This window comes from Melospiza georgiana, chromosome 5 (genome assembly GCF_028018845.1).
Source record: "Melospiza georgiana isolate bMelGeo1 chromosome 5, bMelGeo1.pri, whole genome shotgun sequence".
NCBI classification, from domain to species: domain Eukaryota; kingdom Metazoa; phylum Chordata; class Aves; order Passeriformes; family Passerellidae; genus Melospiza; species Melospiza georgiana.
The window spans coordinates 36196201-36772916 of NC_080434.1; the positions used below are offsets into that span (position 1 = coordinate 36196201).

At 41.8% G+C, this 576716-nt stretch overlaps 7 protein-coding genes and 2 long non-coding RNA genes across 12 annotated transcripts; 5 read left to right on the forward strand and 4 right to left on the reverse strand.

The window, feature by feature from the left end:
- Positions 1-24202: 24202 nt before the first annotated feature.
- IL21 (interleukin 21) lies at positions 24203-28622 on the reverse strand. Its single transcript, XM_058025162.1, has 5 exons — positions 28488-28622; positions 28320-28355; positions 24842-24979; positions 24318-24410; positions 24203-24217 (listed from the first exon to the last, which is right to left on the reverse strand). The coding sequence occupies exons 1-5, from the start codon at positions 28620-28622 to the stop codon at positions 24203-24205; spliced, it is 417 nt and encodes a 138-aa protein (XP_057881145.1).
- A 6464-nt stretch (positions 28623-35086) lies between these two features.
- Positions 35087-37007, forward strand: LOC131083791 (uncharacterized). Its single transcript, XR_009114480.1, has 3 exons — positions 35087-35177; positions 35870-36000; positions 36159-37007. It is a non-coding gene; the product is annotated as an uncharacterized LOC131083791 (long non-coding RNA).
- A 22973-nt stretch (positions 37008-59980) lies between these two features.
- LOC131083531 (uncharacterized) lies at positions 59981-64605 on the reverse strand. Its single transcript, XM_058024319.1, has 5 exons — positions 64523-64605; positions 62866-63021; positions 61803-61931; positions 61566-61703; positions 59981-61330 (listed from the first exon to the last, which is right to left on the reverse strand). The coding sequence occupies exons 1-5, from the start codon at positions 64523-64525 to the stop codon at positions 61241-61243; spliced, it is 516 nt and encodes a 171-aa protein (XP_057880302.1). The 5' UTR covers positions 64526-64605; the 3' UTR covers positions 59981-61240.
- A 148-nt stretch (positions 64606-64753) lies between these two features.
- BBS12 (Bardet-Biedl syndrome 12) lies at positions 64754-69683 on the forward strand. Its single transcript, XM_058024335.1, has 2 exons — positions 64754-64807; positions 66155-69683. Exon 2 carries the CDS (start codon positions 66171-66173, stop codon positions 68295-68297), a length of 2127 nt encoding a protein of 708 aa, XP_057880318.1. The 5' UTR covers positions 64754-64807; positions 66155-66170; the 3' UTR covers positions 68298-69683.
- A 22569-nt stretch (positions 69684-92252) lies between these two features.
- On the forward strand, positions 92253-110760 carry FGF2 (fibroblast growth factor 2). The gene is made up of 3 exons (XM_058024324.1): positions 92253-92430; positions 106916-107019; positions 110565-110760. The coding sequence occupies exons 1-3, from the start codon at positions 92253-92255 to the stop codon at positions 110748-110750; spliced, it is 468 nt and encodes a 155-aa protein (XP_057880307.1). The 3' UTR covers positions 110751-110760.
- A 444-nt stretch (positions 110761-111204) lies between these two features.
- On the reverse strand, positions 111205-123180 carry NUDT6 (nudix hydrolase 6). Its single transcript, XM_058024322.1, has 5 exons — positions 123021-123180; positions 121886-122089; positions 116999-117054; positions 114556-114610; positions 111205-111619 (listed from the first exon to the last, which is right to left on the reverse strand). The coding sequence occupies exons 1-5, from the start codon at positions 123178-123180 to the stop codon at positions 111231-111233; spliced, it is 864 nt and encodes a 287-aa protein (XP_057880305.1). The 3' UTR covers positions 111205-111230.
- AFG2A (AFG2 AAA ATPase homolog A) lies at positions 123179-284678 on the forward strand. The gene is given in 17 exon segments (XM_058024321.1): positions 123179-123254; positions 123257-123397; positions 123803-123927; positions 124502-124659; positions 125807-125865; positions 126620-127234; positions 129282-129411; positions 130054-130110; positions 130775-130898; positions 132022-132277; positions 143722-143876; positions 148016-148225; positions 159309-159362; positions 159709-159788; positions 171349-171475; positions 251506-251670; positions 284359-284678. Coding segments are annotated over 17 exon segments (2709 nt in total). The 3' UTR covers positions 284536-284678.
- A 15943-nt stretch (positions 284679-300621) lies between these two features.
- Positions 300622-306873, forward strand: SPRY1 (sprouty RTK signaling antagonist 1). 3 transcript variants are annotated; one of them, XM_058024231.1, is made up of 2 exons: positions 300622-300707; positions 304577-306873. In XM_058024231.1, the coding sequence occupies exon 2, from the start codon at positions 304632-304634 to the stop codon at positions 305592-305594; it is 963 nt and encodes a 320-aa protein (XP_057880214.1). In that variant the 5' UTR covers positions 300622-300707; positions 304577-304631; the 3' UTR covers positions 305595-306873. The 3 variants fall into 3 exon arrangements, with proteins under 3 accessions (XP_057880214.1, XP_057880213.1, XP_057880212.1); XM_058024230.1 differs by lacking the exon at positions 300622-300707 and adding an exon at positions 301665-301835; XM_058024229.1 differs by lacking the exon at positions 300622-300707 and adding an exon at positions 302503-302534.
- A 34417-nt stretch (positions 306874-341290) lies between these two features.
- On the reverse strand, positions 341291-355047 carry LOC131083624 (uncharacterized). Of its 2 annotated transcripts, none has more exons than XR_009114461.1 (6): positions 354864-355047; positions 353136-353196; positions 350640-350740; positions 348539-348608; positions 347171-347345; positions 341291-344957 (listed from the first exon to the last, which is right to left on the reverse strand). It is a non-coding gene; the product is annotated as an uncharacterized LOC131083624 (long non-coding RNA). The 2 variants fall into 2 exon arrangements; XR_009114462.1 differs by having other exon boundaries at positions 341291-345859.
- Between the last annotated feature and the right edge of the window lie 221669 nt (positions 355048-576716).

Below are 576716 nucleotides of genomic sequence, written 5' to 3' on the forward strand. Positions count from 1 at the left end.
TTGACTCTTCCTGCCTTACCTAACACTTACTGTTTAGGGATTTAGGACATGTTGTGGTTATTCCGTGTGGGATGTCCAGCTGCACAGACTGACTCCGGGGTAGATTTTACCCATCTGCCAAAGCTGAGAGCTCTTGGGCTTAAGAAAATAATAAAGCCTTATTTATTAAGAGAATTGTTTTTAATGAAAACTGCTTCTTTGCCCTTTCTGGTTGTCGAGAGCTAGAGCAGCATTACCACAACACTGGCCACAGAGAAACGTCTGAGCTGATTCTGGAAGAGGTTTGTTTGCAAAGCCTTGTGTTGTGGGTCATGCTATTTCTTTCTACATGCTGCATTTAAGAATTTTTGGAGTAAGAAGGTATCTGTGTAAAGAGAAGGATTTTTCTACAAAGATTACCAAGGTAGAAGGAATTCTTATGCAGAAGTTCCTTGCCTGTTTTCTCATATGTGTCCTGTATTCAAGTATTTTTGTTGTTACTGTCATCTGATTTGAGGGGAGGGTGGGGCTTGTCTGTTTGTGGCTGAGGTGACTGACAGTATTTACTTTCCTGAGTCCTTGTGGGTGGGGACAGAGCACTCCTTCACCGTGGGAAGAGAAGATGCGTAGAGAAACAGACGGCAGTGCTGTGAGTATTTTCCCAGTTTTGGCGGAAAGCTGTCATTAACACCCATTTTCTCTTTGCAGCATGCAAGGAAACTGCTGTTTTTTCCATTGTTAGTCTGGTTTTAAGTCTAAGGTGAAGTACTCCATACCACACCCACCAGGAAAGCACATCAAAGTCTAAACGATGATAGATGATAGCTGCTGTAGTAGGCTGACTTTCATCAATTATAGCCTGCCTTGTTAATATTGACTTGGGGCTTTTGTGTAGTAAAAAGTGCTCTTACATTGTTTCTTTGTCACAGAACTGAGTCCATCTGCTTTGGGAGTAAGGACATTTCTGAAGTTCCATGGAAAGATTTCTGACATTGCAGTGTGTTCACTTGGATTTGTACATTAATCTTCAATTTCATGTCAGTTTTGTTTTCTGGGACCTCAGTTACCTGCACAATTGTTATTTCAAGTGTGTTACTGTTTCCATAATGCTTCCCTGTCTCTGAAGAATTTTGGGAAGTACTATTTTGCTTACACCAATGAGAAAAACGTGTCTTGCAGGAAGCTTGTGTAGCTAAGTAGAACAGCTCAGGAAAAAATGAAGGTTTCTTTTATGAGGGGAAGCAATTTAGTGTTCTAAACCTTGTGCTGTATGCCAGCATAAACTGGCATTTTATATTGCTTAAAAAAGGTTATCTGCAGATGTCTTGCTTTGAGCCTGGTACCTGCACACTTGCATGCTGCTGAATGCTTCATTGGGGTTTTTTGTGTGTTTTTTAAAAAAATGGAGTATTAAGTGACCCTCTAAAAGGACAGTATCATAACAAAGAAGACTCTAGACATGATTTTTATATGTCTGTGACATTTATTAAATATAATCCACAATAACTTTTAATAGCTTTTTCAATAAATAGTTGTCTCAGGTTGATGACAAAGTGATAATGAATGAGTTTTCCAAAGAACATTGAGCCCCTAGGGCTTACAAAAAGGATCAAGTGTGATCTTAGAACAGACGGTCTTACCACCCACATTAAGAACATTTAGTGATCCCAAAATGGACAACAAGCTAGTAGTATGCCACATGGCAAAATATATAAATTATTCAGAATTAAATATTTCAATAAATAATGTAGCAGTAAAAATAAAAATGGTTATACAATTTCTTTCTGCATAGATTGCAAGAATCTGGTCATTTCTTGGTGAAATTCAGGAAACTTTTTCTTCTCATTGGCTTCACACTTCTTGCATGTCAGGTTTGAGAAATTAGGGTCCTGCAATACAGAGAATTTTATTGATTGATGATAACTTCCTTGCTAGCTGGTTTTAACAAGGATACTTGAACTTCTATAAAGATTTTTCTTTAACAAAAAACAACCCTTAATATTTCTAGTCTGAGGAGTACTCATAAAATGCTACAAGGATGTCTAGGCCATGGATTTTAGTCTAGTAGTATGTCAGAGTGTACTGCATTCATCCCTGAGCCCTCCAGTCATAAACTTTTCTGAAAACTGGCACAGTTTTCAAAGCCATTGCTATGTAAATATTTGTTAAGCTCCTAAAAGCAAGCTTTTGTCAGCATAAGATGCTTGGCATGATTCAGCAAAGAAAATACCATCTTTAGTTAAATGTTGGCTTGTATGACCTGTAGGGCTCAAATGTATTTTACTGTATTAGATTACCATGCAAATAGATGTTTTCACATAGTTCATCATAGCATATTTTTGTAAAAACTCCTGTATTTTATGGTAACACAGATCTTGATACATGAACATGCTGATTCTGGCATGGTTTTTCACTAATGGTGAAACACTTTTTTATTTCCTTTTTTTTTTTTTGGTAGCACTTGTAAAAGATGGCCTACCATAAAATCCTCAAGGTTCTTCTGGATATTTATTACAGGTCGCTGTTTGTCCTCTTCCAGATCTTGTTTCAAGACCTCCAGTTCTTTCAGGAAGCATGCTAGAGTTGTGTGGTTGCACTCCTAGAACAGTCAGTGAAATTGTTATATTTGTGACTTGTTTTTGTTGTTCCACTTTTCAAAATCTCAGTTTCCTGGGTTTTTTGTCCTCGTCTCAGGATAAAAAATTGTTTTCTGCACTGTATTACACTTCATTTGTTGCCCTCAAAGTTATATTGGGAGATGTTATACGGGGCCTTAATTCTGTAGCTTTTGAAAAGTAACTTTCACAAGACACTTGAAGTGTTGCAATATTTCTTGGGGCCCCAAAGCTGCAATATTTACTCCTGAAGCGAGCCTTACTCCTGGCTGCTATCTGAAAATCACGGGTTAGCAAACAGGTGGCCTCTCCTAGAGACATCTTGAATTGATGCATTTTGGTTGCTCTATCTAATGTCTGCATCACAGCTGGTTTTTGAACAGGGTAAATAACTTTACACACCACTTTTGCAAGCTATTTCAGGCACTCACTGATAATGCCTTACCGATCAGCCCCAAACATTTGCATTTAAGACTTGGAGCCCAGAGATAGCCAGGTCTTAAGGCTGCCAGCAGATGAGAAAAGGGACATAGATAAGGAAGTGGTTGCAGAATCTGACTTTAAATCTATACTGAAACAAAAGTGTTTTTAAGTGAGAAGTCTTCTGAATTAGAAACTTACCAGAGGTTCAAAGCAGCTAACAGATAACTTGTGTAAAGCTTTTAACTACTTGCCAGTACTAAATAATTAATGCTCTTGTTGATTGGGCTGTTTGCATGCTGAATGAAAGGCAGTACAAATCAGCAGCCTGTCTACAGTACAGCTGTATTTGGAATACTCTCTGCACACTGATGAGCTGAGTTTCAGAGAGAGGTGACCCCAGTGATGGTGTTCTTGTGCGAATAAGCCTCAGCTATTAGCTCAGTGCTATACAGCATGATGTACAGCTTATGTATCCAGAAGGGCTTGGTTAAGTTGTATTCATGAAGAGAATTAAGTAGAGCATACCTGAGTTTCATCATTGATGGGGTGCAGAAAACTTAAACATCTTAAACAGAACCAACCAGTGGCTCTGCCTCTAGTTTAGATAAAATGTGGGTGATTTCATGTGGATATTGCTTTAATCTATTTCTAAGTCTGGTTTCATTCTCAGAATTGTTCCTGTGTTAGAGCTAACAGTATTTGCCTCCTGCAAATCTTATACCATCTTTAAATTTTCATGAACCACTTTTTTCCTATGAATTCAAGCATGTTTGAGCAGGATGAATGAAGTATTAATTTTGTGTTCCTTATTGGACAGAGGCAATGAGATAATATTGCATGTCAACCTTTCAATGCTTGAGAATAAAAAGCAAAATCAGAAGTTCCTTTAAGAAATTGCACTCCCTAAATTGAATTAAAACCGAACAGAAAATTCAAACTCACCTGTCTGTCATTCGGTGTGTAAAAGTCAAGAAAGTCCTGTAGAGAAGGAGGGGGGAAAGTTAATTTTTCTGAAAAAATTACATAGAAAAAACAAATACAAATGAATCTTCAGATAACAGAAAGTCGCCACTTACGTTGTCGAAGTCTTTCAGGAGTCCTAAATCAGCTATTGAAGCTTCAAGACGTGCTTTTTGAGTCCAATTAAGAGGTGCTCCATAAGCTGCACTCATGAGAATTACTGCTGCAACACAGCCAAAGATGAGGGCTTTGCACATGGTGTCAGTGTTATCTGGATGCCAATATTAGAGTTGGGATGGATGGTGAGAGCTGATAAGTTGTCATTAAGCTGTTTAGTGTATTTATACTCTTCTTTCTGGGGGGGAAAAAGATGGGGGCGTCATGAAGAAGAGGTTTTATTACACATTTTTTCATATGTTCTACCTGTATGGCAAGAATCATTACTTTTGTTTTTCCTCCCTTGATGACACTTTGGAATTTTTATCAAGCAGAAGGGATTTTACCTACATTCACTGCTGTAAGAGAAGCCCACACTCACTTTTGGCAGCCTCTCTTTGTGCTTCCTGCATGAAACACTTTTTCCTGCACTGTCCTACTCCCCCATAGAATAGGCCACAGAGTATACTCCTGCCATACAAAATGTTGTCCTAAAGGTGTATATTTTAATCATGACTTTAGTGAAGAAGAAAGAAACGTTCTAATTTTAGTAATTGTTGATTAAACAACAGGAAGAAAGTTGGCTTCCTGTCTGAAGGTGGTTTTTTTACCTGTCATCTTTCACAAAGGCAGTGGAAGCTTAGGTGCCTAACTCAGTCTTTATAGCATCAAATTTGAAACATTTATGAAAAAAATCCATCAGAATCCCTTGTTTGGGGATGAGAAGCTCTCCCTTCTATTGCTGTTTATCTTAACACTACTCTTTTTTCATTGTGTGCAACTTTCACTTTTCTGCAGCTTAAAATGAAAATGTACCACTGTAAAATGTTTACAGATTTTATTGCTGATACCTAACCCGCTGCATCTTGTGGTGTGTATCACAGCACTGAAGTTCGTAGTAGGCAGTCATTTGACACTGAACTCAAGCAAAGATAGTATTGTTTTCTGCTTCATGTGCCTGTTGGCTGATTTCTTTGGGATGTGAAGTGCTTCAAATTAATGGTTTCCTTCACTTTGAGTGTAGGTCTGAGCTAAATACTCCCCCTGCTGCCCAGCAGGTTCTGACGTTATGTGAAACACAGTTCTGCTCAGTGAATTCAGCTGCTGAAGCTGTGTGGAATAAATCCTGGTTTGCACACTGCTGTTGTTTGAAGTTTTGTAGGATTTAGGATGTGCAGGACTGGGTGGGTAAGTGTTTCACCTGCCATTGCATTATGGAAACCCACATTGCATGTTCTGATCCTGCAATCAGAGGGGATGTGGATCTGCTGCTGGAAGTTGGTTAGAATACACTTTGATTTGGATGAAACACAGCCATTAGTATCATTCTTTTTATTAGTGTGTGTCTGTCCCTTAGTCATTAACTCAGTGCTAATTAGCAGTGCCATCCCAGCTCTAGAGAACATCTTAATATCCTGTTTTGCAATAAGCACATTTCATGTCTATGGTTATAAACAAGTCCTAGTAGCTATCTGAGCTTGCAATATTGTAATATTTGTGCAGTTTCAAACTTTTTCTGGCACCTTATATTTGTATCTTGTATTTATTCTTGATAGTAACCAATATGTAATGAGGTGAGTTACTGAGCACTGGGTTGTCAACTTCAGCTTCCTGCTCTTTTCTTTTTCAGGTCTTGGAGATCTTAGGAAAAAAACAAAGCCTGAGCATTCTGTCAGAACTTTTCAGCAAGTTTGCCACCAGGTCAGTACAACATAGACTACTCTAGTTGTAGTCTAGGTGTAATTGGAAACAGCTGTTTATCTGTTCACCCTTTTCAAAGACAAAGAGACTTCCACATCCAGGCAGGAGGATGGAATCTTAATATGCAGCATTTAATAAATTGTGCATGGGAGTTTGAGTGATTCATTTCTGCTTAATATTGTGCCGCAGGATTTGTGGTCCAATAGGAGAAAGCAACAGATCTTGTTTTGACCATTTTTATTGGATGTACCAGGTGAGGAAGACATGGCTTGGAGTATATTGATGAGCTGAGAAACAGCAAACCCTCAGTTAGTGTTAAAGCACAACTCTGCTGTGCTGGTCAGATTTCAGTTATCCTGCTCAGTCTGTGCTCATATTTATTACTGGGCAAGGAATTACTTGGGCTTTTATTCATTGATTTAATCCTCCCAGCTTTACTTCACTAGAGTTGCTAGCATTTTAACAGGAAATAAAGTTATTCTTTTAAATTGTCCTGGAATCACAGAGGATAAAGTAATGCTACAAATGCAGACCTGGAAAAGTCCTGACTTTTTAAAGTTTTGGGGTCAGGTACCAATAACCATATAATACAGTGGTTTTTTTATTTTTTCTTTGTTTTAATGCACTATTATGAAAGGTAAGTTGATTGATATCTCATTTATCTCCAAATTTAATTACACTAAAACAATGATATAAGAAAATGCACCCTGCCTGAAAAGCTTTAAGAAACACTGAAAGCCTTGCCTAAATTTTTAAGGAAGATTAATTAGCAGTAAGCTACATATTTTAAAGGGAAATGGTGTTTATGAGTCAGGGGTTGGGAAAGGGAGAAGATTCTTGTTTTAGTGGATTATTTGTACTTGTAGTACTTGTGCGTAATTTAAAGAAAAAGGGCTGATTTTCTCTTTTAGTGACTAAAAGTGACGAAAAGTAAATGGCACACACTGACTAAACCCCTAATCTGTACAACTTCAAAGTCTGGAAAAGTTTTTACATAGGATCTGACTCCTCTCAGTTCAGACTTACTTGTCTTTCTAATCTGAGAACTTCCATCTTTGTTTTTTTGTTTTGTTTTGTTTTTTCATTTTCTGCCCTTGCAAACCTGCTGACTGGTGAATTTTGGGGACAGGTTGTGGTTTCAGTGAGGCATTTGGCATCTTGTTGATCAAGGTGCTCGCCTCCTTTCTCCATCCCCAGAACAAAGCAGTATTCAGCTGAAGTGAATGTCTTGGTTGGTACTTGAGTTCATGTGCAGATTTTTTTCAAACTCCTATTATAGTACAGGATTACTGTTAATAGAGTCACAGGAATCACAGCAGAGTTCATACATCTGATGAAAGCAATAGCCAATTTTTGATCATGGTCTGTTGATTTAACACTTTCTAGCTGTGTTTCAGAGAATTTTGGGGGAGCAGAGGTTGACTTCTGCTTGAAGATCTCATAATTTTAAGCAATAACCTATAGAAAATAAACCTTTAGTATTCCTATTCTGCTTAGTAGGGAGGCTCATGGAAACATGTTGAATATTTGATTGAAGGGTTGAGTGACATTTCTTTTTCATTTGATTTTACACCATCAAAAGGAGACTTTTTGCCACTTTTCTTCTTCACCCTTTTCTTTTCCTCATCTTTGTGCTAGATGCTACAAGTAGAATAGTTTCCAGATAAATGCAGTGGATTCCCTAAAGTATTAGTATTTAAATGTAGGAGTGAATAATGGATTTAGCTAGTTGAATATTGTACTTGATCAGGGACACAGTTTCAGGAGAAAGTGCCAAAAAAACCCAACCCCAAAGTGAGTAATTGTTAGAGTGAATTTTTCCTGCAAGGATGGCAGTGGGGATTTTTTTTTTTAAGAAAGACTTTTGGTTTTGGAGGCTTGACTAAAATGGCCTGGAAATAGTTGACAATTGGGAATCTCTTCACAAAACAATGGTTGATGTAATCTTCCATTGAAAGGACCAGCATTAAGAGGGAATACTTTAAAAATAAAAAATGTTCTAGTTATAAAAGAGCATGTCCTTGGGGAAAGTAACTTTAATCTCTCCTTAGGAGGTGTGTGACACAAGTTTCATCTTTCTAAAAATCTTGCCTGTGATTGTTGAATAGGTGTGGACAGTGTTTCCTGTCACTGTAGTCTACTTTTCAGAAGTAATTTTACAAAGGTTATGAACTTTGGAGTTGGTGATTTTGTTTTCTGGTGAAATTTGGTGTGATTGGAAGTCTGAATGAGATGAAGAATAACTGTGAGAGTTATGGCTGAATGCAAAGTTGGGAAGGTTGATCTATAAAGGGTAAGGATTAAGGTTGGATGTAATGCATGTTAAGATTCCGTGCTGTGTTTACAGAGGAAATAGTGCAATTTTTGCAAGATTTCTGGGTGAACTTCAGTGACTTCTTTTTGTCTAGGAATAATCTATCTTCAGGAGGTCCAGCATATATTTGCAAGGGTGATTAGTCCTGTTTACTCATGTTTTCCTTTTACATCCAAATGGACTTGGTAAGGCTGTCTCCATAGTGAAATATTGCCAAAACTTTAGTTACCAACTCCCTCTTAGTACAATGTGCACCAAACCTGCTAAAAGTGTTCTTGGTATACCCACAAAATAATACAAGTGTTAACCTCTGCTAGTTTTGGTTCACACTTCTCTTTAGTTGCAGAGCTGTAGAGACCAATACAAATGCACAGCTGATGAGGCACAAATCTGTTAGTGAAAGCCAAATGGAGGTGTCCTGCAAAGAGGAAATCAAATCAGAGCATCCTGGTCAACTTAGTAGGAAAAAGTGCTTTGTTGTGGCTGGAAAGAAACTGAGGTCTGTCAGTTACTCTGGGCAGCTCAAATTAGAACAACGATTGTTTTTATTTTGGAATGAGAAGTGAAGCGAAAGCCCAAAAGCAAAAGATTTCAGATTTTCAATATTATTGTTTTGCAGTGGAAAAGAGTCTGGTACATACACTGGCAAGCCAGGTTGTTGCCAAACTGTTCTCAGGGTCCGGATTTAAGAAATGCAAGCTGCAATTGCCCTACTGGGTCAAAAGGCCAGTGTCAGGTTATAACCATACAGGATGCTAACAGCCCACAAAGAAAGAACCCGTGACTTGCCTTTGTGAGAGCTGTGACAGTGCACATGCTAAGCAGATGGCCTAGATTTGTCACTAGATAGGGACAAAAGGTGTTAAGGTACCTCCTCAACGCTGGCTGGCTCCCAGCTGTGCGCAGGCATTGTTATGACGTTGTTCCTGTTCTCTCAAAGTTCCCTTTCTTGATTCCATTTTCCCTTTGCTTGCTTCAGACTGGTTGTGTGGAATTTACTGGGGAGCAATGGGGGCTTGCCCACACTGATTTGTTTTTCCACTGTCCTGTCCTAGGCCAGTATGGTATTCCTGTGCTTCCTTGAACCACTCTTAGGATCCACAGCACAAATGTTTGGCAGGTTCCACACATCAGCCTACTGTGGCTCTGCATGTTTTGATCCTGGCTCCTGCTAGGATTATTTATGGTTTTATCTTTTGATCCTGGTACTGGAAGAGGTGGTCAGTCTTCCTGTCTACCTGTGCTGTGGCACTCAAAATTAGGTGGAACTTTGTCCACAACAATTGCCTCATTTCTAGCCTCTCTTTACTGTCCTACTTGTTTGCTGAAAAAAGAACAGAAATTTGATTGTGTTTGTTGCCCTTGCTTGAGCCCTGTGAAGCTCTGCTGTCCTTTTGAAATGAGGGGACAGCATCCATTTCCCTTCTTCACAAAAACAATTTGAAGTTGGCATTTGCTTTATTTTTGAGTGAGAGTTATAAGGGATACTCCTCTGAAATAATGAATACAAATGCAAATTTATCTGTGATTACAGGGGTAAATTTCAATACTAGTGACCTGGCAAGATGTGCATTTGAACATAAAGCTGGAGAAAAAATACCTTTTGCTAGGAAAATCCTCTGTGTCAGTGGGATTCAGAGCTAAGGAGTATTCTTGGTTCTTTAACTTTTACTCATGATGAAAATAGTTTTATTAAGATAGATGGAGGAGAGCCATCTTTGGTCCTAATGCAAATGCTGTAGTTGACAACCTGAATTTCTTACATGTCTGTAATGCCTTGTTACTACTAAAAATGACAGTTTTAAGGAGTTTACATCTGTTCCTGTTAGGCACAGCAGTTCAGTATCTCCAGTTCATTCAAGAACACTCAACACAAGTGTTTCATGTATAGAAAAATTATGTTCAGTTGATTTAGTGCAAGAACATCAGTACAGGGATCAGAGCTAAATTTTATACCCTACCCAAGGTCTCAGTGTAATAAGTGTGAGACAAAATGAAATTTTTTCAGTATGGTATGAGCATATTTCATAATTCAAGTCCTGTGGTGATTTTAGAAATCCCTGCCCCTAGAGCTGCACGTCTGCCCCAGCCACATCATGACCCCGCAGCCGAGCGAGCCCCGGGCGTGCGTCACCCTCCCTCCTGCAGCTTGGTTTTCTCAGAAAGGAAATGCATTGCGTGGGCTGCAGAGGAGAAGGGTGCTCTGCCTCACCTCTGATCTGGACGATTGGGGCAGCACCTGTGTCAGCTCCCGCCCAGCTCGCAGCCTCAGCGGAGAAATCAGACAGGACAGCGTGCGTGCTTCTTCCCTTGCGTCCCTAAAGAGCGTCACTAAAGGCTCTGGAAAATCCATGGATCTTGGTAGAAGCAAGTTGTTCCAAGGTTGTGTTGGAATGGGGAGGGTAAGTTTCTGCAGTACTCAGCCAGTTAGGGAAAAGAGTAGTAAATTCCAAACCGGTGGAAACTTCTTGGGTGGCAGAATTGCAAGAGGCGTGAAACACTTCAGACCTAGAACATGTTTTCTGTTGAAATGCATGCACTGTTATTGTTATTCACATTACAATAATGCCTGGCCATGATGAGTGAAATCCAAATCCCATCTGTTTACTCTATGAATACAGAAGGATGTAAGCTGCTGTCACGTTACATTGAACACACTGCTGAACAAGTATGGGTAATAATATTCCTAGAAGACTTGAGTTCAGCAGGATTAAGATTTAAAGTCTTGCACATCAAGGTTTCCTGGAGTTTGGGAAAGATGCTTCTACACTTCTGCAGCTCTGGAGGCTGTTTACAGCAAGGCAAGACTGAACAGCACAGTAGCAGAAAGAATATGTCTGGTGTTCACCCTTGCTCTTCTGAAGCAATGGAATGTACTCTGAGAAAAGTGGGCTGAAGTATCCAAATACCATAAAACCATTTGGTCTGTGACCTCATCATGCCTATTACCATTTACTTTTGCTCACTAGTATTAAAAAGTGCAGGAAATAGAAACTTTGATCATGTAGTTAGAGGTTTCATAAGGGACCACAGTGATCTGATTAGAGTTTACACTCCTCCTTGGTTTCTGCAATCTTAATAGAATAGGAGAAGTCTATTAAACCACAGAGTACAAGGTTTAAATTACACAATTGCACTGTGTATTAGATGATTTTCTGCTTCAATAGCCAGATATGAAGGTCAGTAGAACCTACTGTGGAAAGTGAGGTTGAAATTTTGGTGCTGGGTTCTCACTTGGTCTCTGGACTTTCTTCATGACAAATTTGGCAATGGAAGTGAAAGCGATGGAGAAATTTGCTGGGGTATTGGTCTTCCCACCGTTATTCAAATTACTGTGCTTTTCATTTTCCATATCTCGCTGAGGGAAAGACTGACAGTGATTTATTGGTGGCAAGTGCATCACAGCAGCCTCAGTCATATATTCCATAATGAAATGCCTGAGAGAGTAAGCGTTTGGTCCCCTCGCACTGTCTGGATCCTGTTTTAAAACTTGTAGTAATTCAAAGGGTTTTATATCAGTGAGCAGGAGCCAAGAAGTCCCTGAATGTGTCATTTTGTGCCTGTTGGATTTCAGAGTTTTTAAGAAAAGAATCTTTTGGATTTGGCATATCCAAAATACAGCATGTGAGAAAAACTGGCTTCCAGGAGGTAGACTGGGGACCAGCAAATGTGTGATGGGTGAGAAGTTCCTTTTTAACCACAGAAAACACCAGTTGTGGAACCAAGTATGAAAAGTACTGTGCTTTATTCTGCTGTAATCACCTAAATATGCTGCTGGCCATGGAGTGACATTCACATCCAAGTGCTAAAGATGTTGCTTTCTGGAAGGGGAGTGACAAAGGTGGGAGAGGAGGATTTGATGGACCAAAAAAAACCCATATGAAAACAGATAACTAAATGCACCTTCCACCTGTGGACAAGGGAGAAGTGAAGGATTTCAATCTGCTGCAGGATGTAGTCCATGAATATCACAGAATCATGGAATAGCCTCAGTTACAAGGGACCCACCAGGATCAATTCTCACTCCTGGCCCTGCACAGGACGTTCCCAAGAGTCACACTGTGTACCTGAGAGCATTGTCCAATGCTGCTTGAGCTCTGTGAGGCTTGGTGCTGTGACCACTTCCCTAGGGAGCCTCTTCCATTGCCCAACCACCCTCTGGGGGAAGGAACTTTTCCTGATATCCAACCTAACCCTCCCTGGTTCACTTTGTGCCGTTTCTTCAAGTCCTGTCCCTGGTCATGAGAAGGAAGGAATCATCACCTGCCCCTTGCAAGGATGCTGAAGACCCTCATGAGGTGTCACCTCAAATGCAAATAAATATCTTGGACATGTGAGGACTTCCTGTAGGGAAATAGAGGATTTCCTACGCCTTAGAAGTTCGCTGCATGAAACTGCTACTGTGCATTATCACAATAATGATAAAAGGATTTTCAGTGGATTTTTTTCAGATTTAGGCTGCAGAAAGAGAAGTGAAAATGCAATTTTGTTATTATTTTGATTCTAGAAAACTGCTTTTATATTTGTGCTAAATTTATATAATTACTTCTTATTGCAAAACACTCTTATTTTTTTGGCCTTTAATGACCAATCTGACACAAGCCATTTGTTTCTAAATGGAGATGTAAAGATTTGAGACAGATATTGAAATAAAGTACCAGGCTTTTGTCACTGGTTCCTAATCCCTGCTTTCCAGAAGCCTTTTCTGGTAGTTAGCTTTCCATGCAAAATAGGAGGCTTTGATCAGCTGTTGAGTGCCCCAGACAAAGCTCGTGATATTTCCAGAAGGAAATGAAACATTTTTGCTGTGAAACATCTCCTATTCAAAGCATTTTTTTATTGTTTTGATGTAATATGATTTTTTTCATACTATGATATGAATTTATCATCAAATTTTGAATCTTGCTGTTTTAAAGAGATTTAATGCTGATAATTCTTTTTGATCCTGTCAAGATGGAATAACTGGTTATGGAGTATACAAATTAGCCATCATTAGCATGAGCATCTGAAAACTGAAGTTTATTAGTAGAATTATATGTGGTTTTGGTGATCTTTTTTCCCTTTCTGGTGAGATTTTTTTTGTTTTGGAATTTTTAATTGGTAAAACACTTAATGGCTGAAAACTACTTCCCCTGATGGCAGAGGCAAGTCATTATAATACCCTTTGTAAAGGGGAGATGATACCAAGTGATTATTTTAGACATTAAAACCTCTTAAAAATAAGAAGAATTTAAGAAAAGAAGATTTACTGCTGAATTAACTGACCAACTTCCTAAAACAAAAAGTAGAGCTAAGAAGAATATCTAATGGATAGAAGGAAGGAGTTTTGGGAAGATGTCACTTCTTAGGATGACAACACCTAAGCATGGCAAGAAGATTTTCTGACTTTTTAAATCCAAGAATCCATTTCCTATTTATTTTGGAGGTGTGAAAATGAACCACTGAGTTTTGTTGAGTCCTACTACACCTCTTCTCTTCCATTTTTGAAGGTGTAATCACGAAATTGTTACTTCTGCCAAAAACATCAGAAGTGACCAGAAGTGATCAAAATCATGTTGGAACAATTGTGATATGGATTTACTTGGAAAAGGACTCAGCTGCTGTGGAAAACAGAGTAGTAAGAGATGTACAGATTTTCCTGAGGCATGTTGTGACATCGGTACAAAAGGTTATGGTAGATTGTTTGTTTGTTTGCATTTACTCCCAAACCAAAAAATGTCACTCTTCAGAAAAGACTGATTGAGGATTAAAAATTTAGGAAGAGTTCCCTGCCTTTCCCCTCTTTAAGCCTAGCCTTGGGCTATGTTGCTAGATTCATGGAAGAGCCCAGTTATGCTGAGAAATTCTAGTTGATAAAGCATAGGGTAGAGAAAATGTAGAAATGGCATATAGTAGAAATTTAGATCAGATTTTAGCTGGTTCTTGGTTTCTGTGAGATCAGGATTAACAGTTTTCCCAGCTTGAATCTTTCAGCACTTAAGACTGAGTGCATTTGTTTGTGAAATGAGAGATCATGACTTATCTCATGCTATTCATTGGCTACCATTTCAGGAGGCTTTTTAGAGAGTGGATATGCATATGGAAGGTGTGTAATGAAGGTAGCTCTAGTACAAGGGAAGTTTTCTGGGGGTTTTTGTTTGTTTTTTTCCACATTTATTATCCTTTCAGCAACCTGGTCTGGTGGAAGGTGTTCCTATCCATGGGCAAGGGGGTTGAAACTAGTTGATCTTTAAGTGCCTTCCAACTCAAAACATTCTGTGACTCTGTGTACCTTGACTTAAACATCTATCTAAATTTTGCTTAATTTCAAATACTTACTATTGCAAATTTTATCTTCCAGTGTCTCACAATCTAAATGTGCAAAGCCTGTGTGATTGAGACAGATTTCTCTTACAGCACGAGAAACAGTAGCAATTCTGACCTTATTTCCTATATTTTTAACAAAAAAAAAAAAAAAAAAAAAAAAAAGGTTAGGATACAGAGTACTTCTTGTGGTTTGGGTTATAATTTCATTATTAATGAATTTGATTCATAGGTAGAACATAGGGGTTTCCCCCTGTGCTGTGTAGTAGATCCTTGCTTGTGGTAATTCAGGGTTTTCCCTCTCCTGGTTTTTTAGCTGGGTTATAGAATCTTAATTCTTCTTGTTCTCCTAGATGACTGCATATTAATTTCTTCCTTTCTGCCCAGTCTTGATGGGTTTTTGTAGGATTACCTGCAAGGTAAATGGTAAAGTGTGACCTTCAGCAGGGCTGTGGTTCAGAGGCTCCCATGTTGTCATTCCATGACACTGCCTCCCCCGTGCCTGGGGAAGGTGCTGACTCTGCTTTAATCTTCATGAGTAAATGAGAGTGAAATCTCACTGCTGCATTTTGCAGGAACTTGGTGCCTCCTTCTGAATAATCCACTGTTAATCCTGATCTCACAGAAACCAAGAACTGATTTGCATTGATGAATTTCTTCATTTTGATGTACAGCTTTGGAACACTTACCTTATACGTCTGTCTCCTGATTTTGGCTCATTTTTTCCCCCCAATGGAATTGGTGATAAAATAATGCACTTTGGCTTAATAATAGTAGGAATGATGACATGTAGTTCTGAAAAAACACTCTCATCTCCAGAGCATCTCTCCATTCCAAAAGTAATTTTATTACTTTATTCCAATTTACTCCTGCATTGCCATGTGGCTAAATGATTTTTTTCCCTTATGCTGGTTTCTATATCCATGTAAAATTTTACAAGTTGCTCTTTGTCTGGTATCTATGAAAATCTATATATTTAGGTTCTACATTCAAAAAAAACAGGGGAATATTTTCTGACACATTTTGGATTTTATGATCTATTCCATAGAGCAGTATTATTACTGCCTCCAGAATTCATAGCTATGTGTGGCTAAACAAAAATGTCAAAAGGTTCCACTTAAGTGCCCAAGGAAAAAACACAGTGTGTGGGAGAGAAATTTCTGATGTTAAACAGGAAGCACAAATATTCAGCAGAAATATTAGCAGAGGCATCGTTAATAACTCTACAGATGTACATGTGTTCATTTTGTCACTCATTTTACCCCCAAGGATTATTAGTATATTTATGGGAAATTAAAATAATTAAATAATAAAAAAATTAATTAAAATAATTTAAGGCACCTAATTTAATATGTAAACTGGAAAACATGTATGTGAAAAGAAATAATAATTTTTTGTGCATTTGCAAAACAGCTGATAAGGAGGTATATCAACCAGTCTTGTAGCCATGTAGCTTAGCCAGTGTTAAAAAAGGAGTTGTGTTCCCTCTTGGACAACTCCAATACTAATGTTTTCTGAAGTTTGTGCTGTAAATGGAATTTCTTCTTCTTTATATTCTGTAATAATTGCCAACTCCTGCATATCAGTGTTAACTGGACAATTAGTAGTAGTTTTCCACATGTAGAATTTTGACACAAATTTTAGATCTGTGTGTGCCTGGACATTTTTAGCAAATCAGTAGAAGCAGAGGCAGGAAAAAACCAAACCAATGAACAGCAAGTTCAAGATCATTGTATTTGGGAAAACTCCAGACCTACTATGCAGTGCCGTGAAAGTGAAAAGTATTTCCTTTGCTACTATAGATAAAAGGATTGTGTGGGGCCTCTTGCACTGCAGCACTTGTGAGAATCCTGAATTCTAAGTAGAAGTGAAAGGACTTTTACATTGTGTTCAGAAACTAAGTTGATGTTTTTTCCATACAGAAAATGATTGAAAGGTTGTAAGGACAAAACAACAAAAGAAAAAAAAAGGAAGAGTATGAGTTGGCCTTGACTCAATGTTTTATTATATTTAAAAAGTACAGGTGCATTAGTCATATTCTCTGAATTCTCTGAAGGATTTCTTGTAAAAGAGCTTTGCTGTTTGTAAGCTTTCCCTGTGATAATTTTTTTTTAATACAAGTATTTTTTAAAATTAGATGAATTGGTACTTTGGAAATTGATAATGATGGGAACTGAAACGATCTCCTCCAGACTTTCAGGGACACTGGGTGCTGTGAGCAGCGTGCAGAGAGCTGTGCAGAGGAAGAAGCCATTTCTGCTGGGGCTGGGCCAGTGCTTGGCTCTCAGGAAACCCCAGGAGGTGACACAGGACCTGTGCTGAGGCCCCATCTGCTGGTGCCTCCTCCTCCAGCCGCTGCCTGTGGCTGTGCATCAGGTACCAGGTGTAGTCTGTGCTCTCTCTGAGCTCACATCCCTCTGCTTTCACTGAAGAGAACCTGTTCCCACCATTTCAGTCTTGCAGGATAAGCTGGCAATTGAAACCCATGCTGTGTGAAATAAGAGATAAGTATAGAGTGACAGGGAAGCTGGTTCCATGTTTATGTTGCAAAGCAGCTAAACCAAATGAAATCTGTGTAAATAATAATAAAAAGGTGGGCCGCTTCTAGTATGATTTTGGGTATCAAAACTCTGAGCTGTAATCACTCTCAGACTCCTATTAAGGTTATGTGCTAGAGCCCATCAACATGGCCAGTTTTCAGCTGGATGCTGTCAGAATAGTTTTTTATATATAAGCAACATTCAAACAGAGCAACAAAAAGAACTGAAATTTTAATCGTATTTATGATGACAATTAGGAAATAGTATCTTACAAATGTATGGGACTACGTATCTGTCTTACACTTAGAGAGTTGAAAATATGTTTGTCATATCTTTTAAGACATGAATCATTGTTCCCTACCTGAAAAACTGAGCATGGATTATCCAAAGCCATGTGACTGCTGATATCTGATTGTTGGTACAGAGCAGTTTCACTGGACTGAACTTGTAGTGTTGGTGCCTTGTCTTGGTGGAAAATAAGGAGATCTGTGGGGCCTGGGAAAGCACCCTGGGTGCTTTTGATTGCAAAATGGGTTATTGATGGATCAGTACTCATACAGAAACTTTCACTGAAGGAGAAGTTTTAAATGAGATTACTATCCAACTTTGTTCTCCCAGTGACTTTTCAACCTGCGGTTTCTTTCATTCCACAGAGGGATTTACTGTTTGCTGTGTACCTCTGCTGCTCTTCATCTGACCTTTATTGCTCTGCTGCCCACTGAGTTGTTCTTAAAGCCTAAAAAAGGCATATGTGTCAGACTGGGAAATTTGCCGGAGAATTGTCTCAAACACTGAGACAAATCACATGAGAACCACATAGAACTAGCTAGAAAATATTTCCCCATCTCACAGAAGTGTCACTTGTCCAATTTTGACCTTTATTCCCCTCTGTGTCACTCTGAAATGATGTTGAGAACTCTCAGCTGTTTCAATAAAAAAGCACTCAAGCAAGTGTGAGACTGATCCACAGCCATCAGTAGCCTGTGGAGTAGGCACCTCCTCTGGCACCTCGCTGGATTGTGTCCCCATGGAGAAGCCAAATAAAGCAGAGCAGGGTTTGGAGCCTAACTCCAGCAATTACTTCCTATCCCAAAACCCTGCATTCTTCTCTGCTCTTGTTTACATGCTTCTGTTTATAAAAACAAATTCCATCCTGGACCTGAGAAAAGGTTTTTGCTCAAAGTTTTATCAGACTGTTGCAGTAAAAGTTGTAAAGTTTCAAAAAACTGTCATCCTCCAGTGGAAGAACTTGCGCTGAAAAATTCCCAACTCAGTCTGCTTCTGAGTTTGCCTTGTACAACAACATCTTTTTAAGGGAAGTCTTCTGATGCAGAACACTTAGACTTCATGAGGGCATGTTTTAAAAGGCAGTGTCTGGGTCAGAGAACTGACCCAGAGCAAATATAATTTGTCACCTCACCCTCTCCCCCCAAAAATGCAGCTGTTGGGGACTGGTAGGGGGAAGAAGTGGGAATGGTTTAAGCCAACCCTGCCCCATGCAACAGGTGGAAAAGGAGCTTGAGGCAGTAGGTTCCCAGTATTCTGTTCTTCAGTGCCATAAGAAATTCTTAGTGCCAGCTGAGGTGTGTGGGAATTTGTACTACACCTTTCCCACCACTTCCAGCTGCACCTGCTGCATTCCACATGTTACCTGGTGTTTGTTCAGCTCTTTGCAGGGTGTAAACCAGGAAATTAATTAATAAAAGTAAAACAGGGGGCAGCAGAGTGTAGCAGCTGTCTTAACAGGGTGTGGGACACCTGAAGGGAGAGGCAGTAAGTCCATAAGGAGTGCTTGGAACTGTTCATCTGCAGGTACTGGGTTAGCAGTTTAGAAATGGGCTAAATGCTCCGTGCTGAAGGGAAGTGTAAATCTCCCAGGAATAGCACAGATCCTGTAATTTATTTTTTTTCTTAATCTTTGTTTTTAGGTGATACTTCTTCCAGTGGTACCTCTGAGGTACAGTGGCAAGATTTTCAAGTGCTTTTTCCTGTCTGGTGTTAATGCAAGAGTTGTAAATGTCAGGCATAACTAATAAAGGAGAGATGGAGGGTAGAAGGGAGGAGTGAAATGAATGAGGAGTAAAGTGTTTGGGAAAGAATAGAATATAGAAAGAAGTAGGAATTATTAAGTAGGCAGCATTTGAAATGTGCCTGTAAAAGAGAACACAGAAATGGGAGCATTTTGAGTTAAGTCCCCTTTTTGGACTGTATTTGGCCACATTTGAAGATTCGTAGATTCATTTGTTAAGAGCTGGGCGGGGTCAGGAGGAGAAGGAGGAGAGTGAAGATCTCCTTTCCTTTCTCAGCTGCCTGCTGCCCTCTTGTGCAATGATCTGCTCTCTACACCGGTGCATTTCCTTGCCATTCATAAACCTGGAGCTGCTTCTCGGTTTGATGAAATGCTGGATTTGGGGTGCCAACCTCAAACACTTCTGTGTTTCACCCCCTGAAGATCCTGTCTTCATGTCAGTTGGCACTGGCCTTGACCCCTCTGTCATTCATTGTCTCTACGTTTTTCAAGGATTTAAGGGAGAATGGAGAGAGCTGCTCTATCATGGTGTTTGTCTGATCTGTTGTGATAAGCTTGATATAAAACTTACTGTGTTTCCTGCTACAGTTGGTTTATGAGTGCTTCCCTCAATTCTTTGGCTTAGAAGGGAAAATCTTTCTGACTTCTTTGTTGTCAGGATGTTCTGTGGATGGTAAGGAATTAAACTTTATGTGGACCACTAGCATTATGTTCAGCTCATTTTCCATTTTAATGGAATTGTGCAGCTGATGATCTTGCACCATCTGAGTGTCTGAAAATTCCCTGATAATAGAAAGGAAGCTGGAGGAAGTGTAACAGGAGGAAGAAAATGAACTGGGATTGGGAAAACAAGTGTTGGGAATTAGGATGGGAGGAAGATGGAAAACCAGGGGCGGGCAGTGAAGTTTAATAATAAGGTCATCTTAAAAAGAATGGAAACAGGTAAAAAGATTGTTTACAAAGAGTCTAAAAAGAGCAGGAGATGTCCTGGTAAGTTGTTGGACACTTAATGAAGGGACAATGGACACAGCATCCATTTGTAGGTCTTCTTACAAAGGGAAAGGAGCAGCTGAAGAGCCTGACTGGTGTGGTAAGGGAAGTTTTTGAACATGGTCTTCATGATGTTACAACAGTAACATCATTGGACCTTCAGCTGTGTGAAGAGGAAAAGGGAAACCTAAATGGCAAGTGGAGAACTTAGTTGTTATGTCTGTGGTGTATCTCAAAGCTCACTGTCATGACAGTGATACTCAGCTTGCCTGTTTTGTATCTGGAACTGCTCTGAATTTCCAAACTGCCATCAAAAGGTGGCAGTACAGCAATGGAGATGAGCAGCTTGGGCAAAGATGTTTGAGTAGGAAATGTCCTCTTTCACCTTTGCTCCTGTTACAACATGGGTCATCAGCACTAGTGCAAAGCAGAGAACACTGTAGGGAAGTTTTGTAGTTACCTATATGTAGTGAGATTTATTCCCTGTGGATTTTACCCACTAGATGGAGGGATCCCTTCTGACTTTGCACACAAGAAAACAGCAGCAATCACATATGCTGGGATTCATCCAGAATTAGCTGTTAGTCAAGTCTGACTCATCTCTCTCAATGAGATGCAGAAATGCTCAGGAACAATTTACCCCACTCCAAACCATGTCTGTGAAACAGGTGGATGGAAAACCTACAGGGAATAGTTCTCACACAGATAACTACAAAAATACTTTTTGGAAGAAAAGAACAAGAGAAAATGGTAGTAGCTAAAATTGTTTACTATCACAGGCATATAAATTAATCAGACCACATAGTCCTTAGTATGAACATTCCCTTTACAGAAATGCAATAAATAATTAAATTAGATTAATCAGTTGGTATAAAAATAAAGAATCCTCTCAGGAAAAGTAAATATTATACAAAATTGTATATACCATGCTAAAACACATCTCGAAGTGCCTACAAAGGGCACCTATGATCAAAATCATAAATATATTATAAAGCCTCCCTGGGAGGTAATGAGCTTTTATGGCTTACATGATGTACTCTGTTAACGAAACACACATTGTTTCTGCAGAGTGCACTTAGTACAGAGTTCATCTCATGAAAAGAAATAAGTCTAGAGGGTGTACACTTTTATATTTGTGGTGTCTGGTCCTTCCTAAGGTCAAAAGTTCCTCCTGGGGCATCTTCATTTTTGCTTCTGAGAACGCTGTTGCAGAACAAGATGATGTCTTCTCGAACACTGGTTTGTCCTGCACAGATTTCCTGTGCTTCATTCATCCTGTTCTTCAAATAGCACACCCTGAATAATACACTCGGTCTTTGATCACTCTTGGCAAATCCAAGTCTCACATGTTGTAAATCAATGCATATTTTAAGTGCACAGTGTCCCACAGTGATTGTGCTGACACTGCCCAGGGATGTGGTGTTGGCCACAATCATCTCTGCTAATTTTGTCATTAATATTCTCCATATGTAGCTGGACTGGCTTGTTCAATAATTTCAGTTTTCAGCAAGATCTCTGAGCACTTAACCCTCTAAAGTTACATTTGTTGCAGTTTCTCACTAGCTTTTTGAATACTACAAGTGAGCATTTTAAATTAAGTTGTTCTGCAGGTACAAGAAATAACCTCAATTAATAAACAAGTATATTGTGTTTAAAACAAGAAAAATAAGCTTTAGCACTATGTTTGGTGTAATAAAATCCATAGTTAAAACCAGTGAAGCAAGTCACTAAACAGAAGTAGGTGCATTACTTGCTGCATTACATGCTGCCTCTTGGACAAAACCCAGGCATTGCTGCAGTGTAGGCAGGATTACCTAGTTAGCTTATGACATTCCTGTAGGGAATTGCTTTTCATTCATAAAATGTCCATCTCAGGTACAAAAGTTGCTTCTCAGTGCTTTGTAATGATTGCTAATAAATATGTAATAGACAATGTTGTGCTTGTCAGGGCATGCTAATCCCATTTGCTATGCACAACAAGGATTTTAACAGCCTCTTTTAGAACAATGATTTCAATGCACTTAGCAAGTTACTGGAAAAGACATTTACAGATAAAGAAATACATACTGTATTCTTTGAACAAAAATAAAGCTCTTTCTCCAAAACTCTGCACATGCAAATATTCCACAGAGCTGCATCAAAAGTGCCAGTTGATTGGTTGTCCTTCTAGGACTCATAAAAATGCACTTGATTCATGATAAAGGCATTCCATTAAAACCCCTCCATAAAAATACAAATGTAGAAACATCTGCAGGTATGCTGCAACTGCAGGACATGCTGCAGTGTTTCCCCAGTTGCTTTTATCCAAATCTGGAATGAAATTTTACCCAGACTTTAAATCTGTTGCAGTTGCAGCAGCAGCTTTGCATTGCATAGTGCTCACTGATTGGTGATGAAGGGACTTCATGGGTAGGTGAGTCAGAGAAATGGGGATAGAAGGTGCAGGAAGAACATCATTTAAACTCAGTACTTTGATTACTTACATATGAGTGGTAGTTCTTTTTTAGAATGTTAATTTTGATGCAGTAATGTGGAAACATTGAGGTATAAGATAGAACATTACACAGAGGAAAAGCAAGTTTTGAAACAGAAAAGGGAAAGAGAAGAAAAAGATGTTCTAAATGAAAATGACCATCACCAGAAACAAGGAGAGTTCACTTGGTTTGCTGTGCCCTGAGGATCTTCCTTCCTCTTTCTGATGTACATTTTTGAGGAGGTTCATGTTTCAGGACAGTAAAAATGTGGAGGCAGCAAAACTTTTTGTATTAATTTTCCTTTAGGCAGATGACATTGGTAGGAATGGAAATATTTTTAATACTACCGCATTATTTTTGGAGGTAACTAAGCTTGTCATTTTCCATTCTAACACTAGATGCAGTTTTCCAGTTTCCTCTCTCTACCACATTTCTACTAAGTAGAGAGAAAATTAGATGAAAGATTAATTTTTACTGGAAGGCATTATGCCCTTTTCCAAGATCAGTTTCCTCATGTGGGGTTAATATCTGTTTGGGGCAAATTAGCAGTTACTGCTCAGATGGAAGAACCCAGAGGGTCAGAATCCTTGCAAGCAGAATATGGTGGTATAGAATTAAGCTACCAAAACTAGTTTTAAGTGCCGTGATACTCAGTTTCATTAAAAAAAAAAAAATAATAATGGTATCTCTAGCCATAGTTCCACAGAAATGTTCAGGATTTCAGGAGCTGGACAGGAAGGTTTCCACAGAACAAAAAACTTGGCAGATTTTTAAAGAAAAAATGGCAAATAACAAACTGTAAAAATTAATCAGGAGGAGGGAGAATGAATAGTGTTAATGGTACATTACTATGAGGGTACATGTTGTCCTCTGAGAAAGAGCAGTATGCATTTGAGCTGTTTCACTCTGACTGAGCATCAATGACTGTATTTATTGGACATTTTGCAGTGGCTGGTTGTACCAGCCCGTCATGCCTCTGCTCTATCTGTCATGTTAAGCTGGGGCAGTGTAGACAAAATTTCATTTTCTGAAACAGGATTTCCCCTCAGAATCCTGTATCTCCACTTAGAGCATGTGGGTTACACCTCTCCCTATTGAATCCCATGGCAAATGTGCCATTAGCTTCAAGATGTTAATCACAGCCATACAGTATGATTTGTAAATGTTTTTTCCAGTATTGACAAGGCAGTTAAATGTAGGACATTTTTCCATAGTTAGCTAAAATGCAGTCTCAGAACTTATAAATAAAGCTCTGTGTGTGGTATTATTGTAAATAAGGAAATCAGCCCAAGCAGATTGCTTTGAGGCTTCAAAGCCCCTGATAATTTTTCTGTTAATTTTCTTTAAAAATGTGCAGAAATCTCTGCATGGGATTCAGTTAAGGTCAAAGTAAAAATACAAAAGGAACCATGTCATGTATTTCTAGTTTAGCAGAAGGGGGACAGTTAAGTCCCTTACAAGAGCCAATTTTTGTGAAATTAGAATTTATTTTTCCCTGTAAGGTGGGGCTAGAATCAGTTGCAAAATAGCACCCATCTTATAAATCCCCAGCCAAATAAGACTCCTTAATATTTTGGGAGAAGCTTTCACTTACCACACACAGAGAGCACATCATAATAGCACTGGGAAGTATTTACATTTTTCATGTCTTAAATATAACATAGTGTCTGCTTTAAAAAATACATTTTCAGTAGCCTTCAGCTGTGGTGTGTCCTAGATCAGTTCTTGTAAAGCTGTAAAAACAAGACATTGTTAGTAAGGATGTAAACTAAGGATATCTGTAATGATTTGCAAAATGTCAGAAAGCATCCAGGAGGAATGAACTTTGCTTACCATTTGCATAAGATTTTCAAAGCTCTTCAAAAATTCTTTGGGGCTTTTCTTCTCATAAGATTCACATGTTTTCGTCTCATAAGACTCACAGTGCTGGAAGATAAAGAGAATCATGGCACTTCTAAACAGCACATCACAATCCCTAATCAATCCTCAAGCTTTCTCACTGAAAAATCTGGAGGGTTGTAATCAATGCCGTTTCTAGCTGGAAAAGCTTTGATACAAGCTCTTCCAAAAGGGAAGGAATTTAGTAATGACACTTTTCATTGACTTTTTTTGCAGTGATCCCTGTCCCTCTGCCAGCACATTGTGTGGTTGCCAAGTACATGTATGTGAATTTTTATGGTCACAGGGAATGCTTTTCCCAAAAATTCAAAAATTGGACTTTTTGATTTTCAAAGTAATGAAAGGCAGATTACTGTTTCTAACAGACTTGCTTTCTACAATTCCCCCATTGCAGGGGGCAGCTGCTATAGAAAACAAGGAGCATTATTATTAATATGAGCGCTGTGAGGAAATCCTACCTCTCCAGAGTCTCTGTAGGTAAGTTTGTTCACAATTCTAATGGCTTTGTGGAACGCCACCTTATCTTGGCTGCTCGCTGGTTGTAATTTCTGGACGCCCTTCTTGAAGCAGGTCACAGCTGTGGACAGGCATCCCTCCTAGGGCAGAAGAAGGAGGAACTGGTTAAAACCAGTGTTGCTGCAGCTGTTTTTCCTGCTCATGTTAGATTGTGGTCCATGTGCAGAAGAAAGTATCCAGGGTATTAACTGAGAATATTCAGCTGTACCTTTTTTATTTTTTTAAATTAGTTTTTGATGTGCAGGTGATGTTGAGGCTTTACTTTGGCTGTTCTTGCATAATTACTTCAGTATTTCCTAATGAAATAAATGCGCACTTGGCTATTAATCATGACAGCATTTGAAAGAAAGCAGTCCTGAAGAGTAGATCAGTTACACGCAGTAGGTTTTCACCTGCTAAAGCATGAGCATTTTATTTTAAAAAAATGACTATGTGGGAATATATTTTTTTCTTCCTCATTTTGGTGCCTTTTCTAATAACGCTGGGTTAATTATTAGAATTGACGAAGAACTGCGTGTTTTGAAATACTATTAAAATGTTATGTGATAATATCAGAAATGATACAGAAACTATCCCCAAAACTAATCTAACAGTCAACAGAGAAAGGAAAGCGATGTTTACTGCAGCCAATTTAAGTTGCTTCCTGTTTTCCAAAGAAGGAAGCTGCTGATTACACGTATTAGGCTCCAAAGCCATCCTTGTTTGCATACCTACTGCTACCCAAGCTGAGTCTCATCTGCCTTATGAGTTGTCACTGCAGTTTGCTGCTTGGGCAAGGACAAGGCAGCTTTCATGGATGTTGCTTATAGCAAATTTTTCTAGCAACATTCTGTGTTGGTCAGATAAAACATTTTATTTTCCTTAAAAACCACACGTTTATGGTTGTTTCAAGCATCCTTACCGTAACTGGCCTTGCTTACTGGAAAAAAAACACTACTTGTCTTTTAAAGAGATCGATTTTCCAGCTGAAACTGAAAACGTTTTTGGTCTCATCCGTGCTGAGCTGAGAAACCAGCATTTCTCATCTGTGCTGCCTTTTCTGTTTTGCTGAGCTGTCACTTATAGCTGCAGCAGCCAACGAGCAGGGCACCACAAGGATTGTGGGGCCTGGTGGGTTGTCATGGGCTAAGCACTTTGGGGATGAGGCATGAAGGAGCACACACCACTGGAAATGTCTGAAGGGAGCTAGAAATGTGTAAAATATTTCTATCAGTGGCACTTGGCAGCAGCACTCTGCATCTGACTCAAACTGGCTTTACAGATGAGCCTGTGGAGCCCTTGCTTCCGGAATTAGCGATCAGCGGGGTGAGATACAGATCCAGGGCACTTCAGCATCTTGTCACTCAGTGTCACTTCAGCTGCACTGCCAGTCACTAGCAGGAGAGCTCATTTGCCCTCCAGGCTGGAATTACCTCAGCCTTAACACTGGTTTTTCACTTTTTAACACTGCTGGCTTCCCTTGAATTGACGTCCTCTAATCTCTCTTTATTCAAAGGAAAGAATACTCCATTGTTGAAGGTACAAGGAAATTATGTGGGAATGAATAGGGGCTAACAGTACACACAAAGGAACCTCAAGGAAGCCAAAATAGATCAGGATAAACCACCTAATTCTAAATGTTATAATAGGTGATTGAATTTTGAATATTGAAGACCAAATGCAAATCTGCAATGAGCAGGTTATAATAAAAAAAAATCAAATTTTGGTATTTGAAATACAGTTCTGTGAGCAACTTTTTATTAAATTGAGTTTCACTAGGCTGTGATGGCACCTAATCACTGAGTGCCACTTTAGCACACTGTGTTACATATTCAGTCACCCTGTAGGATGAGAAGTTTGTTCATTTGGTTGCTGGTGATAATTACTATTAGCCCACTAATGTTTTTTTACATGTTTTACGTTAGAAGCTGAACCCGTATCAATACCTTCTAAATATGAGAATTCTCTGTCTTCTCTAGTATTCAGAGGAGGCACTTAGGACCTCCCAGAATCAGACAGTAAAGCCCTAAGCTGCAAGTGAGCTGTTGTTTTCCTTCCTGAGCCGAGCATGACTGTTCTTAAGAAAAAAACCCCAACAACCTCATTAAGCAATTAGTCACTAGTTGTTGTATTTGCTTAGTTTCAGAGGCAGCGGCAAACGCTGGATTAAAATGACAACTAATAATCTCCTCCTTTTCACTTTGACACCACAGGTTAGAAAGAGTTTTAGTGGAAAAAGCCCAGCAATGAGTTTGTGCACTGAAGTCGTTTCTAGCGCTTCAAAGGAATGCATCTAGTTTGGTCATGCTTTTGTATATTTTTTGGCAAGTTAAACATGCACCGAGCTGTAAAGCCTAGGAAGAGGCTAACCAAAACCTGTGTGAAATGAGGTGAGTTTTTTTCCTTTCTTCTTGTAGCTGCTTGCAAGGGACTTTAGAATCCTGAGTAGATAAATTTTTAAGAATGTCTGCAGCTTTTACAGCATAGTAGTGCATAGTGATGGCTTTTCCATGTCAATCAAAATTGTTTGTGCTACAAGATAGGGCTCAAAAATTTAAGACAGCTGATAACACAAGTATAATATTAGGTAGTCACAGGTTGCTCTACATCTCAATTGCATGTTGAGGGATTATCAAAGCAGCATGCATTTACCCTCTAAATTTTTAAGATGTGATTTTACTATCATGAGCATTTAAATTCACAGTACATCCTGCATCCTACCACTTTTGAGAGTGCACAAACCTGGTGACTCACTGTATATAAGATCTTAACCTTGGAAGATGCAAAATATCAGCACTAAATAATGTGTAAATATGTATCTGTATTAAAAAAGGGTTCACAGGGAGCTGCCCTTGTGCTCCCCATTTTTTAACTGGTTATAATCTGAAGAGAATATTGGCAGGTGCAGTTTTGTCTTCCTGTTGGTAGCACAGTCCCTGCACGAACAGACTCAGAGCAGTGTGAGTGCACATGAGAGGAGGAACTCGTTGACATGGCCTTGCAGTGCCACTCTTGCCATTTGGCTGCACTGGGAGGCAAGGGGGGCAGCTCAGCCATGCTGGAGCTCATGGCAGCTGGAGGCACTTCCACTCCAAATACCTGCATCCCCAAAAGCACTGCTGCTTGGCTGGGTATCATCTGAATCCTCACTCTTAGCACTATTTGTTAATTAAATGGAATCTGTGCAACTCTGGATCTATTGGTGGGTTATGATACACATAAAAAAGCAAAATAGTAATTCCAATGCCAAAATAGAAACACTTCTGCTAATAAATATCCAGAAAAGAACTTTTAGAAAGTATTTTCTTACTCAGTCTAGCTTGCATTAAGAGTACTAGGTCAGAGATGTGAAGAACAAGACATTGTCCCATTTGTCAATGGAATAAACCAGCACAAAATCAAAATTATATAATTTTGAAAAAAATTTTAAAGCAGCCTCACCACAAAGTTTTCTGGTGTATGCAGCAATTCAGCATCCTAAAATAAAACAAATAAATCTAAGTTAGAAAATTTTTAACATTTGAAAGTGATGTCTCTCATAAGATACATACTAAGCAATGTCCAGTGCTTGGAAGTAATTTCAGTATTATGACAAATGCCATCACTTACCTTATCTTTCACCATTGTTTGTAAGTCTTCAATTTTCTTTTTAATCTGTTTGTATTTTAATGTTCTGGGTGAAGCTGCAGTCAGCATCATAGTGGAGCAGAAGAAAAGCATGCAGAAAATAATCATCCTCTTCATCCTGATGAGTTCTGTTTTAAAATGTGCCAGGAGCAAAGCTGTGCTGTTCAAGTGTAACACTCCAGTTTGAGCTGTGCTCAGGTAAACTCTGCACCTACCTATATATTGCTCCCTGCTGGAGATGGAGAACCCACCCATTTCAGTTTGGAAAGCTTTGTAGAATGGATTAATGAGTAACCCTTTTTTCTTTTCCACTGGCTAGGTGCATGTATGCAGGCTTGTGCGTGGGGGGGCAGGGATTGATGGAGTGAAAGAAAATGTGCCCCATCTGCACATTGGGCAGGAAAAAAGAGAAAATGGTGAATTCCCATTTTCACTTTGAGTCAAGAAATGAACGTACTAAAAAGTTAGTACTTAGAAACCACAGGCCTAAGTAAACAAAGATTCTGCATTTTTTTTCCTGTGTCATACAGCAATGAATCTCTTCAGTCCATCTACAGCTCTTCTGTACTCTTCTGGAGAAATATGACAGGACTTGTTTCAAAATTTAAATTTATTTATCTCACTTTATGGCTCCAAGGAGTGTTTGTCAGCTATTTCCTCCTGACATATATGAACTGTGGCTTTTTCATTCTCAGCTTGGATTGTGTTAGAGCTGTGAGTAAAAGCTCATCTTAGCATTTAAACCAGCTGAAATTTGCTTTATATTTGCTTGGAACCAGTAGCAGATACATGAACAGCATTGTGGAGGGCATGTCCACTGGGAGTGAAGTTTGCAGGGAGATACCTTGTCCTGGGAGAGATGAATCCCTGGAGCACAGCCATGACCAAGAGGGTCCAGTACTGGAAGGGCAGGGACTAAATCCTGGTGTGCCAGTCCCAAGGGACACTATTGCTTGTGGCAGGGATTCAATGCTTGTGGCACCTAAACACATTCAGCTACATCCTTCAGCAGCTGAGAATTTCCTTGGGAATGTAGAAGAATGTTTGAAGTCCAAACAAAAGTCTGTGCAGGCACTAGGGACTTACTGGACTTCCATCTCTAGGAATCAGTTCATTTTAAAATCCCTGATTTTGATATTTCATCACAAAGAGAAGAAAGCCAGCTTTAAATTACTTTTTTGTATTATCATTATTCAATTACTATCAATGGCACTGAAGGGTTCCTATGTGGAATTAGTAGAGAGCAGTTAAAGTCACTTGGGCACCTTCAGTTGTGATGAATAAAAAGATGGTCATGTATCTGTCAAATTAAATATTTTCTTTTGAAAATCTGAAGATTCCAGATGGCTTTGGGGATGCTTTACAAAATCTACACAGAGTTTGGACTGCAGTTGGATGTCTGGTAAACTGTATAGTATTCTGACATGGTATGAAATTCCCTGCATAAATCTGTCTGGTGGGTGAATTTGGGATGTCAGGCTGGGTCACTTGTTCATTGTTCATTTAAAAATGAGTGTTTAAGCTGGTGACAGCTCTATCTAACATGCTCTGGCATGTTTCTTTTCTATGTGCAAATGATTATTTACTCTATACTGTTTATGTGCTCAAGTAATTTTTCACCATTCAGAAAATGAATAGCCTAAAGGAATAAATTTTAAAAGTGTATGTGTAAATACACGTAACTGCACTCAGTCTCATGCATGCACACACAGACTCTCTCCTGGTGAAAAAGATAGCTACTAACACCCAATAAAAGAGAAATTCTGAAAAATGAGAACTGAAACAAGTAAGAAAAAATACTTTCTTCTCTCACATAGTCTGAAATTTCATTTCTTGAAGGAAAGGTAATGTGATGATTTTTCTTCCCCCCTATGGATTCATCTTAAAATAATTTTAGATAAGCAGCACAGCTGCACTGTGAAGTACAGAGGATCTAATTAAGTTTTATTTGAAATGTCTGTTAATTTATGGCTAGAGTTCATTAAAGGAAGTCAACAGCATCTTTGGTTTGAGAAGCCACATGGTGACCAATACTTCTTTTTGTCTTCTCTCCCTCCATCCCATTCCTGTCAAGCATTGCGGAATTATTTTTTCTTTGTCTAACACCTGCCTGAGGCTGCTGAGAACACAGAGAGGTTTTTTCCAACAGTGGTATTCTTTACACAAAGAGAAGTCTTGCCTTGCTCCTCTTTACCATAACTTTTACATAGGTTGTTGCCTGGTAATGTGGATGAACATTCATTTATCCTCTAATCCAATTTTTGATTGACAATTTGAAATGTTCATGGTAAAGAAACAGGCTGGTGCTAATGTTTACTTCTTATTGCCAGTATTTCAACTGTGGATTCTTCTGGAAAGTTTCTTTGAGCTCAGCTACAGTAGGTTGGTCGTGGTGGCATTGTCAGCCATTTATACATCTTTATTTGGTTGATAGGTTGGGAACTTCCCACTTGGATGTGTAACAGGACTCTGTTAGCTGTGACATCTTGAGGTGCTTGGCAGTGTTTCATGCAAAGAGATCAGTGAAGGTTTTTGCTGGTGCAGACAACTTCAGAACCATTTCAAAACTTTAGTTAATGCAGAGGGTAACTCTCCATGTGTTTTCAGAAGCTCAGGGCTTACAGGGGCAGAGGCAGATCTCCACCAAAATCATGGGAGGTGAGATTGCTCTGTCTAAACTACTCCAAATTAAATCACTTACATCAGAGATCAGTTTTAAAGCTGGTGGAGTAAATGGGAAATTAAACAATGGGCATTTGAGAATGTGATAACTTTTGTTTGCATATCAGGTCTCTAAAGCTGCTGTATAGACTTCTGTTTTGTGGTAGAGGCTGTAAGGCCACAAGAACTGCATCAAGGAAGCCATGCTGACAGAGAAAGTGAAATGCAGGGACAAAGGAGGACTTCCTCTATTGTCTAGGCAGTGGAGAAAACTCCTTGATATCCCCCTTATCAGATAAGAGCGAGCAGCAAGTTTTTATATACGTCAGTGCTCTCTTGTGGCTTAGGAACACGCTGAGTCAAACACTGACAGCCTCTCTCGCACTGCCCCGGCCCGGCCCCGCAGGGATGGCTGGAAAGAGGAAATGTGAGAAACCTCCCGGCCGAGCCCGCCGGGCCGGGCCCTCCTCTTTCCTCTTCGCGATGGTGCCACCCAAGAGCTGCATGACTTCGACCCCGAAAGCCCGGTTCCCCACCCACATTTTCCTTTACAGGAGAGCTCAATGGAGGCTTTTCCCATGGCTTAGTCATTGCAATGGCTCAGCCAAAAAAGTCTGTAATATACAGGGCTGCTTTCAAAGAATTTTTATAACTTAGGTTTGTGAAATTTCATGTATGTACTGTCCGTGACTTGAGGGATTGTAGGAGACAAGGGGAGAGAGTTATACTGGAAAATGGGAGACTAGGAAGAATATTCCTGTAAAACAGATTTAGAAAAACTAGTCTTCAAAATATTTCTGATAGCTTTGCAAGACAGTTCTACTCTCTTGTAGTCTTATCTTCCTATTATAAGCTTCAGTGTAGTTCTTTGGTCTTTGAACTTCGTTTTGTAATTGTAAAGAGAAAATCTAACTTGGGAAAAAAACTTATTCTTAACTTGTATTTGCTCTAAAAAATGAGAGTAATATAACTCTGAATGTGGAGACACAGGCACTAAAATATTAATAGGCAGCAATATAAAATTATTTACATTCTCCATAATGATCCTCCAGGGCTAAGTTGTAGCCTATTTCTTTCCAGTAATGCTTCTTAGGCACATAGTTTGATGTATTTGTGTCCTTACCAACTACTAATGACAAACTGTACTGAGGAAACATCCTGTCAACACCTTGAGCCTGAGACAAGCTTAGACCCACCCTGCACAGAGCCAGATATTCAGAGCTGTCGTCTTGTGGGCACATGATTTTAAGTATCCTCTAGTGCTGGGAGCAGCCTCCCACCTCCTGGGTCACAACTTTCTCTGCATGTAGGATGGAAGGAGCCTCACTGTGTGACCAAGTGAGCTCTTCTGCCACTGCACTGAGCCATGTCATGCAGTTCCTTTCACATCTCAGCTACAAACTCCTGCATAAGGCCTGAACAGTTTGATCCCTGTAACTAAGAGCTTAGAGCTGTGCCTGAACTGTGTTCCAGCTTTCATAGAGAGCTTCATTCTTCTTTACAGTCATGCTTATAATCTTTCCTCACTACCAGAGGACAGCCACGTTTAGAAGACAAGGCAGCAGCTGACAGGATGTTTGGCTACCACAGTTCTCTTAAAATTTTGAGGGCAGAAAGGAGTTGTTCAGCTGAAAGCCACAGATGGGGAGAGGTTGGGGCAAGTCATTGCTCCTGCTCTGTGTGGCAGCCAGGACTTCTGCTGCTCAGGGGTTTGATGCATGGCAGGTCTCCTTGTGAAGGATGGCCCACAGAGCACCACCTTTCTACCACAGGAGTGTTGTCTGTTTCCCAGCATTCCCAACACATCTCCCAATGATTCCAGTAAGAGATAAGCCTATGGTGTGAAAAGCAGGGGTGTGGTAATGCTGAAACCCAACAGCATGTGTCATGTTCATCCCAAATGTTGAGCAAGAAAAATCAGAAAAGGTACATGCAGGACAATGAATGGAGGATGCAGAATGGAACAATGCAAGATGCTTCCCTTGTTCATTTACTACTATTAGTGAACAGAAGGAGCGGAAGTCAGAAGAGACTGACACATTTCTGTGTTACAATACCAGCAGCATAAAACAACCTCTGAACCGTTTACAGGCTCAAGATGTGTGTGGTGCACAGTCTGGTACACAGCTAACTATTCCACTGGCAGCTGGGGCTCCCTGTATCCTGTTATGCCTTGCATGGTGATCAGCATGACACTACAGTTTTGATAAAAGGATTCAATGTTTGATGTTACAGATTCTTTTGGAAGTCACCCCCAGGGTTTGGTGAGGCTTCTGAGCTTGTGTGGGATCTCCACACCAGTGCATTGTTCCTCCTTACACAGCCTAAAGCTAAACACAGGGCACAGCCACTGAGGGGCTGTGGCCCCTTTTCCCTCCTCCAGCAGATCTGCTCTGATTTGGTCTTTACATAAAGTGATCTTTACATAAAATGCAATTTTCTCCTTTTTATTATGGTTGTTATTGGTAGAAGCAGATGACTGAATACCACTTATTTCTGACTAGTTCTGCTTTCTGGTTTTCAGGTACTGCCAAAATACCACAGATTGTACCCTCATTCTTCTATCTATATGTGTTTACTGTTTATACTCAGTCTCTAATAGAATTATTTTTAATAATAGTGTTGATTCCAAATCCTATGAACTCAGTCACATTATTCTCCTGCCCTTTCTTATGTGTCTTCCCAGGGCCAGTGTCACATCTCATGGTGCTGGGGCACCTCTGGCACAGCAAGAAGTAGTGAGGACAGAGGAGCAGTGTGACATTGCACAACAGGCTGCGGTCTGGATCCCTTTGGAGTGACTCCAAGTCCTTGCTTGCACACCAGCTCCTCAGCTTGCCCTGAGCACCACCGCTGTGTGTGCTGCAGACCACTGGATCAGCCTCCAGATGTGCTGCACTTCAGCCCCTGCAGCAGAGGGGAGGCTTTGCTGTGTCACACTGAATAGCTGAAGTGAAGGCTGAGGCAGAAGCCATGTCTGCAGTTCTCAGGGAGTACAAATCCAGGTGCTTTCTTCAGCAGCAAGGCCATTTAAAGAAATTTCTACTTCAGGTCGCTGCTACTCTCTGTCACAGTTTGTCACAATCTGAGGAGCCTCTGTTACAAGAGCCTTGGGTTAATGCACTGAAATCCCTCTTGCAAAGGCCTTGAGAGATCGTTTGTTTAGCTTTGTTTTAATTGCAATCATTTCACTATAAACCGTATTTTCTCCTTAGCACACCTGACAAATTTGCAAATAGAAATGAGTTGTTAGAAGCCTGACACTCCCGTCCTACTGCTTTACTACTGAGCACAACTGTGATCTGCTATGCAACAAGTGCCTCCTTAGCACATGAGGCTGAGGGGGCCAGTGGCTCCCACTCAGGAGCCTCATTCCAGGAACAGCAATTTGGTGCCAGTGCAGACACCATTTCATGATTCTGGCAGAATTGTTTTATGGAAGAGTGTTTAGGAGAATCTTAACTCTGCACATTTAGGACTCTTGAAGGTATGGTGCTGTTCAGGCAGGATTTGTTGTTACTTTTCAGGCAGTTACATCAATAAAAGCCCTGATGTAGAAGTAGCTATACTTGTCTAAAATTCTCTTAAATGGGAATACGCTTCTGTTTCTCATACATTAATTGCTCTGGTGATGAAATGCACTTAGTTATGACTTCTAACTTCATGACTAGATCTGCTGTTTAATTGTTTACAGGAGGCTGAAGAATGCTGAGGTAACTAGCTCATGCTATCCTTACAGATAAGTTAGTAACATTGTAAAAACAGTCTTTCTTGTTTTTTCTTTTTTTCCAGATGTCTCTTCATCTGTAAGTAGCTGTATCTAATGCAGGGATGAATGTGTGTGCCTTTGCCTGCAGATGTATCTGTTATGTGCACACACATACAGATTTGAGAAGCTATATAGCAGTTGTTTGCATAATGAGTTTCATTTCTCTTCACAGGTCAGCACCTTTAGCGAACCTTGGAAAAACTATTGTGTGAGCAGTCAGCACACCAAGGCAGCAGCACCCGGTGGGTAGAGCTTGTCTTGGATAAAAAGCTGAATGCTGTGGTTTCACTGACTTGTCGTTGAAACCTTGTGGTTTCTGTGTAGGAGGCTGTATAGGCTGGACACATTCGACATCCTTGTTTCTGAGCTGTGAAATCTGTACATCTAATTTATGAAAATTATCTCTGGTTCAATTTTATTCTTTTTGTTTTAATGAAGTCAACATATTTTCCTTGCATTCAGTAGAAATGGTAATGGAAATGTTTTAAGATGCATTGTGAGCATTTTTGACCTCAAAAAGTGAGACAAGTCGAGATATTCTTGGTTATGATTAAGGTCTAGGAAGGAAATTTTAAATTAAATGCAGAGAGCCAGATGCGAGAGGAAAGCGTTTTCTGAAGTGTGGAGACAAATAGAGTAAGTAACTGTGGAAAATGACAGAGGAATTATAAAATAAAAATCTTCCACCTGAGAATTTGATTTTTATAAACCCCAAAAAGCTTAGTAAAATAATTAAGAGTAAACAATGGTGTTGGTACCATTTAAGGTCACCAGCAGTATCTCTAGTCTGAAAAGGTGGTCTGAATAAATAAATTTTTAAAAACCAAGACTAAAGAATCTAAAAGTAAGACAGAAGGAGCTGCAGCAGAAGCAGTAGCAATTCCAACAAAACACAGTGGGACACTTGATCACTTGGGTGTTTTTCCTTCTGTAGTTGAGTTCCACACTGCATTCAGTGAATTGATTCTCAGGATGACAGAATCATCACTTAACTGGAGCCAGGAGAGCCATGGACCACCTGTATGAGCCTTTACTCCTTCCCTCACTCTCCTCCCTTCTGCTCTGGTGAGTGCCTCCCATCCTGTAACTCCCCAGAAAGCTGAGCTGCAGCAATACAGGACACCTGAACCTCTAATATTGGCAAAGCCCATTCCCTTCACTGTTGGCAGCAGTGACTGCCCAAACTTTTGAGTTTTCACCAACAACAGTTTTGCCTCTTTCAGGCAAGTTCCCAGAAACATGTACACCATTCCCTCTGAGTGAACCTATGGGAATGAATTAAAAATGAGAAAAGACCTCTGGATTGAAAACAAAGGAGAAGAGAAATAACATTCAAGTTAATAAAACAAAGTTTCTTGCTGATATGTAAGTGAAATTACTATTTGTGTGAAAAGAAACAACAAGTCAGTGTGTTTGTGGGAGTACCAAAATCTGTCTGAAAACATTAGTCAAAGCATTCTTTGTGAATAAAGATTGAAAGTGTGATCACCCACTTAGCTATTTCAGAGGGATGACTGCAAGATTCATTTTAATAATTTTCAGTAATTTCCATATCAAAACATCGATAGAAGACCATAAATTTTAATTCCTCATTACTATCTCATTGGTCCATCCTGGAAACTTGTTCCTTTTCAAGGAAAAAAGTTTAAAATGTTACTCTAACATTGTATGTTTGACTGGCAAATTAAGGTATCTTGTCCTGCTTGTGTTTCCTTTTCATAAATTGGAGACAGCAAATATGATGTCTGCATCTGTCAGTGAATATACAAGAAAATAGTAAAACTGGTCTCTAAAAGTACTCTTCTGGTCAAGGACATTTTGCTTGCCTGTTACTTATGAGTGTGCTTCTTGCACACTTTACAATTGATACCTGTTCCTTGAGCAGGACAGTTCTGTTTCTCTGAGCTATCTCGTGGGAAACCAAAAGGCAAACAAGGAGGCACTGAAGATCCTAGCCCAGAGCAATGGTAGCTTTTGAAAATCACATTTTCCCTGTTATCACTGCAATATATGCAGGTAGGCAGATAACCAAGGATTAGCTTTCTTCTGAAGCACCCAGATTTTACTCAGAAGCAATAGGATTCATCATTCATTCCCATATAGCTCAGTTTCCACTCCTGGATTCTCCTCTTCTGACTATTATAAAGATCACACAACTAATTTGTTATTCAACCTATGGAAAAACCCTGTCAATGCCTCTTCTGCTTGGTAGCTGAGCCTCCCAGGATAGCTGCATCTCTTAAATCTCTCCTGCTGTAGTTTTGAACCCCTATGTTGAGAGCAGCTGAAAAATCAGAAGAGATGCTGATGGCACTCCAAAGACTGCAAAAAGCTTGTACTTGATACTGCTGCACAAAGGGCAAAAATGTGAAGGGAAGTGGAAACATTTAACCTGAGGACAGGAAAGCTCACGAGAATCTCAGAAAAAAGGAGACAAAGATGTAATTTCCAAAACAATACCCGGAGATCAAAGGAGGCTGATGCGCTTTCAAACACTGTTTGTGCTGGATCTGCAAGGAAAGGTTAAAGAATGTGCTGTGAAAAATGCAGAGTATGGTAGAGAAGCAACAGACCCTGAAGAATTTTTTTTGTCTCTTTTCCTTGCCATTGCCCTCTCCACGACTGATTTGGCCACACTGAGAGAACTGTCACCGTTTGCTTTAAATTGCCTTTAAATTGAGCAGAGATGAAACAGTTCTACCCTCTGATATAATCACGTGCCATGGAAGCTCTCCTTACTCTTTGTCTGAGCTGCATTGTTTTCTCCTTTATTGCTAGACCTAGTTCAGTGCACACTTCCCTCTCAGCTCTGTTCATCATATCCTGATTGTTTTTATTAAGTTTGACCAATTTGTGTCAAAGCTAATAAATAACTAGAAATATAAAAATATTCAGTGCTGACGCTTTCATATGATCATTTCAGTTGTCCATTAATTATATTTAATTATGGAGTTTTATTTCAAATAGTTTTAAAAGCTAGGAAATCAACCTTTCTTCATTGTTTAAAGCAGAATATCCAACCTGCAGTGAGCTTTTTTTTTTTCTTGTTCATCTCAATAGTTGCAGTGTGTTTTATGCCATTTTGTATGGTTTCTGTCAAATTAAAAAGATGCTCTCCCTTGTTTAGATGATCAGTCTAACATTTGTAGTCATTCTCTGTGCTTTCTTAGATCTTTATGTTTCAGTACACATGCCCTGAACAATTTTTGTTTTTTCACAGGTGACAAACAGTGCCAGAGTTATATAAAGTGAGTAACCAGTATTCCAGAAAATGGTGGGCAAAGGAAAAGGACACAAGTAAAATCAGACCCTCAGTACAAAAAGCCTGAGGTTGGTTCTTGTCCTTCCTGCTTGATGCAGGAGGGTGATCTGATATAGAAAAAGAAGGTCAGTAAGCCAGTGTGCTAAAGTAGAAATACCCAGGCACTTCAAGGCAGTTCATAAGGGGCAGGGGTAATGCAGATTGAAGGTAAAAGAACTTCTGCCTTAATAATTTTTATCTGCTTCTAACAGGGCCAGGACAGTTTTCATTAACTTACCAGGCTAGGGAATGTGGATTGCCACCTGTTTGGACAGGTAGTTTCCTTTTTCTCTTACAAAAAAAAGTAGTGAAACTTTTGGAATTCAAACTATCATTATATTTATGCTACTCCTTGATGCTTAAAGAAAGAAAACTTCAATGTTTTTATTAAGACTGAGAGGATGGTCAGGAGAAGCCAGTATTTTGTACATTAGATTGTCTTCTCTGTATAAAGTTGTATTTCATACAATACAGTGTCTTTTCATTAGTGTACATCAATCTTCAGTGTTACTTAAAATCATCCATAAGTTAGTGGAAAATGGCCTAATATGGGTTGCTGTGGACTGCTGTGCCATATTAGTTCTTTAGACCTACACAGCACTTTATTGCACCTAGTGAAAATGGGGTAAAAGAGCCTTGTTAGCTATTTTTTCTGTTCCCATTTTATCCATTGCCTGGAATGACAATCCCTTTGGCTGCCTCTTGCCCTGGACTTCTTCCAAGAAATCTGCACATTCCTTACTGAGGGGATTCAAGGGAACTTGCACCTCCAGGGTGTTGATTTACTTTTCTTCTCCTATGAGCCAGGATTTCTTCAAGAATGACACTGTGCAATGAACAAGAGCAGCTCAGTGCCAGGGTGGGGATTCACATATCCGTGCATAAATCAGAACAGCTGAATGCACACCTCTCTTGCCTCTCACTCTAGTACTGAGAAAGCTTCCCAGGGCTGATTAGTCATTTGAGTGAAGTGCAATAAATGTCAGAGAAACGAATTAAAACACCACCTTGCTGAGTGTGAGGCATAGCTGCTCTCTAGTGGACTTGTGAATAGTGTCAGCAGCTCTGAGTACACTTATCCCCAGAAAATAATAATACAGATATTCTGCTGAGAGATAGGTGGAAACTCCCTACACCTGTGAGTTCAGCTGCTTCACTTTCTTGTCACCTCTTCTCTCTTTGTGGCTGACTTAGACCAGAGCTACAGTGAAAAAACAATGCAGAAGCATCTTTAAAAGCTATCTCCTGTCCAGTGCTGTGGAGGGACAATATTTCATTGTCTCTATGTTGTGGGTTTGTTTGCAGAGGACACTGTTTCCACTCAGCATCCTGAGAGTGAGAAGTATCTTAGAGCTAAGGGAAAGTGTTTTATCGGAAAAGAGGGAGGTGTTCAAAGTACAAGTGCTTATTTCCTGAGGTGGCATGGAAAGCAGAGGGAAAAACAGCTGCTGCACAAAGGACCTTCACTTTTGGGAACAAGAGATCTTCTTGGGCTTTCTCAGGGGGAAGGTTAATGATTTCTGTGGGGTTGAGGTCAAATAAGTGCATGCACACAGAGGGCCTTGGGAAGGCAGGTTCTGCCCAGCACATCTGGGGCTGGATGTTGTATGGAGCAGTGCTCCCTACCCCTGGGACAGCACTACTATTTCTGACCTTCCCAGCAGCTCCACTGACTCACTGTTCAGCCTGCTGTCCACTACATTTCAAGGAATTCTCCTACAAAGTGCCCCAAGCAATGTTCTTCTGCCTGTATTGATTCACTGAAAGATAATCTTTAAAAGAATTTGAGAACAAACGTATCAGTCACAATCTTTTTTTGCAATAATTTCAGCAAAAATCAGTGGCATATTTCATAAACAGCCCCTGAAATAATGTAGGGACCAAGTAATGTGATTCAATCCCACTAAAGGTTTATTGGAGGGTCTGAAAAATCAGTCTTTATTTCTATGACCAAAATTTAGTGTGCAGCAAATTGCCTTCTGGAGAGAGCCTTGGTGCTGTGCAAGAATTGTTCAGCCACAGACAAAGCACTGGTGTGTTTGTGAGTGTATTTTAGTCACAAATCCAACCAACAGCCCCAATGGCACTGCTGTGAAGAAAGGCAACTCCATCTTTGCTGGAACTGGGACACTCAGAGTGATAAAACTGGTTTGATTATGGATTCTCTGGTTACACTAAATCACATTCATTCTTTTCTGGCAGGGACAAAGTCCACGATTTCTCATTGTTAATTTGTTGCTCATGAATAATTGTTTGCATCTTCCATTGGGAAGGAGTTCACTGAGTCCTTTTCCTATGTACCTTGAAAGAGGGTATGTGGTTCTGTGACTGAAGTGAGGAGCTAAAGTCTGGAAGGGCTTCCACCGATCGAGTGGAAGCTGAGCAGAGTATTAAACACCTTCTTTTTACTGAAATTGAGGAAAGACTTCCTTATTAAGTAAAAAAATCTGGATTTTGTTGTCTGTCCCCAAGTAAATGGGTATATTGTCCATTGCCCCTTCCATTGTGTACATTTGAACACATGAGGTGCTGATCTTGGCATTACACAAGCACCTAACCCTTAATATTGCAGTACAGATGATAGCTGTGAATGGGGCATAAATCTGACTTTTGCTACCCTTATGAACCATTGCTTCCATCCTTTAGTGGGAGTGAGGTAATGGTGGTTTAAATGAAAAAGGCTGAAACTTTAAAAACAGGAAGTGCCTTTTTGTATCCATAGGGAACTTAACAGGTACATCTGAAGGACCACCTTGATCTAAAAATATGTCAGTCTGATCTCTGAGAGGTGAAAATATGTACATGAAAACTAATATTGTCTATTTCCTTTTTGTTCAGCTTCCTGTATGTAGAGCCCAGGTTGTTTATTCTTGTGAATGATGCAATGGGTTAACGGATAGCATGTGGGTTATCAGTAAGGAAATCTGAAGGTATAAGGACCATAACAGTACCTAATGTTTCACTTTGATTAAACTGGTGGAATTCTGTCTAAATGGAAAATTGTGAAGGCGTACAGCCTTCATTTCATCAAGAGGATACGGTAGGAAGTAACTCGAAAGACAAATTGTCATATTATTTCTAAATTATTGTCATATTATTTCTAAATTATTAAATTACTTGAGGGCTTCCAATTCAAAACCCATGTGGTCTTCTTACAAAAGATTTTACAAAATACTTGCATAGTCCTTCCTTGCCAAGGCTGAGATTTAGGGAGATGTGAGGCTCAGGGGAGAGGTTTGGTGGATTTACTTAGGAGCTAAGAGTAATCACCAGGAGGTCACATTCTCTAACTTAGCTTGGCACAAGAGAATGAGCTTGTTTCCTTTTGGATACTGCTTCCATAACAAGCAGCCTTGCAAATGTCAAAGCACTTTATTTGCTTTAGAAATCTAAGTAAATTTAAAATATTTCATATCAATTTAAAAAAAATGGACCTCATCCTTTTTGTTTCTTGGCTGCTTTATAGAGTGCACGGCAATGCAGGATAAAGCTCAGTTGCCTCTTAGAAATGAAAAAAGCTGGCACATAGGGAAAAGCTGCCTATAATCCCTGACCCCTGAGAGCTTCAAGACATAAAGCAGCAATCAAGATTTTCTTTGAGGTGGGTCTTGTAGACATTGTTTCTGTGCCCAACTGCTCTAGCTTGGGCACAGATCAAGAATAATGTTTTGTTAAGAAAACAGCAGGGAGGGAATGCCCTTGGGTTGCCCCACCTTAGTGCTGCATGTTGGTGTTTTGAAACTAGGGCGGGGTGATTTATATTTTGGTAGCCCATTACCTAGGAGGGAAGTAAATAACCTGAAAGTTTGACCTCATTAATGCCTTGTTCCTCACCGGTGTTCTTGTTGTTGTTTATATGCTGCAAAACTGCCTGTGAGGGCAGCCAGGAGCTAAAGACAGTTCTTTACACTAAAAAGGCTGGCCAGCAGTTTTCCTGGGATGACTTCACCAAATACATTAGTTCACCCAAGGCTCTGAGAATTAAATGTACAGGCAATATTTTCCTCCTGAATTTGTAGGTAAGAGGTACCTGAGTGAATGCCTTCAGTGCCAACCGTGTGGGACCTGCTGTAAGAAGCAGGACCTGCCTGGTGTTGGAACTGGTAAGAATCTCTGTGGCATTAGTCACAGCTAGTGGCTACCCACAGTCACTCAGGCTGTCTGGGCAAGAAAACTTGTGGGTTTGTTTCAGCTTCCTTGCTACAAGTCTCAAAGCCAGATATCCTCATTTTGGGCAAGAGATGCTCTCCCAAACCTGACTTATCCTGCTCATTTCTTGCTATGACCTGTCCACATCACAAGCCCTGTGCTCCCCTGCTGGTGAAGGAACAGTTCCCAGGGCCTCACTGTTTGTGAAGCACATATCTCCCAGTATCCTCTTTTTCACCTAATACTGACCATTTCTCTCTCTGTCTTCAGAAACCTTGGGTTTTTTTAAAACAGATTAATTTTGGTTGCCTTGAGAGTGATTTTTTTTGTAAAACTGCCTCATTGCCTCATTGCTGCTCCACTCCTTCTTAAATCTCAGATGGAAAATGCCTCCTTTTGTCCCCAGACTTGTTTTTCTCTTCTACTGGGACTGATTTAAGTCTTATTCTGCTCTCCCAGTATTGCTTAAAAGGTGTTGCAGAAAACAAAGTTGTAGTGTATTGAAACATAAAACAATTTCAGAATAGGATGAATCACCCTATCTTTAGCCTCTAGCTAAAAATAATTAAAAAAAAGGATGATTCACAGTAGAAAGTCTACATGAGGTTTCTTTTATTCAGTTCTGTGAGGCAATTCTGTGCTTGTCATTCTGGCAATGTGGTATCATTTTACTTGAAAATGGCTTTTACTGATTAATTCTGGGAGATGACTGTTGGTGAATTAGAAGGTTATTTTTGCTTCTTTCATTAAGTATTTGAAGCATATGTCAGACTATAGAAAATTTAAGTAAAAGTAAATATATAATAAAACATAACAATAAGTCCAGTCAAAATGCAACACACTTAAAGCCAGTGTGAGGCACTGCTTTTTTACGTGACAAGCTGTGGAACCTCAAAATCATCAGGGCAAGACCTTTGTGAGGCTGAGTACAATTAGGCACACTGGTAACATCATCTTTAGTTAAATTACAGCAGAGGGGTGAAAAGAAAACATCAAACCTGGAGACAGAAAACATCAATGCCTGTCATGCATTCCTTTGGATGCAGGAGTAGTGCCTGGTGCCACAGGCTGCCAGGGCTACCCCAGCTGTTTTTCTGTCCCCTCCAGCTGGATCTGTCCTTGTAGTTCCCTTCACCTGGGAAAAGGCTGTGACTGTTTCTGCAGCCTCTGTAAGGCTTGGCAAGCAGGGTTGATGCCTGGATCTGGTGGGACATTGGCTTCCTTGGGGCTTTAAAGGACAGTGATTCCCCTACCTGGACCAAAATTCCTGTCCCTCTTGATCAAATGAGACCAGAAGTATGTTTCCAGTTCTATATGGTGAGCAGTTTTCTGTAATCAAATGATCCCCAAAGAGGGAGTCCACAGATGAGCTTTGGTGGAAGTTGACTCTGGACTGGTGGGAGAGGGTGCATTTGGGGGATTGGTCCGTGACGGTAAGGGAAGTTCCTGAGCTCACAACAAATTGCACTGGATTTAAATAAAAAACTTAAGTGCAATAGTGAATAAAGGCTACTGAAATACCCTGTAAAAATTTCCATTTCCCTAACGGGCTTTTTTCAAAATTATTGCAGGGAAGATTGAGAAGTAACCAAGCTTTGCTACCCAGGTGAGAGCAGTGGAGCAGAGAAGTGGCAGGAGCCTCTTCCTGAGCCCCTCCTGCTTGGCTGCTGGCCCTGGTTCCTGCAGGTCAGTGCAGTGCCTGGTAACTCCAGAAGGAAGGGTGACTAAGAGGGTGACAAAAGTCGGTCGAGGCTGCCATGAAGCCCTGTCACAGGAGGTGTGACATTTATGGCAGTGCTGACATATTTGCTGCGAATTGCAGGAAGGGCACACGAGGTCGGGTGGACGAGCTCCTTGGCTCTCTCACTGAGGGATGTCTGGACTAGAAATCAGCTGCTGCCTGGTGAAAGCTTTTCATGAATCACTTTTAATTAATACTTATGAAGGTGGTGGGAGGGGGCAGTATGAAGAGGGATCAATGCTGAGTGTGGCCAGAAGCAGTGCTGCTGGCAGGGCAACACTTCCCATGCTGGCACAGGCACAGTGGCAGCAGTGCTGCTGTGAGATCTGCAGCTGCACATAAACTCCACGTGCTGACAGTTTCCCCAGATAGGCTCTGCTAGCACTGTGAACCAAACTGCCTCTGGAACTAGTCCAGAGGAGAGCCACTGAGTTGATCACAGGGCTGGAACACCTCTCCTGTGAGGACAGGCTGAGAGATGTTGGTTGTTCAGCTTGGAGAAGGAAGGCTCCAGGAAAACCTTATAGCACCTTCTAGGATGTAAAGGTACAAGAGAGCTGAAGAGGGACTTTTCACAAGTGCATAGGACAAGGGGGAAAGGCTTTAAGCTGAAGGAGGGTAGGTTTAGATTAGATTTAGGAAGAACTCCTTTACGTAAGAGTGGTGAGGCATGAAACAGGTTGCCCAGAAAAGTTGTGCACTCCCCATCCTTGGAGGTGTTCCAAGACCAGGTTGGATGTAGCTCTGAGCAGCCTGGTCTAGTGGAAGGTGTCCTGCCCATGGAAGGGGTGTTGGAGCTAGATGAGCTTTAAGGTCCCTTCCAACCATTGTATTATGCTAAGATTAACCAAATTTTCACAATCTACACACTTTATTAGAGCTACATCTCATATACTTACCAACCTCATCTACTGCAAAGATAGTAGACATGATTTGTTTATGACTTATTTAGAAATCATTTTACATTATTAAACTAGTGTCCTTTGTTTGGGGGAATTTACTGTTCTTCTAGTGTATAATAGATATTCTTCTTAGTATTCTAAGAGTAATCATATTCCTGTGGGGAAAAATGAAATCCCCTGTCCATAACTGAATTTCAAGCTGAATATATCACAGAGAGAAAAGAATATATTTATTGTTCATGCTTTTGGTGTATTTTAAGTCTGTGAGCTGTTGCGCTGGTGAGCAACCATCTCTTAAGGGCAGAAATGAAAGCTTCTTTTCACAAACCTGGATTCACTCACACCTGTTTGTCACAAAAGCTACAGCAACATGAGCACTACAGTTCCTGCCAGGGTAGGAACTAACATTTCCTTTCACATGCACATAGGTGCCCCCATTTCCTCAGTGACCCAGAACCTGAGCCCAGCCAGGAGCTCTCTGTCTGCAAGTGTCAAAACTGCACCTCCAGAAACCCCTGAGGGCTCTGTGGTCACTGAGCTCACACCTGGGCACATGTGGGTGTCAGTCTGTTCCCTGCCCACACGTGTCAGTGTGTGAAAAACCTTGTGCTGCTTTGTGGCCAAAGGGGTCCTGGGGACATCCACCAATGCTTTCTGTGGGTGCCCAGACCATGTCTTTAGCTTAGAAATGTACCCTGGTAATGTACATCTCTCCCCAGATGATGAGTAAGAGATGACCAAAGCTGTAACTACCCACAAGAATACAAAGCCTGTGAATGACAATAAGGCAGTGTTCTAAGAAGAACAAGGCAGCATAATAAGAGATTTGAAGGTACCTTTGTTTTAATGAAGTGAAATATAAACATGTAGGCTGATCTTTTGTTACTTTGCTATTTTGCCTTACATTTTGCAATCCCATACATGAACAGCAAATAGTGAATTTTTATTCTAACACCAATTTGCTCACAGATTTGTATTTCTGAGGGTAGTATAGACAGGTATTTTGTAGATTTGGTCTTAATTACAGACAATTAAAGACAAACTCCTCTGCCAAAGCAGTCTTCAGCCATGTGAGAGTTTTCTAGCAGCAGGTAATCCACAGGTACTAAAAAACAGATTGTCAGATGTCAAAGGTTCTCTTTCAAGGCTGCCTTTAAAATGATACTGTCTGTCTACTGGAAATGTTTATTCCTGAAGACTTTGTCAGAGGATGTTTCCTTAGGTATTATTTCTGCAGCTGGGAATGGCATAAGAGGTTTTTACTTTGTTGCCTAAGTTCGAGGTTCACTAAGTAGACTAGGACTCAGATATTCCATGAAGTTCTGAATTGAATAACATAAAGTGACTTAGCATCAGTGAATGGGAAGGTAACTTAAATTTACATTTATATGAATCAGAGGCCTAGGCAACCTAAAATAAGAATTTTATGCTTATGAAGTAAAAAAATATAAATAAAAATAGCAGCACTCACTGTATAGTTTAGAAAGCTGTCCTTTAGTATTGCCAAATGAATTTCTTTCCTTTACACCTGTGTTGAGGGTTAGTGTAGAAACTTTGATTTCAGACTAATTATTTCAGAAATCATCTGTTTCATACACACAGTAATAAACATGAGAGGGATAGCAGAAGGTTTCTGCCAGAGCAATGCAACCTATGTTCTATCCCCTAAGGAATGACCCAAACAATGGACAGGTTCATGAATACAGCAAAAAGGTGTTGAAAAAAAATGTCTTTATCCACATACTCATGGAGTACATTATAACATGGCCAATCTTACCAAGTTTCACAATGAATCGTAGGTGGGAACTGAAAAAAGCAAACTGTTGCCCAAACATCGTTACCGTAAGTGTAAAGGAAAAGAAACGTTGTAGGTGGGGATCGCAGTTCTGAGCCATTCCTTTGCTGTCTTATATGTAACTGTCCCAGAAAAACCCCAATAGGACTTCACCGAGACAAATGTCCCGTTCTGCAGACAGCCTGCCTGTTCTTGCCTGGTTGGCCACAACCCCAGAGCACTTTGACAACAAGAAAAAAAAAAAAAAGAAAAGAATGCCATTTGACGTATTTCACATTTCCATTCCTGTTCAGTGATCTTTTTCCTTCTGTCTGCGGTTGTGCAACCTTGATCCAGTCATTCAGGTGAGAACAGAGAAAAGTGGAAACAAGGCTATGTATTTTTCCTCCCGTGTGTCGAGACACAGCACAGTCAGAGATGGACTCAGTGGTCTTCGAGCTGAAGTGTTCTTTGAAAACAAAACAATATTTTGATTATGGCTCAGTGGCATATAATTTCTGCAGCCAATAGTAATTATTTTACCATCTGGAATAGTGACTGTTGAATTTTCCCCTGGGGACGGCTGAACCACAGAGGAGATTGTGGGGAAGCACCATCCAGGTGCCAAGCTCCAGAATCCACAGCACAGCCAATTCTACATTTTGCAAAATCATCCTTTGCCTGTGCATGCTTAGGCTTTGTTATTTGCAAGTTGTTCAATAGCTTGCAACAAAAATTTCCGTGGAGTAGAGAGCAGGGAAGTGTGTTTTGGGATAAAATCCAGGCTGCTGTTTCCAGCCTGTGAGCTGCCTACATTGCACTGGCAGCTATGAATTAGGTGACTCAGTCCTGTGTGGTCACAGTCAGTCAGAAAATAGCAATGTTTGTGGCATGCAGGGTGCTGTGGCTTGGTCTCAACCTATTGAGCAAATCAGTGTTTACAACGACCACTGCACTTTTCCTTTCCCTGGTGCAACATCCAGAGCAGCCTGCTTGATTTTTCTATAGCCAAGTATAACAGTGATAGCAGGGCCAGTGCTTTCAGAAGTGAGTCTTGGAAACAGTGGGTGAAAATTGCCTCCCCCATTTAGACACCTAAATAAAATGCCTGTCTTCAGAAAGACTTTTGAAAGCCCCGGACCTTATCATTAGTGACATATTTTTGAGATCTGTTATCTATGTGGTTCCACAAGTGACCTAGAATAAGAAGAGAAGAATTCTTGTTTTTAGAAATGGAAGAATTTGCCCTTTACGGAGTCTCCGTGACGCAGAAATATTGGGCTGTCTGCTGGCCTTTGCTTTGTCTGTCATTGCATGGGATGTTCTTCCTAAGCAGTGTGGAATTGCCCCGGGGCAATCAGCGATCAGAAGCAGCTGGAGATGATCCAGGATGGTTTTGTTGGCCGTGCTGCTTTGCCAGGGTGAGCAGGGTTGGGGCAGAAAATCCACCGCAGCGCGAGTGAGCAGCAGGAAAGCAGAGCAGGGGGAATTCATGGCACACCACAGCGGCTGTGGTGACTGCTGCAGGCCACAGCCACAGTGTGGATTGAGGTTGCCCTCGGATTTTTCACTGATTTCTTTCAGCATATCTGCAGCCAGAAAAATCAGGTCTGGCTTTCTTTCAGCTTCACTTTAGCAGAGCCAAAGCAGACTTCCTGCTGTCGGCTGCAGCGGCTTGGGACAGGGTCTGTTCTCAATGTCAGTGAGTAGCACACAGGTCCTGGGTGCTAAGCACAGAAGGAAACTTGTGTGAGCAGCTAAGAGCATCAGAGGGGTTTGGGCTGTGTATTTCTACTGTTGGAAATTGCACAGGGTCTGGCTGCAGACTGATATCAGCTGGGAGTCAGGGAACGTGAATATACCATACCACATTTGATTTTGTCATTGTTATTATGAAGACAACACCCCAAAGACCCTAATTCTAGCTTATAGGAATAACTACACCCTGGCTAATCTCTACTAGGATTTCACTTCAAATTAGCTCCAATTAAGAATACTTATTTTTCCAGAGATAAGCTTTTGCCAGAAAGAGTAATTTCCTTTAAATCACTGGATTTAGATGCACATTATAGAACTCAGTACATATGCAGAAGTGTTGGTCTAAGTGGACTACGGAAAGGATCCTTAATTTTGATTTCTGTCTCTAGCTACAGCCTTGCAGTTTCTCAAACATCATCTTTTTGACTGAATAATGAAGGAGAAAATGGTTTCCTGGAGGGGCTTGTGAGAGGCAGAGCACTCACTAATATTTAATATAGACAAAGTTAAATTAGGGGGGGAAAAAAGACTTGCAGGAGATTATTAACCACTTTTTCTGTCAGAAAGATGCAAAAAGACTTGCAGGAGATTATTAAGCACTTTTTCTGTCAGAAAGATGCGAAAAGAATTGCTATGCTAGGCAAGTCTGTCTACACATCCTAGAAATTTAATATTTAGTAGAAGTATTCAACACTGCAAGATATTTTTCTCTCTTTTGGTAACCTCCACAAGAAAGAATAAAAATAGATAAACTACATGGGCACCCATCAGTCTTAATTCAGAATATACCTGTCTGCACATGAGGTTCTTCAGAAAGATCTGCTCTTTTGCAGATCCAGATTCCACACTTAGAAATGCAGAGCAGGAACATACCCTTAAGCAAGAGCTAAAGTCTTCCCAAAACTAGAGACACTAGTCTGTAGTCTTACCTTTTTTCTAGTGTGCTTCTCCTTCCAAATTACTGATCCATAAAATTGCAAATGCTAATACTGACATGAGAGTGTCCAAAGGAAAAAAACCAATTTGCCTCCATCAATGGCTTCAAGACAAAAGCCTATATCTTCAGTTCTGCATTTCTTTGGTATGAGAAGAAACAGGTCTGCAAAGAGGCTTCTTAAAATACAAGAAATTCAGCCTAATTGGTTCTGCCTGTGTATTAAATACATCTGTTGGCTTGTGGGGGCTTCTGTTACTCAGAATTGAAGTGAGATTCACAGGAACATTTGTTTACTGTGTATCCGATCAACCACGCTGAACCTTTACCACAGCAACGAAATTAGACAGAAAAGAGCAATGCATTAGGATAGCACTGGCATTTGCAACGTAGTTTTTAAGGTCTGTTCAAGATGAAAAACATACAGAGGTCATAAGCACTGTTACTGGAATGAACTTTTGCAGGAAGCAGGAGACACCCACTTTTTCAGGGCAAAGATTGCTAAAAGGTGTGATGTGACACTGAAAAGGATTAGATATATAAAATGGAGAATATCAGTACAACAAGATATAATTCAGAAGTCTCCAGCGATAGGTGAGAGACTTTACTGCTTAAATAGACCATGCTTGATTCCTCTGGATTCAAATTTGGATGTTGGACTTCGAAATTCCCCAAATTTGCATTAAGTAGAAGATGTGTAGCTGAGGGCATATATGTCAAACAAAAAAGAGTTAATAGGCAAAGACCCTGCTGTGAAAACCTGGCATCATCCTCAGGGAATATTTCTTCCTAAAATCCTTAAGTCTGTTTTGGAGTGATTTATTCGAAACAAAAAATTGAAGGGGTTTGCTTTTGGGGGATAGAAGAGGTTTTTTCAGGGTGTGGATTGCAGCCAGCACAAGTTGAGATGCAAGAACTCTGCAGATCACACTGGCTGGCCAAAGCTTTTATATCAGGCAGCAGAGTGATTATCACTACTGTTAATCTTCACTTCCAATAATTTTCCTGTACTTTATGAGTAACATGGGGAAACAGCACAATATTGCCTAACAGCTGTCTGAAACCAAATGTGTTTGTATTTGTAAGGAATGAGGGCATTTGGATGAGTACAGCACATAAAGGATTGTGGATTTTTTTACTAGACCTCATGCTGGATTTATCTGTTGTACAGAATAATGCAAACAGTCAGAAAGATGAATAAATTTAATGCTTTCTCTGTCAATAGCAAGAATCCAATGGGAAAAGCTCCAAGGTCATGCAATTAAAGGCTAATCCTGGAACTCAGAAACAGGTGAATGAAGGTTGAACAAGTGAATATAGCTGCTGCTCTTTTAATTATGAGAGTTGGGCTTTTCGAGTGTGTGCCTTTCCCTAGCAATTTTCTGTTCCTCCAGAGACCTATGGACTGTTTGAGGACAGTGAATTGAGATTAATTAATCATGTCTCTCCTGGATTCACAGAGAGGTTTGTTTGTGATTCCAGTTCTAGTCCAAAAGCAAAGTTCTGTTCTCTTACATAAACCTTGTGGTATTAAATCAGGGCATAATGAGATCTAACAAAGTGGCAAGTATAATTTTGAAATACTGTGGGTTTTCACTCTTGGTCCTCTCAAGGTCAGTTCCAAAATCTCAAAATCTTCTCCCAGCTCTCCCTCAGTTACAGTTATATTGTTCAAATTTTGGCATTCCTGTCCGAACCTTCATTTTAGTTCTTTGAACTGCCCAAAGCAAAACTTGAGACATTGTGCTTGACACATTGAGACATATCAGAGTTCTCTTAGGTCTGTGAAATGAGATTTTTCCTCTTTGAAGGTAGGAAAAAACCTGTGTGTTCTTCCATCCATTGCAAAAACAAAACTTCCAAAACTTCCAGATACATCACCCAGTATCGCTGTAGAAATGCCTCTGTAATGAACCAGATTTGGCTGATGTTGAAGCAGTTCTGTCTCTGGCTTTTCTTTCCCAGCTGTCTAACCTCATTCACAGCAGAGCCACAGGCAGAGGTGTGGTCCTTGCCTGCACAGTCTGCTCTTGTCAACTTATTTTCTGCATTAGTCTCTCACTATTGACTCGTGTTTTCCTCCACTTGCTGCCCCCATGCTTTTGTACCAGAGCAAATCTCAGTGTTGTGAGATAGGGACCAAGAGGAGGTGCTTGGAACTGTTTCACAGGGTTTCTATGTACAAAAGCGTTTCTGAAACACTTAAAATCCTTTGGTTAAAGTAGATCAGTATCTGCCAAAAGTGAGCCCTCAGGTGCATTTCCACAGCCACGTGAAACAAGCAGCCACCTGTGACTGAGTTGTGCAAGTTGTGTAGTACCAACAGGATCCTGGTTTTCCTCATCTTTTGCATCCTCAGTTAAGGTATGGGAGTTGCATTTGATAGCAAGTGCTGTGATGTAATGTAAATAAATCAAACCTTGTCTGGTTTGCTGAAGAAGAAATTATTAAGGGTTTCTGTCTTTTGATCAATAACGGTGAGAGACTTGAATTAGAAAGGAAGCAAAGAGCATTGGTGGAAAATGACCACTGAAAGCCACGTAGACCTGTGTGCCTGAAGACTTTACTGAGTATCCAATGAGCTGCTGAGTTATTAACATCAGACTCTGGGCTGCTAAATTCTCTGCACAGACTTTGGACCCAGCTGTGTTCTGATGTTTAAAAACTCAAATGGAAAGCTTGACAACTGATAAATTTATCACACAAGTGTGCATTTTTGTGCTTATTCTTTAACACACTGTTAAAGCCTTCTCCCTGTCCCTTTCCTTTAAAAACTGAAGGCAAACTCTTTACTGCAGGTGGAAGAAGCTGTCAGCTTGTTATAAATGAATAAAGAAGGGAGAGAAGATGTCATTGGAGATGTTCCAGTGGTGAGCTGAACTGTACCACCCCTCTGCTTGCTCTCAGATCAAAAGCCAGTCCCTGAAGTTGCATGGCAGCTGTTTCCGAACAGCACCATGTTTCCCTGGGCTCTGGATTGTGCATACCTCAATGAATCACAGCTCCATGGGCAGGGTAGGTATTGGCAATTACACTGGAGAGGCCCTGCTGGAGGGGATCATCTTTACACAAAGCAGGGAGGAGGAAAGATGATACTCAAGCTGGTTACAGTACATTGTATATGCCAAAAATCTCTCATAGCTATTCCCTCCCATAGCCATGTAAAACAAGCAGCCACCTCTGATCACACTGTGCAACACATCCCTGTGTTTAAAGGTGTTCATACTTTTGTGCCAATCTGCCCATTAGGAGGGATTGGGATACAGAACTTGCACTTTCATTGTAAGCCTTGGAGAACTTCCTCCATTGTTCTCTCGTTTGTGTCTTGAAATGGTCCTCTTGTGTTATTCTTCAGTAAAAGGTGAAAATGCATCCAAATCTCCTTTAGAATTCAGTTTTTAATCTTTAAAAAGGAAATCTGGAAAAATGGCACTGATGTGTACTATTAGGAGTTAGACTGGGGACAGAGCATCATCAGTCTAGGACTGTTCTGTATCCAGGTGATGCTTAAATCTGGATGTGTGTACTCAGTAATGTGAAGATTTTATTCACAAGGTTAAAAATTCCTCTTGTATCTCTAACTGCAGGATTCCCCTTGGCTTTCATGTAATCCTTGCCTGCTACCAAAGCTAATTTTCCAAACCTACCTCTCTGCTTAAATAATTTCTGTGATGTCTGTGCCAGATTAGGTGCAAGTAAAATGCCTGTTCCTCCAAGGCCAGCTCTGATGTACTCTCAGCCTCGTGATCGTCTCTCACTTGCTGTTGGTACATTCCCTTCCACCTCCCACTGTCCTGTGCTCCAAGGCTCTGCCACCCTCCTGCTACATATTTAAGAGTGCACATTTTTGGGTGGTTCCAAAGCATCCCAATTTTAGTCATCTTCAGGCTGCTTTTCTAAGAAATGGTTATTGGAAAGTTGTTAACATTCCCTGGATTTCTGGGCAATACTGTCTTAGGTGTTATCAGTCTTCTGCTGAACCTGAAAGCTTTCTAGGGCATGGGGCTATTACAGTTCTGCCTGGATAGTCCCTAAAACAACTCATATGCAAATAAAAAAGAGTGGTAATTGCTAGGAACTCAGTGAGCATTATCAAGTAATATCTACTGAGGTTGATGTAATGTTTTTAAAGAGATGGGGCCTTGAATAAGCCAGTCTCTCAATGGAAACTGCTGAAATAAGTGTGAAATGATTTCTTTTTGTCTAAGGCTTATGCCACCTTTTGAACTGCGAAAGTTTCAGGATGGCAACAATGCCACAAATAATTACTGTTCTAGACTCCATTTTCCATTAAATACCTAGATTCAGTTTGAATCAGTGCTTCACTCTTAAAAACAAATCATTTTGTGTCTTAAAAGTAATTAATCTGCCACCTTGACATTTGCAGGTGCTATTCAAAATCCACCTTAAACTTTTGAACTCCAGGACAATGAGCCAGAAGCTCACATGCAATTCATTGAGGTAAATTCATTCTGACTCCAACATGTAGAAGGAAATTCAGTCCAAGAATGCAGCTGTAGATATTTACGAATGTCCCAAATGGCCATGATAGATCTGTGTATTATCACTATAAAGTAGTTTGGGTGAAAAGGGAAATGTTGAACCCAGTAAAGGGAGCACCTGTGGTGTAACCAGGTCCATGATGGAGCCAACCTGTGACACCTCCTTAGAAGAAAAACTTGGTGTTGATCACCAGTGTTAAAACATCCAAGTGGTGACCCAGTCATGGTAAAGGAATTGTGGGGTCTTGTTCTTCCCTTGTTGGCATAGATTACAGAGGCAGGCTCTGGCCTGCCCATCAGGCTGGGCTGAAAGCACTTGGTAAGTGGATGCATGCCTAGACAGAGATAGGAAAGGCTGGTTTGTTTTTCCCTTGACACGTAGCTATTTTCTCCTGTCTGTCCTTTCCTGTGTTTTGGTCAATATGGGCATGGAACAAATGTGGCAGGGAATGGATGTCAGAAGAAGTTTCCTCTCCTTTATTTTCTGCATGGCCTTGCTGCTTCAGCTTCCTAGGAGAAGTTTCAGGTGGCTAAACAGAAAGCACAGGGGTAGCAGCTTTGCTAAGGAGGCACAAGGAGGAGGACAAGAAGCCTCCAAGGAAGCATGGCACTGGCCTAAAAGGATTGCATTAGGGTTGTGGGATTGGCTGGGGCTCTGATGCCAGTTCGGAGCCAAGTGGCCTATAAGCCTTTGGAGATCTGGGGAGAGATTGTACTGCCCAGGGCTGACTGAGGCTGTTTGATTGCTTTCCTAAGGCAACCTTTCCCAGTGCCAGCAGAGCTCTCTGGTTGCCACCTCAGCGTGGAAGTGCGCACTTAGGGATGTCAGGTCTCTTCTTGTCCCCTTTACAGGAGCAGCTTCTCAAAAGAGCTTTTGTCTGGAGCAACTGCCCAGACAGCTGGGCAAACCCATGCTGGTCTGTTCCTGTGTTTCCTTTCCCAAGAGCAATACCCAACCCTAGGCTGGAGAGCCAGGCATTGGCTGCCTGACCCAGGATGCTTGTGGTCTTCTCAGAATAACACCACCCTCAACATGAGCTTGGCAAGTGCCACAGGGAACACAGGGCAGGAAACAAGATGGATCTGTGAGCAATGTCTTGGGTTGCTCTCCCAGCAGGATGCTTGCAGAGCCGTCATCTGAAGCAGCATTGGCAGTATTCAGCCATTACTGGAAAATTCAGAGTTTGAAGCTGCCCTGACTGAATCCACCCAGCTTTGCAATCATGGAATAAGGCTGGGACAGAGATGGGTGGGAGGTGAGACCTTCATTGGAGCCACGAGGGCTGTGCTGGCCACAACAGCGCGGCAAGAGCCAAAACTTCATAATCCCCTGTGCTTGAAGGCAAACCTTGGCTGAGCAAGACCAGGAAGGGCAAGGTGTGACTGACGTGCTCCTCGCCAAAAATCGAGGAGACAGGATGAGGTGGGACAGCAGAGGCCGTTTGCTGGTGGCCCTGGCGTGTCCCCATGGGTTACACACCTTGCAGTGTTGGCCTTGGCAAAGCAGCAGGGCTGTGGGCAGGCAGGGCTGGCTCCCTGGGATGCTGTCGGCGAGGCCCTGGCACGCTGGCCCTGAGCCCGCAGCCGCCGCCCACGCCACAGTCTCCCCTTTGTTTCTGGTGCCCATGCATCCAGAGGCTGTAGCTGCGTTTCCTACACCCACTGGGAGGATGTGGGATTTTCCTGGCTGCAAAATGCAGCAGCAAGAAGCTCTGCAGGCTGGGCCAGTGACTCAGCTGCCAGCAATAGGCAGAGGACATTTCAGATGGGCTCTCCCTTCTCCATGTGTGCAGCAGCCCAAGCCACGGTGCCCTTGCAAACCTTAATCCTTTTGTTTTCCACCCCACTCCTGATTTTGCCACACAAGAGAAGAAATTGATCTCACCAGAAGGAGACACCCCAACTGGTTTGGAGAAACAAACAGATGATTTTTATTTTCAAAATATTTCATTCCTTTCATCATAGTCATTTCTGCAGAAACACAGTCAGAAGTTGCTGTGTAGGAGTATGGATTTCTGGTAACGAGGCCACCTACACAAATCCACTGCAGGAAATAGGAAGCCCATACCTAAAGCCTCCATTGTCTAAGGCCCAGTTTTGCAGAAGTGCTTAAGCATGGCTTAGTCCTGCTGCAGGCAATGGGAACAGATGATGCTGAGCCCTTGGCAGGAGGGAGTCAGGGTTGCACCATCCTAGACCTTGACTCGGTGAGTCATGGCATTGCAGGCGTTTGAGAGTCGGGAGAATTCTGAATCTCGGCGCAAAAATCCCCACACAATAAATAATATCCTGTTAATTCATCTACTGCATCTTGGGTTGATAGCAGGAAGAATAAAAGTACCTGTTTCTTCCCTTCCACCTTCAAAAAGGTCTTTCATTTCCTGGAAAACCTCCTTTAATTGTGATACATAAGATTTTCAACATTTTCTCTTGGATTTGTAATATTGCTATTTTTAATTTCATTGGCAATAACAGAGTTTTCTGCAGAATCAGCTGAAGCATTTAGCCCAGCCAGACAGTGATCCAGTTTATCAGGGTTCGACAAAACATATTTATATATATTTCACAGCACAAGCAGAAATATTATTCAAACCTCTTGGCCATTTTGATGAGCACTTTATTGGTTCCTAATGTTAAGGAGGAGGATGAGAAAGAGCCATGTTAAGGGATATATTTACTGAACATTAGTCTCAACTGTGGTAATAATCTGCTTAGAGAAAATAATTAGTAGTAGTTTTAGCACCTGTTTGCCTGATATCTGCTCTAGATGGACTGTACCTTCACTAACATGGATTTTTTTTCATCTAGGCAAAAATCTCTTTTTACTTCTGCAAAAGGTACCTGTAATTTCACAACTAACATCAATAAATTCATTAATAATTTAGTTAATCTGATGGGGGAGAAAACAAAAACAAACCCTAAAAACTTTGTTAAAATTATGTCCTTTCCAAAAGGAGCAATTCTGCAGCAATTCTGTTCAATCTTATGAGTATATTATGGGCTGATTTAAACAAAACATTCAAAAGATTTGTGGAAACCACACTCCTGTTGATTTCTTGGTCAATCATGTCCTAAGCTCTTTAAAGAGGAAACATGGGGAGCACAGACTTAAAACTTACACTGAGATGATCTAATACCATGTTTTTAGAAGCTGCTTAAATGTTGCTTTTTTAAACCGAAATACCTTTAATCTACAATGTTGGTGGTCACTTTTTCCTTGATGTTTATAGCTTTTATAGTACTTCTTATTTGGATGTCTGAAAAAAATTTAGAGGAAAGTATGTTTATCTGTTTTCTCTATATTGAAATGGAGAAGGAACCATACTAGGAAGCAATTTCAGACAATAGCATGGATGTGTGAATTACGTTGGTTTTGCTCCATTGCACTAAGCTATGTTTTTGGGTCCAAAATAATGTTGGAGATGGGCTAAGTTAGGTGTTCCATTTGCTTCCTATGGAAACCTGTTTTTATGGCTTTATTTAATGTGGGGGGGGAGATTCATTTCATAGTGAAACTTATGTCACTGCTAGAACCAGTCAGAAGCTTTCAGAGGAAATAAAGTGGCCTTGAGAGCAAGGGAATTTTACACCTTTGCAGGCCAGGCTTTACAGTTTGTTTTGTTGATATTCTTTGTGTTTAATCTAATTCAGACAAGCAAAAAAAAAAAGCCTTGAGCAATTTCAAGTTCAGCAATTAGTGGCAGCCAGGACTGCAAAGAGTTCAAGAGCTGTAGGTTTAGGTCCGCACAAGGCCATTGGAGTTATGCCACATCCCTAAAGGTCAACACACTCACCTTGGGGACAAAAGTCTAGTTGTCAAATCCTCGTTCCTGCTGAAGCAAGGTGACGATTCCAGCTTTCCCACATCCCAAGGGAGGGCCACAAGTATCCTGCAGCAAGCCTGGCTCTGGCTCTCAGCTGGAAGTGGTTCCATTTGATAGCAGTATTCCCAAAGGGACAAAAGTGGACAGAGTGGTCAGAGCACTCGGGGGGACTGTGTGAAAGGCAAGTTGAGTTCTCTGCTTTCCTGAGAGAGTGCCTGCAATTATTGATACAGAGTGGGAGTTTCAGAAAGTGTGGTTTGGGGGTTTAGCTTTGAACAACTGACTAATAATTACATCGTTTTACACATGGCTTGTGAGAGAAGCCTTGCGTTCTTCCTTTCACAGAAAATAATTCTGTATCCAACCACGTATTTCAAGGCCAGTCTGGATGATGTTTGTGTGCCTACTTTCCCTCCTCACTGAAAGCCACAGCGGAGGCAAAGCAGCACCAAAGCCTCACGCACCTCACACGTCAGTAACTGGATGCCCTCTAGCGAGGCTGCCACGCTCTCAGATCCACTGGCCCTCGCTGTATTGGGAGGTGCGACACAAAGGAAGCTGGCTTTGCAGCGTTATCTCCTGAGGCTGCCTTTCCTCAAGTGGCCAAAGCTCATCTCAGCCTGTAGACGGAGCACTTTGCTGCCCTGTGCCCTGCTCAAAATCCACTTATGCCATCCAGGGGCATTTAAAAGCAGCTGGAGTGTGGCAATGTTTGGTTTCCAAGGAGTTAACACTGAACATTTCAAATGCTTTGTGTGACTCCAGCAGGCAGTTTGCAGGATGTGAGTCTTCAAAACTGTAAATGACCAATTTAAATATCTTAATATGAAATGTCTCATCAGTTTATGGAACTATTTGGGCTCTGTTAGTAAGACTCCTGGCATATGAATGTACACAAATGTTTCCTGTGTTGCTTCCCCCCATCCTCTTTTAAATGCCAAGATTAGGTGTACCTGAAAAGGAACCTTTTTTCTTCTGCAGTGTTAGAAGCTGATCCTGTGCTCATTGCTCTGAAAACAAACTCACACCTAATGAAGTGAGAGCAAGCACTCCTTGGCAGTTCCTTGGGTCTTTTTTCCCTAAAGCCAGCTGAAGATTTGCCGTGGTGTGGGACTGGCAGGACTGTGGGACTGTACTGTGGGCCTGAGAGATGATGCAGAAGTTAGAAGCTGCATGTGGGAGATTAAAATTGCCATGCAATTGTCATATTTTGGAATATAACTTGGAAGCAATTTTTTTCCTCTTGAACTATTTTGTATTTTATTAAAAGCCTGGTACTTTCCCAGTTCAAAACATATCTCATTAGAAGACATTTGCAATATTATCTCCCAAACAGCTGTTTGCCTTTACCAGCGCTTTGAAATTTAAGTGTTTGCCAGACACAAACTGCAGTTCCACTTTCCTTTCTGTGCAGTGTCTGCCTAGAATGAACACTCAGAGTGAAAACCAGGCTTTGCTGATGGTGCAGAGGGAGGATCTCAGATCTCAGCTGGGTGCACACAATGAATCTCTGGATTGCAGCCACCTGAGGGGAATCTGCAGGTGCCAGGTAAGGACCCACTCTCGTGTCAGCATAAGGAGAAAAGGGATGCAAAGGATGGGTTTACAGCCACCTGCCAGGCTGAAGAGGGCATGATTTCCCTCACTATCCTGCAAAATAGAGCACCATGAGATGCTTGTTAACACTTGCAAGTTTTGTGCTCATTCAGACACTGCTTGACATTCCAGACTTCAGAGATTAATGGGCAAGCCAGAAATAACATTTCACCATTGTAGCACACATGGCAGGGATGATTGTGTGGCTTTTTCCTACCTTCAGGGCAGATAATGGGATTAGAACAGGAAGAGAGAAGTGACATGCATCATAGGTAAACCACAGTCATCAATCTCTTCCTGTGGCAGCATAAAAAAAGTACAGTCACTCTTAATAGGCTCTGGGATTCCCCATAATCAACTAGAACTTCAAATTTCCCTTTCTGAATATATGTGGTTAGTGCTAGAAACTTTTAGTCAGCAGAGTGGAAGAGGAATTACGTGACAGACTACTGCACCTAAGAATTCCTCTCTTAGAAAGAAGAGATAAATGAAAGTGAAAATGGGCTTGTTGAACCATTTAAGACTTTAAAATAATTAAGGAAAAAAGAGAATAAACACAAAAACTTCTTAACTTGCAAAACAGTTTTATTTCACACTTATACAAAGGTAAGACATTTTAAAACACTTGCAGTACTACAGATTACATCTACAGCCACCATGTTAACAGGGGACTTCTCAGGCCTCTGAAGTTTTACAGGATTTGAAAGTTTTGAAGCTGATTGTCTATACAGGATAAACCCTCCTGCAGTGCAACATAATCACATAGCAGGCTGTGTGTCACTGCTCTAGAATTCAGAAGGAAATGTGACTCTCCAATTAGTCCTGGATTGACAGTATATGAAAGAAATACTGAAGAAAATGAAGGTACTACTAAAAAAAAAACCACCCCAAAACCTGTGATGTGCAAAATTTGGATTTGGACTGCATGGATTTAAAATATTCAGTGCTCCACAGATGTCCATGGTGAGCTACTTTTTCACTTCAGATGCAAATCCTCTCTGCAGTGCAACTGTCAGCAAGACAAAATTTACTCTCCTGCACCATGGAACTGAACTTTTTAGGTACCTGAAATCCTGGAATAACAGAAGCTCTGGGGATGTCTGGGGAGTAAGAACAATGGCACAAGGTGTTGCCTGGTTATAAACAATAAACTTTGGTCACCCAAGCAGGTTACATTCAAGTTTCATTCTGGTTTCAGGTGATCAGCTAAACACAAAAACATCTATGGATAGCACAGAGCTCCAAAGGAAGAGCCAAATCTACATTTGCTTTCCATTAAATCCAAAAACAACTTGCCATAGGAAAACAGTGTTTCATACAGAAATACAGACGAATATACAATTAATTTTAGAGTCTTTCGTGGAAATAAACAACAGGAGACAAATACCAAAAGATAACCTAAAAAACCTTCAAAGGAATAAAAAATACTGTGCTTGTCCCTTCAATCAGTAACCTTAGAAAAGGCAAAGTAGCCTTTCCCAGCAGCAGTGGGCATCTTCACATCTGAAGTGAAGTATCTTTTAGTTAAATAGTAAAACACAGCAGTTTTTATCCAAAATGGCAATCAGGGAAGTTGTTATGGTAGAGGGGAAGGGACCCTGCCTTGCAGTATCTTCCTTGACTTCTGCAGTATCTCATTTTGGCAGTATTGGGTACTGCAGCCCTCCTTCCCCAATTATCTTTGTTGAAAAAGAGAAATAAACCAAAAAATCTGCCCTTTCAGACTTTGTTCACGTGGCAGAAAACATGCAGAAGGCACAAGCCCAGTTTTTAAACCTTTTCCAGGTTATCTTTTGGCCCAGTTGTATAGCAAGGCAACAAATATTAGTATAAGCTAGTTTTCTTCATGATTCTCAAAAATTCTTGCTCGCTTACTTCCCCATCTCCATCTCGATCAGCTTCATCAATCATTTCCTATAAAACACAGTGTACATTTCATCAGGCACTGGACTCTAAACACAACACAATCCACTCATTAAAACAGCAATAAATCAGAGGCACATCATGTGAAAACAACAATGGATTTGACTGCTTTTCATATTTCTGATCTCTCAGCCCTTCTGAAATAGGAGTAAATTCCCACCCAGTCCCTGGGAGCTACAGGAATGGTCTGTGCCTGTTAGTAAAGCTCTGGCAAATCAGAATTTACCTGAAGTTCTTCATCTGTTAAATTTTCTCCCAGCTCCTTGGCAACCCTTTTCAAGTTTTTGAATGAGATTTTTCCTGTGCCATCATCATCAAATAATCTGAAAGCTTTCAGGATTTCTTCTTTTGAATCCTTTTCGCTCTAAACCAAGAGTAAAGCATATGTTAATCAGAAAACCCCTGACACTGAGATGTCCCTTTCTCTTATGCTGCCACAAGAACTTCTGCTAAGAGTTCCTACCATTTTTTGTGTCATCATAGCTAAAAAGTCTTCAAAGCTGATGGTGCCACTTCCTTCCTTGTCAATGTCTGCTATCATCTTCTTAATCTCTTCCTTCTTTGGCTCAAAGCCTAAGGCACGCATTGCAACCTGTGCCAAAACAGCAAAACCAATTCTGTTAGGAGGCCACCAGAATTTTGGGGTAAGAGCTGAGCTAAAGCCGGTTTCATTTCCTTGTCCAGAACTATAGTCACAACCATGGAAACACCTTGGTGTCCTCTACCATCTTCTTTCATCTTGCTGAACAGTAATAGTGTTGGTTTGATTTTTTATGGTGTTGTTTTTCCTATATAGTAGTGGAAATCCATTGTTTATATCAGGCAGAGGTAATTTTCAGGTTACAGAAATTGAGATTTCAGAAATTGAGGTTTACAGAAATTGAGGTTTCTCATGCAGAAATTGAGCAGAGTGTATGTAAGAAATCAAGGTAAAGGAGGTAAGTAAATTTAAAGTGTTCATGCTTACAAAAAAATCAAACACATAAAATCACAGGGAGACAACTGATATTCATCTTCCCCTTGTACTACTGTATGTGTGCAAGTGCACACACACTGCCTGAGTTGTAACTGAAACACAACTCAGATCTCTTTTTTGTTCTTTTTTAAATTAAAAACCAGGTATTTTTTGGATTACATATATGCGAATATGGTTGTAACTTTCCTGAATGCATACGAAATCTGTGTTTAGTTCTCAGGTGAAGTAAATATTTGATACTCTGATACTCATCCCAGAACAACAAAAGTCTACTTCCCAGGAACAAGCACCTTAGTCATGAAACCTGAAACTGTTTAGTTTCTCTAAAGCTCAAAGCTGTCAGATTTAAACAGCCACACAGAGAAGCCTGTCTGCTTCATGCATTACATGCAGAGTGCACCCCAAATTCAGTCATGACAGCAAGCCATTACTCTTCCTTGTACTCCAAAAACTGCTTTAAAATAGGGTTGGACAAACAGAAAATGCAGCTACAATTTTGAGATCAAAGATATTTTCATCTCAGAGGAAAAAGAAAAAAAAGTTTGAAAACCTTCAGTTCTTTTATGTCAATGCTTCCAGATCCATCAGTGTCAAACAAATCAAAAGCTTCTCTGATCTCCTGCTTTTGCTCTTCTGTAAGTTCAGGTTTCAAGCCACTTTTCTTCCTCTGGGCTGTACCTAAGCCAGGTTTTCTATAGTTGGATGCCTTCAGAAAGTGAAGGGAGAGAACAGATAAGCAACAGCACCTTCCTGGGAGAATTTCAAATACACTTAATTATAAATGAGAACAGTAATACAGTAGAGGTGAGAGACATTTCCTTGCTGCCAATGATAGACATTGAGTCTCTAGGTCAATTTCCTTAGGTTGCTGTAGAAAGAAAAAAAGAGATTTTGTTTCTGGGGAATGTGGATTTGGCCTTCCTGTTTTCTGTTTTAAACTGAAGTATTATCAATTCAAGGAATAATGCCAAAAATCCAGGTGGACAGCCTGAAAATGGAGACTCACTGATGTGACCATGACCCTCTGCACCTCCTGCCAGTTGCCTTTCCTGCAGGTTTATGTGAAACATGAGTACAGCATCCTCACAGCTAAGGAGGGTGGCTGCTTAGGGTCTTGGCTGTAAATAAGACTCAAAATCAGCCACTCCTGTGGGAAACAAGTGTAAAGGGAGCTGTGTGGCTCCAGGCTGCCTATCCATCGAGTAGATGTGGGATCAAGCAGCAACATCCAGTGGGAAAGTGAGATAACAGACGATCTGTCCCATAAGGAGAACTAATCTGCTTGTGCTGAGCTGGTGCATCATTATCCAGGACACTTCCGAGACATTTTCTGCCTCTGGTGTAAGCCAGTGCAGGACAGAGTGTCCCACCCACCCATACAGCAGGGAAAAACTCCTTCCTCAAGTATAGTTTTGGTTTTAAATCAGCAGCAGACAGATTTTCGTCCTGCAGTCCAATCTGCACAGGATTGTGGAAGGAAAGGCAGTCCCTCCCACCCCCAGCTCCAAGTGGCTAGGCTTTACAGAAGTAAATAAAACAAGCACAAGGCAAGGGATTTGTTACCTAGTTACTGCTGACCAGTGGCTTGCCTCTGCTGAATTGTTAACGTGTTTAGGGTTGGGATCTCTCTTTTAACTAATAAGATTCCATTTTCTTCTATTTGTTAATGAAATTTCGTTTTCCAACGTGATTTGTCCCTCCCAGGCCGGACTGCAAAGCCATTTGTCTGGCTCACCCCTGACTTCCCTGTGCTGCTATTAACACACGAATCAGACTTTTACTTTTATATGCTGCACTGGGAAGAAGCCACACGAGACCTTTTCCTGGCTCCGGAGTCTTACTGTTCCATTTATTTCACATCTGACTCGTACAAATAAATCCCTTTCAGGTTCCACCTCCGGGCCTGGCCGGTGCCATTCCGACAAGGCTGCCGGGGCCGAACGCTGAGCTGCGGTCTGTGAGCTGTGCCAAGAGAACCAGGCACGCCGAGAGCCGGTGACGTGTTTTGCGAATCCCGGTGTTTTTCCGGGCGCGTTTTTCCCGTTGGAGTAGGGGGCCTTTCCGGGGTGCGCTGTGCGAGGTAACCGGGCAGCAGCGACGGCCTGGGCAGGGGTGGAACCTGAAGGGGGTTTGCGGCGGGAGGGGGCGGAGGGGCTCGGGGGAGGCGGCGGTGGGAAGGGAGCCCGCGGCGGGGAGGGCGCGCTCACCATCCGGCCGGGAACGCCGCTCCGGGCTGGCACCGGGCGGGACGAGACGGGAGCTCCGCACCGCCGCGCGCAGCCGGCACGCGCCGCCCAGCCGGCCAATGAGCGGGCGGAACGAGGGCGGGAAGCCGCCCCCCCTCACGGCGCCGGCCAATGAGAGCGCGGCGTGCCCGTGAGGGACAGCTGAGGGAGCGCGAGGGCGGGCCCGCCCGCGGGGAGCCTGAGGGAGCGGCGGCCGTGTCCAGGCAACTCCGTGTCCAGGGAAGCGGCGGGAGCGCGGCCCCTCCGGTGAGACACCCGCACCGGCCCGCCGGGCACCCTCCGGGCCGCAGGAAGCGGCCAGGCCGCCGCCAGTGCAGTTCCGGTGTGTCCGCTCCGGGCGGCTTCCCCCCGGCCGTGTGGAGCGGGCGGGCCGGGACGCGCTTCCTCTCCCTAGCGATAGTAGAACATAATATTCAAGCGGACTTTCGCTGTGTGGGATGGGGAGAAAAAAAAAAAAAAAAAAAAAAGCTTTTTCGATTGGGAATAGCTACGCAAAGGGGCCTTTAGGGAGCTGGAATAAATGATAGGAATAAATTCCAGTACCTGAAGGGAACTTACAGGAAAGATGGGGCAGGACTATTTACAAGGGCATATAGTGATGGGACAAGGGAGGATGGGTTCAAACTGACAGACAGTCGATTTAGATTGGATATTAGGAAGAAATCTTTATTGTGAGGGGGGTGACGGACGGGAACAGGCTGCCCAGAGAAGCTGTGGATGCCCCATCCCTGGAAGCGGTGAATGCCAGGTCAGATGTGGCTCTGAGCAACCTGGTCTGGTGGAAGATGATCCTGCCCATGGCAGGGGATTGAAACTGGGTGATCTTAAAGGTCGCTTCCCACCCAGACCATTCTGTGATTCTGTGATGTGAATCTGAGCATAAGAGTTACAGGACTCAGGGTTCTCAATTCTTGCTGTGTATACTTTGTTATTCAAAAAGGGAGCTTTATTTTAATCTGCATCTGCCACAGGACCATGGTGTGGAAGAGATTTTGAGTGAAAGATTTCTTTTTGATGTGCTAAGAATGAATAGTTGGTCAAAACTTTAAAGTCTCAGCAGTTTGTAAGTTACAAAGAAGTGGCATTGCTTTCATTTTGCTTAATGAAGAATTCATGCATGTTAGTTGGACTAAACAGAATTTGGAATAAAATATGTTTTCCCAGACTTGAAGGTTAAAGTCAGCATGGCATGACTGTTGTTACCAAGAAGGATCCACACAGAGCTCTTGAATTTGGCATGTAATTTGTCCATTCTGCTCTAATGAACTTTTGCCCTCAGTCAGGCAAATAACTGAAATTCCGGACATTAGGGCAGGAGGAGGTGGTAGTTCCACACAGCCTGCATGCCAGAAGTGTAAGAAATCGTGGGAGTTAACAGCTCTTTACTATCTGCCAGCCAGAAACAATTCCATGGTATTTTAACAGTGCCCCATTTCAGCAACTCTGCCCACTGATTTCTCAAAATAAACACACAGTAAGAAAGGTTGATATGGAAGAAAGCCATGTTCAGGGGTACATTGTTAAATTAATTTTTTGTGATTTGTGCTCTGGTGTGCTGTGAGGATGCGGCAGTAATTTGTCATCTGTTCACAGATGCTGCCCACTGCCCATGGCTTTCAGGGATGTGAATGCCAGGAGACACATTGGACTCCAGCAACTCTCAGCCTTAGCATCCACTGGGAGAACATTCCTGGGGCCAGTGAAATCACATAAATTCATTGTGGATGAAATCACCAAGCAGAGCACATTGATTTGTTCTGCTGTTAGGCTGCTGGAAAGTTTGGATTTGACAAGTGCTGTTGGGCAGCTTCTCAACGAGAGCATTCAGGCCCAGAAGAAGGAGTTTAAGACGGGGATGAGCACCCTGTTGTTCCTGGTTGGAGCGTGGAGCAGTGCTGTGGTGGAGTGCCTCCAGCAGAACGTTCCTGTTCCAGCTATAGTGTCTGTGATGTCTGAGGGGTTGAACTCCTGCTGTGAGAGAGTCCAGTGTCTTCAGATACCAACACATGATGTGAAGAAAGAGCTGTGTTCTAGCAGAGTTAGGCCAAAGGCTTCTGAAAGCAAAACTGGCCAAGCTGGACGTGATGCTCTTACAAATCCTTGGGATTTGCTGTGTTTTCAGAGAGATATTTCTGCAACAGAAGAAGTAATCCCAATAAATTCTTGTTCCCATCAAGGAGATGATTGTAATTTTAACAAGCTCCTGGTTTCACCCTTGGCTGGCTTTGGTTCAGTGGCTTCATTTGTCAAGGCAGCGGGTGACAAAAGTTCACCTGCGCTGTCTGGAAGTGCTGGTACTGCTTCCAGCTGTATCACACAGAAGTTAACCCACAGCAGACACTTCAGCACTCTAGGGAAAGGCCCTTCTGCAAGTCAGCAGGGAAGTTTTCAGGGACACCTTTCAGGACCACCAGCAGATGTGTGTGGGTGTTGTGGTTTAGGACACCTGGCAGTGGCTCTGAGCCACGGAAACCAGAGCAGCGTGAAGCTGCTACAAAGCATTGCTGCCTATCAGCAAGAGAGAGCAGAGGGCAGTGGCAATTCCCAGATTAATATTGCAGAGATTGTGACGTGCTGTGTGCTGGGCCTGCCCGAGAGCTATTCCTGTGTCTCCCCAGGCTTTGTCACCTTGGTGTCACCAGAGCAAGCCTCAGTCATCAAACACTTTGCAGACAAACCCCTCCGCGTTCTGCTGATGGATGGTGACCTCATGGAGGGGTACCGACACTTAGGGTTTAACAGACCACCTAATGTAAGGACCATCTTGGAGCATCCCAGTCCACAGGGATGGGCAGGAGATGCGTGGCTAAGCACAACGTTGGATATTCTGATGAGCTTTGAAGTAAACCTGGTTTTGGTCAAAGGAAACGTGTGCAAGAACTTGATGGAGAGGTGCACGGCCAGCAGGATATTGGTAGTTGGCTGCGTGGCCCGGGATGTGCTGCGTGCCTTCGGGGCAGCCACCGGTGCCCGGGCAGTGACGTACCTGAGCCAGCTGAACGCTGCCTCCGTCGGGAGCGGGGCCTGGGCGGAGCTGTGGAAGAGCAGCGATGGGCGTGCGGTGGATCTGGGCGAGCTGCTGCCGGCGCGGATCAGCGCGGGAGGCATCGCGCTGCTCACGGCCGTGCTCACCACTGCCCTGCCTTGCAAGGCGCAGCTCCTCGAGGACCAGTTCTGGACTTTGCTGTATCGGCTCCATCACGCTCTGAAGGACGGCAAGGTTTTCCCTGGGGGCGGTGCGGTGGAGCTCTTGTGCCTCAGTCACATCCAGGCGCTGGCAGAGCAGCCCGGGCGGCCGGGAAGCGACAGAGCTGCGAGAGAGCTCCCCAGTCCCTGGCTGGCAGAGCATAAACCCATTGTGCTCCAGGCACTGGCGAGCGGCTGGAGGCGGTACCTGGCCGTGCTCCTGCGGAACACTGCGAGGGCCGGCTCGGAGCTGGAAGCAGGTGCCTCCGTGGATCGTCACCTCCAAAAAGCAGCGGCCTGTGGCTCTCCCTCAGCTTACATTTTGGAACAGTTTAGGAGAGGGGGAGTGCTCGGGAGTGGCTCTGAACCCGTCCCTGAGCAGGTCACAGGTTTAAGGGTTTGTGATAACGTTGCAGCCAAGACGGAGGCCTGGAGGAGAGCTCTGGACCTGGTGCTGCTGGTGCTTCAGACTGATGTCGAAATTGTCACAGGCCCCAGAGGGCATCAGATCCTGAACTCACCTGTGTCAAGCGAATTTATGTTTTTATAGGATTTTGAGGATTTGTAAGTCCGTGGGAGAAGGCTGGGTGCAACCTACATGTCTTTTTATAAAGCAAACAGTGAGGTGTGATTGTGACTTTAGAATGTAACAGCAGAAGTCAGAATGAGAGACAGTCACAAAGTGATTTCTTATTTCTAGAAATGAGAATTAAATAACAAACAAAAAACCACTTGTGGGTTTATCTCTAACCCAGGCCATGCATTTCTAGCTAATGGTATTGCCTGTGTTGATGTCCCCTAATGTCTTCTGAAGAAAGGTGGAGATCTCTTACATTATATTGCTGTACTTGTGTTAAATGAAAGAATATTTGTAATTATTTCTTAATTAATACCTTTTTCTTAATTTCTGTACATTGCAAACATAAGAGTTAAACTTGAAATAATGTGAGTGTTACATTTTATACTGAGAGTTTGTATTTATAGATTCTATTTTTGCATATTTATATGGTCCATACATCTCTGATTTCCTAATGTAGACCCTCTGGAATTTCCCTGGTTTTGACCAATTCAGGCTGAATCCTTCCTTTTGGTATTACAGACTGGATGCATCTCTACACAAAATTTTCCTTTACCTTCCCAACTGGATTTTTAGATCATTTCCATGGGGTCTTTCAGCTGTCCTTGCAGAGAGGAAAATGTTGCTGTTAGTTTTCAGTGCTGGCTAACAACTAAATCTCTCCTGGTGACTGAGGCACGGCATTTTTGCTGTGTTACAGCACTGACAGTTTGAAAGCTGGGCATGGAGAGCTGGCACTTCATTGCAACAGAGAGGTGTGTAACTATGGAGATATTTTTTTTCTGAACTTGGCATTCTGAGTCACGCTGAAAGTGAAATGTCTCACCAGTCTGGTGAAAATAGAATGGAAAACGAATGGAAATGGTGATGCTAAAGAGAATCCTTGCATTCAAGAGCTTTCTCATGAAAATGCTCATGGCTGGCAGCACAGATAATAAAATTCATCCACAAATAAGGTTTAGATGCTTATTGGGAGTATCTGTAGTAAAGTCATGTTACGTCTTTGACCTGAAACTAAATATTCTGGTTTTCTGTCAGATCCCAGAATTTGGTGGATTTTGGCAAAATACTGTAGGGGCTTACAATTTTAAGTTGGAACAGTAGTTCCTAGTAGCATAAGGATCTCGTTAGAGTACAGTTTTGATCATCCTGCAATTTTTATTTTCATTATTAGAAGGTTGGCAATTTATTATGTAGCTTCTGGGCCACATTCTTGATGTACCAAGCTGTGAGAAAGAGTCTGGTAGATCAAAAGAGACAAAAGGAGCTGGGGCTGTTAAGTGAGAATGAAATGGAAGCACAGCACATAAATAAATATAAACAGACTCTGCTGCTCTGCAAGTGTTTGCAGCTCATGTTGGGCTTTACACTGTTTTTCTCGAGCCTCCTGTACTGAGCATTGCATAACCCCTGTTCCCAGGGAAAGCTCCACTTGGACTTTATTTGAATAATAGAGTGAAGTGTGTTATGGAAAAGCTGCAGACAGCAATTGTATTGAGGTGCTCCAACATCTATTTATGGGACTCTTAGGCACTGGGAGCTGACGCACCAAATGTTGAGAAAGTCCAAAATGATGTAATTTTTCCAATCAGGCTTTTGAAAAGCACATCATGATATATTTAAATGTTGTGATGCCAAACCAGGACAAGAGGTTTTCAAAAAAGCTGTCAGATGTTACATTTGGATTAATTAATGCCTGTTTTTGTACAGGCCAATGAAATGGAACCATTTATAAACTGGGTACATCCTGTATCCTGGGTTACTTAAAATTCTGTCTGATGTGCACAGAAGATTGCCATGCAAGCTCTCCTCAAGGCATCCTCTCTTGAAATTTGGGATACAACATTCTGCTGTGGCTCCCTCAGCCCCAGGTCTCCCAAAGCTCTCTGCACCATGGAGTGGAGATCCCGCGCCTGTGTGCCATGGCGCTCGGCACAGAAATGATTTCAACATCTGCCACAGCTCCTGCCAGGCAGAGGCTCCTCCTCTGGACACAAAGACTGTTTGTGTAGAGCATGGTGTGATGGCAGAGCTAAGCTTTCACATGTGATGTGCTCGGGAAATTGGGAAATGGCTGAGATTCAGGAGTTGGCACATCTTGCTCCCCACTGGAACCAAGTCCCAGTCAGGTGCCTTGTTTCTCCCTTGCATCCCAGTATCATCATTGCCATCTCACTCCACCTTCTGTTGGGGGCTGATGGCATTGTATTTCATATTTCTCTTTATAAAAAAAAGAATTTATGGATCTGTACCTTGAGGATATCCTGAAATGTAGGAGAGGTCTCGTAATTCATAGCAACCAGACCCTTGTCCCAAGCTGAGCCAGCCTGGAGGGCACAGCCCCCTGCCAATTCTGTCCATGTAAGGGACATGGACCAGTGATCAGTGGCTGTCAGGAGGCACCTGAGAGTTTGCCTGCTGCCAGGTGTGCTGAAAATGGGAGCTGGGAAGTGTGGGAGACTGTGTGTCCCTACAGTGCTCCCCAGGCAGGAGAGGAGTGACTCTGGGAGGGTGAGGAGAAAACTGTTAAGACTGTCTGTTTGCACTGAACTCCTTTAGATACCCTAGGCCAGGGCTGATGGAGAGGCTGGGAGAACATTTTCCTTTTTCTTAGAGGAGGGAGTTGGAGAGGAACATTGAATCTAGGAGAAAAGTTATGGAGTGACAAGAGATTTTCAGCTCTGCTCACAAGAATGAGGTGACTGCAGGCCTGAGTCATCCCATCAGTCACACTGCCAGCAAAAAGTCCTTCTGAAGATTGGGAAGAAGTGATCTTCCATGCAAAGCAGCTTGGCTTCCCATAACCAACATCCACAGGAGCTGAACCAACATCACCAGGTATCAAGTGAATGAAATGTCTTGTAACTGTTTGGGGTTTTTTGTATCTTTTTGTTTGTGTGTGATCTCTATAAAACTCCTGTGTAAATTCCCTGTTACATGAAAGTGCCAAACTCAAATGGGGCTGAGCTGCTGCTTCCAGAATGGACTTGCTGTTCTGGAACCAGCTGAATTGCCAGGACTGCTGTGAACAACAGGCACTTCTGGCAGTAACAGAGGCCCATTACAAGCCTGAAGATTTGTTTTACCCACTTTTATCTCTCTCTCTCTGCAGATCAGCAGTCCTTCCGAGATAACTCCACACCAGCACAGTCAGAGCATACTTTGTATGACATAATTTGAAAAATCTAAAAATTACACATTTAATTCCTCCACCTGCCACCAGCATCATTGTATTAATTAACCATTTATTGCAAAGCTGCAGGACCAAGCCTTTTTTTTTTCTAACCAAGCATGAATAGATCTGCAGTCTTAAAGGGCTTTTTCTTTACAGATAATGTTGCTCCAAGAACTAATGTCCACAGGGACGATTCCAGCCCAGGTGAGAGAAGAGGGAGAGCAGCTCAGGTGCATGCACAAACCAGGGACTGGGGCTGATACTGAATAGTAGGAGGGAAAAAAGAACACACCCCTCTGTTCTGGCTTCCTACCTGTTTATTCTGCTCATAATACCCATTTCTGTAGATTTTTGAAGAGCACCCACAGTCGTGCTTCTGCTGATTTCGATGCTGGTTTGCTGTGAGTACTGGGATTCAGCTTCTTGCACTGTGTCCCTGAAAACTCTGTAGGGCCAAGGGCACTTTGGGGCAGAGATGCAGAATGGAAGGAGAGAGCAATTCCCCAGTTTCTCCTTCCACATCAGGCCCTGGATGACCCCTGGGGAGTGGCTGCATGTCACATTTAATCAAACCCCGAGTTCCCAGCAGCCATGTGTTCCCATGGTGAGAAGTGTTTGGGAGGAGTCTTTCTCAGAGAGTGGAAAGAAAGGCTGGGCCATGATCATGCACAGATGGTGAAAGAGCTCATCAGAAAGGAGAGAAATCAAGGGCTGTATTTGGTTTCCCTGCCTAGCAGAGATTCAAAACAAAAAACTGTTTAGTTCAAAAGGAATTCTTTCCTTGGGGACCAAGTGCTACTCCAAACAATAGGATTATTTTTTCATTATTGCAGGAGTAGCAAAGATAGCATGCAGTTTTGATTTAGAAGTAATGGGAAGATTCACCTCAACTGTGTTTTATTCCAGCTGAAATCAGTAGAATGGGGTTTAGTTCACAACTGTTGTCCACTGTGTTGTGAGACCAAATATTTAACCAGCATTGCAGATTTGGAGAGATGACTGAAAATAACACAGTTGGTGAACTTACTTATTTCCAAGGTATAATTTGAGTCACTGCTTTCATTGACTACACTTAAAAACAAAAGAAAAACAATCAACAAAAACTTTTTATTTGTCAGGACTGGAGAGCCAGAATCACCCCACAGGAGTTGTATAAAATAAATTTTGTTTATATATATTGTATTTGTACATATATTCACACATTCTGGAGCAGAACAGTTTCTCAATCAGCAAGATTAATTTACAGTGTAGTCATACAACTCTAAACTGATTCACCCCCTGTTTATTTCAAAGAAAACCATCCAAATACCTCCTTTTATAGAATAGCTACCTATTATCAGTTGGTTTTTGGTTTTTTTTTTTTTTTTTTCGAAAGAGCCTTGTAGAAAAAGGATCCCTCCAGTAAACTGAAAAGAATTGTTTGGGGTATTAATTCCTGTATCCCATCTGCTGCTCCCTGCATTTGCAGTTCTGCCTGAGTCACAGCTCCTATATAAGCCTGTACCAGTTTTAGGGGGAGTGAGCACAATTCCACATGTGTAATTCCATATCAGTCTAATGTCTGTGATCCCCTGCACTGATGGAAATTAACTGGTACACCTGCAGCAATACAGATATGCTGATTAGATCAGATTAATTACCTGGCAAAGCCCTGCTAATGTGAGATTATTCCAGCTCCCTGAGTACTCCTTGCTCAAGGTAAGGGGCAGTCATTGCTCAGTACCTCTCACTGTCTTCATCTCTTGGTTTATGTGAGCACTGCTTAAATATCCACCCCAACCATCCCACCCAAACTCTGGTGCTTTCTGGAGCTCTTCAGCTGGGACAGTTGCTGATGGAAACATTTTCCTGGGACATCCAGGAAACTTGGATGTCATTGGCAGTAAGAGAGCTTTACTGGAGCTGAAGCCCAAATCTCTCTTTGTTTATCTGAAGTACCAGGCAGTTAACTTGAAAAATGGCCATTTATTGTGACCCTGGCTGTGCAACTATTGAGGCTTGTAATTGACATCTCAAACACAAGAGCAGTGCTGTGAAAAAGCACTGAGAGTTGCCAAATGTCAGAGCAGTAATTGCTATACACAGAGTCACTGTGGCTAATTTGGGAACTGCTCTCACATCTCAGCTCCAGTGCTGGATACTTGGGACAGATTCCCAGCAGAGCTTGAGGAGGGCCTCCAGCTTCCCAAATTCCTCTCACAGCCATTCATAAGGCCAGTGAAACTGTGGAAGAAGAGAGAAGTGTCAAGGCCAGGAGAAGCTGGAGGAAATCCAGTGTCTCTTGTTTGTTCACATCTCATTACTAAACAGACATTACTATTATTATTATTATTATTAAAGTGCTGAAGAAAGGCCTTCCAAAAATACAGGAGCTAATTTAAAAGAATTTTTTCTGTTCCAAGAGGTCCTGCTTGAATTAAATGTGTTTGAATTAACTGTGTTTGCTCACCTTGAATGGAAATTCCCAGATGCTTTTGCTGATGTGTGTGTGACAAGATGTAATTTCCCAGATATGTTATTCTCAGGAGACTGGAGGGGAAGTGGAAATCACATTTGGGTCCTGGATTAATACAGGGACCAATTCCTTTCTCATTAAAAACATCAGTGAACTTCCCTTGGTTTTGGGGATTGGTCCCTGAGAAACTGAATTTTGCAAAACCATGATTGTCCTCCTTCTAAATACTGGCAAAGGGTGGCTTTTGGATATTTCTTAGTGACAAGAAATGCAACACCGAAGACTGCCAATGAAGGAGTGCAGCCTTCATTCAAAGCCACTCTCTGTCAGATGAAGCTCTGGTAGCAATAACCATTGCTGAGGGATGACATGAGCACATTTCCCTCAGAGATGCCATTGGCTGAGCCGCGCTATCCACTGAAGAATTTGATGAGGTTTACAAGCCCAGCCCATCCCTGGGTTAAGGGATGCCTCCTGCAGGGAATGTCACATAGGAAGGGCAGTGAGCTTTGGAAACAGGCATATCCAGCTCTGTCAATCTGTTTCTTATCTTGAAACTGCAAACTCTGTAGAGAAGAAACTCTTTACTCTGTTCATGTGGTATGTAACAAAAGGAGGCCTTGGATCAGGAGTCAGAACTGTTGTAGGAATGAATGAATGTTTGACGTCATCAAAGATACAGTTTCTTCACCTCAAAGGAATTTTCCTTGATTTGCAAAGCTGATGAAGCTGATGGAATTTCTCTAAAAGCCTTCTCACTTGGCCATACACCATTCCCACAAGTCTGAACTCCACAGGGATAATATCAGAGTAGGTCTTGGAGAGTAATAGTAAACTTTGACAATGAACACAGTAGCTCTTTTTTGGAATGTGGGGTGAAGATTAAACCACAGCAGTTATAAAGTGCCAAGCAGAGCTCTGAGTAGTCCTACAACACACAGTGCAAACTCAGAGGAGCAGAACAGTTCCTCCACATCCGAGCTGGCAGGATGGAAGGAATGTTGTCTTTTCAAATGCCTGGGAAATGAAGTGAGGCCACAGTATATGTGTGAGGGGTTGGAGATTCACTAATTCTTTTTAACATCTCTTTGAAATAATTCCCCATTATCTGCCATTGTTTCCTTTGCAAGCCATCTCTTTATTTATGGCTTTAATACTAATCTCCAGGGCTGAGTCTCTGTCTGTTTGTCTTGGTCTGACAAAAGTGTTGGAAGTTGCCCCTTGTCACATTTCCTGTATTGCTGATGCAGTGCTGGGTCAGGCAGATTTGTAGCAATGCTTTTAATATTGCAAGCAAAAAATGAAGAGATTTTATTGCTGCAGGTTAGAGGAAAATCCTTCCTTCTCCTCTTTGGTTTAGTTGAGGTTGTTTTGGTTGTGGTTTATTTTTTTAAGTGGAAACTTAAAATGCCTTTTAGAATTGTGCTTTCATCTGTCTGCCTCTTCCCCTGCTCTGTTTGCTCTAGAGTCCCCAAAATTAGCAAGAGTAATGTTCTAGTTTGCAGTGCAGTAGGAAAGAATAACTTGACTTTCTAAAATGTAATAAACAGTGCAAGACCTGGAACAAGTACAAAACCTTCAGACAAGGTGAAAGCCCCCAGAAGAATACCTCCATTCAAAAAGTCTGGGGATGTCTGCAAACACTGCCAGCAGCTTAAGTCTTGTCCTTTTCCTTTCCAAACATGTGTATTAGGTTTTCCTTTAAAAATACATACTGTATCCCTGAACTCTTCCACGCTCCCAGTCAAAGAAGGTAGTATTTCCTTTAGACCAATTGATTCATACACAAAATAAAAGATGTGAGACATTATTTTGGTCTCGGTTGTTTCCCTCTTGTGATATTGATGGAAAACATTCTCTTTGAAATGTTCAACCTTTAAAACCACCAATCATCTCCAGCTCTTGAGGGTTACCTGGCTCCACGTCTCAGGAATTCCACAGGGCTCACATTCACTTCTACCTGACCTGATCTAGCTCTGTTTAAAATGTCCCTTATCCTCTGGGGCCTGTCTGTGCTGTACAGGAAATCTTACAGTGGAGAAATAAAGTGCAGTGTACAGATTTGTGTTTTGGTTTGGAATGGAACTAACTGTGATCTTCCCTCCTCTTGGTATTTTTACAACAAAATATCTGCTTTGCAGACAGGGCAAAAATGTTTTGTTTTGTGTAGGAAGCTCAGCTACAGACTTAACCTTTCTGTAATGCCTCTAGGCTAAATCAGTGAAGATAAAGCCCTTACATCACACCATCTGTTCTGTACCTGGGCCCCCAAATGCACATGGGATGACTTAGAATAATATGGCTAACAGATCAGGGTAATTTGTTCCTTAAATATGAGCTTTGTCACTTTGGGGTCAAATATGATGGAGTGAGAGACTGTCTGTTGTTTAGTGTGTCATCTGTTCCACCTGGGTGACACCCATCTGTTTGAGTGTCCCAAGCAGAGGATAATTTTGTAGCTGTGCTGTTGCCAGCAGCCGGAGAAGGATTCCTTGTTGCATTTATTTACTTCTTTTTATTTGTCTTAAAATCACTGCTGATTACGGTCTGACTTTCTCTTTGTGGTCAGATGAGAACAGCAGTGAAAATTCCACTGAAATTTGACTTACTGGGAAGGAGCCACAAGTGGTCTAGGATTTATTCTTGGGTTGTTTTGCTGTGTCACCATCTTTTATTAGCTGGTAATTTCCTGTTCATCAGTGACAAAGCAGTCAAACAGCACATCCTCTGCAGTGGAGGTTGTCCCTGCATGAGTAGCTTTTTGTATTTTAAGTCTGGGCAAGAGAGAATTCTTCATAGGGGTAAAAAATGTGTGTGGAAGGAAGGGATTAATATTAGGATGATGGCCTCATCATCTGATTTGGCCTCTTAAATCCTTCTGGAAGTGCCAGGTCTAGAAATTCCCGCAATTAATTTTCTTACAATCCCTTCTGTATTCTGCTTCTAACAAAGTCCTGTGAGAATGACTGCAACAGATGAGAAAATTAACTGAGATTTGAATCACATTTGAAATTGGCAGGAAAGTGAGGGGCTTAAAGCCAAGCTCCACAACGTCCTCAGATACAGAATATTTGGGATCAAGAGCCCAGTGTTTGCTTCTGAGGAGAACTAGGGCTGCTTGTGATTTGCTGCAATCAATCAGTCAGGACTTTGCAGTCCCATCAAAGAGATGTCACTGGGAAGGAAGTGCATGAAGGGAGAGCCACCCTGGGGGCTTGCCTGGGGAACAGCACCAGCTGGGGCTGGGACCCCTTCCGGCTGTTATCTGGAGTGTGGAAAAGCCAGGCTGGAGAATATCATGCATCCATTTTTGTTGCTGTTGTTTTGTTTGATTTTTTTTAGTGAGTTGGTTAGCAGAGGTTGGATGCAGTTGATAACAGGGATACCTGTGAGAACTGTGTGACCTGCTCAGATGTAATTCTGAGGGCATTAATTACATATTGCTGACATTTCAAACCATAAATAGAGATCAGTGTTATGTTGCAGCCTTTGCAGTAATCTGAAGCAGCTCTGTTCCACAAGAAATTTTGGAGACAAGTAACCACTTGAAGCCTAAAACCGTTCCATTGTCATTATTGCTCTTTGTTTTCATTTTTAAATCTTGCAATTAGTGTTCTTAAAAAATAATAAATAAAGCAAAAGGCAAATGCAGACCATCTGTGAAACAGAAAGAAATTGTTAAAAGCTGCATCCACGAGGATCTCTGGGAAGAGTGCCACAACACAATAAAGCATTGAGCCAGCATGATATAATTACAAATTAAACATCTCTAAAACAAATTCCACATTGAAAATAAAAATGAGTTCTGCTTCTTTCTTTGTGGTGGAGGATCATATTAATCTCAGTTCTAGAAATTACCACCTATCCTCCTGCAAACTGCAAGGTCTGGGGGGTCTGCATGCTCTCCACAGGTGGGGTTTTGGAGGGGATGCCTCATGGGGCATTGCTCAAGTCCATGTTTCAGTCAAGGCACTGAGTTCAGGAGGATTTAGAGCAAGTGTGGAGCTTGCTGTGTTTTTTAGAGCTCTGACATAATGGCAGGTAATTCTGTATTCATGGCTTACAGAAATGTGCCTCTTGTTCCAGGAGATGGCTCATTTAACTCCTATCATCTGGGTTCATTGAAATAAAGGGCTATTGTCGATTATGTTAAGACATAATCATTTTACACTTAACTAGAACACAATCTTCAATATATTCTCATTTCTTGCTTTTATCTAAAGGAACATTTTTCTGGTTTAAGCCAGACTGGATCTGATGGCTCTTGGGGCATGCTTGAGGTAAAAGTTCTTTCAGCTAAATCATCTAAGTATTTGTAATGACAGCTTATGTGATCATTTACTGCTGTATTTGCAAGAGGAACAAATGGAAACTTTAGTCCTTGAAAAAGAGAAGCCAGTAGACAAATTCTGTAAATAAATGAAATTGATGATGACACAATATTTAAAATTATTGCTGAACAATTTTGTCATTTAAACAAGACTCTTTTTTCCTAGGCATAGCCTGCGTTTCACAGAAAAGTGTTACCCTCAGTTTTAGAGGTTAGTTCTGTCTGTTAAATAATCTGTCCTCTCCATCAAAACCAGAAGTATTCCTAAGAACTGAAGATGACTGTAATGAAACAAAGTCTCCAGTATAAAATTTCTCCACGAAGATCAGATTAATCCTGAGACTGAATAAACAAATGTGTTTCTCAGGAAAGCTGAAAGTAGCTGCAAGAAAATGGTTTGACCTGCAAAGGCACAAAATAATACACCAAACATAATACAGTTTTTGGAACCTTCCTAATTTAAACCAAAAGAAAAATCCTCTACCTCATGTATGTAATTCTAAATAAATAATCAGTTATTAACATGTTTGGAATAGGAAAAACTGAATTTTCTGCTTTGAAGAGGAGCATAAACCAATGGCTTTTAAGGGAAGGCCCATCAGAGTTTCCTTTGGACATCTGAAACCAATGAAGATGTCCTTGGTCAACATGAGTACTGCAATAAATGTAAAAATTCAAGCTTCTTTGCTTGCTGATCCAATGTTTTGTTTTTCCCTTGTGATACTGTTGTAGAAATAGCAGCCATGTATTTAATTGTGAATTTCTTTACTTAGTTCTGGAACTTCAAACTTAGATTTTTTTTTTAGATTTTTCAAGACCTCTGAAGGGAGATGATTTTATTTCAGAATTCTGTTTGATGTGCATTGTAAGCTTTGCTTTGGTCACAAAAGCTCCTGTTTCTGATTGCAATTACCACCAGAGTATTTCTTTAACAGAGAGGTTATCTGGGGAAATAATTGCCATTCTTTTTATCCAGTCTGTTCATCTCCATACTTCCACTTCTCAGCTCTCCCCTCATGTCCTAGGTGTGTTAAATCAGGAAGCCTCAGCCCTGCTGTCACCTGAGCTGTGCTTCCTGGCTTTCCACCTTCTGAGAAACCATTCTTTGCACAGAGTGCCTTCTGCAATTAGCCCTCCGTGCCTTCTGGGATAAAGATGAGCAGCAGCAGCCCAGAGCTCTTGTGCTCAGTCAACTCGAAATGACAGCTGCTGTTAATAACAATTAGAACTCATTAAAACCAAGTCCACTGGTGGTTTGTATGAAGTGAATGCCTGCTTGCTCACTGGCTATTTAATTGATGTACAGACTGTCAAGCAGACAACAACAGCACTGACTGGAGAGATGCTATAAATCCAGCTGACTTCCTCCATTTTCAAATCTCCAGAGACTGCTGACAAAATTATTGAGATTCTTTTCCCCTCCAGTGAATAAGAAATGCTGAGTAAAAGGATATTACATAAATTGGCTGACATTTGGAGTGGACTAGCTAATTCTCATTGCCTCGTGTGTGGTGGCTGTGTGTGTATGTGCACATGTGCCTGGTATTGTCAGTGAGCTCCCTGCCCACTCCCCTCTGCTCCCAGCAGGCTGCTGGGAGGCTGAATTTTGGGGGTTACGTAAGAGACAGTCTAGGAAAACATCCCAACCATGTGGAATTTACCCTCAGCACTAACCTTTTTCCTCCATTGTGTCATGCACTTAAAGAAATTATTTTTTGTTTAGTGGCGTGACGGGGATGTGTCTCATCTGAAAAAATAAGGTCTGTCTGTCGTGGGGAGGGAGTTGGGTGTACCAAAATTGACTTTTGCTTGCTTCTGCTTTCCATGGGCTGTGGCTGCAGTCCCTGGAGTCAAAAATCTCTCCTTTCTCTAACAGCTGGGAGTTGAAGATCAACAAGGGCAATCATGCAGCAAAGGGAGATAAAAATGAGCTGTTAGGGCTGTACCTTCACCCTACTGGCAGCTGCTTCCTAAGAAAGGGCTAGCAGCATGTGCTGTGTCTACAAACATTTCTGACAAATAATTTCCCTTGAAAAGTAACAAAAAGTAATGTTGTGAAGTTACACTTTATAGTCAGAGAAGTTGGGGTCATTCATACTTTGAATAAATTGATATGAAAATCATAAAACACATTCCAGTGAAAGTGCATTTCACCAGGAACATCACTTGTTTGCCATGTGTAACCCTCCTCTGAGCTGTGCTCATTCTGAATGCAGCTTCATATTCCTGCAGATTTGTGAGGATTTTATCCTACAAGTTTTGGTTGGCCTGTCTTTTAACACCAGAAGCACACTCCAGTACATTTTTCTTATAACCCTTTGGAACAGTGCACTGTTACTTTAATACATGGGATTTTTCTCTTGTGGCCTAGAACCTTAATCCTGATTCCACTCAAGTTTCATAGCAAAGATAAATTTGTGTAAGCAAAGTAATATTTGTATTTTCTTTCAAAAGTGGTTGGGATCAGACCTCTACTCCCTGTCTCTTCTTTGTAATGTTCTGCTTTCAATTTCTTAAACATTCTGTTCTTGATCTTTTGCAGGTTGACATGAATGAGAGTTCAGCTCCATACAACAGAGCAGGAATTACAGCTGAATTCCTCCCAGTACCACTGCTTTTAATACGCTAAAATCAATCTGGATTCAGACAGGAGGTAAGCAAAGCAACTCTTTTGTTCACACTCACTTGTATCACATCTGAATTCTGGCCAGTTCCATCCAGTCTCCTGTGATAATTGCATACAGTTTGTTCCTGTCCCTTCATCCCTTTGCTTACAATGCTGACAATTTGCCTTTCTTGCATGTAACCATCCTGGAAAAAAGACTCGTGTCTGAGAGGTAATGTAATTGTGTTTTCAATTATCCTCTGTGAGAGTAATCCAAACATCATCATATAAACGAATTTATTTTTTTGAAGATGGTACACAGAGCTCCTGTAAAGAAAATGAAATAAGAATAAAGGCTATTCAGTGCTGGTCTATTTTGTATGTGAGTGGAAGAACAAAGGTACCCCACTACCCTCCTCCTAACAACCAAACCTACTCACCTCTGTTGGCTCCTAACACAGGATATAGCAACACACAAGCTGCAGCTTTTCCCCTCGGATTTGGTGTTGTGTCTTGGGCATGTGGCAGCCAAAAAGCATTTGTTTACCCCCTCATAATTTTCAGGGGCCTCTTTTCCTTCCTCTTTTCAGAAAAATTACTTCCATCTGCTAAGTACAGTTGTTTAAAAAAGAAAAAAGTTGGATAAAGTTAAAAATTATGCTTTTTACTTTTTTTTTACGCAAATCACTTCATCATTATTTCTGTCACACCTTTACTCTGCTGTTCTTACTGCTCGTCCTAGACCCAGGCAGTTTCACACATGTGGTGCATGGAGCCAGGACCTCTAGTGAGAGCTGGCTGGGAACTCAAATGTCTTAGAAACAATGGCTGCCATAATCACTTCAAAGAGGCAATGGCTTTTTAAGGGATTTGGATCGAGGCCTGAACTGACTCCAGAGTGCTGAGATGCTTTATTGGTGCTTCATTTGAACAGCATGGGAGATTTCTGGGAATCAACTGCTGGAAATGGCAGGCAACATAGGGATACCCTAAAGCATTCATTTCTCTAGAAGCTTATGCTCGGGGCATTGAAGGTGAGAGAGTAATGAAGAATGACAGAAAAGGTTTGTCATCAAGCTAACAACTCCAGTGACAGGAATTTAATTGTAGTCATTCCCTAAGCTTGAAAAAAGTTTCAAACAGAGCTCCCAAATGGGTGCAGCTGACTCCTGAGATACTATTTGTGTGTGCCTGGCAGTCGAGTGGCACTGGCCAAGCTGCACTAAATGTGGAATCAGGTTGGTTCAGAATAGTTGATTCTGAACTAATTACTTAATAAAATCACAGGTTTATTAGATGATTAACCTAACTTTTTATTTGTTATAGGCTCTGGAGAAAACATGCATTGGCAGTAACTCATTCCTTATATTGCACTTGCCACTTCTTCCTGCTCTCCTGCCCTGAGCTCCTGAATTTTGCTATTTGCTATTTTGATATTTATAACTGCCTCATCTATTTGCCTTTATAGAACATGGAATCTTCTAGAAACCAGAGAAGAGCACACAATATAGATGGAGAAAAGCAGGAAAGGGATTGGCTCTAGTGTGTACAGAAAAAAACCCCAAACAAACATAAGAAATGGGTTTTTTTTTACTTCCCTAAGTACATTCTTTGGGCTGTACTCAGGTTGTACTCAGCCTCTTCCCCTTCTGAATTTCTGAAACTTTGGTTTTCTAAAGATCACGGTTCTCTGCTTTTTCGTTCTGTTCTCCATTCCACAGCCACAGCTGGGAAAGGTATTTATTCTCATCCATGTCTGTGTGATGAAACTGGCCACTAGGAAAAAACCCAGTGTTCCATAAAAATAACTCTGCTCAATAATAAATTTGTGCATGAGGTCATATTCTTAATCTGAAAATAAATAGCTAAATAGTAAAAAAAAAAAAAAAAAAAAAAAAAGGTCCAAAAAAGCAGCAAGCAGTTTATAAGGAAGAGAGCCATACCTCAGCAACTAATGAACTAATGATGCCTTATGGGCTACTTGGTACCATTGTAAGAAGGAACTTGGAACAAATAATTGTCCTTGAAATCACCTCTACAAATATCCTTGATAACAATGAAGTAGTTGGCATGGCACTGGTGTCACTTTACTTTGCCTGTGGTGGTGGGGTTGTGACAAGAGATCTGTGAGTGAAGATTACAGGAATTTTTCAGCACGAGTTGAAGTCATTTATGCAGGGCCATAAAGGCTCTTGTACACTTTTCTTGGGAATGCATGAGTGCTGTAGGTAAAAAGATTTCAAAACCTTCATATGATATCTGTGTGCACTAAAAATATCATCTGGAGGTGGTTGCCAAAGAAGTCAGTGAGAGCTGCTATTTGAAGGGTGTGAGTAAAAAGTAATGTTACCGTAACTTCCAACTAAGTAGGTGAGGTAGCCTGGGGATACATCCTGTGCACATCCTGTTCTTCCTTCCATACTCTGCATGGGGATTGATATCCCTGCTAACTGTGCATCCAGCCTTTTCCTTGGCATGGTGTCCCTACCTCTCCTGCTTTGAGGGACAGCAGCTTCAGGTACAGCAGCTGCAGCATCATGGTAGCTTCAGGGAGGCCAGGGAAGACATTGGGAAGTAAAAACTTTAAAGGAATGTTAACCTTAAAATCACTCTCTTCTTGCCTGTCTTTAAATCATCCCAGAGCAATTTTTTTTACATCAGTACAAACAAGGAAGGATGTTGGCTCTGAACTGTACAAGCACTACTTAATACAAGCAGGGCTTGGCCAGCAGCGCCTGCTCCATGGCCTGCCTTGGCAGCACCCTCCTGGCTGTGTGTGGACACCCAGGGAGCTGCTGCAGGAGCTCTGGCAGCCCTGGCAGGCTGCAGCTGCCCTGGGATCCCAGCCCCCGGTGCTGTGCGCTCCCAGATGGGACAGCAGGCACGGTGCTCCCTGCACAGCTGGGCTGAGTGACTAACCCTGGCTGTGCACCCACACACTGATGTCAGGAGAGCAGCCAATAGCTCAGAGTGACTCTCCTTGTCTCTGTGTGCACGTCAGCCACAACAGTGGCAAACCCAACAATGGGCAAGGAAGCAATCAAAGGAAAACCCAACTTCAGACTAGGAGCAACTGATGTAAAATGGGATGTGTAACTCCTATTTCCAGTGAAAGGAATCATTGATATTAGGTCGCTCATTTTAAAACAAATGAATCATTAGATGACAAAGCCCATAAATTGATTCATAAACAGCTGTCATCTGAATATGAAAACTCTGAGATTAATCTGTCTGAAAAATTGCAGTTCAATTGTGAATGGAAATTACAGCTAAAATCCAGCATTCATCTTGGCCAGGATGAATTTTACAAAATAAACTTCAGAGTACACTTCAGAGTTCTATCCATCCTTGTGTGTATAATATATGTATGCTGTCTGGCCACCTGGATTTCAGTTAATTCATTAATATCATTAATTGCAATGACTTTGGCTTTCTGGTGTTTGAGGGGAAGGCTTATATCACTCTTTGCTTGCTGAGTTTTTTGTTGTTTTGTTGAGGTAGTTGTTGGCTGTGGTGCAGTGACTCAAGGCATGCGATTACTCAGAATGAGCCCTCAATACTTATGGCAATAAAGTTTGGCACGTATATTTTTGTTATTTTTCCCTGCAGTGAAGCACTCTTAGACAAGGTATGGGTTTAGGATGCACTTGCTGAGGTAATGGATGCCATGGTACCTTCTTTGAAGAAGACTGAAGAGGTTTGTAACTTGAGTTTTGTGGCAGGCAGGTGATGGGCAGTCTGATGGGACTCAGGGAGACTGCCACCCTGCCAGGGAGTGAAATGGGGAGCTGAGAACTACTGTGAGATGGGGAAGTCCTAAGGGAAAGGAAAATGAAGGAGCCCATGGAAAATTAAGCTATAGGGTTATGAGGATTGGCTGAGGAAGGAGAACATGGGCTTTGAATTTCAAGAAAGGAGGCAGGGATTAAGAAGTGCTGGGGAAAGGAAACACAGCTCTGGAGCACATGGCTAGGAGCCATAGTGAGATACAAAGAAAAAGTAGTCCAGAGGACAGAGCTTGGCATGAGGAGCTGGGGAAAGATTTAGAAACAGGCCAGGAACCTGTGCCTGACAGCAGGGGAAGGGAAAAGAACAGGGTGGGGACAAAGGAGAGGAGACGAGACAGGCTGGGGGTGGAGGGTGGGGCAGCCAAGAGAAAGGAAGATGAGTCTGTGCCTATTTCAGTGTCCTCCTGGTTCTCACTCCTGGGTCTGGCATTACACAGCCTTTCCCTTCATCTGGTGTCAGGAGACACTGTCATCCCCTGATAACGTGCACACATGGACTCCTACACAGCAGACAACCTGCCACAGGGGACAACCCTTCACTGTTTGGGACACAGAGTCACTGTGGCCTGTGGCAAAGCCAGTGGGCCCAGCTTTATCTCCGGTGTCAGCGGACAGCCCTCACAGGGGATGGGCAGGGAATCTGTGAGTGTTACATCAACAACATGAACAGCCCACAAAGGTTTCAGAGCAAACATTTAGACTCCTAATGACACCTGTAACTCTTGCCTTTCATTCTTAAGTCCCCGTTGCTTGGAGTTTTCACCTTCAGCATTCTTTTTAAGGTACAGCTGGTTTTTCCCTAGCAAAGTCTTCCCAACTGCCATGTGAAGTATGTGATGGCTGGAATTTGTGGCAGTATGAGTTCAGCAGTCACACAAGGCAGAGGTCAGTAGCCGGCCACATTCATGTCAGAGTGAGCTTCCTCTTTAGCATTTGCTGGGGGCACTTGGAGCAGGTAATGCAGCTTTTACAGAAAAAAACAATCAAGACTGCACTTGATAAAAGTAATGAGGGTACAACAACGCGGCTTACACAGGCATTCATCCTCTATTTTTTTCCTGAGGAGGAAAAGGATATAAATTGTGATTCTTATGTAATGACTATTGCTTTTGCATAAAAGGACACAAAACACTGAGCAATTTAACCTCCCAGATGCTTGGAAGTTAATGATTGCAGGTCAGCTTTGAGATAATAGCCTGGGCAGTGTTGGGAAAGTCATTTTCTGGCAGATAACAGATTCCATTTTGGCATGTGGACAGTGGATTACAGTCCTTTAACCACCACGAAGAGCTGCGCTAAGCTCTGGTCTCTCCAAGAAACAAACAAGATTTCACAAGAGCCAGCTGGCTTCAGTTGCACTTACAGCACTTGTAACTTCAGATATCGTGGGAGATGCAGTCATGGTGAACTTAAAGACATATAGGGATGGTTCCCTAGCTGAGAAAGGGGGGATTGCAGAACGTGTTTGTCCCAAGCCGGTCACTGCATGGATGGATGCATAGGGGTGTGGTGGAGCAATAACTGCATCCACCCCAGCTCTGAATGCTGCCTCAGGCTCATTTGGGAGAGTTCTCCCTCCCTAGAAATAAAAGCTAATGCAGCACAAGGGACCACATCATTTCTTTGCACTTCCAAAGGCATTCCAGGGCTCGTCTCTCCTTTCTCAGATGCTGCTGTGCTGATACCTTGTACAGGGAGCTGTCTTTGCAAGAGCTTAATGAGTTCACTGTGCCACTGGAACTCTCTTTGTGTTCTGCATGTGATGCTTGGTCTGTGACCTGCTGCTGCAGGGTGTTATGCTCTGGGGAATCCTTCAGTGAGGCCTAGGTTTGGGGATCCATGGAAACAGTCCTGAAACAAAGAGAAAACAAATGGGAGAGTTGTGACATTCCTTCTGGAATACTATCAGCACAGACTGTTACCAAAAGAGAGAGGTTTGGGGTTGTCTCTTTATTCTTGCTGTTTTCTACCTGCCAGCTAATACATCCTACAGAAATGACGCAGAGCAAGATTTTGGTTGTGCAAGTGGTAGAAATTTAATTCATGATGTAGTAAAATGATTTTTTTTCTTTGTAATGTCCCGCTGATCTCATCTCTCCTTGCCCTTCAGTGTGACATGATGAAAGCTGCATGATGTGGTAACTGCTGTTCCTTGGGAATAGTCTGTCTTTGCTGTATTCCTCCATGAGGTTACTTTGGCTTTGTGCTATAACATACCAGGGAATGGAAAGAGTATTTTCCTCACTTCCACCTATATTTCTATTTCCAGCTACAGTCCTGTGAATAATGTAACATTCTCCAGAATTAGCCCATGTGGAAGTTATTCTATGTGGAAGTAATTCTATGACCTGTATAAGAATCTCATTTAAAAGAGGATAAAGACAAATCTATAACAAAACTTCCACTATTTCATGATCACTTGCTAGGAGAGACAGTGAAAGAGACATTTTTGACTTGCAAGGGGTTTGTAGTTGATGTGGAAATATTTAGAGCTAAAATTATTGCAGGCAGACTTGTTGCAAGCAGCTGTGCTTGAGCTTTCCAACCTTAACTATTCTGTGCTTGTGTGAAGATCTGCTTCCTAACAATCTGTGTGTGCTCTGATGAAATGGGATAATGGGTTTCTGAAATTACAACAACCACACAGGCTGTATCTGCCTCACAAACACTGATTTCCCCCAACACAGGGAAAAAGATCTCCCTCTAATCTCTGAGCATGTGTTCAAGCACTTCCAGTACAAAAGCAGTTGCTTTACCCTGTAGCAATACAACAAAATGTGTCTTGAGTCCTGAGCAGGAGCCAAGTTACTTTGGGACACTTTTTGCCACCTTTCCAGTGCTGTGGGATCAGGAGAGATAAATAATTAAACCATGATCTTATGGTTACAATGCAATGCTATGAGAAAGAGATGTGATTTTATGCTTCTTCCCATTAAGGAATCTCTCAACAAGTCTGGATTTCTTTGAAATCCAATATTAACTGAAATTGTTTGAGTTCATGATGTTTGATTGCAGAGTATTTTTGAATTTTTTTTTTAAATGTATATCATCAATCTTTATACTGACATTGTTTCTTTTCTTAGCGTGGAGTAATTTTGCTAATTTAGATGGATTGCTCTATGTGATGTGGATACAGAGAAAGAGGGTGTGTATATGTGTTTGTGTGTACATTAGAGAGAAGGAGAGGGGTGATTTTGCTAATTCTGAACTCTAACCCCCATAAATATTTGTACTTGAGACATTATTTCTCATTTCTCATGAGCTGAGGTCACTGCTCCATCTCTTAGACCTGCAACAGTTGCCAGTGCTTCTAGACAGTTCAGATCTTTTTCCAAGTACAATTATTCTGGACTAGAGAAAATTTGATTTACTTCCAATTTAGACCTCACTGGATTGTTTGTTCTCTTATCTTCAGCCATGTTGGGCTGCTGTGTTTCCAACATTCGTAAAGACAACCCAAAACAAAGTTTTGGCCATCTGTGGCATTATCAGATTAAGCATATATGGAGAAAATTTTATTTAGAAAGACATAAACAAGTGTCCACTGGTGCTTTACAGGAATAAAGTACTCCTTTGAACTGGATTGGAGACTGTAAGAGGTTAGTAATAGGGAGGAGATTTTTTTTCTATTGTTGATGTAATGTCTTTCTACTATTTGCACCAGAAAAAGAAAAAAAAAAGAGGGAAGAAATAAGCTTTTGTTTACAAGAAATATTGATGAAGGGTCTTAAAGTCTTCAGAAAGGAAAATGAAAAGCTGAACTTGTGTTACAGGTGTTTTTAAAAGAGTGACCATGCATGTAGATTTTCCCAGGCACTTAATATCCATATATACTTCAAGCAGAGAAATTTTGCCTCAAAACTGCACCTACAAAAGCAGGTGGGCAAAAACTGAAGCTACTTTCTCTAGTAACTAATATTTAGAAGGGAAATTCAGCTATAGCCAGATTTGTGGCTGTTTGCTTCCATCATACAAGGCACGAATCTTCCTCCCAAATTTAAACTCAAGCAGTTACTGTACTTTAAGTTTCTACATTTCCTGTAACAAGTGAGCGTGAGAATTTGTGGGAGAGCTTTGGTGTCAATATTCAGTGCTGGAGAAAGGAGATGGATGATTTTTTTCCACTGTTAGCTGAGTGCTAGACAACACAGGAACAGCTTCAGAAGGGGCACAGCCCATCCATCTCTTTTTGGCTAATTGCTTCTTGGATAGGCACCAGAGAGAGGGACTGGGAAGCCAAGAGCTCCAGGGAGTGGAGAAGCTCTGTGGTGGAGTGGAGGCCTGGGCTGATGTTCCATTTCCAGCAGCTGGACGCGTTCCCTGCCGCCACAGAGACACAAACCACCCGCTGAGTGTCCTCATGGTGCAAGATGGATGAGCCTGAGTATTCCTGGGTGTCTTTGCTTTCCTGGAGTTCTACTTGCTTTTCAAAAGTGAGGCGCTGTTTGTTTGTTTGATTGATTTTAATTCTATAGTGAGTGCTTTTCAAACACTACCTTAATTATTCCAGTGTGAGCAAACTGGAGATGTCATCCTGATAAACTATCAAGGACATATGGCCGAAAGCCTTTGAAAAGCAGTTTTTATGAGAGGGGATTGATATTTCCTGGGCTCATCATATGGCAGGATTTGCAGTAGTAACTGCTGGAAAGGCAGGAAAGTTGTTGCCCCTTGGACTAAAAACCAAAAACTCATGGATGGACCTGATGGAGTTTCTTACTCCTATTTTTAAATTATCTCAAAAATTACTCTTGGATTTCTCAGGGTTTTCCTGTAATCACACTAACAATATAATTTAGGTTTGAATTGTGCTTACTCTGGAGTTTTTTCCCTGATGTTCTTGCTGAGAGTCTCTAGAAGTTGAAGAATTATATATTGAATAAATGAGATGATTGGATGAGCAGATGATGCCTTGTGTTTAGTATGACCTCTGTGTTAGAGAGCAGCACTGAACAAAGCAGCTTTGTCTTTGTAAGAGGTAAGGCATTCCTGTGAGGAACAGGAAATTGGACTCAGATGATTCTTAAGGGTCCCTTCCAGCTTGAGATGTTCTCTAATTCCATTAAATATTGTAGCTGGTTACAGAACAGTGCAGGACAAACAGAGAATGGCAGCAGTTCAGATAAATGGAACAGGTTAGAGAAGAGGTCTCTAGGAGGTTCTTTTGAAGTAGCAGGAAGGTGGGCTCTAAGGCACTGTGACATGGAGTGCCTTACACAGGCCAAGAGAAGACTTGAAGGGGTTGGATAATTGATGGTCTGGGTGGAGGGGAGGCAGCCATATGGGTGTGATTGTGTGGAAGATCTGAGTTGAGGAAGGGTGGTGGAAGAGGCCACAAGAAAGGAAAATGCTACTGCCAGAATCGCTTTAGTCAATGTTCAAGAGCAATATTAATGACCATATTAAGAGGCTGGACTGCAGAAGAAAGTAGAGTGGAGAAAAGAAAACAGGCGTGTTTTCCATTTGAAGAAGAGAAAGGAAAAAATATTTAAAAATATAGAAGGTTGGCAGATCTTGAGGTGAGTGTAGATTGCTTAGGGACTAGGACTTTCATTTTAGCTCTGTTATCTTTTGGTTGTAGGCCCCATGTACACAATTCCCAGTGACAAGCTTTTAAAAAGTTCTCAAGCCTCACAATTTTATTGGTGCACTGGATTTTACTGATTTTCAAAAGGATCATTTGATAAGGAATTTAGGCTGGTTGCCATACCTACCCTGCCACCACTGGGTTTGGCCCACTCATGGAGATCAGGGCTCCAAGGACTGAGAAATACCAGGAGCGTGGCCTGTAAAGCATGGTGTCTACTCTGCAGCTGTGACAGGGCATCCAGCTGAGAGCTGCGAGGGCTGCCGTGCGTGCAGGGAATGTAAAGTTCCAGGAGTGGCTGAGTGGAACCATGGGTGTTTAGTCTTAGGGAAGTTTTTTTGTGAGATTGTTTTTAAAGAACTTATTAGAGTTTTTTAAATGACATTTTCACCCCTTCCCTTCATCTACTTGAATTCAGCTTCATCTTCTCTTAATCTGCCTTCCAAGAAAGACACAAGGACTTCAGAAAGCTCCATAGTGCAAGGACACAAAATGCCCTGAATGGAGCTTCTGTTGCAGGGGAGGAGCAAGAGGAAACAAGAAGGGTCTTCACTGTTGGCTGTGACCATCCAGAGCTCTCAGGTACAGTGATAATGAGGGATTTCCTTGAGAAGGAGCAGAGAGTGTTTGAAGTGGAGGGGTGGCTGGGGAACCTAGGGAAGGGTTCCCCAGCAGGGAGCAGCAGGAGCAGCAGGGCTGCAATGCCCATCTGGCAGCAGATGCCTGCCCCGGGCTGTGCCTGTGGCACCGAGGGGAGCAGCTGACACGGGGTGAACCTGTGCCTGGGCTGGGCCGTGCTCTGCCTGCTCCCTTCATCAGAAGGGCGTGGGGAGCAGCGTAATTGTCTCTGATTCTGGTAAAGAACTAAAATTTATGGCTTGCCAGAGGTCAGAGCTGGGAAGGGAAGCTAAGCAGCAACAAAATATCCTTGACGTACTTGTTAGCAAAGTGAATACTGCAAACTGCGTGAGCTGGACGCTGTGTCTGCCTTGGCGTTGGTTTGTTCCTGTGGGTTGCTGCATATTGGCTCTGTGAAAAGCCCCGTGTTTGCAGTCCCACCTGGGACTGTCCAGGGCTGCTTGTGCTGCCTTTGAAGCCACAGAGCTTCCCAAGCTCCAGGCGTGAGCAGCCAGCCTGCTGTTACACAGGAGATAAGGGGCACAACCATGTTTTGGGAAACAAACCTTTTCATCCTGTTGTGTTATCAGCCTCAGGCGCGAAGTGCATTTGATGGGTCACTATACTTTATAAACTCTGCACATTTGTTTTACTAGAGGGGGAAGGCCTGTACCAGAATTTTCACCTGTTGCCTTTTGCTATCACTTTGCTCCTGTTGGATGGGAGGAGAACTGGTCTCTGGTGAATGCAATGGAACAAAACGGTTACCACGGATTTATTTTAAACACGTGTCATCATATTGTGATTTAAACAATTTAGTGTGGTGCAGAGGCCACACAGTTTCTTCTGATCTAAAACAACTCACCAGTTACTTTTTTTATAAGGCCAGAGGAAAAGATGTCCGACCGATGTTCGCAGCATCTCGTTTCCAGCGCTGCCGGCAGCGATGCTCAGCCGGACGGAGCCCCGCGCTCCTGGCCGGGGTCCCTCGGCGCGGGGACCCGCTGCCGCCCCTGCCCGGTCCCCCGGGATGCCCGGCCCGGCGGGGCCGGCGCAGGGAGCGGCCCCCGGCGCGGCGCGGGGGCGGTCGGGGGCGGGGCGCGGCGGGGGCAGCCCGGTGTCGGCGGGGAGCCCGTTCCCGGCGTGCTGGGCTCTGCCGCCTGTCTTGCTTCCCGCTCTCCCGAGCCGGCAGCACCGTTGCGCAGCTCCCGCGGACCGGCCGGGACGGGACGTGTCGGGAGCTCGGCGCGGCTCGGGGCTTGCGAGGCGAGGCGAGGCTGGACGGCCGGGGCAGGGGCCGAGGCCGCCCGGCGCTGGCGGCGGGGGGCGGCGGGGGCCCGGCGCGGCGCGGAGCTGCCGGGGCCCGGCGCATGGCGGCGGCGGCGGCGGGGGGCATCGCCACGCTGCCCGACGACGGCGGCAGCGGCGCCTTTCCCCCGGGGCACTTCAAGGACCCCAAGCGCCTGTACTGCAAGAACGGCGGCTTCTTCCTGCGCATCAACCCCGACGGGAAGGTGGACGGCGTCCGCGAGAAGAGCGACCCTCACAGTGAGTTATCCCGGGAGCACCGCGGGCGGCACCGGGGCGGGCGGGCGACTCCTCGCACGGGCAGCGGGGCTGCGAGAGGGGCCGCGCCTCGGCCGTCCCGCCCTGCCGGCGCTTCGGCAGCGAGCCGTGCTTGGAAAGCGCCCGTCAATGTGCCGAATGCTCCTGTGCGAATACCCGCGAGTACGCAGACCGAGTTAATTCATACCGAGTTAATTCATACCCGCATCCCGCAGCCGGTGGTCCCGCACCGGCACCCGCAGGGTGTCCTGGGGCAAAGCCTCGCTGGCGGCTCCGCGCTCAACCTGCTGGGTGCAGAGCTTGTCAGGTGCACAGTTTTTGTTACGGGCTTGAAGGGGTCTCTGGTTTGTTTGCGTGGCCCTTATCCGGGTCTGATGGTACTTGGCGGCTCTACACGGCGGCGGTGAATGCGTTGTATGCATTAAGGTAGGGAGGAGGGTGTTCTTTTTCCCGGTGCAGGTAGGCGCTCATGAGTAGGAGCACTTTTGGCACACAGGTATTCTTAGGAACTGAGGGGTAAATCTGGCCAAGGAAGCAGGCTTTATAACAACCTCTGTTAGAACACCTCTCTGGCTTAAACTGTTACATGTTGCATTGTTTCGTTGGTTTTTTTAACTTAATGATGATACTGATAAAATGTATGGATACCAGCAGCAGCAGGAGGTTGTCCCTCCAGTACCTGATCTTTTGAAGGGAGGGAAAGGCTCCTGGGCTGGGAACACAGCCCACGGACTGAATGATCATAGGCTTTCAGGGAGTGTGTGGCAGGTTGCTGTTACCAACACAGGCTGCTTTTTGTCCCACAAACAAATTGCCTTTTGCAGAGCTCAGAATATTTTGGAAGTATTCAGCACGGAGGTTTTGTGGATGCAGTGGTGAGTTTTTGATGCGCCTGTGAGGCGTTTCCGTCAGCGCAGGTATAGGGACTGCTGCGTCAGATTGTCCCAGTGTGATTCCCGGTTGGAGGGAATTTGTTACTGTGCTCGGTGTGCAGGGCCTGCCTGCAGGCACTTGGCATGAGGAGCAGGTGAAATGCCTTACTGGCATTCTTCATCTGCTCTGCACCTGTGCTCTGACTGATGGATGCAGGGACCGGGCTAAACTCAGGGACTAGGAGCAAAAGGAAGTGAGGAGCCAGACCAAAGATTCTTAATATTACTTTCCACTTCAGATATTCATCTTTTGCAAAACAATTAGTTTTACCCAATAATTCCAAAGAATTCTTGTAACAGGAATCCTTAAAGGAAATAAATCTCATTAGACCATCAGACATGTCACCTCACCCTAGAAGCAGCTATGGAAATGTGCTGCAAAGGGAGGTGATGTTGAGTGGAGGATATTCAAGGCTGAAGCTGAGTCCAAGACATTGCCATGGCTGTTGGGATCTTGCCTCATTCCCTGTCTTTGCTTTTGAAAAGTGCAGGTAATGGTGTGTGCTGTTGTGTGCTCACATGGCTGGGCAGGGCTGCCCTGAGTGGAGGTGGTATTTATCACTGCTGCCTTTTTCATCATAGAGCTCTCCCATAATAATTTCTTCCTTCCTGCCTTTTTTATTATTCTCTCAGGAAAACTAATACTATTTTTTTCATTCTTGAGTCCACTGAATGTGTGTTTTCTCTTCCTATTGAACCTTATCAATACCAAAATTTTCAACTGACATCTCGTGCTTTCCTAGTAGTGAATTCTCTCATTTTTGCATTATCAGACAGCTCTTGACTTGTTGCTTTTTCTTCCTTTCTTCCTTCTTCTTTTTTTTTTTTTTTTTTTTCCTGGAAGAACCCTAGTTCTGAGAAGCAGAGAATTATTGGTGCCTGAAGCATCAGCGAGGGTCATTGCTGGGGCATTGCGTGGTTCACATCCTTAGCATCCTCGCTGTAAATACGTCATTCCACACGACTCTGCTCAACTCTGACCTGCTGAGTGCTGCTCTGTGGAAGTCCCTGTGAAATCTCCTGGTATTCCTGGCATGGCAGAGGGCAATAAATCTTGGACAATGTGAGAGGACTTTAAAAAAGAAATTAGCAATGAAAATATGCACCTTGAGTAGTTCAGGGTGATTTTCTTAGTTAAGCAAAAGGTTTTGTAAGGTGGTTTTGAGAAAAGAAATACAATTTGGTTTAGAAATAATTAAAGGCCCTTTAGTAGAGATGCTTGTGGTTGCTGCTATTCTTAGGAATTAATTATACAAAATAACATTTCAGTAGCACATCATCCTTCTTACTTTTAAAGGAAGTTCTTATTTTAGAAGGCAAGTTACTGTCTCCTTATGTTTCAGACCAAAGTTTTAATACTATAAACAGTTTCCATGATCCATGTCCTTTTTAGCTCCCCTCTCCTGCCTCTATTTGAAATACACAATACACATCGCTTTAGGTCATGGCATGGTTTTACATTTGCCCCACTCACCTTCATTTACCCATAATTGTGTCATTAATGAAATTAAGAATGCTGGAGGACTGGGATCCTATGATTCACCCAGCTGAAACCCAGGACAGGGCGCCTTCCATGGCCATGATTGCCACATCTGACGCGTGGGCTGCCGTGACTCCAGTGAAGTGCCCCTTTGGACACACTCTGGGGACTCCATCCAGAGTGTTTTCCCTTGAAGAGGTACTTTCAGACAAACAAGAAACAGAAGGCGCTTTCTGAGTTTTGTTGTCTAAAGCAAAACAAAATCGTGGCTGGTTTGTTGTTGTTGATCAACAACTGTTGATTTATGCTCTGGAAATTGTACAAAGGACCCAGTGTTTCTGGAAAGGCTCTCCAGAGGTGTTTCCCTCAAAGAGGCTACAGTGCTGGTGAGGGGGAAAAACCTGGAGAATGGAAAGGGAACACTTATCCATACATTTAGAACATGTCTAGTAGCACAGCTTGTTCCTTTCAGAGTTTTCCTAAATGAGGAATGGTTGGCATTTATGTATTTCCATAATTTCTTAAGCAGCTTTGTTTCATGATGAGCATAACCCAAGACAGTATCCAAGGCATCCTGAGCCATTCTTGTCCATTCCTTAATGAGGTGACAAGGCTCCAGCCTCTCACTTGGAAAGGATTCAGCTCTGTGAGCTCAGTCAACCCTGCAGACGTATGAAACACCTCCTTCCTGCTCAGTACCTCTCTCCTCTTCCGTAAATATCTGAAGAAAATGTAAAATAGGGTAATACTGGTCCAGGAAAATTTCTTAAGAAGGTTCCTTTCATAAATAGTGGTTAATATTAAGATTTTGATTTGTCTCTCTCACAACATTTAAATGGTTATGCTGTAAATGTTGTAGAAAGACTCTGCTGAAGTAAAGACTGACTTTTAGAGCAACTCAGTGAAGAAGATGGAAATCTGACCACTGATCATGCAATGGGAGAAAACTCATGGTGATCCCCAAGCTGAGCAAATGTCAGGAGGTGTTTTCATATGAAGGTTCAGGACCTGGTGTTTACCTTTCATAGCTAAGTTGTTTGGGACTTGGATTATCTTCTTCCCCATTTTGGTGTCCCACAGACACGGCCAGAGCTGTTGACAGGGCAAGATCTTTTCCAAATCTTAGCACTAAGTGAGAGGTGACTTGTTTAAAAAAAAAGCCTGCCCCTAAATGCTCAAATACGTTGCTTCTACTTCAGTCCTTCTGGAAACAGACTCTTTTGGCATTACTTTTCATCTGTTGCACAGATCTGAACTGCTTTGCCAAGTACTTTGTGGCATAGCATGGAAATTCCTCCTGGCTCCTGGATGTACCTGCCTTTAGGGGATGAAGTAGCAGAGATCTCGTGTGAAAAAGTTGGGAATATGCTTCCTTTGCTTCTTTTATCATAGAAATACTATCATGTTCCTGTATGTTCCTGCTCAGGGGAGGATGCCTTCTCATCTCTCACTGTGTCTGCTACTCCTGTATCCCAGTTCCTGGTGAGTCTTGCCCACCCCAGAGCTGTGTGATCCAGCAGCAGGTGCACTCCCAAGGTGAGCCAAGGCAACACGAGATGTCTCCAGTGGGCAGTGAACTGTCCTGTCCCTCCCAGCTGTTTTCTGCCCAGCCTGGAAGTGGGGAAGGTTCCAAGGGCACCACCACCCACAGGTACACTAGAGGGCAGGATTTAGCCCTTAGATTGTCTCACACAGGAAATCAGGAGCACTTTTAGGTACTTACATAGTCTGCTTTGCAGGAAAATGGTAATCCAACTCCTGTTAGCCACTGCACTCTCAGAGCTGGAAAAGACAAATCCAGATAACATGTGAGATCAGGTGGCTGCTGTTGGTTTTCATTTGTTTCATAAATGCTTGAAATTTGTGCAGCTGATTCTAAGAACAAGTTTATATGTAGTGGGGTCATATTTAAAAGCATTTTACAGAAAGTAAATTATTTTAGTAACTCAACCTGAATTTTACATCATAGTCTTTTCAGTGACACTTTGTCTCTGTAAGTTTTCCCCAGCTCCCCTGGATTACAGATAAGGTAGGCAGTTCTAATAAATAATTATTTGATCATTATGGTTTTTAGCACTATTGGGAGCATTGCCCTGGGATCAGAGGCCATCTGATCCAGGATACTTGAGAGGTGATGGATTGTGCTGAACTGGTGCACAACCCTGGGATTAATGGGGCTTTTGACTGTTGGTGACAGTGTGTTCAGTGCAGTTATCTAATATAACCAAACCAGACCCAGTGCAGCCCAGAGAATGCTCAAGTTACTGTTGCTGAAGAACATACGTAAGTGTACGACATCTGTAAATTGAATATCTATACCAGGTGGTACCTGAAATGTTTACAGCATGGTTTTTGAAGCCTTAATGTTGGTGATGAGGTACTGTTTCAATCCTGATGGAGAATTAATAGCCTTTGCTTTTGTTAGCACCTGTTTAAGACTATGTGTTTCAAAATAAAGCAGCTGTCTCACCCTTTGTCATTTTCAGTAATGTTTGGTAACAATGTGCAGGTCAAGTGTTTTGCCTGTGCCTCTTCTGCTGCCTCCAGACTTGTCAATAAAAATATTGAAAGGGCGACTCTCTGGAGTGCTGGTGGCATTTTAGGGTTATTATCTTACGTAGTTTTTTGTTTGTTCAGGGTAGGGCCAGATTTTGACTGGAGCTCGATAGGATCAGCCGAGAATACAAATGAGATGATGTCTGAGCAGTTGGGTGGAGGTTGTCCTGCAGGAGCTGTCATGGTGCACTGCTGCTGGAGTGACCCTGGCTGAGCCTGGCGCTCATCTCTGACTTGCAGAGCTTGAAACCACATTGACCGGGTGATTCAAAGGACAAGGAGACTGAGGGTACTGGGAAAGGGCAAAGTAGGGCCCAGACTCCATGGCCATGTGCAGAGCCAGTGTGGTGAAATTCTGCTCGTGTGATGCAGAGCTCAGGGTTTGTCTGTGACCTTCTGACAGGGTTGTAGCAGATTTCATAAAACCAGAATCATTAGAATTCCTGGAATATGCAAGTCACAGAATCCTTGTAGCCATGGCTGTGGAATCCTGCATGGTGGTGTTTTGTTAGAGCAAGGAGAGATGTCAGCTGTGATACAGCTTGAAAATATTTGTAGTCTCTTTCTTGGTTCTTTCCTTCCTGCTCTCAGGCTGACCCACAATGCCTGATGCAGACTTACCCCGTATCCTGTGCCATTCTCTGGGGATGTAGCTTTGGGGTTGTTTTTGGTGTTAAAGGATGTCCTTAACATACTCAAGTGTGCAATTATCACAGCATCTGGATCTGCACTTGGGGGAAGGTCTGCAGCACCTCTGGCAACTGGCATCAGTTTTTTGGTATCTTTTCTTGGCTTTTCTGGGTACTGGGGAAAAAATCCTGAAGTCTTTATTTGTCACCACGTATCCATCACTGAGATGCCAAGAGAAGTGCCAGAGCTGGTGCCAGGGAGGTGGTAGGGAGTGCTGGTAGTGTGGAATGGAGTGTCCCTCTCCAGTGGCAGCTGATTGTCACTGCCTGTCTGTGATGCAATGTCCTCTTCTGTAAAAGGGCAGGACAGGAGACAAGTTCTTCCCAGATGGATGTTTTGAAAAGCATGAGCAGAGTCTATGCAGTTGTCACCCGTGTTACGTTTCAGGTTAGAATAGAAATGTTGGGACTGTATTACAAAGAAAGTTCACACAGTCCCACAACTCTGGGAAGACCCATGGAGAGACCAAGATTCCTGGGTGGAGTGGCTGTGTGCAGTTACTCTGTGGGAGCTGCTGGTACCTGTGGGAACAGAGGTGGATACAAAACCAGGAGCACGTGTTAGTGTGGAGAAGCAGCTACCAATGGCCATGTAGAGGCTGCCACCTCTGTGGAAAAGTCACTTAGGGAATCCTGCTGCACAGACCTGTTGGGCAGTTCCTGGGAGACAGTATGTGGATTCAGTTCCTTGGGTTTGTCCACCTGTAGTGGAGCAGTTGGGATGAACAGCTGAGCATGCTCCGGGCCGTTCATTGGAGTATGTAAATAGGAAGGATTAATTTTGTGATTTTAGAGATTTTTACAGACTCACTGTGGATGTTTTGCTGACAGAAATGTTGTTCATTCAGGAAGATGGAGGACAAAAATGTACAATGTTCATGTCTGTAGAAATGCAGGAACTCCTCAAAGCTGAAGAGGTGCACAGAACTGGCTCATGTTGCCAGGTGTTATTTATTTCAATCCCAACCTTCTGCTTGCTTTACAGCTTCAAGCATTAGCCTCCTCCAGAGCACTTATCTGTGCTAGAGCGAGTACCAGTAGTAGTAAGGTGTTTTCCAGTGATCAGGCTCTAGTTTCATGGATCAGTATTGTAAGACTGTGATATTTTATTAGAAGAAAATGCTACTAGGAGTGGGGTGCCTGGCTGCTGCTTTGATGTGGTGAAAGGTGAGACTGTTTGATGGCCAGTGCTTGTAGCTGCTGTACTGCAGGAGCACCCTCTTGCAGGAGCTGTCTGGAGCAGTGTGGGACTGAAACCATCCCATAGATCTAAACCAGGGTATGGGCACTAGCAGTGGTCAGGCTGAAGCAGCAGGGAGTCAAGTAGGTTCTTCCAAGCTGCAGGAAGTCCAAGGTCTCTCTTTTGTTGTGAGGAATCCTTTCTTAGCATAGTTCAGATGTACTTAGAATAAAATTGAGGAGTGTTACCCAAATATGCACTGTGTGTTTATTTTCAGTAAAGGAATTTGATTCCTTACAAAGAAAATTCTTTGCTTAAGCAGGACTGCATTCAAAAGCAAATTAGAGCCCTTTTGTGAAGACTGGGATTCATTACTGTGCTGGGTCAGCAGTGATTGACAGCTCTTGTCCTTCACTGCAGCTCGTGCTGCTCCCCTGTGCATGCTTTATTGAAAGGTCAGCACAGGGTGGTTACAGCTTGATGGAAGGGGATGAAATAGGACGATGAAGTAAGACTTTGAGATTATTGTGGCATTTGCACTGTCATTGCAATAAAGGAGCTGTGCTGGCACCAGTGCTATACTGTGTGTGCATGTGTACGGCTTTAAATTTTTAAAAATTTGTTTACTTTTTGAAAAAATATTGAAGTCTCAATGATCAGTTCAGTTTCATTGGTACTGGAGATAAGGGAAGTACAAACCCAGTATAATTGCCATCTCAACCTTTTGGCCAGGTTAAGAGCAATCAGCTGTAAAAGGCAGCTCAATTCACAGGAGCTCCTCTGTATGGGGCTGTTCCTTCCTCCCATCTGCTGTGCCATCTCTCTGGATCCTGGGTGCCTGACAGAGTTCCTTTTTCACCACTGTGCTCCAGACTCTCTGAAATCCCATTTACTTATTCTTCTTGGCATTTCTAAAATCCAGCTTTTCCTTTCTGTGCCACTGAGGCTTATTGAGCCTATGGGGCAGCAATGTCTCACTGCTGCTCTGGCAGCCTCTGCCTTTCATCTCATGTGTTACTGCTCCGACATCAGTCACAGCCCTGAAATACCATGTACTACTGAGTAGTTGTGTGAGTTGTACCTGCAGGAGGAACACTACAGAATAACTTTTAAAAATTACACATTTTACCTTCTCTGTCTTCTGAAATGCTGCTCCTGTGTTTGCCTTGGGTTGTCCCTGGTTTTATGTGTTTGTTTTGCTGCAAGTGCAAAACAGGTCATAGTTACAAGGAGATGAGTGAATGCACAGTAAACATAAAGCAGAACTTCTGCAAGTTCTGTACGTGTCTTGTGACACGGCTCTGTTGGCTGAACAGTCGCACCAGCTTTGTTCTAAGTTCAACACCCAAAAGTGGTTATTCTGAGATTTACTTCAGTCAAGACTGAACGAAGTGAAAGCAGATGGAAACAACGTGGGGCATACCTTACCCTTGCTAAGAAAAGCCCTTTGGGAACAGTCCTAAAAAAACTACATGTGAACAGGCATGCATTATTCTTTTGATAAGGCAACCCTGAAACATTTTTCTAAATCAAGAATATGGGGTGAAAAGAATGGTAATTTGGAGACTAAGCTTTATTACCAGTACCCAGTAAGGAATGAAGTTCTTCTCTGGTAAAGTTAGGAATTTTTTCAGTTTGCTTTAGCCCTCTTGACTTCCGAAGATGCATCAGTTCATCTGCAACGCCAAGGAGTCAGCAAACAGTGTGGCAGAAAGCATTTAGAAGGGTTTTACATGACGGTGACTTGGAGCTTCTGGCGTACGAAATCCTTTCGTAATGCGAAGCAATCGCTGTTTACTTTACTCAGCAGCACAAAATGCCCAAGTTGTGCTTTGTAAGCAGAATTCACAAACTTTGGATTTGCTTTTGCATGACATTTTTACTTTTAAAGGGCTCGACTAGGTTTCATCAACCAGATTATGCAAGCTGTGAAAAGTGGAAAAGTGTGGCTATGCGTGTTTTACATGTGGGCACACAGGCAAGGAGCCACTGGTGCCAGAAGTGTTGGATGTCACACTATTCTGAAATTATTGTTCTGCATGATGGCTTTACTGTCTTTTATATGAAATTTATAGGGAGTACCAGAGAATGCTGTGTGTTTGGTAATCAGTGTTTCATGGGGAGGATTCCCAGTGTCATAGGTGCATGTTAGGTAGAACTGGGTACTTGCAGCAATTGAGGTCAAGGTAAAAGTCAGAATCGGTGGAGAATCTGAAGATGGAAATAATTTCCATTGTATTCAGTATCTGTACTACTTAAAAAGGTGCAAACTTTTAAAATCTGAGAATGTCCATGTTAATGTGGTTGATTACCATAGTGGGTGGATGCCTAAACAGTTACACAAGTTACTGTTCTGCTTTAAGCCTTGGTTTACTCTTAAGTGTAATCAGAACTTCCTGAAGTGTTTGCATTTCACGAGTGTGTATTTTTGTTTTAGATGTTTACATTTTGGACACCTTGGGTCTGTCTGTGAGTGGTTTTATGCCTCTGGCTGGCAAAAAGGAAAAAGATACACTTAGAATGTTGTCATGCAAAAGCAAAGAAATGTGCCTTTGTATGGGAGCGTGACTCACTGTTTCTCATCCTGACACTCCATTGGCTTGATTGTTTTTGTTGCAATTCTGATGGTTTGGTTTATTAGCAGCCCACCTCTCCCGCTAAGGTTTGCTGGTTGTTTCTCCTCTCTGTTTCTCCTTTTGGTGCCTCATATGTGTTCCAGGTTTTAGGCAGTGTCTGCATCAGTGACTCTGGCAGTGGCTCACTTTTACCATGAGCGTATGAAAGCGAGCAAGGAGTTGTTCTCTTGTTCACACTCTGAAGACTTGAGGATGCCTTGTATGTCAGCGCTTTTCAAATAGCAGGAGATGTTAAGTTGCTAATTGTGCCTTTGACAGTTTCTGATATCTCTTTCTCAGAGACTGATGTGAGCAGAGGGACACAAAGATATTTGTAATTCTTAGAGAAAGTTACAGTAGGCATCACCAGGCTGGGGTTTGGATCTGATCCAGCAGACAGGAAAAGCCAGAAGGGAGTGTTAATATATGTGTGTTTGTAAATGCATGTGTAGCTTTGAACCAGCCCCTGGGTTTGGGAGGGTTTGTTGTGTTAGGTGTGGAGCAAGCATGTCTGACTCCTTGTGTTTTGCTTGGACACCTGGCTGGGAATAGATGTTGCCCCTGAGCGTGAAGGAATGGCCAACTTCAGCCACAGAGGATGGAGGAGTGGGAATTCGGCTGTAGGGTGTTGCATTTAGCGAAACTTACTTTCCTCCCTTTTTTTGTGAACTTCCTTGCATTTCTGATGCTTATTCCCTCTGGAGCTGACCCACCTCTGCAGTGAGGCTGCAGAATAGCTGCTTTGTGCTGTCCTGTGGGCACGGAGGTGTGGGAGGATGGGCAGTGGGAGCTGGCACAGCAGCTTCACTGCGCTGTCACTCGGGGGCCTCGTGGAAGGATTTTCCTTACAGGGCCTCTGCAAATATGTTGGAGATGGGCCCTGAGCCTTTGGCTGGGGCTGAGCTTTTCCACAGCAGACTGTAGTAACACTAGTCATTGATCCAGAGACGTGCAGCCTGGGATTTTGGGGGTACAGAAACTCTCCCTTCTCGTAAACTGAGTGAGAGGTGTTTTACTTTTTGTTCCAATAAAGCAGCTATATGTTAGTGAAAACGAGGGTTGAAATAGTATCCAATTTTTCCTCTCTTCCCAGGCTGTGAGCTGCTCCCTTTGCTGCAGTGTGGCAGGCAGGGTTCTCGCTGTGAAATGATGGAGTCTCTTCAGCAGGAGGCTGGACTAGAGGGAGTCCTTCTGACCTGAGTTTTGTATGATCCTGACACTGGGGATGGTACTTGTAGCTCTAGATTGCACTGAAGGCTGTCTGTAGGGTGTTAGCTAGAAGGGTTACAGTGAAAATACAGCTGAAGCTGTAATTGAACCTTTATTTGCTGTGTAAATGCATCCAAAGCCAGAAGCTCATAGTTGTTTTTTACTTCATGGTTTTTCTGATATAGTGGTTAGAGTTCCCATTTCTTTGTGGAGTAGGAAAATGGGGGTTTTATTAATCGCTTTGGCTAATACATCCTCAAATTTCACCTCCTTCAGATGTGTGAGTTTGCCTCATGCCCCAGTACAGCACCCTCCTGTACTGCCCTTACCCTGCCCTGTCTTCACTGCTCTTTGCTCTTTTTGCCTTTTATTTTATTCCAGACATGTTTCTGGTCCCTTTCTCTCCTCCCTGTGACCTTTATTTTCCCTTTCCTTACTAATCCTGTGGCATTCTCCTGCCCCAGAACATCTTAGCCAGTGCAGCTGCTGTGAGTGAAATACCAGCACGTGGCTTTGGTCACAGGGATTGCCCCGGGTGAAGGGCTTGCCAGCAGATTCCCACTGGGAGTCAAAAGGTAGTACCAGCTCAGCAGTGAGCAACTTCCAGAATGTGCAGCTCTGTTTACCTGAAGTATTAAGTTGGTAGGTTTTGCCCAGGTCTTTGAAATGAACCCATTTTGAAGGAGATTTTGGCTGAACCGTTTATGATGCATAGCATGGAAACCTTTTGGGACCATTTAAGCTGTGCAGTTCCTGGGTCTGGGCCACTCTAAAGCTTTGGTTTATTAGAACTGTAAAAGGACCTGAGAGTTTGCATTGTACGTGTGATTTTCCAGTTCTAGTGCTCAGGACAATAAAAGTACTTTTGGAAAATGTTCATGTTTTCTTTATTTTTTTGCATTTGCTAACAGCTTTCCTGTCTAGCTCCTTGTCCTCAAAATTATTTTCTCCACTGGACTGTGCAAAAGTGCCTTGGAATTTTTTTTTTTTTTGGAGGTATCTAAGAAAACAAGGAAGATCCATTTTTTAAGAAATATCTGAAACTTTGCCAACCACAATGCTATTAAATACCACTTTTCAACTTCCATACTCTTAGAAAGGTCTCTCCAAGTTGTGGAATAAATGCCCATTTGTAACTCTCTGAAATACACTGCTTAGTTTAACCTGCAGTTTGTACATCTGTCCTGTACATACCCTCTGAAGGAACATCTCAGTGCCTGCTGCAGTGTGCTCCAGCTTCCTTTAGTGCCCCAGATTGTACTGGTTTCTGTGAGTTGGACTGTATAGCTTGTGGTGTTTCAGCCAGAACATCAGTGAATATGAATCTCTAACAGACCTCTGTATATTGTTGGGAAAAAAAAATTCCTTCTCTATCCATTTTTATATGACTGGAAGGCACTGTAGGTTCACTTGAGCTACATCACTCAGAATTTCTTCGCTGGTGTGAAAAGTGCAAATGGACATCCTGCAATTCATTCCTTCTTATTCAGCAGAATGATTCTATTAAGCTTATTATGATAGAAAAGAAAGTCTTTAATAGGAGCTGTAAATTTCCTGGGTCCTCTGAGTTGCTTTTATTGTTTAATTTAATAACTTAATGATGACTTAGCCCCAGTCCTGGGGATGTTTGCTCAGCGGGTGAGCTCTGTGTTCTCACAACACCAGCAGGCACTGAGCAGAGCCTTGTGCTTGGTGTTCCTTGTGGATTGCAGGGCATGAATGGGAACAGGGAAATAACTCACTGCCGTGTTAGAGGGGCCAGAATATCTGGGAAAACGGGCCTTTTTAGCCCTTGGTTAATGAGCTCTTTCACAACAATCTGCTATTTTTTTTTGGGCTACAAACGTCTTAATTATTTGACTTCCATGGATGGGGTCTTGAGGTTCAGTTGTGCTGAAAACAAGTAGATGTGAAATGATGAATGGAGTCTGCACTGTTGCTGTTGGTGACCAAAGACTGTAAAAAATGCAGATCATTGGTGTCAAGTGATAAATTTCTCTTACAACCAATTTAGTTGCAGTGATCTAAACCTAAAATTGTCACTTCTGCTGATGATCATATAGTCAAAATGTGTTTGATCAGTAAGGCTGTGTTGTATCCTGATATCTCCAGTGTAATAACCATGTGGCAAATACTCACTGCATTAATAAAGCTGTAAAATAACACTGAAACCTGAAAAACTCACAGTACTGTTCTGGCTCTGTTTGTTCACGGGTTTTTGGGTTAGAGAGGAAAAACCAGTGAAGCTGATTTTCCTTTTGGAGCTTTCAGTATTGCAGCTCTTTTCAAACTCTGCAGGAATACCTTGGGTGTTTGTTTTTGTTTTTTTTTTCACAAGCTATACAAATTTTTTACAGGACTTAGAAACCTTTACCAGAAGCTCATTTTTACAGAATTTGAACCTCTGGCCTGGTGTGATGCTGTAGGATTTCATGTGCATTTTTGTCCAGAGAAAGTCATGAAGCATAATAAGTCAGTACTGTAGTAATTAATATTAATTTTCAACTGTTCCACAGCTGTTTCTTGTTAAGTGTGTGGTGAAAGCTGTGTGCTTGGCACATCTCAAAAGCCCATTTCCCACAGTCCCTGCCCAGAGCACTTTTCCACGTTCTTGCTTCCCCAGAGGCTAAGGAGTTACACCAAAGTGTTTGGAGCTGTTCATAAGTCTGATTTTGGCCTCATTACTTAGGAGCACTATATTTTGGATACTTGATACTGAGATAAAATTGTGCCTGACTTCTAACTTTTACCGTGAAAAAGGGTTTGCAGCAATAATCCCAACAGTTTTATGTTCCCTGTATTCCTGGTGTTGGAGTTTCAGTTGGTTTCTTCAGTGCTGTCTTTTTTTCCCTTCAACAAAAAGCCAAATAAGCCACAAACTCTCTCTGAATCTCAAGAGATCTCCAAAATTTACAGTCACTTCAGGCATTTATTCTGATGGCTGAAAAGCTCAAGCTATTTAGAACTGCATCTCCAAATGGAATAAAGGACCTGCTGAACCAAAGCAGGTGGGTGAAGGAAGCTCTCATCTGAGACGTTGTATACAACAGGCAAAGGCAGGCAAAAGGGGAAGCTTTCATCCAAACTACTGGGTTTGATTTGTGGCTACAGAAATCAGTTAAGGTGTTGTGTTAATAATTCACAGGTAGTAGCTCAAAGCTGTGTGATAGGACCTTACAGGTTTTCATTTCTATAAAATCTTTAGTTTCTTTTAATTGATGCAAGACACATTCCTGCTTTGTATAGCACTGTTTCTTGTGCCTTTGCTGCCTTCACCTACTGCTGCAGTTCTGTTTGTTTGTTCCACCCACTTGTTGGAGAGATGAGGTAAACTAATGGATATTTTCTGCTGTGAACTGCCAGAACCCTTAGGGAGTGATATGGACCTGGACAGTCTCAGAGTTAGGCTCGCTGACAGTCTGCCTGTACAGAGCTGTGTGCATTCCGTGTCCAATGCTGTTCTGCAAACATTGAGACATACCTCTGGAAAAATTGCCATGAAAAATTTCCATTTTCTGGGAGCAGCTAACTGTGCCCTAAGTGGCCTTTCAAGGTATTTCATGGGTTTTAAGCTGCCTTTATGCGAAATGAAGATGGAATAACTCAATCTCGCTGTTGCAAATTCAAAAGTAGCTACTTACTTTCTAAAAACGGGATCAGAAAGCCAAATGTTAAAAATTTATTATTTTCATTGCAAGCTGAAGCTTTCTGTGGTGGAGGGTTTGAAGCACTGCCTGCTGCAATCCCACGATGGCTCAAAAAGGTGAACAGAGGTGAAACCTTTTGTTTTTTTGTTTTGTTTGCAGTCAAGCTGCAGCTCCAGGCGGAGGAGCGAGGAGTGGTGTCCATCAAAGGTGTCAGTGCCAATCGCTTCCTGGCCATGAAGGAGGATGGCAGATTGCTGGCCTTGGTAAGCAGCACTTGCCTGATGTCTCTGTGTTGCTGTGTCCTGCCCTTGCTCTCTGTGGGGTGGCCTTTCTTCCTGCAGGACTTACTCAGCTGCTCGGTGTGGGATTTATCAGGAGAAATGAGCTCTGCACAGTTCCTGTCAGTTACCTGAAATAGGAATTAGGAGGAGTTGAGCATTTCTGCCTTACTCCTAGGAGCTGCAAAATTTAACAGGAATGGCTTGTCTGAGAGGGAAAAAATCACAGTGATCAGGAAATTATCAAAACAAATGAAGAGTAAAGTGGCTGCCTTTTTACCCTCAGGAGTAATTTTTTCCCCTTTCACTTACTTGCACATGAAGTGATTTTAAAAGACCTCTTTGAAGGGGAAAGTAAAACCAATTTCTTTTAAAAAATTACTTTCATGGTACTAATCTGTATAAATTATTTTCTCATTTTCCTCTTTGTAGAGAATCACGGTTTTTTTGGGCACTTAGACTTCCCAACTGGAAAACTGGCAAGAAAAATATTTTTGAAAATGTGATGATAAAATTTTAAAAGTTATATAAGTGTGGATAAATTAAGCTGCTCTCCGCTGAGACTAGTTTAGTTTCAACTCTTGTGTATTTTATTGGATTCAGTTGAATTTTTAACTGTGTTTTAAAGCCAGTGTATGCAGCAGACTCAGATGGTTAATGTCTCTCTGAGCCAAATGATAAATTTTGCTTTAAGAGCTGAAGTTACATTAATTTTGCTTATGAGACCTAGATACTGTAAATCCTCATCCACATTTATATCCTTCAGTGCCTACTGAAGCACCAGGGCATCCAGCCTGCCAGAATTTTGGTTTGCAATAGCCCCTGGTGCTTTGTTTATTCACACAGCCCCATTCAGCCTCTGTGCAAGTCCGCTCCGTGGCTGGGGCTAACAATGCGCATTCCTAACCCTGGCTGAACTGCAGCTAATGAAAGACCCGTGCCAGGGGATGCAGAAATTATTTCTGATTCCCCTCTGCCTCCATGAAATGAGACTGAAAGTAGTTTTACAGGAGCAGGGCTCCCCAGGGCGCTCCTCAGTTCTGGCTCCAGGGAGTTTTGTGTGGGCTCGGGAATGCAGTTAAAGAACCTGCTTCAAGTTACTCGGATATTGTGTGACAGCTCAGTTGAAGAAAATGTGAGGAGTTGTCCACTGTGCTATTCTTGAGTTAAGGATAATTGGGAATTTCCTGTGGTGCTGGTGCGGTGGCATTCGGCTTCCCATTCTAATAGCACTCCGTACCCTGAGTGACGGGGAATGGTCAAAATAGGGTGTTTAGCACCATTTGTGAAATGACAAACATAAATGCAGGGGTGTGTTTATATTTGGGGTTTCTGCCCTGCTGTTGCATTCTGGGTTTGCTTGTAGAATAAGTTTCCCTTGCAGCGGTTTTTGTTTGCTTAGTTCCTGTAAGGCGAAACGCTTGTGAAGTATCGCCCAGTCACTCGGAATTACTCTCTCAGAGTATGTAAAGTTGGGTCACTTTGTGCTTCTCACTTGAGCTTGTAAAACTCTTTTTTTCTTTAGTGTTGTTTCTGGAAATGGGTATTACTTGAATCATGTTTGCTGTATGCAACATTGTTGTTATTCAAAGGTGGAAACTCTACTCTTTTAAGACTTTTCTTCTGCAGCCAGCCTAACAATTGCTGCTGCAATTTCATGGCTGTTTTCTGTAGCACTGGCAGTGTTTTTCCGTGAGGATTCCTGCACTGTGACTTCCAACAGTCTGTGGCTGGCTGTGCCTTTACCATTTTCTGCCTCTAAACACATTCATGAAACTGTTTCTAATTGCCAGCGTCTCTTGTTCATTAGAGCAGGGCTGTGTTTCACGAGAGCTCGCAGAGTGTACGCTGGAAATGTCTGTGGTGAATTGCACATGGTGAAACACTGCTGAAATTTCTTTCAAAACATTATGGAACTTTAATTTCTAAACACATAATTTAGTCCTCTAATTAGTCACTCAAGTACTATTCTGTCCTTTTTAATGTCTGAGGTTTTTTAATTACTTTTCAGTGTCCAGGATCAATTTGCGCAGAATCCTTGTTTTGCAAATAAATTAACATTTTTGGAAATATGTTTGCAAATTCTTATTCAGGCCTGTTTTTCATCTTGTTGGACGTTTTTGTAATTACCTGTTGAGACATGCTGCAGGGTTTGTTCTGAGCTGGGCTTTGCAGGATGATTTATTGCACAGCCCGTGGACCACTGCTCACCCCGGTGACCTGTGTGGGGGTGCAGTGGGTCGTGTTCTTGTGTGGAAATCTGGATGATGCAGCTTTTCATGGAGCATTTTCATGTTCCTTACTAACAGAGTCAGTCATGGGGAGAGGTGATCTCTACCGCTGGAGGAAATGGCTGGATGTGAATGCAGATAGTCAAAACCTCCCCTTGGGAAATGCTCTTTTAACTGAAAATATTTGTGCAGAAATGCATCTGATCCAGCAGAGTTTCGATGAAAAAATGAAAAAAACATTTCCCATCTGATATAGCTTATTTTGACTTTCCAGTTTAATTATAATTTCACTTCATGGAGTGAAATGTGATTATTTAATTTAATTAAGACATTTCCCAAACTTCCCATGAAAGCAGGAATTTTGACTGACTTGTATTTTATGATAAATAATTTGTTATTTAGGGATATGACCTGTTCATTCTGTCATGCTTACATGGCTTTGCTGTGATCAGCCAGGTTTTGCTAGACTTGAAGGACTTGACTCTAAGAGAAATTCTTGTCTTTTGATGTTATGGATTCAAATTGTGCACAAACAATGTGAAAATAACCTGCATTTAGTTTGAGGGGAGTTCAGGTGTTTCATGAGGTGCTGAGAAAGCTTCCACTGTCAGATCTGCACTATGGATGCAGCCTGGACTGAAGCGTATTTGAAAGGAAAAACCACAGATATTCAGAGTTTTTTCCAGGTGCTGAGATTGACAGTGCAGTGGCTGACATCCTGCTTTTGCTAGACAGCAGTCCAGCTCCTGAAATGTCACCTCTGGGGGATGTTCAGGAATACACAGTTCATGAAGCCTGAGCTGTCATTTGTCACCTTAATGATGGGGTTTATATCAAAATGTTTACATTGACAATGGACTGTAGGAAAGCACTGGTGTCACATATGCTTTGGGGAGAAATAAGAACTTTTCTTTTTTCACCCTTTTTTGATGTGCCTCTGCCTGAATTTCCAGCTTGGGCAATTGTACTGAATTGTCTATATTCTGCTTAAAATTTTTGTTCTTAAAGGCTTGTTTTATGCATTTTCTGATCAGAACAAAGAATTACACGGTAATTAAAAGGAAGTAAAAAGCTGCTTAATCTGTGTTAGAGACAATAAATGAACCATAGGTAAAAAACCTCATATTGTAAGTTTTTAACAATATTTTCACAGTAAGTATCTTTCTTCAGTTGTGAAACAGTTAGTCTCTATTTCTTAAAACCAAAGGTACTGCTAACATTTTTGCTAAGTTAGTCCCCAGAATGTGAAGAATCGATTTGTGGTGTTACACCAGTAATGCTTTCTCTTTTCCCTTTTAGAAATACGCAACAGAAGAATGTTTCTTTTTTGAACGTTTGGAATCCAATAACTACAACACTTACCGCTCACGGAAATACTCAGATTGGTACGTGGCACTGAAAAGAACTGGACAGTACAAACCTGGACCAAAAACTGGACCTGGACAGAAAGCTATCCTTTTCCTTCCCATGTCTGCTAAAAGCTGACTTCCACGGCAGATTCTGAGCACTAGTGCCACACAGCACTAAAGATGTCGCCTTTCCTACTCCTTTCTGAAGTAGCCAAATATAAGCAATTATTTGCTGATATTATAACTGCTTTTGCAGATACCAGATTACACCATGAATGTTTCATACTGTCTTTATATTGCTCTTTAAACCTGTTGTGCCAGTGTGCGTGGAGGTAAAATGACTCGCAGAATATATTTTCAGGATCAGTAACACTTTGGTTTTCTTCTAGGTACCTATGTATTTTATTTACCTTATGCTTGCTTTATGGAGTAGAGGAGTACAAACCCGATGCACACTCATAGCAATAATTACCTTTAAAAATAATTTATATCTTAGCTTATTAGAGAATAATTATGTTCTAATAATTACCTAAAAATAGGTCCACAGATAACTATAATATTCAACATTGCAATAATTCTAAATTATTACTATAGAGAAATGTGAAATGTATTGCTATCATGTCATGTTTCTGTAGGGCTCGGGCAGCTCCCTGTGGTAGAGCTTGTAGAACAGGCCTGTGTAGACAGCTGGGAACTCCCTCATGGTTATGTCAATCCTATCAAACCCTTCCCGGTACCCGAACAGTAAGAGCTTGGCCACGTTGCTGGTGATGGGTGTGGTGTTTCCTGTCCTGGCCAGCTGCTCCAGGTCCATCCACTCGCAGCGGAGGCACTCGTGCTGGCAGAAGCTGATGCGGAAGGAGGTGGGCTCCATGCGGCAGATGATGTACATGTCTGACTTCCCGAAGGCTCCGGGGTGCTTGTGCTGCTGCCTGATGCTTAGGATGGACTTGAACTCTGACTTGATGCCAGTCTCTTCAAAAACCTCTCGAACTGCTGTGTCTCCTGGGTGGAAAGAGCAATCCTTGCAGTACATCTGAGAGTACTCAGCATCCTTAAACCTTTTGGAAAAGTGGAAAGCCTCTTACTCAGCATGTTCTCTATTCTCCTTCAAAAGGTTTTCAGAATGTGGGTATGTTTTTCCAACACAAGGATAAGCTAATATTTTGATTCCCAAACAACAGTAATTGCTGTGTGCCTTTCCTGTGTATATCCTACAGAATTACTTTGGTAATGCTGTGCAGGGTGTGGTTTGTAATGGACACTGATGGCTGCTGGCTCCACTGATCTGTTAATCCAAGACAGCACTGCACTGTTTTTGCAGTCCTTTGGATCCCCATCCCTCTCTTTGCCCCTGCCCAGTCTCGGGTTCAGATCCTGTGCAGCTGCACCTGTACTGATGTCAGACCTCTTGATCAGATCAGTTTCACTGCACTTCACCCCAAGGGGTAACAAAATGGGTGGAATTCTTTTCAGAAAGTGAAAGTTGGTGCCAGATCCTTTTCAAGATGTACCGTAAGAGTCAGGTGACATTTCAAATACGCCACAGCACCTGTGCAGCCCGAGCCTGTTCTTGCAGGAAACATGCTGTAAACATGCTGCATGCGTGCATTCTGTGTGCCCCAGCCAGAGTGAGGTCAGTGCTAACATTCCTCACCACAAACGCAGCAGGAGCTTTTAGGGTCTACAGGGTCTGTGTGCTGCAATTACAGCCAGAGAACCACCCACCCATCCAGGACTCCTCCAGAGATATTTTTCTCTTCAATAACAAATTGAAGAGTCCCTAAGAAGTTTGTTAATATTCCACTGATTTCCTCAAAGTCTGCAGTTTCATTGTAGTCAAATCCTACTTGCCTGGGGTAAGTACTGGTAGGTTAAATACTGGCTTTTCCCAAATTAATGTAACCTCCTGGTTGTCTCTGGTTTGAGTGGTCAATGTCCAGAACTGTTGTGCATGTTACCTGCTCCTGTTAGTTCACTTTCAGTAAGGAATGTGTGCTAGCTTGCTTCCAAAAGCAAATGCATTTTAAAAGATTTGTAGAGATTCACCATCCTGTGGAGGCTTGCATCTTGCCAAGTCCGAGGGGAACAAAGCAGATGATTCAGGGGTAGTTTCAGATATTGGAAATAGAAGCTCCCTGTGGCAGGGGGCTACAGAAATGAACTGAGATCATGAGGAACTGAGGCAGGCTGTGGTTAAGAAACTTGCAGTAATGATGGATTTCATTTAAGCGTTGAGCTTTGCTTTCAGATGAAGTGAAGTGCCATTTTCTGTTTCCCTTTTATTTAAATGTGAGTGTGTATATATATATATAAATATCTAATGACAATTAAACTAGAAGAAACACTAGGGCTGGAGTTTCAGAAATGTTCAGATACAAAAATGTGTGCACTTTGCTTAATCTGCATTATGAAATTGGTGTCACTTGCGTAAGTCAGTTTGCACTCATTTTAGTAGGCAGCCAAGCATATCGTCACTTCATGTAACTGAAGGATTTTAAGCAATGTAATTGCAATTTTTAATTGTAATTTAAAATTTAGTCCCATGAGTGACTTGTGTTTTAAGGTTTGATGTAAGAATGAAAAAGGAAAATTAGGCTCTATTATACTTTATGCTTGACTAATTTATATCTTTTCGTAATATAATATGTGATGCAGAGAATCGTTACTTTTATTATTCTGTAGTTTAGAAGTGGCAGGAGGGAAGCTGTAGGACACTTTTGTCTTGGGTGGTTTTCAGTGCAGGCTCCAGCTATAATCTCACCTGTTCAGTGAGGGATGGCTGCTGTTGTACTCAGTAGCAGTATCACTCTGGGGAGTCCCACTGGAATGCCACTACTGGTCATTTGTTGTTTCCTTGAGTACAAAAGTCCTGCTGCTGCTGGCACTAGAAGTGAGAAGGAGCCTGCCTAGATAAAGCCATGGCATTTGGGATTCTTTTGAAAACATGGATCCTTTTCACCCTGTTACTTTACATTGTCCAGCAAATATTTTGGATTTCCATCACCAGGTTTGACAGAAAGACTTAAAACATGACTCATGAGTAACAAAAAACAAACTCAGCCCTATCCTGACAACTAGCAACTTTCTCCATGTATTGAAATAATAATTGGAATACAAGCTCACCACACATTGTTGTAGGGAGACTGCTAAACCAGGAGGTATTTTTAAGGTACGGAACAGTCAGGAACCCTGGGCTTGACAGCCAGCTTAAGAAGTAACCAGCCTATGGATAATGATTTTAAGGGCTGAGATACAAGGAGAAAAAACCCAGATTTTCTCTTCATAAACACCCGTGTTCATTCACCTGTGAGGATAAACTGCAGCAGTGTTCATCAGCTGTGCTGTGTTGGAGAGAAATGAGAAGTTTCCTCAATCCAGCATTGTTTCCTACCACAGGAGTGCTTCATGTCCCTGTTGGGAGTAGGTGCCCACAAGACTGAGGCCCTGCACTTCACCCTGGCCCTGTGCCGAGGAGCTCTTGGTCCAAACGAATCAAGTGAAGGGGGTGGAAGGAAGCAAGTGCATTTATTGGAATGGAAATTTTTCCTCAGTCCATCCCTGAAGTCACTGCCCTGGATTCCAGAGTGAGCTGAGAGCTCCCTGTTTCAGTTTTATTTGGGCCATATATGGATTACCTTAATCCTCTGCACTTCTGGCTCATATTGCAGCATATCTGACCAGCCTAAAAAAACTTAGCTGGCCTCAAGCACTCACTTAAAGAAAGTGTGGAAAAGAGTAAATGTTACAAACACAAAACTTCTTTGTCTTGAACATGCTACCCTGTTACCATTAGGGTCCCAGGATTGTGTCACTCCATCTATTCCCCATTAATTCAAGGAAACAATCCATCACAGGAGTAATGTGGGTCATCCTGTATTTCAGTGGTGTTCATGTCTTTGTATTTCTGTTGATGGCTGACCTGTTCTCATAGGACTTACCAATGTCTTCTCCTGGATTGGACAGACCTCCTGGAAATTTCCATGCGTTTATAGTCTGTATTGGAGGAAAAATCCATTAGTGAAGTAGTCAGCCTGTGTTGTACTCTTTAATAAGAAGGAGACAATTAACACAAAGTTGGTTTTTTTTTTTGTTGAAGTTGCAGTATTGTTATTTTATAAGTATCAGTAAGTAGGAACTTGTTTGTTCCTGCTGACAGGATGATTAGAGACAGCTACAGTCTGTATGAACAATGGGAACAAAACACCTACTGATTGAAAATACAAACTGTCTAACACTCATTAGACAATGTTGCTGCTAGATAGAGTAGTTGAATATTTTTTTAAAAGCTGCTATAGACTATATAATCTTATATTTAATCACTAATGTATTCTACTTCCATTGTTTTGGCTTTTTAAAATGTATATATATTTAATCTTACAAACAGGTATTATGATTGTACTGTTCTATACTGCACTGGCTTTAAGATGTGTCTGTAATGATCATTTAGTGTAACTTGTCATTTTCATGGATACAAGAAATGAGGGCTTGTGTGTGATTTATGTATAGAAACATTTATTGACAATAAAATTCAATATTAAAACGTGAAGCGCAGGCTTGGTGTTGTTACTCACACTGCTAAAGGGGTCCCAGTCCCTGCACCTCTGGCAAGAGCACAAAGATTTGTAGGCTTTACCTTTACTTCTATGTACTTTCTATTTCTTTCCTTGTTAAAAGTTTATGTAGGAAGAAGTTACCCTTCTCCTAGAAATAAATGCAGTAAAAAGGCACACTGGCCCAAAAAAGGCCTTTTTTGTCTATGCAGCATAGCAGGGAAGCTGTGTGCTTTCCAGTGATTTGAAACCCTAATGACTACATTGGAAAACTATTTTTTTTTCCTGGGCATTCTTAAAGGGCTTGGATAGGAATTTAAAGTAATAGATTAAAAATAGTGCAGATGGAAAACACATATTGGCTTTTTTCTATTGGCTTTCAGATTTACTTTTAGTTCCTGGAAATCTTTGTGTGCTGTGGAATTGTCCTGTCACAATTAAACCCAAACAACTCTTAAAATTCCAACAGCTGTTACTATTTTTTTTTTTACTCTCATATCTGTTCAAGATATTTACTAAGAGGTGAGCATGCACATTTATATTTTTGTGTATAAAAGGGTAAATAATAGGTATTAATGTTTACAGTGTGCTTTGTTCCCTGGAGCTGGAACCACTTTTGGAGTCTACAGCATGACAGGTAGGTTTATGCTTTAATTGGTAATTGTTGAATGAAAGCCTGAAAGTTCTCCTAAAGCCAAGTCCTCAACATTTTAATTTACTGTAAGTAAAAATATAAAATACTAAAATGAAAAATAGACATCTTCAGTTACAGGAAACAAGTTCAGAGGAAGAGAAGTACCCTTGTCTTTTGTGTTAGAAACTCAACATGTGGTATGATTGAACCTGCCTATGAAAGCACTCTTTCACTGAAGTTCATTAACTGTATTGTAGGTCCTAATGAACTGATCTCTTGGGTCCTGAGGAGAAAAGTATTAGTAGCTATTTCAGGAAAGACAGGAGAATGCACCCAGTGAGATTCAGCAGAGTCTTAACAGTATAAAATGAAAAATATGCATCCAAGTGTATTTCAGTCCACCTAGCTAAGCTTTGATTGTTTCATGTTAAAATGGCATTAATCTCACTCTCTCAGAGTTAATTAGTGCAGTTTTAACTTGAAACACTTTAACTTGCAACTGAAAGCATAATGCAGGCTAAATGTCTGTTGAAGCCTGAGAGCTCTCTGCAGCAGCTGGGTCAGAAGGTGGGTCAGTCTGACGGGGGCTGGCAGACGTGTCAGCGATGGATGCTCGGTGACCTCAAGCCACATGACACGAGCCATGCTCACCGCAGCTCTGCTCTGCTCTGGCATCCTCTCAGTGAGGGCGGGCGCTCCTGTGTGTGAGGAGTTAAAGATCTTTACACCTGCTGCACCAAGGGGGTCTCCAGGTCATGGCCAACCACGCTACTGCTCCCTTAAAGCCACAGATGTGCCTGGAATTTTGGAAACCAAACCAAATCAGAATCCTTCTCTCAAAATCTGTTTCAAGCCAATGGGGATTTTCCAGAGGTCTGCATGGATCCAAAGAAAGATCAGGAACTCCTGGGTCAGTTACAGGGGATAACAGAAAACTCAAAACAGGAAGGATATTTAGTTCTGCTGAATCAATCTGCAGTTTTAACAAAGCTGTTCATTTTTAGAGTTGGTTTTTTCTCCCTTAATATGGAATTCAGCAATCTGTTGCTAGATGTGTTTAAGACACTTGTAAAAGGAAGTAACTTTTTACTATCACAATTTTGGACTGGAATAAAAGCAAAATATATTTTGTTTTATATTACAGAATAGGCTTATCTAAATGAACTTCTCTATTTTATAATCCTGCAACAAACTTACCTTATTTCTGTCTTGTACAACTAACACCTTTCCAGTGCTTTCATCTAGAACAGCACCTGGTATAGAAAGAATATTGAAAAAGAGAAAGTGTTGGACAAAGTCATTCAATCCTAACAACCAAAATTTAACATGTTTTGATAAACATAACATGTTTTAACATGTTTTGGTAGTGTACAGATAGCAAGGTTTGTATGGATGAATCACAAAGTGGTTTGTCAGTGGAAAATGGATGCACAATAAAGTATCACAAAGAGCTTAAGTATCCCATATAAAAATTCAAAGTTGGCAGTACCAAGATAAATAATTGCAGCTTTTAAGTTCCGGATTAGACAAGAAATGAAAAGAAGAACTTGCTTGTGTTAATATCAGAACTAAAGAATGCAAGATCAAGACGTTACCCAAACAATCTGGCAAAGCTCGTTTCAGCAGAGACAGGCCTGTAATCTTCCTCAAATAACAGAGAATTTTCCAGTGACTCTGGCTGAGAAGCCACCCTTAAGGGGGGGATGAATGTTTCTTCAGTGAAATTCATGACAAAGCCCCCACCTGCTGTAGTGGAGATTTGAGTGGTTTTGGGTTAATAACACACTCTGGGCTGACTGTGCAGATAATGTTCAGCTGTGTGACTATCTCTGAACTCGCACTACCCAGCTAACAACTCATGGCAGGAACTGCACCACAATCTGAGTCAACTTCTTAATCAAAAATTGTTGCTTCCAAGTGGAAAAGTGACACTTTCACTTGATCAAAAAACCTGTCTGACTGAGAAGTGCAGCCTTCCTTTATATCCTCATGCTCAGCCCATTACTTTCTCCCACACATTACAAGTTTTCCTACTTTCTGGAACCCAAGTGCTTTCATGTTTAATTATGTCATACTCACTGGTCATACTTTAAAAATGTCCTTCCCTTACAACAGGTATTTTTCTCAGATTTTAAAGAGTGCTGCGGCGAGCAGGATGAGTGCTGTGGTGCAACTTACCAGGATCTTTTCCACATCAGTCATGCAGGGCTTTCAAATTAGAAGCTAAGGGTAACAAAATGCTCACGTCATTTTACAGGCAGGAGGAGGAGGATACAGGCACATCTGTGATGACATGTGCATTTAAAATGCTATGGGGAACTATACCCACAGGAAGGAATTATTAAGGAGTGAGTGTCCAGCTAAAAACATCCTGTTTTTTAATAATACATGGCAGAGTTATGTGTAGGAGGATATTTCAAAGATGAAGTACCAGTCTTCTTTCAAGATATGTCAAAGGACATGCTTTAAGAGGCTAGTCACATATCTGCCTCCCCGGGGCTTGTGACTTTATGATTTCATTCCTCCTGTGAATATTTAGCAGTGTCCAAGTTCAACTACTGTAATGATTAAAAGAGGCAACAAAAGGAAAGCAGGAGGAAGTTTGTGATAAGAGGAATTGTTTTCTAGAAAAGCCTCAGCCAAAGGGTTTGCTGAGACCAGAGAGGGCTGGTGAAGGCAGGAAACTGTTGTTTGAATCAAACAGAAAGCGTGTTTGCTCTCCTCTGTTCCCCTGAAATTGAAGCCTGTGAATGTCATTTTTGGCAGTGAATTTCCCAGTGAGGTGATCAGAATGTCTGCTAGGGGATACCTAAATCCAGAGCAAGAAGGATGAAAACACAGTAATAGGATTTGCTGCCTGGTCTCATGTTCCCTTGCTGGGCCACACCTGGTTGGCATCAGTGAGACTGCAGTTTGACTGTCCTGGGTTGTGGTTCTTAAAAACTCTGCCTCCTGCTACAAATGTGGCATCTGGACCTTTAATTCATCCAATGCCAGGATGACTTTCTGGAAAGGTTTGTACCTGAAACCCAACCAAGTAATCACTATTACAATACCACTTGGTTTTGAATGTTTTCTTTTAGGTAACAGGCAAGAAAAGCATTTAAACAATAAAAGAATCCCTTAGATAACTCCAGATAATGAGTAACGGAGGAGAAAAATATCCTACTTGTTTTATTTATGACTGATGTAAAAATGCATGCAGAGATGCTCAGTGTTGGGATGCACCTGTCAACCACAGAATGAGTGAGGACACCACTGCTTGCACTGCAAGCATCAGCAGGCAGGGGCAGGTATTTGTAAAACAACTTGGGAACTACTTTTAAGTCACTTTCCATAAGTGGCTTATCAAACCTATCCACCTCCATCTTCCTGTGCAGTTCCACAGTAATGCAGCTGCTCAGTTTAGATTTCCTTAAGTACCAGGACTGGCCGAGGCTGCTCATCCTATGTGTGTGTAGGCTCTCCTTCCTGGAGTCCTTCAACTCCAAGGACTTTGTTTTAACAAGTGGATTAAGGTGGTAGCAATGCAAATAACAGCTGTGTTGTAAGGCTTGTTTGTAGACCATGTGAGGGGGAAGAAAATGCCTTTCACATTTCTTTTACTTTCCTTCCTCAGCTTGTCCTCTCATGCCATTGTTGCATACTTACAGACACGTCATATTTACAATCATGTCACCTTCTGGACATGTTGCATATTTACAATCATGTCACTTTCTGGATGGCAGGCCACATCCTCCTTGGAGGTGGAGCATTTTGGAAATGCTCTTTAAAAACACGTTAATCACTTCACACACCAGAGACTCCTCTGTATCTTTACACATGTGGAAAATCCTGCCGCCTACAAACGGATGCAGTAACTTAGCTGGAAGACACATCACACATTCCACTATTTCTGAACGATAATGGCCAAGCCCAATGAGTAACATTTGCTACTCTCTGCTTGGCCACTCTGATCCAGTCTGGTAAAACATGACCTGACCCTGCTTATTCACACCTTTGTCATCACTTGGCTGCATGGTGCTGAGGCACAAGGCCTGGCTGTGCTGCCTTTGCTGCGTGGGAAACTCCAGACAGGAGAAAACCAGCTGCTGGTCTACTTGGCAATGAGACTCACTACCTGCTCCCTGTTCCTGGGCTGGCTCCCTGCTGGCCAGCCAGCCACTCTCCACATTTCTGCTTTCCACTCCAGGATGCTCACAGCACTGACTCCTGCATTTCACTGTCTGCCCACAGCTTTGAGATGGAGACTCTCAACAGAAAATTGCTTTTATTTACTGCAGACATGTTCTAATATACTTTTTGGTTAGGGAATAAGAAAGCCTTGTGTTTGAACCCCTCCCCAATATTTGTATTTAAATACTTTAATATTTCAAGAAAATGAATTAAAAATAGAATGGATCCTTTCCACTACTCAGGGTCTCCCCCCTAAAGTAGAAAGATAATGGAATAAACCTACCAGGTGGTATCCATGCTATATAAATACATCCCATGTATTTTTGGGATGTGTTCCAGATCCACTCAGAGTGGGCAGAATAAAGAACAAAAAACCCCACATAGCAGTCATTATTTCACACTTGTTTACCTGCCTAGAATGATTTCTTGAAGTATTTATGTCCTTTAAAGAAAATCCCAATAATGACTAAAAGCGTACATCTTTGAAAAATGGTAGCAAAGAACACATACATTGTATGTTGTGCAATTTTAAAATCCATACAAGAAATCATGTAATCTGTATACCTGCACTTACCAAAATTCTCTTTAATGTTTTTTTTCTACTTGCAGAGTGCAAAGAGTTTTGAAGCACAGCTGCAAATTATGCTTTGAAAGTGTATTTTTCAATATTTGCGAGTCTTTCAGAGTTATGATTTTTCTTTTAGCTCTTTCTGATGCCCACCAGGGTCACAACTCATCTTTTATGGGATTTCCTTTCAAGCAGCACTTCCAGCTGTGCAAGTTCTATGCAGAAAACCTCTCTGTCACTTAGGTTTCTCACAAGAAGCAACCCGGTGCTTTTGTGAGGAGAATGCACTGTCCTGCTGCAGTTTAATGCCACATATTTTAATGGTGATGTTTCCAAAATACCTCAGGAAAACATGCTCCAACATGTCCATTGACAAACTCCAAGGCTGCCTTCAGCACCCACCCTGCCCTCTGCTGGCCTGGGAACCGAAGACTCCCACTGCTGGTGGCAGCAGCTCTGTTTTGTAATTCAAGGGCTTTTCACCTGACCTGCTGCTACACAGAACAAACCATCTTTTGGGAGTTCTTCCTAACTAGATTTTTCAAATTGCTCTTTATGGGCCTTAACACCACTCGGTGGAGAAATAACACCCCACAGAGTCCCTGCGTGTCCTGACAAACAAGTCAGGGCTGCAACTGGAGAGATGTGCTCTCCCCAGCCTTGTGATTTCTGTGTGTTAATGTAACCCTTATCCAGTACATGAGGGCTCCAAACCAACCTCCAATCACAGGTAACTGAGTGATGGGATAGGTAATGGTTTATCTGTGGCACTCTGCTGAGTGAGAGAACAAAACCACTGGAATTTGTGAAGCTAACTTCAAGATGACTGTATTTTTGGCTCATCATCAGTCCCTTGTGTTGTGCTGTATGAAAAAATAAAAAAGAAAAAAGGGGAAACTGTCTTGTCTAGCTCCTTGGAAATTTTCTGTTATGGAACAATTTTCTAGCTGTGGGAGATCTACACGGATAAGAGTATGGTGTTTGTGGGGTTTTTTGTAAAATACATGTTTGGATTAAAGATTTCTAGGCACAGTTTAGATCAGCTTTCAGACCATTGCCATTCAGGCTAATAGCTGCTTTAGCTTCTGAACAATCCACATTGGGTCAAGTTTTCCCCATTTACAGACATTAACTTCCACACAGTTTAAACAGATATACACATTAAGCACACAGAGCAGAGAAGTGCTTTTTTCTCTACATTGGTGGTTGCTTTTTCATTCCAAAATGCAGCAGCCAGCTGGTTTCCATGTGCTGGTTGTAGAGAGGAACAATTCCTACAGAACAGCCTCCTAAGGGCTCTTTCAAGATTTTCTGTGGGTGTAACTACTCGTGTAACTCACCTGCAACCCCCAGCTGGTGTGTGGCAAACCCTGGCAGCCTGCTGGGCCCCTCTCCCAGCCACAGCGTCAGGGTGGATGAGCCCTGCTCAGCGTGGTGGAAAGCAAAGCCTTGGGAAGCAGCCACTGCCACAAGGCTGCTCTGGAGGATGGGGACATGGAGCCAGACAGCAATGCGGCCTTCATCCCGCCACTGAGACACGGACTCTGCAAGAGAGGGAAGTGAGGAGGGTCAGGGACCCCTCTGCCCTTGGTCTGTGTTGCTTTAAACTTTACCACACACTATAGCCGTTGGTAACGTGCAAAAATCTGTATTTTCATGTAATTTACCACAGGGTAAAACTATTGTTGGTGTGAGAAACTCACCAGCAGTCTGAGAGGCTGCCAGGTCGCAATTTATGTGGTACAACTGGGTGTTCACGTGCAAAATGATGGCTTTTACATTCAGGGTCTGTCATGAGAAACAGGGGAACTACTCTTCTGGAGTGCTCTGTCCAGTCCTGGGCTTCTCAGTACAAGGAAGACAAGGAACTACTGGAGTGGATCCAGTGGACGCCACAAAAAGGATGAGGGGTGTGGACCACCTCTCTGCGAGGGGAGACTGTGGGAGCTGGACCTGTTCAGTCTGGAGATGAGTCTCAGTTGGGACTTCATCAATCCATCCAAATATCTCAAAGATGGGTGCCAAGAGAATGATGCCAGACTCTTTTCAGTGGTACCCAGTGACGGGAAAAGGAGCAATGACCACAAACTCAAACACCTGAAATTTCACCTCCTCACGAGGAAGAACCAGTGAGAGTGGCCAGAGCACTGGAACAGGTTGCCCAGTGGGGGCGCGCAGTCTCCTTCTCTGGAGACATTCCAAACCCAAACCCACCTGCTACGGTTTGTTACTCCTGTGTCACCTGCTCTGGGCGATCGGACTGGATGATTTCCAGGGGTCCCTTCCAACCCTACCTATTTTACGGTTCTGTGAACGATCTGTTTTTCTCCTGCCAGCGCCCTTCATACCCCGGCCGTGGCTGAGGCTCCGTGAGGGGAAGGCGGCGGCTGAGGGCGCCCCCTGGCGAGCCGCCCGCGCCCCTCACACACCGCCCCCCGCCCGCCCCGGCACTCGGGACCCCCGCCCGGCACTTGCCCCGCAGCCACCGCCCGAAGGCGGCCCGCTCCAGCCGCGGGGAGCCGCGCAGCTCGCCCAGGTCCACGCTCACACCCCCGAACTTGTCCGTTCTCGCCCGCAGCCCCGCCAGGGCCGCCCAGCCCCGCGCCCTGCGGAGCCCCCGCCACGGGCCCGCCATGGCGCTGAGCGGGGCGGGGAGCGGCCGCCCCTGGGGCGGTGCCGGCCTCTGCTCCGGAACCGCTCCGCGCCGGCCGCCGGCAGCATGTCCGCCTCCTCTTCCAGAAGGAAGAGCAAGGGGCGCCCGGCCGCAGGCAGCGTTTCCCCACGGGATGCTCACCTCGGAGCTGCCGCGGGCGGGCCGCTGGTGCTGCGTGTCGCCGACGCCGTGGAGGCAGGTACGGCGTGGGGGAGGCGGGCACGGGCAACCCCGGCCCCGCTGCCTCAGCCCGGCGCGCTGAGGGCGCCTCGTTTGAATCTGAGAGTCCCTGCCCAGCCACTTTCCCGGCGGCTCAGGAACGCAGGAGCGGGGGATCTCCCACTCCAGGCCCCCATGAAACCTACCTTTATCCCCGCGGAAGGGTGCCGGCGGTAGCGAAATCGCGGTGGAAGGGGCGGCAGCGTGGGGCTGCCCGTGTTCGCAGCCGCGCCGGCGGCACCGCCTCACGGGGGGCCGCGCGCTCCCCTCAGAGCGGCCGCCGTGAAGGCAGGCGAGGCTGTGCTGCCCGGGGAGCGCGGGACACGCCGGGGCTACTGAGGGGAAGGACAGAAAAAACTGGGTTTTTTCCTCCCGAAAACTTTAGGAGATGACAAAGTCCCGAAGATGCTGCGCAGAGCGCTGGCGCAGCTGTCGCTGAGCAGCATGAAGTCTGCGGATCTTTGCATAGGGAGGCCGGCCCTGCTCACCTCCGCTGATGGGCGGCAGGAGGTGAGGCCCTTTCTTGACCCTATAAGTGCTTTTCCCATGCTGTTAGCCTGTTCCTGTTGTATTCAATGGAACAAGCATGGATCATGTGTTGAGAAAGATGGTGAATGTGCTCTTCCATGTTTTCTGCACTGTAGTCGCATCTGTATTCTCTGTGTTGGAAAAAATCCGTGCAGCTGATTTTTTTCCTATAAATTTATAGGTCATGTATGAGTAAATGGGCTATATATTATATCTGTTTTAGACACAGATCTGTTTTACTTGCAAATAAAGTGTATAGTTATTTGCTCATCTTCTTTTCACTGATGCATGGCTTTTTCTAATCAGCGTAGTGTGTGCTTTTGAGTCATCTCCAGAATGTGTAGAGAGTCCTTGTGGAATTTTTTATCACATCTGTAGGCAAAACATAACCCTATTAATTTTGAAAGTGTCTTAGATCAAATCTTAAGAGCTCAGTGCCCCTTGTGTCTTGCTCATTGGAACCAGGTTTTAACCTAATCCTTCATATTAACCTTGGCTGGAAATGAGCAGGGCAAGACCTCAAGTAACAGGTGTTTGCTTTGAAAACTCTTCCCAGGTCTGTACTGCTTGGCCCACTGCAGGCTTCCCAGGGGGGAAAATTGGGCTGGCTGAAACCACTCAGAAGAACCTGAAAGTAAATCCAGGTGATGCCCTCACTGTGCAGCCTGTGACTGGTGCAGTCATGCAGGCAGAGGAGGTCGATGTAAAGTTGAGGTATGGAACCTGTTACAACCTTACTGAGGTTTTTATTCAACCAGATCCCTTGAAAATGTTGTCATTCTCTTATCATTTCACAAAGCTGGCATTTGGATTGTTGTAGAGTCTGATGACAGTTATTTCCTAAATACAGTTACTTTACAGTTACTTTTGAAAGTGTAACTGTGACGTAAATAAACATCCCAGTTCCCAGGCAGTCATTTGCAGGTTTTTTTCCAAGAAGAAATTCCTCCTGATGTCCAGAGAGCCGTAGTTTCATGTAAGAAGCAAGAACATAAATTACTAAAAGAATACATTGAAGTCTCATTGCTCAAGCAGTTCCTAGGTTTCTAGATGCTTTACAGGTGTAGTTCATTCTCTGCAAATTAAACACCTCTGGGTAGTGCTCATATGCATTATTTAGCTTTTCCTCCACTTAAAAGAATCAGACTCCAACACCGTATAGTTAACTACGTGTTCACTCATCAGGAAAGGCTCTGATCTATTAGGAGGTGTCTTCTAAATGAACTTAATACACCTGTTTTCCATCAAGCTGCTTTCTTGATGGCTCAAATCGAGCAGCGGCTTTCAGGCGGGCTTGGGGCTCCCCCCGTTGTTCGCGCTTGGAGTTGCAGCAGCAGCGGCTGCTGTCAGTGCCCTTGGTGCCGCTGCTTGTCAGCCCGCAGGGGTGTGAGTGCTCGCAGAAGTTGGGGAGTTCCGTCTGCAAAATGGGGGTGAAGTGAGTCTTAGCTCTGAGTCAGCTAGTTAAACGACTAGAAAATGCTTTGTGGGAAATCTTGGCGTGTTTTGGTAGTGGGTGTGCAAGTGCTCAAGGCATTGCTTTAGTCAGTAAAAGTTATGTATGCGTATCTGCTGAAAGAGACCTGCCTGATCTAAATTTTTCTTAATTCAGTACCTGTAGCAATGATTAAGATGCCTGCATTGCCTATTGGAGATCCTAAGAAACGATAAGTGCAATTTAGGATTTTGTCAATTACAACATTTTGTTTGGCAATACTAGGTTAAATAGGTACACTTCTTTTGTTACTGTGTGTCTAATACCTTCAGGGTTATAGTCCATATGATATGGGGACTGTGAAGTGCTGTGGACTGTGGTTTTGGTTTTAAGTGCTTGGAAAACCAATTTTTTCCCTTCCTACCACAGGGACAAAGATGGAACTGTTAATGCTGAGGAAATGTCTGTTTGTCTGCTGAGAAACCTTGGTATGAGTTTTACTGCTTCTCTGTTGACTGTTCAATTTTTGTAGTTCTGGATACAAGAGCAAGGATTTTCCTTTTATGTTCTCAGTCAAGGGCTTGTGGCAGAATAGGGGAAAGTTACTTTGCTCACACTTTGTTCAGGCATCTGTCTTGGGCTAACTGATTGTGCCATGCTGCAGATATCTAATTTGCATTAGCTGTGGTTCCATTTCTCCTGTCCATTACTTGTATAACTCACCTCAAGTCAGGAGTGTTCACACCCATTGACAGCCTTCAGGCTGATACTGCTGGGGTGCACTCCAGAGTTTACTTGCACTGTGAGGAAAAGAGTGCACTGCTGCACATTAATAACAACATTAACTTGAAATTCCAATCTCTGAATCTGGTTTTTTTTTTGTGTTGGTGGTAAATAAGTGAAGTTGCTCTTCATTGGGTGGTAGGTGTACATAAGGAAGCAAGGTAAGTTATTGAAGGTAGTGAATACAAAATTTTTGCTTCTTACAATGCTAATTCCAAAATCCTCTCTTTATGTGAAATTAATCATGAGTTTAAGTGTAGGAGATTACTGGATAAGCATTTGTCAGTATCATATGTAGAGTCTGCTTGTGCACAAAAGGATCATTCAAAGAACCTGAAATTACCTCGTAATTGCCTTTTGTTTTGTTCATTTATAGCACTTTCTAAGCTTCAATTGCTGCCAAAGTAGATTGAAATAGCATCATCTTTTGTCTTTTTTTCTTCTTTAACCTTCTCACAGATGGGAAAATAGTCCTGCCAGGAAACCTCTTGGCTTTCACTTACTATGGCAAACTTTGCAACGTGGTGGTGATGAAAGTGAAGGGGGCTGACGGCGCAGAGCTGATTGCCCAGGGCAGCGCCATTCCCAGTGACTCCAATGAGCCGGACCTTGAGAGGTCTGATTTGGAGAGCAGTGCCTTAGACTTGTCCCTGCAGCTGGGCAGGATGGACATTGGTGACAGTCCCCAGGTTGTCTCCACGAGCACCCCGAGCAAAGCCGTGGATCCAGTCTTGCCAGTCACTCCCAGCGCTCCAGACTCCGGGCACGGAGACAGAGCCAGCAGGGGAGATGGTGCAGAGCTCCCCCAGGATCTGCAGCTGCCTGGGGAGGGCAGCGCTGAGGGACTCCCACTCACTGGCAGAATTGGAGCAGTGAGCCATACAGATTGTTTTTACTTCATTTCTTCAAGAACTAAAATCAATTTTATTGAGCCAAGGACCAGTGCAGCAGAGGATGGCGAGTGTCAGTCCCGGGTCACCTATGACATGATAGGAGGCTTAGGCAGCCAGCTCAGAACTATTAGAGAAACTGTTGAACTGCCCTTGAAGCAACCTGAACTGTTCAAGAGCTATGGTATGATGCCTGAGAGTTGGCTTTCTTCATTAACTTTTGTCTTTAATGTGACTTTTTTTATTTTTAAACACTAATTACTCCAGGATTATGCACTGAATTTTATGTAACTGATCTGGTAAACTTGTGTGTCCAAATGATGTCAAACTGCTTTATAATTACATTGTATGGATACTGCGGAGATGTTCTGGTTAGCCTGTGTGAAAAACAGTTGAGCAGGGAAGAAATGCATGTCTGCACCAAAATTCAGGTGTGCATGAGCAGAATTTATAGCAAATAGGAAAGGTTTCTGTACTTGGACACTTGAAAGGGGCAGTTGTTTGTGTTGTCGTAAGATTTTGTGTTGGTAGACTCAGTTATTAATATCTTTTAAATGGAGGAGAACTCAGATTAATTCTTCTACTTTTTTATTCCTGTGCGTTCCTGCAAAATTTCAAGGCGGTCTTTTGAGGCTGTTTACTCAAACTGCCAATGTGTTCAGCATGGAATTACAGGGTGGAATACCAGATACATTTACTGTTGCCATATATAAAGTTGTAGGTAATATATGTAAAAACCTGGAGCATTTTTGTGACTGTGCTGTGTATTTATCACAAATGGCTGTGTACCTTGTTGAGGTGTGCATTGCTGTGAGGCAGGGCTCTTTTACCTATAAATACTTATTTACTCTCTTGTCTTGGAGGCCCATTATTTCTCTCTATGACCTCTTTCCCCACACACAGGGGAGGTGATTTCACTGGGGACAGTTTCCATAGCACACAGGTGGCTGTTTCCTGGCCGTGATCCACAGGTGTCACTGGGGTGGTGTAAGGCATCTCCATCATGAGTGCTCCAGCTCAATTTGCTCCAACCCCAGCATCACCACAGGGTTTGCTTCAGCATGAGTGTTCTTCATACCTAATCCCTGAAGCTTGAGCAGATTCTCTACTCATCACATGATGTTTTCCTAGCAGTTACAATCCTTTAGCCCCCATCCAAACGTTGGGAGTCCTTGTCTGCTCCTGGGCAGTGAGGCTGGAGCTGAGGTGAGCCTGTGGTTCCACAGCCCCGTGTATTGCCAGTGCCAGAAACACCACAGGAGGGAGCAGCACGTGCTTTAGTGGGCTGGTGTGAAGGAACCTGTCTGTAGGGATGCTTTTATTTTTTATCCTTTGTCAGAGGGCAGGTAATTTTTTTCCCTTTTCCAGTGTATTAATTTCTAAGATTTGGGCATGTGGCTTGCCTTGTCTGGTTCCCAGTCCCACCTGGTGTTTCTTTGGTTGTGTTTCACCAGTGTCTTTTGTGCTGGGGTCAGGCCTTTGTCAAATGCTTGTCTCTGCTTTTTGCTTTCTAATTTTTCAACTTTTGTTTTTGGCTTTTGTGCCCATTTAATTTGGCTTTGCTGGTCTCAGACTTTCTTTGATGGGCTCTACCTGGGATCACAGTTGTATTTCATGCAGTTTGCCTGTATTTTCTGTCCAGCTTCAACTGTACACAGCAGCAGTACCTTGTTCTTCCAAAGTCCCTTATGTTTCTGTCTCTTTGGCTCTTGACATGTGCCATTAAATAGGCAGATTCATCCTTTTAATGTGTGTTTGTCACCATCTTGCAAACATTCCTAAATCAAGCCTTACAGTATCTCTAGAACTTTTTTGGAGTGTTGAAGAGAAGTGGTTTTCTGATGTGGGAAATTTGATATGATCCTGTAAGAATCATGAGAAACTTAAAGGGTATTCATGGATGTTAGGTACTCAGCTGAGTAATCTTCTTGAGTAAACACAGGGAAGATTGTAATGATCTGCTGAAAAAAATAATGATTTAAATAGGTGCTTTTTAAACAGAATCTTTTGGACTTTAAAAATACAAAATGTGTATGTATGTCCCATTTAAGAGCAGTCTTTTCCCTGAAAGCCTAATTCGTCATAATGACATGTCTGTCAAATGAATTAATGCTGGGGTCAAGTTATTATTGGTAGTAACAGGGACAGTGAGGTGTGCAAGTGCAGGCTGGGCCTGGCATTTATCACCAGTAACTTGTCTACTCTGTTTGCCTGCATGTGCCTGTCCCAAGGGATCCCTCCTCCTCGGGGAGTGCTGCTCTATGGCCCTCCAGGAACTGGGAAGACCATGATTGCCAAGGCCGTCGCTAACGAGGTTGGCGCTCACGTTACTGTCATTAACGGCCCTGAAATCATAAGCAAGTAAGTCCACCCACTTTGTTTGCATTAATTCTGTAAATATAGTAGCCCAAAATATACCCTGGCATCTCTCCATCCATTGTGGAGAGATGGAGTATTTGCTGTGGGTTACCTGCCCAAAAGAATCAGAAACAAGTGGGAAAGGGTTCTTTCAAGTGGGGCTTACATTTCTTGTATTAAAAGATGTTCGTTGGACTTGGCCAGGAGATTTGTGTAAGGCATGGACTGAATTAAAAGATGGGATTAAAACTGCATCTGCAGTTGCCTGTAGGTTACTTCTGCAATTAGAAGATGAACTTGTTAAAATGCGTTTTCAATCAAAGTGACACTCCACAGACTTATGTCTCCAGATAAGTAGTTTTTTGTAGGTAAATTTTTTGTAGGTTGTAGGTAAAAAAATATAGGTAAAATTGTTTCTAACACAGAAAAGAAGCAGTTCCCTTTATCTGTAATAATTCTAACTTTACCTTTGCCCAATTTCACCTTAATTTCTGGTCCTTGTAGAAATAAAGATAATTGTAGATTTGCCCAGACTTCAGGACTTTGAAAGTGTGAGCTTTCAAAGCTCACAAGCAGTAATTCTCCAGGTTGCCTGGAAAAGACAAAAACTGCAAGATTTTTATTAAAATATTTTCATTTTCACAGGTTTTATGGAGAGTCTGAGTCGAGGTTACGTCAGATATTCGCTGAGGCTTCTCTCTGGTATGTTCCTTTGGAGAAATTTATTTGTGGTATCGGTACCAGCCTTAGTGTTCTTAAAAGAAAAATGTTTCCAAGAAGCTTTGAATTGTGACTTTTTTCATCCAGTGCTTTTTAAAATAAAAGAAATTTGTTTATGTTGAGCTTAGCTAGGAGGAAAGCAGACACATTTTAGGATGCCTCTTAAATCTTTTTGGACACTGCCCTTTTTAGGGGATGTTAGGGATGGTGCCAGATTGCTCAAGCTGTGTCGTTAGTGCATCGTGTACTTGTTTCAACAGATGGAAACATGAGCCTGAGTTTCACCAGGATCCAGATTTTCCTCTAGTTTTTTATCTTTGGAGGCCAGCTCTAAATGAGTTGGTGTTGGTATTGGATAATAGCATTCCTCTGGAGCAGAGTGGCATCTTGCCCATATTTGTAAGACCTGGCTAAGGCAGACTTTAGACTTCATGTGACTCCTGCTCATTGTACATTAGCAAAAGATTATTGCATACTGAAGGTATTAATTGTCTAATATAGTATTAATTTTAGTTTTCTGTCTGAGTGGGATGCTTGGTAATTTTTGTAGAACTGGATGTTTTCCATGAACAGCTTTCCTCTGCCTTAGTGTTTTAGATCTTCCTGAGCACCTTAACATTTTTTCCCTTTATTTTTTTCCCCTCAGTCGCCCCTCAATTATATTTATAGATGAGCTGGATGCACTCTGTCCAAAGAGAGAAGGGGCTCAGAATGAAGTGGAAAAGAGAGTTGTTGCTTCACTGCTGACATTAATGGATGGCATTGGCTCAGTAAGTTGAATCTAATGGGACAATTAATGTACATGGGGACTCACTGAACAAAATAATATTGCTTCTACAGTGGAGCCAATTTGAGATGTATCACTTGTGGGGAAATGAAACAGACTTAGGTGAGACTTTGTAGAATAATCAAATGGTTTTTTGGATGCTGAGCAGAGGATGTAGAAGAGGAATGTCTCCTGAAGACTGTTAGTTTAAAAGAAAGTAGGTTTCTTCCATTCACTGCCTTTCCTTTGCCTTCTACTCCTCTTGTAGTTTTGGAGATCAGTCTGAAATTTCAGCGATAGCCCATCATCGAACTAAACTACCTATTTTTAATTGCTCTGAAATCAAAGTCATCAGAATACTTGTGGTAATGTGTAGGCTGCATGAATAAAGCAACAGCAGCTCTTTCAAGAGTGCCAGAGCAGTATGTAGGACATAAACAAAAGCCTAATAAAGAAACAGTAAATCTAACTGACTTGAGTAAATTATGGATTAAGCCCATAAAGTCTGGCAATCTCTCGTCTATTGTTTTATGATTATTATTAGCCGGAAAGATGAAAGAACTCTGTCCAGAGTATGAAAATGAATTTCTTCTGTTTATGTAATCTGCAAGTTTCTCATTATTTTCCTGCATGGCAGTTTGAGTTGCCCAGCCTGGAATTGTTCACAGGCAGAACATATTTTCTGCTGGCAAAGAAATATTTCTGGTTATTCTTCCTGGAAAGAGTGCTTCATTCACAAGAAGAGAATGACATTACAGGAGATCTCCTAACTGATGGTACCTCACTGTAGAAGTGAAGAAGCAGAGCTGGAGGAAATTGGTTAGGATTTTTGACCTTGCTTTTCCTGCTGGACTTACAGGAAGCTTTATAACCTCCTGTCTCTCTTGGGTTGATACCTGAGCTGATTTGTTTCCCAGCTATGTTTATTCAAGGTCTGCTGATACCTTTTTGTTCTTGTGCCAGCACTGAATTTTAGCTTAAGCACTTCTTTTTCTGTCCTTGGTTCTTAATTTCCTGATTTAGGAAAGCAGATTCGTGGGGATTAAAGTGGGAGTGCCTCTTGTATTATCTGTTTGACATTGAATTGTATTTTAGAAGTACTACTTTGTGTTGTTTGATGCCTTCAGGAAGGCAGTGAAGGGCAGCTGTTGGTCCTTGGGGCCACCAATCGCCCTCACGCCCTGGATGCAGCGCTGCGCCGCCCTGGGCGCTTCGATAAGGAGATAGAAATTGGAATTCCCAATGCCCAGGACCGCCTGGACATACTCCAGAAGCTCCTCAAGAAGGTTCCCCATTCACTCACAGCAGAGCAGCTGGCACATCTGGCTGATAGTGCACATGGTTATGTGGGTGCAGACTTGGCAGCCTTGTGCAAGGAAGCAGGTAAGGCTTTGTTTATTTAGGGTATTATTTTACTGTTAGTCTCTTTATTAAAGCAAAAACAATCCACAGTCTGTGCTAATAGCTTTTGAAACACTGAAGGTTTATTAATTCTTGTGCCAAAGGAAACACAGCCAAGCTCTTCCCAGGCAGATGGGAAAAATTCTTTGAATATTAATAACTTTTAACATGGAGCGTTAAGATCAATAACCCTGGGGAATCACCCATGCCATTTCTAGGATCTTAGACAGCTTGCTCTCAGTAAAGCAATGGTTTTGGGAGTTAACTAATATCCCTAAGAGTTTTTCTACTTTCTAGACAGCCCCTTGCACACAAAAACCCTAGGTCACTCTGGCTGCACAGCTTGCCCTGCAGGTCCTTGTTCCCAGGCTGTGGAGGCAGTGGGCCTCAGGGGTGTTCCTGTGTCTCCCCTCCATATTTTGTGCCTGTATTCCATTTTCCTGCAGAGGAGAACTCCTGGCAGGGGCGAGGGTGCTGGGTGGTGCACCTGGCTCAGATTGTGCAGCAGAGCTGGAGAGGTACAGAGCACACCCTGAGCTGGGGGCTGGAACGTGGCCCTTGGCCTTGGGAACAGGCATAGCCCTGGAGAATTATGCATGCCAAGGTTCAGTATGTTCCAGGGAATGCTTCGCTTCTGTTTTCACTGGATAAAATATTGCAAGTACGCTCTATCAGATCCTGGGTTTTGCTAGAGTGCGTCTGCACAGTTTGAGCATTGGAACTGAAATCTGCCCATGAGCAGCCCTTTAAAACAGCTGAGTCAAAATCCAACTGTCCAGCCCTGCCTACACATGTTTGCTCCCTTGTAGTTCACAAATAAGTTTGCTGCATGTGCTGGTTACTTTTATTTCCTTTGGCACCGGGACAGCTTCCTCTGGCAGTGGCACAGAGCGCGGATAATCCCTGCATGGGAACTGACTGTGAAGATGACAGATGTTTTATTAAGGGTGATGGCACCTGGAACAGCCAAGGCTTTGCTTGCCAGCTTCCAGAATTTTTAAGGGATAGTTCTCAAATAGGAATTTGTGGAGTTTTTATGAAAAAATCTACGACATTATTTGTTTTCTAGTGCGTTCCTCTTGGCTTCAGTTGAGTTTTAAGCGCTGTTTTTAGTTAGAAAACATAATTTTTTCCTGCTTGTTTATATTTGTTAATAAAAAAGATAAACTCCCTTTTTATTTTCCTTCCCCTGTGTTTTTGGAAGCCTGTCAGTCTGCCTGTGTCTCAGTGCTCAACTAGTAAACACTTAACTAATGTAATCTCAAGTTCTCAGTGAGAAGTGTTGTGGTTTCAATTCCAAACATGACCCAGCTGAGGCTTTTACTTATGCATGTGCAGATGTCTTCAAAATCCAGCTGCAAATAGATGATATTTACCCACTTCTTGAGGACCTCTTAGAAAATAAATCTCGAATGTTGTGCAGGTCGAGCATTGCATAGGCAAAACCCTTCAGGCATCTTACCTGTGACTGCTTGCAGGACATGGTGTTATCCAGGAGCTTTGCATCCAAAGCCAGTGGTGGGAACGAGGGGAGGAGGATGTCTCCTTCCTGTTGCACTTCTTTCTTCGAGTTTGAATCCGTGCTGTCGGATTGCCCTGGCGTTTGTTACGGTGGGGTGACCTCTGCTGGGGAAATACAGACCAGCGCCGTTAACTCCTTGCAGCCCACGTGAAGTTTTCCTCCTCAAGAAGTTGCACAAGCATGAGTCAGTTGAGCTGTTACATAAACTGAATTTAGGTTGCTCATCATTAAGGAATGTTCTTAGTTGGATTATTTTTTTCTTTTTTTTTTTCCAGGTACGCTCTTTATCTGTTTTTTATATTACATTTTCAACACCCTGTAAAACATTACTGCTTTCACTGGAGTTAAGCTTAGCAAATACTTTTATAATATACTGTTTCTCCTCAGCAGAGGACGATTCCTTCAAATGGCAAATTTTCCAGTGTTTTGTCTAGTTTTTTGTGTTGTTCCAAGATGCATGGGCTCCTATTGCTTCACTTCAGAAACTCTGCTGTGGGCCAAGCTAGCTTGCTGTCCAGGAATGCTCTCTGATATTCAGCCTAAGCTTCCCTTGTTTAGTTTTATCCCATTATTTCTATTTACATCCTTGTATAACACGTTTGCTCTCCCTCCTTAGTGTTTACACCCTTCAGATATCTCTAGGCTGTTCTCATGTCCCCTACCTCCTCATTCATTACTGAGCCAAACTATAAATATTTAGCTCTTTTAATCTTTCCTCATAAATAAGTCCTTCCTGCCTTCTGAGAAATTGTGTGGATTTTTCTCTGAACTGCCTCCAGTTTGTCAATAACTTTTTGGGTGATGTAGGCCTTAGAATTGAACATAACGTTTCATATATATGTATATTACATCATAAAATGTGGTATAAACGTGTAGGTAGGACATCTAATGCACATTTCTAAAATGCTTAGCATTGAGACAACATCTGAGTTAAGAATTCTTTCACAAATTTTAAGTTTATTTGTGCTACATTCAGACTTGATGTATATCTAAGTACAGGGGAAATGTGGAAACTAGCTTAGGAAAAGGATTTCAGAACTCAGGAATACATGCTCAGTTTTTGGCACAGGATTACTGTTGCTTACTGATTGTATTTCTCTTGTGGTCTGTGGGAGACTCTCGAGTCCTGCATACCCCATTTATATCCTTAGGTTTGGGGCTGTTAAGACTGCAAGGTTGCAAGCTAAATATGTTTATATTCTTAATACAAAGTTTAGATAATTTTCCAGAGGACTCATCTTTCCTTATCTTTCTACTTCAACTCTGTTTTTTTAACACATATATTGTGTATATACTGCTTATATAAACCAAGAGAGCAGTAATTAGTAACATGGTAAATGTAGTATTTGTAGGGCTTTTGCATCTCTAGTCAGGTTTCCCAAGATACTTCATTATAAAAGCTTTGATGTTTGCCTTCTATATAATTCTGAAGATCATTTGTTGATGGAAAGTAAATAAATATTGTAGAATTAAACATATTCCAACTGGTTTTTTTGGCAGAAGTTGTTTGTTCTCCAGTGCAAGATTTGCTTAGTGGTACTGCTGGGGTCAGACAGTCAAGTTTCATGTTCCGTTCAGCAACTCTGCATTTTCATGGGAATTTTGAAGAAATTTTGGGGGCCTGTAATGTCCATTTTGTGTTGAATGTTTCTAGGCCCCTGTGACTATGGTGTGTGCAGAATTCTGGTGTTATGTGTGCTGGGATGGGCAGGGAGAGGAAAAGAGGACAAGAAACTTGGAGAATCTGTGCAGTGTGATCTGGACTTTCCCAAACAGGGTGTTGTGACCAAAACTCATGACACCTATATATGGAGATGCTTCTAATAATCAGCTAAGAGTGGTTTTATTTCTATAAAGAAGATAAACTGAAGATACAGTTCTAGCCTCTCACAAAAATGAAACCATAAAGCTGATTTTTATAGGATATCTACATGTCCAGGTTACAATATCTGTCATGGCTACACTGGAGAAATGAAGATTTGCTGTGATTCTCTATTGCCTAGAGAGATGCTTGAGATTTCCATAGAAGATAACAGCCAAATGTGATAAACCTGCAGATTCCATGCTGGGCACTGGGCCACATCCTGGGGACATCAGCTTGTACTGGGCTCCTCTTGGCAGACTCCTGAGGACTTGAGTACCATCCAAGGGATTCACACACAGAATTCTTGACAGGAAAAGGGCTGATTTATGTGTGTAGCTGAGAAATTCATGTTCTTCAGGTTGGGAGAGGTCTACTGTATCCTAAATTATTTAGTAGACTGGTTTTTAGTGTGAACAGCTGCCCTCTGGATCGTTTTATCTCAAGCAGAGGAGTATGTAGAAGATAGACTGCCACATCCTGGCATATAATATCAGTGTTTGTATGACCTTGAGATCTTGATGCTTCTCCTTTATTTAATTTGCCACATGGTCTTTTATTAATTACCTAAAAAACTATAATGGTTTTAATTTATTGGTGAAGATAAGCACTGTACTTCTTTTTTTAATAAAAACCAAAACATATGAAATGTTAATTATGTAGCAGGGACATGAATGGTATAAACTGTAATGAATGTTAGAAGATGCTTAGCAACAAAGGTTTCCAAATATAGCAATTTATTATAAACTTATCCTTCTATGGCTGCCTGTAGCATTTCAGGAGGGTGAATATAAATATAGCTTGATTTCTTCAAGGAGTGGGTTCAGTCATATTGTTTACAGAAAAAGGAAGTATTTGCTTTGTGACTCTCAGAATTTATCTTGAACATCCTTGTTCATTACACATCATTTCAGTGTGCTGATATAAAACACTTGGGCTGTGATAAGATAGCATCATGAGGAGAGGAAGAACAAATGGCTTTGTTTAAATAGTGGTCACTCTGGCAAGAACATTGATTTGCTTCCAGTAAGGATGCTGCAACCACTGGGACTTGGAGACTTCTGTGAAAGAGGCACTGGTGACTTTGTTTTGCATCAGAAGTTTTTTTAATTGCCTAAAAAAGGTATCACCCTGCTTAGCCATTAGGATTAGAATGGTTTGCTGGCTTGAGCTGTCCGTTACAGAATAATCTTAGAGAAATAAGAGGTTGAGATGCATTTTTGACCAGTATGAATCAGCATTACTCTGCTGGATCTGTGAAGCCACTTTGACAGGCATGTGATAATGGTGAACAGAGTCAATTGTTGGTCAACAATTGTGAGTCTTGTGCTCATAATTTTGAGTCCTGTTGTTTGGAGATCTTGTCTGTGCTGTTCATTTGCCCATTTAATTTTCCCTGCATTCTGGTGAATAACACAGCATGGAGAGGCTTTATGCTCTTTAATCCATAATGATTTTATGTGGATATTAGATCTGTAAAGGTGTGATTTATTATTTATTTAGGAGCATACTGTACTTAGCTTTTTGTTGGAGCCGAGAAACTTCCTGCTGTATCTTCTACCCCCCAAAAAAAGATTTTCTGCAGACCACTTGCATTAAAAGTAAGAATTAATAATCAATAATCAACTGAAGGTCTGTCTGGTTTTCCCTGTCACTGGGGGTGAAGTGAATTCCCCCGAAGCCCAGGAATGTCTCTTTGTTGTACCTGTGAGGCTTTTCCCCCCCAGCCCCTGCAGTTTGGTGGCCTGGCCACCTGCAGGAAACATGAGCCAATGTGCCGAACAGCGCGGCTCTGTGCGCCCCGAGGAGCAGCCCCGACTGCTCTTGGAGCCGCACAAACGCTGCCTTCAGCCCCTGCCTTCCCAGCCTCCTGTCTGCCATCGAGCTCTTCCTTTCAGCTCGGCACAGCCCTGACCAAACAGCCCAGTGTTAGGGCATCAGGAATATCCTGCCTTTCTTGAAGCCATAAAGGTTCTGAACCTTTCCCAGCACTGTCTGGACTCGGGCTCTGCTGGGGGTGTGCGGCAAATGTAGATATTTTCCTTGGATTGTGCTGCTAGATGTAGGAGTGTGGGCTTGAGATGCTGTTGAAAATGCAGATTTTGACAGAGGCAGTTGATGACCAAGGCAATGGGATTGTTTGTTTTGCAGGGTGGTTTTTGGTTTGCTTTCTAATTAACTGACTGCAGTTGCAGTGCTTCCCCTTTCAAATCTGTTTGACATGCTATAATTATTTTATTCCCTTATGGAAAGTGACTGAAAATACCATGTCTGTGTTGTTATTTATTTATTAGTAGCAGGGACAAATATTGAAGCTGTGCTGTTGCAAACAATCTGCTATTGCATTGTCTAACTGAGTACTGGTTCCCATGTGACATTCAAAATGAGGTGGGAAAGGCTGCTTGCCTTTTTGTGAAAAGGTCATGAAGAAAATGTGGGAGTTTGGGGAATATTAATAACATATCTAGTCAGATGGTCAATATTAGAAAAAAGTGTTATGAAATTTTTGCAGAAAGGGCAGAATATTGGATTTTGAAATGCACTGAAAAGCACAGACATGGTATAAAAGTCAAGATATAAATGAATTTTTGGACTGGGACAACTGAGTTTTCTGGCACTGTGTTCCATCACTCTAATTTATGGTGTAAGGAAAGCAAGAAAATCCAATGCCCATGTTCAGTGTTAAGAGTGTGAAGTTGGTGCTGTGTTCTGTGGTGTTTAACTCGGGTCCCTGAAGCAGAGGGTGTTTCTAAACCAATGCAATTGCCTGAGCAGGTTAGGAGCAAATGGGCCCTTGCTTGCACACACACATGGCAAAACAATGTGGCTTTTTTGGCCTCTGTAACATGGATTTTGGGATTGTTTCTTCCAGCAGCAGCTTGGAATGATGGCTTTTCTGCAGAACTGGCTACATCTACAGCAATGCTGGTGCACGCTGTGGTGGTTTTTGGAGCTTTTTTCTTCAAGAAAATCTTTTTTCTTCAAGAGAATCTTTGCTTTTTTTTTTTTTTTTTTTTTGTTTGTTTTGTAATGGTACTTGATTTTTGGTTTTGCACAAGGAACATTGCACTCACTGCAGTCAGGGCATGTGAACTTTTGGTTTTCATCATAACTAATTTTAAGTGTGTGTTTATCCAAAATCTGCAGCTAATTGGATGATGGGATTGCTGACTTCATGCACACAGTTGTGGCTTGAGTACTTAATAATCTGTTTAAAGCACATCCCATTCTGCCTCCTGATATTTATATAAGCAGGAAATGGGGATTATTTTTTCAGAAGAGTTGATCAAAAGCTATAACTAATATTTTAAATGAACCTTCTTGGCAGATGTCACCATGTTCTTGCTTCTGCAGCTTGAGTGGTATGAAAGAAATGATATTATTCATGTGTGGCAATGCAGTTAGTAGGCATTTGTGTGTGGAATGATTGGTTACTGTTGGGGGATACCACTTAAACATTTTCAGGCAAAGTTTTCATGAGTCTCCTGACTTTAATTTTTAGTTGTATCCCTTGCCAACATTCCTAATTACAATTAGACTGGGCAGTTAGCCATGAGCTGTTGCTTATTGTCTTTCTGCCCTTGCTGTTCTGGTAGCCTGGCAGTGCTTATTTTTCTCCTCACACACGTGTGACCACCCTTTGGTACATTTATGTCTGGGAGCAGGCTAGGAACAGGCAGTCTGGTATTCCTTGTTTCCCTCTGTTGTCACAGTGTCGGGATAAATGACGTGTGTGTGTACCTGATCTGTGAATAAAGCGTTTCCTCTACGAAAGAAGTTCTGAAAATGCAGTTCCTCCTTCCTTCCTTCCTTGCCCTCCCCTGTCACACCTCTCAGCAGCTCCACAGACATGTTCCAGCAAATGTCAGGGCTCTTCAGGAAGGACTATAAATCGTGGATATAATCCATGCACTAGGTTAGTGCTCAGGTTAGCCCAGTGAATTTGCAATGTTATGGTTACAAGGGATTTAAGGGCATTATCTTTCCTGTGCAACCAGTGCATGAAAGTTCTTCAGGGATTTTTCCCATATAGCTCTGGCAGCTAAAGACAGATTGCAGAATATGGTTTTGAGAGCAAAAAGTCAAGGTTTCTGCTTCCTGACTTTTTTTCCCTAATGCATTTTTATGTACGGGTTAAATTAAAAAAAAGTTTAAAATACATATTTAAACTGACTTTAAGTTATATGAAATGCTTTTTCTATGCGTAAACCTGTTAAATTTTGAAGTGTGGTATGTAAAGATCTGGAAGTAGAGGAAGATGTCCCCTTCAGTGCCATAAGAGAGCTGGAGTCTTACCCATTCGTGCCCCTCTCTTGAGCCCTCCACTGCCAGCCATCTGGTAGAGGATCACGTTGGATCTGACAGGGAGAAATGGTGTGTGTCATCTGGGTTTGGCCACAAGAATTTGGGAGAGAAATGCCAGATCAGCAGGGAAAGAAGAAACATTTACTCTTGTAAACAACCTTACAAGAAGATAACAATTTCTTTGAAGCTGCTTAAAAATTCTGGTGTTGGGATTCTGGTGGAATAAGTCCAGACAGGATGGATTTGCAGAAGGAGTAGCTGATGGGCAGTAAAAGATGCATGATTAACCATGTTGTTGGGCTCAGTTCATTTCCTCAAGTGCTGTGTATATATTCTGTTTTGGAAACCTAAAGTATATATGTTGGTCATTCTGAGTGGCTGCTTCCTATTATTTACAGCAGTGTGTAATTATACACAGACTCTGACAAATAATAGCAGTGTCGTGGGATCTATTTTTAGGCTCAGATATTTGTTATTGTGACCTAATGTGCCAAAACTTAGCCAAGCTATGAGCAAGAAAATCTTACAGGCAGGCAATGCTGTCGACCTTGTGCATAGCCTGGCACCAAAGAAGGATCATCTGTAGCAGGACAGGGCGTTCTGCTGGGCTTTTCCCCTCTGTCCACTTGGTTTCCTCTGTTCTAGACAGACAGGATGAGTTGGTGAGGTAGAGCACACAGTTGCTGGGCTGGAACAAACTGTTTATTTTCCATTGTTTGTAATCATGCATGCCTTATTACGCTGCTCTTTTTTTTTCCCTTTTCCTTTTTATTTTATTTAATTTTTTTGTTTAAACCGGGGTTTTCCATTCACTGAGGATCGGTGTTGTTCACTATCCCTTTACTCAAAATAGTGTATACTCAAAATACTCTTGTGCCTGTGTAAAGTGCCACTGACCCTTCAGCACTTCAGTCCTTCCTCCCCTCATGCAGGACTGTAGTAAAACAGGGAAAACCCACTCTCCCACTTCTGAGCCCCCCCAGGCACTGCCAAAGGAGTTATCGGAACTCATTAACCCTGAAGAATGGAGTAACATCTGAAAAGCAGCAAGCAGAGCTGAAACAAGTGCTGTGCTCAGAGCCAGTTCACAGCAATGACATTATGGTCGACCCAAAACATTCCCACGTGGAAGACACCCAGGTGCCTGATGTTTCCTGAGGTGTTCCTGTCTGTATCTGCATTATAACTTGTGTAGTGGGGGACATGGCTTTGCTGTAAGATTCCATCTCTTGCCTCTGCACTGCTTCTGGCAGCAGGGTTTGCATCCTACCCTGCATTTCCTTACATTAAATCCATCTTTCAGCATCTCGAGACAAGGATGTGTTTTCCTGCCTCTGGCAAGCCACTGGCTGTATCCTTCTCCTGTTACTGAGGCTCCCTCCCCCACCCCTCTTGCTGGAGGTCAATCTGAAGTGCAGGAAAGAATGATTATGATAACAGGAGGAAACAGGAAGAATCATGCTTTCTTTTTCAATCTGTTTCTTATTATTGTTTTAATGTAAAACATTGTTTCAATTAAATGCTGACCTGTGCAGTGGCGTGTGCGTGCACATGCTGAAATGAATTCCGGCTTTGTTTGGAAAGCTGTGACCTCTTTATTCCTGTTCTGGATCAAGGCTGTTGCCTTTCAAACTCACTGCTGAGGACTGAAATTTCACTTGTACTCCTCGTACCACTGGCTGTAACAAACCTTAAGAGCCGTGGTCTCCTTGGGCATTTTTATTTGGTATTCTCTCTCAATTTTTAAAATAAACGTGCTTGGTTTTAAGAGGTACTCATGTCAGGGGAAAAAAATAACTATGACATTTAAAATGCCTCAAATGAGTACTTGGTGGAGTAGGTATAGAAGTGAGTGGATATCTTTATCCTTTACTTGCTTTCTCTGTGCCTTAATTTTGTGTGATATTATTTACTTGCATTTTTTTTAAACTGAGATTCCTGTGTGAATTAACTGCCCTGAAAGAAATTAGAAGACTGGACCTCAATGCCCACTCCCACCCCACAAAGTCTTAGCTGCAATGACACTGGAATAGTATGTTGAATTTGCTATTTGTTTGGATATAAATTTTAAATCTGGGGGGGTGAATTTATGTTGTCTCATTTAAGTTGTTTGTTTTGTTTTTTTTTTTGCTTAAAATAAACTTCTTTCGAGGAAGGAAGAAGTGGGTGAGAAATTTGCCTGAGTTGTTAAAATGAGTCAGTAACATTTTATACTTGTCCTCTGGTGACCAGATTTTCATTTTTCTCCTTGGCCTCATGGAATGTTTTTATTTATATATCTTATTAGTTTTGGATGTTCTGTGCAAGGGGAAACCTGAAATACAAACTTTTTTCCTTTCTGTTATTGTATTAAGAGCCTGCGTATTGGATGCAGGTGCTCTGACTCTGCCGTAATTGGCACTTTATGGAGAGACACCAGCTGTACTGCTTCACAGGGGACGTATTAGATCTCTTCACACATTGTATATATTGTAGGAAATGCAGAATTCCTGTCATTGTCACAAACTTTGCATGTCTGCATCTACCAGTGCCTCTGCAGAAAAAAAAAGACAACAATCTGCTGAAAGTTAAAACCACGTCTATTTTCAGAAACGGCTTATCCCTTTTATTGTCCTTTCATGTAGCACTAATTGATGTTTTGTTTGGTTAAATATAGAAGAGACTTAACAAATGTTTGTCTTTTTATGGTCATGCAAGGTGAGCTGGTGTGGTATGAAGTGCTTCATTTGTTTTGGAACGCATGGCAACAGATACTGCATATCTGGATGTGTGTGTACCTGCACATAAAATTATACTCATCATGTAATAATATACCAAAAAAAACCGTTTAACATTTTCAGTCACTGGACAGGTTTGGAAGCAGAAGCAATGAAACTCTAAATTATATTAGGCCTTAAAAGGGATAATTATAGAGGGGAAGCAATCCTGCTTTTGGACATCTTACACAACAGGAGCTTCAGTTGCTCTCTTGGGAATGCCTGGGAGCTGCCAATGGTACCTTTTGGCCCTGCCTGAGGAATATTGATGTGTGAGTAGGTGGGACTTGTGTGGCTTCTGAGGGATTGATTTATAGGAGGGAACTAGGAATTAGTATCAAGATTTATAGATACTGTATGTGAGTGATTTGTCCAAACAAAAGAGTGGGTAAAAGCTCTGCCTGCTTTTGAAAAGTGTAATTGCTGAAGGGAACAAAGAGCTATTGAGTGTCACAGGGAATGTTTGTTCCATATCAAGAAAAATGCAGGTGTCTGCCATCTTATTATATGGGAAAATATGGTTCCAATGGAAGTTAAAGCAATCTCATCAGATTTTTTTTAAAAGTTGTGAAGATACTGTCCACATAATAGAGAAGTGGGTGAGTTTGTGGATTTCTTGTGAGCTGATTTAACATCTCCTTGAATGTTCATTGTCCTGCTTCCTCTGTGGTTTAAAAATGTGTTCACATCAACGTATGGACATGTGGAGAGTTTCATCTCTGGGAAAAGGGGAACAAGGCTGTTTCATTCTATCTGTTGGAACTGATACAATTTATATTCTATCTGTGGTTGTTAAATCCCCTTTTTTGTGCTCTCTTTTCCGAAATGTCTAACATGTTTTTTGACGTAGTTCAGGTCCAGCACTGAGACACTTTGGAGCATCATTTCTTTCCCAGTGCTGCAGTGTGTTTGTGTGTGGAACATTGTGCTCATGAGAACCAGGAGGAAGCCTGCCTATTTCCATGTTTCCTTGTTTCTCTAGGTTTGTGCGCGCTGCGGAGAGCGCTGGGGAGGAGGCCCGGCCTGGGGGACACCGCGGTGGCTGGGTCAGTGATGATTGCCTTCAACGACTTCCTGCAGGGGATGAAGGATGTCAGGCCCAGCGCCATGAGGGAGGTGGCAATTGATGTGCCAAAAGTAAGTTGTTTTGTGCAGTGCTGTGGCAGCATTGTCAGGGCCACAAAAAGAGAGGAATTTCATGGAGTGGAAGCCTCAGGTTACTACTGAATATGCATCATCTTTCTGTTTGGGTGTTTGTTTATTTATTTATTACTGTGAAGAACCTTTTGCGGAATGGTTCCTAATGCTCCAGGAAGAGTTTGGGAGTGCAGGATCATGTTTCCTGATCTCTAGTTTTTTTATGCTGAGTGGATTAATGGGGTACAAACCTTCAGATGCATGTTCAAGGAAGATCTGGAGCCTTTTGGGAAGCAGACACAAACTAAAGCAGAAACCAACTGTTAGCATTTGTAGCCAAAGTGTGTTGAAACAAACTGTAAACAGTTTGATTGTTCTGATTTTTATGTAAATGTGGCCTGAATGTCTTCAGTGGTATTATATGGTTTTAAATGAAGGCAGAATTCAATGCTGTAGGCTGATTATGACTGCCAAACAGTCACCTGTCAAGTGACTGTCATTATATGAACAGTTCCTTTGGTGGTGCCAGGTTCATCTTTACCATGCTCACTGCCCTTTCTTAATTACATATTATAGTATTTCAGTAGCAGACCCAACATAAATTGGGCTGGGGAAGTGACCTGGTCTAAGGCAGCTCTGATCTGTGCTAAGAAGATTGAGCAAAAAAATTTTTTATTTAATCTGACTAAATCCTGATTCTGTGAGCAGTTGTGTTGATGTTCCTCAGCAGCTCCCCAAGCCCTGGAAGAAAACATTTCTGTTTCATTGCATGAAAATGAGTCACTTGGGAATTAAATTGCACAACTGTAGACCCTTATTCCCAAACTTATAGGAATGGGAAATGAAATCCGTGAACCGGATGCTGCACGCAGCCAGCTCGGATGTCACGCTTGGCTTGCTAAGGGCCCATGCTCTGCAGGGTGGAATTGCTTGGGCTGGCCCCAAACAGCTTTTCCTGGAAATGGTGTCATGGCACCAATATCCTCAAGGCTAAGTGGTTCTGCTGAGAGCCAGAGTTACTGATTCTTGCCTTGCTCGTGTGCTCAGGTTGTTATACCTTTGCTGTGCCTCTCAGGCACTCTAGTCCCTTCGGAGCCAGGTGGAATGCTGCCCAATGGCACAACACAGGCAGGTAGAAGCAAGGTCTTGGGATACTGCAGGAAATCTGTTCTCAGTCCTGGTCATCCTACTCCTCAGGTTCCTCTTGTCCACTAAACCACCCTCCTAGTGATTGTTTTCCTTGATTGTCACTTGGTTTTATTTGTTAAACATCCACTGAGTTATTGGAGTACTACTGGAATTCATTCCTTTATTAATAGCCTAGTGGAGATTATTTTTGTGCTGACAGGACCTGCATTTCCACAAAGCAATGTGTATTCTCTGAAGGTGTAGGGTAAATTTCAAGCCATCTGCTTGCTGTCTGGGGTGAGTTTAAAGTAGATTCTAAAGTAATTTGGGTGCAACAGATTTTGTGTCCTCCCATATCACCAAAGGAAGGGAGTTTGGAACTAGATGATATTTAGAGTCCATTCCATCTCAAAGTATTCTGTGAATGCTGCAATCTAAAAAGTCCTTGCTAAAAATAACTTGATACACTAAATAAATTATAAATTATGTGAGATTTTTTTCCCCAAAGAGAAGACAGGAATTTGAACTACATTTATAATATCAGCTTTTTAGGTATTTATTGCAGGTGGAGTACTCACTTGGCAACCCCTTGGTGTGGATGGGCCTTTGGCCCATGTAGTTACTTACAAGTAAAACCATTGACATACATGAGATTTTTTTGATTTTCAGCTTCATTTTTTAGATGGTGGGCTCTTCCATAATTCATTGCTTTACAGTAGCCATGTGCCAGTCAAATGACAGGAGTTCAAGTAACTTCTGAATAAAACCACAATTCCTTTCTCTTGTGTCTGAATTGTGTTGGCTGTGACCAAGGCAAATGTAAAATCCTTGCTGCCTAATTCTGTGTACCATCTTGCCTTCCATTTTAAAGAGCCTTTCTTGAACTTTGCTGTGTGTTACAACCTTTTTCGAAGGCTGCTTTTTCTGCAGCAAGGATTTAGGGGAGAGAGGATGCACATTATAAATCAGGAAGTTAATACTGCAGTTCTTTGGAGAGTTGCACTGCAATTGCTGTTCCTCCCTCTCCTGTGGGTCTTTATGAAATTTTTTTCAGAGAGTGGTGTGGGTTTTGCTTGCCTCTTTCACTCCCTTTAGTGTAATTCAACACTCAGATTTGTGTCTTTGCAGGCAAAAGATTCTGGATAAGACATCCTTTGCCTGTCTGCTTTATTTCTTTATTACTGGTGCTTAATAACCTCTGGGGAACTGCTGCTCTGTGTTGCACTCTGAGTTCTGTTGACCTGGGGGGAGCTAGAGATTGCAGCAGTAATGAAATGTTGGTGTAGCAGAGAGCTGGTTTTGTGTGTGTGAGCCCAGCCCCAAGGCTAATCTTTAAAGCCATTTCCACAGTGACAGAACATCACACCTCATTGCTGGTGCTGCAAGACCTCTCCTTTGAGATCCTGTGCAGATGAGAGCAGTGGAACTGTTGCTGGTAGACTGTTCCCCAACCTCTCTTCCCTCACCTCTCCCTCCCCAACAATTATCTCTCTCCTTTTGAAATGAGGACAAGTTTGTTCTGTTTAGAATTCACCAGAATGTGAAGGTAATGGTTTATTAGCTATTTTTTCTTTTAATACTATTGCAGCACCAGTTCCTCACCTTGTACTGTCAGAATTTAAATTGTAGGCATTCTAGACTTATTCTAAGTCTCCAGATTGCTGAAAACAACCTTCATGTAAAGTGACCTTACTTCACCTTTTCTGTTCAATTCTGTCACTTGTGCTGGTCTTAAATGCCATGTAGTGGGTCTGAAAAATCACTTGAACGATGCCTGACTGATATTCAGAAGACTGAATATTTGCAGAGGGTAAATGACTGAGTATTTAAGAGAGTAAAAGTAACATTTAAGTGTTTTCTCCCTGGCTTTTTATGTGCATGTAAAGTACTGCTAATAGATTTTGCCTTCTATTGCTGAAACTTAAGGGGAATTCACGATGGCCTAATTAATTTCAAGATGCTCTTGTTCATGTTTGTCAAAATCTTTGTCTAGATAGAAAGACATGATGACTAGTCCATACTTTGCCAGGTATAAGTAAGGATTGATACTGAAAAAAGGAGAACAATGTTGTCTCCTTATGTTGTCTTCTGCCCTCAGAAAAAGTTGTCTAAGAGTGTCAGATTTAGTTCTGTGCAGTTACAAATCTCCTACATAGAATCAAGAGCTATGGGGGTAGGTAATACATCTTCTTAAATGAAATTAAAGTCACACTATGTGACTATGAATAGTCACACTATTTAATATCTGACTCATAAACACAAACTTTTGTTACGTTTGCTGTTTGCTCTCTGCTCTCTTTGTAATTTTCTTCTACGTTGAAGTCTGACAATCTAAGAGAAATTTTATTTGATTTGAAGTTTGCTTGGTCTTAAATAAAAGTGTTTGCACCACATCCAAATGCTTTTTTTCATCACTTCAATAGCAGACTGAATTACCTTTCTCAGGGACTGTCTACTTCTAGTTTCCACTCCTTGTCCTGGCATCAGGGAAAATAGGGACAAACCAAGGGTGACTCCAGGTTTCAGCTTGGGGAAAAGGCAATACCTTGCCTCTCAGCAACACCCTGCTTGCTTTTCATGTGTAATTCACTTTCCAGAGCTGAAGGATGATTAATGTTGAGCAAATTTCTGGAAGAGTGTTTTAAGGCAGAAGATCATTTGATTTAGGTGTGCCTTGACATGTTTAATATTTGAAGTGGATGGTGACCAGAGGAAGAGCAGGCTGGGAAGATGTGGAGAAAACTCTCAGGCTTGTTGACAGCACTGTAGGAAGAGGTGTGGCAGGTTTTAGATCTGTCTGCTTTTTTGGTAGGACATAACACATGCCTTTATGTATTCCTGACAGGCCTGTCTTGTGCTTCTTGTTTAATAAAGACTTTTTGAAGAAGTGACTCATTGGAAACAACTTTATTAAAGAACCAGTTCACATTCTGCAGAGCACTTTTGATTTATTTACTTTAATAGTTCTGCTCTGAATTGTCTGAATTCAGCAAAAATGCTCTGTTCTGCAGGTATCTTGGTCAGACATAGGAGGACTAGAAGATGTCAAGCTGAAGTTGAAGCAAGCAGTGGAATGGCCTCTCAAACATCCAGAGTCCTTCATCCAAATGGGGATCCAGCCTCCCAAGGGTGTTCTGCTGTATGGACCTCCTGGGTGCTCTAAAACCATGATAGCAAAAGCTTTGGCTCATGAAAGTGGCCTCAACTTCTTGGCAGTGAAGGTAGGCCATTCACACTCACATTTTCTTAACTCCTACATAACAACTGATGGTTTTACCAATTTCCAGTGTTAAAATCCAGTGGCTCTTAGTGTTTCTGTTCCCTATATGCTCCTGCAAACACCTTGTAAATATCAAGTAAATTTTGTGCTTTCTTGTATGCTATTAAAAGAATTATTTTGTCACAGCACAGATCTGGGATGGACAGGTAAGCTGTGGAGTGAGGTCTTAAATATTGGCATTGTTTAAAGTCTTTCTAAAAGTGGCAACAATATTTATACTGCAATTAAAGCAATGTAAATGAGAAGTGCCTCTGGATAGTGGATAGCTGCTGTTACTGTAATAATTACTTGCATGCATGGAAATATCATCTAATCTCTTACATTCCTTTTCATTCCTCAGGAAGGTCACTTTCTTTATCTCACTGTTTGTGTTTCATTACAGATTTTTTCTTGTCCTATTTGCCTTTTTTCCTGGGGAAATAGTTCTACTTCATCAGTTTTCAGAAAGCTTGAAAAATCAGTTATATCTTGAATACTCTTGTAAAGATGGGATATTCTCTCAGCATTAAGAAACACTTAGTATAGAAAAATTTTGGATTTCGTTGCCTATGAATCAGTGTAATTGATCACTGTGGGTTGTATGGAAAACACATGAATGGAAGTTATTTAATAATAATACTGAGCTTCACTGCATAGGAAAGGAAAAAAAAAGATAGCAGAGTGATTCCACATGGGTTATTCTTGCAGCTGTGTCAGATTGTTAATGAAGTGCAAGAAAAAACATTTGTTTAAGCGTTTTGAAAGTATCTCCTCCTCAGCAGTAAGATCACGTCCCCTTCTCTGTTGACCATCTCCTGACTCACAAAGCCTCCTGTGTTAGTTTGCACACAGCTTCCTCCTCCTCCCATCCTTTCAGGCATGCTGTGGATCCTCTCTGGGAGCAGAGGCGCTTGTGTTGACCCTGAAGCCAGCAGCCCTTCACTGCCTGGGCTCCCTGGGGTTATAGGCAGCCCTCTGGGTCACAGTCACATCAACAAGGGCAGCTTTGGAAACCTCAGCCCTTAAGAAACGCTACCTTTCCTGCCTCTTCCATAAAGACAAAGTAGTTCTTTGTGCTCCAGAGTTACTGGTAAACAAGGTAACCTTTTCCTCCGCCTCTGCTTAAAAGAAAACATTCCTCTTTGTCTCACCCTAAGCACTGGTGCCTGAGAGGGTGGGGAAAGAAGGTAGCAGTCTGGAAAAAAGAAAATCAGTTGAAAATGGATGTTGTTGCTGTCTTGTATCCCTCAATCATGGCACTATCAGACAGTTTTACTGATGCAGTTAATTGTCTGAGAGTGAAGGGTGGCTCATGCTGACCAGGAGGTATCCAAAGCTGCAGTGTACAGTAATGCAGCATTTTGCCATGGTGCAGTTCTGCACGTGCAACATTCCCCATCACTGACAAGCTGCAGAAGTGTCTGGCTCTAGGAAATTGCCTGTGATTCCCAGTTGGTTTAAATCCCCTGGCCTGGAACTGGTCAAATATTCAATGTACAGATGTTTCAAGAAGCACATCTCTGGAGCATGTCCAACCTTGGACATGTTGACTCCAGGAAGGGAACATAGCCCACTTTCTCTAACTTCACATTTGTTTCCTGGACAGAAAAAGGCAACATCCATCATGTACTAAATGTGTTAAACATCATCTGTAGCACTTTCTCAAGCACAACAGGCATGAATTAATTTCCACTGCAAGTGTTCCTGCAATAAATCCAAACTAGATGAATTTGTGGGGTTTTGGTTTGTTTTGTTGGGGTGTTTTTGAGAGAGGATTTTTCTTTTCTTGCTTATAGCCTTATTAATTTTCCCCTTCTCTACATTATGTCTTGGATATCCATCCCTGGAACCGACATCAGGCATTTTGAAACGAAAGTGCGATTCTTGATGATTTACTTTTCAGACTTGCATTTTCCTTCCAGACTCTCTGGAGTAAGTAATTCTGATGAAAAGTGTCTGCTGTACAGCTTGTAGGATACTCTCTTGGGATACTGCAGAGGGCAGAGGTTCTTGGGCCCTTCTGGAGCAGGGGCTGCAGGCAGGCAGGAGGCACAGCTCTGGATGCTGCCTCTCCCTTTGGCTGTGAAGCCTGAGAGGAGATCGATTCTGTTCCATGCAGTGCTTGCTCGGTTCGGTGATTTTTGGACGGCACTATTGTGTCTGCACAGTGCATTTTAGAGCCACGAGCACAGCAAGTCCCAGCTCCCTGCCATCAGTGCTGGATGTGCTGTCCTTGTCTGAGCTGGCTGTCCTGCTTCAGTGCAGCAGGTATCGCCTCCAGGCAGGCTTTGTTTGCCAGATGTGTCTGTGCAGTTTGGACAGCTGACTCTGTTCAGTGAGACGTTTCAGCTGGGTTATGAGCAAACTGCTCAAATGTGACCTTTCCATCTGTCTTGGGCATAGGGAGCTGTCACAAGGCAGCCTCTGGCCCACGTCTGACTGGCTTCTCATGAGGTTTGGGAGATGGGCTGAGTGTCCATGTCATTTCTGGGCAGAGGAGCTGAAGAAATAACGTGATAACAGATGTTTGACGTTGCATCCTGTTCTCTCCTGAAATCTATTGTGAGATTTGAATGGTTAGTGTTACAATGAATGTTGCCCTTTTGTAAACATGCTCTTTGATACTTGGCCAAAAACTTTTTATAGCTGTATTTGCACCAAGATTGGTGACCTTTTGCTTTTCCAGAGCAAAGCTTGTTGGTTGGTTTGTTTTACAAAGCAATCTTGCGTATCATTCCTAGGGGGAATAGTTTATTTTTGTTCCTTCTCTTGACTTTCTTTGTTTCTAATACAATGTATCTGCTAAATTTACTGGGGGGGGAGGTTGTCAGCTACTTTCCAGGGGATGGCTCTTCCTGCTGCTTCCCGCCAGCCCCTTTTTCTAAATCTCTTGTAGCATTGAGGCTTTTCAAGGTTTTAGTGGTCATCTGGATTATTCCCCCCTCCAAATCTCTGTTACAGAAAAGGCAACAACTGAATTGTTCTCAGCTGCTTGGAGATTTTGCAGTGTTTTGCACTCATGGATACAAGTGACTGTAAGACTGTGTGAAGGAATGGATTAGGATAATTTTTTCGTTATGCAGGATTGAACACCAGTCTTGACTTATCAACAGCTTTTGATCTGACTGACTGCTTGTTTCAGTCAGCCTTTTCTGCGCTTTGTCTTTCACAATCCTCTTGTGCTTGTACCAAAGTTTGTAATTTTCTTCTGAAATGTGTTTTATGCATTTTTTGTGCTAGTAAGAAAAACCCCTTATATTCAGGTATTGGACCTATCCATATGACTATGATGGGGATATAATTTTCAGCTTCTGCCAGGCTGATGACACCTTGCTGTCATATACAACCTGTCTCTCTGACATTTTTGCTTTAGATGTCATCTAGCTTTCTGAAACTGAGCATGAAGGAAATGAAACCCTTTGTCATTGTATTTCCTCATTGGACTATTTGTGTCGTAGGTATTTCTGTGGACTGTTTTGACAGTTCCTGCACCTAGGGTCAGTTTTGACTGGCTGGTTTTTTGAGCTTTATTTTTTGTGAGACCACTAGGATTTTTGTGGTGATATTATATTTTTGGAAGTAACCCGCCTGGCTTGCTGTATAGGATAGATAATTATCTCTGCATTTGTCTTGCATCTTAGTTTATTTAGATGCATTATGACTGCCTTCTTGGATTTTAAATTTGTTAGTTTATTTAATTTTTAGGAAATCCTGTGTCATTGTGTTTTGCTAAGAATCAGATGAGTATTACTTTTCCTTACATATTTTCTGTGGCTTTTCTTGGAAGCAATTAGCAGAGTCTGTGTGGAATCTTTTTCCCTCTCCTATTATTGTGCTATTTAGGTCATTAACTTTACTACCAAATAAAAAAAACATTGAGCTTTTTCTGGTTTTAACCTATTTCAGAATGAACACTGGAGTCTGCTCTTAAGATGTCAGGCTGGGAGGTACCATCTGGATACTCATCCAGATAAATTCTATCACCCAGCTGTGATGGTCTGATCCATGGGGAATTGGAGTTCTGTTTTCTGTCTAACAAGCAGATTACCTGAGTTTATAAGATATATAGCAAGAAAAATTATGTAACTTCTATAGGCTTGTGCAGGTTTCAGAAACATCATTTTTCCTCTTGCTGCTTAGTGCTTTTTAACATTTGTCTGTTTAAAATCAAAAGTAAGACCAAGCCTCACTTAGGGGTAGTGACAAAAAACAGCTTAAATTTAAAAAAGTTAAATGCCTTGCAGTTCAGCTAAGCGAGGCACAGTAATTTTTGTAAACAGGATGAAGCAATACTTGAAAAATCCCTACCACACAAAGCAAAGAAAACCAAATCCACCTGTGACAGTAAGGAGTGTTTAAGAATGTCAGCACTGAGCAAACCACTGGTACAGATGATGTGAACTATACTGTTCTTAAACTTTAATTTGAAACATTTGTTAGGAGATCCAACTACAGTGTGATTTTTTTTTTTTTTTTTAAAAAGAGAAAATATTCCTGACCTTTTATTTGCTGTTACTTAAGAGCTTGGGCTGAAGGAATCTTTTCTTTTTGCAATGAGCAGTAATTACAAAAATATACAGAGTTCCCAGGGCTCTGTCTTCACCTTGGCTTGGTTCAGCTTCCTGTGTCACCCAGCCAATGCTTTTGTACCACTCCCCGTGCTTGACATGTGCTTAAGCTTAGTTTGTCATCTGGGTCAATTATGTCAAAATATTTTCCAATTCAAGTTTCCTCTGCTTTTCCCTTCAGATCTTGGCTGTGGCAGCTCCCACAGATTAATGAGGCTTGGAAAGGTCGACTGCTTTGCTTTGTGAAGAGCTGTCACTGAGTTTTGGGGAGATAGCTTAGCCTTTTGATGGGGATTTCAGTGAGCAGAAGCCTGAAATAAGAAAGCTTGGTGACTGTAAGTAGTTTAAAAGCAAGGCATTTAAGATGAAAAATGCAGAGGCATTGTGGCTTTATGAGAAATTTTGGCAAACATTTGATAAAATTTCTAAAGGGATCCACAGTAACACATTTACAACAACTTGTTTGTTAATTAGCAGATAGTAAAAATAACTCTGTTTGAAAAATTGGACATTTTTTACAAGGGATAACAAGTTGAGATACTTTGTTGAGCTCTTTTAATCCTGAAGCTTTCTGCATATTGTACTCTACTAAAAATCATTCATCCGTTCTTACCATAAGCTTACCAAAAGTGACTATACAGGCAGAAAATGGTTAAATATAATCCCTATCTCTTTGTCCCTTCTCAATTACCTTGCAAATTTATTTTTTATTAGTGCTTAGTTTCTCTCTCTTCAAGTTACCAGTGGAGGAATGGAGTGTTGCTGGAGGTGTGAAGTCTCAGCAAATAGGTTTTGCAGCAGGGGTGGCTCATTTTGTGTGGTTTTGCTGTGTGATTTTTGATCCTGCATGGATCCTGCCCTGATGATGCCAGAGGCACTCCAAAGGCACTGGTGCATGCAGTGAGTGTAATTCAATGTTTCCAGTCAGCTCATTCTGCAGTGCAAATCCTGGCTTCTGTCTTGTGTAAAGAAGCCTCAGAAGATTGTCACTGGAGTTTGCTGGTCAAGGCAAATGGCAAACAAGTGGACTCTGAGGCATGGCAATAAAGAAAACTGGATATTATAGTTGCCTTGGCAGTCTTACCATGCTGCTTGTTACAACTGCACTGCAGGGACTGGGGATAACTGGGTTTTGCCAGTTTGCTCCCTTACATACTTTGGAGCCCACAAGCACCTGCTGAAATTGAAGTTTTGCAAACCCCAGACAGGTGTCAACAAGTTTTTAATGTCCTCTGGAATGCAGGGCAGAGGGAAAGGAAGTGATTAAAATGGTGCATGGTGCTCAGCCTGGGATTTCCATGTGCTGAGAAGCTGGGAGTGATGCGGGTGAAATCTTGAAGCAGCCCTGAAAGAGAAGAAGCAGGCTTTATTCTTAACAAGCAAATAGAATGCGTTTTCTGAGCAAATATTTTTCTATGCAGTGTAACCAATTACCAAATCACACACGTACAGCCTCTGCCTTAGAAAGAGCCTTACTGTTAAATTAAAGGAAGTTTCAGTGTTTATCTTATTAACTTGCTTCCCTGCAGCCACCCTGAGTCATGTGCTGCTTTGGTTGGACTGTGGGAGGGATGGAATAGCATTTTGCCATGGAGATTACAGTGCCAAAGGACTCAATAACTAATTTCTGAGTCTCTTCAGTGTTGTTAGAGTAGAACATAAGGCTGAGAGAATTGAGATTGTTCAGTCTGGAGAAGAGAAGGCTTAGGAGTGACCTAATTGTGCCTTCCAGAACCTAACTAGAGCCTACATGAAAGATGGAGAGGGACTTTTTCCAAGAGCAGGATAAGGGAGAATAGTTTCAGAGTAGATTTAGATTAGATAGATTAGGAAAAATTCTTTACTGTGAGGATGGTGAGGCAGTGGCACAGGTTGCCTAAAGAAATTGTGGATTACCCATCCCTGGGTATCTATGTGGATTACCCATCCCTGGATGAGGCTCTGAGCAAACATGGTCTGGTGGAAGGTGTCTCTGCCCATGGCAGGGAGGTTGGAACTAAATGATCTTTAAGGACTCTTCCAACCTGGGCCATTCTGTGCTTCCATGACTCTATCTCACCTTCGGTGTCCAAACTGGAAAGAATTAAAAAAAGATGCTGGGTTCAACCCTATGAATGGTGTATTGCTGGGGTGGGATCAAACTTTGCTGCTCTGAGCTGGATGTCTAAGCTTCTCCTGCAGTCTTAAGGGAAATTAGCACATGGCACCTGAGAGGTGAACATCTGTCTGCCCAAATCAGTTCATGTGAATGTCTAATTCAGATGCCATTGTGTGACTGTGGGCACTGAACTTTGCCCTAGGAACACAGTGTGAATGGTTGAAAAATAATTTTGGCCCCTCTGTCCTTTTCTTTTTGTTCTTTTCTGAGATTCACAGTACAGAGCTCAGTTGCTAGAGACATCATTTGAAATTAGATATTAATTATGACTGATACTTTAATGCCTGATGATTTCTGCTTTGAATATGCCAAAGAGGGAATTGTGCATTATCTTGTAGTAATAATCTAGAGCAGTAATCTGTTGGATGTGATAGAAACTTTCTAGTTGGATCTTTAGGACCTAGGAATTGTGCTCTGTGGCTAGCACAGTTTGATGTGTCTGTGTAAGAGCCCAGAACCTGTATGTGAGGTTATCAGGGTATTTCTGAAGAGTCTGGACTGAGCTGTGTGCTGGAGACACATCTGGAGCTGTGCCCGTGTGACTCAGAAAGCTTCAGTGCATTACTTGCCTGATTGTCAAAAGAGTGAAAAAGAAAACATGTAAGAGAAATCACTGCCTAAATTTCCTACCCAAGTGGTGGAGAAAATCTGCAAGTGGTCTTAAGGCCTGCTCAGAAAAATGACTGATGCTCTTTAACTTCAGGGGTAGCAGATGTCCCTCTTGCAGTTTAAAAACGCTTTGAGAACCTCTGTCAAAGCCATGTGTGCACAAGCTTATCTCATGTTGCTGCATGTATACAAGGGTTTTATCTTCTGTGCAGTTAATCTTGGAGAGTTAATTCTGATAATACTTTAAATCCAAGAAATTTGGATTTTTTATTAAAATAAAAAAGAAATTAAAATTCATCCAATCCAGACCATAAGCAAGTACAAGGTTTCATGATGCATGGGGATATAAGTAAGTAGGGATGGAATAGTCTGTAGGCAGAGCATGCCTGGAAACTCTCTCTACTTTGAGGCTGAATAAAGAAACCTCAGCAGTATCCAGTGGGCCTGAATTGGCAGATTTTTTACTGTCAGTCTGGACTCCAGCTCACAAATGCTTATATGCATGGCTGAGCTACAACTACTTCTGCCAATTTTCTGCTCCAAATCTTTTGCAGGTTTTGGAGTCCCTGTGCAAATGTCCACAAGAAACAGGTTTTATTTCTACATGTCTGCTTGTATGGAAGATGACTTGTTGCAGATGAGAACAGAGCTGTGCAGCATTAAACTGGCCCATTTTTTACTAGCACCTCTTGGTCAGTCTATCAACAGCTATAAAAAGCTTTTAAAAAGAATCCATATGCTCACCCCTTGGCCAGAAATGATCTTTCAACAAATGTCAGCTAAGTCAAGCTCTTGTCATTTGCTTTTTAAAGCATTTAGAAAAGCACTGAAAAATAAAATGAAAAAACTCTCCTGGTATTTCTTCATTGGCCTCCAAAGTCTTCTAAAGGTGAACTTTGTGAAATGAGAAGCTGTGTCAGCTGCCAGCAGGTGACTTTGTGGTGGCCTGCAGACTGCCTGTCCTGCAGATTTGTTTTTCAAACAAGAGCTGCCATCAATCTGAGCTAAAGGACAGCACAGGTGCAGACAGGGTAAGGCAAAGGCTCAGCTCAGGTGGGACCAGAGCTCACCCAGCTACTTTGAACATCCAGCTGCTTTGAACACTTCTAGTTTTTGTGTTGTGGTTTTCAGTGTTTGCATGATTGAATTGTACAGCAATTCCCCCTCTTCTGTGTGTGCTTTGTCTTTGGAGCCTTTTCTTTTCTTGCCATGGACAGTAAGGATGAGCTGCTCACAGTAAAAAACATGACACTCAAATGGAGTTCTGGTATCCCTCATGAAGGGTAAACTAGGAGACTTTCAAACCAATTTTCATTAAAATTCTTCACAAAGAGGCACAGCTCATTAACATGTAGTAGTCTTTCACCTGGAGTTGCTTTTTAGTGGAGAAAAATGGAGAAAAACTTAATGTCAAAGCTTACAGCAAAAAGTTACATTCAAAATAATTCTCTTTGAAACATTTTAAATGGTATTTATTGCTTTGATGTTGCCTTCATCATATTTTAATGCTTTATTAAAAATAAAACTACATGCATCTGAAATTATATTGTACCTTAAAGCTCAAACAGGGTGGTTTTGGGTTTTTTTTTGCTGAGACAAAAGAAAATGTCAGGCTGTTTGATGTTGGGTCACAGGAGAGGAGCACACCGTTGGCACGGATGTGTGTGATGTTGGTTTCCATGGGAATACTGATGTGAATGAAGATTACTTATGGGAATAAGGGCATGAAAGGGAAGCTGCAGAGGCTCCAAGGAAAAGTTAGTGAGAGAAATCTGTAATTGTGGGTAGAGTCTGCAGTGGTTTCTCATTGTGACAGAGAGCTGGATGGAAAGAGAGGACTCTGCTCTCATTCCTTAAGGATTTGTCAGGGCTGTGCTATCGGATTCCTGATCTGCCCTGAACGTGATGAAGGACGAGGGCCCAGAGCAGCTGGGCTGTCTCTGAGCTGCAGTCTGCCCTCACTGGCTGCTCCACGCTCCTCATGGCTGTTATCAGTAGCAGCAAAAGGCTTTGTGCTTCTCTCTCTCACCTTGTATTTTGTGTTTCTCTCCTCACCTTGTTTTTCCCTTCTGTCTTTCCTGCGTTCCTCAGTTTTGTGTGTGAATAATTCTGTTTCCACACAGGTACCCACCAGACTCCAATTTTGCAGTCATTGGAGGCCTCCAGGTGCCACTTTAGCTGCCACAGCAGTTGCTTTAAGAAAGAAAACAATGCTAATTGTATAATTTACCTTTCCTGCAGGCCAGGCACACAGTGCTGGCCCTATCAACTCTTACAGTGTGGCTATGGCCAGGCTGCTGCACTCACCTGGTCCTTTGGATAAAGGACAATTCTTTGAAAAGAAAGAAATAAAAGTGGTGTCTATGCCTGGATGCTTTGCTGATATCAGATAACTTGTGCTTTGCTTTTCAGAGGATATTATTTTTTACCCCTATGTGAGCACAGGTGTTTTCCAGTGTCAAGGTAAAGTCAGTGCATTAACTGTTACTGCAGCAATGAAAATGAGCATGGAGAGGGGAGCCTGCAAAAACCAGTGTGCTGCATTTTTGGAGTGATGAATCTATGTTCCACCAACCTGGGAGCAAAGTCCAGATGGTCCCATTCAAAGAGGGCTTGTAACAGAGGCTCTGCCATTGCCTGTGCATAAATGTGTGTCTGCCACACATTGTTAATTGTGACATACCTGCTGTTAAAGCTGCCCTGTGCTCTGGGCTGAGTTACCTGAAGGCACCCACAGCTGGGAGGAGGTGGTTCAGCTTTCTGACTGTGAAGGATGTTGTTTCTTCTGGGGGAATTACAAGGGCACCTGTTGTTGCCTGGGAAATAGATTGGAGCCACTGGCTCTTTTCGTTCAGGGCAGCAGATAATGATCCTTGTTTGTGGCTGCAGGTCAGTGCTGATGCAAGCCAGACAGAAGTCAATGAGTCATTACCAATCCCAGGAGAAGCTGAGGCCCATTAGGAAGCCTTATTTAAGCAGCCTATCCTACAGGATACAGCAGAACAGAAAATACTCTGAGAATCTGCCATTGTTTTACTTTTTAGAATTGTAAGTACTTGTTCAAGACTGGAATGCTGACCCTGTGGTCTCCAGTCTGTTCCTGGTGGACAGGGCTGTGAGGATAAGCAGGCACCACAGCAGCTGGCACTCATAATCCTGCTTGGCAGGCTCAGCAGAGCAGCAGGAATGTGCATGAGCTCAGACACTGAACAGCTCCCTTGCTAGGGATGGGTTTCAGGTGTGCTGCTGTGGAGCTTCTTGCTTCACCTGCAGAGTGTCAGGTTCAAAGAAGTGCTGTTAAATGTTGGTTTAAGTCACTGCTGTGGTGCTTGGCTGGGCAGGATGCAGGTTGAGAGTGCAAGTAAATGCTTTGCTGTGATTTGTTCTTCTGGCTCCTTTGCAGCCCCTTGGTGTGCTGTTGTTGAGCACTTTTAAGACCCTCACAGCATTTGTTTTTGTGGTTAATTCAATTTCTCATTAAGATACTGGCAAAATATCAGGAAGAGAGGACTAACCAACATGCATAGGTACTAAAATAAATGGAGAAACCCTCTATCTCTACCAAGCTAGGTCAAAATGCACCCATAAGACTTAAAAATGACAAAATCTCAGAATTTTTTGTAGGAGATCGAGACCAGTGTAGCACTGGCAGACCATCTCAGTCATTTTGTATACAAATGTATCATGTTTTTGAATTTTCTGTTTTTCAGGGGCCTGAGTTGATGAACAAATACGTTGGTGAGTCTGAACGAGCAGTGAGAGAGGTGAGAAAGGGCAGGCTGTGGATAACATTAGATACAAAGCTTCCTGGGCTTTCAAATTCTTCTCTGCTTATGAGGTTACCATTAAACTTCCTGAAAACTCCTTCTGGTGTAAGCTTAAAAAAGAAAATAAGAAAATGAAGCAGCAGGGATATTTAGCTTTCTCCTGCATTGGTACATGTTGAATTTGGGATCCTGTGGCAGCTTTTTCTACTCTTTAAAAAAAAAAATCTGTTTTAAAATAGAAACAACCCAAGACAAGACAGGCTGGTGTCTGTTATTGTGTTACAGTGTACTGTAAATGCTTCCTTCCCTTAAAACTGGGTATTTCATTGTTGGTTTTTTGTAGATCTTCAGGAAAGCCAGAGCAGTGTCTCCTTCAATTCTCTTCTTTGATGAAATAGATGCCTTGGCAGTTGAAAGGGGAAAGTAAGTAATCCTGTTACAAAAACAACAGACATTATTTCCTGATAAATGATTCTTACACTGTACAGTCACAGTTTTATTTACCTTTCTAGAATAATTTTATTAAATATCTTCATTCTTTATGGAGAAGGGTAATGTGTGACTTACTCAAGCCTATTTAACTTGGCATAAACAGGTAAGCTGATGGAGTTCCTCCTTTCTCATCTCATTAGCAGGAATGAATTTACTGGTTCTCATGCTATTTGGCTCTTTTCTGTGGTTTTACCTTTTATTTCCAGAAACTTAACTCCTTTTTTTTCCCAGGCTTGTTGCCCTGGCCTAATTGGGTGTTTCCATCAAGCAAACAGTAGGATCATAAGCTACATAACACAAATTTCCTAGGAGAATACTCATAAAACTAAATTTACACCTATGTTTAAATGTTTTGCCAGACTGGGAAAAACTTCATTAAAAGATTTGGGAACACTTGTGTCCTTTCATGTGTGACATTAAGAAGGGATTATTGTGCAAACACCTAATATTATTTTTTTAATATCCTGCTTTGTGATCATTCCAAGAGATGTTTAGCTCATGTCTGAAGTAGAATGATTGCAGTTTTTAGTTGCCACTACAGCATTTAAGATTTGACAGGCTCTGTAAGTGGACTTTCTTGGGGGATACCTCATTATAAATGTAACTGCTACTTGCTGTTGCAATAAATACTTTTATTCTGTTTTATTATGCATGAAAACCTGCCAAATAGGTGCATTAGAAAGTATTTGTCCTGTTTAAAGGCATGTCAAAACTCCAACATTTTTCTGGGGAAAAAGCTCCCTCAGCATCCCTGCAGGTTCTTTTGTATTGCAAGAAGGATAACAGGTGTCATTTTGATGTTGGTGGCATCAACATCAGGAGGTGGCATCACATGTAGCATAGAGCTGCCCTGTGAAGCTGCTAAGAAATGAACATTCTTACTGTTGAAAATGCAAAATCTGATTGAAGATGTTTTCCTCAAAGTCCTTCTCATGTGCAACGTGTGCAGCTGTGAAATTTGTGATCTTCCTAGAAGTTCTATGCACTGAAGCAACAGAGAAATTGCAAAATTGTTTGCTTGAATCAAGCCAGTGGAGGGGAAAAGAAATATCATCCCCTGCTGCAATTGTTAATATGTTTAGCTTCCAGAACCAGCACTTCATCAAGATCAAACCTCCAAACCTCTTGGAAGGTTAAGCCATAATACATTTTAAACAGCTTTTTCACACAGTGCCCTGGAGGTGGTGAGTTTGTTTGTTTGTTTGCTTTTTTAGGGAGTAAACAACATGATTTTACCTTACCTGGGAGTGTCTCTGGGGGGTAGTAGGCCTGGCACAGCTTGCTGAAGAATGTGGTGTGACCTGCTGCAGTGGTGTTGTGCTGGAGACATCTGGTTTTGAAGCTTTAAAAAGAACAGGGCGGGACACACAAATATTTCATTGTCAAATCTGAACCAGATGGGAGGTAAAATATGTAGCAGAGTTCTCATAAAATTCATCTGAAATTAAATGGTGTAGGAAACCAGACAAGGCACTTATTAGAAATGGCCCTTTTTTACAGGCTGACTTTGCACAGTAGGAATTTGCAAATGCACTAGAGATGCTAACGATTTGAGGCCTCTGGAGATCCATTTCCTGTGCTATTACTGACTGTGCTGAAGTTTTCAAGGAAACACCTGTTTATATTGTCTCCCCATTCCCTCTGTTGGCTGAATTAGTTTTCTTTGCCTTGGCAGTGAAGAACACTCTGTGATATAGCTTTGTGAGAGTTGAAATCCTTGATAGGATGCTGTGGGCTTTGTGCAGAATGTGCTACATTCCATATCTCCTGGGTAGGCAGCCTCTCCTAATCCTTCCAGGGTATGTCGAGAAATCCAGAGAATCTGAAACTGTTAAACTGTGAGAGTAATTTTATGTATAAATCTGATCAGAAATATAGATGTGAAATAACATTGAGTAAATAACTTAATGTTTTTGTTCTTTAAAGCACCCTGCCAAGTATTCATTAACCCTTTATTTAGATTTGACTAAAACTTGTGGTTGTTTTGCTCCCAACCTTCTGTAGAAGTCACTAAACAATCCCTTCTCAGCAGCAGGGGCATATGAACTAATGGATTTTGTAATTAAATGAGTGTAGAGGCAGAGAAAGAAAGCTAAGGAATTTTCTTGTTTGGGCCATTCATGATAACTACTTTGCATCAGGTAGTGGATTCTGTCACTGCACAAGCCATTGTGCAAACACTGTGGCTGCACTCAGTTATGCCACAGTGTTTTATTTATGACACACTCCCAAGCCATAGTTTATTCCATAATTGTTACACATCTAAGATGCTACCTAATGTAACTGTCTCATGTAGCAGTTTTGTTTTACAAAATCCTGTTTGTGTGTGTTTATTAGTTAGAGCTAACAATACTTTGAAGTCAGCAAAAATTATAGTAATTGCCATTGTTCGTTGTCAAAATGTTTTATTTGGAAAAGATTCTTTCTTATCCAGCCTGCTTAGAAGTCCCATATGTTTTATCAATATCAACTAAGATTTTTTTCCTTGTCTGCCCACACTCTCCCTAGTTTGCATGTAGTGGACGCAGTAATACATATTGATCAAGGAATTAAGCAAGTAGGCTGGAGGCATACCAATTTTAAAGACAGTTTATGAAAATATTATCCTGCAGCTCTGAAGAAAAGTAGTTCAATGTAAGGAGCAATTGCTTGAGATAAAAATCTGATTATCCTTTATGAAAGAAGAGAGAGTGAATCTGAATGGTCTTGAGTTTCCAGTGTAGTAGTGAAGACATAAAGATACTTTGAGCTGTGTTCACTTCTGCATTTTGTTCTGTTACTCTGAGCTTCTAATGCTCATGGAGGATTTTTCCATCTCTTTCTGATTTATGTAGAGATGTTAGAGTAAATTTAGAGAGAACTGAAAATGAAAAATTAGTGGCTCAGTGGCCTGACTGTAGAGAAAAAGGGAGGCAATCAGCATTGCCTGTTTCTAAAGAAAAATTATAAACCTGCAGCAGAAAAGATGGTAGAAAGTTAGAGGTTTAAGGTTTGAAGAGGAGAAATGATAGAGAAAGAAAAAAACTTCTTCAGTCATGCATCAGGAGAGGTGAACTTTGAGATGCACAGAGCCTTTTCCTCTGCTTTGTGGTTCTAATTAGCATCTGCTTGCACAAGCAGATTATGACTTTTTCTCTGCTTTCCCCATACTTTTGAAAGATGCTGTTATGACTTTTTGTAGAACAGATTGCACTGAGGCAGGACTGGTCCAGATACAGCAGAGTGTGAGCAGCAGAGTTTGCCTTGAAGTGATCCTGTGCCTGCACAAAGCTTGGGAGACTTTACAAATTACACAGCTGCTGAGAGTTATGGGTATTTGTTACCCTCAGTATCCTGACCATGTAAAACCTAATTCTTCTGGCCATTAGGGGTTGCCAAGAGGGAAATGGCTTGGTAATTAGACTTGAAAGTGATGAATGAACTTGGGTCTGTGTAAATGCAGTGCAGACAGTCTGTTTGCTGAACTTCAGAAATCTCCGTGCTTTGGAAATGGGACATTGTTTATATAAGTAGGATTTTTAGGATTTTTCAGCAAGAGACATCCTTTTCTTGTTTTTCAGAAGCAAAGCATTTCCCCTTTAACTGCAAGTCTATAATGTAGGATGGGAAATGCTGCAGACTGCTGTGAAAGGTACTGATAAATGCTATTTTCCAAGGGGAAGAAAAAAAAGGCAGACAAGGGACAAAATCAGTACCTTGTATTTGACATGTGGATGCCAAAAGTTGGTAGATGAATATTGCTAACCTTTTTAGAGGATAAAAGTGACAAAGTGAAGGGACTTTGCTACCAATCCCCTGAAACCACAGCATGATGGTGCTTTTTTTGGGAAAATATGTTGTCCTGCATGGTGGGGGAAGGACAGATAGATTCCCAAGCCACAATTTAAAATAGTCAGAACCACTGAAAGACACACTGTTTTCACTTTTGGTATTAAAATCTTTGCAGTCTCAAGTTCTGAGGCTCTTGGGTTTTTAGAAGAACCTGTGAAGAACAGCAGCTTCTCTTCTGTAATGTACCACCTCTGCCCTTAAACAGAGATAGTGATAAATCTTCTCTTTTTAAACCAAGATTCTGGGATATTTTAGCTCGTATTTATTTATTCTCTACCCTTGAACTTGTCATTCTATTTTAGTGCCTGTGCAGATTCCCTGATGCAATGGGCAGTGTCTGCCATTGAAGGAGCTCAGTGTGTTGCATCCAGTAATGAAACCCACGGGCTGAATTCTGTGGGGATGCAGCAAAAGGGAGAGGTTCTTGGCAGAAATCCACCTTGCACAGGGTGAATTAGCAGTACTGAAGCTGGAGGAAGTATTGTCCCCCTGATATTTCTCATGCAAAGCCAGAAGAACATTGTCAAAGTATACCTGGAAGATATGGAGTGTCCCCCTGCCATGGTTGTTCTGAGGGACCCAATCTTGTTCAGCTCAGACAAAGAACTTTGTGTTTCTGGCCTCTGTTGGCACTGGTGTCCCAGAACTGTGGCACATCAGCAGATTCCCTGCAACATCTGAGCCATGTTTGCACATGATGGAGAATTGAGGCATTCAGAACTTTGGTGACTGTTGGATGAATTCTTTAAACTTTTGGAATTTGGTATCCAAACAAATATCGTCTGGGGAAAAAAGCTGCATGCCTAGTGCCAGCTTTTTATTTTAGGCCTAGCAAGGACTGGTGAAAGAAGAAAGTTTTGAAACTATTTTATTTCACAGTAAAGCTTGTAATTGGTTTTGGAGGAGCAGTTCTAACAAATTACTCATAGCTCACGTGTGTATACAGCAAATGTCTGCAATCCCTTTAATTTTAAAGTGATCTTGTTAGTGCTTTTGGCTATCAAGAAGCATTTATCATGTGGTTTTGCATCTGTGTTTCTTCCTTTTTGTTTACAACCCCAATAATTTGTAACTTCCCAGCCTACATTATAATTTGGGTATTTGAAGTCAATAGAGACTTTCATTAACATCAGTGAAAGCAGGACTGGATTGATAAACCCTTTTCTTGAAGTCATCATTTTAATGATAGGCAGGAGGAACATAATTGTAACTAAAATTTATGAACAGTGAACCTATTATACATATTGTTGGAATGAAATGAAATCCAGTCTAGTTAGTTACTTCTAGGTCTCAAATGCTTACAGCCTAAACTGTGCTTGCTTGCCTGGTAGATGTGATTGATTACAGATTTAAACTTGATTAACCTCCAGGAATGCACAGAGGAGAAATGCTGAGTAAAACAGAATGAAAGAACGTGGGAAATATACTGTGCATCAGGTGTGTGCTTGGTTTGGGGTTGTTTTTATTTTGTTTCATTGCTTTTTTTTTAAGGCAACATCAGTGTTAGCAGAATAGGAGAACTCATGATGTTAGCATCCTTCCTATCAGCCAGGCAGTGCCTGGGCAAGCTGCAGGTGTGGCCTAATGCCAGTCTTCCATGGATGTGCATCTGGAATTAGCTCCAAGCAGATGGAAATGGGTGATGGATCACCACCTAGGCACTCAAGCATTTGGAGATGTGCTTGGGGAAATCCCTCTGGAAGAAAGCCTGTTGATTCCTAACCTGTCTCAAGCTGGCCTCCTTTTCCTTTTCTCTCTTTTCGCTGTGTTTCAGTTTTCTGGGCCTGCTTCATTAACTTTTGGAAGCTGCAATAATGAGAAATGTAGGTGAGTGGAAGAGGCTGCTTACACAACCGTGAAGGATAATTAGGATGTGTCTGCAGCTGCCTGCAGGCCATTTGTTTCAAAGTCACCTGCTGACAGCTGAGCACTGTTTCCTGTTTTCACAAAGCTCATCATCTTTTTAGAAAAGCTTACTTGCAAGCTGGAGACCACTCAAGGAGTACTTGGAATTCTTTTATTTTTCTGTGCTCTTCTAATGCCTTGCAAACCAAATTACATGAACTGCATTTAACTGGTGAATCAACAGTTGGCAAAACATTATTTTGGCATGGAGGTGACAATGAAGATAAAAATTCTACCCAGACTGAATTTCCCAGAAATTAGTAAACCTAAACTTTACTTAGGTTTCCTCTGGGTATTTCCCTTCTGTAGTACTTGAATTTTGTGCTTGAGAAGAGAGGGAAGATATGAAACAATGTGGTGGGTAGTAGTTGATAGAGTTGGTGCGTACAGGATCCAACAGCATCTAATTGTAAGGTGCTGATGGAGGGAAGGGTTTAGGATCCTCTTCTTGCAGAGTTTTCCTGATCACACAGGCAGGAAAATTCCCTCCCATGAGGAATATTTCTTCTGAGCACTAAAGGGGCTTGTGTACTAGAATGTTTTGAGGTTGGTTTTTTTTTTTTTTTTGTTTTTTGTTTTCAATGAACAGTGATGCCGTAAGTGATAATATTAAAGATTTGCATGCATATATTGTTCTTAGGCTTTTTAACAACATCCAAGCCTGTAGTATCTGTAGTGGTCTTAATGATGATTGTTGAAGTTGTACCGTTCACAGAAATAGGTTTGGCCCAGTGTTTTAATATTGGACAAGCCTGCTTTTCCTGACTGGCATGCCGAACAAAATGCCCCAGTGATGGAATTTTTGCACAAAATTTGATATCAGGGACCATCCTGCAGTTATTGTCTTTCTGATAATGCTATTGGAGTAGAGAATTTTTTATTTTTCAAGTGCTGAGGAAAACCTTAACCTGCCAGAGGCGTGTTCCAGCCGAGCTGGGAGGGAGAGCAGTAGAAGCGTGTGACAGTTAATTAGGATGGCGGCAGCCGCATGGAAAAGCCGGCCTTGGCAGGTGCTCCTTGCTGACAGGTTCCCCCTGAGCAGCCCCCACACAAATGTCAGACTCAGTAAAAATCCTTCAGGCTGTGAGAGTGGGAGTCTGCTGGCAGGATGCTTCTGTATTTCAGGAACCTTTTCTGTATTTCAGGAGCCTTTTACCTCTGTAGTTCACAGAGAGGTGGAGAGTCCTGCCAGCAGGGTCTATTTCAACCTGTTCACATTTTTTTGATCCCGAGGGTTCTGTCATGTCAATGAGTTTTACATTTGTTTTGATATGAAATTATTTCCAGAGGTTTCAGTGAAAGGGTTATTTGAGATGATACCACGTCCACAAGTGTTTTTAAAACCTATAAATTTTGATTGTGGTTGCGATTCTTTTGTTTGAGGGGCAAAAATAATAAAGGCAGGTTTTATCCATGTGTAAATCTTGCCTGATGGGATGCTTTGGAACAGAAGGTGGGCTGGCCTCCCTTGTCACAAAACCTGCATTATAGATTTCAGCTATGTGGGGATTAATCCATCTGCAGTAATTTATCCTGAATACTTCTCCTGAGGTCATTCTCTGACCTTGCAGCTCTGCCTGAGGTAGGGTCAGCTGTGCAGGAGAGGGGTCCTCCCAGACTTCCTCCTGCTTTTGCAGCCTCACGCTTGCTGTGATATTAACAGCTCTCAAAATGTTACTGTGTCAAGATTTCCTGCATTTCCACATCTACAGTTTAGCAGTGTAATTAAATTAAGGCCCTGATTCTGAAGCCAAGGTATTTTGACAGGCTTCAGTGCCATTGAAGTCAATGCTGGGATGGAGACTCACTGGTTCTCCTTTATGAGATTTAAGTGGTGATGGAGATTTAAATACATTTTTCAGTGAAAATGACATCTGGAGTATTTTTTCAGAAGTGCTCTAGATGGTCAGATGATGCAAATGTATGTTTGCTTTAGTTCACAGTGGTGATGCTTACCAAATTTCATCTTGGGGTGAACCTGCAGTTTCTGCATCCTCAGACTGCTTTTAGTTTTCAAATATTAAAAAATGTGTTAGAAAAAGGGTGGGGAGGGGGAAAGGAAATTAAATAAGTAAAATGTACAAAACAAGAAGTTGCTGTCAAAAAAATTCCTATAGCAGGAAGGGTAACAGATTTAAATGTGATTTCATACATCTGGTTATGTCTGGAAACAAAATCTTCTTGGCCTGAAGACCTGTATAAGCTAGTGAACTTTATGTACTCCTTGGTGTAGTGATAGGATCAGGCTGTGGTTGCTTTTATATCCCCTGGAAGCAGTATGAGAGTAGTTTAAGGTGTCCAGGGGGAAATTTCAGTGCCCACTGATACATGAATCCAGCTGGCTTGAGTGGTCATTGGATATAGCCAGAGGAGATAGAAATAAAAGCTGTGGACAGCCCTCTCCTGCTATATTGATTTTGGAGCTGGTGCTCCCGATCCATCAGGACAAAGGCAGAATTAATTCAGATTAATTGTGAGTCTTTGGTAAACTGTAGAATACATGGTTTACTCTGCCAAAATGTGTGTTGGGAATGCCTTTAGCCAAAGTAAAATACCAAGAACAAGTTTGTCTTTCATATTCAGTGTGGAGAGTCTTACCTGACAGGCTTCAGGAATCTTCTCTGGTGGTCAAGCTGAGTGCCTGTGCAGGAGTGCACATGCTGTGTCTGAGACTGGTGGGACACTTGCAAGATTAGCTGGAATACCACATAGAGGAGTATTGCTGTCTCTAACTGCTATAATGACCTTCTCTACCTTTAAAAACTTCATTGAGGATTGTAAATAAAGTGCAGTTGGCAAAAAATTAAAACAACACATAGCCTCATGTATTTGATTAGGGCAGCACCAGCAACTCTCAGGCAGGCTCCTCTTTGCTCACACATTTTTTATTTCAGAGGTATTTCTAGTTGGGGCACAGCTCCTGGTGCACACACATGGCCCTGCATGGATTATGTGAGGGGCTTAGCTCTGGCTGCCTGGATTTGCAGGCAGCATGTTGACAGGAAATGAGTTTGTACCAGGACGTGCCTTTGGAGGACCATTTCCAGGCAGTTGTGAGGGTGACATCAACATGTGGAGGTCAGCTGGAGGCAGGGGAGGGGGGCCAAGGCCACCCCTTGGCTGGAGGTTGGTTTTGGCAGTGCCTCTGTGGGACTGGAGGGTTAATCATGGTTTGTTTCTCTGGCTGCTGCTTGCGTCAAAACTCCGGGCAGCCTTAATGAAGGTTGCCTGTGCCCATTTGGGAACCTGCTGGGAAAGCATGGGAAAATGGAAAATGGCATCCTTGCCTGTCACCCCTGGACAGCACCAGAGCTCTCGGAGCTCACCATGGCTCTGAGGCAGCTCCCAGCAGCTGGGGAAGAGATCTCTCCCTGTGCCTGCCTGGGATTTTTATGGGGTGTCCTGTTCAGCCAAAAGCTATTTTATTGTAGGCTGTGCTGAAACGGTGTGATGGCTTAGTGAACTATGTAAATAAAAGCACTGACATCAGAAATCCGTGGTGTCATAGGAGCCGGGCGTTTCTTCACTTCATACTGATTTTGTTATTGATATTTTTTGCACGCATGGACTTTAAAATTGTTTGATTCACTTCTAAGCGATAATAATAAAGCCCCTAATAATGTCCTAGAAGCCCTGCTATTGTTTGAGCTGTGTTATACCATGAGTGATTGCCTAACTGCAGTTTTCTGATGACGCCCTAATTGCATGGAAGTCTTTGCAAAGTGCATTTCCCTGTGGGGATTTTCCTTAGAATAAACACTTCTTTAATGTGTTGTGGGTTTTGTTTTTTGTTTGTTTTTTTTTTTTTTAGTCAGAAGCTTGTAAGGGAAATGTTTATATTGGGGAAAGATGTAATATCCGTTCTAGCCACCTCTCTCTAAAACTACACTTTTTTCTTTTTTTTTAAGGAAACAAAGAAAAGTTTAGCATCTCCTCCAAAGTCTTCTAGCTTCAGATCATCTCAAATAATGTTAACATTTTTGTCCCAGTTTTACAATTATTTTTACTTTTGCTCAGCATTTTCTTTTGCTCAGTCTGTTGGGTATAAAGTGGAGTAAAATTGAAACTCATGGAAGATGAGAGGCCTGGATCCCTACTGAGACTAGCTAATGTTACAAAGTTGATTTTAATTTCCTTTAAGCTGTGTGTCTTTCCAAAAGCATTTGCTATCCATGTCCAACACCTAAAGTGTTTTATCACACTCAGCCCTCTATAAGTCAGTGGGACTCTGACCCATGGGTATGTTAGAAATACTCAAATATGGCTGGGGAATTTCCAGTGTGGCTGCAGAAACTCCAGAATCTGACAAGCAGGTAACCCAAGTCCCTTCTCTAATATTTCTTAGCAACCTAAATATTTTACTCTCTTAGCCAACATTTATTATAGCTCCTTTAAGATGTTTTCCAGACTGGGTGTGATAAGTTCACTGTTGTGCTCTGGAAAATTGCAGAACTGGTTGTAGGATAGGAAAGTTAGGGGATTTATTTGGAGCTGTACAACAGTGATGGAACCATTACTGTTGCTTTGGCTCTGGGACATCACTGTGGTGGCAGTGCTGCAGCAATATATGTGTATAATAACTGTACAACTGTATTTGTGCACTCTCTGTCTGGAAATAATTGGATCACTTACATTTTAGTATATTTAGTATTTTTATTTTTTGGAAAATTAAAACATCAGGATGATCGTATGGCTCTTTTGTGTGTGTGTAGGTCCTGTTTATCTATATAAGCCTTAAATAGAACTTTTGGAAAAGGACTTGCAAAAAATTTGAGATCAAAAAATTATCTCCATCCTGGTCTTGTTTTAAGTATCAGACTTCTTTTTGCTTCTTGGTTTATAGGGATCCAGAAGAACGGGTGAGAATAATTTCTTTAAAATTGTATTGAAAAGAGCCGATTTAAGGGTAGAGAAGTAAAACCTTCCCCTGTTCAGCAGAAGAGGGAATAGCCCTTGAAGAGCAGTCCCATTGGTGAAAGATGATGGAGGTGTGTGCCTGCCATCCACAGGGGAAGGTTGTGTGGAAAACAGTGAGGTTTTGGTGTGTGCCAAGAGAAGGATTCCCAGTTTCTGGTAAAGGAGGATAAAACTCACATTTTTGGTACAATCTCCAGCTGCTGTCCCTAGCCTGCTTCAGTTTCCTTGCCCCTTCTCAGCAGAGGAAATACTTTATGCTTGTCTGCTTAGGTTTTTCACGTATTGGTGATTTTAAAACTGAAGTTTTCAGTTTTTTAGTGTTAGGTTTTTTCCCTGGTATCTGGAAAACAAACTGAGTCAAAGGACTGACAATGCAATTATGAGGCAGTTGGTCAACACTCAATTTATTCTCACATGATGGAGAGAATATAAAAATGTATAGCAAGTCTGCAAAACACATAACTGCCTCATTTTTTATACTGCATAGGGGGGGTGTAAGCTCTTACTTGGATGGTGTTAAAAATAAAGGTTTGTCTGACTAGTAACGAAGTGGCTGGAATTCAGTTTTCTTAAAAATGTTTATTCCAGATACCCACATTGTGGTAAGTTCTTTACAACCTCCTTAGCAGGGCAATAAGTAAAAAAAAAAAAATCCAAATCTCAGTTGCTTTGCTGAATACCAAGAAAACCTATGGAACTCAAATTCTTTGATTTGGTTTTACTCACTTATCACTGATGCCATTTCAGAGGGTGAAAGTAAATATTGTATCTTTTCCTTTCTCCTATTTTGAGGAAGGCAAAGATAATGCTTTGACTTTTTATTTTTTCTGTAAATCAGCTCTTCAGGTGCTGGGAATGTAGCAGACCGTGTCTTGGCTCAGCTGCTGACGGAAATGGATGGGATAGAACAGCTGAAGGACGTGACAATCCTGGCAGCTACAAACAGACCGGACATGATAGACAAGGTACAAATGGATGCACTGTTTATATCCTGTTCCTCTTGAAAAGACCACATTTTGGTATAGTTCCATCCTCTTACTCTCCAAACTGCTGTCTGATCAACTTAATGATGAAGAGTAGAAGTTTGGAAATGAAGACAAGGCAGAGCAATGGTTCAGGTTCCTCACTTTCTCACCCTCTCTACAGATTTTTTAACAGAAAAAAAAGTTTTATGGTAGCCTTAAATATCTGTTTCCTAGAAGAAGCTTTCCTTAAGCCAAGCTCATTGAACTAGTGCAGCAACATTTCTGTCAAACTGCTGCTGTGGTTTGTGCTTCTGTTGTGTTTGTTTATGCAGGAGTTTGCTGGAGTTGGTTGGTTTCATTAGTTACTTCCTTTCAAGGATTAAGTGTCTCAGCAATTCAGTTACCAACTGTAAACAGGGAAATTTCTCCTCAAATCCCACGGCAGCTCTGCTGGTATGACAAGAACATTTCAAGTTCGTAAAATCTTGAGGGTTGTAACACTTACAGAAAGCATCCAAGCACACACCCAACCCAGCAGCCCTGTACAAAATCCACTGTAAAACAGTTTACCACTGTGGTGTCTTCTCACAGCTAAGTGCAGTAGATGGATCAGTCTGAAGTGATTTCCTTTAAGATATGATTAGTAGTGTTGGTAAGATTCTTTATTCCACAGCTTTTTGCCTTCACAACATTATTGAATTTGATGACATCTTAATGAAATAAGTTTATCTTTTTTAAGTTTCTTATAAGTTTCTTAAATCTCCCATTGTAAGCTGGTTTTGGAATAGTTTTTTCTTGGAGCATTCAGACATAAAATACATGTGAAATGTATATGTTTAAGATATGGTTTGTATGCACATGAAGTCTTGAGAAGAACTTGCATTTTGGCTGCAGAACACAGCCTCTTCCCCTCTGAACGGAAGGAAGCCACCCAGCTGATGAAGACCTGACAAAGGCTTCCTCAGAGCTTACTTGTACATTTATCTGTGAGCCTGCCATGACAAAGCAGAGCTAGCAAAGAGTTTTCAGTAAAAGGTAATAAAACTCATCAGTGAAAAGTGTGCTTGTGCAAGATTGAAACTTTTAAGATTTCACTTTTGTCAAATTGATTTGTGTAGGCACACAGTTTGTGGTAATTGGGGTGGGGACTGTGGCCAAACCTCATCCCCAATGTGCTACAGCTGTGCAGAACAGGTGAGCAGCATTGAAGGTAACGAGAGCCCAGGGGCACTGCCCAACCACCAAGGGAGCAGAGGGCACACAGGTGCAGGGCATCAACAGGAGGGGATAAAAGGCTGGGCTGAGGGACAGAAAGGGCAGATGCCTGCAGCCTTCTGGAGTGCTGTGGTGTTACTCTGTGTGGGCTGAAGCTTCTGAAACTCTATGGTGACACTCTGTGTATTGTGGCAATCTCAGCTGTGATGTATGCTGTGACAGGTTTGGAGGGTTTCTTTGTAACTGTTTTTTGGGGTAAGACTAAGCTGAATTTGAAAACATTCTGGTTGTTGAACAGCAGGGAAATTTCTTTTGGTGTCAGTTCAACATTCTACTGTGTTGTCTCCATCACCACCTGGAAATTGAGTTCTATGTCATTCTCCCTTTGCTGGATTTCTCCTGGGCACATGGTGAACACTGGTTTCTCATATATTGTGTTTTATTTGAAATACTGGCAATATTGGAACAGAACTACCATGAGTTAAGGGTGCCACCCTGCAACACAGAGGACTTTAGGGTAGAACCTAAGTTACTATGTATTGTACCTACATCAGTCCAGATGTAAATACAGACCTCTTAGCCTGGGAATGAAAGTCTTTATTTTGACATGTTGCATAAAAATGTAATGTATTCTGTACATATGAATTTTTTGGGAGTACTGAACTTTTAAGAATGAACAACACAGTTCTGTTATCCAGACCAGACAGGCTGTACCATCCCACTGTCTTCTCCTGGGTCCATGCAATATTTGCAGTGCATGAGTTGTACTTTTTGCCTTTCCTGGAAGAAAGAAGATGATACCAGAAAGCATTTGTACTTCACTAATGGGAAATCTTTCAGTAGGGGTTTTAGTTTACTCTGTAATTGGTGACCCCTTTGTGAAGGTAAGAATTTGTTAAATTAATATTTTATATGGAAATAGTTATGTATGTCAGAAAGTGAATGTCTTGTTTGCATAGGTAGGTATGGTGATTATATAGGAATTTTGAGGATATGACTTTTACATATGGTATTAAAGTGCAATGCAGTTTCTGTTCTCTACTTCCAAAGGCTGGGAAAATGTCTGCAATGCTTTTTTGTGACTATTCTTCAGTTTTCAAATCAAGAAATCCTTGAGGAATGTGTGTTTCTAAGGCTTCTATGCCTGCAAAATTGGTAACAATCCATCCAGCATTTTAATTTATGTGCCTCCTGCTTTACTGACAATGATGTGATGATTAATCTCTTGTAATTTGCAAACAGCACGTGGGGATATCAAATGTAAGGGTATTCCCCAGAGCCTAGTGCAGACTTCATTATCCCTGCAAACACTACAGTACATTGCTTTTGGAGAGTGAATAGATTTGAGTCACACTTTATACAAAGTTACGTGTAATGGGAAACTTGTTTGGGCTTGTCACAGATGCCTATTAATAACTTATTTCTCTAAGATGACATGATTGTATTGAAATAATACTGCATCCTAAAGTTGTGTCTCGTGTTTGTGTCTCAGCTACTTTGCATTTCATTCATGTGATGCTGGGGAGACTTTGGAATAGTTTCTGTTTTCTGTAAGAATACAAACCCAGCACGTACTGTTTTCAGCCATGTATGGTACAGAAAGTGATTTCTCTTGGAAGGGAAATATTCTGGAACAAGATGTTCTGAACATTCTTTGAAAGTGATACAGAAACAAAACACTCTGAGTCAGTAATAATAGTAAAATCTTTCCTTTCTTCTTCATTCTATAAGCAGAATTGATGAGCAATAACTGGAAAAACTGCCTTTTGGTTTTAGTGACTTACCCACTCAGGAGTGATTTTTCATGCCTAAAATATGTAGCAGTAACTTTATGGAGCTGCTTATGATTCAAAGCCTGTTCGTATTTTCCTATGCATCAGTTGTGCTAATGAGAGATCACTCATCCCCACATAAAATTTTTTGAACCCTGTGTATAAATTGCTCAGCTTGAAGTGAAATGTTCTGTCCAGACATACATGTGAACAAGTTTTCAGGTGTGGTGTGACAGATTTCCATGGCAGAAAACCTATACCAACTCATCAGAATTTGTGTGCCCTGGTTTTCCTTTTCTCAGTGGAGCCTGTGGAATTTTTCTTTTTTTAGTGCTGGGCTTACTTCTGGTGTAAAAAGGGTGAATTGGTATCATTACCTACCCATGCAGATATCTTTTTCCCCCTCCTCTTTAACAGCATTTCAAACTCCATTAGCAAGGGTACATAGGGGAAAAAAGGAAGACTGTCAGATCCCAAGGGACCTCGGTGAATGTTTCAGCACAGGAAGCAATATGCACGTTGGTTTTTCCTCCTGCTGGCTCACATTTGAATGTCAAACACTTCAGCTGTGATGTAAAACATGAGATGAGGCACTGAGTGAAGGGATGGCCCATGGTACAGGGTGACATCCTGGTGCTCCTGACAGCTTCACTTCTCCTTATCTTGGGGTGCAGAAAAGAGTATCCTCAAATATGTGATTTGCATAAGAATGACAGGATGTGATAGGACAAATGAAGATTAATGAGAGGCTGTGCTGTCAGCATTGCCCATTGTCTCCAGATTGATGATGGTCTGGATTTTGTCTGCATTCATGAGCTTCAGTGTAGTTGAAACTGGAAGCTGTCCTGGTACCAGAATACTGAAGAGCTGAACCTTTGCAAATGCTCTGTTAGCACAGGAGGGCAGTGCTTGGCTCCCCATTTCCAACCATCCTGCTTGTTGCTATAAAAACATGTATTTTGAATATTGTGCTGGTGCAGGGGATTTTTCCTACCTCCTTTTGCATGTTTATTTTGCTTTTTAAAAACTGCCTGCTCCCTAGCCTTCCTCCTTACTTTTTTCCTCTTCCATCACCTGCAAGTTTTGCTGCTCCTTATATAAGCTTTGTTGACTTCATTCTATTAACCAGTGTCTTTGAAATTAGCTTATTTAAGAGTCATGTGAATAACACTGACTTTTCTGTTCTGGTTGCATTAACAAAGTAAAACAGAACTGCAGCTGATATTCTTCCTAGAAACTGCCAAGCATGAGGAAAGGGAGTAAAACTCCCTTCCCTCATGCTTCAGTTGGATTGGAAGGAGTCTTCTGGGTAGAGAAATCAAGCAGGGATTTATCAAATTGATCTGCCCCTCAAAATGTTGATTACTATGTAGTTATGGGACAATCTTAATTTAAAACGGCTTGTTTTGATGATAATAAAAAATGCATGATAGAACCATTTGGCAGAATCAGTAAAGAAATTATAATTTCTTGCCTGCAGCAAAAGTGAATAATCTTTCCTCTTTAAAAACATCAAAGTTCACTCATTCTGAGGGCTCATGGAAGAAATTCAGATATTTGAGTTTGCAGTTTTACAGGTTAAAAGGAATAGGGAAGTATCTTGCACATTTATTCCTTATTGTGTGGAAATGTGTACGTGCTGTTACAAAGCAGGTGATGCAGTGGCACAATCTTACTTCAGTACCACGTCACACATTCTCCTGTTTACATATTTGCCTGTTTGTGATTTCTGTTTTGCCCAGATTCATCTCACTAAAGGTTATCCCTGTGTTACAACTCTGGCTTGGTAGGATTTCAGTTTTCCCAGGTATTGTACAGGACTGTACAGTTAGAAGGCACATAATCCATCATGTGTCTTGCAGGGGTAGGGAATGAGCAGAGTAAGGAAAGGGGGATAAGTCTCTTGCTGCCATTTCTCGGCCGTGCAGATTTCATCCACATCTGGAGGACAGGGGACCAAAGATTGGGTGCTTTTTAGAAGGAAATGGTGCAGGAACATTTAACTTCCCCACCTCTTGTGATGCAGTATTTTGGAATAGGAGCTGAAATATGGGAATGCAATCACCACATCTCTCCACACTGCTGAACCTTTAATTATTATTTTTTTACTTTAAATGCTGAAATGTCTCCCTGCTTGTCAAAGGACACTCCTCATATTCTTGTAAAACCCTAGGATTAAAAACAGTGAGTGAGATTTTGTGGGTCTCCTTTTCAGTCAGCCAGCACCTAGAGCATTTACATCATCTTGTCCAGGTGCAAGTATGACTCTTTGAAATAACAGAAGATGTGGGATTTCTTTTGAAGACAAGATTGTTCTGGAGCATATAATGAATTTTCAGAAAATGAAGCTTTAGGGAAAAATTATATCAAACTACGTGACACTGAAAAGAGGATCAGATATTCTAAAATACGTTCACAATTTTGGCACCATCACATTTTCCATCCATTGGTTTTCTCTGGTATGTGTTTGAGTTTTTCCTCTTAATTTTCATAAACTCGCAACTCTGACTGGGACAAAGAGGTGCTCTGGAAAGTTTTTTAGATGTTCAACTTTCCCTTTATTAATATCAGATCTTTATACTTTAGGGTGATTAGAAGCTTATTACCTTTACTTAAAAAAAAAAGAGCAAGAGAGTGAAGTGAAATTATTGAGAAGTTTTCACATGTTTTTTTCACCTGCTAAACTGAAATGGCTGAATCAATACAGTTGATGAGCAGTGTTGTTTACTGACTGAGGCTTTCAAGGGCTTGAGACCTCCAGATTTTGAGGCTGGTTTACATAGAGAATCCATGGTTTCTAAAGATCCTCACCACTCTTATTGTGCAGAGGTAGTTTTGGAGTTCATATATATATATTTGTATCTCTTTAAGTCAAGAATTGGGTTTTAAGATTCACCTGAATCTCCCTGTCTCCCTTCCCCTCCGCCTCCTTCCTCACAGATGAAAACTTTGTTTTCTCATGAGCACAGCAAACAAAATATTTCCAGGTGTGCAAAAGTGATTTTTGTTTCCAACTATTCGATTGTCAGAGTGTGGAGGGCTGAGTAGTAAATCAGCCTTAAGGCTGCTATGGTTTTAAAAACAAAATCTTAGTGGTGACAGCTGAAGAGCACAGTGACTTTTTCACTCAAGATTTATTACTTGCCTGAAAAGAAAGGTTGGAGGGAAAACTTGTTGGTCTGCATATTTTCTCCTTTAGCTGATATACTATAGGGCCAGGACAAGTTGGCTTTATTTTGTCTGTGAAAACATACATTTAGACAGTATATGTAAAAATACAATAGTTTTACTTCAAATAGAACAGAAGAGTCAATTCACGCTTCTCTTGTTGTTTACAGTGGAGAGCATTCCTTGCATCAGCTCAGTGGTGTGTTTTAGCATCACTTATACTTTTATAAACTTCCCTGCAGCACATGCCAGAACATTTACTTCAAGGTATCAATGTGTATTTATTTCATTCCAGAGATGGAAAGGTGAAGGCCATGAGCCAAAGTTTGTTCTTACTCAGACCTCCTGCCTGGAGGTCACACAGTCCAGCTAAGGTACACAGGGTGCTAGCCAGCCTCTGTACACAGTGGCAACTTGGAAAGGCTCTTGGTTCATGTCTGCTGTGTAAATGCTGTCCTGGTTCAATGAGTCTGTAACTGTGGTAGCAGGTGTGGTTTTGGAGGTTTGTGGTTTTTTGTTTTGTTACTTTTGTTTGTTTAACAGTGACATGGAAATTATGCTGTATTTCTAAGATAACATGAGAACATCTGGGGTTAAAATGAATAACACCTCTAAAAATGAAGGGCATGTAAGCAGTACACACAGAGTAGGTGTAAATTCCTCAAAGTTGGGTTAGGTCAAGCCTATTCTTCATGTAGGTTTAGTAACAAAGCAAAAAACTTGATCTAGAGAAGTAACACTGATTTTATGACTAAGTGTAATGTACCTGTACAGCAAAGTGGAGAGAAGGCAGAGAAACAAAGTGCAGCAAGGCACTATGGCACTATATTGCATAGTCAGTGTGCTGGATGGTGTGAGTCTTGGTTATATTTAATTAGCTTCATTAGGGTGGTGATAGCAGTTAAAGGAGAGACATTCCAAACAGCCTTGGGTTTTAAATATTTACAGGAGTGACGCTGGGAGGGATGTAAGTGTAATACTGAGAGCTGCAGAAGCTTGAGGAAGGGCTGCAGTTAGGGTGTTTGGGCTGTAGCCACAGACACATTGAGAGCTTGCTTTGCACTTGGTCTTCTGCCCAGCTTTCCTCTTTGTGGACGCAAAATGCACAGTGTTTGTCCAGCTTTTTGTGTATGCTATATTAAAATAGCATTATAGACGATGTTGTGTTTGTCAAGCACTCATGAGTTAAGAACTGGCTGCAATCTTCATTCAGTGTGTGCATCATAATGCAGGCTCTGTTTACATTAATTAAAGATGTGTGCATTGTGCATGATTAATTAAATTGCATTCATTTAGAAAATTATTTTTGCAAGTCATTATGATTGCCTGTACTTTAATTACCTTAATACTCACATTTCCTTGCTTTTGGGGGTTCTGATTAACACTGTTTAAAATCAGATGAACCATCACTAGTTTCTGGGGGGGAATTATCAGGTTTCATTGTTTTGTGTCATACTGAGATCTTTGTGGTTATCAGCAGTACAGGACCCTCTGGGTCTGCCACAAAAAACTTGTTTATTTGATATATGTGATAAATTGACAACATTAAGCTCCTTTGCTTAATGCTTTACTGATTTTTTTTTTGTGGGGTCTACTGTACAGGAATGGGACTTTTGCCTGTTATCCAGGATATTTTCTGACAACAAAAGAGTGCTTTCGCCCCACTATCCAGACTCTTGGTTTTCAATGTGTTTTCTCTTAATGTCAGGCTTTTTGTTCTGGGTGCCTTCTTTCTCCTTTTGCCTGACTGTATTCAAACCACTCCCTGCAGTCATTTTGGGAGCCTAAATCCAGTATGGGCTGCAGACTCCTTGAGCCTTGGTAGGATCAGTCTTTGAGTAGGCAAAAGTTGGAAAAGGTATCTACAAAATGTCAAGAAGCTTCACAAAGCCTTTTCAAATTGAGATGTTTCAAGTCCTCTGTAATGTGGTCAGGTCTCAAGACCTCTCTCCAAAGGTTAGGGTGAAAGAGTTTTATTTTTATTAATTTTTTAAGAACTGTAAATAAAACTACATTTTTCCTGCTCTCCTTCTCATGCAACAGCTGAAATGTTTTGACTGGAGCATTACAAAACAAATCAGTCTAAGGCAGCCAGCCAGCTTGGAAAGGACAAGAAGGTCAAAGCTCAGAATGGCATAAGCTACTAAATAACTTATTTTATAATATAAAATGTTGAGTGACTTCTATATTAACTGTTGATAGTTATCTTTCCCCTAATAGGATAGGGAGCTGTTCCAGTAAAAAGGGTGAAACAGGAGGCCTGGCTTTGTACAGGTCACTGGTTTGGTGTCAGTCAGAACCAAGGGCAGCTTGGGAGGATGAGGTGGCCAGCACACAGTGCCACTATTTGGTTGCACACTTAAAGATTGTGAACTTTTCACTTCTCAATTTAGGTTTAGGAAACCTCTGAACCTCAGGGCTTTATAATGAGCAAGCTGAAATACAGTCAAGCTCTTTACATCAGTAAAAGACTCTAAAGAACAGCTGAATTTAGGGATTAGGTGCTATGCACTTGTTTCTCAGTGAGAATTCTAGTAATCTTTTTTTTTTAATGTTCTTCATAGATATTAGATGCCATCATTAATCCTTTCAGTTGGTTAGAACCATTTCTTTGTGAAATTTCTGTAGGGAGAAGGAAAAATAGGAGATCACAATCAGAATTTCCAAGAGCTGACTTTTAGAAAATTTTTATTGTGTTAGAGAAGATCCAGCTTTAAATTCTATTAGCTCCATCCGTGATGAAAGCTGGATGTCTTGCACATGTGCTGCACATAGTTTCAGGGATGAATGGAAATACCATTCCTGTGCAGTATATGTAACACTGAAAGACAATAGGTTTGTTCAGGAAAGACAGGCTCTTTCTCTAAGAACTTAGTTCAATTCTTAACATAAAGCTGAATGTGGTAGTGTAATAATGTAGCACAGGAGGAAAGGGAGCAATCTGGAGATGACTGATTAATAATGTATCATTTCATAAGGAGTGGAAGGATTGATGTGAACTGAAGTGCAGAGCTAGGGCTCTCCATGTCCATGTGAGATGTTGGTTAACATCTGCTATAAACAGTGCAAACTTGGTGAATGACTGCTACAACACTGGGTACCTCAGGGTTGGATTGGATATGCATAATAATGAGATTTTGGGTGTGTTTTAGGCTGTGTGGTTCGATGTATGGGCAACTGTAAGAGTTAGCTCATACTCAGGACAATTTGTGATATTTTTTTGGGATAACCTAGAAAAACATGTGAATGACAAGGTGATTGAGAGCAAAAGGTCTGGAAGTTTAATGGATGTTTTGATTGAGCAGTGCCAGGTGGGACTCAGCAGTTCTGGAAACCAGAAGTGACTGCTTCTTTTGGGGGTTATATATGACATATTCTTACCTAGCTGAGGAATTCAATTAAAGAGGGTGTAGTCACTTCTTCCTTTGCTTTAAATGTATGTGTATTCCCTCCATGGCAAGTGAAGTTTTGTGCTACAGAGAAGCATAAAGCAGGTATATGTGCTTTGAATGCACTTTAAAGCAATGCTTTGATTGCTGTCTACAGCATCTTCTTGAAGTACTCTTCCCAGTCAGGCACTGGCAAAGATAATTTTGGGAACTGCCCTTTTTAGGAGGGGTTTTGGTCATGTGATATTGTTCCATGCAGAATGAGAGGAGAGTCAGCTGTTCCTAAACAGAAACTGGCTTGTGCCTTTGATCATCCTTGCTGCCCTCGTCTGAACCTCATCCAGATCTATTACATCCTTTTGGAGAGAAGGGGACCGAGGTGCAACATGGGTTTGTGTGGTGCACAACCATGTTTTCTGGTCTGATCTTTACCCTTTTATTAGCAGTCCTGAATTTTTAATGCCAGAATTGCTTTTTTGACTGCTGCCAAGAGCCAAACTAGAGTTTTCATCACTGTCTATTAAGATGAGAAGTGGTAATGATTCATCTCATGGCACATCTGTTTATTTATGAAGAGAATATTGAATTTCCCATGTTTGGTGCTTTGCTTTTACTTACATTGAATGTTATCCAATTGCTGTCTCCTGAGAGTCTTGGACAGTTCTTTACCATCAGTCTTCATCCCTGTTTCTTTGAATAACTCTATCATTAGAAATTATGGCTCCTATATGATGTAATTTCTCTGGTATTAAACCTCATAAAGGAGGTGTAAATTTTATACAGGAAAAACAGATGGAGATGAAGGGGTCTGTACTGTGTTGCAATGGAGAGGTAACAGGAAAAGCCTCTCCCCTGCCAGTGCATGCTGTTATCTACAGACAGATCCTGACAAGCACAGTTGGACTCTTACTGAAAACAGAGAAACAGAGGAATGAGAGATAAAGCATCACACAATATAACGAACTTGGGGGAATTTGTATTCCTTTGCACTGTTGTTTATTGGTTCTGAGAAGGAGAGCAAGAATAACAGGAAGCCTGGCACTGGTTTTGGTGCACGTTTGGGTACAAAATGAGCAAGCAGAAGCAAAGCAAAAATTAAAAAAAAACCCAAAAAACTTAGAGATTGATCATTCTGAAAGAAGTTTGTGCCTGTATAACAGCATACATGGAGAGAGCCTAAACATGTACATGTGTGGAGAGCCTAAACCTGCCTATCTGTTTATAAAGAGGAAAACAGTGAAACAGGCAGTCCTTGAGGTTTACTAGGTGGTAGGAAAAAAGCAGTCTGTAAGGAGGGCTGTGTCTTTACAGTAGGCAGCAATGCCCAGGAAAAGTGCTGAGTGCCAGCCCCCCCATTCTGGGGGAATGCACTCCTGAGAGTGGCACAGAAAATGGAGGGATCACAGCATTGGTTCTTGCAGACAAGAATCTCTTCAGACTGCAGAGATCTTAGCTGTGCTTCAGAAGTTGTTTTTCTTAGTGGTGAATGCTTTCTGCAGAAGTCACTGAGCAAGGAGAGGCGGCGTTAGCCAGTTTGCAGGGCAAGTCTTATTCCATTACTTAACAGGGAGGCACGTGAGCTATGTAAGCAAGAACACACGCCAGGGTGTGTGTGTTCATCAGTCAGCATGTGGGGTGTGTGTAATTGGCAAACACACACCTTGGAACATGTTCCTGCACCTATAAAATGGCCATTTATTTTAGTTTTATTGAGGAATGTAAATACCCTCTGCTAGCTTACAAAATTCTCTTTTTTTACATATATAAAATCGAAACACTGTTCTTTCATGCATTTAATTCTGAAGTGTGTTAAAGTCTTTAAATGCCTGTTTTAGTGCTTAGGTACTACTTTGATCTGATATCTGAGCTTCTCTGTTGTCTCCATGCACTGAACAATTCCATTTGAGTGGGTGTGAGGAAATGTAACTTGACTTCATCCTAGATTTCCCTGTTGATTCCTATTCCTTGTGCTCCTCTGAGCTTCCCCACCTGTACTTAGAAACAATACATTTCCCAGGGGGGCTGCAGCACAAACCTTATTCTTCACCCAGAAGGATTGGCTTCAGAGGGTGTCACTCTTGGTGATGGTTTGATTCTGTGTATAAGCAGGGAAGGATTTCATCATGTTGCTTCAACTGTCTGCCTGCTCTCCAGATAAAAGTGTTGTCAAGGGGTGGAAGACTACAAAAAATTAGTGACATGGAAATAGGCTGTGCCTGAATCATTGACATGGAAATAGGCTGCAGCTCTTTGCTGCACTTCTGGCAGTGTACTGCCTATAGAAGACTGACACCTTCTTATTGAAGGCCTCTGTCTCCTCTGTGCATTGTGAGCAAGAGTGATGGAAACAAAGTGGAAGAGCTGTAATTGCTGTAGGCACTGTAATTGAGGCATTAGGTGCAGTTCTGTCGCTGTTTCTCCAGAAATTGCTGATTAACATTCACAGAGCTCAAAAGTCTTCCCTCTGTGCGACCCCGCTGCGTGTGAAAGGATTTCAGAATTATGGCTGAAGGGGATGTCTTGTGTTTTCTCCTTTTTGGGTTACTTTTTTGAGTTACTTTCCAGCAAAGAGAGCAGGGAAAGGAGAGAAGCCACCAGTGAAGGCTCTAGGTCATGTGCAAGATTTGTACAAGACCATTTACTGGCTTTGTAGATAATAGGACTCTGTCCTGCCTTTGTTTTTCATGTGAAAACAGAGTATGTTTTACAGGAGATGCCACATCACAAATAAAGAAACTGTTTAAGCAGACGCATTTCCACAACAAAGGCATATTTTGACGTCATCTGCCAGCAATGCTGTGACAGAACATAAATAATGTGGGCTCTTAGAAAAGGAAAAACATTAATTGGAGCCATTAACCTTCTGAGACAGTGAAGACATTTGGAAAGAAATGATTTTAATTCGTGGTGTACTAAGAGAAGAAAAGTTGTGGCTTGATTCAGAATCTCCAGAATTTGTGTACCTGGCTTGCCACCTGACGTTTTGGGCTCACAGAGAAATGCAAACTCATTATTCTAATGGCAGCCTGTTTTGTTTTGGTTTTTTGTTTTTCTTCTTTGGTAGGATTTCCATGGATTTACATTTTATTTCTGTGCATCTTACTCTCATAAAAATACTAATGCACAAGATCTTAACCTGGAACTCCTTCATGCTCAAACAATTTTCTTTTCCTGTAAGCTGAGGATTCCATTTCTTTCTGACACTGGAATCATTTATGTAAATGCTTTACTGTAAAGCTCAGTGTGGATTTGAATGTCTGCAAAATTGGAATTACAGAAACTAGGAAAGGGTGATTAAAGTTAATATCTGATTAGGCAGAAATACACCATGCATAGAAACAGGGCTGAAACAAGCCTTGTTTTGGCACCCCTTGAGCTGAACCCCTTGAGCTTTAACATTGTCTGTTTATATAACATATTTTTATATTATACCCAAATTATTAATAGAATCACTTGTTTTTTCTGCTTTTCCTCATGTAATAATGGAGTGAAAGAACAAAGTTTGCTGAAGGAAAAATATTGAGAAAAAGCTTATGGTGGGATATAGTTCTCCCACCTCACCAGAGATGAGGGAGAGAGTGAGAATGAGCCCAGTGCTTTCTCAGCCTGATGCCCTGGGCTGATAACTTCCTGCACATGGGCAGGCTGCACAGCCATCTTCTGTAGGTGCACCACATAAAGCTGGGTTTGCCAGGAGAAATGTTTTTGTATGGAACATGAGAGTAAATCTTGCTGCTTCAATTTCAGCTTTGAGCCGTAGTGATCTAAATGTTGGCTTGTACTGATAAAAAAACATTCTGGGTTAAAAAAAACCCACACTTCAAGTCCTGTCCTCATCCACAATGTGTTCTCTTCCAAAGAGGTGGTTGGGGTATCCACATCATTCAGCCCTTGACCAAGTATCTGTTATCTTGGAGGAAATAAAACAAAAAATGTCAGGGTCCTGAAGGTGAATTTGCTTTCTTTTGTGCATGTGTTTTATTGGGGTACGATGGAACAAAGACTTTTTATAATTTTGAGTATTTTTGCGGTAAAATGGGTTGTTGTGGTGTTCTCCCTTGTGGAAGAATGTAAAGCTAGTCTGTTATTATTCTGTATTTTCCTTGGGTTTTTTCATAGTTGCTTCAACTGTGATTCCCTATTCTGTAAGAAGAAGCTGTTGAACCTGATTCTGTTTCTTACTATCACAATGGTCCTGGGCATGACACGCTTTTGTTTCAACAGTCATTTTATTCATGCACATGAAATTATTGAATTTTCTGTGTCTGCTAATCTGAAAATTAGCAAAAGGATGCTAAATATCTGGACACTTGGTCTAATTGTATTTCTTTAAACAAAGACACCTGTTATCTCTAGTTATCTAATTTATTTGTTACCAAGAACTGGGAGAAGAAACACTGAGCATTTTGAAAGTTTTGTGCACATGTTTTTAAATTACTCTCCAGGTTCCCAAAACTTGGGATCAGCAGATGGCAGTCAAACCAAAGTTCCATCTCTTAGCTTGCACAGAGATTTCCAAATCCCGTGCCTGTAGGAGAAAGTGAGGAGGAAGAGAGACTCTGTGGCAGAGTTGTGTCAGAAGAGATGTTCTTACACATCTGTAAATAGATACAGGTTTGTCAGACCTTAGAAAAGAGAAGCTTTGATTTCTCTCTGAGATTTGCATAGGCTGTTTCAGGTCATTGGACTTGGGAAGCTCTTGAATTTTATTTTTTTTAAACATCTGTGGATGTTTTGAGGAAGAGCAAACTGCTGATTAGGTTGTCTCACTAGTTTTCTAGAGATGAGTCTGTTTTAAAATATTTTCTTATTCTACATGTGTAAGGAAAGAGCTTAAATTTTACACCTGGACTGTCGGTCTCACTTTGGAGTATGTGTTATTAATTAGTTTTTTTATTCTATAAAAACCATAAGTTTCTTTAATTCATGGTGGTTAATGCTTAAAAAGAAAGATTTTTTTTTTAGACTTCCTATTTGTAGTTTAATTATTTTTTGGTGGAAGATCAGCTAAGTGGCTGAAGGTTGTTCAGTATTATATGGCCTTTTTATTTAGATTCTATTCTAAATAGTTTGACACTTGCGAAGCAGTACAGCTGTATTTAAGTTGTCAGTGGAGTAGTTTCCTAGAGCTGCACCTTCCATGTAACACAGTTATTTCAAAGCTCAGTTACTGAAAGCATGAGAACTGAAAGGAGTTGTAGGGTTTGAGGTATCATTATGCATTTATTGTACTATTACTTCATTATATTTTCATGTTTTTCACTTTACAATGTCATTGGACTTTGACCTGTAGTTTTTTGGGGTTTTTTTTTTTCCTTTACATTGCAAATTCTATTTTCTGTTTTCTCCTGTCTGCTGTTAGGAGGGGAGAGGGAGAAAATCCCCCTAATGGAAAACAAGCCAACAAAACAAAACACTTTGTGGGAGAAATACTCACAGGTTTTATCATGAGTCAGTATTTTCAGTTCACACTTCACATCTCCCTTTTCCCTGGAGGGATTAACACTGCCTATTAATTGAAGAGCACAGTTTATACTGAGCATTATTTAACATATACTGGTGGAATTACTGTACTTCCTGTTTTGTATTCACAATAATAGGTTTCTGAAGAGTTGCCTTTGTATAAATACCTCACTGACATTTCAGACAAGTGTATTCATGTCTTGGAGTAAGCACGAAAGAGTAATGTGTTGGAACACTGCTAAAGAAGGAAATCTCTTTGTGTTTCATAAATGATACCCCTAAAGCCTTTTAAAAATTGTGTTTTTAAATGACAGCTCTGCAATGGTTTTGTTTCTTTGCTTTATGTTATTCTGGCTGGAATTGGCTATAGTAAAGCATAAAGGGAAAATTGTGGCTTCAGTAAGGAATCTTCTCTGCACTTGGAGTGCTCTGCCAGGAAGGGTGAAATACTGTCACGTGGAATAGCAAATCTGCAGAATGTGTTAATGTTAAAAGGAAGTGAAAACTTCATAACAAACAAGCTATTAATGCAAGTACAAATTTCCTTATATGTCTCTTAGTCCCATTTAAAGTCACTTGCAAAAAATCAGGGGAAAATCAGGGGGCCATGGGGAGCCCAGGGAGTGAAGGTTTCCACCAGACTTCATGTCCAAGTTTTGTCTGTAGTGGTTGTGGGACTGCAAAGTTCTTATGATGGCCAAAGCCGATAATGCATGATTGAGATCAGGTCAGAACTAATTAAGTTTTATTATCAAAAGTCATTTGCTAATGCTTACTGACCATCTGGTTAGTTCTGAAATTTATGTTGAGTCTCTAGAGAAAAAGATTAGAGATAACAGTAAAAGTGACTTTTTTTTTACATGAATATTGAAATTAATAGAAGATATTTAGCCTCTGTTAAAGGGTTGTTAGCACTCTGATAATGTTTATATTTAATGTTTATTTTTTTAAAGGTGCACAAAATTGATACTGGGCTAAATCACTGGTTCTGTTTTCTTTACCTCTTAATTAGTTTTTACCATGTGATGTAGGCTCTCAGGATATGTGAAGTGGTTTCTTATGTTCCAAAATGTGTAGAAAAAGTAAGAAATGGGAGGATATTTTTTTGTCCTTCAAATGAAAGCTGCTAGGTGTAGCTTTACATATTTGATGAAAATACTGTAGAACAAAAGCCAGTCTTGTGTTTTTGTGCTCTCAGTTTCACTTCAGTTTTCACCTGGTCTGTAAGTGACAATGCAAAGATAATGTGTGTTTAATCCTGAAATCATCTTTGTCCTGTTTTACAGCCTGAGAGGGGAAAAAAATGTGGGGAATTTCCTTTTAAGATACCCTGGTTTCCTGCCTTCTCTTTAATCTCCACACAAGATATGCTTCCCAGAGAAGTGTCAGCTGGCAATTGCTAGCAGCAGCAATGCTGCATGTGCAGGCCCTCAACTGAGAAGAAATTCTATCAAATGACACACAAACCTGAATTCCCAGCAATTTAAGTAACTTGACAATACATCTGTGCATGAGTTTTGATTTGCCTGGCTGAAGCTCTGCTTGTGTCTGCTCTGCTGACAAGGTTTGCACATTTGTGACAGTGCTGGTGTAGCTGAATGTCCAAGAGCTGCATTTCTCTGGCTGAGTTGGCAGAAGGCTCTGGTGGAGCCTTTCTGCTGATGTAGCTGTACCTTTTCCCTGAATGATGTGAGCCAAGCAAGGCCAAGAAAAAAAAAAAGCCTCAATTCTTTCCAATTCTTTGGCTGCTGTGGTACTGAATCTGTATTCCCCTAAAGAAATAATGTCCAACATTAACCACTCTGACTGAAACATTCTGGGCTTGCTCTTAGTTCTGGGCTGACTTGTCTCTTTAAGGTTCCATGACAGTGTTGCAGATGATTCTGAAAATTAAAAAAAAAAAAAGAAAAATAAGGGTATAATTTGTCTAGATTAAATCAAGTCTCTGAAAAACTCCAGGCTCTTTATCTTTGGAGCATTGGTGATGATCCAAACAGGAGGATTGCTTTCCCTGGAAGGATTCACCTAGATTTGGCCATGGAAAATATATTTGCTCAGCAAATTTAATAAGCTTATCACAAAGTTCTGCAGGCATGTTCTTTGTGTTTTGGGTAGTCTGGACAACATACTGCTGCTGAGTAGCTGCAGCCCCATCCTCCATGATGTCTTGTCTGCAAAGCACGAAGCTGGACTTTGGGCTTGGGCAAAGGAAAGAGCTGGGAATTTTGAGGTTCCCCTTCTGTGCTTTGTGGCAAAGAAAAGGGCAAAAGGATCCAGAAAAATCATAATTTCTTGAGTGGATGTTAGCTGGCTGGATTTTATGGTTGTCATGGCACAGTGCTGCAGACAGAAGGCAAGCAGGGAGCACTCACCCTATTTGCAAAATGACATGATTGAGATGTTGCTTGTGGTTATATTAGATGCTTGTGGAGAAGCAGAGGTCTAATTGTAGCTGCACCAGAGCTCTTAAATAGCATCTATTTAGTCACCCAGACTTTGAGAGAAGTCTGTGTTTGGTTGTGATGCTGGTAACCACTGCACCACATTCCTCCTTAGGGGCAGAAAAAGAAGCCAAGTCTTATAAAGAAATAATTTCTCTGCTGCCTTGCAAATAGCAGTGCAATCCACAGGCTACAAATCTGTGGTAGGGTGTTCGGGTGGCTGGGCTCTGCACAGAATAACATCCTCCTGCTACCACAAATTGTTCTCATCACCCAGATGGGAAGTGTCTGGGCTGGGCATTGGCTGTTTATGTTGGTAAATTCAGGAAGGCCATGGTGATGCACCAGCATCATGTCGGGCACTGTACAGGAAAAAAACCTGTCCTGCCAGCCCCAAGAAATGAGGGCCCCAAGTTGCCCTTCTGTCAGCAGTGTGCCATAGGACAGACTTTCTGCTTCTTCTTCCAGATAGCTTCCTTTAAGCTTCAGAAACAAAACCTGCACTGAATGTGATAAAGATACTTGAAGGTTGTAAAGGCAGATACTGGGAGTTAACCAGACCTGCATGGACAGCTGCAGCTTGATTTTGTTCTCGTGTGTGTGTGTGTGTCACAGGGTCCTGCCAGAGATTCCCCAAGCGCAAAGTATTTGTTTGAGGGATTACTTATGGATGGCCCAGTGCCAGTGAAAATATCTGCGCTGAGCTCAGCAGCAATCAAAACCCAAACAAAGCATTTTAAGATGTATGCTGAGCAGTATGGGCACGACATAAAAATAGTTTGGTGTTTTGCTCTGGGATGGAACAACGTGGCCAGTGCCCATGCAGAGCTGTGAAGGAGGCTCAGAGATCAGCATCAGCCTTTCAGGGAGTTCAGACACTCTCAGATAAGGGAACATGGCTTTTATCATTACAATTTTCAACTTGGTTAATTAGAAAGAAGGCAAAAGTGAATGGGGAACAAAGATGGAATAAAAATATCTATTTGTATTCTTTGTAAGTTGAAGGAGATGATGATGCTGAGTGGATAAGCAGCTACCTGGTGACTAATGGGGGCAAGTGGCTAATGAAAGAACCGACTTCAAAAAGCTATCAAAGAGAAAAATGGCTCGCAGCAGTCACTGCCATGCAGTGACACTGAGGTAAGCATCTTAGCCAGATTACACAAGGGATTTTCTGTTTGTTCAGCTACTGAAATGAACCAGATTTGAAGAAGAAATATTATATAAATGTGTTTTATCGTGTCTGTGTTTTAATATGACTCTAAGTCCTTAAAGTTGATTGTATTACTCACACTCTGCTTCCTGGAGTTTGGAGGATCCTCACCAAGTGGAGGCTGAAGATTTTGACACACAAACAACAGCAAAGTTGTGGTAATTCTTCCTTTGCACAGCACATTCTTCATTTGCTGCAGCAAATGTGTGGTAATTTGCCCATCTGGATTTGAGTCATATGCTGCCTCTCAAGGAAAATGTGTGTTCCAGCCACCATGGCAGGGAACCTGAAAGATCAAATGTGGTTGCCATATATAAAAGTGTAAATAATGCAACTTCTTGTTATCAGATGAGTCATGGTGGTTCTAAGTCTGCAAGTACATGCTCAGCTTGTAGGATGGAGAGAACACAAGTAATATTTCTTCTCTGACAAAGGTGTGTGTGAAATGACATGTTAAAATAGGTAATCTTTGTCTAATAATGGTTGCTCATTTGGAGCTGATTTGGTGCAGTTTTCTGCTTTATACAGTTCTTTATGAGGGAGTATGTTGTTGCAAGCTCTTTTATTATTATTTTATTTTTATTATTGGTTTTATCGTGTTGGCTGTGGAAATATTGCCAAATCCTTCATGGTGAGCTGTAGCAAAAACACATGGGATTAATCAAAATGCAAAATAATCTATATTATTTCACTTTTATAGGGTAGGAATCCCATGTGTGCATGCCAGTTAATTTTGTTCAAGGAAAACTTCCTCTTACACTGCTACTTATCGCAGAAGTAGAAATAATGCTATAGTTGCATTTTTACAAATCCAACCCTTTACTCTGAAGATAAATAGGAAATTTTTCTTTGGTTGTTTCATCACCATGCTGTCAATTAACTGGAACAGAAATAAAAATTCTTTCTGTACAGTGTGAATAAGCAAGCAGAAAAGCAATGCAGAAGTGTTGCTCTCTTTGCCCTGTATACAGCAGGTGAATATTAACACGTACTGGTAGGTGCAAATACCTCTACAGAGTATAGGCATGTACAAGTTATATTTTTACATGCCCAGATCTATTTGACAGCTTTTGAAGTTAAAAAGGGTGCAGTAAGGAACAGGACTACAGACAGGTGAGTCCCAGCCATAATTTCAAACATCCCTGTGCAACTTGGATAGTTTCACACACAGTAGCAGACCAGTGCCTTTTATAAATAAACAAATGTCATAGATGATGAACAGTTAACTAAATGAAACTGTCCACCCCAGCCAGCTTTATGAATGGACTGCCATTTAGCAAGTCAGAGAGGGCTGCACTTCTTTTTTTTCCTGATGATTAGATGAAAACTATTTTCTTCTAAGAAACATTTTCAATAAAGTGGATTGATGTCAGATTCAGTAATGCATGTAGAAAAACTTGGTAATTTACTGAGGTATGTGATGGTTTCACTCGTGTAATTTTGATGTAGTTGCATTACTCAAACTGTGGCTGTAAGGAGCTTTCTTTAAGTCTGTGTCAATATAGTATTTAAACCACACCACAAAAAACACCTCCATGTAGTGCCATTTTTATATGTTTGTGCCATGTAATTTTTTGAAAAAGCTTTGTTGAATATCTGTTGACTGTTCTTATGATACTTTTTGTTTAATCTTGAGATTGACTCCTCCTTGTGCTTGTAAGAAATGACAGTGGTTAGTTAAGATACGGTAAGAAGTAAATCTAAAATACATAATTAATAATATCTAAAGTAATCATAGAATTGTGACCTGGTTGGGTTGGAAGGGACCTTAAAGATCATCTAGTTCCAAGGTGGGGACACCATCCACTGGACTGGGTTGCTCAGAGTCCCATCCAGCTTGCTCTTCAAGAGCAAGGCCTGATGCATTGCAGCCTTACCAGCCAAGGAGAAAAAACCCAACAATCCAGGTTTCACGGTGAACTGCTTTTTTTGGCATAGTGGTGGCTGTCTGGACTGACAGGTTCTTGGGGAGGGTAGCTATCAGATGGTGTGCAGGGCAGGCAGATGATAGTGTAGGAGTGAGCCATTCCCTTAGTGGTTCTGCTTCTTAGTGGTTCTGGAATTCTGGCTTCCAAGTGCCAGTAGTAGCCAAATGTAGACAGTGATTAAATTCTAATTATTCAAACTTGAATAATGTAATTCTTCATATTTTAGTAGCTACCTCTTGATTCTTACTTTAGATCCATCTCCTGCCCCCCCCCCCTTCCTTATCTCCGCTGTTTCATTTTAGCTTGTCAAGGGAGAGGGAGAAAAGAGGCTGCAAATATGTGGGGACAGCCTTGTGCCTGTGGAGCAGATTACCTCCGGGACATGCAGCTGAAGTGTTTGAAACACCCTGGAGTTTGGCAGCTTTCCGTTTGCTTTCCCTTTTCCTTCCTTTTTTTAGTCCTCCAGTAATAGCTCCCTTGTTCCAAAGAACAAAACCAGCACTTAGTGGTCATTCAGAAAGATTCATTAAAAACAGGAATGGAGTAATTGTAAACAGGCACCCCCCTCCTATCATACCTCCCCCTTCCATTCTAGCCCAGGGCACAGCAGCCTTGTGTTGTCTGGCTCCAGACAATTTTTGGGAGAAAAGAGGGAACAATAGCCTTTGGAGGTTAAAATAACCTTTCCTTATTCAGCTGTTACAGTGCTTTCTTAGAAAATGATTGAGAAAATAACTACAATTAGAATTTTTTTAAAACCACACGCTTTAACTGGTAAATGTTCTCATTTATTCTCATTTATTATTGTTCTCAAATCATAGTATGACTTTTATAATCAAAAAGATATAGTGATTATGCTAAGATTTCGTTACAGAAGGTAAGAAAGGTGTGAAACAGCAATGAGAATGTTTTTTAATTAATGCAATTTTCTTTTAGGCTGGAGTAATCAGTGGCTGATAAAGTTTTGATTCACTCCTGGTTTGTCTTTCTTACAAGAGCTATCCAATAATATTGCATATTTGTTAACCTTTGTGCTTCCCAGGAATTATTGGCAGCTGCATGGGCTGCAAGGAGTAGCGGTGATTTGCTGGATAGGAGGTGTTTGTGGAAATTGTTTCATCACTAAGAGACTTTTTAAATTATGGAATTGTGGAAGGGAGTTGAAGATGTGCTCTGGGTACCTCTCCTCCCCCCCTTTGCCTCTGCAGCTGCAGAACCCTTGTAGAGTGTCTGCTGCCTTCCCACCCACTTAGCTCTGCCCAAGACTGACCTGAAGCTGGAGCTGCTAAAACACCTTGGATTTGGATGCAAAAACAGGTGCAGAGTTATTTTAAAGCTTGCAACTGCTCCAAAATTGAGCTTACTATTGATCCAGGCAGTGCACTGGACAAGGGATGGGTTCTTAGTAAGAACTGTGGCATTTTTGATTGACAGGTGGTTTGGCAGTGCTTCTTGTAGAAACTATTTCTTTATCTGCAGTAGTGTGAGAAGCTAGAGTTCAATTGGAGAGCCAGCTGACTTCAAAGCAGGACAATCCATGAGTGAGGCACACCAGGCAGTGACACTATGGCAGTGATTGCTATAAGCAATTTTTATTTTTCTCTTTGATAAACAGTACAGTGGCAAAACCAGTAGGACTGCTCCCCATGGGGTGGAGACATGTATTTAGTCTGAGGGTTGCATTAATCAAACTAGTACATTAATTAATTGGGTTTGAATCATCCTGGATTCCACTGTTTTGCCAGGGGGGGTCTATGTGGAATTGCTATGGTGGTGCAAGGATATTAAGGCCAAATTACAACCCTGTTGCTATCCTGACTGGGTAGTGTAGCTGCTTAAAAACAAATACCATTAGGAACAGCCTAATCCATCTAAGTATTCACTGCTGTTATGCAAGTGATTGGGAAGAAATCATATGATTGCCATTCTTGGGCTAGGATCATTCCTGTTTATTTAAAAGCTCCTCAGAGTGACCCATTTTATCCCTTTTTTCCTCTCTGCCTTAAGCAGAAGAGGCCAGAGCAGGAAAGCATGGCAAGGACAGCACATGTAGGGTCTCTTCCCATAGCAAATGTAAAGAGACAGGTTTTGAGTGCTGGATTGATGGCATGTGGCACAGCTGCCCTCACCTCCAGCCTGACCCTCGTGGCAGAGGACACAGTAAGTGCTCCCAGCAGTGATGGGTCTCTAATGGGAAGTCGTGCGTGGCTGTTGAGCTGAAGCCCCACACCTGTTCTGTGTCACATTGACATCCCCTGCACATGGGGGGAGTTCTGTGAGTTATTTATTTGGGTGTTCATTTCCTTACATCCTGTTCTATCAGCAAAGCTTTCACCTCAGTCTTTTTGGCTTGTGCATGTGATCATGTGCATGTCTGCAAAGGCCTCTGGAATCATACTGTGATGAAGGATAATAATTACTTTTTTCACAACTTTGTTTTGTCACTTCACTAAGTAAACATGGAAAAAGTTGTGAGAATTTTCTAATGTATTATGGAAGAATATACCAACCCCACAATTGATTTGGCATGCTGTTACCTCATTTAGCCTTGACCAGATTTGCCTGTTACAGATTATTGTTTTCAGTCAGAGGCTGTAACAGCGTCACACCTTGGCAGCATCCTCTCACCCACACAACCACATTTTTCTGTGGTTTTTGACTTGCTAACCTCAGTCTTTCATTGGTTCATACCTATTTAAGTAGGTGGTTGTGCTGTGTGTTCAGAAAGCATCACCAGAGCTGTGTGCTTCAAATTATGCTTAGGAAAGGTGGAATTTCTCCCTGAGCCTGTTCAAGTTGCAGGGGAAGTGCATTATGATGATCTTAGTATTAGTTTGGGTCAGTTAACCCACCATAAAGCTATTATGCTTTGATAATGAGTTCTGAATACAAGAGTGTGACTCTGAGAGTGGGACTTTCTTTTGAGGACTTTCTTTTATAATAATGCATGTAGTCAGTTTCTTTTGGTATAGAAATCTTAAAGCTTAGTTTAATATTGTACTAAATATCTGCATACCTTATAGTCATCCATCTCTTCCTTTATTCGATCTATTTTGTACTTATTTTACATTTTGCTGTGATTAAAGACCCCTGATGAGAGTGATCAGGCTTGGGATTCAGTGATTAGTGCTGTTTTAGATATGCAGATACCATTCATACAGCTAAAGCCAGCTGCTTCTGCCTGATTTTGATTCCAAGGTGCTAATTGCTGTTGGCAGGGTTTTTTTACTGCTGTGCTGCCCTTGATTGTCCTTGTAGTTGTGAACTGTCAAAATATTGGGGTTTTGGGGTCCTCATTCTTCACCCCATCGCAGTTGTATTGAACCTTGCACAGGTGGGTTGTTGCAGGGATCATCCTGACTTGGTTTGTGGATGTGAGGAATTACAGAAGGTAAGGCACACAGGGAGTATGAAGTACAAGAATCTTTGGAGAACAGGATCATTAGCCCCAGAAAATCCAAAGTAAATGCTTTTGCAGCCTGGCCTCTCATCAATGTTGAGGTATAAAAGAAATCTGAGAAATTTGTGTTTAGAGTCCTATCAGGATTTCTGAATGTGCTCTTGAGAGACTAAAATTTATGTTTAAATAGTCATTGCGTGTCATTGCTAAGACTTAGCGACAAGGAAAGGAACTTGAGACACGTGATTTTCTTGTCATAGAAAATGTCTGTGCTTTTGAGTATGAAGACATACATGGAATATCTCAGCCTTCTGTGTGTGTTTTTAGTTTTGAATTCCACTGTTGACATTGTGCACAATAGCTTTTGTGAGGGGTAGATATAGAGAGTGTCCAGCAATGGGTGGAGGCAGGTCATGGTATTGACAGAGGAGATAATACTGGATGGAAAAGAGGAGAAGCAGCAGGGAGACAGTGTAAATTAGACTGATTCAGTTACTTTTGAAGTGGTGAGAGCTGTAGTGTTACCATAGTTGCTCTTCTTGCCTTTGTTCTGTCATTACCTAAGAAAAGATTGTTGTTTGATAAACAATGTGCAGCATTGGATGCCAGATGAAAGCATAGCCAAGAGATTAGATTACATTATCAAGGGAGAGAGGAAGGAAGATGCATTGAGAATGGGTCTGTTACAAGTCTCCAGGTAATTATCAAGCTCCATAATTATAAAGGGACAGCTTCTCCTTTCTAATGTCTGTTTTAAATGTTACTTGTGATTAAAAGCAGATCATTTTAGGAGGGAGGAGTGAGCTTTGTTATTTCTACATCCAGATTGATGTTGAAACAAAGAAAAGCTGCAAAAGTGGGAGAAGTCCTCTGATGGTGTGTATACACATGCATGTTGGGAGGGCAGAGATGTGATTGTGAGAGCTCTGAACTTTGGATTTCCCAGCAAAGTGGATGCAAAAATCAGTCTGAAAATAGTGTGGCATGAAGTAAATTAGTTTTTCTTTTGGTAACGAAGTCACAGGTCTGGTTTAGCTAACGTAAAGAGTTGATGGTGATGTGTTGGGGTGTCCCTACAGGTTTCAAAACTGGGGGAATGACAAAGTTCCAAATGGCAGATAGGTTATTCTGTATCCCACCTAATGCTGTTCTCCCCACTGATAGATATTATTTGGCCATGTGAGATATTTTTCCTTCTGTGTCACAGGTCATTAGAAACATAAGTTAAATTTTGCCAGCTCCAATTACTATAATCTTAAATAGAAAGACAGATTTCCCCCTCTTTAGAATCACTACATATGTGGTTGAATAAGGGCTGTTTTTCAGGCCCATTGCCTGAAATGGCCAGACAGCCAAAACGGGTTTCCACCCACATAAAATTGTCTAAAATCCCACAATTAATGCTATGGAAATACCTGCATGACCACCACTCCTCTCTGTTAGATTCTAACTGGTGATCTGTGAGAATATTGGGAAAGAAGAGTTATCTCAAAATTATGCACAACAGTTTAGAAAATGCATTTTTATGTCTTCAGTGTTTCTAACTCTGACATGCTAGGAAGATTGCCAGGGTGATGGGACTGCCATGGCCATTCCACTGGTAGAATTCTTTATTTTCTGTTGTTGCTATGTTTGCCTTTTCTGCCTGCCCATCCCCATGGTTGAATATGTAGATGCTGTGGTTGCAAACATTTCTCCAGAAAGGTGAGGCTCACCAGGTGCAGAACACCTGCCACTGCTAAAGGGCTTGGGAGCACCTTTCAGAGAACGTGTCCTGGACAGCCAAGGAAAGGACAGACCATGGCTAGAAACATACTTTAATTGGAAGAGCATTAAAGTTCCATAGAAGAGGAAGAAGAGAGGAAAAAAACAAAACAAAAAACCCCCAAACCAAACAAATTAACTGAAGAGCTTTCAGAAATATGAGAGAGGGCTTCTAATTTGGGCCCAGACCTGGAATATGTCGTAAATCTCAGACTACTTTGTCAGTTAAGTTCAGTTGCAAAGGGAGAGCAGGCACATGCCTTTGGGAGCCAAAGAGAAATATTGATAAATAAACTGCAATGGATAGTTCTTCCATTCCTTACAAACAATGCTGTTAGAGAGGACAATGAGGGTGTTGTTTTAATGAGATTCTAATCCGTGACTGGAATAGCTTTGCATAAAACATGGAAATTTTGCTTTGTCAGAGGCCTGCGAATGGTACTGAAACTGTAATTGTGGTCAGTGCTATTGTGAGATGCAAACACTGGAAGATGTGGTCTCTGCTATGAGTTCTCACATGTTCCTTTTATGTGCCTGGTGGCTCCTCTATAAAGGCCTTGTCATAGTTGGAAGAGCAGGGAGCGAATGGACTTGCTAATGCCGGAGTCAGCCTGCATTTGGCATGTGGATGGCTGTGGAATCAGCAGCATTTACTGCAGTCTGCTGTGTTTAGCCTGTTAGTCCAGAGTAAAATCTGAAGTTCTTAGTCTCTTGTTAGACCTGATTCTCTTTGAACTGATTAACATGGTTCTTTCTGACATTCACTACCATATGTGGTCCACATAATGTGGATTTGTCTGTGGGAAGCAGCCTGCCCTGACTAAATAAAACTTAGCCTTCCTGAAAAGCTTCTTCCCCTCCCACACCTTTTTTCTTTTTCTTTTTTTTTTTAAGTAGGTTTTGTGGAAGTGAAGTATTACTATGGTATTTCAGAACACAATACTCAGATCTTAAAAAAAAAAAGAAAACTAAAGGCAGGGGACTAGAGGGATGGAGGAAGAGAAAAGCTCTGCATGGCAAACCATTGTCTCCGGGAATGGAACACGCCCACTAGGTATTTTTCCATCAGGAACCATTGAATTAGTCCTCTGCATCCTGATCAGAGAGATTGTAAAAGTGGGACGCTTGCAGTGAATAGACTGCTTTTTGTCAATAGCTTTGAAACTGCCTACCAGAGCTCGCATGCTTTTGTGCAGTAATTTGTTTATTATTACTTTCTTCCTATGAAATCAGAATAAAAGGAGTGACAAGCAAAATACACATTTGGCTGAGATTTTGCAGTTTGAAGTGTTTCATAAGAATGATTCAGTGGTGTGCATTTGTTCCCTCTTGCAGTGGGAACCCAGAGGGGAATATCTGCTGGGGTGTGCTCTTCAGGAAATGGGAAAGCAGCAGGATGCTCCATCCCTGCAGGGGACACAGTCACTACTGAGATGTGAGAGATTGCATTGAACTCAGTTCCTTGAAACATTTTGTGATACCATTAAAAAATTGGTTTGGCAGCATAAATTAGCTGCATCTCATGGCCACAGCAGTGTGGTGAAAGTGTTGGTCAGCAATCACGAGCTGCAGAGTTGCCAGGTTGTGTGACTTTCCTACCTCTGATAACTCATTCATTGTTTCAACATGCAGACTTTACCTGGGGTCAGAACTAAGGCCTGAAATGTGAATTTAGGTGAAGGATTTTTACCTTCAGGTAACCAGTGCTTTGGTTGGTTCCTCTCCTTTGTTGTGTCTCAGTGACGAATGTCACAGTGGGTTGGTGGCAGGGGTGGTGTGAATGAGCAGCCACTCATGTTAGCTCAGCACCATCATGTTTAACCAAACAGCTGTGAGGGGAGGTTGCAATTTTAGATTTGTTAACCACAGGTAAAAATAAGTTGCTGACCCTCAACATTAGGCACTCCCTACCCCACTTATTCAGCTGCCTGGTTCCTGGAGGAATAGGTATACTAATGTATTTTTGGTTTTGTTCAGAAGAGAAGACATGATTTCACATCACCTCTTCTTTAACAAAATAAGTTATACACAAGTGCAGAACAGACTTGGTTAAAAAAGTTGGAAGTGCCTAATTTTTTTTATAAGTATTTGTTGGCTATTCATTTCTATTCAGACAGCATGCAATGCCTGGTGTTTTTTTCATGGAGGCTTGGCATAGTCAACGATGAGACCATCTTAACCTTGCAGCTCTGAGCAGCAGTGAGGTGAAGGGAGCCTGGAAAGTGACACGTGTATTCCATAGCAAGTGTGGGTGATTAGCAGTTGGCAATGAGCTGATATGAAATGATAATGCAAGAGTGGCTGTGGTAATTGTTGTGTTGTCTGTGTCTCAGGAAGAGGTGTGTCTGCCTCTTGCCTGCAGTAAAATTGATGACATGGTCTGATAGACAAGTGCTACATAAAGACTGAGAGGAATTTATAGGCACCTGAAGGCAATACAAGCCGATGATGAAAGGCGTTCTCAGTGTTAGACACTAATTCATAGTGAAGTGAAATCCTCACAGGGGCTTTGTGTCTGCAGTGCAGCTCACTGGGATGAAAGCCCACCTCAATGGCAGCAGGTTGTAATTCAAACACACTTTGGTGCCATGTTGAATTCACAAGTGAAAAGAAAGGTAGAATTATTAATTAGATCTTAGCTGCAAACTTCTTGCTGCAGCTCTTTCTTAAGAATCTTCTCAACTACTCTACCTTTTACTCATCTGTTATTTTTCTATCTGCTTTTTTTCTTTTTGCTTATCTTAAATATGTGTATTCAATGCACATCAATAAATGCTTCAGAAGCAGAGTAAAAGATATATTTGAACCAATTGGGTTAGAATTCTACAATTGCCTCTTTTACAGCTAACTAAGCATTTTGTTTTGGGGAATAACACGTTTTCTCAGTCTTCCTGTCTGTCTCCAGAGCCTGTTTATGTAGTTCATCAGGTTTCTATGAAATAGGGGTAAGGTGACACACTCAAAAGACTTAGTAGTGCTTAAGAGCAGTTTCACTTCCTAAAATATTGCTCAAGGTTTAGGGACTGCTATGAACTAGTCTTATTATTTTGTTTTCTTTCAGAAGATACCAGTTTCCAGTGTTAATCCACAGAATTATTATAGTACCAAATGCGGAATAGAAGACGGGGGCAATTTATGGGAGCAGATTAATTACTGTTATGTCCTGTGCTGTAATCATGTTGTTATGGTCATTGTGGTCTGGTTCTGTAAGAGAGGCCAGGCTTGTAGAGAAATACATGAAAGAAGTGGAAGAGGTTTCAGGCACGGGTTACCGTGATCTGGAGAGTGGTGTGTTTGCCAGGAACCTGCTTTTTTTTCCTTTGTCAGCTGATTCATCAAAGATAGTGCTTTTCCTGTGTCCTGTTGGAGAGTTACAAACTGCATTTTGGATGACTGTAGCAGTCTGAGGTAGTGAAGAATTGGTGTTGGTATTGCGTTTTCCTTTCAGAACCATCAGATGCTCAGTGCACTGGTGGAAGGACATGATCTTTCATTTCTCAGAAGGCTGAAATTCAGAGACTACATTTTTCTGTATGTATAAATGTTGTTACATTGTATAATTGCCTTGTGCTCACCTTTTCCCCACATACTCAAAGTTTGTCTGTTTTTCTGTTTATGGTCTGTATCATTATGTTTGCTTGCAAAGCTAAAAGTAGAGGATTGGCAGAATTATTTTAGAAACATGAGAGGTGCCAACAATAATGGTGATGATACAAAGTTCGTAAATATTTTTATTTATTTCAAAACGAATTTCACAGTCTTTCTTCACACTTTGTCTTTTTGTAAGTTTGAAAAAAAGAAAAAGAAATTGGACTATGTCATTACATCCCATTAAATGAGGTCAAGTTGTACTCTAATGCCTAAAGTTATCTGAGACTCTTCTCAAATATGCCAAACAAATTCTCCATTTCCAAGGTCAAAACCAGCTAGATTGCAGTGACTCTGGAAGCTGTCTTTTTTTTTTTTCCCTTTTGGAGCCATCTTGCTGTTCCCTGGATGGCGTCTGCTGTTCACTCATTCAGTTCATTCACTTGAGTCAGTCTTTACCAAACTCTGTGTGGGTTTCCCCCCCTCCGCCTCCAAATCTTTCTCAATTGTTTTTCTCTGAACCACAACTTGCCCTTTTCCACCACTAATGATGCTTTTTTTTTTTTCTGACTTGCTCCTTTTGTGAACACTGGCCTATTCAAGGCTGAATTTCTCATTGCTCCCAGCTTGACCTTTCCTCATTTTGTTGACTTCATGCTTTCAAATTTTGCCTGCTTTTCCTCCCTCTCTCTTTGTTCTTCTTCTCTTGTCTTTTCCCCGGCACTGTATTTCTCCATCTTAGTGTGTCCCACCCTTCCTGTTCATGTCAGCTACCTCTCATTTTGTCACTTGGGGCAAAATCAATCACCTGGGTAAGGAAATTCCCAATTATATTGTATTTTCCTTTTCAATTCTTTGCTTTGGAAATGGTTTTCCTGATTCTGTCCCATTTCCAGTAGTCATTTACTACCTCATGTTTTACAAATTGATTAGTTAAAAGAAGATGTACTGAGTCAGAAGAGAATCAGCTTTTTCACATCAACATCCCTTCCTCCCAGAGCTAAAATAGGAGCTTCCACAAAGCTGCAAAACTAATGAAACTTCTGATAAATTTGTACTTCTGCTTGTTGGCTGCCTTCTGCTGAATTTTAGGAGGCTGCAGCTGAACTTTTGGTGTATTAAATACCAAAGAACCTGCTGCAGGAAAGAAATTGTATGCCCAGCAAGCAAGGGCTAAAACCTTAACTGAAGTTACTGCCAGTGTGGGCATTGGATAATTCACATGGGGATGGCATGGGCTCTGTTAGCCTTGGACACCGTGTGCTGGCACAGACCTGATTTTCTGGTGAAAACAGACCAAAATGTGTCTTGTCTCAGATCTGGCAAAACAAAATTCAGAAATTTGAAGACTGATATATGTTGGGTGTGTATTTGTTTGCTGTTGTAGTTGTTTGATTTGGTTTTGTTTTTTAATATCTTGTTTCAAGTGTAAAAGTTTTTAGGTGTTTTTCTAAGCTTTATTTTTCTCTGATTCTTTTACACACTTCCAGCATTTTCTTCAGTTGCATTTCTTTCTTGCCTGACTCTTGTCCGTTCCTCACCTCTGCACTTCTTTCCTAGACTTCCCTTTCCTGGTATTTCTTGCTTTGAACTGATGGTTGCTATGTTACATATAGCAAACCTTTCTGGTTTTTTCTGAAATTCTTCTGGTGAGTTTTTTTCCTTATAATTTCTACTCTTCTTATTTCTCCCTAGTGCTAATTAAAACAAAGCCGTCGTGGTTTGAATTCACATTATCACTGTCTTTTGACCATTCAGATCCTTTTCTGAAATGGACAAGTGGTTTCTTCAGTAACAAAAGCAGTGATGCCACCCCAATTCTCCTTCCCCCTCCCTGCAATAGCCAGTGAATTAAAGTTACAACAAAAGGACACAAGGAAAAGGACTTGTGATGGCACAAGTGGGCAGCAGCGTTGCTTTGGTTGCCATAGCAATGAAGTTGCCCATTTTGGCACGACAGCATCAAGAGATTTAAGTAATGACATCCATTAAAATATGGTGTGGGTTTCCTGCAAGTTGGCAGCAGGGCTGTAGGGTTATTCTCAGCTATCTGGAGCTTTTTTGTCTGCTCTCTTAACCTTCCTGATTGACCTGTTTGCAAAAACATTCTGTATCCAGTGGCTGCCTTCCAATCGGAGACAGCCCCGAGGGTAAAGTTCACTGTTTAATTCTACAAGTGCTTAGGGACAATGCCTATTATAAAGGTACACAGAAGACTGTTGTGCTTGCTCTGCCAGTGTTAATGGAACTAATGTATTTGTCAGGAGAGGAAAATACAGCTACCCCTCTCCAGAGGGTAAGCACAAACTCTCACCGAAAGGAGAAAAAAGATAGAAGAAAAAGGAAATATCAGGAAAACTATATTAGTAGTTATATGGATTCTCTCCTGGTGTGTAGGATATGTATACTTGGAGAAGAATAAAATGACAGCTAAATCCTTGCTTCAAAAATAAACCACAGAATAAAAATCACTTTGTAAAGCATCCCATTTCTTGCCTACTGCATTACTTCTTATTTCCTGCTACAGTAGCTTTTGCAGAATTTTTCATACTTGAGATATTCAGCTATTTAAAAACCTGGTTGGAATATTATGGATGTTTTCCATGGCAGAGATGATGGCTGTTAATTTGTTAGGGTGACTTCTGAAATGTGGTTTTTTTGTTGATGTGGACATTTGATGCTGTTTGCAGATGTACTTGAAGGTGCATCCTCTCAAGATGCGATTTTTCTTTTCTTCATGGCAATATTTCTTCTACAGATATTGAGCTGTATTGCTTTTATTTACACTCCTTATTTTTGCTAGCAGAGGAAACATTTCTGGATATTGTCATAACATAATAACATTAAAGGAAGCATTGATTTTTCTAATCTAATCTACTCAGAAAGTAATGTGAATGGAATGGGCATTTTCAGTTTGTGAATACTTCTTTGTTTTTACTTCTGTGCTTGCAAGTCAGAGTATTAAATATTTATTTAAGTATTAAATATTTAAATATTACTTTATTTAAAGCCCTGATATTTTTCTGCTTGGTTGTGCTGCATTTGCTGTGCTTAATAAAAAAAAAAAAAAAAAAAAAAAAAAAAAAAAAAAAAACACCAACAAAGGAAGTTGGATCCCAGCTGACTGCTACTGCTGCTTGTAGAAATAAAAAAGTTAAAACTTGAGCTGAATGGTTGAAGAAAGTGTGAGTTTAGACAAAGCTTATTAATTGTTACTTAGCCTGCACCAATGAGTATGAGGGAACACCAACATACGAGTTTTCATATAAACATGCAACCACAACTACATAAACAAGTCTCTGAGCTCCTTTGAAATCGCAGGCAGCTTGAAACCATGAGCAAGTTTCCTATGGAAATAACTTATGCTTAAACCCTTTTAAATTCCATTGGCAGTTGAGAAAATAACCTGTTATTTAGGTCATGGAACATTTTTGTCCCTTACTTTGCTTGTACCCATTGCATCAAATGAGGCTTCCCCTTCTATTAAATGTGACTTTTTACAATTGGTTTTAGACTTCATGTTTATTGTAGCTGATGGTGGGGGGCAATGGGGACTAAGCACGTTTTGAGTCTTAATTGCAAGTGATTGGTTTTTCATTTTTCCTTACATGTCATTGTTTAAGTTCTGCTCTTTTGACATGTTTTCTCCTAAAGCACTCCTGTTTACAATTCAGTACTTCTATTAGCTTAAGGCCCAGCTAAGCAAATCCTTTTCTGTGTTAGTAAATGTCTTAGTTTCTGACAGATTCTGCAGCAGGAGTCTGATGGGTATGATATTTACAGCATTAAAGCTGCAATGTTGAGAAATAATCTCTATCTTGTCAGTTTATGGTAGAATCAAACATCTCTTTTAGTGGAATAAAACAGTAGCTGTTTCCCACTGCAAATTAGAGATGCATTTTTGGTTGGTTTTATTGGATGGGGGTTTTTTGTGATTTTTTTTTTTTTTAATTTAATGGGAAAGAAATCAACTATTTCCCACAACAATCTGCATTTGTAAAATGAGTTGTGGTTGTTACAAAATTTTATATAAAGTGTTTGGATCCATAAGCATGAGGAGATAAACATATTTCTCAGACTCAGAAGGTTCATTCCAAGCCTTTGTTTTATGCACCCAGATGTTTTGGATTTACTGGGTCTACACTGAAAACTGGGTGAATTTGGCCAGAAACTACATGATTTGATCATAAAAAGTTGTGTTATCTTATGAGAAAGAAAACTTTCATGATAGATGGAATAGTCCCTGAGCTGTCCAATGGTTCCCAAAGTAGCAGACAGGAGAACTGCTGGTCTTGGCTTTCCTTTTCATTTCCAGTTAACAGGAAAAGAACAAATGTGTGGAGATAAAGGCTTTATCCTCCAAGGAAGTTCTTTGATCCTGTGTTGCCTATCCCAGTGTAACTCTTTATGAGGACACTTGTATTCCAGGATAAAATTCCCCTTTTTTCTGTGTACAAAATACAAGCAGAAGAGGGTAGGGAGCATTAATCCTGGAATACAAGTGTCCCAACAGGATTAGCATAGCCATTAATGTCCCTATAGACAAGCCTGAGAGGATATAGAGAGTTAAAACAGTCTGTATTCTCCTAATTTTCTTTTTAAAGTTCAAAACACTCCCTGCCGTGCCTGAGGCTAAGTTCAGACTTGAGGGATGCTTCATTGTGAGTGTTTTTCTGTACCTGCCATTCCCCCTTGGGTATCACAAAGAGGTTTCACACCCAAAATGTGCAGCAGGCTGTTCACCTGTCCCAGTCACAGACCCTGCTAGAGGGGAGTGTTTGCTTCAGGTGGGGTAGGACGAGATCTGTGCTGCCTCACTTCCAGAGCTTGGGGTTATTTAGCATGTACAGTCATTCCCAACTTGCTTTTTTTGTTTTGCTCATCTGTGCAGACGTGTTCTTAAGGACAAAAATCACAGTGGCCTGAACAAGAAGGAAGCTGCTGACAGCTTTACTACTGGTTTTTAATTGCTGTTATTCTCTGTGAGCAGTGTGGCTTTTCTAGAAGTAGTTCTGTGGAATTCAGTGGAATTCTGAAAATCATACCCTGAGTGTTAAAAAGGTGCTGTATTTTACTGGGAAATCTTCCTTACTTCTTTTTTTTTCCACTCCTAAAATTATGCTAATGGAGAATTTACTGTTCACTTTTTGAGCATTTATTATTCTGGAGTAGTCCCCACTCTGTTTCATAGTTGACATTCTAATTTGTGCACAAGTACTAGTTTTTTAGGAATATTGGATTTTTAACAAGAACAGCTTGAATTTAAATTATTTTTCCAAACTCACATACAGGCAAGACAATATCCCTGTTTTATAAAGAATTGGCAGAATAGACTTCAATTGCCAATCATGGGAGCATTCTGAAAACCTGGATGACAAATTCAGTTATATTGAGGGCATGAATTTTTTTTCCAGGTTTTCCTGTTTTAAGGAGTCTTCTGAAGCTGATTCTGTTTGTAATCCATACTCCATGTGAGGAGCACTGTCTTTTATTCTTTCTTACACTCTGCAGGTTGTTGATTGCATGTACCTTTTGAGTCTATCCTCTGGCACCCAGGAGCATAAACAAAGCTGCAGACACTGTGTTTTCCTCTCTCAAGCAGCATGATGTGTTTGTGAATTAACCAAGTAGCCTTGGGTTCTACTTGGGTTTCCCCATTGTTGGAAAGGCAATTTATTCCTTTAATGAGACCAGAGATTAAGGATTTAATTAAAGGGAAAGTGTGGGCTGATACAAAAACCAGTTAATAAATAAGTTAAATTACTGGTCTTTTCAGTTTGAATAGCTGATGAGGTGTTGGATTTCTTTTGACAGTGCTGAGTTGTTGGGAATGATTGTTTGGGGTTTTTTTATGGTTATAACCTCTAAAGAATACTGTGCCCTTACTTTTTCATAACTGAGAAACCACTGAAGTAAAAAAGTGGGCAGCTCCAGAAGTGGGAATGTGTGATTTAGGAAAGATCATGTGAAGATTCTGTGGTTTAGAAAAGATCAAGCTGTGAGGAGGAGAAACCACCCAATCTCTAGAGTGGCAAAAAAAGATTCACCACAGGAGGGATATTTTGCAGCCGTGTCTGTGAGCCTCCTTAGCCAAGAGGTCTTTCTTCAGTAAAAAAGCAGAGATGCCACCCCAATTCTCCTTCCAAGTTAGGCATACAGCCACATGAAAATTAAAATAGGGAAACCAAACACAGCTCCCAGATGCATCCTAGAAACAATCAGGTGTTGGCTAATGGACCTTATTTCTGTCTCACTCCTGTCTACTGTGCTTTATGCTTTGCCACCCTGTGCTTTTTCATATCAAAATATTTTCAGATCTTTTTTCATATCCTGAAGGGAGTTCTATCTCATTGCATGGTGGTGTTACGTGGGTGCTTCTCTCTCGTGGCTCCTTGGGGACATGTGCCTTTTCCCTTTCCTCTTCCCTGCATCTCCCTCTTTAGGAGAGGCACAGTTCAGAGCCAGCTGCTCTTACCAGAAATTCACACAGTTACCTGGCAGTATAAGGGGAAACCCTTTGAAGTAGTGAATAGGGAGGAGCAAGGACCATCTTGGTGTGTGTTTCCTGGGCATGGCCACAGGCTCTGAAGTCACAGGTGGCAGGAGGGAGCTCCTTTTAGCCCCAGGTGTGTGGGCAAGAGGCCACCCCGCAGGTGGAGGAAGCTGCAGCACTCCTGAGCCATCTGGCACAGGTTAGGCATGCTCATGGGGTTTGCTCCTTGCAGTCCCTTCTGGAGCTCCAGCAGGGAGTCAGCCATGGCCCAGGTCCCTTTGTAGTTGCAGGGGAAGTTGCTGGCTGGAGATAAGGCTCCCAAAGATCCGGCCCAAATCAGACTGGATGTCTGGCACTGGGCTGCAGCCGCGCGAGGAAGTCCTCCAGCATCGGAGTCAAATGAAACGCGGGTCAGAGACTATGGGGTCACAAGAGAAAAATTGCTAAGTTAGCTTGAAATTCCAGGTCAAAAGCTTTTCCTCCTTTTATTAAACACAGCAAAAGGCATTTCTGATTACCAGGGATACTGATAATGCAGTATTCTAGAGATGCAGATCCTTTTGTACTCAGCCTCACACGGCTGCCTGTGCTCTGAAGAAGATCTTTCTTGAGGTTGAGACTGGTGCATTAAAACAGTATTCCCTGGGGTTTTGTGCAAGAAAACTGGCATATTTTAAAGCAAAACAGTAATGAAAACCATGTTATCTCCATTGTTTTACTCTTTTAAAATTACTGTATTATACCTAATAAAAATATCCTTGATCATATGCAGGGGGAACAAAATCCTGGATATTCCAGGGCCCCCTGTCTCATGACCAAAGCCATCCTGGAAAGGAAAGGGGGATGTTCCCTTTTGAGGCCTTTCTCCTTCTCCCTCTTTACTGTGCTTTTCTAGACTTGTCTCCCTCTCAGTGGCTTCTCTTCTTCACCTCCTGTCCTTTCCATGCCTGGGAGCTACCTCAGGGACATGTAGATGTGTCCTTCTTGGAGTTTCAATTCTTTTTTTTAGGCTCTTTTCCCCATTCCCCTACAAAATGGACTTGCTGTTGCTGTGTAAAACCCCACCAGATTTTGGTTGTCTCTTGAATGATTGTTTACTGGTTTCAAAGGTCTGAATGACACAGCTTTCTGAATCATGTGGCTGACATATCCTCTTCAGATTTTTGCTAGCAGGCCAAATTATAAGTAATACTAGTAAGATGTGTTTGCAATCAAAAGTTCAGCATGTTATTTTCTTGGAACCACTCTCACCGCTGTCATTCTGTCTCGTTGTGTACAACATTGTATTTTCCTCCACATTTGAATATTTTGCTTCCATCTGAATTGAAAAGCCATAAGCAGCTTTCCCTCTCAGACAGTGGAGTCCTTTTTTATGACCTTTAGCCACAGATGTTGGTTCATCCCTTTGAATTTACCTTTCTAATTTACCATTACCTGTCCTTGTTTGTGAGGTAAGTTCTTGATGAGACTGCAGCCCAGGGCGGCTGGCCAATATTCTCTTAGTTTTTCTTGGAACATTCAGTTTAGGAAGTGGACTAATTAGCACGTAAACATTGTTTAGCAGAAGAACTCCAATTAGCAGTGTTTGGCCTGGCTTCAGCGATAAACAAAGTTTGGATGCACGTCAGTGTTTGTCCTAACAGTTTATAAAGTCCATTTTGTGGTCCCAGGGGACAGCACACATTAAATAGTCACTGCAGTTGAGGCCATGAGAAAAAGCTTGCTGTGTCAAGCCTAATAGACTGTCCATGATACATTAGTGAGCTACATTGGAAGTTTTCCATTAATCTTAATTATTCTGAAATACTAACGAAATCTTTACAAATATGTCTTTTTCTTGTTATTGTCTGTCTGGTACCATAGGAAAAAAAATGAAACACACTTCAGTCCTTGTAAAATAATGGAATTGAAGTTTTCAATGTGTATTTTTGTGTTGTCACTGTATTTTTTCTCTGTTTTGTTAAAGCCTAAAACTAAGCTAGATTCTTAGCAGCACAAGCATAGGCAAGCTTCTTGCCCCAAGAAGTCAGCTATCCTCGTTTTGGCATGACAAAATTAATACTGATAAATGGGTGGGATAAGCTTGGACTACCCTTTTGGTAATATTGCAGGTAGCCAAGTGTAGCAGATAGCCTACACTTGGTGGTTCTAAGGGAGGGATGCTTTGGTGGGGTTCTAAGGGAGGGAAGCCCACAGCCATGGTGGGCTTATCTGTAAGAAACTGAAGACTAGAAGGTTGTTGAAGTCTATAATAACCATTCCTCCTTCTCTACTCCACATGCCTTAGTCACAATTTTGTTGACTTTTTTCCTGGTTGTCCTGTGAACTCCTGTATATGAGCAGGGGAGTTGGAGAGAGTGGATAACTTCATGTGCCCATCCCTTCTGTTGGCACTTTTGATTTATGATATAGGCAAACTGGCTCAGGGGTTGAATCTTTACATCATAGACAGTATTGGATGACTAAAGTAAATATGAAATATTCTATGGGTACTAAAAATACTTGAACTAATTGATGTAATCCTAGCTCTGCAAGAGAAGAGGATGCAGGGAAGCTGCTATGAAGGTTTTGCTGGATTAGCTCTTTTTGTATTTCAGAAATTACTATAACTAGAGGATCACACAGGACAGGTCTGTTCTTAGCTGTATAGTGGGTTGAAAATCTCTTTTTTTGGTCCTGACAGCATTATGCAGACCACAGAGGCAGCCCAAAAGAATTCAGTTTTATGCTGGAAATCTTTCCAACCAATTAAAAGACATTGTTCAAGTGTCTAATTTAGATTTCATTGATCAGTTAACTGAAAAATAACAGATGCAAATAAAGGAAAACTATTTCCTTTCTCCTTAAGACAATGAGACGGATCCAGAACTTCTAGACAGCCACACAAGGGTATTTGTTCTTCCCTGCAGGATCCTGGGTTGCATGTATATTGCTTGTCATTAAACAGTGCAGGATGTGAAGCTGCCCTTTCCCTCAGCCCTGGCTGGTTAACTGAGAGAGTGAAATAGTCCACTCACCAGGGGAAGGAGGAATCTAACCCTAATATGTAGCTGTTTATGGCACTTCAGTGTCACCCATACTCTGCAATGGCACATTCTTTGTGGATGGCATTCTTGATGCTCCAGCTGCAAAAGGATCGTGTGTTCCTCAAATTAAATTTGTTGCAGGTTTTTTATAGCAGTTGGGGAAAGCCTGTCCCGTTCTCAGCTGTTTTTGATGGCCTGGAAAGGCTCGGGATGGCCTTGGGGCAGCCTGCGCTCCAAAGGACGAAAGGAGTCTTCAGGTTTTTCGGTCTTCAGTGTTGTTTATTAATCTTTATTTACAATATTTTTCCCCGGCCCGACAGAGGTCCGCACAGCAAGCCAGCCATGAGCCCACTGACTGCCCTCGGGGCGGTCACTTATCTTTATACTAAAAACTATGTATAAGATATTTACCTTTTCCCCCCAGTACTTTTCACCCTTATTGACAAGTGCACATCCAGTAAGAACCAATCCCAAAGTGCCACCACCACCACTGAAGATGGAGGACAAGAAGAAGAAGGAGGACAGGACACGCCCTAATTCCTCTATCTTGTCCCCATAGAACCCCTCTGTACCAAGATTCTAAAACCTGTGTTTCACACTCTAATTAACTTATCCCTTCACCGTTTATCCCCGAGAGATCCTCCCATCCTCATACAGGTGTCATCTCCTGTGCAGGATCAAAGTCCAACCACCAGACACTTCTGGCAACGTTCCAGGACCTCCAAGCCCCCCAAGGGTTGTCTCGGTGACTCTGCACATCAGGGCTGCTGTGCTGAGATCCCACAAAAGCCCTTCCTTCAAAAGTGAACTTCAGAATCTACTGTTGTTCCTGAAAAGGATGGGATGTAATTGGTGACATGGTTTAAGTTCATGTTAGCTTTAGCTAAACACATCCACATTTTCTGGTTTTTTTTCCTCCTTTTATAAATATTTCACTCTAATATGTTTTCTATGTTACCAGTATGGCTCCTCCTCATTCCCTAATGTTCTTCCATTGTCTCCCTCTTCCTCTCATTACTCCCCTCACCAACAGGCCAGATTTTGATTTAACAGTTTTGTGGTTGATACTTTACTCAAATACTTGAAGAATTATCAAGTGAATGGTTCCAAGGGCCTATTGAAAGATGTGCTCCTCAGAAGTTTTTTTGTCTCCTACGAACAAATTCAATAAATTAGCCTATAATTACATTTATTAGAAAATAATAGACTCTTCCTACCTGCCATTATGTGAAGATACTTCAGAGGAGTAGCTAGGTATCACTTAAAAATCTTTATTTGATTTGTAGTAGTGGAGTTCTCCATGACTTTAGCACATCTAAAAAAAGTCTTTAAATATATGCAATGGGAAAAGGTGCACAGAAATTAATTTCATTTTAGATGTACAAATTTTCTAGTTATTCACATTTGCAAATTTAGTTCTCATTTGCAATGATCTGATAAATGTGTCTCATTAATTTCCAATTTGGTCAAAGTTTGTTTATGGTGCTTTTTTTAAGTCCTTTTTTATTTTTCTTTTAATTACAAGGGAGACTCTTGGGAAATATTCCAAAGACCAGGTTAAAAATGAGCTGTGATAAAAAAGGTCCCATAAAAGATGGGAACTGATTGGTGGCAAGGTTAGTTGATAAAAATGGGTCTCGGATGAGAAAGTAAGTTATTAACTGCTTGATTTTTCTTGAGGTCTTCTGTTCCCTTGAGCCTTGGGAACTTTATTGGGGTTCTAAAACAAAATACACCCCTGATTTAATGCCAGCACATGCCAGGTAGGTGTTGTGCACTTCTCCTGCAGGTTTTAAAAAGACTGCAGATGGTTTTTGTTATACTTGCAGTCTTAACTGTGGGGCTGTATTCTGGAACACACCTTTGTGAAAAAAAAAAAAAATTATTTGAAAAGATACAAACTATTAGTGGAAAGCCTGTGAGTGATACCTAAAAATAGAGATGGTTCTCTTCATTAAAATAGCCCAGGAGCTGACATTCATCCAGTCATGGCTGGTGTTTGTACATCTAAGGAGCAGGTGAAGCAGTGAGCAGGTCTGGCAGCACAGGTTACACTGTATAGGAAACTCTGAGCTAAGAATTACATCCAAGTTTCTTGAAGTCCAGTAAGCACTTTTGCTTAACTACTCTTTTATGGTTTTTCCCTCCCTCCCTTATGATTTTTTTTTTTAAGTCAGCTATAGAACAGGGCTCTAGTGAATTGAGCAACAACTCATTTCCTTTGCGATCACCAGGAAATATACGGAGCAATTAAGGGTGGCTGGATGGGAAAAGGGCTTTCATTTCACTGAGATACAAAAGTTCCCAGGCTTTCCTGGCTTTTCAGCAGCCTTCCAGGTGGTCTGACTTGGAGCTAAGTCCCCCATGTTCCAATGTCCATGGCAGTAGCAAATTTGAGGAAACAGGACTGACAGCTTGAAGGATTTAATTTTTTTTCTCTGTGTGTTTCATGGTTTAACAGCTCCTGTACAAATCTCAGCTTCTATTTCCTACCTGTTTCTTTATTATCTACATAAAGAGCAAAGAACTTCCACCAACAGCCTACAGATTGACAGAAAGTTGTTCTTTAGTAAGAAGGAATATCTCCCAGTATTCCTTGAATTCTCCATCTGGGTAAAGATTTAACAAATACGGGGCTATGTTTTAAGGGAGGGTGACCATCTGCTCGTCCTGCTTTGCACAGAGATGCTCAGTGGCTGTTTTTCTTTCAAATGTTGACCTAAAATGTAACATTTCCCCACAATGTGAACTCCATGTGACAGCAAGTTGTAGCTTGTTGAAATACACTATGCCCACTAGTGTAAAATGAGAGTATCAGGATTTCATGTGGAAACATGACTTTGGCTTGAAACTGATACAAGAGATTTACAAGATAAAAAACCTGAAAACTCCAGCAAGTCCTAACAAAATAGTCTCTTTAGGTAATTCACACTAAATAAATATTATTGTTTATTGGAAACCCTTTTCCTGTTAGAGTCTGTTTTGCTGTTTACTTCTCTAGGATCTGAATAACAATGCCAGTAATATTTTCTAGGAGATAAAAAAAAAAAAAAAAAAATCTGAGTTTTATCTCTCTTTTAAAAATTCAGATTTTTTTTTCATTGCTGATTTATCCAAAGTGAAAGAAAATTAATTACAGACATATCCATATCTAATAAGGTGGTGTCAGCTTCTGCTCCCTTGCCTCCATGGTTGAGAACTCACTATCTGCTTTTAAAAGACATCTCACAGTCATAACAGATGCCAAATGTACTGAACTTTTTTGTTCACTTGCTGATAATACTGGATTATTTATCCAGTATTTATCTGGATTTATTTATTGTAGAGAGGTTTATGTGTGTGGTTGTGTGCACGTGTGGATTATCTCAATTTTGTGTTGTTCCCCCCTGCCCCTTATATTAATGTTCATGCCATGGCAGTGTTTTCAGTGCCATTTGGAATCCTGTTTAAAGCTCCTAGCCAAATAACTGTTCTGAATGTTAATTCTCTTCTGAGCAGTGGTAGAGTTCCTGTGTCCTTCCTCTCTGAGGCTCTGAAGTGCACTGTGATCTGTAAGAGCCATCACAGGATTAAGGAACAAGAAGTGCTAATCTGGGTTTTACCCCTTCCTGGCTCTCTAGTTCAGGCTGCCTGTGGGAGGAGAGAGCTGACCTGACGTTCTCACAGGGCTGGGGTGAGGATTAATTAACTGCAGACACAGATTGCTGCATGGGTGCTGGGGAATGTTTCACCAAGATTTTCAGCTGGTACAGTTCAGCTGAACTAAACAGAAACTTGCATTTTGTTACTAGAAATATGTAATTATCTGATGGAAATAGATCTGAAATATTTTTAGCGCTGTAGAATGCAGAGGAACAATTTCTCTTCTATCTCACTGTTCAATATATACACCAGACTTTAAAATTTGCCTGCACCTGTTTTGGCATCCAATCCAACTAGGATTTTCTTTCTGAAAGATGGGAGTCAAGTTTGTTACCTGGAATTGTAAAAATAGAGATTGGTGCCTTATCCTGTATTAGCAAAATGTGTCATCAGCCTTCAGCAGGGAGTTTTGAATGCAGTTCCCAAGGGGCCTCCGCTACTTGAGACATCCAAAGGCTCAGATGCTGTCAGCTGGGAATCCTGACCTAGAAAAATGTTTGTATATTTTGATTTTCCACCTCAATTTTCAGTAGATACTCCAGTTTAAAATAATATTATTTGTTAGCTGGAGCCAAGACTGGGAAAATATGACTGCTCTGTAAAACCTCTGTAGCTTTTGTGGAGGTTTGATAGCATTGGACACAGAGAGAACGGTACTCCCAAAGTAGTGTTAATATCATTGAAACACCTGATTTTTGTATAATCTCCTATTTTGGAGAGCAAATGCGAGAGAGGGTGCTCTATACATGTGCACATAATAAATGTCAGTCTGGTTTATTCCTTCAGAATTAATGTTTGTGGGACTGGAACTTCTGTAAAAGGCATTAGCATGGTGAATATTCTTGCCAGTGCCACATTTGTGTGATTGATGAATAATGCCTTGGTCATGAAGCCCTTGAGGAACAGAGTGCAAATAGCAGATTTTTTCATTCTTTTTAGTACTTACTCTTTCAGAGATTTTACAGGTAAAACTTTGAATAGAGTAGAATTTTTTAAATGTTGTCTTTTGACCACAGTGTACAGGGTGCTACATTTCCTTCTCATGAGTTCCTGTTTGGGACAGACAAAGCAGATGTTTGGCTTGGAAGCAGGCTTTATTTGGCGTGGCGGCAGGAAGTACTGAGAGATTTGCTATTGACATTTAATCCCTGATGTTTCTGTAGACTGAAAGAACTTTTTTTTTATTTCTCTCTTTTTTTTTCCTTTTTTGTTGCTTGCTTGAATCTATGTAAAATGAACTGAACTCATAATACATATTTGGCAAGGGAGCTGGAAACACAGTATTCTGTTTCTTACAATCTTGACAGTCTTAGTCATAAATCCCAGTCCCCTGATTCCTCTGATCACAGTGAGATTTTTTTTCTTGCAGGTGTTTAAGATGTGAAATTAGATGTTTCCCCCAAAGCTGTATGTCCGATCTCCATCACTGCAGCAATGTGACTCAAGGGCCTTTCCCCAAATCATTCTGGTTTAGGAAAGTTTCTTCCTGCATCTGGTCCATGTGTTGTGTTAATCTACATTAATATTAATTAATAGGTATTAATATTAATCTGTTTTACAATTAGGGGTAAAAAAGAAGGGGTGAGAGCAGCTGAGAAGATAACTGGGCTGTGAAGGCAACCAAGCTGATTTGCATGAAAATACTGGAATGAATTACTGTTGTAATAAATTCTGATGGTTTTTCTGTAAAACTTCTGGGATGGGAGTTTTCATGCATAAAGTTATTCAGCAGAGATTTTTGCTGCAAAAATCAAAAGTGTCAGAAAAAGAACTTCACCTTTTTTTCCATATTTGCATTTTCACACAACAGACTTTTTTGGTTGGTAATCTTGGTTTGTGGAGGCCATGAAACTGCCCCTCTTTTTCCCTCACCTGTGGTTCAGGCTATGATGATCTGTGCTGTGCTGGAAGCAATGAAGTGATGCTCTGAGCATTTTATATGCAGCAGATTTGAATCCTGCAAAAGTAAAGTTTCTGGGGGGAAAAGCAAACCCCTGGAAGGATCCAGTTAGTGAACTTGATTTTGGGTCAATATCTGGAATGCTTCATTTTTAGTGGACTGGATTGAGGTGGTTTGGGCTTTAGAGCTGCACTGGCTTGAACTGTGTCTCAGATGGGAGTATGTGAGGGCAGCATTCTATTGTAATAGGAATTCTTTGGAACCAGAATAAAACTCCTTCTATTAGGCAGTCAACAAAAATTTTAAATGCTTTTTGTTCTTAAGGGTATTTTTATAAAATCGTAACAACCCGTGGTTTCCCGTTTAATTTGAATATAGCTTAATTCACTAGCTTGCCTTTCAAGATGGTCCTGGATTTACCACCTGAGCCACAACTTCCTTAATGTCATGCCAAAGTAGTTTTAAGGGAAGGATGTACTCAAATAATGTGGAAAACGTGTCCAAGAGAATGTGTGTGATAGCTCTCGGGTTACAGAGAGCAGCGGAGTCTGCAGGAGAGGAACATGGATTACCCATTAACACTTTACAGAAATAAGTCCTGCAGAAATAGTTACTGACTGGAAAGAGTAAAAAAAAAAAGAAGGCCAATTATTTTTCTTCACCAGTTCTAGTTTTTAGGCCTTCCTGCTGATTCTTGAATGTGGGTGCTCTGTTTTAAAGAAGAGGCTATCTGTATAGTTATGCAATTCTATTACTATATAGTGACTGTGTGCTTACCGCCAGTCATTAATGTAGTTCTTCTACACCAGGTGTAGCTGTCCTTGGGTGGCTCTGAAAAACAGAGTGGTCTTAAAAGCTGTTTCAAGAACTTAAAGAAATGGTGAAGCCAGCAAGCATACCACGGAAAAAGCACTGGGAATAAGAAAAGCTCTTCTTTAGAGCAGGAGGCTTCATACATTAAGAAATGTAAGGAGTTGAATCATTATAAAAGCCTAAAACAAGATGTTCCTCCTGCCTTCCCACAGCTGGAATACTTTTTATTTTGTGCTTTAGTCCCAGGCCTTGTTTTTGTTTAGGTAATCTTTATGTCAGGTTGCAGAGTATGTTCCTGTGCAGTTTTTCCTAGTACTGACAGCCAGAAACGGTTTCCAATCCACGGTTTTTAAAAGTTTTCTAGGCTATTTATGGATTAAATGAAACTGCCTCAGGTCCAATAAATTTACTCATTAATGGTATCAGCATTAGGTTTTGGAGCTTTCTGGGTTTCTGTTATTCCCACTGCAGTCTCCAGGCTGTGGTCTCTCATCAGGCAATTCTGTGCACACGGAGTTGCCAAAAAATCAGAATAGGAAAGAATTACATGCCTCAAGTTGTCGTCGCATTGTTCACGGGAGCCTGCCTGTGGGAGAAAAAAATAAATATTCAAGGCAGAAAACTCTCCTCCATTCCTCAACCAAATCATGGCTGTGCCAGCACAGAGAGCTTCCCTGTCCCTAAGGAATGAGGTTGTACATTTTTTTCCCCACTGCTGATCAGCTGTGCTAGAACTGCCCACCCATCCTGGGTACTTGCCTGTGGCTGATTTAATGGGAAAAGATCTCAGCAGCTCCAGCAGCCTAATTCCCTCTGCAAAGAGTACACGTTCCTTGGCACAGGCATAGCTGTTGATCCCCAGAGCAATTGGGATTGGCCTAGGAGTCTTTGGGAGTGGGGAACATGTGAAGGAGGTGGTGATGTCTAAAGGGTGAGGCCTGGTGAGAAAGGGTGGATTTTTTTTTTTTTCCCTACTGCTTCAGTTATTTTTGATAGGAAAGTTTGGTGATAGAATAACCCCAGGCCTTGTGGCTGGAAGCTAAAGGATGGCAAGGATAAATTTAAAGTAAATTTAAATATTTAAATCTGATTTTTATTTTAATTTCCTTTTTTCCCATGGTTTAATAAGTTAGCACACTGTGGTATTTTTATCTACAGCTTTAGCACGAACAGTAATTGTTGCCAATCCCTGTAATTATTATTTTGTGATCCTTTGGGAGCCTGCTGTACCCAGGCATTCTCTTCCCGTTGCTTCGGCACCTGGGAGTTCAGGCTCCAATGATATTTTCCAGCAGATGTGACTCTCGGGGCTTGTTTATTTTTAGCTGGGGATTGTGCACCTTGATCTCGGTGGGAAGCTTCCTGTCCTCATTGTCTTTTACAGCCGGTTGTAAAGGCAAGTGGCTTATAATGACCTACCCTTACTTCCCCTTGCTGCTTCCAAAAGACACAGGAATGTCATCATCACATGTTATAATTTACTCAGGGACTTTCCGATGAGGACCTCACAGGTTTAACCTTTCCAAAAGCTGTGTTTGTTCAAGAGGATAATAGTGTTGGTAGCTTAAATGTTGAGGCTAAGAAGTTAGCAGATTGTTTGATAGGTTCGTTGATCTTTGTTCCCTGCATGGTTTTTATTTCGGGGCAAGTGAATCTGTGTTTGTCAGTGACAGGCATATTTTGATCACCTGATTGCATTATAATGAAATTTCTGAGGAAAACCATTTTTACTTTTAATGTTACATATCAAAGTTCTAACTGTTCTTAAATTAGTTTTCAATAATGGGGAAAATGGGGGAGCATACAGGCATTATTTCTATTTCTCCGTCATAAAAGGTAGCAACTACTTTTCATAAAAACATATTTTAGAACATCCTGAAACTTTAAGCCTTGTGTGTGTGTCTGTGCTCCTGCACATAGGTGCGTGTGTATACATTGTCTCTGTGTCTTTAGACCAGTTTAAAAGCCTTGTGTAGCAGGTTGTGAGGAAAAGTTTTTCTCTTTAATTTACAGATACTTCCAATGTTTGTTAAAGGGAAAAAGATTGAGCAAGAGAGGGCTCTGATCCCAGGCTCAGGTATTTCTGCAGCCCCTGCAAGTGCTGCTGTTGCAGTGCTGTTTTGTTGGTTTCCTGTTGTATGAAAAACAGTTTAAGGAGCAGATTTCCATCTATTATATTCTTCAGAAAGCAGGCAGGATGATCCAACTGATGGTTGGGTTTCATATGCAGGGGGTTTGGAATAAAGCCCAAGCTTGTGGATCATTTCATCTTTTGCTTGCCTAACTTGTTTTGCCATTACAGGGAAAAGCATGTTTGTTTCCTAAATATTCCATGTGGTAGATAGTGGGAACTCCATGCCTGCTACCTTTCTCCCCCAGGAAGCTTTTTCCCCACTAACGATATGCAGATTTTATTTTTGGCAATTGTTTTGAATTTTGGAAGAGGGACATGATACAAGGATCCTCTTTCAGTACTCTTTTGTTAAAATTGGAAAAGAAAACAGAGCCATCTTTTTCTTTGCAAAGAGCAATTAACAGGAGAGTGCTGCTGCTGTTGGTGCTTGCCATGTGGTATTTATTATTGGGTAGCATGGCATGATAATAATCCTATGAGTTGTCTTTTGGGGAAAAGACTCAAAGACCTTCAGTTCTCCTTGGAATTCTTTAAAAAAGACAGAATTGTTTTGAACAATTTGTTTCAACCACCTGTCCCAGAACCATCTTTAGTGAGCTGTTGTGATTTTCAGTGTACTCCGAGAATAGCCTGAAACATTTTGATGCTTTTCTAATTGCTGCTTCACAATCAGCACCAAAACAGACCTCCCCAAAACATCTGAGGGTTTTTTTGTTAGAGCAGAAGGTTGTACAGAAGTTTCTCTTGTCCTTGAATTATTCTCAGTCAGGCCACTGTTTTATCTCTAATAGGAGAAGTCGCTCCTAAAATGCATTCTGTTGTCAGTGAGGGTGCTGCAGAATTTTGGCTTATGTAAAAAACAGTCAGTATTGGAAAAGATTAGTAGAAGGGACATATTGGATGTGTTGTGCAATTTTTCTCCACCTACCTTTTACAGTGTTAAAATCAGTCCACACTTGTAAAAGTGATAAGATGGTCTGAGGGGACCTGGCAAACTGGTACAGAGATCTATCTCCCTGTTTTGTTCTGAAAGCATTTGTGTGCACTCCAGGTAGTGATCCTGAAAAAAACCCCTCCCAACATGTACCTGCAAAGCTTTGTAGCTTTGTTGAATGGCACATCCTGACACGTGAAAGGAGAAGTAGGGGGCTGAGGTACCTGAAAGAATGGCTTGGCATTCTGGCAGTGGAGGAGAGCTGCTTTTGAGGAAAGAATGGAGGTGGGGAGGAGCCTGGCCAGTGGTGGGTGTGGGTGTGGGGGGGTCAGGAAAGCAGGCTGGAGCTAAAAGGACCACATCCGTGTTTTTCCAGGTGTCTCTTTTGTAATATTTCACTTTTTTTTTTTTTTTTTTAGAAGAGGCAGCACATCCAGTTATTCAGAGAACTAAGTGACAAGAAGAGAGAGAAGCCAGGCTTGTGCTGTGCTTTCATTAAGTGTTTTACTGCAAGTGGTACCTCATTTTATAACGCTTTCTCAATTACAGGGTCTCCAACACACTCATTGCCCCTCATTTTCTTCCTCATTACTTTATTGCTTTGTTTAATCCTTTATAATGTGTCTAACCCGCTGCTCTAAGGTTGCTACAAAGGTCAGGCTGCTCTTGAGATGTTTTTGCTTGAAATAAGTGAAATGGTTCCAAATTGTCTGTGTTTAGTGTGACCAAAAAACCCAAACTCATCCAATCATGTAAAGCTTCAGAAATGAGTGACTTCTTCCCTGATCAAACAGGACTTCCAGAATTGGTGCTTACCTTCTACTTAAAAGATTCAGGAGGCCCCCTCCATGCTTGAAACATATATAAATGATGAAAACAATTAAATGTGTACATATTTTACAAGATTTAACTTGACAAGCCTGAATAAACTAGCTTCTGCCCTGCACCTTTGTTCTTGCCCTAGGACTTTCTGTGTACTTGTGATAGACTTTCAACTCAGTCAGAAAAAATTCTTCATAACCAAAAGACTTGGCATCAGAATTAAAACACAACTGTTTCGGGAATTGCTCATACCTTTCCCATTGCTTTGGCAGTATGACAATTGCAGGTAGAAAAATTAAGCCACAAAGTTCTCCTGAGCCCCCTTTTGCTGCAATTGTTTGGTGCAGTTTTTACAGAAGGATGTCCTGCAAATGCAGCTTGCTAAGAGAAGAGATGGAGTGTATGCTTCAGTAAAAAATCTGTTTTTCAGGTTAGGTTTGCATCTTTCCCTTGCATTGTTTCAGGGTGAATTTCAGTTATAAATAATAAATCTGCCTGGAACTCTGCACTGGTGTATCTTGTGGGCTGGGTGTAGTTGTTGGTGAGAGTTTCCATCTTATTATCTCACCAAATTTATTTTCATTTTGATTTTATATGGTTCCTAATTAACTGAAATATGTTTGTATATTTGGATGTTTAAGTTCAAAATATTATAGTCAATGATGTCAGAAAGGCAAACACTATGTAAGGAGGTGCAAGGAGGAAGCCTGATGGTGTCTGCTTGTATTTGTAAGTGAAACTATGATCCCTCCCATAAGTTATGGCTGCCTTTCCGGTTGTAATAATTTAACAGCTTGTTGAACGCTAAAGGGGTTTCACTACCAGAAAAAAAAAAAAAAGGCACATCTAATGTGAAGGCATTATCTTTGAGTATAAAATGGTAAAATAGCAGTAGCTCCTTTGTAATTTGGTAGTGCATACTGAAGATTAGGAATGGTAGTTGGGGATATGCAGTATAGCCAAGAAATACATGAGACTTTACAATCAGCTACTGCATTATTTTGTTTGTTTTCATGGAATATTGAATGGTGCAGGATTAAAGAGGCTTGGGGAAGTGTTGAAAGAAAAACCTTCACTAGAATTGCTGGTAGGGCAAGAATTGTTCCCTGTTCCCCAGCCTCCATGTTTTCTAAATTCGGGTGACTTTGTAGCAAGAAAGTTTTTCAAACAATTTTTTTAAAGATATTGTCGTTAGAAAATTGTTACCTGCCTGGTAACTTTTAGCCAGCGATCTGAGCTGGGAAACTGACAGAGCCATCTTGGTAAAAGCCCATTAAAGGATCCATTTCTGACTTCTCACACAACTGTTGTGGTTTTAATTATTTGATGACAGACTAGAAGATACCTAGTGATGTAGAGGACATATCAATTTGAAGGAATACTTGGCCTTTAAAGAAAAAAATTGCTGTTATGATTGTGGAGAAACCTGAGCCGTGAAGTTATAGAAGTTGCAAACAGCACTGAGCTCAGTTTACAGGAGAGCTGTGTGTGATGCTTCTGCCTCTCACATGACTGTAAATTAGTGTTACCTGTCAACAGGTTGTTATTCTGTTTGTTTGGCCTGTAACTGTTATGGAAGGAACAGGGAAAGGGAGGAAATCAGCTTTGGTCATGACCCAGAATCTGATGAAGGTATTGCAAAGATTTTTGTTGCCTTTATTATGCTTGAGGTCAGATCCTTGGAGTTTGAAAAAAAATCCAGGAAAGGAGAAAAAAAACAGAGGCTTGAAAAAGAATTTATATCATTTGATTGCTGTGTGAAACTATAGGTTAGATCAGGGCGAGCATTTTAGTCCTGAGTAAAGAGAAATAATTTAGACATTTTTCATAAAAGAAGGCTTTGCTGGATAGCTATGATGTGAAAAACTTTGTGTCATGCACAGATACTCTACCAATTTATCAGGTTGTTTTAAAGTTATCTCAGGAATGGCAGAGTAGCCAGACTAAGGATTCATCTAGTCCAGTTTCCAGACTCTAGTAGCTGCCAAAAAACAGATGCCTAAGAAAGAACACAGAATGACTTAAATTCCCAATTTGCTGCTCCTTGCAGGGACAGAGCACCAGAACATTTATCAGGAATATTGCTACTTTTCCTTTCCTGTCTATTAGAGTAATTGACAAAATACACACAACCAATGGTTTCTTGACTGAGAGAACTGCAAAATAAACAAAATAAGACCCAAAGGAAGCTTTCCACTAAGACTGAAAATATCATTGGACAGCAGTGATACAGTTTTAGCTTTGCCCATAAAAATGCTAAGTCACAACCCTGAGTTGTTTTACAACTCTGCCTGATTTTTCATTATGAACATTGTCTTTGGCTATTTTATTTTCAAATATTGTTGGATCAGCTCTATTAATAAAGGTGCCCTCAGGGTATTTTGCAGCTAGTGAGGTGGTGTTCTGGGTACTGATTCAGCACTGAATAAGAAATTATTTGTTACCTTTTTGTTTGCAGCAGCAACAAGTTTTAACATTAAAGCATTATGGTATCTGATTGCCTACAGGAAAGGGATATAATATTCACTTAGCAGCCAATGAATGAATGATTAAAATCTTAAAAGCATTTAATAAGATGGAAACACAGAGCAGGGCTGTTCTCTGGTGTAAAGTTACAGAAGGGGTTCACTGGGTCAGAGAAAGAGTATGGGAGATTGGATTTTTTTGTTCTTGTTGAAAAAAGTTGCAGTGTTACTTTTGCTGTCAAGTCAAGACAGCTCTGAGGGGAAAACCATAGATGAGTGATGGTATGTTAAAAACAGCACAAAACCAAACAAAAGAATTGGTTCTAGCCCTGTAATATGACCAAAAAAAAAAAAAAAGAGTCATTATTATGAAAAGATGTGCACATAGTTTCTATCCTGACCATTAGTTAAAGCTGTAACAATTAGGGTGATGTAAACAGAATCTGAATGTAAGGAAAGTACTCAGCTGAAACTGCAGTTCCAGGAGTTAATTAAGCACAGGGACAGCCTCGTTGCCTGTGACAAGCTCTGCAGAGTCTGACAGCTGCCTCTTGCTTACTTGTTTATTAATAAACAGGCTGCCTTTAATGACATCTGAACACTTCAATAGTTCAATATATTGAAAGTGTTTCATGATGCTTTGTGCATTTTAAGTTTGGCAACCTCTCTCTGGAAGATGAGAGGTTATAATTGGTTCTTAATGACCTTAAGTTGGCCAAAAATTCCTGCTAAACAATTTTTTATGAGCAGGGAGAGAGCCCAGGGCATGATGTGCCTAGCATCCCAAGCACAGTTTGTGCTCAGGTCCCCATGGTGAGGAGCAGTCTGAGAGACATCACACTTGAAACAGAGAGGAAAGGACACATTGGAAAGGTGAAGTTATCTCCATTTAATCCTCCATAGCTTGATGAAACTTTGCATCTCCTGAGTAGGTTGTACTGGAAGTCTAGGACTCCAGGACTAGGGGGATGTATCTCTGCATATGAGAACTGCTAATATTTTCCAGGGATTATTCTTCTCCAACTTCATGCTAAGGCTTGGAGGCAGAGAAATGGTGGCAGTACAGCTTGAAGGTTCCCAGGAACATTGAAAAACCTTTGGACCATGGTCTTCATCTGAAAGTACTATTAAAATAAGTTATGTGATATATTGGAGGGGGTTTCCTCATAACCCTGAACTGTTTCATTTTCTTCCATTTCTGTCTGTCTGCCCTGTAAAACCTGCATTTTTTGGGTATAGCAATTGGAATAGGATCTTATATTCATTCATTAGTTTTTCTGACTGACTTGATCCAAGCTGATAATTGCCTGCAGAGGAGATTCCTCACCTCACCAATGCATCCCTGGACCGGTATCCTGGGCATGCAAACAACTATGAGCTTTGCAGTCCATTTCTTGATTTTTCAGCTTTAAGAAAATAGCTTACTGAGATAAGAATCTTAATCCTGTCAATAAAATAACAACCAAAAAAAGGAAAAGGAAAGGGGAGGCTGGACTGACAGGTTTCTCTAACCCAGAAGACTGTGAGGTGTTGGAAAGATTTTTCCCTTGCTCTTGTCTGTCTCCACAGAGCCCTCACTCACCCTAAGGACAGCAGCACAGCCTCTCGCCATCAGTGCTGGTGGCGGCAGCCAGTCTGACCTGGAAAGGAGCCGAGGCCCCGGAGATCTCCCCTCAGACCCGGAAATGTCAGGAATTCCCTCCCTCATCCCGCTGTGTTTATTCAGGGCTTCACCTGATGGCACTGTCAGGAGGCAGCCGGAGGCTTTTCCACAGCCGTGCCTGTGGCTGGGGCTGGCTTTGTGCACGCCAGGCTCTGTGTGCCTCGCAAGGGACAGAATTCCATCTGGGCTTTTCTTTAAGGCACAGCACAGATCAGGGGAAGGTGCCCAGTGGGTCCCTGGCAGAAGCTGAGCTCCTCTCCTGAGCTGGTTTGAGAGGCAGGTCTGTGCCTAAAGGTGTGTGAAATCCAGTGATGTGAACCCCAGACTCACCTGGACTGGTCCTGAGAGGTGACTCCTTTCACTGGAAAGCATTAATTTATATTGTCTGTGCAAAAGATGGTGTTGACAGAGGTTCCACCCTTGAGGTGACTGGGATTTGGGGCTGCATGCAGTGATGCAGTACCTCGTGCTTTAGGAGTCCTTGGTATGAAATGAGACCTCATACTTTTTTTGGGTCCTGTACAGTTATTTCCTCAAAGTCCATTTTTTTTTCTGGTAGATGGAAAAGCACAAGCATGCTTCTGATGTTGAATTCTTAGTGATAAGCCTGCCCTTAAAACCAAAAGTTTTTTATTTGTCTCTAACTTCATTGAGAATATTCTCAGTACTATGGATTTTATTCTCAATAACTCAGTTTTAGAATAAAATTTGTTTTACCAGTATTAGTTGGTAAAGAATCTCCATCTATGTTTTGGGAAGACAAATATGCATACTGATATGGATGTTGGATAACATCATTGGACAATGGAGGAAAATTTCTTTCAGTATTGGTGGGGAACATAATTTCAGATGATTTGTGTTAAAGAGACTGGTGGAAAATGTCAGTGAGGACAGAGAGATCAAGATGTCACACAGATATGGGAAGAGGGTTGGGATTGGGCTGGAGGGAGTGAAGAGTGAGATTTTTAGGATGGTAGAAACCAGGGATGTGCTTCATGGAATAAGAAGTCAGAGAATAGAATAGAAGGAAAGATGGATAAGGATTTGAAGGACATGAGTAGATGAGTTGAATGAGTTCAGAAGGATGAGAAGAAGACTGAAAGTAGAAGGAAGAGGCTGGATGAGCAAAGGGAAAACTGCAGCTGGGACAGAAATGCAAGAGGGAAGACTTGGAGATATAAATGTTGTTGGAAAATGGAAAGCTGAAAGTATTCTATTTTTATATTTTCTATGGGAAGAAAATTTCCAGGTTATAGGCGCAAAGAAAGTAGAGGCAAGGAGAAGCAGTGGATGAAAAGTTGGAAAAACAGACTTAGGATTTTGTAAGTTCCTTTTATTTAAACGGGAGAAATAGAGCTGACTGAGCTAGGATTGTGGCAAAACTAACAGTGCAGTGGAGGGCATCAGCCAGACCTTGAGCCTTCCAGCCCAGATGACCCATGGCACAAGAACAGGAGGAGAGGAAATGGGTGTTGGTTTATTGGGAACGTGCAGGTCTCATGCCAGGTGTTTGGTTATCATTTTGTCAGTGAATATAGATAGTGTTTCTTAAGTCACTGTTTAGAATATTGTTTCTCTGAAAAAGCCTCAACCATGTTGTCCTCTTACAAAAGTTATTCCTGTCCTAACATGCTGTGAGTTGGCAGGAGAAGGTGTGACTGTTCCTGCACTGTCTGGAATTTGGACAGTTTTTGGCTGTAACCTCTCAAGTAAAGGTAACAATAACAAGAAGTCATTGCCTTATTGTTTCTTTTTTCAACGATAAATTACAGACTTTGGGTTGTACTGTCAGGAATTTAGAGCTGGAAGCAAGTTTCTGCCACCTTGTTCCATTTATGTTTTAAATCTTAGTTGATGAGTAATAGAAAGAACAGGCATTCGAAGTGAAGCAGGATTGAGGGAGAGAGATTGTTAGAATTTTCAGCAGGACTGTACTGGGGCAAGAAGAAATGCAGGTTAATAGAGTTCAAGGAGTTAAGGAGTTGTACTCAGAACCTTGCCATTGCATAAACCAACAAAATCGGGGAAATCGTTGTTGGGATTTCTTTGGCCCAGTCTACTGCTGAAGTCCTGCTTACCTGCCTTTATCGTAGATTGCTCTGTGGCAGTGACATACAAGATTGTAAGAACTCAGGAATTGCTTGAGACCTATGAGGGTTAAAAAGCTGCACAAATGTAAGACTAGAAGTAAAAAACAATATGCTAGTTCTAATTTGAACACAAAATTGCTTTGAAACTTCTGACAAACCACTCCAAGTCTGTTCTCCCCTATTTCCCCACCTGTAAAACTGATGTTTATTTCACAGAAATGTAACAAATATAAGCTGTTGCTGTTACTATTACAGTATTTTGAAGATAGAGAGTGATAAATTATTAGCCTTAACATGTGATAGTGCTTGCCTGACAGAAAATCAGAGAAGCTGTGGATGGCCCATCCCTGGAAGTGTCCCAGGCCAGGCTGGAGCTTGGAGCAACCTGGTCTAGTGAATGTCATCCCTTCCAATGGCAGGGGTTGGAACCAGGTAATCTTTTACCTGAGCCTTTCTCTGATTCTGTGAATATCAGCTGCAAATCAGCAGGTTCAGAAAGGCTGTAGCTTTGAGTCCTTGTCAGTGCTCAGTTGAGGCCATGGATCTGTGTGGGTGCTGGGTTTGGGGACAGCATGAGAAAGCAGAGCACCGAGAGGTCCTCAGGTGGTTTCTAGAAGTGCAGATGTTGGGGGTTTTACCTTTTTGCCTTCCTGTTCCTCCCCCAGAGGAAACATTTTCTGCTGATTTTCCTTCCTAGTAACGATGCATTTCTTTGTGTTTTGTGGGAAGTTGCAAATGAAGGTGAAGTTGTTTTGTTTTTTTTGTCAGGGGTCTGGCTTTCACACTCCCTCTCTCTCCAAGTCCAGGCCTGCAGTCTGTCCGCTGCATATCTGATTCATTTTAGTTCCTCCAGGGATGTGTTTGTGTAACCTTTTAATACCAGGGACCTGGGTGACCTTGGCATAACACCATGAATCATAGATGGGAAATGTAAAGTTAGCAAAAAGAAATGAAGTAAGTGTAGTTACGGTCAGAAAAGCAATTGTACAAATCTCATCTTAGGCAGCAGATAGACTTCCTGTGTATGTTTTGAGTTGTCTCTGCTGACTTTCCTGACAAAAAAATGAACCCACAGGGATCTTAATTGGCTCTCAAAACCCAAGCTGATTTTGCAGGCTGATAATTAGTGTGTTTCTGTGAGCATATTTATATACATGTTGAAAACAGCCTGTATCTAATTTAGATCCTATTGAGAAACACAAGACAGGGACATCCATGGTGTGATTTCCGTTATATTTATTTATACAGATTTCTAAAACTCATTAAGAGTGCATTCTGCACTTTGGACTCATGACACATAAATCTACATTTGTATCACTAATTTATTATTTTTTATAAAGGCCTGCTCAGCACATCTTAAATCAGAGTTGCACACCACCCAACAGTAAAATCAGCAAGTCTGTAGCCACATAAATCTCTCCAGCCTGTGTCCATCTCCTCTTTGGAGTTCAATTGCAGTTTGAGCACAAGATCATGTGTGGCACATCCTGGATTGCAGGCACTCAAGAGTGAGTTATTCCCAAAACAATTTTTTGAAAATTGATTTTCCTGAAAGGACTCCTCTCTTTGTTTCTTCCCCCTTGCCCTCCAGCTGAAGAAATGTTATTAGCAACTGTGCTGAAGGTGTCTCAGAAAAGTGCCTGAGCTGTGGTAATTTCTCTAGGTAATAAAGATATTTTATATAATACTATATCATTAATTCAGTATGATGTGACCTCATTCTAGGTGAAACTCTCAAAAGTACTTTGCTGAGTCTTTTTTCAGAGTGGAGGGCCTGACTTGTCACTGGAAATGCAAAAGAATCACATATTTGGGGCTCGCGCTTCTAAAGCACCTTGAAAAATCTTGCAATGCAATATGAAATTGCACACATTCCCTAGCTGACTTAAGTATTTGTGTTTTATGATTTATTCTAGTTAAGCAAACTATGGTCATTATTCCAAAGATCCCTGCTGGCTTTTTGGTGGAATGTTTTGGAGAAAACAGATATAAAATAGGGGAAAATACTATTGGTTGTCATATTTTTTTCCCCCTGCCTTTGCCTCCCTTCAGGTGAGAAGTTCATTTTCTTTGACAAGGCTATGTAGAACATTTCCTGCATGTCACATCCAATATTCATTTGAATATAAATGATTTACAAGTTGTTATTTTAATATGTCAACAGAATTTTTTAAAATCAGAAAGCAAATGAAGGCACCAACATCTACAGGGTCCTTAAAAAGCCACTGATACTTTTCCTCCTTTCTCCATGGAAGGGCATGGAAAGATCTAGAATCAATTGCACTTGGTTTGGATTGGAGAACATTTTTTTTCAAGTGACTGATTAATGCTCTGAAGTTATCAACAATTAACTGTTACTTTGATTAGCGGCAAAACATGCCCATTGAAACAAATGGCGCCACCTCTGGTTCAGATGCAGTGGAGACCCTTTTTCTTCTGATATTTCCTGCTGCAATCTTGCCTTCTCTGAAATGTCTTTTTCTTCATCTTTTGTTTTGTTTAGTTTTATTTTGTTTTATTTTATTTTGTTTTGATTGGTGAGGAGCTGTCGTTGCGGTGCAGTTCCAGGCGCAGCCAGCAGGGGCGCTGCTGGCTCCCGGCCAGGCGGGGCAGCTTTCAGGAGTCCCCTGCGCCTCCAGGGGGCGCCATGGTGCAGCCGCGTCTCCCTCATGCGGGAATGGCGGCCGTGGAGCGGCTGCTGCCACGGGAACCTCGGAGCCACGGCTGCCATGGGAAAGGCAGACACCTCCCCGTGGTGATAAACAAAATGTAACAGAAAGGTCCACAGCCTTAGCAGGAGCCATGGAGGTCGGGTGGACACACAGGCCAAGGCAGTGGCAGCCAGCTCCTCTGTAGCAGCTGCGGCCCACAGCCGGGAGCCATGCTCCTCAGGAAAGGGGTCGGCATCCTGGGTTTTCCCCTGAGGCACCCCAATGGATGGTGAGGGGCCTTTCCAGGCAGATTGGGTGTTAATAAGGTTCAGCAGCTGCTCTAATGAGCAAAGCTCCCCTCAAGGTAGGGGAGGACAGCAGGAGACAGAACCCCACAGTGGTGGCAGATTTCCCCTCAGCGATCACGGCCTGTATCCCATCGGATAGCGAGACAGGGAGAGGAGCTGAGCCCTCACCACCTGGCCAAAATCTCATGGTGTCTGCTCTTCCAAAGAGAAAACCCCTCCAGGTAAGAGTAGCCAGCTGCACCCTTCCCCACCTTGGCCATTTCTTTTCTCTCAGTCGTTATTGTCTCTCAGCAACAAGTGGGACAATTCTGTCTTGCATTGGTAGTTTTCCCTTATATGAATGATGGGAGGCAATTTTTAATTTTCCTTCCTCTGAATGAAGCTTGGATTTTCAACTATCCCTTAATTTTATGTAATACCTTAATTTTATGCTATATGATTGCCTTCTTGGCAATAAAATCCTTCATACTGTATTGTACAGTAATTATTCTCCTTTGGAAGTCAGCATGTTTTCATCTCATAATTGTCCCTCATTATCCAGGCCCTGCTGCAGGAGGAACTTCAGATTTCTGAGAAATATTTGGAGCCAGTTGGCAACTAAGGCACCCCAACATAGTTAGCAGAGAGAGCTGTGGCCTCGCTTAGGCACGTGTGAGAGCCTACATGTAACTGGAAACATTTGTTTTCCTGCTGTTTGTGAAATTATTGCCAGGAGAGGAGCATCAAACAATGCTGTAATGTCTTTTGATGTTTCTCCCTTGGTCTTAAATCAGGCTGATGTTAATTAGTTTGGTGGGGTGGGTTTGGGTTTTTTTTAGTCATTTAAGGATGAGCATTCGAGTATAAATAAAATAATTTTCTTTGCCTGCACCAAAATATTGCAGACTGGTGAGATGCTACTTGAGGAGTAGAGAGACAATGTAAAAGCCAAGGTTTTACACTAAAATTCAGTCAGTAACAAACAGAAAAAGTATGAGTACAAATTCTTTAGCAGCTTTAGGGTCTGCAGTTGCAACCAAATGTTGATAGGAGTTGAAAAGTTCTTTCAGTAGCTCCTAGAGAGCCAGGAGCCACCCAAGGCAAAAGGTTAACAGGTGGCACAGGTAGGGTTTGTAAAGCCCTACCAGCAAATATCTGTGTTCAGGAACTTGGGTTTATTCTGAATCTTTCAGTATTTCTTGATGCGGATTTCCCCCCATCCTTGGAGCATGCTTTGTTTTCATAGAGTTTTAGACTTTCTGTAGCCTTATATGGAGTATTTGTGTTCAGTAGAATTTCTCTAAACAAGCCACTATAGAGAATGACCTTTAAGCAGAGAAAATGGTCATTCCAGAGGATTGAACAGTAATAACTTGAATAAAATTAGAAAAAAAAACCCTTATGACAGCTTAATTATATACATTTACCTTATGACTGCATAAAATTATATTAATTGTACTTCTGGAGTATGGTAATCTGTATTTTCACATAGAGCATACCAAATAATTTAAAACATTGCACCTGTTTAATGTCTGTTGTTACATTAGCATTTTGCCACTAGTCAGATCTTTTAAATAGTGTTTGTTCTTAGTTATGCTGTTGATTATATATTATAATTCAATATCCAGAGGCCACAATAATTTTGTAGGCTAAGTGTTAAGGGTACACAAATAAGATGATAATTTTATTGGTGTAAAAGCATATCATGCTAAATGCTTCTGGGTTTTCTTATATATTTAGCTGGGGTTTGTAATGGTGTTGATGAGGGTAGAAATAAATTCCAACAGTAAAGAGCAAAAAAAGGATTCATCTAAGCTAAGCAAACTGTGAGGTTTTTTATTTGCTGTGAGGTTGGAACAGGCTGGCCAGGGAACTGGTGGGTGTTCCATCCCTGAAGTGCTCAAGGCCAGGCTGGATGGGGCTTGGAGCAACCTGGGCTGAGGGAAATGTCTCTGCCCATGGCAGGGGGGTTGGAACTACATGGTCTTTTGGGTCCCTTCCAGCTCAAACTGCAATTCTGTGATTTCCTTTATAGTCTTTTGTACTTTAAAGGCAAAAATAATTTTATTTAGGTATCTCTTCTAATGAAAAAAAGAATTGGAGCTTGAACTGCCCTGGCTATCAGTGGTGTGTGCAGTGATTAAATTCAAGAGAAGCATCTGTGTGGAAGCCCAGTTCACTGAGGTTCATTGTCAGATACTTAAAATATTCATGGTCATGATACAAGTCTGACTTACCCTCCTCTTAAACAAGAAAGAAAAGAAAACACTGGAATATTCTAAAGAGAAGTTTCTTTAGGCCCTGGTCTCACATGATTATGCCATTGCTTCTCACCAACAAAGAGACAAAGACCCTAAATGTTTTGTAGAAATCTTTCATCCAAGAGAGTACATTCCTGAGAAGTATTTTTTGGGTGTGGCAAAATTGATTTTATTTCTGAGTCAATCTCTGAAGGTAGATCATTACCATCATTAATCAGTTTAATATTTCAAGATCAAGTCTATAGATGTTTGGCAGGGACAATGTTTTGCCTTCACTGGGAGATGATGAATTTTGAGTGTTGCCTTCTTTAAAGCCTTCAGAAGCTTTTGCCTGTGTAATGTTTTTCTGAGACTGGAAGAGAAGTGCACTAAGTATAGCTAATTATTTACCTCCCTCATCAAAGGTAAGCAACACTTCTCCTTGGGGTGAGTATGTGACTCACCACACTTACCTGTATCTGTACTTTTCCCCTCTTAAATATTTTAAGTAGAGATAGTGGAATGTGAGCATGCTTCTGGAGCTCTAAGCTGGAATGTCAATTTTCTGGGAAAAGAAATAAAATATACCTTAAATTAAGCCACAGCTGATTTTGAAATTCTGAATTTCTGGAATTATTGTCTTTGCTGGCAAGGTAGAATGGCATACCCATGCAGCCTGCCTTGGTGAAGCTCAAGTCCTAGATGCTTTTTAGAATTATTCTGGGTGATTTAGATAGTGCTGTCTGTACTTCAAGTTGTGCAACTCTTTGTCAAATGGATTGGTCATAGGAATCTTTATAATGATGATTCTTGGACCATTGTCTGCTTCAACCTTTCTGCATGTCAACAAAAAACACTTCTGTTTTTCTCAAGAAAAGCTAATTGGAGATTATCTCCTACCACAGCTGTTGGGTTTGCCCATACCAATGTTGTTGGGTTTTTTTGCTGTGGTTTGGTTTAGAAATTCTCTCACCCCTTGCACAGTAGAGGAGAGACTTCAAACTTGTTATGTGTGTACCTTTTCTTACCTTTTTGGAAAGTTCTATCCAGATTTGAGTGGATTTTATTTTAAGTAAACTTTCTTTTCTACACATGGCAGAGTCTGGCAGCTAAATTAAACAGCTGTCATTGGGTGTGATCCATTCTGGCATGGCTGACACTTTGGGGTGTCACCCCCACCACTCAGAGGGCTGAAAGGTGAGAGTGGGGTGTAGGGGAAGCGTGGAGAGAGACAGCATCCCTGTAGCTGGGTATCAGGTGGCTGAACAAATTGGAGACAACTGATGTAGAAGTCAAAACTGGGAAAATCAAGCAGATGGATCTTGTAAGGGGCACTTTAAATGTCACAGAGAATCTAGATTACTCTGCACGCTCATGAAATCAAAACAGAGCTGTGAAACCCAAAGGCAGGGTATAATCTTCATTTTCTTCTGCTGAGTGGCCCACCTAACAGACTGCTACTGCTTTATTAGTTCCAGTGGTAGATGTCTTTACTGATATTTCACATAAAAACTGTAATATTCCATATGGTGAAGGGGGTTTTCTACTATGCTTCCTTTTCTAAAATGTCACATGGGAAAAATTCCCATAAATTATGTTGTTTTCACCCAAACAATGTTCATACTAGGAATGGTTCTCCTTTCTCATAGTATAAAACAAGCTGGGTAATTCTGGAGAATATTGACCTAGTTCTTTCATGTGAAAAAAAAAAAGGCAAAGGGAGAACCACAGAAATGAACAATATAGTTAATTCCACATGGATCTCCTTTTGTATTTTTATATGTGAAATAGCATTATGGGCAATAGTAAATATGCTTTTAATGTGCCAGGAATTTAGCCTCAGGTATTTGGCTGCCCTCCCACGTCCTGCTTGCACTGTTCTGTCAAACCATACAAGGATAAGCCGTCCCTGAATGCTGGGTGTGCATGTAGCAGGGACTCCAGGGTGACATGTTCAGGCAGTGGGGAAGGTTGGGCATATTCCCTGGAGGAGCTCTAGGATGTGTTTAGCAGTGGAGTTTAAAGAATAGGTTCTGTTACGGATGGTTCAATCCTTCAGATTAATTTTCAGTCAAATATTAGCAAGTAGTTTTCATGCTCCAAAAAATTATACCAGAATAATTTCTAAAATTGTTTGACCATGGCTAGCCTGGATAGAAAAAGATACCTTTTTGAAGGTGCTGCTGTAGTTAAAAAAAAAAAAAAAATCAGCTTTTTCTGTGAATAATCAATGTTTCAGATTGGTTTCTTTTAACAGAAGTGAGTGTTTTCTTTGGTAGCCAGTTGGGGTTTTTACAAGAGACATCTGGTCATGGGAGGATGTACTTTGGTTTGGAAATGCTCTTGTTGTGCTTGCAGAACATTTCCACCAAAGTTTATGGCATCCAGGCAGAGCCCAGGGAGATACCATATGACCTTTTCTGAGTCTTTAACTTGCTTTTCTGACCCAAAAGTTTTCAGCCTAAAATTTTTCCCCAGAAAATGAAGGGCTGCAAAACCTGTGCAGCTATTGCTGATCGTGTCATTCCAATGCACTGTCAAGCTGCAGTGCTGATTGGGGCAGATCCATCCAAGAGCTGCTTTTGTGTGTGAATCCTATTGACATCTTTGACTCTCTTAACTTACCTTAGTGGAAAATATTCTCTCTTTCTGACTTCTTCTATTATCTTCTTCCTCCTATGTTTCTCCCACGTTCCTCTAATCCCGTCCTCTGTGGTCTGGCTCCAGCTCCAGGTGCTTTTCCTCTGTGCTAGAAACAATTAATGCTGGTTTCGTTTTTAGCTACAATTCCTTGGTAAGGAAGCTCTTTAACCTGGGCTTTAATTCCCTGGAGCAGGGTGGAGCCATCTGTAATCCTTGGGTGTTGATCACAGTGAGTTAGAGATAATTTCCAAAGCCTGGAATTCCCTGTTGGCCAGGAGGATTCAGTGATGGGATAATGAGTAAGAGTCAACCACCCAAGTTTTAGGATTTTGAGGTTATATAAATTTGCTGATTCATGTGATGAGAAAGCCACTGGCCACTGTTTAATTTCTGGGATCAGCCTCTGCTGGTGTAAATATTAACAGAGTGCCAGGAGAGAGGAGCTGCAGTGGTTTGCAGCAGCAGGCTGGGGCTCTAATGTCTTAATAAATAACTGTGAATTGTTACAGTGACTGTAAAATGTAATAATTGTAAGTGTGCATTGTTACAGTGATTCTCCCTTTACTGGACTCATCAATGAAGAATTTGGAAAGGTAATGGAAGGGTACTGTAAATAATAATCTAAGCTCTCAAAAAAGTTATTTCTAGTCTATCATAGAACTGACTGTGAGCACTCCAGCTGAGCTTGATGCATAAAAACACAGTACATGTGATATGTAAACTATGTGTGTTATTAAAGCTCATTAAAATGGTTGCTACTGTAGAGGAGATTTTGTCTTCCAAAAAAAAAAACCAAAACTCACACATGATGCAGTTTCCTATTAGAAGAATGAAAATTGTAGAAATTAACAGCTACTTTTCTACCATATACATTTAAAAATGCCACCTGAATTATAGTCTCTCATCAGTTATAAATGGTATTAGAATAGCTTTTTTCTGAATGAATGGTCAGATTTTTACAGCACACTGTTAATTCAGACTCGTTTGCAGAGATTTTTCAAAAGTGGAGTGGGTATTTTAAGAGTGTTAGAAAACCGGGTTTGGAAATCTGATCAGGTCTTCAATTCCATGGTTTTCTCTGAATCTTTTACAGCTGCTTATAGCCTCTTCTTACTGATTTTCATTAGTTTTATTGCTCCAGTCCATTCCTGCCAAGTGTGCTGCAGACTGTGGTGTTGGTGATTTGCAGGCAGAGATTCTGTGCAAGGGCCTTGTCACTCTGCTTCCTGATAGGACCAGCTCCTCATTAAACTGCCCTAGGAGCACTGCAGAATGAGCTGCATGTACATTGCCCTGCAAATAATACATTGCAATTAATGTAAAATGACTCACAGAGAATAATTTTCTTTGATAATCATGCCATTATTTAACAATAATTCTTGTGGGTTTACTTTTAAGTAACTTCTCGTAAGGAGTGTATATGCCCACAGGTACTGTTTAAAAGCTAGTTGGGTAATTAAACATTTTTGCAGTAATTGTTACCTCTTAAAGCTGCTTCACTGAAATTAATAAGAAAGAACTTGGAGAAAAAAAAACAGCAGGAAATATACAATTGAAAAAAGTCTGACTTAATTTAAAAGAAAATACAAGTAGGAAGTTAAAGGAAGTGTCTCTGATACAACTTAGATGTGTCAATGTTCATTTCACCAATATGAATAGTAACATCAGCTGCATTATGATAATTTAGCATCCATTAGCATACAGTAATGAATTGAAATTTAGAAGACATTTTTTATTTTATTCTAGGCTTGCCAAGTTGTAATTAAAAAATAAGTGAGAAATCATCCTTCCTTTTGATAAATTCAGTACAGTTTTGCAGTGATTATTGTAAAGGTGATGGGAAATTTTTTTTCTTTTGACTTTGCTCTCCTCCAAGTCACAGATGGGGAAGGCAGGGATGTGGCTTGTTTCTGTCAGCCTGGCTGAGCTGGTTTGTGGATACAGAACTGAGAGGAGGGAAATGGACACTATGTGATGAAATCCCAGCAGTTTGTGGATAGTGAAGCCTGGTGCTTGAGAGAGCTCTCAGAGCTCCCTGGATTTCTGCAGATAGAATGTTTCCTGGTCAATGGTTGCGTCTTTGGCAGGCAGAGGACCAGGGATGCTTGCCTGGCAGAGCCCTGCAGTTCTGCACAGCTGTGGCCAAGCAGGCTTTTGTCCATCCTAGGACTGCATTGGTGTAAGGAAATAAAGTATCAAGGACTCTGCAACTCTCCATTATGGGCAAGGACTGGGAGCATTTTTCCTATGAGCAGAGTGAGATGAAAAAGCAGTGTTAACTGGGAGATTCATTTCCACCTCTCAGCCCCCCTGAAGTTTTTGTCTGTGGATGTTTGCATTCTCAAAGGGGCTAAAAACTGTCACAAGAGCCAATAAATCTTCCAGGAATTCTGAAACCCTGTGAGTTATGGAACACTCATGTTGGCCTGTATGCAGGTATACCAGAAGTGAGGGGAAAACCTGCAGAGATTCTGAGAGCTGCTGTTGGAGACTGTCTGTGCTGCTGAGGGGGTCTCCAGCACAGATCCCATCACCCATCTGTGTAGATTATTGTGGTCTGGCTTTTTTTTGATTCACTTACCTTTGAATGCTGGCAGTTCTGAAGTTACAGTTTAAGCATGGAAGGTTTTGAGCTTTTGAACGGTGTTCTCTGTTATACAAGTGATGGTTTTGAAAAAGAGATGTTAAGTGTGTTTGCAAAGGGGGGATTTGAATTGTGCACTAACTGAATTTTAATTTGCCTTAAGCAGATGAAAAGTTGTAGTTTTGTCAAAATCGAACAGTCATAATCCCCAGCTCTGTCCAAGGAGCAAGTTATTTCCACTTACATTTTAATTGTCTTCATTTTTGTTTTTAAAATGGGGTTTGATTCATTGTCAGCACCGTTTGTGACCATTTTGATGGTGCTCATCATGAGAGAAGCTGAGTTTCCTGGCACAGATTTCCCATAGAATAATTTTTGCATGCATGTGCTATTGGTACAAAAAGATTATATCTTTGCATCCCCAGAAAGAACCTAAAACTCTTGCTTTTTCCATCAGAGCATCTTGAGCAAAATAAGATTCTCTGTTTCCTCCTGCATATTCTGGCCTTCAGCCAAAGCATGGCTTTATGAATTCAGAAACTTGAAGAATGAATATAATTTTGAAAGCTAAATAATATGTGGGAGGAAATGTCGGTAGTTGTAAAGCTCTTGTGTTAGAAATGTAGCTATGTGAAGCAGGATTTTTTTTCCCCTAAATTCCTTTGATAAATCCTAACCCTAGAGCCCAAGAGTTGTCTCTATTCAAAGGGCAATTTGTATTTCCTCTTGGTTAGAGGGTGGCTTTGAATACTGATGGCCCTGTGAAGTAAGTTAGAGTAATTTAAATTTTAAATGTCTCAGTGCGGTTCCTGCAATTTGCAAATGCTTCGGGAAGTTCCAGATCAATAGGAAATCGAGGTAGGTGTCTCCTTAGGAGCCACATCGCCCTTGGGCAACATCGGGCTTTGGGCACACCATTCCTGAGCTGCATCCTGAACTGGGCTATTGTCTGTTTTAAATGGTACGTCGGGAGGAGTAATCAGATAGTTATGTTAAATTGACTACGTTTGACTCTTCCTCTGAACAGTGATTAGAGCCCAAGATAAAGCTGGTGGTTCAAAGTGACTCTTGGCAAGTCACTTAAGCTTTCAGGATCAAACGCTGCTAAATTCCGGGAAGACCTTAGCATGAACACTGAAGATATTTCCTGTTTCCACGTTGCAATAACTAACCACTGGAATTCGGTAGAAAAAACACAACGTTTCTTTCAAATAATGGGGCAATCGAGTCTTTTATCTTACACATTGCAGTTCCCAGGTGCTGAAGAGGGGGATTCTGTGACTCTGGCAACAGGATGGGAATGTAACAAGCTGTTTACTCTGTTAGCTGACAAAATGTACAGCTCGGGTTATGGCAAGATCATTTTTGTACTTTGAAATTGCTTATGGTTTCCAAAATCTGCATTCTGTAAGGAGAAGTGTCTTGGTCACTTAGGAGGTTCACACTTAGTTGGACACCTGTAAACTGAAGGGGAGTAAACCTCCCTCAACACTTCGCAAGAAAGCTTAGCTGAAGGAAACAATTCACCTCAGGAGCTCAACGTGGCTTCTTTTGGGCCTTTCTGCCCGACAGCTTCATAGCTGGCACATGAATGCAGCTTTCCAGACAGCCAAGAACTAATAAATCATAGTCGGTTTATATATGTAAAAGTTGTTGGAATTATGCAAATTAAGTGTTCAAACAGACCTTTTCAGGGGGAAAACCCAATTTCTGTGAGTTATACCACAAGTAAATGCAGTCTGAAATGAGATACGTTGCTGGTTGCTGACTGTATCAAAGGAGCATGAACAAGTGTTAAAGAGGTGATAGGAAAGCACTTTACCAGCATAGCTTACACCTCAGGAGATTTCCTCAGGAAATAAACTAAATATTTTCAACAAGAAGAGAAGGAAATAAGCAATGATAATATTAAACAGCTGAGTAGAGCAATGATCTCTAAATCTTGACAAAGAAATAGGCTGTAAGTGGACTATCATAAAGCTCACAGCAGAGAGGGTAAAGCAACACAAAGGGAGAGCTGTAAATGCATATGGATCCAGAAAATGACAAAAAAAGAAGGTCAAAGTAACTGAATTTTTAGTCGTTAGAAAAGTGTAATTAAGGAGAGGGAAAAAAATAAAGAAGAGCAGAAATTGAAGATGGCCTGAACTGCTGTAGTAATTAATGATTCTGTCCATTTTTGTTGCTGTTGTTGCTGGAAAAGTCTTCTGTGGTGTTTCAGGCAGGATACAGGAATGAGTTGAGGTTCAGTAGAACAGAAATTCATATGCTGACCAGATTTAATCATAAGCATAACTCAACTAAACCCTTATTTGAAACACCTCCCCCAGTGTTTTAAAATCTAGATTGTACTCAGAGCTTTAGAGATATTTGAATCTGTCCATCAGGACTGGTACTGTAGCATCTTGAAATGACAGGGTTTGTTAAGACAAGTTCATTGAGGCTTTAGGTCAAGGTGCAGCTTTGTTGATTGAAGTACAGCTTGACTGGATGAATCCTTATTCATGCAGACAAGTAGAGGTGCAATCTTTCACCCTTGCTGTTTGGAGCCATTGTTCATTTAAGTGGGAAAAAGTGGGAGATAAAAAAGGTAACTTGGGTAGTACATTATGTTACTTAACAAAAACCACAACTGGCTTCTTTTCCAGCAGACACAGGCAAGAGAAAGGGGGGAAAGAAAAGAAAAAAGAGAAAGTGAGTTAAAAATCAAATAGACTTAATGAGAACCACAGTAATTTTCAGCCCTGATAATGTGATGCAAAAATAAGCAAGATGCAAACCAGGCATCTTCACTTTGCATGTCAGTAAGATGGGGATGGACAGGATGTCCAGAAGGAAATAGTGCAATACATCAGTGAGGCAGCAGCTGTATTTGACCAGCATGAAGGAGATGTAGGTGTTGATAATCCACAATTTAAAACCAATGTAGGAATCTTCCACTGAAATTCTGTTTCCACCTTAACAGTTGGATGTGAAAGCTGGAAATCCACCAAAGGTACAGACAGACATCTAAAAGCTTTTGAAATTAAATGCCTTGGGGAAATAGTAGGTTTTAAATGGAATGAATTTATAACAAATACTGAGATTCGTCGGGGAGTTGAACAAGACTTAATCTCCTAAATTATCCAGAAATGAAGATGGAAATATCTAGGATATGTGGTAAGAATGAAGCCAGATCTGATGCCAGACTGTCTGCCATGGCAGGAATGCCTTCAGGCTGACTGTAGAACATGTAAAAGGGACTGACCAAAATAATCCCTCTATTGCAAGGTGCTTAGAGCCAGAAATATCACAGGTGGCTTCACAAAGTGGGGGACAGTCAAAGAGAAAGCCAGATGGACAACAATCAGCAGGGTCCTGCATTTGCTTGATGGAACTCTTGGCAGCGTAGGGAAAAAATGTGAGTTCAGTGGCACCAAATGCTTTCCTCTAATATTTCATGTCTGCTAGGGGCTATAAACACTCGGCAGGCCTGCAGAAGGATTTCAGGACTTTTATCAGCACTGCTGCAGTCCTGATGAGCTGAAAGGATGTATTTGAACCCCAGAGTTGCAGCTCTCTCTGTTACTTGCAACTGGCAGCTGCAGTGAGCTCTGTAATTTATGTAAACCCTGCACCACCCACAAGACTCCAAGATCAACACACAAAGTGGTTTCTGCCGGTATGAGGGAGAAAACCACCAGGTTGTCTTCCTGCATCCGGGTGGAGGAAGTCAGTGATTGTCTGCTTGCACTAATAAGAGGAGGCATGTCTGTGGGGCCTTTTCTCCAGGCAGTGTCTTGGCTTCTGACCCAGCCAGTGCACTGCTGTTCTTAATTAGCCATGTCTTGACTGCATTAATATCCTGGCATGCAGCTATCTGGGATTCTGGAGTCAGCCATGCAGTTCTTCAGTGTTACCCACTGTCACTGGAACCATGTCACCTGCTCTGTGCCACCAACAGCAGCCTCAGTGACCACATCTGGCTGTTCCCAAAGTCTTTTTGCTCATCTGGATCTGAGAAAGTTCTCTAACTGCTTGAAGACTCATGCTGAATGTCTGATGCTAGATGTCTGCATCAAATAGTGCTTCACTGTGTGAGCATCACTTTGCAGGTGCTGGTTAGAGGCTTCTTAGCCACCTGTTTCTCTTTTTCTCCTCAATTTATAACTTAAACATGGGTTAAGAATGCACCTTTTGAAAGAAGGAAAGGGCTTCATTTGTGTTCAGACATGTATCCATAGCAGAGGAGTTGAAACAGATGATCTTTAAGGTCCTTTCCGACTCAACCATTCTGCAATTCTTCTACTACCAGGTACTGAGTCTTCTGGTTGTTCCTTTATCAAAAGCATCGTTGACATCCTATGGACAGAGGCATCCTGTGCTGTTTGTTCTGCTCAGCAGGCTCCTGCCTGGCCACCAGCTGTGCCCTTGGCAGGGAGAAAGACCCCTTGGATCTCTCCCCAAGGCTGCCAGGTGTTCCCAAGTTTCCCTTAGTCGGTCTCAAATGGGTTTGGCACCTGCATTGTACCCGATATGTGTTAGCTGTGAAAGGGCAGGAGGGCTGTGTCTCCCAAAGAGAGGGGTTTAAACCAGGATGTGTTTTTTTCACTCCCTGATTGTTTGGAATATAGGCCTCAAGATGGGTTTGTAAAAGGCATAATCACCCTAGTGTTCAAGTACAGATGAGTGATGTTTTTTGTATAGTGGCTTTATTCTCTCTCTCTCTCTGAGTTGAATGACTTTTCCTTTAGCTTACAGTTATTGTGACTGGTATCTACTTTATTGCTTTAAATGGTCTTCCAGAACCACAGTAGTAAAATAAGATCTTTCAAATAATGAAAACCAGAAATTTACTTTTTTTTTCATCCGCAGTGCTGGCAGTAATGACGGAAAGTCATTGATTTCCTTTTGAAACTGTTTCTGAATTGTTTCCTTGATGTTGCCTACCTCTGTGCTGATTTCTTTCTTTAGAAGCAGCTGCTTTCACATATCTGGTTTGTTCTGGGAATATTTCTTTTGCACTTTGTTTATCTGTAGTATGTCTATCTGTAGTTTGTCAGACAGGTCTGTAAAGTTTGGTCACAAGCCAGGAGAAGTCATGAAGAATTTTGTGGTAGGGTAGTCACTGAAGGAACCAGGTGTAAGGAATACAAAAACTGGTATGACAAAAGGTTACATAAAATGGATCATGCAGCTTTTAGAAATACATCTTCTTGTCTGTAGCACAGTTTAACTTCTCCTTGTCATACACTGAAGTATGTTGCCTAAAGAAGTGTTCAGAGCATGTCCTGTGGATGAATCCTAGGAAAACAGAAAGTAAGAGATGAAAAGCTGTTACAAGGCAAGTCCTGATGGAGCTGACCTGCAGTCGATTTTTGTCATTTGAGGCTTAGTTGTCTCTCAGAAAAGCATCTCGTCCCATGCTGGTAATTTAATCAGTCAGAGCACTGGTAATATAAAGGTAAAGCTTATGTGTGGAAAATAATGTATTATGTGGTAGATCATTGTTGCAGTGTTTGAAAGCTTCTGAGGAGAATTGTGCTATTTTGGCAGGAGTTCAGAATTCTCTTTCCTACAAGGAACAGGTTCGGTGGTTTGTTTTTTCTCGAACATGTCATTTTGAGGTTACATGGTAACATCTGTCAGAGCTATGCTAACCTCTGTCATCCAGCTGTTATAATTGTGGTATTTTCCTTTCTTTTCCTTCTCTTTCCTGTCCTTTCTGCTTTCCCTTTCTCCCCCCTCAGAAAAAAAAAAAGGTAAAAAAACCCGGCAATGAAAACCACCTCCTTTTATACTGAAACTTCAGGTGGAATGAAGTGGTTATAAAAGCATCTGTCAACACAGGAATGGTTTGCCAAGCCAAGTATTTGGGTTGGAAGTCATGCCTTCCCAACTGCTTGAAAACAGGAAGTATCTCTGTTAAGTGATGGATAGCTCTACTTTGCTGAGAGGAAGAAAAGGCTTTTTTTCTTTCTTTTTTTTTTTTTTCTTTCTTTTTTTGCCTCTGGGCCAACAAATGAGCACTGCAGTTGTTCCATGTATGTAAAGAAAGATTCCTATGGAAATGTAGATATGGGTGCACACATCTGTGTGTATGTGTGTAGATAGATATATGTATATATTTGTGTGTGTATGAATATACAAATGAAAAAAAAGTACAAAACTCAAAACCAACAATACACTTTGTACATGATTGGTCCCTGTCAGAAGCCAGCCCAGGCACATCTTATCCCAGTGATTCCTGTAAAGCTCTCAAAATCTGTCAGAAACAGCCTGCAGGATTGCAACGGCTCCTGGGTGATTAATTGCCAAAAGAGTCTGGTTCCAGGTTCCATTACATGTAATTGTTATCTTTTTCTAAAGGGGTTCTTTCATTAAACCCCCACTCACCCCCCCCCACCAAAAAAAAAAAAAAAAAAGGGAAAGGAAGAAGAAAAGAGCTGACATTCCTGAGGTTTTGCACCTCTTAGACAGGAGCATGGAGGACTCTCTTATGTAAACATACACTGAAGAGGGTGTGTTATGTTGTTTATTAGCTGATGATAGATTTTTTTTTCTCCTTCACTTAATTTTTAACTTCACTAAAAATCATTTCTTAGAAATGAGGGAGAAAAGGCTGCATGGAGTGGGCATCTTCCAGTGTCTTCTCCACCTCACTGTGAGACCCAGAAAGTGGCAAAGCACTCGATCACTCCCGCTCCTTGCTAAAATTGCAGGAAAACAGCTGGAAACTGGGACATCCTCTGTGCCATTGTGGTAAAAGTGCTCAGACGGGACATGGGGAGAGGACAAAACCTTGTGTCTGGCACCTACTTTGCAAAGGTGGCTTTAAAATGTGTGGTTGAGTGTCCTGAAGGTACGGGCAGATGATGAAGAATAAATTGCTTTTCTGAGGCCATGTTGACAAAGCAGGAGGGATGGAGAGCCTGATTCCCTGGCAGTGCCTCAGTGGGTTTGAACACATGTAATTTGGAGCTGAATTTCTGTGGTGCCAAACTGGATTTGTATCGGCATGGTTGCTTGGGTTTGCTCTGGTTTTACTGCATTGAAAACGGGCCGTGTTTCTGACAGGTTTAGACTTTTATAGATGGAGGCTTGGGCAAAGCTTGGCTCCCAATGAGCGCTGCAGTGATTTGTGCCAACTGGCCAATTTAACTGCTTGCAATATCAGATGGAGAAAAAAAGCTCAGAGATACTGGTTCTGCAGCTGCAGAGTATCTGCCTGCAGATGTTTCTGCCAAGAGAAATGGTTGAAACTGTGTTTCTTGAGATATTTTAATCCTATCTGAACAAAACTACATAAAAACATGCCCTGGTATTGTCTGCATGGGCCAAGGAGCACATTGTTCCTCACAGTGGTGTTTGCACGGTCACATTGCAGCAGAACAAGTCTCAGGTCTCCTTTCTCCACGACTCCCTGTAAATTGGTTTTATCAATCACATTCTGCCAGTGGCAGGATGGTGATGTGCAGTGGTCAGGGCACTGCTGTTAGTCTGATTAAAAGGATGAGAATGTTTTGTGGCATCCTGCTTTGTGCAGGTTTGGAAAGCCAAGCCTGGCCTTCCTTAGAGGTTTTTGAGGCTTGATATGCTTTCATATCAACTCTGGAAATTTTTGCTTACTTAAAGCACTGCCTATTTGTAGTTATTGAGGTCACACTCCTATCTGTTTTAAATCACCACCCTTATTGGAAATGACTGGGTGCTGTGAAACATGCAGAAGCAGGGCATGTTGTTCCAGCAGGTGATGACAGTGGTTTCAATTGATTCAAGGCAGTTCTTTCCCCAGGCTTCATTTTGTAAGGAAGGGTGATTTTGCTGTTTTCCTGCACACTGTAATGTAAGCTTTTGCTGGAATAGCTAAGAGACTGATCCATAGTGCTGGCTTGAGGTGTTAGTTCATGTGGGTAGCCGGCAAAGAGAGCAGATCTTGAGAACACATGGAATTATATGAAGAAGTTTCCCTCTGTTGATCTGACAAACTGGAAACAGGTGTGAATTGGTGGTGGAAGGCAAAAGATTAACTGGAGATGTGTACCTGGAGGATAAGCAGAGGGAGTAGCTGCTACACAGTCAGGGGCATCTGAGGGACAGATCATGTTCTTATTTTGGGATTGGTTCACTCTCTGTATCTCTTCATCTTGCTTTGGACTGGGATCACCTCAGCTGTCTCCCAGTTGGAGCTGGTTTGCTGTTTGCCAGGGTATCAAAGCACACATTTGCTCCGTGCCTTTAGTTCGTGCTGCTGCTGAATGCCTGAGCAGAGGGCTGCTGCCGCTCGGTAGCGTGTTCCTGCTGAACACCTGCTGTCAAACTATCATGTCCTTTCTTGTCAACTTGCACAACGCTCCAGGTCTTGAGCAAGACTGACACCACAGAAAGGCTGTGCAGCCTGGCTTTTATAAATCTGTGTGCAAAGCAAAGCCTTCACATAGGGAACTGCAGCATTCTCTAGGAGCTGGTTTTTAATAATGTTTGATAAAATTCTGTTAGCAAATGCATTTTATGGAGTAGTGGATGCACAGTAGGTAAGGGAACCAAAGTGCTCCACCCTGAGAGGAGTAGTAGATGTTGTGTAATGACAGCAGAGAGTAATCTGCATAGATCTTGGGAGATGTACAAGGGTGGTGACCAGCAAAAAAGTCATCAAAGAGGGGAACTGGTTAGAGATGTTGGCATGAGCTGAGGGTGGTGACAGACATTGGCACAGAAGGAAGAAGGTGGGGAAGTGGAAGAGTGTGAGGAAAGGGGCTCTTGGCAGGAACAAAGCAGTATCGCTTGACTCGGGAGCCTGTAATTACAGGACTCCAGCCTTGTGACACAGTGAATAAGTGTGTCACCTGGAACAGAGGAATTTGGGGTTGCCTCCTGAAGCAGCTCATGCCAGATGGAGTGGGAGTAAAAGCCTTATGGGAGAATCAAATTTAGTCTCCACTGGACTATGGTTTTAAGTCTTTAATGGTAATACTCCCACGTGTCTTTTCCCCTCAGCACCTTCTGTTAATTTTGGCAATTAAGCCGTGGTTGCAAAAAAGCCTCCAGTAATCTCTCAGACAGGATGGATGAGCTTCCTGTACTTGAAACTTTCAAAGATCCTAAAATGCCTGGCACTTCCTGATCTGTTGGGCTGGGAGCATGACCTGCTCTGGCACAGTGGGAACGAAAACATCAGGCACTGAGGTGAGCCTCAAAAGCACAGGGGAAGCACCTTGATGGGAGCTGCCTTCACTCCTGCCAGAGGTAAATGATGGCACAAGAAGGCCTTAACACTTCCCACACTTGCAATGCATCTGTCCTGACATGTGGGCAAAGCCATGGAAAACATCTCACAAACAGCTACTGCCTGCACAGGCTGCAGGAAGGCTGTGATGGGGTGGTGAGGCCCTGGCACAGGCTTCTTGGAGAAGCTGTGGATTCCCCATGCCTGGATGTGTTCCAAGCCAGGCTGCATGGGACTTGGAGCTGCCTGGTCTAGTGAAAGGTGTCCCTGCCTATGGCAGAACTGGATGATCTTTAAGGTTCCTTCCAACCAGGTCATTCTCTTGATTCTATGATTCTGTTTCTTTAAAATGACTTAGAAATGTTCAAATACTCTAATGGTGAAAGTCAAAAAAAAAAAATTGCATTGCTCAATGAAGTTACAAGATATAGAGCATCTCTTGTATTGAGGAGTCCATGTAAGTAGGAGCCCTGACCACAGTTCATAAATAGCAATTGTTACTCTAAATTGGAAGGATTGAGTTACAAAGGAACTATTCCCAGTCCTCTCATTTTCATCAGTGATCTAATCCCAACAGACTCCAGAGGCAAAATTAAACTTTTAGTTGCATTTTTTAGGTTTCACATTAAAAGCAATGTATTTGCTTGAAAGGAGACAAATTTAGTAGAAAAATTTGTTCCTACTTGTGGAGATTAATTGCAGCAGAGAATATGCAGTAACACTGATTCTCCAGATGAGCTTCTCTACCTCCTGAACTGATTTGCTTTCTCTTACTCACCTCAATATGCCACTTACTGCTCAGGAGTTTTAAAGTTGTATTTATTTTTTGCTAAAGTTAGGTTACCTTCACACACAGTTCACGTGTGTGCTTTTGTTATAAGATGTGATGAAGAATGCTTTTGATGAATTAAGCATGGCTGCTGGATTCCCATCAGTAGGAAAATAATTTTTTTTCCTGTCCAATAGATAGCTCAGCTAGTTATGCTTCTGCTATTGTTGTAGTTCTGCATTCTGTGACAATGTGATTTTTAAAATGGCCAAGTAACCTTTGACAAAGCTAAGTAAAGGTAGATGCTCAAAAGAAAAAAGGGAAAGAGGAGGAGGAAAATTAGCAAAGCCCTTAGGTTAAATCTGGTCTGTTCTTAACAGGAACCACAAATATTTTCCAGGCTTCACCTATTAATGTTTTCTTTCCTGAAATAATTGTCTTCATAATTGCACACAAAATACATGTTTTTGACTTATCTATCTTTTCCAATGATACATTTTGAGGAAATACTCCATTTTAATTACAAGAAAATGAAAGGTTCCTTTTTGAAAGGGCAGGCATTTCTCCTTAGAAAACTGTTGTTTTGCTGTCGATGATACTCCATATTACATGAGAATTATCCCACTTTCCTAGTCTTCCCTCTAGGAGCATTGTATCTGTGTACCACTCATAACCTTTCAGTGCATGGGCACTTGTATAACTGTTGTGGTAACAGCAACAAAAAAAATCACATAAACCTGCAGAAGAATTGCTGAGTGGTACGAAGTGTTCTGGGTTCGAGCTATTCTGGTTTCTACCAAAACCCCAATTACTTAGTTTTGTGCCCTTCCTGGTTGGAGTAAATTATGCAGCCCTCACATCTCGACATCAGTGAGTTATGTAGCTCTGTGCACACATCAATTAATTTTGGCCCCATCAAGTTCCCACCTCCTGTGTGCTGCTTGCCCCGAATCGGGTTTGCATCTCCCAGTCGCCAGCAGTTCATCTCGCGCTCCCGGCAGCTGCACCTGCCCAGGCCTGCAGCCCTGCTTCAACTCTTCACCCTCCCCCTCCTGCCTCTGCTCCTGCTGAGTCCCTCCTCCTCCTCCTGCTCCACAGCTTGGATCCATCCTCCTGCTGAGTCCCTCCTCCTCCTGCTCCATCCTCGTGCTTTGCCAGGTGGTCACCACCTGATCGCGTTGCACCCAGCCCAGGGCAGTGGGGCTGGCCCAGAGGTGACCTGGCTGTCCTTATCGCTCTCTTCCCCATTTTCCAAGTGCACGTTGCAAGATTGAAGCTCCATCTTCTGGAATGGCCTGTGAAAGTCATGGCATGCTTGGAGCAGCCATCTCCAAATCCATACCTGTGGTGAAGGCTGGATCACACAACATCCCACTGAGAAAAGCAGAAGCTTCTAGGTCTCTACAAAAAATGGTGTTGAGGAGAAGGGTGGTGTCAGCACCCATCCAAATCAGCCCTGCAGGTTAGCATGACGTGCAGGTGCCCACATCGTGTGCCCCAGCAGGCTTCCCTAAGCAACCCAGAAGAGTTCACTTCTCTCCAGTGAGCAAAGACATCATGAGGGTTGTCTTGTTCCCTTACTGCCAGCCACTGTGTGCAGCTTGGTTCTGAATTCTGAATTATTTTGGCCTGAAAGGAAAAGCATCTCTGTGAGAAGTGGGCAGAGTTGAAAAGCCTGAGAGGCAGCGTGATGTCCTGCAAACGAGAGAGGCCTCAACTTGCTGTTGTGTTCTGAGCATCCAGCAGCAGAACAGCTCTGCAGCCCAGCCCCTCACCAGGCCTTTTTCCTCCAGGAACACCAGATAGGTCAAAGCGGGCCCATTCCTCACTTTCTCCTGCTGATTTTAGCTCCTCAGGAACATGGAGAGGGGGAGCCTGGTGGCTTGCCAAGGTGGTGGCAGCAGAGCCAGGAGCAGCCAGGCTGTGCCCAGGGTCTCCCAGGGTCACCACATAGGGAGGGCTGGTGGAGACCAGCTCTCAGTTCAATCTGCTTTTGTCTGCAGGTGCTGCAGGGAGCCTGACTCTCATCTCATGCTGAGGTTATAGAATATTTTCTCTCCTTTTTGTCTGTGTTGATATAGCTAGTGTGCACTGCTGCAACTGACTTGTGCTTTTTTTGTGTAGTTCCCAGCACATGTGGTCACCTTGGATAAGGTCCCTGGGCCTGATTGTAGCAAAAAAGTAATGATAGCATGCTTAAAACTTGGGCCTTCAACTACCACCATAGGTAAAACACAAAGCACTGGGGATAAACGGGGGGAAACACAGATTTTAGTCTCTGACCAGAAAAAAGTGTGTTCACTGTGTTGGATCTGCAGTTGTGTTTTGTGCCTTGGAACTGAGAGCCAGGCACTGGAGAGCTTGCTCCCAGCTGATTGGCACTGAGCATTGTCCCTGTCCCACCTGCACCACAGCCCTGGTCCTTCATCAGTGGGAAGTTAAGTTGGCTCTAGAAGATGTTCTAATTATCTGGGTGTCCTGATGAAACCTGCCTTGGTTTGAAAGAGGCACCACCGTACTCTTGTGAACATTTCTTGTTTCTTCTAAATAATAGAATTAGCTATGGGCATTTTCTTAACAGCATGCAGAACACAACTGTAGTTTAATTCCACTCCCTCCAAGCCTAGTCTTGAAAAATGCAAATTTCTCTTTCAAGTGTGTTGGCAAAAAATGGCAACTTCCTGATGAACACACACGATTTAGACACTGAATTGTACACTGGTCAGGACATTGTCAGTGAGCTGAGTTCTTGGGTGGATTCATCACGAGTGGAAAACAGCACAGTCTGCTGAGCAGGTATCAGTGGACAGCTTCTTTCTTGCTCTCTTCTGTAGGGATGCAGCATTGGCCACTGCAGACACAGGATGCTGCGCTGGTATTGACTTGTGGGATTCCCAGCCGTGCTCTGTCCTTGCACAGCTCCATGCAGCCCCACAGGACCCTGCACTTTCTGCTGAGCATTTTCATGGGTTGTTTTAAAAATAACGAGATGTCTCTTAACATTCAGGATACATTTTTCCACTCTGAAGCACCACAACAGTCTTTTTAAAGAAACTCTAGGAAGGGTGTTGACTTGATCAATGCTGTGCAGGAAGGAAAGCTCTTTCCTACTATTTTTTCAGCATGACTTTCACTGACATGATCAGGCTGGGAAAAGACTTATTGGCTGACAGCCCAGGACAGCTATGCAATATCTCTAGTCATCTGGAACTCAAACTAGTCTACCCAAGGGAGAACCATAACATAAAAACAATTTAGGTTACACACTGAATCTTATAAACATTGTTCAGTTTCTAAAAAATAGTTTAAATACTATTTATGTGCATTTGCTGTGCATGGGATTATTGTATTTTGCTTTTCTTTTTTCCAAATGTTAAGAAAGGCTGGAGGATTTTTACTTTTTTTACTGTAGATGGTTTTCAAAAACCTTGGAGATTTTTTTATAAACATAGGGAAATAAGCTTCCTCCCTTCCTATAAATTTAAGAGTTTGGCTTCTCCTCTATATTGGATATAACTGCTTTATATATAGATAAAGTTTACTTTTTGACCCTGTGCACAAAGATGTTTGAAGGGAGCTTCCAGAGGCCCCGTGGTCCCCCTCCTGCTCAGGACTTTCACCAGACCAGATCAGAGAGAGCTTGACTGCTTCTGCTGAGCCATAAAACCCCCAAAGGCAGAATTTCCACAGCCTCCCCAGTAACCTGCCCTGAGGCTGTGCTTCTCTTCTAGAAATATTTTCCTCCCATTCAGTCTGAACCCTCCATGCTGCCTGTTGTGGGCATTGTCCTATCTTACATTTTCCGTCTCTGTTTGCTCTGCCACCCTCCCACCCTCAGTATAAACTGAACACCCAAGTGCATCACTGGCCTCTCTCTGTTGTAACCTTATTTTGCATAAAAAACCTCATCAGAGTGATCTGCTTGTGTGTAAGCATGTGCAGCTCTAATAACGTGGGATAAAGCAGCGTGGATCCACAATGTAAGATTCACTCCAATGAAACCCTTCTTTTCTCTCATTGTTGTCTTGTTGGAAGATCTAAACTTGGAATGTGTCCATTGCCACCTGTTCTTCTGCCAAGTCCTAACATTCCAGCACACCTTGCAACAAGTCTAGAAGTATTGTTTTAGGAAAATGACTGTGGTTCTTCTATGATTCCTTTTTTCCATTAACTGGTATTTCACCAGCCGAGTAGCCTTACTGTCTTTTCTTGTGCAGGTTCTTGCTTTTGTTTAAACTGTTGGTTATTTGGTGGTGGTGTTGTTTTTGGGCTGTGGTTTTTTACTCCCTTGGTGTGCTGTAACTTTTGCTGTGACACTTTCATTGCAGGCCCTGCTGAGGCCGGGGCGAATAGACAGAATTATCTACGTGCCACTGCCAGACGCAGCCACTCGCAGGGAAATCTTCAGGCTCCGTTTCCAGTCCATGCCAGTCAGCGACGACGTCTGCTTGGCCCAGCTCGTGGAGCACACGCAGAAATACTCAGGAGCTGAGGTAAAACTTCTGCAGTCGGTGCACAGAGGGTGTTTAAAGTTGAAATCAAGCGTCCCTGGAGCTTTCTCGGAGTGCTGGTGGGAATTATGAAAGGGAATATTTCAGATATTCCTGTGTTTCTGCAGTCTGGGGCTTTTTTACTTCAAGGTCCCCATCAGAGGAGTGGTGCCAGGGGAAGGGTCTCTTTCAGGGTGAGCCTTCATACAGTTGCAGGCAGCCTCATTGAGGATGTGCTGCCAGGACTGGAGGGAGGTGGAGGCAAGCTCTCCCAGACTTCCCAGACAGTTCCCCCACATCTCCAGGAATCTTTTGAGTGCAGGATTATGACTGAGAGCCTCAGGAGGAGAGAGGAGAGATGGAGGTAAGAAACAATGTAGGGGAATTATAAATGAGTTGCTTTGAAGCTTGTATTTTCCTATTCTGTATAATCAAGACTTCACAGCAGCATTTATTGTTATAGCTCATTGCTATTATTTAGCTTCTGACAGTGAATGTCAGACAATTATTTCCTGTCCTGGGTAGAAGGAGAAACTTTTTCAGATGCTGCTGCCTGGCAGTTATAATAAGTATCAGTACATTAGTGGTCATTAGTACATTAGTGGTGACCACTAATGTACTGATACTTATTATAACTGCCAGGCAGTTATTCTGCTCCCTGAATGTTATTCATGTCAGTGTCTCATGAAAGGATATTTCGTTCTTTCCTCATTTTAATTAATTGAGAGTAATTATATTAATTCAAAAATTCAAAGAATGCTAATAAGGTTGCCAAGTTGAGCTCTTGAAAGGTGTGAAATACCAGAATTTCCGCCTTGCTGTAGCCAGCCCTAGTGTCTGTATTATCACACCATCTAATTACATAGCCACCTTCTGCTTTTTCCATAGCAGAGTGGAAAATGTGCTGTGCTTGCCTTGGCTCTCCATGTCTCTGTGTGCTGTTTACAAGGGCAGGAAAATAAGCTAAACTTTTGTCTTGGGTGATTGTGGAGAATTTGTGTGATTGCTTCGAGGCCCTTCTCAAAGGACTGGTGGTGCTCCCAGGCCAGGCTTCCCCTCATTTAGCTGTCACTTAGATGCTGGTGGGCTGGAAAATGCTGTGCTGCCTACTCATAACTTCTGGCTGGTGTGGGCACTGCTGTGTGTGCTGTGGGGTCATTCTGGGAAGCTGTGTCACTGCAGACACCAAAGCCAAACCCATGAGAGATTTCCTCCTCCACAGCACAGGGCAGACTGCACTCTGGGGATGAATGAATGATTGGAAGCTGTGTGGTGAGCAGAGCTGGTTTGTGTAGCACATCTCTCTGCCCAGAATGTGGGCTCTCACAATGAAAAAAAAAAAAAAGGCAACAGTGAAAAGGATTTCATGCTTAAATGTTGGTCTGGAAGACTGTCACAGCTCTACTGCTTCCATGTTTTGGAAGTAGCAGTGTCATGTTTATATTTGGGGGACAGTGACACAACTTGGGAAAATCTATCTGCCTCTGGCTGAGTTACAAGCCTCCAAAAACATAAGTATAAACATCTCCTCTGTCGCATATGGCAACTGTCGCCTTACCAGGCAACAACTGCAGTGCTTGTATTTTAGAAATTCCAAGCATATGGGGATTTCCTTTGGATCTGGATCAGCTGAAAAGCTAGTGGTGAATTCCAGTCCCTGGTTGATAATGAGTCACAAATGTCTTGGTGCTGGCTTTGTGCAGAATCAGAAATAAGTTAATGGGTCATTGAGTGCAGCTACAGACTGGTTTCAGGGGAAAAAAAAAAAAAACCTGCCTGTTTCTAATATGGCATTTCTCACGAATTTTGTTCTTTTGCATCATGCGAAGTATTATAATAACTGGGATGTAAAGAGTAAATACAGAAAAAGCCTCAGTCAGGGTTCCTTTGAAGAATATGTAAAGTCTGGATAGTTGGCACACACAGTGGCCAGTTTCATTAAAGCCTTTTCTTCCCAGTGTCTCCAGCTTCCCAGCTTTACAAATAGTTTCCGCTGCTGAATGGCAAGTTCCCACTGCACTGTTCTAGCCTTTGTTCAGAGGAAGAAATGGAAAATGCCTGGTTTTGTGACTGGAAGATGCTGCATGAATAGGGAGCTGCGTGTAAAGATGCGTTGAATCATCCTGACATGAGCTGAATAAACAGCCAGGAAAGTGGATAGTTCAGTGTGCATCTGGCTTCCAACTTGGCCCCTTTTCAGATCAGATACTTGTGTGTTTTTGCCTGTCATCTCTTATGACCAGTTATCTCTGTTCACCTGCTGGATGTACGTTTCTCTTAATGACTACCTTTAAAGATACATCAAGATAGCAAAATGGGGTGATTACTTCCCACTGTTTCATGTGAGGGAAGGTGGAAGATAATTTATGAGGGTGAATTACAGTTTCCTTCTCTTGTGTGTCAGTGAAGTTTATTAAGAAAAAAGACATTAGATGAGCAGTTGTATGTCTGTACAGTTGTCTGTCTGTATGTCTGTACAGTTAACTTTTAGGTTGAAGAAATCATCAGCTTTCTGGAAATAATTGAATTTGAGTGCAATCTTCATTTCCAGACCTTTCTGAAGTCGTGCTCAGCAGCAGTACTTGGGCTCCTCTTCAGGGATACTGCATTTTATTTTGGGCCAAATTGCAGGGGGTCCAACTTTTATAAAACTGATTATTTTTTAATGGTTTTACATAATTAGAATGTCTGTGCTCTGGGCTTGTTCACAGTTTGATCACAGCTTTTCCTAGAGCATTTTCACTGTTGTACTTCATGCTGAGAAGTTTCATCTGTTTCATTTCCCACTGAAGTAGGGATAATTAGAGATCTGACCACAGAAGTATTTAAAAGCAATGTTTTAAAGTACGAGCAGTGTGAGTTTTTTGGTACTGCCACAGCCAGCTATCCTTAGGAAAGATGGGCTTTCCACAAACTTAGGTGCTCCATTTTTCAGTTTGAGGTTAGACAAGCAAGGGATAAAGAAGAGAGTGCTTCCCCACTGGAGAAATATTTTGTTCCAGAAAGTAGGTGATAAAAAGGAAAATAAACCCAGCAGAGTGAGAGATGTTCTTTTATTGTCTGAGCTGCAGTCAGATTAAGTTTTTGTTGCAATTTAAAAGGCAGAGAGGGAGGTTTTAGGCAGAAACTGAAATCAAGTGTTGAGTTGTTTTCAGTTTCAAGTTGGTTGGAAGTAATAAAAAATTAAATAATCTGGGTATGATGACAATATTCCTCAGATGAGTGTGCTTATAAAAATAAGATAATGGGGACTGACTGCTTTTAAATTGGTGGAAAGCAGGTCATGGTGAAAGCCAAGGCTGGCATGGTTTCTATAGTATTATCAGTTTCCATGCTTACAGGACACAAGAGTAGAGCAGGAATCTTGGAACCTGTAAATCTTTCACTGGTTCTGAATCGAAGTGGAGCAGTTAACGTAAAAAATATCTTTCTCACTTTGCAATAACTCTCAATGGGAGCCCAGAAAATGAAAGGGAAGAAAAGCAAGCTGATGAAGATTTGCTCTGGCTCAAATAAGAGAAGATGTGATGCCAAAAAGATTTGTGCAGCAGCAAACTAGCTGAAATCAACTCAAGTCTTTGACTCTTAAAATATGTATTCCAAAACATGCTTGTTCTTGTTTACCAGATATTGACATATTTAAACTAGTAACTTTAATTAAAAACACCCCCAAACAACCAGACTTCTCCAAAGTCCTCTGTTTCATGCAGAGGAAGATAGTAAGTTCAGAAGGAATGAGGATGTGTTCCACCATAGGTTCACAGGAAGGTAAACCTCTCTCTTTTAAGAGACTGGGGAGGATTTGTCTGCTTAGTAAAGAACATCTACAGTAGAGAGATGGTTTAGATGTAGGGGAAAAAATGGACATTCAAAAGATATGGATGTGTTACCTTTTTTACATTTAGCTGTACATGAAGGAAAAGATCTTCCAGACTTAAGGAAAAGGCTTTCTGCTTAAAATTATTAAAGGGCAGTGGATTCAATCCTATATAGTACCTGAAGTATTACAGTGAAATGTGACTTTTCAAGGTGAGGAATGTCATCAAACTGAAATGTAGCAAGATTAAGGCCTCAGATGAACCTCTGATGTTTCTCTTGGACTGGTGCAGAGGATCTGTTAATTTATGTCACTCATTGAAAAATGAACATTTTTGTGTGGGTGGATGAGGAAAAGTCTCAGCCTTTATCCAATATGGGTAGCATGGGATCACCTCCTTCCTACAGACATTTATCAGTGCTAAGGATGTGTTTGGCACAGGTGGCTGGAAGGTGAGGAAATACCTGGCATTGGGAATGTTTTCCAAATGTTAGTGTTTGGGATAAACGAGATGAATCACCGGAAAGGAAGTCACTAACTACCCAGGACTTCCCATGGGATTTTGCCTGCTGCTGGTGTCACAGGAGGCTCCTACGTGCGGAATGTGCTCGGGCACACTGGGAGCGAGGGCAGTGTGAGCACCTGGGGATGCCTGGGAACGGCACTGGCGTGGCAGTGCTGAAAGCAGGACTTGGGGGCATTACTCTGCCTCTCCCTGCTCTTTTCAGTCACTTCAGAAAGATCTGGTTCCTGTCGCCCGTTTGGCAGAGGTTTTGCCCAGAGTGGGTGGATTTTCATCATGTTGTGTCTCAGCTGAGGCCTGATAAAGTGCTGTGTGCTCTGACCTAGTGAGGGTGGTAGAGCATGGCTGGCAATCAGCACATTTATGCCAACCATAAGGTTTGGTGTAGAGGGGAGTATTGGCACTGAAATTTATGCATGGCGAGCTCATCTGGGAAAGAACATTTTCTCCTTCAGTGAGATAATGATTTGCTAATAGTTGAATCAAGCAGGGGAGATTTAATGCATCTGGCTGAAGGGACATTAGTGTTTCTGAAAAGGTCAGACACATTAACAGCTCAGGAGCACACAGTCGAAACTGCTTCCTAAGGAACTCAAAGAACACTGATCCTCAGAGGAACTTGGGCAAAAAAGCCAAGAGGAATTTGAATGAGCACCAGCCAGTGCTGAGGTATGAAATTTTGCTTGCTTCTCAAACCGACTTCTTTTATTCCCCATAAAGCCCCAAAAGCTGATATTTTGATTCTTTAAATGCCAAAACAATTTGGATGCAGGAACTTTACAGCTGATTTCAACATGTTTTGCTTCATTAACTACTTTAAAAGTATTGTCACCCAGGTAAGTGAGCACTCTTGTGTTTGCTTTTGCAGGGTTGTTTTGTATTGTGCCCAGTGTCTGGAGAATGAACATGAGTAGGAGCATCACCTGTGTCAGGAGCAAGCTCCCTGCCCTTGAGCTTGCACAAACCAGCTGTACTTTCACTAAACCAGCTGAGGCCAGGGGAGATGCCTGCCTTTGCCAGCAGCACCAACTGTGCTGTTTCCCTCCTTTCCCTGTGTTCACCTTCCCATTTTCTCACAACCTCACCCATGGCAGAGTAAGCAGGAGCTCCCAGTTGCTCAGGGTGGCAGAGGGGTGCATGCTGCCAGCACAGCAGGGCACTGATGAGCTGCCACTGTCACACAGGCTTATAAAAGAGGGACCTAGGCCCAGCCTCTGTCAGCCAGCTTTACTTGCCCTCTGCTCTTGCCTCTGGCTTTGCTGCTTTATTGTCCTGGGCTTGGCTGCAATTCCCAGCAATGGAAAAACATGTTGCTCTTTAAAAGCAGATGGGAATTCATTCCTGAAGGAAAAAATATGTCTCTTTAGCCTACTGCTATTGTTTTCTTTGAGTTTTATTTTTTGCCTGTGAGTTATTTCTAGCAACTTTTAATTTAATTTTTTTTTAATCAGACAGTGGGGATTATTCTTCACTGTCTTAAAGCACACGCTCTTAGTATAGCAGTGATCACAAGTGGGGATATGGAAAGTTCAGAGTGCAAATTGCATTTGCAGTGATCAGGAAGGAATTGAAAGTGTTGGCTTATTTCTGCCTTTTGAAGTAGTTTCATTGGTGTAATACAAATGCTTATATCAGCTCAGAGTTGACAAATAGGCTTTTATGTTAAAAAAAAAAAAGGAAAATAAAAGAGAAAAAGTGTGTTTTTCCTCACACTGACCTGTTTTTCTGATTTAAACCTGTAGTGCTGGCACTTGATCTCATAAGTTATGATGTGTCACGGAGTATGTGGTTAGGAGTGAACTTGCTGCTTGGAGTTTGTCTCAACTCTAGTCCTAAAGTATAAGACAAGGTGTACAAATTGGAGAAAGTCACCAAAAAGTTATTGCAGTTCAGAGAAAACTTATTCCTGGTCCTCTACTCTTATATGACAACATCCACTCAACATACACAAGTCGCTGTAAATACTGAGTATTTAGTATAGTAGTAAAAGGTATGTCTGAGGTTTTCTTGTTTCATTGATTTGTATCCACTTTTCTCTTAAACTGGGGTGGGTGGGGAAAGTAAATATTCTTACATATTCATTGCTATTTCTCATGGCCTTAAGATTAGCAAGTGTCTGACTTGCTTAAGTGCCTGTTATGATTAATTTTAGTAGCATTCAATGTCTGACTGTCCATCCTCATTGTTCAATTTCTCTTCCTTTACATGTATATTCATTTTCCCCCTGGATATGCTGCATTAAGAGGAGGGCCAAGGTGATTGGAGGGATGGAGCACCTTTCCTGTGAGGAAAAGCTGAGGGAATTGGGATTGTTCAGCCTGGAGAAGAGAAAGCTTTGGGGTTACTTAATTGTGGCCTTCCAGTACTTGGAGGGACCATGCAAGAAGGGAGGAGTGTTTGCAGGGCTTGTAGTGACAGGACAAGGGGGAATGGCTTCAAACTGAAAGAAAATAAGTTTGGGTTAGATTATTATGAAGAAATTGTTCCCTCTGAGGATGGTGAGGCCCTGGCACAGCTTTGCCCAGGGAAGCTGTGGCTGCCCCATCCCTGGTGGAGCTCTGAGCAATCTGGGATCGTGGAAGGTTGCTCAGATAGTGTCCATGGCAGGGGGGTTGGAAAGAGGTGATCTTTAAGATCTCTTCCAGCCCAGGCTGTTACATGGTTCTGTGATTTCGAGGAGGTAGCACATTTCAAGGCATGATGTCCAGCATCTGCTTGGCCAGGAGAGCTGCAGGAAGTTCCCCACTTCTGCAGTGAAATTACTTTCCATCCTTAATAGAATCAGCCCTCCAAAACCACGGGTTGTACTTGGTCAGTGACATCTGAAATGGTTCTGATTGTGATCTTAATTAGCACTAGGGATATTTAGATGTAGTACCTGAAGGCTAATTCAGGATGTTTATACCAGATGAAAGCATCCAGAGGAACACCTTGTGCTGACCTACTTGTGTTTCTGGGACTGTGCCAGTTCAATTGCTGTCATGGTAGAAGAAATGTTAATGAATGGCAGAGGAATAATAGGGCCCAGGTGTAAAAGGCTGTTAATCTACCTGGCTATTGTTGCTGTGAATGAAGAACGTGTTATTTTAATGGCAACACTGACTGTTTACACTTCACTGAACTGCAAAGATTGGCGAGCTGGGGCTGTGTGTGTGAATTAAAATGTCTGAACATACATTGGTATCTTTGTGTGCAGGGAAAATAGGATGTTTGCTTTTGGCAGTCATCTGCAAAAAGTAATTGTTTCTGTTGCACAAATTTGGAACCTAATAATGAATAATAATAACTAATAAAATCAAATCACAAATGGCTGTGAATTTCTTGAACAATAAATGTACCTAATTTCAAGCTGAAATGCTCTTGCTAGTCAAACTACCATTGTGTAGTACATGCACCAACTATTCAGTTTCCATTGCTTTCTCCCATGATAGAAATGATATTTCACTTGTGTAAAGTGAATTTTGAGTTTGTTTTCTGAGAGGTGATCATTATTGATAAAACATTTGGAGTGGGAGAGTTTTTTGGTTTCTTCCTTAAGTTTTTGACTTAGGTGATTTGCTTTGATACTTCCTGTCCCTAACAATGTGTGTAAGGCATAGGCATTAGTTATTTGAGTTCAAAAATGCACTCTTCTATATTCCTTTCAAAGAGGTTTTGATTATGTGTAATTTTTTTTTCTAAGTGAGATTTTTTTGGGGGTAGAATAGTTGAAATGTCTGCTTTTGTTCCACTTGCTTTTTTTATCCACAAACTCTAGCAATGGCATTGTTGGAGCTGGTGGCTTTTTGGTGAGATTAAGCTTCTCAGTGTTAATTCTGAAACCATTTGAGAAGTTGTTGGTAATTGTCACTGATGCTGAATGTGGGAACAGGGAATCTTGCAGCCAAACCTCCATTGTCAAACGGGGCAGTTTTCATTCTTGCCATGTAACTTCTGTTTTCCAGAACCCTGCTGGAAGCTGATGGGCACAAACACCGCTGTAGCTCAGATTTTTGCATAGCAGAAGTTGCAAGTTGTTATTTCCAAGTTATCTTTTATGGTTACCCTTACATACATATGGAAAAGCTTTGGATTGCCCTTGGCAAAAGGTTTAAAAGGTTATTGGCAGATGGAAGCAGCACAATAGCAACTCTGCAGCAAATTATTAGCTATGTTAGAAGCAATTCCATAGTCTGTTTTACTTTTTAATTAAACTTTTTTCAGACTATCACCTAGTTCTCAGCTTAGGCTTTTTGTTTCCTGTCTTTGAGTAATGAAAATGTCAAGGATAGCTGGGTAGGAAAAAAGCCTTTCAGGTCCAGTCTTGTGTAATTTGTCCATGGCATTGCATGTATAGAAGGGAGCCATCGGATCTGGCCTGACCACTTGCAGTGGGAGAAAACAGAGCAAACCCCAAGATGACTGCAAGTGCTAATTGGTCTTGACATCCCCATTGTCAGGAAAGGAGAACCAAGAGTGTTTTGTCCAGTTTAAAAGAGCTGCTTTGGGTTTTGTTTGATGGTTTAGTTTCTTATTTTGGGAAGTTGGGGATGGGAGTTATTTTCTCAAAGTAATTGGCATCTTACAGACGTAGCATTTGTTACTTCATTTTCTAGCAAACAAAGTGAATTTGTGATAAAACTAGAAAACTACTATTACATTAACACTGCACAGTGACACACACTGTTGGAGGGAAAGGAGGGGGAGAGCAGCAATTTGTCCTCTGTTTTGTCCTCTTGCCTGCTTTTCACTGGGATAAACCAACTTTGTCTTTTTCCAGAACTGCTCCCAGTGAGCTCTCATTCAATGATAAACCAATGAAGAGGGGGTAAAAAAATTTTTACCCAGCTCATAGCTCAGACTCTGTGTGTTTGTATTTGTGAGTCTGTATAAGGAGAACTTTTTCTGCTCAGTCTCTTCAGCAGCTGGGTTTTGTTGTTCTGCTGGGGATGAGGGACCAAAGAGCAGGAGCCAGCAGGATGGGTTACTGGGGATTTTTCCCATGACAGGCAAGGACAGGGGCTTGAGTGTTCATCATTGCCACAGGGAAGCAGAAAACACCCACCCCAAACCCAAAAGCCATGTGCCACTTGTATTTCTGATTACCTGTGCCAAGTGCTGGTCATGGCTGTGTACCTGGGGAGAGGGCCTTTGGGGGGTCCTCTTGCCAGGGAGAGCTGAAGGGCTCATCACAGGCTCCTCATTTCATGGGATCTTGCCATTTCTGTGGTCATTTCTGGGTATTTCTGTGTTATATGAACCAGGGGAACCAAACTGCGCTCCTTTGTTAGCGTAACAGAATTTGCAAGGCAAGAAAATGAGCGCAGTAGTTTTCTTTAAAAAAGGGAGAGCAAAACTTTTCTTGATTTTGACTTTTCTAGTTTAAGGCCTGAGGACTTCCAAAGAAGTGTTGCTGGCAGTCTTGTTTTAATATTCAAGTAGCAAGAGCTCATCATACTGAGATGTCAGCTCTCAGAAGTGGAATATGGAATATAGTTGAAATGTTAAAAACTGAAAACTTGCTCTTCATTTCTAACATTTGTCACTACTAAATTTATAAAAGTATTTGTGACGTAAGCTGACAAACCTGGGGTTTTGGGGGATTTAAGGAGATTTTTATGCATATAGTTATCTGTATAAAGACCTTTCTCTTCTTGTTTATGATTTTCTTCACAAGAAAATGTTCATAAATATAATGAACTTACCCTTATAAAACAGATTCTGTTTTTTCCTCTTCTTTGTTATGTACTATCTTTGCACTCCTGAGCTAAAAAAAAAAATTGGTTTATTTATTAAAATAATCTATAGTTTGTCATCATTAAACCATGTTTATTTTAACAATATTTATAGAGGAGCAGGAAAAAAGAAGTTTGAAATTAATTTGTCTTCTGTCAGTGCTTGGAAGTTGGAATAAGAAAGGGAACTGGAGCACTGAGACAGTATCTTACCCTAGGCTAGTTGTTTACCATTAAAGAGAGAGCTTGCATGCGGGAGGGAGTGTTATGTTTTGGACTTACTTCCTTGTAACTCATAAATCTTGGCTGTATAAACGTTCAGTCATTAATTAAGGCTTTCAAATTAATCTGTTTCCTGACTGGACTTGGCTGGTTTTGCATAGAGCAGTACTGTTGCCCAATCTCCCAGTTTCGGAGTGCTCTCAAACGTGTGCTATGGGAGGATGGTGTTTATTGTGGAGAGTTAATGAACAGCGCCAAAGGAGGGAGGGGGAGCCCTGGGTTACCAACCTGTGCAGGAAATAGGGTGCTGGTATCAAAATGGGATTGTGCACTTTAATTGCTTCCCTTACTTCAAACAATGGCAAAAGTGGCTATTTTATATTGATAAATGTCAGGCCTAGGCAGAAGTATTTTTCATTCCTTTCATTATTCTTACATAATGTTCTGGTTTTGCAGTTCAGCCAGTTTACTCAGGATGATGTATAAATACAGCCAAAACATCTCTCTCATGTGATGGAAAAAGATTTCAACTTGTGTTAGAGACTTCTTAAAAATTATTGGTAGTATTATCACTCAGGTGCTGCTCATCTGAGATTTGTGTCCTACTTGTTTTAGCCTTTCTTTACAAATGTGTAAATGTGTGTGTATATCTATGTATGTGTGTGTGTCTCCTTTCTTACTTATGCAGGCAGGGAGGAGCTTGTATCATACATCATCATACATTTAATATTTCTCAAATATTAAGTATTTTCAGAAATTCATCCTGGAGATGTGCCACTTTTTGTAGGCATTTCAAACAAAAGTATTTTCATTACCTGGGTACTAGATATTAATTAAAGCAGTCAGCTTCCTTCAGTTCTGCATGTGCAAAGGATTTCATAAATAACTTGTAAGGTTTAGAATAGCCATATAGAAGAAGAGGGTGGTGAGGCCCTGGCACAGGATGCCCAGAAAAGTTGTGGATGCCCTGTCCCTGGAAGTGTTCAAGGCAAGAATGGATTGGGCTCTGAGCAACCTGGTCTGGTAAAAAGTGTCCCTGCCCATGACAGGAGCATTAGGACAAGACAATCTTTAAGATCTTTAAGATCTTTTCCAACTCAAACCATTCCAGACATTTTTTATTTTTTTTTTTTTTTTAGTACAAATGATTTTTCCATGACCAGGAAAACCCCTTGCCTTTTAATGGTGTCAAAGTGAAGGTGTGTTTTCAGTGTCACTTAGTCCCAAACTAAGCCATTCCAAATATTTCCAGGTCTTTTCAGTGTTGCTTTTTACAGATTGTTGATGGGAGGCATGTGTGAGGAGCACTGGCCAAAGGAATCCCTCTGCTTTTAAACAGCACTTTGAAAAACTCAGTGTATCTTCAATGCTAATGTCAGCACATGAAAGAACAGCCTCACCTTTAAGAACAACTCTGCCAATCTTATGTGTTTTTGGAGCTGGAAAAGAGATTTTTGTCAAATTTTTTTCAATAGCAGCTTCATCTCCAGAAGTTTGCCACAGACACACAGCATCAAAGATGTGCAGGCAGTGAGTGACCCACTGAATTGGGCAGGTGTGGAAATCCAGGTGGGCTTGTGGTGCTGGGTGAAAGTACCACGTGGAGCATGATAGCAACACTTGCTAAATATAAAACATAGCATTGAGAAACCGTGGTAATAAATCTCTTATTCCAGTATACATTTGATTGGAGACAGTCCTGGGCTTGCTGGGAGATAGGATGGATTGTTGGATTGTCTCGTTGGTTTCTTCTTTCTTATGGATTTGATAAATCACTTGACACATAGTATTTGGTAATAAGTAAACTGTATTTCAAAGCCTGAAATGATGCCTAGGTGACATTTATAATTTGAAACCTCTTGTTACATAAGACTTGACATTCAGTGTTGTGTTCAGTGGTGTCTGTGTGCAACCTGAGGGGCAGAACAAATGACAATTCAACTTATTGCTTGCCATATACAGGGTGGGACTGGTTTTGCCCTGTGCAGATTCAAAATGAAGAGCTCCACTCAAAATACCTGTAGGCCTTTATTACAGATGGTGTGTTTTGTGGCTACCCATTTATTCTGGGACCTGTTTCCTGAGGGCTGTTCCCTGGAGCTTGCATCAAGCCCCTTGGGAATGGCTGCTGCTGGTTTTGGTGCCATTCCAAACCTCTACTGTACAGCAGAAGTCATTCTGCCTATTAAAAAAGGGCTTATAGCTAAATAAATAAAGTAAATAAAGGGATCAGTTAATGTGGTGGTGGGAGCCATGACCAGTGACCACTCCCTGCAGCCCAGGAGCTGCTGTGCTCATCTGACATCCCCAGAGCTCTCCAGGCTTTCCCAGCAGAGCCAGTGCAGAAACCCGTGCAGGATTCCCTTGTGATCATTGCTCCTGCTGTGGTTTCCCAAGGTGAACAAAACAATGATCCTGGTGTTAAAATGATAAACCAAGTCCAGTCCTAGCCCAGTCAGGATCTGCACAGAACAGGTTGTTCCCTGTGAGCTGGAACAACGCTGATAACATTTAGCAGGAATAGCAAATGCACATTAATATTTGCATTGTGATAACAGGAAGAGTCTATTTTGAGGTTTATAGTTGGTACTAATAATTCATCCTTGGCTTTGAGATCATTCTTGAAAGAGAGTGTCTGTTTCCTACAGGAACAGTCTTTCTTGTATGTCTCCCATTTTTCAAACAGAGAGCTTTTAGTCACTTTATTTTTACCAATTGAAATCCAGCAGTTTTATTGTACTAATATTTAGCCTGACAGGACTTTTTAGCACCAGATTTTTTTCCTTTGAAAATAGTGAGGGGCTTTTTGCTGTTTGTTTCTTCTTAATTCATATGCAATATTTAAGGAAAGCTTAATTAATCCCAGCATGCAGGGAGAGGGGAAGGAAACAGTGCTCAGCAATTGAGAATATATTTAGCTACATTTATACAGAAGTGATTGTATTACCTAAAAATCCCTTTTTCTTTATTTTTGGATGAGTTTGGGGGCTAGGAAGGGAAGGCAGGCATGGGCTCGGTAAAAGAGGTGGAGGGGGAAAAAATGCTTCCAGGGATCCAGAAAAGAGAAATATAATTAGCTGTCTCTGTGTAGAGCTGAAGCAGGTCCTGCTCTTGAAAGTCCTTGAGTCAGAGGTTAGACTTCAATTTTAGGAGGTTTGCAATGGCTGGAAAAGCTGTGGAAGTAGAATTCTGTTCTCAAGGTGTGAACATAGGAGCAGGCTGATCCTGGATAGGAAGGCCAGTTCTTGTTACTGTTTTTTATTAAAATATTTTTTTACTTCTGCTGCAAATTAACATCGGTTTGAACATTTTCTCTCTTAAGTATTGTTAAGTCTTCCTCATTAAAAAAACATTTCCTCAGTAATAATAGGTTCCATATGTAGATGTACTGTGTATGTAAAGTGATACATATTAATATAGCAATTGCCCATGAAAATGTGTTTTTTTGCTTTTCCACCATGTAATGACCCTTCCTGCTCCTGCCCCCAAACAAGCAGAACAACAAGAGGGCCTTTTGAACAGAAACATGCAGTTTTAAAGCATTTTCCAGATCCGATGTTTTCCGAGCTGGAGCGGAGCTGGCGGAGGAGGCCGGCAGAGATGGATCTCTGGCTGTTCCAGGAACAGCCTGACTGCAGAGCAGGGTCAGGCCCGGGGCTGGCTGTGCCTGACAGCGAGTGCTCCCAGGTGCTTCAGCAGGACCCTTCTCTGACAGCAGAGGCTCACTCAGCTGCTTCCAGCTGAGCCCTTGCTCAGTGCCTTGCTGAATGCCAGCACTTTCCAGTGCTCTGCACTTCATCTCAAAAACCTGTGGGTAAAGCGTTCCTTAAAAAGCAGGGAAACCCCCTTTTCATTTTTAGAGAGCTACAACAGTATCCCAACATCTGCCTGTAGAAACAACACCCAACCTCCATTTCATAAAATCATAGAGCTTTAAAAAGCCAAGTTACCTTGTGAAATCTCTATTTTTTTAATCTTTATGCATTTAACAAAAGGAATATTTCCATGTGTTCTAGTTAAGTGTTGGAACATGATGCAGTGGTCAGTTTGGCTGAGGAGATGTTCTCCAAGTATCCTGCAGCAGATGAGCTTGCCAGCTTCCGCAGGGAGAGGAGGTGGGGGAGAGCTACAAGCATTCTTCACTCCTGCCAGTTGTGAGTTAAAAGACTATCAGAACCATTTCCCAAAGCAACAGGGACACAGCAAATTTTTCTTCAACCCACAGGTTGATTGGAAATGAAAAAAAAAATTCAAATCCTGAATAAGAGTAAGTGGTAATCCTGAATAAGATTAAATGGTCTCATTACTTACATGGGAAAATGTAGATATTAATTTTACTTTTATAAATTTTGCTTCAGACTTCCTTCTGATAAAAAATTATTCAGAAACACTAAATTCAATTATTTCTTTAGTTCTGTATCAGTGACTTAACTTTTTACATTAGAAACAGAATTCAGAATGTTTCACCTTGGAAAGATTTTAAAAATTTCAATTCAAAATGACGTTTTCAAGATTTCCTTTCAATTTTGTTGCTAAATGGAATGGGTGAGGTTGAATTTGACCCTTTGTTTATTTGGCTTTGCATTAAATAATATATTCTGCCTGGGAAATATTCTACACTCTATTCAGCAGAATAGAATGCTTCTGCAATTCTGCTTTTGGATGCACTTACAATTAGAGGGAGTTGGTTTTATGAAACAGAGAATAAAAAAGAGTGGTTTTTCACATTTTGATAGATATACTCCAGCATCAACATCTATTTTCAGCCTCTTTTGCTGAAAGCAAGTTTATAATTCTTTTGCTAAGAAAACTGAGCAGCCTGGACTGATAATTTGCGGGCTGCACTTGTACATGGACCCAGGTGTTCATGTTCTTCTGTTTATATTGACTCCACAGTTGAAAGATAAGACTTTCTGTCTCAGGTGGAAATGGTGAAGTTGTAGGAAATAGGTTTCAGAAAAAGGAATATTTAGTTGATCTGTATCTCAGAACATATTCTGTTTGGAAAATGTATTTAAATGATTGTGTGATTATACATAGTTGTGGGCGACTAATCTAGTCTGTTGCTGCAGGTCATGGGAATAGTCATAAAAAGTATTTACTGTGGATGTGAACCCGGATGTTTGCTTTCCCGACATGTTTCCCATATGGTCTGTAAGTAAACAGTAAATCCGATAGAGAAGAGCTGAGGAAAGAGAGGAAGTGGGTATGTGGGGATTCTGCAGCATTAAAACCCTGCATGGTTTGAAGCCCTAGCTTGTTTTGTCTCTGAACAAAAAAAAAAAAAAAAAAGAAAAAAGAGCAAGTCTAAACAGAACAAAGATGCTCTTGAAGACCTAGGAACCCATGGAGATTCAGGCACTGACAAAAAACCATAATTTTTTTTATCAGAAAAGCCTTGGTAGAAGTGCAGAGTCGAGTGGCTACCTCTAGAAATGAGTTGCTATTTGCCCACCTACACTTACAGCTGTGGCAGAGCCTGGCATGCATCTGCAGACTGCAGCCTGCAAATTCTTTTCCTGAAGCCAAAAACTAGTTTTAGGGGATTGCTGGTTCCATTTTGACAACTCACCGTTCATGTCAGACTATCCCTGTCGGACATGTGATTCCCCCTTGGTCCTCTCTGCTTGCTTTGGGAAATCCAAACAGGGGAGGCAGGGATGTGTCAGATGGTCTCAGTGAATGTGGATGAAGGTCTGAAAGCACTGCAAAAATGCCTTTTTTATTGCAGCTGAAGAGCACATAAGAAGTTCTGAGTTGCAAACTCTGTACTCTGGATGTGTGAGTGGGAGGGTAGGAGTTGTGCCTGGCAGGAGAAAAACTGTTTTCACACTGCCATTTCAATATACATGAGAAGTTTCAATCTCTACTCATATATTTGCTCTGTGTTTATCTGTTTTACCTGATTTACCTTTAAAGCCATCCCAAGTCTCTGAATTGTTGTTTCTCCATACTTGTAGCCTAAGCAGGCGATCTTTTAGCCACCATGGCAATTCCTCTGTCACTGAAAGAGGCCATTTCATAGCTCTGGTATCTCAGGCTGGGAAATTTTCTCTTGGATACAGCTCACACAGGCTTTGCATGCCCTGCCATCCCTGTGATTTTCCTGATTTTTGTCTTCTTTCACAGACTGAAGTACAAGTTTTCAGTGGGAAATGATTGGGAGGTTAGAGAGAAGAAGTTGGCTCCAATCCAAAGGGTGGTGAGATATATTAGCACAGTGTGTAAGATAAAGCCAAATCTCTATTCTCTGTTACCTTGTGAGACTCCAGCCTAGGGCTAAATGCAGCCACAGATGAATGCTCTTGTACTTCTGAGGGCATGTCAGTGTGAGGAAGTTATCCTGGAATGAGATAGGCTGTGAATGTAAATGCAGTAGCTGCTCCAGCCTAACATCCTGTGGAGACAAGGCCTTGGTGAAGTGGCTAAAAGCAGTGGAATGACTCCAGTGGCAGCTGAGGATGCTGAGCCTCCACTGCATTCCCCCCACAGCAGCCAGCCCTGCAGGCAGAGGATGGGCTGGACACCATCTCCCAGGCCTTTTCTTTTCCAGTAGGAATACATGATCTAACCATCTTTGCAATGGCTGCTTTTCCTGTCATTGTGGAAATCAGATTTATTGCTCATGTTATCAACTGTCAGAATGAGGTGGATGAGGTGATGACCAGCAGTGCTACCATAGGTGAGCACAAAACATAGTTTAACACTTGCTGTCATGGGGAATATTTTATCTCTGCCTTCTCTTACTGTTTTTTGTCATTCCTACAGATTATCACTCTGGCTTTGATTGTCTCTGTGGGTATCTAGGGTCTCTTAGTGTGTGTTTGTAGTGCTGGAGAGATCGGTGTGTGCACACATTCTTCCTGTGGTACTCTGGGAGTTAAAACTCACCTTTTTTAATGCTTGAGAGGTTGCTACACACCAGTTTTTAGGCCTGTGTGGTGTGTTTCAGTTGTTACCTATTCTTTATGGTCTGCTGGAAATGAGTGTTTATTTTTAAAATGCCTTTTCCCAGATTAAATAGAGCATTAATTAGTGTGTGAGAGGAACAGGGTGCATTATTCCACCGCAGCTTTCCATGGCATTGAGAGCTCATTACCAGATGTAGAGATCATAAACACACATGGCTGCTGCATGTAAATCTCCTGCAGGAGAAATTACTGCTGATCTCTCCTGATTACATCATTTTGTCTTCCAGCTCATTAATACACTTTTGACCATGGAGACTATTTAGGTGCTAATAACTCACAAAGCAATATACAGGAAAGTATTAGCTTTCCATATTTGTTAAACATATTTCCATCTGGAATTCCTGTCCATGGTCTAGACTACTCTTTTTTTTTTTTTTTTTAATTTTGGAAGAGTAGTTGTGGAGTCAAAAACTTTCCTTCATAATTAGTGTTTGCTTCCACAAGGTCTATAGCAGGATATACAAATAGTCTTCCCAAAGCCACATGAAGATGATGATACAGAAATTAATCTGAAATTACTAGGCCAAAGTCTTTGCTGGCACAATCCCCAGGGGAGTTGTGCCAGCAGGTAAATTGGCTTAAGGATGAATAAACTTAATGAAATCTGGGAATCACTAATTTAGGACTTGATCCTGCCTGTTACTGAGGAATTGGATCCCACTGCAGTAACTCCCATGGCAATCCCTGGAATCAGTCCCTGCCATGCCAGGCACTGCAGTGGCTGCTGTAACCCCTCCACTGCTGATGGTCCATGAGGTTTGGGACATGAATGAGCGCTGACCTGAGGAAGGCAGCTCATCCCAGGTATCAGCAGAGCTTGCTAGGTGGTGACAAAGGAAATTCATGACAGAGCCAAGACTGTAATCCTACATTCAGTCCCTCTCAGGGATTGTCAGATGGCTGACTCCTGTTAGGAGTGACTTTTGCCTAACTCTACCTTGGCAGGTAATGTTTCACATAGTCTGGTGGAAAAGACCTCTCCCACATTTCTCATCTCTTTCCCAAACTCTCCAAGAGCACCAGCCACACACTGCCTGAGCAGCTGACCAGAGCAAAATCACCTGGCCGGGATGAGTAGCCTCGTACTAGAGATTCTTCCTATTTTCCTTTTACTGGAGACACCAATATATAAAAAATAGGTAGAAATATAAAGCACCAAAGGAATGTGACACACTGTCATTAATCTCAACTTCTTTCTCTGACCAGAGCATGAATTGTAGCATTTGTAATTTGATTGAATCCTGCATTAAAATCTGTCTCTACTTCTGATAGTGGATGTTACTGAATCCAAAGTTTTGCAGAGCCACCAAGTATCATCACCTTAAAGGCAAAAAAGGTCTTGTTTGTTCATGGTACTTGTCCTGCTCAATGACTTATAGTTTCCATTTAGCTTCCAATTATTAAAAGCAGATAAGGGGTTTGGAACATATTTAAGCATGTGCTTTACTTCAGTGGTGTTTGCTGACGTCAGAGGAACCCAAACCAGATGCCTGTGTGCTTTCAGGGATGCTTTCTTGAAACAAGGGGAGAGGAGCCTCTCCTTCCCTTGGCTCTCCTCTTTTCATGTGTGAGTAACACACTGTGCGCCTGGTTTTGTTTAAATCCAAGGACGGCAAACAACCACACTCTGTGAAAACTTCCTACTTCTTCCCATCCTTCTTTATGGTTTGTTTTTTTTTTTTTTTTTTTTCTTCTTGCTGTTGATATTTGGGAACCTGTGGAGACAAAGTGATGTGAAACTTGGAGGTCTGACAGAGGAATTTATTCTGGCAGTGGTTGTGTGAAGCCCTGTGGTGCCATGAAATCCCCCTCAGTTCCACTGCTTGCTTTGCTTTTTCAAACACAGCCATAGCTGGACTGGTGCTTCATTTGCAGGGGGTCTGTCAGAAGACAGGGAGATGGATGGGAGAATCTCCCAGCTCACAGGTTGGTTGAATTGCCTCTTTTAAGGTAATAACATTCCTGAAGTTTGTTCTAATATTTTATAGCTTTTGTGAAAGACATGGATACTTGTCACTAAATTACAAGGCTGTGAGCCCAGTAAACCTGTTGGTTCTGAATCAGGGGTGCTTGATGTTCAGATGAATTTGTATCCCATTAAATGGCAGTTGCAGTCATCATGTACTTCAACTCTACAATAAAAGAGTGTGTGTACAGACTCATCTTTTAAAAAGGGAAATAAATTTATAGGGATTTTGTTTGTGGGTTTATGTTTTGGGGTTTTTTTTAAACAGTGAAACATTCCGTGACAAGTTTGCAGCAGCTAAGCAAGATGTGTGTTGAATTCACATTCACATGTAAGTGTTCTGTGGCTGTCCCTGCTTTGCCAGCTGCTCACTTCACGTGGTGACAGACCAAACAATTGCTAAGTGACAGTGCTGAAAACAATTTTGCAGGTTTCTCAAGAAAGTATAAAGATGAGACTTCTCCACCATCCGAGCTTAAGGGCCATGTGCATCACATCTGAAATATTCTAGACTTTGTAAAGATGAGAACAGGAATATTTTGGAACTATGAGTGTACGCAGTTGGGGCACTGACAGCTGCATGTCACATCTTTTTCTCCCCACCAAAGTTTGCTTTATGTGAATAGGGTTAAGCTGACCCTAACCATGAACTCTAGTGCTGATCAGAGATTTCAAACACACCCTGCTGTGTGCAAAAATGTGAGTGTGAACTCATGTTGAAGCAGTATAGACTTGATTAGGATCTCATTTTAATCAAGAAATCATATTACAAAGTACATCTTCCCCAATAGTTCTAAGAAATGCCTTGTGGCAATTAAAGCAATTGCTTGCTCGTTAAATAATACCAGGAAGAAATCTAGCACATTTTACTGCTTTTTTCCCCTCCTAGATACATACACTGTGTTAAAGAGAAGGATCAGCAGTCCATCAATAGTACATAAATTCAGAAGTGCCTTGGTGGTTGATTTAATAATCCAAGTAGTGTGTACTAGCTAAAGGAGAACTGGGAAGTAGTATGCACACTCACTGCAAGGTTGTCAGGCAGTACTTAGTTATAAATCTTGCAAAACTGAAAAAAACTCACCCTGATAAGATTACCAAAACATGACAAATGGCAGCCATAAATAGATTTTTTACTTCCTGCTCATCTCTTCTTTCTTCTGCCCTTCGCACTCTGCTCCGGTGTAACAAAGCTGTCAGGGCTGTGCAGCTCCTCCAGGTGAGGGTCAGCTCTTGATATATTTTTGATCGTTGTGTGAAGTTCCCCTGTTAGTATGTGGTCCCCTTTTTAACCTCTTTGCAGATTCCCCCGATTATCCCAAATCACTTTCACATGGAGCTGAGGTTAAGCTTTATTTCTCTTGGCTCGTCCCTTCCGTAGCAGACACTTTGTCTTCACTTTGAAAGGACAAAGCGATGTTCAGCTGCCTGGGCCTGCGCCCAGCGTTTGATTTATACATTATTTAATTTCCTTTAGAAAATTGGAAGCAGAACTTTAGGAGTGGAAGTCAGTCCTTTTCATTTGTTTAAGGATCTTTTAGGGCTAATATAATCATCGATAGTAGATGTCAGCATGATTAGGGTGACTTAAGGTAAAGCAAAGAAAATAGAATACCAGGAGAAACTCTTTCGCAGAGGAGAGGGTGCCAAGATTTATAGCCATGCACAACATCTGTGGGTTATGAATTGGGGCATTAAAAAATGAAAACAGAAAATCACCAGGTTTTTTAGTGACACATTGAAAACACCTGCCTCCCCTGGCTGCAGGCTGGGGCAAGAAAGGCTCTTGCCCTTTGCGATACGTTTGCAGTCGATCCTTGGAGTGTGGGTCTCTCTGGAACTTAATTCAACCAAGGAACTAATTCTGCAGAAATTCCTCACTGAGTCCAGAGGTTTGCATTTGGGCTGACACTGCATTCACTCCTGCAATTAGGTCTGCACATGGCTCTAAGTGACCGCCAAGACAATTTGAAAATTTCTCATGCAGTGGAGTCAGGAAATTAAAAATTAACTCTGGAAAGGACATCATATAATATTTGGCAGTGTGGTTTGAGTGCCGTGTCCACTGAGGGGTAGAAAGTCCTGCTCTCACCAAAAAAAAAAACCAACCCCAATTGAAAAGTTGAAATATGCCTTCCATGGGATTTTGCATGATCCACAGCTGAGGGAAATATGGGAAGGGGAAAGGCCTGTGGCATGCATGTGCTTATGGATACAATATGACTTACTTGTGGCCTTTAATTTAGCAAAATAGCATTTAATGAAGCAGAGTGAGAGTCCCACATTGTTTCAGGCTCCCTGGTGCTACAGCTGCTGTTCCCAACATGGATATGTGAGGGGAGAAAGGGCTTCAGTGCTGCTGTGGTGCTATGCCCTTCCAAGTCTCAGAGTCATCCATTTGATCTGGAAGTCACTTGATAAATGGGAGGGGCACATTGCAGCACAAGAGAGGCTTTCTCAATCACAGCCCTTTGAGCTAAAACAAGCACCTTCACCACTCTGGGCTGCTGAGAAGTACCAGTTGTGTGGTGTCATGCAAAATAAAAGGAAGGAATGAAGTCCAGCTTCCCCATGACATTTCATGCATTTAAAACTTGCTCACCCCATAAAAAACAAATGATTGATATCAAAGAATCTTCCAGATAGCATGAAAAGTAATAAATATGATACTAAGTGGGAAATGTTAAGAACATCTGCTCTTTGCAGTACTGAATAATTACAAAGCTGAGAGAAAATAGCATCTGGTTTTTGGTTCAGTATGGAAAACTGTGCTTCTGTGGCAGCATCCTGGATGTGGTGTCCTCATTCTTTTGGTCACCTTTTATTGTTTTTGCAGAGGCATTAAGACTTTCTGTCTGTCCTACTATCTGTACATCTAGTGTGAAATGAGTAAATACAGTACACAGGGAAGTGGAAAGTTCGCACTTTCTCGTGCACACAGACAATTCCTGAGCAAATCAGAGCTCAGCTCTTGATAAGGATCTGGAAACAATACCAGTTGTAGATACCCACACAAGGCAGAAAGAGCAGCATCTGCTAAGGACAAAGTCAATGATACAATTAAGGTGTACTTTTTTTTCTATCTCACAGACTCCTGTCTACTTGGCACAAGCTGTTGGATGCTGTCATCCTTGGGGTCCTCTGTGCCATGCAAAGTGGGCTGCTGGGTGATTCCCGAGCCTGTTAGATAGGCTGGAATGGCTTCAGGGAGAGCAGTTGTGCTTTATTGTGTCATTGTATAACTTGGCCACACAAATCAGCACAGTAAAATATTTATGGAAGTTCAGGAGAAGGCATATGTGTGCTGCAGGCTCTAGCTAGCAAGAGGAGTGCACCCACAACACTGCAGGTAAGAGGAGCTGATGGTCTTTTCCTGTGTATTCACTCGGGCTCTGGTAGGCAAAGCAGCCCTACAGCAGGAGGCAAAAAACCTCATGGTGACTTCAGTTTGTGAGTGTCCCTCAAAGTGTGCCTCAGGATCATTTCAGGACTGTCCTGCCACTGCTTGCATGTTTCTTAGTGCCTTTTTGTGATCTTTCTGCTGTGGTCCTTAGTTGTGTTACAGTTTCTGAGCTCACTCTTGTGACATCCTCCTTTGGGCTTCATCCTCTCCTTCCTTAAACACTACTAAGCATAAATTTCCTACTTTTCTGGCCTTAAATTGTTTGAGTATCATGCTAGACTGCAACTTCTAAGTTAAAATGCTGTTAATATTAAAAAGCAAAGCTGCATACAACATGGAGGAAGGGGAAGGGACACTCCTCTGCTTCCCCCGTGCATATTTGCAGAGATGCTGAGGGTAAATTTTGAATGTGAAGCATCTTTATGAAGAGAAATTCAAGTGACCTGTTTTCTAAATCTTCATAGTATTGGAAATTTGCATTACGTTGTCTTGCCTAGACAAGGAAGGAGGGGGGAAAAAACCCAAGAGACCAATGGAGGTTTTTGCAATAACATGGCACAAGTGTAGAAGGAGTTTACAGTTATGAAAGAGAAGAATTTGTTAAATTAGATCTATTATCCATGGTGTAAGCAGATCTGGATGACTTTCAGACATTATGTGGATTCAGTTTCCTCAACTGGAGGAGGGAACCCAAATTTCGAATTGTAACATTAACAATGCAAAAGCAGACACCTTAATTGACTTTCTGTTCCATTAAAATATAACCCTTCATCAGTCCTTAACTCAAGGTAATTGTTGGTACCTCACTTTTCTTGTTCCATATATTTGCATCATTCATGGTTTCTTTTCTTGCTGCAATTGCTTCATTTCTTTTCTTGCACAAGCAAACCCTGCATTAGAACTTGAGTAAGTTCTTTTCCAGCATTTTTTGCTTCCTCCTTTAGGAGTAATAACCATACACAAAGGCATTTTGCTGGGGCTTAATGGCATTGCTTTCTAGGTCTGCCTGTCCTCCCAGCCACACTCTGCCTCCCTGGAATACAGGCATGCAGTAGTCCTCCTCCCTTATTTTCCTGGGAAACACGAGCAGCTGGTGCCATGGGAAGCTCCAAGAAGTAAACTTAGAAACAGCTTGAAATTCCTTTAGCTTTCTGCTGGGGAAATAGATACTCCACAGGAAACATGTCACACCTTCCAGGAACTGAGAACCCAATAAATAAAGGCTAGAGAGCTTCCATTGAAGGCATTATGTGTGTTCTCCCCTAATGTCTTTTCTCACCTCAGCCCAGGATGTGAATGCACGTGTCACCAAGAAAGTATAACCCTTACTATTGCAGCATTTGTGTGCTTTCTGTCCAAATTGACAGAAAAACTAAGTTTCTAGGAAATTTGTCATTATTTTTAAATGAGTGAGTTTGCTTTTACTGTATTGTATTATGATAGCTCATATGTAGGTAACTACAGTTGCTATTTTTAACCTGCTGTGTAAGGTCCAAATCAGGACAATATTTGCCATGGCTCCAAAGACAGGGTGAAAGGCAGAGTTTAAATGAACCCATGAAAAAAGTATTTTTTTTTTGCTTTCCTTCTTTGCTAGTTGGATTCAAAAGTTTGGGGTTGTAGCAACCTTTAAATGGTGATATAATGTAATAGAAATGTGGCTGGAGCTGAAAGGAGATGAAAGACAGTTTTAGACTGGCTGTGTTCTATTGACCAAAAAAATAATATTTTTAGGGAAGGGAGAGCACTTCTTCCAGTTCTTTTTGCAGAGTTGCTTTTGTTTGCTTTGTTTTGATAGGAGTCTGAGGCCTCTGCTCAGGTTAAACTTGAGAAAGGAAAGAATTATCTTCCAGTGCAAGAAATAGGGAATATGCTGAGTATTTCACCCAGCCTTGTAAGTGCCTCGAAATCTGAAAAGCAAGCAAGCAAACGCAGCAACCGCTTAACACCTCCACCCTGATAGGTTTCATAGGTGGGAGCTGCCAAATCTGTTTTATACAGTTTTTTTTTCCCTAGGGAGAAACTCATGACAGCCACAGCTAATGATGAAGTCTTCTAGTTTTAAATTTTTAGTTGCATAATCCAATCTCTCTTGCTGGCGGCATTCGGCAGAATACCCTTGGCTCTGTGTCCAGGCCCTCTGCAGCACCAGCAGACTGTGAGTGAGAACACAGAATTCTCTTAATTACTTTTAATTAAAATGAGTGCGTGCACACACACACACACACAGAAAGACTCTGTTTTTCTAGTGGCTTGGCTTCCTTTTCCTCATTGAAGGGAAGAAGTTAAACTTTCCCATTAAATGTTTATATAAAAATGAAATAATTCTGAGGTTAACCAGAAATGCAGCTTAATCTTGTATAGAAACACGCATGTGATTTTTTTTTGGGGGGGGGGTGCTTGCTTTTTTGGGGGTTTTTTTTTAGTTGCACAAATATAGCTGAAACTTGAAGTTGGCAGAGAGTGCTGTTTAAAAATATTTAGTCCCAGCATGTAAAAACTCGTTTTGTTACGGAATTCCTTTGTGAGAGGTGTAGCTATGCCATGTCTCTGCCAAAGTGATGGGAGCCATATCGGCAGAGCGCCTCTTGGAAAATAGCTGCGTTTTGGGCTTGTAGTTACAAAATTGAAATTGGAATTTACATGTTTTATACATTGCTTGGAAGGATATCACATCTAGTAATATTTTTTAAGAGAGTGGAAGGAAGAAAAAAAGAAAGCTTGCAGATGGAGCCGAGGCTTTGCTCTGTTAGAACATGTCAGGATGAGCAGAGGTATGTGTGATGACACTTAGCATGTACCACTGAGAGCTCCACTTTATTCCCCTTAGCTGTCATCATGTGCTGGAGTTATGATACATACACCTAATTTTGGCTACATACCTCATCCTTCCCTTCCCTGGGCGTGTGTGATCTTTATAGAATAGCAGGAGCTACTGACACATGTGATGCTGTCTGCTGCCCGGGCACAGCCCCTGCTCAGTTTCTGGTACTGGAAGAGCAATTAAAGGCAGCATTTTGGGGTCACTCTGCCTCATTAATTGTTGCTATGATTGTCTCACATGTGCAGCTGGCCATTTGTCTGGCTCAGCTCTTGGTTCACTGTCAACTGATTCTGAAGCCTGGCTGAGACGAGGAGAGAGCAGGAGGACTTGGTCTTTGCTGTGGCCACCATGGAAAGGGTGAACCTTTCATGGGAACCCCCCTCCTGGTCAAATCAGATGTATTCAGGCAGCAGGACAGCTTTGTGTCCCCATGCAGCAACCTCAGGTAAGCTGTAGACACCCATACACGTGATCACCTGTACGTTAAGCCACAAAATTACACAAATAAGCAAATGGTACATTAAGTTGTGCAGACTGCTCTGAACTAAGGTCACTTACAGACGTTAAAGGAGCTGGTTTTATTCAATTACATGTGCTTAACAATTTCTCATTAAAGGAATCAGGAATACAGAGATCATTTGCTCTCAGAGACACAGGATACACATAATCATGGGTTAATGGTTTGGGATGGAAAGGACTTTAAAGATAATCTCATTCCACCCCCTTGCCATGGCCAGGGACACTTTCCACTAGACCAAGTTGCTCAAAAAGTAATAGCTGTCCTTTACATTTAAAAATTGCAAAGATGCTGCCTCATCAGTACAGACCTGTTTTAAAGTAGGCAGTCTAATGCCTGCTCATAATGAATGTCTCTTTAATAAACAAGGGAGAAAGAAGTCTATATTTTTATGAAAAATAATATCTAATTGTAGACTGTCATTGCTGAGGGTAGGAACTCATCCACTCCAATGCAGTGTTCCTAAATACAAAACTGTAGAGATGTAAGTGCTTTAAGTTGAGGAAAGATAACAACAGTTTACAACATAGATGCTTAGAGATCAAAGATGCCTCTGTCTCACTGAGGCTCTTGTGCAGCCTGTGAGGGCCTTTCAATCTTCAGCTGGGAAAATTTTAGGGAGCAACATTCATCTATCTTAAGCACATCCACTCCATAGGTCCCATAGTTCAGTACCTGAGTCTGAGGAGTGAATGGATACTGTCTGAAAAGCATGATGCTAATACACTTCATCGTTTTCTGGTTAGAACAGATTATTCACCCTTTGCAAAATGCCCAGATGTATAACTGTATAATTTTGTGGATACCCATCCATGGAAGTGTTCAAAGCCAAGTTCTGAGCAGCCTGGTTTAGTGGAAGGTTCCCTGCCCATGGCAGAGGGGTTAGAACTAGGAAATCTTTAAGGTCCCTTCAGCCCAAACCATTATTTGATTCTGTGATCCATCCCATTTAAATCTACACAGATCACAGAACTGAGCAGAATGAGGAGGTGCACATACAGGGTCATTCTTTGTCTTTCAAAGATTGGTCAAAATTTATCACAAGGTGTTAGTTCCATAGTATTGGAAACTTTTTCCTCTATACAGAACAAGATTTTTAGCAATCTGTAACAATTTCTCTGAGCGGTCAAGAGAAAAAAGCTGTTTTCTTGTCTTGCCTTGGTTTATACATAAAACAGGGGAAGGTGAAACACAAGAGAAGTACTACATTTAAGCCTTTTTGAAACGCATCAAAAACCTCTCAGCAGCTAAGACCTCTCAGTTTATTCCATTTTAAAGAAAAAATTATACTTGTGTCATCTTAAAATAGCATTTTCATCTAGGGCGGATTTCTGTGGCAGCTCCTGGAGCATAACTCATCCCACTTGCTGTGCTCCCCACTCCTCCCATGCCTACTTGTCGAATCCCCCCCTGAGCCCATCTCAATACCCCAGCAGCAAGCTAAGGCTCTTTTTATTTTATTTCTGGATTAGTTTTCTGATGGTCTGCTGCATTGAATCGGTGAATGAAAGGGCCAGCTTAGCACCGGAGCCAGCACAAGAGCAGGGCGGGAGCCCGCAGCCGGCAGCGGGTGGGGCCTGCACAAAGGAGAGGGGGAAAGCGGGGCCGTGGCGTCCCACACTGAGCAGGGGTGACCTGCTGGGGGTGGCACAAACCTCGAGGTATTTTTACATCTCTGCCCAGCACTGCTATGAGCCCCCCACAAATCCCTTGTGGGAAGTTGTGCGCTGCTGGAGCCGCGTTGAATTATTTATGTGGATTTTAAGAGTACAGTCAGCAACCTCTCCCATCTCCTCTCTGCCTACAGAGCAACTTCTCGCTTTGGAAAGGCATCCATGCCCACCTTTTTCCTTAGTCCCAGGTGGGTCCTGAGAGCTTTCCAGCTATCCCTGTTTAGTGGGGATAAGTCTTTCCCTCTCACAAGGCAGCTCCTGGCACAGGAGTAGGGCAGGAATTCGCCCGAGTGAGACACAGATGTCGAGACCCGGGGGTTATTCATGTCTTTTTCAAATGCCGTGTGTGAAGCTTTTATCCCTCCCTGGCTGAGCGGGAAAGGCGAATCCCCAGACCTGGTCCCGGCTCCCTTTGAGGTGCCCGGCGGGCGCTCAGCCTCGCAGGTACTGCTCCGCCAGGAAGAGCCCCAATTTGTGCTATTCACAACCCGCGGGGCACTATTCTTGTTTCCAGGCTCCTAATCCCTCTCTCACACACAATCCCTTACAACTTTAACTGGCGGGGTGGAGGAGCGAGTGAAAAAGGAAAATGAAACACAATGTAGAGCCAGGCAGTGGCTGCCAGTTACGGCACACACAATCGACACCAGCTGCAGCCCAATTAAACCCGACATTCACAGGTGTTCCCAGCACACTCGGCCCTAACAAAACCACTTTCTTGAAAATACCTACGGCTTTAACACAGAAGAGCTTTTTTTTTTTTTTTTTTTTTTTTTTTTTTTTAAGGTTCTTTAAAGCTATTTAGAGCACTTTAAATACAAAGAAGCTGAAAAGGACTTCGAGTCGGCTGGAAAGAGTTGGTGCTTAATCTTAATGCCAGAATGGGGGAGAATTGGCCCAGCTGAAGCAGCCAGTGTAACCTTTGGTTTCAGGGGAAAGATGGGTCGGGCTCAATGCTGGTTATGCAGGGAACAGTAACTGGCACCGGGCATTTTATTGTTGCTTGGAGTGGAATGGGGCAGGAGAGAACGACTAGGTGTAAATCCTTTTCTGCTGGGGGGTTCATCGTTGTTTGTAGCATAGCTCTGGGCTGGTATGTGGCTTTGATTCTTACTGATCTCTGTGTGTGTGGCTCAGACAGCAATTTTTAATTCTCCTTTCCTCCCAGGAAAGCTTGATTCTGGTGCCTTTTTCACTTTGAAGCAGAATTCTAAATGAATTTATTTTCTGATCTTAAAGATCATTCCTGAGATTATAAATCAGTCCTTCAAGAAAGCACTGCACTGGGTTTTTATACATGAATTCAAAAGTATTCTCATGGTAAGAGATGACTGTAGACAGCAGATGAACACATTGGTCAGTAAATTGCTCTGACTCCATTTGAAATGAGAATTTTCTTTGGTGAACTTCCTTTGATAATGATACTAATAATAACCAAAGTAGGGGATACTCTGGTACTCTTAGATTCAGCAGCTTTTTACCCCACCTGACTGCCTCTTTACTGCTGCAGTAGCACCCATGCAGTTACAGTAGGTACAGCTTGATTACCTGGTGTGTTGCTGTTTAATCACTGCTGTCTTTGACAATTGCTTGATGCCTTCATTACTGCCTACAGTGGGTGCTGAAAGCCACTCTGGATTCAGATGCAGTCACAAAATATCTATTTTGTCCCTCCACACAGTGAGATGTATTTTTGCCTTTGGAACAGGACTAGGATGTTATTCCTGTTCCTCACAGCACACAGAGATCCAAAAGACTGAACTTTTATTTATCCTTTTTTTGTGTTCTGAAAAGGTAAAAATTAAGATCCCTTAGTATTTTTATTTGAAACTCATTAAGAATTGCCTTGCAGGTAGGTAATGCTGGTTCTTAGCATTCATTTATCGAGGTAGGCAGATGCTGTTCATCCTACTAAATGCAATGGAGAAAAAATAATATCACCCAAGCTTCAAATTCACAAATAATTTGGCCTAAATTAGGTACTGTCACTTGGGAAGAGATGCTGGAGGCAGCGTGGATAATGTTCTGAGAAAAATGCTCTCAGCACAAATACAATGATGAGAAAGGAACTGCAAGCAGCCCAGGGACAGAGCTGTGGCCTGGTACAGCCGCCTCTGTGCCCTGCACAGCTTCAGGCACTCAGCAGTGAGAGCTCAAGGCAGAACTGGCCAAGGCAGCAATGGCAGGTGGGAGGAAGAATGGACAGGTTGGGCAGGAGCAAGGTCTGAGTCACTGAGGACTCTTCAGCTTGCAAAGACTTGACTGGGAGGGAAGGAGATAAAGCTCTGTAAAATCATCGATGGTGCAGGGAAGAGCAGATGAATCACCATTCTCATAACACAGGGAATAGGAGGACTTGCTGAAATTGCCAGGTTTAATACAAACAAAAGTGCTTTATTATATAAGGATGATTGGACTGTGGCACTTGATACAGGGTGATCTTGTAGAGGCCAAAAGAAGAAGTGATTTAAGAAAGTCACAGGGGAAGTTCATTGGGAATGGACCTATTGCAGGGTTTTAAAGTTGGTGGTGTGGATGCAGCTTCTGGGTTTGGAGTGCTGCTAAGCCTGGAAAAAAATCCATGTCTTACTGCAAAGGGTCTCCTTCCTCTGCTGTCAGTTACAGCCTCTTCTGTGGCCTTCCTTTTTTTCCTCAATCCACAGAAATGACATTTAAAAGCACTTCTGTTGCTCCATCTGGTAAGAAATGTCCTAATGTGGCTGTGACAAGGAGTGTCCATGACAGACCAGTGACCTTAGGCCAATAAGGTCTGAATTCAGCAGATGAATTCACCCTCCTCTCACTGTGGCTACACCACTACTTGTGTTTGCTTTCCATGAGTGATTGAGCTTTATCAGCTAGTGAGAATGCTTGTGAGGACTTTTATTTTTTTAAAGTTTGCATACTGAACAAAGCAAAATAATCAAACTTGCCGTGTTGAATCTCTTACCTCAGAAACCTGATCCCCTGGGTTAGCCAAGGAATGGAAACAAGTCCATGTGACTCTGTGACCAGACACGAGGGCCTGCATTTTCAACACTGTGCCCCAACACCTGCTGTTTATTATTCAATAATATAGAAAATATTTAGTCCACAAAAATTCTGAATGCAGCCAGGAAAAGGGAGAACAATAATTTATGCCCTAAATGTATGCCTTCCCTTGTCCCTTAAAAGCAGCTGAAATGCTTTTAAGAAGCCAAAAATAATGAGTTTTCTGGTGCTTCCTCATGTCTAGTGATTTTAAGTTATCACAGAACTTATGGTTCAGTATTTAAGAATGAAATTAAAACAAAAAAAAAAAATCATTTGGAGGTGAGTTGCCATCACTCACCTCCAAAGGAGGATAGTGTTGGCAGAGCACAGAGAACAGGTGAAAGCTTCATCAGAGCTATCAGCCTGTGGGTGAATTCCTCCTGAGTGTATCGGTGTACAAATGAAACAGGAAGAAATAGGATTGGCAGTGGTGTTCCTTCAGTTTTGGATGTGACAGCTTGACAGTGTCTCCTTCAGCTTCTCCTTCACTAAACCAAGTGAACACCTTGACAGTGTCACCCTGCTTCAGCATTTCATGCTGTGGATAGGTGATGGTGTCTGTGAGAAGAACAGGGCAGTCAAATCCTGCTGGACTGCATTTGGGGATTTTTTAATAATGCCTGTGAAAACTTCCAGAGAGTGTCTTCATTTTGTGGCCTTACTGGAGTATTTATCAAGGGGAAATGGACCCCTTTTTCAACACGGGTTCTGAGTCCAGAATGCTTGGGATCTGTTTGTCCATCACCAGTCTTCTCCCTTGTGAAAGAATTCTGGGGTCAGTGGTAGGCAGGGAGTGCAAGGGGTGTTTGATCTGGTGCAGGTTTTTTTCTTTAAGTAGCTTAATATTCCTGTTCGAGATGGGGACGCAGTCACAATGTCTGCTTAGAGAAAAACTTGTACAGAAAGACCAGGGCCTCTCTGTTAACTTTCTGGGTGATGTATTACTGATCTCCACAAGAAGCTGGTGCACTAAATCTCAGCTGCACTTCCACATTCAGCTGTCTCTGAAGTCCTGAAAAGCATTAAAATGCGGAACAGCAGTGTTTAGCTTTGGTGCTCATTAGAGCAGCACAGAACTAATAGTAATATTGTTGTAACTTGACAAAGCCATCTAAATCCATGCATGTTTTCTTGTGAAAGCTTCCTAAACATGCTGCTAAATCCCCTAAAAAGCTACTAAACGGCTTTGGCAACCATTAGCAGAGCATAAGCGAGGGAACTCCTTTCAGTAAGTGAACAAACAGAGAAAATATGCTGAATAGCCGGACAAATGTGTTTCAGTTGGCTCTTTCATTTACAGATATAAGGGAACAGTCAATATCAATCACTGTTTTCCCTGTTGCACTGGAAATCACAATATCTCTTTTCATTCCACAAGCTCCTTTCACCACAGTAATGTGTCTTTAGAGTGACACTGGCATCAGTCTGTTTCCGCTGTCTGAAGTCCAGAGAGCTTAAAAACACATTGCAGGGTATGAGACCTTAACCTTCCTCCCCTTCCACACACCCCTCTCCTCCTAGCCTCCTTTTGGAATTAATTGTTTTTATTTCTTTCCCAGTGCAAGGCTGGGAAAGAAAAGTGCCCGCAGGGGCTGGGAATATCTGCTCTTGCACTTTGGGGATGGAAAAATGTATCGCCAGTGGTTGGGATTTGAATTTATCAGGTGTTGTGGGGAGTTCAACACAAGGTAATATGATTAGCAAGTTAATTTGCAGCATGCTGTAATGTGAAATTTAATGTACTGTGGTTTAAAGTTCGAGCTACATCCTGTTTTTTGGATGTTCTAATCGCCCACAACTTCATATATTTTAAAAAAATTAAAAAGTTGGGAAAACTCTACTTGTGATTATTCGGCATTTGGAGTGATTTGATGTTCTTGGGTTCGCTTTTTTCAAATAATGTTGATAATAATGATGATGATGATGATGATGATGATGATGATAATAATAATAATAATAATAATAATAATAATAATAATAATAATAATAATAATGCTGTGTGGTTGTTTTTTTGTTGTTTCTTTGCAGATAACAGCAGTGTGCAGGGAAGCAGCCCTCCTAGCTCTTCAGGAAGACATCCATGCCAAATCTATCGCTGGCCGGCACTTCCAGAGCGCACTGACAGTCATGAGCCCGAGGATTCCCGACTCGTTAATCCAGTTTTATGCAGATTACCAGCAGCAAAGTGGACTGCACGCGCTCTGAAAGGCAAATTAATACATTCCCCATTCACTGTGTGAATGGCACATTTCCTTTGTGAAGCTGTCAGAAGCCAAAGAGTTTTGTACTGTGAGTAAGTGGAGTGTCTGGAGTTAACTGAGTGTGGAATTGCTGTAATAAAAGTTCCTGTGGAAGTTTTGCGTGTCATAGGCTTTGTCCTAAACTTTAGATGTTACCATAACCTGCCTTTTAGGGGTAGTCAGATTTCTGGTTTAAGTCAGTTTATCCGTGTATCAAAAAAACCCAAAAGATCAAATTCTGAAATTTGGTGGATTTGTGGCCCTAAAGAGAGAAGCGACAAATGCTGTTATTGTCTTGATTTGTTCCTACCTCAACCACAGTTGATCCCAGTGAGAGGCCTCATTACAAAAAATGCTTACAATTATTGTGAATTTTTTGACTTATGATCTCCAGCAAAGCTGCCAAACAGGCTTTCTGAGATAAAGCCAAGGCATCCTGATTGATTACAGCCAAACATTTATCTTTAGTCTTCAGCAGCTCCTTTTTAGACATGCTGGCAGGTAGGCACCTTGGAAAATTGTCCAGCCCTTCACTGGCGTGAACTCACTGCCAGGTGTCAGCAAAAGATTCTTGTTGTTCATGTTTGTTTCCATCAAAATAAATAGGAATGTTGATAAAGTAGTTGGCTGCTTAAAATCCATAGTGAACCCTAATTAATGAATGAGAAAACCTCCTTGCAAGAACTGTTATAAATGACCACAAAATACTTCAGGGACAGATAAAATCTCCTCAGGTTGTTTCTTTGTTATATCGTCTGTTGAAACGATGACAGGTCCTTGTGGGCTTTCTGCTCTTGCACTCAGGATGAAATGCAGTTAAGCAAACTAATATTCAGGTTTTTTCCCCACAACAGAAAGGCTGAGCTTTTCTAGTCCAGACATAAACAGTTGAGGGAAAGATAAACCAAAACCAACACAAACTTCAACAGAAAGGTAATTTCTTCACCTTGATTATGGTTTTTCTCTCTTTACTTAGTTCTGCACTGTACACATTTTGTAGCTTTTAAACAGAAATCTACTATTTTTAAATGATAGCTTTTTTTATTACTCTCATTCTAACCTATTGTTGCTGTAATTTGCATTTAATTTTATTATTGCTGTAAAGGATTAGAGGATGAGGAAAAGGGGGTCTTTTACTTAGTTCAGCTGATGTGTATGAGGTTTTTTCTTTTTTTCATTGTTTGACTCTTTAGTATTCCAACAGACAAAGGGAATTAAGAAAATTATAAACTGGAAGAGTTGCCTTGGGGATCAAGACTGCATCTGAAACTACTTTATCCTTCTTTTCTGAATTCAGCATACTCCAGCTCGGAGCTCAGGATGTGAACCATTCATCATAACCATGAAATTTTTGAGGTTTCCAGAAATTAAATGCCATACCTTTATCCCCTGGCACTTCACTCCAGTGTGTGCTCTTGAAAGGAGGAAAGAGAGACTGCAATTTTCACTGCCAATAATGAATTCTGTGTGTGATTTTGTAGCCTAAAAATAACACTACGTGCTGCTCCAGATGAGTGTTAAAACTAGCTGGCCATTCCTTGGGAAGTGCTGAGTTTATTGGGAACATGCACCAAGGAGTGAATGTGAACTGAGAAACTACAAGAGAGGCAGGTGGGAGCTGGCTGCCCTGTCCCTTTGTGGAACCCTGCTGCCATCAGAGGGAAATTTTGCACACTAGGAGAGAATGCTGGCTTGTGTCTGCTGTTTGTACCTCGGGAAAAATCCCATCCCTGCAAACATTTATCCTTGTACCTGTATGGTGCCACATTTATCCACAGGGCACCAAATCTCTGGATACACACCAATATGCTTGAAGTGATTTTAAGTGTTGGAAGCTCCTCTTTTTATTCTTGGGTATGTGGCATTTGATTTTTTTAAAAAGTAAGAAATTATAAAAAAATAAGCAATGACCAATTTGTGAAGTCCCCAGGAGGTGTCTGTTGCTTCCAGAAAATTCTGTTTGAAAAACTTTGCTGGTATGATGATTCCCTGTCTCTTTCCTAAAGAAAGATCACTGCTGCTGTGGATGAGCAAATTGAAACGTGGGTATGAGAATTCTGGAAAATGACCAAAAATTTGGTTTTGATCAAAACACAGGGGCAGTGTAGCCCTTTGATAATGCAGCTTGCTGAGAGCTCTTGCACCCTGAGCCTCTTGTTGGAACTTACTGATGATGGCACTGTAGGACAGAGCACTCCAGGAGCATCTCCTGTCATTTACAGGAGCAAGTTTTGATTCAGGGCTGACTCCTCACAACGTGTTTTGCTGAACACCTCGTGCCTTGGCACCCTCTCAGTTCTATTCCAGAGTGAGCCCATAAAAGCCTGAACACCTTTGTGCTGCAGAGCAGCTCAAAGACAGAGGCACTCTCTCTTCTGCTGGATTTTGTTGTGTTTCCATGAGATTTAATTTTAATAAAAGGATTGAGACTCAGTGAATTTCAACAGAGAAGGCATCTGAGAAGAATATGTCTGTCCCATCCTCTCTTTAACTGCTTAGATTCCTAGGCTTACTTCTTTAAGTAATTTCTATTCTTTAAGTAATTTCTATTCTTTAACTTCTTTAAGTTTTTGAGAAATAGTCTTTTTCCTGCCTGCTGTTATCTTTTGGAGCTGGATTTTGGCCCAAATACTGCTTGAGTCGCAGAATTGTTAACATTAAATCAACTTCTCAACATTTCAGGCACACTTTGTTTAAATGCAAAATCTAAATCTACCTTTTTCCTGCAATAACAACCTCTTGCAAAATGGTATAAAATGTCTTTTGACAGTTTTGCCAGAAATTACCAGGAGAATATTTATGATCAAAATGCAAAATTGTCTTCACTTAACTTGAAAAAAACTCCAGTCCTGTGTTCTACCTACTGCATAAAACAGATTTTCACTGCAAGCATGATATACAATTCTTAATCCTAGAAGAAGGAATTAGGTTTATTGTGGATAATTTTCCTGCAGCCTCTAGATGAGAGCAGAGTATAACTTTTACCAAGCTCAGGTGCAAGGGCCAACATCAGAGACAAAATAAAGGTCATTTATTTCAAAGGTGGTTATTCAAAATCATTGAATTTAGACTTTAGATTTGAAATCAGCCCTTTCAAATATTATATCCTTAAAGCTGATTTTTGTGGATTCTGTATCCTGGCTCTTTCTTTTCAGCTTTTTTACTCATTTTGAATGTCAAAGTGTGATGATTCCCCTCTGGAAGCTGGACACATGCCAAACAATGCTCCAGGAACTGAGTATCCATGGAAGGCTGGGAGTGATCTTTCCTAGTGAAGCAGGAGTCTGACTCTGCTGATAAAAGTGTGAAGAGGGGAAAAGTGGAAGTCAGATCTGGAGTTTTGTCCTGTAGTGCCTAGGAAGATGAAGTTCAGTGACGGGCACAGGTTGGTGGGCAGGAGAACTGTCTCTGCTTATTGCCGTCAGGGCTGTGAGGAGCCTGACCCTGAAGGGTTTTGGTTCTTTCTGGTTCTGCCAGAGAAAGCAGCTGATGAAACAGAATTGCCAGCACTAGAAATGCTGGTGTCCAGGGACTATGGTATCCTAGTATGTAGTGCTGGAACTGGGGAGGAATTGGACCTCAAAGATGAAGAGTCACCCACTAGAAGGTACAACTTTGGTAAAAGGCCCTGAAAGAATTAGTAAAAAGCAGGCACAGAGAACTTGCCTTGCTTGCTGTGATCCCAGAGTTGGGATGAAACCAGCTGTGCTTCCATTCACACTCCTGAGCTATGGGATTACTCCTGGGGCATGGCAAGTGGTTTGCAGTGGGGGCAGAGTTACATTTGGAAAATCAGGTTTACATTGGGACCCCTCTGTATTTGTATTTAATATTGTTGCTACAGTTGTAGTGAATTGGAATAATTTTTATCTCCTAGGAACCCCAAAATCTTTCGCTGATGTTTTTTTTTTTCCCTTGACATGGAAGACAATACCAGAGGTGACATTAATGTGTGCAGTTTGATAGACAGCTTTTCCAATGTAGTAGGTGCAAGAGGCAGAATTGCTGCTGTGGCTGGAAATGCTTTGCCCATTTGGCAGGCCAGCATCAGGAAGACAAACATTTCAGCTGAAACCTCCTCCTGATCTTGGGGTTTGTGTCTGCTCCTTCTGCAAGTGCTACCTGTTCATTTATTAACCTCCTCTGCTGGAAACTTCACGGAGCGTTTTCACCAGGGCTTTATGCGTTCTGTGTTGAACATTTTAAATGGCGTCATTCTTCCACACAGACTTAAATCCAACAGCTCCAGAGCCCTGACAGAGAAGGAGATGTGTGTTTTCTCTGTTAACTGGCCTGCCAAGGACAGGAGGGATGAGGGGGGAGAGCCCCTGTGTTTGCGTGGCGGGACTCCAGCGAGAGCGCAGGTGTTGGGAGAGAAGGCAATGGCAACCAGATGACATTCCTTCCCCTTGGACTAGCCATTGCTCAAACTGATTGTGGGTCCAGCAGTTGGACTGGATGATCTTAATGGTTCATTTCCAACCTAAATGATTCTGTGATATCCTTCCAACAAAAGTGTTGTCTGCGTGTGCCTGTGTAAAATCCACGACATTAAAGATTGGGTTTCTCTGACTAAAAGATTATGGGGGTGGAATCACACTTGGCAACCACTGGGAAGATACAAGAAGGTAATCCAGACAGTGATTTATCCCAGCTGAGAAGTGAACTACCTTTCTGGAGGTGCTGATGGGGCAGCTGATGTCAGAAGAAGCCCTCAACACTTACCTAGAGAACACTTACCTTGAGGTAGATGGAAGAAATTGAAAGCAGCAACCCTTGATACATGGAGAAAAATATTTTATCAACTTGTGCAAATATATTCTGTTTGCCTAAATGATTATGGAAATGCTGCTGGTCTCTTCCTCTCACACCTGTGTGTGTGTGGCATTAACCATGCACCCCAGGGATTTTTTTAATCTCTTTTGCTAACACTGAGGAGTTTTCACATCCCTGTTTGGTAAAATGGCTCTGCCATCAGCCAAGTGTGGAAAGGGCTTTGATAACATTCAAGGTGAAACACTTGTCAGCTCTCACTTTATCCAGGAACGGATTATCTGGGCTGTGGAATAATGAGGTCATGTCTTTCCTCCACACCGCTGGCAGGAGCTTCGGATTTCACACAGGGGCAGCTGCTTACACCAAGCCTGCTCTACTTAATGCCTTTAAAGCTACCCTGCCTCCCTGTCAGCGAGTTCTCCCCAAGCTGAGGGTGTGAAACTTGCTCACACAGCCTCCTTTGCAGGGCCTGTGAGGGGCTCCTGGTGCTTGGATTGCTGTGCTGTCCCAGAGTTGGGTGGCTGGGATGCAGGAGCACAGGATGTGAGAAGCAGAGTGACCTGTGCATGGCTACTGTACCTAAAATACAGGAATGTGGAGCAGGATTTGGGGGTGGGTGGACCAAAGCCATGCAGCTGTTTCCAGGTGTCCCATGAGCAGCTTGCAGTCTGAATCTGCAGCTTTAATGCAGAGCTGTGGCAGTGAGAGTGGCCATGGACATGAGAGATCCCTAAAGCACACAAGTTGTGGGTGTTAAAGCCTATGGGTGCTTAAGTAGATTAGCAAACAAACAAATCCTTTAATATTCTGGAATGCTTCCTCACCACCTAAGTAGGGATTATTCCACCAAGCCTTCTGCCTAGTGAAAAGTGCCTTTCAGATAGCTGTGCTCTTTAATTATTTGTACTCTTCAGTTAAAAAAAAAGAAAAGGAAAATCTGAAAGCATATCAAAAGTGTCTTTGTGGATTTCAGGAAAAGCACAAAAATGATAAAAAGAACTCTTAAAAATATTCAGGACCCTGTGAAAACTGAGGGTCTTGCTGCAGTGCAGGCAGTAGCATATGTAGGATGCCGCACCACAAAAGTTGCTACAATTTTATCCTTAAAATTTGTTTTACACAGCCCACTACGACTCTATGTACAAATACGTGACACAACTCACCCACCACTTTCTTCCTAGCACTGTGAAAATCTTGGTTAAACTGTCAGCTTTCTATCTGAAACATTCAGAAACAACCAGTTACCTTGGTCTGATTCCACTTCCAGGCTTTCATCATCTGGGATTTTGGTAAAAAGCTGCTTTTGTTAATGTGTAATGCCTCATAGTAACCGGTTACACTTTTACTACAAAGGGGTGTTTTATTTTCCCGAGGGATGAATAGTAATCAAGGATCAGCTGGTAGTGCCAAGTGCCCTGATAACACAATTGGCTGCATACAGCTTTGTTAGGCCCCTTCCTGCACTGCCTGGCTGGGAGACTTTAGGAGAAGATGTTGAGAGAGCTGTTCTTTACCTACTGGGCTGTGGGGGAGCTGAATTTTGGGATCACTTTGTCTGCTGGGTGAGAAGGTAAGAGCTGGCTTTGGAGCACATGAAGCCCTTACTGATTAAGGACAGCAAGGGGAGGGTGGGAGAGGGGATGGATGGAGAAAATGCTTGAAAATAAACATGTGAATTAGAAAAGTTTCCCTGGAATTCATCACTGACTGATTTTTGTGGAAATGTGTGGGGGTTGATGGAGTTGGAAGGAGACAGAAAGTGGGAATACTGATTCTAATCAGAGTAGGGGCTGATTTGTGTTATTTTGATGCTGATTTAGGTGAGCTGAAAGAGGGCTGCAGTCACCCTAGCCGGTGGTAGGAAGTGTCTCCCTGCTAAGCACAAAGTGGAGTCTGGCTTTGATCTCATTAACCCCATCAGCACTGGAGTAGCAGGTGTGTTTCTGGAGCTTGACTCTTTCAGACACTTGAGGTGCATAGAAAGGGGCAGAGGTTACTTCAGAACCAAAAAAAGTAAGACACAGATCTTCCTCTTGTGATTTTTTTCAGAAATTTAGGGTCCAGTAATGGTATCAAGAGAAATGAGGGGAATTCTGCCCCTTTTTTCAAAGAGAAGAGGAAAAGTTGAGGGAATAAAAATTTGAGAAGTGGGGATTTCTAAACTCCACAAGAAAAACAATGAGATGGAGAAGAAGGAAAACCCACAGCAGCAATAACAGGAAGAGCATCTTGAAACAGCTTTGCACAAAGGTGGGCTTCATATCTTGCAGTCAGTTCTATTAGGATGTGACTTAGCCTGATTTTTTGAGACTACTCAATATCCTTAATAAGTGCCCTATGATTTTAAGCTGGATTTATCCTGCTGGATTGTCTTGGGAGGAAGGGTCACAGCTACAGAAGTTGAGCCCAAGCTGTGCAGACTACTTTGAGACTTCTGATTTAAAAATAGGATATAGAAGTAAAGTTGTGTGTTAGCTCTAAAATTCCACTGTTCCATCAATTAAGGGACCCCTACCTGCAATGACTTTGATAGTAGAGTGTGGGTGGAAGGAAAATAATTGTGGTTGTGACTTGCTGAGCCCCTCCAGTTGTAACACACTTGTCCTAAGTGAGGGCTGGAAACAAAACTCACATCATAACCTCAGGTTTTTAATCTCTGCAGATCATAATGAACTGTTTTGAAAGGGTGGTTGGAGGGTTAAGCTAGGAAGGACAAACTGGTAGTGTAATAACATCTATATTAAAAATAAAAAAAACCCAACCAACCAACACAGATGTAATGTATTATATAATCTCTGTTAAACTTGCTCTGGGAAACCCTCCAAGAGCCAGTGTCAGTCTCCATTTTGTACAAGTCTGTACATAACCTTTGTAAGAATTTGTGTGAAGTTGGGTGGGGAAACAGAGAAACACAAAGTAAGAACAGAATGTAGCCTGGCCAAAGCCTTTCTGCAATGGTGCAGTAAGAGCAGGGACACGGGGGTTTGCTCCTTCCTGGGCCTTTCCCACCAAGCCACCCCTCCCAGCACAGGTGCTGTCAGCCTCTCTTACTTGCTTACAGATGTAGCATTTAATTAAATCACTGCTAATAAGTAATGGATAGAGTAAGATAGGGGCTATGCCACAGGGCTGTTTGTTCTCCAGGAGCTCGGGCACTGCCTGTCTCAGCATAGATGGTGTTCACTTACCTCCCAGCAGAGTAACTTGGAACAGAGTGCATTCAGGCAGGGTGTTTGGATACAGGGGGAAAGCTGCTGAAAACAGAGGAATTGTAATGATAAATCCCCTTGTGAAATGTGAAAGAAGCTTTTTACACTCTGCTGACAAAACATCAGCCCGACTGTATCGATCTACTGCTGAGCTCTTGTCAGCTTCTGTCCTTTCCACCTTCCTCCTTCCCTGGAACTCCTGTCCTAGTCAGCTCTTCTTGTGACACTTTTGGAAGTCATCTCTCTTAACAGAGGTGTTGTTGTGCTGTTTCATTCCCATTCCCTGCCAGGAAGGATTGTTTTCCTCTACACAATTCAGCAGAGCAGCTGCTGGCACTGAAAATATTGATGATGTGGAGGTGATTTGGAACATGGCAAGATTCCTCAAACAAACAAGTAATGCAGTTACATTCATGGGCTTTGGCTGAGCTATCCTGTCATGAAATACACTGAGAAAATATTTTTTCAGGCTTTTTAAATTTTAGTCTGAAACCTAAGTTTAAAACAGAGCTGATGGACCAACTGCTGTCTAAGCTATCTTTAACAGGAACAGTAGGGCTGGTTTAGCTGTTCCTCAAGGAGCAGACAGGGAATAATTCCACATTTACTGCATCTCTCACATTAACTTTGAGTCTTTATAAACACAAACTAGGATATATATGGGTATGCTAGTACCTAAAAGCATATGGAAAGAGGGATGTGATTTAGAAAATGCATGCCTTGGACGTTCTCAGCATCTCAGCTTGGTTTTCCTGACATGATGCCTCCTTTCAACCCCTTTTTTCTTTCCCCACAAAGGTCTGACAGTAGGAATTGTCCCTTCCTGCCTTAGAAAGAACTCTTGAGCAAATTATTCTTTCTGTGTCTTCCTAAGAAGTGCTGAGCACTTTTACTTTATAGCAATTGGCACCCTGGAAAATTTAAGTCTGCAGAAGCTAATGAACCTACAGGAGTGTTTGTAATTGACTCAAAGTTGTTGCTTTTTCATGTGGCAAGTTTTAAAAAAAAACAGCACATGGTTTTGAAAGGTAATTCTTGACATCAGTCCAGCTCCAAAAATGTTGTTTTCCATTTTCCTCCCATGTTTCACACTGTTGGTGTGTGATGAAATTCGAGTAGTGCTACTGCTGAGCTGCTGTGCTCTTGTAGCCTTGTGGTGAGAGATCTTTTCCATGTCTTTTCAACCATAAAAGAGTAAAAGCAAGGTGTGGTGTTGGTTTGTTTGTTTTCTCCCCTGTACAAGACCTGCAGCAAAGACTCAAAGAATATGGTAAAATATATTGAATACTGATCTTAGGTGCATAAAAGTTTAAATTTTTTGTAAGTGGGACATTTGGAGGAGAATTAGAAAAGTCATGTTGGTTTGCTATGAGAACAGAGTGGTGTGTAAGTTCTAACAGATTGATATTTAGGGTTTGATACCTGCCCTCTGCAGAGCTGCAATCCAGCCAGGTGGTGACAGCTATTTCACTACTCTGAGAGGTGTGGACATAAATAATAGCTGAGCAGTTGACCTCAATACCTGCTGGTGCTGAAGATGACCTTTCTTGAATACTCTGAGGTCTCTGTCTGGCCTTCCATGTAGAAAATACTAGAACCCACTAGGGAATTGTCAGGGATTTTTTTTTGTTTTGTTTAATAATTAGGGAATTACTTCAAACATTGAGTTCAGCCAGGCAGTGATGTCCACAGTTCTAAGCTAATATAAAATGTGTGTTTTCTGTTTTTCAACTGGACACACTTGTCATTCTTATCTTTATTCAGATGCTTCTTTTAGGTTAGATTATACTGCTGAAAACCTATGGAGAGATTGTTGTAGGCAACAGTGCAGTCCCTCTCTTGGGAATGCTATGGTATTACAGTGCTGCTCCAAGAAATGTCACCTTGCAGCAGCATCACTGCAGTGTTTTGGAAGGCTAATGGGTGGGCTAATTTCGGAGGAAATTCTATTTTCTGTGTAAATTTCAAAACTACTGAACTTGGGAGACAATAGAGACAGATCCTGGCTAGGCTTTGAGGTGGTTTAAACAGGGTATGTGTCAGTAATAGATGTGGTCTTGGCAGATGGAAATTCTCTGGCTTCTCAAAGACAGCGTGTTTAATTGATCAGGGAAAGAAACAAGAATCACAGGAGTGGTTTCAAAGTAGAGAATTATGGAGGGAATCTAAAAGAGGGACCACCCCCCCAACACACACAAACACAGAGTTTCTGGTGTCACAACCTCCCTGTGTTAAGTGTGTGCCTGTACATGTCCTCCTGGGTGGGAGCCAGCAGGAGAGGCAGTGCAAGCTTTCTCCATGGCTTGTGTGGAACTAGAGCAACCTGTCTCCCACCCCAATGGAAATGAGGGGGTTTTCATCAGCAATGTGACAGTATGTGCAGGGGCATGTGTGTTTTCTGTTCCTCACTGTCAAGGGTTTTCCCAGTCCTTTTTGGTGAGAGAAATCTGACCTTTTCAACCCATAGGCTCTTGATGGATATTATTTTTTACACTGTCTCCAAAATACCAAAGTTTCCTGACTTCCTCAATCTCAAAGGGAACCAAGGTTAACTTTGATTTCCCAGGAACAGAATCTGGCCCTTGACACTGAATATTCTTTGACAGGTAGTTGTTACTACGGAGCAAAATTCCAAGATGTGACAGGCAAGCTCTTCTAGAGTACAACAAACCCCATCAAACATGGAGGGGGTGTCTTGGCACTTTATACTTGAATTGCCAAATGCAGAATCTGTCAGAGAAGTAAGACCCAGAAAATGGGAAAAGGATGAAAAAATAGAGGTTAATAGCAAATTATATTTTATCACTCTCTTGTTGGGATGTGGGAAAGTGACATCACTGTAGTCTTGTAGATTTGTGGCAAGAGATTTCAGCAATAGAAGAGTAAAAGAAAGGTGGGGGGCTGTTTATTTGGTTTTTTTCCCTGAGAAGTTAAAATCTGTAAATATTCAAGTGAATGATGCTGTGGCCAGAATCCTATGTGAATCCTGTGACATGTTCCTTTTCTTGTAGCCGGTTTCTGGTGAGAAAGCAGTGACAGCTTCTGAGCTATCTGAGAAGTGGCTCTCTAGAAGCACATTTTCTTTAGCACCATTTGGTACCGCACAAGTGTATGAAGGCTCAGAGGAAGAAGCTGCCATGAAAAAAATTGCCAGTTGCAAACTTCCCTTCAAGAGATCTATGGAAGAACTTCCGTGCTGTTTGCATTTGCCTGTTAAAATCTCTCTGAAATGCCTTTTAGTGGTAAAGCAGAACCAAGAACATGACACAGACGTGAGGCTACTGCTTCCCCACAGAAGCTGCTGCAGCCACAGAGGGAACCTAAACTTCGGTTGTTGACACACTGTTCTCGAGAGCGACAAGAGAGATTGTGTTCATTAGGCCAACCCCATCATTCTTGCTAAAAGCAGGCTCAGGTTTCCATGTATATTTTCAAATCAAATTAGAAACGCTGCTCCCGAGACCTCCTTCAGCTGACAGTGACGGATTGCACAACCTGATAAACAGGAGGCATTCCTGGAGCTGTGCTAACACCCCAGTCGCCACAAGTGCTGAGACTATAAAAACATGCACAGAGCCATGTATTTAAATTAGCAGAGAGCTTCTCCTCTTCCCCCAGTAAAGCAGCCCACTCCTGGGGAGAGGCCACTTCTCCAGCAGAAATGGGAAAGGTTTGTGTCTGTGCAAGGAATTGTGTCCCAGTGCAATGGAAAAGGCAGTTTGCTCAGTGCTGGGACAGGAGATAAGGACTTGTAGATAATTTATGGTAGATGAGAGTAAGTTATTATTGGTATTCAGTAATAATGACAATTTTACTTTTTCACAAAACTGTTTATACAGATGAAGATGGAGTCATATTAGCTAAAATAGTTAACAATTAATACAAAGTAAGGAAGATATGGTCAGTAGCTTAGAATATCTTGTGCACATGCAGGCAACCCGTGTAGCAGCTACACATGAAGGCTAGAGAGGCAGTTCTCCGAGGAAGATTAAACTTGATCAGGAAACAGTAACTATGGGTACCTGAAGGAGAGGTGTAGAGGTACCAAGTTGCCTGTATGTCAAAGGAGTGGTGGAAAATGAAGAGACTTGCTGTGGCCTACCCTTAGGAGAGTGAAGTTTTGCCTGTGGTTACCCAAGGAAAATTACTGGTTTCTTTGATACAGTGCAGGAGATGGGGAAGGGCAAGTGTGTTCTCAGACTCTCAGCCTATTTTACAGACTTTGGCATTTTCCTCCTGTTTAATTTGGGCACAGACTAAACCCCTCTCTCTGCAGCATTTCCCTGGTGCTTTGATTCCACATTCAAATGTTCATGAGGCAGGTTCACATCGAAGTTCGTCCCTTTGTTCTTGGAGGTTTGCCTGGCTGCTGCCTTTTACTGTCTCCTCTGCCTCTAAGAAAAACTGATGTTATCTCCTGAAGTGAAAACTACAGGTTCTATTTGTAACTGAGGATTTCCTGTGTGCCTTTCCCCAGCCCCAGCAGTGACGGCAAGAGGCAGCGGCGCACACGGGCTGTGCATCTTCAGAGAGCTTTGAGAACAGCCCCTGCACAGGAGCTGAAGAAATCCCCAGCCACCCGTGCCTTTGATCTCAGATAAAGGTCAACCTGTCTGCTAGAAAGTGTGATGGGAAACGCTGCCACATCAGCCTTCGCTTTCTCTTCCTTACGCTGAAGTGATTCACTGTGCGTGTCAGGGTATGCCTTCACCACAGCACTCATGGTGTTTGGCTCCTGGGAGCAGCTCTGTTTATCTCATGCACCAGCTTAAGCCAGGGCCAGCAAGATTTCATGAGAGCTGCTGAGAAACTGCCCACAGCACTTGTTATTACAGCAGTGTTCCATAGCCTGTTGTTGGTTTGTTGGAGAGTTTTTAAATCATGAAATCATTTAGGTTGGAAAAAAATCTTTAAGGTTATTGAGTCCAGCCATCAAGCCAGTGTCACCAGTAAACCAGTCCCTAAGTGCCACATCTACACAACTTTTAAATCATTCCAGGGCTGGTGACTCAGCCAGCTCCCTGAGCAGCCTGTTCCAGTGCCTTCAGTGAAGAGTTTTTTCCTGCTCCCCAATCTAAATCTCCACTGGTGCAACTTGAGGCCATTTCCTCTTGCCTTGCAGTATATATATAGGCCTAGTGGTGTGTTAAAAAATTAGTTATGCTGCTCTTGTCCCAACAAGCATTCAGAGTTTCTGAGACTGTTCAAGCACTGACAACTACAAAGTTCCACCTGACCCAAACTCAAAGTTGCTGACACACAAAGCTTTGGGGAGCTGCAGGTTCCAGTTGGTTCTCCTGATGCCATCTCTGCAAGATCATCACTAGTGAGGGAAGTAACTGACCTACACATGCTACAGGTAAGACTGGCACAACAATTTGGTTCATAATTTTGTTATAAATGCTAATGGAGGGGGTTGTTTTGCCTTTGAATTCCTCTGTAACCTTAGAAATGTTGTTGCAGCTGTGAAGATTGGTTATGAAGTGACAAGTAACATGCATAAAGGGAAGCACTTCCCCTGCTGAGTCTCCTCAAAGCCATGTTGGCTTTGTGACTGGGGCTGAGTGTGTGTCTTCCTTCCTTCTGGGATTTGTGCCTTAGCAAGGCTAAGTGAGGCTGCTTAGGGAGCAAAAGAATAATATTTCCAGGTGGGATCCATGGAAATAGTTGTTACTGATGGTGGGAGGATCACAGTTTATCCAGTGCATCTTTACAAAGGTTACTTAAGTCACTTAGAGATAAAAGTTGCTTCTAGGTGTGGATTAGGAAGAAAACCAAACAAAAAGCTAAGCAAGGATTGTGGTTTTGATCTGTCCAGTGCCCCTTTGGCACTCGGGCTGCCATGAGGGAGAAGTAGCATGTGACTGCAGAAGGTGGGGATTATCTCCAGTACCTGATCCTCAAAGTGAAAGTGGAAACCTGAGCATCAATCCTCAAATTAAGGCCATGCCAGGATGTAGCCATAGGTGCCAGTTCATTCTCCAGAATGTAGCTCTCCTCTCCTTTTTCTAATCAGAACTTCTCATTGCTATAATTTTCAGGATTAAACTAGTGAGATGGACTTCTGTGAGGTGCAGGAATGTTTGCTTGATCCTGTGGAGAGCCTTTGGATATCTCTGGAGGGTTTTTCCTTCTTTCTGTGAAGTATTAATTCAGGTGCCAGGTGATAGTGAACACCTGCCAGTACTCTTGGTTATTTGACTGACCCATTTAAGCCTGGTATTATGTTTCTAAAATCAAGCTCTCACACTTGGCATGGATTTTTTTAAGGTGGCCCTGGCTTAGAGATGTGAAAGAAGAGGTGTTGAGTTGTTTTTAGGGTTGTATCCTAGGAAAAATGTATATGAACTTTTGTGAGAACAGAGCCCTGCTACTTCCAAAGGCTCCAAGATGAACTCACACCACTAAGACTACTCTGCAGGAGTAGTGTTTTTTTTTTTAATTTTCTTAGTCATTTTGGTTCTTCAGTTGGATTTTTTTTCCCTTCATAGGTTTTTGTAACTCTTATAGGTTCCAGAGTTTTCAGATGGATTTCACTGAAAATGATTTTGTACTTTGTGCTCAAAGTGTGCCTGAGAATGCTTTTGGTGAACAACCACGCTTTCTAAATCCCACAGCAATATTAATACTGATTTGGTGTACTTTCATTCCACACCAAGGATTTTTATGCCATTGTTTGTCCTTTGAGCCTCTCTCATTGGAGAATGGTATTTATGGTTTGTCTGTATCAGCAATCTGTTAATTACAAACTCAGAAGTATTAGGAGTCGTACTGTCACTAGTACTATATTCTAGTATTCAGTACAGAACCTCTAATGCATGCAAATTTTATTTCATAGAGAGATAGGTGATTCAGGTAAGGGTTGTGCATAATGGTGGAAATTTTAAAAATGCGGTTCGGGTGATTTCTTTCCAAACTTACTAAAGTTTAATGGAAAACAACTGTGCTACATCCACGAGTGTGAGCTGGGTGCACAGACTGTCACCGAGTGCCCCCTTTGTGGTACAATCCTGTTTGTAGGGATTGTTTGCCTTTGGATGTATGCTCCTGCTAAGCAGCTCCACATATCCTTAGCACATACTTCTTTTCTTTGGGGCAAAAGGTGGGAGAATGGTTTTTTCTGAAAGAGATTGCTAGTGTGTTTCAGATAAACTTAAGGGTGCGTGGTGTTTAGCAAAGTACTGGAAGCCTCAACTATTCCAATACTTTACATGTTGTTATGAAATAATTCTCAGAATTTGGATGTGCTTTACATTATTTTCCCATGTTCTTTTGGTGGCCTGTTTAAATACTCCACTCAATGAGAAAAACCAAACCAAACCCCCAAAAATCATATGCCAAAGGTAATATCTAGCCATAAAGCTACTGGCTTGGAAAGCATCCCTGTATCTCTTTGGCACCATGGCAGAGATGCAGTGGTAAGCTTTGGCAACGATGGCAAGAGCCGCTTCCTATCTCCTGGCAGGATGACAAGAGGGAATGCTCTTCTCGGGTCCTCAGCTGCCTCTGCAATAGTCAGAAAGAAGCAGAAAATATCTTGTGAATATAAACGAAGGGCTGTTCCACCTGGCTTGAAGGGCGCTGACGGTAAAACACAGTCAGGAATCTCTCTGTAACGCTGTCAGAGCAGCGTGGCAGAACTTCAGCCCTTGAGCAGAGCCCAGTGCCCGGCGGGGCCGCGGCAGCTCCATGAGCGCAGGCGGGGGCAGCGTGTGCGGACCGGGCAGCTCCGAGCTGCGCCCGGCCGAGCCCCCGGGGCGCTCCCTCTGCCGGCGGGGCCTCGGGGCCGGGAGGAGCCGCGGCTGCGGGACAGCGCGGGCCCGGGGCCGCAGAGGGGCAGGTCCTCCCTCCTTCCCTCCTTCATTCCCTCCCGCCCTCCTTCCTTCCCCGGCGGCCCGCGGTAGCGGCCGTGCCCGCGCGGGAGCGGCTCCCGGCGGGAGGGCGGGGAATCCACGCCGGGATTTCGGAGGCACACTGACATCAGGGGGGCGCGGCCGGCGGCGGGCGGGGGCTGCGCGCTGAAAGGCGGCGAGGCGCGGCCCGAGTCACTCCGGAACGGCGGCGGGGCAGCGCGGAGCGGCTGCCGGCACTGCCCGGGCTGGATCCTAGCCGCCAATGTGCCGCGGGAGGCGGGCGCTCACCCCGGCCCTAGGTAAGCCCGGGCGGCGCTCGCCTCGCCGCGCACCCACCTCCCGCCGGGTCAGGTGCGGGCGGGCGGCCGGGGCTCCCCGCGCCGTGCTGGGGGCGGCCGCGCTGCGAGGCGTGCGGGAGGTGCGGGCGAGCCGGCGCTCGCTGCTCCGCGGGGCACCGGGCGGGAGAGCGGGGGGCTCGGCTCCCCGGGCCGGCAGCGCTGAGCTGGGCGCGATTCGCTGCTCGCAGAGAAGCTCCGGCTCGGTACTCGCCCGTCCCGCCCGGCGCGGGGTCTCCGGCGCGTCGGAGCTTTGCGCGACCCTCTCGAGCCTGCGGAGACCTCGGTGCCAGACTGCGGCGTGCGGGTTCGCCTCTCCCCGCCGCGTCCTGCCCCTGCCCCGAGCCTGTCACTCGGCCCCCGGCAGCGACAGCCGGCACATGGCTGTGTGCGGGGAGCTCGCAGGGCCATTGCATTGCGCTGCCTCTGGCTTCGTTCGCAGTTCGCTGAGGTCTGCCTGGAAAGCCAGAGCTGCTTCTTGATCGCTTTAAAAAGAAAATTAAAAATCAAAACGAAAAAGAAAAAACCCAACCCAGTCTTTCGCACCAGAGGTTGTGGTTGCACTTTGCCAGACGGGACTTGCGGCAAGGACCATGCGGTGAAGCCGAGCGCCGGAGCGGGACCGCAGCGCTGCACTCTGCGATCGCAAAGGGAAATAACAAACAGCCGGAGCGGGAGCCGCGCACCCGCCGCCTCTTCCCGGAGACCTGCATCGCAACAAGCCCCGCTGCCTGCCGCAGCCTGCAGCCGCCTGAGGCTCGTTCCACACACTCCGCTTTGCAGGAAGGGCTGGATTTGCTCCCCGTCGCCTCCGGACCGAGAGAGCTGCGGCCGAAGGAGAGCGCCGCTTCCACGGGCGGCCGGGGCCGCTGCATGCTGAGCCCCGGCAGAGGGGAGCTGCGGTGGGCAGGAGAGCGGGGCTTTTCTCCGCTGGCCCAGTAGGACCTGGAGATCGGCGAGCGAGGGCTGTGCGGGGACGAGGAGCGCAGCCCGCCGGCCTTCCCCGCCCCGGGGGCCGGGAGAGCGAGGAGCCGAGGCCCCGCCGCCCCCCGCCCGCTGGATTTGCCGTTCCCGGCGGCTCCCTGCACATCAGTAAGTTGGGACCCGCCGTGCGCTCACAGCGGGGCCGGCGCTGCCGCAGCCAGCAGGTGCCGCGGCGCGCTGCGGCGCCCGCCCGGTGAGGGGCGGCCCCGACCACCCTCCCACCGTCCCGCTCCCGGAATGGAGGCACCGTGCTGCTGCGGGAAGGCTTGCTAGGGACCGTGGCCGTCTGCGAACGCGCAGAACGTCAAAAACACCCCCAAACGCTCCTCGCAGGTGGGGGCTGGAGGGGCTGAGGGGGGGTGCCGAGCCGCAGCGCGGGGAAATCCCGGGGCTGAGCGGCCGCTCGGCTGCCGCTTTAAGCGCCAGGTAATCTGCCCTCCCGAGGCAGGAACGGGCTAAGATTTGCCTTCCCCTGAGGAAGAGAGAGAGAAGGAGGGAAAGGAAGGAAAAAAAAAAAAAGCTTATGTTTTCATTCATAACTTTTTTTTCTTCCCCTTTTCCCCTCCTCTTCCTTCCTCTCCGTCAGCGCCGTGATCCGCTCCGCTCCGCTCGGGGCGCAGAGGGCGCCGCGCCGCCGCCGCCCGCCCGGGGCTGCGGGGAGCGGGGCGGAGCAGGGCGGGCTGGGAGGGCTGGCGGCGTGTCCGAGCGGGTGTGGAGAAGGGGAGGGAAGCGGGGTCCCACCCCCGAGGTGCGGGGAGGGAGTGCAGCCCCGGGTGCAGAACCGTGAGGGCTCTCGCCGCCTGCGCCGTACGTTATTTTATTATTTTGTTGTACTCGTTTTTATTTCATTGTCCGGGGGGGAAGCAGTTTACGAGCGATCTGCGCGGGGGTGGAGGTGGCTGGTTCAACTCTCGCCCCGGTCTGCAGCTGGGCTTGTCAGTCTGCGCCGCGTTGATGTTGCGCTTTCCCCCCAAAGATGGCACTGGATGTCTTTCGCATTTTCTTGGGATATTGTTTTTCATCCCCTAGGGAGCCCAGCTCTTGGCTGGTACAGCTGTAAATCTTTCCCTTTTCGCATTCATTCACCCTTGGTCTGTTGTGGATTTGTATTCAGTGCTCGTGAGGAAGGCTGCTTCTTGTGTGGGGTAGGAGGAAATTCTTTGCTGGAGAGTGGCGAGGCACCGGCCCTGGAAAAAACTGTGAATGCGCCCATCCCTGGCAGTGTCCAAGGCCAGGTCGGATGGAGCTCTGAGCCACCTGGTCTAGTGGAAGGTGTCCCTGCCCATGGCAGGGGCTTTGGGACTGCAGAGTCTTTTAGGTCCCTTCCAACCAAGCCATCCTGTGATTCTGTTCTGTGAATTAGAAGGGAGAGTGTTTGGTTTTCTGTTTAATCTGGTGACCACAAAGCCCACACAGGTGATGTTAGATGTAAAATGAAATCTTTGACTACTGGATGAGGACAAAGATGTTGTGTCACGGCAGACGCTGTCACTTTCTGCCCATGGTGACTGCCTGCTAGAAGAAACAATTCCTCCTCTTGTTCTTCCTGTGCTTCCACACCATGGTGCCTTTTACTGTCTGGAGTGGGGAACAGCTCCATGCTGGCTGTGGTCTGGGTACACAGGATACTCTCGTGGCATTATTGGATGAGGTTTTGAAATGCGTGATAGCACTCACCTTTCTCTGCTTTCAGGTAAACACATCCCGGGAGGGGTCAAAAGGGACTTTTCCTCTGGCTGGCAGTAAAGAAAAGCAGTTTGTTGTCTTGGTTCCCTGCATAAATGTGGCACTTAAATACTCAGCTACATTTTTGTGTAGGTGCAGAACTGTCACTGCAGTTTTCTCAGTGTTGCAACCTTCGAGTCTCTCACTAGGCAGGATGGAAAGGGATGGAAACATGTAACATCTCAACTATTTTCCCACTATTTAAAAGATAGACGAGCAGATGTTCTGTTTATTTGAGAAGCTTTTAATCTCTCTTTTGAAAATGGGTTTGTTCTTTGTTTGTGTTTTGAGGTTCTAGTTGAGGGGTTTTTATTTGCTCTTAACGTTCTCATGAACGTTCAGGTACTTTTTGTTTGACACCTAGTTCATCTAAGCCTTTTCTAGCCCATTCTTCTTTCACACTCCGGCCTGTGGTCAGGAAATATTTGAAAACGGTGTTTGCAGCCTTGCTTTAATTATATAAAGGAGCATATTAGATGTGTAGGCTGAGTTACTTTCTCACAGAAAATGTCTTGGCCACTTGACAGCACTTAGTTCAGGACTCTGTAATGCACATACGTCACTTGAAGAGGGAGACTTTCCAAATGCACTAGGAAGCAAATCTGTGGAGCCTTCTGATGCTGCACATTCAGGGAGAAGAGTGAGAACTGGGCTCGTTCCTCACTCTGCCATACGGAACAGGAACATGACCGTAGTGGTGTTCTTGGCTGTTTCCAGCTCAGTGTCAGGGGCATTCGGAATTGCTGTTGCTAGAGACAGATGATGAGTTCAGTAGCAAGGGAGAGGCACTTCCCATGGCTTGCCAAGAAGGCATACAAGTTAATACTGGATTTTTATTTTTTACATTTTTTTTAAAATGGCATGGGGTCTCCTTTGAATTCCTGATCCATGATGCCATACCCAGACTCTCCCCATTGCTGGACTTTGGCCAGATCCGCAGCACTGCTGTAATCCCCTGCTGAAAGTGATCAGTACCAGGTGGCTGGGGCAGTTTGGGCTTTGCCAGATCATTTCTGTTTTCAGAAAGTATCCGGTGCTTTATCCCTCCGCTGCCCTTGATCTCGAGTGTGTATATGTACACACGCAGTGTTTATTTACACCTTCTGTCTCTTTCCTTATTTCAGGATTTCAGATGCATGCCAGGTTCCCGCTGAATGCCAGCAGCAGAGATCACTACAGATGGAGCCTCAAAGTCAGCACGGCAGCGGCGGCTCCCTGGTGGTGATTCAGCAGCCCTCCCTGGACAGTCGGCAGCGCTTGGACTATGACAGGGACGGCCAGCCCGCCACCATCTTGTCACTGGACCAGATCAAGGCCATCAGGGGCAGCAACGAATACACCGAGGGGCCGTCGGTGGTGAAGAAGCCGGCTCCGCGGACGGCGCCGAGGCAGGAGAAGCACGAGAGGACTCACGAGATTATACCGATAAATGTGAATAACAACTACGAGCACAGGCCCGGCCAGGCGGGGCACGCGGCCCACCCGCAGAACGCCAGGGCTCCCGTGCTGAGCCGCTCCACCAGCACGGGCAGCGCGGCCAGCTCCGGCAGCAACAGCAGCGCCTCCTCGGAGCAAGGGCTGCTGGGGCGCTCGCCGCCCTCCCGGCCGGGCTCCGGCCACAGACCCGAGCGGACGATCCGGGCGCAGCCCAAGCAGGCGGCGCTGATCGTGGACGATCTGAAGGGGCCTCTGAAAGAGGACTTGACGCAGCACAAGTTCATCTGCGAGCGGTGCGGGAAGTGCAAGTGCGGGGAGTGCACGGCGCCGCGGGCCCTGCCCTCCTGCCTGGCCTGCAACCGGCAGTGCCTGTGCTCGGCCGAGAGCATGGTGGAGTACGGCACCTGCATGTGCCTGGTCAAAGGCATCTTCTACCACTGTTCCAACGACGATGAAGGGGACTCGTACGCGGATAATCCCTGCTCCTGCTCCCAGGCACACTGCTGTTCTAGGTACCTGTGCATGGGAGCCATGTCCTTGTTCCTGCCTTGCTTGCTCTGCTACCCTCCGGCCAAAGGATGCCTAAAACTCTGCCGGGGCTGCTACGACCGCGTCAATCGTCCGGGCTGCCGGTGCAAGAACTCCAACACGGTCTATTGTAAACTGGAGAGCTGCCCCTCCCGGGGTCAGGGCAAGCCCTCATGATTTTGGGAGGGAGGTTTACTTCCTCCAACTTCAGTTTTTCAGGTTGTAGCTGATTTTTTTTCCCTCTCCCCATCTTTTCTTCTTCCCCCCTCCTCTCCCATTTTGGGAGGACTGTTGCTTTTCTTTCCTTTCTGTCTGCCCAACTCCAGACATATGAGCTCTTCCCCTTGCATCTTTGCTCTCCTCCTCCTGCTGACTTGGCTGAGTGTGGAGCGTTTCATGCAGTCACTGCTGCTCTTTGGTAAGTGTGGACCTGGGATCTGCACCTGCTGCTCCTTCGGGCAGGGTCTTTGAGTTTGTAACTGAACCACTCCTGAAAGAGACAGTGAGGGCTCACTGGGCTCTTGAAGCTTCTTGCTCTGTGAATATCTTCCCAAAGATGGTTTTTTTTTTTGTTCTCAGCAAGTTATGGTTTTTTTCTCCTTAACCTACTGGGTGCCAAGGAAGAGTAACTTTCCTGAGTGAGCTGGATTGTGAAATAACTTTTTGTGTGTGTTCTTTCTGGAGAGGGATGTAAAATAAAGGCTTCACCAAATGAAAGGCCTGACTCTTCTATAAGCAGCCTGCTTCTTTTTGCATCTTTTTTTTTTCCCCTCTCTCTTTTTCTCTTAACTTTTGGAACATTCTCAGACCTGAGAATTGTCCAGCCTTTTTTTTTTTTTCTTTTTTTTTCTTTTTTTACATTTTCAGTGTAACTTCAGTTTTTGCTACACTATGTAGATCTTCACATTGGAGACATTGTGGCTGCAACATACTCATTTGTTTCTTCTGCTGTCCAGTCTTTGAAGGATATTGCTTACTCCACCCTCCTAATCCAGTTTTTATAGTCTGTCAGTATCAGTTGATATTAAAGTTGGTGGTGTTCATATATCCAAACAGCCTTCAGGTGTCATTGAGTCACCTAAATGTTCTTGAATCCTTCAAGTCTCTTGTGATCCTTTGGCTTAGTGAGTTTAGCTCTGCTCTGTACTTTATAATTTTATTCTGTCCCTGTTTTATTGCCTTAGCCACAAATTGTGGTCCTTTTTTGTATATTTTATGTATAAAACACAAAGTTGAATCCCAACTATTTTTAAGACAAAAGTCTGTTAAAACTTTTTTTATTGTAAAGAATATTTATTATGTGAATCTCTATTATTTTATGATATTTATTGCAAAAGACTTCAAAAATGTACTCATGTCTGAATATAACAAAATATCAATACTTAACGAAATAAGGATGACACGAAGAAAGTACATATGTTAACTATAATGCAGAAAATATATTAATTAATGAAAATGCCTCTGGAGTTCTTTTGTTACAATGATAGGTTCTGAGCTACCTGTGTGTATTGCTGGGCTCTTCCTCCTCCTTCAGGTCTGTCAGGTGACAAATAACCTCCTATTGATACTTCAAAGCCACTAGTCTGTGCTCTAGTTTAGTTTACCTAATTTTAAGTTTAAGCCAACTATGTATCAAATAAGGGATGTTTAATACAATTGAATCTGTGTTGTGCTTAACAGTGCCAAGAAATAGAGGCTCTATTTATTTACCAAAGCATTTGGAAATACATTTGTGGAGGAGGAAACCACAACTTCCAAATTGGTTTCTTTTTTGGTGTTTGGTTTGTTTTTTGTTTGTTTGTTTGTTTTTTGTTTTTTTTTTTTGTTTTTTGTTTTTTTAAGGAATACCACATTAACATGCAAAGCCATTTTAAATTTTCCTATATAGAACTTCCTGGCTGGTTAAATTGTGCAACAGTGGAAGAAATTAATCTCCCCACCTCAATTCTAAATAAAAAGCTTGGAGCCAGGATGAAAAATAGTGATTGTGTTGTTGTAGTTTGGTAGCTTTGAAATCTGGGAATGTGTGTGTTTGGACCTATGTCTATGACTTATTTGGTTCTTTTCCCATAGTTTTCCAATGTCAACTGAGTCTTCTGTCTTTAAATTAAAGGCTCTTAAGGTTGACCTAAGTGTCACAGCTACTTGTGGCCATTTAACACACATTCAACAGAAAAAGCTTTTCATTAACAGTGAATGGGGAGACCTCATTCTTTTCCTCATGTGGGTCAAGGCTACATCACTATTCTCCTGAACTTTAAAAGTTTTAAATGGATGCAATTTCACATGGCGTTCAGAGTAAGTGGTTCTAGAGAAACTCCACTTCAGAACAGAGCAGTGACTTGACAATGTGTCATATCTTGCTCTTTTTTGAAGTCCTGCTGCTTTGCATTACCATATTCAAGCTGCTCTGACTCCCAGCACGGTGATAATTTGAATAAGCTCGGCTTTTTGTAGTTAATTCCATCCCAGCTGATGCAGTGTCATGGAACAGAGCTGTCTGAGAAGCTGATTTTTTATTAAGCAGCACAGATGACCCCTGAGAGGTACAGAGAGACATCATCACCTGAGTACACCCAGCAATGCTTTGCAAGGTGCCGGTGGTTGCTGCTCCTCTGTGTGACAGAAGTGACAGCCTGGGGGGGCAGCACTGGATGCACGTGGATTCTGCTTTCCAAGATTTCCCGGGAGGAAGCAAAGGCAGGAATGTTCCTGAGGAGCAGGGACTCACTCTCCTTCGCTGTCCCCGCGCGTCTCCAGGAGCGACAGCTGCAGACGGCCCACGGACACAATGGGGGCCTTGTGCAGCGCTGGCCAGAGACGCCCACTGATAACTGTGTGCTGGCACCCGGGAACACGGAGCCAGCTGCCTCCTCTGCTTCACCACAGCCAGCTCCCCAGCACCCCTGTGTGCTCCAAGGGTGCTGCTCCCGCCTCCTCAAGGAAAACATTGCCCTCTGTACCTCTGTTTCTTTTTTCAGCCAGGTGACTGATTTATCTGGGGGCTTGGGTTGGTTCCTAGCAGAAGAAAAGAAATCCCAAAGGATACACATGTTCTCCATCCTTTAATGTTTGTCTTCCATCAGGAGCTAGGTTGTGACACTGTTTCAGATCTCTTTTTTAAGACAACAGCTATGCTCTAGTTAGTCATGCTAATGCTGCCTTTACTAACCAGATTTTGGGAATAACTTGAGGTTGCAGTGCCTCTGGAGAAAAAATTACTGGGACCTACACAGCAAAGAGAAGAAAACAGTTCCTTGCAGGTCTTACATGGCTTACTCATTGCCAGGTAGAGCAGACAGTGTTAGAAAAATGAGAATAATGTGTATTTCTCTTGGGTTAGATGCTGTATGCTTTGTATTTAACATATAAATATGTGGGCACACAGTTTGTGGTAACTGGGAGTGGGGCTGCAGCTGAGCCTCATCCCTAATTGGCTACAGCTGTGCAGAACAGGTGAATGCTATTGAAGGTAACGAGAGCCCAGGGGCGCTGCCCAACCACCAAGGGAGCAGAGGGCACACAGGTGCAGGGCATCAACAGGAGGGGATAAAAGGCTGGGCTGAGGGACAAGACGAGCAGATACTTGCAGCCTTCTGAAGAGACAGGGTCTTACTGTGTATGGGCAGACACCAGAGGCCTTCTGATGAGGTAAGGTGTTACTGTATATGGGTGAATGCTTAAAGCCTTCTGAAAGTGTGTGGTGATACTCCGTGTGTGTGGCTGTCTCAGCTGTGACACAAATATATCTGAGCTCGCTCCTGCCTACTCTGGAATGTAAGGTCATTGCCACTGTGCCATGGAGGTGACTGGGGATTCCTTCAGGCAGTTTTGTGGTGTAGAGCCATGCAGGGTTGGGTGAGAGCACATGAATGTCTTTCCAGCTGAAAGAGAAGGGAGCAAGCTGGTGGCTGGAGGAAGTGAAGCTGTGAAGCCTCCACAGCCTGAAGAAGCACAGGTTACTTTAAATATGCCCCAAGTGGTCAGCCACTGTGTCTGTTCCACTTTCCACCGTGGAATGGCCATCCAAGGATGCTGTGTCCTGTTGGAAGGGGGGTTGCTGAGGCAGTTTCCAGCAATTAGGGCACTGAAGTGCACATTTCAGTCCTTCAACTCCACATTTATCAGCAGCCTGTTTGAGGTGACTCCTCCATGTTTGCAGAGCACCAGACTGTCAGAGCCTATTGCAGTGTAGCTCATAACAATAACTTTTTTCCTGATATTTCTGAGATCCTGTTTTGAGAAGCCAAGAGAACTCTGTGTAAAATGGTGGTGTAATTAGGCAGTAAGTTCAGCTGACCTACTGACCTAATTGCATGGGTGATGGATTTGGCTGAGGCTGCCATCTGCTTCCAACAGCAAAGGCCTCCTCGGACATGTAAGGTCTGGGCTGAAGGAAAAAGGAAAGTCCAGCAAGCTGGAATTCTTGCTTTGCTTAGTGTCTCAAAACTCATGATAAGAGAGATGAGTTTAGGAAACAGTACTTTAGCAATAAAAACAATGGGTAGATAAAGTTTCCATGTTCCATGCTGGAGGAATCCATGGCTGGGGTGGGAATTTGCCCTCACAGTTGGGGTGTTTCTATAAAGATGGCTCCAGTACACCAATGCTGGGGTGGGTGAGGGCACTATCCAAGGGGGAATAATGCCTAGCAAATGAAAAGTACTTATTTATGGCTCCATATCATAAAGACAGGTGGGAGAGGATTAGCTTCTCTGTCTGTGATAAAGCAAATCTGTTAAGAGGGATTAAAGGGGCTAGATGAAGTGTTTTAATGGACTTATATGAAGTAATAGATTTTTGTCCTGGAGGAATGTTCAGGACTCACTGATACTTCTGCATTTCATGTTCTGCTAAAATTGCCTCCAAATTCTAAGGAATCCTGATTAATTGTTGGCCTTCTTCCAGCTGGAGCATTTGTGTCAGTCATGGTGGTGCTTAAAAAAAACACCCTGGAATAAAATTCTGTTCTGCTGTCATAAAGCTGGATTTAGCAGCCTTACACAGCACATGGGGCTGCACAAGTCTTGTTCTGATGACCCTTCATTTGCAGGGCAGTTTGCTTTTGGGGCAGCTCTTATCATTTGTAGTTCTTCTCTGGGGTTGTCTTTCACCTTCCTGTGGTTGGTGGGAGGAGCCAAGGCATGGCTTCTTCCCCTGGCATGATTTCCAGCCACGAGGAGCCTGTGGTAAGTATCTGCTCAAAAACCTTGTGATCTCCAGAGTGGTATTTACAGCTTGGTTTATATTTGTGATAAAGGGGTGCAGCGCAGTTGGTTTTCCCAGGAGCTGCCAGTCCTGCTCCTCCTGGTGAAGCTGTCTTGAGATACTGCCTCATTTACTTACCAATAAATACAAATTTGGGAAAGTCTTCCTGCAAACCACACATGGCTTGGCTTTTTAGTTGAGGTGTGTATGGGTGAGACACTAGTCTTACTGAGTAACCAAAAAAGAGCCAGAAATTCACCTGGATTTTTCAATATTCCTGGTAGATGCACGGGACAGTATTATAAGAGAAACTGTGCTTCTAGAACAAGTACATATTCCAAAATTAGCTTGCTAGTGTGGTAGCTCTTTAATTAGGAGCAGAGAAGCATCCATTTGGTCAGTCCTTGGAGAAAGGTGTGCCTGATAGCCATGGCTCTGGCCTTGTAAGCACGCCCTATTTTGTGAACTTTTGTCTCCACGTTGGTTGGGTGCCCCGACCTGAAAACAAACATCCTGCAGAACACGATGTCAGGAGGCACAAACAGCCTGACAGAGGCTCTGCCCCCAGGGGCTGAACCCCATTGTGTTTGTGCAAGAAGGAGCACAATGGGACGTCCTGCCTGACCCCGCAGGGTCGCTGCCAGAGTATGAGCGGGTTTATTCCAGGGAATATTTCTTCTCAATGGAGCTGATGGATTTACACCAGTGAATGAGCTGGCCGGGCCACAGTGCCTGCACTGCCTTAGGAATGCCCAGTGCTCATAAATGTTAGATGTTCTTAGTTTGTGGGATACAGTGACTGTGAGAAGTAGCTGGAGCTCCCTAAGTAGGCTGAAATTACATAACTGATTAACTTCTTAATGACTATTTTAAGTGAAACCTCCTGTTTTCTGGCACAAGCTTCAATTTCCAAACCACCTGAGAGTTCTTGCAGGAAGATTCCTCTTCCACACTCCAGTCAGGAGGAAGGGATAATTTACCTGGCCTGATGAATGTTCTCTCCAAAGAACATTCTCTCATTTCTTCTGTGATGTCTGATCAGTTGTTTTTGGACCTGTACACTTCATGAGTAGCACACTTCCAGATGAAAATGAATAAACTATTGCCTGAAAGGAAGGGGGAAGTGCTGGAGCTTTCCTCTAACCTGGATATTTGGAGATTGCACAGTACCTTCTTTTTATACCCAAGTCTTATCTAAATCCAGTCTCATTTACCTGACCCCTTCTTTTTAGGGAATAATTGTCCACTTGTTCATTTTTCCACATGGCATGCAAAGTTCTTCTGGATGGAATGTGCTATGACTACAGGAGCACCTGTGCTGTCACTGAGAAACTTTTTGATTTCATACACTTTTACATGTCCTGTATCTCATCCAATTCAAGGTGAGGATAAAACTGGTTAGTCAGAGTGGGAAATACAGGATAGTTGGATGTCATGAATTTTTGTTCTGAAATTCAGCTCCAGGTATGAACTTTGCCAAACTTTGGCTGTACCTGGGCTCGAATTTACTGATCTGCCAAGAGTGTGTGAGGAAATATTGATAGAGTTGAAAATGCACCAGTTCTGCTGTGTTAAATAGCCAAAGGTCTCTCTGGAGCAAGTGGTAGAGATAGAAGGTGCCATTCTGGAGTCTCCCCAGAGATTTTTGTATGGGCTCTCAAACCTGGAGTTCTAGGGCCTGTGCTCTTGTATCCCCACTTTCCATCCCTTGCCTTGTACTGGAGCAGGAGCACTTGCCATGGTAGTTCCTGAGTCATCCATCACTGCTGCCAGGTGCAGATAACATACCTAGAAAATTTAACCTCATCTGCTCTCCCTCCTGACAGTTCTGACTCACTGGGGCTGGGACAACTTTATCTGTTCAGGTGGCAAAAATTGCAAAGTATCTCAGAGCATTTTGCACTCGGACTTAAATTCTTTCAAATTAACTGTGCCCGATAAAACAGCTCTGAAGGAAACTGTTCTTTGGCTCCTGGGAAAACTGGGGCTGGAGGGCTGTGTGGAGCCACGCTGTGAGGCGCTGGCACAGCCAGGAGCCTTTGACCAGCAGTGTTTAATTACTGAGTCATTCTGTGCAGATGGATGGATGGGAGAGAGGGGAAAAAAACTCATCCTGCTGGAAACTGTAACACTTTCTGGAGAACATTTAAAACATGCCATGGATGCGGTGGCTTAGAAGGATTGTTAATGCTCTGGGTGGGGGGAAATATGCAATCCCAAACCAGGGACCAATTTGAAATGTGCTTGGTACAGCACACTGTATGGTATGATCCACCTGTAATGAAAGTTTCCACCTTTATTAGTTCTTGGGGTGTTTTTTTTAGTGGCAGCGGTGCTGATGTCTGGGTGTCAGCGTTTGGTTATGTGGGAAACGAGGTAAGGGCCTAAATAATACATGTTACTTGAGGGGCTGGAAACTAGAGCCATATCCTATGGCCTTCTAATTAAAACTCTTTATTTCCACAGATTTATTCTGTGGGCCTTACTAAATAGATCAGCCTTGGGTTTCTAATGGTGACTACTTGAGGAGGAATGTCGCCTTTGTTCCCCTGAATGGTGGGGAGCAGATTACCGGGCTGCCAATTTCCTGCTGCCTTTCAGAGCTGCAATTTGAGCCCTATTTGCTCCTGGCTCTTGCACAATTGGAAACAATGGGTGGCTTCTTTCAGGTTTCACTTCAGAGCTCTTAGAAACTGGGGAAGTGGCAAAAGCCCTACTTTACAGGTAATTACCAATAGATAATGTTTGCTCTGCGTCCCCCAGTCCCCCCTCCCGGTTTTTTTTTTTTGGGTTTTTTTTTTTTTTTTTTTTTTTTTTTTTTTTTTTTTTTAAGAGCTGATAAAGGTAGACGTCCACACCAAGCTCCCAATACAATACAGAACCCGCAGGGGCAGTTTTGTGGATGCGGTCCCGGCCACAACCCCATCAAGGTGATGGTGTGGGTCAAACCTCCAAGCAAAGGCAGGGGAAGCCACACCAATAGAGCTGCTGGGCTGCCAGCAGTGCTGAGGGCCCTGTTCCAGTCGGCCCGGTGTGTGTGAGTGTTTGCTGGTGTGAACCTGCCCTTTGATTTAGGGCCCCTTTTTATTGTAGCCTCTATCTCCTTTATTGGGTGCACTCTACTCATACCTTGTTGACGTTTATGTAGGATAGTTAAATGTTTTCTTGGGGATATTCCATTCTAGGATACCACCTGTCCTGTAAAGTTTATCTTAAATACAGAAGCTTGTTTTACCACATAAAGATAGAAGTGGCTGTTGTTTAATCTTATCTTGCTAATGGGGGGCTGTGGATGCCTACCAAGAAGATGCAAAGAGATGCTCTTGCAATGTTATCAAAAGTTATCAAAAAATGGTTTAGGGCAGATGGACAATGTCTGAATTGGGATGCTTGTGCCTCTCTGTGCTAGAGGTGCTCTCCTTCCTTACCTCCCTGCCTGAAGGCACATCACTGTAGGTGGCTACTGGAACTGCAGATGTGGATGCAGGGCTATGAACCAAAAATGGGCTGTATCCAGCAGCACAGGAAATTCAGTCCCTGCACTCCGTCCGTGTATTGCATTTGAACATGTAACCAAAGTATTAAAAAACAAATGAACACAAGAAGCAGTTCTGCATTTCATACCTGTGTTTCTGAGTTTCCCGTGGGGATTGCAGATTTTCATTAGCTTTAACTGTGAGCATGGCTTTTGCTTCTTGTTTTCACCATCTGCAAGGCTTGGACTCAGTAAAATACTCCTGTTCCTCTTCCTTCCTGTTGTAGCTGCCCCTCTTACTGCCATGACTTCAGTGATATCTTTTAGGCTGTAAATCTTACCATTGAAACCATCCCAGAAGGAGAGAAAGATTGCAGAGTTGCACCATTCTGGATATATCTCTGCTCCAGAGGAGAAGCAGATGGAAGGATGCCCATGCCCTCTGTTGCTCACTGAACTCTGAAACTGAACTCTGAACTCTGAAAAACAGGAGGAAGAGATTCTGAGCAGAGGCTTGGAGCCAAGCTGTAAAACTGCCTCGCTGGTAGGTTTGTTAGGAGATTGTGTTATTTCCCCCTTTCTCCAGTTCCTTGCAGATAATTTAGGAAGATGGAGGAGATCTGAATGAACAAGGTATGTGCCCACTATCTTTGCCACCTGTGAGTCTGCAGCAGTGCTTCCACGAGATGCCAACACAAAGAGTTTTGCTGGCTCTCCTGTGCTTATGGACAATGCAGTTATATAATCTTGTAAAACAATAATGGAAATGTCTCCCATGACAGGAGCTATATGATGGATAATCCTTTCCTCCTCCTCCTGCATTCTGTGGGCTGAGGGACACGTGGGGGTATTTGCACATGCACTCAGTGTACACCAAAGGTTTTCCCCTCCTGCCTCTAAGGCCTCCCCAGCACCCTTGGGCAGAATGTTCTTTGTGTCAGCCCTGCTCCTACGTGATGTTCTGCTGGGGAAAACGATGCCTCCCTCATGTTTCTCAGGGGATGTAAATTTGCCAAAACAAATGTTGGGGAGAGGAACGCCTGACAATTCTGTTTTGATTTTATGTAACCTTTACAATGCCCTCCCTGCAATGCCTCCCAGATAAGGAGGTGGTGTGCCAAAGAAAGAGAATGGTTACAGCTCCTGATGACTTCATCCCATCTCCCCGTTTCAAACAAGGCACTTTTTGATGGGTTACGAGACATGACATCAGAGTTCTCGGATTTGTGCCTGCAGCGCCGGTGGGAAGCATCCCACGGAGCGAGCCCACTGGCTGGGCAGAAAGGGCAGCAGTGAGGCAGGAAAAGTGTGAGTGACACCAGCCACAAAGCAATGGAGGAGTTGGAAAAGGCTGTACAGTAATACATCAGAGTCAGAATGGAAAATGCTTTTTAAGATTCCCTACATCCTTCTTTTGCCATCAGCTTGAGTTCAAAGCAGTCAAGTTGTTCAAGCACAACAGGACTGCCATGGGCCTTGGCAAGGGCTGGAGGCTAAAGGCTGTCAGGCTCAGCAAAACCTGGAGTTAAGCACTTTCCCAAGTGAAGGAGCCAGATCTCACCAGGATGTGATGGAGGTGGCTCTGTCTCTGTTGCCCTCCTGTGCTGGAAATGCAGGGATGGCCTGTAAAGTCAGACCCTAGAAGAAATTTCTTGTTTAAGGAGTCTCAGCTTCAAGTTTCTGCTGAAGCCTCAGCTCAGTCTAGCCATCCAGAGGAGATGCTACCTGGCAAAGGAGAGCAGGAGAAAGTACTGACTCATCTGCAATTATTTTCCTAACAAAAGGATTTCGGTGCTGTCAGGTGGTCCATAGCCTGGGGGTTATATTCTTATCTAGACTTAGGCAGGAAACCCTTTGATTTACAACTGGATGTAAGGAATAGCAATTGCTTCCCTCATCTGCACAGTAGATTGCTGGCATGTATTCCCCTTAGGTTACAAGCCTAAAGGATCCCACACCAGCAAGACACTGGCAGTGTGAGTTGTTGGCTAAGCCAGTTAGGATGCTGAGAACGTGGCAGACCAATGCTCCAGGGTTTGTCAATTCAGGGTTAAATGGAAAAACCTGCCTGGAAAGCTCTGAGCTACTCAGCTGGTGGCAAACTCCTTTCTGCCCCTTGAGAGCACCTGGGATGCTCCACAGAGTTAGGAGGCCCAAACTCCCCACAGCTGAAGGGACACCCAGGACAAGAGCCTTTGGTTATACAGAAGGGTATTAAGCAGGCCCTCTCTTCTTGAGGCAGGTCACAGTCTGGTCTTGGTCTCCTTCAGGCTTGCCCCAAGACCTGCAGCCTTAAAACCATAAGGGTTTAGGACAGGAGAGCTGTGCTGTTCTCCTGCATCCCTTCTGGAGCTCCAGTGGATTTGGTGAGTTTGTGCTAAGGATATTGGCTAAAATTGGCCTGTGATCTGTGATCAAGCTACAAGGGCTTGATGTGAGCATTACAGAATCTGCTCCCAGCAAAACGCTGGGTTTGAGTCAGCCAGAGAGACCAAATGGAGGTTCTTACCAACTTAGTCATTGTTGGGTGCCTAACTAGAGCTAAGCCTCCTGCAAGGACAGGGGCTTTGGCTGCCTTTTGTGATACAAATGGGCTATGTTTAAAGCCCTGTTTGTGGCTGGGAGTGGGAAGCTGTTTGTTTGAGGGTATTAACTGTCTGGTAGCACTCCTGGCCCTCATTGAGGTGGCCCCAGGAGCAGGGTAGCTTGGAAATGCCACTTGCAATTAAAACCTGTATCTAAAAGTGCAGTTCTGCTGCTTGTTCACGCTGAGAAGGGTTTCCTATCTTTCAGAGTCTTTTGGTCGCTGGGCTACATTTAATAGGATGAGATTTATTTTTTTTTTTTTCCCTTTCCCCCTTGAACCACAAAGCTGCCAAGCTATCCAAGAAAGAGGCTTGTAATTAATGCTAAGTGGAGTGGAAAGCAGGGTGGCTGCTCAGCATAGGGCATGCTCTGGCCTAAAAGAATGCCAGTGGAGCTCTGAAACAACTGTGAGTCTCCAGGTTTTTAATCACGCTATGTGGGAGTAGGAGCTGCCCCCACTGCAGTGAATCTGTTTGGCTCCATTGTGGCTGGAATGTGAATATTGTACTGCTGGGCCATGGAAGTGTCCCTTTGGATGGGTTTCTCTTTTGGGGCACTCCAGGAAAGGCTGGATTTGCTTCTCTTTAAAAGCTTTGTCAAAGTTCCTGCAGGTTGTGACCTTGCAGTTTGGGGCTGTGATCTTCCTGGTGATAACCTCATCATCTCGCCTTGGCCTGTCCCTAAAGGGTCTGTTGCAGGGACACATTTTCTCAGCCATCCCCTCCTCCTTGCACATAGCTTTGTTGTTCCACTAAGTGGTTTCACTTTCTCAAGTGTTGAAAGTGGCTGTTAAAGCAGCAGCTGCCTTAACCTGGGGCTCACCTGCTTTACATTTGGGATTTTTTCCCCTGCACCTTCAAGCTGTTTTCCCACTGGGTTTGATGAGCAAGTGGAATGCAGTTTCCATATCTGCTGTATGGGTTCTAGACCTCACCCTGGGCAGTAACAGGGCAAGGCTTTTTGCTCAGCTCTCAGAGAGACACGGAATGTGGTGGGCAAGTCCTTTGCTTGTGCTTTTCCAACCACTTCTGGGTGTCTAAAAATCCTTAGAGAAAAATGCCTGTGACTGCCAAGAAACCCTTAGCTAAGAAAACAGAATAGATCAGTACTGAGTGGCAAAAAAAAAAAAAAAAAAAAAAAAAAAAAAAAAAAAAGTGAGGAGCAGGAGGAATGACATTGGGGTTTTTTAACACACTTTATAGTAGGTCCATTTCAACTCTGTGGTTTTAGTTTTTGGCTTTGCATTCCCAAACTGCATCCTGCATTTCTGTGTCTGGTGAGACTCTAGTAGAAACACTGGTATCTTTGCACTGCCTCAGCTTGCAGAGCTGCAGAGAATAAATACCAGAGCTGTTGCCGTGGCCATTTGGTCACCTTGCTGTTGGTAGTGTTTTTTTTTTCATTCTCTAACAAATAGGCTGTGGCAGAGGACCTGCTGTGTAGGTTCTCAATTTAAACTTTTGCTTTGTGTGTTTTTTTTTTTTTTTTTTTTTGCTGTTGGTTTTCTTTCCCCCCATTTAAAACAAAGCCCCTCAATTGTCAAGCTGTGTCTGACTTACTCAGAATTCCCGAGTTGTGCTTCCTTTTTGAAGGTGGCAGTACAGAAAGCCGATGTATGGAATATTTTTCTCCTCCAGTGTGTGCGTGGATCTCCCCCCAGGCCGTTTGTCGGTGTTTCCCAGCTGCCCGGGTTTCTCATGCAGATGAGCCTTGCAAAACGGTTTCCTCCTGCACCCTGTTAGGACAAAGGCTCAGTTGTTGTTTTCTGTTGATAAACTGGACATTTAACTGCTTCGTTTCCCCCCTACTACAGCAGAATTAGTCGGGGGCTATTTGCTCAGGCCCCAATCCCTGGGATTGCTGGGACAATCGCTCAAGAGGTTCCGATTTAGAAACCAATGAATGTCAAGCTGAGCCTCTGAACTAAACTTTCTTTGAGATGAGCCAGAGTGACCTGCAGCGAGCTCTAAACAAGAGTGCAATGACCCCCCCCTCCCCTTCCCTTCCCGAAAGGAAAAATATTTCCCAGACCACTGGGAACCCTCCTGACTTCCTCTCCTGTGAATTCTGGATTAGTGTGATTTGCATGCTTAAAGTTAATTCACTGGTGAACGGAGGAGGTGTCTGGGCGCTTGAATAGATTCAGCTCCTCGCCGCCGAGTGCCAAAGGCCTCCGGTGCGAACCGCGGAGCGAGGGAAAGTGAGGACATGGAGGACAACTGCAGGGCCGAGGGGAGGGAGGAGGGATTGTACCATTTGTACTGAAGTGTTTGCAATTCTGCCCTCCCACAGGCCATGGCAACTGGACTGAATGTAATCTGGCCCTTTTATTTTCTTGCTTTCATTCAAGTGAGGCCATATAACAAGTGGGGAGAGAGAGGAAAGGGGGAAATGCATGAAGTATACATAATAAAGGTGATGCTGCTGGAAATGTCATTTGTTGCTCAAAAATGCCACCAAAACCCAGTGTACTGGATGGGTTGGGAATTTGAGTCTGCTGGGTCCCTGGGAGGCTTCTTCTTTAAGCCATTCTTAAAAACAAACAAAACAAACCAAAAAAGCCCTGTCTGGTCATCCACAGGCCTCGCTCCCTGATAAGAGCCATCTCTCATGGCCAAATTAAAACATGGGCTCCATCTCGCAGCTCGCCCTTGATAAGACGCGTCCATCCACCCGTTAGGAAAGTTTCCCTTTCCAATTTTTTGGTGCCTGGGAAAGCTGCTTTAAAATTGATGGGGGAGAGAAAGAGGGGGGAAAAAAAAAGAAGAAAAGTTTGAATCATTGCTGGAGTCACTGGCCCCGCTGAGGGGGCTTTCTCTCTCCTCTGAAGAACAGACCACGCACAAAGCCAGATGGTTCCCGTCTGCTGGCTTTATTCAATGCACTTCCTCCCACAGACGGGAGCCCTTTTGCCCTCCTTCCACCCCCCTCTTTCAAGCATCCACCACTGGGCCTTTCTGTTCTGCGGCTGGAAATAATCTTTTATTGCCCAGTTGTTCGGAAGTGACCTTTTGCCCTTGATTAGATAGCACCAGGCTCTATCGCCGGATTGCTTTTGAGCTGGCAGTTGCTTTTTTGTGTCCGCTGATCCGGTGTCAGGGAGAACAATGCAAGGCTTTGCAAAATTTTAGTCCAGCTAAGGCTCCATGTGGGATGGCGGGGGTAGGGAGGGACGGCGTTGGATAAAGCGGCCTCGTGGACCATGATTAATTATATGAAAACATTTCCTTTAATAAACTGAAAAACAAATCGTGTTTTGCTTTGGGTTTTATATTCAGCTCGCGCACTGATGCGAACTGCCGTGCGCTCCTTTCCAAGCCCTTGGATCCTCGGTGGAGGCAAAGGGGCAAAACTGCTCCTTGTCCCTCTCCTACAGGGTTTTTGTGCCTGGCTGCTCAGGCAGGTGAGCTGAAATCTGCCCTCAAAACTTCCAGCTGGCGTTGAGCTCAGTGTTTTACTCATGGGGTGGATGGAGTAGTTATTTCAGGGAGAGGCTCCCAGGCCCTGGAGGAAATAACTGATCCTTTTCCAAAAAGCAGCTCTGCAGGTAACTAAGTTTCAGGTTTTGTCTACAGGTAACTAAGATTCTCCTTTAGAAAGGGGAATCTTAGTTACCTGTAGACAAAAAAGTTGGTATTTATGGAAAGTAAAGGAAATTCTGTAAAATGTCGTAAAACAGAAGAAGAAAATTCTCTCTTGAGAAATTTTAACACCAAAACCTAGAACTGAGTGTGCATTATACTTGGCATAGGGATATGCTCTTATATTATTTTCTATTGAACATAAAATGCATTGCATTGGGGGGTGGCAGTCTCTTTCCTAAATAAACGGGCCTTGAGCTTTAGCCTAAAACCAAATCAAACAAAGCCCAAACCTGCCTTTCCCCTCCCCATCCAGCTTGATCTGGACTGACTTAGAAATAGCAGGACAGAAGCTGGTGGCCTGTGGGTTATTCAATAATCTGTAAGCTAAAATCAAGAAAGCTGTTTTTTGGGGTATTTTTGGAGTCAGGTTTTCAGTGTTCAAGACAGCTTAGTCTTAGGCAGTCTGGCAAAAAAAAAAAAAAAAAAAAAAATTTTAAAAAGTAAGTACATCTGGTTTCCAGTCCAGGAAAGGAGAAAGATCCTTGTTCTGCATGGATTTTATTCTTTGTGTTTGGGTCTGGTGGGTATTTAGTCTGGGATTTTTTTTTTTTTTTACCCTGATTGGATTCTGTCACTACCCAATTTTGGAGGAAGTTTCTCCAGGGAATAATTTGCTGGTTGCCACAATCCTTTTGTTACTGCTGTGCACTACACTGCTTCCTTGAATAGTAACCTTTAAAAAAAAATATGCATCAGCTCTCTTGGCCTCACAGATTCATCGGCAGCTTTTAATTCTGTCAAGGCCACCCCTTCATCTGGCAAATCACAGGAATGTCTGTGGTGTGAATGGGACACGTTCTGTGTCAGGAAGGCAGCTGGGGAGCTCTGTTCCCTGCCTGCCTGGGCTCCAGCTGCTGGAATCCTGGGCCCAGTGAGGAATGGTGTCCAGCCAAGTGGCCAGCACCACAGCAGGTACCTTCACCTGGCTTCTCCTGGCTCTCAGAGCAATCTGTTCCACAAGCCTGTTGGTTTCACCACTGTTAGATGTCACAGGACTTCTCTGTGAGGAAGAGTTTGCTTATGATTCCTAATTAATTCCATGCTTTTTTTTCCCTCATGCCCCTATTTTAGCCACTGAAGAAGTGTTATCTTTGGGCAGCAAGAAACACTGAAATATTTGTATAGATTCAGTTGCACTGCTTGGAACATTTGTCAGGTGGTAGCTTGAGGGCACCTGAGAGGCACAGGTTGTATCAGCTGTAGCTCTCCAGGCTACAAGAACTCTTCAATTAACACAGGCTGTGTTAATTGAACCCATATCTGTCCCCATATCTGTTGGTTGTAAACACAGCAATGACTGCTGCTCTGTCTTCTTCCCTGTGCCAAAGTTATTGCTGTGATAAGGAATTTACATCTTAGAATATTTTAGGTTGGAAGGAACCTCAAAGCAGTAGTTCCAGCCTAATTTGTTTTTATATAGGTTTTAATTTTTGCAGGAAAGGATACTTTTTTTTTTTTCTTCTTAATGAGAATTGATGAAGAACAGCTATAGGAAAATTTATATTAGCGAATTTATTTTAATTCTTTCCACTTGCCCAGTCTCTCATGTAGGTTCAGTGATGGTGGTATGATAGCTACTCAGGTTTGAAAGAAGTCTGTGACAGAAGAAACTTCAGAGTAACTCATGACTCTTTATCAAGTGGAAAAAACATGAGCCAGTCTGAGGCAAAGCAGCAGATCTGGTTTTTGGCTTAGGAACCCAAGTGTCTCTGTGTGTGTGTGTTTGTAACGGGACCATTTCCACTTGCTGATGTCAGTGCTGCTGTTAATGAGCTGCCCACGGTCCCTCAGAAATGTTGATTTCAGATTCCCACACCTCTTTGCCCGCAGACTGCCCCTGGTGGGATGCTGTGCTGGGCTGCAGCACGGGGCTCGGGCTGTGCCCCAGCATCAGGGTCTCAAATGCACCTCAGCACTGCTGTAGGGCACAGACAGGAAAAAAACAAATGCTTGATCTTTTCCATTCTTTTTTATGTGGGGGGGCCTCAGGTCAGGGCTGTGAGTTGCTCCTCTACCTTGGTCAGAGAGGGAACCCAGGAGATTTTTTATCCTCTAAGATGGCATCATTCCCAGCACATGATAGGACAAGGGGGAATGGTTGCAAGCTGAAAGAGGGTGGGTTTAGATTGGACACAAGGAAGAAATTCCCCCCTGTGAGGGTGGTGAGGCCCTGGAACAGGATGCCCAGAGAAGCTGTGGATGCCCCAGCCCTGGAAGTGTTCAAAGCAGGGCTGGATGGGGCTCTGAGCAACCTGAGATAGTGGAAGGTGTCCCTGCCCATGGCAGAGGGTTGAAATTACATGATTCTTTCCAAACCAAGCCATTCTGTGATTCTATGATCAGTCCTGCCATGTCTAGCCCAGGGTAACTTTAACTTGAAGCAATACACCTGCTATTATCCAACTCGGATGAAAGGGGGATGGAGCTAACTGGGAAGCTCAGGGGAAGAGTGCATTTAATTATTCAATTTCTACAGTGCCTTGGAAAAACGAATACATTTTTCCTTCCTAGACTGTTGTTTGAATTCCTCTCCTCTTTTTTTTATACTTAGAGAGGAGGTTGAATATCAGAGCTGGTCTTTGCTTGCTCATAATGTTTTCTCTTAAATTATCTTTTAAAAGTTTTCTTGTATTATATTTGCCTAAAGAAATTGCCTTGGAAAACTAACAAAGCATTAAGACACCGAAAAACTGGGCTGCATACAGAAGAGACTTTAGATACTTAAAGTAAATTCAGGAGTTTCAGGATATGCATGCATGTGGTGGGCGATGGGAAATGAGTTAATTTTCTATATTCCTAACTTGTTCCTTTCTTCTCCAGCGCTGTTTGCCTGGGAAAACAATGATTGCCTTTCAGCCTTTTCTTCCCTTTCAAAGAACGGGGATTTAGTCAATGGGACTATTTACATGCAAAACGTGAAGCATATGCATAAGTGCTTGCAGGACTGCGGCCTTTCATTGTCGCTAAAGCAGCGCTGCTTTCCGGTGGCAGATGAACTTGTCATTTTAAAACCCGTAATAAACAAAATTAAGTCATTGCGGGCAGGTAATTAGGCTTAAGAAAAATAAACAAGCCTTGAGGAGTTTAATAAATGTTTTCCTCAACCCCCCCAGCTGAAGAAAATGAGGCGCTGCCCTTTGGAATAATACAGAATGCAGAAATAGACATACTGAAATAAAATGGGCAACGATGGGAAGTGGGGTAAAAACCACTCCTGGTTGTATTGAAAGCAAAACCTTGAATAAGATGCTGAGAGAATTGGGTCTTCTCTACTTAGTTTATATTTAGCTTTGACTTATTTTCCTGCCTGTACGGGGAGACCTGCAGATACCTCAGAGCTCTGCTGACCACAGGTTTGCTGAGTGTGTAAAACAACAAAAGCTCGACAACCAACATTTCCAGCCACTCTGCTGTCGTTCAGCCTGATAGCTTTAATTTTCTTCTTTGAGTGGATTAACCAAAGCACTCTATTTTTGTCTAATTTGGTGACCTCAGAACACAACAGATAAGGAAATTTGCTTATCAAGATACACGGTGGAAACAGCTGTAAGTGTGAGAATATGTTGCAATGCTGTTGTTAAGGCTCCTTGAGGTGAGAAAAGCTTCTCTGTAGAACTATTTTCCATGTAATCTTTGTGTTGTAAGTATCCTACGTGAATTGCACTGGGATCTAATTCCAAAAATTGGTTTTTCAGCCAGGATTTCTCAGTGTGTAAATATTCAAGCCTGAGTTAGGCTGTAAAAATCCCTGGCTTCCTAGAGAGCCTCTCTGCCTTGCTCAGCTCCCATCCTCATGGCAATAACCAAAACCATTCCAAATAAAGCCGAGGGATCACTATGAGCAAGGGCTCTATGTCCTGTACTCCTTGCACAGGCACTGAAGACTTTTTGAAAGCTAAACAAATAATAACCCTATCAAAATAAACCAATTTAAAATGGTAGCAAATAAAAGGGGAATACAATCATGTGCTCCTTCGCCTGACTAATGTTTCTATGTGCTCAGGCCTCGGTCTTATTGCCTTTATGAGATTTACATAAATTAGTCATCACATTTTATAATTTTCCTTTTACATATGTATGGCTGTTAGTCCGTGTGTGAAAAAATGTCATGAGTATCAGAGGTCTATTTGCATTAGAATTTCCAGTGGAAATGTCAAGTATGACCTTTCTCTTGTCCGGGTGGCTAATCCCATTTGAAATTCCTGCCATGCTCCTAGGGAGGGTCACTGCGCTTGTGAATTCAAGCCCAGCACCTGCCGCAGCCCCGGCTCCTCCTCTTCCTCCCCAAGCCCAGATGACGGAGGTGGCAGCCCGCAGAGCCCGCCTGATGCTCGGCCTGGCTGCGCTTGGCTGAGATCTCTGCTCCCCGCTTATGGGGGCAAAATGCCTTGCTACCAATTTCTTGATTTTTTTTTTCTTTTTTCTATTTCTTTTTCTTCCCTTTGTCGGCATGTTGTTTTTGAAGGGTTTAAAGACCATAAAGGAAAGACGCGGCAGACAGATTAATGATGACTTTTGAAATACAGGAATGGGGATTTGGAAATTTTAGGGCAGAAAAATAAGATTTATTTTCACATTAAGAAAGAAAAAGGCAAGAATAAAGGTGTATGGAAGTTCATAATGTGGATAAGAGGGATGTGATGAGGGAGTTGAAGCCTTCCCTTGTGGTTGTAAATCAATCTGGAGGCTGTAAGCAGGTGCAAATATATTGGCAGGATATCCACATGCAATAAACTAACCCTTGCTTTGCCACTACGTGGGTCTGTTGACAATTTCCCATTACAGGAAGTGCTTTTTGATATTCAGAGGAAATCTGCTCTTGGGTTGTAATGTCTATTTCTATCGCAGTGACTTTTTAATCCCATTGTATGCTGAGGGGATTGGAAGTAAAATTTCCTGCAGCCTACAGGAAAATAACTTTTATAACCTTGCTTATCTCCAATTACATTTTATTATTTTTTAGATGTTAGTTTATTTAAATATTTACTTTGGGAAATAACCATCAGAGATTAAGTTCTTGGTTCCTGTAGTCATGTGGGTATTATCTGTTTATGGCTCCTTTCTGAACCAGCCCTCAGTCAAATAATTTTCTATCAGACTGCAGCTGTACTGGCAAAACACGAAGCACTGGTGCCTTAATCAGTTCCTGACATTAGAGATAGTATGGTGAGTTCCTGGGCCTCCTGCACCTTATATAAAGTTTGATTAAGGCACAAAGCCAAGATAGTGGGAATGCCAAACTTGCTCCCAATTCTGCTGCCAGACTGCCCCACGAGCTGTAGCAAACAACCCATTTATAATCCCTAAGCTTTATGGCCCTCTATAAATTGACAATAATTCCCTGTAATGTGTGGAATAGGCTTGGTGAATGGAGATTCTTAGGGGGAAAAAATTAACTTTTCAAATAAAATTCAACAGTAGCTTGTGTAATGCTGTTGGGAACTTATGCAGCTCACTCCTGTTCCTGGTTTGGACCTCCTGGCCTGGGGGGAGAGCTGGGTGGGATGCTGAGAGGTCCACAGGGAGCCTGCCTGTTCCCATGACTCACAGACAGCTTTCCATGCAGGCTCACACTGCCCTGTAAAACCACCACGCTTCAGTCACTGTGTGACAGCAGGGTGGTCACTCTGGGTGACCAAACCGGCCGCCACGCCAACTCAGCTATTCCCCTTCCAGCCTGAGAGGATCCCTTTCCTGCAGCACCTGATTGAAATCGGTCCCAGCACCTTTACTGTTCCCCAAGTCTGAGCATTTGTCTTACAGCAAGTGTTTTGGTGGCTGATCTGCATTCTGATACAGCATAACCTTCAGTGCTTTTCCTGAGGAAGTGACTGTACTGACAAATGAAGCATGTTTATCTGCTGAATAGAAAAAAATACAAAGTAAGAAATGTATTTAACTGGGAGGTGACTCAGTATGTGACAGGTGGGATGCTGGTTACATATTTTCCTTAAGGAGTGGTAAAAGATGACAGGAACAAATCTGTCATGTCCTCCCAGGGTGTGTACGTGGGCAATGTGAATCAATATATTACAAACACGGACATTGTGGTGGGTGGTTTTAAACTCAGTGCTCTGAAAACACTGGGGGCTAAAGCCAAGGTCTTTTAGCGACCTCCAGCCCGAATGCACTTGGCTAAACACTCCCTGTACTTTCCAGTAATGGCTGGATGTCTGAGCAAGCACAGTCAGGACTGAGTCCAGTGAGAGCAGGGCAGCTTCCTTTGCGAAAAAGTCTTGTTTCATCATGTTCTGTGTATGTGTTTATCTGAAAACAGAACATATTCTTGAAATGACTAGTTATTGTCTGCTAACAGTTTCTGAGTCAAGAGTGCTGCTTGCCTCTCCAGGGAGCAGCAGGGCCTGCTGCCAGCACAGCACCTGGAGGGAAGTCTGAGAAGGCTGTGGACACAGCAATTCCCCTTCTGTCTCTGGAAGTCTGGATGTGATGTATCTGCAGTTTGTGCCATCAGCTAGACAGGCCAGCACACACCATAGCTGAGTGTACTGGGCAAACACCAGCTCATTAAAACTGTAGGAAATACACTTTTTTTTAAAAAGCGGGAACCTTTGTATATGACTGTTAGTTTTTTAGGCCTTTCTGTGGAAGAGGAGAAAGGAATTGTTGAGGGCTGGAAAGCTGAGGTTACCTTTCACAGCCAGCAGTGGGAATGGATGCAGTCACCTTCTCTTCCCCTCAGACTCCCTCATAGCCACCTCTGGTACCCCACCCTGCTCCTTCAGGAGGGATCTGACATGGATGAAAGGACAGGGATGATTGCTGTAGTGCCCTGAGCCCCTTGGCAAACTTCTGTTTGCTGCCTGGTCATTTCTATGGGCTCTTATGAGTATTCCCCACGTTGGACAGATGGCTCCAGCCAACTGGTCTCATGGGAAGGGTTCTCACATCCTCAAATCTTCCCGTAAGCCTCGCTTTTTCCTTTAACACAGAGCCTGCTTCCTTAAATAGGAAGTTGCACTTAGAAGTGCAACCTCCTGTGAAGATTTAGGAGCCTCTCCAGGCTGCTGTATCTCTTCCAGGCCCTGTGCTGATACAAACAGGCTGGGGTTCTGATGCTGTGGAGACCTTACAAGGTAGTGGCCAGAGCCTCTGTAATAAAACCCTTCTGCTTATTATTGGCTTCCTGCAGCTTTCACATGCTACGATCCAGCAGAAAACAGCCCTTCCCCAACAACCCCGTTTCCAGTGGCTTTACCCACTGCCATTAAAAATTCAAGTCAGATCAGAAATATTCCTTAATGCCTCATTAGCAACAAACACTTCATGATATATCAGTTAAATGGCATGGGTGTGACATGACGTGATTGTACTTCAGGAAAGCAGAAGACAAATAGGGTCATAAACAATTTTTATAGTGCTGGGAGTGGGAAGAGAGAATTTAACATTCTAAGGCATAATATTACATTTGAGCTTATGGATATGTCCCCCTCCCCTTTATTCCGATCTCCTGAGATTGCTGTACCACAGGTCAGCATTTCTCTTGGTACGCAAGTGGCATAATTTACCTCCTTTATTTATCTATTTTATTTGTTTATTTGTTTTTAAATATGGTCGTTCTGAGGAAATAAGGGGACTAGAAATAAGGGATTTGTTGTTGTGCCCTGGCTGAGGAACAGATATCACCAATGTCACCGGTAATCTCTGAGATCTGACCTGCACAAACACAGTGTGAGTGGAATTCAGGTGTAGTCCATTGCCTTCCTGGCTCACTTGGAAAAACAGGAGCTCATTAATTGTCATGCTGGCTTGTGAGGTCACTCTCAATCTAGGGAAAAACTCCCCAGTTTTGACCTCATAAAGGTTTAAGTCCTAATCTGTTAATTCCGTCAGATATATATTTCTCCACGTGTTCAGAATTTGGGTCCAAAGTTGCCTCCAACACACAAATATTTGACAAATGCTGCTAAGTAGTAGATAAAATAAATAATAGATTGCATGACAAGTAGGGTGGTTTTTTTTAGATTTCTCTATTTTATATGACTGTGATTTCAAACATATGTGGTTAAGCTTATCAGATTTCTAAAAATGAATGTTCTATAAAAATCAGACTAGGCCCCTCAGCTGTGTTTTCCCCTATTATTTATAGACAAATTGAAAACAAATGGTCTTCTCTCTTTCAAAAACAAAAAAGCACAATGAAATGGAAGCAGCTGTCAGAATGGGCTTTTCCTCCCCAAGTCATCTGCAACACAAACTAAATGGGAGATTATTTCCTTTAATCTGCAGTGCGTTGCCATTACATGGTGGTTTTGGTGGCAATTCCGGTGGAAGCTGAAGGGAAAAGTGTCAAGACTGTCACAATGGCAGAGAGCTCAAAGGTCCTTTTTGGGCCATGCCACACGTGTGCAGTGCTGTACTGTTGGAAGGGATGTGGAGGAGACTCCTTGGTTGTTAGAAAACAAGACACAAATTTAAGGGGTGGATAGTCTGGAGCCAGATTCACGCCTCCTGAAGGGGACCCCATAAAACATCTGGGAACGGATTTGGAGCTCAGAGGGGACACAAGTGCACTTATTGTGCTGGAGTACAGCATTCCCTCTAGCTGCCTGTGCTTTTAAGAGGATGCTGAAAGATGGGAGATTGCAGAAAGCTTGTGAGCTGGTTTAAAGGCTTGTGTTTTGCATGGCAAGAAAGAGATCAAGAATTCCATGTATTTAGCTTATCACAAAGAAAGGCTGAGGAGTAAGTTGATTACAGCACTTTTAAACACCTTTGTGGAGAGGAAATATGTACTAAAGGGCTCTGCAATTTAGCTGGCTAAGTCACAAGACTGAACTTGAAACCAGAAAACTCAGAGCACAGGCATGTATCTTTAGCAGGGATGTTTAATAACCACTATAATAAACCACTGAGGAAAGTGATAAATTCCCCAGCTCCTGATTTATTCAGGTCAGGGCTGCAGCCCTGCTTGGAAGCAGTGCTTAAACCAAACATGAGCTGCTGGGATGAGCAGAGAGACAGCCGTGATTAAATGACCTCTTGTACGGGATTGTGAGTGCAGTCCATCCATTAGTAGATGGCAGCCTGGACCTGCTGTGAAAATCACCTCACAGGACAGGGCCAAGAGCAAAAATCATCCTTAGAAATAACTCCACATGGCACTGGCAAGTGTTACATAATTCCTGGCTGGATCATGAGGCTTCTGTAGTTCTTCCGGTTTTAGGTCCTGTTGGAAAAGGTCCAGCTCAAGGTTTTACTTCTACCCTGACCTCAAACTAAGACGCTCAAACTTCTATTAGCAAACAAAACCATATTTATTTCTTTTTATTAGAAAACTGCTGATTTATACTATAGTTACCTTTCATGAAATAAGCACACAAACATTCATAAAACAAGCATCCTTATAAAACCTCTGGTACCAGGTGAACTAAACTGCTCGAGTTACCCCAGTGTGTCTGCTTGCCTCCAGACAATCTTCCCTGTGAGCCTGCTAAGAACAGTGACTGCATGGGAGCGAGCAAAAGGTGGTAGAATAAAGTTTACAATGGGAGGGGCAAGAAATCAAGATGATGAATGAATGCTTTGATAGCGCGGAACGTCGTTAAATTTCTGAAAGCTGAAGCAAGGGCAACAGGAAAAAAAAAAAAGAGATCCACCCTATAACCTTTGATTTTAAAATAACCCTGGGTGTGTTGCTTGCAAGGTATCTCTATTTCCAAATTTTAGAGCCTTCAAGGACTGAAAGCTTCTGCTGATCTGATCTGATCTGATTGCATTTTGTTTGCTCCATAGTGTCCACACTTAATCAATACAAGTCCAAGTAGCTCTATGAAGGCCTGGACTGGGAAGAGCTCTGACATCCCCTTACATTGCCATTAATTAAAAAAAAAAAAACAACTTACTTTTGGTGGCCATTGAGTGCTTTTTCAGCAGCAGAGAATCTTGCTCTCCACTGATCCAATATCCAAACTCTGAGTGGGATGTCCCTCAGTGGCATCAGGTCAGCTGCAATTTCACACTGCCTTTGTGAAAATGTGGTGGTGTCTCCTGGTTGCTTGTCCTTTCCATTACAGTGCTGAACAGAACAGGATTATGGCCTTAAAAGTAAAATCTTCAGCTTCTCAACAACATGCAATGTGTGATAATAGTTGCTCATATAACAGTCATATGTGATAATATATGACTTGTTATTTTAGAGACAGGCACTTGGGTGAGGGTGATGAAGCAAGCTAATTAATGCTTTGGAGTTGGTTAATGTAATCATTGTTACTTGGAGAACATTCAGCATGCTCTGAAGCATTGTCCAGGGTTACTGTCAGGGACAAGCTCGTGGCCAAAAGGAGCTGTTGCACTGATAATGTATGGCAAATCCTTACAAGAAAAAGGAATCAAAGTTAGAACTAGTTAGAAACTGAAACATCTTATGTAGATAATATATTCACACCTTGTATTTTATTTTTGGATCTTTCTGGCAAAACCACACAGCTAATGGCTATGACTGAAGAAAAATATCCATTAGCACAGCGCTACTGTGTGGTATGTGCTCCGTAGCCATTACTTTCAGAAATCACTTAGTTTAGGGCACTTCCTTGTGACTTTTCTCTCAAACACACCCTATTAACAATGCACTTTGTCTCCGACTGTATTGCAACTGATGATAAACAGATGGATCTCGGTCACTGGATGAATATGAGAAAGCTGCTGGAGCATGGTATGGTTCGTATTCCCATCCAGCTGCCTCAGGCTTCTGTCCTCTTGAAACCCTCCTGAATAGTGAAGGCTTCTAATTAGGGTGAGGTTGAGGGTCTCTTTCTGGCCATATATCACTTTCTTTGGCAGGGCTTCATTGGACTCGCAAGAGGGAAAATGCACGATGCTGTCAAAACAGCGTCTTCTTCAGAATGACCTGAAGAAAAATGGGGTTTGTGTGAAAGCTGGCTCTTTGGGGCAGGGTGGGGAAGGGAAAAGAGGAAAGAACGATGGTGAAAATCGTTGGCATCTCCCCTAAAGCAGCTCCTGGCATGCGGATGGGTTTGAAATGATGCTGCGAGTCACTGAGGACACAACGCAGCATCACAGGCTGCGGCACATGTGCGACCATTAAGCGGTGATCTCTGGATGCTTGAATTGCGCTTTCGGCTCTTTTAAGATTTTAATTTTTTTTTTTTTTATTTTTTTTTTTTTTAAGGATAACTTGAAGGGGTTTGTTTTCATGTTAAAGTTCCCTTTCGCGGCAGTAAGGTCTAAGGCGGCACATAGTGCCACTGTGGCGAGGAGATTTTATCTGTGTGAAGTTAAGTGGTCTGAGGTGATTTTAAGTGCACTGAAGTCTGTAGGAAGTACAGAGGCTGGAATGGAGCCCTGGCACTGCCTAGATGTGCCAAAAGCACCCGCCAACCTCTTGGAGAGATGTTTTTGTCCCGGCTTTTAGAAAGCGATGCCCATAGCGAACAAAGTGGGTATTGAAATAATGGAAATCGAAGTCAGCGGCCGCGCTCGGCGGATTCTTTGCCCGCTTTCTGTCTGAAGGGCTGAGCCCACCTCACCACAGAGGTGACACAGCGGTTTCCCCCCTCACGTCTCCCATCTCAGGGCACGGGTGTGGAGGTGTTCCGTGCAGGCGCTGAGGGGCACGGAGGGCGATGGTGCGGGGCCCTGGCGCCGTCTCCATCGCGGTGGGCGCTGCCTCAGGGGCGCCCTCACGGCGCCCGCCCGCCCCGCGGCTCTGAGGGGAGGCGGCGGCGGCGTTCCCGTCACTCGGCTCCCTCACGGCCCCGAGCAGCCTGAGGCGACCCGCGGAGGGCCTGGCGGTGCTGAAATGGCTGGAATTGGGTGTTTTCCAGCAGCCTTCTTCTCCTGGACCACGCTGTGAGGCGTGAAAAGCCCTGTTGCAGTTTTGTCCGCCGTGCCATTTCGGGGTCGTGGTGCCCAGCCGTGCTCAGGGCTGAGGTGATGTGCGGACCGCCCCCCGGTTGTCCATGTGGGGAGGATGGTGCCCCAGACTTTCCTTATTTATTTCCAGATGGGCCAGAAGGCTTGGTCACTGTTTTTCTGCTGGTTGTATAATAAGGTTTTATACCTGCGCCGAGACAGCCTCCCATGGAAAGGGGAGAGGCCGCCCCAGGGCGGCTGGAGCTGTGCTTAGCCTCAGAAAAGTTGCCCCGCTGGGTTGTTTCCGCTCCCCGCCGAGCTGATAACCCGCACCTCCCCGACAGCAAACAAACCCTGCCGTTCCCCAGAGGTTGGGACACATCCTGCAGTCCCGCCTGGAACGGGGTCACTCACAGCTGCCAGCCAGTGACCCACTTTTCCAGCTGCTGCCAAGCGCGCTCAGCCTTCAGGCAGCCCCGGGGGCTTCGAGCTGTGGCCCTGCCCCCCCAAAAAGTGGTGATGTGTGAAGAGAAAATAAGAGTTTTAGCAGGGGAATCTCATGTCCTGGTCAGTAGTATTTGAAAACCAAAGGGAGGCTAAGATGGGTGTTAAAAAGTTACAGTAAAATCAAAATCTGGTTCTGGAATCAACATGTACTTCCCCAGTATTTTTTCCTCACTGTAGGGACCATCACAGTTTAGGTAAATCTAATTTTAGAGGGGCATTTTAAAAATATCCAAGACTGATCCTACTGGAGGGAGGGGGTGAACAGCTATTTCAAATGAGCCTCTTGCAGTGTCTGTGAAAATCAGAGGTTTGCTCTGTTTTAGCATTATCTTTTCTTGGTTGTAGATTTGCTGGACGTTTGCTGTATACAGGAAGGTGGACCTCTTGTTTCCGTGTACTTTTTCTCTTTTACATCTTATTGCTCATTCAGAAAAACCCCATATGGTCACTTTTGCGCTGATTTCACCACTCTCTTCTAAGCTGTTTTTGGAAAGTGACAGGAAAACCCTAAAATAGATTTCTCAGCTCAAGGGTGGTATGTATCTAATATATGTATTGGGACTGAATATTTTCAAGCACAGGCTCAACAGAGCATTTATTTCTACTGAACCATGAGAAATGATCTTAAAGGCTTTCTTGGAGTGTATTTTGTACATGAGTTCAAATGATTTTCAAATAATTTCAATAGTTTTTTAAAAGAATGATGCTCATAATTTTTTAGATGTGAGAAATATCTATTATGTGATGTTTCCCCTTAGCAATTGAAAGTATTCATATCTGTATGTGAAATTGATGTTGATATCAATGTATGTAAATTTCACACACACATCTCCCAATTTGCCCTACTTGCATGACAATATTTTTATCATGTACTCTTGTGTGTTATATTAATCTCTCCCTTTCAGCTTGGGAGAGAGTAAAAATCACCTGCACATCTGTCTCTACTCTGGGAATAATAAAATCTTTATGCACCAATGAATTTTCCTCTCCAAACCATCGACAGCAAACTCCTCACATGGGGCTGCACAGGGAATTTAAAAGTAGGATGCCCTGTGGCAGTTAATCGTATCTAATGCAGAGCCCAGGAGGAAGAGGAAATGATTTTATGACTGTAAGTGGAAAAAAGGACAAGGCAGCAGGGCTGGGAGAGGAGCTGCCGTGTGCAGGGGAGCCTGAGGCAGCAGGAAATGGGCTGAATGCATCATGAGGGGCGCCCACAGATGCACTGGGGCTGTCACAGATGTATTTAGGTCACTGACACTCTGAAAGCTTTATGCTTTTTGAGCCCAGGGGCTGTGACAAAGGCCTGTATACCCAGAGTGAAGGCTAGCATCCATCCGTGGCTGGCCTTATTGTATCCGCAGGAATTTCAGATCAATGAAGGATGTTAGCAATTATGTGCTGAAATAACTAAGTACAATGGGATGAGGTAAGGAAAGCGATTCAGCCTTGAATTTGAATTTCTTTTGGTTTCAGTCAGTTTGTGCCAGCACCCCTTGCAATGCACACTGAGTCTCTGGGGCTGCCCTATATTGTTAGGACAGGAAATTTGAGAGACACAAGTTCAGCAGCAAGCTCCAAAGTTACGTGTGTGGATGTGATGCTTTCCCTGGTATACAGACCAGTTTTGCTGCTTGGACACCTGAGGTACTTTGTGAATGCGATGCTGGTTCCTCTCTTTTGGCACAAAATATTTCATAGCAGGTGTTGTTCTGGTTTTTAAGCCTGAGAAATGTCACTTGGCTTCCTGCAAAGCTCCAACCCCTGGTGGGCTGTGAAGAAAGCCCCATGTGCCGCCTCATGCTCTGCTTGTTCCCTGTGGTTCTTTCCGCTTGTGATTCCCAAAGGGCCAAGCACAGGGCTGTGTGCCTGACCCCCGTGTCCAGGCCACTGGGCAGACTGAAGGAAGGAGAAGGAATTCCTTTGAAGTTGTGGAGCTGCTCCCCAGTAGCTGCCTGGAGCCCAGTGGTGGGTGCAGTGTCCCATGCTCCTGTCGCTGCCTCCCTAGAAAGGATCTGATTCCTGCTGCTCCCTGCCGTGCAACCACACCAGTTCCACTACAGCCTTGTCCCACTTGCAGAGCAGTGGGCTGAGCCTGGCTCCGAGCAACCTCAGGATGACAGAAAACCCCATTACGGACTTCCTTTCTCAAAAGCCAAAACACACGCTGGGAGAGCCTGGAGTCTGTGACTTCCAGTTAGAGCAGTTAATCAAAACGTTTGCCATGTATTGTGTGTGCTCCTTCACAGTTTGTGCATTTATCTTTTTAACATCTGCAGAACAGCATGGCTTGGATAGGTTTCTGTTACTACTCCAAGCCTTCATTGGCTCTCGAGAATGAGTGAAGAGGAGCCAGACAACATAAAGGGCAAGCAATCAAAGCTTTTGACTCTTAGATCCTCGCAGATGGGCCTTCTGATGAAATGACTAACAACTGCTGCCAGATCAGCAAGTAGCAACCACAAGGCACCTGTATTTATTTAACTTTCATTTTGCCAGATAACTTGTCTTTATGCTCTTGGAGTTTTAACTATGGATTATAAGTCACGAGGCTTCTTTCTGATCTCCCTAGCACAAGTGCAGAATGAGTCACTTGAGATTGGTTGGTGATAAGAGTTCTTCTACTGTACAAGTGGTGGATGCAAAGGCAGGAGGAACAGGCCGAGGTGCAGATGATGAGTCCAGCGTTGAGTTTGTTTCAGACATCTTTATTGCCAGCCTCCGGGGTGAAGCCTTATTATGGCATGTGCGAGAGAGGAAAGGTTTTTAGCAGCAGCCTTTGGTTGTTGTGAAAATAAATAAATAAAAATCAGTGACCTCATTTATCTTTTCCAAATGGCTGTGCATCTCATGAGGTCGGCTGTGCAAAGAGACACTGTCTGCAGCCAGGGCCTCCAGCTGCTCCAGCCTGCCCGGGTGAAGCCCTGGGTGAGGGGCAGCCCAGATGTTGCCAGATGCCTCGGGCTACAAACCTTGCACCTCAGAGCACTCGTCCTGTCCCAGGAATGACTTGTAGGTGGTGCTGCCAGCAGCTCCACAGGAGCTTCGTGGCTCAGGCCATCATGGAAAGGAACAAAGCCGTGGATGTGGCCGTGTCCCAGGATGACCTGGTGGCGCTGCCTTGCACAGGCACGGGCCCCGATTGCCCTGTGGCCCTAGTGCCAACCCAGCCCCGCTGCCAGAGGCCTCAGTGTAGCCCTGGCACGTGGAGCACGCTTCTTTCTCATGGGCCATGTGGGCCTTCCTAATTCTTGGCTATCCTCTTGCCTTCCTTGAAGGTGCTCATGCAGAATGTGCCATGCTGTATGTTGGCTTCTGTCTGGACAGGTTAGAATGTGCTTGGTGGCTCTGATTGCTGCTGCTTTTGGGTGCTGTGAAGGGGCCCCCAGTGAGTGCTTGGCTGTTCCTGGAAAGCAGTCAGCTCCCCTGTTCCTGGAGTCAGATATCTGAGCAATGGCAAGTGCCAAATCTCTAATTATTTCTGGGTTTATAACCAGTGCTTTACCTGTGTGCTGTTGGTCACTGGTGGCTTTTGTTCACCAAATAACATCCTGCCCATATGTGTTGACACAGGATAAAGTTGGGCTTGTTGACACAGGATAAAGTCACAAAGTGAACCTGCTCGAGTGTTAGGAGCAACACTGCAGCACTACCATCAGACTTGGCCCATGGTTTTTAGCAATCCTTGCAGCTGCGTCTGTTCTTCAGGACTTAGGGATATGCTTTGCTGTCTAAATGAGGACATGTATTCTCTGTCTGATAGTGGAAACTAGTTAGAACACAGAGTTCTGCCAAATTTGATCTTTTATTTTTTTTTTTTTTGCATGTCTGTAGTAAGATCTGATAGTTTTAAAAGGCTTCCATGTGACTCTTGCTGGAATGGTTTTCTTCAGTCACTTCTGTCTACGCTCTCTTCTGAGTCCAACTATGATGAGGAGGCCACATAGCTGATTTAAGTGCTTCAAGCTAGGGAAATTAGACCAAATTGATTAAGGGCATGTGTGGCAAGCACAGCGCCTGAAAGCCAACCAGCTGTTTTCTCCTGAGAAATGTTCTTACCGAGGCACTTGGCATTCCCATCAACCCCAGATTTTCAGTATCAGGATTGTTTAAATATTGGGCTCTGCCTTATTGCTCTCTTTAGGCTACAGGGTATGATCTGCCATTTTCCAGGAATTCTGCAAGCAGAGAAATGAAATTGAGGGGAGCCAGGGGATGCTTTGTTTTATGGTGCGTCACCAAAGCAAGAGTGGTCCCATCTTTCTGCAGTCCCTCAGCTGGTATGTTTGTTTTACTGAGGCTTCTTTTTCTGGAGTCATCTCCTGCAGAGATTAGTTTGGATCTGAATTTATGCAAATAGTGGAAGTGTCTTGCATTGTCCAGAATCATAGTCGTGGAATGAAAATGCTGGTTTTGCTCATGGCTTAGAAAAGAGCTAAAATGTGACTTTCCTGGGCTTTGTGCATTTTAGAAATCAAACTTAGTTTTGCATTAACATCACATCTAAAACCCAACATTCCTTTTTTGTTTTTAGGATAAGGCGAAAAAGTCAGGAACAGGACACACACTAGCCACATTCATTATTTGTAGATGAACAGCTTCAGCCAGGAATTAAAAGTTGTGTGTGTGGTGAGGTAGGATGGAATGAGGCATCACTCATGTCCTTTGTGGTGCTTCAATTGGGGATATTGCTGAGGAGTCATGATGGAGTGCACAAATCCAAGCCTTTGCATGGCTCCGGGCACACCTTTGAGCATGGCAGGGGCCGGGCTGGCTTTGGGAGGGTATGGCTGCTGTAGGAAATGCTTTTCAGTCGTGGCTTACATGGGATTGACCAATGTTCTGTGAAGAGCTGGTTTGTCCAGCTTTACAGATAAAACACACCATTTGCTTGTGGCAAAAAAAAAATGCACAAAGGAGGTTGACAAAACTTTTTTCCTGAGTGGTTCCTGTACCTGTCAAAAGGATTTTACGAGATGGAGAGAGAGGTAGGTACGTGGTTTCCTGCACTGTGCCTGAAAGGAGATGGATTTGTTCAGATGATTTTGAAAGTGCATTTGTTGCTGCAAGGGAACATTTAGGAAATCCTGTTTGGTGTGTTTGAGTGAGGCAATCACTCTGATGCTCTTCCTCGTGGCAAACTGCAAGTAACCCTGCCTGGGAGCAGAGCAGGCATCGCCCCATTCATAGCAAAGGTGTCGAAACGCTCCGTGCGGCGGCGTCTGCAGCGCGGTACCGGGGCTGGATCTGCTGAGTCAGCAGCCGTGCCTGGAATTGCGGCAGCGCTCCCCTTATCTCCCGGTGGGCAGGGAAAGGCCCCGGCCGCGGCAGAGCTGCGAGTGAACACTGCCAGTGTAAGGAGCAGGATTCCCATTTATCTTCAGGGGAACCTGAACTTTGCTGCCCTGCCCTTGCTGCTGGTTACGTGACAGCGTTCCCTTTGCGGTGCCATTAGCTAATTGTCCCTCAGACTGCCTGTTAACGAGGTAATTTGCCGCATCTGCTTCCACTTTCCATGTCATGGACAGTTGCCGGATTTGCAAAATGTTTTGTGTTTGTCAAGCTGCTCTGCCTGCCTGGAAATGTTTTGCCTGCTCAAAATTTTTCGGCTCGTACCTCAAGGACTTGTTACTAGGTAACAGAGTTCCATTTGCCAATTGCCCACTATTTCCTTCTCACCGTATTACAGGCCTGATTATTAACATTTAGTTCAGAGAAATTGCTGTCATTATGTGAAGTAACTTCCTTTAGAGGTTACTCATTAACCTTAGGTATTTTACCGTGCGATTATAATTGCCAAATGCCATAGGCATGGAAAACCTTTGAACTCCTCAAGGTATTAGTGTATGGGAGAAATGGTATCAGCTGTGATTTTTATACATTCTCCATCCCCACCCTGCCTCCTCAGTTGTTTTTCCTTTTGACTGTATTCTCCTTCCATTCCTGTTGGCATGCTGCATAGCATACAGGGCCTGCTCAGCTGCTGGAGAAGAGAATGTTTTCTTCTGGAAGGGAATCAGCCTCTCCTATTCCCCTTCAGATCTGAGATTAGCCCTAGCCAGCTCAGGGGCCCATTATCTGCTTTGCAGTGTGCCACTAAGAACAGAATTTGGTCCCTTGCCCTTGCATGAAAAGTAAAATAATTGGAAAGTTGTGTGGCATGCTCCTTGCTGCTAACATGTAGTTTTCCAGCATGGCTCTACCATGTTTGCTTTGGGGAGATTTTCAACTCTACTGCTCTAGATTGTGTTCACGGAATGGAAATTTTCAGACAAAAATAATTCTCCCTTTGTTTTTTTCTTTTATTTTCTATACAGACACAATCAACTGCATACTAAGGTGCTTGCTTCAGGGCAACATGTGTTCTCTGGAAAAATCTTACTAAATATATTTGTCTTTCTCCCCTAACCCATTTCTCCTTAGAAGTCCATTGACATTCCTGGTAACTTGATGCCTCTGACAGGATAGAGCAAAGCTGTAATGTAGGCCTGTGTCATCATGTGACTTGAGTGAGGAAATATATATCATACCCAGGAAATTAGGGAACAAGTGAGATATATACCTAGTGCTTAAACAAAAAGAAAAAAAAGAAAGAAAAATTACCCATTCCAACAGGAATGTTTTTGCATGGAGTCAGACGTAATTTTGATGGTAGGAACCAAAATGTTGTGGTGGACAGGGAACATTAATCTGGTAAATCTTCTAAAATATAACATTAGGAAAAAACAGTGCTATAAATTTAAAAAAGAGAAAGCTTAGGTGGGATTAACCAATGAGTCCTCTTAAGTTTGAGCCTGGCAACAGGGAGAATAAAACATGATCATGACAGAGCAACTTCTGTCAAGCACTTGACTTAATACTGCTCACCCCACTCTGCTCTGTGCATTTGATCTCTGCATGAGCTTTTGGGTTTTCTTGAAGGGGGAAAAGTGAGGAAAAACCCACAAAACCAGTATGTCCTTTCATGATGCATGCAGTACAATCCCCATGATGAAAGTGATAAATCAGTCCCATGGAATTATTAATAATGAAAAATGTTTAGTAACACAATTTCAGATAGTGAAACCCTGTGGTTTTTTGTGGTAATCTGTTTCTTCTTTCATTCTCTAGAACAGTTCTTGCTCCTGATTTCAGTGGGTATTCTCGTGTGACAACGTGTCAGCTGTGACTTCTCAGCTACTGTGCGTTGCAAAGAGCTCAGCAGTGGAATTTGTGGTGACATCTAATGTTGCTCTCCAGGATAAATTTAGTGATTCACGAAGTCCAAGCAGTGCAGGAGGTGGGTAACACTTCAAACGTTCTTTTAGTAAAACTGTGCTTCACTGAATTCCTGTCTGCTCCTTCTACTTTGCCTGCTCACCTGCAGCACAGGGTCTAATTCATGGATGCATCATTCAGTGCTGTCAGAATAGCTCAGAGTTCGGCTTTTGCTTTCTGTTTATTGTCAATAAATCCACATCATTTAGCACAGACCACTAGTATGCTTTAAAACCAAGCACCTCAAACTGGCATGAACTACTTGGAGCCCATCTGCAGAATACAGCATGAAATACAATTTGCTGGTGTGTAATGTGAAAATTACTGGCAAGGCTTTACGCATGAGAAGGCATTTGGGGAAATTAAAAGCCTATTGCTTGTCATAATGGCATTCTGTACAAAGATTCTGGATTACAGAGTTACAAAATCCTGCTCCACTGAAGCAAGTGGATGCAGAAAATCGGGAAGACATGGTTAACACCTAAGACAAGGCATGCTCCTGCCAGCTGTGGCATGTCTCTTGCATTCATGAACGCCAGCAAATACCTCAACATATTTGTTTATTTATCCTTCTGTCTGTTTATTTATGAAATGTCTAAATGTGTCTGTTCTCTATTGTACAGGCATTACAAAATATTTACCTTTATTTTGATATGTGACATTGTTTCTTGGAGCAGGTATCATGGAATAATAACGTTTAGGGTACCTAAATTTTTTTTTCCTACAGAAACACCTGTGGTAGTTCAAATGTTACATTTTTTCCATGTGTTGAGTTTGCAAGTGCAGAAGAAAGAGATGTATTTTTAGACCAAAATTAGACTACGTGGTAATATCCAGTAAAGTACTTTCTCCCACGGAAGCTGTGGCAAATTTAAGTTAAACAATGATTATTAAGTTTCCACAGAAGAAAGTGCAGTGGGATAAATCTCTCTTAGCAACCTGCATTGTAACTCCACTTGGTCGGGGGGGAGAACCAAGAAGGAAACAAGAAAGTGGCCTGGAGTACAGCATGAACAGAACTGTATGTCCTTAGGACGTACAATAACAGGCTGAAGCTGTCATAAACACTCTTTATTTCCCTAAGGTATGGATATGTGTCTTTGCAAGTCTCATTGGAATCAGGATTTATTGATCTGGAATCTCTTAGAAACACCTGTGAGGTTCAGTGTATTATTTTCTTATAAAATTTTGTTTCTTTTTGAAAATGAAATACCTATCACGCTTATAAAACAGAGAAAATGTTATTGATTTTCTGCCAGGAAGGTTATGTTTAAACTTACCTAGAAAAAAAAAAAATCCAAGATGCCTGGTAAGGCATTCTGCTTTTTTTTTTTTCTTTTTTTTTTTAATCATTCCTCTTGACTAGTCCTGATGCAGTCAGGCTTAATTCCTTTCATCAGGAAGGGAAAAATGGAATCTGTGCTTGATGGTGTATTGGTTACTAGGCAATCTCCAAAAGAAGAACTGGCTTGGTGGGGATTTTTTTGGGGGGGTGGAGGGGGTGGGGGTTTGTTTGTTTTTTCTTCCCTGGAGGGGAAAGAATAAGAAAAAAATTTGATCTCTTAAAAACAAAAAGAAAAGGCAAGAAACTGATTAGTCCTTATGATTTCAATAATGTTTGACTCGCTGCATTGTGACGACAGTGTTTGATTTTTCTATTTGCTTTCCCCCCCTTTGAATGCAAGGCCGGGATCTGTTGTTTCTGATTAAATGTGTGCTGAGCCGTGTGGCCTTAGAAAATTGCACTCCTGCACCTCCATTCCTCGTGCTCTCTGTTGCCCAATGTGGAAGTTGTGGCTCTATGGGGATTTACTGTTTCCTCTTAGGATCACCTGTGCTGTGGCTTAAATAAAAGTTTGTTTCTTCAGCTGTCTGAATTCAGAGTTTATCTGACTCAGGCTGACCCCTCAGTTTTATAATGAGCTAGTTTATTTGCTTGTGCAAATTGGGTTTTCTTAGACAGAAATATAACAGACTGTAAAGAGGCCAGTCTTTTGATCATTTCACCTCTGGAAGGGGGAAGGCTACAATGCCTTTCTGCACTCACTGGGCACTCCCTGGGTTGTTAATAACATTAAGTTACTGTTCCTGAACACTCTGTGGTTGGATTTTTTTTTTCTTTTCAAACCCTGTTATAAAAGTCTGGTGTGCAGAAAAATGTTGTTTCTTCTGCCTATGCTAGGAATATTGATAGGGTTTAGAATCTAATTACTTCTCTATTTGTAGGAAATACAGAGCCTTTGCTTAGCAACCAGTCTGCCTGTTTCCAATTCTCCTTTAAGTGTATCTTTGTGCTGCACCTATAGCTGTGCACATGGGGAGGCAGGAGGAGGAATGCTGGAAGAAAAGGAGGCGTGAGCACTTAGTGAAAATGGTGCCAGTTTTTCCTCGATGGGCCTCGAGCCTCCAGTGCAGCCCAACAAAGCTGAGAGTGATGCGTCAAAATATCTTTTAATAAACAACCGAGGCAGTAGGAAATAATACTGGTCAGGGCTTGTTTTTCTGGCTCAGGGCCTCATTCCAACCTGTTGCAACCAGCTATTGAACGTCTATGGGGACACCCCCACACAGGAGGCCCCATGGAGGAAAGGCACTTTTACATTTCTGTTTGACTGGGATCCTTGCCAGTGGCTAAGTTCAAAGTGCAGTTTCCAGTAATTTGCTGTTACTACTCCGTGCATTTGATAGGCCAGGACAGAAGCATGCAACCCGAAGTAATATTTCCTGATTTCTGACATTTCTCAAGATATGAATGGAGGTTGCTGAGGCACTAAAACTCGGAAGAGTTTTCCTGACTCCGACACCTTCGATGCTTTCTTTTCTCCTCTTGCTCAGCCCCTTTCCCTCCCCCCATCTCCTCCCTTTGCTCACATTCCCTGCTGTTGTCAGTTCTGTATTTGGATGACATTCATATTGATTGTTTGCCTATGCAAACACTGTGTGGCTGGTCTGATGCAACCAGAAGAATCCTATTGATTTACTGAGTGTGAGGGTTATTTAGATTGATATCCTTCTGGAGTAGTGATAACGCTTTCATCTCGCCACAGAATTATGGTTAACCTTTCCATTTTGGGGGAAGGGCATGGAAATGAATTTCCTTTGCCCTGTTAACTGTGGTAAGCACAGGGAGAAGCCAGTGGAATAACTACTGTTCTCTCCAGCATGTGCAGTTGTAGGCCATGTGTATGCCATTGTGGTTATGGAAGAAGCATCCTCTGTAATTAAGATTATATAAGCATTCCCATTGTAATCCTTTGTTTGCAGCTCTCCAAAACTTGCCTCTTTTGGGCTGATGTTTTCCTGGCTTGTTCTTTGCCATGTCACAACTTAATTATTTATTTTCCAAGCAGGGATGCAAATGTTGGAGAGAGCTGAGGAAATGGACTTTTCTTGCCCATTTGAAAACAGTTCTTGACTTTTTTGAAAATTAGATCCAGAGTCCAAATGAGCTTTAGGTAGGAAGGATGTGACCGTTGATGAGCTTTTGGGGAATGCTATTTTAGTTACTGAATAATCCACATTTGTGCAAAAGGTAATGCAGATGGGCTGTGTAAGGGAGGAGATGTGGTTGGGAGGGCAGGCTCCAATGCTTAAAATCCCAATTCTCTTTTTTTCTACAGTTTAAGTGTACAGGCTTCCTAAGTCTGCAAGGGTGTGGGGGTCCTAGTACAGCTACCCACAAAAGCAGAGGGGTAAGAAATTTAAAGGTGCAGAGCTCAGTTCAAACTGCCCCCCTGCAGCAAAGTCAGTGCTCACAGGAACAAAAGCTGGGTGTTGAAACTTTGTGTGCTGGCTTTGCACTGAAGCTTCACTTTTCAGCTGAAACTGCTATCTCAATTCTGTTTTAAAAACCAAATAAAATTCCTTTGACTAGTATATAGCTTCAGTTTTCAAATAAATAAGCAAGCAAATACCTTTTCTTCCAAAGAGCACTGACAGGTGTTCACACAATCTAGGCACTCATGAGGTTTTAATCATTAAACTAAACAGTTCCTTGAAAGCAGAGGAATTTGGGGTTAATTCTGATCTTTATACATGTGCTGATCACATCCACTCCAGGTGTGTCCATGCAGTGACATCCACAGGCCTGCCTAAGCAGCCAGTAGAAGGAAACAGCGAGCACACATTTTTGAGCTGAACATTTCAAGCACTGTAACTGGAACTGCATTATTCATGATTAGTGCCTTTTTTTTCCCATGTTTAGTCCCAAATCCTCTGGGGGGGCAGTGGGAGAAAGCACAAAGTGGCAAATAATCCCAGGATGCTCTGTGGTGGGAGCGGATTTGCCCACGAGCAAGCGCGTCGCTGGTACCGGGGCGTGTGTCATGTGGCCAGCAGCTGTGCTCCCTTGCCGGATGCTCAGCCCTTTCCATAACCGGCTGCAGGGCCCTGGCCTCCCTCTCTGGATTTTTAGCCAGAAAGATGTGGAAGGGAGAAGGCTGCAACCTGGTCCATGTGTTGGGGGTTTTGTTTTATTAATTATTTTTTTATTAATTTTGCACAAGAATAACTCACCGATGATGTCTGGCTGCATAAGTTTGTTAAGCCCGCAGTTTCCGGTGGGTGACAAAGCCTCTGGCTGTGTTACAAGTGCTCTGAACTGATTAGAGAATGTTGGGTTGCATCATGAGACCAAACAGCAGGTAAACAAAGGGAGCATGCTGTGTTCAAATGGAAAAACTCCTTGTAAACCTGGAGGATTGCTGTGAACTTTGTTGCTTAGTGGTTTCTTGGGAAGGAGAAGCACCAGAGATGTTACAGTAAGTAACCATAAAGGGTTACTACACTGAAAATGCAGTCTAACACAGTTGAGGAAGATGCAGGGCTCACTAGATCCCACAGGAAGTTTTCTATGTAGTCCCTTGTGTCTTCATTGTTGATATGTGAAACCAGAATAATATTTTAGAGGCTGTGTTTGGTTTCCATAATATTTGCTTGAATGTGAATTGTACCGAGGGAGTTGGGTTTGTCCTTTGAGATCATCTGTGCAAAACAAGAAGTCGTGAAGGAAGGAACGTGTCCTGTTGTTCACTGTAACAATAAACATGGAAAATTATTCAATGATCTGTGAAGCTCAGTGAAATTTATGAGAACACAGCAGCTGTCACACTAAATTAGATCAAAGATTATTGTAAGTATCCTGCCTCCAGCAGAGGCCGGTGAGAGTGGGATGGGGAAAGGGCCTCAGAAAATAGATGTGTATTTCGAATTATCTTTCCCTGCTCTATCTTGTCAGCTTCTAACAAAGAGTTGTGTAGCAGCTCCTGAGGCTGACATGTGCTTGGTAGCTTCTCCTGGATGTATTCATTGTTCATTCCTCTGATCTCCATTTGAACCTGTGTGCTGCTTTGCCTCGACCAGCCCCTGTGGGCACTGAGTTCCACACTGTAATTGTTTTATGAAAAAGCATTTCCTTTTGTTTCTAAATTGCTGCCAGTTTAAAACAGGCTTCCCGACTTCCTTTATTGCATACAGTAAATAATTCCCCTTTTTACCACATCATTCCATTTCATTATTTTTCAGATGTTGATTCTGTCCCCTCTTAGCCAGCTGGCATGTTCTAATTTATTTAGTTTCTTCTTGTCCGGAATTTGTCCTTTACTTGTTACTTTCCACGGTGCCTTTTCCCTTAATCTTTCCTGTTTTTTCTGTGGGCTCTGTGAGATGGTGTGGGGGTGAATGCAGCGCTGTAATCAAGGGGCGCTAATGAGTAACCTGGTGCTTGGATGAGCAAAATGCCTGTGGACTTGAGCCAAAGGTTGCAGTGATTAGCCTGGGAAGTCCGGTGCTGTCAGGCTTTGTCTGTGTGGTGTCAGAACAAGATAAAGGTGTGCAAGTGCTCCTTGCTACCTGCCTTGAGTTCATCATCTCCCTTCTGAAGTCACAGCTGTGATGCCAAGGCTTTGGGTGAGCCATACTTCAGGCTCCAGGACCTGAAACAGTGAGTGCCAAAAGGAGATCATACTGGCCGTGGTGGGGTGATGAAGGTTTGTGTCATGCTGGGGAATGAGGGGAGAAATTCCTAAAGCATTCAACAAAAAATTATTGCACCCCTCCAAAATCCCACAATCCATAAATGGGTAGTTTTCTGGGGTTTTTCACTGTCCCTTTGGGTTATTTGCATACATGGATTTTGCCCTTAAAAAGTGATTTTGTAGTGGAAAGTGGGCATGCGTTTGAGACTGCTCTCAGATCTTGGCCTCATGGGGCACTGCAAGCCCTGACAATTCAGTAACAGCCCTTTGCACCAGCCTTGCAGTGCAGCAACAATCCAAATGGTTCCTTTTGTGGTGAGGTTACAAGTCAATAACTTGAGCTCGGATTGTGTCCATATCCGGTGAGGAGTGAGGATTACATCCCCCCCCTTCTCCTCGCAGACCTGCCTAACAAATCCAGACCCATTCCCCGCAGGGAGCCCAGGCGAAAGGAAGGGAGTGTCGTTCCCCTGGGAGCTGTTACTGCATCCGCTCCCCCCCGGAAAGAGGAGGGAGGAATTCCGACAATTCCTTGCCAAGCTGTTCCAAGGGCAGAGCACTTACACCCCACCAGCTAATCAGGGCTGTTCCTTAAGGCTTTATTTTAGCATCTGGACTTCAGTAACTTTTCTTAAGCCTAGTTTTGTACTGAGGATTACTGTGAATTTAGATCTAAACCACTGCTTGAGTTGCACATCCAAAATAAGCATTGTTAACAAAAGCCAAGTGCCTTATGCATTTTATTCAGTGCTAAGAGCAGCCTGACTGCTAATATTTCATGTGCTGGAAGAAATGGAGCTGCAGTGTTTCGAGCTAATTCTGGCATTTTGAAGCACATCCTGCATGGCAAACTGTAATGCCCATGGTTGTACCAGTGGTGATCCGTTTGAGGCCAGTGAGATGCGGGTACAGAGATATACAGGATAGAATCCTTATAAGAAGGCAAATATGCCCTTTTCCATGTTTGTTTAATATTGCATTATTAGTTTTTTGAAGTGCCTTTGTGTATAATGTCTGCCCACGTTACCTTTTAAAATTTTTTCCAGGTCTGCTACCGTTCAAATAAATCATATGGCTGAGCAAGAATTTGTCCTGCCTCCTCCTAAGGCATGTAGGCTTAATCCTCTTGCTGCCTAAATCACAGTCATGGTGTTGGGAAGGTTTAAACAAAACTCTGCTGTATTATATCCCAGCTTGGAATATATATTTGGGAGAAATATGTGGAGAAGGGGGAAGAAAGGTGAGAAAGGGAAAGAGGAGATCACTTACCTCTCTTCTCTTGCTGTGCAATCCAGCCTGAGTTTTTCCCTTTGCAGGGATCCACGAGCCCAGCTGGGTGGAAGGGAGCAGGACTGAACTGGCCCGGAAGGAGGATTGCTGTGTGTGCCACACTTGTGTGTCTCTCCAGCTCCAGCCGGCCGTTCTGGCTTTGTGCAGCAGATAGCTACATAAACAGATGGAAAGCTCAGTTTTCCTTGCACTGCTTTTGCCCTTTCTGCTCTAGACTTCACAAGGAATGCCATTTTTTTGTGTGTTGCACCAAAGGATTCCTAAGTGGAGGAGCAGATTATTTGTTCCATAGCATGCATGTGGGTGAAAAATGCAGAGCGCTGCATGTAGCCTGATTCAGAGCTGTGCAGTGCATGGGTGTAGCAACAGCTTCCACTTGCATGGGTGCCTTTTTGGCAAATCCAGGGCTACAGAAAGAAGTGGAACAACTCTCACCAGTGTGTTGGCAGACAAGGTCCACATAAGTAGTGTTACTAGCCAGTTGGGAGGGCAATTAAAGACCAGGTGGAGAGCATCGGTTCCAGGTGCCAGATCTGAGTATTGGAACAGCACTGACCTTGGGCATGCTGACTTTTACAGTAGAGTAATTAATAGGAATGGGATATGCAGATAAATGGAAGCTAATTTAGGGATATCTGGCTGTAATCCCTTTGTCACAACCCCCTGTATTGTCTAACATGCAGAGGTGTGGGCATCAAAGTATAGGTGCAAAAGGATTCTGAATTGCCTTTCTCATTTGTTTATCCTTGTAGGGAGAAAATGGTGCTGATGAATGTAGAGATCTGTAGAGCAGTAAAATCATAATTTGATTATGTGTATAATGTGATATATTGTTGCTTGAATGGTAGAAAAATGGCCATCAGGAATCAAAGCTTTTGATTGTAAATTATTATTCTCAAAGTTTTTAATTGTAAATTAGGATTCGAGGCGTAAGTTCTGTAGGGTCTTGATTAGATTTTCTGTCTCCCCCCCTCAGCACGCTGGGATATTGATTAGTTCACAGTCCCAAGCTGTCGCTAATAATGGAATCAATCTATTAGCTGTATGGTTCTGCTAAAATTATTTGCAATAAAAGGATTGGTTAGAGTTGCATTTGCATGGTAATGGACAGGCCTTGGCTGTTAAGGGAGGATGAACAGATCAGATTGCAGGGTTGCTTACAGAGTCAGAAACATGGGGCGGTGTTGGCTTATAGTTTGTTCTTTTGGAGATTGTTGTACTGTGCATAGTGAAGCATTAGGGAAGCTAAAGAGATAATACAGTGGTCTGGTGTCTAGGACACTGAGCTGTCTGGAGGGGGACACCAGCTCCTTGCTGCAGTGAACATTTGGAATATCAATTTCTCACCTCATCTTTCTTCTCTTGTCCGCTGTATGCACTTTTCTTCCCCTATCACCAGTCTTCAGGGATATAGAAACTGTAGGAAAACAGCTGTTGGTTATGCTGGGGATGCCTGCTTTCCCTACCTGCTGCCAAGAAGTCTTTTTGAAAGATTTCTCAGACTAGATCTTATCCTGTGATCACAGCCAGTGTGTTTTCCTGGAGTAAGGCTTGCAAGTGCAGTAGGCAGAAGAAAAGTTAGCCTGAAAATCCCACCAAATAAATTTTAAAAAAAGGAGCTAAGAAAAGCAGTGTCCTAGGAATCAAATTCTGAATTTATCTGCTGATGAAAATCTAGAGCCCTGTAGGCTTAGGATTAGCTAGGTCAGGGTGTGAAAGCAGATGGTGCTACCAGCGAGGGATGCCCAAATGTATCATTTGGATTTAACTTGGTAGGTTAACTCCTAGAAAGATGAAATGTGCTAACCACACAGTTAAGCTCAGAGCATCCCTTTCCTATTTCCCTTGGCAGGCAGTTTGTTTAACTGTACGTCATGCCAGCAGTGAAAAAACTGAAACAAATCAAAGCTGCTCTGCATTTCCCAGTCTGACTCTCACCTGCTGCATTGTGGAGCATCACCGTGGGAAGCTCACACTCTGCCACATGCTGTGGGATGTGATACAGCACAGCCTGACCTACCCAGGCTGTGGCAGCCACAGGAAGTCTGAAAATATGATTTCCTGAAAAACAAGTGAAAGGAGGGGAAGTGCGCAGTTTATGTTTTGAGGATGGCATTATTGGAAACTCCATGAGCTCTTTCTGTCAAAATACCTACGAAGTAACTATTTAGTCATATGAATAGTTGCCATTTATTTACAAGGCATCTGTGTGTGAATTAGGAAAAATCCTTTAACATTTATCAGACCTCACAGAGATGAGTAATTCTGTGGAAACAGTGTGCGTGTCAGACGTGACTGATCGCTTGTTACCCTGCATTCTGTCCTTTGTTTTTCAGTAAGACTCCAATGTATGTGCTAGCAGTGATTCAGTATGAACCAGGGGGTGTCTGGTAGAATCTGCTTGTCTCTTGCATTTCAGCAGAAGATGCAAGATTTTCTTACAGAGAATTTTCTTGACAGAATCAAATAGTAAGGCAGTTTCCCAGTTGGTGTCAGCTGGTAAGCATTGGTTTGCATCAGGCTAGGACCTGATCTCTCTGCTTATAGGACAGCTGTCCTAAAAATGCATTTCCCAAATGCAAAAGCAGTTGTTAGTGAAATCACGCTGTGCCATGCAGGGTTGGTTGTGATTGTTGTCTTTTCTCGATCTCTGAACTCCATATATGTAGAACAGAAACTCCTGGTTTCAGCACCTATGGTCTAAGGTAGGAGTGGGATCTAGGAACTGGAGTCAAACTAGGGGCCTCTGTCTTTAGGCTCCATATGTTAACTTTAATTACTTTTCTATGTGATTTCCTTGAAATGTTTAATGGTTTTCCCACTGCTTTAATACTGAATCTCTTATTTCCTGGACAAGTCCCTGAGCAACTTGATCTAACTGGACCTGCTCAGAGCTGGGAGTTGGATTAGATGACCTCCCAGGAGTCCTTTCCAATGTAAACTATTCTGTGAAAAGTAAAAGATGCTTTTGGGACTGATAGATGAGGTATAACAGAGCAAGCTGTGGAGCTGGGGAAGCCACAAGCACTCCATTTTACCCAAAGATATGAAGCTCTGTTATTTTCCCGTATTTGTTGTTTCCATCTTCTTGCAGTAAATTCAATTACCATCGAGCAGGACTTTTTCACAAGGGGCTGGCTAGGAAATTATCTGCAGAGGTCTGGAGATAGAATTTCTAGCTGGCAAGTTGTGTTAAGTTTGCCTTTTCTAACACCAGTTCCAATTCAATGGATGTAACTTCTGTAGCTGAGTGCATTTAGTTAAATTGCTGGCAGAAAGCAAATCTTTGACATGCCAAATGATGCGCATCTGCAGAGAGCTTTAGCGTGAACTGGTGCAACTTTCCTGAGCAAAGAGACATCTGGAGGTACCAGCAGTAAGAAATCAGAGTAGACATTTATTTTTTAAGCAGACAGAATGGACAGGGAAGATTAAATACATCACATACCTTGTCCTCATGAAAGAGTAGGAGAGCGAGGGACCACAGCAGACCTTGTCTGCCCCACGTGTTTCTGCAGCGATTTCAATCCTGCCAAGCCACCAATACTCCTGCATGATTGGAGAGAAAGAAGGCAGAGAGTGCAAATCCTGTCTGCAGTGAGAGAATTTGATTTGTTCCTCCTCTGGCCAAGTAGCTGCAGCCTACAAGGCAGTTGTGGGCCAGCTTTGTGCCCAGTTCTTCCCTGGATTTACATGGTTGGGAATTGGTCAGCCAATTGTAGAACGTGTTTTTTTTTTGGGTCTCTATTAAATCTCTTTGCTTGGAGCTCCCTGCTAACCCAGGTGGCTTATGTTGGACATGTCATTTTGGTCCTTCTGTGTTGTGCATGGTTTATGCAAAGGGATGATTTCAGTGCTTTGTGAAATCAGTGTTGCAGACACCTGAAATGGTGCATTTTTATAAAAACAAGTGCAGGTTAAATTTATTAATTCAACAAGCAAGGATTGTTGACATAATATAAGCACTCTTGCGTGCTCATGAGTTATTCTGCATAATTGTACTAGAAGTGTGTCTGTGCCTAAAGGAATACAGATGATAACAGAAGGATAGATATGCAAGGAGAGCTGTTTAATTCCTGAACTACCAAGCTTCTGAAGTAAAAGCGTGGCATCTCTTTGTTTCACAGTTCACTTGTGGCATAAATATCACGACCGGTACCTTGCTGTTTGCCAAAATGTCCAAATCCTCCATCATGCTTTGGACAAAGGCCTTGTGGAAGCACAGCATTTAAACTTTTTACCTGCAGAAGGGCTTCCTATTCAGGCTTTGTCAACAGATGCATGAAGCGCAAGAATTACTGTTGACAGTGAACACTTTATTATGGGGCAAAAGATCCTCTTAAGAATGTAAGGTCAGCAGTCTGTGAGCGAAGAATTTCTTATGCACATCAACACACAAATGCTTGATGCCTAATCCTTTAATATGATTTTTATGGATTGATTTCAACAGGAATCCAAGGACAAATCTTCGGTAGCTGAACAACCTTCTATCAGCAAGCTGGCTTTGTTGGAATTCATGCTCAAAAATTATCCCACTCTAGTTGCTTTTTAGTATTGTGATTGCCAGGGCCCAGTCCTGTAGCTTGTCTTCCAGTTTTGAGTGGCTCCTTACTGAAGCAAACTCCTATTGGCCTTTTTTGAGTATTTTGCTAAACAAGTATTCCTGTTTATAGGGGCAGGCTGTAACAACATGAGGATGACTGTCACATGGGTTAGTCTGAACTGACAATGGGTTTGTCAGTCATGGAAAGCTACTCCCGATTCAGAAGAGAATTTCCATTTCATGTGTGCTTTCAGTCTGACTAGGTGACTTCCCTTGCATGGCAAATCTCAATTGGCTTGAGAGTAAATTCTTGGCCCTCCACTAATTTCTCTGTGAGCGTCTGTCCTCAATGTGTCTGGAGCTCTGGCTTGTTATCCTGAGACTTGCTGAGCCCTTTCCTTCCAAAAATAACCTACTAGCTGTAAGTCTGTTCTCTAAGCTGTCACTACTTTTCTGTTCTAAAATATCTTTCTGCTGTATCTCATTTTTATGTGGAACACAGCCCTTCTCTGAACTGTCCTGCAGTTTGTAGTGAGCTCAGGAAGAAGAGGCATCTGAAAGCTACTAAAAACATCGTGTTTCAAACCCAGCAGTTGTCAGAAATAAAGATATCTTTTGGTTTAAGTGATGGCTAAATTTTTCCAGCTGTTGCTCTTGTTAAAGATTTTAAATCTGGGAGGAAGTGAAGGTTTTTCACTGTACTACTCCTCCATCTGAGGTACTGCTTTAGTTCACTGCACTCAAGATATTTACTAATCTTTCTGAGCAGAGGAGCTGGACACGGGTTTGTTTAGTTTAGTGTGCAGGTTCTGCCTGACCCACCCTGTTTCCTGTGATCTGTGTATTCAAGGACAGTGAACCCCTTAGACCACGCCTGATTACTTGACCCTGGAGGTCTTCCCAATTCCTGGACTAGGTGTGTGTGCCAGACATACCCTGAATCTGTATCAGGGTGAGATCCTGGGCTCATATTGGCTTCCACTTTACCCTTGAAACAAGGCAATCCAGGTGAATAGACTGGATGTGAGCTTTAACACACTCTGACAGGTCCCAGATCTGGATGGTTTGAGGGCAAAGAGGGAATGTCGAGATTGGAAAGCATGCCAGGCTATCTCCAGCAGGGATCTGGGCAAGACCTTAGAAGACCTGTTGCCTACAAAGTATCTGGAGAGATTTCATCTGCTTAATTTCTCATGTTTCTTGAGTTTGTTTCATTGCAAGCCTTCTGGTCATTCAACATAATGTTGCAAAGACCGTGACCTGGATTCTTCATGGTATCCATGGAAGATGTGAGCAATTCCTAGGAGAGGAGAGATTCTTAAATCTATTTCAGTAGCTCAAAATCAGGCAGCTTTCTTTACATGGGCATGTTTACCACTGTAAATTCTGAACATTACCTACCTTCTGCTAGTGCCTGGGGCCTTGCTGTCATTGCTGATACTGCATTTCTGGCACTGAAGACCTGTGCCCAAAATTAAGATAACATGTGTTTAGTTTGCTGATTGTTTCTCCAGAAAATGCTTATGCTGAATTAATATCCCACTGTCTGTTTGGGCCACGCTGTGGCTGCCCCATCCTTGGCATTGTCCAGGGCCAGGCTGGATGGGGTTTGGAGCAACCCGGGATAGTGAAGGTGCCTCTGCCCCTGGCAGAGGGGTTGGAACTAAATGATCTTTAAGGCCACTTACAACTCCAATTATTTTGATTTTATACTCAGCTTCCCTTACACTTATTTGTGACATAGTAGGCCTGTGCTAAAAGTATTTTTATTCCATAATCTGAGGGCAGAAAATAACACCAGCAAAGCTTTCAGGTCACTTCTTTTTAGCAGCATCTGCCTCAATCCAAGGCACTGAGTGCCTTTCCTGAAAGGAAAGGGTTATCTCTGCTCTCAAATGTGAGAGCACACCCTGCTCTAGCCTGCAGGCACACAGATAATAATAACATGGAAGGATGGCAGCCTGTGCTCTGGAACGGTTTATGAGGAGGAAGTCCGCAATTACATATTTCTGGGCAAACATTAACCAAGGCTGAAGCCTAGCTTCGAAGAAAAACAACAGGCTGGAACCTCCAGTAATATAGCTGTTATGTGGACTGGAAAGAGCAGTCATGCATTCGTGGAGCATTAGAAGCTAAGTAAGAATAGCACGACAACAAAGCAAAAGGCTTGATAATATTAGCACATCCTGGTGTGAGCTTGCAGAAAGCATCTCTACCCCTGCCCAGCCCTCCAGTGATATTGGAAAGACCAAGGGGATTTTTTTTTTTAAGTACTCTCTAGCTCTCTTAAAACAGACCTAAGCCAAAGTAATGGGACTATTGTTTGCTGTGCTCACGGCCTAATCCATTTATATCGGTGGTTTCAGAGCTTGCCACCACAGACTGAAGTTTCCCCTTTAAAAAACAAGTTACTTTGGGCATCTCTCAATCACTGCGGTTACCACGCTAGAAACAATTGCCATTCTGTGCTGTGGTTTTGTAAAGCAGCAGTCTTATTTAGAGCTTTGTGTGCTAAACTCGGATATGCCCATTCTATTATGGACTCTCTGTACCTAAAAATGGAATTGTTACACTAAAATTAAGGAGACAGCCAAATGATACATACTTCCTCTGCTTTGTTTTTTCTGACAGACCACAATTGCTGCAGAGAAGCTGTCCAGTCATTACTGCAAACTCTGGGGAAAAGGAGTGACAGAATTTAGACCTGTATGGGAGAGGAGCGTTAGTCTAAAGAGACACTTGCTGTGGCAAGCATAATATGTAGATTAAAAAGTTAAGCACTTTGGAAAAAGTCCAAAAGATGAAGATACATACATTACTGCTGCTGGGGGGAAGGAAGGGAATCTTAAATGTCTCCATAGAGAAGATTTACTTGGCTTTTCTTCCTTTCCTTTTTTTAAAAGGCAAGACAGCTGTGGCTGAGAAGCCTTACACTTGGAATATAGGCTATTTGGTTCAGATTTAATGGTAAAAGTTAATTTATTCTGTTGTTAGCTGGGCTAAAATAAGAAAAGAGGATTACTGTCCTAACATCTTTCACTGCTAGGATAGGCACTTACCTACCCACTCCTGTTAGTGGCCTGAAATCACTAACATCCCAAGCCCTTAAGGAAGCTAAAATCAACTTACTGGTTCAGCTGGCTTCACTGGGGACAGTTGTTCCTGCCGCAGTGCTGTCCTCACAATTAGCAGTGATTAACAGTCCTGCTGCAACCAATACTCCACGGTGAGACTGGAATGGAAAATGCAGCCTTGGGGACTATGTGAGGTCTCTCACAACAACAAATTATCTTCAAAAAGCAGCTGATCCCACTTTACCTTGTTCTGATAATGGAAAACTGTGTTCTTTGGTTTTGTCTTTTCCCTTCTCTTCTGTGCCTGATACTGCACGCTTTTTAATGCCAAAGCACCTTTTAAAGGCACCCCCTCCTCCCCCAAGTGTTTTAGCAGGTTAATCTTCTGGAATATTTTAACAAAACACAAACTATGACATTCAGTCACAGAGTGATTTCTGCTTGCCTTTTGAAAACCCAGAATATTTCTAGAAAAGTGCCAGTAGATTATTTTAGGTACACCAGAAGAGATCTGGTTTTGGCATTTTGGAAAGGTCCCAGTTCAGAGGGATAGAAAGAACTGGCCTGTTCTGATGAATATGGCTGGATTGTATCATAATTAAGGAATAAAGAATTCTGACTCCTAAATAGGTATCCTTCAGAATATTTTAATCTAACACGAATCAAACCATGCTTGTGTTTAAATAAGGAAGATGATTAATGGGATAATGGGAGGCAACAGAGTTTCACTTCTTGTAAAAGGAGTGCAAGTATAAACTTGACAAAAAACTGCTTTTTTAGTTTGTTTTGAAGATGGACAAATCACAGCTAGCTTAAAGAGCTGCACAGGTCCTTGGCCTGTCCTTTCACAGTTTACTGCATCTTTCAAACTACGGTTTCAGAGGCTGAACATGGATTTAGGTTAATCTTCCAGTGACGCATATATAGAAGATTTTATATGTTGATATGGAGGTAAACTTGGTTCCTGCTTGTCTTCTAGTGATGTGTCCTTCTCCTTTTGGGAAACTTAGCACATATCAGTGAACCAGCAAAGGATGAGAATCTAAGCAGAATATTCAAGTCAGACTTTTCTTTGCCTGTTTAAGAAGTTACTCATTGCATTGTCATTCATAATCGTCTTCCGTGTGACAGGATGGGCTCGTCAGATCCCAGGGAGATAAAGCGGAGTTTGTCAGCTCCTAGGGGGCCAAAGTAAGCATCCTTCTGACTAACAGTCTTTGAGCACTGTGTCAGGACTTATGGGAATTTGGAGTTACGTGCTGCTGTTGAGTGGCACAGCAAAATATGGTTGTGTAAGTGTGGTTAGTGGTTAATGATTTCTTTTTTTGTCTTTCCTTCTCTGCCTTCTGTGCTCCTTGCTCTGTACACAAGAGCAGGAAGGAGGATTTGGATGGAGCAATGCAGCCTCTTCATCTTTTCCTAAGTGAGTCAATATTGTTGCTATTTCTAGAAAGTCATCTTTGGTCTTTTAGAAAAGACCATCAAGAGATGAGAGACATCTTTGACATGGTAGTATGGAAGGTGGGAGTTCTCTGGCACACCAGGAGCTCTGCCTGCTGGCTCTTCTGACTGCAAGCACAGCATATATTTTACATTCTCCCAGAGTCTCATTTTGCCTCCCTTCAGAGCACGAGCCTCTGCAGCACTGGGTGTGAGAGAGAGTCTTGTGTAGGCAGCTCTGTGTTGACAAGTGCCTTGTACCATCTGCTTCCTTCCTCCACAAATCCATCAGCATCCATGCAGCAGCTTGTACTTGCTAAGAGCACTGCAAGGAGATGTGATTTGGATTTAATTATTAGCAAATGTCCCCTGACTGTTTCTCAGCTGCCCCATCTGAGTTTAATTCCAGGAGAAGGAAACTGATGTATTCCTGCTTTCAGGTGTAATTACTTCAAGACAGATTGACCGTTTAAGCACACACGACACTGCTTAGCTTTAATTAGAGTAAATTGGCAGAATTTATATGACCGGTAGTTTTGGGGACTGTCAGATGCATGAAAGTATATTTTGCATATCATTTCCTGCTGAGGCTGAGACTAAGGTACTAGCTGAACGGCTTGTAATTAGGATAAAAACACTTTGTAAATTTAACCCTGTCTCCATTAGGATCAGAGTGGAACGGGCTGGGGAAGGGGGTCGTGCTCCAGGGAGACAAAAACATTTGAAAGAGAATGAGAAGCAAGAAGTACCTGGAGACTGTGCAATAACACAGACAAGTGTTATTGCCAAACTGGAGTCTTTGTGATTTGTAAGTGTGTAAGTAAGATTTATAAATCCCAAAGATGATAATTTTTTTCTGGAAGGCTCTTCTAGCATATTGTATGACCCCGGTGTTGATATGAGTGAAATTGAAAAAGAGGTTTGGCTAGATGTTCTGTCACAACAGCTCTTAGTGCACCAATTCAGAGTGCCCTGGAATAATGTCTGCCTTTGCTGGATCCGTTCCTGGCTTGACCCTCAGCTGCACCAGCAGGGCAAGCAATGAGGTTTTAGTGCATAAAGAGGCCCCAAATCATTGACTGAGCAGCCAGGCAAGCACTGTTGAGCCCCTTCTGTACTGAGCAACTGGAGGAAGGGCCTCTCATTGCTGTGCTCTAGACCCCGTTTCTGGTTGGAGAAGCGCTTTCCCAAACCAGGAGCAGGGAGCTGCCTTGTGCCAAGCACCTGCTGATGGATGTTCTCAGTGTAGTTTGGATGCAGTTTACAGTCTGTCTCTGCCTGGCAGCTGAGGAATCTCCATTTAAAAATTGTGGAAGGTGAAGGATCTTCAGTTTTCCCAAAGAAGGAATAGCTGACCACAGGTTCAAATTTGATTAAATTATTGGCACAGGGTTTGCTAACTGCTATCTGCTTAATGTTGGGAGCTCTTACTGATGGCATTCTGTAAGAATAGAGTTGGAAACAGGTTTTTTATTCTGGAATAGCCCAAATTGTATTAATTTCTGTTTTATTGCTTGGCACATAAAAGATGGCTGTATCACCTTGCTGATTTGAAGTTTGGTGAAGAGGCTTAGTGGAAGTGGTCTCAAGCATCCTCTGCAATGAGGTCCAGATGGAATAGGAATCTGTTTCCCTGAGGATGCTGCAAATGTGGTGGGTCCAACATACTTAACTATTCTGCTTTTTAATATCTGCCTAATTTGTCCTGGGGCTGAGACCTGTGAGGAAAGTGGAGGGGAGCTGTGGTCTTTCACACTTGAGTACTGATATTTAAGTTGCTGAACAGCTCAGAGTTTGGAGGGGAGTTTTATTTCTGTGTCAGCTGCACCTGCCTAGGCATATCTTTGCTTTAATTTGGTGCAAGTGCACCACTATCCAAACATGATATATCTGGGTCCAATAGTCCCCAGAAAACTGTTTTCTCTAGTCAGAGCAGTGGAGTTCTGTAGATGGATAGGGGTGGTTATTTCTTGTTAATCATAAGAGAGGCCAGTCTGGCTGCTCCTTGTTTCTTGCTGCTTTCATGGGGATTTTGCTTCTGTGACTGAGTTTAAGTGCAGTCAACAAGACCTGCATCTGTTGATGAGTTAAGAGCCTGCTGTCAGCACCCATTCTCCCAGCACAGTATCTGTACTTCAGATTTCAGTCACCCTAATCTCTCTGCTTTCAGAAATGGAGTCCTGCATCCCGGAGAATGAGGTGCAGCGGAAATTCTGTTGATCTTTCTTCCCAAGATAGTGCATTAACAGCATTCTGGAAGGACTAAGGTAAGAAAGTTTGAGGAAAATCTCTGAGTTCCTTGCTGTTCATTGTTCTCCTTCTCTTTATACAAACATTGTGATAGCAATTTCTGATGAGAAGCAGTTTTTCTGAAGTCCATGTGCTCCAGGCTTAAGTGAAATGACAAAAATAAGGGCTCAAGATGAATAACAAGTATTTAGTGCAGCAGAGGAATGGTGATGGTCGAAGTATGATGTGTATTTGCTTCTAAGCCCAGATACGTTTCCCTGTCCCTTTTATTTTTAGCAGGATGCTGGGGATGCAAAACAAATATGAAATGTTTAGGGCAGCAGTTTATGCTGTGACTAATCTGTCTTCTGTGAAGCTAATAATCCTCCCTAAATTCTTCTGCAGGGGAAGTCACAGATTTGTACTTTTCACTGCATGGCACATCACAAACCAGAAACGTGGTTAGTGGCTGCTAATAAGTCCCTGAATTCTCCTCTTCAGGGAGCCTTCCCTCGGGAGAGCCGTTATCGTTAATCTGGTTAAATCTGGATGTTTCCCCTTCTTTTCTTATGTTGTTTGTTCTCCTTTGAGGTAGTTACAGTTCATTTATGTCTAGCGAGGGGACAAGTGGTGTTTGCCAGAGCCGGCTGCAGGGGCCGATGGGCGCCCGTTTGCATGGGCCTCGTTACAAAGGCAGACCACATCCTGGCCAGGACAAAGTGCTGTCTGATCCACAGCCGGCACACACCAGTGCCTGCCTGGAGCCCTGCCAGCCTGTGGGCAGCCTTTGTGAGCAGCCACTGTGTTAGTCTGCGTGGAAGTCGAAGGAAGGGATAAACCAGCTAAATTAATCTTTCTTTCCATTCTCTGGCAGAGCTTCCACCAGTCAAAATATGCCTGTGATTCACTACAGTATAAATTTTTCCTGTGCTTTTTGTTTGCTGTCATCTAGGAGAAAAGTGGTGTGTCATTCACTCAGCTGCTTCACTGGGAGCAGAACACTGAGAAAATTAAAATACCCTATCTTGGGTATCTTCTTGCAAAGATATTCTTGCTTCATGTGTAAGAGGTATCTTTGCAACCAACTGATAAATACAACATATATATAATCTTCCATCTAACAAGTTTTAAACCCCCCATGCAGCTCAGGTTCCAGGATTTAAACTTCCAACTCTTGCTAAAATGAGTGGGCAAGCAACTATGCCTAACTCATATAACACAAAACCTGAGCTTGTGGGGAAGAGGGCAAAGGTGCTGTTGTAAGACAAATACAGATAATTATTTTCTGTCAGTTAAGGACTGCAAAAGGAATCCACAAAGTGGGTTTGGTGACAGAGTTGGAGATATTACCCCGTACTTCCTTAATTTTGGATGTGTAAAAAAAAAAAAACAGAGGAACAACTGGTTTTCTTTTCATTTAAACACCACAATAAAATATGAACTCTGTGGAATGCTATGCAACTTAAGGTGATTTTTGAAATGAGTGCAGCTGTGTAGGTTTGAGTTTTTTGAGACTTGCATTTCTCAGTTGAGAGAATTATCATGTAGCCACAGGGTTTTAATAAACCTTTTTGCAGCTAAAATAAAATGTTGAGGTTTGATGGGAAAGCAGATTGAAGTGGAACATTGGTTACATCAGTAAATGTGCCTTATTCTCAATTGGCAGTGGTGAGTGTGAGTCAGTTTCTTTCAGCCTCTAAAAATACCATATGTCTTTATAATTCCAAACAAGTCCTTAAGATGGACAGAAGGAGTGTGCTTTTTTTTGCTTAAATATGGCTGGTGAATATCTCTGAAAACACAGCAACCCACATCCTGGTTGACCACTGCTGTTCACCTCATCAAAAAGAGTGACTTCAGAAAGGTAGGAACCTTCAGTTTGCTGTGAGGATGCTGCTCCTCTGCCTCATGTTTGCAGGTGCTGGAGAACAAAGCCAGTCCTGGCATAAACAGGTGAGTTTTCTATTCAAGCTGATGGGAGTTGTCCCCATCTGTGCCAAGAATAAACTCTTTTAAAATGCACTTGTGGGTGAATTCCTCACAGATTTTGTTTATCCAATTTTGTGTAAACATGTTGTCCTAAAAACTACTGTGTGAGCCCAGCTTTACCACATGATTCAGTACCAAACTATGTGAAATTAGCCCTTTTTCTTTGGATGTTATGGTTTGACCTGAGAATAATTCTGAGGTTTTTAGTTTACTTGAATCTCAATGTTGAGCAAAATTAATGATTTTGTTTAAACCAACAAAAGTGCTTGGAGAAAATACCTATTTCCTAGAATAATTGTTGAGATGCTCATTGGTTTCAGACCTTTCAAAGTAGGCAAATACAGTGAATGGGAAACCTTTTCTCCACTGACTTCATTAAAATGTGTTCCTGGTCAAAATCTGAAAGGAGGTAGGTTTGTGTTTTATTGGTAACAGACCAGCCACTCACTGTTGGGACTCAAATCCACTTGTCTTGAAATCTTGGACAGCATTTGCTGATACATATTCTGGTAGCCATCATGGATGTATTTGTCTGCTTGACTGATCTGCCCTAAAGTTGTGAAACCTTTTTCAAAGTAAGAAGTCTTTTTTGAGTCCTAGAAGGCAAAAAACCCATCAAATCCCAAAACACACACCTTTTGGTCTGGAGCTTTCACACTTTCACAAAACACATTTTATATCTTTTGTCCAAAATCTATTAATAACTTTGGCTTTCTGTATTCCAGCTGTAGTATTTAAATTTTTGCCCATAATTTTCTTTTCTGCTTTTATCACTATGAGAGGATAACTGGAAATATTTGATACACCTGTTGAATTGCACAGAGGGACTCTCAGAAGCATGATAGAGAGAGAATTCCTTATTCATCTGTAGAGAATTATGGAACATTGCACCCATTTTTGTCAGTACAGCTATATTTGAGCACAAAGCATTCAGACAAGAGCTGAACTTAAAGGAACCAAACTAAAGACAAGGGTTGTTTCCAGTGAGTAAGAACTGTGAAAATAAGCTGATAAATTTAGAGTTCATTTTACAATACTCCCTGTGTTAAATACATTTCTTCCTGCAGTTGTTGAACACTTTCTGTCCTGGATAGTCCCAAATCAGGCTGGCCATGTTTACTTTGAGTTGTGTGGTGTTCATAATCAGATGCATAAAATTTGATTATCCTCTCACAATGTAAACTTCCAGGACAGTCTCAGAGAAATTTGATAATGGCTTTACTTTTGCCCTAACCACAAACCTTTTTGCGGGTGTTTGTTCAGGTTAGATGGAGGGTGTGGGAACATTTGGAAGAAAAAGTGCAAATAATATTTCTGTTATTTCTGTGAATATATTGCAGCTCAATTATGCCATTTCCAGTCCTTCAGAATGCTCAAGTAGCAGCACTGGGTGTAGCACACCACTAAGAACAGGTGCCATGGACAGGATTGTAGTGCTCTGTGCCAGCTCTTTGCCCTTCTCTAATTGCACAGTGTTTGTCCCATGCAACCTGCAACATTATTATTGCCTTTTTCCAGCATTGTACTGAAATTTCAGTACTTGGACATTGTCCTGGGTGTCGGATACTTATCAGATACTTGAGACTAGATAAGACTCCTGAGGGGCTTGCAGCACTGAAAATTAATCTCTTCCCCCTCCAGTCCTGTGCTGTAGGTTGGCCTTTTCAGGATGGTGTTGGCTTTTTTTGGTTGTGGTAGGGTTGGTTTTGTTTTGTTTTAATTAGTCAGGAACATGGATACAGGAAGTACTAAAGCTTTGCTGGAGTGGGATGTGAGGGACCAGGTTATTGTCACTGTTTGTGGGAGGAATCTGCTCAATAAGCCAATATACAGGTCCCTATGTCAGCTGATAGTGCCCTCGTTAAAGCCTCTTACTATAGGTCTGTCTTTCCTCCTGCTCTTGTCACTTGAAAAGCTCTAAAGATATCACTCTTTATTTATCTGGGTTTAGAGAGAATGGGAAGAGCTGTTTCAAATCCCCAGGAAATGAGCTGAACAAAGGGTGTGATTTGCTAGGTCAGTCCAATGGCTTATCTCCTCTCCTGGCCACTCCCAGCCTTGGGCCTTTATCAGTGCTCCAGGCAGCAGTGGGATCACTTGCACAGGTATCTTCCCAGATGGGGGATACAGTGAGGAGGTGGGTGTTTCTTTGGCCAAAAAGCCCTGTTGCTTTATACCTTGAAGCATGATTGTTTTTTGTAGCATTGGCTTTGTTTATTTAGCAACAAATGTGGCTTGCACCCAAGGCTTTATTCCAAATGTTTGCCTTGATGTGCTGGATGCCTGACAGCAAAGATGCAAAAGGAGCCCTGAAGATGTGACTTGGAAACAGAATTAACTTCCCTGCAGTAGTTGCCTGGAGGAACTAACAGCTAGCAGCACAGGATCTGCTTAGGGTGCAGCTTATCCTTGGGAGCTGCAGGGAACATGGAGCTTTTTTGTGGTTTAGGTAGACTCAGTTCTCACTGCTGGACACATAAGATCTCATTTTGCCTTTAAAAAAAAAATCCATTATCTTCTCTGTCTATTTCAGGTTTGGTTCATAGTGTGCCTTGTCACCCTGGCAGGCTCCTCAACACTTCCATTGATAGAAACTAATACGTGGTGGTGAGATGTGCTTGCAGGCATAAGCATTTCTATTTTTAGAGAGTGTGAATATCTGCTTGTAGAAGGCTTGTCCATGGCTTTTGGAGGCATGGCAGGGGATGGTATTCCTGGATTACATGCTCTAGGAATCCTTACAGTGCTTGGGCTGGCTCAGACAGGAGACTCCACTCCTTCCAGGAGTCTCTGGGGAGTGTAAATCAGAGAGACAGCACAAGCATCCCTACCAAGAATGAAGTGTGTGCACTGGTGCACACAAGGGTGAGATTGTGACCTTTCCCTCTCTGTCCTTTTGCAGGCTGCAAAAGCATTCTCTGCCTGTGTTCCAGACAAGAGACTGAAGATGCTAGGTGATTTTCCATGGTTTTAATCTTAGGAGTAAAGTATCTGTGACATGTTCCGTTTTTTTAAAATAATGTAGTTGTTCTGGGACCCGGTTTGTACATTTCTGGTTTACACTCAAAGTTGCTCAATGCAGAATGAATAAATTGCCTTCAAGAATGTCCTCCTGTGGGCTTCCCTTTAGAGATCTTCTGAGCTTTTTTTAAAAGAGTCTTCAAGTTCCACTTCTTTTTGGGTTAATTTTGGATCTGTTTAACAGTGATAGTGATTCTCTGTGATCAGAGGACTGGCTGGGGTGAGGCCTCAGTTTCAGCATGGAAAAAGCCTCCAGAGGGAAAGGTGCTTTGCTCAGCTGCTGCACACAGTGACAGATGCTGATCCATTGAGCAGATGCAGATGCTGAGCACAGATGGCAGAATTCCCTCCTGTCCAAGGGGTCTGCATGGTTGCTTTGCTTCACTTCAATGCCACTTAAAGGCTGTTTTCAGTGCTCAAGTAGGACTTAAGTACTGCAGTTCTTCCTGGCACACCAGTGAGGAGGGTTATGGATGAATATTTCAGTTGTGCCAAGAGACAGTAACTTTTGCTTTGATGGTTCTGGTGGGTTTATTTTTGTCTTATGAGATCTTTCTTGCTGTGATGAGAATTGATGGAACTTTGGCTTCAAAGTCATGGTAGCGTGTCTGAAGTGTTTCTATACTGCTTCATTTCTTTCCCTGTCTTCATTTAATGTGTCATCACAACAAACTTTTAGTGAGGCACTAATTAAAGATTGCTATTTGATAATTTCAGTCACTGTTTTCTTCCTTGTGGATTTGGAGCTAAGGAATGAATTTCTCCATGTTATCCTCTGATGCATCTTGCAGAGGCACCTTTATAGTGCTTTAAATAGGGATGCTCCTGTAAACTCCTGTTTGCTTTAGGATACTTCAGGGGCTGAGTTCAGCCATCAGAAAACCCACTTGAATCCTGAATTGTTTTCCAGCTTCTAACTGTTGTGTTCCTACACACCTGGTAGCACTGAGATGTCCAGCTGTATCCCACCTCACTGATTCCATCACGTAGCCTGCGTGGTGGGGGGCAGTGCTGGGGAAATCATGAGCTGTGTTAAGCAGGCAGCCTTGCTAAAGCTCTTGGTTTGTCGTTTCCTCCCTTCAGTAGCAGTAAAATGCTGCTGCTTCACATACCAGGGATACCTGTCTATCCACTTAGAGCAACCAGATAGTGTGCTTTATGGGTACAAAGGTCAACTGGACAGGTTCATGAAAGAGAAATTAATTGAGGGTGACTAAATAGATAAAAAGGAGTCTGGCACAGGAAGTCTCTGATCCTCAAATGGTTGGCTGCTGGGAGACTGCCAAGAGGTATCGTGTGTGCTCACCCAATTCTTCTGCTCCTTCTGAGAGATCTGCTCTGCACCACTACTGGGGGGCAGGCTTTTGGGGATGGGTGATTTGTTCTGAGACACTCCTAGGTTTTCATACATAACCTGCTTCTCCACAAGGGAAAATATTACAGCACGGGCACCTGTGATCTTGTTACTGGAAGGATTAAGATGTAAATCTGAAGGACCTGATCATGACATGCACTTTATTTTGGAAGCTTTCTCTCTCTTAGCCCTAAAAGTATCAAAAGCTTCATCTGCCTTTGGGGCTCCTCTTCTCTCTGGTGGGTGAAATGATAAAATGTACATAGGTAAACTGGGAAAATGGCTAATTTGAGAGTAAAAAATATTTGTCCTTAATTCTTACTGTCATTGCCAGGATCAGTACTAGCCTAATTGTTGCAATCCAGGCCTAGCTCCTGGCTGGACAGATCCTGTAGGAGGCTGCTGGTGTCACCTTCCAAGAGTGCCATGGCTGTGTGTTGAACCCTAAATGGGTGCAGCCTAAAGCCAGGGAGCTGTGTAGGTTTCCACAGGCTCACCAAGGCACCGCAGCGGCCCCAGGGCCCTGGTTAAATGTTAACAGCCTGTGCCAGCAGTGTGTCTGCAGGGCACTGAGCAGGTGGCTGCAAGTTCAGCACGCTCTAATTGGCAACACTAACCTGCCTTGGCGTGCTCTCAGGTGTCTGTTTCACCTCGTTACAGCTTGCTTCACGACTGCTGCATGTTGCCTGTAGTTTTGTTGTCTGAAGTACATTGGGGGTAATTTTGTAGGCTTAACTCCCTCTGACTGTGAATTCTCCTTTATTGTTTTAAAATATTCTGAGGAGGATATGTTGTTTGCTTTTGCCCTTAAAATTCAGAAGAGCAGTCTGTCTTACATGAGCCTTACATTTGGAGGCATTTATAGCTGGCTTAATTATTCCTGTGACTCGGAAGTGGAAATGCCCAGTGAGCTCCCACTAACTTTTGAAACCCTGACACGTTAATGCGCTACCTATTTAGGTGCCTAATTAGCATAGTAACTAAGTAACTGGGCTGTGGGTAAGCTGTGCCTGAGCTGGCGCCCTGCCGGGGTAGGAGCGGGCGCTGTTAGTGGCTGCTCCATTGGCGGCCAGCGAGGCATTTCTGATACAGAGAGGGTTTTCTCTCCGAGGTAATAAAGGCTGCAACAAAGCCAGCAAATGTGGCTGCAGGGCTGGCAGCTCCCAGGTCGGAGCAGGAGCTGTAGGACACCTGAGGGTTTACTCCATCTGCCTCCCTACCTACCAACTGTGCCGCTGGATGAGCGTGGGCACACACAGGCAGTGTGCTGGCGCTGGGCTCTTCATTTCTTGGGGCTCTGTGCCAGGTTCCCTCGCTGCTGCTGCTGCTTCTTCACCATTCAGAGGCTCTGTTCCATGTTAGATTAGGGACTATCCCATTGGGCAATTGGATTTCATGGAGGTGAACTTCACTGTGACAGTTGTCCTTGTGGTCTGTTGCTACCTTGCTGTGGAGTCTTGTGTCGTTGCTAACTTTAGGGCTGGGAGCCACAGAGCATTGCACCAGTGCCCTGGTGACGAGTTCCCAGTCAGAACTGGGCAGAATTTGCACAGGAGAGTCTGCACAAAACTGCCTTGAAGAATTTGTTTCTCATCTGTTTCCACCTAAACTGGGCACTTTATAAAGGCCTCATCTATGTGTTTGAAAGGGTTAGTGTGTCAGAATTAAATCATCTTGTGGGAAATTTATCCAGCTACAGTGCCTTACACACCCCTCAAATCCTGTTCAACCTCCAAAATAGTTGTGTAATGCCTTGGCCTTGTGTGTAGGGGAGACCTGGTGTGAGCAGGTCTAAAGGAACGTGTGTGATCCTGTGAAGTAGGTAACACCTAGGGGTGACTTAATCCTCTGCTGAAATACAGCCACAGCAAACACCTTTTTACTTCCAAGAGGAAATGAAGAGCAATATCCAAATATCCACTTGAAGACTGAAGACATGCTTTTAGCAAGGGATCCATAATGGCAGAAATAGCTTTCCAGCCAGGATACCTGCTGCTGTAGAGTAGTGTCTCTGTTTCTGGGTTTCCTCCTCAGCAGGACATGTTACATTTCTCTGGCTTGCGTGAGGAGCCCAGGATCGCTTCAAGATGGTGGAGTTGCTCAGCAGGAGAGTTATGTGCCACTACATTTCCTGTTCCAATGTGTTGCCTCCTGTTACTGACTGACAAGGAGGAGGAAGGGAATTTTTCAGAAAGGCTGGAAATGAGCCTTAGACAGCTGCTTTCCAGATTGCAGAGAAAACAACTGATTTTTTTTTTTTTTTAATCTTCTCAAAAACATGCGTTTGCCCACTGCCACTGCACTGTGTAATACCCTAATGTGCCAGAGGTTTCTGAGGGGCAAGTGAAGAAAGCAACTTGTTGGTGTGGGAGCTGCCTCAGCAGGAAATCTTGCAACAAGCAAGGGTTAAAAATTGCCCAGGGAAAGCTGAAGGCGACAAGAATAAGCTCATGTGGTTATGCCACAAGGAAACTTCCAGCCCTTATGCTTGGACTGAAACAAAAAACATTTTTGTCACTTTTCTCTCTGGCTCCCTGTGGGACTATGGGGCTGTGGAAGGGCTGAATAAGGCAAGAGAGATGATCTTGTTAAGTGTTCTAGCTCATTGGGTTGTGCCTTTAGTGTGGTGTTCTATCACCGTGAGGTTTTTTGGGGAGGGAGTTTGTTTTTTTGGTTACTTGCAAAGGCCCTGTCTTGGAAACAGCTGTCTGCTGGACAATGGAGTACTAAGCATGGCAGGCTTGGAAATAGAAAGGAGTCTTTTGAACCAAAAGGTGGAAATCCTGAGATCTGTGCAAGTGGAGGGGAGAAATGTGGAAATGCTAGGGGGTCAGATCAATCTCTGACACAGTCTCCTGCATCAAGTGTCTTTTTTTTTCCTTTTAGTTTTTTTTTTCTTTTCAATTTAAAAAGATTTAAAACTTTAATAGTTGCTGAAGTGAGATTGCTGTTGTGGTTTTGTTTTTTGTTTTTGGGTTTTTTTTTTTCATAGGCAGTAGAAGAAGAAATGAAAAGCATTAACAGCCTTGCAAGGTCACTGGGACCTGAGCAGAATTATTAACTGGTTCTCTCTCTGTCAGGCACTCTGTATTCACTGTATCACAAGCTTGAAGCCAGACCTTATTTTACTAAGCAAAAAATGGTCCTTTTGTTGCTGTTTTTCCCCTAGTGTCATCTCTCATGGTTGCCAGGGAAACCAGTGTGTATCCTTTCAGCATAGGTTATTGGGCCTCAGGAAGGAAGTGCTCCAGTGCTGGCCTGCTATTTTTATAGAACCGTTACATAATACAATCTATTAAAGCTTCCTCTCGGTGTTTTATGGCACAAAGGGGAAATTAAGTTTGATGACTCCTAAATGTTTGATGGAGGATGTCAGGTGACTTCTGGATTGTTTTGTGCTCGCCGCATAGCAACAATATTTCTGTGTGCAATTCAAGAAGAACAAATATACATTAGTGCCCTGGGCAATATTTGCCTGCATGCAGATCTCCAGAGGAAATTGAATTCTAAGCAGAGCAAGTACAAACAGTGTAAAAGTGCAGGGTACTATCAGCTAGGGAGGGTGAGATGGCAGAGTAGTTGATGTTTTGACAGCTTAAGGAAAAGAGGCTTAGAGGAAAATATTATTTTCTTTTCCATACTCTATTGTACTGCACAGAAATTGGGAGGTGTCACAATCCATTGGCAATCACCATAAACATCTGCACCATGCATATTGCAGTAGCTCTTGACTGACACTGATTTCTCAGGATTTAGTGCTGGGAGAGAATGGGGATTGAAGCTTTGGCATCACAAGCCTTGATTATTTTCAAGCAAGAGGAAACTCTGTGGAGTCAGTGGTGTTGGTTTTACATGAAACTTGAACTGTTCCCATGTATATTCCCTTCCTAGGTATGTTTCACATGCACACTGACTGTTGAGAGATATATTTAAAAATGAGCATTCCTGGGTTCAATACCTGGCCAGGAAGAAATCTCTGCTTAGAGACTGAGGGCTCACAATTCCTTCAGCTCCTTCTTGTCAAGGTCAGGTCGACTCTGTGACTTGCCTGAGCCATAGCTCCAAGTGAAAAGGTTTAGCATGCAGATGAGTTGCTGTGAAACAACATTCTACTGCACAGCACTTGCTCCAGGGGAACTGTCCACGTGCTTGCACTTGGCCTACACCAAATATGAGATAATTCAAGCCAGATTAGCCATCAGTGTCTGTTCTTTGTCTTTTGCACGTAGAAATGTATGATTTTCATAAGTTTTTTAGTTGCCACTATGACAACTGTGTTGTACCTCAGCCCAAATTTAACATGGATCTGCAGTTTCTGATATGGATGACATGCAATCAGAGGTAGCTTTGTGCTGAGTCCTCAGTGCTGTCCTTTGAAAGAAGGAAATAATGGCACTGTGAGTGGCAAGGTTGCAGCTTTTTGGAAAGAACAGAAGAAAATCCTTCTAAAAACCTGAAGTGTGGTGGTCTAAACTGCCTCCTGATCTTTACTGCTCGTGAAAGAAAGATGTCATTTCCTCTTGACACTGCAAGCTGCCAAGAGAATATACCTTAATTTCTATGAAAGCAGAAATCCTATTAAAGCTGAGAATTGCAATTCAAACACTTGCATCTACAAAGGCAGCTTCCATGATATTGTGCACTGCACTGGATAGAGATTCATCGCTGTTTTCAACTGTCCCCACTTATTTTCAAAGATGGCACTGCTCTTCCAAAACAGCAGGGAGCAAGGGAAGAATTTTCAGCTGCTTGTAACCCTTTGCAAGTAACAGAAAACCTTCTGTGCCTGTAAAGTCTGTGCCACACCATTCAGGGAGGACATCTGAGATGAACCCTGCTGGGGGAATCGCTTGGTGTGACTAGGTGAAAGCAAAAGGGAAAGTTACAAAAACTCAGGTCTTGATGCTTTGCTCCTGAGAAGTAACAGGAGTTTGATTAATAACAAAAAAAGAACAGAAAGAGCACTGCATTTTTGACCAGGAGGTTATATAGGACCCGGAGGATGCAAGATTTTACATGTCCCAAAGGAGGGCTGGAGGAGGAACCAGAGCTCGCTACAGTTTTACTAGGCTCCAGTCAGCATGTGTGCAGCACACTGCTGTAAATCCATGGCCAGATTTAACGTGAAGATTAGAGCTTGCTAGGAATTTTCCAAGAAAACATTTTTTTCATCAAAACTTTTCATGGAAACTTGTCGCTTTGGATGAAACTTTTGCGTGGAAAAATTTCTGTGATCTGGCACCGAGTTCCTGTAGAAAGCCAGAGCAGAGAGCTCAGAATAGCCAATACCCCGGAGGGTAGAGCTTTTCCTGGGAATGTGGGAGATGTGCCTGCCAAACATGAGGTCTTGATTCTCAGGTTCCCGTTCCTTCACTGTTACAAGCTCTGACTACTGGGCTTTTGGCTGTCCTGTGAGGGTGCTTCTTTTTCAGAGCAGGGGTTGCAGGGTATGTTTCCCACTCCGTCTCCTCTTTTGTGTCCTGGTACAGAAGAATTTGTTATTATAATCCTAAAAATGTTAGCAGGACAAGAAACATGCTTCCCACCCCATCCTAACCTTGCATTTTCACGTGTTCCCACCATATGCAGTTTCTGCTGTCCTGTGGCATGTTTGTAGGCTATGGGTCAGGCAGGATTCAATCTGTCCAGTCCTGACCACTCAGACTGGTGGCATGGCTGGAGAAGGTCGATGGCTACCCTTCTTCATCACTGCTTGGACTGCCTCTGCACTGGGAACTGGGCTCTATCAGGACTATTTCTTAGCCAGCTTCTGTCTGGACCAGACACTTAAAATAGGTGTCCTATTAGACACTCATCTAATCTCAGCTTTGACGGCTTTTCTATTTTATTGAATTTCTGATGCGAGTCCTAGCTTCTCAAAGGAGCAGGCTTTGGAGAGCCTGAGCTAGGCGATTAACTTAGCTCCACCAGGTGATAGTTTCTCTTGATCCTTTTAATTAATCCTTAATTTAAATAAAGTGGAACAACGTTAGGAGAAGGTGCTGAAGTACCTTTCTAAACTTGCCGGTATGACCTTCCTTGAGCAGACAGGAGACCAAATTGAATCCTCTCTGCTCTGGACAGAGAGGACATAACAAATAATAATCTCTTCAGTTAATTCCTCTTTTCCCACTCCTTCCCCCAGAGTCGTGTCTCTGATTTGAGACAGCTTGTTAAAACTACAACTAACTTGCAAAACTTTTGGTACTGATGAAAAGTAATTTCTGAAGGAAACTGAACTAATGAGCATATATATCTTAATACTCCTGCTGTTGTGCTGTCCAGAATGAAAGTGCCCAGTGAAGAGGGAGTGAAGCAGCAAAGGAGACTGGAGAAGATACTTCCTGTGTTTGCTTTGAAAGCAATGATGTATAAAAATCCTTGTTTGTTTTCAGAAGGAACCTCTGGAGGAAAACAACTGTGGGCAAGAACGTGCAAAATGTAGAGCTAGAATTGTCTGACTTTGTCCTGTCAAATGTTAAGCCAAACAGGAAAGTTTATTTTTCTCCCTTCTTTTTTTTTCTTTTGGCAACTACTTCCCCAAGCTTCCTATGGGGTGGAAATGGGCAATAAATAGCAGGGTATCTAATGGCATCATTCCAGGCCTCCCAGCTACTGGTGTTGGCAAGGAAATGGCTCTCCTTTTGCTTCCTTCTTATTTTTAGAGCGCTGAGTTTTCAGGGGGTGGAGGGAGGGTCGGCTATTATCAGTGAGAGTCAAACCACAGTGGCTGCTCTCACCGCCCTGCCAAACTGGAGGAAGCTGGGCTCGTATAATTCACACCGCCAGCGGTTTTGCCTTGTAAGCGAGACTTCCTTTCAATCCAAAACGCGTTCTCATGCACGCAAAGCTGAGCCCTCTCGTTCCTGTAGGACCCCTGCTTTAAACATGTCCACATTTTTGTCTTCTGGCCTCTCATTTCCCCCCTCCCCTCCCACCACTACTGCCACTTCTTCAAGTTTAAAAATCCTCACTGGAGAGATGAATTGCAAACAGAACCAATGTTGCTCTTGGAAAAGTTGCTCAAAGAACAAGCCCTGGAGAACAACAGGCTGCAAAAACAGTCTTCTCTGTGGTTTGATGACTTCCATATAAAAATGATCTTCTCCAAAATTCTATTTTGAGCTTGGTGTATTTGAAGTTGATTTTTTTTTAAAAAGAATTGTCAGTTATGCGAACTGTGGAAAATACAAATGGGTTTATTAAAATCAAAAGGATTTGTTTGTCATGAGGTGATAAAAATAACCAAAAATACCAAAGGCTGTTTCCAAGTTTCCGGAAGTAAAGCTTTTTCTCCTGTGAAACTTTAGACGCTATTCTTAGTTCTTGCACAGGGGTGCTTGATTTTCATTTTAAATTTGTAAGCCAGCTTAAACAATTCAGAATTCATACACACATGATAGGCTTATGTATGATAGGCTTATGTATGATAGGCTGTGGGGCAGAGCTTTAAACTAGAGAAGCTCGGCTTGGTTTTGATTTTGACATGAACATTTCAAACACCCCTATTTCGACAAACTTCATATGAGAACATTTTTTTGTGTACTTTGTTGCATATCCTGGACTTACAGCAATCATGGCTGGAAGCTTTGATCTGTAACAAATGCCCTGGGCTGCTCCTTCCCCAAAGAGGACTCAGGTATACCAGCTTCCTTCTGACAGCTTTTCCAAGGCTATCTCTTGGCTGTTGGTCTCAGGAAGGGTCTAGCACATATCCTGTAGTAGGGGATGCTGTGGAGATAGCCTGCTCTGGACTCTGTTCTTCCAGGTTGTATGCAAATACAGGCTCTAAAATTTCTCCTAGCAGAGGAAAGACTGATTCCCAGGCTAGATTTGAAACTTTACTTGAAGCCTTGAGGCACAAAGCAAGGCATGATACTTGATACCAGAGGAATGGGTAAGGGAAAACCAGAGCAGAAATATCTGCTTGGACATGTTCAAATTGTGTTGGTCCAGGTTGCACCATGGAGTTTAATCATGGTAGGGATCTTTCAAATGTGGCCTTGGTGGTTTCTGAAGAAAAAATTCATAGTCATGAAGATGTCTCCAGGTGGTTTGCTAAGTCTGTGCTAACTGATCTAGCCCCTTGGGCATGTGTCAGTCTGAGATTTGGCAAGACCTTAGCTGCAGCACAGTCACATGGTTCTAGGATAATGGTCCTGTAATCCACAGTATCTTATTATTTCCTATAGTTCCTCATGCAAAGACTGAGGAGGACCCCAGGACTGGCCAGTCTTGGAAAGTTGTGGTGCTGAATTGATAGTGCAAGTTGGTTTTCACTTGTGCTTTGTGTAGTAATGTGGGAATGTAGACTTTAACCAATGAATTTTACATAATTTACACTTGACCTCCCACAGAAGTTCAGTTTGAACCTGAGCACAGAGACATTTCTGCTTTTGTGTTTGTGATACTTTAGTACAAGCCTATACATTCTACTCAGTGTGAGGTGATTTTACTTTTTTTTGCCAGATAAAACATCCTCAGCTATGAACAAGTGGAAATACTGCCACAAAACAATGATTTATTACTGTTATTCTTTTAATGACAAGACAAAGACTCCTCGAATAGATTAAAGAACTTTGCTTAGCATGTTTATCCTGAGACCACTGAGTATGTGCTGTAAAAAAATCGCTGTTGCCCAAGTGCCACTATGATTTCTGGAAGAATGCAATGCAATTACTCTGTCATTTCACTAAAATACTTCTATATGTGCAGTTTTCTTGGTTAATTTGGGTTCCAAGAGGACCTCTTCTCCAAGCAGTTTGATGCTGTGAGTAGTAAGCATGATGAATCCATTATGCACTTGCTTTGCACCCAACTTACGACGTTCTGCTCTTTAGAATGCATTAGAGACGCGATTTAATAGTCTGCTCTCCTTAATTCTAATTCATATCCACTCTCTAATAATCTTTTGGAAAGTCTAAATTGATCCTTATTACAGACTTTGCAAGTATCCATAGTGAAATATTGTTTCTATCAAAGGCTCATTTATGATGCCAAGTTTCTTATAATAATGAGATTTATTTGCTGTATCTTTAAAGGTTTAAGGGCTCTTCCCCCCCTTCCTTTTGTCCCTGAGAATCCTGGTTTACTGGTATAAGGCATGATGTTTCCTGAGTGATAACATTAAATGTATTATCCTCCTGGTGTGTTTGATTAGGAGTTGTGATAGAGAAATCCTTTTGGAAGTACCTAATAAATCTTTTATTGCTGAGACAAGGAGACTTGGCCTAAACCATGTTTAGGGATAAAGTGTATTTGTGTTATCTGTGGACCATTCTGAAACATGGTGCAATTTGTTAAGTGATTACCTAGCTAATTTTTTGCTAAACATGAAGTGCATATTTTCCAGCATAGATTAATAAAATGTGATCTTACATAGGAACATGCAACTTTCTGTAGAATATTGATAAATACAAGGATAAAGTACAGTATATATGTGGCTTAACTATGGCTGCTGAAATAAGGAATCTCTATATAGTGAGCATTAAATGACCTTCAGGGTGAAAATACTTACTGTTTCAAAACAAAGCAAGGAAAATACTCATGATTTTTCTCCCCATTGGGATGACCTGAGCATATTCCATAAAACAGTATTTTACAGAACATATAACTTGGCATGCCACTATTAAATCTCTTTCAAATGTATATTTTTTGCCTTCTATAAAATCTGCATAAACTGCTTTATGTGTATCCATCACAGGCAATAGTTAAGTTCAGATATTTACCACAGGTATAATTTGGTCGTCTAACAAAACAGGCACAGTGAGACTTTGAGGGAAACACTGTGGAATATGATTTATTTTCACACCATTTAATGCCACAGTCCTTATCTTTCCTTAGAAACAGGACCTGGATATTCTCCAAGTGGAAATTTTCTACTAAAAGGTGAGACTTAAACTGTGGTTAAGGAAGCAGCAAAGAACATAAAAATAATAATGTGGCCAAACCCTCAGTGATGTAGCTCCATTAGGGATGGTGGGATTTGACCACTGAGAATTTGTCCCATTAAGTCCCAGCCTAGCATGTGTTTGCTCTGAAGATCCCATCCTGCTGTGAAGTTGCTGGGTCAATACATTTGGCTACCTCCAACACTGAGCTGCAGTTTGGGGTGTCTTGGACATTAATTTATTAAAAAAAAAATAGTGATCCATGAAATTGGGATCCATTAGGAAGTAGATACAGAACAGTTTCTTGCTCTGGTTTTTATTATCTTACTCCATTTTCAGTTTGGTAGTTTTCATGGAGCTTTGTAGGCTGGGGTTGTGAGCAAAATGAAGGTGCAAGTTGCACTGAGGAGATCAGACAAATCTCATTCTAAACTGTATAAACTTGTAGATTCTGCTTTGTGCAATTTTTGACAATTGTGTTTGAAAACTACCAGCTACTAAAGGACATTTCTGTCCCCTGAAGGAACACAAATATCTTCTGATAGACAAGTCTGACTGGCAATTACTGTGTTTGCAGCCTATATAAATAAATAAATTCACCTTCTTTAAAAGTGGAACTACTCTAAGATCTGGAAACTCCTGTGTTAAACACCTTTGTGTGAATTTTCCTTCTCTTTCCCTGTAATAAAAAACAAAGCCAACGCTTGGGTGTGTCCAGATATCTCAGTGACCTGAAAACAGAACAGATTTATGCTGCTATAATTTATTTGAAGCCTTGTCATCTGCCTTTAGTGTTGCAGTGAGATGCTAATCTCCTCAGATTTTGTGTACTGTTAGTACATGTAAAAAGTTGTCCAAAATGTTGGTATCTGCATTGTTCCATGACATTTACAATGAAAGTTTCAAAACGTATTTGCACTAGTTTAGAATAAGTTTTACAAATTGATTTCAACCTTTGCAAGTAATACTGTGTAAAAAAGCTCAGAATAAATATTTAGGATTTTGATTCTTGGATGCGAGCAGTAGAATGTGAACAGAGTGTGTAATAATAAGTAAGAAGGCAGAAGTCCTGTGTGTTGAAAGGGATTTTTCCTGTGAGGCTGGTTGGTTAATTTGGTCAAGAATCTGTGGGATGGGAGAAATAAAACTTTCTGATGAAATGAAAAACTTAAATGAAAACTTTCCACTTGGGTTGAATTTCTAGCCTGTCTTCAAAAAACACTAAAACTTACTGAACTGAGGAAAGGGCTTAGTTCCAAAACCAAACAAAATTTAACTCTGCATGTAAACTGGAAACTCCGATTAAATTGGAAATTGTTCATTTTCCTAAAATGCTTTTGTGTGGGTTGGGAAGTGGGGGTATAATTTCCTGACCAGCTCTAACACAGGCTTGAAGTGCTGCTGCTTTTTATACTTGCAGGCAGCCGGAACTGGTGACTAAGGTTTCGCTAATAGTGCAAATTCTATGAGCTGGTTGTTTGTGAGCATGTAATTGACCTTTGCTGGCGAAGTGATGTGGAGATAAGGAAAGGGAAAGGATAGATTTCAAGTCACTTCTCCAGCTCAGGGGAACACACACCAGTGCTGCCTCTTGTTTTAGAAATCCTTTAAGCACCGTTTGTAGTAATTATTTCAGTAGCTCATAAGGCAATTGCATGTCCAGCAGTGCCTGCTTCATTGCACAGGTACCAACACAAAGTCATTCAGGAAATGTCTTCAGTACTGAGGAGGGTCTTTATCTGCTGTGGTATTAGTAAACATACAGTTTTATATGGACAAGCTGTGTCCTTAATTCCTTACTATCCATGGATTCAGAACAGGCTTTTCCTGAGCAGTCTTCGGGAGATGAATCAGAGAAAAGTATGGAGCAAACCAAATTTCTCACTGCCCACACCACATTATTTGTGTTTTCTTAGGAAGTGGGATTTCTTCCCAAGCAGAAACTATGAATTTATCAATGAAAAATGGGGGAAAAAATTGAGACAATTTTTTCAGTCCAATTAGGGATATGAGTGTGTGTGTATCTTAGGTGTTGAACCTAAATTTCCACCAAGATTTGCATGACCCTAAATTTGGTGATATGAAATTTGTGGGGGGAAAAAAATCTTACTTGAATGTTAGCAATCAGTGGCAATTTCCACATTAATTCCTGACTTTGGCCAGTGACTTGATGCAGCTGAATGACACCAGAGTTAAGTGTAAAGCTGCCAAGCACAGCAGAAGCTTTGAAGGGTGATGGCTTCCAGTTTGGTAGCTGTCACTGGGACTGAGAAATGCTGATATTTACAAAGGGGAGAGGAAATAAAGGTTTAGCCAGGGGAGGAGAGGAAAGCCTCTGCTGCAGCCATTTGTTACCATAAATACTCCAAATCCTGCTCTGCTGTGGAGCAGCCAAAGATCCAATTCTGCCTTCCCATAGACTTCTTTGTAAATGCTCCATCCATGGCAGCATCCACAGTGGCTCTAGTGGCTGAGGGAAGTGTGTGAGTGTGCGTGAGTGTGCGTGTGTGTTACTGCCATGTGGCAGCACTGCTATTGTTTCATATCTCAGTCTGGCTCTTTTATGTTCAGTTTTGGTTTGGATTTTTTTGGCAATAGGTCCCGAAGCTAGTATGTATTGTACAAGAGCAGGGTTGGTTTTCCTTCCATAGCAGGGAAGATCCAAGCATTTCTTTGGAGCGGGAAGAAGGAACGACAATTCTGAGGTGCTGAATGTCCTTTGCCTGCGTTGAAGTCAGCAGTGGCAGTGCCTACCTTGTGCTCGTAGGGCTGTGCCTGCCCAGCGAGTGTTTTCATTTCAGCAGGCAGAGGTAGGAAGTGAGAACAGGCTGTTTTTCTCATTGTGTTTATTCAGCCGTCTCTCGTTTCTGAGGAGCGGGTTCAGGAGCAAGGTACCGCGCAGTCAGCTTCTCAACTTGCTGATGCTTGCACTCGCCTTCCCCGGTGACTCATTCCAAACACATCTCGTTCATTCAGGAGAGTAATTTTCTATTTCCACTTTGGTGCACTTCTCCTCCTCCTCCTCTGCCCCCTCCTTCCAGATCTAAAATGTGCTGTCAGCTGCTGTTTATCTGATGGTTCAAATGTCCATGCTTGGTTTCTTTTTCCCCGTCGCTACGGTTTCTCCTTCCGTTCCAAAGGCTGTTTTAGTTGTCATTTCTGTTCCCCTGTCAGCAGCATTCTACATCGTCTCTGGCTCGGGCAGTCTGTCTATATCGTTTTCTTTAGAGGTGTTTTTGTGCTAAATGAGTGCCTCCTAGGAAGCCCAATGTAGCATAGCATAATTAAGTGACAATATATGAGGTGCCAGTCCTTTACCAGGCAGTTAATGACTGGCTGGAAGATTTACAGGCACGAGGTAGAGTCAGAGGAAATTTAGCACTCCAGCCTGCAGTTAAATGATAGGTAGAGGACATTTGAATGCTCCTATTTTCCAAAGAAATACTACTTTAAACTTTGCCAGTGGTCAACATGTTTATTTCTATATTAAATTGAACAAATCAAAATTTGTTCAATTTAAATTCCAAGTTTATCAAGTTTGGAAGATGTAACATGAGAGCATCGCCCTTTGGAAAGGGTGTGCTGGGTTGTCTTGATGAGGTGGAGAGTGGCAGCAGGCTTGATTTTAAATTCCATATCTTCCACTAATTATGTGGCTACATCTGGGAAGGTTTTACTTGGAGTTCTCACTGTTTCCTCTCTTCATTACTTTAATTGTCGTGTAGTGTACACTCATGATCTTCCCAAAATAGCCACTGTATTTTTTATCCCTTGGGCCTACAAGCTCTGCCTTAGCAGTGTGCTCTGGAGGCCGTGCCTCCTGCTTCATGATCCTGTGTACTGATGCCCCAGGCAGGACAAGGACAAGTGTTCCCTTACCCCTGTGTTATCTGTGTCATCTTCAGATTCCACCTTCTGGCCACAAATCATTGCTCCAGCTCCCTGGCAACCCTTCACAGCTTGCAGAAGTGAAGCACAAGGATGTTAAAAATATGCTTTGTTTTTTTAAAGTGTCTAGATGCACTGTAAATGGATAGATGTATCCCATTCCACATTTGCCCCTTCCCCAGGCCACATGGAAAGAAATGCAAAGTTTATTTACCTTGGTTTGGATCTCACTTTACATATCTGAAATGTTTCCAGTGGGTTTTGTACTTTTAAGCATATTAAACATGAGTTTTCAAGGCCAGGGTGAGTTTTGCTAGCAGGGCTTCTGGAAAGTGCAGGCATGTGGCACACAGAACACAGGCTGAGTGATATCTGTTCACATACATCTCTTTAAAGATGAAGGGAAAAAGCTGCTATCTTTGGATCAATGTCTGCAAGATTATTCCAGGATAGGGTACCAAATCTTTCTACTTTTTATTTTTTCCTCTACCTCCCTTATGTTTCTACTCATAACTTCCTTTTCTTCTTTTTTTTTTTTTTTTTTTTTTTTTTTTTTTTTTTTTTTTTTTTCTTTTCTTCCTTCCTCCCTCTGTTTGGTAGCGGATTGCTGTGGCCACTAAGAGGTACTGTTGATACAGCTCTAGTTACCACAGTTTAGTTGCTGAAATAGAGATCTTTTTATGTACTCTTTGCATATTTGAGCTGCTCTTTCATTGTATCCTTTTACTAGTAGTTGTTTTTGGGTTTTGTTTTACTGTATTTTTGTTTTAAATGAGTGAGCTGTTAACATTAGCCTAAACATTCACTCAGCTTTATGCCATTCAGCTTCATGCCCATGTACAAGGCAGGTAAACATCAACACAGCTCCACTTTTCCTTCCCTTACTTCTGAGTGACAGCTTTTGGAGTTGTGCAGAGCATGTTTGCCTCAAGGGCTGCATTTGTTCTAGCACTGAGGTGAGCACTCCTGGTGGTGGGTTTTCCTGCCTCCCCCAGCTGGGAAACTTCAGGTTTTGTGGGATGTTCTGGGCTTCTCAGTGCACCTGCGAGGGTTGCCCTATAAACTGGCTGAGTAAAAATTTGTTATCAAACTAATTTGTTATTAAATTTGCTGTAAGGTGTGTATTAAATATATCTTGGTAGTGCTTGTACTAAGCACACAAAGGTGTCTGGAGAGCATTTCCTTGATTGTAGCTCATCTAAGCTCCTTTCTATTTTGAAGTAGTCCACTTGAAGTCATGCTTGTTAAATTTCTGGCATTTTATATTGAAGAGTATTATTTTTGTCTTCAAGTTTTCTCTGTGAGTCCCATGTAAAAAGGAATAAAAAGCCATAATCCACACAAATGTATTCAGGAAATAATTCTGCTAGGGGAAGAAGTTGGGATATTTTTCAAAAATCGAAGCAAAGGTGTTCATAAAAGTTTAGTAAACAGAGTTTTAGGAGGAAGTATTTTCAGGTTATTCAAGTGTCACTACCTTCCTATTGAAACATACTCCAGGTCTGAGTACATGCTGGTGTTTGGATGTCAAGGTGCTAGAGTGTCCAATGACAAAGTGGCTTGCAGATTTCAGCTTTGGATGCTTTAGGAACATCCTTCCCCTCCCCCCCCCCCCTCCCATCTTAAATTGCTTTGGATCTCCCAATTGCTTTGCTCTCTCCCAAGCTCAACCTCTTTCTCCCACCAGCATAACCCGTGCCTTTTGCAGTTCCTTTTCCACCTCACACTTTTGATTCCTTTAATTTAGCATCAATCTATACACATTCATGTTGACGTTGTCATATGCCATAATGGAATTTTTCCTTGACTTAACTGCGTGACCATGAACAGCATCTGAACCTCCAGGGGAGTCAAACGCTCAAGGGAAGTGTGTCCAAAAGCATGTCAGTTTATTTACCAGGCGTGCACACGTGTATATCGCTGCCCTCTCCTGCATGGAACAGGTACTGCTCCCAGATGTGCCTCAGGCCATTTCATGGGGAGAGTGAGAGCTGTCCCAGCCTCCTGCTGAAGGAAAAGGGTCTTGTGACCTTAGCCTGGGAGATGTTCCTGCGGAGCTCAGGGTGCCTCTGCTGAGCACTTTAGAGACAGCATGGCCAGATCTGAAATCCAGAGAAATTCAATGCATGTTGCCACAAAATTAAGGGTGTCTTGAATAGCCCTCATTTCTAGTTGCAGCTGAAAAGGGCATTCAGGAATCTGGGTGCTCTTTGTTGATTTCTGGAAAATTTGCTATTTGTTGCCATATGTCTATAGGACATTGTTGAAACTGACTGAGTCATGGTGCCTGGAAATGTCAGGAGGCACATTGAGTAGCAAGAGAAAGTTAGGGGTAATCACAGTAGAAGCAGCAACTCTGTTTAGTTCTGAGGCTATGAGCACAACAGCCGTGTGAGAGCCATAGGGCAGGGAGCTCCTGGAAGGCAGTGCCAAGCGGGTCCAGATGGCATGTGGGATTGGTAAAGCCTATGAAGTCATCTGCCTGCAGTTTGTGAATCCAAGTGCAGCTCAGGATGTTAAAATTTACAGTTGTCTGCAGCCCCTTTGGTACAGAGTGTTTTGCAAATTGGTTTGCTTGTTTAGGGAATGAAGGTGGATTCTTTGACAAAAACAAGAAAAAAAAAAAGGCTGGGGAAACAGGTTGTCCTGATTTACTAGCACCAACTGATGTCTAGCATCCTTTGATTCCTTTGTCAAAAGCTTCATTCAAGAGTGAAATGTATGAGCTGGGACATTTTTAGCACAGAATGTGCTCTTTCCATTCTTTGAGGCCGGAATGTGGGAAATGGATATAATCAGGCTCCTAAAATTGAGACAAGCTTTTGGTCATAGAATGAATCACAGAATGGTTTGAGTTGGAAGGGGCATTACGGACCATCTGGTTCCAACCCTCTTCCATGGGCAGGGACACCTTCTGCTAGACCAGGTTGTTTAATGCCCTATCCAACCTTTATATGGTCTATTTCATACTGTATGAAATAAAATTTTTTCTTGCCTAGAAACAGATGGATATTCATAAATGAATGGAGGGTTGAGGCTGGAAGAAAGTTGTGGTGTTAGCAACTGACTTTTGAGTGCAGGGGCTGTCTCTCCCAGAACAAGGGCTGTATTCCCAGAACAAGGAGGGAAAGACAACATTAACACATTAACATTAACACCAACAGAATGAGATGGGAAATGTCCCTTTGAGTGATTTATATCCTGGGTGTAGATTCATTGGTATGGGAATAGAGAAGGGGTTATTGACATCCTTCTTCTCCTCAGCTAAGCTTTAGCAGCTTCCCATTTTGTAGGGTCTGGATGGTATTAAGGGTGTGCTGGAGGGGCGCAACGCTCTTCTGGGGTCACTCTGCAGAGGTGGAAGCAGCCACCAGGGCAAAATGGGAGGGCAAAATGCCATGTGGAAGTTCAATCTCCATGGTCACATCTGGGCTGAGCCTACATGGGCAGAATATGTGAGGTGGCCTTGGCTATAATCTGTACCCTCTGAACTGGAAGTGGAGAATGGATGGAAGGATCAGGAATTTGGGATGATGAGGGTGCATTTGAAGTAGTTTTAATTGAGTAAGCCATTGTCAAATGGCTTGTCCTGGCCAAGACTGACAGATAAGGGGCAGGAGGGTGATAGTTGAAAATGGAAGGGTGACAAAAATGTGGCAAAATGAACAACTTGCCTTAATAGCTTCTAACTACAAAAACAGTGCTCTGTGATTCTTGCAAACATCTGCCATCAAATTTGCATCTACTCTGAGAGCCAGATGTTGAGCTTTGAAATCACAAACAGTGAGATTGAGCAGCATGTTCTGTATCCTAAGTACCCTGCTAACCAAGCCTGACTTGTGCATTATCAATTGTCTCTCTCTTTTTAAATTTTTTTTGTTGTTGTTATTATTTTTATTTCTTACTTTGTGGGGTTTTTTTCACACTCTTGAACTCATTATGTCTAAACCAAATTTTTTTTCATCTGTCAGAGTTCTACATCTAAAGTTTTGAGGCAGCGATGAGCACAAATTTAAGAAGCAAAAAATTAATTGTTGATTCTTTTGACACATTTTAAACTCCAAGCTCTTTTATTTTTCAGCTCAGACTTTTCAGTTGATGTAAGAGGATGGACTTGAAATATTTTTAGCTTGGCCTCACAGTTTAATCCAGGCATTTCAATGGTGCTTTTGTACATACTGTTAATACAGTCAGCTAATGGAAGTGAAGCAACTTAGATGAGTAAGTCCTGATCTCCAGAAGGTCATGGTGATTAAGCATGACCAACTTGTAAATGAATAAGATGACATGATATCTGATAAACAATGTGTTTGGTGTCACAATATTTTGGGAAATTTTACTATGGAGATAATATAAAGTAGTTCTCAGTTATGTGTCTACTATGTGAATTCAGCATTGGTATGGAAAAATAATGTGTTTGATTGTCTTTCACTTCATCTTGCTGTTTTCCACTTCATCTTGCTGTTTTCATGGCTATCACTTGGAAAATACTTTTGCAAGGTGGGTAATTCTGTGTGAGGGAAGGCTGCAGAGAATCTAGGTGTGCCAAGCAAAGTATCAGGAGTTCCTTGATGAGACATGAGAGAGAAGGAGAGAAGAGATAAACAGAAACAACTTTTCATGCCAGTTGACACAAATCTTTGTGCTGATCAGAACCCACAGAATAGCAAATAACCCTGAGTTACTTAAAAGCAAGATTGCAACTTCTCATGTTGCTGCCCATTTAATGCCACTTACACATATGCCTGTATACTGAATTAGTGAGTATTGTTATATATTAATTTGGTTTTTAAGAGGTAACTTTCTCAGACTTTGGAGGCTTTATGTTTGGTTCTATAGAAGTATAATGTGAATTCTGTAATTGAGAAGGTGTATGCAATAAGGCTTGTATGACCAAAGGTAGTTGCATTTCTTACTTAGGAGGAAAACAACAATTTCCTTCCAGTGATGGGGTTTCAATTTCCAACACATCAGCGAGTCCCATCAAAAATGCTGAACTACAAATAATCTTAAGAGACCTGAACAACGTGTGTAAGGTTCTGAATGTAGAAATAGGAGACAGAGGTGTAACCCCTCCTATTATGCTTGGGCCTTTGGAAACAGAACATGCCAGAAATATTGCCTGCCTTTGTTTTTTGGCATGGCTAATAAATCGCTCCAGTCAACTGGATGTTCCTTTGGAAGGTTACAGTAAATCATGGGCCTGGACATAAGCCAATGTTTCCTTCCGTGAAGCAAATCTTAAAAGGTACACAAAGACTGTGCTGGGCTATTTTCAGTTTCCTTGTGGACACAGTCTGCTCCCAAGTGGGGGAGCCACAAGAGGGAAATGGGTCTTTTATATAAGTGGGATGTGGCAACCCCCCCTCCCTGCTCAGACAGTGGTAGAAAGTAATTAAAAAAAAACCCAGTTGTGTGAAAGCAGAGAGGTGTAACCTGCAACAGCTGTGCTCAGTTCTGCAGACTTGCTCATAGAGCTGTGTGCTTGTTATTGACTTAGTGGTTTTAGGAAAGTTCTTAGTGCTTACAGTCCACTTCTTGAGGGAAGAAGTCTTAGTTCTTGTATGTAGCTCTTGTGCTCCTGTGCTAGATTTATTACCAAGCTTACTGCATAATTGGCACTTGGAGTATCAGGATAGACTCAGATCCAGATGAGAACAATTTACTCAGCTGATCAATTCTATTGGGATATCCCTCTTCTCCTCCTTCTTTCCTCCCCCTCCCTTTCATTTTTTCCCCTTTTGCTTCAAGGTGTGAACAAAGTGTTTTGAAAAAGTTTGAAACAGATTCTGAAGTTTGGTTTATAATTATCCAAGAAAAAATATTCAAGTACTCAAGAAGTGTACAGGCATTTCATATTTCAATACTCCCTACCAAAGTAATATTTTCCCTTTCTATATGTCCACTGAATAGAGGCAAACACAACGAGATACACTGCTGGGCAAGAGTAGAAGTTTGGGTTCTGACTAAAAAACATTAATTTCTTTTGGCTACAAAGGTTGAACAGCTTATTTTTGCCACAGATGGAGGCAGTGTGAACATTTGAAGGAGATGTGGGCATGGGATAGCCCTGGTGCTCCTACTCCCCTTGTCTGGTAAGTGCTGGTATGGCCCAATGACTTTTTGACATGTGCATATATGTGCAACACGCAAAAAGGAAGATAAATTCCTCCCTCACCCACTTCTACTAGGTTCTAGAAATGACAGGGTGGCAGCACAATGACAGGGTGGTAGTGCTGACAGGGCAGTAACTGAGCAGCACTGTTGTGGAAGCACAATCTTCAGAGAATCTTTATCAAGTCGTAGGATTCATGACAGTTGCTAATTTTGGAAAACTTTCAGTGGAGCACTTAACATCTTCCCTTAACTTTGGTTTCATCTATTAGTAATGACTTCCAGAAGTTAGCTTGAGTGGGAAAACAAAACCTTGCAGTCTCCTGAGCGGGGCTACGGCAATGTGAGAAAGGGCTCTGCTGGCTGGTGCAAAGTGAATGTGCTGGAAAACTGCAGTCACTACAAGAGCTGAGTGTCCATTTAGATAAAAACATATTTGTTAGAAACATGGAGTCTGCTCTGGTGGGTCCCAACTTTGCTGTGTTTACAGATGTGTAGAAAAGTCATTAAAAGATGTGGAAGCATGCATAGGAGTCTCTTGGTTACTGAGGTGGAAAGAAATATTTCTGTAGCTTTCAATGACCTTGTGAGTCAAGCCTCACTCTATCATTAAAAAAAAAAAAAAGTAGGAAGGAAGTGAGCTTTCTTGAATTTCAGGTTCTTTTTTAAATGAGTCAGCACAGTCTAATCTATACTGTGATTAAGTGCCTCTAGCCAGGAGGTTTAGAGAAGAAACAAACACAGTTTTGTTAGTGCCCTTCCTCCATCCTGTGGTGCCTTTTCTGTCCTGGCTGACGTGTGCCCGTGCACAGCGAGAGGCATACACACACCCTCCTGCTGCCTGGCCTTGTCACAACCTGAGAGCTCCCTAAATATCAGATTCTTTGTTGTCATAACACTGGGGAAATAGTAGGGGATACTGCATTACAAATATAGCTGAAGCCTTGGGGAATAGGAGCATTTTTAAAGGGCCTGAAGAGATGGCAGAGCATAATTGTCATAAATAAATGGGGACATAATTACTAAATTCTGACTGGCACTCCAACTTGCTAGACAATCGTTATACTAAGGGATTAGCTTTTAACAGAGCACAGTTATCTTTTCTGTTTGTTTTTCTCATTTTGCTATTCACATAAGCCAAGGGAAATGCAAAGTGTTCTAATTGGTCATGGGTCTTTCTACTGAATAAGCTCTAGCTTTATTTAGAGGGCTTTTGTGCAGTACATTCAGTTCACAGCTGGGAGAAGGTTGAAGGTGAGGAGAGAATTTGACAGGTCTGTTTTACAAAGCTGCCACAGTGAGGATGTGAAATGGGGAAACGGACAGATAAATGTCATGTTGAACTGAGTTATGAATGACAGTCCCATAAAAATCTATAAAAGAAATCAGGCTTCCTCTGTTTCTATCAAAATAAGGAGCATTGACCTTTTACCTCTGCCTCACCTGTCTCAGCTTGCAAATCTGACAGCTGCAAATGTTATTAAATATATCCACATAGTAGCGATGTAGTGATTAAAAATAAAGTACTACTTTGTCATGTTTACTGTCTTTTACAAGACCTCTATTTGCTTTATATGCTATGCAGGAGTTAATAATAACTGCCAGTGTTATGTGGTCTAAATTCCAAAATAGTGGAAAAAAGGAGACTCTATATACTGAAAAAAATTCTGAAGATTTTCAAGATGAGTAACAGATGGCAAGAGAGCTCAAAAGGGATAGGCAAGGGAAGAAATGATATTGCTGGAAAATGACTGGTGAATGGTCAAGGCAGAGAGAATTATAATTTTATCTCTGACAGTTGGAAAGAAAATGGACCAAGAGAGATGAGAAAAGGCAAAGAGTAAGGGAAGGGAGTGGTGGAAGATGCACAGGTGACTGCTTTTAATCAATGAAGGAAAAGGACTGGTGAAGAGTGAGAAGAGATGAATGAGGAATACATTTTGTGTTCCTTAGAGTTTGTTTCTCTATAGAAGTATGTTTGTTTGGTCTATTTTTTGAGAGGTTGAAGAGAAACATGCAAACTGTGGAACAAAGATAGTGACAGAACTCATGTGGATAACTATCTTGTCAGATAACCTGCCTAATCTGAGCTGATGGCTTGCTAATCTCCCTTTAAAAATTTCAATTGGAAAATATTCCTCTTATTTTTCAAAACCCCAGAGACAGTAATATTCATTGCAGGTGGAATGATCCCTACTTAAGCTCTGCTTATTTCTAGGTCTTGTCTCAATTCTATTGGCTCAGAATGAGTAAATCACCACCCAAGGACCACATTGACTTTGATGTGATCTTATAAAATCAGGGCTATTTCTTGTGAGGCATTCAGGACCAGGATACTGCTGAAAGGTGAAAAGTAGCAGGTAGTGTAGATTCATAATCTGCCATTTTAGGAGGATGTCCAGCCCAGCCTTGCTCAGTCAGACCTTGAACCCTTTCAAGCACAGAGTTTCCAGAGGAACAAACTGTGCTAGTGTTGGATTTATGGGAATGATGTTTCAATAGCTGGTGTGCCCTGTGCATGGCTGCATTGTGTAGCACAGCCCTGACCTTCTCAATATTCTGTCATCTAAATGCCAGTCACCTCTTAAGAGCTTCTGCAAAGAGTGAGGCTCTGAGGAAGTGTACAGTGCTGAAGAGAAAGAGTAGAGAGATTCATTGTTCTACAGCACAAAATACGAATGATATTCTGATAAGAGGTTTCTGAGAATTACAATGAGGGTGGGCTGAGGCAAGCTGAAGGTCAGCAGCTCTCTGCCTGTGGTCTTTTGGAAACCTTCTGTGCAGAACAGCGTGGGGTTCTGTAGAATAAGTAGGAAAGTAGTGTGCCTTGCTTTTGTAGGCACACAGGCTGTGGAGACTGGGGTGGGGCTGCAGCTGAGCCTCATCCCCAATGAGCCGCAGCTGTGAGCAGCCGGTGAGCAGCATTGAAGGTAACGAGAGCCCAGGGGCACTGCCCAACCACCAAAGGGAGCAGAGGGCACACAGGTGCAGGGCATCAACAGGAGGGGATAAAAGGTTGGGCTGACAAATGAGATAAGTAGATGCTTGCAGCTTTCTGAAATGGTGTGATGTTGCTCTGTGTGGGCTGAAGCCTTCTGGAATTGTATGGCACTCTGTGTGTCATGGCCACCTCAACTGTGCCATGTGCCACCACCGACCAGCTGGGAATACTGGGAAGCCAAATCACCCCCTCCACCCTTGGCTGCTGTGGTTACCAGACATGTAAGTCAGAAGTGACTTGATTTGTTTCTGGAGTCTTTTGTGGGGAAGAGGAATGCAGAAGGGCTGGTGTTTCTACTGTGAAAATAATTAATTTTCTGAATTTTGTGACAAGTGCCTTTCACCAAGCTTTGTGTTTCTATTCAGATCAATTCTACCCTAAATGCACAAGTGGTTTTCTTTACCATGTCTACATTTCAGTCTTAATTGTAAAATAGAGTTTTGGGGTTTTTTCTCCCGTTCAGATTAGATAAATAAGACAAAAGCAATGTTGTGACTGCACTGTCAACTTTTTTTCCTCCAGGTAGATGTATCCATTTTATGGTTTAGTAAGAGACATAGTAGTTTTCATGTGGATTATAATCTAGATGGTTTTATCTGGTGTTGAAGGCATCTGTTGGACTTTGTCAGCTGTGTTACAATTACTTGCTGTTTTATTTCTATCTGCTGTTTTAAGATCTAGATATTGAACCTTGGTGTAGGCATGGAGTTTGTGGTAATTGGGAGTGAAGCTGCAGCTGTGAGCAGCCGGTGAGCAGCATTGAAGGTAACGAGAGCCCGGGGCCCTGCCCAACCACCAAAGGGAGCAGAGGGCACACAGGTGCAGGGCATCAACAGGAGGGGTATAAAATGTTGGGTTGAAGAACAAGGGCAGATGGTTTCAGCCTTCAGAAGTGGCAGGATGTTGCTCTGTATGGGTTGAAGCTTTCTGATTTGGTGTGATGACACTGTATTGTGACTGTCTCAATTGTGACATGTGCTGCGACACACTTTCAGCAGAGAAGGTGAGACTGTGGCCCTCAGGTGCTGAGAGCTGTTGGTGGGATGAAAAATGTTCTGTACCTGCCCTGCCTGATGTCTCTGGTCTATTTGGGTTAGAAAGTTTTCAGAGGAAAAGACCACCTTTCTTGCTGGGTACTGAATAGAAAAGATCCACCATGGTCTTTGGCTGTTACTGTAATAGAGAAAGATGGCAATATTTGCTCACAGAAATTAGGCTGGTTTTGTGGGGTTTGGCATCTTTTAAAAATTGCCTTATGATTTTCCCTCAAAGTTCCTGTCAGTGAACTCTGAGGAAAACTTGTAAGTTATGTAGGAGAGCAAGTTCACCTGAGCACAGAGACCTCTCATCCAGCCCTGTCTCATCCTGTCTCCTCACCTAATGCTGTCTAGTTATCATTAAAATTGTTGTCATTCCCTTTGGCAATCCTTGAGTTCCTCCTGACATGTAAAACCTATTTATTAGCATAGTGTATGAATAAGTGAAGCAGTAACTGTGGGGGAAAAGTCGAGGTTTTATATTTATGTGACTAATAAGTAGCAAAGCACTAAATTTCATTAGGATCTCTGCTTTCAGGAAAATGGGATATTTTCTTCTTTTGCTTGCTTAGTTTCTCTGACCTTAGGCAGCTTTCTTCACCTCTGTATATCAATTTTCTGAACTGTAAAGACAGGTTAATAAGCTATATCAAATTGTAGTTGTTACCTTGAAAAATGTATAGAGGAAGTCAAGTTGTAGTTGCATTCCTTTATGTTAGAAAGTGATAGAAGTCAGAGAATAAATTGGTCAGTATAGCATCGATCTGTTTTCTCCTTCTGAGTCTGTATTCTTGTTCCCAAACACTATTTAAGAACATTTGAATGCTTTACTTTGTATCATTTACAAAATGCCAAAACTGTTAGCCCATACTTTTCCCCAAGAAATTCCTTAATTCCAACATGATTGAGAATATCAGTGCTTACTGAATTATATATTGTGTTTGCTACTTTTTTGTCCTCAACAGGCCTGTGACTCATTTGCTGCATGTTTTTCAAGCCCTGCTTTGAACATGCACTTGTGAATTTTCTTCTTGCATTTTTTCCATGGCATTACTGCTGCAGGAACTGTGCTGGGAACCAGTGTTTGAATTTTCAGTTTGGAAATTGAAAAATGTTTCTGTTCCAAGTCACTATTTTCTATAGAAGAAAATTCCAAATTTATATTTTGGAAGAACTAGAGGAGATGTGTGTCTGTGTTTATACACATACATCTTACCATATTATAATTATAGTAAGGTTTCTAACTGCCTTTCATCCTTACACTTACTCCTGTCTGTCCACTTTTACTGAGGAAACAGTAAAGGAGAGTAAGGAGAGGAGACATTTGTACTTGAAGATATACAGCCTTTATTAATAAATGCTCTTTTTTGTTGTTCTGGTATCACTTCAGTCCCCTTGACTCTGGCCACAAATCCACAACTATTCTTTCCTAAACATAAAAGATTCTTCCAGAATAAGAAGTTATTCCTTTAAAAAGTACAGCATTTTGGCACATAATCCTTAGCAAACATTCTCTGCCTGTGAGAGTGGAACTCATTAAAATCAAAGTTGACTATATTAAAATGGAGCATTCTGTGAGTTCCAGGAGTACAGGAGGTTCTTATGGATCATGTGACGAGTTTGATTCCTCTTGGAAAAACACATTCCAATAGGTGTTAGCTCCAGTTCTAGGGAAGGACACACAGCCTGTCTGAAAGGTGAGCATAATAAAGGCCTGCATATTTCATGATACATCTTGTGCTGCTCAGGTGCAGAGGCAAAAATTCAATCCTTTCCAAGTGCGTCTGCCCAAACTGGAGCAGAGGTAGCTGTTTTGCATCCCGCCAAAATGTGTTTGATCTTGGAAGTTATAGAATATTTGTTTTATGACTATAAGAGTGCCAAGAAATTCTTTGAAGCAAAGTCTGTAACCTCCGAGGCTGAGATGGAATAGGATGAAACAGGAAAGTTACTGGAAGATGACATTGTTAAAAAAAAAAGCAAAACCCCCTTAACTCAAACCCAACAACTTTCCCCTCCAACTCTTTTTAAGCCTGCTACTTTTAATTATATTGCCTGTCATGACTCTAATTCTTTAAATTAATTATGGTGACTGATATGAAGTCTAAAATGCCTTTTCCAATGTACATATGATATGATGGATTGTGATTAATTGAAATGTGGAGGTCTGAAGTTTGATAGCTTATGAAGTACAGTTTGTGATACAGCCTCAGCTTCCATTTCTTTATTGAACTGTCTTTCTGAATGTCATTAGAGTATTAGACCCAGAGGGAGACCATATAAATGACAGATCACCGCTGAACAAAATTCCAAGTTTTCCTTTCTTCCTTCTAGACTGAGGTAGCATGTTGCACTGCTACCTTGCCTGTTTTTACAGGCAGAAAGAAGCAGTGGCAACATTTTTTGCTTTAAAGTGAAATCTGTGCTTGTGTAGTAAAGTCTTTGCTGTATTGTGGACTTGTCTAGGTAGCACAGTATCTAAGTGGTGGCTGAAATTATTTAATAGGAATATGTAATTCATTCCCTGTGAGTTTCTGGTTTTGTTCTTTGCTTTTGGCTATTGAGTCCATCCTTCTGCAGTCAGTTGTGTGACACTGTGCTGGAAATACTCTATAGAAGGGGATGCTTGGTGACCAGGAGCAACTTCAATCTCTTTCCTCCCAGGTTGTCTGGGCAGTTCTATGAGAGACCTTGATAACTTCAATTTGATTAAATCTTAGTTAACTCTATTTCCAAATAAGCCTATAATGAGAGTATGGGATTTTTCGGTCTGGTGTGGTGTCTGATTTTTTTTTTTTTTTTTTTTAATTTTAATTGCCTTAAATAAGCTGCAGTGGGAGCAGTTTCTGTAATTGTGCTTTGTATAGAACCTTGAACAGTCATTCCTAGATCCTGAAACTACCTTCAGTAAGATAGAAATAAGATATTTAGGACCGGCAACTAAAGTCTTGAAACTAAATTGGCTGCTGCTCTTAAGCTAATCTAAGGCCCCTTTTGTACCACTGCAATTATTGCAGGTATTATAGACCTCTCCTGTGTGTGAAAATGTAATGGTTACTGTCTCTTACTCCTTTTCTGTACCACTACAGGCAATTAGTCAGGTTTAATATGAATACTGAACATAACTCTGCTTCTTTGCAAAGATCAGAGATGGTGAAAGGGGCTGCCTGAAAGCAACTCGATGGGCAGAGCTGTGAAGAACTTCCCTCGAGTTGCTGATGAACACCCAGGGCTTTAAACCTAGAGAAAGAAACAGAAATGTGCCAGGGCTTGACAGAAAAATCCCTGATGCTAAAGTACAGATACAAAAGGACTGATACCTTGTAAAACTACAGTGTGCAGGACAGCCCATGGAACTGTGCCAGCTCTGATAATCTATGCAAGATGATGCCTGATATTTGGAGAAAAAGATAAATGAACAGCAATATTATATTGCAAGAATTTGTAGAATGTGTACGGCCAGGAGAAGAGGTCTGACAATCCAGCTATTAGCCCCAGGGATTCCTCATGGGAGCAACACTGTAGGACAATATAAACACTGTTGCACAGATAGAAAAGAGATATTTATTAATTTGAAGGTGAGGATGCTGACACTTAGTTATCTTCATTATGAAATTATGGAATCAGCACTAAAGGGGAGGAAAAACCAGTGGTCAGCTGAAACACAAAAAGGTAAAAATTTGTTGTCAGGAGGAGGGTTTGTGAAGTAATGGGTAATGGTAGTCTATCTTTAAACAAATAAAAAAGCATGCAGTAATTTTTTGAGGAATTTTTTTCTCCACTGACTCTACAGGAAATGCAGGCTCCTGAATTAAGGTATAAAGTAGGTTGTCATACGGTTGCCCTGTAAATGTCTGGTTGTTCATTATTGCTTATTTAATCTATTTTTCAGGGTAAAAGTACCCATGATAGGTTTTAACCCTACTAAGTCCTAAAATTCTTTGGTTAGGTGTACAACAAGACTGATTGGAGAAGATGATCTTCAATTTCCTTTTGAGCTTTGAAGTGTCAAATAAAATGGGATTGACGTTATTCTGCTGTGCTACAGTTTGTGATTCAGGGAAATATTTTTAAAGTTAGGAATGAAAATTAACAGTACATTTTTTGATCTGAGAGCAAGTAAAAAAGTTACATGTTGGTCAGTTTTATAACTGGTTCCTACCAAATGTTGGTCTCAGCAAAGAAAAAAAAATGGGATAATTTTGTGTGCAGACCCCCAAATAACCAGGTTAAGTGAATTACTTCACACCAGTTACCATGAGAATGCTGGATGATAGAAATGCCTTTTCTATAGCTACAAATTTCTGTCAAGTGGTTTAGAAACACAGGTCTATATGGGACATATTGGAAATTGATTGAATGTTTGCCAGGTTTAGTAAACAGAAATAAAAGGATATAAACTTGCAGGTATTAAAAATTAGTCTGAGAAAGGAATGTGCATGGAAATACAGCCACATGAAACAAGTGGCATGTGAATTATCCCTGGAAACAAGACTCTAAAAATGGACATTTATAACCCAGGCACTGAATGAAGCACCACAGTAACCATCTCAGTGACATAATGAGCTCAGTATTTCTTGTATCTGAGCTGTAATTTCAAAGCCTCTGCAGGCACTGCAGACCTTTTTAGATCTTCCTAATTCACCATGCAAAAGAGGAATTTCCTGTCTAATCCTATCCCTATTTAAATTTTTACATAGGATCATTAGTAGGGTTAGCTGTAAGGTGTTTGTCTCATTAGTGTGGTGCTGAAAGAACTTAACCTCAAGAGTTGCAGTTTTACTCTACATTAAAATGTTATGCAAATTCCCCATCTCACCCAGGGTATCAGAGGGAAACACAGATGCTGTTTTATTATTCTCAACTCACTTTTGACTTGTTTTACTGGGCTTTGGGCTCACAGGCCCAGAAGTAATTAAATGCTTCCTTTGTGCTATTTGGAAAATCCTTCATTAGCAGCGTTAGCTTCCTTCAAAATTAATGCTGTGCATGCCAAATTGACCTGCACAGGAAAAAAACCATAAAATTTCTTCTTTAAAGCTAAAAGGGAGTGGGAATTCTGCTTCATGGCTCTATATTATGCTTAACCTGTTAATATCTTTCTCATCCATTAGAGAGGGGACTTTTAGACACCTTTTGTTCAAGGCTAATCTGGGGTCTTCAGTGATTTATTATGAAGAAAATTAAAGCAGTGCTTGAAGAAGTCAGGAGGCTGGGTGAGGATTTAGAAAAGGAGATATAATACCAGTGATAATGTTAAACCCAGCTACTGCTCTTATCAAGGCAGTTGGGTTCCTTGAGCAATCAAAATCCTTCATGTGAACCTGTCCCTCCTCCCCGCCACTAAACTATCAATATGTGACTGTCATCTTCCAGGGATTTTGTTGTAATTAACAAATCAATATCACCATGACTTGATTGTTGATCCTCCTTCCTTCTTGTATTGGCTTTATAGGAAGAAGACTAGTTAGAGACAAGATGTATGGTTTGGAAATTCCTTGAAAAACCTAATGAGGTGCTTGACTTTTAATATATTGCTTCCTCTTGACCTTGCAGCAGGTCCTGGAACACAGCTGAACAAAAGAACTTTAGGACTTGTGTTTTTTAAGACATGGGACTGATGTAGTGTGCAGAATTTCTGAAATCTTTCTGGTGAGATTTCTTATGGGCTTGAGTTCTATCAACTCATGGAAAAATTGGCACTGACCAATGATTCTGAGTGGCCTGGTTTATAGGACATAAATATGTTAAAATAATACAGGAAAATTTAGCAAGAATATTTCATTTGAGATCAGTGAGAGATATAAAACTTAAAAACTAGATTTACAGCTGTTTGGAAACATCTAACTAATGTATGGCAAGCTGTAGTTGGTAGTTTGTCTTTGTGTGCCAGTGAAAATGTGAAAAGATTATTTTCCAGTGCAATTCAACCAGATTTATGGCAATTATAGGCTCTAGTAGCAGAGCATAGTAAAGAGCTAAAGAAAAGTTGGATGAATGCTTGTTTTCAAGCTTCTTAAATAGGAACACATGAAATGATTTATATAAAATAAAAGCCAGAGTGAAGATAGTGGCAAAACCCCCTACTAAATAATCCTGTAATGTAAAGCCCTCCTATGAGCTCTTGCCTGTAATGACATTCACATCTGCTTGTGAAGATAGGTTTGTCCAAATAATAGGAAGATTTTCTGCCAAAAGATCTCCAAATATTTTGGAAACTGTAAAATAACTCCTAAATCCCATAAAGCTTCTATTAGGTAGTCCTCTTCTTTAGATTAATAAATTATAAAATTTGAATCTACAGTGAAGGCTAATAAGCCTTGGTAAGATCAGCATGACTTTTCTTTTTGAATGAGTTTATGGTCGAGCAACAGGCACTGTAATATTGTTATGACAACATAGCACATTGAAATAATGCTTGAAAGAGCCTGTTAAATTGAAAAGCTATTTGGGCACTTGACTATTTGATCTGTGGAGCAAACTTTTCAGCACTGTTTATTAAGGATTATTTATTGGGGAGTCAGAAATTTCTAATAAAACTAGTGACAGAAACAGCACAATGAGAAACTAAATTTTCTGCTAGAAGCATAAGATTGCTGCTATTGGAAAACAGTGGCTATTTTTCTTAGTGATTTAGTCTTATTTATTTTTGAGTTTTGAATTAACTGCAGTAACATAAGACTTAGGTATGAGAGCCCCCTCAGTGCACACATCTGACTGAGGTACAATGGCAATCATAGCAGAAAAGAAAAATGGGTAAAAGAGAAGGATAAAAATGCTTTGGAAAACACAGGTGAGATTAGCACCACTTCAATATCAATTTCTCTTCGGATATGGAGGGTTTTGATGCAGAATTCTGTTCCCAAAGTATAAGGGCCAAGTCTGAACTCTTGGCTCTGGCAGTTGCTCTAGCACTTCACATTGACCTTCCATGCTAAAATCTCAACAACTGCAGTTGTATCTTTGCATTCCAATCTTTTGGGGCTGCATAGGTATTTGAAGGCTGGAATTTTGGCGAGTTGGAAAACTTTAAGATGCAAAATCTAATAGTATGTGTTTTCATTATATTGCCAGCTAATGGTTATGAATCTTACTTCCCTTGAGGCAGGATTTATTATTTGACTTCATGTGCATCAAACAAGGAAGGTTTTGTTTTAGTCCTTTTGAACTGCCCTTGGTTTGGTCCTTTATTGGGTTAAATTTTAGTGTTCTCATCCATCTAAGTAATAATGACGCATTTTAATTTACTGTCATCTAAACTCAAAGACCTGTGAATGTCTGGAGAGGAATAACTAAAATCAAATTTAGGACAGAAACAAAAAGCATATTGACATATTATATCAGTCTGTGAATTAAAATAAGACTAGTCAAAAGCTATTTTTTATTTTTAGCAGGAGATTAGGGGAAATACCTTATTATTGTTTAGTCTTAGTGTTACTGGAGAATTGATAAAGATTTAGATGTTTTTCTTCCACAGTCACCCTTTGCATCCTGCTCAAAGGTTTTGTCTTTGGTTTTAGCAGAGAAGTTCTTCAGTTTGTCCTATTTTGAGACTCGGATTACCAGGTTGGAAGAGACCTCAAGGATTGTCTGGTCCAACTTCTCCTTACAAAAACATGATCCAGACAAGATGGCCCAGCACCCAGCCCAGCTGAATCTTATAAGTGTCACATGTTGGGGAATCCACCACTTGCCTGTGGAAAATATTCCTACAGCTGATGATTCTCACTGAGAAATTTTTCTCTCTTGTGTCCAATCGGAATGTCCCTGGGAGCTGCTTGTAACCATTACCCCATATCTTTTCCACCTGATTCCCCATAAAAAGGGAATCACCATCTTCCTTTTCATCTTCCTTCCTACATCTTCTTTGTAGCCACCCATTTAAAGACTGAAATTCCCTGAAGCCTTTTTTTATTCAGACTCAACATCCCAATTCCCTCTGCCTTTCCTTGCATGGCAAGCTTCCCAATCCTTTGATCATCTTTGTGCCCCTTCCCTGGACCCCCTCCAGCTCATCCATGTCTTTTTAGCATACCGGGGACCAAAACTGAGGAGAGCATTCCAGGTTTAGCCTGAGAAGTGCTGAATGGGGTAAGGACTTCTTTATCTTGCAGGTGATGCTGATCATTGTACACTGGGATGCCCAGGTCTCTTTCCAGAGTGCCACTCCCAGCTGGGCAGGTCCCAGGTTAGAAGGTTTAAAAATGTTTTGCTTGGTTGTTACCAGGTGCTTCAGCCCAGTAAACGCCTGCCTGAAAGATACGAAATCCTGGGGGGAAGAAATTGTGGGGTTTAATAGTGATTTGATGGTTTTGCTAAGAGCTGCTGGAATACTTGTATGTTGATTTGGCAAACAAAAGGAATTTTAAGGAATTTCTTTACCTGGACAGTATATTACAGAAGTACCAAAGCTCTCTTATTTGCTGTGAATCCTTTATGAACTAGTGCAAATTCTGTGGTTCTCCTACACTTTGCTTTTCTTAGTTTCTTTTTAAATTTATCTTTAGTCTTTGTGTACTCCAGCAGTGTCATTCTGCATCTACTGAGCTGAACCTTTTGAAAAGGTGGAGGGCTGGCACTGTGCTGCACTTTAACTAGTTGGGGTATTTTCTGTCACCTTAAGTACAGTTTGATATGGGAATTTTGGTTTTATTTATTGTCAAATCCTAAAGATGTTAGTGTATGGTGCCCACACCTTTAAATAATAAAACTCATATATTTGTTTGCAGATACTCTAATCTGTTGTTAATAAACTTGAAAGAATACAGTCTTGTCTAATAAACACATCAAACTAATGGGTACCAAAGCAGTTCAGAAGAGTGTTTGTTGTTTGGTGTTTAGATTTTGGTCAAAATTAATCAACAATGGATGGGGCCTGCTGTATTTATTAGCAACACAAATCCCTGTGATTCAGTGCCAGGTCCCTTTGACTCGTTCCAGTGTATGCTGGCAGGGTTACAGGACTGATAAATACTTACATCCTTGTGACTGGGAAAGAAAGAGGGGAGGGGGCTAGAGCTGAGAAAACAGACCTCGCAGTTGGCCTGGGTTCCTTGAGAGCCATTTTGAATGTCTTTCAGAGTGTAAATGGGAAGTCATTGATTCAGGAACAGTAGAGGCTTTTTTTCCTCTTTGAAACCTTCAGCTTTGCAGATGGCTGGCTGCATAAGCCTGCGTGGTTTTGTTCTCACTTCCCCTCCCAGGATACTTGCTTTCCCCAGTTTTAATTTTCATTCTCCTTTGATTTTTATTGAATTTCTTTAGGATATACAGTTATTGACAGGGGAAATGCTGTTGCAGACATGGTCCTTCTTGGGAACAACTGTAATGGTCTGACCCATCTCTTGGCAGAGAAAGTGAAGGTGTTTGAACTCTGGTTGTTTAGTTTTTAAGTTCCATTTGTGAATTCAAGGCAAATTATGTCTCATTTTGTGGAGGGTAGAAATGAATGACTGTCATTGGAAATGTTTCTGTCAAACCAATTGAAAATCCTTACTGTTTCTCTTTGCTCCAGCCACTTGTGGAACTGGAAATACAGAGGTTCCACTCATGGCAATTTTCTGTCCTGCAAAATTGGGGAAATTTATTTTCCTGCAGATGCTGGCTTGCACTTTTGCTACTGGAATCATAAATTCTGAGTCCGTGGAGTAAAAACTCCAATTCTGAACAGAAGCATGTTGAATTTCTTCTAAGAATTGCTTAGTGATAAACTGTGCAAGGAAACAAGTTTCAACATGTTGTTCATGCACTGCTGGAATTTCAATAATGTTATCTCTGGGACTCGTAGTTGCACTTGATACTGATAAGCAAACCAGTCAGGTCACAGTACCTGCTACAAATTCTTGTTCTTGACATGACACTAGCTGTTTTACGGCTTTGAACTCATTTTTCCTTTTCTACTGGCCAAATGACTTTGGAAGTTCAGGATACTTTCTAAGGAGAGAGCTTACAGTAGAATGGACTTCTGAAAAGGCTGTTTGAACACAGAGAATTCAGCTACTGATTATGGGAGAAACAATAATGCAGGGGGAAAATTATTGTGGCAGTATTGTATATATCAGCTTAATGACACACTGCTGCTATCCAGTCTTGGGTCTAGGGTCTAGCTCCTTGTATGCTGCTGTCATATGAAGAGAAGGTGCAGTGTTTCTCCCTGGTAGATAGAAGTGGTCTGGGACAGTGCAGAGTTATCCTCCATGGGACTGTGTGTGTGTGATTTTCTCTCAGGAGAGCCCTGCCAATAACTGCTCTGCATCAGTGACTGTGCTTTTGTTGTGGCTTTTCTCTCCTCAGAGAAAACCTGCACTGAAAGGGGAATAAATCAGCTCTTGTCACTTGAGAGATGCATCTAACAATGGTGGTGATTTTCTGTCTTACAGAATATTGATGGGAAACGTGCAGTTTAGCCCTGTGATTACAACAAATTCTGCTCTTAATACTTATAATTTCTAGGAAAATACAGAAAACACAGACTTCCTTCAGGAACAGGGAGGCTGCCTGTGAGGGAGTTGAGTGGGTGGAATTACTCACAAAGATAGTTCAGTACCTTGCATAGTTGTCTTGGGTATACTTTGGCATCTTCTAATTTGAGAATATTTATCTTACATTCCTTCCCCTCTTTATTGACATTTTAAATGGTGTTCTCCTAGGTATTGAGTGAAAGTAACGTTTGGTGAACAAGTAGTTCAGGAGAGGACAATTATGATTCAGAACATGAGCTATGTAAGAATTACAGCTCTCACATTTATTTTTCAAAGCTATTTAGAAAATGATCTAGGAGAATCATCTTTATGATGTATGTTGTTAAAGAAATCTTCAATGGCTTCTCAGGCTGAAATATTCGTTCCAAGTTTTTGAGGCTATGAAATTTATGGCTCTGTGGTATCACATCCTTGTGTTGATTATCTGAGTGTAACTGAATGATTAAAGTCCTGAGATTGAGGTGAATGTTTTAGTTCAATTTTAGCTAACATATAAAAAATACTTTTATACAAGTTTCCTTTCCTACCACCATGCCTTTGAATAAACTCATCTGTAAAGCAATTGTGGAAAGTGGTTGTGTAGAGATCATTTGGTCTTTGCCCCAAGCATTTGCAGTCTTTCCCCTTCCCACTGGTGCTCCTGTTTAGCTGATGCCTACGGAATGACCACAGTTTCATTACATGCACAGCAGCTATAAAGGACTGTGTTCCCACAATGGGCAGGAGCAAGCTTGCCAGAACATTCAGCAAACAATTTCCCTCAGGTCCTGCTGTTACTGACAGATGGCATTACAACTTACAAATACAGTTTACATGCTCTTTTTCACTTGTTTTCCCTTAGGATCATTTGAGTTCTCGCAGAAAATTCTGTTTTGGTGAAACAGGGGTGGTTATGAAACTGTTTCCACTGAAGTGTTCAGCAGACACAAAGTGTGTTTTTATCACTAGGAGGCAAAATAATTTCAGAATATTTTTGAAGTGTGGAATCCTTGCGGTGTTCAGGCAGTAGGAAAATGAAAACTCATAATATGTTTTGAGTTAAGCTTTTGTCCCTAGAATCTATTTTTATGGATTTTTTCCTTCCTAAATTAGAAAGAAATTGAACTTCAAGATTTTCAGAAAGATATTTTTTTTTCTTTTACCATCTGTTGTTCTGAGCTGTTGCTGTACAATGTTGAAGACTGATTGGCCCTTGATCTTTCTAGTAACACTGCTGATGAGGTTGTCTGTGCCAATTGAAGTGGTGATTTTTGATCATGTGGAAGTATCCAAATGTGACTATAGTCTATCACTTAGCTTATTTTGTACCAGTTATCAAAATCATAACTTTTGATGTCCATTAAATTATCTTGTGTTACATGCAGGACAAAAGTGTGGGAAAAAAAGTAGGAGTGTCATATCCTCAAATCACCTCCCTGTTCATGTCTCTCAGGCTCTGTCATTGTCTTTCAGTGTTTACTTGGTTAATGGAACATCACTCTTCCTTACTTACCTTTTCTCAAGTACTTCCTTTGGGAAAAATGAAACAGCAGGAAGTTTCACTGGTGTGGAAGTCGCCAATGGCACCTGCTGACAATGCACCTTGGCCAAAAGCCTGACTTTACCAGTTACCTTTAAGTGCTGATCTCCCCATCCCCATGATTGCACTGGAAAAAAACCTGATGAGGAAAAACGTAATTTGGCTGGTAACATCTCTTGGAAGGGTCAGCCTTGTGATGTACTGGGGTAGAGTGGGAAGTCTCTGATGTTTAATGCTTAAATTACAGGAATGAAAAACACAGAGGGGTTATGTGAATAGAGAAGGAAAACATCCTCAGGCGAGGCCACTCATGCCCCACCCGGTAGTTGGTGCCATTCTTTCTGAATGCCATTCAGGGAAGCCCCCTTCACTACACACAGCCAGCATAAAGCTCCTCATAAAACAATGTCAGAACATGTGTTAAGGCATTCTTTATTTCATTTTAGTAATACTGGTTTTCTTTTCTTTTCAGCAAGATTGAAAGCTTTTTTATTTTTATGTCTGGTATTTGTGAAAGGAAGTGTTGGGCGCTCCAACTATATACTAGTTACTGAAATACCTCTTTTGCTTTAATGGGACTTGCAGTTAACAAAAAAGCAAGTTTTAACCATTAGTTTAATCTATGTTCTTCCTGGACTTTTTATCATAGATCTTTCTTTCCCTGCTAGAAAGGGAGGGAAGAGCAGGGCAGGAAGGAAATGAAGCTATGGAACAGGCAGACAGAAGAGGTTAAATAGTGCAGGCTTTGGGTGTCCTGCCACCCATGGAATCTGCAGCTCTGTGTCACATATCCAGGTTTCTAATCAGCTTGAGGCTGGGATCTGGGTGAATGAGCTGCAAGAAAAGTAACTTGCTGACAAAAGAGGTAGTTAAGAGATGTCCAGGATAAAGACATGGGCTTAGGCCAAAGAGAGGGAGTGAGGCAGACACCATGAAGTATGTGGTACCTGGGTGTCCACTGAATGTTGGCATATTTGTACATAGCAGAACCATCAGAGGAGAAGAAACAGATTTTAGAACCAGGCAGAGATGATCATCTAGATATGCAGGTTCAAATCCTGGCTCAGAACTAGGTAACAGATACAGAAACAAGCTTTTCCAAATGTCATGGGTAGCCAGATTAATTGATTGTGTTTAACTCCCAATTGGGGGAATGCAGTTTTCCTAGACTATATGGCATGTTAGCTGAGAGGAAGAATATATATATTTAGCCCTGCAGCTGCTAGGGTTTGCATGAGAAACCAGATTTCTCATTTCTGGGGAAGAAAAGGATTTGCAAGCTTCTTGTTGCAAGCCAAAAGTCTCTGATTGTTTCAGGACCATCTAGTAGTATGTGAAACAAGAGTTTGCCGTGCTATCTCAGATCTTCCACTGAGGAGAATAACAGCTACAAAACCAAAGCTTGATGGGAAACATTATTGTGTAGGAGAGAAGAGCAGTATCTGTAGCAAGGGAATGATGCAGAGTGTGTTGGTTAAGTGCTGGGCTGAGCTGCTTTGGCAAATGAATCTTTGCAATTAAGCTGGGCTTTGTTGTGTGCACCTTGGGACAGCTGGGCTGGGAGGAGCTGAGAGCAATGTGTGAGTCAAGGGTGGAACCAATGTGTATGTCCATACACAAATGGAGAAGGCTTTTTTCTCTTACCAGTGGGAGGAATGGAGTGCAAGCTTGGAGGTAAGAGTGTATCTGACTCATGCCAAAGAAGTCACCCATAGGTTGGATAGATTCTGTCACATTTCCTCTGTGAGTGTTCAGTGCAATAATGTATGACCTGCCCACAGTTTTTTCCATGTCCAAAAAAGTGATTCTGCATGACACATATTGAAACAATTCAAGGACTTTGAAGTAAGGCTGTTTTGGTACCTTTTGGTCACAAAGGTAAAAATGTTTCCAGAACAACCATAAGTCAAAGTTTGTCTTTTGCTGTAAAGGCTCTAATACTTAAGTATGTATTTTTCTCTCTTTAAACCATGCAAGTTCCTAAACATGCAGGCATCTAAACCACTTCAGTGAGGTTACGTAAATCATGATTGTCAATGACAGTAATTATTGGGTTTGAAGGGCGATGACTTCAAAATAAGCCCTTATTTTTCCAAGCATCAGAGCTTGAAATATGTGCATCTTCCCATGCCAATAGCAAATATGTTAGCACCCTGATTCATTCTCCTCCACACAGTCTTTGCCTTCTTGTGTTTCACGGGCAAGGGTCAGTGGAAATTGGCAAGTTGGAATATTGCCCTAAGGAATTTTCCATGCACCATGTGTTATTAGAATTTGTGTCTGAACTTTTAATAGAACAGAGACATGTATCTATATAATGAGAGATCCTAGCTGAGCTTCTTAACCCAGGTTCATGTATTCCTACCTCTGCTCCAGACAAATGAAAGGGAATGCCCCCTCCAATTATTTGGTTTACTGGTGTTGTATGTTGAGCTCAGTGGTGTATTGCAATTCAGAGGCTGTCGTGGCACCTGTACAGTCTATGTCTAGGTTACCACTGGCTGCTTGTCCTGCAGCAAATGTGTGGTTTCTCATTACTTTTGTGGAGGTCCTTTTGCCAGCTGAGACCTGCTGGCTTCAGGTAAATGTGTTGTCTCCCCATTTGAGTTGTGTCAGACTTGCAGTACTCAGAGGCTGTAGAGTCTTTTTGGAGGTGAGGGTGTTTTTTTCCCTGTGGGTGATAAGCAATACAGGAATCATGAACTCATGAAACAGCTGGAACTTGTGATGTGGCAGTCAATTGGATAGGGCTGCTGAGGAGGGGATGTAACTAAACAAAACTGATAGATTTAACTGAGTAAGGAAATGTTTAACTTCCAGATGTTTAAACTGTAATCCCTCTGATGAAAACTCCTATCCTCCTGTGTTTGGAATGGATGGATGGGAAAGGAATGCACTGTGCCTGTCTGGCTGCCTGTGTGCCACTGCAACATGCTGAGGACCAGCAGCGCTTGTGCTGTTGCTTCTCTCTAAAAGGAAGACAATAATTTTTTCCTACAAGTGAGTGTGTGCCTAGAAGATGCCAGAGCTATGTCTTTTGCATTTTAAATTAAATTAAAAAGCATCAATACTAGATAACTCTGAGGTAAAAGTGAAAATATCTGTAATGAACCCACAAATCCTAATTCATCGTTAAAACGCGTCTCTGCAAGCAGCAAACAGCCAGGCAGAAATCTCTCCTGTGTCCAGGGAGGAATTCCCCCAGCACAGAAAATCCCTACACAAGGTAAAGCACTGCTTCTGCCAAATTTAAGAGATCTGTGCAAAAAGTGTTGGCGTGGGGAATATCCCATGGGCTGGTTAGGGTGGGAAATGTTCTCTCAAGCAGCAAGAGGTGGGCAGTGCCATAGCAGCACTTTGTTCCTGCTCCAGCACTAAGCCAGGACTGGAGGCAGACCTGGACATGGGTGTTTGTACCCCATCCGGAGTTCTTGCTGTAGGTGTGATTTTCCTTCTTGCTGCCTCCCATGAGGACCTCTCTTCCTCCTCCCACCAGCTGCTGCCTTTCCATGGTCCTGGCATGGCCTCCTGTCCCAGAGGAAGGGAGGCTGCCTGTTGGTCTGATTCTTCTGACTGTTTCCTTGGGTTTCCATCTAACTCCTGTAACCTTTCCAACTGCAGCTTGTCTTTGTTTACCTGGTGACAGGGGATGTTGTCATGGCTTCCTTGTGAGCTCCTCTGAGGATCTCACCCACCTCTGTTCTTCAAAGCAGCCTGAGGTGCTTTACTCTTTTGTAGCAGAGCCATTCCCTCTGCTGCCTATGCAGCTGTTGTTCCTTTGCCAAGTGGAGCATGTTATCCCGTGGGGGAACGAACAGTTGTGGCTTCCAGCTTCCCATTCTTCAGGATTTTGTCTGGCTTTTGGAGGATGTAATGGAATGGCCCAAAAAATCCAGCTGGGGATTTCCTCATGTTCCTTCTCCAGCGGCCCCACCAGCAGCATGATCTCTGACTTCAGGCAATCTCAGAGGCTTCATAGGGTTTTAGCTCTAATTTCAGCCTGCATTTGCCTGTTTCATTTGATTCTTTCTTATTTTGAAGGGTTCCCAGCCATGTATTGCTGTACTTTCACTATACATATGCAATATCTGTTTTTGTCCTGCACCACTTGGCCAAAAATGAGCAGAAACCTCTACATATAGTTTTTCTGCTTTTTGGAAGGTATGATTATAATGTACATCAGGCACATCAACAAATTTAGTGCAGAGACTTTCTGTGAGACTTGAGTTGATATTAACTGTGAGGAGAAAAGTGAAAGTCTTCTGGGCTCTGTACTTTTACTTCCCAATATTTAAAGGCTCCCACATATCACACCTGAGAACTCTCCTTTCTCCAAGAAAAGCAAGTACCAAAGGAAGATAACACACAGACTGTTTTCTTATTAGCAGGTAAGTTTATGTATCCCCAATTTGAGTGAATGAATTGGTTGCATAATTTTTTATAAAAATCACATTAATTGATAAGGGAATTACTGAAAAGGAGCAAGGTCTAGCTGTTTCTTGACTGCATACATAGGAAATTAATATTAAAACTGAAAGAGATTGAAAAGGTCCCAATAAGATGGAAATCACTTTTCACAATAACAGCATAGCAGCAGCAATAAATGATGAGATTTAATGGACCCAAGATTTTTTGGATCCCAAACAAAACCTCAAAGCACCTTGTGCTTCAAAACATATTTTCTTGCTGTAGAATCCATGCTTCAGATAATTTTGGAAATTTCCTCCACATTATCACTGGATGATGTAGAGTTTCCTCAGACTAAAATCATACCAGATCTTGGTCAGTGTGTGCACACAGTTATTTCCTGCCCACTGCAGTTTCAGGTTTTATTTTAGCATGAATGCAGCAGGGCAGGCAGGCTAAAAGCTACCCTAATTCTACCACAATAAAAGTCTTTATACTGTGTGATTTGAAGGCTAAGGACTCACTCTCCAACAGAGAGGAAAGGGCTGGCTTCTCAAAGTTGTGAGCTCTTCTCTAATGCACCTTTGTGAACAAAGCAGTGACATTGCACGTGTGATATTAGCAGGACATTGTCCCAAATGCTGTGCAGCCACCCCCCAGACAGGTGCCACACTAAAACCTTTCTTCATTGTACTTCTCCAATGGAAAGCTGAGCAACCCTCACCTGCCATGAATTGATGTTTGGGATTAGTGTGTGAGAGTGGCATGTGAACTGCAGCCCAGCTTTGTGTCAGGTTGAGGAATTCAGTGCTCCATAAACCCCCAGAACTGTGATCCTTGTGGGACTGGGCTGCAGCCAGTCAAACATCCTATCAATCAGGAGGACCCCTGTGTGGCGTGGCATTAACTTTTACAATTCAGACCAGTGTGGGACTCTGCTGTACTCCATCCATCAGTCAAGTCTGCCTGCACAGTCCCTCTGCAGGGGAGACCTCTGCCTTTATGATGCTGGTCATTGACAAGCTGAGTTGTGATCAATCAATCAGTCTCCTATCAGGCTGCACAATGGCTGCAGGACAACACAAGCTAGACTACCCCGTCCTAAAAAAAAAACCCAACCCACCCCCTGGTAAAAATTAAATAAAATGGCCTTAAAAAAAATCCATCTATTTTTTACCTATTGCCCAAAGTGATGTTTCCAACACTTTTCTGGCAATTCTTTTGCTATTTTCCTTTTTTCTCCCCCTAAAGAGGATTTTGATGAATGATTTTAATTATGATTTTTCCCCCTGGATTTTGTATGTATCTGTGTGCAATTATCTAATCTTTTGGCCCAAGGAAGCACCTCTGATCAGGCCCAGGCCTAGAATAACACAAGTATGGTAGGTCAGAATGGAAGAAGGTGGATTGGCACAGCAAGTGTGTTTACATCACCCCTGGCTCTAGCTTGATTTATCAGTAGATTTGACCCTATTTACTATTTCTTTGTAGCTGGTGGTGAAGTATATAATATAAACCAAGAATGGTTTACAGGATAATAATTGTTCAGAGTGAATGCAGCTAAATTAAAGAGAGAGCATGGTAGTATACACAGATCTGGTAGTTCTTGGGCATTCATCTGGTTCCTGATTTCTGCACATTCCCACCCAACAATTTAGGTAGACCTGAGTAGATTGTAAATTTTTATCAATATAAAAAATTGCAGGTTTGTGCATGCGTAGACATATCTATATACACACACTTGATTTTGCTGCAGTGTCTTGCTTCTCTGTCATTTGTATCCACAACTTTTAAAGGTTTTTTTTGGCAACACTTTTGTACCTTGAAAAATACTGTAAATGCTGTCAATACTTTCATCCCATAGTAGTAGAGTGAGTCAGGCAGTTCTTTGGAAGAATGGAGGTGCTCTGTGGCACTGGTCCTTTATTGTCCAGGTCAAGTCTAGAGTAAGCTGGGACATATTCCCGGCCTGGATTGAAGATTTTCCTTTTTTCAGCTGTTGTATGCCTGGTGACCTTGGCCAAATTTCTCTTTGGAGATAAGAATGCTGCTCTCTGCTATGCCCCACTCTGAGATCTGCAAAGTGAAAAGGTGGTAGACAAGAACTGGGCAGAAATTATCATGTTTGGGGAAGAGATGAGAGAGTAGGAAATAGCTTGTGATCCCAGCCCTACTCATACTTAAATACTGGGGAGGAAATTTGCTAATTTCTAAGTGTTCATCTGACTTGGCAGGGCTGGGAAGCTCTGAAATGTCTGTGTAGGAAAGCAAGGAGTGCTAATAGGAAAAAGCAGGCAGATTTGTGTGAGGCCTGGGGCATACTAAGGCAAGGACACAGTGGATTTCCAGATCCCACCATGATAGGGAAAGGCAGTCAATGCCCAGATAGGCTATGAGGAGGCAACTACAGGAGGAAAATGAAACCTTACCTTACCCACCAAAAGCTTTCTCTATAAAATACAGGCCTCTGTGGCATCATGGAAAAAAAGTCCAGAAAAACAGATGAAGTTGTACTGGATTCACTAGCTCTTTTTCCCTCCTCTGCATCCTGCCAAAAATGCAATTTTACTTTAATTTTGGTTTTGTGTTGTTTTTCATGATGCTAAAACGTTGCTTGAACACAGATGTAAACCATCAGTACAGTACTGTAAGGCATAGACCACACAGACATGCAGTTCCTTTCAAAACGCAAACCAGAGGAAACAATCTGCCTTTAAAATTAAACTTCCTCATTAATTTCATTAAAAACGTGTGCAGCTTCTAGGGAATGGCAGAGGGTGACTTAAAACATGGCATTGTCCCTTGAAAACTGGCAGGCGGTGAATGTGCTCTGGTGGGGAAAAAAGAAAAAAAATAGGGGATCTGAAAGGAAGGTTGGGAAAGGGAAGGGGATCTCCTGCAGTGGTTGCCATTTTTCTCCTCCTGTCTGCTTTGCTGCGCTCTGCAGACACACAATAATAACCCCAGTGGGCCTGGGGATCAAATGACGTGTTGCTGAAGGATTAGGAGCAATTCTATCCCCCTGGCATGGGTTTAGGAATTTTCATTAAAATGACCTTGGGTGTGGTGAGAAAGGAATTCGGACTGCATGGATGGAGAGCTAAACATCCTACCTGGGGAACAACAAAAGGTCTCTGCAAGGCTCACCTCCCCAGGCCCCAAGCAGAGCTGTCCTGCTTTTCCCCTGCTGGAGTGCAGTTGTTCATGGAGATGCGTGGAAGGTCAGAATTAAAAGGCATCTTTCAAGGAGATGGAGGGGGGAGGTGGGAGAATGGAGTGGAGGAACAAGCAAGAGGACTTGTTTCCTGGAATTGCTTAAAAACAAATACATAGAAGCAAATGTGTCTTTGGTGTGGAGTGGAATTGTGTTTAATTAGCAAGGCAGCCTTGTGACCAAGTGCTGCACCAGGAGAAAATGGAAAATTATTCTTAGGTTGTGCAACCCCATCCTGTTCATCTGCACAAGCAGCCCTTGCACAGTTTGGTGATTTTCTTGTGTATGGTCCTGCTTAAGCAAACATTTCCAGTCCTGCTGAATGTCTTCTCACAGTTTGACTGTTTGTATTCAGACAGGTGGCGTCTTGCAGCTTACAGGAGCATTTTCAATTCCTGCTGGCTGAACCCAATTGTTTTTGAGGAAGCAATTTATTGATAATTGCCTATGATACATGCCATCACATCTTCTAATGGTAGCATTCCTGATGAAGTGGTTTAATCAGGATAAAAAGAAAGCATGATGTTGTTCGCAACACAGCAAAAGCATTAAAGCAAGCAGAAAGTAAAACCTCTCTTAAGTTTATAGGGTGTGTGGTTGAAAGGCTTGTACACAAAGTCTTGACAAATTTCATCACTGGTGAAATGTCCCTCCTTACCTTGCATTCAAGGTAAATTAAATGTACTGCACTGTAGCAGGTATTCTTGGTGTCAACAGTTGTCCTGGAGCAGTTGGACGTAACACAAAGTATTAAGAAGCAAGCACTGAAAAACATGAGTTATCTGTAGTTCACTGCAGTTTCCAACTCATTCTGGAAAATGTCAAGGAACTATTGATGTAATGAACAGTTAAGAGCTTGTCAGTCCCCTGTCCTTTGATAGCTGCCCTCAAGACATCAGTTTGGACTTGGCCTGGCCAAGTGCTGTCTTTTGGGAATAGAAGACACAGCCCAAGGATGAACTTCCCTGGAGCAGAGGAAATGCTGAGCATTGTGCAGCAGGTGCTGTGGCTCACCACCCGGCGTTTGTAAACCAGGAGCTGATGGAGAGTGAAGGTCTGTCACATCCCCAGAGGGTGCCCCGGGTGCTGTGATAGCAACAAAAGATTATCTGTTCCCGTTCTCCTTCCTAAGCCTGCAGAAACACAATCCATTACATCAGATGGAAGGAGTTTATTTCAGCCTGATTGCATTACAAGATCTTGGAGTGAGTTCACACACGAGCAGCAGAAACCTGTCACATTTGAGAAACTGTGTGTCAGCGTGACTGGCCTGCTCCCTCAGCTCAGTACCTGCAGGCAGAAGGCACCGTGGTTAATGAGGGGAGGCCTTGAATATTAATCAAACCTGCAATCTCCTACAAAGACATCTGTAGGCACTACTGCTGAAGATTGTTGTTTTAGACACCTTTTATTCTGATCTCTTTCAGGGCTTTCTGTGGCCCTGAAAGAAGAGAGGAATGTAAATGTGACCCAGATTAGTAAATGGCTTTCATGAAAATAGACTGAGAGTGATTTTCCTCTTGCAGAAGACCCATGTAAAACTGCATGGCTTTGCTGTAACTCTCAGGAGGTTGCTCTTTAAGAGACCAATTAGCAGAGCTAAGGATAGTAGGACATGTTTTGCATTTTTATCCTTTACCAGCAGACAAGTTAAGGAGGGACCTTTTCTTACTGCTCTTTGATGCAGATGTCTGACTCTTCACCTTTCTGTTTTAGGGTGACTTCTCAGTATTCTGGGAAAGATTTGTGGTCATTTCAGTTTTAAGAGAACCTTCAGTCCACTTATCATGGAGATCAGAGAAGTTAGAAACCTAACTTCCCATTTGGAAACAGATCTAAGGTGTCTGAAAGCAAAGGGAGCTTTTTAATTTGTGCTGAGGCTGCCTGTCCTCTCTGCTCCATGAGGATGAAAAACAATCTGAACCTCTGAAATATCTGTCATTGCCACTGTGTGAGGAAAAGCAGACTGTGATACTTTCTAGTGCCAATCTGTCAACAATCATTATTGGCTAAAGTTTTTCCTTGAGGCATGCAGGTTGGTGTACTTATTTTCATTCACAGGAAGGGTGATTCGGAGCAGAGAGAGGTTAATCTCTCACATTAGCCAAGTCATATTAGCACTGGCCAAAACGTTCAATAGAGTTTGTTTGCTCACTGTCACTATGCATAGCTAAATGCACTGCTTCTGCCTGCCTATTATGGGTTATCTTGGGTGGCCTGTCCAACCCATTGATAAAGCCCGGTGGTGACGCTGCTGTGACAATGAAATTGTCAGGGAAGGGGTTGCTGGCTGAGCTTTGGGTCTTTGGTGTCTAGAAATGTGCCCAGCCTAGGTTTCCCTAGGCCAACAAATGTGTTTCCTGTGGCCAGGGAGGACAGCAGAGGTGGCTAGCTGAGCAGTTTGGCAACCCATAATTTCCTCATCATGGGGAGATCCAGTTCCTCTAGTTCACAGGCCCCAGAGAAACTGATTTGCTTGCCTCTAGTCCAAACCAGGCAATAGTTTTGGTGGCTATTATTTTTTCTTGTTTATTTTTCATTTCCCTCATATTTAGATGCATTGCTTTCATGTCAGATTGAATTCTGTTCTGTTCTCACAGATTTCTCTCAGGAGGAATGGAAGATGATGTCCACTAAATATTTACTGTAAGGGAGTTGTATGAATGCCAGTGAGGGGAATGCTTAGTGCTAGTGGAGGGTTGTTTTGTAAAAGATACAGTGCTATTTGTCGGGATTTTTGGTAGTTTTGTCAGCATGAAAATGTCCTGAGTCTGAGAAAGTTGTCTGCTAAACATGAAGGGGAGGTTCTGGCCATTGAGACCTATACATCATTCTTCCCCACTGGTCCAGCATGTGTGAAGTCAACATTAGAAATATTTCCATTCAGGATTAGAAACTGGACAGAGCACTAAAAGTGTCTAAACAGAACAACTAAAATCTTGTAAGAGGATGTGGAAGAGTTTATGCAGATCTGGGCATCTTTCCCACCCAGTTTTGTACATCTGAAGACTTTTATGTTGTACTAATGCATGGAAATGAGGGTTGTACTTAAAATAATGACCATTTTAAAAAAATATAACCCTTTTGCCCACCTTTGTGGTGTTTTGCAACCTTGACAAAAAGGTTGACGTTTCTTCCCTTGGAACGTGTACAATGTGGCCAGCAGGTTTAAAAACAAAGAAAAGAGCTTTATTAATGCAGCTTGAACAGAAGAGTAAAAAAAAAGAAAAAAAAGTCTTGAATTGGACCTTCAGTTGCTGCAGAGGTCTGTTGTCCCTGGAATACCTTTGCAGTGTGTGCTAAACGGTCGCTCAAAGTCAGCATGAAAAAATGATTTCCGAAGCTGTTGGACAAATAAGGAGACTCATTCTGAGCAGGGACTAAATTGGTTTGGAACATATGCCTGTGCTGAGCAGCCAAAGTACATAATCAGGTTTAGCAAAACAAAGCCTGATACCAAACTTGCCAGGAAAAATTGTTTTGTCATTTTGAAATCTGCTTGGTTTTTAAGCAAACCTTCCCAGAACAGAAAACAATGTGTTTCATGCCCCACTTCATCTGCTATTGCTGTATTTTTCCTCTGAAGACTTGTAAGGAAGGGGAAGAATATATAATCCCTTTGTTAAGATACTTAAATTAAAAGCTTGCTCGTGTTGAACTGCCCTTTCAGTCGGGATTAACATTTGTTACCCAAGTCTATATACCCTGTAAAACAACGACTAATCCAGACATTAATCACAGGAAATATTCTGGGCCTTTTAAAAATAAACCATGACATTCTGTGAAGAATACATAATTGAGAATATCCTGGACAGGTTGAAAATTAGCCCAGTTGATTGGTTACATAATGATCAGCTGGGTAAGCCAAGGGGAAAGAAAAGAGCACATGGGGCGAACAATGCAGCAGCTTTGTGCTATTGTCTGCCTTTTCCTGTCCTTGAGTTCAGCTCGGTACAAACATTGTCATTCCAAAACAAATGACATTAACAGGAGGTGTCTGTACCCCTGGTCAACCTCGCTCCTCTGCTTTCCGATTTTTCCGACCACAGCTCATATTTTTTCCCCCTTCTCCCTTTGCCATTTCCAGCCAGAGTTTCCCAGCCCCAATGTGTTGCCCAGAGTAACTTGTGCAGCAGTTGGGTTGTGACTGATCCCTTTCTTCAGGCAGTATGTGTCAATGTCCCCCCTCTCTGCCAAAGGCCAGTTACTCATGTCAAGGTCAAATTGTGGACAGTCATTCTGTGTCTGCCCAAGTTAATCCAAACCAAACATACCATGTATAAGTAGCTTATCTCCCAAAATAAATAGAGGATAATTAGCATAAGCCACCGCACCCACTCCTTTTCCATTCCTCTCTGGAAAGTCCTTCCACCTGAGTAAATCAGGATGCTTTGTCTGACCCATTCTTATTATGTTGAAAAGCAAGCAAGCAAGCTCTGGCTCCCAGTGGGATGGCTTTTACTACCTGGCTTTCCCAGACCAAGCCTCTCTTAATGACACAGGAAGAGATGCACAGAGATGTGCTTGTAATGGAGGTGACATTATGCCAGGAAACCCTCAAAATTTTAATTTACAGCAGATCTCTGCAGCTCTGGGTCAATCATTATCAGTTGTGTTGTTCTCTAAATGAGCATTACTTCTTGGGCACAAATGTGTCCCACCTCTATTTTTTCAGAGACAGCAAGCTAAAGCAGACTTAGCTGTGCAAGGGGACTGAGGCACTTGGAGTTACAGTATGGATATGGGTCAGAGGTGGATTAAAATTCCATGTTTTGTCTATGGGACTTGCACTGGGGATCTGCCCCATAGAGGCTTCTTTGGTTGGCTGAACCTCTGTGCTGTGGTGCTATGGGACTTTGTGGTGAAAATGTGTCCCCCCTTGGTGTCACAGAACATGTAGGCACCGATGCTGAGGGAGAAGACAGAGAGAGAGAGATGAGTGCTGATGCTGTCAGGAGGGTGAATGAGGATGTGTGATGTTGAAGGAAGGGCACAAACAGACGAAGGTAAAGGAAGTGATGGGTCTGAACTGCTCTCCCTGCCCGGTGTCAAGTGGTGACTGATGGTCAATTCTTTCCTTCTGTAAAATAAATTACTGGTGTAAAAAAAGAAAAAAAAAAAAAGTGGACTGAGAAAAATCCCAGCTTTACTCTTAGAGAAGGAATCTGCCTGACTTGGGTTGCTGAAGCTTAGCTGGCAATTAATTAGGCAGGGGGGATTTTTAGTGCTGAAAAGCAAGTTTCCAAATTTCCTACACTTCTTTCTTTTCTGTTTACATATCCTGTAATAAAGACGGACAGGAACTAGTCCCTGTGCTTATGTTCAATGTTATAGAAATAACATATATGTAACGCTAATTATTTAATAAATGACAAATAACATGAGGAAATTCTGCTCACTTCACAAGGTTTCCTCTCTTATTTAGACCTGTGTAGCTCCTTTGCCCTTCTCAGGACAGGTGGTTTGTTCTGAAAGAGCAAGAGGTGAGCTGAGCACCCACACCTTGACTATGGTTATCACTGAAGGTATAATTTCTGTTTAGATAATTCCCTTTTTAATCTGGGTTTGTGCTTTTTCTCACTTAGTGCCTACAAAACAAAACATGAATAATAATTTTAAAAAAAGTAAAAGAACAAATACTCTAGGTTAAGCAGGATGTATAGGTTTCAGGCAAGAGTTAGAGGATGCAGTCAGTATTCTGGGATGGAGCCAGACAGAAAATTAATGGATTAGACCCAGGGCACATGGGCTCTGCTGTGGGCCTCCAGTGCAGAGGTTTCCAGAAAAAGTGAGGCACAAGATACTATGACCTGGTCTTGTGCTTAATGCAACAAATTACAGTTTAGTGACACAATTAGCAAGAAGAGGAATGCAGGTGTGTTTTGGATGCATTTCTAGCCAGCAGCAAAAGTGTCCCAATTGAGAGCAACATTTGTACAAGCTGGGAAGTTATATTGCTTCTATTTGCTTTAGTAGCCTAGGAACACATCAGAGGCGGCGTGAAACCTCTTGGGGGGGGGGGGGGGGGGGGGGTTGGTGTTGCTTTGCATAATTTCCATCAACGTCTCCACATCCTGCCTCAGCTTTTGAGGCTCAACCCAGGTGTGCTCAAATGCTCCCGAAACTTGGCAAAAGCTTCTGCAAGGCTGCCTGGGGGAAGGGAGGGAAGGAGGCAACTTAGAAGTTTCACCTGGTTTCAAGTTTCAGGACAAAAACTTTTGTATGAATAACAGCTCCCAGCTTCAAGAGCCCCTTGACAACACGGGGAATCCAAAATCCCCGGGTTTGCGCACAGGACAGGCGGCAGAACGGGATTTCGGGCAGCACTGAGAACAGGATGCTGTGCTTGTCAGCGCACGGGATGCGCTCGCTGAAGCCTGTGGGAAGCGCTCGGCCAGGCTTGGCCGCCTTTCCCCTCGGGCCGGGGCGGGGAGCGGGGCAGTTTCCGAGGGAAGGCAATCATCTGGCACGTCGCGGGCAGCCGGGGCTCGGGCCGCCTTTCCCGGCGCACAGCTGGCCACAGCTGTCACAGCTGGCAGACCCGCCCGCTGCTGCCCAAGGCGCTGCCGACGCGGAGCCGGTGGCAGGGGCCGAGCCTGTCTGGAGTTACATTGATCGGTGGGTGCCGCGCAAACGCGCCCTCGGCTGAAAAGTCAGGCATTCATTAAGTTGATGGCCTGTTTAGCTTGTAACCCCAGCAGCTGAGTCTCAACCTCTCTGTGGTCAAATAGATTTACCTAATGTAATGAAAGGCCGTACCCTTTCCATTTCCTTCTTTCAAAGCCCTCTCACCACAAACTCTTCTGGTAAGGCCACTTATCAGTGACAGCACATTTTTCATTACTAGTGGAGTATGTGTTAAAATGAAATTTTGAAATAGTTTTTCAAATTTCACGCTGCGTATCGACTGGTCAGTGATCAATCCATCAGTCACCTCTGTTTGATTTTTTTAAAGTTAATTTGCCCGTTTGTCTCCTTGAATTGAATTTGTTTTAGACAACACTCCTTAATCTAGGCAGGCTTGAAGAAGAAAGGCAGAGAACTGATTTTTGTCACAAGCTGGAACAATAATATTTTCATTGGCTTGTCTAAAAGTAGAAAAAAAAGGGTAATTTTACAGATCTTAAGAGATTTACTTAGTTCTGCAACTTTCCCTAAGTTTTAAAAGCTATATATATATTCATAAACACACACACACATATATAAACATATTGTTCTTCTAATATAGTTCTATGTGCTATTACAGTGAGATACTGTGTGACAGCAAGGTCTTTATTTCATATGTGCCATCTTTGTTAGTAAGTAAAGTAGGAATTTAGCTCATATGCATGGTCCAAATGATCCTGCAAAGCTCTCTGATTATGTAGGATGTAATTCTGCTTCAAGTTAACAAAAAGATTTAATTTTGCATTTGATTTCATACTATTGTGGACTGATGATGTAATTCTATTTAGTGTCATTAAATTTTACAGCAGAGTCATAGGGAATCACTCTGAGGTTTTTTCTTACTCTGTGTTGGTTTGTTTTCTTTTTCTTTTTCTTTTTTTTAGTTTTGGTTTTCTCTTTTTTGAGGTGTTTAGGATTTTTTGCTTGGATATTTTTTTTCAATTACTGCAGCAGTGATTAAATAATCTGCCCAGTGGCTGAGATGGGTAAAATTCATGTGCTTTATGTTTTCTATGACAAGGAGGAAGTGTCAAACAGAAAACATAAAGATGTCAGCATAGGAATTTGTAGATGAAAAGATCAGGAAAGGCTTAAAAGACAAAAAATTGTCCCAGGACAATCCCAGGAAAGGCTTAAAAGAAGAAAAATTGTAGAAAGCATCTACAAAGATGGAATCATTTAACTTAACACTGTGTTCTAGAACATGTTCTGTTATATATTCCATTTATTTTAACCTGCAAGGCATCCTGTTGAATTGGAGTTTTGAGTACATTCAATGACTGTGACAAAGACCTTTCTGAATCAATGCAGACTGCTCTCTAAAACATCTGTAATTTCAGGGCAAAAAACGCCAAAGATTTTTTATTTCAGCTATTGCTCTTACTGTTCACTTACTTGGAATTCATTTAATGGAACAACCTGAGCGTCCATCTATTGAAGATATTACTGTTTGAAATAGGATTTAACAGAATAATTGTTGGAGTTGTTCAGATCTCAGGTCTTTGTAGCTCAGAATGCTGCTTCCAGGAGTTTCCAATAGGACAAAGATGTAGTGATATATTCTGGGATTTATTTGTCCCTTTTTGTTTTGTGATTCTGAGTGAGTTTTACATTCTTTTTTAAGATGTTCATACTGGTTTAATGTTAATAATTTTTCTTGACAGCTTTTCTAAGGTTAGATAGATCTTCTGTGAGTCTTAGCACAAGCTGAGTTTTTCTCCGCTCTCTAAGTCCTTGGGCTTTAAAGTCCCTGAAGTCCAGAGGACTTCTGTCCTAAATCTTAGTGTTTCAGAGATTTGGAGCTTGATTAGGTTTTGTTTTTGAAGAAGATGAGTGCATTAAACTGACACCAGGAGCGGTGTTCAGTGGCAGGATTTAAAGCAGACAGTGAAGAAGACAGTCAGCCACAGGATGTACCAGCTGGAATGTCTCACTGTCTGCACAGCAGCCGGGCTCCCTGCTGCATGAGAATTGCCGAGATCACTGCCACCTCACAGGGGAGGAAAGGATAAAGCAAACTGTGATAAAGCTCACTTATATGCTGATGTGGCCTGGCCATTCACACTTCATGAAGAGTCAAATTGGGCCTGAAGCCTTTGCATTACTCTAATTCACTGACACCTTCAGCTGTCAGTAAAAGAGGGAAGGCACAGAAGCAGTGATCCAGCCAAACAGATTTTTCTTTTTTCAGTCATGAAGATATTCACATCAGTGTGAAACCAAGATTTATTTAAAAAGCATTTTTTGTCACTTCTGAGGGAAGAATAAGACTTTCCTGAGTAGTTAGTCAGTCTTCTAGCTAGGGCACTATCTTGAAGGAGAACCTGGCTCCAAAGAGATTTCTTTTGTACTGGAGAATGTGGAGATGACATGTGCCATCTCAGGAGCGTGCTCTAAATACTGTGCTGAGGGTTTCCTAGATTGCCTCTCTTTCCTGCCAAAGCACTCCACACTATGGAAGCTGCTCCATGCTGGGCATCTAATTTATTCCATCCCAACCAAAGTTCTTTGTTGAAATAAATTCCAGAAAGTTTTGGCAAATTTCTGATAGAAATACTACATCACTGGAAACTCATCCATTACGTCTTTCTAGAGCAAGCCTAGGATGGCCTTACCAGGCTGCTATGTTTTTTTTGGCCATCCTGGAGCCATTTTCATTCTCAGATTTGTTTTATATTGGTAGTGGGCTGGTGTTTCTAATGCTCAACATGTACATTTACTGCTCTGTTAAAAAATAAAGCATGCCATGGAAGTTGAAACCAGAGACTGGAGCCCAGGAGTGAAAACAGCTGAAAGCAGCAGGGAAGGGGAAGTAAGTGGCAGGCAGGCTCTGGTGCTGAGATGCAGGGTATTCCTTGCTTGTCATCATTCCTTGGGAGCTGAATAGAAGGAAAAGCCATCTCTTGTTTTGTAAGTCACTACAAGTGTCTTAAAAAGTGGAGACAAAGAGAGAGAACGGAAACCAGTCCAGAATGTCTTTCCGCTTGGTTTCGGACCATCCCTGCTCTGTTGTGTTTTGAAAAGGGTCTGAGCAGAATATCCTATTGTTGCAGTTTCTCTTTGTTGCAGAGCAGGGCTTGCAGAGGCAGGATGACTTTCAGCAAGATGCCAGGGGGGTGGTTTGTGTGCATTACCCGAATTCTCAATCAGTGTTCTCCCAAGCAGCTAGTGACAGGACGAGAGGATGTGGCCTCAGCTGGTGCCAAAGGAGGTTCAGGTTGGACACGAGGAAGAAGCTCTTGGAGCTCCTAAAGGAGGTGTTGTTAAGTGGAAGGTGAAGTTAGAGCACCCACGTAGAAAGGGCAGCTGTAGAAATACAAGCACGAAATTGTATTCTTCCAGGGGGGAGAAGGAAACACTGGTGATGGCTATGACTAGCTTTCTAGATAAAGTCATGTACATAAACCAAATATTTTTTTCCCCCTTTTAAACAATAACCCCAGGAAATGTTCTGAGGGAACAACAGAGGGTGCCCTCTATTTCATTTTTGCTATTCACCATTAGCTGCAAAATCTGTATGCTTCTGTGTTTTGTTTAATCACATGTGATGGGGCTATTTGTGTATAAACCTACTTTGGGGCAAGACATGGGCCATGTGAAGTGCCTGTGGTGTCCCTCAGAGAGCCCAGACTAAAATGGGACAGATCCCTCCTCTCTCACAGAAGTTTCATGTTTAAAGCACAATAATAATGGTAATAATATTAGGAAGAGTCTAGATGCAAGATTAACTATATTGCAAAAACGCTTCTTGTAGAATTGAAAAGATGAACTCAGTCCTGCAGCCATTGCAAAGAAGAGTTACATCCTATTTATGAAGGTATTTAGTTCAAACCAGATGTGATGGTTTTTTAACTTGGCTGTGCTAAGGGCTGAACACTGTGTTCTTCTGCTGGCCTCTAATGCAGTGTGAAAGCATTAAGTAACATGGGCTGAAATGCTAAAAGTGCCTGTGCAGCTTGTAACTCTCCAAAGCAACATTCCAGCTCCTGAGAATCCAGTCTCAGTGCAACTGAAGGAGCCAGGGAGGGATGATTTCCATTTTATGTCTTAATGTGAATAAAATGCATTTTTACTCAAAGAATCAGAGTTGTCATAGAGGGGAGGATATGCTGGAATCTATATCAACAAGAGGGTCACATTCCTGCCCTTTGTGCAAATCCCTTTGTAATTATTTAGCAGTAGCCAGTACCTGAGCAATGGAAGGTAAACAGAATTGTTGACAGCATAAGGTAGACTCTTATGTAAGTTTCATCATCCTGGGGCTGAGTGGCAGCAGATGTTCCTGGTCATGCAAGCTGGGTTTCCCACTGGATGAGAAGTTGGTGATGTGGAGTCTGGGTATGTTCTCAGTTTACTTAAGACTGTACTCACCAGTTGTGTGACAGGGATGGTCAAAGAGCATGCAAGATGTACTCCCTCATCCTTGTTTTCTTTCCTAGACTGCTGGAACAGCAATGCCGATGGAATGACTTTATTCCAGGAATTAATTCTCATTAGAAGTACTAAAACAGAGAACAAATTGTATTGTTTACTTGTGCCACCTCCCACAAGTAGAACAAACTTATGACTAAAAATATTAGCTTTTCTTGAAAGATTGAGCAGGGCTTGCTAGCTAAATAAAAGAAGATATAAAGCAACAGGCATCTCTTGACTCTTCACATAATGATAATGAAATTGAGGAAGTAAATTACAACAAAAAGGATGCAAGATAGAGCATGCAGCCCTGGGGGTACAGTGCCAAAATAGCTGATGAATTCATCTGGTTTTAATGGTACAGTCACTCCTTCTTTTAATCAGCTTGTCTCTTCTGAGTAATGACACAGTCTGGTTATTGTTCTAATGTAAGAAATAACAAATCATCAAAACAAATTTCTGTACCTGCTTTCTCTCCTTTTCTAAACATAGGGGATTTTGAACTGTAATTCACATTAATAAGTAGGTCGTAGAAAAATTATGACATTTATAATGGCTGAAGTTGTAAATACACATCAAACTTTGCCAATTTTCTATTTCTCTAGCATGTGAGAAAATTAATTTGGGAATTTTTCGCTGAAACACTTTGCATAGAGATCCTAATCTCCCAGCAGAAGTTAAGTTTTCTGCAGTGTAGGAAATTATGTCTTTGATTTCCTTTCTAGCATCTACTCTAAGGCTTACATTTCTGGGGAACTTTTTTATTATTTTCACTGTAGCTGAAAAATTAAAGGTTCTAGTAATATTTTCCAGCAGCACTGTTCACTCAAGGAATTTTTTTAGAGTGGAACTTCAATAAATTTGCCTTGTAAGGTCCAGTTGTTTTCTGCAGAACCAGAGCTTCACTCCAGTTTTCATGCAAACCAGGATCATGTGCTTCTTCCAGAGTCCAAATGCATTTCTTATGGGAAGCCATATTTCTCATTGCTCTGAGGATAATTTGGGGAACCTTACGTGTGGTAGCTGCATCCTTGAAAGCTACAAGCTGCTACCTGATTTAGTGTTGCCACATTTCACCTCTCTGAACTGTGGAGCACGTGGGTTTTTTATCCTTCTGCTGAGAATACTGTGTGAGACAGAACTGGTAATGTGGTGCACCCCTCTGATGGACCCAAAACCCCCACCTGGACTGGTCTGGTGTGCCAAAGTAGCTTGCAGTGCAGACAACTAAGTGACAGCACATGTTCACACAAAATGTACTCAGTCATAAAGTTTTTTAATTCTAAAAAAAGAATGATCTGGGGAAAAAGCACTCTTGATTTTAAAATACCAACAAAAAAACCACCCTGGCATATGAAAAATGTCATGGCAGTGTCATCTTTTTGGCAAGTTGGTGATGCAGAGCAGCTGTGTTTCTCAACATCAGGCAGGAGATCAGCTGGTTGAGTGACGACTTTTCATGGTGTCACTCTGCAAATGGCGAAAAGCAAATCCCTGCCTTCAATCTTAGCTCCTGTTTTCCTTAGTTGTTACAAATTTTGCTCATTTATTTTCACTTTTTCTCTTGATGCTTGGCTGTCTCTTCACTTTCTGAAGTGCTAAACAGCAACGAGAAGCACTGACAAGAGTGATAGAGTATGTCAGCTCAGCTGAAACTCATACTTTTATAGGGAATAGCAGCTCTGGAGTAGGGAGACAGCAAATACCCATTCCTGTAGAAGACTCAGTTTCTGTAATTAACTCCCAAAAGAGCTGGAGCCTAACACTGTGCCTAGATTTAGATAATGTATTTGTAGTATTCATATTACAGCTGAAGAATCACAATGATCAGTTTTCTTGTTTCCTTGAAGTTGAGTAATATTTTTTTCTCCTGATGTATGTGTGAGGGGATCAGTTTTGGCACTCCTTCTCTAGTGTTTCATGATGTGGAGGGTCTTCTTTAATGTTTTTTTCATTCAAAAATTTTAATGAGGAATTTGCCTATTGATATTTTTTCTAGAATTTGAAACTACTTAAGCGGATTTACTGGTGTGTTGAGCTGTGCTGGTAGCTGGCCTGAGACATTCAAATGTCTTCTCTTTCCAAAGGTGATGTTGATGGAAACTTTGGTTTTGATTTCAGCAGAGTCAAAGCCTCTCACATCTTTGGCCATAGGCAAAATTTGTCCCTCAATTTCTTAGTGAAAAGGTAAGGTTCACACAAAAAGAAAGAGCAAAAGAGAAACAAATTAATATTTTCCCAAGTCTGCATTTTGGATAAGCTTTCAGCTGGTTTTAGTGCTGCTCCTATGAGTGTCAGCTGATGAAATCCTTGAAGCTGGTGCCTAATTGGAACCTCTGGTTATCTGTAGTGAGGCTCATAACCAGTGCTCCCCCAGCTCAAGGAAAGACCTGTGTGTTGAATTAACAGCAGCTTTCTCATATTATGTGCTTCCTACTCAAGGGCAGTGTATCCAATTATCATCTGTTCCCCAAAGCCAGGAAACCAGCGGGGTAGTGTGATGAAAAGGCTGTATCCACAAACCATATTGATCCCTGAACAAATTTGTCTGGAGTCCTCAAGCGCACACACACACACACACACACATACACACACAAAAATTCTTGTGGCTTTTCCAGTGCTGCTCTCTGTGGTTTGGTCTGTGCCTACCCCAGAGCTTTGTGTCTTTGCCCAAGAGTTTTTCCTGAGATTGTCAGTGCAGGTGTTCCAGAAAATGCCTGCAGTATGTGAATGGGGATTAGAACCTGGCTCTCCAGGCAGATGATGGATTGTTCTTTTATTACTGAAAGTTTTAAAAAACAAAAGGATCTTGCAGTGTGGTGGCTCAGAGTCAAAGGAACCCAAACAAAGCTGAAAATTGAGTGTATACATTGCAGCTCATTTATTTTGAAGGTTGAGGTTTCTGCTTCAATCCTTCATAAGGAAAAAGGCTGTCTTTATTGAAGCAGTCTCTTTTATCATTCTCTGGGATCTTTATGCTTTGGTTTTGTGTGTGTTTCATGGAAAAAAAAGAAGCTAATACATCTATTACAATTTTACTGCTATTTCACTTTAGTAACCCTGAACAATCCCAGCTGTGACTAAAGTACAGCTTTTCAATAAGGGGGACATCAGGAAAGGTGTTTGTTTGCTGGTAGCTAATAGCCAGAAGTTATTCCATTCTGGCTTTCAATGTTGTTGTCCACAAAATTTTGGGTTTCTGCCAGGGAAATTAAATGAAGAATGGACAGCATGGTATTTGCAGGCCATGGGAATGAAGGTGTCTAATAAAAAACAAACATAAGAGATTTACCCAAGAAACTGCCCTCTTGTTTTTCTTGTCTTGCATTTTTTCTCTGTGGGCAAGTTTTGATGTGATATTTGATTCCAGTGGGTCACTTGAAATGATGTACGTGATGCAGATTGGTTAGTGGGTAAACTAATGATGTCTTGGCTATTTTTCTGTTGTTCTTCCAATTTCTTTCCTTTCAGAATAAAAAGGAAGCACTGAATACCTGTATGCATTATTCCGGCAGTGTTGTCACCGTGTGGTTTACACAAAGCCAAGACTTTGGTTCAAAGCTATGCTGGTTTTGGGGTAATCCCCAAAACCTGCAATGGTGGGACTGTGGAATTTAATTGACAGGCTGTTGCCTGCAGGACAGCTCTGCTTAAGTCTTTGTAGGTGTATGACTGATATTCATCGTGTAAGGGAGAGTCAGCAAAGCCTTCTGGCTTTCTCACCTTCTCTAGTTAAACTGCAGTACTGGGCTTCTATATTTCTTAATATGAAATGATTTTAAACTCTCCTGGGTACTTGAATAGGGTGTAGATAGGGTACAGCAGGAGAAGGTATTTCTTCCCTTCTTTTTGCAGTGTGGCTTCTCTGCAGATATAGAGAAGTGTGTCTGTCACTAAGAAAAAAAATAAATTATCCTGATGCAATCCTACAATGCAAGCATAAATCAGCAGGAGTAGAATCTAAATTCTTAGGAATTTCTAGATTTTATGTTTTCAAAATAATATGACAATTCACAAAATCAAAGCACTCTGGATTTTTCTTTCCCTGTGCCCATTGAAAGAATCTCATTGTAAATAAGAATTTGGATTTACAATAAGTGATTTTCTGTATGGCTGTTCATATAAAGCTATGTAACATAATCTGAAATGAATGTTATAAAGTTAGGTTTACCTATTGTATCACATTTACACATAATTTTCTGGACAGAGAAGAGAATCTGACTTTCGAAAAGTTGCATTCCTTAATTCCATAGCTCTGTGGAATAATTTCATTTTGAGTGATGCCTTTCACGAAGAAGCTGGCATCTGGCTGATGTGGTGGTTGGATTCTGGTGCAGTATGTTTGGGAAGGGAAACTGCTCTAATGAAGACTGTTTCATTCAGTTCCTCTTCCAAGGATTAAGGGGTTTCTACATAAGGATTCTTCCTACCTCAAGAATTTGTTTTACCCTGGTACTGCTAAAATTTGGGAGGGTGAGAGCAAAGGGATGTATCTCTGAGTAAAGGATTCCTGCATCCTGCTGGCACCGATCTATGTACTTGGTTTGATTAGCATGCAGTGTCAATTCTTTGAGTCTCAGTGGATTTTGCCTCGAAGGACTGCTGTGCAGTGCAGATGTGAAATATTAGTGTAGTACAGCACGAGTAAGAAATAAATCTGAACCTCTTAGACCTCACCTTTTGTTATTTTGAGAGGTAGATGCGTTTATTTTTAATATATGCTTGTTTTAGTGAATATAAGGACAGAATTAATTTTGTTCACTTGTCTAAGAAAACATTTTAGGAAGAGAATTGTTGTGCGTGTGATTGTTGCAGCAGCTGGTCCTCTGTGGTTACAGCCTGTGGCTTCTCACATCTGAACCTGTTCCTCCTTGATCTGGGGTCTGGAGGCCTTGTGATGATGGGGAAGAGCCCAGAGTTTGCTCTCTGCCTATGGAGTTCATTGTCTAGGCATTGAATGGTTTATAATTTCTCTAGCTGAGCAGGGTATGAGTGCTTGAGGGCAGCTGTGCCCTCCAGTTTTCTGCCATAGTCTGTGGTTATGGTTTTTTCCTTGTATTTTTTCCCTAATGCTTTTTTAGTGGTTGAAATGCATTTTAATTGTTCTTTGATCAGCATTTTTATTATTAGATAAATATACAGGGTCAAAATGTGGCATAGTTAATTTATTTCATCTGGTCACAACTTTTGCTGTTCTCCTTACAAGACCCAAAAAAGGAAAGATCAGACAGAAGTGCTGCTCTAGAGGTAGTGGTTGTTGTGGATTTTTGTTTGTATTTGGTTGGGTTTTGTTTGTTTTGAATTAAGACTGAAAAGCAAAGGATATCAGGAGACAGCAGTGAGCTTGCTCAAGAGGGAACTCCAGCCCAGACTTGCTGTTCCATAGGATGTGCTCTTTTCAGCATTCTTACCCTTCCAACATGAAACTGTCTTGGGTATATCAAGGTAGCTGTAGTTTGAATCTTTTCAAGCGCTGTGTGATGCTTTGATTTTCTGCGACACTTTAGGCAGAGCATGTTGGATGATCCTGAGGAAAAAATGGTATTTTTATTCTGTTTCTACTTGGGCCCAGCTGAAGTCCTTTAGAATTTTATCATGTGATTCTGAGATATTAAATGTCTCCCAGTCTCAAACTGGACACACCTGAGTTTGTTGAGGTCTGATCCTGCTTGATTAAGAGGAGTTTAATAGTTTGTTTCACTTATTGCTGGACTGCACAAATACCTGGAGTTGATATTTTTAACTAATAAAATATTTTAAGTTAATATTTTCTTGAAATTATGAGGGAGTTATGATTAAAGAATGGCAACATTGCTGAAAAACAAAAAAGATGCCTTAGGAAGGTTTTTGTTAGCTAGGGCTTCCATGTTTCTGTGTCTGTGTTTTCACAATATTTGATCTGAGCTTTCAATGTGCCACAAGGGAGAGAAGGAAATAAATAAACTAAATTTCAGTTGATATTTCAGTAACTGTGATAAGAAAAGAAAAAGATACATCATGTATGCTGGCGACTTTCCATTATGCCATCAAGAGTGTAAGAAGAATACACGCAGCCTGATCTTGGGAGGATGATTTTTCCTTCATATTTCCTTCATATTCCGCATTAGTTCCCAGGGAAGAAGCCCAAAGAGCTTGGTAGGTTCCCAGCTAGTACAAACTAAAATAGCCATAAAATACACCCCAGCCTTAGAGAGACTTGTGTTTTGGGCTCAGTGCACCAGTTCCTGGGACAGGGTGAAGAATTACGTTATAGAGAGAGTTAGTAGGGAACATTATTTATGCTGTACATAGAGAATCACTATGGCAAGATGAACAATTTAAAGTCAGTTTTGCACTAATCCACTGAAGATTTTAGTTTATAGCTTGTCTTGGCCTTGTTAAAGCTTCTGTGGCTCCTGGGGTTTATTGCTTCACGGTGCTCAGAAGGACATAAATTAGTATACATCAAAATTGTTCTTGTTTATCTCCCCTGCAAGTGGAGGAGGCCCAAAAGACACAATTGAATTGAAAACAGTGCACAGGAGAATTCCAGCCAGGCAATGAAGCTTTGTGGACAACGTGATTTTGCTGATACAGATTTGTTGGAAATATTATATTTCTTTCTGAGACGGGAATGATTATAAAAGCAGATCTCAAGAGAGCAACTTACTGGAAACCCAAGCCATGCTGAGTAGTTACTACTTTTACCTAAGGAAGTTTGCCTTTTGCAAACTGCAGGCAATTTGCAGACCTTGCTGCTGTGCTTATTTTGGGATTGCAGTGGATGTTCTGTTGTGGCTATTGTGGATTTTTGTATTTTCCAGGCCACGTCTTTTAAATATTCTCAAATTTAAGTGATATTCAAATAGTTTTCATCCCTGGATATTGTGTTTCTTACTAGGAATGCATGCAATGTTATTCAAATTTTACTTACTTTGTATATCTCCTACTGAAAAAATAGATCATGTGAAGAAAGTTGACACAGACTTGAGACAAATACATTACTAGAATTTACCTCAGTCTTCACACACTTCACAAGTGAAAATTCCAGAATTTGCTTCTTGGAAACCTGGTGCCAAGAGAAGCTGTATCCTGTGTGAGGAGATCCTGCTCAGGATGTGCCTCTTGGCCTGGCACTGTGCTCTAGTGTCCCTTTCTGGGTCATCCCAGAGGTGACCTGAGATACAGGTTTGGTATATTTTGCATATAGAACAGCAATACACCCCTTGTTTTGGTTCTATATCATGGCTTGTCAAACAAGGCAAGTTTGTAACAATTAAATGAAAGACCAGTTTTGAAATATTTAGGTAATTTATTGGCACTAACTCAGCCAGGTGATGTGGGAGGAGAGACACCCTTACATTTGACTCCTTTATTTTGGTTAAGTGTGCCTAATGGGAAAAATCCTGCTGTGTGATTCTGGCTGCCCTGTGGAAGTGAGTGTGAAGAGAAGCATCTGATGAGGTATTTCCAGGATTTTGGGGGGACTGCTCACACTTACTCCATTATGTGTCTGAGTGGGGCTGACAGAGGATTTCTCTTTGGGGTCAACTCATCAGTCAGTTTCAAATCCCTTACTGAGCCTTGCCTGCTTGATGTAGGGAGGTGAAAGAATTAATCAGAGGATGCAGTTCTTGGGCTGTGAGGAGGAGATAAAGTGAAGTGGGAATGCCTGTGTTGGCAGGTTGCTCTTAGAGCTGTTCTCAGGTATGTGACCATCCTGTGACCTGACAGAACAAGTAGAGGTCTGGAGAAGCTGATTAAAAGTGGTACCTGTCATGTTGTGAGAAGACCTTAAAGATTTATATGTCACTCTTCTAAGCTCTTTTTCCACTAGCTTGTTTTGTTTCTATATCATATGGTAGTATCACTTTTAGATACCAAATGGAAAGCATATGTAACAAAACAGAAATGTTCTTCCACCCCATGCAACCAAGGGTGACGTCCAATATGAAAAATGGATTTTCCTGAGGTGGAACATGCAACTTTAATTACTACGTGCAGTTTGGAATCACGACTATTTGTATAATTAGAAGTTTGGAAAGGCTTCTACAAATTCTTTCTACTTAGTCATTAAAGAGATTTTTCCCTTCGTGTCTAAATGCAAGCTAGAAGATGAATATCAAAACCAGCTTGGAAGGCATTCTGGCAGATGAAATATTTTAGATATTGGTATTGCCTGAATTTCACTAAGCATTTCTCAGCTGAATAGTAACTAATTTTTTTGCCTTTAAAAATCTGTTTAGATCATGCCTGGAAAATAATTTCAAAGTTGTTGAAAGGTAAATGGTTGCTGTGGTCAAAACACTTTACAACTTCCCTGGCATTTGGGTTAAAACTGTATTTCCGTATGGGCTTTATAGGATTTTGAATAAATAGCTTTCTTCTGGTTTGGGTTTTTTTTGGGTCTTTATTATGTAATGGTGTGCAGGCTGAATGCTGCTCCTCGCTATTTGAAAAAGCTGAGGGTAGTGGCACCTATTATTTGACATTTCTTGGGAGTGAGTGCTCTGAAATAGTGCTATTATCACATTGCAAAATGACCTAATCTAAACAATGGACCAAATTTTCATCTTATTGACAGCAGTGTAAATCTAGGTGAAATCCCCTGAGACCAAGTTAAATACATGGATTTCCTCTACATTTCTACTGTTATTTTAAAGTGCTGAATCCGCCTCAGTGACATAATTGAAAGAGCCACTGATCACACAAAAAAAATATCCTCTGCTATTTGATAAGGTTCCACAAAGAAAGTTTATCCTCATGAATTCTGTGTATTTTTAAAGCAACTTCTTTTTTGCTGAATTGATTAAGCTCTGTTGAAAATTTTTGAGTGTGGAAGAAAATCAGCTGTGACTGTGGGAGGGATGGGGTGATAATTTAGTAAGGAAAAAACCCAGCATGTCTGTAGACTTATTAAAAAAAAAAAAAAAAAGAGATTTCTCCAGTAGCTGTAATTTTGAAAATAAGCTGGTTTTGAAGTTTGATAGTATGTTCTGAACAGAACTCTTCCCTTGCTTTAGGCTCTTTGTGCAATTTACCAGGGGTCAGGAAGCTTGCATAAAAGCAGGGCAGTAGGTAAAATCTCTCTGAAATCACGAGTAAAACTCCTAATTAAGCAGAGTCAGGATTACAAACCATGTCGAATGCAGTAGACAGGCTAATATTACCTGTGGAGAATTTGTCTATCAATCAGGTATGGTTAGTTTTCCCCACTGAAAAGAGAGTTCTGCTTGGTTTTGTGTACTGTCATTCCCTTTTTCTTAAAAACAGTGCTACCACAGCCTACTTTAATGTCATCAACTACTACAGTAGTGTTACTGGAATGGTTTATTTCTTTGGCTTTTTTAATATTTTATAAGGATTCTGTATAAAGGCCTCTCTCTTGGTTGGGCAAAAACTGGTCTGTTCATACATATTTCCAGGAAAAGTGGGAAAAGTGCATGGAACTTCAAATGACTGGTGCTGTACCAGTTCTGCACACATCTCTCTGGGTTTCTTTCTCCTGTGGTAATGATTGGAAGCCTTCTGTATCCACAGGCATAACAAATGAACAATTAGTCTCTGGGTTTTAAGATTACATCAGCTCTGAAGCATTGCTGCTCTGGAGAACCAGGTCAGTGTGGTCAATTCATGTGGATTATAGCAATTGCAAAGTGAATCCTTATCCCTGATGTTCTCCTGGCAGAGGACACTTGGACCTTTTGTTCACTGAACGAAGGGAATTATTTTATTCAATGACCTATGATTGTTATATCTTTTGTATGAGTTCAGAGCCACTCATTCTCCTTTCTTTCCAGAGAAAATTCCATCTGTTTGAGTGGTAGGGTCCTCACCTCTTGATGATCTAGTCCATTTTCTGTTCACAGTCAAAAGAAGAATATCTGTGAATAAACTAAAAATGCTGTGTATCTGTGGTTCTCTGACTAAGCATTTGCTGGAAAAAAAATCAATATGTAAGCAATTTGTATATGAAAATATCTCCTTGTAGAAGAAATAGAAACTAACAATAGAAACTCCAGTGTACACCTAGGAATTACAAAATTTAGAAGGCAAGGTTTATCTACTGTAAAGCAGCACACAGTTTATAACAATGCCAGTGGGCCAAACAGCATTGTACCATGTTAATTTTTTGCCTGCTTGGGTAGAACAACCTGTCTGTGTTTACCAGCACTGCATTTTACCTAATGACACTGTGTTAGGGCTAAAGGGTGTTAAGGCAGTTTGGTGTGGGGCTCAGGGATTAGCCTGGCATAGAGAGCAGACACCTCCACCGGGCAGACTAATAAATAATGGAAAATCCAACAGAGTCGCCTTCCACCCATATTGAGCACAAACCCAGTATAGTGCTAGAAGGTGGAGTTGTTTGGGGTGGTATTTGACATTGTGAGGAGTACAAAAATTAGGATAATTACAGCCTCCAGACTTCTATGAAGTGTGAGCAGATTAAGTTTGTAGATGTTGGTTATGAGCCCCTAAATACAGGGATTGAAATATTTTGCAGAATCAAATACAGTGCTGTTTTTTAGTGGGTGATAATTCCACTTTCCTTCATTCAAAATGCATATTGTCTAGATGTAGGTGAGTAGATGCTTGTTTGACATATGGCAGAACAAAGCAGCCCCAGCTCATGAATTCAGCATCTGCATTCTGAAGGAGATGAAACTATTTTTCAGAAATCTTTCTGTTTAAATAAGCCCTCTCAACTGTCTTTACTTGAAATCAGCCATGAAATTGTTTTTCCTCCCCATCCTATGAAAATCTGGGACAAATTATAACCTTTCCAGCCCTTCTCCCTTTGGCAAAAAATGGAAAAAGTTTTCAGTATATTTTGATTTTACCGAAGACTGTTATCTCTCTTGGCCAGACTTTGGCTAACAAGTTTAGCCTTGCTGTGCTTTTCAGCTGCTTGTAAGAAGCCATGAATGTGCTGTCTTTAATCTTTATAACTAATATACTTCTAATCTCCCAATTCCTCTTCCCTCTGTGCTGCAGCTTGTGTGTGACAGTCCCAAACATTTTTCAAGTCCTGCTTTCAAGTTCTCTAACCAGTCCTTTTTTTGCTTCTTTTGGAAACAAAAGACCTTTTCTGGAGTCTGGGAGAAGTACTTGCTCCAAGTCTCTCCCCATCAGGTGCATTGTATCCAGATATTGCTGAATCCATTCTTTCATTTAATTTTATACTGGTGGTAATAACAATTTGTAACGGCTATTATCGCACATAAAGCAGGTTTGTTGCTATTTTCAGGGTAAAAGATGGACACAGTCTATGTGCAGGTGGCTCCATGGCAGTGTGTGTGATACAATAAAAGTTTATGAAATACTGTGTGCAATACTGCGGTTATTGGAAGAAGCTCCTTGTGCTGGGAGCTTTTTCACACTGTTGAAGTGGTTCAGGAATAGTTGCACGCTTGTGTTAGTCTGGGTTGTCAGCTCCAGATTGGAAAAGCTATGTATAGAGGAGGTATCTCTCCCAGACTATTGTTTTGATCCTTCCATGCCTCGTGTCTTGGTAATTTATGCACATGGCAAGTGGAGTTTCCCACACAAGCTGCAGACCTTGGATCTGAGGACCAGACTAGAGAAGTCGAGACTATAAAGTCCTTGGAAAACACAAGACTGTGAAGAGGATTAAACAGGCTAGCTGATGTTGAACTTTTTTGCTTAAGAAAACAGATGTGTAGGAGGCCATGATCATTTGATTGAAAATAAGGATATGGGGGTGGGGACCACAGTCTTTTGCATGACCTGAATTCTGGAGAACAGGTAACAAGAGAATTCACGTGGGATTCCTTCCCTCCTTGAGCATCCAGATACATCAAACAGCAATCCACTGCTTACTTTCTCACTTCTTTGTTCCCTATCAATTTCATTAAAATATGTGGGAGCTACTCAATTCTCAGACCTGTTCTCAGCCCCTTTGGGAATCCATCTTTTTATCCCTCTCTTCACTTGCGTGCCTGCGCGGAGGTGCGCACGCCTGCACATCTGTATTTCTGTGTGCAGGCCGCGACACTCAGGCGTAAGGAATGCGTGACAGCCGTGACCGTGGAGCTGTGACACGGCTGTGTGGTGTGAAATGGGGCTGGGAAGGGAGGGGAGACTGATGGTACACATCGAATGTACAGTCATTCCCTCCTTTCCCTGTCTGAAAGGCTTCCAAATCCCATATATTCACAGGCAGACCCCAGCCAAAGCCTGCAGCTGTCATGCATTTTCAACAGATTCCACAGGGCCTAGATGAGGTTTGAAGACATTCCTTAGCTCTTACACATTAGCTAAAAGGAATTACCGTAACATCTGATATTGTGGAAGTGGGAAATTTGCCATCCTGACCTTGCCCAAAGCATTCCGGAACTGGGGGTCTGAGGATTTATTATCTCAGATGTCCTCTAAAGGTCGTCGAGGGCCCGTCTAGCGATGCTGCAGCCTGGCTCAGACAACCAATGTGCTATTCATTTGGAGGTTCTGTGCTGGGCTTTTTTTAATTTTTTTTTTTTTTGGTAAGACTGAAATAATGGGCAGACACATGTTACTGCTGCTCTCTGGGTCTTTGTCATAGGAAAAGCATGTTCCATTGGAGCAATTCCCAGCTGTCAGTAATGTGCTGAAACACCACAGCCAATCATCAGAGAAGAGGCCAAATAAACAGGATGTTCACAATGTGTATGATTGCATGAGTGTGTAACAAACTTTCTGCACATTTCACAGTCTCCTAATGAGATTGACATGCATTGCTTAATCTGCATCTGTCTGTTTGGGGAAGAAACACATCAACACCATGGAGACCATGTGCAAGAAAGCTCTGCTTCTTGGCTCTGTGGCTGTTGATGTGATAGGACAGAATCTGGTAGTGAGCTGGAAGCAAGCAGTGCTTCAGAGATACTCATTTAGCTGCTGGGAAGTGCCCTACAGTCAGCCAAGTGCAGTTTGGTGAGTGTTCGTGTAATCAGAACTGTTATTATAGCAACAGATGACAAAAGTGCCTGAGGATGATGCACAGAGCTAATTTTTAAGGGAATATCTGAGGCGCCATTTGTTTTCTCTTTGTTTTGATTTCAGAATTTATTTTGATTGCTTTGTGCATTTAAAAAAAAAATCAGTGTGCAGCACAAACCAACAAAGGAAAGAATGTTTACAGAAATCTATAATTACATAATGGAAAAGCAAAAGCCATTGTGTCTTTAATTTGAAATCAGGACAGTATAATTAGAATAGCAAATATAAAAAGGAAGTTGATGTCCTCACCCTCCAAAGCATGCATTTTTCCAGCAGTCAATGTTCTCATCCCCAAAAGCACACGCCTTTTTGAGCAGAGTGGATGTGAATGCACATTAACTATCTAGATGCACAATCACTGAGGTGCAAGACCCAGAGAGTTTATCCCACAGCTGGACAATGACAGTTTCTTCCTTAATCCCCCTTCTCCCTTCTGCTAGGTCTTTTCATGGTTCATGCCTTATAACGTCCTGAAAATTTTGTTCTTGTGAGCTTTTTATGGGCGACATCCCATGGCAGTTACTTACCTGAAAAAATACATCTTAAAAGAGATAAAGGCAAAGCAGAAATACCAATCTTATAACCTCCGTATTATGTGGAAGTGTGTCTGGAATAGCTATGATCTGCCGTATCACAGTCCTCAAGCCATTGTTAGCTCTTCAGTCTTATGGGTCAAATATGTCTGGTGCACTTATTAGAAACACATCCACCACAATTTCACACAGGCTCTTTGCTAAGATAAGCTCCAGGAGAAGGTTAATTCTTGAATCTCTTTGCAATGAGCTGCTGTAGAAGGTGTTTCACAAAGCTGCCAGTGTTGGATGATGATAGTGGTGAATTAATTTACTGTAATGGGATAGATCACAGCATAGGAATAAATATATGCAGAAGATGTCCTACTGGCTGTATCTTGTCAAGTTCTGGAGAACTGAACACCTTGTGTTGCATGAGAGCGAGGAAAGTGGTCAAGAAATTAAAATTGCACTTTTCAACGTAATGGCATTCTAGACATGACTTTATCTTAATGGCCCTACCATTATCTTTCAGTTTATCTTGGCATTTAGGACATGCAAAACTGTACCCCCATTTCTCTCAGAAAATCTTCAAAAAATGGGCAGGTGATAGCACAAAAAACTAATAGAATATTTTCAGGCTATGTATTTAGTATTTCTGTTGTGCAGGAATACTGCTTCCCAGGAATGCTTCTGAGTAAGAACTCTCTTACTAACAAAAAATAGCATAGGACATCAAACAATTTGGGGAAAGGAGGAGTGAGTGAGTTATTGGCAGTTCTAGCCCAAGCCTCTGGGAAGACATAGGAAAAGGCAACTTCTGCTCAGATTCTTAGGCTGTGACTATTCTGGAAACGTAAGTATTGCAGAAAAAGTTTAGGCAACATAAGTCAACAAACAATATGAGAAAGAACAGTAAAAATTCTGTGACGTATCCTCAAGAGGCCAAAATTGCAAGTAAGCATAAAGTCAGAAGTAATTCCTGGTTCATGGGGTTGGGAGAGAGGCTGGGAAGAAGTGTGTTGCCAACTCCGAATATGCTTGAAACAAATCTGATGTAATTTACGTGAAAAAGGTTCTTTGCCTTGGTGCCTATGGTTTCCCAGCACAATCTAGAGCCTTTGTGGGTTTCACAGGAATGGAACTTATGGGAGTTCCTTGTTGTGGCTGACTTGTTTGTAAAAGGTGAGAAATGGAGGGATATGGTCATATTCCAGGACAGGTCTTGTCTGATGGGACACCTAGAGCTTGGAAATGGAAACTGGAGACTGCATAGTAGTTAGCATGGATTCCTTTCTGTTGGGCCTAAACATGACACAAACTATTATTTTTTTTAAACTTCCTTGTGGTTCTACTACCTAATTTTATAACCCCGCCACTTCTTTCATATTTAGATGCTATCCCAGCTCCTAAACACTAAGAATATTAAGAATTTCTCTTCACATTTATATCCCATTCCATTATGTCAAAGTAAGTTTGGGGTTTTTTCCCCCTGTGAGTTGAGTAGAGGCCTAGAGAATGCCTCATATCTTTTCAGGTGCCCTGGAAAGGGAAGTATTTAGAAACTCTGGCTGAACTTACTCCTAAACTGTATAATGAATACTAATGTAGCATGCAGGATTTTGTTTTCCTAGCTTGATTAAATTGTGAGATGCTACATGTATGGGGCTTGGTACAGGCATAAATAAATCAGAGTAAGTCTGCTCCAGTGTTCTAAGTTTATATGCAGATTATAAAATGAAGCCATAACAATGCTGTCACTCTGATTTATTTAATCTGACCTGAGGTATTTATTAGCCACGACATTCTAGACCTCTTATAGAGCTACACTCATGAGAATTAAATGTTTCCACTAAGTTAAGCTACTTCAATATTGACATTCTTCCCTAGAATAAAAAAAAAAGAGCATGGCTAGGATTTCCATAGAAAAACAATTCTTTCAGGAGGTATTTTTCTTTGTTTTGTTTATTGCCATTATTGCAAACTAGATCAGCCTCTATTTGATCTCTTTATCTTCTGAAACTATATTTGGTTGTGCTTCCCAAGAGCTTACTCAGCGATGTCAATGCATTATGGAATCAATGTGAACAGGAAGAAGACAAGCAGGAAGCTTTAAGTGTCTGATACAATGCGTGTCTATGACTTTATAATGGCTTGAGCAGATGTGATGTTGTTTCTTCATCTAGGTGTATGCAATTATTAATATTTTAAAACATTTCCTGATCAGAGTCACTGCTGCTGTTGCCCTTTGTTTATTGCACATTTTCAAAATGAGTAGTGATCCCCACCCAAGTAACAAACAGATTGTTTCCCTTTCAAGATGAACTGTGTTTTTTAAAAAAACCTTCTTAGCCTTTCTGTTTGACTGTGTAGCCACATGTATTTGGATAGCTACCCATAATAAGGTTTTGGGAGTGAACGCATTAATTGCCTTACTTTATTTAGACCTAAATAAAAATTATGAAAATATGAGATTTAAAAATTTTAAGTTACTTATGTCTTGTTGCTCAGCTTGCTCAGAAGTGGAGCAAAGACAAAGTCTGGTGATTTAGCAGAGAGATGAGAAGTAGAGAGGAATTCTTGTAGAGGAAAATGCAACTCTGATTCTCATTGCCAGTCTGATCCCTCTATATTTGTTCAGCATCTCTTCCTCATGAGCTGAAGAGCTTTGGGAAAGATTTTTATCAGTACAAACGGAGAAAGAATGGTCTCCCCAGAAAACTCTGCCTGAGAGGATAACCTGGGTACTTCTAATTAATTCTCTGCCACTCCAGGAGCCTCAGGAAATGCTGGTGTATTGATGCCTCCCTGATTTAAGGCCTGTGGCACAGTGTTTGGCCTCCAGAGAGCTTGATGGAGGATTCTGGAGTGAAATTCAATGTCAGGAAGTCTCACAAGGTGATCTACTGGGAGAAATCATCAATAAATAAACTTCTGCTACTTGCCATGCTTAAGAAGATGCTGTGGGGTGATAGCTGAACAGTGACTGAAAAAACCTCCAACTAGAGAAGAAATTTTAAAAAAGAGGTGGAATAAAAATACCAGGAAAAGGGAGGAAAAATTTTCATGGTTTCTGTTACACAGGAAAGGGTGAGGATAAGTAAGGCAACCCCCAATCTCTAGGTTTTTTCCACTTATTTTCTGAATGGAATGTTTGTACAATGTAGAGATCCAGAGTGAGATGTTGTCAGGGACGGAAAGTAGAGGAAATGTGAGGAAAGAACAAGGCTGCCCCAGGTAAAGAGAGAGTCAGAATTAAGCCCATTTATTAGGCAGCTGACTCCTTACCCTGGTCTCTTTTGTTTTTAGAATTTACTGCTGAACACAGGTGACAATTTATTCTCTTGTGTTGTCTGTACTTTTGTGGATGTGAATGAGGACTTGAGCGAGGCCAGGTTGGGAGAAATTTCATTTAGTAGTGTTTAGGGAAGGCTTCTCTTTGGAAGAACTTTAAGTAAAATTCGCCCATTAGTGCAGAGACTAGAAGAAAGAATCAAAGATTAGGGAAATGAGAAAATGGGCAGATTTTAAAATGCTTTTGCAATGCCTCCCAGAGGATCATATGGCATAGCCCTACAATTAGGAGATGTTTTGCTAATATGAATTTTTATCCTTTAGTTCTCTTTTGTACCTATTTACTCATTTGTTCAATAAAATGAGTTAAGAGTCTTAGGCAAAACCCATTATTTAAAATGCAAATGATCTTCTGTACTGACTTCATTTAGGGAGTTAACAAACTCTGTGAATAGCAGGGCCAGACAAACCACTGTAAAATTTCTATTCCATTCCTTTGGAAAATCCTCCCCTTTGCCCTCCCATTCTTAACCACAACTACACATATATCTGCTATTTTGAGGAATGCCAACATTGTTCTCAGTTGTATTTTCCTTGCAGTTTTGGTGGTTATAAATTGAATTCTTCATCCTCTACTCTGATTCATATTTTTTAACCTAAATCAAACTCATATGTCAATCTCCAGTTGACTAATGCATGCCATAAAAACTTAAGCAACAAGATTGTGAACCAAATACTGAGAATGACATAATACTTGATAAAATACCAAATATTTACCAAGCTAAAGCCAGTGAAAATCAGTGTCAGTGGCAGCAACAGAACTGAGAAAGGCAGCAAACATCAGCTAATTTATCTCATTTTGACAGGGAAAGAAGTTTTTCAGTCTAAAAATCTTTAGTGCTGTAAATATACAAAATGTGTTATTTGTCAATGATAAGTTGTTAGTTAATGACAAACAGGCCTAAAGCTGCCAGTAATCATAAGCTGCCATATCTCCACTGAAATTCATATAGCTCCTCTGATTTTCATCAATTAAACATCTGTTCCCAAACCTAACAATGAGCAATACTGCTGCTGTGAGCCAACTGGCTTTTTTTTTAATTTTACATCCACACAGAACTGTGAAGTCTACTTTTATGTGACCCAGACTGTTGGGACATCCACTACTTTAGCGTTCCCCAAACAAGCAGAACCCTTCCCAGTGAATATGAAATGCATCTGCTGAGGTCTTTTGTTCCTTGTCAGCCCGATCACGTCCCCTCCCTCTTTCTCGTGTCCCTGCAGGCTCCTCACCTGGTGCTGCATCAGGTGTGAGCAGCTTGCCACCACTTCCACAGCCTTGTGTGCAAGAACAGCAAGAACAGCTTGTCCTCCCACAGCAGACTTCCTGTTCCCAGTGCTCCCCATCTGCTCCTCCAGTATTCCCAAATCCATCTGCTTCTCATATTATCAACATTGATTTTAATGCTGTCTCTGCTGAAGAGAGCAGGCTGCCTGAGTTAGTTTGTAAAACTTCTGCTTTATATGTTTATACTTGAGCCTCCTGAGGTTTCTGTTTCATTTGCACTTTAAAATAACCTTTTCTTTTTTTCAAAATTCCATTTTGTCCATCTCACCTGAAAAAGATAGGCCCATAATGCAGGAATGCTGCCTTCCTGAAAGTTAAAAAAATGTCTGTCACCTGACAATGATAGGGAAAATATCTTCATGGTGATAAGAAGAAAAGGCTGGAAATAGCCTCATAAATGAACTCTGAGATGGTACTGAAATGATCTTAAGAATTTTTAGATTCAAAGCTCTTTTATCCTAATTTAGTCATTGAAGACATGACCTTAATGTGCTCTTACCTATGATCTGGGTGGTGTTTGGATATTCCTGTGGTACTGACCTGCTCCACAGTGTGTCCTGCAGGTCCTCTGGGAAGTGCTGTGCTCTGTAGTGGGAACTAGCACAGCCATTTGTCCAGCTGAGAAATTCCCTCTATAGCAGAGAACACAGGAACTGCCTTAAAAAGGGATCTTTTGGAAGAAAAGAGGCCAGACCTTAATCAGAAGCAATCATCCTCTTTTTTTTATTAAAAAAATTAAAAAGTGAGTGAAGGGAAAGTTGAATCTAAATATTACATAGATGTTAGATCCTGAAATCCAGTTCTTTGCTAAATTTAAGTATTGTTTAGTGTCTGTATTTTCTCTTCATGAAGGTATTTGCACACCATGATCCTTCTCCAGTATTCTCACTTAAAAGGAACCAAAAGAGATCTTAAAATCTATCTCATCTCATAATAAAGATTTTTAAAAGCTCTCATTTTTGTAGCTTCCTTCACCTTAGGTATTTCAGTTCTCCAGTCTTCTTAGAAAGTGAACATCTGTTCATAGACCAAATGTTCCTTGGAGGTTTAATCAGCTTAATCAGTCTAGAGGTTAAAATGCATTTCTGCTCAATACTCCTTTCTTTATGTATTTTATGTTTCGTAAGAGAAATGCAAGGTGGAGATGAAACTCCATTTAAATTACCTACACATTCTGACACATAAATCCCTTCCTATTGCTGCTTTTTAAGGCCCAGTCTCTAGCTGGATTTGTCTGTAGTGATATCTATGTGTCTGTGCAAGCCCCAGAGTGCAGTCAGTGGAAATTTATAATCACAGGTCATGAAATGCTGAATTGCATTGGAGTTAATACCACTTTGTTATGGCCTGTGCTAGTGAAGTTCCATTCTGTGATTATTCCTCATTTTAAGGTTGATCTTACTCCATTGATATAAATCTCACTGATACTCGACAGTGGTAAGCAAACCAGAAGTGTGTGTCTTACAGAGGTCTCAGATTATTGCATCAATGCAGTTGCTTCCATTAGTGAGATGTATGATCTCAAAAGGTTGAATGGGATATCTGACAAGGTCTGCTCTCCATAAAAACATGCTGTTGGCAGTAATTATCTTCCTATCTCTGAGTTCTTTATCAATTCAATCCCCTTTTGGTATTCTGGTGTTTTACCAAAAATAGATGTCACTGACCAGCCTGCAATTACCTGTGTCATCCACCTTGCCCTTTGTGGGCACTGGCAAATTATTAACATTCTTCCAATCTTCTTGAATTTCCTCATCATTAAAATATATATGAAAAATTCACCTCACAATGCTGGATATGTATTCAGCAGCTCTTCTAGGAATCTGTGCCTCTTACCTTGGCCAGTTGTTTTTAAACTGTTTATAGCTAGCTGATATCAGTTAGCACCTTCCATGACCATAAACTTCATCCAGTATGGGTTTTTATGGATCACAGTCTGTGTGATGTTTATGGATCCAGGAGTTGTGCATTGCATCTTTCTCTTTGTTTGTTATCTTAATTTTGACCTAGCTGGCTGTTTAGTGAAGTTACTGTCTTTCTTTAGATATGGTTTTTGTGGTCTTTTCTCAAATGATAAACATCTTCCCAAGTAGTTTGATTCATCTACTTTCTGCTTTGTAGTTTTTCTTTCCAATCACTTTAGCTTAGTTTTTTCCTCTGGGAAAGGAGAGAGTTTGAAGCAATATGTCTGGAAAACCAAGTGTGTCACTCTAAACAAGCTTTTTTTCACCAATTTTATACTTATTCAGACCATTGGAATGGTGACAGTACTTGCTAAGAAGAAAATACATCTATTTTTAAAAATAGACGTAAGTCAATGTTAATCTGGGGCTGCTGGAAGTGGGGATAGTGGTTTAGGTGGGAAATAAGAGGATCAAGAAATTTTCAAGAGCAGCCTTAAAATGGTATTATTGTAACATTTTCCATGACTTTCAAAAGGCAGAAAATATTGTTTTCAGGAGTGCTTTGTGCAGTAGCTCACATTTTGTATCTGGCTTATTTTAGTGATGTTGTTTTCAGAGAGGAATGCCTATCATGTCATTAATGAGTTTTTATAATAATAATAATAATAGTGATAATAATAATAATAATAATAATAATAATAATAATAATAATAATAATAATGACGTTTCTTGTTTGTAGTGCTACTGGATGTCTGTGGGTGACAGTAAATCCTTATGTCTTCACCTGCCTTCAACATTAATAAGAGATACAAACAAATGATTGTTTGTAATAAAAATAAATAACCCATTAGATAGCTTCCAGAGGATGTGCAGCTCATTTTGGTTACTGGCTTTGGTTAATGAAATAAAATTGACAAAGGAAAGCCCAGGAAAGATTTATTGTTACATAAATCTTAGGTATATTTTGTACATCCTTAGAACAACAGATCTTTAGACATTAGCTTTAAATAGATTTACAGAAGTCAAAGGTCATAGTTCCTGAAAACAGAGGAAACTATGCATAGAGATTGTGTTTATTTTCAGTCTCTTAAAAAAATCAAATGGAACCATTCAGTGTATAAAGCAGAAGCACTTTGTTATGAGTAGCAGAACCAAGGACTAAGGATATTTTCATCTCCCTGGTTACCATGTGTAACAGAAACAGATGTAGAAAAACTTATGGCTTTGGTTTTTTTTTTTTTTTGTCATCATTACTTGCTACAACAGATTTTTTAATATATATGTATCTGTCTATATATATATATATATATATATATATATTGCAGTTTGTTTAAATAAATGCAGTAATTCTCTAGGAACATCTTCCCACAGAACAGACACCAGAAAACCCCACAGCAGTTTGGAAGATGAGGCAATGTGCAGTGGCCTCTGAGGAGGGAATCTGGTAATAGATCTGTACCACCTTCCTGAATGAGTGACATCCTTAATTACATGGTTTTACTGCAGGATAGACAAAGATAGATTTACAGGAGAGAAGAAAACCCAGCAATGAGATGTTTTTCCACAGACTGAATGCCAACAATTTAATTGCAAATAACCCATTTTTAAGTTATAAACTGTTTTAAATGAAGATTCTTTTCCTGAATTGTTGAGTACCAAATGTCATCCTTATTTAAAGCTGAAGCAGAGAATTCAGATCCCCTTTCTGACTAGACTGTTCATAGCTGTGGCCTTCTCTGGACAGGGGCTGGGTCACTGTTACTTGCCTGGTGAATTCAGTTTTTTTCCCATACAGCACTGTCCAGGATCACATTTATCCTTTCCATGTGTTTTAATCTAAATCATGATCTCTACACCAAGTACCATTTTTCAGGGCTTTTCCAGCTTTGTTTTTTGGTTTAACCAGTTAGTGGTCCTGCATTTACTGTGGAGGGGAGTTTTGGTGCCTCTTAGAGATGTGCCCCACATGGTGAATTGTAAAGCTGGTGTTCATCCCACTTATGAATCAAACTGAGCATTCCCTTCTTTTCCCCTCTACCCAACAGTGGCTGGTCATGTCACTAATCAGCTGTGTGGTTGTTTGTGTGCTTTGATCTTAGCTTCCCTGGGAATCTTTGAACAGTCTGACTTTATCAGAGGGACTGAGAAACTTGGTCATGTGGCTCCCATTTTGGTGTCAATTGCTGAATCTGTGGGTCACAACTTGTAAAGTAATGAGCACCTCCCACCAAACGGTTGCTTTTGGGAGCATATTGGTGCATAACCTAGGGTGCTAATGTATTTATTTGTTTGTGGGATTCTTATCAGAATAAGGACTAGGTGCTAAATCACACAGAATCAACAGCACTGGATCTGCTGCAGCTCCTCAGCTTGGTTTGGAATACACTGGTCAGTGCAAGTCCAGGTCCTCTGAATGCACTGAGTATTGTGGACTTAAGGAGACTGAAATACCTGGAGATTGTAGCAGGCAGAGGGGAAAACACAAATAAAAAGAGCACAAATAGAAAGATAAATAATTAGAGCGTTCATGATTTGTATTCCAATAATAGTAGAAACACACAGATCTTTCAGGTTTTAGATTGGGGATCACAGAAAATGCAGTGGTTCACAGAGAGGTCTGGAAAACAAGCCTTCTGAAAGGCTTATGCTTGGCACTCTGCTGCTTAGCTGTTAGGAATCATGCAATTTTCTTTCATGAGCACAGAGCGATAATAACTGGAACTCCTACCAAAAAAATCACGCATACTACAACTTCAAGGGAAGAGTTCACAGGTTCTTTGCATGGCCTAACTTTAATCATTCAAGTCAGATGCTGGTTTAGAAACTTCATTTCCAAGGCTTCCTGGCTATCCAACAGAAAGAAAAAGGCACTAAAAAATCATTAAAAAAATGCCCTGTGCTTTCCTGCATTCATATCTTTCCATCTTTTTGCCAGTGTTTCCTTCCAGCTTCAATTATAGAGTTTTTGCACAGTATATCAAACATAATGTGCTGTTGATCTTTAGGACCAAAATCTTTCAGTGTAATTAGGCTTTTAAAATAATATATTCTGAAGCATCTTGCTGTGAATTTTCCTTTTATTTTACTCTGTCATCCTTCCTGAAGTTGTTTACCAGATCTCTGCCCTAAAAGCTGGCTGTGGAGTCCTTTTGGACAGGGGGCTTCCTTAGAGGCACAAGTCAGTGCTATTTGTGCACAGCCAGTAATGTCACACTGTTGTCTGAGTCCTCTGAAGTTATTGTCTAAGTTATTTTATTGGCATTGTTAATCTCTGGATCAGTCCCTGGCCAGTACTGCTGTCCTGTAAGCAGGTCTCCCAGCAGCTGGCAGTGCTGGCAATTGTGTTTTGTGATGAAGAACAACCTCTGCTTTTGTAGCATGCCCACCAGTTCCCAGCTCTTACCAGCTCCTAGGAGAGAGGTCTCTCAGCACTGGAGTAAAGGGCAGGAGGCAGCTGCTGGCCATTGTGGAGAGCGTTTAAAGCACTGTACAAAGCCAGGTTTAGCTGCTCTCTGTCAGTCTAAGCTGGCCCTATAGGTATATGCAGGGCACATTCATAAAGAACAAAAGGTCAAAGAGTCAAAAACTCAGAATAATCAGCCGACTAAATGAATGGGGGAAAAAAAATACTGCTTCCTTTTTTCCCCTTCACTTGGGGATTGGATATTTGCCACCAAGCTTCAGACATAATTAAAGCAGGGGCCTTGTTCACAGCAGGTACAGCAGAATACCTTCTTTCATAGCTGCTCCACTACAAAAACACTGTTTTTCTTGCATCAGAATGATTATTTTGTTCAAATGCTTCTCTGGGGCATGGCTCTTCCTTCACTGAGCTCCATGATTCCAGTACCTTTCTCTTCCTTCCTTCCTTCCAGGCAATGCCTTTACAAAGGGTGGAGGAGAACCTCCCAGATTAACAAGAAAGCTGTGGAAAGTCAAGGTTCCATGGACAAAGTAAATGGGAATAATGTCAAAGGCTGAGTTAATCAGGCTACAGTTTTGCTTCTGGAAGACAGGGAAAAGTCAGTGAGGTAGAGAGGAATGATATCTGCCATGTGCCCAAACATGCCCTGTATCATGAGAACAATGAAGATGAGAGTGGCTGCTCCTCTGCAGACAGATTTAATCACTCCCTGTATGTAATGTAGATATTGGATGTCACATTTCTACTTGAATCTGTCTTGCAGAAGACCTCCAAATACAATGAGGTCATGAAATAAGTAAAATACATAGATGAATATCACAACATCAGTTATTCCAAATGATTTTTTCCCTCTAGTGCAGTTTATCTATGTCTTATGTGGGAGAGAGATGCCATTCTGAAAAGGTCTTGAGGATTTTCTACAGAAAGTTTCAGGAAATTGTGTTTCAGATAGAAAAGTAAGTCTGTGTGGATGGTGATGGAAAGGTTACATTTGTACTTCTATTTTATGCAGAGACTTGGGATCCATTTCTTTAAAATGCTACCTTACAATGCTGCTCTTTTGTGAAAATCACAACCAAATTTTGAGGAATCCACTCTGAACTGGCTTAGTTGAGCATAGTAGACTGAAGTATATTTTACTGTTTATAAATCCAGCTGGTTTCCAAATGTTCTGGGGTCTAGTTTAGCCTTCTAATACAATTATGAAAAAAAGGTCAGGCTAAATGTCAGGTGTTGACAAAGTACTGATTGTTTCCACTTTGCAGGCTTCATAAATGTCAAGAGAAAAGAACTCTGCTGTCTTGCCTTATTAGAAAAGAATTTCGTGAATGTAATGCGTCTGAAGAGCATTAGTGTGGCAGCACAGCAAACAGTCTGAGTCTCCTTCTATATCAGGTAGCCCATAGAGGAATGGATGGATAGACACATTTCTCTATTTTGACTTTATGCTGTCTCTCCAAAGTCACTCAGAGAAGCTGGGTGTGCAACTCAGAATCTCTTTGGTTCTCATTTTTCATTTCAAATTCTAGCCTTTCTGCAGAAGTTACCTGATATTTTTGGTTCTTTCCCATTATTGTATTTTTGTCTTTAATTTCTTGAAAGATCATCTCCAGAACTCCTTTCCCACGTGATTAGAATCACCACCATCCTGCACTCTGCTTTTTCTCTTTCTACTAATTCACACCCATAGTGGCAAGATACCAGTTCCTGCTAAGAATATCCCTGATCCTCCTCCTCGGTCATTAGGTTGTATCCACCAAGTAAATACTTGGAGATTCAGAACTCTTGTCTGTCTGATGGTTCTGACAGATAGTAAGAAGGATTTGGAAGAAAGTGAAGTACAGTAACTGTTCTGGAAAATTTCAGTGTGTGGTAACAGTGTGATAGTTTTGAATTTAACTGAATTGGAGCATTATTTAATCATTCAGGACTCAAGGGAGGGATAAGAGAGCATTTCTTCAGAGCTGTAGGTGAGGCTCAGAAGGCTACAACAGCCCCATTGCAACCAAATATTATCTCCTGAATGTTCAGGAAACTCCAGTGGTAAAAAGGATATTAAACTAAAGAAGTGTGCAAAGAGTTGGAGTGACATATTTTGGGCTCTACCCAGTTCCCAAGTAGTGTTGTGTGAGACTTTTGCTTCCAAGATATTCCTATTGGATTGGGACATGGGAGTTCTGTGCTCTTCTGGAGAGTAAGTTGGAAGCCAGGAGGGGATATCAAGTGGCCCTAAAAGGTTATGTTTATACAACAGAATGGAATATAATCCTCAGGGTTAGCTGAGGATATTTGTAGGTAAGAAGCTACTAAGTAATGACTGTGAGTGCCACATTCTTTCCTGCCTTGCTTGAAGACAACTGGAACTTAAAATTTCTGCTGAGAATAGTTCTGTGAATATTTGTGAAATTCTAGTTTTGACATGAAGTATCAGCACACATATACAGTCTGGAGCTATCCCCTTCAGGTCAGTGGAGACTTTCAGTTGACAGTATTTATAAATGAAAATGAGATAATGACAGTATTTATAATAATTCAGTATTTATACACATGCAGGTTTACCCTGAAAATTATAAAAGACAATTTTAAAAACAGTTTATTTAAAACCAAAATAGTATTGGGATAAGACAGAATGGTTATGCCATTCTGAATTAACAAAAAATACCTCATTTGCCTTCTGATGTATTCTGCTTAAATTTTGGGCAGAAGAAGAGTAGGAAAAATGCTTTTTTTTCTGGTAGAAAGCTGTCTCTGCAGCTTATTTAACCAGGGATTGCTCTTCCTGTGTCTGTAATAATGTGTTAATCCTTTCTGTGACATCTTTGTGGAGTATGGCACAACCAGGGATGGACAACACAAAGTGCTCTCCATCTGGGAAACTGATGGCTGCCTGGAACATTGGAATTTATTTTCAGTGCCACTTGGGAGACTACAAAAGGCATTCATTTTGAAAGTAGACCAGGGCAATTACCACTACATTTATGTTAGAGGTTAACATTAGTGTTATTTCCTCTATTGCCAGGTTTTACAGAATGTTATGCCCCACTGCTTTTATTAGATTCAAGCAATGGATGAAATAAGTGTTATTAACCTCTAACACTTGCAGAAATTAGTCTTAAGGAAAACAGAGACAAAGCCAGGCAGCTCTTTTTCCCTGATTGTTGGTTGAGGTGCCATAAAACTTTGCAGATTTAATAGTTGTTTCCTCATGTATCCATGAAATAAAAATGATGGGAAGCAAAATAAGAAAACAAAAGTCAGTAAAATGCTTGCAGATTTTCTTAAGTAATTGAAAATTTACATACAATAGAACAATAGTGAAATTTTACTGAGTATGAGGTCACTTGAAGTAAAGAAGCGCTAATGTAAGCCTCAACAGAAAATATTCACCAACTATATTTCATTGACATCATATTTGGGAGCTGAAAATATTTTGGATGCTTTGCTTTGTGGTTGCGCACAGGACCTCAAACAATGTTAGCTGAAACAATTCTGAGCCCCGTGTGCTTGGTACAGTCAGTGAATGGCTGCAGCATCACTGACTGTACCAAGAAATAAGAGCTGAAGAGGTTCCCATCACCAGAAGTAAGAGCTGAAGAGGTTCCCATGCTGTTCAGATTTAGCAGGAGTGCCTATCTTATCATCCTCAGACAGAGAAATCTCCAGAGGATGAAGAAATATGCCTGGATGTCCTGGGACATTGATTCCTGAGGGCACTTCCTAGGCTGCTCAGAAACCTCATATATTCCTGGCCATGCATCCACAGCACCCTCTTCCTGCTCCTCACCTGAATAGTTTAAATAATGAATGAGTTTGTTACCACAGTGATATGAAGTTAATTTGGTGAATAATGGAAATGAGGGAGATTGAAGACTGATATACAAAAGTTGTACAATTGTGTATGACCATGGATTTTTCTGAGCCCAGTTGTCCTATGATTTAAAATACAGTATAAAGTTATGAATACAGTGGTGGATTAGCAAACTGTCCTGAATTTAAACTTCAGTTCTTCAATTTGCAGATAAAATTACATAAAATATTTGTCTGTTTTTAATGATTTTATTTCTAATGTGTCTTTTTCATGTGGCATCACAGCCTTTGCCTTCCATCTTTCTCCCCAGTCAGGGTTGTTGATTAGGATGTAACTTTTAGTTTTAAACATTTAGTTGTATTCCACTTCCTTCCACCTGAGCTAAATGTATACCTTAGGGCTCTTTGAAATACACCATGTTTGATCGATATGCTTAATTTCTTGATAAATTTTTTGTACAATGACCTCCAAGACTGTGGGGAGGAATGAAATGTTTTTGAGGGGAGAAAAAAAAGTGTTGTTTTAAGCATTGTCAGGAAGAAGTAGAAATAAGTGAACAGATGTAGTGGAGAATTGGTATTTTCTTCTAAAAGCTGATATAATCTGCTTTACAGAGATATCCCCGTACTCAAAAATGTTGGAAATGGAACTGATGTTCTCATTGATCTTTCCTATCTCTAATTACTTCAAGTTTATTTTATTCCATATTGGAACTTATTAAATTATTGTAACTAATTGCGGGTGATAAAGATAGCTGTCATTGCTTGAAATTTAACATCTACATTGGTAAGAAAAAAAATGTTTTTAAAGATGACATTAAAGGGCTCTGTAAGTCTTTTGTAGTATAATTTCTGTAGGAGAGAGCATGACCTTGAAACATCACTTCTGTAAACACTTCTTTAATATTGCTGAAGCTCAGACAGTAAATACTGCCATTTTCTAAACATCTAAAATATTCAGTGACCCAGCTAATTTACTTTCAGAGCATTCAGGCTTTTACTCACTTTTTAAACTATCTCTTCAATAGCTTAATTGAGTATTTTAAGCCAATAAATAACTCTTCAACATTTCTGTCTGGACGCTCAGTCAGTATCCAAAACAAGCTTGTCATTAATGAACACTTTCTCAAACAAAAGAGAGGAAGGCAGCAGATCTGAATTGTGGCCCTTGTTTGGTTGCCTTATTCTAAACACATTAGTACACTGTATTTCCCCACTTATATAGGCTTTTGTACGGTGAGCATGTGACTGTTTAAATGCCCCAGCGGGGCACCCAGAGACCGCAAAAAGGAAAAAGAAAAAGGAGAAAAAGAAAAGAAAGAAGAAAGAAAAAGAAAATGGTTTGGAACAATTTGCATTAGTTCAAGGGCAATGTTAAGCATTTTACAGCTGGTTTATTGCTATTCTTGTGCTGTTTAAACTGTCTTTCATGTCAAAAGTCCTTTCCTGCTTACAAATCATCAGGACGAATTGCGGCCACCACGCTGCTCGCCTAAGCTCCTGCAGGGGTTCTGGCTCTTTGATCACAGATATCGTTTGCAATTGAGTTAAAAATAGGGAGCTGCTGAGATAAGCCGAGGCTCTGACAGGAGAGCAGCTTTCCTTTTCCCCCTGGACTTTGCTGGCTCTGGCTGTGCTCTGGGAACCCGTAATCTTGGCGCAGAGGGAGCGGCGTGGTGGCCTCAGGAGACGCGTCTGAAGGGGTCGGGGAGGTCATCAAGGAGCTCAGCCCCTTGAGAGGTCCCTGCGTTCAAAAGCTGCCTTGTAAGCTGCAGCCTCGCTGCGCAAAACCCACAAATGGAAGCCTGCATCGCTCTTTGGGGCAGATTCAACTCAGTGCCAAGGTTTTGTCACCTCTCAGCTCTCCGGAGCGAGGAGAAAACATTATTTAAAACTGAAGTTAACTTCCTCTGTAATTCCATTAAAACTGTCCAGGAACCCTGTGCTTATTAAAGTTGATCAAAAATTCTGGTTGACCTTAGATCAAGTTTGAAGTAAGAGGCTCTTTTGTGGGAGAAAATCTTAAGAGCAGTGCATGTGCTTTTCTGCTGTTAGTGAAGACAATTTTCTTAAATAGTTTGTGTGCAACTTGAAGAAGAAGGGACTGCACTGTGGGGTTCATACAACCTCCATAAATGAAATCAATTTTATTTTTGTGTCATAGCCTTTTACAGTTTCTTTCTCCTTTTGGAAGCATCCAGAATTCAGATAAAAGAATTTCTAATCTCTAATTTAAGCAGATGGGGTTTTTTTGTCCTTAAAAAAGATTGAAATCATATAAAACATAGTCCATGTGGGGACTCCACAGCTCACACACAGACTACCTTTATTAATATTATTTATTTGTTTGATTATTTAGCTTAGGAACCTAGGTCATGAACCGGAGGCCTGTTGGGCCAGATGTGAAATCAGAAAAAAGAATAATGAGAAAACAATTTCTTCAGGCTTTTTGTAACCAACAGTTGAAATACAGGGAGAGGCAGAACAGCTGTCACAGCACATCAGCAACCTCTGTTTTTAGCAGTCCTTGTGGCAAAAGAGATGTTTCAGAAAGGATTTGAGCGTGGGTGCAGGAGTAGCTTTACAACCATTTTTTGCAGACCTGAAGGTTATATTTCATTTCATAGAGAAGAGGGAGACAGAAGATGTATAGAAAAGCATAGCGTTGTTACAGCTATGGTGTTTAAAGGATATTGCTGGGGAAAGATTAGAAGGGAGAAGCAGATTTTATTAGTTTGGATAGATTTTTTGGGGGGAAAAAAAACCCTCACAAGATCTTAGGGGCTTTTGTGTCTGGAAGAGGATTTTTTCTTCCCAAAGAGCAATTGGTGTAATGGATAATGTTACTCTTCCCATAAAGTGTTTCTTGTTTATACTGAGGACTTATATGGCCTATCAAATCAGCTACAGATATGATTGTATTTAATTTTGGGCTCACCTATGCCCTGATCAGTAATGTTGTCTGATTAGAAGTAATAACTGCATGTTCTTGTTCTCCAAAAGAGGTGGGAGTGGTGGTGGTTGGATATGTGTTTTCTGTGGTACACAGTCACGTGGCACCTGTGATCTGACTTAATTAAATAATTTCATAAGAATGTGATATTTTATAAATCCAGGAAATGGTGACGTTGGAGAGGAAAGTAAATCAGGCTTGAATTTTATGTGCAGTTGTTGAGCTCTTACAGAGCTGTGTCAGTGTATGCAAGATTAACAGGCCAGAACTTTTACTGTAAGTTTTGCATTTGGGAGTATTTTAGTCATATAAGTACTACTGGTAGTAAAGAAAATAACTGGAGTCTTACTGGGGAAAAATTGGGGTTTTTTTTTGCTTTTCTCCCCTTTTTAAAAAAAATTGCAGGGAATATCAGTGATATCTCAGATTTATAGCCAGTGTGAAGCACAATTCTAGAGCTCTGCCTTATTTGTGCTTTATTGCCTCACAGACTTGAATGGACAGAAACTCTTTACAAAGCTCATTTTCTCTATCACTTTTTGTCTTTTTAATTGTCTGACTACTATTGACCCCAAAGCACACCACAAGCCTGCCATTTCTTAAGACAGTGCAAACTGAAATAAAAATGCAAGTCTGTGGCAATAGCTTCTGGTAATTGTTAGGAGGAAGAAATTACACATTCCCAAACAAAAATTTCCAGTGAAATGAACAGAATGTGATCTGATAAAAATGCAAAGGGCCCTGGTGAAACTCAGGTGGGAAACCAGTCTGAGAGTCCTGAGAGCAGAACTGAGGCAATGTGTCACCATTGCAAAGGTGACACAGAAACATGTCAAATGTATAATGAAAATATAGACAACAATATTTATTGCTCTTTGACATAAAAGATAATATTGTTGGTGCTCATAACAAGTCACCACAATTGCATATTGTTGGCAATGTTAGAGCATTCATTAGGCTGAGTTATCATATGGCTGATGTTAATTATACAGCTCATTTGCTAATTAGATGTGAGTCCTTCTGGAACTTAAAATGAGGCTATTGCAATTTGTATTAGGAGGCCACTTAACTGTGTGATGTGAGTTGTGGTTGCTTGTTCCTAAGACAAATGTAAGCATAATTTCTCCTCTCCCACTTTAAAAAGCTTTTCTTGAAGTTGTTCTTGCTTAGAATTTACTGGTTAGTACCAGCACTCCAGTGGAATGGCTTGAACATGATTAAATACACCAGTTCCTAATTGTATTTTCTTTCACATCTACATTTTTTGCCTTGTTCACTGTTTTTCTTAACTCAATTTGTAGTATAGTGCAAAGTTATAGATAGTGACATCTGGGGCAGAAATGGCATTATCTCTTTGTTTTTATGCTATCCCTTCTACAATGTCCAGAAGTGTTTTAAATTTCTTCCTGGTGATCTGTGCCTCAGGGAGGGAAGATAGGGGAGGGATAGGAAAAAACCTTTGAAGAAAATGGAAAATCCATTTGCACAGATGTCTGGAAAATCAGTTTCCTCCCAAGCTGTCTCAAGACTTTTGAAGAAATCTTTATATTACCTTTTAATCCCCCAGTGCCAGCAGTTGCCTGTGTGACCAGACACTGCCAGTGATGGTCTGTGTGTGTCTGTCAGTATTCCCTCAGTGTCCACATGTTAATTAGATTTGTTCCTGTGAAGAGGCACATAGCCATATGTATTTTTTGCTTTTCAAAATTTGACAGACATCACGAATTGCAGGTATTAATAGAACCTGTCAAACAGTATGGGACACAATTTACTTCCTTTTTGGCACCTAGTGTATCCTGTTTCTATAGTGAGGAAGCACTACTACAAAAATATTGGCATCTGCATTGCTTGCAATTGTCCATTCAGCAGGAAGCTGGGATATTCAGCTTTCCCATCTTCTTCTTGCAGGAGAGTTGAAACTGAATGTGAATCCAGTATTTTTTGTATTCATAGTACTGGAGCGTGGAGGACTGGGCTAGAAGAGAGTATTTGAGGTGCACAAGGAATAATCCTGTGTTTTGCACACATATTTATATATTAAGTTGCTGTTAGCTAAAGGATTGATAAGGTATTTCATGCTTTCAATACTACTGTCAATTATCTACAGCTAAATCTTAATCCCTTATTCACTCAGGTAACTGTACAAAAGTGAGAGGTTACCCACCTAAAAACATAAAAAACCATTTTCCTCATGTTGTATAAATAATTTATTATTAAACTAGTAAGTTACTAATGTAAGGGTGATACTGTGTAATTAATCAGATATCCCACATAGACAATACTGTCTTTGTAGCCTTAATGCTGAGTACACAAATCCATGCAACTCTTTCAGTAACAAGGCTTTGCTTTAATTGCTAACAAAATCTGGAAAAGTTCTTGTTGAGGATGTGTCTTCGTATAAAATGTTTTATTGGGCACCTTTGGTAGGAAGTGGTGAGCCAGACTGATTGCTTAAGCCTCAGCCACTGAAATCATAATTGTGTGTGTTGGTGACCCTGGGATTAGGATAAGACAAAGAAAGTCCCTCTGTTTTTAAGGTCATGTTGGTGTTAAGATTTGTTGGAGGAGAGACTACTTTCCCATTGCAAAAATGACATTCCCTCCCCACTTTTTTCTTCCCTCCTTAATGATCCCTGTGTCAGGGTGATGCAGATTCTCTCTGAGCTTTGTCTGCCCTGCCACAGACTAAGATGATGTGCCCGAAGCCAACCGCGTCACCTCTCAAAGCCACTTAAATGTGCACTGTCTCAAAGACGAGAGCAGACGTGGGGTAATTGGCTTTCTCCTGGTAGTAAGTAGAGCTGTGTTAAATGTGGGCCTGAGGGGAACCCCTGTTTTGGGCTGTAGTTTATTATTAGGTGAGGAAATTACTGGACACCTCCAGCTGCCATTAATCAGCCGTGGAGTCTGACTGGAGCCAAGCGAGAGGCCTGTGGGTGGATGCCGCTGAATGGCAGGGAAACACAACGAGACAGAGACAAATGTTTTCCAGCTTAGCAGCACTAAACTCTGCCCTTTCACAGTCCTTAACATGCATGTTCAAATTGATTTAGTCTGTTTACCCCCTCAGCCTAACCATCCATTTCCATTGAAGACTGACAGTTTTATGTGTCGCTACCATGTTATTATGTGTTGCTGTGCTGCCAGTAGCGATAGTGTTTCAGAGGGACTCACTTCCAGACATAAAGGGAGAAGGGGGGCAGGGAGCCCGAGTCACTTAATTCCTTTTTACAGGGTGCAAAACATGTTGAGCATGACACCCATTCTCTCTCTTTCTTTTCTCCCTTCCTTTCTTCCCCCACCCCTTCCTTTATTTACTTTTTCATTTAGTTGTTGATTTGAGTCAACACATGCCATGGAAAATCCTTAAATGAACTTGCATGCTTGAGAAAGACATCTGTCAGGTGATGTAAGTGTCTGGCTTGTTCCTCTTTCCTGTTTAGTTTACAAACATGCCATTCCTTCAGGGCTCTGGTATGCTGGCCAGGAGGCTGCCAGAGGTGGGTGCTGCTCAGGCAAGGAAAAGCTCAGGTGGGAAACCTAGCAGCTTCACCTGGCTCCTGGGCATGCTTTAGGTCCATCACCACTGCTCTGGCAGGTCAATGTTCTGATGTTTCTAGAAAAGCTGAAATTGTTTATTGTAGGCATTCCCAAAATGGGCACGTAGGGAGACAGAAGGGAGGAGTTGTTTTTCTGTTTTGCAGGGGTTTTTTTGAGACAGAGAACATCAGCTCATTATCAAAAAGCCTAATTTCAGGGTTTGATTCCATGAACACTTCTTGTGCTTGCTCATGCCTTGTTCTGCTGTTTGAGGACTGAGAGTCCAGTGAGCAATGGTAAAGATACAGAGGGAGAGCCAAGATGTGGGTCTTTCTGTATTTTGCCAGTTTTATATTGAAATAAAGGAAAAAAAATGAAGAAAGATGCTTATTGTTTGACTCAAAGGCAGGAAACAATAAAAAATTCCAAAGAGACAGAAGGGGCTGACAGTGAATTTTGAGCATCTCAATGATTACAAGGGCATGTAGTGACAGGACAAGGGGGAATGGCTTCAAACTGAAAAAGAGTACGTTTATATTAGATGTTAGAAAGAAATTGTTCTCCTCCTCCTTAATGGCTGCTTTGATAAATTTTGTGTGCCAGGACAGCCATCAGTCCCTAATCTCTCCTTAAACTGGGCAGGCACAGTCACCAGTCCCTCCCATCTTTTGTGGGGTCACAGCCAAGTGAAGTGGGAGCCTCTGTCCTGTCTCTGCTTCCACTGGAATATTGCCATGATATGCATTGAATATAATTATAATATTCTGTTCTTGATGGACATATCTAACACTTAGACTAATTGTTCATATAATTGCCAAACATCATTGTTGTTTAAAATTAAAATTAAAAAAGGAAGATTATGTACATATACACACACATATATATACACACACAGACTTCTGTTTTGAAAAAAACGATGCCCGTCCAGTAATATATGAAGAGATCTTCCACTATTTAAAGATATAAATTGCTCCTATAAACAAAGCTAAGGATTTTTTTTCAGTAGGTTTCTAGTCAAGAGGATATGATAATGCTTAATATCCCAGCTGTGGAGTCTATGAAAATTTGCCCACATGCTGAGATTTAAGTACATGAGCTGATGAAATGGTGCTATAGGAACAGTTTCATCACATTTAATTTAAAAGTTGCCTTTTCTGAAACGGAAAAGTCAAGCAAAGTGTCACCAATATTTTCCAACATAACAGCAGAAATGGAATATATCAAAGTCAGTAATTATCATTGTATTGCTAAATGCTCAGTGCCCAGGAAAATCAAATCAGGGCCTTTCCTGTACCTTCAGCTTCTTGCTGCAAACACACAGGTAACTGCATGCTGTCATGTTAGAAATAAGTATCTCTTTATCCAATGTAAACCCAATTTTTGGTGACCTACATGTAAAATTGCCCAGCCCAGTGAATTTTAAACAGCTGGCCCATACATCCTTTTCATTCAGCTGTTTTTCCTTCTGGAGGTACTTAAATAATATCTTGAGGGTGTTTCCTCTTAATGAGGTAATAATACCCATATCCTGGGCTAAATAAACTTGAGGCCAAAGGCCTAGGTGTTTATTAGCAGAGGATGTGGTTATTAAGAAATTTAACAGGAAGCACCCTCGAGTTATTATTTTACTGACATTTCTAATGATTATGCGTTTGAGAAATAATTGGTTGAAAAATAATACTTATACTTTTAAGAGGGCAGGTGAAGGAGAAGATAATTTATAGGTCTGCTCTTGGCAAACAAAGATTCTGTCAGTCTGGTACCTTCCCAAGTGGGTAGTGATACCAGAGGGAGGAGGATCTGTTGTTGCCTTGGGCACCTGAGGTCAGCATTAATGCAAGAAAGCCATGGAAGTTCTGCTTTTTTCAAGGAGTTGGACTGTGCATCCTTTTAAGAGACTGCTGTTATTTGTCAACAACAGTGGTAGCAAAAGCACATGAATTTGTGAAGTGTTGTTAGCTCTAATAAGTGACAGTTGGCATCCTAATCCTCTTTAGTAAGGGAGTTTTTCCCCTAAAGGAGCAATAACAATGAGCTCAGCACTTAGAAAAAGTGGTTCTCATCTCTGGATCTTAACTGGTTTTGCAGAGATGGACAGGGGAACAGAGACAAAGGCAACTTAAAGAGCATGCCAAGATCCTGTCATGACTAAACAGGAGTTTGGACAAGACTCTGGACTCTGGGTCTGGTGTTCCAGTGGTGCTGCTTCCTCTGCCTCGGAATACCTCCGTGCTGCAAATATTTGTGCTGCATGAGTAGCTGCAGAGGCCTTGGCTGCACTTGCCAGGCTCCTACCACCGTGGATAGGGTTTCATCTACAGAGCTTTCCACTTTGTGTGATGCAAACGCTGGCAGGGTGCAAAGGTTCTGATGAGAATGAGCAAACTGCTCCCAGACTCAGAGCTGAGCACAGATGTAGGTGTTTGTGAGGCTGGCGGCTCAGACAGATCAGATTATGCTGCTTAGCTTCACTCCTATGAAATCAACTCCCATCTAAAATCCCACCAGCTTTCCCTTTATTGCTACAGAACAGGAACTTAGTGGATTTAAACTTACAAAAAAAAAAAAAAAAAAAAAAAAAGGTGATTCAGGGAGCTGACAAGTCTCCACTTTTCTTTGTAGCAAAGTGTTTTCAGGGTAAGAAGCATCTGTGGGCTGAAAATTTTACCAAGACAAAGACACACCCCATGAAAAATACAGCAATGACTAAGAGCTGTGCTGACAGCTTGTTTAAGTTGAATATAGGATGCAAAGTTCCCCATGTCAGAACAAAAACACAATGGCTACTTATGTTTTGCCTACAATTAACAGAACAAACACCTTAATAGGCAAAGAAGACACAAACAGATGTTCTAATTGCACATCTGTGTGAAACTGATATATGCTAGTTCCACTGTAGCTTGACCTCTGCACCTTGGGAAGTTGAAGTCCCACAGGATTTGAATGATTTATTGATCTGGATGCAATGAATATTGCAGAAACAAGCTGCGTTTCTAGGAAGTTAAATACATCCTCATTCTGTGTAGCACTAATGCACGTTTGAAGGGAATTCACTCTCTTCTTTAAATCAGAGTGGAGATATCAATGTTGTTCACCATATCCTTGAGAAAGTGGGAAGAAAGATGAAATATGCAGAGGATATTATTTTGGACAACAAGATAAATGTGGAAATAAGGAACTTTGTTCCAATATCTAAATATTTCTCTTTAGGCTTCTGAAAAGGATTTTGTGAGATGGACCAAAGAAGAGCCAATGACAAACCTCTCTTTTTTAGCAAGCTGAAAAGATCCTCATGCTCTACACTGAAGATTAATTTTCCTTCACAGTTCACTATCCAGAAACTAGGAAAAAACCCTTTCAAAATATGTATGAAGGCTTTTCATAAGATTAGTATTGACAGGTTTTCATGACATTTCAGAAATAGCAAATAATGAGTATCAAGGGACTTTAGGACCACCTGTAACACAGAATATATCCTTACCTCTATACTGGGAAACTGGACATAGTAGGTTTGTATTAAATTGTAAAAAAAATTACTTCTTTTAGAATATTTGATTACACTGGTTTTGGTAGTTCTGTCTTTGGCACAGAACTCACTGGTGTGTGGTGCTTTGGGTGTTGTAGCAGTTCCACTGAAGTCAGTATTTCTGTCAGATATGTGAAGGCTGCACTCCCAAGCCCAGTGCTGGTTTTTATCCTTCTGTTTTCCACCAAGCTGCCTCTTGTTCCTGCCAAAAACAGTTAGACTGTGCTGGACTGAAGTACAGCAAATCTCTGTGTTTAAAATGCACTAACTTTTCTATCCAGCTGTCTGAAATGGGTGCAGAGGATTAAACAAATGGCATTACAGCTTGATCCGTTCAACCTGTTCTGTGGGGTTTGTTGGTTGTATTTGTTTTGTTTTTCATAAGTGGCAAAAAACCCTGGAGTTTATTTTGCTAAAGGAAAGTGAGATTGAGGAAGGCACCAAGTCTATTACCATATACTGTGGTAATGTATGTAAAATACAAAGCAAATACACAAAATCAATAAGAAGACACATATTCATGCCTATATAGTGTGTATAATTCTCTAAGGATGACTCCATTAATGACAGGAGCATTACACAGCACAGCATTTTCTCTTTAAAATTATTTTTATATACTTTTGTACCTTGTTTTTGTTACCATGTCTTTTTTTTTTGTTTTGTTTTTCTCCTGTGGTGCTTTATGAGCTCTGAAGTATTTTGTGGCACACAGAAATGCTTGAGTTAAGAGGCAAATCTTTCATATGTATTTGCAGCACTAACATCTGAATTCTGAATTCTATTTATCTTTTATTAAGGCTGGTATGAAGGCATAATCTTCCAGGTGTTCTCAGTTAACTCTTTGGTGTACAGCAAACACACGTCATGTGTGCTGTGTATTGTGTCTGTGCATTATCTCAAGCTATTGAAGGACAGTATTTACCAAGGAAATAATTTAGGAGTTCATACATATGATTTTAAAAGCCCAATTTCCCTTTCCCTAGAAGTGATTCATGTATAAATGTCAAATTTCAAATATATGACTCCCAAAAAGGCAGCCACAGAACACGAGACTGTGGTCATAACACAACTCCAGTGTCAAGGAAAGGCTGTATTTTAGGGCTCTGATGCCATTGTTATGAAATATGGCTTGGTTTTGGTAAGAGCAGATACAGGATTACTCAAGACAATTGTACTTTCCAGTGTACAACAGTTTAAAAGGTCAACAGCTTTTTTTGTTTATGTACCATTTATACTGAGCAATGACATGATATTTTTGTCTGTAGGTGTGAGGGAAAACAAAGAGTTGTTCTGAGTGTGTGGGACAAAAATGATGCACATCCTGTACTTCACTTCATGTGGGCATTGACAGTGTGAGGAGCTCACTGTAAACACAGTGCAAGTCTTATATTGCTCTGTATTCTTATAGAGAATTCTTGCAGCCTAGCAAGGACAAGGATATTCCCTGAAACCTGTGCTAATGAAATGATGGAAATCAGATGCAGTGAAAATAAAACCTCTTCATTACTGTGGTCAACAAGAGTCTATATCTGGTCACTACTTGACAGCTCATAAGATCCTCAAAAAATAGCAGTAAGATTGAGCTTGTAGTAAAAGATACAAGACAACTTATAGGGACATTAAAAAAAATTAAATGTCTTCAATTTATGTAGTCTGGAAAAGGCAAAAGAGATAATGTCAATTTTAATTACTGTTTTCTTCTGAACACAGGGAATAGGCCAAAGGGCATGAATGGAAATTAAAGAAAAATGGAAAACAGATGGTAGGAAGCATGCTACAGAACTGGAATACAGGCAGCGCGGTACATAGTTTATAAAAAAGAAAAGTGGCCTTACGAGTTATTTTTTGTCCCATCTGAAACAACATCATCTTATGATCTGTTTCACAACAACATTATTACTAAATCAAGGCCTCATTGATAGTAACTGCTGCAATGTGGCCAGGATTTAAAATTTTCCCTTCTCCAGCTTTTATAAGACATCTTTGAAATATGGGTCAAGCAAAATTGGTTGCTGAAAGATAGCTGCATAAATTAATAGCCTGACATTCAAAAGTGATGGTCACCAAAACCACTATATATTTCAGGGGATACTGGTTGAATACTTGCCATTTTGGAAAAGGTTGACATTGATTTAAATGCTTCAGCATGGGATTAGAAGCCTAATTTTAGTAAGCGCTGTGAAATAAATCATGTCAATATTTATGATGACATATTGCAAAGTGCTGTTGCTTTGTTTTAGAGGCTTTCATCTGGATAGGAAATCTTTTAGTCTAGGCAGAATTTCTTTCACTTTACAGCAGACTTCTCAAAGCTGAAGGAGCTGATTAGGAAATGGTGCTGACATGCAGCAGGGAGGTTTCAAACTTTGAAATCAGAAAGACTTTAAGTCACACTAAACCAAAGACTGTGTGAAACACAAACACCAAGTGGTAGTCCTGGCAATTAATCCTAGAATTCATGCTTGGTTTTGAAATTAATTTTTTTCCCCTCCAATCCTGCCCCTTGAGGTTTTTTGTGCTATGGACCATCATGGCAGTTCTCAGAACGGCCTCCATAGGAAAGGCTGCTTCAAAGGAGAGGGGAAAAAAGGCTGAATGGTTACTTGCAAGCATGTTAACATAAGCTCAGTCATCCCTAGGCTTCCAGCACCATGAGGGGAGAAGGTAATGAGGTCATGGGCTGCATTTTTTAGGTTCTGAAGACTGACTTTGAGAACCGAAGAAAAGTAAATAAAGGATTATTTATTAAATGAAGAAAGGATTACCCATTACAGGATAAATCTTGCTTGCCTTACGTGTACAAACAGTTCTCATTGACTATGAACAAGTCAAATACTTACACAGGGCATTTATAACTTTTATGTAACCTTATAAAACCACATATATTATTGTATGTCCTGGACCTAAACAGCATGCAGAAAATAGCCAGTTAGGTGTATAGTGAAAAAAAGCAACCTCATTTTTACTGCAGATCTCTCCAAAGATGGAGTTAAACAAGAAAACATCTTATCCACAAAAATATTCAGGCAACTAAGCAAGTTTCACTGGAGAGTCTCAATTGCTGTGAGAACAGAGTGGCTGGGAAAAGGAAAGGAGGAGGATGTGAAGCATGAAAGCATTTGGAAGGTATTTAGATGGAAAGTTCCTCCTCCTCCTGCACATTCCTGAGAGTCTCTCAGAGCACTGGGCAGGGCTGGCCCTGGGACACTCCTTGCTGGATAACGGAAACCCTCATTATGAGATGCTGCAGATTAATTTCAGAATCGTTTTTTTCTGGACCACAGCTGTAGTTATTCAAGGCAGATTAACCAGAACATGGTTGGTTTCAGCCCCTACCCAGCAGCATGTGCTAAATACCAAGTTACAGAGGGTGCCAGCACAGTGTTAGCTGCTAACTTGGTGACTACATGGCATTTGGGTGTCCTGCTCCTGCCTCAGCTTCCCTGGTGTCTGTACATGGCATGTTTGTATTCTGTGGCCATTTGTGCCTTAATATGAGGCACTTGGGGACATGGCTTAGTGCTGGACTTGGCAGTGCAGGGTTAACAGTTGGACTCCATGGTCTGAGAGGTCTTTTCCAGCCTAAATGTTTCTATGTCTGGTATTGAGTCACTTGGCAGTTTGTGCAGCCTTTAGCTGATGTTATGCTCTGTACACTAGATACAAAAACTTTTCTCATTATCTTTCATCCTCACTGATTCAGCTGGAAATCACCCTGCTGTATGTTTCCCATAGTTTATCTCGGGAATGCGTAGATAATGACCTCTCATTAAAAAAGAAGGAAACATTCAGCCTCCTATTTTAATTTTTTTCGGAGGAACAGCTGAATCCAAAGGGAAGATTTGGATGTTTTCCCCTCTTTGAAAAGTCAGCTACAGAAATTGAGGAGAGCAAACTTGAATCACCACTGGACAAGTGCTTTCAGTGCTGCTCTGGAGTAATTCAGACATTCTTCTCCCTGTGGTGAAACATTTGGAAATCCCTGCTTTTTTCATCTGAATGGCAAATGCCAAAACCTCAGTGTTTTTCATGAGGAATTCTTGTCTTCTGGCCAGCTCAGTTATCTTCAGAGCAAGAACTGGGAAGTTAAGTCTATGGCAAAGGGAGGATTTCCACATTCGTGGGGAAGCAGGCAGCAGCTGCTTTCAGTCATTTGACCTCCTGTAGCACTGAGATATCAGACATTAGGATCATGACACTACACAGAAAGTTATCAAATCAACTAATTCCTCAGGGATTTGACCATAATCTCCAATTTTTCTCTGTAGATGATTTAGTTAAGCTTGGACATTCATCATGCAACTTCTTAAGTTTATGCCAGGAAATTTTCACAGCAGCTATCAAGTAGTCCATGCAAACATTAAAAAAAAAAAAAAAAAAGGCCAAATGATGCATTCTCTCAATTCCATGCTGAAGAGTATTTCCTTTCTTAATCAGAGTACATATTGCTATGGTCTAACCTGTCAGCCATAATCTGAGTTCTGTCTTCAACTTGACCTATGCCTGTGTTGTACCTTTTGCTGGTTGTGTTTCACATTAACTCAATGATAGGGCAGTTTTTATCCAGCTGAAATATTTGACTGGGCTTTTCCTTGTGTCTTGTTCATGACAGCTACAGTCCTCCCTTGAGCAGCTCCTCCAGAGTGTGGCTGCCAAGACCGTACTCCTAGAACAGAGTTTTGAGTAGCTCTCCTTTCCCTCCGTGTCCTCCTTGTCCTCAGTCTGCAGGCCCTTCCTTCCCCCTCTGCTGGTCAGTCTCATGATGCCTCCATCCAGTCTCTCAATCCCTATTGACAATCTCGTGTTTTCCAATAAACTCATCTCAACTATCCAGGGGGAATGGCAATCCCATATTCTTCTTCAATGCTGTCCTTCAAACTCCTCTTCATCAGTGTGTTACCAGTCCCTCTGCTGGGGAGGGGTGATGATGTGCATGTGACTTCAGGATGGTTTCACCGTTTTTGGGGTTCTTGTCTCTGTCCAGATATTGCTTTTCTCCCACAGCTCCTCTTCCTGGGCATAAGTTGAGTGTGAGTCAAGAGCTTTGCCATACCCATAACAACTGAATGTGGATTCAGCCATGACTCAGGATTAGGGGTCACCTATCAGGAAGCTTTCCTGGAGTCCTGAAATATTGTAAGGAAACAAGAAAAGTGTTTTTTACTCTTCAACTCATTACAGACTGTAAGGCCTGGATATTCAGCTTGGTACTTCAGGCTATGCAGGTCTGGGTATGGATTATTTGACACAGTTTGAGGCCAAAACTTTAGCTGCAATTCAGAACATGAAAACTACTTTCTACTGGGTTGCTATATTTTTGACTTCATCACTCGAATTACAATGATTTCTTCTTGTGCCTGAGCAGAGTGCGTAAACTCTGCAATTTACTGCTTCCTGCAACAGTCTGACACAGTCCCCTGTGGGAGAAAAATAAGTTAAATAGAGAAGTTTTTCCTCTCAAAGAACTATATTGATCTTGCAGATGCTGAGTTGACTTACAGTGTTTTTCCTTAGAGCACTTGGCTGCAAATTCACTTAAGAGTAAATATAAGAGCCCTATCATCTTCTTTCCCTTTAAGCCTAGGTGTTGTAATCTCTGCCAGTCAATGTCATGCAGTTTTTCTTTTAAAGATGAGATTAAATAATACAAAACAGCTCTTCAATGTTCACTAAATTCTGTGATTTCCCAACTATAACTATCTAATTTCTCTCCAAAACATGGGGTTTATATGTATGCAGCCTGAATTTCAAGTGCAATATATAGAAAATATAAATATTTAAATTTGAGATATGGTTTACGCTGTTCTTTCCTGGAGTGTTTTTCCTTGTTTCAAAAACCACAAGAGTGAAGCTCAAGTAGCCTACTTGAGAGGGAAAATTCATCATGTGTCTGCTCCAAGGCTCTTGTGTTGTTTAAGGGCCAGCTAGACTGTGGTAAATAATCCACAGACCCTCACAGGAGGCAGTGCTGGCTCACATTCCTTCTGGAAGAGCGCAGGCTTGCATCTTCTGGTATCTTCCTCCTGCTTTTACCCCTTTTCTCTGAGATGGGAATGGAGAGGTTCTTTGATCTCTGGAGAGTTCTGTGATGTTTATTTGGCACAGACCTTTATAGTTTGAATTCAGTTTGACTGGGCCTCTTGAGGTTGGTTTCCACGTTCTGCTACAATATGTTCTTCCCTGCAGACTGTAACCTGAGTTTGCAAAATGAGGAGGGCTTTTGGCATGTGAAGAGTGAATCTGTCTCCTTTACATCAGGATATACAAAGATATCTATATAGATGTATGTAAATGATATGCAAAGAGTATGTGCCCAGCTGCTGGACCTCAGCCAGGGAGCAGGCAGTGATTTTTCTCCCTGGGGACAACCTTGTGGGCATCATCAGATGTGCATACCAGTGCTGAGGTGGTTTTATGCTATTGGCAGCTTTGCCAAAATACACCAAAACCAAGTACCCTTTGCTTTTGTTCTGCAGAGCTCCTGTGACTGACAGTGATTCTGACAGGCAGCTGGTGTTTCCACGGAAACTATGTTTAGAGCAAATTATTTAACTCCCCTTAGTAAATAAAGAGGGAAAAATATTAATCTCTGACACTGCATTTTACAGGTAATTGATTTTTAAAAATGACTTTGCTTTCTCATTTATGGTCAGGAAGCAATAAAACCACCCCACAGTTCAGACATTCACCACAGAGATGTTGCAAGTAGAGAGAGCCAGGAAAAGAGTGAGTGTAAAATACTTTTAAAACCAGGCATCACATTTCTCTGTAATGGTGGATAACCTCAATCATTTTCCATTCCTTCTCAGAGCACAAAGGGTATCATACTCCTGAGAATTACACCTCAGCCCTCCAAATGCTGCTGACCCTGTTATACACCTTAATCAGAGATGAGACTTGTTTGAATGAACTTGCTGCAGGCAGCCACTGGGCATTATTTGGAAACAACTTTCCTAAGCCTATCCCACACTTCCCAGCAATGTTACTAACATTTTAATGTGTTTTCTCTATGGACTTGAGTGGCTGCAGGTGCTTGTGGGATACTGTGACGTACCAATAATTGCAATTTCTTTTTGAGACCACAAGGAAGTGTTCTTCAGGTTGTGTTGCTTTCAGAAGGAACCTTTTGCTGGTGAGAAAAAATTGGTTGGTACATGTAATACATGAGTTTTGCAGTTTTCTCTGTGGCACCTTTTCCAAGTTACTGTGGCAACTGTGGCCTGAGAGTTGTCTGCCTTATGGATGGGCAAATAATGTGAGCATTAAAGAGGCGTGCTGAGGTCAGAGGTTGGCTGATGTTTGTTTAATTGAGTCCTGTGGCACAAGCTGGAAAACCCTCAGCAGGGAGCATTGTCATTCAGGGCACATAAGAATCCTGGAATAGGTCAAATAATTTGAGCCTGATCTTCCTGCATTTGGTGGAGCTTTAGGGTTTGGTGCACAGTGATTTTAAGCTGCTTTTTCAGTTTCCTGATCCTAAACATGCTACATCTATTCTTGTGCAATAGTGAAACACAGTGTCCAGATCCTATCATGAAAGATAGCTACTACTATCTTTCTATTTTTGAATTATGACAAGATAGATTCTGCAGTGCTTTAGCATTTCCCTTCACATCCAGTTTATGGAGAAAAAAAAAAAAGGTAAAATATGATGAAGTAGTTTTCTCTGGTTTAAAACAATTCTGTTCCTGAATGAGATGGCTGGCGCAAATCACTGATGGACATGAATGCAGAACGATGTGCTGAGTTTGCAGTGCAAGCTGAAAAGAAAACAGATATTCCTGTGGGAATGGGAATTTTCCAGTGTGCACATAGTGCCAGTGTGTGCCAGGAACAGCAGAAGATCTTTAATGCACAGAAGGGATTTAATGACTTAATGAACCTGCTGTACTGAATCAGTCAAAACCTAGCAAGGAAAGGATTTAGAAAAACATGGTGACTTCTGGCAAGAACTGCTTATTTACTGGACTTCACTTATTTTATGGGCCATGATAGAGCATTACTTTCACATTATATATGAGGATAATTACCAGAATTTCAGTGAAGTAGCTGCCTCTTTATTTTCTGAGAAAAGTTCATGCATATACAGAAAAAAAGCACTCATTTATACATGATTCCCCTCAGAATAACCCAAAAGCCTGAGGATGTTATACCCAAGTGCTCTCCCTGTTGAAATTTAATTTCACTAATAAATGAATATACTGTAGGCTATAGCATCTAGGAGAAGATTAATAATGATAATTGTGAGAAAAAAAAAAGAAGTATTTTAATGTATCATAAAGGTCAGACCTAAGTAATCTCCAACAACATCTTAGCATAACTAAGGCTGCATATAAAAATGTGTTTGAAATTCTGCACATCCTCCCCCTGCATAAGGCAGAATAGATTCTTCATTTCCAGTTGAGCTGGGACAATTGATAGCATCTGGCAGCTCAGCTATGCACATTTTAAATGTATAGATTCAGAAGGGAATATTATTTTAAAAGCATGCAAAGCATTGTTTTCAGAGAAAAGGAAGCAAAAATTATGTATTGCAAAAAAGTCGGACGTGCCTCTGTTTCAGTTTTAGAAACCTGGCCTATGTTCCTGCAGTGGTTTGGAACCACAGGCCAAGTTCCAAGGGGAACACCCTGCTCCCCATGGGGAAGGATTTATGATTTTATTCAGGATGTATGAAACGTGATGATTTTGGCTGGAGTTCAGGAAATAAGAGGGGAGCAGAGTCTCCATTCATTTACACCTCTGCCTGTTGTTAGTGAAGTTTTAATGACAACTAACAAAGGCAGACGTGGGCTGCAGAATAGGAGCTCTGTGCTTTGTAAAAATGGCCAAAAATGAAATTGCTTCTGTGAGCAGGAGCTGCTGGTGCTGGCAGAGCTCTGAAAAACAAGCCTTCAGCTGAAAACAACAGCAGATCCTGAGAGCCCACGTTAGGGACCTTCCTTCCAGACCCTGAGTGGTGTTCTCTCTGACCTACTGCAATGATCTGTCACAATACAGTGGGAACTCAGCCTTTGGAAATAGAAGCAACCAGTAGTGTTTCCAAAATCTGTGGATGTGCAGACACGTAGCTCTATTCCCGGAATATGCAGGAACTTTTCACCCCATGAGCTGCACAAATGGACATCTGTGCATTTTGAGGGAAGACGCTTAACATGGAATTTTTAACACCTAAGTGAAGTTCACAGTATCCAGTCATTTGAAGGAAATGCTTTCCACTGTTCCTTCTCGCTGATAGTTTAGGGTTATCTAACACATGGCAACTTTCCTTTAATGAGAGCAGTGTGTGTGTGTTGGAAGAATCTCTATCTGAAAGAAGCAGTGCTGAGCCAGATCCCTAGCTTGCATCCATTTCCTTGCATGAGGGAGTTCCTCAGTACCCCAAGCTTCAGGAGCCTGGCCCCTGCAGCATCCTCTTGCTGTGCCTTCCATAGGGGAACACCCTTGGGATGTAGCTGAGGCTGGCCAGAAGGGAGCCTTAAACAGTCTGTGAACTCTAGCCAGCCCCAGCTGCTGCAGCAGCCCTTGGGAGGATGTTGAAGACAATTTGGAACAATCTGGAACAGCTCTGAGCTGCTGAGTGGGGTCCCTGCAGGCCAATGCCTGGGATGGAAAGTCAGGAGATTCTTGTGGATCCTTGTCTGGCTGTGGGAGGTGGTGACCAAATACCTGCACTGTCTGTACCATCAAAAGAGAGACACGGGCCTTGCTGGGTGGGAGTGAGGCCCCTGCCTCTCATCTAAACATATGTGCATTTTGTAAGCAAGGCAATAACCTAATGAAACCCTGGAAGCAGCAGATACTGCCTGGGAGGCTGAAAGTGAGAAGGGAACTCATGAGCTGGGTTCCACCTGGGATCTGTGAGAGCCTTGAGGTCATCAACAAAGATGTCTTGACTTGAAACCCTAAACTTTCTTTGGGATGTGCTGTGCACTGGAATAGTCAAGAAGGGAGTGATTTATTGGCATTTTATGCAGATAGAAGAGCCTCTCTAAAGGGAGACAAGTTTGCTATTGAAATGGGTTTCTTTGTGATGGAAATAAAAATAAAATGTTAGGCCTCTTTCATGCCATGATGTAGGTTGAAATCTTCCCCATGGCCTTGGAGAGAGAGAGAGAGGGTTCATACCCACCACAGATATATAATGTCAGCTACCATTTCATTTTCCACATAGTACCCAACACATGCCCATTATGGATCTGTAATCAAGGCAAAGCTTCCAGAGCCTCAAACTGATCAAAAAGCAGCAGCAGCAGCAATGCAGCAGTATGCCCCTGGGAAACCAGAACATCATCACTACAAGTGTTAGCTGCTGCAAATTAAAAATCTGAGACTCTTACCATGCTAAGCTCTCATGTCTTTCTGCCTTCTCATGTACTAATACTCCTAAATAAATAAAATATCAAAATGTAATTACAGGGGAGATTCTTGACTTTCCCTGGGCTGGAATATACATCCAGCTGCTTTGTTAATAGTGCCATTCAGGTGCAATTTAAAATCAGCAGAGAAAGTCATTCCAGAACCTGTACCAGAAGGTCACAAACTCCCTTTGAAAGCACTGATACTTCCTTTTGTTCACTCTTATGTATCTGATTACAAATTACTAAATCCTACTGCTATTTGAGAACTTTTAGATTCTAATCAGCACTTTGATGAATGTACAGCACAATAATGCAGATGAGTGATGTCACTCTTTAAGCACACAGCAGCGTGCACGGACAAAAAGTGGAGAAACCATTCAAAAGCTCTGGGACCTTTGTGATCTGGGAGCTTCCTTTGTAACCCATCCCGACTGTAAATTGTTGCCTAACAACTTGACATTGTTAAAGTGTCTAATTAAACCTTAAAAAAACCACCCCATGCAAATACAAAATGTCCATCTTGGACTGTGAAGGGTTGCCTTTATGTTGGTAAAATAGAATGAAAATCCAGGATAAGGAAATGTAACAGAAGTTGACTTGAATAAATAAGAAGGAAACATGAGTAAGTTCAACAATGTCACCATTAAAGAGCTTTTCTTTATGAACTAGATAACTTCCTAAGGCTTTGTGCTACAGCATAAAAGACTGTTTATTAAATGAAATAGAGGTAAAATCACAGGCTTTTTTCATGTAATAAAAGAAAAACAATGCAGCTGGGTTAAAAGATGAGCAAAAAATTCTTAAAAGGCTCTTTTTGTAAAATGTAATGAAACCAAGTGGTTGAAATGAAAATCATAAACATAATCTGTGTAATTTTTCTGCTGCAGGTGGCATGGTCCTGATCTGTTCTTTTAGTCTGTTTAAAACACTTATATTCAGTATTTTCAATGGGTATGAAAATTCCATAGGACTATTCTTGGTTAAACCAGTGCTGAAGGATGTGAGGACAGTGCTATGAATTTAGGAAAGGCAATAAATGCAGAAATCTGCTTCTGTTACCTCTTCAACACCATCTGGCAAGGGATGATGCCTGTCCTTTCTGATAGTGTTTATAATTTTTTTGCCTGTGTAGTTATGCTTGATGATGTTTATATTCTTTTAATGTGGATTATAAAGGAGGGACCTTGCCTTAGTTTAAAGCATGCACCATTAAACTAGAATAACTGGGGAATTTGCTGTAAAAAGAGCTTTCCTGCCACCTCACACTGTGTCCGGGTGGTAGCTTGTTATGTGGTGCACTTCTTCAGAGGTGCTGCTACCTGAAAGCATCCTCCTTTTAACAACCTTCTTCCTTTTGTCTGACAGGGACTTCTGACACTCCCAGCTGAAGTACAAGAAAAGGACTTCACACAACTGAAGTACAAGAAAAGGCTTTCTGCTACATTTTAGGTAATCAATGGCTCTTGGTTGTAAATGGGATTAAGTGATCTGGTGATTGAAATAGTGTAAAAATACCAAACCACTTGGAAGTGAACACATACTTGATGGTACAGGGTCTAATGAGAGTTATTCATTCAGTGCTTATTTTCAGCTCAGGAATTATAAACCAGCTTTCCTGCTCCACTCTTGCAAATTAAGCCTATATTTCTTTATTTTCCTGCCCTTTTCTTTATGAGTGTATATATACATTTGCACAACTGCAGTTGCCTATGCTGTTTTGTCTGGGAAGCCCATTGTACAAACCTAAAGCTTTTCCCTGCTCAAAGTAGGTTTTGCTTGCAGTGTCACTTTGATTATGGCAGGGTCCTGTCTTTTCAACACTTAAGCATGTTGTGTCACCACATGATTAACATTTAAAGCTGCTTTAGCAGTACAGGTCAGTCTCACTTACTTACTTTTCTCCCTTCTTGATCTTAATATGGGAAGTCACTATCCTCTAACTGGACAAATTTGTTTCAAAGTGAGCTTGTAAAGCACATGGGTCATAGCAACTGTATCAGTTCATATCATTCCCCCTCCTTCCTCTTCTTCTATTCTCTAATACATCTGAAGCACTTTAAAAGATCCTGGGAATAAGATAAGCTGGAAGAAGTCTCCAGTTCTTTCAAAAGGGATCAGGGATTCTGAAAAATTGGAAGGGGTCACCTTGAATCTGTGTAAGTATGAGAAAGGCAGGCATGCCAGCCCAGATGGTCTGTCTTTATACTTTTTATGCTATAAAAAGGGGCATTACTGTTTCTTGCATGGAAGGGTTTTTATGATCAAGAGCAGAAGAAAAGGATTTAAAATTGTTAATATACTGCTTGAGTGCTTAGCCATTTATATTTACAGTAATTGCTTCTGGAAAAAAAAGTCCTTCTCCTGCCAAGTGTAAGAAAAATGAAGGCTGATTGAATTAAGTCTGGGAACCAGTTTGATTAGAAACTGAAACAAATCTCCTAGGACTCTAGAAAGCCAGTTCATTTGTGGCATTCCTTCTATACTCTAATGGGCTCTGATGCTTGATACTGAATGATAAGAAATGCTTGTTTCTGAAAACAGCTGTTGTGGGTTTGGTAGTTTGGAACTGCTTTTGAGAGCTGAATGTAAACCATAAATATGTGGAAATGCATGCAAGTCAAATTGCTCCTCCAGATAGGACTGGAACCCGTGGTCATTGCTTCAAAAATATTCCCAGAAAAGCAGTAGAATTACACCTTCCTCTTTTGGAAAGAAAAGCAAAACCACCATTATTCCAGCGAGGCTGTGCAGGGTCTGTAATGTGTGCTCTGTGACTTACAGCAGGCACTGGGTGCTACCACAGATCAGCATTTTGGTGTTTTCTGAACTCTACCCTGTGCCATTATGCCAGGATGGTGCTGGCATTCCTTCAGAATCTGATTAAAAGAAAAAACATTTCTGTTCTGCACTCATGTTAACATTACTCAGGCCTCCAAATGCTTGAAAAATTATGTCCCTGCTTTCTAACTTTTCCATCTCTCATTAAAACTTGCAGGGGATGCTTGGCTGCAAGTGCCTTGCAGAGTTTGGAGCCCTTCACCTTTAGCATGGTTTCAAGTGCAAACTTGAAAATTGGTTTCTTACAGCATTTTGTGGGGCATAAGTTGGGAGCTGAGAGCAACAAACTCATTTGGTCATGAGATGAGCTTTACTTCATTCCTGTTGTTTCCAGTCACCACAGTTAAGGTAGGTATGAACTCCTTGGGTCATCCTACAGGCCTGACACTTCTGTGTGTCACAATCCCTGAACAAACTCTGTGGTTTTGCACATTTTTAAACAGAAAAGTAACTTTTTTTCCTTTATTCCTAATTGTAAAAATGGCATTTAAAAAAATAAGTTCTGTAGTGACAAATGCATTTCACAGGTACCTCTGTTTTGCAGATAGCTCTTCAAAAATGATGAAAGTAACAATTATTATCATTTCATATAATGTATAATTATCTATTATTTACAGAATAAAGAGTGAATAGTGGAAGTAAAGATCATGTCATAACCTGCAGTATGAAGTGCTAGAGAGGAGCACTTTTTAATGTGGCTGCATTTTTCATCATTCAGAAATTGTGGGAAAGTGTTTCTAAAATACAGCATGGGCAGACACTGAATTTCAAATTGGATTTCATGGAGCAGACAACACAACAATGAATTAACACTGACTTAATTTTAAAAATATTTTAACACCTGTTTTTTGGGATCAAATGATCATAGTAGAGTCTTGTTGAATGAAACTGTTATTAGACTATTTTTATGCCATTTTGACCTATTTTATACCAGGACTGAACAATGTAAATTTAGTCCACACTTTGGAAAAAGGTTTTCCCCACTTTGATGAGCAGTGGAATAATATTTGATAATTTTGCAACACTTGCAAAATGCAATTTTTTTCAGAGAAGAGTGTAAAGAACTTTGTGCATAAGACGTGCAGTTACAGTTTGCATACACAAATTTTATGCAAATAGAAATAAAAAACCCCATGTGGTGTAAGCTGGAAGCGTAATGCACAGATACTGTATGTGTAGTTGTGAAAAAAAAATCTTTTTCTAACCTGACTTCCTTAGAACAAATTTATCCTGTTACACCAGGATGACACACTGAAATCTGTTCTATCTTCTGCCTTAGCAACACAAACCTTTTACCAAAAAAATGAGTAAATTAGAAGCTTTTGGATTATAAACCTTTCCAAGACATTAGACATATGTATATATAATTTATTGACTGTATTCAGGAAGTAGATGGAATGAAAATTTGCTGAATTAACATGTTCAAATGAAGGTTATATGACATTTACCAAACAGTTTTGTGACACAAATCTGGGGAGCAGATGGTAGGGATGGAGGAAGATATAGCTGATATTTCAATACATTCTTGCACATTTTCTGTGGTTTCTGTTTGGTTTGGTTGTGTGTTAGGTGGGATCTGCTGCATGGCTCCACAGCCACTTGGACTCTATGCCCGATGGAGCATTCTTGGGTGCACTTGATGATTTTTTGGCTGTTGGTATCCTGTAGGATACCCCACCTCCCTAAAGGAACCCAAATAATTATTAGAGGGTTCTGTGGATGTGAGTTCAGTCTCAGGCTTAGGAAAAAGAAAGGATTCATTTCACCCTGGAGACTGGGAAAAGGAAGGACAAGGGAGCAATGGAAAGATAGGCAAGAGAAAGGGAGAGAAAGCATCAGGTCTAGAAGGGAGTATGAATGGAGGAAAAATATTGCAGTCAGGCATTGTTTTCCTTTGCTTTAAATGCCCCATAAGCAGAGCAGTCAACAGGCAGACAATTATAACACCAGGCACTTTGGATTACATTAGGGTGCAGAACAAGCTTTGCTCTCCACGCTTTATGATATCCTCTGAACCCTCTGGAAGGATAAATGATATAACCTGATGTGACTCATACAGGAAAGCAGATAATCAGTGCTGTGCCATAATGCAAGTGAGAAAAAGACAAAATAGTCAAAGAGTGCTTACACTGTGCTACTTTTATCTTCTGATATTGTTTATCATATTGGTATTATCATGATTATTTGCTAATGTTATCATATCACCTAATGACAAAAATTCCAGGCTTGGAGCCAGGATCCTAGACAAAACATCCTAATGCTTATGGCATTTCTCCCTTTGCTGGTTATTAAATAGTTTCTGTGAATGAAAGTAACGATAACAACGAGGGGAAATGTACACCATGCCAGGACCAATTTCCTGCCACGCCAGGAGTGATGCACACATCAGCCTCCTGCAGCTGGAATGATGCTCTGGGATGGAGGGAACCTGAAATAGGACCTGAGGAGTGGCTGGAGTGACCTCTGGAATTGTGCTGCTGGCACTGAGGTCACAGATGCCTCATTTAGTCCTCTGGGCTGCAACGCCTTCCAGCACACTGAAAAATGAAAATGCAGGAAAATAGTTCTGGCAGGGCAGGAAGGTGCTCAGGCTGAGGTTTCAGTATGGATTTTCTGTAGGGATATCAGCTTCATGGCAAAGTTAAAACCTTGCCATCCATATCTGCATTTTACTGCCTTTTCTCTTCATGTGTTTCTACTTATTAAGTTATGCTAAAGGGTACTGAGCAGACACTTGATGAAAATGGAGTGCCCTGGTTTTTCCAAAAAGACTAATAATTAAAACCCCCCCTATCATCTGCAGTTTTATGGGGAACCTTGATTTATGTGTCCTATTTTTCTAAACCCCTTTTCTTAATCCTTTTGTAGGCAGACTTGACATTTCCCAGAATTAGCTAATGTTATACCAGTAAAAATGTCCCTTGAAAAAGGGAAATATAAGGAACTTTTCTACTGAGGGTTGCATTCAATCATATTTTTTCCATGAGATCATGCTTCTGTGGAGTTCCTAGGCTCTCTTTGGAAGATCCTGCTGGATCTTGAACTGCAGTGAGTGTCCCTTACATTCATTAGTAGCTTATATTAGAAGCAAAGGGCTTCTGAGCTTTTCAGCTGTAATTCAACAACATTATTCTTAGGCAGGAAGGTGAAAATTTATTTACTGAAAGTAAAATATTTGCTCTGGCCAGAATGCCATTTTTGCCACTAGCACTGATGCCTTTTAGATGAAATTTTGGTAGTAGCCTAGTAAGCCTGTGATTGCAAACACAGGTGAATTTAATAAAAATTCAGTCTGCTCTCATTCCTTTTGGTGTAAATCCAGAATATTTTACTGAAATCTATTGCCATCTGACTAAACTTTGTTTCCAGGGGCTGCCAGTATACAGAGCCCGGTGTTAGCAGCCCAGGTATATTTAGGTTTTCTCATCACCATAGAAAGCAAGGAAAAGTAACCAATCTACTTTACAAGTAACCAGGTGACATAAACTCGTGTTACTGATGTGGCAATTATCTGGTCTGGTAATTATGACCAATGGCAGCAGCAGCAACAACAACAACAACAACAACAATAATAATAATAATAATAAATAATGCAAAACTGACCTCCTGAGGGAAGTATTTCTGTCCCTTACAGACAGAACTGAACAGAACTGTGTAGACAGACTGAACCCAAGAGATTAAATAGCCTGCCTAGCAAAAGTTTCACCTCCCTTTTTGAATGTCCCAGAATTTCCAGTTTTGATCCCCTAAATGGAGGCAGTCAGAACTTGCTGTGGAGGCTCTGGGTGTGCTGCACTGGCCATGCCAAGCACTCCAATGCAGATGCTCTGAGCTCAGTAGTACCTGCCTGGATTGGGCAGCTGAGCCTAAGGGTTCTGGTTTACACTTTTGGATCCAGCTTGGGCTTTTCCATGTCAGAAATTATCTAAACAGCTATTAGGCCTGCAACAAATTCCAGTGGAAAGATCAGCAGAGCATGGAGAAGCTCTGTTTACAAGGTACCAGTGACCACTTGCATAACAAAGCTGTCAATGATTTATAAAGTGTGCAGACATGGTACCACAGAAAGTCTCACTCAAAACAATTGGTTACTCATTGCTGCATGGTTTCAGTGATCTCCTCATCTTCCTGGATGTGCTGGACAGCAGGAAGGCCCTGCCCTTCTCTTTAGCATCTGGTGATCCTTGGACAACTTTGCTGCCCTCCCTGTAAATGAATGTCAGCTTTCCTACAGGAGGACAGGGCTGCCTGCTGAAGTACAATGCCTGTTTTATTTGAACGTGCTCTGGGAAACAATTTAGAGAGGATCTATATTAAACAATTCCTGTGCTACACTGTTTGTACCTCAGAAAGTTAGGTCAAGGGTTTTGGATCAAAGCCTAGCTGAGGCTGCACACATCATGGGGCCCAGGGAGACAAGCATTGAATTTCTTGCTTAAAATTGGCTGTTAAATGCAAATGTATCATCCTTTGTGTCCGAGCTGAGTATTCTGTATTTTCTTCAGGCAGCAAACTGTTGAACAGATTCCACTTCATTTCAAGGTCTTTCCATCAGACTCCTGATGAATTCATTAAGCTATATATTCATTACAGGTGATGAAAGGTATATAACCTTTCCGGAAAGAAAGTGGTCTGCTCAATAAATAAATCTAGTTTTGGAAACTAAGGATGTGCTAGAATGAAATACCTGGATCCAACAGTGCTGAAACATGAGCAAAGCAATTGTAATGGCAGCTTTGGAAGGAGGCTGCTCACAGTGGAGAGGATGAGCCTTGTGAAGTGTCCTGATGGTCTGAAACTTCAGGCTTTGCTGGGTCGGGGGAGAATGTACATTTCTTCCCAGATTTTCTCTCAGTTGAGGCTTGATCATGGTATTGTTGTTAAATTTGTTGGCAGAGGGAATTGCCCATGGGTACACTTTCTGTAGCAGTTTCATGCCAATGGAAAATGTTTTATAGCCATGGCAGTGTTAGAGGATCTCTGTGATCTTCCTTAATGATTGGACACACTCCAGTGAAAAATATGTTGGAATACAAATATAATCTGTGTGTGTGGAAAACCAAACATCCCAGCTAACACCTGAGCAGATCGTCCTCAGTGCTGACTGTGAACAAGGTAGGAACCAAGTCAAGTAAAGACAAATATTGACATCATATGAAAGCTGCAGTGTTTGAAACCTGTAGTTGTTTTACATTGGAGTACCAATACATGATACAACCAACTTAAATGCTACCATCATTCTATTTAAGTTGGGACTCTCCCTCCCCACTCTTTCCCAGTAATTCCATTTTGATCTTGTGGAAAGGATTCTGCCCTGGATGAAGCTCTCAAAAGCACTGCAAGGCTACTGTGGACAGAGGGGCTACAGTCAGTCACTTACCAGACACAATGTACATTTTTACAGTTCAATGCAGACTCAAAATAAGAGCCACGTTTTTAAATTTTAGCATGACAGGTCATGTGCACTCACAAATCATGCTGCTGTCATCAGGGTCTTAAACAAGCAATCTTTTTTGGAGAAAAACTAGTCTAATGCAGTTAAACAAAGCACGTTACAGGAGAAAGAGAAGCAAATCTACAGAAGGGAATTTAGTGTGCTACCTATTAGTACCTTCTAGGGTCCTTTTTCTGTGCTTGAAATATTAGATAGCAAGCTGGAAAAAAGTATCATCTTCCTTCAAAAATGTATTTCTTCCTTCCACATAAATATTAGTGTCTTAAAATGCAAGTTTGTCAGTGCATGAACGACAAACTTATTGTGCAGCAAGCAAAGGCTTCGTGCTATTGAAAGAGTTTTCCTTAATAAAACGCAGAGGCTAGAATGTTAAATCTTTTGAAGTTGCTCCTAAACATGTAATATTTAGCTTGAGAAGCAATAGTGAGGAAATGAACATGATAAGAGCTCATTCAGTAACAGCCCTAAATTGATTATTTCCTTCCTTATGTAAACTTATCAGTCAGCCCTGTGGGCTCACTTCCGAATACCAGCTCAGCACAAGAGTCTTATTATAAGGAAATGGAATGTGAAAGCCCTGACAATTTTGATAAGGCACGTACTTTGGTTATGATCCTATCTCTCCCCTCCTCCCTTTTAAATAATTCATCTGCACTAAAAGGGGAGATGCCCTCCCTGTAACTTTGGTATAAATAAAAGTTGATGTTGTTATAGTCAGAATTAACCCTGATTATTTGTCCTGCTGGTTTCTCAGAATATTCTCTGGCAGAGAGACTAGGAGATATATTGAAAATTACAAGCAGCTTGGGAATGGAGTGGCATAGTGGTCTGGATAGATGATATCTGAGTTTTTAGAGACTCTTATGAGTTTTGGACATAATCTAAAGAATCTCAGTAGAGTGTATACCATAGGAAACTTAAGACTCTCGGTTTTTGTTTGCCACTTATTTATTTGCCACCTTTACCCCACCCATGATGTGTGGGTCTGACACCTACTTGTGATGGCAGAAGCCAGACTGAATAAAGATCCAACAGCTCACACTGCAAAAGCCAAACATGCAAACTTTAGAAAACCCTTGCTACACAAACAACAAACCACACACTCAAACACACATAAGGCAAAAGAAAACTGACAAGCAAGCTCTACCCACCAGCCACCACAGACTAAAACTTCATGGTTTTACCAGCCAAAAGCACCAGCAGAACAGCCCCAAATACAAATTTAACTTCATTCATTTGTCCCAGTAAAGTAATAATTTAAAGGGGTGCGTAACAAGTTTTGTGGTTCATTGCATACCAGGACAGCAGAGCCTGATAAAAGCACTCAAATGACAGAACTGGTTTTGTTTGAGATGTGATGACATGCTCCTTAAGCAAATGTTAAAGGCAGCAAATCCATGACCCAGTAAAATACACTCCAGACTATCAAAGTAGTTCTACAGCTTGATGAAATCCACTCGTCTCCAGCAAGAATGACCTAAAACTCTTCAGAGGGATAAAAAAGAAGTGTGGAGGAATTCAGAAAGAATGTTTTTTAAGCAAACAGCGACATACCAAAGTTCAGTGTAACTTTTTCAGTGAAACCAAAAACTACACTAAACTTACCTGATTAATTTTTTCCACAGAAACTCAAATCTTGAGTTGTTTTATGCAAATTAGGGAAAAGTCATGACTGAGGCTGGATTGACCAATAATTTTTATATGGCTGCTTACCCAAACCTCCTCTCAGGAATACTTAATCATCCAAACAACATCTCATCATTGTAAACAGGGGTCTTAATCCTGGCAGTGTTGAAGTGCATGGCAAAGATACCATTGATCTTAATGGGATTAGGATTTCTCCAGAATTTTCATGATGCTTTGCACGAGGAAGCCCTTAGATAATTTCACAAGATATCCTAAGTGCTTTATATTGAAAAAAAAAATGTTGCAGTAACAAGTCTTTTTGGCAAAAATAAAACCAGAAAAAAGTCATGGAGCAAATCCAGAATGTTCTTACAGGCACGTCAGCACACAGAGGAAAGGAAGGCTTTTTGATGGAAGCCTGTGGGATCAGAGTAGGTTAATCTATGAACTTTGTTAACTCTGTGCTTTCTGCACCATACCAGTACCACCACACATGCAACAGACTCTACCTACTAGAGAGAAAAGAGAAAATCTTGTTAACGTTTCTGGTGAAAAAAATCAGTATTAGCAGGGATAAGGAAAGACTACACATTTGCACAGTGAATGCTAGATAGCAAAATAAAAAAGGGTGTAACTGCCTTGCCTGTCATTATTTCTTTGGACCTACGGTAGCAAAGTCCTCAGGGAAAGAAATTACAGCAGCAGATATTATCTTATTTTACTGCTGTATTTCCTATCTTAAATTAATAGTGTGTAGGATTTTGATTACACTTGATATAATTAATCATGAGTCTGTTTTGTTATACAAGCCAGTAAAGAGCACTTTGCTTCTCCATGAAGCCTGGCTTGTTTTATGGAGTTTAAATTAGGGCTTCAAGATATTAGTGAGGTGGACAAATACCACTGCTGAAATTCTCAATCCAACCACCAAACACAATTTCTGCACAGCTGAGCCTCCCCAGGCTGGGTTCTGCCACCCTCACTCAATGGAGTGCACTATTCTGTGAGAAGAGGTGCATGGAAAAATGTTGTGGGCTGCTTAGAGGTGGCAGAATTGGTTATTTATTTAGGTCAAACAGACTCAAGTACTTGGAGACCTGGGGAGCTTATGTAATGCACTGACATGCTATGAAGGAGCTGTGTACAGGAGGAGAGGCACTGATGGAATAACTGCAACTCTCTGAGCAGGTGTCTGAGGACATTTCATGGTGACCTGCAGACAATTGTGTGGCCAGGGACTTTCTAATAAAAATATCTGCAGAGTCCCAGGCAAAAAAAGCCCCACACAAATGTCAAAAAACCACATAAAAAACCAGACCAGAACAAAACATTAAAAAGATTTTCATACACTGTGCTTAATAGTCATGAGGTTTAGGAAACACATGTTGATCACCTATTACCCAGGCCAGTGTTCAGGCTTCTATATTACTTTGTGAGAGTTTTGGTTGAATTCAGGTATTTCAAAAGACAAAGTAGGACATTTTACTATCTTGAAACTTGTAGGAGCTGTTTAGGGAACTCAGCTAGTCTGTATGGGTTAAATAGAAAGGAACAAGTTCAGGTTGGTTTATTAACTAACAATGAATATGTTTCCTTTGCAAAAAGGGATTGTGGCCTATTTTGCCTGTGTGCTTCACATGGCAGCAGCAGGCTGTGGAAGCAAATCATTGTCACATCCTGGCTCCTCCTTCTCAGTGTTGTTTAAACCCAGGGACTGGGAGGAAGGATGATTGTCAGATTAGGGGCAGCTCGTCCTGCTTTCCTGAGAACCAGCTGTTTGCAGGTACCCTGGAGGGGTTTAGCCCTTGGCTTTGTTTCCATGGACCTGTAATACAGGTGAGATAATTGACATCTGAATCACTGCCTGTATAAATGGTAAAAATAACCTGCTGCAGACCAGACCTGTGTCCATCTCAGGTGGCATAACGTGATCAGCCAAAAGATACGATCTACAGTGGTCTTAAACTGACTTCTGACATAATAGGGTTTTTCAATGTGTTTTTTCATGACCCCACTAGTGACATGACCAAGAACATTGCACACTAATCTGCTGCTGTACTTTAAATGTATATTAAATTCCCCACTGTATAGTAGCTGCACCGCGGAGCAGACTCCGTGCCTCTTTTTGTGAGTTAATCTCGTGGATTAGCATTACAATGCAGCCTGAAGAAGCTCCCTCCCCTTCGATTTCCTTTTCTTTTGTAGTGGATCAGTCATTCACAGGACGCTCTTTGTTTCTGGAACCACGTCTTTGTTTTGCCAAACTTGGTTCCACCCCTGTGTCTAGTAGAGACCTGTTCCAAGATGTGTTCCACTGGCTGGGAACTGGCACAGGCAGCAGAAATGCTTTTCTTGCAAAACAGTCTCTGTAAGCATTTTATCTGCTCCCCGCCCTATAGAGGAAAGATTTTGTTGAAAACAAGTAGACCTGTATGAGTTTCCCTTGGGAAATTCTCCTTAAAAATCCACATTTGAGGAAATGGCCCATACATCTAAATATGTAAAGAGATTTCTCAGAGATCTGTCACAATCTGTGACCCTTCAATGCTACTCATTTGTGTAATGCATTAATAAAGGAGCACTGATTGTTCTGCTTTTAATGGCTCCAAAATACCAAGTCAATCCTGTGAGGTACATTTGGCTTAATTACCTCTGGTATAAGAGTTTTCATTCCTTCAGGTGCTGGATTCCCTGCTAGTGGTGGAAACTGCATCTTCCACATCAGAATCAATAATTTTAATAACTGCAATCTACCCTCAGTACATTTATTTTGTGGGCTGTTGTTGACTCCTGAGAGTTGCATATCCAAAAATGACAAATACTCTGATATTCCCAGGGTCTGCATTGCCCAGTGTGAATCTCAAGAGGAAAACAATAACAGGAAGGCAAGAAATATTGGAAATGTTTGTTATAAAGTTGGAAACAAGTCTCAGATGATTTCTTTGTGGATGAAATGGAAGAAAATGTTTCAAAGGAATTGATTAAGCATCAGGTGTGATTCAGGATCATAGAGAAATTTATTCAGTATGAAATCTTTTGCAGAACACAAATTTTCATTGAAGACAGAGATATGAAAGGGTCTAAGATAAAAATACTTACTATTTTTTTAAAAAGTGAGTAGTCCCTGTGTCTTATCCTTATGCACCTGTCCTGGTGCCATGCAGATGATTTCTGCATCATGTCTGTTCTACACAAAATGGACATGATTTTAATTGTCTAAGGGCCTTGCTGAGGAATTGGTTTGTTAGGGTTACTACAAATAAAGGAAAATCTCAGTAGTCAGTTCCTTCTTTGTCTAAAAGAGGTCATTAAATTTGATGATAGAAGCTGTCAATGTATAAAAATATACAAGCGAATAGGACGTGAGAACAAATGCTGACAAGTGCAGTATACAGCCAGGGCTCTTGACAAGACACAGGGTTGAGCTGAACAAATGGCTCATAAAGCTCCTTTAGCAGGAGGACAGTAAAATCCTTCCTCTAAGGTAATTTAGCTTTTTAGTAAGCATTTATATGGAGACAGGGGTCTATCCTGGTGGATGGGCTGCTTGCTTTTGCCAGGCACTGCGACAGCACTGCAATATAACTTTAGTTTATTAAGGCACTAAAACTATTAAACTGTGACTTTTTTTTTCAACCTGAAGTGAGGTTTGTGTCTAACCAAAAGGGGACAGCCATTCTTTTCCCATGCTGACAATTGTTTTTGGTGGGCAGACATCTCATGCCTTTTGAAAGAGCAAGAGCTCACTTTGTGCTGAATGGCTGCAAGGGAAAATACAGAGTTGACTACAGAGGTTGATCAGTAACTCACAACTACAATAGCTCCACTTAACATACAAGAAAACTAAAATTGCTCCATTCTCTGCCTTATGGATTAGCATTATCCAGATGATAAAAATTAGTGGTGTCCACTTCCCTGGGGGAAAAGAGCTGTGGTGGGTGTAGGGAGAGGCCAGGTCAGGAGCCCTCCCGTGAGGATGAGGATCTGAATGATGCCCCAGGGAGCAGAGAGCTATGGTGGCCTGTTCCCAGGAGACAGCCACTTCTGTGGGTGGGTGTGGGAGTTGGATATGTGGAAATCCCAGATTTCTTGGAGTCAGTTCCATTCAGATGGATGTCCATGCTGGACTGGGATGAGGGGCTATCTCAGCAAAGGCCACCATCCCTCTGTCTGCTGTCCTGATCTGCTTCTGTCCAGCCCTGGTGTCACCACTGCTCGTGGTAAAGGACTGCTCCTGCCAGCTGTGTCCCTACCCATCAAGGCCCCCCATGGCATGGGGCTCCTGAAAAAAGCCTGGCATGCCCACTGTGCTAGGTTCACTCATTTATTCCAGTTTAGATGCTTATTCTGGAGAGATGCACAGAAACTCTCCTTCCAGCTTGCAAAAGTGTTTTTCGAAGTCACTCTGGGGTCACAGAGTCCTCTGAATCACTGAGGTCACTTAGACATAACCTAAGTGTCTTTGAAAGTCCTTTGAAAGTTGCTGCCAGTATTTTCTCTGACCGGGTCATTATCTGCTTACTGAGAAACAGGAGGTTTTGTAATACACATTTTCTGTCAAACAGAATGTTTGCAACATGTGAGTCCTCATTTGGGCCGGAAGCTTCTCTTTAAATTCATGAGATAGATTAGGAAAAAAAATATCTAAGGACACTGACAAATCAACACTTTCAAACCCAGGTTTCTGATAGTGTTTGAACCTCATGGAAGCTTTATATCAGTTCTTTATTGATTTTATTCCAGTGTTTTGTCAGATGGAGTATTTGGCTGAAATAAGCTTTGCCTTCCCACAGCAATCTTTGTGTTGATTAAGAAGGGATGTGCACTGTGTTATAAACACCTCTGTTACAGGAGCTCTCACATACCTGCTGTGTTGAAAAGAAAAGCAAAACATATAGGCAGCCATCACAGGCAAGCACCAGACCTCAGTCAAGGCCAGGGACTGTGGATCTGATCCAGGGTGACAGAAATCTGGTGCTGTGCAGAGCCTAACCCAGTGCTGCTCTCCACAGATATGACAGTGTCTCAGCAGAGGAACCTCATTCCCTAGGAAGCCTCAGCAAAACCCTGAACATTTCAGTTTAGCCCAGGAACACCAAGAATGCACTGAGTAAAAAACACATCTGCTGCATATGGACACCAGTCATGAGCTGTCTCTGAGACTCTCTCTGGATCTGTTTTTTTCACCTTTTGCTCTATGACAAATCCCAGTAAATGCATATAAGCAGATTGTTTTTATTATCCACAAATCCCACAACACTGAGTGTGTTTTCCACTTTATCTCTCTCACTCCAAGAGAGGAAAAAAATTATAAACACTGCCATGTATCCAAGTCAGAAACCACAGCTTATGTCATGCCTGTTATTATTCAGGTTGACTGGTCTACCCTGGCTTATTCCCACTTTAGACCCATACCTAGCCTTAACTCCAAAGTGATGGTCCTGTTAAGATCCAACCTTTAAAACCTGAAGCCCTTGTGGTCCTTCTGAAGACACTGCTCTGGCGCTTTGAGTCATTTCTGCCTGAGTGAACATCATATAAAATGCTTAAAATTTTATTGACCCACTCATTGTATTTAATGCCTGACAAAAGAAAATAACAAAGTAAGAGCAGCAGCCAGCAGGTACATCAGGAAAACACCCCAGAATGGCAGCTCTGCTTCTTAAGTGGATGAGACAGACAATTATTTACTACATTTTGAGAGCACCTGGCACTCAGTCTCTTGGCCATCAGGACAACTCAAGGGAAAGGGTGTTTATCACAGTGCCCTGTTAAGTGGATTTGGCTACAACAGAAACAAACAAAACAGCCTCTGGGAAAGTTTCAGGGCTTTCAAACTGGTGAGTGCCCTGTGTTGCAGACAGCTTGGGTCATTTATTAGGAGCCAAAGAGTCAGCACAAATGACAATGTGCACTTTTGTGTTTGTTGGTTTCTTCATTCTAATTTTGTATGTTTCCTTGTAAAGAAGGGGGATTTCATACAGCTGTAATAACCCCATCACTTCAAAATAATCTCCAGTCTGCCACTTTAACACATCCAACATCTTCCAAATTTTTTTCAAATTCTTTCCTTTGGTCTGATCCTCATAAGGAGCCTCTCCTTTGCTGCTCTGCTTCTCTTATGTGACACAAAGGAGACCATTCTGATTTCCTGTGAGTGTGCTAAACCATTTAAACTTTTACTAACCACTGCAATACGTGCTGCCTGCTCTTCAGGAGAGCTGTGTTGGTAGATGACCTAAAATTGATGGATTGCATGCTACAGATTCTGGGATGTAATCATCTTACAAACTTGCATCTTGCTCACAAATGTTGCAAGATTTGCTTGCTGGCTCTTTTCTGCAACCAGATGTTGAATTCCTAAGCCACAGAATGGGCCTCCCCTTACTTCTAGCCAAATGTCACTTCTTCATTTCAAATGAATAATGTCAAATCATTTCTGACTTCAGCACGTTACCCAATTTTCCAGGCCCAGAAAGTTCAAGAAATGCAAGATGGAAATCCAAGACTGTTTTTAGGACTGGAAGCTTTGGCAGATATGAATATCAGTACTATAAAAAGGAAAAAATGTCAGCATTTGATGGCCTAATATGAGGCAAAAAGGAGTTTTCATTCCCAGCAATTCCTATTTTTTTAATGTAAAATTTATTTGAATCTTCAGTTTTTACATTTTGAAATAAAAAATTTGCTTCTATCTGCTTCAGAAGGTCAAGAACAATATGTAATTCCTTTAATTATGCCATGAGAATCTCCCTGCTCAAACTTGGTCCAGCTAGAGCAGGTTGTTCAGGGCTGTTTCAGTCAAGTTTGGAGCATCTCTTCCAACAGGTTAATAAAATTCAGCTTTCAGCGGTTGTGATAGCAGAGCAAAGCTGGCATGGGAGAGGTGAAAGGGAGGAAATCATGTAGGGGAAATCATACCTTGCCAGAACCCTGATGTGTGTTGTGGGGCCAGCGTGACAGAGTGTGGAGAGCACAAGGATGGGATTGCAAATGTGAGGAACTCCTGGGTTCCCGGGTCCTGATGGGAAAGGATGAATTAATAAATCTGTATTCAAGTATTAAGACAAGACAGGTGTTACAAAATAAAATGATCTCTAAGCAGATTTAAGATGATCTCTAAGCAGATATTTAAAGCTTTCCATGTTTATTCACACACCAGATAGAAGCAAAATCTCCACAATTCTGAACTGACTCGGAATTCCACCAAAAGAAGTTTTTATTGAAGAGGTTGAGAAAGTATCATGGGTGATGTTTCATTTGATTTTGATTTCTTTTGTTTCCCAATGTATGAATAATTAAATGAAAATAATTTTGAACAGGGAAAGAGAAAAGGAAACTCCTCTTCCCTGTATTTGTAGGTAAATAACAACTTAATTTCAAACTGGAATATAACGGAAAAATATTTATTACTGCAAAATGGATTTCTGTTAATGATTCATATTACTGTGAATGAATATGTGAGCAATTGTACTTTAGCCTCTCCTCTTGAGAGACAATGGGATATGTTTACTGGAGTGAAATATATGAAATACTCAACCTTGTCAAGGCTGTTATGCCTAAAGCCTCCACAGGCCAGGAAGGCTTCTTACCCCTTTCCCTATATTTATTTAAATCCTCTGATGAGAGGACTGCATTCTTATAAATCCATCTGTAATTTTAGTGGCCTAAACTGCTTTTTCTTCTTTCTTATTGTAATAAGATGATGAAGAAAAGAAATATGACTGTAAATGTCTGGTGCACTAAAAATTCTGCATACATAACTTTACATACAAATGCTTCAGAACTAGTTATCCCCACTATGAAATACTAGCTTCTACTTTGATAATTCATGAGATTTTGCATGTTGGCAGCCAAAGCTTCCCACAGTTTCTCTAAATTATAGAATTTTTTGCATTAAATCGCTGAAGATTAGCAAAGTGGAACACAATGGCTTGAATGACATATTGAGTTCTTGAGTTGCAGCTCAGACTGCTCTGAGTGGTTATGTGAGGTGCTGCCTCATTGAAGCAATAAAACTTTGGAAGATTCTGTGAGGGCTCTGCTTCAGCGAAGTCCTTGGTCTTATGTTTGGCTGTAGATAAGGGAACTTACTGCTTGTGATGCATGTAATAATGCAGTTTACTCTTTCCTAGAAACACTTTAAAAATAGCTCCTGAGTCACTTTGAAGAAAGGCAATTCCAAAACCCAATTTGTGGCAAACACATTGCATTGTTGCAGCAGAAACTTACAAAAAAAATCCTAGTGGACCTCCTGGTGGTTCATCTGAACCTCTTTCTAACATTTCTTGCCACCTTTTCCCATCCATGAAAAATTAAAATGTTGCATTAAAAAAGAACTTATAAAGCAAACAAAAGTTATAAAGTCAAATCCACCTTAAGGGGAAAAGGGAAACAAAACCAAAAATCCAAGCCTGGGACAAAACATTGCTTTTCTGTATCACAGACTCATTATGGAGGTAGCTTTTACTTAACCTCTTGGTTCTCACATCACTCATGTTAATGGCCAAGTTTCTGATACCGGTGGCATTTATCAATTGATCATCTGTGACTCCATGAGTCACTGTCTCCAGGCCTGATATAAACCACTCAGACTCTGTGTTAGGGTCACCTGGACTTTGTCACTATTTAACAATTGAAAAGGAGCAGTATTTTCTTAAAGTACAGGCCAGACCCTCCAGTGATGTAAAGGAGAACAAGAGAAGCAAAGTCAACAGAGCACTGATGTTTTCCTAAGGCTCCAAGGCAGTTGAACAAATGCTGAAGCTCTGTTTTCCCTCTGCACTTTCTTTTCCTTGCTCATTTGTTCCTTTGCCTACTTTGGTTAAATCAAATGTACCCAGGTGCAGGCAGTACTTGTAAAAATAGCTGTTGGTTTATTGCATCCCAATACCAGGATGCACTGGTGGGTTACAGATGAAAAATTTGGGGCTGTTCATCTTCTGCTCTGCCTCTAGTGTACTTCTAGAAACACTGACAAGATTATTTGGTTTTCTGTTTTTAAAGTAAAAGTCTTCTGAATGCACAAGGTTACCTTGGTGCTATTTTGCTGAGTGCAGAAAGGTAATGTAGGCTAGCACCTAGGAAGGAAGGGTTTTATTTACTCTGCTTTTAAATATAGCATTGCATTTTGGCCATCAAATGTGATAACTCTGAGTAGAAGATCTGATTTCTCAGGAGGCGGACCATTCAGTTTAGTTTCATGGCTAGTTTTTACCCATGCCTGCATCTGTGCAGAAATTCTGTGGTAAGAGAGAGAAATGAAAGGGCACTCTCTCTTTAAAGACACTTTACCTTTCAGCTCCTGTGCAGTTTGAAATCTGTATCAAACCTGAGCCCTGCAGATGGCTGGTAAAGCTGTAGGGCCAGCTGCAGCATGGGGCCTAGGCTCTGAATCAAAACCACTGAAAAACTGTGTTGAAATTAGTCCTGCTCTTGGCAGCTGTTGGAGAATCTATACTAATTAGTCCTGCTCTTGGCAGTTGGAGAATATGTACTAATTTTTCCAGGTCAGCTTCAGCTTGTTCCTCTTCCAAGCCCCAGGAAGTAAAAAATGCATATTAGATGAACTCCTTGAAAATTCCAGATCCTGTATGCCTGACCTGATAAGTAAAAGATGCTGATGAAGTTCAGAAATGAGTGGTAGGGGAACTTTCAGCCAAGTGCCCAACATATATTTCTTTAGCACATGATGTCTTTAAGATCAGGCTAGGTCAGGACAATCAGACCAGTGACTCAATGTAGAGAATTTTTCATTGTCAAGAAACTTCTGCTGGGAATGTAGTGCTGCTGCAAGTGGGAAGTGCTGGTAAGTCAAAGGATGTGCTTATCCACGTATCTCTGCTCCTCTCCTTCATCCCTGCCCCTGAAGAAAGTGTCACAGGATCTATGTTTGGATCAATGGCAGAAGTCACCAAACAATCCTTTCAAATAATTCTGTTGAACAAATGAAGGCTTAGCTCCTCTAAAGACAACAAGGCCAATATAATGTGGAATGCTGTAATTAATTCCACGTGTTTTGAGGCATTAGGGTAGAGTGGAAGGACCAGAAGTGTACTAATAAATAAAGGCCATATCCTGGTATTGATCTGTATGTGGAACTCACTGCTGGAATCAATAGGGAGTGCTAAAAAAAATCAATGGCAGGATATGACCCCGAGATAAGCCGGTTTCAAATCATTCTGTCTCTCCACTACAAGAAGACAGGTTACTCTGGGTTATCTAAGCCCTCAAACATCCTCAAGAAGTCTGAGAAGTAGGAAAAAGCCGCGTGGAAGGGAACTGCCAGGGAAAGATTTACGTGACAAAATCCTTGTGTTTGTAAGGCCATGTTTATCTGTTGCTTTGCAATATCAACCCTAAATGTTCCAATGGGTGAAACATTTAGATGGTTTCTTGTAATTAGGAGTGGGAATATCTCGGGGAAGAGTGAGTGGTTACTTTTCCTCTACCGGATACTAAAATGGCTGTTTTTTGCAGCTCATAAGTTATGTTTCCTGGCTCTATTTGCTTGTGTTAGATAAATGCTGTGTAGCACCTCCTGAAGCAGTAGAGTGCAAACAGGGACCCCTCAGTCTTACAAACTTGATTTCTTTTCTTTCAGAAACCAAAGTGAAGGGGTGGACATATGGATGCTTGGATACCTGTCTAATACAGCATCAAGACACAGCTGAAGTTTACACCCAGCCCTGGTTAACTAACTTTATGGTTCTCATTACCTGAATCAACAAATAGCTTTAAGATGGCTGCATGGATACTCCTTTCATGAATTGTTTTCTATAATGTGAGTATTCAAAAACTTTTTAAAATTAATTTTATTTTTTGGGAGATAAGTCCTCAGGCAAATGTTTCTGGGAGCAAAAAAATCCTTTTTTTTAACACCTCAAAATTTTTATGTGTTCTTACTCTGATGAACATTGAGGCAATTTGGTATAAGGAAGATCCATGTCAGCTGAAAAGAATATGGAGAAAATGGTAGATTTGAACCTGGAGGACAAAAAAGAACAAAGGGCATTTACCCAAAGAGTTTCTCTCTTTCGAATAACTCTCTTTACTTGCCCTTGCTTATCTTCTGTCTTTTTTTTTTTTGTTTGTTTTTTAAATTGCATTAATGCATTTAATGCACGCGAAATGGTTCCCTTTGCCAGGTGGTATAAACCTGCACTCAGAGCCTTGTGAGCTGCTGGTTCCTAGCACTGGAAGATGCAACCCAGCCAAAATCCCCTCTAGATGGCTCCCATGCTTCCATTGCATCACCAGTCTTTGCCCAGATCCTTGTCTGGCTCTTTTCCCTATTTGTGCTTTGTTCTCATTTAGAATTGCAAGCTGGAAAGTTCCTATTTCTTTTTATCCACGAAGGAGATCTATTTCAGTAATACAAGATTTTGCATGCTGCCCCATTAGTGTCTCATCTTAATCCATGCCTTGAGGGTCCAAAGCCAGAGAGGGTAAAATAATCAAGTCTCCATGCAGATCTTGGACTCTTCTCAAACTGTGCCAAAAAGTGTACCAATTAAAACTGTGCCTTCATGACATTGCAAGCCAGCCCCTTGCAGAGAATGTGGATGAAAAAAAATGAAGGTTTATAATTTAGGTTTGAGAAAAAGAATGATTTCCCCTCCAAAATTATCTGACTTGTGTCATTCACAATTTAGTCAGAACCTGGAATGCTACCTTCAGATTATGGAAGCTGGCAAAATTCATAACCTGGAAAAAGGGAAAATATTCACATAATTCTCTCGGCAAGAAACCAAATCAAACTATTCTTTTTAATTGCAGGTGAGTAATAGCACTCTTACATTTCATGCAAATAACGTCAGCACTCTCCTGCTCTGTGATTGATGGGATGTTTTAAGTGGAGTGCCTTAACTCAGCACAGCTGGTCTCTTGTTGGATTCCTCTCCTAGCCTAAGAAATTTTTGGGTTTGGATACATTGGCAACAACTTTCCCTTCTAAGGCTGAAAAATACTCCTCAAGAGAGTAGATGTTGAATTGTCAGCTCTCTGCTTGGTCTGCATCCCTGCTAGTGAAAACCAGGGATTACTGTGAGTTTTGTTTGGTTGGCTTTTCTCTCCAATTCATTTGGCCTTCAAGGTCTTGTTTGAGCTCCTGGATTGAGCTAATGGTCCTTCATGAGTAATGTGTCTGTAGCCTAAGTGCTTCCTTGCAGTGCTTTCAGAAGGAGTTTACCTTTTCCCTGGATTGCTGCCATTTTGTTGCTTCCCGTGGGTGTCCAGGGAATGAAAACTGCTGTGTGTTTGAGAAAGGAGGAGGACTTTAAACCATTTCTATTAAGCTTCCAAAAAACAAGAATGTGCAGCAAAAAGTGGGATTCTTTGAGGATCTTGCCATGCCACCAGCTATGGAGTTCATTTAAAGTAGGCATATATCCATTTAATGTGTTAAATTCCTGGCATTAGAATCCTGTGGATTTATTCTCAGTCTCTGAGTAAAACCCACACGAGCTTTCAGAACCCTGGAGTACATAATAACAGGAAAATTGTGGCTCTGGTTAAACACCTCCCCAGGGAGGGCCTGGTAAATGTCCAGGGTGGTGATTAGGGAAGGTTAACTTATGATGTGACAAGGAAAGTAGTACAACTTAGATAACACTAATAAATGACAGTGGTGCCAAAAAAATGATAGATTACTCTGAGATGTTCTGTTAAAAAAAAAAAATTAAACAAGCAGTTTTTAGAAGAATATCCTGAATCTATCTGTGTCCATGTATAGTTATTTACTATTCTAGCCTATCAAGTTGGATGTCTATGTGTGGAAAATATATTACAGATAAATTATTTAATATGTAAGGAATCTCACATCTCTGATGTGCCCCATGCTGGAGAGGACATTATACAAACTTCCAATTTTTGTGGTTGTCATAAGTGAGCACCCACAATGCCATTTATATTGTAATAATAGAAAGCATTTACTGACTGACTGAACTTTGCAAATTTGCAAGGGGAGAATAATTTTCTCTTTGCTCTTGTTGGTTTTATTTTCCATACATTTTAATCCTTAGATTGTGGAGTTAGTAAATTGAATTGTGTGGATTTTTTTTGCCATAAACAAGGAAACCCCTAAACTTCTAACATTAAAAAAAGCCTTTCTTTCCTCCCCAAGGATTAACCATTTCCTTCTTGTTGATTTTCTTATGTTAGAATTTCCAGCATGATTTTCTTGCCTTCTGTTATAGCTATGTGCATTATGATTCCTGTATTTTTGGCAAATATATATTTTACACTTTATTCATTGTTATGCTGCAAGCTCTCAGTCTTGCACAGACTTTGACATACATTCTCCCTGCTATGCAGTGATCTGAGACAGATTGCAGAGGGAGAGCTCCTAATGAAAAAAACTAAGCAGCCCTTCACCATTTGGGATCTAAATAGCCCTGTCTTGCTCAGGGGTTGAATAATTGCTCAATATTGTGGGCTTCCTGTGATGGGCCCAGCCTGTCTGCCCAGAGCCAAGGGCTGCGCTGCTCCGACATCCGATCCGTCTCTGGGAAATCCTGCACTGTCTCTGCTCTGCTGGCTGGAAATGCTGGGGCTGCTCTCACAGCTCCAGCAGAGCCCTGCACCCACGCTCCCTGCAGAATCCAGCTGGGAAATCAGTCCAGCTGCTGTTTCTTTGGGTGTCACTCTGTCACCCTCCACCGTGTGGATGTGCTCTAGTGAGGTCTTTTAGGGGATTTGGTGGAGAGAAGTCAGCACAGTGAAAGGCAGAGACTCCTTGCTGATGCTTGGAGATCCTCTGTGTGTCAGTAAAAAGCTCTGTTTCCTCAGGTTGGGTCTTGAAGCCTGAAGCAGATGTTTTATTACACTTTTACTGACTCCAAGGAAAATATCTCTCCACTTCAGCAGGAAGATGAGGCCTCCTGACACCAAAATCTTTGTTCCAAGCATTACATTGTGTATTTTATGGCACATAAAGAAAAAGCTACTCAGAATATTATTTAGGGAGATGCTCTCCCCACCTCTTTCACAATGGACCAACACTTGTCTGTACAGTGCTGTTTAAATCTATTATGAAATAATGCACACATCTATTATGAAATAATGCAGTAAAGTTAAAACCTGAGTGTTCACACCCAGAGCAAGCTGATGCTCAGAGAGGTGTAGCACACATACCTGACACCATGGTGTGCAAGGAACCTTGTCTGACTGCAGGGTATGTCCCTCACTCCTGTCCAGAAGTCAGGAGCTGACTGCAGACATCATTCCAATGGAGAAGGTCTCCATGTTGCATCAGCATGGGTATGGCTGCTTTCTTTCTGGCACAGGCTCTTATTGCTACTCCAACTCTTTCTTTTTTTTCTGGCACAATGGTGAGCATTTCAGTGTGTTTACCATTTTAAAGGTGTTTTCAGTATTGCCAGGTGGTGCCTGACTGGGCTGTGGGAAAGCAGGGCTTTCCATGTGGAAGTTTTTCTGAGACAGCTCTCAAGATTTCCCCTCTTTCCCAAAATGAGCTGTGTTGCCTGTACAGGGAAGCAGTTCAAAACCAATTGTCCTCTTCTCTCTGCTCTAGGAGGCTGATGAATAAAATACAAGAAGAAAACCTAAAATTTTGAAAAATCTGTGCTTTTTAGTCAGCTAAATATGAATGTATTTACCACTGAGATCATACAAAACTTGTTTGGTTTTGCCAGCTTCATTTACAGAAGAAATGAACAGAGTTCCTTTACAAAAAGGTGCACATGTGAAAAGAAAAAAAAAAAATCTTTGTAAACTTCTCAGGAAGAAGATGCCTTATCACTTTTGCTTCATGATAAGAGACTCACTAATCAAGAGCAAAACACAGAAAAAAGGATGTATCAAATTGCATATGGTTACCATAATGCCCTTGCATTCCCTTTAATTCATTTAATAAAAAAGGTGTTTGTAGTGTGTAATGCATTTTTTTTTCTGGCAGGAGTCGGAGCTGCAGTCACTCTCTATGCAGTGAACTGACTTCTACGTGGCTCAGGCAGTTAAAAATACCAAAATTACTTTCTTCCCTCCTGCTCCTCCAGGCTTTCTTCTTTGCAGATGGCAGAGGACAATATGCTGGGTGTGCAATAACACTGACTCAAAATTCCTTTCTAATTGTAAGATAACTTCCTAAAGATTGCAGGCAAAAGGAAGTCAGAGAACAAAGCAATGTCAAGTATGCACATGTCACAACACAATGTGCTGATTCCAAGCCTTTGGAAACATGCTGAAAGACATGTCTGGAAAAAAAAAATAAAAAAAACCAACAGGGAAGTGCTTCCACACGGGCTTTCAGCATGAAAACAACAGCTGAATGTGCCCATTCCCACCAGGAAAAAATACCCTGAAATAACAAAAGGTGCTGGAGAGCTAGAAATGAAATCATCAGATGGCAAGAACACTCTTTTGTCTGTTCTTACATAGATGTGCTGCCAGTGCATTGTAAAGCAGGGGATCAGTCTGGAGCAGTGTTAGACCGCAAGGTGCCAAGAAGACCAAGAAAAATGGAATGTATAAACAGGTCTCTCTTACAATGAAGAACTAACAGAACAAAACAGGAGGAAAGCAAACAAAGGGCCACACTTTCAGATAATCTATCTGCAGGAATGCAAACTCTGTGCATTCCTGATCACTCCTGTAGGTACTGAAGGCACAAAAGACAGACTCTTGAGAAGAATGGCATACACAGTGCTTCTTTGTGAAACAGAGCCTGCACACATTCCCTCCATAACCACAGGTAAAGCTCTGCATCATTTCTGTACTCTAGAGATATAAGTGCTTTCAATTAGGTCTGTCACTGTTGGCTTGCTCAGTCCAATTTTCTGTCAATTTAAGAGCTGAGGGTTGAGTAAATTCCAGGGGAAAATTATGGGATCCCAGTGAAAGACAACAGACAACATGCACATCACAAATGAAACACTGCAGGCATCTGACTAAAGATGCTACAAAATATCACCTCCACTGGCAGAGGAACATCCTGCCTAAATTCAAATGAAGCAGCACCCAGGAATGAATAATAATGTGCCTTGGCATTTTTCTTTTAAAGCTGAGAGAGAGAATAAAAATTATCCCAAGTTTTTGCCGGCAGAAGCAAACACTGGGGTGAAAACCAAGTTGCCTAACATCTCATATCAGCTCAGGAATAACGTCTCCATCTCCAGATTCTCAAGTGACATTATAAAACTGTTCCCTTTTGTTAAGTGCCAAGCCCCAAAGAGCACTCAGGACAAGTGCACCTGAGAGGCTTGTTTTGCATTTGGTGCTTCTGGTTGTGCTCCCAGAGATACATGCCGTAAAATGACCTCACAGTTTGCTCATGCTCTCTACAATGTGCAGGAAAAACCCAACCTTACCTTAAGCAAGTGATTTAGGCAGATTTTTTTTAGTTAAAATCTAGCATAAATGTTACTGCCAGAAATAGAAAAAGTGTTTCTGTGATTAAAAAGGCTAAATATGAAATAAGTTGAGAAAATATTTCTTCCCCTGGCTGCAAGCTGTAGTATCAGTCTCAAAATTATTTGTGTACTAAATACCCCTTGTCAGTGTACTTTTGGGGCTTCAGGTCTTTCTTGCTGATTCTAATTGGGACTTCAGCTGTATGAAGCCCCACTTAAATTTGGTGTTCAGCTGTCTTTCTTAGACTGCCATGCCATTAATGGATTTCTTCTTCCCTCTTGGGCTAGACTGAGGCTATCTGACTCTCAGTCCCAAAATAGCAAGTTCATGGAAAATGTGCCTTCTTTAGAATCAACACTAGTTGGTTGGTTTTTTTTTTTTTCTGATTATTTGTGTAAACAAGAGCCTGACCAAACTGAGCCTTCTATTTTATACTTAGAAGAAATCCTCTGTTGTAGTAAATCATTGTTGTAGATACCCTTTGAGGCTGTAACACAGCCAAATGAGGGAATGAGATACTCTTTTACTGCTGTGGATGGCCACATAAAATTTGGGAGCTGGCAGGAGCAGACAAGAAGGCACATGAAATTGTTAGGCAGTGAAGGGAAGGATAAATACCTTAAAAAGAGCTTTTGGGTTGCAGTTTTGTTGTTCCTGCCAGAGGTTTTGAAATAACACAAAGGATGAGCTTGTTGTCCTGGGAACAATATTCTAGCAAATTGCTTTTCCAGGACCAAGGGAATAGTGTCTTTCATCATAAGATTCCTCCTTTCACACCACTGAATAAATGAATTGAAAGCTAACTTTAGGTTACAGAAAAAAAAAAAAAAAAAAAAGGAAAGGAAATATGAAGGTTAAATCCAGGCACTATTATACTATCCAAAAGCACTGAAGAGATTGTAGCAGGTGATCCCACCACCTGTGCCTGTCTACCTCCATTCCAAGTAAATCTCCTTATCAAATGCAGAGAGAAGCAAGACACCCAGGAGGGTCCCACAGGAAGGGCAGTGGCTGAAACACAGAATGACTAACCAGGGAGATAGAAACCTGCAGTGCAGGGCATACATAACCTGGGGAAGCTGAAACAGTGAAAACCACTAGAGACAGATCCTTGTCCTCCTTGCAGCTTGTATATCTACAGCAATACTGTTGGCTCCAGCATTTCTCATTTATGTCCTGGTGGTAATGGATGGGAGATGTGAGATCCTGCAATTCCAAGCTAGAAGCTGCCATGACCTAATGGCTTGCAGAAAACAAGGCCAATCACACAACACGTTTATAAGAGCACCTATTTTCTTTATCCTTCCTCAATTGCTGCAGGAAATGCTTTAATTTAATAGAGCAAGCAGATGCATTGCCTGGATTCCGGGTGGCACACTAACAACGTAATGATCCCAGCCTCAGCATTGCAGGCAGGGCTGTGGTTTGCTTCTCAGTGGGCTGCACTTACGATGGCTTTTTATGACTGTCAGGCTTCCACTAAAAGAAAACAAAGTGCTGGCTGAAAAAGCAATTGCAGTAAAGACTGTTCCTGTCATGTATCTGAATATTCCTTTCACTCGTTCTTTTCTGTGCATGAAATTTCTTAGGTAAATATTGCTGGGAGGGAAAATGTACCTCAAAGGACCCCGCTGTTGCCAGTGTGTATCCTCACATTCAAGTGGGATCTTTTGAACTGGAGGCATTCTCCAAGTTGAGGACTTCTCTGTCAAGCTGCCTGTGGGGCACAAAGCACACCCCAGAGCTGATGGCTCTGCCTTTTCCCAAGTTGTTCCCTAGCACAGCAAAGCTCTTGCTCTTTGGGTGGGAGCTGGTGTTTCCTTCTCACAGCTCTGCTCTTGTGCTGCAGCACCTCAGTGACACAGCTAAATGGCTTCTCAGGTGGGACCACTCTTGGCACCACAGTGCACATTCCACTCTGCACCCAGAAGTGGTCTCTGGGCTCCTTGGAGCTTCTACATCTGGGCCCAAAGGCTTCCAGGGCTTGCAGCAGGCAGTGTGGAATATTTTGTGATAACCTCTAGTGGATCCAGCCCTCACTGCTTCTCTTCCATCTGTTCCTCATGGACAGGACTTTTTCCCTGTCCTGCAAGGATCACTTGGGTAACAGCCCTGACACTGGATCTGCTGTTCTGGGAAGTCCAGCTGTTACTCCTGGACTTTTCTTAAATCCCTTCTCAATTTTAGCATCACAAGAGGATATGGGCAAAAGTGAGGCCTGCTGAAAGCCAGGGTAAGGGTGACAGACCCCAGCATCCCCATTTTCCATAGTGATAGTTATCCATGAAAATGAACACTGCAGGACAGCTAATCCCAAAACATCCAGCACAGCTCCTGCAAGCTTTAGTGGTTTGTCCTGATGTAGCATTGCATGATATTGGTTTTTCAGAGTTTGGATTTTACACCGTAGTCCCAAACTGAAGTCTGGTTCCCCTTGATAGCTATTTGGCTCATTCATTTTGAGCAATGCTTTTGAGATCCTTGAGTGGAATATTCTGAATTTAAAAAATAGCACTGAAGCTTTCTTTCATGAAACAGTAATGCTTCTTTCATTTCTTACATGATGTTGTCAAGACAACAGTGTCTTAATTGCACCTATACTGTTTGCCACAGTCTTTTGTAGCACACAATGTTTTGGAGCAGCTTTTGTTATAGAAATATTTCCAAACTTGAGCAGCCTTTCTTTTTCCCTTTTTACTTTTCCCCCCAAGTATTTAAAAATCTGTAAGGAAACATTTATTCCTGGCTAGACATTTAGGATCTGGATTCAAGAGGCATTTTTTTCGTTCATATGACTCTCAGAATACACAGGTTTTGTCTAACTTTTAATCCAAAAATGTCATACATACTGAAGGAGGTCTAAGGTTCTAGAAGTTTCAAAGTCAGGGAGTGAAAAGTGATGACTCTCTGCAACTATGATGACTCAGAAATATATGACATTTTCTGTTATTCTGTAGGGTGATGACTTTATACCATCATTTACTTAAAGAGTGTGGCAAATTTTATCGTAACTTCATTAATCAATTTGGCACTTTTACAGTCTCAGCTTGCATTGCACTTAACATGCTTTTTCAATATTTGATTTCCCTGACTAAATCCATAAAGCAAAGAAAGGAGAGATTAAAATAACAAGAACTACAATGACTCAAATTCAGCTCAAAGTTTATGCTGGATTCTGCTGTCTGCTTTTAGCAGGGAAGCAAAAAGTTTGCTCTCCTCTCTTGTGAAGGGGTTGTGTCAGAACAGGACAGGCCCCAAGGGACTTGGCATGAAGAAGTGGTGGTGGTGGTGTGGTGGCAATTCCTTCAAACCTTCTCCTTCCCAGGAGTGTGCAGTCCTGTTGGTCAGAAGGCTTTTGGTAGGAAGGTTCCTGTCCATATGAGTCTTCCTTAGAAAGTCTGTGCAGGCTTTTAGGAAGAAACAATTTATCTCCCTCTCATTTCAGAGGTCTCTGATAACAAAAGCCAAGCATATGGTGAGATTCATCTAGGCAGCAATAATCTATTTCAGTATGCTCATTTTGATATTGATCACAACACTGACCAGTAAACAAGGGAAGATGAACCAATTTTATATGAAGTTTCTGCTGACTCCACTCAAGGGCTACAGCTATTCTTCCCATTCCAGGAAGAGCATCTTTTACAGATGAGTCCTGATATTCTTCTTTCTTCAACTCACAGTAAGGAGAAAACTGTTGTGTGGCAATAAAGTTTTGGTAATTTGGCTAGAATTAATTTGCACCTATGTATAAAAGCCATGTGAAGATATCACCTGACAGAAACTCTGTGCTAAGGTTGCAAAGCCCAGAATTTAAATGTTATGAAATGTTATATTCACAGATGCCAACAGAACCTCAATTCAGATGCTTTTTGTGTTAAGATAGAGTCTTTAATTGCATAATCACATACTATTTTTTCCACAGGACCTGTGTCTCACTCGGGGCACAGGACCTACAAGAGGGCCAAGTAGAGGTTATGCAGGCACACATAAATCTGCCACTTCCTAATTTAGCTGTCCTTGACTTTGCAACCTACATTATTTTGCTTTCAGAGAGATGCATATTATTTTCTTTTCTTAACCCATGATAGAGGCACTTTTCATAAATTGTTTCTTTTGGTGGGAAACTGTTGGATGTCAGCTTCCTAAAGGAGACATAGTGAAGAAATGGATAATTCAGTAAACAGAGCCTCTGTGCATTTTTAAACATGCATAGACTAACACTTCATTTGCTCTCAGCTTGGAGTGTCTCATGGTGTTTCAAGTGCTAAAAGATTTACTATGGTTTATGACTTAAATATTTCTAACTCAATTTGTCGTTTAGCACCAAACCCCCCTGTCCTGCAGCACACTCAAAGGCTAAAGGGCACCCAAGCATTCTCCTGCTTAACTGCCCATGGATTGGAGCAGCTCTCATGACCTTTCTATTGCTCTTGGGATCCTTTATGAAATTAATAATTAAAATGCTAGGCCTCAGGTCCCTCTGTGATGGTATGCTGGAGGTTTTCAGTGCAACACCAGATTCCTTCAGTCACAATAAATTTTATACATTAAACAGTTTTGCTTGAAAAGAATTATACTGTCCCTCAGTATGATTTTGATTTTTCAATCCACCCTGCTACCAGTTTGCTCTCCTGCAAAGGACTGAGTGCATTTCCATTAAATTTATTTTAAATTTCATTTTAAAGTACATCTTAGTCTTTATGGCTGGACGTTCCTTTTAAAAACATGCGAGTTCTGGCAGGTATGACCCAGGGTACAAACACATAGCTCTGTTTGCTAAGAATAAACTATTTAGCTGTGTAGCTTTGCTTATGGTTCCATCATTAAAATGCTGGGAAAATACTGCACAAAAATGGACTGAAGTTACTGGTAGAATGAGCAGGAAACAGAGACAAAGATCAGAGGAATGAAGTGTGATGAGCAGGCTGTCATATCCAGTTCTCCAAACCTTGTAAATGGAAAATACCCAACCTTGACTTGTATTGACTTTTTTGAACAACAGTTATCAGAAAGAGCTCTTGGGTCCAAGAAGATTGTGTTTAATAGGTGGCCAAGGCACTGGGTTTGTAATCTGTAAAAATAATTTGCTACAGTCTACTGGAACAATAATTATTGAGTGGCAAATGCATTTTAAGGCCTTTTAGTGGCAGCTCCATGATTGATCCTGTAGAGACTATTTTGAATCCAGGTTTTCATGCCTTCAGCAAATGCAGATTTTAAGTGAGAATTCAGCTGTGGAACATTGAAAGCCTTCAACACAAATACGTGCCTGGGCTGTGTAATAGATGAACAATCTGAGGTAACACTGAAAGAATCCATTTTTTCCTTTCCAAATTCTCCCCATCTGGATTTACTAGATTACCCAACAAATATGAGTTAATATTCTAGCTTGCAGAGAGTTCTCCTCATGTTTAGAGGAGCTGTGGATTTCATAACAGTTTTATGAGTTTAGAGTTGCTTTTTGGAAATGTGTTTTTAAACAGAGGATGTGTTTTATCTTTTCTAGAACATATTTTCTTGATTTAACTGGCGTGGGTTCATATTTTTCTGAATAATTTAAGCAGTCTGGGTCCAGGGCCCAAATTGTGTTGACCTTAAATATAATCCTGGTGGAATGAATGTTGAAATAGCAAAGAGAAGTTTAGTTTTGTGTTGAAGACCAGGGTCAGTGAGAAATATTTCAGCTGTTACACTGTCCTGATTTAGAAGGCAAATGAAAGGCTTCTGTGCATCCCACTGACGTGTTGTGGCTGAATGAGTGCACATGCATCATGAGCTGGAGTCTGATAAACTTGTGCTTGGAGCACTGTGAATATATAAGGAAGAGTCTGTTCCTGGGAGAAGTCAAATACAGGTTCTGGAAAGATCCCAGCAAATCACAAGAAAAAAAAAAAAAAAGTTATGCAATGTTTGTTGGCAGGATGTGGAACAAAACAGATGATTTACAACTTTATTTGGAGTGGGGAAGCCCCATGGACATTAGTGGTTTTCACCAGTGTCAGGTCAGGAACCAGGCCCAGGAGCAGCCCTAAAGGGTCAGGAAAAAGTGTTATGTGCATAAAATTAATAATCTTTGTGGAAGATGCCTTTTATATTGTGTTGAATATTGGAATTTTCTGTTGGGCTGCTCCTTGTGTAGGGGACATAACAGGGAAGCACTGGACCAAGACCAAGCAAGAAGGACTACAGAAACTGGCAATATCTAAGATCTTATGCTCCTGCAGGAATGGAGATCCTTCCAAGAAAGCTGGATTCCTGAGTGAAGCAGAATCTCAAATCTGTTACTACTGGTCAGAGCCTAAGAAATAAAATTTCCAGTCCACAGGGGCAAAATAGGTAGAACACACAATAGGTAGATATGTGCTTCAGGCAGCCATACCCAGCCTAGGTGGTGGTTGGTGTTTCTGCATGGTCCAGACATTAACCAGGCACAAAGCATGGATCTGTGCTTGGGATGGTCAGTCTACCTCAGTTTAAGGATTTGGTGTGAAAGACTTGCAGAACAACTGTTTTCTTAATTGGGTGGAGTAGGAATGGAAGGCAGTGTGTTCCTCATCTAAAATTTAATATTTGAAATTATTTTCAGTATTTGAAAAATTAATTGAATAATATTTTGGTAGTATTAGTCACCCATTCACACCAGTTACTGACAAGGACTTAGCACAAATAACATTTCATTTTTCAAGCTGCTCTCTTGCCTGAAATGAAAATAGGGTGTAGAGAAAATGTGGAGATTTTTGAAAGAGATCAAAAAACAATGGAGTCCTCCTGAAAAAAAAAAAAGGATGGAATTTGTTCAGTTCGTTTAGAAACACAGCCTCTGCCTTCAGAGCATTCTCAACATTCTATATTTTTTCCAATCACTAGCAAAACAAGGGGAAGGGCTTTCCCAAGGGAAATGTGCTTAAGCCTGTTGCAATGTCTGCGAGGAGCATGGGTGCTGGTGGAGAGTGATACAGGGAGGAACTGTGCTGTCAACAACAGGAAGCTGCTGAAAAACGAGCGGTGCCCCTGGGGAGGTGAATGCAGAGCAGATGTCTCTAATTGTGACTCACACTGTGACAACTGACAAGAGAAATTCTGCACTCTTGACACTTTAAAGATACCAAAAATACCAGAGAGCACATTCCATGGCTTCTTGAAGACTTCCATATCGAGGTAGCTGGGGGGGGAGAGCTCCATCTCCTCCTGTTTCCATCACTAAACAGCCCATAAAATTTGCTGTTGATAAGCTTCCAAGCAGCCAAGCATTCTAATACTTAGATAAGTCACTAATGTTAATAAAACCACTGAAGAAATAAGAGGGAAGAGGTGCAAAGGGGATTCATGTGCAGGGCAGCACCAGTTGCTTTAGATACTGATCCTTTCAATTAGGGGCGGTTCTGGATAAGAAAGGGGAAAGTAACATCCTTGTTTATAAGCACTCTTAGATTTTGAAATATCTCTCTTTTTTCCCCTTTTCTGTTTTTTTGTTCATCTGGAATGACTGCAAGCTTTTTCTTGATGTATTCCAATTATTGTCCGGATACAGGGTTGCAGATTTATATTGTGCTTCTTTAGTGGAGTTACAAAAAGTCAAGACCAGCAACCATTCGTAGCTGGTTGCCAATTTTTTATTTTGGGACGAATGCCTGGCTTGGGTGGGTCTGCAGATGTCAACTGTGCTACTCCAGAAATGTGTTTTAGTTGCTTTATTTGCTCTCTTGATGCAACTGCTTTACTAACAGTAGTTTAATACTCAGGCAGTCTGTCCCTTGAGCATGGTCAGGTTGTTTTGTGGGCACCAAAATAGCCTAAATCTGCTCCTTAACATGGAACTCTGTGACCATTGATATCTGCCTGAGGAATTGTTGTCATTTTTCCTTTGGTCCCATGCAAAAATTTTCCCCTGGGTATTTGGGGAGGTGTGTGTGTGTGTGTGTGAATTTCAGTGTGTTGGAAATATTTTTGGGAGTGTCTCGTTCTGACTGGATTCAGATATCTGATATTTTGGCAATCTCCACTGTTTTTCAGGTTGTTGATATTTGTGGAAGCTGCTAAAGATGGAAAAGTGGTCACTTGGGAAGGCACTACACTGCACAACTGTTCCTCCTACAGCTGCTGGGGTGCTGCTCCAGGATGCAGTTTCAAAGTTGGTATTGGATAAATGGTCCTGCAGGGAGGTGCTGGGTTTGCTCAGGCAGGTCACACAGGTCAGAGGCTCTCAGCTCACTTCAGTGTTTCTGGGTTGGAGTTATCTTTACCACTTTCTTTTATTATTATTTTGTTTTGTGTTATACCAGTTAAGCCTCTGTGTATCTTGCAGTAGCTGTGGTAGTTGTGTCATGTCACATTGCATCATCTGGAAATCTCACTGCTCTGTTACACCAGTGGGCCCTCCTTTGGCCCAGTTCTCATGTGTCACTGATGCAGTTTGAGATGAGAATAATTTAAATTATTGGACATTTAGGAACAAGACTTTCCCTTTGCAACTGCTGTGCCAGACTGACATTTGACCAATTTGCCAGCAGATATTTTATTAGAGGTCAGCTGCTATTGCCATTTTGAAGATGCTGTTACTCTGTGAAAAGCCCAGGATTTACACTGATTGGACTTATTCTACTGAAATATTTGTGTTGTGAGACTTGAGGATTTGTAAGTTGTGTACACTAGGTTACATTTTCTAAGTGAATGAACTTTTTTCTGCATTGAGCTCACAAATATCTGTGCAGATACACACATATGAGCCTTCCAAGACATGCAAATCTCTGCCATCCTTCTGTGGTATCACCACTGCCAGACAAGTCAACTGCAATGCAAAGCCAAGGAGCAGGACTCAGGAAACCCTCCTGCTTTCATGTTTGGTGAGAATTTCAAAGTTTGTCTCTTGTGGTGTTATTTTTTCCTGCTGATAGCAGGAAGAGGAGCAAGCACTGCATTACATTGTGCTCTCAAATCCTTGGCAGGGATTTTGAGACCACAACTCTTCTCTGGTTCTTAAAGGCTTTCCCTGGGAGAAGCTGCAGGATGCGGCGGAATTTCTTTCTTCTTTGTGTCTGTGTTGGCTGAAGCAGGACAGAGGAGCTTGAAAAGGCTCGCCCTCCTCAAGGAACGCTATCTGATTCGTAAGCATTCCTAGAGGTTAAGGCTGGTGACTATCAAGAAAGCAAATACTTCACGCAAGGGTAAGTCCTCTAATTGTGTTTGTGTTGAATAACTGCCAGATCCCCATGTCAGGATGTCTGCAGTCATGGCTCTGATCTCACCATTCCTTCCTCGGCTCTTGCACAATTGTGTTGCATGTTTGTGGTACGGGAGAAAGTTGGAGAGCTGGGCTATGAAACCATCTCAGGGAAGGAAGCCATGTTTTATTTTAGTTGCTTGGTTTGGATAAAAGCCTGTGGGAGATGGAATAACATAAAAAAATCCCCATAATGCAGCCCATTCATGGAAAACAAACCTGGTTTTCTCTACAGATATGTGAAATATGAGATTTGATAGCCAGGTTGGAAAAGGAAATGTCAATAAAAATGTGTTTGCTAGTGTAGTGGAAATCCTCACGTACATATGTGTGAAGTTATTACTTGTTCTACCTGGACTCTCACCTGTGATTGCAAGGTCTGTTGGGGTCAGGCTTGTAAATTCAAAAAGGGAACTTTTGAAAAACTGGTTATGAATCTGCTCCTCTGATGGATCAGTTCAAGGATCTGTTGTGGCAGGGAAGCCACAAAGCAAAGAGGTTACAAATAACAGGTTACAAGAGAGGAGAGAAACCCAAAGATACTGGATTGAGCTTAGCAGGAGAGAGGGAAGGGAAGAACATCATAATTCCATCCAGCCATTGCAGAAGAGATTTGAGGACTCTCAGAACAAGCAAGGATTGAAAGCCACTCAGGTTACACAAATATTCAATCCTGAAAGAAGACAGCAGTTGCCTTAGCCACAGAAATGTTGATTAAAAGTAATATCCTGGTCGGTCTCAGCACCATAAATCTATCCTAGATGATAAAGCTGTGCATTATCCCTGTTTGGTTAGAACAAAGCAAATGTCACAGAGGTCTAATTTTAATACAGAAAAATAGTAAGAGGTTGAGTTAATCTATGACCATCATGTCGTCTCACATAATAAAATCTGGTGAGCTGGTAGCAGTGCTCCAGGAGGATGTCAGTTCCACTTCCTAAACCAGGAAGGGGAGAATTATCCAGAGCAATAAAGAGCTTGTACAAATAATACGAGGGAAATCAGAAGTTAATCTGAATACCAACTCAATCTAATCAGTAGGAACAGCTCCCTGCCAACTGCTCCGTTACCTGAAACAGGGGTCAACTGATAGACATCAGCCGGTCCTCTCATTAAAAAAACACAGCTAACAACCCCCCTTCATCTCCAGATCTCAAATTCCATCATTCCTGATAAGCACTAACCAGTTCCTCATCTCTCATTTGCAGTTCATATCCTGAGCTACACAGATTTGTGTTAGAGATAAGGATATGAGAAAGCAAAGCCATATTAATGCACATGCTGCAACCTGCAAGCCTCTCCAGGGCTGCCGTGCCTGGCGCTGGAAACTGGGGTGGTCAGTGGGGTCTGCGCTGGGATTTGTGATCTGGCCACACCCCGCTTGTTTGGCAACCTCAGCCCCGATGAACACAGTCAAGGAAAGCACTGTGAGCCACCTGGGTGGGGAAACAGATGGCTGGCAAAAAAGGGAGCAAGCAAGGAAGAATGGGAGTGAGAAGGGGAAAGAAGGACAGGGAGCTGTAATCCCAAATTTATGAAAGATGTCACCCAGGTGCCATCACACCATGTTAGCTACTTTTGGATTCTCATCCCACGCTCGCCACTGTTAGATATTTGTCAGAGCTAAAGGCAAACCAATATTTTCTGTCTTTGCCTTTCAGCATGGGTGAGGTTTCAGTGTCCTAAAAAACAGGTAACACAAATCAGTGTTGGCATTCAGATGGCAACCAGTAAAAGGTGGTTCCTGAATCTGTGTTCTGGGGTTTGAGTCAAACATTTCTCTTCAGCCATTTGTCCAATGTTTTTCTAAATTTTTGGAAAGGCACAGAACTTTTGCTTTTCTTGGTAGCTGAGAGAAATAAGGCTTGAGTCAGCTGCACCACAATGCAGAATTCTTCTTTACAACAGGTTAGAGGCTTCCCAGAGAAAATCGCTCTTTTCCGTTCTGCAGACTTTGGTTCTTCATGTGTTTTAGATTTGCAGATAAACTAGTCAAAACTAATCAAAAGCAAAACAGAACACAACCAATATAAAATCCCCCAACTGCCTTTTTAAAGGTCACTGACTCAACTATATTTAGTTTTAATATTTTTTTTTAATTTCAGAGTGTGGGAAATAAGCAGGGGTTATTTCCTCCAGCAAACCAGGGTTTTCTTAGCCTCTTTTTTTGACTTCAGATTTAGCTGAAGTCAAATACTATGACCTGTAATAACCTGAGAACAATATGTCTTGTTTGCACTCAAATTGCTATTCACTGTCACTTTACTTGTTAAAGGAAAAAAATAAAGACTGTTTCAGTGAGCCACAGGTAAATTAAATTTAAATCAGTTCTATGATTAAGTTCTTGGAGAGAAACTGACTGTAGCAGCTTGTATATGCTCATATTTGTGGAAAGTCTACCTTCAAATCAGAAATATGTCAACATTGTTTTAGTGACATGTTTTCCTTTTGAAAAGTTTCATTTTTGTCAAAGTGAGTAATATAGAGAAACCTAATAAATGGATTAATTTAGGTCATTATTTGGGGAAAATAGATGTACTCTTTCACATTATGTTTCTCTGTGAGTTATCACCCATTTGTCTTTCCAAGGACATGTTCTTCCTGCCACTATTTACTTTTAATTTCAAAGGAGAAAAATAATGGGTAATGGGGGTTTTGAATTATTATTTCACTTGAAATGCTGAGACAGTAATGAAATAAAATATCCTATGCATCCTTCAAAAGCCAGACACTTGCTATTGGAAGGGGAAATAATTCCTCCCCCCAGGCCCTGTTCCACCCCAAAAAAGAAGAGAGAGAAAAAGAGAACAGGTGCAGTTAATGGGCCAGACTAAAGTATCATGGGAGATTTTCAAAGCCACAGATCAATTTAGCTGCACCACTTCCGAGGAAAATAAATGAGTGCTGTTTACTTGGCTTTTCTGCAGTTTGAAATTATCCTCTCCAATGTAGGCTTTGGGGGAAAGTCTACTTGAAATAATTGCAGCCATTTAGAATTGACATGGCAGCACCACCTCACATGACAGGGGCGAATGCCACTCACTCATACACAGATTTTCCATAGACAACCAGAAGAGCAGAGAATATTGCCAAGCATTGCCCGGGAAAAGCAGGAATAGCCTTGCCTTACAATTCCATGCTTGATTTTGCTACTTTTTCAAAATTGTCTCAGAGTGGGGAACAAAGTCTGGGCATTTGTCTCAGGCAGGCAATTTTATGTCTTCTTTTCCTTTGGTTTTAGCAGAACCTTTCTTCCTATCTACACTCCCTGTTGTATTTGTTTATCTTAAATTGTCCTAGAAATTATGAGTTTATGAAAATGTAACATGTGTCTTGATTGTATGAAATTAATAAATTATTAATTAAGTCTTTCAATCCCACATACCCCTGCTCCAAATATATACATACACTTAGATACATATGTTGAATCTATTTAAAAAAAGCTGTCAGGAACTTTGGAATTATACAAAAAATTAGACAAAATGGTACATTTAGTACACCATCTGCTTTATTAATGGGTAACTTACTCATCTCTGGGCCTACATCACACTTTGTGCTGATCCAAACACACACCCAATTAAATTAAAGGGATTTTATCTGTGATCTTATTTTAAAACCTTAGTTCTTTGCAAGGTCTACCATTTTGTAAAGTCACTGTGGAAACACTGTTTATTGAAGTGCTAATGGCTTATCCTAATTTCCATAAGGGAGCTTTTTTCCTTCATGCATTCTAACTTTAGTTGACCATCATCTTGTTTTATAGTCAGTATTTAAAAATTGTTTTGGCAAAGTGGCTGAGTAATCAAAAATGCAAATTACCTTTCTTGGACCATTTTTTCCTTATTTTTATTTTTCAGGAAATATCTTTCATGTTTTTTTCCTTACGTTCACCTAGTGCAGGTAAATTCAAAGCAAGAACCACATTATTTCTTTTATTCCAATGACTCACTTCAGTTAGGAACAAATTCTTTTGTGTTTGCTCTTCCTTCTAAGATAATATCATACACTAAATTCCAACATATTTAATCTTTTAATGCAAAATCATAGAAAAAAAGAATTATTGAAAATAACACATAGGTAATGGAGCAAGCTACTGTAGAGTCATCCTCAGGTCTGGATTCATCTGTCTGTTTTTCTAGAGATTGGGGGGATTTTTTTTTTCTACATTTTTTTTAAGACAGTTTTTAATGCTTGAACAAATCCCTTTTTCTTCCCTTTGGTAATGTGGTTAACTGTCTGGAATGTGAGCCACTGGAAATTCTTCTCCACAGAAGAATCTCCATTAAGCTTTCAAACAGAGTTACTTCATCCCCACAGCTGCATGGATAGAAGGCTTTCTAGCGCCTAAATACTTACTGTATATGTCATCCTTAAATTTATTTATTTTTTTTTTCCCAGCCAGAGCTTTGGGAGCAGGTGTTAGCCTTTTGCTTCCTTTCTGCTTCCTCTGTGGGGAACGGGCTGGAAAGAGCCAACTAATTAGAAAATTCTACAGGGAAATTAATTCTGCAAACAGCTGAGGAATGGCATTTCAGTATAATGCTCACTTTGTCTGTCAGCAGAGCACTGGCTGGCTTCACGAGTGGCAGCTCTCCCAGATGTTAAACATGTTGTGATGAGACCAGAACTGCATCATATGTTGCCCGTTTACTAAAAGTCATGGTGCTCTGGAAGAGTAAATACATTAAAACCAGCCTCTGGGACATGCTGTGTTGTGTCACAAGGCAGCAGCATGGGTTTTTTTACATATTCTTGAAGTGTAGCAATGAACCAAATCGTTTTTAGCCAGCTTAGTTCTGAATGCTGCCTTTGCTTTCATGTAGGGCTGGGGGCATGGAGAAGGAGGGGCAAGGAGCCTCACTAAACCACTCTGTGTAAAGGCCTGGGTTGTCAAAGCCTGCTGTACACTTTGAAAAGAGCTGGGCAGCTCTGTGACATGTCTGAGCAGAGCCCTCACTCACCCAGCTGGCTGCTCTCGTGCACGTGGGGAGAGTCGGATCCGCATCCGTGGGCTTCCCGCTCCGGAGGCACCTGCGGCAGAAACACACGGGCAGGGCCCTCTGAAGGAGCCTGTTCTGAGATGTGCATGGAAACAGCACCGAGTGAAGATGATGACAGACTACTCATGTCCCAGAGATCTCACCAGTACCTGCTTTGGTCACCTTAGTATTTCTTACTTGTGGGCAAAGCCCCAAGCCACTTGCATTACCTTATGTGATGTGCCTGGTTCTCAGTGCGCTTCTTGTGACAGACCTCTGTAACCCTCCAGCCCAGTGCTCCTCCCAGCCACATTCCTCATCTGTCCCTTCCAGAGCCCCCAAGTTTCCCTCCAGCTAACCTTGAGGAGCAGAATTCCCATGCACATTGCTCCCAGATTGACGTGGCATCCCTTCCATGAGCTGCCAGGAGGTGGCCCTGGGCTCTGTTTTAGCATTCAGCTATGCACGGAGCGGCCCTCATGCTCCACGTCTGGGAATTTGCCCTGGATAGAACACTGGAAGAGTGACTTCTGAGTTCCCATTGAGTAAATACAGAACTGCTTTCTTATCTTTTAAATCTCAACATGATGTTGAAGCTTGGGGTGCTCTGAACACCTCTTTGTGGTGGTTCATTTTTCAGGTGTCTTACCCTGCCTCAGTGGCTCTTGTACTCTTGAGCTCTCTTTTCTACTTTACCTCTATATCTAAATGCTTTTCCTTCCTCTGTCTCCTAAGAACTAATTTGTCTTATCTAAGAATATAAAAAATAGGACATTCATGCAATTCCCATGGAGATATGGTATTTTTCTGCAGCTGAAGGCTTTCCAAAGCATTTTTATTTGTCTTATATTTGATTGACTGTAGCAGGACTAGTTTTTTTTTTATTTCTTTTCTTTATTTTTTTTTAATTTCCATTGTCTTGTACTTCACAAATGCAGTATAATAATCATTCCATATTCTGTCTCAATCAAAAATCTCATCACTCCATATTTTCTTATCAGTCTGTTCTCTCCAGCATAACTACATTGCTTGATATGTTGCACAGTGTCGGGTTCAAGGACTGCTTTTAATGGAAAAATATTAATATCTTTTCCCTAGTCCAGTGTTAACATGTAGATGTTTTTTGAGAATTATTTGATTATAAACTTTATTTAAATAGAACCTTGCAATTTTGGCCATGCTTATGTTGATATGTGATTATCTTCCAGCACAAAGAACTAACTATAGGGCTTTGACTTGGAAAGAGTCATTTTCACAGATGAGGATCATGCTTGCAGAAGAAAATAATAGGATTTCATCTTTGTCTTTAATAAAAATCAAGCTAGTTTCTATATTTTCTAAATTTACTTCATCTGTTAACAATTACAATTTTCATAATGAGATTTAATTGCTTAAGAAACCATTGAAATTATATCCCAACTAAATATTAACATCTTCCCCTCTTCTAATTCACAATTTGAAAACATTCTTTGAATCTTTTACTTGCTTTCTATAGATGTGTGCATTAACAAATTGGAAGGACTATCCATGAAAAAGCATCTATCTCCAAAAGAGATGTGCATGGACTTTTGGATGTGAGCAACTGGAATTTAAAGTCTCTTTGCTCTAATGTCACACACAGAAGATTTATTCTGCAGTCACATTTTCTGAATTAATTGAATTTTTAATTTTGTGGCCCTAAATGCATCACTGCCTGGCAGTTTTCCAAAGTGCATTGTGATATAATGATGCCTGCATTATGGAAGCTTGTCAAGTGGTCCGTGCTTAACATGGCGACCTGTCTGCACTTAAAACAAGAACCAAATGAAATTATTAAATATTATTATCACATATTCTTCCCAGAATCACATTTTTTATTAGGGTGTAATGAATAATTGCAGGAACATTGGCAGCTGAAATTTCTAAAGTGATTGTCAAATAGGAAATAAAATGGAAAATGGGAAATAAAATGTGCTATTTATTGCAGGTCAAGATAGATTGCCTTTAAATTCTACCTAGATAAAAGTTCTTAGTGATTTAATTTTCTGTTTAGTATCATCCAGATGTTCAAACTACTGACCCAGGTGGTGTGGAAATTTCATTTTTCCAGCTTATGATAGTGAATTGAATAATAAAAAACAATCATAAAACATCTCCATATTGCATCCATGGAGATTCACTAGGATGATTTACACTAAATGGATTTTTATGTGGAATGGGTTTCTTTTCCAAAGTTCAGCAAGAGTCAAGACTACATCCGTACGTGTTTAGGAGCCAAAAATTGTAAGTAAAGGAGAAAACACATCTGTGTGTGGAAGTTTTTGAATAATTGCACTGTTTGTTTAATGATATAGCTGATGTTATGAGTGCTCCTGGGGAGAACAGCAGAGCTGGAGCAGCAGGGATAAGGATGTTTTCCTTCAGGGAAATGTGAAATGCTTTGTTTTGTCCTAGTGTATTCAAGAGAACTGCATTTCCATTTTGGCTTCAAGAGATCTCCCCTTTTAAAAAGTGAAATTCTCTTTCACAAAATAATGCTGGTTTAAGAAATTAAAAGTTTTATTTATTTACTTATTTACACTTCAAAGCAAAGTAGTTTGCTCACCCATTTTGGGAACAACTCTGCTTGCTGAAGTTGATTGGGATTTGCAAAGGGTTTTAGTAAGTCCAAGATTTCATTTTTCAGCCAATTTTGTATTCATCAAGTAATTTCATTCATCTCTAGCTATGATGTTTTGGTTGCAAGTTTGTTGGGTTTTTTTTAATGTGTGTTTACCACCCATATTGCTAGAGTTAATAAATAAACACAAATTGATTTATGACTTGTTTTGCTTGGACAAGTTTGTGAATAGAAATGTTGTATAGCATTTAATTAAATTCTTTCTTTCCTCCAAGGATGCCACTATCCAAAACGAATTGAAAATTTTGTTCAGAAATTGTGCTCACACTCTGTAGCATAATGGATACTCATGAGATAAACTGACATCTGGGGTAGATCTTCATAAGAATGGTTTCCAAAGTTCAGAATGGAAACTTTTAAACTTTCAAGCTGTCCTTAAGTTATAATATATGCCTGGCTTAGTATTGCATTTTAGTATTTACATAAATTCTGTGTTTTGAATAACAGATGCACCTAAGCAGATTGTAAACCTTTTCTTGATACATTTTGGCAGCAGCTGCAGGTCACATCCCTTGCTGAATTTCTAGATTGTTCACCAAGGTCAACATTCATCAAGCATTTTTTCTACTACACTTTAAAAATTTTCCTCTCTCTGCTCTGGAAATGCAAGTGTTATTCTTTTCTCTGAAATCCCACCAATTTGTTATTTGTAGGCATGGCTTGGAGAGGAAGGAGGGATGAGGAGACAGTGGGAGTGAGTCATTATTTTATTGTAGTGACACTCTGGTGTTATTCCAGCCAGTCACTTTTACCCCATAGCTGCTGACTGCAGTGCTATCCATGGCAGATGCTCAGAAATGAAAAGCTACATCTTTTTTTTGCTGCTGGTTAATGTGATGTAGCACAGATGAGAAATTAGGTTTATATATTTACACCAACTTTATCCTCTGACCAAAGAATCTGACAGTTTAAAGCTGTGCCACTCTCCCAAAGGTGTGTGCAGGTTGGACATATGTCCATCCTATATATCAACAGTATCCAGAAATACAGGAACCTAACTGTGCTGAGGATTCATGTAAAGATGTTATTTAAACACCTGTATTTTGTGGCCAGAAAAGCATTCTGTTAAACTCACCTGAGGGTCTGCTGCCTCCATAAGAGGAATGTGTTGGAATGGATAAGGGGACCAGGTCATGTCCCTCATGTCTGAAAGAAAAAAAGTAATGGCATATGAATGAAAAACCAAATATTTTCAGAAAAGACCTTGATATTTTGGTCCTAATTCAATAAATATTTTTTTTACATTCACAAATACATTAGGCCAGTGCTGGCTTCTTCTGGAATTCCACCCTTAACACCAGCCTTCTTAAGGGCCAACCTGCTTGCCTTCTTTCCAATGCTGAAAAAATCCCTGAACTCTTGGCCCCTCAGCCCCAAAACAGAAGAAAATAGGATAGTTTGTGGTTTTTTATTTGACAGTTTGGGGATTTTTTTGGTAGGCCATCTAGAAAAAAATTCAAGCGGAAATTATATGAACATAAAATTGTTTTTGACACATTTGGCAAATAGTAATGTTTTTAAGAAGCCTGCTCTGAACCCTGTTGGGTAAGCAGCCACTTGCTCAGCTTGAGTAAAAGGATTTCTTGCCAGAAAGCAGAAAGAAAAGATCACCAGCTGGGGATTCATCCTTTCCACTCATATTTTCTTTGCCTGTGACTCCCAAAGTATTTGGGGAAATGGCAATGTTGTTGTACTTTTACAACCAAAGCACAGGAGATTAAAGTGAAGATATGAAAACACAAATGCTTGAAAAGTTACATTCCTGGAAAAGAGAGACACAGAGGAGCTGACAGAGAAAGCTGATGCTCAGGAGTACCCTAAGAACCTTCAGAGGGCTGATATTTATGGAAAACAAAGCACTTTCTTAGGAGTCTAAATTACACACTAAGCAATGGCCCCAAACTTTTATTACATTCTAGGAAAAGATCAGGAAAAAGAACATAAAATACTCAGAGTTATCTGTACTAAATATTAGACTGTATATTATATCCTGTCTTTAATGTTGTGGAGAAAACCCGAATGGTCTGAATTACTATCATTTTTTAAAAACTAGAAACATAATCTGGGAAGAGGTTTTTATGCTGGGCTGCTTTTTAGCTGGGTTGTTTCTGAGGAATTAAAAAGAGCTGAAAATCTCATATTTGGCATTGCATAATCAATGGTTCAATGACTGACCAAATACCCATCATTCTCTTCCATTCATGAGATTATGCCATACACAGTCAGGTGGCATTTGTCCAGAAGCTGACATGTCCTTTCATTGCTAAAAAACTTGGTTTGGAATGGAATGGAGTCAAGCACAGGAAGGAAATGATTATGGAAACTGTAAGAATTTGAGACCTCAGCTATCTTCAGACACAGCAAAACATTTCCTCCTGTTATCGGCAGGTATGTAATTACTGACCAGACAAACATGCCAAGAAATATTTCAAGAAGGTATTTGGCTCCCAGAAGCTGATTCTGCCTTCAGAGTGCTTGTCAGACATAATCACAGCATCATGCTGGCATATTTTGTCTTATACGAAGAGAAGTAAAAGGGGTGAATATTTAGAGCTTGGGCTTTTACTGCCTGTTTCAAGGGACCCTACTGAATGCCTTCACACCCTTAAAAGATCTTTTATTAAAGGAAAGATAAGCTCCAAAGAACACTGTTAAACTATTTTTTTTCATTTAAATGGCCATCACATTTGCCATTTTTTTTTGTTTAAATATCCGTCACAGTTTAAAATGATAAGATTGTGATGGATACACCTGATTACATTATCAGAGTCTAGGAATTTTGAGATCAGCTCAGGTGCCAGAAAAATGCAAGCAATTCATAAGTCAAAATAATTTTAAAGCGTAAAAGGCAATTAGAAGTACAGATGTGAAAGGCAATTAGAAGATGTGATACTGATGCACAGAATTTTCCAGAATTGAAGAAATTTAACTGTGGCACTGATTGTGCCGAACCTTTACACAATAACAGTGTTTCTTTCAGCTGGAAATTCTGATGTCAAACATAAAACATTTGCATATCTAAAACATATTCTAGACTTTAAGTCACTTCAAATACTGCCATTTTCAAAGAAAATTTTGAATTTTATCCTATATAGCAAATTGTTTTTGTTCTCTTAAAATAATATATTGTACAATTAAATATCAAAATAACAACAGTATTCTTCTGCTAGATTGACAGAGCAAATGGACATAAGTAAAAATGTAGAATATTTACAGCACAGAAAGAAGAAAATGGGTTGGGTGTGGATAATAGTTATTTAACTATGTTTTCAGTGGAAACCACCTCTTTCCTGAATAGGGCTGGTTGTTATTTGTACCTGCATCCTCTTAACTTAGAATGACCTTAAAGAATGCTAAGTGAAGGCCAATTTTAATTAACTACAATTTGATCAGTTAATGTTGGAGGAGATCAGCTCTATATGGAAGCAGTGCAGGGCTGAATCTGCAGAGAGCACATTTCTGGCTAGCACCACCCCTCACTTACAGGCACGCTGCCAGCTAGCAGGGCTTTTTGCTCCAAGATTAGGCACATCTCTTCCTTAATGGATGGAGGGGAAGAGCTAAATCAGCTCAGAGTAATGTCACTGGAGAGCAGCAGGCTGAACTCTTCCAGGGAAAACCAGCAAGATTTCAGCTACATCCCTGAGAATGAGGCATTTCACTCTATTTAGGTTTCTCTGCTGTGAATTAAATATCTCTAAACTGGCTAAAGGAAATCTCAGGCCTATATTCAAAGCAGTCACCTGAGTGTGGACCTGAGAAGTGTTGGTGACTGAGAACCTGCCAGGATTTCTGTAGCAATCCAGTAAATCAGTGCAATAAGTATTCAAACACAGCCACATATATATGGAGACAGAATATCCAGCCAGAGACCTATAAGTATAATATTTCTTCATGTATACCATGCAGTAAACTGTCTCACTATATAGGGCAAAACAAAAGCAAATACTTCTGCTGTTTCAGGTCTTATTTTTGAAAGTAAATCTTCACTTTATCCAGTTTAGTATTTTTAAGGCAATGATCATGGAACCAGGACTTTTCAGCCCTACTGACAAAGCCTGGAAGTCACTGACTAGGTCATGCAGATCTGTGTTTCCCTGAGGGCGCAGACTGCTCAGTAAATCTGCTTGGTCTTCTCACTTATGCATTGAACTTAAAAAGTAAAAAAACCAAGAAACCCGACCCCTAAAAACAAGTAGCACCCCTGCTCAGAGGATGCTTGAGGGAGTTAAGTTCTTTTTCCCACTTACCTTCTATGGGAGGAAATATTTATGGAGGAAACAAACTGAAAAAGATCACAAAGATCCTGCCATACAGATTTCCTGGTGTTATTCTACAGAGGAAGAGGCAAAAAATTCTCTACTCAAATTCCTTTCTCCATGTAAACAGGGGGAAAATATATTGTCTTCTGTCAACATTTTGTTTTGCTCACTTGTTGCTATCATCAAAACTATTCTATGAAGATACAAATTTTTAATCACAACTGGTTTGTTCAATAACAAAAATGTTCCTTTGGGTATGCATTTGTATTGTGCTGAAATGTATTGTTTGCTAAGTGGCCTTATCTATAATTCAGACAGTATTTGTGTGCTTTGGAAGATCATTTGGCAAAGTCTGTGAAAGGAAGTAATTTAGTTATTTGGCTGCATTAAGGATGAAATTAATTTAAGATGAATTAGAACTTTTAGAGAAGGGCTATGAAAAGAACCCAACAGCCAAAGTTCTTGGCTTTGGAAGAGGTAATTAACCAGCACTGGAAGAGCCTTGATGAGCATGCAGTTGGATATCCATTAGTGGATCTAGAGTGGCAATTTGAGAAGGTGTTCTCATTCCCTGGTGAATGCTTGTAGCCTGTTTGAGTGACAAAATAGATTAATTTAAATTACTGCTTTAAAGTTTTCACGGGCAGACTTCAGTTTGAGTCCCTCTCTCCTCCCTCTTGTTGCTCCACAGCCATAAAAACGTAGAGATGTTGCAACCCAAGTACCCAAGTGAAGGCAAAGCTCCATCTGAGAATGCCTTGGGTTCCAGAAGGTTCAGGTTCACAGCATGAACTTAGAGACTGGCTGTTGAGAAGACACTGGCTGGTAAGTCTTTGCTAAGTGAAGATACACTTCATAAGGATTTGTTTCGGGTCATTTTCAGAGTAGTGATAAATTTGCGCAATTTTATTTTCACCTCAACGGGACATTGAACATTGCTAAGCTGTTTAATGTATGTAATGTTATACACTGTGATAAAAACAATGCATTAGTGAGCTGACTGACAAAAAGAATGTGTCTAAAAAAGATCCTTAAGGATAGGCCAAGATCGCTTGCATTTATTTTAATGATATCCAAATGGTGTACTAATTAAAGATATTAATAATTACAATGAGCAATAAAACTCTAGAAAGAGTTAAATTTACTGGCAGGCTTTATTGTCCTGCAGTGTTTTGTCTGACATAGTTCTATAACCTATTCCCTTCAATAAATGTCAATTTCTTTGTTTTATTTTTTAAAATTTCTTCAATGTCTTAGCTGTGAGGACAGACAGAGCATGGAAATTGTCAGGGATATATCATGTTTTGTATCCATGTGCTTATGGTTTTCCTCAGGGTAACTGAAAGCTCAGAAAAGATGCTGCAGGAAGACTTTAAAACAAGAATAAATATGGAAGTTGTTCCAGAGGGTGGGACTGGTCTTCTGTTTGTCTGGTACTAGGGGCACTTTTGTGGGTATGTGATTTGTCAGCGTTATAAAATGATGGAATCATAATGGCCTTATCCATCTCCTACCAAGAAATTAGCAGCACTAATAAACTTAATCCTCAGTGCTGTCGTAACAGTATTTCCAAGGGCTGTTTCAGAAAATAAAACACATTAAAGAATAGCCAGAAACCCAATCTGCTCAGCAATCACTGATTTCTCAGTTGTGTGTTGAAGACATAGCAACCCAAATTACCCTTGAAATGACTCTATTTATTTCAAGTCATACCCTTTTCCCAGCTGTATTTTTAGACAACTTCATACTAGTAGTACAAGAGCTTGTTCCAGACAAGGACTTAACTTAGGTTTATGTTAACATATAATTTGTAAAAGTTTGCAATAAACATCCTTCTCTGACACTGGCAGAAACTGTAGGAAGGAAAACACCGCCACTAACTTTGGCTACTTGCTTTGATTCAAACCTCATTGTGTGATGTTTGTTATGAGAGCTCCAAAACTGCACAGAAGTGATGAACTGTTGTGTCACTGAGACCAGAATTTCCAAAGCAGCCTCGTCTTTTTAGATTTTGGCTTCCAACAAAAATATTCACCAGAGGCCTGATGTTGGATCGGGAAGTGTGCTAGCACGCTTTCATTCAGATAGCAAGAAATATGCAATGCATGATTCAAGACCTTAGGCCTGAGCTGGCATTCCATAATGCACTCCCTGAAGCTGATGAAATGTTAGGGTGTACAGGAAGTGCCAGCTGAAGTCTTACAAATAAACACTTAGTGAATATTTATGTAGATACGGTAAACAGAAAAGGAAAGTGCCAGTGTGCACATGCTGCTGGTCACTCTGAAACTGCTGCTCTGCACAGGCCAGTTTTTATATCCTTCAAAATAACAGGACCATCATTATTTTTCCAATGCTGAGTGAGTTTCCCCTCTGTTAATCACACAGAGTAAAAGCAGGTCTGTAATCTCAGTTCAGCTGCATTTGGAAACAAGTCTTGTTTGTGAAGATGGAAGGAAACTAGGCAGGAATCTATTTCTCTGCAGAGGCATTCAGTTTTTCCATAGTCAGTCTTTTCTCCACACTGACCAGATTCTCTGCACTGGGTAAAGTTTTGGATTCCTTTAAAATACCTGTTTATCATTGATACAATTCAGGATGCATCAATGACTTTGAAAGGGTGTTCTAGAAACTGCTGTGATATTGCAGTCTGTGTGTGTTCTGTTTTATTATTTAAATCATGCAGTTGTTCTGGTCAAAATTGCTTGTGATGTTCTTTGAGACATTGAGCAAGCTCATAATGGGAAAATCCATTTCTCTGAAATGCCAGCACTTTAAATAATTTAAAGCTATTCTCCTGTTCTACCTAAAGGAAGTTTAATCTATTACTTATCTGTCCAGGAAGATACTGTTCAAAGGTATTGGACTATCTTGAATTAAGAAGGAAAAAAAGTTGTTGGAATAAATTAAACATTTCCATATAATAAATGGTGGCAATTTAATAATTAGTGAGAAGCCTTGTGTTTATAGATTTTTTGTAACATGGCATATGAATAATGAAAACAGAAGGTTGTTTATTCAGCATATAAAAGCCAATTTTAGAGGAATAACAGATGGTGAATGCCAGAGCCAGAAGAGAGTGAATAATTTTTAAAAGCTTTGTGATCATGTAATTGAATGAATTAAATATGAGAATTCACAAAAATTCAGGTGAGTTAGATTTTGTTCTCATTGACAGTGGATAAATAAAGACCCTTCTGTTTCCCTACATGTACACACATTTACTAATGTTGGAATTAACAGCATCACAACCATGCATTCAATGAGCCTCAAGCTTCAACATGACTTAAAATGATCAGTTCCACATAACAAAGTGTTTATGTGGGGAAACCAAATAGCAGAAATCATTCCAAATGGCTGAAAAATGATGAGTATTACCTTGTTAAGATTTGTTTATAAGCATGACCAAAGCAATACAACAGAAGAGTGCCAGCATGTCAGAAAGAAGAGTGGGAAGAAGAGTGGGAAGAAGATTGGGAAGAACAGGGAACGACTGATCTTTCCATTATTACAGAGCTTGACAAAGCTGGAAATAGTTCCACCTTCTCCAAGTTGTAGTATCTCAGAAGATAATATTCTTTTAAAGAAACAAATTAATTTTAAAATCCTTTAGGAATGGCACCAAGGGGATGTGTGTGTCCATTTACACCCACTGAACTGCTGTTCCTTTGAGGAGTTTCAGCACTCTGGATGCTGGGTACTGCTTTGTTTTAAATCATCTCCCCAAAGGTTTTTTGCAATCGAATAATTTACTTTTATACATGTTTTCTACCAGAGGGAGGCTGTGTCACCAGCAATGCCAGCCAGCACCTGCCTGAAATATGGAGGCCACACTTCTGGTGCTTGCTCTTTGATTTGCTTCCTATGGCTACCTAAATACAGAAACAGAACTACCTCTGACCAGCATTTCCACCTGAGGTCTGGAGAAGATAACCTGCTAAAATTGGGGAAATTTACATGACCAAGAAGCATTTGCAGTGTCTTTTTCAAATATAACAGCAGTTAGGATCTCCATTTTTTCAGAGAGACAATACATACCCATTAAACATGCTCATATTTTCTGCCGTACCACTGGAGATAAAACAGGCACTTGACTGGTTTTATTGAGGTCTCACATTTGCTCTGTTTTCCTCTTTTATGGTGGGCACTTTTTCTGTGTTAAGCTCTTATGTAAATGGGGCAGCTTTCATAGAGTTTTAGAAGTATGTGACCAGTCATGCAGTCTCTAAAAAACAGCCAGTATTCCCTTTGTGTTTTTATTGCTGTAGGTCTTCATTGGGTTGGATATCTTCCTCTTTACAAGCACCTTTCTGTCAGAGAAACAGAAGACACCTTTCTCCTGCCTTCCTGGAAAGTCCTGCATGGAATAGACTCCTGCAGGTCACAGGACTCACAGCAGTAACTCAGTCAAGTGCACATATTCCACTCTGACCCCTGTGTTTCTCACACTGATCTGGCAGTCTCTTTTGGGAATCTGAGCAGCCTGAATGGCTCAAAATATTATTGATGGGCTGCTGAACGTCTGCCTACAGTTTTTGTAGAGTCATGAGGGAATTGACTGTGCACTCTCTATTAATCATCTTGTGGCTGTATCTCAGCTGATGCTGAAAGTTTCAGCCTTACATTTTAGCAATGTGCTCAAAGGCAGGCTGGTGGCAACTGAAAAGTAAGTCCTGTGGTCTCAGTCCAAATTTTACTGACAGAATTTTAGTATCTCCAAAAAATTAATCCAAAATGACTCCTAGTCAAAAGTTCAGGAACAGCCAAGGTTTAAAAAAAAAAGAAGAGTGAACTTGTCTCTTCCCAAGAGGTATTCTCTGTGCACCAGCAATGAAATGCAAGGGGGCACATTGATGTTAGCACCACCCAGGCTGTCAATAAAGACCTTCTGTTCTCAGAAATACCAAATCAACTTCATATGAATTTCCCACTCTTCCAAAACCACTTTCCCACCAGGAAACAGTGATCACAGAACTGAAGAGCATTCCCTCCTTCTCACATCTTGGCAGTCTGTAAGCACTGTGCCTGTCACAGCATTCCCAAGAGGCCTCCTTTACCATCCTGTCTCAGCTCTGCAAGCAGCTGCTTCCTTTTTGTGCAAGAGTTCTTGGAGCTCTTTGCTTTTTGAAGCTAAAGCACCAAAAAGCTGGCAAATAGCTACGTTCTGTTGGGAAGATGAAATCCCACTGCAGATGGAGAGGTTAGCTTAACCTATAAAGTAATTCTGGAACAGCTATTGCATTGGCAAAATTCTAAATTCTAACCAAGTTTGATTGCTCTTGGCTTCTCCTAATTTGCTTTCTCTAGGATTGTAGCTGCTCCTCACTCTGCAGATGTTTGTCCCATTACTGTTCACAGGAGTTAAATATACACAGATAAGAGGACCATCTACTCTCAATATTCCGAGGTCAGCTGAAATCTGGACCTTTTACTTTCTCTATGCTCCACCAAGAGAGAACAAAACTTATGCAAGACTTCCTCAGGGAGCACTGGGCCTGAGGTTTTCACAGGGCACAAGGCTAAAATTCAAATATGAAGCACAGCTGTTTGGACAGGAATCTTGGACCTCCTTGTTTTGAACTGCAGTGACCCACTCAGCCTGACCAACACATGAAACTCTGAAATTCCTGCACAGCTAGTGACTGGGATGTGAAATTGCCTGGCAGGCAGTGACCAGTTTAGGATCCTCTGGGATGTGCAGGTGGAAGGGCTGTTCTTTCCCCTTCTTTCCCCTCACTCACATTGCTCACACCCATCATTCCACCTGTGTGCAGGTTTGAACCTCTGTCCACCACCCAAACTGCTGACCCAATGATCTTGTTGCAGATGGTGACATTCCTCCCTTCTGCCAAGGCCAGGTATTTTTAAGGCCCTGGTAACAGGTAAAATAAAAAGGGAAGCAGTGTGGCATAAACCAGTCAGTCAGTTTAATTAGAGACAGATCTCCTCTTTTAAATACTTTCTGTATCCCCCAGGTAGTGCATGTATTTTGAAGTATATAATACATAATAAAGTGCTACTTAAACCTTTCCTTTTATTTAGCTGCAATTCCACAAATATTTAGAATTCCAGCAATGAGTAACTTTGCAGAACCAAGACAGGATATGCTGCATTATAACCAAATGTTAAATAAGTTGTTAAAAAGATTGGCAATGGCTGTGGTGGCTTGGATGAGGTGGAGGCTGCTTGACTGATTGGGCTTTTCTTGAAGTCAATGATAGATCCTCTTACACCCCCTTACTTTTAGAATCCAATTCTAAATCATCCACTTCAATATCATCTTCTTTGCAAAAATTATATGTATTTTCTATATTAATGCCTGATCACAACAAGATAAGGGGTATCTTCTTCTGTTCTGACTGTCTGACCTTTCACATTCATTTTGCTGTTGCAAAGCACATGAACTGCTATGGAAAGACTGTGGAAAAAACCACAATTTTTTCCTGTAGTGATATAATGAACATCTTTGTGAGTCCATAATAATAGGAATTCCAGTATTTGTGCTTACTATAAAATACAGCAAGCAAAACCAAAGTAAATCCTGATTTTTTAATACAGAAATAATTTTGACTGCATCTTTGGCTGGGTATGACATGGAAACTGGTGACTGTTTATGCTTTGCTCCTTTTTTTTTGTCTGCATAAAATCCCAGTTCCACATGAAAAACAATTTATTTATCTAGGAACAAACTATTACTTTTTTGGGGACTGGCTTCTAATGAGCTGGGTAGTAAGGCTGTTTCTTTTCAGCCAGGAAAATGCAAGGAGTATAAAATCCAGATGGACAGCACATGATGCTGGAACCAGCCACGTCACACTGATTACAGGAAACCTATAGGAAATTGAATAAAAATCCAAACACCAGATAGTGAGAGCAGCAAACTGGCTGCACTGTGGGGTTTCATCACAGCTCTGGCCTCCCCACACCTCGCTGAATATTGACCTGTATTTAATATTCATGAAGGTGTGGGGAGGCAGGCAGGCCTTGCAGAGGGATGGAGCAGCATCTGGAATCGCTATGGATAACTGCGGGAATGTTTATTCTTCTTTGTTTATTATTCTGAGTGTGTGCTCTCTCCCTCTTCCTCTCTTTGTCTCCCTTTGTGTAATAAAGCTCCTCTAGGCATATAAAGTAAGTCATCTGGAATTGTGCAACTCCTTCTGCCAGGAAGCTGGAAAAGCCCCTCTCCTGTGCAGAGAGAAAAATACAGACTCGTCACAACCACTGAGAAATTACAGAAATACAGCTTTTGTCTTTGGATTACATTTAAATAGCTAAGTGCTGTGGCAAATCATTGTGCTTCTCACTGCTTTAAAAAAAAATCTCATTTCATCCTGTCCAATGTGTTATGTTTATTTAAAACTTAAAAAAAAAAAGAAAAAGGCATATTTTAAAATTACATGAAGGCTGCAAAGTGCATTAAAAGGCCTCAGTGTCAGAGTTGCTTTGTGCGCCAACGGGTGCAGAGAAGGAAGAGGAAATAAATAGAGAGGAGGATCTTTTAGAGCCACATGGGCAGTGAAATTTTGTATTTGTTCTTTGGGGAAAGGGCTGAGTAGCTGCTGGTTGGATAGGAGCCGGCAGTGTTTTTATTGGCAGGCGAGCCTGAGTGGCTGAAAGGTGGCCATTAACACCCTGACACCAAGTGCTGACAGGGCGATTATAAGATTAACACCCTGTGTTATATTAACAGTGTCAAAACCTCCCCTCACCTGTCAGGGAGGAGTAATGGCACCAAGGAAAACATTATAGACAAACGGAGATTTTAACCTGAAAATACCACACAGCTCCTCTTTCAAATTGCTGTAAATATCTACGTGACCTACGAAAGCCCAAGAAAATATTTCAAATAGATTTATTTGAAATTTGAATACATATTCTCTCAAAAGAATATATTTCAAATCAATTTTAAATTTTAGTTTCACAAGTGTGCTTGGCCACTTGTCTTGCTGTTTTTATTCCGCAATTACCTTTCACTGTATGTGCACATATTTTGATTATATTTCATATTGTTAGCAATGGTTCTGTATGTCCTACGTGTTTGTCTGTAAGGTCTATAGATAAAAAGCATAAAAACATATTCTTTATATAGAATTCAGTTACTAAACAAGGTCAACTAGAGTCAAGGCGTCCAAAAGGCCAGAAAGTGCTAATGGGTTGCATAAGAAAAGTTCAGCTTCTTAAGATTTTGGGGGTTTTCAGAGAGTTGCAGTGCCAACAGATCATGAGAGTTTAGAGGTTGTTGAAACCCCTTAACAAAGTGGATAAAGATCACTTATGTCACAATGTCACAAATTACTGAAGCGCCAGCTGAAAAGTTCAAACGTCTGGGAAGCAGATCCAACAGAAACATTTAAGAACTAAACAAGGATAAAGGATGGATTTATGAGCACTGTTTGGTTTGGGGGTTGTTGGAAGACAATGCAAAAAGCTCACAAACACTTTCAGAGCTTCTCTTATGCTTTGCAGAAAACAGAGTATTTATTATACCAACTGATGAGAATTGCCGAAGGTAGGGAGTTTCCAATAAACAGGATTCTAGTTTTAGGAACAACCTGTTAAAGTACTTGTATGTGTAATTTTATTGCATCATCTGCTTTGGCTGACACAAAGGTCTCCAGGGCAATTCTGAACTTTCAAGTCATCTATAGAATCAAGTGTTTTCATCTACATATCTTTTGTACTTCAAAAAATGGAAAATATTACATAATTCAGAGAAAATTATGTTTCATCATGTTTTATTGATGATATTCAGGCAGTTTTCCACGCTGACAAGAGCCCCAGAATATTTTCTGAAATGTCAGAAATGCCTTTAGAGATTTTAGGCATTTCAGAAGATTTCTTTTTTAAAAATGAGGAAGAATCAAAACACACTACCAAGACAGTAGGGTATTCAGAAGCCTAATTCAGACCAAGATCAGGTGGCCACTAAAAAGACACTCAATGCAGTTTTCAGGGATTTTAATTAATATATTATTCACTTTAATTTAATATTTAATTGATATATCACTTTAATTAATATACAATTCACTTGTTTGCCAATTGAATGACAGACTTGAGCTATAAAAGCTCAAATCTGCTGTCTTTGCTGCTCAACAAAGGTGTAGTTCACTGTGCTTTGTTTTACTTTTCTTAGCAGGCTTAAGGCACTTTGTGGGAACCTTGTGTTGCATTTTTCTACCTCTGGAATCAGGCAAAACTGTTTCATAGAAAAGGGAGGGCTGTGCAGCTCTTCTGTCCTCTGTTTTGGGTGAGACAGACGAGCTCTTTGAGAGCTGCATCTGCCAGGGAGCACTGAGAGGGGATTTTGGGCTTGGTGGTGCTGAAATCAGTGAATAGTGCACGCCACAGATTTGTTGTCTCTGAGCTCTGAATGGGAGCAGAGCACCAGGCTGGAGCTGCTAATCCTTTCTGCACATCCTGGGGGTGACAAGGAGAGGTGATGGGTCACACTGCCCCAGCCCCAGAGCTCCTTTCACAGTTGCAAATCAAGAGACACTTTGGCAAAGCTGAGGTGGCAGTCAACAAGAAAAAAAAGCCGCCACACAATGGAAGGCACCAAATTGTTAATAAACTAGGAAATCATGTGTAGACATGAAAATGGGAGGGGAACTACCTAAGACCTTATTGACAAAGGAGCAGAGACATAAAAGATGACCTTCTGTGACCACTGAAGGGATAACTTCATCAGGATACATTTGTGCCAGAACGTGACTCCCATATGTCAATCATGCTGAAGTGCTGGGAAATTTACTGTAGCCATTTGCAAGGGTTTTTGAGTGAGCTAGGTGGGTTAATTTTGGTTTGGTTTGTGATTGGGTTTTTGGGAGTTTTATTTTGTTTTTTAATTTTTTAATCTGATACCTTTACTCACTGAGAATAAAATGAATATACGCTCTTGAATATACACTGCACTCCACCAGTGTGCAGACCAGTCAAAAAAAAAAGTAATTTTAAAATGACCTGTGTAACCATGTGTTGTTTTAGTGTTGTGTGACAAGCAGTAAATCATCTTAGTGCCTTCTTTTTTATAAGTAAAAGCCATGTATTGTACTTTTGCCTCAGACAAGCTGCTGAGTGACTTAAACCCCACCTACATTAAACCCAAAATTCCTCCTCCTCCTCCAGAAACAGCATGTCTGTATTGTCAGTGCACAGAAATCACATCTTCTGTAATCCCTGCATTATTTGTCATGTGAGCTGTGTATTCTCAGATAAAACATGTGCTTATTTTCCATGTTCTGGTTTTCCCAGAAAGGCACAATGTTACATATTGTCCAGTGAAAAGATATAATTAATGCTGATTCAGATTTTAGAAAATAAAATGCAAAACTTTGTCCCATAAATGTAGGCCTGCCTGGTGCAAGGGCACCTATGAACATCCAGAAGACAGTGGGAGGAGGTGGAACAGAGCCCACAGACAAACAGCATTTTAACATGGACAACTGCTGTGTGTCTTTTCATCTGCAGAGCTTTGCCTTCCTAAACAGATGGCTGGGGAATGATGGATTTTTAAGGCATTTTTAGCACAGTGTACACAAAACACTACTTTTCCATCTCTTTCAAAAATACTACAGTGCACTAAAATATTTAGAGAACTTTTTAAAAAAAAAATAGAATTTCTTGAGATGGATCAAATTATTTTTTCCTCTTTATTTTCCAGGTTGTTTTAAGCTCATAAACAGATCACTCCTTCTGTCCCTTTTTAGAATGAAAAAAACCCCAAATTATTGTATACATCAGTGACACCATGGTGAAATTGCAATAGCAACACCAAGCAAAAGAATTCCTGCCTAGAGTATTGCAGCTTGGAAATGGGTCAGGTCTGGACAGGGTATTGAGGGATGACTACTGCCAACAGCTGACTTTTCCCATATAACCCTCACAGATCCAGAGTGGGAAGTTCACATCCCCCAAGGGTCATGGATGCAATTCAAGCCTTGCCCATGGGATTGCTTGGTGGCACCCCTCCCCTGACATCCACCACACTATGGTACAAGCCCCAAAAACTTTCCCATTTCCACTCCAACGTGTCTGTGTTTGGATGGTGGACAAAATCCTTCCATACTTGAGGCAAGGAAAGAGAGCAAAGTGTTCAGGGCAGCTCAGTTGGCTCCGTTGCCATTGCTGCTGTTTGTTTATTGGGATCTGTCAGGATTGACGGGTGTCTAGAACAAAACAAGCCCTGGTTTTGAAAGGTTGCTTAATGAAAGAAACAAGTTTCAACCTTATTGTGTGCCTTTGTGCAAGCAGAGGTTCTGTTTGTTTAGAAAGCTAACATTTATACAGATTATGCGCTCGCCGTGGTTCCGTGCCAAAAACCACACGACTGAAATGGGCCTTTCCATCACTCTCTGAGTGCTGACCTGGGATTGTTTTTACAGGAACTGGATCTTTTAAGCAATGGCCTCTGGTAGAGTAAGGAGGAAAGCACGCACCTTGTGCAATGATTTGCAAATGATGGCTTGGGCATTTGGATCACTCACTGTCCTGACTACCCCAAATGTTGTGTGATTAAAATAACTACCAGTAAGGGTGGGAAGGGTGATCAGGCAAAGCTGGATGATGTGGGGGGAAGGTCACCAGTTCAAGGAAGTCAAATTTTTATGCAATGTGACACTTTTGATTGATTAAGCCCTCCAAAAACTGTTCAAAGTATTAAAAGCAGTAAAATAAGAATAATTAGAGATGGCAAATTGAACTTGAAAAGTCACTGAGTAATGACTCAAGCTGTAAATTCATATGTGCTCCTCATTACCCTGCTCTTGAAAATGTTTGAAATGTATCCTAAACGAGCAGGGTCCCAAGAAAAAAATGTTAACTTCCTGTTTGTATATGAGTGCATATTTAGAGCTCTTTTAAAAAATCCACTTAGAGAAAAAACTGGAAAATTATAATGCTCAGAGAGATCTACCTGGCCACATGTGTTGGAATAACACGTTGGAGGAGTAGAATATCCAGCCTGAAAAATGCCCTGTTTATCAATCAGTGGGTAGAAATGAAAACAAGGCATGTGTTTAGAGAGTGCTGGAAAATTCTTGATTTTTCTCAGTGGAATATCTTTCCTGGGAGACAATGCCTTTCCTATGGAACCATTCCCTGAATTAAGGATGTATGAAAAAAGAAACATTTTTCTGCTTTCCAATATTTTTCCAGCTGAGGAACAGTGACAAAGCTTAAGGATGTGATTTTTCTCCCCCCTTCACATTCTCACACTTTCTAAATGCTTTCCAACTGGCAAAACAGCCACTGTGCTCTTTCCTGCCTTTCGAAAGAAAGTACTTTTAAAGGACAGGAAAGTCCTGTTTGAAAACAGTGCTTCTATTTCTCTGTTCTGAACTATTTCTGGAGACAAGAGTAGAATTGGATTATTTTTCTTTTCATAACTATGAAATGAAAAATTCACCACTTTGGAAAACATTCTCCTCTGAACCATCTTCCCTGAAGTGCGTTTTTAACTTGCAGTTATTTTTCACTCACCTTTATGTGGCATTCTTTAGTTTGGCCAAGTCTATCTTACAGAGACAGTCTCCCAAAAGATTTTTCAGTGTTTTCCTTTAAATAGACATCTGTGGGCTGATTTGCATCAGCAAAGTGTTCATTAAAAAGGATTAAGCACGGTTAAGCGCTGCGGCCTCATCAAAGAAAGTGAGGCTAAACACCAGGCACATTCCCTCCATTGAAGGTGCCAACCCAAGCATCCTAATTTGGGGGCTTTTTGCCTCCCATACATCAGGAAACCTAAAACTTTGCATAATACAGCACAAATTACCACTTCAGCAAGTGAGTAAATAATCACTGTTGACTTCTCTCATGCACAAGATTTACCTCAGGGTTGTGTGTTGGTGGCATGAAATGTGCTGTGACCTGGGGGGGCTCCTCTCCCCCCTCAGCCATTCCTGTCTTTCCCCCTGTGTCCACCCAGATTTAAGTGGTTAAGTTGCTTTGTTCATCCCTTTATCAATGCCTGTACATGCTGTGGACCCAACTGGTGGAGGTAGATGAGTCTCACCCATGCTAGGGGAGGTCTCAGTGTGAGCAAGGTAGCCCAGACCCTAATGAGGAGGAGAAAAGCATGACCTGCAAAGGCAGCAGGGATTCCTCCCTTTCATCTCTTGTGCTTTCATTTCCAGCAAGGAGGAGGAAGTTGAAAATTTCTTTGAGCAGGCTTTCCCCATTTCAGAGACAGAGGAAGAAGATGCTGAGTGACAGCAGGATCCCCAGGTGGGGGAGCCGGCTCTGTGTCTTTGCAGAACATGCACAACTGCCCCAAAGTGAGGAAAATATTGGAATTTAATGTTTTTTGCTGAGCTGCCCCATTTCATCAGGTTACCCTTTTCCACTCTGATATATAAGTGCTAGAATTACCTGGCATGGTGCTCTAAATGAAGGTTTCTCTTGAAAAAAGAGAACTGAAGAGTCCAAGCTGTCACTATATTTCCTACAATCCTACAAAGTTTACTGAAGAGGTTGTAGGGTTTAGCAGATTGTCATCCTGTAATCACATGTTGTGTCTCAAGACTTATATTCAAGCTGGGGATGGAAGACTTAATAAATACCCGATATGTGTGAGACTCTCTTTATTCAGAAAAATCTGCCTGGAAAGCTCATAAGGAAAGGCTTTCCTGTGAGATTTTCTCTACTTCCTACTTGAGGAGAGGCTGGAAACTGGAGAAGTCATTCTGTTCCAGCTGAAGTGGGTAGGCGCCAGAGGTTTAGGAGGCTGGGAGAGAGGAGAGGGGAGAAAAAGGGAGTTCTACATTTTCTTCAGAAATTTGGGTCCACCTTGAGTTTTTTTGGAAGAAGCTAGTACTCTCTTTTGTTTTGTCTGAACAAATCTCTTCCCTTCTATTTTGTCTAAATCTGAAGTACAGCCCGAGCCTGAGAAGCCACATTGGATTAATAGTTCTGTTCACAAAGGCCAAGTTGAATTCTGTTTGTAAACCCCTGCAAGAGCTAATGGGATCCATGCACCTCCTGCCAGGTACATGGAACCTCTTCCATGTTGTACACAGGAGCAGCTCAGCCCACACTGCTGGAGATTGTGCCTGGCTTGCCCCAAATCCAGAGCTGAGCTGAGCTGTGCTTCCAGGATGCTCTTTGGTCCAGGAGCATCAGTCAATATGAGCTTGTTCTGATGTCAGGCACTCCATTTTCCTAAAGAACAGGCTTCATTTCCCTCTGCCAGTGCTGAGGGAAATTGCCAGATGTTTAAGACATATGCAATTCACTTTTTGAGGTTTCTGATAACCCCTTCACAGCTTGAAAGCATGACCTGAAGTTGGCTGGCTCTGGAATGGGAGATCACCTGAGAAGCAGAAATTAGGGCATAAAAAGCAAAGCACCTGGCAAATTCTTTACCATATTTTCACCCCTGAAGATGAAAAAGGAGGGACCAGAGGGACCAACCACAGTCTCCTCAGAAATGCATGATGCCAGCCTGACAGATAAAAGACACATCTGTCCCCACCCCAAAAAGTGGCATCAAAAACATGATTTATAAGAAAAATCCATCAGATTTTAGTTTGGCTTCATCCTGTAAATGGCACACAAAATGACTTCTGCCACTGCTTTGCTGCTACCCTTCTCTAAAACAGTGATGAGTGCAGTGGTTTTTAGGTGCCTGCATTGAAATAAGGCAGAACTAAGATTTTTTTTTCAATCCCTCAAATGCTTTCTCTCTTGAAACCAGTTCCTGCCACAGACAAAGCTCTTCCAGGAGAGTAGCTCTGTCCTATACTGTGCTACCAAGAATAAACACTCTGTGAGCATAACTGCCAAAAGAGAAAAAAAAATTCCCTCCCTTTCATTTTTTTTCTTTCCTTGCAAGGCCCAACATGCTGTCTTTGGACAGATTTCAATCCTGCTTTAATTCATTAAAAAAGTGAAACAAAATCACCATTTACATCCTTGACAGCTGGCAGGTTTTATGTGTTCTTACTGCTCCTGCCAAGTCCAAAAAAAAAAAAAGTTTTCATTCAGCTCTGTCATGGATCTTTGGAGTGCTGGAAGTGTGAGAGATGTCAAAATGTACTCACAACAATGACATACAGTACCTGAAGGCAGGAACGTATTATGCTAATGCACTGGTGTAAAGGAAGTTACAATTCTCCTTTTCACTTGAAAAACAAAACAAAGCAAACCAACAAAAAGCTCCATGACAACATCAGAAAATATACCATTCTTGAAAGTAGGAGAATTTTGCTTTCCTCAAAGCCATCTGACATGTTCCAAGAGCTTTCTGTTCACCAGACTGCATTCCAGTCTGTACTAGGAGGGGGGGGGAAAAAAAGAAAGAAAGAGGCAAATATCTGTTGGCTTATTCACATTTTTTGATCCCTGTTGCTCCTGTGAGGTGAGAATGGTCGTGCAGCTCAGGTGCTGGGGTGGGCTGCCAAAGTGCTATGGGCAAATCTTGCTGCTGCAGACCTTGGGAACTCTTTCCTCCTGGCATCATGTTCATGGAATGTCACATTTCACAGCCCTACGTGGTTACATTTGCACCATGCCACAGACAGGGGAAATGGAAATATTACAGTGATTACAAGGCAGTGATAGCAGAGCCCTGCAGCTGCTTTGGTAGAAATGAGCAGAAATGCCACTTGGATTTTGCTGGGGGCAAAGATAAGCTAGGAATTGGCCCTTGCATTTCCTTGCCTGACTGCCCACTCCAGGGATATGCAAATGGGAGTTAAATCCATCTTAGCACAAGTGTAAGAAGCAAAACTCCCCTCCACCCTGCACAGCTGTTTCTATTAGAGAGAAAGAAAGAAAGAGGAGAAGCACCCCATGGTATAATTACAAGCCATGAGCACATCCCTGCTATCATTTCCAGAGGCTTTTGGGAGGGAGCTGCCGCAGCCTTGAGAACTGAATCCTCGCTCAGGAAGGACAGATGCCAGATCGTTATTCTTGGCTTTAACATAGAAAATACCTTATGGGCATAAGATGCTATTTACTGCCTGCAGTACATTTCAAAGAGCAGCTATCTTGTCAATCACAGGCCCTTTGTATTGCCCCACTAGGTCATTTTCATTTTGCTGTGGTTAGTTATTTTGGAATTGGTGTTATTCTTATGATCAGCTATCCCTTATCTACGCTGGTGAGAATAGCTTGGGGTTGTGACTTAAAGACCACAAGTATGACTAGTCTTGGCTCTGAACCTTGGAGACCCACAGGCACAGTCTTTTCTTACAGAATGCAATCATTGTGGCATGCACACAGCCCTGAGCTGTTTCACTTATTAAGCCAACAACTGCTTAAAATGGCAAAGCTGCTCTTGGAAAAAATCAACTTGCTGCTTTCTGCCTGTACAAGATCCCTTTTGATACAGATAAATTTTTAGAAAATCTAAGCCTGGGGCTATTGTCTCCCTCTGAGATACAGTTACAGCAGGGTAATGAGGAGACTCTCAGTTACACTGCTGTGCTCATCTTCACCCGAACTGCTGTGGATGCAACAGGCAGAAATGATTTCTTCTCCACCAGAGTTCCTTAAAAAAAAACCAACACCAGTGGAAATGTGGCTTTGTTTCTATATCTGGTGTCTGGGAGATCCAGAAAAACCCCAGCAGAGGGAGCAGGAATAGTGTGGTGCTGTTTACCAGAGCTGGTTCTGGGAAGTTTCTGGAATGCTTCCCTGGGAAGGTGGTGAGGCACTGGCACAAGTTTCCCACAGAAGGTGTGGATGTGCCATCCCTGGAAGTGTTCAAAACACATTTGGATGAGGCTTTGATCAGCCTGGTCTAGGAGAAGGTGTCCCTGCCCATAGTAGGGAGCTGGAATGACATGATCTTTCCAAGTTCCTTTCCAACCTAACCCAATCCATGGTTCTCCATCAGTGTTGCTCCTGGGCTGTTACAGCCTGAGCCACCGGAGAGGCCATGTGTGCATATTGTGTTGGTTGATCACAACAGAGTTCTCTCACAAAATCTTTCATCCGCAGCTTCTCTGGCAATCTTTTCCATGTATAACCATAGCCATGCACTTTCTACTCCAAATCTGGCTTTCAGCTCCCCTTCCTGAGCAGGTTTCAGTGCAGGGCCCACTGGCTGTGCTTCCCATGGGGAGCAGTGCCTCTCACCAGCCTCTGATCTGTGGCTAGACATGTGCAAAGTGCTGGCAGCTCTGGGAGCCTTCAAGATAAGATGCACTTTCTCAAAGTAAGATTATTCTTATTACTGAGCTGATGTGGAACTGTTTATTTTATTTGGTATCTTTTCAAATCATTTAATTATCACATTAGTTGTGTTCATAGCTTATATTCTAAGGGCACAATTGTGTGAGTAAATGAAAGATTGCCTCCTGCCAATTTCATTGTACAAACAGCCTGGAGCTCTCTCTGCCTTAAATATATATCCAGAAGTGGGCTGAATGCGTGTGGAAGTGGAGAAAAACTTTGGAAACAAAAGGAGCTCTTACCCAAGCTCTCTTTAAAGACTTTCATTAATTTTCTAAAATAGCTAATGATTCTTTGAAGACTGGGAAAAAAAACCCAGTAGTTCTGTACTCTGCTCAATGCTGATCAAATGGTTCCCCAGTGGTTTACAATCAATAATATTTTGTTTTGGCCCTATCAAGGTAAATATAAAAATAAAATCACCAAATTCTGCTATTCCACATCTGGGAAAGTTCTGCTTTTCCACATGAAATATATGACAAGCGTGGAATTTTGGGACTGCCAAAAAGCATATCTCCACACCATATAAACAATGCAGTTGAAAAAATTATTACCTTATGAAACTTATAGCCAGCAGGGTTATAGAAAATTTAAATAGAGAGATAAAGAGAAATCAGTAAATAGCATTGCTATCTAGCATGTTTTGTGGAGGTTTTTTGCATATGTATAGATATTCCCAGTTATTCTCCCTTTGGATCATGGATTTGAAAATGCAATGGCACAAGAATTCAGAAATATTTCTAGAAACGAAAAAAGCAATCTCCAGAAGACACAACCCACTGCAGAAAGACCTCAATATGTCAAAATTATATTCTTCCTTTTCCTCCTTCCAAAGAAGAAACCACAATATTTTCTCTGAGAAAACATTTTAGTCACAACACAATGATTCATTTTTCAGGTGAAATATTCTTCTCTCAAGAGGCTTGGCCAATCCTCTCCCTTTTCCCTCATCTGCTGGTATATCACACTGAAAAAGCATCGCCTCTCTGCTGAAAAATCTCTGACCACCTTGTACTCTAGGTCAGAAAGCCCTGAATGGCATCAGCCTTGTCAGTTCCAGCTCTGTATTCCCAGCCAGATGTTCCCCAGGGGCCCAGGGGGTGTCCCCACAACAGCTGGGGACTGTAACACACCTGCATGGAAGCTGCCCTGCCTCTCCCAGTGAGCCCAGCTGTGGGAGCACTGCTGTTTGCTGAGGGCCTGGAATGTTCCTCACCCAGCTGTGCTCTGCTGGACGCTTCCCAATGGACTGCAAGGGGACTGCTGACAGCACGGTGAACTAACCTTGGCCAGCTGACAACCAAAAGTTGCCTCCACACACCCTGGATTGGACCTATTGTCCTTCCTTTGACCCTCAGCTCCTTCCTCTGGCTCTGAGTAATGAGTGTAAGCAATCCCAGATATTCCAATCTATCTTTTTCCCTATTTTTCTTCTAGCAGAGATATTCCTCCTTCACTGCCCATAGTCAGATTTGTCTTCTAAAGAAGTGGACACATCTGGTGGGGGGTTAGTGAAGGGAAGGGTTCATGGAATACTCAGTACTTCTCAGGTAACTTGGGATTGCAACCTCCTCTCCAGCATCTCAACAAAACACACCTGCTGAAGAGCAGGATCCTCCACTGGATCCACAAACTGGACATGCCTGGGGCTTGTCCTCTTGTATAATACCAAGGAAAAGGCAGAGAAATTTTTTCCTGAGCACTGAATTCCCCATGAGAATATGGCTGAACTTGTCTGCAGGCAAGCCACTGCTGTTTGCCTACTCAGATTCACCCTCTCCAGTCCATCTGGGAGTATTGTACTTCAGACAGTAACAGTCAGATCAAACATTGCTCAGTTTGGGAACATGGGATGCATTTTTTTCCAGGATTTCTTAAGTATGTCATTGGCATGTTCTCCCATTCAATTGAAAGTCAAAACTGGTGGCAGAAGAGAGTCATTGAGGGATAGTCCACAGTTGCCACCCTATTATCAATGTTATAATTAATATTATCAAAATATGGCAGCAAAGTTCCTCTCCATAAGTCTTAAATGTAAAGCCAGAAGCCTCTGTAATAGAGGCCTAAGAAAATCTTCAATACTTGTGGACCAGAGAGATAATCAATTCTTTTTCTCTGAATTGCTTCTCCCATTGTTTCTGTCAGAAAACCAAAAATTACCAAGATGAAATCTGAAGAAATTTAAGACGCAGAACTAAAATGCCAACGAGTGTCTATAAGATTGAAAAGGTTTTCGTCAATGTGGGGCCAAAGTTACTCACTACCACAGTGAAATAATCAGAGTGCCAAATAAAATTAGAGAATCTTAATTAGTCTTTTAAAACGGTGATTGTTCATCACATAGTGATTTTTTAACTCTATTGCTTTGAGCATCTCCCTATCCTAAAGACAGGAGCTGTGCTGTGTCTGACAACTCAGAGTGGTGGTTACAAGGGAAGGATTTTTCTCTTCTTCACCTTCCCACTGTGGAAAATATCTACAAATGAACACAAAGAGCAAGGCAGCAGCTTGCAAAAAATGCAAAGTCAAGCTTACCTGTGGCCCACCTCTGCAGCAATCTTGTTTACGCATCAGCACCTCGGGAACAATCCCTACTTCACTCACATTCCTCAAGAGCAGCCTTTATTATATGGTGCACCACATCCTCACATTAATTAGCACCTCACCGGCAGGCTGAGGATCCTTTTTCAAAAGGACTGCAATTAACAAAATAAAACTAATCTCTTCCTAGTTTGAGCAGCATCACTTCTCTGCTTCTCTTCAAAGTGAGGAGGTAAAATTGTTGCTTTCCTCTGCAAATCAGAAATGGAAATATTTCCCAACACAGGGTGGTTTTCACTTGCCTACCACCTTTTGCCTGAATATTTGAAAGGACTTGGCAAAAGGGATGGGTGGGGAAGGATATTGATTTTCTTTGATTTTTCTTCAGTTTATCTGGGGAGTTGGAGGCAAGAGGTGGTAAGTAACTTGCCCCAGGTTACAGGATGCCTTAGAGCAGAGTCTGGTGGGCTCTCAGATTATTCACTCCAGCAGATAACCCAACAAATGCAACAATTGCACTGCAACTCAAAACATGTCTGTAACAGCTGGGAGCCAGAGAGCTCTAAATGGCAGTGAGCACAACGTAATGTGTTGAAATACACTATGTTTCTTTTGATGCTTTGCAATGTGACCTTCCCTTTGTGGGGAGAACCCTTAATAGGTGTAGCTCAAAGATTCCTTTTCCTGTTTTTTAAACAAATTCTGTGGAAAAAAAAAAAAAGCCTTGACTTAAAATGTTGTGTTTAAAACCAGCTTAGATTTGTCAGTAAAATACTGTGGCTGAAAAAGTGTCAACGAAACATAAAAATATTGGCTGTCAGTGGTAATCCAGCTCCCTCAGGGGCAGCCAGGGGGTGCCATGGCCTCCAGGAATGATTTTCTGTGGATGGAAATGTCTTTTCCTCCCCAGGGGTGATTTTGGGCTCCAGACGCCAGGGCTGCATGAGGCAACTCCCAGGAAAGCCCCATGATGGATTTGCTGGTGTTTGATTTTGCTGTGGGTTATTCAGTAGCTGCCATGCCCCAAGTGGCAGAGAAGGTAAGCTTAGAAAAAGCCCAGTATCACCTCTGGAATGCAAATTTCTCTTTTGGGAAAAACTGTTTATCGAAAAAAAAAAAAAAAAAAGAAAAGGAACCCCATTCTTCCCTCTCCAGGAGATGTCTCCATAGGGCCAGCCCCTTCATTGTGGGGCAGCTAAGAAGGCAATTCAATGATTTGTCCTCACAAGCCTGGTAAAGGCCCTCGAAGAAACTTCCAAAATCATCCCAAATAACCTCGGAAAGGAAAAGCTAATTTTCCATTAACCCTGCTTTGGGTGAAACATGGCAAAGCCACATGAAATGCTGTCTGTGGCAGTGCCTTTGTGACACCAGCAATATCTGTGTTTTGCAATGAACTTTCAGAGCCTCCATGTGGCAAAGGGTTCTGTTGGCAAGCACCCATTAAATACTCCTGTGCTGTGAGAAGCTGTCAGTGCTGGTGGGTTTTTAACGCCTGGGAAGAACAATGATGCTACATTACTATTGAAGATGGCAGAACTTACCCAAAAATCTCCTGATGGTTTGGGATCCAGATTGTATGGAGCAGCTGGGCTTTAATCAAGCCTCTCACACTAATCTCTCTGCTACACTTATGGACCTAAAAACAAACAAACAAAAGTGCTGAAAAAGGATCTGGGAAAATCATCACAGAGGGACTAAGAGCAATTCTGGAGGTATCTCCCCTGCAGGCATCATTCCTCTGAACAGGGCAGAGTTTAGGGCAAGTCAAGAGCAAGCTGCTGATTTGGAAATAATGGTGCAGGCTGGAAAGAGCCTGCACCATGCACAGCCCACCAGCTGTGTGCTGCCTCCAGCCAGCACCACAAAAGGAAACAAACACAGATCAGCTGCAAAATTATTATTATTATTATTACAGCTCCCTTGAATCATTATTATTGTTATTATTGTTGCTGTTGTTGTTATTATGCTCAGGCCATTAAAGACTGCAGTTTAATGTCAGAGAGGTTTCAGTGGCTTCAGGGATGCTCTTGGAAAGGGTATGTTGATGCTGCTTCAAACCTCTCACTGTTGTCCTATTTTCCAAGCAGTCTCATAACCTCTGATAAAGCACTCTAACATTTTTTTTTGCCATCACACGTCAAAAAAATCATCCTGAGAAGATTCCTCCAAGCTGAACATGAGGGCACACCTTAGGGCAGCTGTGGCCACAGTGAAGAACGTGTATTTCCCTGGCAGCACTGCTTGCCTTCCGGATATATTTGAAAATACATGCAACAATGTGTCCCTGTTTGCTTTTCACACTGACAATGGGCAGAACTCAGGTTACAAGGACATCAAGTCCCTGCTAAGCACACCAAAGAGTGAAAGGTGTGAGTTCCAAGTGAATACGGACTTTCCAATAAACCTGGTACTATTCCCATGATATTTCCTCAGGATCATGTTTTGCCCTCCTCAAAATCATTAGATTCTCTTAATGGGTACCAGAGATGGAAAAAAGAAAACAGATTCATGTATAGTACGCTTTTTTTTTTTGTGGAAAACCAGGCTCTAGCTCTTCCCAGCAACTACTGGATTTCTACTTTTTTTTTTCTTTTCAAAGGACCTAATGCACATCAGCCTCAAGAAGAAGACATATCCTTATTTTCCACATTGATGGATATTTAACTTCCTGTTACATGAGGAAAGATATCAATGCATTTGTATTGAATCAACATGTTGAACATCAATAATGAGCAAACCCAGTAATTCCTGGCAGACCTAATGTGTTAATGAAGATAAAATTACACATACTCCTGGTCTATACCATTTCAAGTTGTAGAAGACAAGCCTTAACAGCCAGTGATACTCCATGCACTGCACCCACCTCACTAAAGTCTTTCTCTGAAGCACCTAATTCAATTTAAAGTCATAGAGCCACACCACAGCCAACAGATGAAACAAGAATGTAAAAGACAGTCCTGAACCATTTGTATTTTTCTGAACATTTCCACCTCTTTACATTAACTGTAATTTCTTTGATTACAACTCAGTTTTTCCCCCCTTTATGCTGCTGAGAGAGCTTCACTCACAGTCACTGTTTCCTTTGTGTCATTAATTATTCATTCTGCTTATGTGAGCGTGAGAAAGCAGCACCAAGAAACCAGGGAAAATATGAATGCAAAACCACAAAGGAACTGCAGGCATCACCAAGGCCAGGTGCAGGCTCTGAAACTGGATGTTTCCAAGCCATCTTAGGACCAACTCGTGGTTAATATTGTCATTGTTGGGTTATCAGGCTTGTTATGCTCTGAGCTCTGGGCATTACTTTTTTTAAGGCAACATCCTAAAGGATTCAAGTTCCACCTATCAAAGATATTCAGAAGAAAACATCTGGCTGTGAAATTCCATTGGGAACCAGAGTGTTGCTTATAAATAAACAGGATAGATAGATAGATAGATAGATAGATAGATAGATAGATAGATAGATAGATAGATATTTTAAATGAGATCTTAAGTTCTTTAAGCAGAATCATAGGAATGGCATTATTCACTGTAGTTGTTGGTGCACAGTTACCCTCTCTGTGTGCCCCTTAAACTGCAGGAAAACCAGATCATTTTTAGGTTTGATTCTTTCTGCCTCCCTTCCTGTGATGTTTTTTTCTCTGGAACTTGCTGACCATTCCCCTGCTCTGGCTGACCTTCCTCACAGGGCACTTTCTGTTTCCTCCCAGCCCTTTTCTCTCCTATGCCATGCCCTGCCATGCCCTGCCATGCCACCTGAAGGTGTCCAGCCCAAAGGCACCAGGATGAGGCCCACGCCAGCTGCTCCCAGGGGAGCTGAGCTCTGGGACAGGCCTCAGTGCCCTGTTTGAACTCGGAGGGGAATTTGTGCCCCGCCACCCCGAGCAGCTGCCAGCAGCAGCCCACAGCCCTTCCATGCCCTCTCCCTCCCGTTTTGCTCCAGCTGCCAGAGCCCTTATCCTTCTTTTCTTCCCACCTCCCCAGGCATTCAGGGCCACAGCTGTTTGATCAGGTCATGGTCCCTTTTCTCTCAGAGCCACTGGCAACCAGCACAAAAAACTACCGGTGGAGAGATCAGATTTCCCTTCCCATTCCTCTTCCACCCACAGGGACCCCTGCCCTGCTCATCTGAGGGCACAGTGGACATCAAGGCTGCATGGTGGCTGCTGAGGGGCTGGCAAGGCACACCCCACCAAAATCCATTCTCATCTTCCATTTGTTTCCCCCTCCCACCAACCTTTGAAGAAGGAAGAGCAGGTGAGCAGTGCTGCAAAGTGCTGGTCACACTGCTGCTCCTTCAATCTCATCATGAATTATAAAAGCAGATCACTTGGATTGAGTGTGAGGTACCAGGAAAGTTTTGGATGTCCCTGGTGTATGATCTCATGCAGAGAAGCCACCTGTTATGGGCTGCAGAGTCATAAACTGGTCCTGGGTAAAGAACTGTCTTCTCTGTTGTCCAGGACAGCTGCTCTATCTGTATGAAAAATCTATTTACTCTGCAGAAATTGCCATTTAAATATTAACTTGGTGATATTTTCCATTAGGAATTTCTGAGCTTTCCATGCTCCTGTGTGCATGGAGTGCTATGTACCTGCATGTGCACACACTGCAGGAAGAAAATGTGAACTCTGAAATATAAATGCAACTGTTCAGGCCCAGTGGAGATCATAAAAGGTAGGAAATCATGGAATGAATTATTGTTAAAGAAAACCCAGTCAACAACCTATAAGCAGCAAGGAAGTTTTAAAGGCTGTTGCAAACTTGTCTCTGACTCCAGTTAAATTGCTTTCCATAGGCAACAAAATTTTTTTGAAATTTATCTTCCAGGCTTTTGTCTGCTACATCTCTAACAAAGCTGTTAGCAGATTCTGTAGGAGATCAGGGCTTTAATTTTTTTATTGATATCTTCAGAAAATAAATATTAATGCTTTAAACTTTTATTTTTCTTCTCCAATTCTCCCCCTCCTATTTTTTTTGCCATCACCTGCAAGAGAAAATCTAGTAGTGCTGTGTGTGTGTCATACAGTGAGAGAAAGGGAGAGGTAGGAGTAATGGGCTCCATTTCAGTGTCCAAAATCAGGAACCTTTCATGGCACTCCATCCCAAATCTATCAGGAAACCCCTTCCTCAGACACGAGTCCTGTGCCAGCTCTTAGATAGATATTCCATTTTGTGTTGATTTTGGATTCTGAGCCAATATTGGCCTGATCATGGAAACTGAGTTCCAGCTGTAAATTTGGAGAGGCACCTGGTTTCTCCTGAATGCTTTTAAATGCTTTCAGCCCTTTGGATGAAGAATGCCTGTTTTACCATTAGTCACTTGGAGTGACAGACCTGCCTCTGAAGGGCCAGCTAAATCCTACGGCTTCTTCTCCATCACCCTTTGCATTGCATTCAGTACCTAAAGAAAAGGTATTTATACAAATGAATCATGTGCCAAGTGGTTTTTTCTTTCCTTCCAAAAAAATATGAGAGTTTCAAATACGTAAAAAGCACACTCCATGTGCAACACCCTTCCCAGTGCATTTTCAGGCAAAATAACAAGCTGGGTGCCAAGACGACAAGTTGTCCAACAGCAAATCCAGCTGTCATTAATGCAGGTATCCATCCTCCAGTGGAAACAGCCTCCATCAACAGCAGACAGCTGTGGCTTTCAATATAATTCAGTGGTGGATAACACAAAGCAGTACTTTCACAGGCAGAGCGCGGATGAAAAATGACACAGCCCAGGAACATGACAAGTAACAGGCCTGCGGGGTGAAGTTCTGACTGGCTTTAACTGGAAAGCTTGTTTTCTCTCGAGCACGGCATTGCCAGCTTCAAATGGCACTTACTATTTTTGGTAAAGTTGTTGCAAGCCCTCACACACCCTTCACCCAGCACCAGTTCAATGGTACATGATAATCATTTGGTATTACACGCTGGCAACGGAGCCAGAAGGTTTCCTTCATGCATCCTCCTACCGCTGCCAAGGCAATCAAATTAATTCTGTTAACAGCCTGCCAAGCCAGCTAGCCCAAGCTAAACTGTCCTGCCCTGCGAGGGAAAGGAGCCCTTCCCATCAAACCGAGCCGTGTCCCTGCGGAGCGCCGGCTGGAGCGCGGCCAGCGGCAGCGCTGCTATCATCGTGCCATGCCATGCGATGGCTCTAATGAGCTGACATTTCCTCTTGCTCAATTGCCACGTCTGGAAGCCAAAGCAAACAGTGCTCAGCCCCGGCAGAAACCAGACGAGGCTTTCTGACTTTTCCCTCTGCCTTCTGTTTCCTCGCTCGCGATGTTTCTCCATCCGAAGCTGCCTAGATAAAGAGGGATGAAGGGAAAAACTGCTCCTGCAGCATATGGAATATATCAGGCTGTGCTGCAGAAACCAAGCTGTCTCATGTTGCTTCTCCAGTCCTCACAGACCACTTTGCAACAGAGCCGTTCCCTGTTAATCACAACAAGGGAATGGTTCTTGCTGCTGTGAGCGAGAACCATGGGCACAGGTCGCCCACACCGGCCCGGCTCGGCTGCTTTGCCCTGAGCCCACTGCTGAGCTCAGATTTCTTCCATGTTTTCCCTCCCTTCATGGCTGCTCCTTTCACCACCAGCAGTGGCAGTTGGGAGATTTCACACCCCTTCTAGGATCTCCAGGAAATCAGAGCACTGGAGCTGCTGCCATTATTACATCCCCTCATAATCACCATCTGGCACAGTGCAATCTTAATGCTACTCTTCAGAATGATTTTTCACCTAAAATTTTCACCCAAGGGAACACTCTTTGGTGAGGGTCAAATCACCAGTGTGTGTTGAAACCACTGTGGTTCTAAGCCCAGCGGTGCTCACTGACACATCTAAAGCAGGGGCACAACAGGTACATCCAAGGAATATTAATGGGAAGAAAAATTACAGGCTCAGGCTAAAAAACCAGGCAGAAATCCTCTGGGGATCTCAACACATGCTGCTCAGCATGAAAAGGAGCTATTGGATGAGCCAAGCTGAACAAGCATGAAAGAGATGTTTTGCTAAGAAGAGGATGGAAATTATGAAAAATGGCAGACAGAATTTTTGTTTCACCCTCTGACAGAAGGCCACAAGGATCAAGGCAGTGTAATTTTTCTGTGTCACTTTCTAGGCTAGGATAGAGATGGGATTTTATCTACCTGCACCAAGCTTCTTTCTAAAGACTGTGCACTAAACAGGGGCCTGTGCTGTTGGCAGCAAAGTTTTCTTCATAGCCTTTACTTTTGCCCTCCAAATGGTACATAGATTTCACAGACTCGAGCTGTACTTGCAGCCTTTTCCCTAAGTCACAGCACTGGCAGTCTTGGCTGTCCTCCATCAACTTCACTGTTAAGTCTCAAAAGTCTGTTATAGATTTTACAGACTTGGGGGAAGCCTCATTTTGCTTGTGTGCAGGCACTCATCTGTTCAGTTTGGTTTGCTCTCTTCTGTAGTGGCACATTTCATGTTTGTGGCATCGATAAATAACAAAAAACTATTCCATCCATCCCTCTGGATTATGCTGAAGTCAAGGGAATGAAAATTATCCATAGAAAAATGTTTCTTTTGGCAGCAACATGCCTCATGCAGCAGTGACACTAAAAAATTGCCAGCACTGGAAAAAACTTGGCGTGTCTTTACAATTCAAATTTTCTGTGCCATGGATTAAAGCAAGTCATAGAATCATGGAATCATTAAGGTTGGAAAAGAGATCATCAGGCCCAACCTTGAGTGTAGAAGTCAGTGCACTGTGGTTCCATATGATCCCTACATGTACTATATAGTCCTTAGAATTTTGAAAGCATCCACTTCATCCCTTCCCACAATAACATACCAAAGATTTTCAAAGAGACTTAAAGCACAGGGAAAATTAATAAAGAAAATAGGCACTGACATGGATAAAAATAATTTTTCCTCTGAAAGCACAGAGAAAAGCCACTGATGGCACAAATACTGCTCTCCTCCTCACCCCAACCACCCCACTTTGCTGGGAGTTTCCATGAGCAAGACACAGCAATCTGAGCTGCAAATCTGCATGGTTGCACAGAACCAGAACAGGCTTCTGCCTTTGCCTTTAATTAATGTTGCAATTATGAAATTGAAAATTGGGAAAAGATGCTGCTTACCCAAGGTACTGAACCATTTTGTGAAATGGCCTATTGTATGCAGAAGAGATGCAATGAGCTGTGTAGTTTAAAAAGAACTGTACATATTGCTCAGGTGATCAAAAGGTCAATAATATATAATATATAATATATAATATATAATCACTTCTCAAGCTTTCTTCAAAACCTAGGTGTAGCAAAGAAAATAAAAAGGTGGTGTAAACTTTAGATTTGTAAGACTAAGTTACATAAGCAGGGAAATAAAGCATGAAAACCTCTCTTGCCCCATACCAAGAAAAAATCTGGTCCCAGTCAGGAGCAAGGTGGGGTTTTCAATACACTGGAACTTCTTCTGGAGTTCTTAAAGTGCACAAATATGAGTGATTTCCAATTTAAAGATCTTCTTAGATGTATAGTGTATAAGTGTCTCATTTTCTACCTGTGTGGAAGGTCAGGAAATCTTGTCATGTCTGTTTAAACATAAATCATCACATGCCCATCACAGCAAAAGCTTAAGGGTTCCTTCTGAGATATCAGCCTTAGATATTTTCCACCTTTGAGGAAACTCTGCTGTTTGATTTCTAACACTGGCATATGCAGTGCTAGACAGCACAACAGGTGGGTTTCAAGGTGTTCAGTGGCAAATGACATTTAGCTTTGGGGTAGAAATGGGTTTTGTTTTAAGGACAACATAACCTGAAAACTAAAAAACAGTATTTGAAATGTAGGGGGAATTATTTAAAATTCTTATGTTTGCAAACAGATATTTTTGACTCTGTGTCAGATAAAAGCCCCCAGGACCTGCTCTGCTCTCTTTCAACCAGGAGCAAAATGCAGGAAATAAAATTCAAGCGTTTTTCCATTTTTATTTGCATAATATTTGCTTTGGGCTAAAGGCCCATGAGGCTTGCTGACCTGCTGCTGGAAGGGTGAGCACTTTGGAAAAGAGAAGAAAAGGAATGTTCCATCCTGAGATGATGGTATCCTTCAATTAATGGCATCCATTAATTGACTAATAGAATGCTGCGTCACTCCTAAATGGGCTCAGTGTCAAACTCCTGCTTCCCTCCACCTCAGGCAGCATTAACAGCGTGCTGTTGGCACTGTGGCTTGAGGTCTCTCACTCTGACAGCTCTGAAAGGGTATTTTGGAAGGATTTAGTGGTTTTGAATGGCTTATTTCACTAACCCATAAAGAAACACTGTCCTTCAACACAAGCACGAGAGGTTATTTTCTATACTTAAGAAGGCCAAGGTAAAGAAAACCCAACTGTGTATTTTTAAATATTTTATCTTTACACAAGCCTGGGTTATGCAGAGCACAAAGCCATATACATATTTCACAGAGAAGGTAATAATGTCTGACAAAATCTCAAGAACTGTCTGACTCACATGACAAAACTTTCAAGAAGGGCTATGAAAATAGGAAAAAATAGTCCCAACACAAATGTTATTAAAGATAGGAATTTCCCCACCTGATGAGAAGCTGCATCTTCTGCTCATCTCTAGAGATGGAGAAGCAACAAAAGTTTACAAGTTCTCTGCATTTCATACAGTGTCACTATGTATGAAATTTAGTATAATACTAAATGCCCCGTTTGCTGCTCCTGTTCTATGGGCACTTCTGACTTTCAGGATTTTCTGCAGCCTGGAAAAATATCCTTCCTCATGTTTTTGAAAATTAAGGAAAGAATGGTGTTATGAAATGTGATAAAAAGCAGTCAAATGAAATACCATCCATACAAACCTGAGAAAAATCTAAAAAGCAAACAATGTCTCCATCAGAGAACTATTACAACAGATGGCTGTAATAATATTATAATATTATATTATTTCACTTAGCAACAGCCTTTAGTTTGTTTAGGCTGTGTAAGTTTTGAAGAGGCTGACATGTCAACAATTCAGGGGATAACACAGTTGGATTCTTGTTAAACTACAAGTAAAATTTAATCCCATTTCATAAATGACCCCTGATTAAGCTTGTCCAGCCTGTCAGATTTCAGAGCACTGCTACCTGATAAAAGAGCTGAGCTCACCAAGAGAAATAACTGGAGAGGACCAAAAGGACAACCATAATAATCCATCCTGCCCTTTCAGTCTGAAAAGCAGGAGACTGTTCCTGTTCTGCACACACTTGAAGAAAGTGACTTTCCAGGTTCACCCAACAGTGCATGGCCTGGAGACCCAATTGCCAGGATCCCCCCAAATCCTCTCCCCAATACCCCAATACATCACAGAGGGGATGCCTCATTCAGTGCTGTACCTTTGAGTTTCTGGAGCCATTCATCCCTTGGAATGTTATATTCGGGATACCTACCTAGCTATCTTTGACTTTTGGTGACAATTCCCATTGCAGGTGTCTTTGTGATTTCCTAACAGCCACCAGCCTGAGTCAGTGTAGAAAATAAAGGAAAGGGTTGCTTTGGAAGGCTCTGAGAGCAAGCACAGAGAAGTCTCTGCTGTGGTGGCAGTATCATATCCTGCTTTCCCACCTGGAATGATGGCAAAGAGAGCTGAGAACTCACCCTGGTGACTACAATAAGAACCAATTGCTTTTCCCTGTCCAGGAGCATTCTGATCTGTTTTGCATTCAAAGCCTTTGCTGGAAGGAATTACAGCTGTCTGAATATTATTCTTAGTCATACATTTATTAGATAGGAAATATGTTCACTGAGCACTTCTTAGAAACAGTATAGAGCACTTTAACACTTTTATGTGTTTAGCCAGCCTTATTCTTTGCCTCCATGATTCCCACTGTCCTCTTCCCTCTCCAAAATGAAAGAAAATGATTATTTAATCCAGGAGACATGCTGAGGGCATCAACAGCTGTGGTTATGCTGCTCCACACTCTGACTCAGGGTCTTCTCCAAATCCCCAGATGAAGTCAATGCAGTGGTTTGATGGCTTCAAAAGGGGTTTGGACCAGGCTTTTTTTGGGATGCTGAGGAAGTCCCTTTGCCCCCTGTGCTCAGCACACACTCTTCTGAAACATGCAACCTGTGTTTGAACTGGCCTGGGAGCTGCCATGGGACTAACCACAAGTTGTCATGGTGATGGAGAGGGAAACACTTAATGGTCCAGCCATTACTAATAGAGGTTGGAAAGGAGTAACTTCTGTTTATATTTCATTGTTGTTTAAAGCGCTGAGAACTAAAATAGGAAATATCTGATGATTGAGGCTGTGTTTATACTTACTTTCTTCCCATTCACATTTTCCTTAGCACAAAGAAATACTTCCCCAGCACAGAAACGTGGTATTGAGGGGAAGGTGTCAGAGCACAGAAGAAAAGTCTCTTTTGCAGGAGGGCAGCTTAGCAATTTTCAGGCCTCGAGCATGAGCAAGGAGTCATCTCTCAGGCCCCTGTACAAACACCCTGCTGGGAGCTGGATGTGTTTGCAGGACCCTTCCATCTGCCTCCCTCCCCCTTTTCCCTCTCTTCCCCTCTCTCTTTTTCTGTCGGATGCTTCAAGGAAAAGAAAATTTATGGAAGCGGTTCCAAGAGCTGTTTTCCCTGCCTTGGTGCTAGTCGGTGCACGCTCCTGGCTGGCTCAGCCCGGCTCCGCAGCTCCCTCGCCTCGCACAAAAGATGGATCATGTTACCCTTCACTTGCTGCCTGCCGGGCCCCAGCCCCCGGAGCTGCTGAGTGCATCCTTCAACGTGCCAGGTACACGCAGCTCCCTGTGCCTCCTCTGCAGGATAAAATTCCCTTTCCACATTCCCACTCTGGGAAAAATGTGAATTTCGAGGGGTTTTTTTTCCGAGACGAAAAAGTGAATGATGTTATCTTTCTGCACAGGGACGAGTGGTAGGAAACACAGGTTCTTATCCTCTCTGCTTTAATCGGCAAATTGCTTAATTAATGTGAGCTAATAAATCAGACTGGTGACACGTGCTTGGTTTAGAGCACAGGCTGCCTGAGTGGCACCATGCTTGCCCTCCATCCCCAGGGCCAGCTTCAGGCATGCTCCAGCAGGGAAGGCAGGATCCCTGCTCCCTCCAGCCTCATCTCCTGCCTCACGTGCCAAAAAAGCAGCTCAAATAATGTGGATGGCATAATTAATTCTGCCAGGACTTCTGAACCCACAGAGGTCACCCAAACTCAAGCAGCAGCTGCAAAAGGCAGTTCTGCCCTTCCTCTGCCCTCCTTCTTGTTGCCCCTTCTTCTTTGGCATCTTTCCTCCCTCATTTTCTCCCTGAATCTCATTCCCAGGCTTTCCAACTTCAGTACTGCTTTATCAGTGCTAAAATTGCAAAGAATAAAACTTTAAAACCCTGATTCAAACTCTAAACTTGGTTTCATGCTCCTGTTTTTCTGAACCTTGGTGGCTGTTTTCCTCAAGAGCTGGATCCTGATCTCAAGAGTAAATTTAAGCATTTGAGTTTTCTCACTGCCTCCCTTCTGCTGGTTCAAACCCAGAGCAAATCTGGGTTTCAGGGACTGAACTTTCTCATGCTTATTTCTGTATTTAGACTGAGATCTTGTGTGACAGGGATTTTCTGGAGGTGAACTGATAACTTCAAATTGAAGCAACAGCTCTGATGGGCCCTGAGTCTGGGGGCACCAGGGCTGCCAGGCTGTGAGACAGCAGCAGCATAAAAACAAGGCTGTTTTTAAAGGTTTGTCTCTTGGCCTTCCCTCCACAATGATGTCTCACCTACAATACAGCCAGTGACTCATCCTTCAATTATTGCTGCTGTCATTCTGGTCCAAATTGCTCCGAGGAAGGGAAGTACTGACAAAGACACTTTGGGAGATTAAAATATCCGTGTCTGAGATGCTTTATAACAGCTTTGCTATAAGGAACCTGCTTTCTCCATGATTACTTTGTTATGAATTCACTTGTGCAACACATTCTTGGAACAGCACGGTTTGTTTCTGGAACCAGGAATCAGTGACAGGAGATTCATTACAGGCAGGGAATATTTTCCTTAAAGAAAAGCTGTCAGGTCAAGTCAGGCTTTTATATTGCTGTTTGTAAAACAAGGTGTTTACATACCTGTAAAGCTGCCACTTTTTATTTTTTCCTCTCTTTTGATGAAAGTCACCTTTAGATACGTAGGTGGAAACAGTTCTTTGGCACTGAAAGCAGAGTGAGAGCAGCAAAGGCCAAGCAGCCACGCTGCCTTGCCCTTTCCTTCCCTTACAAGGTGCCAGGGAAGCTGCCCCAAATCCAGGAGTGTGCAATGTGCACGCTCAGCTGTCGAAAGCAGGCCAGCTTTGTGCTGTGACAAAGGGAGGATGCAGCCTGCTGCCCCCTCCTGCCATGCCAGTCCCTACCTCTGTCCCCAGGGCCATGGGAGAAGGTTGTCACAAGGTTAATAATTAAGATACTCGAGCTGGTAAATGAAAGTGCAAAGAACTCGGCGTGCTCAGTGCCCCTCCTCTCTGCAGGCAGCGACTCAACTCTTTTATCTGCGTGGTGATCTCTGAAGGAAAGTATAATTTGGCAATCGTGGTCAAAGTGTTTAGACAATTCAGTCAATGGAAAGCCCCGAGGGAAAAAGACAGCTACAACAAAACATGAAGACAGAGGGATGTGAGAGCAAGCCCCGTTTGATAAACTGGGTCTCTAGACAAAATCCCTCCTCTCTCTTGCCCGTGGTGAGCACACCAGGACCGTTTCTTTCTCAGCTTCAACTGAGAAAGATGAAGGAAAGCATATGACCTAGATAAACAACAAATTGATCTAGAAATTAGATGCTCAGCTCAGAAACAGAAAAATTGTAAACCAGGCAGGATTTCTGCATTTCTGCTTTTCCTTTTCTCCGGGGCTGGTGGAGCTGGCACTGGATGTTTTAATTCTGGAGTGAACACTTCTGTCCCCTAATTTACCCTGCCATTTGCCCACGCCCAGGAAAACAAAATTTGCATTCAGATAAACACAGACTCATTTCCAAGCCTAAAAAGACTATTTCATTAAGAGTTTCCAAGTGGAAACCACACATTATTTCCCCAAATTAAGGGCTGCTCCACAGGAACCCTCCCTTCTGCTCGGGATAAACAGAAACCAGGAGACAAGGGGCCAGGTCATATCCTGAGCTCCCACCCCTGCACGAGCATCACCTACCAGGCTCTGCAAACACAGACCTGTGTCTCTGGAGGGGAAAAATCAAATGAGAGGGCTGGAAATGCTCGTCCCCTCTGCAGCCAAAAACCTGGAGTGCGGCCAGGCTCCACTGGTCTGACTGCTGCGGGGAGGAAGGAGCTGTAAGCCAGCAATTAGCAATTCTGCTCCTCACAGGAAAGATTGCTGGGAAGCACAAATAAGGTGGCTGTTTATAGGGGAGTTAGTGCAGGAAGTGGTGCTGATGATGATGGTTGGGGTTTTTTTGGGAAAGCTGCCTTGCCTAGGGAAGGATGGGGTTTGTTGGAATTGCAGCACCTGGGCGAGGAAGAGCTTCGTGCACAGAGGTTTGGGGCTGGCTTTGGGGATTTGCACCCCTGACATTATCACTTCCAGTCCAAACTGTTCTGTGACACATAATTGTGCATTAATGAGCTCCACAGCATAAGAGGTTACATAAACCCCTTTGGTAGGCACTGAGTTTTAAGTTTATATTGCAGTGTGCGAGGAGAGACCTTGGACTTTCAGGGTGATTGCTTTTTAGCTTTCCTTCTTGTTTTAGCAGCAGTTATCACATACACACAGATCCCTGCAGCTTTTGAAGGGACCGTTACTTTTCCAAGCAGCACGAAAAATAAAATAATGAATAATGCAGAGTTTAGTCACGAGAAACACAGAACTGAGAAACTAAGGATGCTTTGGGAAGGGGATTAGTTTGTTTGTGCAAATGACTGAGCAAGGAAATACACCTCCAGACACTCTTGGTGCCACTTGATGATCCAGAGGCCTCAGATGAAGAGAATATAAGGCCTGGAAAGTAACCAGACTTCTAGTTCCTACAAATGAAGGATGTCAATTTATTAATAGCATTAAAAACCAATAACACTAGGCTGGAGGACTACGACAAAAGCATTCTTCTTGGACCATCACCTTGTGCCTTTCATCGCACGTGTACATTTGAAATCAATCTCTTACATTTGTCAGCCCCATGCCCACTGGAAATCACAGCCCTGTGTAGCTTGGCCAGTCCATCTAACCACTGGATTAAAGGGAAAACCAGACCTGCTGTGGGGTGCAGGAATTATTGGTGATGACACGAATCATGCTGGGAGCAAAGTGACAACATGACACAAAGAGGAAATTCTCTCTGACAGGCCCTTTACTTTCTCTAATGACATATCATTCCTGGTTCAAATTATGTAGGGACCTCCAGTGCTATTTGACAGTACCTGGAGGAGACAACCTTAAAAATTTGCCAGTTTTGCCTTAGATAAATAGATAGAGTTTCTTCAGTGCTCCTTGAACTTCCTCCTACTTACTTTCGAGAGTGCTCCTAATCTAATATTAAACTCTCCGGCAACTGGCAAGTTCTAAAGGATCATTGTATGTTTTCAAGCTCAAGTGATAAATCTGGAGGTCAGTTCCTGGCACAGCCAATGGGAGTGTGGATGTGTGCTGCAGAAGACAGGTTTACAGCATTGAAACCTGGAAGAAGTAATTACGTGAGCTACTTTGGATGAAATCACAATTAAGTCTTATTGGGGTTTGAAAGTTTGGATTTACAATATATTTCACTCGCCGTTTTTCATTTTCATGAACCTCTGGCAGTTTCTGCTTCCAGCTGGGACAAGAAGAAAAGTGGCTTAAATGCACTATGAATTAAATAGTGGGAAACCCATATCCTTTCAGGAGGGCAGTCTAGGAGAATTCTTGTTCTTTAGACACACAGAGCTCTGTTATATTCCTCAGGCTGAAGTATACGAAGTAAAAACAAGGATCTGTGATGCTTTGGGGGATCATTCAAAGGAAAAACGTTTTTCCATGTAAAGGAAAGAAAATGTCTGAGGTTCAGTTGTGTTTTCAAGGAATCCTTGCCTTGAGGCAGGGCACGGCAGAAAATACAAAATTCCCATTTGTACTTGGCAAGAATTAGAGAAAAAAGGACCATGTTATCTCAGAAGCGAAGTCTGATGCAGTGGTCTGGACCAATAATGATCCATGCACCAGTATCGTGTTCTCCAGTTTTTATCCACTGTGCAAGCAGGAGCAGCAAGCTGGCTGCAACAGGAGGAACCCCTGACCTCAGTGCCTTCAGGGAGACTGATCCTGCTCACTCTCATCTTTTTGCTTTTTCACCTGGCTAAGGAGATAGAACTCCAAAGCTGGGTTTGCAAACAGTGTGACTATGCACTTGTTTGGAATTTTGGCCAATCTGTTAAAAAGTAACGTAAATATCAAAGAATGCAAAATATCATAGTGGCAACACCCATTACCTCCAGCACTGGCAAGGATTATAATATATAAACATCTATGTAATACAAAAATTCCATTAATTTAGATAATAAAGATTAATAGACTAACCTAAAACCATACAGCCCTGAAGAGAGCTTGAACGTTTTTTCCATTAGATCCTGGGGGAGGAAAAAAAGAATAATCAAAACCAACTTTTGGTTTCAAATCACTTCAATAGAGATTTGCTTCTTGGGTCACTTTAAGCATGGAGGTTGGCTTGTAGCTGCCTTTGTGCCTCTTGTGTAGAATTCATAAAATTATGATGTTATCTCCAGAGGTTATTCAGACAGAATAAAAAGAGTAGGATTTCTGGGAAGAGAAACAGCAAAGTGGTGGAGGTAGAAGATATAAGCGGATGGATACCAGGGATTCAGCCTTCCAAGTGAGGGGTGTCATGACCTCTTTTTTTCTCCCACAATGCCTGCACGGTTCATCCATGATATTTCCTAAACTGATGTTTGATACAACATTTTTTGGCAGGCTGTGAACTTCTCCCAGGATGGGGCTGGGCAGAGATCTCATCACCTTTCAGAATCAAGATTGAAAAGCAAGATTTAAAGACCTAGACACCCAGCAATACAGAGAGGGTGTGGAATTAGGCTTCCACTCAAGTGTCTCAGTAATCCAAGCAATGTCCAGCCCTTCTGGTTTGGGTTATCTGGAAATGGTCCAGCATGCTGGATTATCCAGAGAGACAGTGAGTTATATGTGTTAATGGGGAATTTAAGTAATGCAATTTACAAATGGCAAATGCACACTCCTCTGGTTTCCCAGCTAAATCCCAGGAATGCACTTGCTTGGAATTTGACAGAGCAATCATAAAGCCCCCAGCACTCTCCTTGTATTCCTTCTTAGGGAAATAGAAAACCAAAGATCACTACAACTCTCCCTTTCCAAAACTGACTTTACTGCTTTGGCCTAATTTTGTAGACAACACCATCTTGCCACATTGCAAAACCATCCTTTCATCCAAGCCTTTGCATTTCATCAGTCTTTCTCATTCTTGCTCACCCTACAAATAGCAGGACACAAGCAAAGATTGAAAACAACCAGCAGAGTTGGTTTATCCATCAGCCAGATGGATATCTGGATCAGCCAGGGCGACAAAGCCAGATTAATATGATTTCTCTAATAAAATCCCAAACCATCAGCTTCAGGCTGAGTTTAATCCTAAACCTTATAACCCCACAGAGTAAGGGCTGCTTTCTCTTGGAAACAACCCCCTGGGCACTGTTGAAACACAGCACCTAAATTAGGCTGTCTCTCAGCTGGATATTTGCATGGAGAGGAGTGGAAATAGTCTTCCTGCAAGGATAATCAAAGGCACAAGCTTCTTCTTAAACTGGACACCCTTCCTTATTCTCCTGCTATCAAAACCAAGTTTATAGGCATTTTATCTAGGAGTGTATCAGCTATCTTTGCTTGTAACATTAGAAACTGCTATTAAACAGAGCAGGAAGGAGGCAAGTGGAAATAGGGAGAAGGTGGTAGCTCTGAGTGACATCTTTACTGGCATGGGACACAGGATCAGTTTATGAAGCTTTTCTAATGGTGGCCCAAACCCAGTCAAGATTGGCTCCATGATGTCTTGCCAGGAGCGCTATAATCCTCCTCTGCAGCCTCTTGGGTGGGAGACAGCAACACCAGAGCTTCACAGGAGGTCACACTCCTGCCTCAGCATATGTGCTTAGGCATATCCTTGCAGGATTTGCACGAGCACAAGTCTCCCCTGAAGTTCTCTCTCTGGGTTCTCTCTCTGGAGGTGAAGGAGTGGCTTTGATGTGGGGCAGAAGGGTTTGCTTCTCCTTGGGGTGATCAGTAGGTGCATACTACCACTGGTGAGGAGCCATATTGTGCCTCCAAATACTCCATCCTGGAGTTATGGGGTGGATATTTCACTCTGGAGCATCAAACCCACAGAAATGATGGCACTCCTCTAGGCCCAAGGCTGAGACCACTTTTCACTCAAAGCAGCAGGGATGAGCCGTCCTTGCTCTCTCCCCATGACCATACTGTTTGTGTTTTCTGCAACCTTCAGGCAATAAAAGGAAAATGATAATCTGTCTGCTGTCTCCCTGCCAAGCTGTCAGCCTGGTCAGTCCAGCAGCCCAAGAGCCTCAGAGGTTTTCTCAAACAACTTCCAAGCCATGTGTACGAGATACAGGGCACTTTATAAAGCAAAACCAGATAATTTCTCAGTCTAAAGCCACCCGTGAAGTGTCAGTCTACAGGAATCAATTCACACATGTTTTAATCAACTTGTAAGTTACACTGGGTGTATGGGAATAGTTAAATTTATAGAGCTTGGAGTCTGGCCCATTAAACTCTGTCTATACTGTTTTAACACTTCTGGAAGCCTACATTTAAATTTGCCTCGGGTCATGAGTGAAATGAATACTCCTACTTCCAGCAAAATACCAAGCACAGATCCATGAGTGTGTACTGAAAGCAGAAGCTTCCCCGTGCTGCCTGCAGGGATGGTGGCGCTCTGGGAGGACGGGGATGGCCACGGCAGGGGGGATACACAGGGATGTGCAGGGCACGGGGGATGCACAGGGATGAGCAGGGATGGGCAGGGGGGATGCACAGGGATGTGCAGGGCAGGGGGGATGCACAGGGATGTGTTGGGGGGATGCACAGGGCAGGGGGGATGCACAGGGATGTGCAGGGCACGGGGGATGCACAGGGATGCACAGGGATGTGCAGGGGGGATGCACAGGGATGGGCAGGGGATGCACAGGGATGGGCAGGGCACGGGGGATGCACAGGGATGCACAGGGATGGGCAGGGGATGCACAGGGATGCACAGGGATGTGCAGGGCACGGGGGATGCACAGGGATGGGCAGGGGATGCACAGGGATGTGTCATGCCGAGCCAGCTCTGGCTGGAGCTGCTGCTTTTCCTCCCGGTGTAAGAAGAGCAAACTTTGCCAACCCGACACGAGCAGAAACGTGCCCGGAGATGAGATCCAGCTGTTTGCCGAAGCGATCCCTGCTACCGGCAGCCAATCTGGATATTTTGGAAGCATCTGCAGCATTGCACTTATCGATGGAGGAGGGGTTTTGAGTGCGCTTTCTCTCGGAACAGGTTTGCTGATAGCATCAGCATCTGCTCGGCAGCAGCAGCGTTAGCAGCCCTGCCTATGCAGGTACCGAGGAAACCAGAGACAGGGCTTTTGCCAGTCAGGACAGGAATGTTTATTTAAATGTAAGGAGAGAACCAGATCTGCAGCTGCTGGATCTGCAACGAGTCTCAGAGGGGCAAAAACTGGCTCGGAAAAAAAGCATTGCATCCTGTGAAATGGAAAAGAAAAAAAAAAAAAGAAAACGAAAATCCAAAACCCCAACCCAAAACCCTTGCAGGAATATGCAGTGCCCATACTGAAAAGGCATTTTTGGTTCCCAGAAAAGCTGGCTACAGCCCACATGGCTCTGCTCTGCCTGCCCAGTGACAGGCAGCCTTACACGCTGAATACCAACTGGAGAATTTGCAAAAACAATTACTTCAATTATCTCGTTCCCTGGGCAACCCCATAACACGCGCTGGTGTTTAATGAGTCACTGTCCCTGCAGTGCCAGCAGGGCAGGAGCCCTCTCCAGAGCCCCGCAGCTCCCTGGGGAGCCCGAGGGGCACCCGAGGCTGTCCAGCAGCACCTGCCATTCCCACTGCACTTTTCCCCCCTCAATAACTGAGAAAAACCACAATTTACTGTCTTTAATATTGGCTCAGAGCAAGCACCACTGCCACACTAAAAGCCTAATGCGAGCGAGTGCAAAATAAAACAAATGTGAGAGTTGCAACAGAGTTGCAACTTCTCAGGTGCACGGGCTGTGCATAAAATCTCCATGAATGAGTTAATTCTGGCTGAGGTGCCAGTGGTGTGAAGCTGGAGTAGGCACTGACTGCTTGGGGGCACACTCAGGGACATCAGATGACAGTTTTTGAAGCACTGAGCTGCACGAGGTACATAAAATGAGTTGTGCACGCTGACAAAAACATGTAGAATATATATCTTTTATATCTCATTCTATAACACATCCAGCTATACATACACCTATGCTTCTGGGCAAAAGTATTCTAAATAGATGGGCTGATTTTTATTGTCTTATCTCAGTTCCATGGCAACTGCAAATTGCAAGAAAAGAGCAAGTAAAGCGATAAAAGCTCCTGGGAAAGTTTGTATTAAGATGACAAGTAAGGAAAATATTTTATGTATTCAGTGAAGGGAATGAGTAATGGGAAACATAATAAAATATATGAAACAAGGCTGGTGAGAATGGAATAATAACGAACCTGGGGATCTTATTCATCTCTTTCTGCAAATAGACAAGAAGACAACCTGAAAATGAAAGAAAAGCACACACATCTGAATTTTTGGTGCATAATCCCTTCCTACATGCAATTCTGGCACTTACTCCTGCAGCACTGTGTCAGATCATGGTGTTTTAGAAACACTGTGTAGTTACTACACTTTCTGAATCAAAAGTCTGCCCAGGGAACAAACCCTATTGCACAAACTGAGCATAGAGGAGAGGTCAGAAAGGACTTTCACTTCAAGTACATCCCTTTTCAGAGCCTTTTTAGTGAAATATTTATTTAAAACTCAACAAACCTCACTTATGTTGCAATGACAGAAAAGCAGTTGAGAAAAACAAAAGAGCTGGTGAATATTTTGTTTCAGGAAAATTGGGTCTCTTTTGGTTTTCTGTGTGCCTCTGCTATAACAGGTATGATCATGCCTGGAAGCTGACATTTTTCCCACTGATGAGGGTTAAAGGCTACTTTGTGGACAAAAGGCACCAAGACATTTGTACTGGGGATTCAGAAGTGACAAATTCAGGCTGATATGCAAACACTGCGTGCTGTCCCATGATGCTGAAAACAGAGCAGAGCTGGGAGCACACAGAGGTGTCCAGCAGATAGAAACCTCCAAAACCAACTGCAACTGAGGCAGCAGCTACACTGCACAAAAATAACATTTCCTCCCTGCAATCACAACAAATTGTTTTTAATCACAAGCAGATGTGATTCATAATCAGTTTTCTAAAGTCAATCTAATGAAAGCCCCAGCAACTCCCAGCTGAAGAATTACTTCAGAGGGCAAGGGAATACCTATAGGTCAGTTTACATACCTTGGCAGCAACATGCAAGCCAGTGGGGACATCCAGAAGGAAATAAGGTCACAAATTGGCAGGGCAGCAGCTGCACTTACCAGTTTAAACGAGATTCAGTTGTTGAAAATCTACGTCTTAAAGGCCAAATCAGCAACTCATAGACCAAACCATGAATCTTCAACTCAAATGTTATTTCCATCTGAACATATGGATATGAAACCTGGATGCTCCCCAGAGGCAGGCAGCTTAAAGCTTTGGAAACAAACTGGAGTGAATATATGAGGTGGAATGGATTTGTAACAAATGGCAGGAGCTGTCGAGGGGCTCGGTAATTTTGTACCCCTGGCGAAAGGAAAGGGGACATTTGGGACATGTGGCAAAGGATGAAGGCTTCACACCTGCCCCATCAGAGATAGCCCAGGGAAGGCAGGGGAATGGCTGACTGAAGGACTCCAGCAAAAATCCTCTCTGAGGATGCAGGAGAGAGCGTGAGGATGGATGTGACAGCACCACTTGCTCTGGCCAAAACTTGGGAATGCTGGACAGGATCTGTCAGGCTCTTCTGTGACCCAGCTGATTATCCACCCAGCTATCTCCTGACAAGCCAAGATGGGATATGGCATGCACATATGACACTGGGGCTAATTAATATACAATTCCTCTGCTATTTGCTCCATTCCTGTATCATTACAAGAATGATTTTCAAGCTTCCCAATTCCTGTATAAATGATCAGATTTTCCCTAGACTTTTATCCCCATCCCAAGGACATTTTAGTTGGGCTGTTATGCTTTGTTTTGGGGTGTTACTTGCGTCTGCAAGTTCTAGAATTATTAATGCTGTACTGGACTGGTAGTGGAACTCTTGAATTTATAACTGATTACAGCTCAAAAGGAAAGAAAATTAATTTTTTCAGAGTGAAATTTTCTTAACCATGGGAACATATTTTTAAATTATTATATTCATAAGAAAGCTCTGCCTTGTAAACCTTAGATACCAAGCCCATAGATAGATGGATGTGAAACTATTTCATTTTAAAAAATGCATGAACAATTCCTGCTCCAGCAGCTGAAGCTGGAGAGTCACCCAGGGAAGTTCAATGGGAATTCCAGAGTTCCAAAAAATGCTGGTGATGCACCTTTCCTGGAAGAACTAAAGGCAGCACTCCTGGGACTACAGAGGCAGCTTCCCACTGAGCCTTGCTGGATTTGGGATGCCCACAAGACAGGCAACACTACTGCCTGCAAATGGGATGGATGTGTGGGATATTGATGGATTTAAGCTGTCTGTATCAATCAGAGCTAGTGCAAAGGCTGCTTTCCAGATGGCACAAACAAGCTCTGTTTGGAAATCCCTTCCCAGCCCCTCTTCTTGTGATCAGGGAGGAATATTCCACTTGTTTTCTGATCCCAGTTGTGAGGGTGTTTCAGATGCTGTGAGCACTTCACCATATAGGACTGGATGCTCAAACAGCAGGAGGGAGCTCATATTCAAAGGAATGGAAAGAAAATAATGATTTACTGGAACAGTGCTGGCCAGTTCAGTAGGAGCACCAGTCATCTAATGAAAATATTGACATTTATGGGAATCCACAGACAGAGTTGGGCATACTTGTGGTCTCCACTACTGTATCACTTTTCATAATGTTTTATTTCTGTTTACCTTCCAAAACAAACTACTGTAACTAATATGTTTATAATAATTAATGAGGAGACAGCCAAGCTGGAGAAAGGAACAGCCTCAAAAATTCACACTTCTCCCAGCTGGGAGGCTTAATTGGGCTGGGGACTTCTTTTCTTTCCCTAATCAGATAGGGAAGAAGCAGGGAGGTAGGAATGAGGGCCCTAATTATTGCTCGTGTAACTCTGTGTAAAACAATGTGCTTGCACAAGGGATTCATTTAATGCATTGTCCTTTGCTAATCACCCCATTAGCAGCTAAATAACCACAACTAATAGATCCATATGCATGCATGTGTGTATATAGTATTTGTGAATGTCACACATGCCCCCAGGTCCCTGCTGGAGCTGGAGGTGGTGCACAGTGCCCTGATTCAGCTGACAATAAATCCTCTTGAGGACGATCTCTCTTCAAGCCTTGGAGCAGCTTCTGTGGTCTGTCATTGCACAGGGACTGACAGTGCACGGACTGGGAGGGACAGGGACAAGACTTTCTCAGGGAAAAGCTGTGACTATTCTGCAACCAAAGCCAGCCCCAAACCTGAGGGGTCTCACTGCTGGATGAAGGGATGGCACGGAGCATTGGGCAGACACGGCTGGGTTTGTGGTTCTGAGAGACAGACTCTGTCCAGGGAAGTCTGATCCCTTAATCTGAGCCAGGAAAATGCAGTCTTTGCACATTCTCCTAATTACTCATCAGGGAAGGAAGGCCTTGCTTAGAATGTGGCAGAATTCAGCTTGTTATACCCCCTCCAGTCTTTCCTCTCTGGGAGCAAAGCAGAGCTGCCTTTCCTGGTCTGCCAGCAATGAAGGCTCCCCAGGTTTGTCCATGCAATGCTCGTATATCCAGCAAGGATAAGCATATTTTAGCCTCTCATCCTTGGCTCCCAAAGCTTTCCATCTGCCCAGCTGACCTTCCTCTTTGGCCAGACTGGACAGGTAATTTCTTAAAGGTAGCCATGACATGGATCTGCCAGTTAGGAAGTAATGTTTATTCCTTATGGACCAAAATGTGCTCAGGAAAAGACTTTGTAAAGCCAAGATTCTCACATCCCTTCTCCCAACAGAGATGTATGCTCTTAAAGGAGTGAGAAATCTACTTTTTGGCACTTGTCAATCATGTGTGTCATCTGGTTCCTTAAAAGTATTAGTTTTGTTCCCAAGCAAATGACCAAATTAGTAAATAAATAAGGCCAGGCAAACCTAAAACAAAGAGTGGGGAGTTCCTTAACTGAAGATTGGAGGGGCTAAACCAAACCTGACACTCGCCTCAAATGCTTTGTATTGCTAAAAGAACCTCACAGACGTGCAAACCCTGCATGCCAGGCAGCAGAAACATGCTTCTTCCTGACTATGCTTCTTCCAAATTTGAAATTACAGTGTGTGCACCAAAGATTCCTTCAAGTTCTGTCTAGAGCATGAGGGAAAATACTGACCTTGGTAATGCAACTCTATCTCACTACAGTAAATATCTTTTCTTCTACTGCATAACCACTCCTGTCTGAAGTCATTCGTCACGTGAAAACCACCTTGTAGTACTAAGAAATGTTACATTTTCCATTTCCTTCTAAACAAATGCTTCTGCTCTTTGCAGATCCTGAGTGCTTCATGCAATGGTTACAGTTCAAGCATCAGGGAGTAGAATCAGTCTTTCACTTTAATAAATGGGCAAAAATGGCAGCTAAAACATTAAATAACTTTTCTGAAAGCAGCCAACCATGCTTACAGTTGGGAAAGGATGAAGTTAAATCTGAGATATTTTGTTTTTAAAAAGGACAGAAGAAAGGATGAAAGTTTCCATTCATCATCTCTGAAAATCTGGTTTATTGCTTTATAAGTTCTGCAGAAGTTCTGTTGGAAAGGTATAATATATCTGTGACAGTATAGCTTTAGAAGAATCATGACAAAACTTTAAATCAAAAGATTTTACACCATTCCGAACTAGACCTGCAATGATAAAAGGTGGCAATAGGTGGGCTCTCTAACTGAAAAGGGATTTGAATAAAATATTGATAAAAATCAATGCATCTCCACACATTCTTCTAATTCCAGCTGGAGTTGTGCTTGCATGGCTAATGCTGGGAAGCGTTACTGGTTAAAAATGCTGAATTTACTTAGCTGTCCTCTTCTGAGGGCAGCAGTCTCTGAATCTGGAAAGTATTTAGGTTTCACAAAAGGATATGATCAAACATTCCTGACAAAGCCTCCGTGCCCCTACTCCATAGGAATTTCTCAACAGTGTGTTTCAAGCTGCTGAGAGCTCTGAGCAAGCCTTTGGGACAGAGGTGCAGGCTCAGTGTTAGAACCCTGCTTACCGAGAATTTTAGACTTTCTGTACTGACAGACACTCCCCAAGAGAAAACTACATTTGACTTGATACCATAAACTAAACTCCAAAACTGAATGATAAAACTGAAATTGTGAGTAGTTTGAATAGAAGTGTATAATATCATATAGTAGAAAACTTTTTAAAGTTTTAGAATATAGTAATTATATATAAAGTACGATAAAAGTTTTTAAAGCAGAAGTTAGTCCTCATTCAAGTAGTATTGTGTAATTAAATAAAAAAATCCACATTGCAGGACACAAGTAGTTAGCTATTAAGTAAAAGTGAAAATAATTTAAGTACCATTTCTTAATTAGACAATTTATCCTTAAAAAGCCTTGTAGAGAGAGAAATATGTTTCCATTTTAACCTTATTAGAATAAAATACTATAAATCTCACATCTTATGAGACTATAATATAGATAAAAACTAGTAAACATCTGAGTCCAAACAAAAAATACCATCTCGCAATTTAATCCCAACCTTAACAGAAAAACAGCAAAGGAATCAACAGCTCAGACTCTCAGTTTTCTCTGTTTTTTGGCCTGAGGTGGCTTCTCCACCATCCTGTAGAAGGCACAGCAGCAGGGAGCTCTCTCTGCTCCATGGAAACCCTTGAGACGTCATCTATCTGGAAAATCACTAACTGACAGATATTAGGAGAACCTGTTACCTAAATCTGCTTTATCTGGTTTTGAAACTTCCTATGCTACTTTCTTTTTTCCCTTTCTCTTTGCAGGGTTTATCCCACAACCAATTTTAGATATTAATGGTCTGTATTTTAGAAAATGATCTCACAGGTTATTTATGCTCCACATCTCTATTTCAGTTATGCATTCAGCAGCTGGAGTCCATATGGAAATGTTGGCCATTTTAACTGAGTGAAGACCTTTGCAGATAAGGGATGGGAAATCTGATATTTTTTTTCCTATTTGGTTCCTAATAATATGCCATTAAAGAGAAGTATGTATGAAACAGGATATTTTTCTTAATGTTATGATTTACTATTATCAATTTTAACATACAACTTGGCCCTGGCTAGGAAGCAAACAATGAAATATTTTATTTTATAACTGTGATCAGGAGCTAATGGGATTGAACATTTCATTACCAGTTTGAAGGAGCTTGACCTTGAGCAAGGCCTCCTTCCTGTAGGAGCATCTTTTTCGCTTTCCTACCTCCCCCAGGACCATTTCTGCCAGGGAATCAGCTCCAGTTCCATATCCTGACACAGACTCGGGTTATAAATAAGCAAATTACTGAGCACTTTATTTGGGACGCACAGAATGGCAGCTCAGCTGTACCTACAGCCCAGAGCGTTTTGCAGAGTGCCAGAAGCCCCCTCTGCCTTCCCAGCAAGTGTCCTGCTGGAAACACAGGGACTCCTGCTCAGCTGTCTGCCTGTTCAAAACCAGAGCCATTTAAAGCTATGATATTTTATTCCAATTAAACATTCTGAGTTTCCTTATAACCTCCAAATCAAGCCTTGGACCACAGGACTTCCCTGATCAGACTCAGGTTTGGCCAACAGAAGGTAAGAAGTGAAAGAGACTTTGTTTGATATTCTTTTCACCTCAGGAATGTAAATGAATTTGTTTCCAGCTAACTCTCAAACATCTCTAAGTTCCACTTCCTCGAGAGGCTGACAAAATAAATCCAGCACTAAAAGCAAGGAGAAAATGAGCCTGGCAGACTCATTCTGATCTGGGCACCCCTTTCCTGGTTTGATCTTTGCCAAGTCCTGATTGCAAAACCAATTCCTAACACCCCTGAATAAACACCACAGAGCTGTCCCAGCACCTACAACCAGATAAAACAACATGGGGTGCTGTATTTAATGAAGTTGATAGCGGTGTATTAGAGAGTCAGGAGCAAATGTGACCTCTGGAAGTCCAAGGCAGTGATGGACCTGACAGGAAAATCAATTACAGAGCTACAGTGAGGCAATGGAAAGAGAATGATGGAGAACTCAAAAATTAAGAATATATATATGTATTCTAGAATTTCAATTGAATAACCATCTTGCACCTGCCATGCCTACCCAAAACAGCTTGTAAAAAAAAAAAGAGACAAAAAGAAAAAAAAAGAAAAAAGAGGAGTATGAAAACCATAACCCAACATTACCAAAATTTCTGAGGGCAGATGGAAAATCCATGTAATAGTGAAGAACATAGCTGGTCTGCTGGTGTGCAAATGCAAAGAAAACAAGGCTGCTCACCAGCCTTATTAAACTTAAAAGAAGCAATGGTTTCAGGACAGTTTACCACAAACAGCTGCAGAAAGTTGCCAAGAGAAAATTACAAGTGTCACAAATCCTACAGTTTCATAACTAAGATTTTCTGACAATGAGACTGAGGAAGCTGAATTCACATAGAATTTACTTTTGAGCTGCAAATTCTTACACAAAAGTGAGGTTTGCTTTAAGAAATGCAGAAACTGCTGCACAATGACAGCAAAACATTTTCATATTAAACTCTTTGGTGGCAAAGACTTGGACAACGTTTCTGTGCAAGTCCCTGTCTAGATCATCACTTGTTTCAGGTGAGGAAGAAACCTGGGAAGTTTCAAAACAGACACTTTTCACTATGAATATTGTCTGAGTTGATATTTGTGATGCACTTTAAAACATAAGTCTACCTAAATTGTACATAGTCTACCATAATTGTACATTAATTACTGGAATTGAGTGGGCATTAGGCATTAATATCCTTCTGTGTTTTGAAGAAGAAAGTCTGGGTATAAATAAAAAGTGAACACTGCACCATCAGGAAATATTTTGCTTATACAGACAATCAGATGTTTTCACAGCCTGGGGGCATGCCAGGGTGGGAGTGTTTCCCAAAATTTTCTACTTGCTCTCCTTAGCACGTTATTCCAGCACTCCTTTATTTTCAGCATCTGAAGGTTGCCCCCAGAAGCCCAGCACGTTACCTACATTCATTTCTTCATAACATTTCCACAGATTTTGAAGGAGGAATCCTAATGCCCATTGGAAAAAAAATTGGGCAAAGAGTGGGGTAAGAGAAGGGAGCCAATGTTAAAGTGCTTTGAAGCAAGGGAAGCAGATGATATCCTGAATATCTGCCCTAAAAACCAAGGTGTGTTCAGTTTGGTTTGCAAAAATCATCATTACTGGACTCCATGCAGCTACAGCCATGGCACCAGAATCCCCCAAGGAGCCAAGGAGGGTGTGCAGTGCCTGTGGATGCAGGGCAGGGAGGAGAACAGGACAGGGAGAGCTCCAGGGGTGCTGCCCATCTCTGCCCAGCAGCACATCTGGAGAGGGGAGTGCTCCCAGCTCATTTTCTCACGTGTGTGGAACATCTGGCAAACTGTCACATCTCCCATACATTTTCCCATTTCTCTGGTTTTAATTTTTCTTTTTTTCACAGGCAGTTTTGAGGTATGAAATTTGCAGAGCTGAAATAATATTAAAAGAAAAAGATCCTTATTTGTAAGGAAATTTGATCCCTAAACCGAGTTTGGACTTAATGATGTTTGCAGGTCTGTTTTGTTCATTTTCCCTGCACATTTCAGCACTCCTGCCTTCTCTGTGAGAATGCTCATGGAAAGTGAATTTGAAGCAATAGCTCACTTTGGACTTCACAGCTGAATTTCAAGCTTGCTCTTTGCAAATCTCATTACAGCAATTAGTCAGATAGATGGTGGAAGAACCAAAGTATCCCGTGAGGGAAAACCTGGGCCTAGTGAAATTTGGGAAGTTTTGCCAATGCAGGATTTCAGCCTGTATTTGTAATGTGGCAAACAAGGCAGCTGCAATTTTCAAGTATTCATGGCTGGTGACAAGATTTTTCCCTCCAAAGAAATTAAAGTAGTTAAAATGTGGATGCATCCAACTCAAATTGCAGACAGGAAAAAAGCAGCAGCTGTTTATTGTAGTGAGCTATTGGTTCAGGCTAAAATTCCAAACCAGAATGACTTTGCCAAATTTACAAAGAATTAGAGTGAATTAAATCTATTCCAAACCATTCTATTACTCCACCATTTCCTCCTTCTAGATCAGTTTTAATCTTGGCTTACGCTTAGAGCTAATATTGAGATTATTTTATCCTAAATACTGACACAGATTTTCACTGTTAAAACTCCTTTTACTGTATAGCAGGGGTTTTTAATCCAGACCACTTTTCTTTGAGTAATCAGTGGATTAAATATAAAAAAATGCAGAAAATTAAGAAAATACTTGGCCAATTACTCAGTGGTGACTTGTTTGGATGAGACAAACTGGAAGGCTGACACTTTTCTCAGTTTGCCCATGTGCAAAGTAGTTTGTGCTGTCTGAAAGCAACTAAGTCTTGAGACAGCTTATCTCACTGATAAATCACTGTCATTAATGCCCACCCTCCTCATTGTGCTGGAAAGTGTGGCTACCTCAGGAGTGCCCCAGTTTTGGTGGGCACATGCTATTTAATCCCACCCCAACGCCCTAGAGAGTGGGAAGAAAGGTGAGTTTGGACTTTAAAATGACAGTTCAGGTAGTGTGCTTCAGTTTCTTCCCAGCTTCCCAAAGCTGAGTTTGTATCTCTGGAAAAATGGTGGTGTTTGGGAGGAGCTGGAGCAGCACAGGGGGTTTGAGGTCTCATATCCCAGCTCTGCCTTGTAGAGCAGAGAAATAAGATGGGCAACCTCACTGCCTAACACAGGAGAGCAGTGTCTCATTTTATAATCTCTTCACTTTATTGGCTCTAGGGAGAAAGGGAATTATTCAGAGAGGAATTGTGTAAGTGCTGTCTTTGTCAAACATGTGCAAAATGAGAAATAAACATTTAAAACAGCTGAAGGGCAAAGAAGGCAGTGCCAAAAAATGCTTGTTGAAAAGAAGAAAATTAAATTTAAACGGAGTGCTACTAGTATTGCAAAAGAACAAGAAACAGAACCTTCTTCTATACACAGCACAGGAGTCACAGTGGAAAAGCCGGGAGGGGAGGTGCCAGCCCCAGCACAGAGCATCACCAGCAGTGGCAGCAGCGCTCTGGGCAGCCAGGGCTGGCCTGGGCAAGCTCTGTGACAATGGCTCTGGGGACAGACCTGCTGGGGTGCCCCATCACACTCCTCACCTCCTGCAGCACCCCACAAGCTAACACTGCCAGACCAAGTCTGCAAAACAGGGAGCACCAGGAGAGCAGGACTGCCTTGCCCTGCTGTGCTGCTGGGGGATGCTGAGGGGCAGGAGCTCCTCTGCTCCCTCCTGGAGCTGCTGCAGCTCCGTGGTAAACAGCACAGAGCCTGCAGCTGCCAGGAGCTCCTCTCAGGAGGGGACATCTGCACTTGCTTTGCAGCCTAGGATGTGCTCATCCCATCTGAGCTGGGTCCTTCCGTGCTACTCGCAGGGACAAGGAGCAGCCAAGAGTAGCTTGGCCCCAGCGCTCCCTCTTTGTTATGATTGTGAAATATCCTCACAGCTTGGTCAGCTGAAGGAACAGGGTGTTTAATTCCTCTCTCTCATTCTTTATGGCCTGAGCCATGATGTTTGGATCCAGCCCCTGCATTAAGCATTTTCAGAGCTGAGGGTTGTTTGGACGTGCCCATCCAGCTCCTCTCTCCCCATGCCTCATCCTGGGTGCTGCCAGCCACCTCTTGGATTTTGCAAAATCCCTGGAAATAGATAGGGGAAAGGAGAAGCAAAGCTAAAAAGGGCTGAAAACTAAGGAAAGGGCCACAGGGGGAAGAGGAAAGGAAAAGGGTGTTGTGTAGCTGGCACTGCCACAGATGTCAGAGAGCACACCAGGTCTGTCACAAGAGAGATCCCAGGAGATTTATTCCTGAGACATTGCAAGGATTAGGCCCAGAGAAAAGCTTCTGCTCTACTCTATTGTATCAGAGCTCTAAGGTGAAGAGAAGAATCAAATTGCATCAGGCACCAGCTGCAATCTAAAACACACCACAAACATATACATGTTAATAAAATAAAGGTCCTCAGTTTCAAACTTGTTATGTGACAAACTGGAGATTTAAATGAAGGGATTCTTCAGGATAATATCAGGACAGGAGGTGGGAGCAGGCTGGTTTTAGGGAGCCCTCTGTCTTCACAACCCTACTTTTACAAACAGCCCTTTAAACTCCACATCCAGTAGTAAACAGTCCAAGCTTTGCCCTTTCACTTATGATTGCCATATAATCAGGAAATGGAAATTATACAATCTGCCTCTGGCTTCTGTAGCTAAGCAAAACACTGCCCAGGCTTACTGCAACAAACTACAGAATTCCTTAGTAACCTGGAATGCAAATTAAATGAGACAGCTTCCCCTTTCTGATGATAGATGTCTTGTGTGAAGAAGAAAACCCTAACATCTGGGCACAGGATTATGTGTGAATTCCTCTCTTAGCTGCACTGAAGTGTGTTTTAAGATGGTTCCAGTATCCCGTTCAGATACTTATGTCCAAAACAAACTCATATTTTTCCTTCTTTTTTCCCCTACAGAAGTGAGAAGATATATTACTATCCAGAGGCATGTAAATCTGCACAAATTTATTACCCTGTTCTAACTAAGTTTATTTGTTGATTTATCCATTTCACCCCTTTAAAGAAAACAGAGCTAAAAGCTCTTCAAAAGCTGTGTGGTGATGGAGTCACCATCCTGTTTTTAAGTTTGTGGGCAATAAGTCAGCCCTGCCTCATCCCAACAGCAAAAGCATCACACAGCAGACCCACACACTTTGCATGAGCAAAATGGGCATCTTTTAATTCATCTCCTGAGCTCCATGACTTTGCTTGGGCTATGGGGGTGGGCATAGTCTGCAGCACTCCAGCTCCCACCCTGCAGTCTTGTCCCAGCTCTGAGAAAAGAGACTGCTGAGCCTTCACCCAGGGCTCTCACCAGGGTCACCCAAGGGGGTAAATCCACAGGGTGTGAGCCCAGCTGTCTCCTTCCTTCCCTGTCCTCTGCAGGGAGCCAGGACCCAATGTAAATCCACTGACATCAGCAGGAGCCTGATGAAAGGGGCCTGGATTAGACCCCAGGGGCATTGCCTCCAAGAACTGTTTATGGCAAATCACTGTGACTTCCAAATTAAACATAATCTAATTTTAAATATCAGGTGGGGTAATCTTCTATTTAGGTAGGTCCTGATCCAGGAAATCACCGAGCACTTATTTAACTTTAAGCATCTCATTAAGCTCTGTGCTGTCCAGCATGAGACCAGAGCACAAGTTCACACGTCTTTGGTTTAAGCACATAATTAAAGGTAAGCATGTGGCTAAGTGTTCTGCTGAATGGGGATGGAATTACTCGCTGGGCTGAGCCGCAGAGACAGGGCCTGCTTTGTGCTCACCGAGTGCAGAGAACAGGGAGCCTCTGCAGAAGGGCAAGAAGTGAGCAAGGCACTGAATGAGCTTGAGGAGCGGGTGATTCTCAGGGAAATCAGCAGGACTTTGGGACCTGCTACAGAAATACTGGATAGGGAAATACAGAAATAGGGATATCTGTGTGTGCCTGGCCAGTCTGTGCTAGTTCTGCTGGCTTTCCTCCATCTCAGAGATTGCCTGGTTAGGAGGTTACCTAGTCCAGCTTGCTGCCCAAGCAGAGGCCCTGGAGCACATAACTTAGGATTGTGTCCAGGTGGCTTTTGAAGATCTTTGGGGAAGGAGACTCCACACCCTCTCTGTTCCAGCACTTGGTCACTGCTCAGTAAAGTTCTCCCTCATGTTCAGGTGGAACTTCCTGCACGGTTTCTTCCCCTGCCTCCTGTCCTACTGCCCTGCACGCTGAGCAGGGCCTGTCCACCTTCTTGGCACCTCCCTGCAGATTCTTGGATTCATTGGTGAGGTCCTTTCTCTGTCTTCTCCAGGCTCAACTCCATTTCCTTTCTAGAGGGCTCTGGCAGGAATGCTTAGGGAAAGTGAGTGTGCCAACAAAACAACATGAAAAATCACCTAAAACTTTTTGGAGTTTGCAGGCTTTTAGATCTGTGCTGTAAGGGGCACAGAAAGGAGAGACCTTACTGTTCCTCACTTCAGGTGGAGAGACACAGCCCAAACTGGAAGCAGTTGCTTGAGTTTTGTTCTTAGATAAAATGTCTGGCATTTGGGTGACACTACACACGAGCTAAAAAGGAAAACAAACAGGATATTTTCCAAACCCGGCGGGCCGGGAGATGGATGCAGGGATGGATGGAAGGATGGATGGGGCGCTGGTGCCACCTGCTGATCCACAGGGACACACGGGTCCTGCAAACTCAACGTTCCCTGCCCTCTCACCAGCTCCATCCTTCTGCTGGCCTAAAGTCTCCAGAAACTGAAACATCTCCTTTTGCCTGTCTGATTTTCAATACTCTGCTCAACCTCCACATCTTTGTAAAAGCAAACGATACTCAAAGCCAGGCTCACCAGGATATTGATATACCTGGGCTACATGCCAGAATTAGTATTTTGTTTAACTGCACCTTTGTTTATCCCAAAACATCCTGAGCTTTGAAAGAAAACAACCCCCTCCTGTGGTTTTTAAAATCTAAGGAAAAGACATGGCAGTGTTGGTAATATTTTATTTAAATTTCTCTGCAGAAAATTGGCTGCTCATCTTGATGCTCTGTCCCTCCCTGGAAAAATACCATAACTATCTTTATAAACTCAAATTGGCTGATTTTTAGGGGCACATGCAACCCCTTGTTCATCCCCAGGTCAGGCTGAAGGAACAGAGCCAACCCTGCCAGGTTCACCCCCACAACCTGAGGCAGCAGCTCCTCATTCCAAACAAGGGGAAGAAAGGAAGAGGGAGGCAGAACAGCCCAGCCCTGCACATTGCACTGTGACAATGAGCACTGAGAGCCAGACAGGGCAGGACTGCACTCCCAGGGCACCCTGCCCCAGTCTGACACCCAGCTTAGTGTCCAGAGGCACTTCCCTTCCAACTCTGTGCACTCGGATTTATGGGGCAGCTTTATGGACTGATACTTCCTCACATTTTACCAGTTTGATTAATTCAGCTGGCACCTCTGATCTTGCCTCCACTACTAATATTTTCTCTTGAATGGGATGGCTCTGTAGTCTCACCATTCATGTGTTCTAGTCAGATTTTACATCAAAGATGTCCTGGGTTTTATACTGTCAGAAGCAATTTTGTCCCAGAAGAATGAAGATTGTGATTATCCTAGGAGGAAAGCTGTCAACTCAGCTCTGTGTAGAAAAACTGCTGTCTACAAAAGCTTATATTGGACACCCTCTGGCAGACTGCCCTCTTAAAAAGAAAAAAAAAAAAAGTCCACTGTTACCTACATGAAAGACTTTTTCTAGGAGGGTTTGTGTGTTTGCTGACTTGGTTTGTACAGAGAATTCAAATGAGAAGAAAGAGAATTATGTCTTTCTTTTATAAGCACTCAGTTTTTTCAGGGCAATGCAGAGGGGTGATAAAGGGGAGCATGAGGAAGGCATTTTGGAAAGGGAGTGACAAATGCTGAGCTTTGATGATGCTCAGTCACTCAAATAGATCCAAAATTCTGCTGGATCACACATTTATCAAGAAGTGGTCGAGCCTCAGTTTGCCCTCTCCACAAGCCTCCCACACTGCTCCAGACACAGGGGATCTCCAGATCTTTGCTGATTTTGGCATGTTTGGACCAAAACACACCACTGTGCTCTGCAAGCTGGTTAAGGACCAGCACACAACACATTTTGTGCTAAGAGTTGTCTTGCTGCCATCCCAACAGGACAGGAAGGAGATCTCACAGCAGCAGCTTTTCACACAGTTCAGAGCCTGGGGTGCTTCACCACATTATAAATCAGCTTTGTGTCCAGCTGAGCCAGTGTGGCCATCCAGGAATCTGAATGCCAATGGAATTTCTTCTTGTCTGAGGATCATTTTTGTTTTTTCTTTTGTTTTCTGAAAGTATCCCAGAAGAAATCACTGCCAGAGAGCAAACTTGGTGTAACTGCACTGACACGAACTCTAGGAACTGAACTAGGTGCAAAATCCCACCAAAATGAGACTGAAAGGCAAAGATTTGGATTTAATGAAGCTCTTGAACAAAACCCTTAGACTCGCTGATTTCAAGAGAACCCCAGTATAAGCTTACAGCATGTTTAAGTGATTTACTAATTCAAGGCTTGATTACACAAAATAACAGACAAAGAAAAAAAAAAAGAAAACCTGCAAAGAAAGAGGAAATCTGAGTGCCAAAGTCAAAAGAAAAATTCTACAGTGTGAAAAGTAGAGGCTGTCATCCTGTTCAGAAACACAGGTTTCACCCTCTAAATTTGTGCCTTCCAGGCTTAATCTAATATGGCGGTGTTTTGTATAACTTCAAAAAAAAGTTAAAAAAAATGACAGGATGGGGTACATTTCTATTACTGGAAATGGAATTTTAAGCACTGAGTTTATCTTGTCAGTTTGCCTCAGCAGTGATGTGAGCTTGCAAGGGGTGAAGTGGATCCCTAATTGCCAGAGAGCAGGACAATAAACCAATAAGCACGGGAGCGGAGAGTCCTTTAGATGAGAGATGTTCCAGGAAAGGGGGGAATGTTTGAACAGGTACTTATCCTCTTGGAACTGATGTTTGCCTCACTTTTGTTCTCTGATCCCCAAAAAAGAGCACACTGGCAGTTGTTTGGGCCAAATCTGGGAGACAGGTATATACCTGCACTCTTTGCTGCCAATGCCAGCTCCACCCTGCAAATCTTGCAGCTCTGTTTATGCTACATTTTTCCATGGCTCCAGACAGCCACAATGTTAATTGGGCTGGCTGATTGTTTTTTTAACCCTTTTTTATTTATTTTATTTCGTTTTATGATGCTAATCTTGGCACTGGAGGACTCCCCTAATTCAAATTAGAATATCAAAATGCAGATCGGGCAATATAACAAATGGCCATTCACCTAAAATTAGGCAACCTACCATAAACAATAAGTCAAATTAAACCCACGCTTCTCCTTTCTTCCTTTTGGCCTGAGCTGCTCCCCAAACATCTGAGGCAGAGGGAAGGTTCAGAGATGCAGGAAGGTGAGAGGGGGAAGTACCAACCCTGCCCTGGGCTCTCAAGCTCTGTAATGCATTTTCCTCCTCTCAAATCGAGTGCAGCAGAGGGAAAATAAACCCCAAACCTTGGCCAGCTGTGAAAAGGAGATCCCAAAAGTCGGGGAAGAAGGGACAATTTGTATGCAAGTTTTTCCTTTTGAAGAGTTGCCATCACTGTCAGGAGGAAAAGAAGAGGAAAGGAGAAAGGGACTTGGCCCCATTTTGGGTGCTTTGTTCTGTTTATGATGCCTTCTGGAGCTTCCTCCACACCCCTCAGCCATTAGAAGCAGCAGCAGAGGAAAAAGGTAAAGGATTTCAGGAGCACATGAAAACCCTGTCTCAAGTTAAATTGTCTTGGAAAGCACCCTGAAGGCAAGCTGGTCTATCCAAAGGGAGCCTGGGCACATCAGAATCAGGTGGAGATGGGATGTTTTGCTTCAAGGTTTAGGCAAAAGTTTTCCCTCATTCCCATTTGCTCAGGTGGTTATTAATGAATTAGCAAGCTAATACACACTATACCTCCAGAGTTCCCCCAGATCCCAATGGACCACTCCATAAAACACTTACAGATGCTACTGACTGTCAGAAATGGTTCCCAAGCAGTCTGAACTCTGGCTATCCCTAAAATAACCAAAATACCCAAGTTTTGTGGAAGTTCTCCAAGTTTTGGCCATCACCTCAGCAGGGAAACACTGCTACCCAATATAAGACATCAAGTATTGTGTTTCCCATCCTGCCTGGATGGTTTGCAGTTTGAAAGGAAGAAAAAAAAAGTCCAAAATAATGTGCCAGACAAAACTTTAAAAGCATTTTTGTTTAAGGTAATTATGATCTCTATTTATGCCTATTAAATTACAAAGATTAATATTAAAGAACACACAAAAACTGCCAGAAGGCAACACCTGAACTGTGTATGCTTAACACCAGCACTGCTTCTAAAGTAGCTGCTCACTCATCTCCTTAGAGCTGCCTGGATAATTGCAACTTTTTTGTCTAGAGGAGTTCATTTGAAATGGAAGAGAGCTGCCATTTCCTATTCCCCAGCCTGGGAATGCTGGGTGCACTTTGATCCCTTGTTTACACACCATACTTTTGATAATGCCTCACAGCAAGATGAGATTTTGGTCACCTAAGTACAGTGAGATGTTTGCTGTCACCACAGTTGTGCCAGTTTTTCCATCAAATCCTGCACACATGGAAATGCCAGAGCTTTCCTGACTCACAAATAGCTGTAGATAAACTGAAGTGTATTTTATTATTTGTATTAATTTGCTATAAAGCTCATGTGAGTACTGACATTTACCTTCATAATTTTCTTTTCAAACTTCCTCACAAGTTTGTGATGAGGTGAGTATGAAAAAGACCTCTACAAATTTTATGCAAATTAAGCAAAGAAAATCTTACCCTCAAGTTGCAAGAAACTATTAGAAAATAAATTGCATATTGGTCTGCAAGTTAGACAGCAAAAATCTTCATTTTAACATGCTCCAAGCCTCCCAGACCTGAACCCAGGAAAAACTAATATTTTTGTCCGTTTTTACAGGAACTGGCAGCATGGTGTAAATTTCTGAGGAGTAATACTGATTTTTTGAGTGCTATTAGCAGCTTCTTCAAGCCAAAGTTGGAAGAAAAAGGAGAAACCAAGAGAGAAGCTTGGCATCTCCTGTCCCTCAGCTTGACCTGGAAGCCTCAGTTATGAGAACAGGATGGGTAATAAATAGCTCTGTCCAAGTCTCATGTGGACTAACATGATTAAAAAGATAGCACATCCCTCAGCACATCCCTTTGGTTCCTCACTAATGAGGCACAGCCACATATCCAGCACTGATGGGGCTTTATTGAATGCCAGAACCTCAAATCCTGCTGCAGCCACTGATTTAATCTGCCCACAGTTCCCTCGTGAGGAGCTACCCACACTTTGTACCACAGGCACAGGAGGAACAGTTGGATTCTCCCCACACCTTCCTGGGGGTGTGGCACTCACACCTGAAGGGTTTTGGGGTGCTGCAAGGGATGGTGGCCAGGCTCACACCTAGAGAGCAAAGATGTGGAGAAGCACTGGGAATCCTTAGGGTATCCCATGGAGAAATGAGCAGGGCCTCTCCTCAGATACTTGATACAACAATGTTTACCTGGCCCATCCAAATGCAGAGCCTGCAAACTTCCAGTAAGTTACTAGAAAGGAGAAAATAAATTATTTTCCAGTTTCATTTTGAGTTTGTGTAAAAAGAAAGGCTCCTGCATTGTTTGTCTCATGAAGAGCTCCCTTCTGATAACCTCCCTTCAATCACTGCTCACCAGAGGCTCCAACTGCTCCTTCCTCAGGATTTCTACCTGCAGGTAGTTAAAACGACCCTGACAGCCCCTAAACTTTTCAAATGCCTGCTTCAAGGCTGCCATCAGTTTGCAGTTTTTCTTCCCCCAGCTGACCAGGCGAGGCAGAAATTCCAGAACTGCAGCAGCAGATCACTGCAGAGCAGGGGGAGGTACGAAGCCTTCCTCTCAAGCACCCCTCTGTCCCCTTCCCAGCCTCTCCCCGAGGCTCATTCCAGCCTGTTCACAAATCAGAGGTAACTGACAGCAGCAAATACACCCCATAAATCTCCATCTCCCACTGGGGAGGTGCTGTGGTGGGGAGCACGTGTGAGCCAGAGGTCAGCGTGGTGCTCCTCAGCTCCCACCTGCAGAGCCCAGACGTGCCTCCATGTGCTGGGGACCACATCCAAGAGAGAACCCACCCTGGCCACAAGGGCAATCTGAGATTTCAAAATTATGGCTGAAAGGTCAAAATTGGGTGGTCTAACAGGGCCACTTTCAAGAACTCAATCTTGACTGGACCCTCTCTGATGCTTGTCTTCTCAAAAGAAGGTTGCTTACTGCTTTGCTTCAGAGCACATTTTGACACCTTTAAGAATTAAATCTTGACTACATCCTTCAGTGCTCATCTTCTCAAAAGCAGGCCACTGGTAAGTGCACTTCAGAGCAGGTTTTGATGCTACATGTGTTGGTTTGTAATTCCAGGTGAGGGAGGGAGCTGCACCGTTCTGCATTACCCCGACAGCTTTCTTACACAATGGCTAGAGCACAGCACACAGGTAGTTTTAATACCACCTGCTGTGCTGAAGTTAATGGGAACTATGATTATAAATCCACAGAGACATGAAAAACAGTGCTGAACCAATAAATTAGAACAAAGTGTTAAGTAAGAAAAATCCCCAAAGCGCTGTGAGCAGGCTGGAGCCCTTCAGTGAAATGATCTGCTTCAATGGATGATTAAATTACCAAAAATGGGGTGGGGGTAAAAGTTGAATGTCTTAACACAATTTTTAACATCAAAGGGCTTTCATTTTGCCAGAAAAGAACCCTCAGCACCTGCAGAATGGCGTCAAAACAAATTAAGTGGTTGCCACCACGCTGCCATTAACCAAATTCTAGCCATTTGTAATGTATAGAAACTTGACTGACCAACTTTTTTTTTTTAGTAATTACTTTCTCCACTCTGTGTACCTGCCTAGGTACTTCACTTTAATAAACGATAGCTTCTGCTCAGGATATAACATGATGAAAACAGCAAGTTTCTACAAACTTTGTTTTACAAACACAAGATATTAATTTGTTTCATATGGGACCATGCAGCATTATTTCAACTGAAGATAATTTCCCAAATCCTACACCATAAATTCAAGCCATTAATGAACATAGCACATTCACATCTCCTTTAAAAGTTCTCTATGTGACTAATTAATGAAGCTGGGAGGAAATAGTATAAACAGCTTCCTGGGGACTAAAACAAATCACGGAGACATTAGATAAAGGTTATTTTTCTTTTGACAGCACCAGAATGACTTCGCCCTGCATTGCTGAGGTGAGTGTTCAAGCACAGCTCCCTCTCAAAATGAGAAACTGACCCACAAAGAGGTTGGTTTTGGTTCTAATGCTGTGGCCAAGTGAATATTTTCTTTTTCATTATTCCTATTTCTGCTTTGGGTCAAGATCAGGTGTCACAATCACACAATACCAAGTGAGAAGCTGTCATTTCAGAGTAATTAATGCAAGAAACTGTTTAAAATTTCTTACTGGATTTCCCAAAGTGAGGAATATTTTCTCTATTGAAAACCACAAGAAGGCACACGAGCTATAGGATGCTAAAATTTGTATCCTTTTTTTATTTATTGCTAATACACACAAATTTAGAGAGACTATGTAAAGCTTATAGGTAAATATCAACAGCTATGCTGGAACTCTCCCTTCTACTGAAGCAGAAAGAGATCAAAGCTCTAAAGTCTAGTGAGAGAAAATCCATATAGTTATTTTTAGCCCCTGCATTTCACTGGTTCCTTCCTGATCCCTTCCTATTCTCACACCTACACAGAGGAGATGGTATCCCATGTCCTGAAGCAAGTTTTATAATGAATGAGGAACTCCTAGTTTACACTTCAAGCTGTGCTCTTCTGGGACAAAACACATCAGCAGTTCTGTGCTGCTCTTGTGAGACCATCAGAAAAATCCCAGTATAGATACTGAGAGATTTCCATGAAAAATATCATCCCCCTCTGCTTCCCCAGGTCTGGATGTGTGGTAGCTGGATTTGAGGAGCACATGTTTTCTTTTGGAGATGTGTTCATGGTCACTGGGCAAGGGGACTGTTATTTGGCATCATCTTGGGGCACCTGCCCAGCTGGACTGCCCTTTCTATAGATATGGGGAAAAAAAAATCAACCCCCCCAGTCTAGGACTGTTACACTGCAGTATTTTCTCAGGTTTCCATCTCTAATTGTTGCTGCTTTAACCTAATTCTAGCTCCCCCTAGGAGCCTATTTATGGTTTCCTGTCCTTGGGCAGGCATCTCACTGGCTCAGTCCTGCACTGCTGGTCCCAAAAGCCTGAGGGGTCTTACCTGCTCCTGCCCCCTGAAATAACTGCTGATTACATTAGTCACTCCATCTGTCTCCAGGGAGAAATGAAGCTGTTTCAGAGGAGTTAAATCTAGGAGGCTTTCAGTCTTTTGGAGTTGAGATGCTCAGTATTGAATCAGAGCATGGCATGAGCTGAAAACTGCTGTCTAGCCTTATTGTACACAGGGACATATTGGCACCACCAGAGCAAAATGAAACATTTCCTTTGTGTTGCAATCCTCCTTGACATGCCATTTTCCCTGTTGGTATTTACAGCAGTGCACAATTTTCTGCCAAACATCTATTTCAAGGTGGTTAAAGCCAAGCAAAAGTAGAAGAAAGGAAAGCAGAAATTTACCTACAAACCCTAAAGAGAGGTCAGCTTGACTTTCCATCATATTTTCTGTCTGTGAGGAATTTTGACAGGTTTATGTGTGACCCAGGGTTACTCTGGAAAGGGGAAAGCCTGTAATTAGATGCCCTGCCTTCAGCTACCTCCCACTGGCAACAAGTCTGCCTTAAATCTGCCACCAAGAAATGCCCTCAGGGAGGCAAAGCCACTCACCTGTCACCTGTGGGATGTACCTGAACACCCCCAAATTCAGGAGATGGTTACAGATGGGGTCAGGGGTTTGTGCTGTTGCACCACTGCCATACTGAACTTGGGGAAAGCTTTTACCTCAGCAGCAAAACAGAGACAGGAGAAGCCAACCCAGATCCATCAGCTTCCAACCCCTCCGGCTCTGCACCAGGGCACAGCTACTACACCTTATACCCCAATGTGGAACAGGATGTTTTCAATGGCTTCAAAAAGAGTTTAGCCAAAAAAACCTGTTGTTATGTGAATGAAACATTCTCAGTGTGTATGTACCACTGTGCTTGCCATCAGACAGCTGCTGGTTTCCATTTGGGGGAAAAGCAGCCTCTGAAACAGCTGAAACTATATGGTGCAAAAGGCAGGCACAACAGTAAAATACAATAAAGCTTGAGGAGCATGAGGCAGGACAGACTCTGCCAAAGAAATGAGCTGAAAATTTTT

Bases quoted from the DNA above. Each gene is read 5' to 3' on its own strand.
- BBS12 (XM_058024335.1), top strand. From the start codon at position 66,171: ATGGCTTTCAGGGATGTGAATGCCAGGAGACACATTGGACTCCAGCAA.
- NUDT6 (XM_058024322.1), bottom strand. From the start codon at position 123,180: ATGGCGGGCCCGTGGCGGGGGCTCCGCAGGGCGCGGGGCTGGGCGGCC. The intron at 122,090-123,020 runs GCAAGTGCCGGG...CCTCTCTTGCAG, and splicing joins CTTCGGGCGGTGGCTGCGGG to AGTCCGTGTCTCAGTGGCGG. The intron at 114,611-116,998 runs GTAAGTTTGTTG...CCTCCAATACAG, and splicing joins TTGTACAAGACAGAAATAAG to ACTATAAACGCATGGAAATT.
- SPRY1 (XM_058024231.1), top strand. From the start codon at position 304,632: ATGGAGCCTCAAAGTCAGCACGGCAGCGGCGGCTCCCTGGTGGTGATT.
- FGF2 (XM_058024324.1), top strand. From the start codon at position 92,253: ATGGCGGCGGCGGCGGCGGGGGGCATCGCCACGCTGCCCGACGACGGC. The intron at 92,431-106,915 runs GTGAGTTATCCC...TTTTGTTTGCAG, and splicing joins CGAGAAGAGCGACCCTCACA to TCAAGCTGCAGCTCCAGGCG. The intron at 107,020-110,564 runs GTAAGCAGCACT...TTTCCCTTTTAG, and splicing joins ATGGCAGATTGCTGGCCTTG to AAATACGCAACAGAAGAATG.
- IL21 (XM_058025162.1), bottom strand. From the start codon at position 28,622: ATGAAGAGGATGATTATTTTCTGCATGCTTTTCTTCTGCTCCACTATG. The intron at 28,356-28,487 runs GTAAGTGATGGC...GTTTTATTTTAG, and splicing joins AAACAATGGTGAAAGATAAG to GATGCTGAATTGCTGCATAC. The intron at 24,980-28,319 runs GTGAGGCTGCTT...CTTCTGCCCTAG, and splicing joins ATACACCAGAAAACTTTGTG to GAGGGATGCCTGTCCACAGC.
- LOC131083531 (XM_058024319.1), bottom strand. The intron at 61,704-61,802 runs GTAGGAACTCTT...CTCTTGGTTTAG, and splicing joins CTATGATGACACAAAAAATG to AGCGAAAAGGATTCAAAAGA. The intron at 61,331-61,565 runs GTAAATTCTGAT...TGTGTTTTATAG, and splicing joins TAACAGATGAAGAACTTCAG to GAAATGATTGATGAAGCTGA.